Below are 523,579 nucleotides of genomic sequence, written 5' to 3' on the forward strand. Positions count from 1 at the left end.
TCTCAACCAACTACAGTCTGGCTTCTGTTCTTGCCACACAGAAACTGCTCTCATCAAGATCATCAGGGATCTTTGTGTTGCCAAATCCAATTACATCTTTCTCCGCTCTCATCTCACTTGACTTCTTAGCAGCATTTGGCATGCTCTCCTCTTCCTTCCTTCTTGAAACACGCTTCTGCCTTGGCTTTTGCAATACTATTCTCTTTCTTCCCTCATTATCCCTTTTTTGACTCCTTTGCTGTTTCCTGTACTCATCCAAATAGAAATGTAATGGCTCTTGAGGGCCAAAATTGGGTGCCCTTTCCTCTTTCCTCTCTCCCTTTCATTCCAATGGGTTTACATTACCGCCTGTATGTAAAGTAATTTGGATTACTCCAAAATGAACATTGCCAGCTCGAACCTTGCAGTCATCCTTAATTTCATCTTTGTCCTTAACCATCAGAAACTCTACCTGATTCTACCTCCAAGTGATATCTCAGATCTGGTCTCCTATCTCCACTGCCATCTCTGTGGTTGAGCCTTCTATTACCTTTTACCTGAAAGAGTTTTCCAGGTGGGCTTCTCTCTACCAGTATATCCCCTCTCCAATCTATTTCTTACTCGGTAGCAAAGTACTCAGATCACATCATGCCCTGCCAAGACCTTTCTGTGTTACCAATCTCTCCACCAAGGCCTGCAAGGTGCTGTGTGATGTGATCTGGGCTCCATGTCCCTCGCCAGCTTCATCTGGCACCACTCCCCTCCCTGCAAGGGCTTGAGCCACACTGTTGTTGCAGGTCCTGGCAAACACCAAGATCTTTCCCTCAACTGAAATGCCCCTCCTCTCACTCTCTGCAGATCTAGTTTCTTCTCTTTCTTCAGGTTTTGGTTTTTCTTTTAATTTCTTCTTTAATTTTTTAATAAATTTGTTTATGTATTTTATTTATTTTTGGCTGCGTTGGGTCTTCGTTGCTGCACGCGGGCTTTCTTTAGCTGCGGCAAGCGGGGGCTACTCTTCGTTGCAGAGCACGGGCTCTAGGGTGCATGGGCTTCAGTAGTTGTGGCATGTGGGCTCAGCAGTTGTGGCACATGGGCTCAGTAGTTGTGGCTCACGGGCTCTAGAGCGCAGGTTGGTTGTGGCGCACAGGCTTAGTTGCTCCGCAGCATGTGGGATCTTCCCAGACCAGGGCTCAAACCCGTGTCCCCTGCATTGGCAGGAGAATTCTTAACCACTGTGCCACCAGGGAAGTCCCAGGTCTCAGCTTTAATGTCACCTCTTGAGAGAGGCTTTTCCAATTTTGAGAGACAGCAAAGGGCTCCACCGGGAGCATCTCTTTGATTCCCGAACTAACGGGTCCAGAGCCATATCCCCTCTATCTGGCCCTTACACCCCAAGAGAAAATATTCCTCTGCCATAATCATCCCAGGGCCAGGTGCCAGGAAACTAGTGACCACTTCTATAGCCCAAAACTTGCCAAAATTATTCAAACTAGCCAATCTTAAATAGTTCACCCTGCCCTGCCTTGGCTTTACTGCAGAAATCCCAATAAAGGCAGCAGCCTAAACCCTCCCCTCCTGTCCTCTGCCTCCTGATCACCCAGGTGTCTTTCCCATGTGGCCCTGCACCACGTGCTGTGCCTCCTGTCTCTAGGTCTTGTGAGTATAATAAACTATTTTTTCCTGAGCCTGTCTCCTCTTATAGCTACACATGACTGATTATTTCATAAAAGAATACGAAACAATTTACTTTTTTACTTTGTCTCTTTTTTTTTGCTTCCCCTTCCCTCCTGCTTCTTTCCTTCTTTTCTTTCCTCACTCCCTCCCTTCCTTCCTTTCCTGAAATATATTTCCCCTCTAGAATGTAAGCTCCTTGAATGCAAGGGCATTTTGTTCACACAACGTCTTCAGTGCAGAGCAAGCAGTTGTAAGTGCTCACCAAATAGTGCTAAGTGTGAATGACAAGCAATGTTCCTTCCTTTCCTTCCCAATCTCCCATGGACTCACTCACATGCTATTCTAGAGAACAATGTAAACTCATTGGGCATGAACGTATCTGGAGAGTCATCACCACACAGTGATCCGTGGGGTCTGTCATTTTTGAAACAAACATGTAGTGTGTTGAGTAAATGAAGAAATGTGAAGCAATAGCAGCCACAGAACCTCCACATGGTGTGTGTGTGTATGTGTATGTGTATGTGTGTGTGTGTGTATTTAAGCATTTTCTTCTGAAATAGCGTCATTGTTTTCATAGGAGTTTCTTTTCACTTTTCAAAGGTCAAAATGATATAAAATGGTAAGTTGAAAAGTCTCCTTGCCATCCCCTCTGCCTCACTTATGGGAAACCAATTTATTAGTTTCTTGTGTATCTTTCAAATATTTTTATATAAATACAGGCAGATACAAATACATATTCTTATTTTTCCCCTTTACTTCACAAAAGGTAGCAGACTATACACCGTTCTGCACATTTCTTTTTTTCAAATGTTCTAAAATCCATATTCTCTTTTTTTTGAAAAAGCTTTATTGAGATATAACCACATTCTCTTTTGTGATTTGTTGCTCTCTCCCTCTATCACTCCTGGTCAAGATTCACTAATATGAATGATCTTTTAAAATTAAAAATTGTATGATAATAAACACGATGAAAATACATGGTTTAAAATGTTCAGACATCATAAGCCATACAAAACAAAAGCAAAGTTTCCTTCCATGATCACTGACCTCCCCAATCTCCATGACCCCAATCTCATATATCGACTCCTCAGTTTGTGTCATAGACTGTTTCTATGCATATCATACACATGCAAAACATAGAATTCCTCTAATTTTTCCACCATAGGGTGATATGTATGTACATTCTGCATCCCCCTGAATGGCACTTTGATTATCCATGGTGTTGGATTAACTAGATCTATGTACTGCACTTACTGTTTAGACAAACATGCTTCCATTCGGTCCTATTAGCTCTTTGAGGAGCTCCACTCTATACGTAAGAAAGGCCCAGAGGGAATAGGTGATTTCTAAAGACTAAAGAGTCATTTCCACACAGAACTGGGACTTGACCTCAGGACTTTTGAATTCATTTGTCCTGCTCTTTCAATGACAGTAAGTCCCTTTTTATGACACTGATGTACTCAGTGGTTTCTGAACCAAGCCAATTTGGCCTCTTGACAGGGTTTGAGTGACCATTACACTCAAAGATTAGCCTTCAAAGATTAGATATGGATGAGGGGTTATGGGTCCCTTTCCCCACAGTCTCATTGCCAGTATGTTTCAATAAACACAAAGCTCAAACTCAAATCTCACACACAAATGTGTGTGTGAGGCATGCCAAAGAGGCATGAAAATCATCCTGTGATCCATTGTTCTGTAAAGTCAGTGAAGTCCCAGCTCTGTCCTGTGTATTTCAACAAACACATGACAGAAAGTTTCAGTCTGAGACAAAGTTCTGAAGGGTGGATTCAGCTCACTTCAGATCAGAAAGCAGAATCTTCCTTGGTCAATAGTGTGGACACAGCATACAACAGTGTTCTAGAGCTGGTGCTATGGTCTGAACATTTTGTCCCACCCCAGATTCATATGTTGAAATCCTAACCTCCAAGGTGATGGTATTAGGACGTGGGACCTTCGGAGGTGATTAGCTTATGAGGGTGGAGCGCTCATGAGTGGCACTAGTGCCCTTTTAAGAGACCCTACAGAACTCCCTTGTTTCTTCCACCATGTTAAGACACAGCAAAAAGACAGCAGTCTAGGAAGCAGTTTCTCACTTGACACTGAATCTGCCAGCAGCTTGATCTTGGACTGCCCAGCCTCCAGAATGTGAGAAATAAATGTTTCTTGTTTCTAAACCACTCAGTTTATAGGTTTTTTGTTATAGCAGCCTGAATGGACTAAGACAGCCAAGAACCCACTTCACTGGTTTGAGTATGCTGGCTTCCTTGTTCTTGTTCTTACTCTAGGCAGAGCTGGAGCTGCTTAGATTGATACAATATGTCTTGCTAATCCACATATTTTGGACAAAACTAGCTTTACCTTGGGCTTCCCTGGTGGCGCAGTGGTTGAGAGTCCGCCTGACGATGCAGGGGCCATGGGTTCGTGCCCTGGTCCGGGAGGATCCCACATGCCACGGAGTGGCTGGACCCGTGAGCCATGGCCTCTGGGCCTGCGCGTCCGGAGCCCGTGCTCCATGGCGGGAGAGGCCACAACAGTGAGAGGCCCGCGTACTGCAAAAAAACAAAACAAAACAAAACAAAAACTAGCTTTACTCTTGAGCTAATGAGTGAACTCTCCAGGTGCAGATTTTGATGGTGACACGTGATACGGTGATCTCCAAAGTTTGGACTTCTTTAATGCTAACTAACCAGGCTAGAGGTTTGAATCACTGGTTATGGTATTCAGATGATAACTATCCACCTCTAAGGCTTAAAGTCAATACACACACACACACACACACTCCTCTGCCTAACGTGAAGAAATTTAAAACAAATTATAGATGACACAGCACCTGCAATCAATTGCCCAAGAATATATCTCTTTTCTTACCCTCTTCTTCATGCTATGCTGGGAGGAAGCAAACACAGCGAAATAGGGGCAAGTACTCTAGGGTCAGTAGATCTCAATCCAAATGGAATTTCTCACACTTCTTAGTTATGTAACCTTATGTAAGTTATCACGTAACCTCTCTAAGCCTCACTTTCCTTATCTGTAAAATGAGGATAATAAGAAGCAATATGATAAAGCACGCAAAATGCTTAGTACATAGGAACAATTACTACTATTTCATCATCCTTTCTCCCAACATTTACTTCTCCCAGGTCCATATCTTGCATCCACCCATCTAATCAATTTTTAGAGACTAACTATTAAGTGCAAAGTTCTGTGGCTGGCACTGGACGACCCAGTGATCAGTGGGATGGGGGTCTCTCCCTACAATTAACCTACACTCTCAGGTGGAGGAGGTTCAGATTTAAATGATGGTTAATGCTTATTGGCTTCTTACAATGTACCAAGCACAGTGGTGAACACTTTGCTCTCATCATAACATTTGATTTTAAGCCACGTATGAGGCAGACATTCTTTTACAAAATAGGAATCTGCAGGGCAGAAAAGTTGAGCACCTTATCCAAGCTGGATATAACCCAGGTAGCCTGAGCCTTAAACTCTGGACGCATGCCTGCACCACGCCTCCTGGCCCCTCAGCTTTGGGAGCACTCCTCTCTCCTTCATATCTCTCCTCCTATGTCCTCATGAAAACAGCATTCAATTCCTCCTCTGCTTGAACTTTTAAAATTAATCTTAGAAATAATTATCTTATCAATACAACTCCAGATGTTACAGTGTTCCTCTAGTAGCCCTTCTTCCACAGCTTTAATAAAAGCAGCACAGTTAAGGAAGGGCACAGGGTCTGGAGCCGGACTGCCTGACTCTGCCACTCTCCAGCTGTGTGACCTAGGGCAAGTTACACAGCTACCCTGTGCCTTGGTTTTCTCACCTATAAAATTGGGATGCTACCTACCTCAGAGAAGTACCGAGAATCAAAAGTAGGCAAAGTTCTAAGCACAATCCAAGGCACATAGTGGGTGCTGCATAAATGGAAGGCTTTATTATCCTACAGTAATTATGTATTCAGACTATATTCATGTATCCCACAGGTCAGAAACCTCCTTTTCTTTCTTTAATATCTCCAGTTCTGTATTCTCTCAAACATATTTACTCAGTTAAACTCAACAGAACTAGTACTATTTCTTTCTATTGGTAAATAAAAACAGATCATGCTTGAAGATGCTACTTTGCTCTGCCCAAACTCAAGTCTTCCTCACCTTCCGCCCCTCTCCCTCCAACGTGGTCGTCATCATGAGCAGGGGAAGTGCATTCTTTTCTTGGCAGGATCTGAAGACCCGAAAAAAAGAAGGATCTAGGAGTCTTTTGAAAGTTTAACCTGCCAAACAAACGATGTTTCCCTTCCCCCCATTCTGCTCATCTTCTTGTTACCTATTCTATTTATTTCTTTTCCTTCACTTCTCCCGACTTTTCTTTATCCCAAACGTTGGGGGACGGATGCTGATATTAACAAATCCACCCAGTCAACAAACTGAACTGGGTACCCACCCCGTTAGCATTCAGAGACAGGCCATGAAGCCAGGACATAAGGGCCTGTGCTCCAAATCTTGGAGAAGAGTGACGTAAAGCTCTTCGCTTCGATTATCTTCCGTTTATCAGTGCTCCCTGTGTCAAGAGATCAATTCGCCGTCTCATATTACTCCTTGCCCTCCACAAACGCAAACTTTCGGGCTCTGAACTCTAGCTCCCCGCGCTCCCCCGCCCCTCCAGTTTCCACTTAAGGCCACACGAGATGAAGTAGAATTCCGCAGCTTTGGGCAGCAAACCGCCTCCTCTATCATCCCAGCAACCGGTGGGAACTTGCCAAAGCTGCCAAGAGAACACCAGACCTTAACCCAGGGCTACGGCTCCCGTCTCTGTACTTTGAGCCTTGAAGAATAAAAGAATCCCGCGAGTAAAAGTTTCCTTGAACCTCGAGCATAAAGGTAGCTTTGATTCACGCGGATAAAGGTGGGCTTGAACCAGAAGCGGCGCGGCGCGGCGCGGCGCGGCGGGGCGGGGCGCGGCGGGGCGGGGCGGGGCGCGGCGCGGCGGGGCGGGGCGCGGCGGGGCGGGGCGAGACGGGGCGGGGCGAGATGGGGCGGGGCGGGACAACGTGACCTTAGCCCAGCGCCCAGGCAGCGCACCAGCCCGGGAGGAAACGATGGGCGGGCTGGGCACCACCAGGGGCGGGGCAGGCGCCAGCCCGCAGCGCCTCCCCAGCGCTTGCGCTCGCGCATCGCGCCCCAAGACCATGGGGAAGCTGGTGGCGCTTACCCTGCTGGGCGCCGGCCTGGCCCTAATCGGGGAGAGGTTAATGACGCTTAGGTGAGTTGGCATCTTGACGGGAGCGTCCTCGGCTCCTATTCTCTTCTTCCAAGTTAGGTTAAGGGCTGCCCGGTGCCGCCTTCCTATAGCGGGTAAGAATGAGCAGTTTGGGACCCCATTCCTCAATCCCACCTAGCAAACTGTCCCTTGAGAAGCGCACATAGGGAAAGTGAGCTGACTTCTTGCCTTTCCTAAGATGGTGGAGCAGAAATGCTCCCCCCCTCCCCTTTCCCAGGTCGCCCTTAGCATTCGGCTCCTGAACAAACTAACTCTTTGGAAGCGCTGAACTTGGGGTAGGGAGCCAGGCTACCAGCCGGATGTTTTTTGGCTGAACTCAGAGGTTGCCCAGGGGAAGTTCCACACTGAGGAGTACTGGGTTACCAACTCGTCCCAGATTAAAAGAGCTAGGTGGGGCTTCCCTGGTGGAGCAGTGGTTGAGAGTCTGCCTGCCGATTCAGGGGACACGGGTTCGTGCCCCGGTCCGGGCAGATCCCACATGCCGCGGAGCAGCTGGGCCCGTGAGCCATGGCCGCTGAGCCTGCGCGTCTGGAGCCTGTGCTCCGCAACGGGAGAGGCTACAACAGTGAGAGGCCCGCATAACAAAAAAAAAAAAAAAAAAAAAAAAAAAAAAAAAAAAGGGCTAGGTGGACAGCAGGGAAATTAGCCAAAACCTGCAGGGGGAAACTGGCATTTTGTAGGTATCTGACCTTTTGAAGCGGAAGATCTCCTGGTGATAGCCATCCCAGAAATATCTCAGGAAAAGTTAATACTGGGCTGGTAAGAAGAAACGTTAGGTGATGATGTGCATTTCTGAGTGGATCTATTAGCCTCTATTTGCTTTCAATTGTCTTTGGGTTGTTTTTATTTATTTCTCTAAGTAGAAACTGGTCGTCTCCTCAGAGGTTCACGTCTAGAATCTACTGAGGAGCCTAATGCCTTTTTCTTCCTCTTAATTAATTAATTTATTTATTTACTTATTTTTGGCTGCGTTGGGTCTTCGTGCTGCTGCGCGGGCTTTCTCTAGTTGCGGAGAGCGGGGACTACTGTTTGTTGCTGTGTGCAGGCTTCTCCTTGGGGTGGCTTCTTTTGTTGCAGAGCAACGGGCTCTAGGCACACCAGCTTCAGTAGTTATGGCACACAGGCTCAGTAGTTGTGGCGCAGGGGCTTAGTTGCTCTGCGGCATGTGGGATCTTCCCTGACCAGGGCTCGAACCCATGTGCCCTGCATTGGCAGGCGGATTCTTAACCACTGCGCCAGCAGGGAATTCCCGAGCCTAATGCCTTTTGATAATACTTTCTAGTTCAGCTTGAAAGAGTTTATTGTTACATTTGCTCCCAATGCACCCAAGTGAGAGAATCATAAAAAAATAATAATAATTATAAAGCTGATCTGAGGAGTATTTTTTTTAAGTGACAGTAGGATAACTCTAAGTGTAGAGTCTTCCTGAATACAATTTAGTAAAAATGTAAAATTATTCCTGGTATTTAGAAGAATGTATCACTGTGGAAACAAAAACACTATTCAGAAATAGTTTGGCCAATTGTTTAAATTGTGGTCAGTTTAATGAATTTAAATACTTGCAAAGTAAATTAGCATAAAATTTTAAAAATAATAGAGTTAAAACAAAAGTTACAGGGTTTAGCTATTAAAATACCCTGTTGAATTTTGGGAAAGCAGAAGTGGGGACAGGGATCAAAAGGCAAAACTATAGGGGGTTAAGGGAACCAAAGTGTAGATTTATAATAGACAATACTTTAGCACATTAAATAATATTATTTTGTGCATTTAAATTAATAATATTTATTTACTATTAAATAAATAATATAGGCACATTACCCAGATAATGTCCACATTATATAAATAAAAGGAGATGTCTACTTATTTGTGATATCATCCATAAATGATGAGAAAGAGAGTTAATGAATATGAAGGTGATTAAAGACCATGTTTAGATGTTGATTTTGAATGTTGTGCATTGATCTCCAGTGTTTTTATCTTCTGCAGAGAAAGAACTAATGCATATCGAGAAGTGGAGCCAGTAGAACCCCAGAACTGCCACCTTATTGAGGGACTTGGTATGTATGTGACAGTACAATTTCTTGGTACCATCCACCTGACAGAGGCTGCCAGCTAATTTAATTTCCTGCTACTTCTTAAACCCTCCTATTGAGGCTTCAGCCTCGTCAGCTTTACCCAAGCTACCTCATCCCGCATCTCCAAGAGGTCTCCTAAATGTCAAAATCTGTGGCTTTTTCTCAGTCCTCTTTCCTACTGACATCTCTCAATCATTTGAAAAATGTCATTGACTACTCTTTGGTTGGTCCCTCGCTGAACTGTGCTCCTGTCCCTTCTGTGAAATTTCATTTCCTTCTCTGTCTTCTTCTGTTGCCTATCTTACTTCTTTTTTTTCCCCTCCCCTCTCCTTGATGATATTTCTAACTTCAAGTGTCACTTCCTTCAAAATTTATCTGCAAGTACTAAGAGGAGTATGACTTAGCCCTTATTCTCAAGAACCTCACAACCGACTGAGTATTTTTTTTTAATTGAAAATCCATAGTTGGATCCCTAATCACTCAAACTGCAGGCCTTATTTTCCCATCTGAAATCTACTTTACCTCTCTGTCATTTCCTCCCTCATACCCCCACCTATAACCAGCTCTTCTTCTAGACTTCTCCTAAGCATGGTACCCGCATTGTCAAAGAGACTCAGTTCAAAATTTAGGAACCATTTGTTGTCCCCTCGTCCCTCACTGTTTCACGTGAGATCTGTCGGCCTCTCCTGGGCCGCCACACAGAGCTGATCTCATTTACTCCTTACTGCCTCAACTGCTTATTCTGGCTCCAAGTCTTTCACTCTCCCTGACAATACTACTAGAAAAACAAAATTCTAGCTAGATTCTGTTCACTGTTCTGGGAATGTGTTCTTTCATTTTCTCACCTTTGCTCATGAAATTACCCCCAATGATTTCTTCATCTCTGCTGGCTGAAATCAGCTGGAAACTCCTCTCGTACCTCTGAACTCTCACAGCACTCTGAAACTCTGATTCACTTGTGACACCTACTACATGCTTTATTTTAGAGCCAGCAGTGTTCTTTCTTTCTCTCACAATCAGACAGTAAACCTCCTAGGGTCAGGGACTGTGATTTATTTCAGTATGTGACAGGATGAAAGCATAGTTTATTGTGACATAAGATATATATATATATATTATATATATTATATAGCTCTCTAAGATATGTTACTAATATATATATGTATATATTTTTTCTGATATACATATATATCAGAAAAAAATAAGAGCCCTTTTGATTTTAGTTTTCTGTCTTTTTTCCCTCTCAACTTCTAAAAAAAGAAGAGAAGTAGCCTGGTCCTTGTGCTCACTAGTCTTAGATGAGGTCTGTGCTGCCAGCTAGAAAGCAGAATGAACTGATGACAAACTACTTCCTGAGTTTGGTTTTTAAAAACCTGAGCTCCTTCAAGGGATTCTGATGGAGATGGGAGAAGAATATGTGTTTTTTTTGAATAACAGGGACCTTTGCCCCATTCTGGGGGAAGATGAAGACCTAGGAAGGAATGGTTAGAAAGTATCTTTAGGGAGGCTGGATCCTTTATACCGTGCGTCACAGCCTGAGCCAAGGTTATATGCGCACACACGCAGGACGTGGAAGTGGCAAAGTTGTCTAAGTTAAAGGGACCACATGGGCTTGGCAGTGAGTAATTCAGTGGTGACTAGCATAGAATAAAGGCCAGATGGACCTTCCCAAATATTCAGCTTCGTTTTAAAGTTCACCACCTATGGTATTTGCACAACCCTGGCAGTAAGTCAGAAAGAGAGACTCAGGTTGAATTTCCCTCCAGTTTAGTGGAATGTGGGCTCAGGGTCAGATTTAATTTGATTTAAAAAATAAGGAAATATAACATTTAATCATTTGTTCACTGTCTTGTGGAATAATATTCATACTGACTACACATATATCTCTCAAAAGATAAGAGCCTGACAAGTAATTTAGAGGGGTAATTAGACTAGATCATTTCTAATATCTAATCCACCTCTCAGATTGTATGATTCAAACAGACTTGAGAAGTTAAAACTAGAGCAGAAGAAAAAAATGCCATGTCACTTCTCATGTCTGTTGGCATGTGTACATTTTATATTTGCAGAACTAAACAAGTGAGAATGATCACGGGTCATTTGTCAGTAGGACAATATTGCTATATATCTAAAAATAATAATACTGCCTTATCAAAGGCCTAGTGTCTATGAGCTTTCTGCTGAGTCCTTTGGAAACGTTTACATCATCCTCACAACCACCCTGTAAGGTGGGTGCTGCCATCTGTCTTTGTAGATTAGGAAACTGACACCCAGAAGACTGAAGTTACTTGCCCAGTGGTCCAGAACTAGAGGGTGACAGACAGGCCTGGATTATGAACCAGGGCAGTTTTCTTCTATGCCTTTGTACTCTCTGTTGTGTAACACTGCCTTTCTTATCTACTGACAGCACATTTTTCTTATGAAGCTTCAGGGAAGTATGATAGCAGCAGAAAACAGAAAATCTGAGATGCAAAAAGGTGAAATATTAATAAATAGAGCTGACCAAGACAAGGCAGGCTAGATATTGAAATAAAGCTCACTAATAAGATAATACTCGCAAGACCCAACTATTCCAGAGTGAAAAGCTTTATGAAACAATGGAAAACACTAAAGGATTGAAGGCAGGGTGTGGTAGGTAGCCAGTAACAGAGCTGGGGAAAAATTCTGATTTGTGTTTTCTTCAAGACCTAGAGTTTTGTGGTTAATTTTATTGGCGAACAAACTCTTCCTCTTTTTGTTTTCCTTCCCCAGTATTCTTTCTGGGAAGAAAGGTTGAGAGGTGAAATAATTCTAACCTCCAACAACCATACCTCAAAGATCTTTTTGTGTTAAGTTCATCCTTTTTCCAAGGCTTTGAGGCTCAAGGATTGTCTTAACTAGGAAGTTGTTTGGTTAATCAAAGTTGGTTAGAATGGGCATCATCAGAAAATCTACAAACAACAAATGCTGAAGAGGGTATGGAGAAAAGGGAATCCTCTTGCACTATTGGTGAGAATGTAAATTGATACACCCACTATGGAGAACAGTATGGAGTTTCCTTAAAAAACTAAAATTAGGGGCTTCCCTGGTGGCGCAGTGGTTGAGAATCTGCCTGCTAATGCAGGGGACACGGGTTCGAGCCCTGGTCTGGGAAGATCCCACATGCCACGGAGCAACTGGGCCCGTGAGCCACAACTACTGAGCCTGTGCGTCTGGAGCCTGTGCACCGCAACGAGAGGCCACAATAGTGAGAGGCCCGTGCACCGCGATGAAGAGTGGCCCCCGCTTGCCACAACAAGAGTTCACTGCAATGAGAGGCCGCAATAGTGAGAGGCCCGTGCACCGCGATGAAGAGTGGCCCCCACTTGCCACAACAAGAGAAAGCCCTCGCACAGAAACGAAGACCCAACACAGCAAAAATTAATTAATTAATTAATAAACTCCTACTCCCAACATCTTAAAAAAAAAAAAAAAAAACTAAAAATAGGGCTTCCCTGGTGGTGCAGTGGTTGAGAGTCCGCCTGCCGATGCAGGGGATGCGGGTTCGTGCCCTGGTCCAGGAGGATCCCATATGCTGCAGAGCGGCTGGGCCCGTGAGCCATGGCCACTGAGCCTGCATGTCCAGAGCCTGTGCTCCGCAATGGGAGAGGCCATGGCAGTGAGAGGCCTGCGTACCGCCAAAAAAAAAAAAAAAAAAAAAAAAACACTAAAAATAGAATTACCTTATGACCCAGCAATCCCACTATTGGGCATATACCCAGAGAAAACCATAATTCAAAAAGACACATGCACCCCAATGTTCATTGCAGCACTATTTACAGTAGCCAGGTTATGGAAGCAACCTAAATGCCCATCGACAGACGAATGGATAAAGAAGATATGGTACATACGTACAAAGGAATATTACTCAGCCATAAAAAGGAATGAAATTGGGTCATTTGTAGAGACGTGGATGGATCTAGAGACTGTCATAGAGAGTGAAGTAAGTCAGAAATAGAAAAACAAATATCATATATTAAGGTGTATATGTGGAATCTAGAAAAATGGTACAGATGAACAGGTTTGCAAGGCAGAAATAGAGACACAGATGTAGAGAACAAACGTTTGGACACCAAGGGGGGAAAGTGGGGTGGGGGGTGGTGGTGGTGGGATGAATTGGGAGATTGGGATTGACATATATACACTAATATGTATAAAATAGATATCTAATAAGAACCTGCTGTATAAAAATAAATAAATAAAATAAAATTCAAATTAAAAAAAAAGAAGAGCATGTGGCTTTGTTACATCCTGTTTGTACCATATTTGTAAATTACAGTTTACCACACTCAATAACCATTGCCTTCATTTCACCCTCAATGCTGCCTTCTTGGGTTCACATTATATGTGGGTCTATCTCTATGAGAAGCTACGCAAGCCCCTTTTTCATCCTGTTCTTAGTCATATCTTACTTATCATATGCCTCTTTCCATAGAAAAATGCTCATGACCAGCTCTCAATGAGAAAAAGATCTGACTAAAATCTTTCAAATTCAATTATTTCCAATAGTTCATCCTAAGATCTATTGGTTTTATAACAGAGAACAGTTACTCAGTAATTTCCCAATATGATAGGAGAAGGATAGATTTTTCAGGCCTCAACAATTTGGAGAGGAGAAATACTTGGCAGAAAGACCTTTAAGAGAGCTTCGCAGTGAGGACTTTCCAAATGTTATCACTTGGTCTGTAGATAAGTCTTCTGTGGGGAATAAAGCTGAATCTCTTAGGACATACCCTGAGAGTTTTTATTTAAAGAATAAATCTAGGATATGAATTTATTTTATAGTTATTTGCTTTTTTTCTCCTGAAAAGGGACTTCTAAAAAAAAAAGAATTTAGTATTTCAAGAGTCTGGCTCAGGTTTTAGTGGAGTGTAGCATGCCTGTGGGAGTCCTGAAAGTTAATAGTTAAAATAGTTTAAAAAGTTAAAATAGTTAAATAGTTAAAAAAAGTTAAGGTAGTTTCCAAAAGAAGTTCAAAGTCTTGACTATGTGCAAGATTTACTTTTTAAGCCTTTGTACATGCATCTTTCTGACCCTCTGCTTCTTTTGCAGAAAATGGCTCTGAAGATATTGATATACTTCCTAGGGGGCTGGCTTTTATCTCCAGTGTGAGTATTTTCCATGCCCCTCAGATGCTCATGTCAATAGCTGCATGGACAGTACATTAATGTTGCTGACTACAGCTGCCAGATGGATCCCTACACATTCATCCCGCCCATGGGTAAACTAGTCAACCAAAAAAGCCAAAATGGGATTCCAGGAGGCTAATTAAGATACCACGGAAATGCCAGGCTTGCCTAACCCTTGGTGGGCAGCTCCCTGTGGGCAGTTATATACCCAGTAGTGTCTCAATAAATGTATATTGAATTCCATTCGATTCCTAGATGAGGCTCCAGATGTGCTCAGCTGTTGTTCATCCTCATCATCACCCTATTTGCTGGGCCTCAGCTTCTGGAAATCATCTCACTAATTCATATTCCTCTCATCATGCCTTCCTATGTTTGGAGCTCAGTAAATGTTTGTGGATTGAATGTTAACCATGTTAGTCAATTCAAAACCCTGAGCATTTTCCATCTTGGGTACCTTGCCTTTCAAAGAGGAGTAGGGAAAAACCTGCATTTTATTCTCAATACCACCTTCACAGGTTTGGGATGATGAGGAAGCTATGTGAAGGACTGAATTTAAATAAATTAAAATGTATATGTTGTGAAGATGTTGAAAATTATCATGTACTTATTAAATCAGTTGCATTTGGAACAGGACCTAGGATTTTGAAAAAAGGAGATTGACTACATTTCCAATGTGAATTCTGATTGCTGGAATTACATGCTCTAATATTCCATTTTGGCCAATAAAATACTACCGAATAACATAAATTTTTAAAATCTATATCTTTTTGGCCAGAAACAGGGCACATAAAATATTCCTTAATGGCCCCAATTTCTAAATTCTTAAGTATAGTCAGGGTCTCATTTGGATTTTAAATTGCTGCTGCTGGTGGTACATGTGAGGGTGGGAGGGTCGGTGGGAGGGATTTTATTTCTTTAGTTTTCCTCCAAAACCAAAAATAAAACAAAGCTGTCTAGAAAAGCTTTTTCTTTGTTGACTTAAATTACCTATTGTCAATTTAGATTTTCAATGTTATGCCAAATAGTCCTTTAAAAATAATTACTTTACAGCTAGGAGATTTCTTTGCTATTAGGAAATAATATTTATAGTTCCTATTGTATGTTTCTTTTCTGTTTTCACTAGAACTAAGTGTACTAAATTCTTGCTATTCAGAAAGTAGAGATTTTCATCACAAATAATTCCATGAGAAATGTTAGCTCCTTTTGCAAAATAACAAACAACTCTTTCTTATAGGATAAGGATAATGTTCTTTGCTTATTTTTAATCTTTCTGTACTGCAATAAATTCAAGTCCTTGTTCTTGGTTACCTCCTACTGCCCTTTCTTGCCATCCTAGAACATGTTTGGAAGATGCTGATTTAGAGAGTAATTCTGTGCGATAGATATCTTTAGTCTATTTAGAGGTGCCAAGCAGGCTATTTGCTTCCTTACCTTGGGACTGGGCATGCTCTTTGCCTGCAAGATTACTCCCTTCTTCAATGTTATTGGCTAACTCCTACTTCTCTATGAGGGCTCATCGTGGTGGCATCCACGATGGTGGACGCACGTGGTGGCATTGTGGTCATCATCCTCAGGAACATCCCTAACACTCTCTTTCTGGGCAAGGTGGCTCTTTGATGGTCCTACAGGTTCCCTGTGGTTAGGGTCTTAGATGCCACACCATATCTGATACACTTGCTCAGTGCTGCCTCCCTGGATTTCAATCCTTTTGAGACCAGGACTTTGGAATGTACATTGCCACACTAGCACCTAACATACTACCTGGTATACACAGGTGCTTGACTACCTACTGAATGTATGTACTGGTGAATGAGGGCAGTGGAGGAGTTCCATGCCTGTCCACATGTACCTGTAGTCTGTTGGTGGAAATAAGATGCCTGCACATCCAGGTGATTTTCACCATTTTCAGTGGTGAATGGTATCAAAAGAATTGCTTGCAATCACTTGCCACAGATTCTTACTCAACTGCCTTAAACAGAAAACCAGGCAAGTGTGAAACCATTTCTTAGAAGAGTTTCATTCATTATGACGCTTAATGTAGGCCAAGTTTGTTTGCCATGCCCTACCCTTATTCCCCAATCAAATCATTTCCATTTCCAGAGCACCCAGTCCTTCTACTAGCTGTCAGTGCCTTCACATTCCCCCTAGCTCCCACGGTACTTGCTGTGGTGTTCCACCTTGAGCTGCCTTCCTGAGCAATCTTCTCTACTGTCAAACCTTTCTTTATGGTGTGGCAGAAAGAGGCTGTACAACTAATGATCTGAGTGATTTAGGCAATTCACTTCTCTGGGCTTAATTTTCCTTAGGTGAAAAAGGGAAGAATTAGATGTCTCTGACTTTTTTCCCCAATGTTACTGGACTTAGTGACAAATTGACTATGGAGGGAAGGGTAGACTTGGAGACTCAATTTTCTGGCCTGATGTTGGGGAGAGCAGTGATTCCCTTAACAGAGAAGAATAGATACAAATGAGATCAAGGATTCTAGGAGAGATGATTCTGGTTTTGACCATTTGATTTTGAGCTGCCCTTAGGAAGAAGTTGGGATGCCAGCTAGGGCTCCAAAGAGGGGTTCCCGGGAAATGTGCATATTTGAAAATCACTGGTATAGAAGAAATACCTGTAACCTTATAAGTAAGAGCTACAAGGGAAGAGTGTAGAATGAGAAGGAAAGAGGGATGGATGAGGACAGAGGAGGAAAGGGCAGGAAGAGAATTTAGACTAGCCCTATGCAGTATAAGAGCTAGAACAGGGCAAAGGGACTTGGCAAAGAATTTGATAAGGAAGCAGTAAGCAAAGAGTGAGCCTTCCTTAGAAGACGGGCTCTTGACTGACGATGGCAGATTCAAGCTCTGGAAGCAGAAGTTTGTGGCTAGGGACATGCCGATCTCTCCTCTAGGTGTGGTGACTTAAGGAGAAGGAATGATAGAGGGAACAGACCTTCCACTGATGGGCTTCAGTGGCCAGTATTGTCTGGGGAAAGCTAGATTTCCCATAAGATTTAAGCATAGAAGAACTGTTCTAAGAAAAGCTTGAAGATATAGGTGGGGTTGTTTGAAACTGAAGATTACTACCCCAGGGGTTGGGGGGCGGGAAGGGAGGGACAGTGGAAGGGCCAAGAATAGTATAATTGTAAGTAAGAGAGTATGTGTGTGTGTGCGTGTGTGTGTGTGTGTGTGTGTGTGTAAGAAAGGAAGGGGAGAAGGAGAGCAAGGGAGAAGGTAGAGTAGGAAGAAGGAAGAAGGAGGGAGAGAGAGAGAGAAGGAAAGAATTTAAACTGATGATAAGTGGAAATGAGGGTACAAGAAAAAATACAATGTTGTTGATGTTGATATACATCAGAGTGATGCGGGAAGGATACAGGGAGGAAGTGGGCTGAGTTTTGTAATTGGTATAGAATAAACCAACCCCAAGTTTTGACACAATGACCTGGGATGCAGCAAAGGCCCAATACATTCAGGATGCCTATTATTGGTTGATAAACACCTGGTTCTTCCAGGAGAAAGAGCCACTGTCCAAGTTACTGGAATGAACTTTTTACAATATTTGGAGCAAAGGATTCACATCCAAATCTTTGGACATATCTGTAGGAACAAAATAGGTCAGAAATAGTAAACTGTATGAAACTGGTTCCCCTATGTTAATTCTTGGCTGATTATTCTCTTTGTCATTACATAATATAATGGATGTAGGGTGGGAGCAGTGTAATAAACCCATACACCCCTTCTCTCTGCTTTGAGGGGCGTTCGTTATATATAAAATAGGACTAGAAAGAACCTTCGCAATTAAATAATTTAATTTCCTCATTTTATAAATGAGAAACCTGTAGTACAGGCAGGTCAAGGGACTCAAACAAAGTAATACAGCTTAGTCTCTTGCATTATGCTTTTTGGTCTAATTTCTGCTCTATATATTAAAAATTGAACATAGGTTCTTCCCATATTCCCATCTGCAGTGGCTTAGATGACATTGGTAATCCCTCAGATCAGATAATGGCAATACCTGACAGTGTGAAAAATCCCAGAAATCTAAAAGAAATTTAGAGCTTTGAACATTTTTGTTAGGCCTTGAGATTTTAGCTTCCATGTGAAAATGCTGCTTTGATATGTGTATATGTGCATACTTATTCTCTATATTTTAAAGGGATTAAAATATCCAGGCATGCCAAACTTTGCACCAGATGAGCCAGGACAAATCTTCTTGATGGATTTAAATGAGCAAAACCCAAGGGTCCAGGCACTAAACATCAGTGATGGTTTTGACAAAGCATCATTTAATCCACATGGGATCAGTACTTTCATCGACAAAGGTAAAGCTTGAATGCTTAAGAATAAGGGGAAAATGAGGGAAATGCAAACCACTCATCCTCAGCTATTCAACATGTATGTGAAAGGAGGGAAGATGCTATTTTACCATGAAGATGTATATTTATAAGATAATAAATATGTATCAAAACATTTTTTAACATCATGTTAAAGAGGGGGAGACTAGACTGTGGTCACACCCTCTTTCTCCTACCCCCTTTTCTTATCATCTGACCATCAAAACCAGTTAGGATATTGTTCTCAGAAATCTAACATATAAATTAAAGGCCCTTTGAAAATAATCTCATGACACTTATAAAGCAACATAAAAGGAAACAATGGATGAATTAGACATTGTTAAAATTAAAAACTTCAAAAGACACCATCAAGGAAGTGAAAAAACAACCTAAAGCATAAGAGAAAAAGATGTGCAAATCAGATGTCTGATGAGGCTCATATCCAGAATATATAATTTTTACATCTCAACAACAAAAAGACAAATACCCAGTTAAAAAATGGACAAAGGATCTCAGTATGTCTTTCCAAAGAGATACACAAATGGCCAATAAACACATGAAAAGATACTCAGTATCCTTAGTCATTAGGGAAATGCAAATGAAAACCATAATGAGATACCATTTCACACCCATAGGGTGGCTATAATTAAAAAAAGACAGACAGTAACAAACATTGGCAAGGATGTAGGGAAACTGGCATCCTCACACTTTGCTGGTGGGACTGAGTGCGGTCACTTTTGAACGCAGTTTGACAGTTCCCCAAAATGTTAAAGGTAGATCTACCATGTGATGCAGAAACGCTACTCCTTGGCACATACCTAAGAGAACTGAAAACATAGGTCTATACAAACACTTACACACATATATTCATAGCAACATTACTCCTAATACTCAAAAGGTGAAAAGAATCCAAATTCCCATGAAATGTTGAATGCATAACCAAAAGGTGGTATGTTTATACAATGGAATATTATTCGGCAATAAAAAGAAATGAAGTATTGATGAATGCTACGACATGGATGAGCCGTGTAAACGTTATCCTAAGTGAAAGAATTCAGTCACTTAAATGCCACATATTGTATGATTCCATTTATATTAAATGTGCAGAATAGGCAAATCTATAGAGACAAAAAGTGTATTAGTGGTTGGCAGGGACTTGGGGGGGCAGGGAATGGGGAGTGACAGCCAATGGATATGGGATTTCTTTTTGGGGTGATGAAAATATTCTGGAACTAGATAGTGGCTATGGTTGCACAACTCTGTGAATACACTGAAAACCACTAAACTATACATTTTGAAAGTGTGAGTTTAATGGCAAGTGAATTCTATCTCAAAAAAGCTATTGTAGAAAACAAAGCATAGTTATGAATACACTGTATATGCTTTAAAACAATAATTTCCAATATTATTTTTTACTTTATAGTTTATAATTCCAGACTAACTTAATTTTTAGATATTTGTGGGTCCACAGATCATGTAGAAGATAAGAAGAATGAAACCTCACTAGTAGTAACTATTAATACGTGAAGGGAAGGCCAGATGGAAATGTTGCAAATCAAAAATTTTAAATAAATGGTGTTTTAATTCTTCCAAATACATACTGAAGCTACAAGGCATTGTTAATTGTGAAGTTAAATTTGCTAGTGATTTAAATAAATAAAAAATGACTAATAATTATCTCAATCCACTTATCCAACCGATCAATGTTTCATTCTTTCATCTGCACCAACAGACTTGTTCATTTTTAAACAAATGGGTACCTTTTAAAATGCTTGAATACTATTTTACTAAGTAGGTTAAATATTCCCCTGAAATCTAATATATGATGTTTACTTGCCTAGCAAGCCCTTCTTTAAAAGATAATTGTACTAACAATTTTATATTGCTTTACAGTTTATAAAGCACTTTATATATATTTTATTCCTCAAAATAAAACCCTGGGCCCAACCTTGACTCTTCCCCTCTCCCTGCCGCATTCAGTCAACTAGTTACAAAGTTCTGTCCAGTTTAACCCTCAAATATCTCTCCAAGCTGCTGACCTCTCCCCATCCTCACTGCACCATCCCAGTCCAAGTCCCCAACATGTCTATCCTAGATTCTGCAGTGGTCCCTGATTGCACTTTCCCTATTATACCAACTCAAGCCGTTTTTATAAGCAAGCATTATTTTTTGTACAAATCTGATCATGTCACTCCCTTCTGAAAATTCACCATATTGTTCCTGTCACTCTGAAGATAAACCCCAAATCTCCAGAATGGTTTCCTAGGCGCTACTCCTACATGTTCTGGCATCTGGATGCTCTCTCCAGCCTCAGTGGGCACCACTGTCTCCGTGACTCTCTGGACTAGTCACACTGGATTTCCTTTAGTCCTGCAGAATGCTGCATGCCTCAGGGCCTTTGCATCTGTAATTCCCTCTGCCTGGAATGTCTTTCCATTTATTTCTGGCTTATTCTTTTTCATCATTCAGGCCTCAGCTAAAATGTCACCTTCTCAGGGAAGCCTTCCCATCATCTTATTTCAGGCTGTGAAACTTGCTATATTTCTTCTCAATGAACTTCCTCTTTTAGCACTCATCAAAATGGTAATTAATGCTTTTTATTAATGTTAAAAGATAACAACCTTCTTTCCCTCTCCCACTATTGCTCTATAGTGGGCTCCTTCTCATCTCTAGATCCAAGCTTAACTGTCACTTTTCAAGTGGGTGCAACTGATGAAGAAGGCATATCTCCCCACTCCCATATTCTTTTATTTACTAATTATTTCCTCCCTGTTTTCTTCTCTAGAATGTAACCATCATAAGAGCATATGTGACTTGTTCATTGCCGGATTCCCAGAGTCTAGAACAGTGTCTGCAGCATGTTAGGTGCTCTGTGAACATGTGTTAAATGAATAAATGAATGAACCCTATGAGTCAGGCAGGGCAGATACTGATAGTTTTATAGATGGAGAAATGGAGTTTAGAGACATGCAGTAAAGTGTGACTTCACTTCTGTCATTAGTAAATGGCAATGCCAGAAGTAGAACCCAGATGGTCTTACTTCTAATCCTATGTCCTTAATTCAGGTGAAATTTGGGCTCCTGGCTCTATTTAAATAATTTGAGGGTCATCACTTTTTTGCCTGACACCCAACTAGACATATGATGCTTCATTGGAGGTGTAATGAGTGATCAGATTAACCTGGAGCTATTTTATTCCATGGGATAGTGTTAGAGGTGGTTTTTTTTTTTTTTTTAAGGGGGGAAGGGGAGGTGAGGGTTGGTTTTGGTTTGTTTTTGCTTTTTTTTTTTTTTTTGACCAGTTTACAGATTAATCTTCAGGCATATAATCAGGCTTTCAGAAGTTAAGTATGTTATGATTGACAACTTATTTTATTTGTTAGTGACCTCCCTTATGTATTTAATTCATAAGGCCAAAACAGTACACATAAAGTGGCATGAATGAGAAGACAGAAAACAAAAGTCTTCTCACCAAGCATCTCTTATATGAAAAGAGGCCTTAAGAAGGGGGTAAAGCCAGGGCAGCAATGTATTTTTCATGCTGTGTCCAGCAAGAGCGTCTTGTCGAAGGGCCATGTGAGGGCTAAATGCTACTCAGGTTCTGCTTGCCAAGTCCCCGGAACAGAGTTGCCATGCCCTGGAACAGAGTTGGGTCAGACCAAAAGAAAGATTCATCTGCGAGGGAGCACTTTTCCTTAATTCAGGTAAAGGTGCCCATGTGGTTCAGGGGCGCTGAGTATAAGCCCCACATCTCAGGGCTCTGGCCTGCCCCGCTGCATGATTGGAAACCCCATCAAGAAAGGAACTGGGGAGATGAACGCAGATCAAATCCTGAATGGGAGCATGGGCCCAGGCTCTTTCAAACTCCAGAGTGCATCTGACTTAGAAGTCCTGATAAGTCAGAAAACAGTACTCTGAGAAGCTAGAGTACTGCCCTCAATCCTGTTCACAGCAGTTCACATTCCGGTATGAGAACAGATAGGTGAACATTCCTGAGGTTGGTTATACCTAAAATTGGCTAAGCTATTTTCTTCTACATTTGTATTTACATTCCACGTCTACTGGGTTCACGAATAACTAAATATCGTTACTGCACCCTCAGGTAGGTGACTTGTGTCAGGAGTTCATTCTCTACCTGGGACACGTTCATTTTAAAATATTTAGACAGGCCTGACACTTCTTGAATGTGTGTTGCAATGTAGGCAGTTCTCACAGAACAGAATTCTCGGCAAAGATTTGCTTGCTTGTACCCACTTCTCTTGTTGAGGGGCCACCTTGGGAAACCGCATCCGTGTTTATGCACCACTGTAGTTCTGCATCTTCCTGTTAGAGAGGGTGTGCAGGTGAGGCTGAAAGGAGCATTGCAGAAACATCTGGGCTTGGCTTTGCCACTGGGTGGTAATGAAATTGCTGACAAGTCATTAACCTTCTGAGTGTCAGTTTCTTCAATAAAATGAGGATTCTGGCATTTGTTTGACTTACCTATCAGATGGGTTGCGAGGATCAAATGCAAGGTGTATAAGAAAAATCCTTGGACATGACCAAGTTCTACACTAGGTGTAATAATAGTTGCAACAGAAGCAAACTTCTTGGAAATTATGTCTTTTTTCCACTTTAGACCAAATTGTTTATCTTTATGTTGTGAATCATCCCCACATGGAGTCCACCGTGGAGATATTTAAATTTGAGGAACAACAACGTTCTTTGGTACACCTGAAAACTATAAAACACGAACTTCTCAAAAGGTATGGAATTAAAGTATTTAATTTGTGCCTCTGCTGTTTGCTTTGTTTTCTTTAGTTCACAGCCTTTGTTAAACTTTTGTTTTGAAGCTTTTTCTTCTAAAGCTTTCTAAAGGTTCTCATGGTGACACTGACCAGCACCTCACTAGAAACTGCTGTCTTCGGTATTGAATATCTTTATATTCTCCAACTTTTGTTTGTTTTTTTTTTGCGGTACGTGGGCCTCTCATTGTTGTGGCCTCTCCCGTTGCGGAGCACAGGCTCCGGACGCGCAGGCTCAGCGGCCATGGCTCACGGGCCTAGCTGCTCCGTGGTATGTGGGATCTTCCCAGACCGGGGCACGAACCCGTGTCCCCTGCATCAGCAGGCGGACTCTCAACCACTGCGCCACCAGGGAAGCCCTGGATTTTTTTTTTTTAACAGTTTCCCCAAAGGAATGTTTCTTGCTTATTACTGACATTTGGTATGTTTCGTTCATTGGAATATTTCTTACTTATTTTCTACATGTTTCAAAATCCTGGGAGAATTACAGGATTTGATAAACATTTTGAAGGCAGGAAAAACCCAAATTGTCTCTTCTTTGAGAGTCAGGACTACCTTCTGGTGCGGAAAAATTGCTGTTGGAAAAATTGACAATTTAGATTCTCTCTGGTATGGTTAAAAACAATAAAATGTGTTGGTGGAGTTTTTCTTTGGATACGCAATCACCAAACAGTTCCAAAACCTACTGTTTTTACCACTGAAATTTAAATTGTGAGATAGGTTTTAAATGTCTAGAATGCAACTGATAAGCTTTTCTTGAACTGTTAGATTTCTTTTTTTTTTTTTTTTTTTCCGGTATGCGGGCCTCTCACTGTTGTGGCCTCTCCCGTTGCGGAGCATAGGCTCCGGATGCGCAGGCTCAGCGGCCATGGCTCACGGGCCCAGCCGCTCCGCGGCATATGGGATCCTCCCGGACCGGGGCACGAACCCGTATCCCCTGCATCGGCAGGCGGACTCTCAACCACTGCGCCACCAGGGAGGCCCTAGATTTCTTTTTGAAGTACAGTTGTTTCATGTTTAATTTGTATTTGTAAAAAAAGAAAAAAACAAAGAAAATTTAAAAATCTGAATAACACAAAACCAGAGCAAAACTGTTGTGCCTTCTATTTATCTTTGATTCCAGTCTTATTGTTTAAAGAAAAATAGTAATAATAAAAAAACCCTAGATTTGTTCTATCAGGTTCACAGTGTGTTGGGAATTATAGAATCCCTCTTTCACCTGTAAAAAAAAAAAAAAAAAAAAAGTCACAAGTCACCAGATTTAGATTTGAGGTTTATTCGTATACTTGTCTGTTTTTGCTGATTTCTGTGGAAGGGAGGAGTGATAAAATAACAAATGGCTAAAAGAAAATCCATCAGGGCAATGAAAAGTCATGTACTTTCTGTGGAATCCTTTAATCCACACTAGTTCATGTATACTTTTTCAAACTGATGAATTTATTGGTCTTTGAGATTTAGTGATTTTAAATAGCCCATGGGTTTTTTCTTTTCCTCTCTGTCTCTTTTTTTATTTTTCTTTTTCATTTTAGTGTGAATGACATTGTGGTTCTCGGAGCAGAACAGTTCTATGCCACCAGAGACCACTATTTTACCAACTTCTTCTTGGTACTATTAGAGATGGTCATGGATCTTCGCTGGACTTACATTCTTTTTTACAGTCCAAGAGAGGTTAAAGTGGTGGCCAAAGGATTTAGTTCTGCCAATGGGATCACCATCTCACCAGACAAGAAGTAAGCTCTTTTATAAATTCCAACCCTTTACCCTTGACATTTTCATGGATTCCTTCCGTGAAGAAGTGCTTACTTCCTGAGGCTTAAGTAGTCAATATATGTGTGGAGGGATCCAGCGTGGCCAGGGTTCACAATAAATGTGTGATCTTAAGCCAACCATTGCCCTCTTGCACTTTAGGATCCCCCAACAAAATGAGGGATTTTGACTCAAGGATATGAAGTCCTTGTTCCAAATTCTTATGTGACTAGAAAAGAGTATAAATGCAGGATACCTCTGCCCCTTATGAGGCTAGAAGGTCTTTAATCACTTATACTAAGTTCAGTTACCCAAAAGTTCTTATTGGAGAGGGACACCCAACTTAGATTGGGCATTGGGATTGTATAAGTTTCAGACTTACTGTTATACTACAACAGAATATTCCATGAGAAGACATTATTTTATGCAGCATAAAATTTTATGAGAAACACTCTTTTGAAGTGTTTTTAAAATGGAAGGTTATTTAAAGAGAAGAGTACCATGAATATTAAATGTAAAGGTGACACAATAAATAGAGATGATCCCTGTGGAAAACAAAGCTAAGTATTCTTCCTCTTTTTAAAAATAATTGTGATTGAGTTTCATGATCATCTGCTACTTCTTTTCAAGCACGAGTTTCTGGAAGTATAGGCTCTATTGGACTTATGAGAGGTCCACTTACCTCCATTCAATTTAAAGAATAAAGTGTGACTCCTAACTGATGAGACTGAGCCTATATGTCATCTAGAAACACAATTCCATTACCTTATGGTCATATCTCATATTCAACGCTTACTTAAAGCACTTCAAGAGTATTAAAAATAGCAGTCCATTATCTTTTACTGTGGTTTAGAAAGGCACTGTAGTGGCACTTTGAGCTATTGTGAATTTGTATACTTCTTCTCCAAAAGAAAAGCTAGTATCATCTCTCATTACTACTTGCTTAAATGTAAATGTTACTTACTTCAAAGGTATATCTACGTAGCTGATGTACTGGATAAGAATATTCATGTAATGAAAAAACATGACAACTGGGATTTAACTCAACTCAAGGTAAAAGTACCCTGTCTTCCCACACAACGTGTTCTATTACATTAGTTCCCAAGCTTGACCTGGGAATGTGCTCCCTGAATGAGGGAAATGAGACTGTTTTAGAAGAATGTTGGTGAGATTATGCTTGCACTTCTAAAATTCAGTAGCAAAAATCTAATTTCAGGAGCCAGAAGGAGCTGGTGGGAGGGAGGAGGTAGGGAAGAAAGTCAAAACAATGTCTTCACTACTTCCTCTTTGTTGGAAGGTAATCCAGTTGGGCACCTTAGTGGATAACTTAACTGTTGATCCTGACACGGGAGATATTTTGGCAGGATGCCATCCTAATGCCATCAAGCTGCTGATGTATAATACTGAGGATCCTCCAGGGTCAGAAGTAAGTTCTTATACTTCTCTAAGCTCATGGGAAAAGCGGCAAGAACAAACAATTTGTTGAGGTGACTTGGGAGAATTTAGCAGGTCATATGTGATGTTCCAGAATTGAACAAATTCTGCATATGGGAAGAGTAAAGATTTGGGGCAGGATGGGGAGATACAGCCCACTAACCCCTTCAGGTCACCTGGTGACAGTTTAACATCAGTGCTAAACAGCATATCCCATCCTTGCAAAGGCTGTACTTGCTATTAGGAATCATGGGAAAATATAAGCTTGATTATTCATATTGACCCAGATTCCCATATCATAGTTCCAATCAGGATGTAGGCTCCGAGCAGGCCCTAAAGTTAGGCAAAGGGAGAGTCATATATGGAAACATCTTTCATACTGCCCAACAGGAAGCTCCCATGAAAGGGTTTAAACGACTGTAGTCTCATAACAAAATTAGATTTTGCCCGCAGGTTCTATTATATATGATAGTGTTGAAGAATGTCTCATTTTATAGATGTTATTTTAAATCTCTTCTAAAATAATATCATATGCCATTGAATTTTATATGGCATTAGAAGCAATAGTATAAAGCATTGCAATTTCTATAGCATTGAGCTTAAGAATAAAAAAATCTCTAGTGAATTTAAATACAGATATAAATTCTTGGCACACATACTATGAGAGATTTATTCACAAAAATTTACTGAGCACTTATAATGTACTAGTCTTTGTTCTAATGCTCAGAAAACAATCAGAAAACAAAACATACAAAGATCCCTGCTGTTAGGGAGGGAGAAAGACAATGAATAATAAGCATAAGAAATAAGTAAATTAGATAGTAATTTTGAAAGTGGTAAGTTCTGTGGGAAGAAATAGCATAACAGTAAAAGGGATCAGGATTACTGTGAACAGAGGGATGGCAGGTCTTATTAAATATGGAGACTAGGCTATGCCTCATTGACAAGGTAAAGTTTGAACAAAGAGGAGAATATTTGAATCTAGGTTTGGGGAGTTGGGAAATTGAGACTCAAATCTCACCCTGGTAATTGGCCCACGGGTAAAGTAGAACATACAGTTATTCTGCTTCCAATATTGCTATTCTTTAGTATAAAAAAATTTTTTTAAAAGATTTGTTTCTTTTATTAACATATTAGTCACGACTTTTTTTGTTTTGTTTTTGGCTCTGCCACATGGCTTGTGGGATCTTAGTTCCCTGACCAGGGATTGAACCCGTGCCCTCGCCAGTGAAAGCATGAAGTCCTAACCACTGGACTGCCAGAGAATTCCCTAGTCAACAATTTCTTGACAAAAACCAACAACAATCAAAAACAAACAAACAAAACACCCCAAAACATCAAAAAATATAAAAAGAAACAAAAGTCCAGCCTGAGACTAGAACCTGAAGAATTGTTACCCTAAGCTACCCTGGCCTCAGATATATGCCCCCCAAAGTGATACATATAACTTTTCTACAAATGCCCAACAACATCTGCTTTACGAGAATGAAAATATGATCCATAGAATGATAAGAAAATTGTTTAGACTCTTTTTCATGTCTCCATTTTCAAGTTTAATCATTTCTTTATTTTAGATAAGACTTCTTTCTTCACAATCACTGACACCCTTTATTTCTGGTGGAGGCTAATGTTTTCTACATGAGTTCCAGCTTGAGTTTTCCATGTAACAAACCTGAGATAAAGTTGTAGGATCTTCCTCAAGATAAAACAAAAACAAAAACAAAAACAAAAAAACCTAAATTCTATTTTAATAAGAGATGTTGATATAGACTCATGACTCATGAAATCCTAATCCTCAATTAAATCCTAATTTAATTCACGTCATGCCCTATTTGAATGAACTTCATCCAGGCTATTTGGAAACCTGAGCACTTATGTATTTACTGATTAGCAAACTAAACTGTGTAAATCCTGTGGATCAATAACAGTACTAGGCAGTGATGTGTCAGATTGAATTCCAAAGTATGCATTCTTTATGCTTCCTTGAGGGAGGGGTCCAGCTGTGAAAACTACCATCTACTGGTTCTGGGTTGGGTTGGCTGGCTAACTGGTTGTCCTTTCATTATCTTGTCCCATGTTTCCCTCCTCATCCTGTATGCCCAGTCAAAGGCAAGAACCTTTCCACAGAGGGAGCAACACCGTTCACTCAAGATTAGATAAGAGCATTCACGGTTCTTACCTCTCACTATAGAGAAGTCCGAACTATCAAAATTGTGTAAACCATCTGTTGAGGAATTTGGCTAATGTGAGATCACTAGTCCACTTGACTGACTAGATATCGTTAGGACACTGATACTTTCATCAGAAGAAGAAAAAGAAAAGATTGAAGATGTATGGATTTTAGCTTATTGATTTCTGAGAAACATATTACTCCTGGAGTACTTGGGAAGGAAAACATCCCTGATGGCTGTTTGTTCATAGTCTACTAATGAATGATCTTTCTTGACAGGTACTTCGCATCCGGAATGCTTTGTCTGAGAAGCCCAGGATAAGCACTGAGTATGCCAACAATGGCTCAATGCTTCAGGGCAGCTCTGTGGCTTCTGTGTACCAGGGGAAGCTTCTCATAGGCACTGTATTTCACAAAGCTCTGTACTGTGTGCTCTAGAGTCCAGATATTTCAAAAAGTCTACATATTTGGTATAAGTAAACCCTTAATTATATGATAACTGGAACTGTAAGTAAATGACAATAACAATAACTAAATAATAAATTTTTATTGGACACACCAATAAAAATGTGTCCGGCTTTTCTCATGGATAGAAGTAAAGAAGCAGAGAGATTATGTAATATCCACCTAATTGCAAGTCAAGATAGTGACAGTCCAACAAGAAACTAAACCTCTTAAGTCTTTTTATCTACCACCCCCAATATTCTTTCTACAATAAGATGAGTGAGCTGTGGTAAGTGAGGTGTCCAAGCTCACCTAGGGCTCCTTGGTAACTGTGTGGCAAAATTAACCTCCTGCAACTGTGATGTTCTGAGCCTCCTGCAGTCCAGACCAGGAGAAAAGCTAATGTTCAAATATTTATAATTCCTCCTCTCTTCCCTCAATTGCACAAGGCACAAACTACCAATCAAGTGCCCAGCCCATGGATAAAAGCAAGAATTGGCATCATGGGACTGCCCAAAGTCCTCCTTGAACTTGCATTCTCCCAATGTAGACACAGGAAATCAGATTCTGGAAAATCTGACAAAGACCACACTGCCTACTTTAAGGCAGGGCAGGGCTAATCTGATCTTTGTAACAGGTCTTTATTTGTAGTGATATCGGTATCTGAGGTGTTGTAATCAGCTTGGCTCTGAACCAGGAGATGGTGCCTCAGGACTGTTATCCTCAGCTGCTTTAAATGTGCTCTTCTGGTTGATTCAATAAACACTTATTAAGCAACATTCCATACACCTGGCCCTAAAGAATCTGAAATAAATAACAGTATTGTATTGAAATCTTGTCTTAAGGACCAACTCAACCTTAGTTTGATGAGAATGTATAGAAGTGTCCCTTTCTTGGTCAAAAACCAGGACAACCTTTAGGAAATCATTAACAGGACTTAGTATACACAAGCACTCCACCCCCTTCCTTTTTTGTGACTTTCGCTGGGGAGTGGTTGGTTAATTTTTTTTTTCCTCTTCTGGGGATGGGGTGTTGGGGTGACCTTTTTACTTCCTAAGTCATTTTGCTCAGTTAGATGTAAGTTTTGTTGAAAAGTTTTGTAGCCGGGTAAAACTCTACTTTTCAGCCCATGTAACCCTTTCTGACTTAGACAGTAGGATTGCAGTTTCCATTGCTTTAGGGGATGAATGACTCAGCAAAATGTTATAGTCAGTTCTCAGATTTTAATTTTGAGAAGACTAACCATTAGGGGGACACAGAGAAAATAACTAAGAGCATGTATAAAGCCAGTTTCAGAAAATATGTCTTATTTTCTGTCCTTAACCCTTACAACTACAAATTAGATAGTTTACCAGACTAGGGGGGACATGGAGATCCAGAGATGAGAAGAATAAGAGTATTTAGATGCTAAGAATTTGCCCTGCCTTCTTCCCAGGCCAGTTTAGGAAAGGCTTCATGATAAAACTCCCAGAGAGGTTTGGGGGATCTCATTGCCAGGGACCAATATGTCCTTTCACAGTGAGGGCCTAGAAAGTTACAAAGCTCTAGAGTTTCCCTTCTTGTAGGCACTTCCAATCTTTATGTGATTATCTTGAGCCTCTTCCCTCACTTGGCTTGGGAGGGAGAGGGATTGCCCCTCACAATAGATGCTGCATTTTGATGATTCCTTGTCTTTTCTTCCCCAGTCTTTCTGTTTAAATTGTCAGAGATGCAGGTACGGATACTAGGGTGATGAAGAGGAGGTGGTTGAGCTCAGGAAAGAAAATAGTAAAGATAAGCACAAAAACCAATGTGGTAGACAGCTCCAAGATGGCCCCCAATGATCCTTAATTTCTGGTATTCATTCTCTTGCACAGTTCCCTTCTACATCAACTATGGCTGATCTGTGTAATCAGTAGGATATTCTAGATGTGATGTGTGACTGTCGAGGCTAGGTTATACAAAAACACTTCCATTTCTATTTTGCTTGCAAAAAACTGTGCATCGTGATAAAAGTTTCTGATTGTTTTAAGATGCTAAGTTCTGGAGTAATTTGTAATGACAGTCAAAAATGAAGCAGAAAACCACATATAATGCAGAGATTAAACAAAAGCCAAAAGTTCATTCTTTAAAAAGATTAATAAAAACTAATACACATCTGGTGAGACTTGCGAAGAAAAAAGAATGACTCAATTATCCAATGTCAGAATGAAAATAAGACATGTAGATGCTATAGATAATAGAGAGATAAAAAGAGGGGTTGATGAACCACTTTGTGCCAACAAATGTGAAATTTTTATGAAAAGAACAAACTCCTAGAAAAAAATATGACACTCTATTAATTGGGGTAAGGCTGACCTACTGTAACATATAAAACAAAACATACAATGCCTTAAAAAAAAGGATGATCTATTTCTCTTTTATTTTGCAGTTTTTAGGAAAGTGATTGATGCGGCAGCTTCCCTTGATGGGGCCATCCAGAGAGATCACTGATCGGAATTTTGCAGGCAAGAGAAAGCACACTCAAACAGGGCTGTTGAGAGAAGTTCTTTTAGGGGACTATTGACACAATGGTGGGAATGTAAAAAAGAAACTAACAAGAAAAAGTACAATACTCCATTGTTAGCAATGGAGTGAGAGAGATGGGGGGGGGTGGCGGGAGTCCAGGGACTCTTTCCAACCCTACGTTTGAAGGAACAAGGGGTGGAAGCAGTTACTAGAACCAGAAGAGAGTAGATAAAGTGGAGACTCTCCCAATAGATGCTCTAGTCTTTGGTAGAAGGAGGCAGCTAACCTATGACAACTCAGCAGAGACAGCAGAGGGAATAAATATCTTGACTGAACTCCCCTTCCACCCTCCCAACTAGAATCCAGAAGGCAGGGAGCTATTAATGGAGCCCAGAAAGCCTCCAGGACACAAAGCAATGGGGAGTTGCATAGAGAGTGTATCTTGAGCAGCAATAGCTTCATCTTATTGCTGCACCATTGCCTAGGTTACTATTGTTATCTGCATGGTGGAAGGTAGGTCACCCCCATGTCTGTATTTCATCAAACTGGAAGGAGAAAGAGGTTGGAGGATGTCAGGGAGAAATACCCCATGTCTTAAGGCCTAGAACCAGGAATGGTAGTCATTATTTCTACTCCCTTACCAATGGTAAAAACTAATCACATGGCTGTACCTAACTAACTGCAAAGAAAAATGGATGATGTAATATGACTGGAGAGACATATGTTCAAGGAGGAAAAAAAGAATAAATTCTAGTGAACAATTAGTGGTCTGTGCCACAGTCCACCTTTTGGCCAACAAATATCCATCTGCACCCTTCTCTTACACATTAGTTCCCTCACCAAGAAATATAACCCCCAATTCCATCCAATTTCTGCATCCAGCTCAAAGCACAGGATCTCTGGGTGACGTTTGGACCTCCAGATTTGGCTGCATGAGGCAGCCTAGAAAATAAAATGATTGTCCCCACAATACATCCAATTACAATGGTTGAGTATGAGCAGAATAACTATAATAAACACTCCTAGTTAAAAAAAAAAAAAGAAGAAGAAGAATAGAATATACTCAGTAGTCGCTGGTCCATAACAATGATATTATTCCACCAGGGAGGGAATGAGGTGGTTACTTGTCTTGCCAGCGGTGTATTTTCCCATGTCCTCTATAAATCCAAATTTTGCCCTTTCAGAATTCTTTCTGGTACATTACGCTATAAGGACACATCTAAAGTGAGTCTTGGAAAGACTGTGTAATTTTAATAGCCTCCTTCTTATAGGTGTAGGTTTGAGAATCTGAGGACATTTCCAGGCCACAGTTTTGGTTGCTTTTGAAATCTGATAAGCTTCTGCATCTATTTGTTTCCAGTAATTGCCATGTGCCAGCAAAAACATTCAGATTTCTTTTTGGAGCTTAGTTTTTTAGCTTACTTTACTTTTACTTCCCGGTTTCCATGTCTACCCACTTCTCTCTCCCTCATTCAAATGCTGTCTCCTTTGAGGCCATCTGAAGGAATAGGTAAAAGGAGGCAATATAATCTCCCACAGGGCTGGCTCCCTTGGCTTTCCTAACTGGGAGGCATTTGGGAAATGCTATGAGCTGTAGCAATTTTACTTCCTGGTGTTGGGGCACAGAACCAAATTTCTAGACCTTCTCTATAGCCTCTGCTTTAGGCCTGCTAGTTCTTACCTGAGCACATAATTTTATTACAGTCCTCTACTAAAAACATTAAGGAACAACCAACCTTTACATACGAACATTCTGGTTGCTCTCTGGGGAAATGGCCAGCCTTTCAAGATACTGCAGGAAATGGTTTTATTAAATATTTCTGTGAGGAACATTACAAGGATCTCCAGCTTTGTAGCCTGTGATGTTTCTTCAACTCTAACCACATATTTAAGGTTACTTTTAGAACCACTTCTAGGTTCAAATTCCTATATTTTTAAGGTCACGCTAAGCTGTTGTAACAAAGTGACCTCTTATTTAGTGGCTTAAAGAATACAGAATTACTAAAAGATAGTACATCATAGTGGGTGAGAGCACAGATTGCGGAGCCCAATTTTCTGGATTTGAATCCCAGTTCAGTTACTTACTAACCATGCAACTCTGGCCTTCTCTGAGTCTCAGTTTTCTCTTCTTCAAAACTGAGGTAGTAAGAGTAACTAGCACTTAGGGTCGGTAAGAGGATTAAAAGAGTTAGGATATGTAAAATTTAGAACAGTGCTTGTTATACGCCAGTGTTATATACACGCTTCCTAATTTTAAAAAGCATTTATAACCTCTTTCATGTCAGAGATCTCAGATGACTGTTCCTGAGACAGATAAATATGAAAACTCTGATCCTTGTGGTACACCAGGGGTCTAGTAGTTTTCACAAAGGAGCATGTATTCTGCAGAGCATTAACATCTTCATGATCAATCATCATATTGGATTCCATTATATTGGATTCCATCCCATAGAAAAGGGAAAGAGAGGGTGAGGAGACAGGCCAAACATCTTCAGACCCAACCTGGAAATGGCACTCCTACTGACATTCTATTAATAACAGCATAGTCGTATGGTGACACATAATTGGAAGGGAAGCTGGGAAATTTAGTTTAGCTGGGGAGCCTTATGCCCAGAGAGGAAGGATTTGGGTAGGTAGCCAGTGTCCTCTATCATAGTTCCTTAAACTGACTCAAGAAGAGTTTGTAAATCATTATAATTCTATTTCCATTAAAGAAATTGAGTTTGTAATAAAAAATTTTCACACTAAAAGAAACTAAATACTAGAGATAGTCAAGTGTTAATAAAGTTGAAATGGATAAACACAATGAGGTAAATTCATACAGTGAAATAGTATACAGCAATGTATACCACAACTAGAGCTATTTGCAACAACATGGATGAATTTCACAAATGACGTTGAGCTAAAGAAAATCAAAATTAATACATGTGGGGTGATTTTATTTGGGTGGAATTCCAAAAAAAGGCAAAATTAAGCAATGTTGTTGGGGGATGCATGCTTAGGTGGTTACATTAGAGAGAAGAGGAAGATGATGGTTATCACAAAAGTTAGGGTAGTGGTTTCCTCTAGGGAAGGCGGAGGTTGTTTGTGGTCAGGGTAAGATACATGGGGAAATTTCTGGAGTACTAGCACTGTTACGTTTCCTGACTTGGATGGTGGTTTGCATTGATATTTCTTTATAATTATTCTATAAGTGTGTATATATTTTTTATATACTCAGGTATATACAGTGTATCTCACAATAGATTTTTCATGCATATGGAAAAGCTAAGAACAACTTCAGAAAATAAAAATGAAGCGTAGGGATAGACCTAATCATAAAAACAGTTTAGTATTTGTGCAAGAAAAAACCAAATAGACCAATGGAATAGAACAGAGATCTCAGAAACGTATTTCTGTCTGGGGAATTCAAATAAGATAAAATTAGCAGCATCAATTAATAGGGTAAGGATGTTTGTTTAGGAAATGGAAGTGGGAGAACCGACTCGCACTATGGAAGGACATAAAATTATGTCCTACCTGACATCACTAGGTAACTACCAACCAAGGAGCAACTCTATAACCTTTAGAGTTAATAGGAGACAACATAGGAGAGTATCTTTATGACCTAAGGATAGGGAAGGACTTCTGAAACAAAGTTTCAAAAATATAAACCCTAAAACAAGAAAGTTGATTGAATGAATCATCGAAGTTAAGGATTTCCATTCAGTGCAGGACACCACTGACAAAGATAATAGATGAATATCAGAATGAGAATTATTTGCAATGTTAAACTGACAAAATATTAATAAATAGAATATATTAGGAACTCTTGAGAATAACAAAGTGGAGATAGTAACCCCAAGGAATAACAGGCAAATAGTGTGAAGAGGCAATTTGCAGAAGAAGGGAAAAAAATAAAGCACATGAAAAGCTCAGAAGCTTTAGTTATCAGAGAAGTGCCAATTAAAACAGCACTTTTAAATTACTTTATACCTATTAGGCCAGCAAAATTAAAAGGCTCCATATTGTCAAATGTGGATGGGGAGTTAAGAATACAGGGAAACTCGTGCATCATAGGTAGGAGTGTAGATAATTTTGGCCACAATAAATAAGACCCAGAGCTCAAGGAATCATAAGAACTGTAGGATCCAGAGTCATGTCTGCAGCCAAACTAGCAGAGCAGATGCTTGCTATACTGCCTCTTTTTTCAAGGTTTCAAATTTACTCTTGCTCAAGCACTTCTGATTTGAGACACAAAATCACCTCCTGTACTGTGGCTTCAAGAGTTGTGGAAGTTTAGGTTCTATTTTCCACCTCTTCAGGGTAGGAAGGTGTATTAGAAAAGTGGTAGCTGACCCCCCCAAAACCCGCCCACACCCCAGGTGAAGTTCAGGAACTGGTATTCTATAAAATCTCCCTACATGATCTATTATGTAGCCAGGATTTTAAAACACTGCACCCAATGGGTGCTGGCAAAGTGGTGGATGGTGCTGAGTTAGTGCCTCCACCACACCATCACAGAAGACCTAGGTGCACACACAGTATTACTGAGGTACTTGTGTTCATATTGTTTGTCACAATACCGCAGGAAATTGTCTATAGAAAGAAAACAAATCACTTACTTTTTGCCAAAACTCATTTTTCCCATGCAATGAGGTTGTTCAGAAAGCAATTTACTGGAGATATAAAAGACCATAATTAGCACAGTACAGGGCAAGTCATTCAATTGAAAAAATCCAAGAGGAACATGCTTAAGTAGGAACAGAGAATGTAATGGAAACTTTTAACACACAATTTGATACTCTCTACAACAGACAGAGCAGAAAAAGCTTGGTCCATCAGGGATGACTTTGGGAAATGGTGAAATGAATACTTAGCACAAAATTGTGTTCATTGTGTTCAAAGCTCCAGACTTTGCCCACTAGAGGAGCCCTGTGGTTTCTAACAGCTAACTGGTATATCACATAAACCTTTAAAATGTCACTGATTCCATTAAGAAGTAAAACCTAAATGAAATACTGATGGAGCATTCTGTGGACTGTTAGCAATTTTCACTACAGAAAAAAATAGTGGCTTCTGTAGTGAATCTGAAGGCTGCCTGTGGGTAGAATGTAAATTCAAGATCTTTGGAAAGTAGATTATGAATGGGTTCTAGAGAAGCCCACTGGTGTTCAAAATAATCATGTGCTAAAAGTCACACAAACACACACATTCACACACACCCATATACACACACCCCATATATAATTAATGGAAACAATAAGGTCAGATGTGCCCTACCATTAATAGGTTTAAATATTTTGATCCTTTCCTTTTCTTTATCTTGCTACCCTCACTCCTTTCCAGAATTTTTCCTGATGAGCACTCTCTCAGTAAATCATGTGCTTCTGAAATCCTCTGCTTCTAGGGAACCAGGCACTGACCTTCACCATGATTCCCATTAGCCCAAGAGAAAAGCTAGATACTCACTTTCTCAACCTCTACAGTAGGTTGTATAACTGTTGCCCCAAATATCCTTGTTCTTTTCTTGGTATGCTACTCTCAGTGGGCTGGTGATACATCTCTGTGCTATTGAACTTAAGAGTGTCCATATGGCTTATTTTGGTCAATGAAACATCGGTAAAGTAACATATGTCACTTCTTCCAGGTAGAAATATTAAGAGCTAGTATGTGTCTCTTTTCTCTTTGCCCCCAAACTGGTAATGTCTTACATACTGTCTGCTCTGCTAGACTTGATCCTGGATTGGTGATAATAAGCAGCAGAGCTGCAGACAACTTGCAATGGACACGTAGCATAAGCAATAAATAAACCATTGTTGTAAGCCTCTGTTGTAGCATGTTGCAGTAGTTAATTCTTTTTCATTTGTTGTGTATAGTATTTCATTGTATGGTTATCCCACAATTTATTCATCCATTCTACTACTGAAGAACACTTATGTTGCATTCAGATTTTTAAAAAATTAAAAATAAGAAGGTGCAGTGAACCTTCTTATACAATGTATTTTAATGCACATATGTAAACATTTTTGTTGGGCATATATGCAGAATCAGAATTACTGAGTAGTACGATACATGCATGTCCAGCACATACGTTTAGTTCCACACAAACATATGTGCAGTTTTGCAAAGTGACCATACCAACATACCCTCCCTCTAATAATGCTGGAGAGTTCTTGTTGCTCCACTTTCTTTCCAAGAGTTAATAGTGTCAGTTTTTCTTTTTTTTTCTTTAGTTTTAATTATTCTGATGAGTGTGTAGGAACATCTCATTGTGATTTTTATTTGCAATCCTCAGATGCCATCCTCATATGCTTCTTGGTCATTTGGAGTTTTCTTTTGTGCAGCGAATGTTCACATTTTTGCCCATTTTAAAATTTGGGCTGACATTATTTTTCTTATTGACTTGTAGGTATAAGTACGTTGTGGATACTTGTATTAAAAACATATTCTTCCACTTTTTGGTGAACTTTTCGCTTTCTCAATTGTGTCTTCTGACGAACAAAAATTTTCAGTTCTAATGAAATCCAGTTTATCAGTATTTTCTTTTATGGATGTGGCTATGTATACCTTGTTTAAAAAATCTTACATACCCTAAGGTTATGAAATATGCTTCTTTGTTTTCTTATAAAAGATTTATTGTTTTATTTTCCATATTTCAATTTGTCATCCACCTGGAACGTATTTTGGGGTATCCTGTGGGTAGGGATCAAGATTAATTTGTGGCCATATGCATTGATACAACATCATTTATTGAAAAAGAAAATCCTTTCCCCACAGCATTGCAGTGGCACTTTGTTATAAATAAGGTGACCATATATGTGTGAGTTTATATCCAGATTATATTCTGTTCCACTAGATTATTTGCCAATTGATGAAACAATATTACATTGTTTTAATTACAATAGATTTATAATAAATCTTGATTTTTGGCAATAAGATCCTCCAAATTTGTTTTTCCTCAAAAATTTTTATGGCTAATTTTACTCCACATTTTGGGGGGTAATGGACACCATTAAATTTTGAGTCTCTTAGCAACTGAAGTTGATATATGTATCCATTTAGATCTTTAATTGCTGTCAGGAAAATTTTATAGTTTTCTATGTAGAGATTTTGTACATCTTTTATTAGATCCTAAGAATTTGGCAATTTTGATGCTATTGTAGACAGTATCTTTTTAAATTTTCATTTCCTAATGATTTGTTACTATACAAAAATAAACAATTCTGTATACTGACCCTGTATCTAGCTACCTTTGTAAATTCACCTATTAATTTTAATTGTTTATTTGTAAAGTCTTTTAGATTATCCATGCCAATCATGTTGTCTGTGAATAATGTTCTGGATTTTCTTTTAAATCTTGTTATCTTTTATTTCTTTTTCTTACCTGTAGTTTAATAGAGTATGACTGATAATAGTGAGTATCATTATCTCTTTCTTAATCACCAGGGAAAGCTTTCAAGTTCTCGTCAAGTATGATGTTTGCTGTAGCTTTTCCTCTTTAGTAACTATTCTTTATCTGATTAAGAAATTTTCATTCTAATTCTGATTTACTAAGGTTTTTTTTTTCAAATCATAAATGAGTATGAATTTTAAAAAATATTTCCTGCATCTATTAAGATGATCATTTTTTATCCTTTATTCTGTTAATTATATGATTGATTTAAAGCTTTAAACCAAACTTGCATGCTGGGTATATACCTCACTTGGTCATAATATCTCTTTATATATTGTGAATTCAATTGGCTAATACTTTGATTAAGATATTAATGTCCATGTTCATAATAAATACTGGGCTGTAATTTTGATCTTCCTTTCTTGTAATTAACTTGTCAGGTTTTGGTGTCATGGTTGTGTTGGTTTGGTAAAGAGTTGAGAAAGTTTTTCTATTCTCTGGAAGAGTTTGTTTAAAAATTAGTATCTTTTCTTTCTTAAACGTTTGGAAGAATTCACTCATGAAGCTATCTAGGACTGAAGATTTTAAATAATGGATTCAATTTCTTTAATAAATATACAAATATTGAGATTTTCTGTTTCTTCTTGTGTATTTTTTATAAGTTTAGGATTTCATCCTTTTCATCTAAATTTTCAAATTTAGTGGAATAAAGTAGTTCAGAGTACACTTTTATTTTTTAAAAATATCTTTAGGATCTGTGGTAATATTCTCTTCTAAAGATTTATAAATTTCAGTAGTATGTATTTTCAATTATCATTTTTTGAGTATTTTGTCTTCTCTAATATTTTGTGTGGTAAAATTCACGTAACATAAATTTCACCATTTTAAACAGAAGTATACAGTCCAGTGGCATTTAATACATTAACAATATTGTGCAACCATCACTACTATTTAGTGCCAGAACATTTTCATTACCCCAAAAGGAAACCCATGTCCATTAAGCTGTTACTCCCCATTACCCTCTTTCCCCAGCTCCTAGTAACCTCTAAGCTGCTTTCTATCTCTGTGCATTTGCCTATTCTGGCTATTTCATATAAATGGAATCACAATGTGCGGCCTTTTGTGTGGGGCTTCTTTCACTTAGCATAATATTTTCAAGGTGCAACCATGTTGTAGCATATATCAGGACTTCATTCATTATTATGACTGAATAACATTCTACACAATGGATATCCTCTCTTTAAGTTTGTTTTCTGTTTCCCTGATTGCTGGTCTTATCTATATTGTTTCTATCCTTTGACTTCAGGTTTTTCAGTTTTTGAAATGCATGCTTAGACAACTGACGTGAAGTGGTATAGTAGTGTTAGCTTTTGCTTTATATACTTTGAGGTTCTGTTTTAGGTGCACATAAATTTAGGATCACCAAAGCTGGACATACATATCTGGGGCTCCTACACTTCTTAACCATATGACTTTGCATAAAATAGGGATAATAACATTGGCCCTATCTCTCTTACCAGGATGTTATGTAGGTGAAAGCACTTTTTAAACTTTTTTTCTACACTTGGATAGAACTTTATTGTTTGCACTGCAATTGTTTTACATCTGCACAGCAGTTTCACAGATTTTCTCCATTTATTTCATACAGTAAACCCACAGGAATTATCTTCATTTTACAGATGTTATTTCTGCTACTATAGAATTTCAGAAAGCGACCATGAATCCAGTATTCAAGTCTGGTGTTTTTTTGGGGTTGATTTTTTGGCTTTGTTTTGTTTTGTTTTTTCTATTTTTACTAGAGCTGCCTCAGGCAGAATGGTGTTATTGGAGTTCTTAGGACATTGGAATTTCATACTTGTAGACACTTGAGAACATTGCAGTTACTGCCAATGAGGTTCAGCAACCTCTAGAGGAAGAATACCAAGTGCAGCCACCAAATCAACCCTTTGTGCCTGCACAGAGTTAAACATTGCAGATTTGGCTCCGGCTCTCTGCCAATGCATTGACAGGTTTTACTGAATATTCAGTGAATTCAGGTTTGTGTGAGAAGATAAAAGAATTAGTAGATGTGCTTTTTACCAAATATATTTAAGAACTAACATTTTAACGTGTGCAAATATTTAGCATGAAAGAGGAAAGGAAATGAATTATAAAAGTCAGGGTGATATCTAGGTTTATTATAGGACTTTAAAAAATCTTAGATTATAAATTGCTGGTGATAAAAAGAAATTCTAGGTTAAAAGCCTCCAAAGCTTCCCCTTCATTTTAAATTTTCATATTTCATGGACTCAATTATAATCTTTTTTTACACATTTTAACAACTCCAAAATGGGAAATTATTGTATAATTGATAGCTTTTAAGAATTCTGTTCCACATTAGTTGATAGTTTTTCTTCTTTTCTAGGGGTACATAAAATAATAAAGTAATAAAATAATAAATATAAAATAATTATATCATTTTAAAGTAAATAAATTATAGCATATTAAAGTATTCCAGAGGTTCCGGTAATGGTTGTCAAACATTCATTCATTCATTTATTCAACAATGTATATTGAGCATCTAACCTGTGTTCAGTGCTGTACCAGGCATCAAGCTATAGCAACGAAGGCATTGTTATACAGGTTTATAGTCTAGTGAAAAAAGCAGAAAAGCAATAAGGTACTAATAATACAGAGTGGTAAGAACAATAAAGAAGAAGCATGGTGTGTATGAGAAGGGTATTTAACATTTAGGGGTCAAGAAAGACTAGCTGAAGTAAGTTCCAAACTGATGCCTGAAAGAGCAAGTAGGATGTGGTCATATCAACCATGAGGAATAGAGAGGCTATGGGAAAAAGTGTCTCAGACAAAAGAGTAGGTGCAGAGGCCCAGAGCAAGAGTTCCACAGAGAGTAGGTCATTTCAAAGTAATTGATAGCCCATTGGATATCATTAATTGCTCAAGAGTTTTAGCTTTTCCTTTAGACAAGCATTCTTTTTTTTTTAAATTTTATTTTTTATTTTTTGCTTTATAACAAATTTAATCAGTTATACATATACATATGTTCCCATATCCCCTCCCTTTTGCGTCTCCCTCCCACCCTCCCTATCCCACCCCTCCAGGCGGTCACAAAGCACCGAGCTGATCTCCCTGTGCTATGCGGCTGCTTCCCACTAGCTATCTACCTTACGTTTGGTAGTGTATATATGTCCATGCCGCTCTTTCATTTTGTCACAGCTTACCCTTCCCCCTCCCCATATCCTCAAGTCCATTCTCTAGTAGGTCTGTAGACAAGCATTCTTAATGTCTGGCCCTGGTCATCATGGGCTTCAGGGGTGGACCTGTGAAACTACTGAAATCAAATGTGTTTTGTGGATGTGTGAATCCAAGGAGAGGCTTTACTGCCTTCATGAGTTTCAAAGTTGGTTGAGTCCCTTCAAAAAAAGTTAAGAATCACTGCTCTACGGTCTCAGAGAGTAGAACAAACAAATTGGAAAGGATATTCATATACTGTATAATTGATACAATGAATGAATTAGTAAGTTAATAAATCAACTGGGTCAGAAGAGGAGGAAGTGGCATCTCTTGTCTAGTCTCCAACCCACCCTTCAGTCTGTGCTCTTCCTGCCTCCTTTATCCCCATCCCTTGCCATCCATTCCTTCTTTCATTCCTTCTCCAAATTTGTGAGTACTTACTATGTGCCAGAAATTGTTTTAGGAGTTGAAGAGAAAATAGAGGACAAATTAGTCAAGACCTGGGCCCTCCTCAAGTTAAAGTGCTAACGAAGGGAAGCAGGCTGCATACAAGTAAGCAAACAGATAAACAAGATGGTTTCTTATGGTGAAGGGTGCTGTGAAGGGAGGGGTGATAGCCAAAGTCCTTAACACCTGGTATCACACATTCTCAGTCCCTCAAATTCGGCAGGGCACTCTGTGGGAGAAGAGTCCTGGAGACTCTACTGTGCCAAGCAGTAACCCCTTAGTGGCTGGATCATGGTGAAGTGTGTGTGTGTGTGTGTGAGTGTGTGTGTGTGTGTGTGTGTGTGTGTGTGTGAGCGTGTGTGTGTGTGTCAGGAGGAGGTGGTTTCCCAAAGAAGGGAAATGGTCAGCATTGTGGGGGATCCCTTGGGGGGGTTTGAAGAAGTATTTACCAACCAGTACAGAAAGATATCACTATTCTAACAACCAGTAACTGTACTGGTGCTGACCATTTCATATCAGCTCTGGGGCCTTCGTGACTGGTGGTGGGCAGAGGATGCAAGGGGGGCCTACTGTAGACGGTAGCATTGGAAAAGCCCTCTCAGGAGAAGTGACATTTCAGCCAAGACCTGAATGACAAGAAAGAGAATCTCAAGGAGCAGTCAGGGAGCAGGTAAGGGAGTGGGGCGGGGGGTATTCTAGCTGAAGAAAAGCAAAGGCAAGAATGATGAGGTGCAATAAATTTGACATGTTTACAGATTGATAAGAAGGCTAATGTTGCTGGAACATTCATGAGTGAATGACAAGAAATCAGGTCAGATGATAGGCACAAGGCCAGATCTTGTGGGGCCTTTTAGGCTATGATGAGAAAGTAAAATGAGAAGCCATGATAGGGAGGACTCGAGGCAGGGAAATGATATGATCTGATTTACATTAAAAAAAAATTACCTGCAGTGAGGAGAATGGATTAGAGGGTTACGGTGAGAAGAGTGAAGAGGTTGTTTGAGCCTACAGACAATGGTAGCCTGCATCAGAGTGATGGCAGTGGAAATGGGGAGAAGTGGGCTGAGTCAAGGTTGATTTGGAAGTTGTGGTGGTTTTAAAGATATGTCCACATATTCTTTGATATGCCTCCCCTCAAGAGGTGGAGCTTAGTTCCTCTCCCCTAAATGTGGGCTGGAGTTAGTTGTTGGCTTCTAGCAAAGAGAATAGGTCTGACATTAAGGGATGTCACTTCTGTAGTTGGGTTATTAACAGATTGTAGCTTCCTTCTGGGAGGCGTACTCTCTTGCTCTGTGAGATTGCTTATCCTGGGGAAGGCCAGCTACCTTATTATGCTGCAGCTCTGTGGAGAGGTCAATGAAGCACGGGACTGCAGCCTGCCAAGAACTATGTGAGTGATCTTGGAAGATGATCTCACCTCCTCCATCCCAACCCAGTGGAACCTTCAGATGAGACTACAGTTTTATTAGTCAGGGATCTCCAGAGAAACAGAACTGATAGATAGATAGATAGATAGATAGATAGATAGATAGATAGATGTAAGAGGAGATTTCTTATGGGAATTGGCTGACAGGAGTATAGAGGTTGATATATGTCATGGTATGCTGCCTGCAAGCTGGAGAACCAGGAAAGCCAGTGGAATAATTCAGTCTAGTCTGAAGGCCTGAGAAATGGGGGGCCACTGGTATAAGTCCCAGAGTCTGAAGGCCTGAGAACTAGAAGCTTCGATATCCAAGGATGGGAGAAGATGGATGGCCCAGCTCAAGTAAAGAGAGAGAGAAGTCATCCTTTCTCTACCTTGTCGTTCTGTTCAGGCCCTCAACAGACTGGATGATGCCCGCCCACATTGATGAGGGTTGATCACATCTACTGATTCCAATGCTAATCTCTTCTGGAATCACTGTCACAGACACACCCAAGAATAATGTTTTACCAGCTATCTGGGCATCCCTTAGCCCAGTCAAGTTGACACATGAAATTTATCATCACAACAACTCTGTCAGTTCATGAGAGACCTCAAGCCAAAGTCAGCTATGTCATGCAGATTCTTGACCCATAGAAACTATGAGATAATAAATGTCTCTCATTTTTGACTGCTAGATTTTTATGTACTTTGTTGTGTAGCAGTAGACAATTAATATAGAAGTAGAGCCTATGACTGATAAGTTTGGTGCAAGGTGTGAGAGAAAGGGACGGATGAACAGAAATGTTTAGGTTTGGGGTTTGAGCAACTGCATGGTAGTGGTGCCATTTGTTGAAGTGTGGAGGGCTTGGAGGATATAACATGTTGGTGTGAGGGAATCAATAATTCTGCTTTGGAGACATTTTGAAGAGACTATTAGACACCCCAGTGGGAGTGCCAACCAGGCAGCCAGTTAGTGAGCACAAAGTGAGTGCTCACCAGCCAACCAGTCATTAAATGTCTAATAAGGGACCACTTTTTGCCAGCCTCTTTTCTATGCCTTGGGGTCATGGTGGGGAAAAGACAAAAACCCTGACCTCAAGGAGCTTCCGTTCCATTAGGCAACAATAGAGTATAAATAAATTAACAAGTTGACTTTAGAAACAGTAAGTGATGAAAAAAATGTGATAATATCAAGGTGGCATGTGCTACTTTTAGCTAGACAGAGAGAAGATGATCTGTTAGAGTCACAGTAAGCGGCTTGAGCTAGGTGTGTACATTTTGGAAACACCAGCATACTGATGGTATGTAAATCCACTGGAATTGATGGGATCACCTTGAGGGAGAATGCAGAAAGAGGAGATACCTCAGAACTAGTCCTAGGGCTTCATCATTTTGAGGTCAGTGACAGGAGGACCCTGCAAAGAAGACCAAGAAAGTAGGAGAAAGACTGGGAGAGGGTGGAATCATGAATCCAAGAAAGTATTTAAAAAGAAGGAAGTGGTGATCTGTGCCCAATGTGGTTACAAGTTAAGTATGATTAGGGCAGAGAAGTAACCACTGGATTGGGTAACACGGATGTTATGAGTGGTTTAATAAGAGCCAATTCTGCAGCTGAGTCAAAGGAACACAAGTTATATTAGAATGGTTAAGTGGAGAATGAGAGATTAAAGATATTCCCTAAAATTAGTTACTGAACCCAACAATCATTTTCTTATGCTAAAATTAGTTACTGAACCAAACAATCATTTTCTTTTTTTTTTTCTTTTTTTTTTTTTTGCAGTACGCAGGCCTCTCACTGTTGTGGCCTCTCCCGTTGCGGAGCACAGGCTCTGGACGCGCAGGCTCAGCGGCCATGGCTCACGGGCCCAGCCGCTCCACGGTATGTGGGATCTTCCCGGACCGGGGCACGAACCCGTGTCCCCTGCATAGGCAGGAGGACTCTCAACCACTTGCACCACCAGGGAAGCCCCAAACGATCATTTTCTTATGCTTATAAATGAGAAAAGAATTTGGGCAGGGCTCAGCAGGCATTCATGGAGACAGCACCAACTTCAGGGGAGGGAGCTTGTGCCCCACTTTTCAATAGGAAGAGTGTCAAAGAATTTGTTTCCATCATTAATCTGTTACAAGAGGTGGTAAAATGGAAGCAGCAACTGTTGACATGTCTTTCAAAGAGATTTAATTTTTTTACAGGAGCAGAGAAAGAGAGCAGTAGGTAGTTAGAATGTGGGATCAAAGAGTATTTGCCCCAGAAAACTCAGTGACCCTAAAGCATGCTGGTATCTAATGGCAATATTCCAGAAAAAAAAGAAGAGGTGGATGTTGTAGTAGAGAGAAGTTGTAACTGGGACCAAAATCCCTGAGAAGGAAAGAAAAAAAGGGACCCAGAGCAAAGAGAAGAGCCGGCCTTTTGTGAACAGGAAACACTTCATTCATGGTAACAGGAGAGAAGGCAGAGACGGGTGTACAGAAGCACCTTCTACCCTGCTTTGCTCAGAAGTCTCCTTATCAGTGATGCCTCCCCTGACTCCTCTTTCTTAATGGTACCTCCAATATGCCCTATACCCTTCCCTGCTTTATTCTTCCCCACAGAATATGTGTATATCCATAGTGCATATTCGCATTATCCATAGCACTGCATATGCAAGAGTGATATATTTTACTGATTTCTGGCACATAGGAGGGACTCAATAAATGTCAGCCAAGTGCCTGGAATGAATGAACACTGGAGAGATGTACTTGATGAGCTGTAAAGTCAGGAGTGGTGCGGAACGAGATGCTTGATACCCAGATGTCTGAAGGTGACACACGGTGGTAGACAGGTGAGAATAAAATTATATCTTAGGGGTTCCAATCACAGCCCTCCCTTCCTTCTGTACCTTTTCTGGCTGAGTCACGGTGGGTGATCAAGTTACTGAACCTGAGACACAAAGATGAGGACCTTGGGCTTCCCTGGTGGCGCAGTGGTTGAGAGTCCGCCTGCCAATGCAGGGGACACGGGTTCATGCCCCGGTCCGGGAAGACCCCACATGCCGGGAAGACCCCACATGCCGTGGAGCGGCTGGGCCCGTGAGCCATGGCCACTGAGCCTGCGCGTCCGGAGCCTGTGCCCCGCAACGGGAGAGGCCACAACAGTGAGAGGCCCGCGTACCACAAAAAAAAAAAAAAAAAAAAAAAAATGAGGACCTTGTTAACACAAAGTGAGCGCTCCTCAAAGCCTGGCTCTCCTTTCCCACAGCTCTCCATTTCCTCCAGCCTGCTAGTTCTCCCCTTTTTGCCCGGTCTAGGCAGCTAGTTCTCGGTCTCCTCCCTTTAAAGCGCCAGGAGCGTGCAGCTCCGTGCCGCAGGCGCTGGGCCCAGCTCAGGCCGTCAGCGTAAGGGGCGGGCCGCGTGAGCTGCGCCACGGGGAGGGGTGGAGCCAATCCCTGGGTGGCCCGAGGCTGCAGGCTGACGGGGGTGTCCCGCCCGTCTCCCGTCCGTGCATCTTTCCGTCGACTGTCCCAGGCCATGGCAAAGCTGACGGTGCTCACCCTCGGGACTGGGGCTGGCACTCTTCAGGGACCACCGCTCTTCTTATCTGTAAGTTAAGTTGTGCCGAGGGCTGCGGCCCACCCCCCTTCTTTTCCGTCCCACCCCCTAGCCAGGCCCTGGAGGCTCCTGCCACTCCCAAGCAGGTTCCGGGCTCTTAGAAGATATGCAGGCGAGCGCTGGACGTACATCCCACAGCGATTGCATCGATATCCAAATTTCCCCGGCCACCTGAAAACGTACCCTTGCTCATAGCCTGGGAGAGAGGTTAAGGAGAGTTGTCATCGGTGTGAGTGGCCCAGCTGTTGGCACACACAAATTAATTTTTCATGAAGTCGGTGTATCTTGGCTACAGATTCACTTCTCAACTTTGCTTCAAAATAGATAACCAGATTGGAGGGAGGCCCTGATATTGTGTAAATTTAGGGAAGGAGCTCCCGCCTTGGCTGCCCGGCCGTGGCACAAACCTTCCCAGCTTGGAAGAGACAGAAAACTCGCGTGTGGAGCGGATAGGTGGGAAGGAATGGGCGCCGTGATGGCCTACCCGCTCCAGTGGGGGATGCGTGGGGCGTCAGGGGAGAGACCCTGGCACTGGCATTTGATGTCCTGGGCTCTTGTTGTGTCCCATTGTGGGATCTTGGGCAAATCACTTTACATTGCTAACAGCTGCTTCAGTAAGCCTCATATAGGAAGCACTTAACAATATGCCTGGGATATAGTAAGTATTCGGTAAATGTTAGTGCCCTGCTTCCCTTAAAGTATTTTATAAAGCTTTAAGTACTATACAAGGGGAAAAAGGTTTCTAAGAATGTATCGGTAGTTTTGTTAGTAACTTTTTTTTTTTTTGGCTGCGTTGGGTCTTTGTTGCTGCGCGCGGGCTTTCTCTAGTTGCTGCGAGCGGGGGCTACTCTTTTTTGCGGTGCGCGGGCTTCTCATTGCAGTGGCTTCTCTTGTTGCGGAGCACGGGCTGTAGGCGCGCAGGCTTCAGTAGTTGCGGCACGTGGGCTCAGTAGTTGTGTCTCGTGGGCTCTGGAGCTCGGGCTCAGTAGTTGTGGCGCACGGGGCTTAGTTGCTCCGCGGCATGTGGGATCTTCCCGCACCAGGGCTCGAACCCGTGTCCCCTGCATTGGTAGGCGGATTCTTAACCACCACGCCACCAGGGAAGTCCTAGTAACTTTTTAAATAGGGGTTCAAAGTCTAAAGATCATCCTAATCCCTAAGGCTTAATCAATAAAACCTCATTATTTACTTTGAAGTACAACATCACTAAAAATCAAATTGAACATTTTGGATTTTTAGAAAAAAATCGTATGACCCTATGGAATGATTAGAAACATACATTCAGAATAGGTTTTTGTAACTATTGGACTTTTCTTCTAATTGTTGGTTATTTTTGGAATCACAAACTGTTAGAAAAAAGTAAGAAACAGTGATTTGGGGTTTTTAATCATGTAAAAATTATGGTTTGTGGATTTTCATTTATCATGGTACTATTTGTTGCCAAAGGAGCATATATATAGTATGTATTACATTTATATGTATATAAATACATTTTATATATCTATCTATATATATATTTGTGCGGTATTACCCTGGTATTACCCATTATGAAAATAAATGAGATGTAAATAGCTGACGCCCCTTCTAGCCTTTCTCCTTTTGATTCTCATTTACATCTATCCCTGGGTTTGTTCTGCCCACACTCTTCAAATTGCCCCACACAATTTGAAGATAGGCCCTCACTGCTTCCTGACAGATCTGTAATCTTCTAAAGGACTACAGATCTGCCAGCAAGGAGTGAGGGTCTATCTTTCTGGTTTACCTTCCTTAATTTACTCTAAGGGTGGAGACTGTAGGCCTTTTGTATATGCTTTTGTGTAAAAGTATAGCTTTACTACCATCCTAAAAAGTTTCTCTATCAACATGAAGTCTTAGCTTATTTGATCCAACATTAATATTTCCCCAAGTTTGTTCCTTGGAACACAAGTCACAAGACATGCTCCATAAAAAATACGCTCCTTGGATAAATAAATTTGCTAAGTGTTGTCTACTGTAGCCTTTTCCTAGAGATTGACAATGTATTCTGGCATGTTGAAAGCTTTGAAAAGTCCTTCAGTAACAAAACAAACAAACAGAAAATGACTTTGCTTTGTCATTTCACAGACTTATTTGCCCACATCCTTCACTCCCTTTTTTGGTACCATCTATAAACATCCTATATAACGCTCTGGGATACAGTTTGAGACAGACTATTCTACACCATTGATTTGCACCAAGACTTAAATGTCAACTGAAAAAGTTGAGGCCTGGCCTTGGGCAGCAGATGGACCTTGGCCTTGGTTTCTGGGCCCCAACCCTGATTCTGATTTGTCTGAAGGGACCAACACACACTATGGTCATAGCTGAACATAATATCAGTCTCTGTGAGTCTCGCTGTTGGCCTTGCCTGTGGTTTCTTTTTGTGGATGGGGTGCCTGCTGGAGCTGCTTTGCCGTGGGGTTGCTGCAGTGGGATGACCTGGTCTAGTTTGAAGTAAGAACTTACTGTTTTACTTTCAGCACCTGGACCCAGCAAGTGGGGAGGGAGCCTCAGTCCTTGAACTTCTGGCTGTAATCAGATGACTGAGAAGGGAAAAGGAAAGTGGAAGTGGGGCGGACCTCTGGTTTTTGAATAAAAAAGAAGGCTAGAACAGCCACGGCAGAAGTAGGAGCAGGAATAGGAGCAATGTGCAGCTGGGAGGATGGGTGGTTATGAAGATGGAGGATGGTTGCAGAGCCTTCGAGCAGCCCAGATAGGGGAGGAAGGGAAATTGCACTCACTGTTCGAAAAGCTCTAAAGCCTCACTACTCAAAAGGACTGTGGACCAGATGCATGATCATCTGGAGTTCCCAGGACTTGCAGAATCTCGGGCCCCAGCCCACACTATTGAATCAGAATCAGCATTACTTCACAAGCTCCTCAGGGGATGTGTATGCATGTGTCTAAAGTGAGACAGGAGGGGAGGGGGCGGGCATAACCCTTGAAAGAATGACATAGCCGTTGAGGACACAACAAAAACTGCTTAGAACAGATTAGGCCCGAGATGGCAGAAGATTCGACTTGCAGTAGAACTTGAGCCTCCTTATGCGCTCATTGTAATACATTACCATATGCCAAACGACACACCCACAGGCGCCATGACACTTCCCCGGCCGACCATAGAAGGCCAAAAAGTGGGCGGTGACCCAATTCCCGGAAATCCTCTCCCCTTTCTCGAAATAGCTGGAATAATCCTCCCACTTGTTAGCCTATGAAATTACCCAGCCCATAAAAACTAACCACTTCTGTACCCCGGGCCTCTTGCCTTCTGAGCCGGCTGGCACTCTGTCTGTGGAGGGTATTTCTCCCAGAGCTGCTCTCCTTCTGAGACGCCCAAGTTCTGTCTCTGCAGTGTGTATCTCTGCTTTCCCTTTACTCTGGCTCGCTCTTGAATTCCTTCCTGCCCAGAGCCAAGGACCCTCACTTGGCGGCCCGAGACGTGGGACATGACCCTCCTCTCATGCCCCATTTTCCTGCAACCTCTTTACAAAGTCTGTTAATAAATCTACTTCTTACCTGTCACTTTGCCTCTCGCTGAAGTCCTTCTGCGCCGAGACATAAAGAACCTGAGGGCTTCCCTGGTGGCTCAGTGGTTGAGAGTCCGCCTGCCGATGCAGGGGACAAGGGTTCGTGCCCCAGTCCGGGAAGATCCCACATGCCGCGGAGCGGCTGGGCCCGTGAGCCATGGCCGCTGAGCCTGCGCGTCCGGAGCCTGTGCTCCGCAACGGGAGAGGCCACAGCAGTGAGAGGCCCGCGCACCGCAAAAAAAAAAAAAAAAAAAAAAAAGAACCTGAGCTTCGTTAAGTCCTGAGGCTAGGTGTGCGGTTGCAGTCAGAAGACTGTGGGTTCGAGTCCCCTCTTAAGCCAGAGATTGTGGATTCCAGCCCCACACGAGGCTCGTCTGTGTTCGAGTCCCACATGAGGTGTGACTGGATCTGAGGTGCGTGGTTTCAAAAGGACGTTCAAATCCTGCGTCACGCATCAAATCCTGCGTCACGCATCTGAGAACCAGATCAAGAGCTCCTGGAGGGTCAGTAAATTACCTTTATCCCCATTTGAGAGATAAGACCTCTGAATCTCAGAGAAAATCATTCATCTGCCCAAAGGCGTGAAGGGAAGAGATTATGTCCTGAGACCGGCAGCAGGGTTGAGGTGAATCCGCAGAGGCGATACATCTTTTTTTCCTCAGAGACGCGGTGTATGCGAGTGGGGCAGGTTCACAAGAAGTTATATAGTCCTGGGGCTGGAAGGAACCTGTGGAAGAATACTAGATGTGTCTTGAGGGGTTCCCGGATGCTTCTGAGGCGATAGCAGCACAGAGCAAAGAAAGACGGGAGCTCCCCTGGGTCAGCAGCCTTCCCTGCGCTTCTTTGTAGTTGGCTGCTATGGCCGCGCGCGGTGTGCACTGCGCAAGTCCAGGAAATGCCGAGGACTACGATATAAACAGCGCCCCCTGTAGTGTGGAATGTTGCAGCCCCGCGTCTCTGGGACAACTTCCTCATTCCTAAATTGCCCACTGTAAGGCGTGAGACCCTTCATTAGAAGGAAACAGCAAAGCTAGCATTAATATTTCTGCCACCCCCATGCCCACTCTAGTGGGAAGCACGCTCTAGTGGGAAGAGGGCAGTGGGGGAATTCCAACAGACCTGGGTTGCATCTCAGTTCTGCAACTTTCAAGTCACTTTGTCACTGACACGGATTCTTGGACTTTTTAATCAACAGAAATTGATAACAGGTCAGAAGAGAAATTTAGGCAAGGCTTTTTGGGGACCTGTGCTGCAGCACAGGGAGCGACAACAAATAACGGGTTCCCTTGCTTGCTCCCTGAGGGAGGGCAATCTGGTCCTTTAAATGGGGTGTGGGTAGGGGCAGATCCAGCAGCTGGGCCAGAGGGGCAGCTTAGGTGGCCTGCCCACCCCCTTGGTGGAGCTGTGTGCAGGGATCATGTGCAGTACCCTGTTTTCGTTCCAGACACCTCATGAATGGCAGTTGGGTCTTTGGTCTTTTTGTATCATATTGTCCATAATTTGTCCCAACTGCACATGCACGCAGTTATTTTTAGTCCCTTATAGTCTGTATTCTGTTGCTTGAGGAGATGTTTGTCCAAGTGCAAGCATTGTGGCAAAGGGTCCCAGGTCCCAGGTCCCAGCCTGTCTCAACTTTACCATTCTGAGCCTGTTTCTCCACCTAAATATTATGGGCTCATAATACATATCACAGTAGGATATATATAAAATCTGGCACATGAAAGATACTCTGTAAATGTTAGCTTTTATTATTGCCATATGCTATTTCAAAAATCTACCTATGAAGGTTGCAGGATACAAAATTAATGCACAGAAATCTCTGGCATTCCTATACACCAACAACAAAAAATCAGAAAGAGGAATTAAGGAAACACTCCCATTTACCATTGCAACAAAAAGAATAAAATACCTAGGAATAAACCTGCCTAAGGAGGCGAAAGACTTGTACTCAGAAAACTATAAAACACTGATGAAAGAAATCAAGGATGACATAAACAGATGGAGAAATAGACCATGTTCTTGGATTGGAAGAATCAATATTGTGAAAATGACTATACTATACAAAGCAATCTACAGATTCAGTGTAATCCCTATCAAACTACCAATAGCATTCTTCACAGAATTAGAACAAAAAATTTTACAATTCACATGGAAACACAAAAGACCTCAAAGAGCCAAAGCAATCTTGAGAAAGATAAATGGAGCTGGAGGAATCAGGCTCCCTGACTTCAAACTATACCACCAAGCTAAGTAATCAAGGCACTATGATACTGGCACAAAAACAGAAAAATAGATCAATGGTACAGGATAGAATGCCCAGAGATAAACCCACGCACATATGGGTACCTAATTTATGACAAAGGAGGCAAGAACATGCAATGGAGAAAAGACAGCCTCTTCAATAAGTAGTGCTGGGAAAACTGGACAGCTACTTGTAAAAGAATGAAATTAGAACACTCCCTAACACCATACACAAAAATAAACTTCAAATGGATTAAAGACTTAAATGTAAGGCCAGACACTATAAAACTCTTAGAGAGGGCTTCCCTGGTGGCGCAGTGGTTGAGAGTCCGCCTGCCGATGCAGGGGACACGGGTTCGTGCCCCGGTCCGGGAAGATCCCACATGCCGCGGAGCAACTAGGCCCATGAGCCATGGCTGCTGAGCCTGCGCGTCCGGAGCCTGAGCTCCGCAATGGGAGAGGCCACAACAGTGAGAGGCCCACATACCACAAAAAAAAAAAAAAAAAAAAAAAAAACTCTTAGAGAAAACATAGGAAAAACACTCTTGGACATAAACCACTGCAAGATCTTTTTTTGACACACCTCCTAGAGTAACGGAAATAAAAACAAAAATAAACAAATGGGACTTAATTAAACTTAAAAGCTTTTGCACAACAAAGGAAACCATAAACAAGATGAAAAGACAACCCTCAGAATGGGAGAAAATATTTGCAAATGAAACAGACAAAGGATTAATCTCCAAAATATACAAACAGCTTATGGAGCTCAATATCAGAAAAACATAAAATCCAGTTAAAAAATGGGTGGAAGACCTAAAGAGACATTTCACCAAGGAAGACATACAGATGGCCAAGAGGCACGTGAAAAGATGCTCAACATCACTAATTATTAGAGAAATGCAAATCAAAACTACAGTGAGGGATACCTCATGCCAGTTAGAATGGCCATTATCAAAAAATCTAGAAACAATAAAATGCTGGAAAGGGTGTGGAGAAAAGGGAACCCTCTTGCACTGTTGGTGGGAATGTAAATTGATACAACCACTATGGAAAACAGTATGGAAGTTCCTTAAAAAACTAAAAATAGAACTACCATATGACCCAGCAATCCCACTACTGGGCATATACCCTGAGAAAACCATAGTTCAAAAAGAGCCAGGTACCACAATGTTCATTGCAGCACTATTTACAGTAGCCAGGACCTGGAAACAACCTAAGTGTCCATCGACAGATGAACGGATAAAGAAGATGTGGCACATATGTACAATGGAATATTAGCCATAAAAAGAAGCAAAGCTGAGTTATTTGTAGTGAGGTGCATGGACCTAGAGTCTGTCATACAGACTGAAGTAAGTCAGAAAGAGAAAAACAAATACCATATGCTAACACATATATATGGAATCTAAAAAAAAAAATGGTACTGATGAGCCTAGTTGCAGGGCAGGAATAAAGAGGTAGACATAGAGAATGGACATGGGGTGGGAGGGGAAGCTGGGGCGAAGTGAGAGTAGCATCGACACATACACACACCGAACGTAAAAGAGTTGGCTGGTGGGAAGCAGCGGCCTAGCACAGGGAGGTCAGCTCCGTGCTTTGTGATGACCTAGAGGGGTGGGATTGGGAGGATGGGAGGGAGGCTCTAGAGGGAGGGGATATGGGGACATGTATATGCACATGGCTGATTCGCTTTGTTGTGCAACAGAAACTAACACAGTATCATGAAGCAATTACACTCCAATAAAGATCTATTAAAAGAAATCTACCTATGAATGATCTACTTAATGAGTGGTACTTGAATACATATTGTGGTAATACCTCACTGAGACCATAAGCTAAGGACAAATAACTCACTGGCCCTCCTCTGTCAATGCAACCAACATCATCTCCATCTGATGCACTAGCCTACTAATTCCACAAAACAATTCAGCAGACATCTACCAAGTACCTTCTTTTTTCCTCGAGTGCTGTATTCATGTGGGAAGTCACAGGGGTGAATAGGATGCAGTATTCACTCACAGATTTCAGAGTTTACTGTGAGCAATGAGACCACAAACTGATTCCTGTAAAACAATATGGTAAGAGACTCTGTAGATGTATACGTGAAGGTTCATGAGGATAAATGAAGGAGTTACTAATCCTGTCACAGAGTATCAGTAGGAGCTGCAGACGTCATGAGTAGGAATCTTCCAGGTGGATTAGCAGGAAGGACTAGGTGGAGGGAAAACTTGCATGAGAAAGTGATGTAGAGAAAAGGGTCCTTGGTGTCATGGCACCTGATTTCAAATCCCAATTCCATCCTTTTAAGGATAGTAGGACCCAATAAGGAATATTGAATAATGAGGGGTGTGTAGTGGCAGAAGGTAGACCAGGCGAGGATGCATATGGCCCCAAGGAAAGTTCCAGAATGGATTTCTTAATGCATAGCTAAAGATCCTTGCTTTCTTTTGTAAGGAGCTGTCATGTATTTGCAAAGAATAATTCATAGCAGGGAGTATGTGATTTCTGGCCAGAGTTCAGCAGCTTATAAATCAGTGACACATCTCAAACATTGAACTTTATCCTTTAGACCTGGAACATTTGGACTTAATCAAGCCCTTGACAAGATATTTCCTGATAATTGAAAATAAAATAGAAAAATATGAGCTGGATTATAGTAACGCAAGCTGAATTGTCTTCTGGCACTTCCTTCAGCTTTTTGGAAGTGGTGATAACCGGTAAATTTTGCTGGGCAGAGGACAAAATGTGATCTTTGCATTCATACTTCAGTTCTAATCCCAGCTCAGCCACTTCCTAATTTTGTAGCCTTGAAAAGCCACTTCATTTTAGTCATCTGTAAAATAGGGAAAACAATACCTTAGGGAGAGATTTGAGGATTAAAGCAGAGTAATTACAGTACCTGAACTGTACTAGTAATGATTAGTCTGTTGAGATTTGAGTTCTTTTGGCCACAGATTTGAACCCAAAGCAACTGAGTGCTCACTTAATGCCTCCTTACCTACTGTGGGCTCCCTTTAACTGTGATTATTCTGCCTTTTCCAGGTTAGAGATCAACTTCCATGAGAGAGAAGCCTAAGTTAGAATACGGGCTGATCAGTTCTGCTTTTCTCTGCCCTCTGTGAACACATCACATTTAATGAACCTTGCAACCCAGGCTGCATACCTCTTCTTCCTGTGTGATTTTGACTCTAAAAAAGCTAATTTGGCTATCCTTGGCATTTTTCCCAAGTCTTGACCCACTCACTGATTGCATGTCACTGACTCTTCTTCTGTGTCACTCTTGGTAATGTCCTTGATTATGACCTCCACTCTTAACATCTTGTACCTGTCCTTTGAGTTCCTTGGGGCACTCTGTGTATATTCACAGTTTTCTGTAGACCAGTGTTTTTCAAAATGGTGGATCACAAAATCAATTTAGTAAATTATGATCAACACTTACCTATTTATTTATTTATTTGTTTGTTTTTATTTTATTATGTTTAAAATTGAAGTATAGTTGACTCACAATATTATATTAGTTTCAGGTGTACAACATAGTGATTCAGTATTTTTATAGATTATACTCCATTTATAATTATTATAAAATATTGGCTATATTCTCTGTGCTGTACAATATATCCTTGTAGCTTGTTTATCTTATGCATAGTAGTTTGTACTTCTTAATCTCCTACCCTTATATTGCCCCTCCCCACTTCCCTCTTCCCATTGGTAACCACTAGTTTGTTCTCTATATCTGTGAGTCTGTTTCTCTTTTGTTATTTTCATTCATTTGTTTATTTCTTAGATCCCACATATAAGTGATAACATACAGTATTTGTCTTTCTATGCCTGACTTATTTCACTAAGCATAATACCTTCCAGGTCCATCCATGTTGTTGAAAATGTCAAATTTCATTATTTTTTATGGCTGAGTAATATTCCATTGTGTGTGTGTGTGTGTGTGTGTGTGTGTGTGTGTGTGTGTATATATACACATCTTCACCAATATTTGTTATTGGTATGACCAGCATCTTTAAATAAATGAAATAGAATTGAATAGAAAAGTTAAGAATTTATTAAATGTATTAGGGTGAGTATCACATTGTGAACTTTGTTTCAGGGGTGTGTGTGTGTGTGTGTGTGTGTGTGTGTGATGTGTGTTTCTACCATGTAAAATGCTTTTCCTAACATGGGTCTTAGTCTGAAAAGTTGGTGAGGCACTGCTCTAAACTTTCCCTTTTATTTCTTTATTGCAAACTTTTTTGATTGTAACGTCAGATTTCCATTGGTGAAATATCTTTTTGTTTCTCAGGTCATGGGGGCAGATCCCAAGTTTCCTTTGAAGTCTGCTTTCTAAGTTTGTGTCCATCATTCAGGGACCCACCCTCTCCTTGCAGGCCAGGCCTTCCTCATCTATCCATTCACCTCTGGATCTCTAGCACCCAGGTTCTCTACTGTGTGCCTCAAGGTGAACTGTGGTGCTTTAACAAAGCTGATTACTAGACCCCACTGCTAGCCTCTTAGCTCAGACCCTCGTAGAGGGTAGAATTGATAGCCAATAGCATGATAGTAGGAGCATGCTACATTTTTATCTGAATGAAAAGATGAAATAATCAGTCACCTCCAAATTCCTATTATTTTATACCATATTGTTAGGAATTTTATGCAAAGTGTCCAGTCACCCTTAGCCCATCTTCCTCCTTCTATGAGACTAAATTATCAGTAAGGCAAAGTGAAAACTTTCTCTGCCTGTCTATCTTTAGTCAAATAAGATTTCTAGGGATTGTTGGATAATTGTTGCTGCTCACTCTGACTATATTGTATCATTAGTTCTCAAAAAGTGTTTATTGTTTAGATCTCTTGGCTGTGCTAATGTTGTGGTCCATTTCTTTCGAATGCTACGTCAATAGCTCTGTGCTGCGCAGGCAGCCTGCTGGTACTTCCTTCTCACATCTGTTCTTTTTTGCTTTGTCTTTCACTCAAATGTTCCCCACAATGTTTATGCACTCAGATTTAGTAAGTCACTTTTGGGTGTGTGTATGTGCAATGCCTTTTTATATGTTGGCCTTGGGTATGATTTTCTGAAGTTATAAATCCTTTAAGCACACCTGCATTTTTCAAGTAACACACCCGAAAGCAGATGTCCAGTCCAGGCTTTGGGGCCACACTGGGCAGATGGTCAGCATCCCTAAAACATCAATGGAATAAATTGGAACCCTGTTGCTATTTAACCCGAATTTCCACTTAGGACTCCTGACACAGCTGATGAAATAGTTCCTGTTCTGCCAAAGGGCACAGAGTCCTCAAGAGGACACTATGTATCTCCTTTGTGTATCTACCCACCTCTGCTAAATAAATACTGAATGTTGTGCCCAGGGACCCATGTGTCTTGCTTAGGTCTGGTCTGGTAGAATTGCTCAGGTTTCAGGGACCACTAACCCTGGGGTTGAAACCCAGGCAAAAAGTACAGTTAAGGAGAACTTTATTGGCTACTTATCTTTGCAACTTAATTATAATTTCTGGACAGTTTTATGCGTAGTTGATTCCTTTTTTTCTCTCCCAGAACAAGAAAGAATGCTTCCCAAGAGTAAAATTGGTAGAACTTTCTAACTGTAAATTAGGAAAAGGAATAGATAAGTATTTGAGAGGAGGAAGTATCTCGCTTGAACTTGAAGTATTATCTTGCGAGTTATTTGATTAATATACTTGTTAAATTTTGTTCAAAAATAAAACTATGGACCAGGAGAGTATTATTAAGTCAGTAGTTAGTTATGAATACCAAATTACTTGACTTTTGATTTTACCAACCTACTGTCAATGTTTTTGACTGTTTTTTGATCATTTGTTTTTGTTTGGTCCATTTAGCAAAAACAATAGTCAGACAGTGTTTGATTTTATGGTAATATAACCTGAGCAGATGGCAGAGGAGGGACAAAAGAGGAATAAAAAGCAATGAGTAAAGGATAAAAATTTTAAAAGACCTCACACACCTATGCAGTTACCACAGGGCTTCTCCTAATGCATCTCTCTTTTATTTTTTATTTATTTATTTTTTTTGCGGTACGCGGGCCTCTCACTGTTGTGGCCTCTCCCGTTGCGGAACACAGGCTCCCGACGCGCAGGCCCAGCGGCCATGACTCACGGGCCAAGCCGCTCCGCGGCATGTGGGATCTTCCCGGACCGGGGAACGAACCCGTGTCCCCTGCATCGGCAGGCGGACGTTCAACCACTGTGCTATCAGGGAAGCCCTGCATCTCTCTTTTAATATCTGGGAGGAAAATTTTTCCCAGAAGCTCTCAGCAGATTTTCCCTTAGATCTCATTAATCAGAGCTAGAAAACAGGCTGGTGCCCTAGCTGCAAAAGAAGCTGGGAAGGTAATTATGGGCCTCCTTTGTGGAAGACTGACCCTTCAGCAAAGATAAAAGGGCCAGGGAATAGCAGCTGGTAGGCAACCAACAGGAGTGTTGGAGGACTCAAGTCCCCATCTGGCTTCAACCAACCAGCTTTGTTATTTGAGAACAACTTGTTTGACATTCATGCTTTTGTTATTATTTTTTTTAATTTTTATTGGAGTATAGTCAATTTACAATGTTGTGTTAGTTTCAGGTATACAGCAAACTGAATCAGTTATACATATACATATATCCACTTTTTTTTTTTGTGAGATTCTTTTCCCATATAAGTCATTACAGAGTATTGAGTAGAGTTCCCTGTGCTGTACAGCAGGTTCTTATTTGTTATCTGTTTTATATATAGTAGTGTGTATATGTCAGTCCCGATCTGCTTTTCTTATGTTTTGAGGATTTTTTAGAATTATTTATCTCAGTTGACTGAGGTTGGAAAGGCTAGACCACATGACTCAATGCAGTTAGCATCAGTAAGCTTGGTCAGATATCTTATAGTGTAATCTTTTTTTCTAGAAAACAAACATGATATTGATATTAAATATCACTGGATATTTGAAAAACAAACACCTCCACTAAAATTATTAATACCAAATCAGAAATCCCATATGTCTCGAGATTGATCGAAATCCAAAAAATTTACATGTACTTAAAGCATAACTAATTTGGTGATATTTTATTGATGTTTATGTTAATAGTAAATGCATATTTGGCATATGAAATGTATCCCCATTTTAACCAAAGCATTTGGAATTTGTTTATATTTCCAATAGGGTTTTCAAAGAGTTTATTTGGTTTGGAATTATTAAGTATCAACATATATTGGGGGTTTATGTCTTTAAAAAACAGCAGGCTATTTTCAAATTACTGTACCTTTTGTACATTTAGTGAATTTCCATGTACTTTAAGAGGTTTTGGGCTCTAAGGAAAAAGTTCTAGTCCATCAATTTAAAACAAATATATTAAGTGTACATTTTAAATATACTTTATTTCAATATATGAATCGCTTTTAATTTTTAATAATCACATTAGTCAGCTGGAATAAATAAATAAACCTATCAAAGAAGAGCTAAATATGTAGCCCTATTTTCAAGTTCGGAGTGATAAAGAAAAGGACCCTTAGCTTTTCCTGCAACAGCAGGAAATAATCTGTGCTGTCTCTTCTCTTTTCTGACAGAAACTGGCTCTGAAGACTTGGAGATACTTCGTAATGGACTGGCTTTCATTAGCTCCGTAAGTTTTTCCTTTCACTTACTGTGCTCTGAATCATTTTCTAGGACTGGCAGCTTGTCTTTTGTTTCAGCCTTTTTTATACCAATGCCCATCTTCAAATAAAATGAGCAGTGATATGGTTCAAAAAACAAACCGTCTATGCATTCATACTGATGTTATGATTTTGATAGTATATGTTTTATGCATATTTGTATTCCTGTGTGTACAGTGAACTCTTATATTCCCCTGTCTTCCATTGTGGCAATTTGTGAGTTCAGTGAGTTCAAGAATGGCTTCTGGGCTTCCCTGGTGGCGCAGTGGTTTAGAGTCCGCCTGCCGATGCAGGGGACAGGGGTTCGTGCCCCGGTCCGGGAAGATCCCACATGCCGCGGAGCAGCTGGGCCCGTGAGCCATGGCCACTGAGCCTGCGCGTCCGGAGCCTGTGCTCCGCAATGGGAGAGGCCACAGCAGTGAGAGGCCCGCGTACCGCAAAAAGAAAAAAAAAAAAAAAAAAAAAAAGAATGGCTTCCCATTCATCTCTCTATTCCTTGAAGCCCTTAAGTGACATACTCAAATATTTGCTGAATTGAGTGTATATATGTGTGTACGTGTGTGTATATATATCCCCTCACACGTCATTTAGATTTTTATCTTTTTTTTATACTTTTCAGAATAAGCCTTTTAATTTAAAATTGTTGATATTTTATTCCACAATTTCCAAACTTTGAAGAGAAAAGCCACCATGTTGTTGAACCTCTCCTGCATATAGATCATTGTGGTAGGCGATATAGCTCAAAACAAAAGAAGTCAACAACCTAATCTAGGAAAACAGAGTTGTTAGGATACAGTATACAAGTCATCCAGCCATTGAAAACCCTTTGCTTCCTGTTGTAGTTCATTCAATCCAGTTTTCTCCTATGAAGATGGAAGACTAGTCATCCTCAGCAGAAGTATCTTACAAGCTCTTTTTTAAAGGAACAGAATATATATTTCCAGCAAAATCTTATATGGGACCCAGATATGTAAAACAAATAGATATGTGTCGTTCTTCTACCTTCAGGCTAAGAAAGGAGTTGTTCCCTTTGCTTACTAGACTTCCCCTAAACCTCGTCTCTGAGATGCTTCCAATGAACCTGCTAGGGGACGGTTTAAAAACCATAACCAATGTTCTGTCTGTGTTCCTTGCTTATATTATTGAAGCCCATTCATAAATGTCTCTTTGGTCTGCTCTTCTTTTTTTTATCTTTGTCATGGGTTGGTAGCTTGATAGCTGTGATATTCAACACACATGGAAGGGTCTGTGCCTGTTGTGTGGGGTCACCTGGTGGAGCATGTGGCTCCCAGAGACCCCGTGGGCCTATTACACAAGCCAACTAAGAGGCTTCCCCTGTGGCCCTGTGGCTGGAACCAGACAGTGTGAACCCATGGGCCATCTACCACCTCCATCAGCATTTGAAGTATTTATAAAGTGCCTGTGTTTTCTCCTCCATTATTCTATAAGGGATTAAAATATCCTGGAATAAAGAGCTTTGAACCCGATAAGCCTGGAAAAATACTTCTGATGGACATGAACAGTGGATCATGTCCACTGTTGAAGAGGATACAACAGTGTTGGAACTGAGGATCACTGGAAGTAACTTTGATTTGTCTTCATTTAACCCTCATGGGATTAGCACATTCACAAATGAAGGTAACAATGTTTATTTAATGTTTATTTAATGTTTATTAAAAATAAAGCCAAATTAAAAAAAACAGCAAAATGTTAATGAAAGAATTTTTCTTTTCATCCAACTAAAGTATAATCATGAACAATGTTCTTACTCTGGATTTTAAACTTACCCACATGTTAATTAAATATAATGTTATAACCACATAAAGGCTTGAGAATGCTAAAATATTTGAGATTTGAAAAACACCTAATTTTTAAAAATACCAACCTTCACATTATCTCTGTAATTACTATAGTAATGATATTCAGCTCTAATCGTTATGGGTTTTTCCAACTTAAAGAATTGTACAGATCCAGACATTTACAGGAATAGATTTTTCTAACGTAAGACACCTGCAACCTACAGATCCACTGACGGATGGTCACTTTCGATGCCTCCCTGCCCACTGGTGCCTCTGGTTGTCTTCAAACTGCTTCTCCACATTTTAACATGTTGCCTCATCCCTTATGCCTTCATCCCACTTCTTCCCTTCTTTTTGCAGCCATTTCCTTGGTCTCTACGTTAACTCTAATCCCGGTTGCACACACAAGCACCTGGAGAGTTTTAAAAAGCCTGATGTCCAGGTTCCAGCCCCAAATATTCTGATTCAGTTGGTCTGAGGGAGGCTTGGGTGGTAGTGCTTGTTACAAGCTCTCCAGGAGATAAAAATGTGAGACCAGGGTTGAGAATCACCCCTGTTGTCCATCTCCTCATCAAACAATCCCTTCTTCGGTCCCTGCAGACTTTTCCCATTTGGGCGGGCTAAAATTGCTGCCTTGAAAGTTATCAGCAATGTCTCTCTCTCTCTTCCAATTCTCCCCCTCTGCCTCTCCTTCCTCCTTGCCCTCCCCTCCTCTCCTCCCTCCCTCCCCCCTTCCTTCCTCCATCTCATTTTATACTGTTCAATTGCCCCTCCCTGATATTCCAGTACACTTATGTGTCCTCATTCTGAGTCTGCTGCAGGTTGTCTCCCCTCTTTATTATTATTATTTTTTTCCTCTTTATTATTTTGTCACTCATTTTGAATTCTCTGAGCATTCCCCAAAGGACCAATATTTTGCCTCCTCTTTATTTCCTCTATTTCAGAAAGTTCAGCCATGTCACAACTGTAACTGTGCCAGCTCTCTAGGAGAACACCCCCAAAGTGGATGATGATGATGATGATTTTAATCAGCTCTTCAGTTCCCTCCCTTCAGCTTATTAGATACTTCTATGTGGGTTCCTGTCCTATAGCCACATTAAACTCAAAATGTCGAAAAGTAATTCTTTATCCTCTTATCTTCCATTCTTCATGTTTACCCCAATGACTTCTCTTCTTCCATGTATGTATATATGAAATATACATATATCCGTATATATTTCCCTTTCAATGACCTCTTCACCCATTTATCAACACTATATTTTATTTTCAAAATATTTTAAGTGCAAAGAAATAGGGTGTTGGGTGTGTGCATGCTCTTTTAAATTAAAATGGGAAAAGTAACCACATAAATATTACACAAGTGCTCATATAAATTGCTTTTGTATTAAACACTACATCATGGATTCCTTTCTCTGACAGTGCATTTAGAGGTACTTTACAATGGCTCTTTAGAATTTTTGTTGTGTGGAAGTACCATAATATAGTTCATCTGTTGATGGATATTAAACCTGTTCCCACTTTTATGCTCATTGAAAACAATGCCAAAATAAACATTCTTGTACATATATCTTCTGTGAATACTTCCTTAGGATAAATTCCTAGAGGTGGAATCTGCTGTGCAAAGCGTGAATCCGGGTTTTAATCCTCACTTATGTTTGATTTCTGACTCCCTCATTCCTCAGCCATCATCAGGGACTTTTGATACTTCCTGTCAAATGCCTCTCTTGTCCTTTCCTGTCTTTTCCTGTCAGTGCCATCTTCCTGGTCCAGTCCCTTATCTCCACGTGCCTGGATTACTGCCATACCCACAGGTCATGTTACTCCTTGGTTGAAAGCCCCCTATAAGTAAGCCCTGGATCCCTATCCTAAGCCCTGAAGACTGGCCTTGGCTCCTGTTTCTGTGGCTTCAGTATTCCCACTCTTTCACTCCTCCAACCACAACCTCACCATTACGTTTTCCAAGGAAACGTGTGCCTCAGGCCCTTTGCACGCTCTCTTCCTTCAGCCTGGAGCACTCTTTCCCCAGATATTCACATAGTTCAGTTTCTCATTTCATTAGATCTCTGCTTTGACATCATCTTCTCAGAACTTCCCTGACTCCTGTGAAGAAGACATCTCATTACTCTCCATCCCTTTATCTGGTTTTGTTTTCCCTTTGTAGCACTTAGCACCAATTAAAATAAACATTTGCTTGTCAAATGGACTAATGGGAAGCTTCATAGCTGGCTTATGTGTTCAAATTTCTTCAATTCAACCTCCTAAACTTTACACTATTTTCCTTTAAACACCAATTCAGTGACGTCAAAACTTTCCAAAGACTCACTGCTTCCAAAGGCAAAGACTATGGCCTAACTTCACTTGCTGCTTCTGATCATACCTTCTTGACCACTTAAACTGGTATCTTTTATGTCTCAGAGTTGCACTGACTCCCAGAATCTGCTTCCCTGTGATATTATCTCTCACGTGCTCTTTTTATGGAATTGATCATCTCACACTGTGTAAATTACACCTGAGCACACCTTCTCTTATTGATATTCTTCACATCTTTTATCTCTTTTATCTCAGTGCTGCATCTTGCTGAGACCATTTGCAGTAGAAAGCTTAATAAGCTCTTTGGAGTTTTAGTGTCAAGGGCTGCTCATTCTTAAGTTGAGGATTTTTTTTTCCCCTTGTGGAGTCTGGAGTTTTGAGACTGTCACTGGGTCTTCCTTTAGCCATTTTTCTTTGGAGCAATCACAAATGCCTCTCTACAAAGAGATGAAAATATTCCACCTGCCTGATACCCTAAGTACTGGTTGGAGGTGGGTTGAAATTGCTTTCTGGAGACAGGGCTGACAGCTGACAGCTCGGTTAATGTTTCCATTTTTGTTTTTAATCTCTTCTCAGATAATACCGTGTACCTGCTGGTGGTGAACCTTCCAGATTTTAAGTCCACGGTTGAGTTGTTTAAATTTCAAGAAGAAAAGTCATTTTTGCATCTGAAAACCATCAAACAAAAACTTCTGCCTAAGTACTGAGATATGTCATATTTCTATTTTCCTTTAACACCAGTGGATGGTTAATCCACTTTTAGTGTTTCCTTTTGGCAGGGAGTAGGGGACGGGGTGGGGGGTTAATGGCAACTCCCCTTTCTAATGATCATAAACTCTTCCAAGTGTTCTTCTGCAGAAACTTTTTTTTTAATATAAATTTATTTATTTTATTTATTTATTTTTTGGTTGTGTTGGGTCTTTGTTGCTGCATGCAGGCTTTCTCTAGTTGTGGCGAGCAGGGGCTACTCTTCGTTGCGGTGCGCGGGCTTCTCATCGCGGTGGCTTCTCTTGTTGTGGAGCACAGGCTCTAGGCACACAGGCTCAGTAGTTGTGACTCGCGGGCTCTAGAGCGCAGGCTCAGTAGTTGTGGCGCACAGGGCTTAGTTGCTCCGCGGCATGTGGTTCCCGCACCAGGGCTCAAACCCGTGTTCCCTGCATTGGCAGGCAGATTCTTAACCACTGCGCCATCAGGAAAGTCCTCTGCAGAAACTTTTGAGGACTCAAGCCCCTCAGAGAAGACCCATCCTCTTCCTCCCTCATTTCCCAGGTTGCCTGGATGCTGCTTTATGGCTCCTAGCCTCAGAGAATGTTCCTTTAATCTTTTAGCAAGAAAACACTCTGCTCTTCTCGAAAACCAGACTTAGTATTTCAAACCCAAGCCAGTTCCATAGACAAATTTCACATTTTGAGCTTATTTGTTATTTATTTTTATATTAAAAGATGTAATATTACATGTTTCTAAGAATTAGAAATACATACCTAAGAGGAGATCTGAAATCTGGTGCCTCTAAGACCTCCCTGTGCTGCCTCTTCTGCTGTTTGTTTTGCACACGATTTTTGAAATAGCAGCTCTGTGGTGACACTCAGCTCCATCCCAGGCTCCTTGACAGTATGACATACAGAGAAAGAAAACACACGTGGATCCCTGATCCCCAACAACCCAACACAAAGTCAACATCCTCGCTTGCCTTAGGGTTTGGTTTATGAGGTAGTGATGGATTTAGGAAAATAATCTGACACTATCTTCCCAAACAGTTTTTATCCTCTAATCATTATGGTTTTCTAGAATCCTACCCTCTATTTGAATAATTTACCTGCAGAATTCAATTATCTCTGAATTTGTAAATCTAGATTTCTTTTAAACCGTGTGGTATGTACATGCAGGTGCCTAGCAGAGCACCTGGTAAGTGATGTGTGCTCAGTGTTCCCAGTGCTCCTTCCTCTCCTTTCTTACCTGGTGGATTTGAAGATGAGGAAACCAAGATTGGTGAGAAATCGAGTTACTGGATGAAAGTCAATCAACCAATTAGTGGCCATTACAGACTACAGCCCAGGTCTTCATCTGCATGAAAGTTCAGACAACAGCTTTTGGTGGGAGAGTTTCTTCATACATTCATTCAACACATATATTTTGGAAAGAGAATGAGGACACTGAGTGTCTGGAGAATGTGCTAAATCCCAAGATCTAAATTAGGAGAAAGTATGTAGACTAGAGAAGCTGGGCTAATGGTAATAACAACAGTGATAATAACAACTTAATGAGCTTCAACTATAAGTTGGGTGGTGCAATAACCAATTTAACAGATTATTAACTTTTTACAGATATTTTTTTTAATTTTTATTTTTGGCTATGTTGGCTCACCGTTGCTGTGCGTGGGCTTTCTCTAGTTGCAGCGAGCAGGGGCTACTCTTTGTTGTGGTGCATGGGCTTCTCGTTGTGGTGGCTGCTCTTGTTGCAGAGCACGGGCTCTAGAGCTCAGCCTCAGTAGTTGTGCCCGGAGCATGGGCTTAGTTGTTCCGCAGAATGTGGGATCTTCCTGGACCAGCAATTGAACCTGGGTCCCCTGCATTGGCAGGCGGATTCTTAACCACTGCGCCACCAGGGAAGTCCCACAAATATTTTCTTAATTAGGTTTTATTTCTATACCAGTTTGGATTAAAGAAAATGAGGCCTGGAGTATTTAACTTGCCTCAGGTGACACTGTCAATAAATGGCGCAACTGGAACTTTAACCCTGGTAGCTGGAGTCTGGAGCTTGTGCTCTGAGTCGCTATGAAACAGTGAAAACTTATTTTATTTGTTTTACCATTTAATCTTGGAAATCTCAATTTTGTCCAATTTCCCAGGGTTAGAGTATTTTTTTCTGGGCAATTGCAAATATATTGATCTTTGGCAGTATAGAACCAAACTATAGTTAGTGCCACAATTAACTAAAATTCTGCTCTCTCAACCCAAGGATTAGCCATGTATATTTTCTGCTTTGTATTTGATGGTTGTTTCTATGGTTGTCTACAACATTAATATTCCAATGACTAATCTATTATAATTTGAGCATGTTATTAATAATAATAACACGACAATGGTCATTATTGGTCATTTACTATATGCCAGGCATGGTGCTAGGGTCCTTGATTCATTATTTCATTTTATTCTTACCCCGACATTTCAAGGTATGGAGAGGCTCAGAGTTTAGTGACATGCTGTGGCCCCATGGATGATAGCAAGCAACTCCAGAATTCCAATGGAGTTCATCAGATTTCAAAGCTATTACTCTAAACCCTTCTGCTCTGCTTTTTATGAAAAATAGCAAAGGATTATAAAGCAAACTAATTTCAGAAATCTACCTTTAAAAAAGAGAGGAAAAAACCCCAGCTTGCAGGCTTATGCCTGAAGCCTGTACAGACTAATCCTAAATTCCTAGACCCTTTTTCTCATGTGGTAACTGTGGCTCCCATTGATGGAGGCTTTGTGATTGGCAGGCTCCCCGCAAGGCATACCGCAGGCATCATCTCATTGTAATTCCCACTGCAACGCCACAAATGAAGGTTCTGACCCTTAGTCTTATACTAATGAGCTGTATGACTTTGGGAAAATCATTTAACCTCTCTTTACAGATGAGAAAACTGAGGCTCTGTACACTTATCAAAGTCGCCCAGGAGCCCAGAGCTGCGTCAGAGCTGATGTGCCTGCCGTGACGCCCTCCGCAATGGAGCGGAGATCATTCTCTCCCAGATAATGGCCCCCGGGCACTTCTGTCACCTCAGTCAGCACAGAATGACTCGCTTATGTGTTCGCTGTTGTACCCATTAAAGCAGAAAAATAGACTCATATATCTTAGGTTTTCAGTAACACAGGGAGAATCAAGGTCAGAACAACAGCAACAGAAAAGCCACAGCATCCTATTTCTGAGCATTCTTGCTCACAGACATTTCACTCCATTTAGAATTATGAAACTTTATGGCTGGATGTGATCCTGTAAGGCTGAAAGATAGACCAGTCCACCTACTCCTTTTTTATAGATAAGGAAACTGAGGCCCTGGAATGTGAAATGATTAATTTTCCCTAGATCACACAGCTAATAGTAGCAGAGCTTTAACTAAAATGGAAGTCTCAAGATTGCCAGGGTTTTTTCCACTGCCTGATGCTGACTTGGACTGTTCTATATGAGCATAAAGAAATGTGTGGCCCTGATGATGATTCCTGCCCTAATTTAATGTCTGTGGAGTTTAGTCTGTCTAAAAACACACACACACACACACACACACACACACACACACACACACTTTTTTTTTTTTTTTTGCTGTACGTGGGCCTCTCACTGTTGTGGCCCCTCCCATCGCGGAGCACAGGCTCCGGACGCGCAGGCTCAGCGGCCATGGCTCACGGACCCAGCCGCTCCGTGGCATGTGGGATCTTCCCGGACCGGGGTATGAACCCGTGTCTCCTGCATCGGCAGGCGGACTCTCAACCACTGCGCCACCAGGGAAGCCCAACACACACTTTTTTAAAGACACAGTTTATAAGATTTTTATGTTCCATTGCTATTAATTAATAACCTTTTAGGGTTTCTTAGGGTCATTATTGTCTTTGAGGATTGTATAGGTTGGACTGATTTTGCATAATTCCGGGCTGTAACAGCTGTTGTGAAGGCTCCATTCCACTTTTTGATTTTATAAGTAGACATTCATGAATGCCAATGCATAATCCTGTAACGTACCATGGCTTCACCTGCATGTGTCATATGTGTGTGTTTGAATTGCAGTTTGACTGGCATTGTCGGTGTGGGACCTGAACACTTCTATGCCATCAGTGATCACTATTTTGTTGACCCCTACCTGAGATCCTGGGAGTTGTATTTGGGTCTAGCGTGCTCATTTGTTGTGTACTACAGTCCAAATGAAGTTCGAGTGGTGGCCGGCGGATTTGATTTTGCTGTGGAATCAACATCTCACCTGATGGCAAGTGTGTGAACTCTTTAAAATGCCATGTCCCCAGATTCTCCTTAGACATCTTTAGAGCATATTCATTTTCTAAATGATGGGATGCATTTTAACATGTTATCCCAGTAAGAGGATTAGGGAAAATGTAAAATATCTTAATTTTTCAGGGAGTAACATATATCAAATCAGAATTTTCTGTTTTGTGAAGGCATACTCTTTTTAAATTTCTTTTTTGGGGAAAAAAGTGCGTTTCAAGAGGGGGTACTGCAATAAACATTTAGTATTACGAAACAGCTTTGTTTTGAGGGAAGATTTTTGAGTGTATAATGAGATTTAACAATTTGTAGGTATGTATATATCAGTAGTGCTGGTTTGTGGAATGACAAAAAGCTTGTACCAAAATGTAAATCAAGGCACCACTTCCTTCATAAAGAAAGTGTTGCCATGGGGAAAAAAGTCAGCCTCACTAAGTAGTGTGCTTAGTGATATAGTTGATTTACATTATTTTCTGGTGGTGACAGTGAAACAATTCACAGACCAGCAATGGTTTGGGGACCACACTTTGGGTAGCATTGGTGTGTATATAAAATCCTCCTCTTCTTGTATCATGAAGGATTTGTAACATACTTAGAAGGTTAGTAACATATTTAGAGAGTAGTAACATATTTAGAGAAAGCAACACAGACAGTTTTCAATTATTCATATCATCTCCTGGTCTTCACAAATGGCAGATAATCACGCAGTCATTTATCTCTTTGTCCTGGGATGCACTGTGCTTAGACTGGCCACAGATTGTTATGATGAATGTGACATTGCACTCAGGGTAGAGCGGAGGAAGTCTCCTCTCAGATACAGGCCAAGCACTTGTCTTCTCTTGTGCTTTCTCTGGCCTAAAACGAGGGGCTAAAATGCAGAACCCGGGGCTTGCCATTATGTTGACAAGCCAAGGAAAGCCCTGTCATGCTTTTGCTCCCAGATACTTGTGTTAGAGTGAAGTTCCTTCCCTACTAGTCAGTGCCAGTTAGCTTCCCACCCTTAGAAATAACTTTTCAGAGATTAAAACCCCTCTGTGCACTGCCAACTCACTGAGTGCCTTCAGAATTTGGTGTGCTTTGAGACAGGTTCCATTTTCCAGTCTCTAAGCCAAGTTCTTCCCTAGGAAGAGTTAGTACAACTTCATGGTAACCTTCTGAATCACAGTACTTCACGAGCTTTGATGTAGCTCTTTCTTTTTTTGAAGGTATGTCTATATATCTGAAGTGCTGGCTCATAAGATTCATGTGTATGAAAAGCACGCTAATTGGACTTTAACTCCATTGAAGGTAAGAAGTATTAATACTATAGGTTTGCAGAGTGATAATTAGATTCTAATTGATTTGTGAAATTAAAAGTGAGGAAAAAAGGACTAATCGGAGTGGGTGAGAACCAATTTTTCACTCTTTTATTGAGTCATCAGCATCCTATGGGTTTGTTCACTTTTGCTTAGCTGCAGAGTGGGAAGCAGCAAACCACACACATCACCTGTGAAACTTTGATTCTTTCTGCCCTAGTGAATTTTAAGCTTGGCATTGTGTTCTTCAGTTCTTTCTTTCCTTCCTTCCTTCCTCCTTCCCTCCCTCCCCCGCCCCTTTTTTTCCCCTCCATGTTGATGGAACGGACAATAGCCTCAACTTGTATACAACAGCACAATATTTATAAAGCCCAAGTACTCACAATGGCCGCCAGGCACCCTGGCAGCCCATCCCTTTGCTGCCTTTGTCTCCAGCCCTTGGGCCACTGCTGAGATACTCCTGCTTGAGTATTTCTGGGGCTCCCCCCCCCGCCCCACACACACACCATATTTTGTATTTTACTTCTCTTCTCTATTGTCTGTGTGCCTCTCCTACTAGGGTATAAGCGCCACAGGACAGATATTTTCTCTATGTGTTCCTGGAAGAATTCCCACACGTAGTAGGCACTGAACAAATTAATTGTTAATTTAACATGCTGGGGCCGGGCATTCTTCAGAGCTTCATCTTCACCGGAACCAATTCTGATCCGGTCTGAAGGTTTGGAGCAAAAAGGGGTAAAAACACAAAGGAGAGGAAAGAAGTAAGAGCAAAGTGGAGCAATATGAAAGTCATGCTTCGGAAAAACACGAAGACAGCGCTCCCCTGTCAGAACTGCCCGCGGCATACGAAGCGCTGTCCCCAGGCCCCGTGTGACTGTGCCCGTCACCGCATCTCAGTGACTGTCCTGAGGGGCTTCACTCTGAGAAAATTACCCTGAAGCAACATCAAATGTAACATCATGTTTGACATTAAAATCACCGGCAGGTGGGCTTCCCTGGTGGCGCAGTGGTTGAGAGTCTGCCTGCCGATGCAGGGAGCATGGGTTCGTGCCCTGGTCTGGGAGGATCCCACGTGCCACAGAGCGGTTGGGCCCGTGGGCCTTGGCCACCGGGCCTGCGCGTCCGGGGCCTGTGCTCTGCAGCGGGAGGGGCCGCAGCGGTGAGAGGCCCGCGTACCGCAAAAAAAAAAAAAAAAAAAATCACCGGCAGGGCTAGTTTGGTATTAAGGTGAAGTAAAACGGAATTACACACACTCATATTGGCTTGGGGGATAAAAACAAATTGTAGTTATAACAATAGGCACTTCTGCAAATCGAAAGTTAAAGGATCTTATAAGAATAAAACCCAATCCAATATACATTCAACACAGAATCATAAAGGCACTGCTCTTGCCGAGGCAAGGTTGAGGGCAAAGCTTATTTCAGGTTTGGCTCCCACTTCTGGCAGCAAATCATGCCTGTCTCCTGCCATAAGAGTTCAGTTGAGACTCCCCCGCTTCAACTGTAATGTTATTCTTTCTTTTGAAGGATCATATTAATTAAGACCAGTTAATTGATACTTGGAGTGCCAAGAAATTGGATAAACTAGCTGGGATTGTTCTTAGAATTTGGGATGAGATGCAGATGGGTTTATGTCCCGTCAAAGCGTGGTATATACATACAATGAAATATTATTCAGCCTTGAAAAGGAATGAGGTACTAAATCATGCTATAACACCTATGAACTTGTAGACATTATGCTAAGTGAAATAAGCTAGACACAAAAAGACAAATAGTGTATGATTCCAGGTACCTAGAAGAGGCAAATTCATAAACAGAGAGTGGAATAGAGGTTACCAGGGGATGGGGAAGGGAGGAAAGGGGAGCTACTGGGTACAGTTTCTGTCTGGGATGAGGAAAGATTCTGGAAATGGATCGTGGTGATGGGTTCACAATATTTCGAATGTACTTGATGCCACTGAATTATACACTGAAAAATGGTTCAAATGACAAATTTCACGTTTTACATATTTTACCGCAATAAAAACGATCCCCTCCTCAAAAAAAAAAAAAAATTCCAAGACACAGCCAATGAATAGTCTCACTTCAGTGAGTTCCAACTCTCAAAAACTTGGGATATTTGTTAAGAGGTTCCAGTTTTTCCCAAAGAGCATAATTTATTGTTTCCCTTACCAGGGAATGTAAACATTTCCACTGGACTTTGTGGAAGCATGAAACGTGGTCTGAGTGTGCATCGTGGTGAGTTAGTATTGCTCGGAATTACGGATTTGCAAGGGAAGAGTTCACTGCTGAGCCCAGGATGGGCTCCCTGCTGGACTGTCAGCTCTTGCTCAGCAGGTGTGCAAGGCAGGAGCTCATTAATCATGCAGTGAATGAACGGGACCCCAGGTTTCTGGGTCCTTCTCCCACTCTCACTCCCCACCCTCATCTTTGCAGGCTTTCATCTGCCATGGAATTCGCCAGCTGGCCGTGACCCCTTCCAAAGATAATAGCAGAACCCTGCGACAGACATTTTCCTCACATAAAGAATTTAACGTTATCAGCCTAGAATGTCTGACACTGGGATAGATGGGCTTTGGGGATGGAGGAGACTTGGAGCTGATTTTGGCCAGAGGATGTTTGCTCAGCCGCCTCCTTTGGCCAAACTTGCCGGTTTCCAGGGTAGGAATGAGTGGTGGCGCTGCATGAAGGTCAAAAGGAGGTTCTGCCTCAATGCTTGAGCCCTTTCGTCCCTTCACGGCCATGTGGAGAGAGCTCATTTTGAGTCGGAAGCGCAGGGCAGCGTGGGCTCACCACAGCTGTCTGTCTGCCCACGCTCTGGCCTGTGCAGTGAGTCACCGCCAATTATTACAGGGTCTCTGGGTGCTGAGGTAGGCTGGCCTCTGTTTGAGGTACACGGTAGATATTGTTTCTCCAACTGAGAGTTAGAGGTAAACAAATAGATGTGATTTCTCCCCGGTAGAAGGCAGCCAGGATGATAAATGATGGAATTAAGAATCGTTGGTATTATTTATGATCCCGGTACAAAGCCGCGACAGCAATCTGTGCAGTCATCACATGCTTGCAACTTATTTTAGAAAATAAGCAGAGAAGAACAGGGAGTTGAATAACATCAGGAAGTCAAGGAAGAAACTTTTCCTCAACTCCAAGGCACAAATTAGACCCCGGGTGATCATTTCTCCTCTGGCTGCAGAGCCTATGATTAGCCGTTAACGAAGAGCCTACATTTCATTGATGTTCTCATCAGAAATGAATCTACATTTCCTGGTTGTTTTCTGAATGCTTATAAAAATATCATTTGCACATGCCGTTTTAGAAGGAACTGTTTTAGGCTGCACTTAAAACTTTTTTTTTCTTTCAGTTTTAATTTCATGCACAGATGTTAGTCCAAATGCCTTCATCTAACTTTTAACAGTCTTCCTTGGTTTTCTGATCTTCCCCCTCCCTCGTGTGTCCTGGAAACCAGCAAAATACTAGCATAGATGGAAAGCTAGAGGAATTCCCTTGAGTGCTAGTGAAATGGGGCACAATTGTCATGTCCCCGGAGCCAGGAGTGTGGTGACCAAGGACAGGATGATAGTTTTCCCTGATGTATTGCTCCATCACCTCTCCAATTTTTTTCACTTTCTCTCCTTCCTTCTCTCCTTGGTTTTAATCTAGAAGCCTCTGGACTTTAACACACTTATGGATAATGTATCCGAGGATCCTGTGACAGGGGACCTTTGAGTTGGTCGCCACCCCAATGGCATGAAGATCGCCTTCTATGACCCAGAGAATCCTACTGGATCAGAGGTTAGTTTGCAAAATGAATCATGTCAGTGGTTGAAAATATAAATCTCAATTATATGTGCAAATAAAAGGGGGACATGGATAGATGACCCCAGAGATCAGATATAAAAGGGAATGGGGGCTTCCCTGGTGGCGCAGTGGTTGAGAGTCCACCTGCTGATGCAGGGGACACGGGTTCGTGCCCCGGTCCGGGAAGATCCCACATGCCGCAGAGCGGCTGGGCCCGTGAGCCATGGCTACTGAGCCTGCGTGTCCGGAGCCTGTGCTCCGCAACGGGAGAGGCCAGAACAGTGAGAGGCCCGCGTACCGCAAAAAAAAAAAAAAAAAAAAAAAAAAGTCAGTCTCATCCCACCCTCCACCCCTGGAAAAAAAAAAAAAAGATTTTTTTAAAGGCTACCATCTCTTGAATAAGAAACAAAAACCAAATACATATTAACATTTGCCTGTTGGCTCTTCATGCCCTTTATCTCTGGGTTTACAGGACAATTGTGGTTATGGTGAACGGCAATCCTCTGTGCCTTTTGCTAGTTCTTAGCTATTAGGACTGCTATATGGTACGCTGAATAGAATTGAAGAAATGTATGCTGTGGTGTGTTCACTGCTCAGAACTGGGCAGAATGTTAGATTCTAATTTGTTCTTGCTTGTTAGCTCATTTGGGGAACTTGGGCCATTTGCTATAGCATGGACTTAGTTTGCTGTTCTGGAAAAAAAATACTTCCTTTCTAATGATGCATCTGGTAAGGTATAGGAAAAAGTAATAACGATCCATTGTCTAGTGCACTGCCCCACAGAAGAGTGATTTAGTTTTATTAGAAAGTGGTTTCCTAAAGCCAAGGTGCACCATCAACTATTTCCCAGTAACTAACTACTACACGTGAATGCTATAGCAATTTCCTAAGACATCTGTCTTTGGTGCCAGCTGTTTTGGAGAGGTCCTTTTAAATGCTCACGTTGACCCTTTAATAAACAAGCACTAGCCTGCCTATTCTGCCATATTTGGTGTTTTTGTATATCAGTATCTGTTCTCCAAGTCAGTGTACTTTATCCTAAAGCCTTCAGAAGAACACGAACTTAAAGTTGAAAGCAAATTTAGAGTTAATATAGTCCCACCCATCTCATTCTACAGATCAGAAACAAACAGTTAAGTGGAAGATCCAAAATACAACCCTGGGCTCCTGCCTTACTGTGTGCTCGGTATAGTAGGTGAATCATATGAAATTACCATTTTATGGGCCAAAATGGTCAAACATCAGCTATCACGTATAGCCATCTTAGATACTATCAATACTATACTGCTGCTAATGATACAATCATATTGCTGCTCAACTACAACTAAATGAAGGAAACCAAACTCATGAATTCTTACACATTTAGAGTTGGGACCCTAAGTTCAGAGGAATGATGAATGTAGTGGAGAGGTATATTCTTTTTTGGGCAATGCTCTTTTTTGTGTTTGTTTTTGTTTTTATTGCCACATTTAAAAATCAGGAATTAAGTGTAAACATCCAAATTCCTAGCTTACCTGAAAATACACAAAAACTAGCCTGAATTCCAGCATGGCAATAATTTGACTATTACTGAGTAATACCCCTCCTTCCCGCAATTTGCCATAGTCCCTACCTCTCCTTTATGTCTCACACCCAGGCTGTACTACTGATTTATAGTTCTTGCCTCTATAGGTCTTTGAGTCTCTATCTCTGTTAAAGATCATCTGACCAGAATCTGTCATTTTGCCAAGGAGGAAACAGGTATCATATAGAGTAATTTTGGAACAAAATATGGTTTACCTAAAGGCTTCTTCTTATGGAGAAATGACCCCATATTTAAAGTTATGTCTTGAGTGACTTTAAAAAATATTAATCTAATGTTATTTTTCGATGGGTGCTCCAAATCCAGAAGATTTTAGAAGAACCCAAAGTTACAGTGGTTTAGGCAGAAAATGGTACAGTGTTACGAGGAAGTACGGTTGCCTCTGTATACAAAGGGAAACTGCTGATTGGTACCGTGTTCCACAAAGCTCTTTATTGTGAGCTCTAACAGGCCGATTTGCACCCATGCCCTGACAACTGGGAGCTCCTCATTTCAACTGCTTGCCACATCTAAGGGGCCACAGTGATCTCATCTGAACAATGAATGCTGACCCTAAATTTGGACATCACAAGAGATGAAAGTGTGTTTAGCTGGGAACAGATGTGATGCATAGAGCTTTTTTTTTTTTTTTTTTTTTTTTTGGCGGTCCGCGGGCCTCTCACTGTTGCGGCCTCTCCCGTTGTGGAGCACAGGCTCCGGACGCGCAGGCTCAGCGGCCATGGCTCACGGGCCCAGCCACTCCACAGCATGTGGGATCTTCCCGGACCGGGGCACGAACCCGTGTCCCCTGCATCGGCAGGCGGACTCTCAACCACTGCGCCACCAGGGAAGCCCAATAAAGCTTCTTTGAGAGTACAATATCAAATCAGTCTTGGGATATTTGACAGCTTCATTTACCAGTAAAAATCCTTTAAATGGAATTGCTAAAATCATTATGTCAGTTGTCAGGTCCTAAGTAACTTAACTATATGTGACCCAGAAAGTCCTTTCCCTAAAACACGTTTTCCCTGAGAGCACATGAGCTTATTGCTGCCTTGCCTTGTCTTGTTCAAAGAACAAGATGAACACACATGTCCTCAGAACCCCAGCACTCAAGAGCCTCCAGTTCACGTGCTGGACAACCAGACATGCACTAAGAAGTTGTCCTCAGCTCCAGGCCTACCTCCTTAGCAAAGCCATTAGACATCCTGGCACACTCAGACCCATTCCCATTTTCCTTCTAAATATGGCTTGCCCAGTAAAGAGAAACCTAAATTACCCCAACTCTCCTTTTACTCTTGCTCATTTTTGCATTGCCAAAGGTTTAGTCACAGATAAATTATGGTTTGTGTGTGTGTGAGAGAGAAATTAATATCCCCCATTTGTTACATTCAGTCTTCTGAACATTTAAGGCTTTAGGAATAAAACTGTTGAAAGGATCCCCATGCTCTGGGGTGGGCTGACTCTAAGCTTGCCCTATGCTGCGTGAGGCCAACTGCTTAATGGATTTGTCACAGACCTGCTCCTGGCTAATAGGTATCAGAAGCTGTGATGGTGAAGCCATGATGGGGACAGAAAGGTGGACGAGGGAGCATCTAGTGGGAGCTTTGATCTTTTAACTTTATGCCCAGTTCCATAACTGTGCTTTCAAATGTAATTCTAGCTGCCAATTTACATTTTACCAGGGCTAAAACTTATTTTTAGTGTCATTTGCGTGGAAAATGTGCATTTTGCTCTGGATTGATAGATGTATTTTGACAGTTAATACAGGTTTACCCAGTCAAGGCTTGTTTTAGTTGAAAGTGAAAATGGAAGAGGGGGAAAAAAAAATTACTTTGACAGATCTTGGTATTTCTCTTTTTATTGCATTCGTTGTCTAACAACAATAATACTCATTGGCAAGAAATTTATTTACACTAACAAATTAAATTTAATCAAGGAATTTTTAGATTGGTTAGAAAACAAAGGACCACTGTGATATTTTGCTTTGAATGCCTCTGAAAACCAAAGAGTAAGAAATGGCGTTTGAAACAGAACAATCTAGAGAAGTACATATTAACCAAGCACAAGAGAACAATCCAGACGTGGCACTATTGTCTCTTCCATGCAAATGATCAGACACCAAAAGGTACAAATTAAAAGTTTCAGATAACATGCTATCCATACTTACTGAACTTAAAATGATTTCCAAACCACTGTTTTCCTTGAGTGATATATAAAGAAAGATGAAAATAAATCAACTCCTCTACATCGGAATAGAATTCATTCTCTCTCTTTTTTTGTTTTCAGCCAGCCAGTTTTGTTAGTGATATGTAGCAGGTGTACTAGTGGTTTAACTGCAACACCATTAAAAGGTACAAAAGCAGTAGTGATGATCATAAATAATATTAAGGAAAACATATACATACATATTTAAGGGTTTTCACTAAGCACTAACTGTGATGTTGTTGGAGGTGTTATCTAGTTGGAGTGCCTCCTAATTTCCACTTTTTAAGGGGATTTAATTGTTTTGGCCAATTGTTCTTTCATGGGTGAAAGATTAAATTCTTAACAGGAAACCTGGGTGTGTGAATAAGACAGCTGAAGGAAATAGAAGTGTACACCTCCCAACAACACACTCGTGCTCCTATCCTTGTATTATATTTGGTGATGAGCTAACTGTGTCATCACTCCACAAAAGAAGTAAATAAATGGTCCTGTGCTAGCAACGCTGCCATCGGAGAGCCAGTAGTTAGTGACTTATGCATCACGGCGACCAAATATGTAATTTTAGAGCGTGAGCGAATGCACAAGAACACACAGTGCAATCTTGAGCCAAGGAAACGGCAGTCTGCAGCTGAAAATCCCCAAAGCTGTATAAACTTCTGAGCTTCAACTCAGCAATGTGCAGTCTTGACATCAAAGCATTAACCAAAAGTGTGAGGAAATTTCATCTTGCTAAAATACCAAGTATCTAATAAACCAATTTTACCAAAATATATAAACATGTAGAAGGATAAGTGCATTTAATAGAAATACATTAAAAAAATCTCTTAAAAATCTCATGAGCCATTCAATGTACACACACAAAAGAAGTGGCAATAAGGCTATGATACTGCTCAGGGTCCTATCTGACGTTACCAAGTTCCATATACAATATATATTTTTGATGCCATGTGATTGCAGTATGTGCATGTATGTACGGTGGGAGATATATTCACACGTATGTAGTTCTGTACGTCTACACAAATGGCATGCACATTCTTGAGACATTGCCTCTTGTTCTCTTATTCTTTACTTCATTCTCGCGTCCCTAGTGATTTGGGGGGGGCTGGGGGGAGGGGCAAGGATTGGAAATCATCATGTTTCTTTCTTTCCCCACTCTGCAGGTCTGGAAGCGGGTCACACGCCATGCTTGGTCCACACTCTCTCACGTGTAAGCCTTCCAGTAACCACCATTCCCTCAGCGCATCCACACAGACGCACGCACAAGCACGTCAGGACCCTCTGTTTTGCATAAGGTAGAGCCTGATGTTTTCATTTTCCAGGGGAAGTTGCTTCTGTAGGCTTTTTCTTTGCCCTTTGATTTCTAGGTCGGGTCTATTCTATGCCACTACTTTAAATATTACTGCTGTACTGTCTGGTGTTATTTTTTTCCCCAGTGTTTTGGACCAAGACTAAGTTTCCTGAGACTTTAAAGGCCTAAGACAAATATAAACAAGATCTGCCTGCATACACAGGCTGTTCTTCAGGAGTGAATTTCTGAAGCACATTCGTATTTCTTACAACACTGCTTCTTTTTGAGAACTTACTTCCCACCCCTGTCATCATAATGAAAGCAATTCTAGTAGAAAATATGGACATTTTATTTCTGGACTTCATCCTTAAATGCTTAGCTTCATAACAGTGTGCAGGTAGATCCCTGATTAAAGGTAAATTGGAAAAAGATATTTTAAAAACTGGGCTTTTCTTTTTCATTTTACCTTTTCATTCAGAAAGCACTAAGGACTTGGCATTAAGCAGGTGACTTGAACCCTAGTGACTGCCGTCCACCAAGCTGAAATGCCCCTCATCTGCAGCTCTACTGGGACAGTAAATTTACTCAAATGGAAGTTGGTAATTCTGAAATATCTCCATGTAATGAAGGGGCTACATCACATCCCAAGCATAGACATTCCATTTAGAATTGCTGGGATACCTCCTTTTGAAACTTCTTGAATAGTATGGCCAAACACTGGTTCTCCTCTCTTGCAGCTTGGTCTGTATAACCTTTAACACTTACAAATGAGTTAGAATAGCCATATAAATGTGAGTTTTCATTTACCTTTTAAAATATAATTTTAAAGCACACATTAATCCTATTACACAAAGAACCTAGCTGAGAATTCTTTATCTTCAGCAGAAACCATAAAGGCTAATTAAAGTGCTAGATCAAACAACCTGGCTTGGGCCTGTAGCTTGGGCCTGGGATATCTCAAGATTTCAGGGTAGCGATGACTACAGGATAAAACAAGGGTTCATTTGGTTCCTCTCTTGGCCTCTTGCCCCTCTGTTTCCAACGACAACAAAGAAGCACAAGGTAGTTTTCCCATTTCACGCCCCTTTTAGAAACGGAGGCACCTATCACATTGCAGTCATGAACTGCTGTGCGTTAAAATGCTTATGGGATGTTGAGGGTGGGAAATCCATGTCAACCCCAGCTAAAGGAGGATAGTATAGAGTAGCTTTATTGTCATGAAATTAGTGCTGGACTTCATTGGTGTGTTAGAATGGGCAAAATTAGATTTCTACCCTAACTAACTTATCACTCTGCAGTAAACTTCTGATTCAGGCAAAGAAAGGAGGAGAAAACTACTACATGACCTGTGAGTTACTTTAAGGGAGATAGTCTTTAAATAAAGTAATCTAAGTCCTTTAGTGGAACACCCTGCCCCAGACATCCAGCTCATACAATGCTGTCTACCGCTTGGCCTCACCACAATCTCCCGTCCCCCAAAGCATTACCTGTACCCCCAAAACACTTTTGGCTTTTGTTAGAGTCATACTGAGCTGTCGTTTAAGGAATATAGTTCCTAGTAACCAGATATTCCCTTTTTGTTCATTTTCTGGTAAATAAAAAGACTACAAAGTCTGTAACGTTCATGAAGCAACAATTCTGGGCTAAATTGTAAGGATACTGAAAACCACTAGCGTTAAAGTTAGGATTGTGTAAGACACTGGAACCTCAATTAGGCATCATGCACCAGAGTCAATAAAGGAAATAACAGGAAAACAAAATGTTCACAAGATCTGAGGTCCTTCACTTTGTTTTCATATCCTTTTATCAATCTGTTTACGCTTTATCCTTTGTTGGACAATCAAATCATTTTCAGCAGTTTTAATTAGTAATGTTAAAATAACTCATTAAGACCTAAAATTACTATAATTTAACTTAAAAAATCAAAACTGTTATACTACAAAATAAATGATTTGAGGAGTAAGAATTTGATTTATAATATTGTCAGTTGGTTGTTGATCTAAACATTGGAGGTGTACAAATAAAGTTAAAATAACAATACTTCTAAGACATCTAAAAATGCAATAGATCATAAATTATGTGCAGAGACTGAGACTTATACACATTTCCAGTATATACTTCCATTTTCAAATATTACCAAAGTGTAAACATAACTTAACATAAATCATCCTTCTATTTCCACTCTTAAAATGAATACAGTGAAACTTCCAGTGTGATCCAGATCACTTTTTTCCCCAAAGATAAGCAAAAATGGCAAAAATTTACAATAGCAAGCACTAGCATTAGCAGATTTTGACTAATTTAGTCTTTTAGTATTAAGAAGATTTGCTGAATTTTGTAGTTCATTGATAGTGGTTCCTGGTTTCCCATGATGTTAATAAATAGCAAAGCACCACCTATCTCAAAATATTAATAGAGATTCCAGTATGGAGTTTCATTATCATACCCCAAATGACGATAGAAAAAAATAGGTAGTGACTTTGATAATTGTAAAACACAATGTTACTCTATGCCAATGTGTCTGAGGATCAAATGAATGATCTATACCTAGTGACAAAGGAACTGAAGCTTAACAGACAACACTCTGTCACTGAAAAGGAAACAAGCCTTAGGGAAGAACAGGATTATAAATTTCTAGTTTAGACAATTTCAGATTTTGGATATTCAGACAAGCAAAAAAAAAAAAAAATCACAATGCTTCAAAATAGGAGATGGAGCTATATGGGAAGAAGCCCCTTTACATTATCTGTTACTTGTAACCTTCAAAAGCCTTCCCCTAAGCTCTGCGTATAGAACATTTCCAGTGGAAGACAAGGACAGAGACACCCCCCCCGCCCCAAAAAACCGAAGTAAAGGAAGTAAAATACTTGTCCAAGGATTGGTCTGGCCTCAACTCTTATTTTGAAACTCGTCCTCTGGAAAGTGGATGACCTCATTTTTACAGCCAATGCAGCAAAGAGAACCAGATGCATGAGCATAAAAAGCAAAACAACAACAATGACAACAAAAAATCCATCATTTGAAATTTCTCAGGATGAGTTTATTTTCTCCTCCTTCTGCCCCACTCTCCTGCACTTGAATTAGTTTGATGAAACACTGAAATCCTTAATACTGGCTTTAAAATAAGTATAACCGCCTGCACTGCCAGCCTGCATCATGTGTACCGTCTTAAACAAACTTTAACTGTAAAGTGGAGATCTCCAAAGAATGAACGAGAACGGCTCAGAAAAACCATTCAAAACATCTCTAAAATATAACTGACAGCTCTCCTTTATGGGAACATTCTGTGTGCTCAATAAAATTGCTTCTCTGGTCAAATGTTAGTCAAATCTAACTTTTCTCTAACTGGTATTTCTATTTTTCTTAAAAGTACATTTCTTAGAAGTCTAACTGAGCCCACTTGGGAAATCTTGAGTAGAAAATATGTGATGAGTTCCTGATTGTGTCACAGTCAGGCTGAAGACCAGCCAGAATGTTCCCCAGGAGAGGAAACCTGAAAATGTTGGTTTCCTTAAAAATCAATTTTCTGTTCAATTTGTTGGGGAGAAAAGGAACTGTGTTGTGTGTGTCGATGCTGCTGAAATACTGAACACGCAGCAGTAGCAAAGTAAACAACAGATCCCAATATCCTATGGCTGCACTAATGTCTGAATTTTTCTTTGTTTGGCTAAATCTGGAGGATAAATGTTACCCTCAGAACCCCAAGGTAATGCCCACATCCACATTCTTAAGGCTTTTGCTTCCTTCTGGGGTTAACAAATAAGTGTAATTCTTTTCTCTCTTCCCAATGCCCAGCAGGCAGCACAGTTTGCTTGCTTTTTGCCACAGTAGGCAAAGAGCACCCACATTTCCACAGCGGGGTTGTTTCAGTGTCCAGACACAGAAACGAGGGGGAACCTTTCCCACACATGGGAGTAGATTCTGCAGCCCAGATCTCATGGCAGACTGGTGATCTCAGCCATGCAGATATGTGCCATTGCTCAGTTTTGGGATCTCATATTGAAAACGCATGGCGTTCCATGGACAATGCCACGGTGTGTCATGCTCTTGTTGAGCAGGATCACGCTGGTTCTTCAAGTGACACCACCCACCCAACACAAAGAAGAGAGAAACACTGCTACTTTGCACCTCTCACAAATGAGATCCTTGGTTTGTTACTAAACCAAAGGTAGCTTGGGATTATTTCAGTAGGTTAAGAGTGAGTGTATTCTATTAATGCAGAAAATGCAGTTATTGAACACACAGTTCCCCAGTCTGCCTAGAGCACATTACCCCTGTCATCAGTTTCTTCTTCATCCTCCGGAGGAGAGCAGGGCAGGAACAGGTGGAAACTTCTCCGTGTGTGTCACTGCTCACCAGCACCCTCTGTGGCAGCTGCCATCTTCTCTGTCTTTTTAGACTTCCTCTGCATTTGCTCTTGTTCCTTCCTCCTCAGCTTTTCTCTGTGTTTTTCTATTTTCTCTTGGGCCTTCCGAGCCTTCTCTAGAGACACTTTCATTTCTTTGAGTCTTTTTTTGACCACTGCTCGGTCCTGGGATGATATCATTCCAAGAGCCTAAGAAGGAAACACATAAACAAACTGAATTTGAAAACCAATGACCTGCTTATGATGAGGTTGCTATCACAAGATGTTCAAACTCAAGAACTAATGTAAACATAATCAAAGAGGTAGAAACTGAGGAAGAGCTGATTACATTTGCCAAAAATCTACCTACTGTGGGGCTGAGCTTTATTTGTTCTTTTATACTTTGAAGTCCCTAGCACAGTACCTCCTAAACCTCAGCAAGTAAATGCTTTCTGAACTGGTAATTAATGGGTCAGTGAATGGAAAAAGGGCACAATTCTGCTTCTCCAACCTTTGGGCTGTAGACATTTACAGCCAGAAGTATTGCTAAACTCACTGATATTTTCAAAAGATAGGAGTGGGCACCTGCTGCCACGGAGGGTTCCAAGAAGGGCAGTAGGAATCGAAGTGGCTTCCTTTCTGCCAATGTATTCACATTTACAATGGAGACCAAAAATGTCTTTGGGACCAGAATGCTCAGGTCAGCATGATTAGCCACTCTCTCCCCGTAGGCAGACCTATAAAGGAAGCCTGATCATAATGAGGAGGCTGCTCGATGAGCTTGGAATTCAGAATAAGGGGAGTTGGTTACATACTTTAAATGTTTCATGACCTTCAGAATCAACAGCGGGATGCATCCATCTCCCCAACAGGGACAGCCTTGTCAATGGGCCTTCATATTCACAGGCTATTGATTGATCTCTAACCTTTTCAAGACTGTCAAGAGCTACTCATCTGCCCGTCAGCCCAGCAGGGGGCCGAGGTTGGGGGTGGCAGGCTGGCTGTGAGCTCCTTTTGCCCTTTTTCCACAGGGGTAGGTTCCACCTCAGGCTCTAAAGGAGATGGACTGGACAGGTGAAAATGAGAGTGCCAGGGGAGAGGAGGCAAGACACAGCCTGCACTTGGTGGGGGAAGAAAGTTCTGGGGAGAACGTGGTCCCGTTTTTTGAGTGGTATGCAGGGAAGAGGGAGGGTGGGGGGAGCAATGAGTTAAAAAAAGGGAAGTGGGCTTCCCTGGTGGCGCAGTGGTTGAGAGTCCGCCTGCCGATGCAGGGGACACGGGTTCGTGCCCCAGTCCGGGAGGATCCCACATGCCGCGGAGCGGCTGGGCCCGTGAGCCATGGCCGCTGAGCCTGCGCTCCGCAATGGGAGAGGCCACAACAGTGAGAGGCCCGCATACCGCAAAAAAAAAAAAAAAAGAAAAAGGGAAGATTCATGGACCTGGGTTTTAACTCTCATGTCATGGGAGAGTCCACATCGGCCATTATTAAAACTCATACTACATAGGAAGTAAGTAGAGTTAATACATGGACCATGTGTTGCTTGGCGGAAGCAATGGAGTGAGCCTCTAGCTCTCCTGCTCGACAGCCTACTGTTTGATTCAGAACCCGACGACTTTCCGAAACTTCCTTTACCACTCAGAAATCATTCAAGGTCCTTTCTGCTAACTGTGGGTGAGAAGGACCTCTCAGATACGCAGGATGCTCTCATGTAACGGAAACATTTTAGGCGCTATGTGTAATACAAATTATACTTGGTAACCTAACACAAACATATAATTCTTTACCTTAAGTTTATTTCCATCCAACTGCAGGAGTTGCTCTCCAGTGATGTTTTGGGCACTGAATTCAGAGACATACTGCTCCAGATTTAGGCTCATTAGCCAGTGAGAAACCTGCTGCACGCTCCATTCATGAACGGCCCGATTCAGACACTGACTGTGTTTGGGAGACTGTCCGTCATCAAGAATCTGAGGTAGGAATGTTAGGCAGGGTTGTTAAAGGACCGAGAAGCTGTGGCTCAGTATGGCATGTGATGCTATCAAAAGCCATTTCTTGCCTACTAGAGCCACACTTGTTTTTAAACCATAGAGTAAACGAATGGTTCTAGCTGTATGTGTAACATACACAAAGTTATTAACTCTACATTTTGTTTAGGTATTTGGGAATTTAAAAATTCCCCCAAACAAAGCATTTTAATGTAGGAAGTTTAAAACTGAAAAATACACTCCAGCGTTGCAAGTTTTTACATTAAAACACTATGGAAAGATTATCAGATGCAGAAAACGAATACATCATTAATCTCTATATGTAATGCATCACTCTGCACTGATCCTCTGCTAAGACATCAGAGATATGTAAAGACACATTTTAAAATACTGAGGTATATCTTTTACTTAGAAGGGGAGAGCATTAAGTCCTTAAGCATTCTTAGGGGAAATTTCACAGCCATTATTTCACTTGAGCAGCAAGCAAACCTGTGAGGAAGGTAGGACAGGTAATTTCCATAATTACTTTTAATAAACGAGGCAAGTGAGGCCCAGAAAGTCTACAGATCTGTCCACTATCACGCAGCTAGTAAGTGGTGGAGCTCAGCATTTACTGGTTTATTCCAAATCCCAGGCTCTGTCCAATGCAGGACATTGCTATGAATAGTGCAAAGGGCAGCTGGGTTCCTAGAGCCACTAAGCTGAGAGGAGATGAAGGCAATGATAAATCCGGGAGGAGAGACAGGCGTCACCTCAGTGATCATGCAGGGAACACAGAGGAGGGGATGGGGAAGCTGAGATGAAGGCAAAGGAGGTGAAACACAATGGGCTGTGTCAGGGTAATGGTGATGGGAGGCACAGCAAGGGACTCTGGAGGTGGAATCTGGAGATCCTCTTGAATGTCTTTTCAACTAAGACATAGACAAGGGCAAAGAGTGAAACTATTTAACACGAGGAAACCCTCCAACTACAGAGGAAAGTTTCTTGTCTTGTTTGACTTTAAATCATTTGCAAAGAAAGAAAAGTGTCAGACAATACCATGTAAGCCACCACACATAGCCCACTGAGAGCTCACCTCGTCATCTATCATATCCAGGCTCTGAGTGAGAGAGCAACAAAGGAACCAAAAAAGAAAAGTGTTACAGGAACAGGAGACACACATGTACAGTGCAAAGTTTTAATACAATTAAAATCATGCCAAGCCTGAAGAATATGGGCAGAAGAATTTAAGGGAAAAAAAAAGTTTTACAAAGCAAAAATCATGTTAGAAAGAAATAACTAAGAACAAATATTTAGGGTGAATATATCTCTACTTACAGCGCTTCTCCCCAGCCCCACCCCCGCCCCCAGTACTGGTATTTCTTCCTTCTACTTATCTCTTGGAGCACTAAGTCAATCACCAGTGTAATCTTCTGCCCTCCTGTACACATTATATCTCCTGAGAACCCACTGCAATGCACACTTGACACTGGCTTCTAAGTAAGTGGTTCTCCCCCAGTTTTCCTTCCTTATCACAACTGCACCTCTCCCAGCTCCACTGCGGTAATTCTCAATCAGGGGCCACTCCCCACTCAGAGGGAACATCAGGGATGGTGAAAAAGGTGAGGGAGGAGGGGGATGGATCGTCTGTAAACTCCCTCGAGATTTCTTTTTTCTTTTTTTTTGCCACACCTCGAAGCTTGCAGGATCTTAGTTCCCCAACCAGGGATCGAACCTGGGCCCCCCCTGCAGTGGAAGCACGGAGTTCTAACGACTGGGCCTCCAGGGAATTCCCTCCCTTGGGATTTCTGGGCCGTTCCCTCTTGCTGCTCTCCAGTGCCCAGTCTCCCATCCCCAACCCTCTGTTGATAGTCATCCCATTTATATCAAAGAAAGGCTGAGGAGGTCCCTAGACAGCTTACAGCTCAGACATAGTACTTTGCTTCCGTGTTGAGACAGACAGGGAGCGAAATCATGAGGACTGATACGCAAAATCTGCCTAAAAACATTTTCCCCGGTGATAGTTCATTGGTAAAATGTATGATCTGAGAAAGCAGCTCTGTCGTCAGTGCCATGCATGTACCTCATCTGATGAGAGCACCAAGGACTGAGAGAGCCCAGGTGTTTTGGGTTCTGCTCCCAGGCCGCTCAGGTCTGCTGAACTGGTACTGCTGGGACTGAAGTCATCACTGAAGGTAAAATTCTGAAAAAACAAATAAAGCTCACTGTTAAATGAGCATAGTGAGTGAACCAGAGGTAGGTATGTTTGCAAGTTCTGGAAAGGTTCTTTTTAAGTAATCTTAGAAGAGATTCATATTTGGTTTGGTGACCTTCACCCAGCAGTGGTTGAGAACACTGTGCCTTCTGCACTGGTTAGGGAATTCTGGGCGCTTTCTCCATCACATGAATGGATAGATGTCTTAGAGAAATGATTCTTCAACCTCTCTTCAAGGGTACAGCATTCATTATCCTCTGCAGCTGCTCAGAGGGGTAATATTAATAAGCCTATATTCTTTGACCCTAATCGTGATAAGTAACAGCATAAGTAAAAATACAAGATGGTGTGGTGAGCCTGAGTTATTAGGAACAGATGGCAATCCATATTAGAAAGGTAGCTTGAGCACCCCCTGGGAAGGATCGCTTGCTGTTGGCCGTGATAAATACTGTGAGAGATGGCAGATCCTCTCCTGAATGTAACCTTCAAGATGATGAGTTCTGGGGTAGGTCACAGTCTGCCATTACACTAGTGGTCACATGCTAAAATACAACTCTTGCACAGCACCCACGGAGTACCAAAGAGGCTGCGGCATGGATAGAAGCCCATTTCCAATTAACCACCTGGGGGTTGGGGAGGTTGAGGGTGTGTATGTAAAACTTCCCCAGAATTTCATTAAAATGTTCAGTGGATATTAAAGTTAAATAAATTCACAATGACTACATAGCTGCATTTGCAAAAACATTTAAAACCAAATCTGGTGTCTCTCCAGTGCAAGATAATGGTAGAATCTATTCAAACAACATTTAGATTTCTCAGATCCAAGACTGAAAATTTCAAGACCAAAGTGGCCTTCTGCTTCCAGAGCTTCTTTTGCTAACAGTCCTTTGCTAGAAGGACTGGCTTTCCTGGAACTCTAAGCACCTGACCAACACCATCTTGTTTCCTATTCCCCTTCCTTAGGAACTGGACTGTTAGTTTTCCATTAGGTTCCCTTGCATTGGGTTTAGCTGGTTGTCAAGAATAAATACCATGCCAGAGGCTAGAGAATTCAGTACCAAACAAACGCCAAGTTTGCTAAAACTTCAGAAAAGGAGACGAAATCAGAGCACAAAGAGCTAGGCTAGTAAAACATTTAAGCAGGTGAGCATTTAACACAGCACATTACCATTTGACATTGTCATTGGAGATATGACCCCAAATTCTGTCAAAACCTTATAAGCTGTTGACCTCAAGAAAAGAATTAAATTTAAGTTAACATTAATCACAGTTTTCTGTTTGAGAAAGAAAAGTGAACATTGATAAAAGGAGACCAAACAACATGTGAAAGTTAGCCACCGTATGTGTTTCAATAAAATGTTAGGTAACGTTTGCAGCGTCATGCTGGAAATAACGATCGTGCATTTAAAAACAAATAAGCATATAATTCCTCATTCTACTAAACTTAAAAAACTTTGGTGATAGAATTGTAACAGTTTATCAACATGGAAGTTTGATTTAAAAGAAGAAATAAGTAAGGGTGCTATGTCAGCATTCGTTTGTTTGAAAGAGTTTCATTTAGATATATTGAACACATATTCAGTCCCAAATTTATTTGTTTTCCAGTAAATCTCGAAGAGCACAGCAAAAATAGTTTTGTAATGTAATTTAAAGTGGAATACGTGGTAAACAGATCTATCATACTGTTCCATTATTCAAATGCATCTTTCCCAGCATGGCTTGACTGTCAAACTGAGATTAACTAGCAGTATGTGAAAAGACAGGCAAATCAAAGATTAACGTACAATCTAGAATGGAACAGTATTAAAGAAGGTGATGGTTAAATGAGGCTTTCTTCCTCCCCCACACAAGAAATACCATGCATTGTTTACTGCAGTGTTATCACATTGGTTTCTCGGATCCAGAGCATACACACAAGTTGAGAATGCTTTCCAAAGACCGAAGAGGAGGAAGGATTGGGGGTTTTCTTGTTTGCTTTTTTAATCCATGTGTTTTCTACCTTAGACCCCTTTTTATCTGAAATTAGAGTTTCAGGAGAAGGCTGAAGGGGACTTGCAGACGCAGGCAGGTTCCTGAAGGAATAGGATCCTTTCCGGCTTTCGTTAAACCACGAGAAAGGCAGGCCTGCTGACGGCGTGGAGGCCTGAGCAGTGGAGGACAGCTTCGGTTTCCAGTGTTCCAGCCTGCCGCTGAAGATCCTGGGTTATGAAAAGAACGGGTATGTTAGACAAAGAAAAGGCAGATATAAAACTTATTGAAATGAATTCTGAAGGGACTCTGAATATAGTTTGAAGTCATAGTTTGAGAAATTATTCTACACAACGGATAGAGTAAAAATTTTGCCCTTTTGACTAGAACGTTAATCTTAATAGTTATCTTTTTTTGGTTAATTTTAATTTTTCTTTTCTTTTGGGCCACACCACGCAGCATGCGGAACTTCCCTGACCAGGGATCGAACCTGCGCCACCTGCAGTGGAAGCGCAGAATCTTAGCCACTAGACCACTAGGGAAGTCCAATAGTTATCTTTTTTGCATCTAAATGGATTCTATAACAATGATCAATATTTTGTTATCATTATTGCCACGATGAATTTTATGAAATGTGCCTAATAAATGTATGTGGATAAATTAGTATCAGGGAGGGGCATGGTCTTTTAGGAATTGCTATTAAGTTAATCATCACAGCATTCCCTTTATTTGGGTCACATAACAGTGCCTCACACTAGTGACATGAGCTCATAACCAGCATTCTACCCTGGCCTCCTCTGAGCACAGGTTCTCAAGAGCCTGAGACTTTAGAAAATGATATATTTAAATACTTGGAAATTTCTGGGCTCATGATACTTTAAGCAGAACACACACCTTATTGGTTTTTCATCATATTCTTAGTGCCTTATCACAGGAGAAACATCAGATCCGAGGTCCTAAAACCGTACACACTTCCTGTGTACATGGCCTAAGGCCTTCTCTCAGAGTCTATTTCCTCATCCACAAAAGGTGGATATTTTATATATATCATATGTGGTTATTAAGAATTAAATTCGATAAGTGTGAAAGTGCTTTGAAAAATGTAAAGGTATAAAGATCTATGCTTATTTAATATTTAAAGGACTCAAAGGCGTTTGAAAACAGACTTTTGGGACTTCCCTGGTAGTGCAGTGGTTAAGCATCTACCTGCCAATGCAGGGGACATGGGTTTGAGCCCTGGTCCGGGAAGATCCCATGCACCGCAGAGCAACTAAGCCCATGAGCCACAACTACGGAGTCTGCAAGCTACAACTACTGAGCCCGAGTGCCACAATTACTGAAGCCTGCACACCTAGAGCCCGTGCTCCACAAGAAGAGAAGCCACTGCAATGAGAAGCCTGCATACCACAAGGAAGAGCAGCCTCACTTGCCGCAATTAGAGAAAGCCCGTGCGCAGCAATGAAGACCCAATGCAGCCAAAAATAAATTAATTAATTTTTTTAAAAAAGAAAGAAAGAAACCAGACTTTTTTTTCTTAATGTAGTTACCTGCATATTTATATTTACCTTTTGGTTGAAAAAAATTAGCAGGAGCTGAGGCAGGAATGGGCAGTAGTTTCTATGCACTTGGAAGAAGTCACCCTCAATATGTCCAAGTGATCTCTGATATAATGCCTATTATTTGTTAGCTGTTGATGTCATGACAACAAAGAGATTCCCCTTCAATTAAAAGTGCCTCAACAGCATGGCTTACGGACAACTTTTGTCCCAGATGTATACTGAATTTCAACAGTCTCACATCTCATTTCTCATTATTTTGAAATATTATATATATCAAATTTATATAGGTAATACAACTCCTAACAATTTCTGTTCATTTCCAAAGATTATTGTGAGAATCAAATGGGACAATTAATGTAAAAGCATCTTGTAAACTGTAAAGCAATATATATATAAGGGGATTATGAGAACGATAACTAAAGAGAATGCAGAAGTCAGCAAAGTTTTGGTAGCATACTGAAACCACCGGTTGGGTCAGTAAAAGCGTTTGTCACACTAAAGATTCCAGAAGATCTGATGATTTTAGAGGTGTATTTATTTAAAAAAAAAAAACCCAAAGGGGTCTGCAAGGATAATAAAGAACAACCAGAGATGTGTCAACCTTCAATTTTATCCTGAAGTTTAAACTAAAAAAATATGTATCCTTAAATTCACTTACTATCAAAAAATGGGGGGATGTGGGTTTACAATAACTGAACTTAAGAAAGCATGCTGCAGAGGCAGACTGATCTTCTGTAAGAAGCACTTTTTTTTTTTTTTTTTTTTTGCGGTACGCGGGCCTCTCACTGCTGTGGCCTCTCCCGTTGCAGAGCACAGGCTCCGGATGCGCAGGCTCAGCGGCCATGGCTCACGGGCCCAGCCGCTCCGTGGCATATGGGATCCTCCCGGACCGGGGCACGAACCCGTATCCCCTGCATCGGCAGGCGGACTCTCAACCACTGCGCCACCAGGGAGGCCCAAGAAGCACTTTTTATTCCTTGGTCTTGGACCAGTGCAGTGGTCCCCAAATAAGTCTGATAAGGATCATCTGAAGAAGCTGTTCAAATACAAATTCTTGGGTACCTGGACTTACCAAGTTAGAATTTGGGGGAGAGGGAGGAGTTGACCTGGAATCTATATTTTTTAATAATACATGTCTGAGCTCACTCTTAAAGTTTTTAATAACTATATTTATTAATATTATCCTGAATACAAATGTGAGGTTTCTGGAGCAGAAACAGGTTATTATTTACTTACAAAAGTTATTGCACTGGTTTCCCATGCCCTAATTTCCTCTTTCCAGGCTGACACAATGGGAACAAGTTGTCATCGTATTCTTGGTCTACATTATAGGTGAGGAATCTAAAAAATATGAATCTGGATGATTATATAGGAGAGGGACAGCTGTCTGCCTTCTTTCCTCTGAGAGAGGGAGAGACATCTTATCTCCTTAATGTAAACAATTCAACTTGAGAAGGATCTTGGGTTCTTATGCTTTGGAAAGTAATATATGTCAGAGTAATATATGTAAGTAATATATGTCAGACTAGTGTCTCCAGCTTTACAGCCCCGGGAACGTCTCCATAGAGTTCGTCTCAGCCCCCTCTCCCCATCCCCACTTCTGGAAAATGTAATCACATACCTCTGGGGAGGTAAATCTCTCTGCAGGTAAATCTATCTATCTAGTCATAATTTAACTTCTCAGGCTTATCGTTTAGCTCAGGTCCCACATTCCAGTAAAAATGCTCACAAAGCTCTGACTGTGCATAAACATAAAAATATTTTCCCTGTAGCCCCTCACTCTTATAATTGGGGATATTTGAGATTAATTGGACCTGATGATTATTTTCCTCCTCTTTGGTTATAAATTTCTGAATCAGTTAATCAAAGTAACATGGGAATGTTTTAAAGAGTTCCATCCATAATTCAAATAAGGTATGGTAGTGCTTAAATATATGGATACTGTTTTAAAGGTTATAAACAGGCCATAATGAATGACAGCATGAGTATCTTGTCCTACTCCCAAGTGAACTGCCTTTGTCGCAATGCTTTTAAAACCACCACTACCACATTAAAAAAAATTTTTTTAACATCTTTATTGGAGTATAATTGCTTTACATTGTTGTGTTAGTTGCTGCTGTGTAACAAAGTGAATCAGCTATACATATACATATATCCCCGTATCTCCTCCCTCTTGTGTCTCCCTCCCACCCTCCCTATCGCACCCCTCTAGGTGGTCACAAAGCACTGAGCTGATCTCCCTGTGCTATGCGGCTGCTTCCCACTGGCTATCTATTTTACATTTGGTAGTGTATATATGTCCATGCCACTCTCTCACTTCATCCCAGCTTACCCTTCCCCACCCCCGTGTCCTCAAGTCCATTCTCTACATCTGCGTCTTTACTCCTGTCCTACCCCTAGGTTCTTCAGAACCATTAAAAATTTTTTTTTAGATTCCATATATATGTGTTAGCATACGGTATTTGTTTTTCTCTGACTTACTTTACTCTGTATGACAGACTCTAGGTCCATCCACCTCACTACAAATAACTCAGTTTCGCTTCTTTTTATGGCTAATAATATTCCATTGTATATATGTGCCACATCTTCTTTATCCGTTGATCTGTTGATGGACACTTAGGTTGCTTCCATGTCCTGGCTATTGTAAATAGAGCTGCAATGAACATTTTGGTACATGACTCTTTTTGAATTATGGTTTTCTCAGGGTATGTGCCCAGTAGTGGGATTGCTGGGTCATATGGTAATTCTAATTTTAGTTTTTTAAGGAACCTCCACACTGTTCTCCATAGTGATTGTATCAATTTACATTCCTACCAACAGTGCAAGAGGGTTCCCTTTTCTCCACACCCTCTCCAGCATTTACTGTTTGTAGATTTTTTGATGAAGGCCATTCTGACCAGTGTGAGGTGATACCTCACTGTAGTTTTGATTTGCATTTCTCTAATGATTAGTGATGTTGAACATCCTTTCATGTGTTTATTGGCAATCTGTGTATCTTCTTTGGAGAAATGTCTATTTAGGTCTTCTGCCCATTTTTGGATTGGGTTGTTTGTATTTTTGTTATTGAGCTGCATGAGCTGCTTGTATATTTTGGAGATTAATCCTTTGTCAGTTGCTTCATTTGCAAATATTTTCTCCCATTCTGAGGGTGGTCTTTTGGTCTTGTTTATGGTTTCCTTTGCTGTGCAAAAAATTTTAAGTTTCATTAGGTCCCATTTGTTTATTTTTGTTTTTATTTCCACTTCTCTAGGAGGTGGGTCAAAAAGGATCTTGCTTTGATTTATGTCATGGAGTATTCTGCCTATGTTTTCCTCTAAGAGTTTTATAGTGTCTGGTCTTATATTTAGGTCTTTAATCCATTTGGAGTTTATTTTTGTGTATGGTGTTAGGAACTGTTTTAATTTCATTCTTTTACATGTAGCTGTCCAGTTTTCCCAGCACCACTTATTGAAGAGGCTGTCTTATCTCCATTGTATATTCTTGCCTCCTTTATCAAAGATAAGGTGACCATATGTGCATGGATTTATCTCTGGGCTTTCTATCCTGTTCCATTGATCTAATTTCTGTTTTCGTGCCAGTACCATAGTGTCTTGATTACTGTACCTCTGTAGTATAGCCTGAAGTCAGGGAGTCTGATTCCTCCAGCTCCGTTTTTCTTCCTCAAGGTTACTTTGGCTATTCAGGGTCTTTTGTGTTTCCATACAAATTTTGAAATTTTTTGTTCTAGTTTTGTGAAAAATGCCATTGGTAGTTTGATAGGGATTGCATTAAGTCTGTAGATTGCTTTGGGTAGTACAGTCATTTTCATGATGTTGATTCTTCCAATCCAAGAACATGGTATATTTCTCCATCTATATCATCTTTAATTTCTTTCCTCAGGGTCTTATATAGTTTTCTGGGTACAGGTCTTTTGTCTCCTTAGGTAGGTTTATTCCTAGGTATTTTATTCTTTTTGTTGCAATGGTGAATGGGAGTGTTTCCTTAATTTCTTTTTCAGATTTTCATCATTAGTGTATAGGAATGCAAGAGATTTCTGTGAATTAATTTGGTATCCTGCTACTTTACCAAATTCATTGATTAGCTCCAGTAGTTTTCTGGTAGCATCTTTAGGACTCTCTATGTAGAGTATCATGTCATCCACAAACGGTGACGGTTTTACTTCTTCTTTTCCGATTTGGATTCCTTTTCTTTCTTTTTCATCTCTGACTGCTGTGGCTATAACTTCCAAAACTATGTTGAATAAAAATGGTGAGAGTGGCAACCTTGTCTTGTTCCTGATCTTAGTGGAAATGGTTTCAGTTTTTCACCACTGAGAATGATGTAGGCTGTGGGTTTGTCATATATGGCCTTTATTATGTTGAGGTAAGTTCCCTCTATGCCTACTTTCTGGAGGGTTCTTAATCATAAATGGGTGTTGAATTTTGTTGAAGGCTTTTTCTGCATTTACTGAGATTATCATATGGTTTTTCTCCTTCACTTCGTTAATGTGTTCCACACTGATCGATTTGCGTATATTAAAGAATCCTTGCGTTTCTGGGATAAACCCCACTTGCTCATGGTGTATGATCCTTTGAATGTGCTGCTGAATTCAGTTTGCTAGTATTCTGTTGAGGAGTTTTGCACTGAGGTTCATCAGTGATACTGTCCTGTAGTAGTTTTCTTTTTTTGTAACACTGTTGTCTGGTTTTGGTATCAGGGTGATGATGGCCTCATAGAATGAGTTTGGGAGCGTTCCTGCCTCTGCTATATTTTGGAAGAGTTTGAGAAGGACAGGTGTTAGCTCTTGTCTAAATGTTTGATAGAATTCACCTGTGAATCCATCTGGTCCTGGGTTATTGTTTGTTGGCAGATTTTTAATCACAGTTTCAATTTCAGTGCTTGTGATTGGTCTGTTTATATTTTCTATTTCTTCCTGGTTCAGTCTCAGAAGGTCGTGCTTTTCTAAGAATTTGTCCATTTCTTCCAGGTTGTCCATTTTTTGGCATAGAGTTGCTTGCAGTAATCTCTCATGATCCTTTGTGTTTCTGCAGTGTCAACTGTTACTTCTCCTTTTTCATTTCTAATTCTGTTGATTTGAGTCTCTTCCCTTTTTTTCTTAATGAGTCTGGCTAATGGTTTATCATTTTGTTTATCTTCTCAAAGAACCAGCTTTTAGTTTTATTGATCTTTGCTATCGTTTTCTTCATTTCTTTTTCATTTACTTCTGATCTGATCTTTATGATTTCTTTCCTTCTGCTAACTTTGGGGGTTTTTTGTTCTTCTTTCTCTATTTGCTTAAGTGTAAGGCTAGGTTGTTCATTTTGAGATTTTTCTTGTTTCTTGAGGTAGGATTGTATTGCTATAAACTTCCCTCTTAGAACTGCTTTTGCTGTATCCCATAGGTTTTGGGCCGTTGTGTTTTCATTGTCATTTGTCTCTAGGTATTTTTTGATATCCTCTTTGATTTCTTCAGTGATATCTTGGTTATTTAGTAGCATATTGTTTAGCCTCCATGTGTATTTTTTACAGTTTTTTTCCTGTAATTGATATCTAGTCTTATAGCATTGTGGTGGGAAAAGATACTTGATACGATTTCAGTTTTCTTAAATTTACCAAGGCTTGATTTGTGACCCAAGATATGATCCTGGAGAACGTTCCATGAGCATTTGAGAAGAAAATGTATTCTGTTGTTTTTGGATGGAATGTCCTATAAATATCAATTAAGTCCATCTTGCTTAATGTATCATTTAAAGCTTGTGTTTCCTTATTTATTTTCATTTTGGTTGATCTGTCCATTGGTGAAAGTGGGGTGTTAAAGTCCCCTACTCTTACACTGTTACGGTCAATTTCCCCTTTTATGGCTGTTAGCATTTGCCTTATGTATTGAGGTGCTCCTATGTTGGGTGCATAAATATTTACAATTGTTATATCTTCCTCTTGGATTGATCCCTTGATCATTATGTAGTGTCCTTCTTTGTCTCTTGTAATAGTCTTTATTTTAAAGTCTACTTTGTCTGATACGAGAATTGCTACTCGAGCTTTCTTTTGGTTTCCATTTGCATGGAATATCTTTTTCCATCTCCTCACTTACATTCTGTATGAGCCCCTAGGTCTGAGGTAGGTCTCTTGTAGACAGCATATATACACGTCTTGTTTTTGTATCCATTCAGCCAGTCTGTGTCTTCTGGTTGGAGCATTTAATCCATTTGCATTTAAGGTAATTATAGATATGTATGTTCCTATTACCATTTTCTTAATTATTCTGGGTTTGTTACTGTAGGTCTTTTCCTTCTCTTGTGTTTCCTGCCTAGAGAAGTTCCTTTAGCATTTGTTGTCAAGCTGGTTTGGTGGTGCTGAATTCTCTTAGCTTTTGCATGTATGTAAAGGTTTTAATTTCTCTGTCAAATCTGAAAGAGATCCTTGCTGGGTAGAGTAATCTTGGTTGTAGGTTTTCCCTTTCATCACCTTAAATATGTCCTGCCACTCCCTTCTGGCTTGCAGAGTTTCTGCTGAAAGATAGCTTTTAACCTTGTGGGGATTCCCTTGTATGTTATTTGTTGCTTTTCCCTTGCTGCTTTTAGTATCTTTTCTTTGTATTTAATTTTTGATAGTTTGATTAATATGTGTCTTGGCATGTTTCTCCTCGGATTTATCCTGTATGGGACTCTCTGTGCTTCCTTGACGTGATTGACTATTTCCTTTCCCATATTAGGGAAGTTTTCAACTATAATCTCTTCAAATATTTTCTCAGTCCCTTTCTTTTACTCTTCTTCTTCTGGGACCCCTATAATTCGAATGTTGGTTCGTTTAATGTTGTCCCAGAGGTCTCTGAGACTCTCCTCAATTCTTTCCATTCTTTTTTCTTTACTCTGCTCTGCAGTAGTTATTTCCACTGTTTTATCTTCCAGGTCACTTAACTGTTCTCCTGCCTCAGTTATTCTGCTATTGATTCCTTCTAAAGAATTTTTAATTTCATTTATAGCCTTGTTTATCATTGTTTGTTTGCTCTTTAGTTCTTCTAGCTCCTTGTTAAATGTTTCTTGTATTTTTTCAATTCTCTTTCCAAGATTTTGGATCATCTTTACTATCATTACTCTGAATTCTTTTTCAGGTAGACTGCCTATTTCCTCTTCATTTGTTTGGTCTGGTGGGTTTTTACCTTGCTCCTTCATCTGCTGTGTATTTCTCTGTCTTCTCATTTTGCTTAACTTACTGTGTTTGGGGTCTCCTTTTCACAGGCTGCAGGTTCGTAGTTCCCACTGTTTTTGGCGTCTTCCCCCAGTGAGTAGGGTTGGTTCAGTTGGCTGTGTAGGCTTCCTGGCAGAGGGGACTGGTGCCGGTGTTCTGGTGGATGAGGCTGGAGCTTGTCTTTCTGATGGGCAGGACCACATCCAGTGGTGTGTTTTGGGGTATCTGTGAACTTAGTATGATTTTAGGCAGCCTCTCTGCTATTGGGTGGGGTTGTGTTCCTGTCTTGCTAGTTGTTTGGCATGGGGTGTCCAGCACTGGAGCTTGCTGGTCATTGAGTGGAGCTGGGTCTTAGCGTTGAGACAGAGATCTCTGGGAGAGCTCTCGCTGATTGATATTATGTGGGGCCAGGAGGTCTGTGGTGGTCCCATGTCCTGAACTCGGCTCTCCCACCTCAGAGGCTCAGGCCTGACAGCCAGCTGGAGCACCAAGACCCTGTCAGCCACACAGCCAAACTTTAAGCTTGATTTATTTATTTAATTTGAGTGCCCATCCTTGACTCTGTTCCCATATGGAATGGATCTTGATCTTATATATCCTTTTCTTAATCCTCCTTGTAACTAGGAAAAAGAGAGTAATGTATCACTTCATTTCCATCATAGAGTTCACTGTCCACTACCACTTTTAATAAGTAGGAAATAAGAATATTGTTGCCAAGTTGTTGTCATTCTAATGCCCTATTTGAAAAGGACTTTTGGTAGTTCAGATCCTGGCCACGTAATGTTTCAAAGAAAATCTGCAGACCACATCTCATTAAACCCTTTCATAAAGTTCTCACTGCCAGGGAAATACTCAAGAGTAAAAATTCCATGTGGACTTGTATATCCAGCACTAAAGACGGGTCCAAAGGCCAATGTGATGAATGAGATTACAGAAGCTCAGCCTTGGATAATATCCAGAGGCTTTCTGCTCTAGCTTTCCACATCACAATAACGGAGGTACAAAGGAATAGTCACATAGAAAGCAAAGAAAGCCCACTTCTAAGGAGACAACCACTGTCCTCACAGTTGCAAACCGCGAGATCCTGGGGTATTTTGAAGACTATTTTCCAGGTCTGGCTGTGCCCCTGCTGGGGCTGTATCCTGTCCCCGTTACTTCTTTGCGTATCCTTGACTCTAAAACTCCCTGAGCTGATGGAACCTCTGTGTGGTTCCTAGTATCCTTCAAAAAACTGAACAGTGGTATGCTTCCATTTGCTTGGACCTAGAGTATAGAATATTCATTTAAAAAAGCAAACTCTTCACTACTTTAAAATTATAGACCTATCAGCTCACCAGGTTTCTAAAATAAATGCCAGTTTCCTTTTGGATATACAACTCTTGGGCCTACAAAAGGAGCAGAAAGGGTTTGGTAACAGTTATTCTGTTATTAGTTATTAGTTATTCTGTAATAGTTATTCTATTATTGACCACTCTTATAGTCTGTTTCACTTTGTGGAGAAATCTGTTAATAATAACATAAAATTCTTCCTTCCCTCCTTCCCTCCCTCCCTTCTTAACTTTTTTTTTTTTTTTTCCTTCTTAACTTTTTTGACTCTGAGGGCAGGTTATGGGCCAAGGGGCATAAACTCCATACAGAGCCTTAATAATTCCCTTGAAAAATCAAGATTGGTAGAAATGAATACTTAATAGATCTGAAAATAATTTCTAGAGGATCAAAACAGGTATGTGTTCTATACTTGCTTCATTTTCTTTTCTAGCTTATACACTAATGACTCACTATCATTTTTGGAAAAAATAGATTCACAAATCACTGCTACATCCCTGATTGTTTTATTGTTAGGAACTGGGAGAAAGCATGTCTTCAAATTAAGTCTCTATAATCCGAAAATGCCATTTGCTGGGGGTGTGAGGTGGGGAGAGTAACTGCCTCCTGGCATTTAAATGGTTTATAGTTAACAAGTCTATAAAACAATTACCTCATTTATATATCTTGAAACCAGTTTACCCTGGTGCTAGCACCCCAAAATTAAGTTGCTCAGGTAAACAGTCCATGGTGATTTTTTTTTTTTGGTTTGTTTTAATTTTGAATACAATTAAGTATTCAGAGTCTAATTGGATGTCATCAAAATATAATTAGGAGTTCAGGAACTTCCAGAACAGAAAAAGTATAAACAGAATATAGAATTCAAGCAGGTAGTAAAGGAGGTTAATTGAAGAAAGTTAGGTGCAACCAGAGGAAGGATTGCAGACCTCCATTTACTCACATCAGATGAAGTAATTCTGCGAGGTTCTAACATCCACCAAGGACACGGAGGTTGTAAAGCCAGCCCCTTCTGAAGGGGACTGAGAGACCTGAACAGGTAACAGCTATAACAAGCAGGTGTCCATCTGCAGCCAGGCCAACAACCTTGAAATATCCTGCTTCTAGATCCTGAGTTATGGTCTAAATATCTGATCAATAACCAACAGCCCATTTGAGATGGTCAGTGTAGAGTGCTTAACCTTAACTTATGTTGGGGTTCAGGACATGCCACCCCCAAATAGGGTACACCTTGGCATAGTGAATATTTTAAGCTATGAATATTTTAAGGAATTTGAGAAATGGTAGGTGCAGGAAGGGCTCTCTGACCTTCCCCATCTCCCCTGAACCAGGTCATAAGACCCTCACGTAACAGAGGTGCCCTCCCTATACCCAGAGGAAAGGAGCATCCTTAATTCCATAGATGGACAGATGCCAAGAGGAACCTGAGCAAATGAATGAACAGGCTGGTTAAGTTTCCCCAGTTTACTACCCTTAGGCTCATACCTTTCTGTCCTATCACACTTCCCCACAACTTTCCACACTTCATCAAACCTAGGGTAAAAATTCTCCAGGCTTAACTCCTTCTTTGGGTCTTTATTTCCTAATGAAGGCTCCTGTGTCTCATAAAACTTACATTAAATACATTTGTATGCTTTTTCCTTGTTAATCTGTCTTCTGTCAGTCTAATTTACAGGGCTTCAGTTGAAGAACCTAGAAGTGTAGAGGGAAAAATATATTTTTTTCCTCCCGTACACTCACTTGAGATGGAGAAACTGTTCCCTTAAGGAGTCTCCCCCATACTAGGAAGATATAAAATGAAACAGCAAGATGATCATGTAAATAAAATCCATATTATCAAAACAAAAATATTAGTTTAGGAATAATAAATATACTGGTTAGTTTTTAAGAAAATTTGTATTATTAGAAACTGAGAAAGAAACTTGTCTATTGAGTCTACCTTAATACATTTAACTGATTTCAGATTTAACTAATTAAGGTGTAAAACTACCACACTGATAAAGAGTACTGGGATGTTTAGAGTCACTGTAGTTATTTTAATTTAGTAGATTTTCAAGAGTTTTTTTAAGTAGGAAAAGTGTTGATTTGTTAGGAATGTAAGTTTGTCAGGTTTTAGGCACTGGAAATTACTTAAAAGGAAAACTAAATAGATTAAATTTATAAATGCAGCTAAAAACAGGACAGACAATTATGGGGGAACAGGTCTGCTCTCCTGAGGCTAAGCTAATATTGTTCGAAGGTTTTCACGAAAGTGAAACCTTTTTTATTTCATATAAAATTTTACTCGATGTGTAAAACAAAATGACAGGATTTGTAAGTTGCACTAAACTCAAAAAAAGCTAGGTTTTAAAATTGGAGCCTTTAACAAATTACTCTTAATTTATAACCCAAATAATCCTCTTTTTAAGAACAAATCTACTCCCTTTGGGCATTAAAAATATCAAGTGAAGGGGAGAGCCCACGTGAGCTACATGGCCAAGGTTAAGTTCTCCAGTGGTGAGTTTTTGCCATCACTGTTCATGGCCACTAGTGGCTTGGTAATGTGCACTCTAAAACTTTTCAGGCTCAAATTATTCTGCCATTTTCTAATGGCCGTTCTCCACTGGCATTTATAGCTACATTTTTGTTTCTTGTTTTAAAAAAAAATTTTTTTTTTGAAGGAAAAAGCTGGCTCCTCTCTGGGGTGCCCCTGTGGACCGGGTTTAGGCAGAGAAAGGGGTTTCTCTCTCTCTGTGTACATGTGCTTATCCCACTCCTCAGCTCTTCTGAAAGGGTGTGTTTCAACTCCAGCTCAGGAGCAGAAGCTTGGCCCTTGCTCAGCAACAGGGCAGAACTGCCCTCCAGGTACTTGTCATGCAGTATAATCTCTAACTCACTGTAGCACCATGATTTATCTAAAGTTTCTTTGAGAGAAACGGCATCTATGAAGGATTGCCTGAACTATAATCCACATAGTCCATTTATTCGTCAAGATATTACCACTCACCCCTGCATGAATGAGACTGCCAGAAAAATATGTCCAGAAAATATTTTGTTTTATATCCCTGCAATAAGAATTACTTTAAGCATTAATAGTGATGATAGCCATTTATATTTAAGGACTTAAAATGTGCTTAAATGTGATCTCAGTCCCCTTAATGACCTGAAGAGGTAAATATATGTTTCCATCTTATTGATGAGAAAACTGAGGTACAGAGAGGTTAAGTAACTTGCTCAAGAGGACAAGTGGCAGAGCTGCGATTTGAACTCAGGCTCTTAATCGCCTTGACATTATGCTCTTGGCTTTTACTGGAGGTCACTGTTATGTTTACTATGAAAGTACTGCTGAAGATGTTCTGTTTTAAGTACCAACCTTACTTTTTGCTTTATCTTGTTTTCCCCTATCCGATTTACTTTTAAAATAAATGATACTGTTTTACCATATGTATTTTTGTATATAAACAAATAATATTTGGAATGAAGAGATACAGATAAAAAAGAATGAATAAATGAATACATGCTAATTTACAGACCAACAAAATAAAGAGTCAGAAATCAAAAGAGTATGTTTTTCATAGAATCATATAGATCAATGCTGTCCAATAGAAATATAATATGAACCACATAAGTCAACTAAAATTTTCTAGTGGCCACATGGAAAAAAAGAGGTAAAATTAATTTTTATATTTTATCTCACCCAAAATATTCAAAATATTATTTCAACATGTAATCAGTATTATAAAATTATTAAGATACCAAGATATGTCACATTCTATTTTTTCCACGCGAAGTCTTTGAAATCGAGCATGGTTTTTCTCCTACAACACATCTCGACATAGACAAGCTACATTTCAAGTGCTCAACAGCCACATCTGACTAGAGATTACCATGCTGGATAGTGCAGGCAGAGATGGATAGGGAGTTACAGACCATGTAGTTTTAGTTGACCACACTTATTTTTTGGTAGGAAACCAAAGTCCAAGGAATTCAGACTTACCTATGGCAAAGTCAGGACGAATACTGGATTCCAGCTCAGTGTTTTCTCCACTGTTCACACTTCTAAGGTGAAAGCAGATTTGCTTCCACAGAGGAGCGCCATCTCCCTTCCCCATAATTTTCCCACGCACCACCCTCTAGCCTTGCTTTGAGATACACATATCTGCTCACAGGGCTTTCCATTCAGTGACTAAACTGGGAGCTTCTCCTACAGAGCTCTAAAAATAGACACTCCACTGACACCAGTGGCTCCTTACTCTAAGGAGAGTATTTTGTCTTATTCTTTGGTATGTACTTTAAGGGATGAACAAGCTCTGACGATTAAGTGTTTCCTGCTTTTGTTATCTGCTATGTTATCTGGTTAAATCAGAAAGTTCACTGAGCACGTATTTGAAAAAGACAGAAGCAAACCATATATCTCTGCAGGGTTTACTTCTTACTTTTAACCTTATCTCTTTGCTTCATGTTGGTCATGTATTTGAATCACTTTGTCTCCACAAGGAATACAGTAAATCCTTTACTCTTTGGGAAGGGAAAAACTAAAACCAAGACCACATTTAGCAAATATCTGGCCTCTTTCAAGTCCGGTAGCCTTAAGTTATCACTGATTGAATGACCTCATCAGATTTTTACAATCTTATAAGAACTGGATGAAAAGCCTAAAAGATAAGATTACTAACTCAATTTGTGAATCATTCCCTCCTTTTTCTGAGAAAACCTCACAGCAGTGATGAGTTTACCCCCAGTTCTTCTCCACAACTGCAGTGGGACCCTGCAGCTGATGGTGCTTGCCACCCACCTACCTTCAGGGGCCCTGTGAAACCAATTCAACTGCATTATGCTCCTACTGGGCAGTAACTGTACTTCCTGGAATATGTTCTGAATAAGGTTCTGGCCCATTATTCATCTACATAGGAGAATGGAGGCTGTCATTAGATTTGATTACTGTTAACCAATTACTGTGATAGCTCAAAAATTTATTTTTTTGAAACTGAAAAAGTCCTTCTTCTTCCCTGCCCTACTATTTCAATTACATGAATTCCTTTCAGTCCTGTCAACCTTCTACTGTAATTACAAATAATTATGAAACTATGATTCTAACTGAAAACTACTTTGTAATGTGGTACACGTGAATTCTTTGTGACTACTGATGCAGAGAGACTGCAGAGTTAATGTTTTAAAATGTAGCTGACTATGCAGCCTAGCTGGCTGCTGGTTCAAAAGCTGGTATCGGCTGCGGTTAAGCAGCACGATGATGATCGCCCACCCTGGACTATGGTGGTTTTGCCTGGAGTAAGGTGAGTATTTGCCAACAGAGTCAAGACCTGCTTGACTTTTCACCTGCAATTTACACAAGGGGGTGAGAACTCTCTGGCTCCTACGAAATTCAGTCAAACCTTCTCCCCTCCACTCTGTTGGATGCCTGCGCTTATGTCCCATTGAGGGTGGGGCCCCAAAGGTGAGAGGTAGTGGCTGCCTCAGGAGCCCAGGGACCGAAGGGAGCACAGTGTCACTTCAGAAGTGTTCAAGTTTCTCTCCCATTGTGCATTTGGGCATCTCTCTCTCTCCCTTAAACGGTTTCACTACCTGTTGTTGTTTTTTCCCCTGGGCATATTTGATAGTTTTCTATTCTTAATTCTAAGGCACAAAGTAGACTTTTATATTTCTCACTCTAAAACCACACAAAGTTAAAAGTGCTCTTGAGTTGCATTATGGCCTTATTTTTCTGAGATTCCTGTCCTTAATATAAACAGAGCTTTCTTGCCTTTCTCCACTGTACAGAATAAAGGAAACCCAGACTAACAAAAATAATTAATTTTGGAATTCTCTCTTCTCATCCCTCACCCTCTCCCCCATTCTCCTGTAATTCCAGGGAGAAGGTACAATTTCTCACCAAGGTGTTTGCCAGAAAAGAGAAAAAAGGAAACAGCTGGGGACAACCTATAAAATGGATAGGTGGTCCCCAAATAATTTTACATTCTTTCATTCTTAGCATTTTGTCTGTTTCTTCCTTAGTCTACACTATTGGGATGATTCCCAAAATTCATAAATAAATGTAAATTAGATGCTTAAGTAACTAGGAGGTGACATGCAGTGTTGGAAAGACATCTGGACAGGAGGCCAATTTCCAGCTAACTGACATTAATTGCTTGTTGCATAATCATGGGCTAATCAATTAAATTCTATGAAGGTGAAGTTCTTCATCAATAAAGTATGGTATTATTATCTGCCCTCCCAATCTTATTGTAAGGATCAAATAAGATGATAAATATAAAACTTCTTTGTAACTTGCAAATAATAATAAGAATTATAGCAGATTGCTATTATTATTTTTGAATGCCTCCTATGTGCCAGGTACCATTTAACATGCTTTACATGAAAACTCATTTAATCCTTACACTACTCTTATTATCCTCATTTCATATATGAGAAAACAAAGGCACAGAAGCTAAATAACTTGTCGAAGGTTTTAAAGGTAGTAACTGGGAGAGCGCTGATTCAAACCCAGGCAGTTGGACTTCAGAGAGAGCTCTGTGCTTTACTGTCTCCCTATATAAACCTAAGTATACAATTATGTAATCTCAGAATAAAGTTGGGAAAGCTTGACAATGTGCTATACAAAGCTCACTTCTCTATAGGAAAGTCTTTACTGAACAGTAAGCATAGTTGATGGCGCCAGCAAAAATCAACTTAATAGACGAGTTCAGTGAGACATTGGTCTTTCTTACCTGCATGTAGACAGAACAGTCTTGAAAGCCAACAAGATACTTAAATGCAAAATTACCCTTTCAGACTTATAACTGAAGACACAAGGATTGTGGGTAGCCAGGCAAAAAAGCTGAAATGTGTCTAATTGACACATCACATAGATACATTTATGCTGTATTTAGATAAACATTAAAACTGTTCATGTGACCATAATTCTGCAATTAAGCCAATGGATCTACCCGAGGCCTGGTGTAGGCTTCAATCGGAGTTAAGACAAATACAAATTGCAATTTGTTTTCATCTCACCTCTAGCTGTATCACTTCAGCACAGAGATACTGACCACTAATTCCGGTTAACAGTGGAAGGGGGCCAGAAAGTTTAGATGCAGAGATACATCTGTTCTTAATCACCCACCCGTACCTGCTACCTGGAGAAAACCTACTGGCTTCTTTCTCTTTCTCTTTCCATTTCTTTCCCTTGTTGGAATTCCTTCGCAAAGGCGCCCTATAATGACAGCACACAGTCAGAAAAGGGAATTTGCCATTTTCTCCTTTAATCCTTCTCTTACAGAGGGCTTGCTTTTTAACTTCATGAAGCACTTACCCCAGATCCACAAACTTCCGCTTAATTTTTCCTCCTCGCACCACCAACAAACTCGATGCCCTCAGTGATCTGGGACCTTTGGCACCATCTAGGATATACACATATGTGAAAAAAGCAATTATTATCATTTTTAAAAAGCTACTGTCAAAAGTCACTGCATCTCTGAATCTACGGGGTTTGCATCAATTCCTAACAGTGAAAGAAAATACTGGATGCCTTTATTAACATACAGGAAACATAGCTATGTTGAGGAACATTCAGTCAAACCACGAGAGGTCCTGTTAGACAGAAGCCCAATACTTATCACAAAGAATTTTAGCTTCAAATAACTGGAATGAAAAAAAAAAAAGAATAAACACTATCAAATCATCCTTTACATTCAAAGCAGGGACCAAATGACTTTCCTTCTGTTCCTTCTCTGGCTCCAACTCTTTGCTTCAAATGCCTGGGCTCTGTCCTCCATGCCTTTCTTGCCTTTGGGTTTTAGCACCTTCTGACAGGACCCCAGCTCACTTCCCCCATATGTCCCAAGTCCAGTAAAGAACGTCACCCCTGAGAGTCTGGGAGATTAGGGAGAAAGTGAGAGTCAAAGCTTTCCCTTCTCATCTGCCCCTTGCTAATGGCTTGTGGCCAGTCTTGGGATAGAGGAGACAGAACATGGGGGAGACTTCTCAAAGCAGGAGCTCAGCTATAAAACATTTATATTTTTGAAAGGTCTTTTTTTAGAAGTTGGCTTTAAGCACAACTTGGCTGGCTTCCCATGACGTGGAAGACGCCAAAACCTCCCCAGTGCTTGCAGCTGAATGATCTTTGCCTCTCTCCGAGTTATGCTGGCACTCTAAAGCACAGCAGCTGCTGGGGGATGGGGACACTTGATGCCAAAAACCAATCAGAGGAGACGCTTTGCCAATGGAATTCAATGTCAGTTGTAGGAACTAGATTCCACTGGTGGCACTTATTCTACCTTGGACAAGGTAGAAACTCCTAAGGCTCTACTTGGAGCTATTTAGCAAAGAATGCTGTTTGGCATTATATTTCAGCATATCCAGTCATCTGAGATCATTAACAAGGGGTGTCTTTGATGCATATCTGTGTATGAAACTGCTCTTTCCCAATTGTCTGTTGGTGTCTGTCTCTTTTTAAAATTAAAAAGAAAATCCAGCAACCTTCTGGCATGGAGTGTAGTTCTCCTAAGAGAGTGTTCAATTAACCTTGCAGGTTAATTTTGCTTATGCTTTTTGTCAACGGAGAAACTACACACATAACTTACAAGCCATGATGTGCACACAGTTCTCATTTAGGAGTCTATTTTCGAAGCTCTGAAGAAGCACAGGATGTTGAAAAATACTCTAAGGATTTTTAGCAATGAGCTTTTCATAGTTTTAGTTAATGATACACAGATTATAATAATCAATTCCTTGAAATGTACATAATCAAATCGAAGAGTAAGAAATATGTCCATGTCAAAATCCACTTCTAACCTCAAATATTTATTATGGCTCTTTGCATCATTACTCTTTGGGTAACTGAATTAAATAGCCACAGATGTGACACATGCACATAAAAAAATAAACACACACGGCACAAACTCATTCTAAGGTGATTTTGCTAATGGACATTTAAAAAAAAAAAAGCAGGATTTCAATTTTCTTAACAGAAGCTGAAGGAAAGAAAGTACCGGATTCTTCCAAATAAATTCTAGAGCAACTCTCAACAGCTAGGAATGTGCAAAGTTAAAAGGAGACTGCCTTATTATTTTCTGAAATAAAGGTGGCTGGGAGATATTTTAACGAGTAGTGCTAAGACCAGATGAAACAATGTACGTGGCAACACTCTGTAACCTATTAGTGTGGCAGTTATGTGGACATCTTGGGACTAAAAGCCTGATTCTGCCCATCAGAGAGCCTGCTGCTAGGCAACCTCACATCATTATCTCATACATTCGCCAAAGTGTGTTCCAAGGAACACTTAAATGAATTCTTTCAAAAGGCTGAAGAGGCAAGATTAAGTAATAATGCACTTTCCCACTTTAGATCAATCAAATCCATCGCTAATGTACCTCAGAACTTCTAGTCTGCATAAAAACCAACATTGGATTGGTATGATTTCAGGAAAAGAAAAAGAATTGTGACATTTTTGTTTGTTATTTAGCTGTATGTGGAATTTCCATTAGGCTTTTTGAAATCTCTCCAATACTACCTTGACGAGCAATTAGAAGTCCAAGTCCTCACGTTGGGTGACCCAGCTTTAATCTTTGGCAACCTGGTCTTCATTTTCAAAGGTAATGATTGATCTCCTGAGCTAAATACTAAGGCCTTTTCTGGGACTGCATTCTTCTTAGTCTCACTGAAACAAGACCCTTGACTACCTCTTCTTTTATTCTGGGGACTCTGAAATCTACCTCCCAGCCCTGGCTTCTCTCTTTTTTTTTCTTCTGCGGTACGCGGGCTTCTCACTGATGTGGCCTCTCCCGTTGCGGAGCACAGGCTCCAGACGCGCAGGCTCAGCGGCCATGGCTCATGGGCCCAGCCACTCCGCGGCATGTGGGATCTTCCCGGACCGGGGCACGAACCCATGTCCCCTGCATCGGCAGGTGGACTCTCAACCACTGCGCCACCAGGGAAGCCCCTGGCTTCTCTCTTGAGCTCAAGACCTCCTCTACTAAAAATGAGTTAATCACCTTTCCCTCATAATGCTTCTGATTTCCTACTTTCTATCAATGACAAGACCGTGTTTTCTGAGGCTAGAAACCCTGTGATCAGTTTTGACCTCCTCACTCTCTTCCCCCTGATCTCGTCAACTTACATACATTTCAACAGTTCTCTTATCATTCTTTCTTGTCATTGTCTATTGCTCCTCCACCTTTCAGGGTCTCTTAACTCATTTTCCTCATACCTAGTGTCTTTTCCTTTTTATTCCTCTGCTCAAGCATCTTGTGGTTTTCTAGTAATATGATAAGGTATCTAAGGTATTTAAATTCTAGAGCTATAGACCTAACCTACCTGTTCAATTTTATGAGCAATCACTCTAACCTGAATAAAAAGACTGCTTCCAGCAGGCTGGGACAGCCCCACTCCTGTCATTTCATCTGACGTGTGCCTGTCTCTGTCAATGCCATCTCCCTGCCTTATATGCCTTCCCTTACTTATCTTTTCTGTTTTTTCAGTCCTTCGGTAGTTACTCTAATTGTATTTTCTTTGTCATGTCTCGTTTACCAATCTCAGCTAGGGTTAACCTCGCCGTGCTCTGAGCAATGATAAAATTTACTATTTCTATATGTATAAAGGCCTAATGCAACATAATAATAAACGAATCCTGTAAAGATTTCTACTTGCAAGGACATTAATTCAACAAATATTTCTGAAGATATGTTCTGTGTTAGGCAATGTGCTAACGGCCACATATACACTTAGAATAATGAACAAATCACAAGTAGAAAACTGATAGTACTTCATTTACTCAACCTTGTCTGAACAAAGGCCCACTGCTATGTAAGTCCAGAGACTAAAACTTTAGTATTAGGCTACTCAAAGAATAGACAGGGGGAAAATATTTTCATGCCCTTTATTGCCACATAACTTGCTTAACAAACCTCTAGGAATAATCTTTTGCTTTCTCTAATTTTAACTGAAATGGGGTTAGATGTTTATCATTTAGCCAGTTGTAATGGGAGTCTTTCTATCCTAGTTTCCACTGAGGTCCCACAAATATGACAACAAAATTATGACTTGTGAATGTGGTACTGGTGCAATTTAGAAAACACCCAACTTCAATTAGGTGTTCAATTGAAGAATGGAGAATTTGTCCCAGGAATGTAATCAACTACAGCTGTAACTTAATTACCTTTGTGGTACCTTGCTAGATCAAAAGTAATGGTATATCACTTTAAAAAAATCTTGATAAACGGCAACCAATGACCAAGACCTTTTCAGAGTTTATCCAGCAATGTTGAGTGGAAGAAAATGTATGTCTAGACCAGGAGTCAGCAAACTTTCTGTAAAAGGCCAGAGAGTAAACATTTTAGGTTGTGGGCTACTGACTGTCACAGCTACTCAACTCTGCTACTGTAGTATGAAAACAGTATGTAACTGTTTGAGTGTGGTTGTGCTCCAATAAAACTTTACTTATAAAAACGGCTGGCAGGGGCTTCCCTGGTGGCACAGTGGTTAAGAATCTGCCTGCCAGTGCAGGGGACACAGGTTCGAGCCCTGGTCCAGGAAGATCCCACATGCCGCAGAGCAACTAAACCCGTGCGCCATAACTATTGATCCCACGTGCCACAACTACTGAAGCCTGCGTGCCTAGAGCCCGTGCTCTGCAACAAGAGAAGCCACCACAATGAGAAGCCTGCGCACCGTGACAAAGAGTAGCCCCCGCTCGCCGCAACTAGAGAAAGCCCACATGAAGCAACGAAGACCCAGTGCAGTCAAAAATAAATAAATAAGTTAATTAATTAAATAAAAGCATTTATCTCATCGGGAAAAAAAAAGGGGGTGGCGGGGCTTCTCTGGTGGTCCAGTGGTAAAGAATCCACCTTACAATCCTTACAATGCAGGGGACGTGGGTTCAATTCCTGGTCAGGGAACTAAGACCCCCACATGCTGCGGGGCAACTAAGCCCGTGCACCACAACTACTGAGCTCACGCGCCTCAACTAGAGCCCGCGTGCTGCAAACTACACAGCCCAGGCGCCCCGGAGCCTGCGCGCCACAACTAGAGAAGAGAAAACCCACACGCCACAACTAGAGAGAAGCCCAGGCACCACAATGAAGAGCCTGCGCACCGCAACAAAAAATCCCACGTGCCTCAGTGAAGATCCCGTGTGCTGCAACTAAGACCCAACGCAGCCAAAAACTAAATTAAATAAATAAATAAATAATAAATCTTAAAAAAAAAAAAACGGGTGGAGGCCAAATTTGGTTTGACGACCTCTGTTCTAGAAGACTTGTACTGATTACCTAGAGAGACATACTTATTCATTTGTCCAAGAACCTTATTAATATCAATTATATGCATATACTTTACTAGGGGCCATGAATACAAAGATGAATCAGACGAGTGAGAAAACTCTGGCTCACACTTGACAACCTGATCATTCATTATCACACACAAAGTGACAGAAGCAGAAGTAACAGTGTGAAAATTTCTGTGGGATCAGAGAGAATAGTTCACCTTGCCTGGGAATGGGGAGGGTGTGCAAAGGGTCCACTAAAGGAGGTGAGATTTAAGCTGAGCTTTGAAGGACCAGAATTTCCTGGAGTGGCATGTTACGTATGAAGTTTGTATTACAAATCCCATTCTAGTTCCTTTATTAAGGAGCCAGTGAGTTGTAAGAACCACACACATATAAACACATACACACAGGTAAATCAGGCTAACCACACTTAACCTCTGTTGTGTCCTGCTCTGAATAGTCGATTCGTCTCACATGGCAAAGAACTCAAGGATTTCAAAGAATGTAGAGAGTCTTGACTGATCGGTTTCTTTGCTATCTTTCAAGGTGCAACAGAGCCTGAGAGTGGAAGGCAAAAGTACAGGGGCTTCCTGGTTATTGATGGTGGTGGTTGTGTGGTGTCAGAGAGACAGGGTCTGTCACCAAACAAACAAGCAAGCAATAAATCAAAGAGAGAGAGAGAAACAGAGACAGAGAGACAGACAAACAGACTCTAGTCTGCAAACTCCCCGCAGGAAAGGATGGAATATTATCATTGTATATTCAGCCTTTAGCACAATGCCGGACGCAGAGCAGGTGCTCAATAACTATTTGTTGAATAAATACATGAATGAATGGATTAATATTAGTGAACATGGAAGGCACAGGAAGCTCTTCAAGGCTGGAAACTTTTATCAAGGGAAGAAAAGAGTGTGAGGCACTGCTTTCATCTGGTCATAGTTAATGTCTAATAATGGTTATCATACTAGTAACTATTTATAAAGTTAATACTTTATAAAAGCTCAATTAATTGCTCCTTTCGAGTTACCCAGAAGCATGATCAATCCAGGAAAATAAAAAAATGGGAAAGCTTAAGAGTTTGTCTCTGGAGAAGAAACTACCCACCCCCTATTTCTTGGTCCTGCTTACTACAGCTGGAAGCTTAATCCCGAAGAACAGGCAGTAGCAAGCAAAGGAGGTATTGGAGAAAAGACGGAATTCTCACATTTTAATGCTAATCACTGCTAACCACATTTTGCTGTATATTACTGCTAATGGACTGTGAAGCACAACTCACATCCATGTAATACTTCTCCAATTTGAGATGAAACATCTGCTTTTAGAAGTAAAAGGAAGAGAGAAATAATCTAGACAAGATGTAGCCACTTTTTAAAAATTTTAGTCAGATTTCATGTGTGAGGGATCCACTCTCCGACTATAAAGTACCTTCTTTCAGATAGCTAAGTTATGCCTTATAAACTCAAACAGTGGACTACAAAGTATTAACCTGTATTTCCAAAATATATGCTCCTGCTCTTTTGCCTTCTTATGAACCAAGTAAGGTCTATACACATTTTTTTTTTCTTGAGGAGATGACAGAGGGCTTCACACAAGTATGTTTCTATAAAAGTGCCATTACAATCCACAAGTTAGGTTACTTAATGAGAGTTTCTGAAGCCTTCATTCTTTTGAAAGTAGGCCAAAATCACAGTGTAAGTCCTTCACCAACTTTACAACTGCTTTTGATGAATTAGCAGGCTTGACATATTTTCTCTTGCCTCCACTAGTATCTTGTACTCCCTAAGTACTTATTTTTTACCTTAAAACGTCTTCTGGAAGACTTGTGCTTAGGACCAGTCTGTGGAAGATAATTCCAGCAAATCAATAGGCTCAGGGAAGGAAACCAGGGAAAATATCAGGGATAAAGCTATGACACTGACTAAGAGTTACAAAACAAGGTGAGCCTCCACAATCAACCGTATTTCTACGTTCAGGATGTATTTGTAGAAAGATTACAACTTTTGCTCTGGTAGAGATAAGTGAGCATGGACTTTGCAGTGTAGTGATGCACAATCCTATCTGTAATGAATGAGTGTGTCCCACATCTTTGCTAGCACTGGTTGGTGGAAGTAATCTGATGGGTATCTAACTCAAATGACTATTTCTCTGATCATTAATGAGGTTGATCACCTTTTCAAATTTTATAAGTAACATGAATTTTCTCTTCAATAAATTGATGATTTATTACCTTAGCCTATGCTTGACTTAAAAAATTCTTTGAAGCTACTTGTATGTTAGACATATAGAGTCTATCAGTTAACTTTGTATATATCTTATTGTCTACTGAAATCAAGAGCATTTTATAAAATAATTTTAGAGTTTAAAGGAAAAACAATAAAATAAACACCCATTTCATTTCTCACCCCACTCCCATGAAGTTTATATCTAGGAAGTCCCCAGTATATTCTCTTCCATTTTCGTTGCCTGACACTCCTCCCAAGTAATTAACTTTGTCATTCCATTCGTAACCTCAACATTTTGTTTGTGTCTCTAAATAATCTGCTAGTTTTGTGTGGCTTGAGATTCACTATTCAGCTCTCTGGTGAATAACTAATCTTATTTGGATGATTTTTTCCTAATCCCTTCTTTACTTTTAACAAGTTTTTGTAGGAAATGTCTGAAAAATTATATCAAATTCCTTTCAATGTCTATTAATATTATAACACTTCACTTTTCCTTTGTTGATATGATGATTCATACAGTTAGATCTTCTCATGTTAAACCATCCTTACATTTCCATAATCAACCCTACATGATTATGGAATATAAGTAATTTTCACTCCTGGATTTAATTTACGAGCATCATATTTAAAATGAATCTACATTTAGATTTTATATAAGATTTTCTTATATAATAAGAAATAAGATATATTTCTTAAGGTATAATAAGATTTTCTTCTTCCACATGATCTTTACTAGTTTTTAAGACTCTAGCTACATAAAATAAATGAAAAACATCTCCCGGAATAATTAACATAAAATAGATGCTCTATTTTATCTTTTCCTGTCTATTTTTTTATAGGTGAGTCAGAATTCAGTTATAAAACCACCTGGGCCTGGTACCTTTCTAAATGGAAGCTATAAAAATATATTTTATATTTCTGTACTTATTGGCTTATTCAGGTTTTCTTTTTCTTAGACCATTTTGAGTACTTTATATTTTGGTAGGAAATCCTCTATTTCCTCTAGATTTTCAAATCTGCCATAGAGTTTGCATGCTATCTTAAAAATTTTTTTAACCTCTGTATCTCCTTTCTCATTTCAAATGCTGTGGGTGTTTTTGGTTTCTCTCTTTTTTTCTTAACCTGTCCTTCCAGGGGGCTATTCGTTTTTACATAGCTTTGCTGCGTTTATTTTGTGGAGGTGTTAAGAGTAGGCTTTTCATGTTAATAAAAATTCATTAAACTCAGCTTTTATCTTCATTATCCGCTCCTTTCTATTTTCTGTTTTTTGGTTGTTCTTTCCCTTTATTTTGAATATTTATTTTATTTACTTTCAGTATTTATTTTTTACAATAAAAGCATTTAAAGCCATATATTCTCCTCTGAGTACAATATACTCTGACTACCGATTCAACTTTTGGAAATTTATTCTACAGAAATGAAAGCATCAGCATACAAGAATGTAAAGCACAGAATGCTTATATCTTTTTCACAGTGGTAAGCAAACAAGCAAATAAACAACAACAACCTACCCCCATCCGGGATACAACCTAAATGTCCATCAGTACTACAAGGGTTGCCTCAGTTATATTATCGGCTCACTATAGAAGATTATCTTGTCATTTAAATTTGTGTATATCGCCCCAGAGGGATGTCCATAAAATATTATCATGTGTATAACAAAACTGCAGAATGTCATTTGTAGAATTCACTTTTATAAAAAAAGTATATAAAACAAAACATACACCAGAAATTATTTTTGTTTATATATATATATATATATATATATACATTTGTTTAAAATATATGTGTATATATATACATACAGACACACATACACACCATATATATCTACGTGCATTTCAGATGTGAAAATAATATAACCAAATCTTCTTGGTTACTTTAAAGGAACACATCAGATGTGGTAGGAAGAGAAAGAACCTGTTCTTTATATATCTCTGCATCATTTCACTTGTTTAAACAGGAATTTATTACTTCTATAAATTAAAGCATACAATTAAAAGGACAACAATCTATTGACACTGCTATGAAATTCTGATGCTAATTCTAGGAGCATATTTTCAAATTTACTGACTAATCTCCCTTCATTATCTTTATCATAGCTTTTCTGTCACATTTTTACAATATAAATTACCATGAAAATTTCTTCTAAATAAAAACCAATTAATGGGTTAAGATCTATATTGTTTTCACTTTCATATATACATATTTTTTTCTAAATGATTATGTTAGTAGTTATTGAAACTATGGGCTACTATTACACAAAATCTCTCGAAGGCTTCCTGAAGAATTTCCTTCAATAGTAAACTTGTAGAAAGCTGAAGAAGTGAAATACTAATCAGGTAGGAAAAGATTTTTAAAAAGTAAAATAAAGTAAAAATGAGAGAAGGGTGTTCTCTTGTCCCATAATATAAAAGGAATGCAGTATTAATTATTAGCTATGAAAAGACACAGGCCTTTGTTTTTGTTGCTTTTTTTTTTTTTTGAAAAGAGCCATTTTTACATGGCACAAATTGAGGTGTTAGTGAAGTCAGACAAAACAAAAGCTAAACAACAACAAAATTAACAGTACCTTTTTCTTGTAGTATTTTCTTGGTGGTGGCTTGATGGTGGCAAGGAGATTCTTCCATATCATGATCAGATTTTGAAGGAGAGGAGAATGATGTGTCTCCCCCAGTAGAGGAGGAAGGCTCCCTTTCTGGGTGCAGGGGTCCTTCTTGAAATTCAGCTATGTGGTCAGACGAGAAGGGCACACTGCCAGCCACTGGAGTGAGGGATGAAGCACCAGAATCTGATTCTGGAGAAGTTCTCAAACCCTTGGGCAGAAGTGATTTGGTAATGTGCATGTGGTTATAGAAACTGTTTGAAGGCTGTTGGTATAAGAGATTATAAAGGAGGTTATGCCACTGAGCATCAGTCCCATGTGATACTTACTTTGAAATCAGACGGACCTTTTTTTAGTAAATCCCTATGAAAACCCATTTTTGTTGGTTTACAGATAAGACTACATAGTTCACAACAATTCACCATATTACCTTTGTAGCTACCACAGATACCTAAGACATATAGGAACAATGACTTGTACACTCATTATTTACCATCAGATAAAACCAACAGCTGAATATCAAAAGCACCATCATGAAATATGACAATATGGATAATGCTCTTGGTTATTAGTTCATCAAATGAGTACAGAAAGAATTTGAATTACAACGATATATCGAGGTGAATAAGAATTTAGGAGACAAAGAAGTGAACTATTCCAGCTGTTTCCAACTAGAATACAGAATATGGCTGCAGGAAAATCATTATCTTCAATAAGCTGTAGGAACAAGGATACAGCCCAAACTCACAAGTCAGAAAGTGGTCAGGGGCACTCACCTTTCGCTCCAGACTGTCCTCGCCATCTGTTGAACTGACACTATCATAGAGTCTTGTCCTAGAGGGCCTCTGGCGTCTGTTCTTCATGGAAAGCTGGGCCCGGGTTTTCAGTGCTTTTGAATCCAGGCGTTCTGTCTCTGGGACCGCTTCACTGAAGTCTAAGAAAAGAATATTGCAAAATAATCTGTGAAAACTTTGGAGAGGATTGACAAGAGACCACAGACACTGGTAACAAAATCTCAAGGTTATCAGTAATACCAGGCAGGAAACAGGTGACAACCATGGCGGCCTGTCTGTTAACAGAGGTAACAAAGAAATCAGTGAGATTTAGGAGAAATGTACAAAGCCTAAGGGAAGAAACGAACACTAAAGATGACCAAGTCAACAACAAAAATCCAGCATCCAAAGACCATTAAAACCTTTCTACAACATAACTATAAAAAGCACTCACTTGTATTTATTTATTTACACGAATGCATGCTGGAGTGTTGGATGAACAAAGATACAAGAAGGTGTATCAAAGTTGGGAGATCTTAGGGCTTCCCTGGTGGCGCAGTGGTTGAGAGTCCGCCTGCCGATGCAGGGGACACGGGTTCGTGCCCCGGTCTGGGAGGATCCCACGTGCCGCGGAGCGGCTGGGCCTGTGAGCCATGGCCGCTGAGCCTGCGTGTCCGGAGCCTGTGCTCCGCAATGGGAGAGGCCACAGCAGCGAGAGGCCCGCGTACCACCAAAAAAAAAAAAAAAAAAAAAAAAAAGTTGGGAGATCTTAGAAATCAAGGAAAAATACTAAAAAAGTCAGGTGCCAGGTCAAGAGCAGATAACAATAGGTGACCATCAGCATAAATTTTCTATAGCAAAAGTTACCAAGACTGTAACTGTAAGGACTGTACCATTTTGGTCTTAATATATATTTTTTCCACCCAAAACAGAGTTTCTGAAAATTTAGCTTGTGCTTCTTTGAACTCTCTAGAAAGATCAGCAAAGAACTTACCTCAACAGCAAATTTAAGATAGCTGGAGAAATAAAACAAGGCCGGGCTATCCAAGCAAAACAAAAACAAAACACAGGTAAACCACCACAAGTACTTAATTTACTAGTATTATGGATAAAGTATAATAAACTGACCATTGATAGATGGATGGATAAAGAAGATGTGGTGTGTGCGTGTGTGTGTACACAACAGACTATTACTCAGCCATAAAAAAAAAGAATGAAATCTTGCCATTTGTAACAACATGGATGGACCTACAGGGTATTATGCCAAGTGAAATAAGTCACACAGAGAAACACAAATACTGTATGATTTCACTTATGTGTGGAATCTAAAAAACAAAACAAATGAACAAACATAACAAAACAGAAACAGAGTCTTAGATACAGAGTACAAACAGGTGGTGGCCAGAGAGGAAGGGATATGGAAATGAGTGATATAGGTGAGGGAGATTAAGCAGTACAAGCTTCCAGTTACAAAATAAATGAATCATGGGCACAAAATGTACAGAGTGGGGAATACAGTCAACAATAGCATAATATCTTTGTATAGTAACATGGTAAACAGACTTACTGTGGTGATCACTCTGTAATGTATAAAAATATCGAATTGCTATGTTGTGCAACAGGAACTAACATAATGTTGTAGGTCAGTTATACTTCAAAAAAACACCCCAACCAACCAACCAAACAAACTCACAGAAAAAAGAGATCAGAAGATGTGGCACATATATACAATGGAATATTACTCAGCCATAAAAAGAAATGAAATTGAGCTATTTATAATGAGGTGGATAGACCTAGAGTCTGTCATACAGAGTGAAGTAACTCAGAGAAAGACAAATACCGTATGCTAACACATATATATGGAATTTAAGAAAAAAAATGTCATGAAGAACCTAGGGGTAAAACAGGAATAAAGACACAGACCTACTAGAGAATGGACTTGAGGATATGGGGAGGGGGAAGGGTAAGCTGTGACAAAGCGAAAGAGAGGCATGGACATATATACACTACCAAACGTAAGGTAGATAGCTAGTGGGAAGCAGCCGCATAGCACAGGGAGATCAGCTCGGTGCTTTGTGACTGCCTGGAGGGGTGGGATAGGGAGGGTGGGAGGGAGACGCAAGAGGGAGGGGATATGGGAACATATGTATATGTATAACTGATTCATTTTGTTATAAAGCAGAAACTAACACACCATTGTGAAGCAATTATACTCCAATAAAGATGTAAAAAAAAAAAATCAAAAAAAAAAAAAAAAGAGATCAGATTTGTGGTTACCAGAGGTGGGGGTGGGAGAAGGGGGACTTAGATGAAGGTAGTTAAAGGTACAAACTTCAGCTATAAGATAAATAAGTACTAGGGATGTGATGTACAACATGATAGATATAATTAACACTGTTGTATGTTATATATGACAGTTAAGAGAGTAAATCCTAAGAGTTCTCATCACAAGGAAAAAATATTTTTTCTCTTTTTCTTTTACTTTGTACCTATGTGAGATGATGGACATTCACTAAACTTATTGTGATAATCATTTCATGATTTACGTAAGTCAAATTATTATGCTGTACCCCTTAAACATATACAGTGCTATGTCAATGATATCTCAATAAAACTGTAAGATAAATAAAGTAAAAGAGCTGAAAAGTTAAAAGAAATACCGCCCCCCAATTTCCTTTTATTAACTTTTAAGTTTACATTCCAAGTTATGTGTATGCGTCTTTGTCTCATTTTTTTTTCCCCTGGATATCTTCTCTCCCCACCAGAAACTACACTGATTTTTCAAAGGAAAGTGTTTAAGTCTTTAAATAAAAAGACTCAAAGAAAAAAAGAGTGAAGTGGAACACACACAAAATGACCTGGTAAAGGCTAGAGGGAGAAACCACTGTGGTTCTCTTTAGTCTGCCTCTCCCCACCTTTAATCTTGCTGCCCAGAGTCTAAGTCAGGACTCAAAAGTTGCCATTCTGAAAGGGAAGAGGGTAGGTTACCCACGAACACTGGCTGAATAGGCACTGGCTGAGGAAAAGTGTTCCCCTAGTTGAATTTATTTGGAATGCTACTGCTCCTTACATTTGCATATGTAGCCACTCCTTAGAAATAAGGAAGTTTGGTCATTAATCCTATTTTACCTTTTCAGAGCGGCAGTCATTAAATGAAGTCATAATGTTCAAGAAATTAATAATCAAGGGCTTCTTGGATTTAAATTATTAAGAATGAAGCAAATAACTGAGTTGTAGAAAATATTAATATGTACTGATATTAATAGAGTAAAACAATTTCTCACAGTAGCATTACCCCAGGAAATTCTTTTCACAGTATTAAACATTATGAAGTATTATTATGTTCGAAATATATTATATTATAAAAGCAAAACAAGGAAGCACCTCAGGTTGTACCTTTCTTATCTATGGAACTTAGCACTTGGCATATGGTTCTAACAAATAAAATTAAATATATTTTTCCCTGAGAGATACATCCACTGAATAACAATATGTACAGAAGGTTTGCCTTTTCATTTCATTTGCCTTTTCTTTCTTGAAAGAAAAGTGGATATTCAGAAAAGTCAGACCATTCAAGTATATTTAAAGACAGCTAAATATTTTCTATCAGTAGTCCCTTTATTTTTTACATGTCAGTGAAGAAAAAGTAATCTCCTTGATCACTTTTATTTCCTCTTTTCAATAAAATCTGAATTTGTAGCTGCCCATTAGGAGTTGTGATAATTGGGAGAGAATCAACTTCACCAGCTCTTGTTTACATATAAAAAGTGGAAATACCGCATGGAGGAACGCAATACTATAATTAGATCCACTGCCATATGCACACATCTGACAACTTATCTCCCTCATATTTAGACTCTGTACACGTGATAACACCAAGCACTGTCACATGCATCATCTCATTTGTCCCTCACAACAGCCCCAAAAGACAGAGCAGCCAAGTATCTTTTTTCCTCTCCTGAAGCTCAGAGAACTTGACTGTCTTGTCCTCATCCACATAGCTAGTTTATGAGCTGCCGTGACTACGTATTCTAGGTTTTTGACTCCTAGGCCACGAGTCTGTACACACCAATTTAGCTAGTGTTGAACAAATTATTAGAATAAGATTTTAATGCCATTAGAGTTCAGTGTGCTTAGCTGTCAATTCACAGATGATGTGACTAGTCTAGAAAATTCACTTCTCAAACATGTTATTATGAAATGTTATTAATCTTCCACATATGTGGAAGAGCATAAAAACGGAAGACATTGAAAACTACAGAAAAATTACTTCTCAGATGATTTCTTCTTTGGTTGGTTTAGTAACGACTTTGGTTACGTGGGGACAAAAAGAACCAAGCAGGAAGCTCATTCTACTTTTGTAAACATGGTTCCTTTTGCAATAGAGACCTAACTCTGGAGGACCTAGCATAGTATATAACAACCAGGATTGCAGTAGCTACCTCATCACTAGGTGCTGAACAAATAAAGTGAGGGAACGTGAGAACTGCTTATCAGCAGGGCTCAGAGTGGAGAGAATTATTCTGGGGCTTCTGCCCCATTACTGTTCAGTAATTTGCCTGGTCCTGGTGTTGGACAACCCCCAAATGGCAATCCTGTATGCTTGCTTTATCATCAGCTAGCACTGACTGGGTGCAAACCACTGGAGCGCACACATGTAATGATACCTGTTAAACATGAAGTTAGCTGTAGTCTGAGAAGTAGTGCTTTAAATCCATGACCCAAGTGGCCAACAACACATCACATCCAATTAACAATTTCGGAGGGCCTGAAAACAAAGATCTCAGGGCCTCTTTACAGCAGTGATTAATGGATTATAAATCAGTAATCTGTATTCCCATCCTGAGGAAAAAAATTTTTTAAGATTTTTAAAACTGGAATGGAGCTAAGGACTTTCACTTCAACAACTCTTATACCAGAAGGAAGTTGGAAGAAATGGCTGTCCAGAGGAAGAAACTGGTAAAGACACCGCAAGTAACAACCCCCTTAGGAGTATTAGTGTGAGAGAGAAGGAAAATGTGTACAGGATTATGCTGCTGGGTAACTAGAAGGGTGATCTAATGACCACTAGAAGCTATATTTTTCTATCATGTCATATAAGAATCAGAATATTATTAATTCAAACGAACCTTAGGGATTCTGGCCCAGGCTTTTTTCTCAGGTAGGAAAACCAAGGCTCACAGGTCACTAACTTGTGTACTGACTTTATCACAGTTAATCTGTGGAAGACTGGATAGAGCTCAGTCCTCAGAAGGCTATCCTCTTTCTAGAAGGACACGCTCAAGTCTGAAAGTAAATTTCACAAGTCACCTTCCACCTTCTTCGAAACTTCTTTTTAGTCTTACTCTACGTTCCAAACAAAAATACACGTCAAGGGCTAACTTTGCAAATTCCCAGAAGGATATAGCATCGGAAGAAAAAATAAAATGGAGGGATTTTATTTGACTTTGTATTTATCCAAGGAATAAAATTCTTACATAGAAAAATTAGCTGTCACTTTTGTGGATGATGATGTGGCAGGAGAACTCCAACTGGCTCAACATTTCTAAGTTATAAGCTGCTCAACGTACGGGCTTCGGTGGCCATGTTCTCTCACTGTCATTCATTCTCTACAGAGATCTTAATCAATAGCATAGCATAACACTACTTTCATAAATGCAAGACCCTGGGTTCTTCCTCTACCCCTCCTCTCCAGTGTATCTTGTTCTGCTGTCCATTAGAATTAGAGGAAAACTTCCTTTTCCTCTCTCCTTTCTTCTCTGTTCTTTCTTTCAGACCCTCCAGACTCTGAAATAGCCTATCTCTGACCCAAATGCAGCTAGAAATACAAAAGAAGAGCAGACACAAGTGGATCAATAAATATAGACAGACAAATGCAGAAAAGGTATGAAGCAGCTAACGATAATGCAGGTCTGAGTGGGTGGGACTCCACCTCAGTACACCTGCATTTTAAGTCTAGCTTCAATATTGCTTCACATTGGATCCTTTAAAAAAGAAGTTAATGGATTCGATCACAATTTTAGCAGCTGTTATGAAAAATGTTCTGTGAAATTAGGATGTTATAGATCATATCACACAGAGACCAGTTCTCTACAGTAATGCTCTGAGTCATTCAGTCTTTTCACTAGATTGACATTATTTTTGACGTAAATGGAATGCTGCTCACAGATCAGACACAGGCTGCGAGGGAAGTGGAGGAATGGTGCAGCATAACAATGGGGTCTGCTCCACATTCTTACGTTCATTATTCTCCTCAAAAACAGTCACACACACCTTATACCATCACACTGCCTGGCTTGTGCTATTATCAACCGAAATGCCGAGCATAATGAGGCACTCGGTGGCATCTTTAAACTTGAACAGTATCTGCATATCGTTCAGTCACTGCAGGTTCACAAAAGATGGACCCATGGGGCTTTGGGCTGATACACACCGCATTCAGAGGTAGGCTAATGTATCTCAGAGAGGCGGTGTAAAATAGTTGCCGTGAGAGGAGACCTGGAGTTAGTCTTCCTTGAACAGAATCCAAAACGGTGGCTCTGTCACTAAATTGGGCAATTTCTCTAATCTCTTTCCCTCAGAATCCTCAGCTGCTAAAGTGGGCATGATAATAACAACATAATAATAACTGCATTGTCATGAAGACTAAGTGCATCAAATAGATATACAAATGCTTGAAAGAGTACATTATAAGCACTCAACAAATGTCTTTATTTACTGACATAAAAAGATTAGCAAGATATTCTTAACTGACTAAAGGTGCAGAATGTGTAAATTCATTTTAAATATTAAAAAATTCCAGCAACATAAAATACATTTTTCCAACAGTAAATATATGCATATAATTGCATAGCAAGCAAGCTGGAAAGATATACTTCATACTGGTAATGGTGGTTACCTCCAAAGAAGATATTAGATTTGGAGATGTTGGTCAACAGGTACTTTAGTCTTATTTGTAATGTTAAATTTGTTTTTTGGGTTTTTTTGCATTAGGTATTTAAAAAAAAATCTATATATTACTTACGTAGTTAAAATTAATGAAAATGAAAAAAACACATATTCAGTAAATTTACTTTTACAGACATCTTAATTCCATTCTAATCTGATAGATCTAATGTTCTAGGATTCAGGATTATCAGATGTTGGTATCAGCCCAGGATACTCTGTCAAAATCCCTGTGACTGTCAGCCTGCCCTACGTGAGATGGCTGTTCTTTCATCACATCTATGGAGACTGTTTGCCTGCCTTGCTATTTTACTGCCAGGTGATTGGGACTAAATAAGGGCCCTATAGTTTAGCTTCCTTCCAGTTACTACTTTGTTTCAGTATTGTATGGGGAGGATGTACTGAATCAGACAAGGTAATCTGAGACCAAGTTATACAACTTCAGCTCATCTTATGATAGCACTTTGGTTAGGAACCCATCCATGGGTAACTCTCACTCTGAACTCTATTAATAGTCGAATTCTTTATAACCACCCAAAACCTGATAAGTCTTGTATCCCAAGTAGTATTTATGACATTTTAGGAGGCTGATTTGATTTCTTATCATTTTAGAACAAGCAGAAGATTATTGCTGTTTCTTAATTTTTTAATTAGGTGTGAGTTTATTGTTGTATGAACTGTACATTTCATTTGCTAATCTTTGAAAAACATTGAGGAATTCTTTTTTTACCTATTTATGAATAAATGCAATCTCAAAACTATCTGTATGGTTTTGAAACATAATTTGGTCATTTGTTTTAATGTAGTGCTTCTCCAGTGCAGTCTGATATTTAACTTAGCCTTCTTCAGCTTACGGTCAACCTACACTCCTATTCTCAAAGGGGAGAGAGGTCCAAATTTTGCTGTCTATATCTCTTAAGACTATACTTTCAGGGATCATTTCTACAGTTCGTATCTCAGGAATGACTCTTTAGTAATGCCACTAGGCTAGACTACCCATGGAAGAAGTGACTACAAGTCAGAAAACAACTATATAAAAAACTAAATTCCATCATGTATCATTTGAAATACTTGTAAGAGTTGCTTGATTCTGAGAATATAAAGGGATACAGAATTGAGATTTAGACAATAGGGCATTTAAATATCTTTGGACTCCTTCACGGTAAGCTGTCTTTAGACTCAGATAGAAAAGATCTGCATTACCCAAAATTTGAAGAAATGTAAAATCAAATCAAATGGGCAAACCGGCTGGGAATTGCAGACTTCTGTGAGTAGGACTCTGAAGTCATGTCAGAGCTTGGGTCTAGGCAGGTGTTTTATGTGAATATCCTTTTCTTCACACTATAGTGTCTTTGACATGACAACAATAAACAAGCTTCTGTATTCTCACTCAGGGTTGCTCATAGAAACCTCATCAGGTTTTCTGTCAACAATCTCTGGATATTAGTAATTCCAAGCATGCTAGTTAGGCAAGTCCCCAAATTATATACTGTGACATAACACCTTCCTTGATTAGTATGGGAAGAACTCAGATTTTATGTCTTTGGTAGAAAATAACCTAAGTTACCTCAGGTGATAGTTGTTGGCTTCCTATATGGGAAAGTATCTTTTGACTAGAGGAAGACTGAGTTGCATAATACAGCATTAGAAGATTTAAGAAAACTTTAAAGATCACAATACTTGTAAGTTTAATAGAACAGATGTATAAGAGCTTCTTAAGTACTTGCAAAGACTGTCAGTTGCTAACAATAGTTCTTAAAAAGGAAATCAAATATAACAAATTTATAAATGCAATTTTAAATGTACATGTTCAGTTAGCTAAGTCTGTAAATAGGAACTAAATATTGTTCAAAGATCACTTTGCAGTGATTTGCAAATCAAGTTTTAAAATGTAAAGAGCTAGGTTTTTGATAATATAACTTGAATAAATCAAACATTAAAACCAAAATAAAAACCAGAATGACTTTTTGGTGCCCCAAACCCTTCTGTTTCATCAGAAAACTCACAAGCAACAGAGTTTTCAGTTTCAAATTTTCAAATACGTTCTAATTTTTCCTAACTTTCCTCATAAGTGGAATTTCCTACAGGTCTCAGAAATAATCAGGGCACAGTATTGAAGTAGAACATTACTTCATGTCTACCTAAGAGAATTCAGTTATAACCTGATGTCTGTGCCCCACATTAACAGAAAAAAACCTTAAGGATCTCAGTACTATAACTACTGGAACAATATGGTTGGCAGACTGTTCAGAACCATGCACACAAGAGAATTTTCTGGTCCTAATTCCAGAAATAGCTGTTCATCGTTCGAGTTTTAATTCTATAGATACGGTGACCCCATGATTGATTGTGTTTCCCTCTTGGCTGGTAGACATCTTAAGTGAAATCTTAAATAATCTACAGGAATCCACCACACATACTTCAGATACAAACCACCCCGTGCAGCACCTTCTCCTTCCTACTTTTATATCCCTCCACCCTGATTTCCCAGCCTATTCGTTTAGTCAGCTTACCTTAGCATAATCATATGCTGTCTTCCAATCTATAAAATTAGGATTCCACGGTGAACCAGAGCATATTTATAAAATATAAGAAACACTTCAAAACACAGCTATCTTGTGACATTTCCTTGAATAGGAGCTATATTCCACATTTGGGTTAAAATTGTCTTGACTTCCAGAAGATCATAATCTACCTTTACAGTTCAATTGGCTTTTGAATAAAAATTTATTTTTTTGAATTTTATTCAAAAGCCAAAATACTCAAAAACCAAAATAAAATATGAAGTAGCTCCCTTTTCCTAAAATGAACAGAAAATTACTTAGCTTCTGAAAAAATAACTTGCTTTCCATCAAAACAACTTTAGATCTCTTCTAGCACTAGTACATATTCTCAGTATGACTGAAGGGTCTGGTGACTTCTGAGAACTTATGAAGATGCAGTGAGAAATATGAACCAAGGAGAGTTGCCGTTTTACAACTAAATACCTCCTTTTGAATGCCTCATTGATTTGTCAGCAAAAGTCTTAATGGCTTACACATAGACAGATGCAAAACTTGCACAAAACTAGACAGGCAATTTAGGTGCTTTGCTTTTTGAGTAAGAGAACAGATTTTGGCTTTAATGATATGCCAGAAAACAATAAGTATTGATTTCTCATTCATTTGGATTGTTCATTAAAATTTCCCACAGTGGTTTACTGGGAATGTTCAACCTTTAATTAGTGCAATTCAATAATATTTCATGGTCAAAATTACTTATTGGGGATCAAGAGCTACTGAAGGGACTTCCCTGGTGGTGCAGTGGTTAAGAATCCGCCTGCCAATGCAGGGGACATGGGTTTGAGCCCTGGTCCAGGAAGATCCCACATGCCGCAGAGCAACTAAGTCCATGCACCACAACTACTGAGCCTGCGCTCTAGAGCCCGCGCACCGCTACTGAGTCCACGCGCTACAACTACTAAAGCCCACACACCTAGAGCCTGTGCTCTGCAACAAGAGAAGCCATCGCAGTGAGAAGCCCGCACACCGCAACAAAGAGTAGCCCCCACTCGCTGCAACAATGAAAACCCCACGCAGCCAAAAATTAATTAATTAAAAAAATTACTGAAAATAATCTGTTCAGGAAAAATAAAAATTGTGAAAGTTTACCAAAAAATTATATTTATAGGCATGATAAAGAAAGCCTGAATCTAGTCAAGAATTCTCCCCTGCCCCAATTTAGAACTAAACAACGTGACAGCATGGGATAATTACTTCACTGCACTGTATCTCATGCTCTTGTATAAGACACTCCTCATGATGTACTGTAAGCATTCACTTTCCTTTTAATAACTTTCCATTTCATGAATTCTGACTTTAATCATGTCTTTAACCTTCTTTTAAAATTCTGGGTTCCAGTGTTAAAAGTGAGTGTTTAATGTACTCTCAGACTCTATCAGGAAATAAATCAGATGCGGTGGTAGGAGTCTGGCCTGGCCTCATATCCACAGGTAGCAGAAAAGAGCCACTAACATTGAGGGCTCAGGGAAACACAAAGACAACACATAGTTACAGCCTCAGCAGAAAATAATTTCTTGGAGGAGTCCAAAGACCTCATGAACTTCCTTATCAATGTAAATGTCTGGCTGGTGCTGGCTTTTTTTTTTCTTACAAATCTTAAACTAATATTTTAAGGCTAAAAATACTATGTGGTTTTTCTCATTCTCATCTTTTAATTATGCTACTTAATTTTTATTTTAAAATATCTTATTTATGCAAAAAAGTATACCATATATGTAAGTCATATAGAAATAGAAGGGGGAAAAAAGACACCCATGTACCTACTATCAAGCCTAAGAAAGAAAATTAGTACTTTTGAAGCCCTCTCTATGTCCCGTTCCTAGTTGTAACCCCTGTTTTTTTCTCCTAGTTATTCCACAAAAGTATCTCTAAAGAATATACTGATTAATCTTGCTTGCTTTTAAACTTTATATACATGGTAATGAACTGTACATAATATTCTTCAAATCATTTTTTTGTTTGCTCAACATTATGTCGAAAGGTTTGACTAGAATTAATTAACTTTTTACTGTAGCTATTATGACTAATGTTGCTGTGCATTTTTGAACGTCTCCTGGCACACAACAAGAATTTCTGGAGAGCATATATATACGCAGGAGTGAACTTATTGGTCCATAGAATTTGTACATCTTCCATTTTACTAGATAATATCAAATTGTTTTAACAAAATAGTTGTATGAGTTTTCTCTTTTTTCCCTACATACTGGCTATCACATATTACTGTGAAACTTTATCTTTGCCAATCATTTTATTTTTATTAATGAGGTTGAATGTTTATTTATGTTCACCAATCTTTGGGTTTCCTCTTTTGTGAACAGATTGCTTATGTGTTTTGTCCATTTTTCTATTATGTTAGTTGTATTTTCTTATGATTGGGGAAGTTTTAAGTATATTCTGGATAACGGTAACAATCTTTTTTCTTAGTTACATGGGCTGTAAATATCTTCTCTCAATTTTTGGCTTCTCTTTCTATGTTTTTATAGTATCTTTTCATGATCAGATTTTCTTAATATTACTGTGGTCAAATTTATCAAACCTTTCTTATGATTTGGATTTTTTTGTGTTAAATAAGAAATCACATAAGCATTCTCCTACATCTTCTTCTAAAAGTTATAAATGTTGCCTTTCATATTTGAGACTACAATCCATTTGAAATCTATTTCATGAATGGTATGAGGTCAGATCCAATTTCATTTTTTTCCATTTGAATCATCAATTTTCCCAGCCATTTGTTAGTCCATCCTTGCCCCACTAATCTGCAGTGTCAGTTTTGTATCATTCTCAAACTAACATGAATGGATCAGTCTGTTTCTGAACTCTATCCTGTTGCAGTGGTCTACTTGTCAATTGCTGAGATTACACTACACTGTCTTAATACTATTGCTTTACAATGAATCTCAGCATCTGAAAGAACAAGTTTCCTCACCTTGGTTTTCTTCAGGAGTATCTTGACTATTCTGGGTCAAGTTGTTCTTCCACCTATATTTTAGAAACAACTTGTCATGTTCCAAACAAACAAAAAAAACCCTGTTCAAATTCTGATGGAAACTGTATGGAATACATAGATTAATTTGGCATAATGTCATTTTTACAATATTGAGGCTTCCTATCTCTTTTGATTTATATGGGTCTTCTTGAATGTCTTTTCATGGGTCTTGAGCTTCTTTCGTTAAATTCATACTAGCTACCTTATATTTTTTGTTGCTATCATAAATGGTAGCTTGTAAAAAATTACGTTTTTTTGGGACTTCCCTGGTGGTGCAGTGGTTAAGAATCTGCCTGCCAATGCAGGGGATACGGGTTCGAGCCCTGGTCCAGGAAGATCCCACATGCCACAGAGCAACTAAGCCCGTGTGCCAAAACTACTGAGCCTGCACTCTAGAGCCCGCAAACCACAAGTACTGAAGCCCTCGCACCTAGAGCCAGTGCTCTGCAGCAAGAGAAGCCACTGCAATGGGAAGCCCGTGCACTGCAACGAAGAGTAGCCCCCGCTCACTGCAACTAGACGAAAGCCCGCGCGTAGCAACGAAGACCCAACACAGCAATAAATAAATAAATCAATAAATTTGTATTAAAAAAAATTACGGTTTTTGTCAGAGTTGACTGATGTCTTATGATTCTAAGAGCCATCTACCCGGCTAAATTCTTAATTCTAATGACCTGTAGGCTCGAGTTTTTTTATGTATTCAATTTTATTATCTGTGAATAATGACAGTTTTGCCTCTTTTCACTCCTTATATTTTTTTTTTATCTCTTTTGCTTGTCTACTACTTGCTAGGACCTCTAGGATAACACTGAATAGATGTGGTAATAAACATTTAGTGGGGGACTTCCCTGGTGGCACAGTGGTTAAGAATCCACCTGCCAATGCAGGGGACACGGGTTCGAGCCCTGGTACGGGAACATCCCACATGCTGCGGAGCAACTAGGCCCGTGAGCCACAACTACTGAGCCTGCACTCTAGAGCCCGTGAGCCACAACTGCTGAGCCCACGTGCCACAACTACTGAAGCCTGCGCGCCTAGAGCCCGTGCTCCACAACAAGAGGAGCCACCACAATGAGAAGCCCGTGCACCACAACAAACAGCAGTCCCTGCTCACCGCAACTAGAGAAAGCCCACATGCAGCAACGAAGACCCAATGCAGCCAAGAATAAATAAATAAATAAATTTATTTTAAAAAAGCATTTAGTGGTGAAATGTTTAAAATATTCTTAATTTTAAAGGAAATTCTTGATTTTAACATTTGACCACTAAATATGATGACTGATAGAGACTTTTGTTAGCCTCACATAACAAGTTAAGAAAGTTCCTATGTATTTCTAGCTTAATAAACTTTTTACCATGAATAACTGTTCAACTTTATTTAGTGTTTGTCTTCATCTAATAAAATGATTATATACATTTTTCCTCTAGTTAATGTGTGAATTGTATGAGTTTTAAAATGTTGAACCAACTTTGTGTTTCTTACATAGACACAGTTGGTCATGATAATATATATATAGACTTTAAAATACATTTCTGGATTCAACATTTACCTTTGTGAACAAGTAGGTTTTTTTTTTTTAAATAAAGGGAATTCTGGCCAGCCAGTGGGCGTTCACTCCACTCATCTGAGAGTGGAGGAGGAACTCTATTCCAGAACACAACCATGTTAGTTTAAACCTCAGAAACCTGTATTAACCCCATATCCATCCTAACTGTTAAATATACAGATCTATACTACATTAGCTACACAGAAAACCATACTCAAGGCATTTGCCAGGGAGTATAACCTCTAACTTATTGACAATTTATATTTATTAAAAGCTCACAAAGAACTACAATACTTGTATAAAAAGAATGTTTTCTTGTTTTTTGTTTTTAAGAAAAAACAAATCCCCAACGCTTTGAGGATTTTTACCAACTCTTTACTCGGTAATGCAGGTCACGCTCCAATTATGGAAGATATTTTTTTATGCTTAGTTGCATTAAGGACTCATTCCTAAACAAAACAAGTCGTGACTTCACATGGAACCAATAAATGGATTTTTTTTTAATAAAAGGAAGACTGGCAATAAAGCTTGCCCATTCAATTTCAAATATTGGTTATAAGGTATAGCCACTGATATTCTTTCATGTTTAGAAATTCTTCGTCATTATTCAAAAAAAATTTTTTTTTTTTTTTTTTGCAGTATGCGGGCCTCACTGTTGTGGCCTCTCCCGCTGTGGAGCACAGGCTCTGGATGCGCAGGCTCAGCGGCCATGGCTCACGGGCCCAGCTGCTCCACGGCATGTGGGGTCTTCCCGGACCAGGGCACGAACCCGCGTCCCCTGCATCGGCAGGCAGACTCTCAACCACTGTGCCACCAGGGAAGCCCCCCAATGTTTTTAATCATGCTAATAAACTTGTTTACAAACAAACAAACAAACCTCCCACAACAGCTGAATGGGGACATCTTAATGAATAGTCAATCCATCCTCTCCAGCAAATAGTCTAAATTTTATCTGTAGGTATCCACACAAAGAATAAAGTTAATATAGGAAAAAATAAATAAGAAAAGAAATCCCCACTTGATTAATCCAAAAGAAGGCAAGAAAGCAGATAAAAAGAACAAAGAAAGATTTTTTGTTAGATTAAAAACAAATAGTAAGATGTTAGATTTAAACTCAATATATCAGTAAATAAATTAAATAGCAACTTTCTAAATGCATCTTAAAGATTGAGAAAAGTTTTTAAAAGCAAGATTGAGACTGTAATAGAAATAAACAACTAACCATGGCTTATAAAAGACATGGAAAATTTGCAGTAAAAGAATGGAAAAAGGTACCACACAAACACTTACTAAAAGAAAGCTGATACAGCTCTTAAAATCTCAAACAAAATCGATAACAAGGTGAATTACTAGAAATAAAGAGGGACATTTCCTAATGATCAGAGGTCAATCTACCAAGAAGATATAACAATTCTAAATTGTATGTATCCATTAACATCACCTCAAACACATAAAGCAAAAACCAACATAACCAAAAGAAGAAACAGATAAATCTACAATTATACTGTTATTTTTTGACGCATCTCCCTCAGTAACACATTCTAGGAGTTTTGAATATGGTTAACAAATTTGACCTGACATACATGACAGAGCACCTGAGCACCCACCTAGGTCAACAGAGAGCTAAGTATCATCATTTCTTATACATCCTCTCCTCTCAGTAATTTAAACTGCTTTTACTGAACAGTACATTGTATATTTATGTGATGCCGTCAGTCCACACTGAGGTTCACTGTGTGAAAATGCCCTAATACAATCATCAGTGGATCTACTGTAAGGATGTTATAAATATTAATATCACTGCTCCAAATCATGCATTATTTCTACCAATAGTTATACTTCTCTTGAGAAGATGGTTTGTTTTAATCTTATGAACACTGTGTAGAATGTAATGGACCAGGGTTTCCATCTCCTTCTGATGACTAGACAGTTTACAGCCAAATTAAAGACTTAGCTTCAGAAATAATATAAATAAGGTATATACACTTGTAGCATCATATCTGGTTCTACTCTGTCCTTATTCTCATTGTTCTCCTTTATCTTGCCACTTTCAATTCACTCTATCCTGTCATATAAAGGTATTGCTCCAAGGTATTTCTAGACAGTGCATGAATGAATGAAATATAAGAATTTTAAAAACACACAGGTGGTGAAAAAGGCAAATACCCTTAATGGCAGTTGTTTACTTCCCTTTGCTCTTCCTGATAAAGACTTTATTTAAATATGAGTAAGTTACAAAACAAAGATTCAATTCAGAAAAATCAGATTCAGTGCAAACCAATAAGCTAACGAATGGGTCACAATAAACAAATACCATACGATAGGGCCTACTGACCAAAGAATTAGCTGGCCTGAGTATCTAAGCAGGCTCAGAGTTCTACTGATATGTCCACAAATCCCAGGTTTGGAACCATGCTTACTGGGTTCAGGATTCAAATGTGGACTACTATCTTAGAGATCTACTTTTAAGAAATCTGGGGCCTGGGACTTCCCTGGTGGTGCAGTGGTTAAGAATCTGCCTGCCAATGCAGGGGACACAGGTTTGAGCCCTGGTCCAGGAAGATCCCACATGCCATGGAGCAACTAGGCCTGTGTGCCACAACTACCGAGCCTGCACTCTAGAGCCCACGAGCCACAACTACTGAGCCGTGTGCCACAACTACTGAAGACCTCACGCCTAGAGCCGGTGCTCCGCAACAAGAGAAGCCACCACAATGAGAAGGCTGCACACCACTACGAAGAGTAGCCCCCACTCACTGTAACTAGAGAAAGCCCGTGGGCAGCAACGAAGACCCAATGCAGCCTAAATAAATAAAGAAATAAATAAAAATTAAAAAAAAAAAAAAGAAACCTGGGGTCTTATTGCAACAGTTGAACCATTTTGTGGAAAAAGAGTAAGGGAAAAGAGAAACAGCAAGAAGATGTTATTTTCATTATCATTATGCTCCTTTCTCTAGGATATTCTTAAATTACCTAAAAAGTAGCTAAGAAATATTTTTATTTTTAAAGATATCTGGATTGGGACTTTCCTGGTGGTTCCGTGGTAAAGAATCTGCCTTCCAGTGCAGGGGATGTGGGTTCGATCCCTGGTCAGGGAACTAAGATCCGACATGCCACGGGGCAACTAAGCCAGTGCGCCACAGCTACTGAGCTTGCGTGTGTCAACTAGAGAGCCTGCATGCTGCAAACTACAGAACCCAAGTACCCTGGAGCCTGCGCACCACAACTAGAGAAAAGAAAACCCGCACACTGCAACTAGAGAGAAGCCCACGAGCCACAACGAAAGATCCCACATGCCGTAACTAAGACCCAATGCAGCCAATAAATATATTTATAAATAAATAAATAAATAAATAAATAACAAATCTTTAAAAAAAAGATATCAGGATTGACTAATTCCAGCCACAATTTATTATGAAAGTCTAGACTTTCCTGTAATCCTCTATCTTGCAATTTAAGTCTTTCTCTTCTTGCACAGTTCTCATTAGAGTTAAGAAATAGTAAGTAACTAAAGGAACTAAGGATAAAAGGCTTTATATATCATCTTCCATGTTCATACTTTGGAGAAGATAACTTGAAGTGTTATCTAATCAGTGCCCCACTGGCAGAGTAGATGGGTGTGAAATAAAAGGAGCATTTGGTAGTAATGCCCAAACTTCAAAGGGATCCTTGAATTACACTTACAAACCTAGCAGTGACCCAGTTCCTGTTATGCCTCAAAACTATTAATGGTATTGCTTTGGATTTCCTGACTTCCTATGATTTCAGCCTTTTCTGGGGGCAAAGAGTTCCTATCAGTTGTCTAGGAGAAGCAGCAGACTACAGAAAACCAGTACGGCTCAGTTGAATAGTTAAGAAAATGGGCTGTGGAGCTGGATGAGTCCAGCTCCTGGTTCTGTCTCTTGCTCATTGAGTGACCTTGGACAGACAGTTTAATTTCTCCATCTGCAGTTTCCTGATCTGTAAAATGGGATGACAGCAATACTACTTCTTAGGGTTGTTGTGAGGATTAAATGAATTGCTGTAACTTAAAACACTGCCTGGCCCATAGAAACACTACATCAGTTCGCAGGAATAATTTTTTTAAGTGAAGTATGGTTGATTTACAATATTTTGTTAAAGTATTGTTTGTTATCACTATTGCTGACTTTGCAAATGTTATCTTTTTCCATTAAGAGAGTTTTTAATTTCTGAGAAAAAACAAAACTGTTAATGGGTCACAATGCTTACAGAATTGAGTATAAGCTCTTCTTCTGGCATCCAAAGACTACTTTTACTCCAAGAACACCCTATGACACACTTTTAACATAAGGTCCCACTTTTAATATAAAGTCTATGAATCAGGAAAAAAATTATTCTAATTTTATTCACTTTTTTCTCTTCTTCAAACTCCCTCTCATCTCTTAAAATGTTTATATCATCTATTTGTTTCATACCAAACCCTTCACCTGCCTCAGGAAGAGCACGGTACTTAAGTGAGTTTTTTAGAGAAGTTAATCAAACTACGACTACAACCCTTTTTCCTACCAAGATCTCTCTAACATGCCTATTTTCTGCACTTTTTCTAATCCTGACTTGAATATCTGAGTGGCCACAGACATTTCTAGTCACTTCGGGGCCTTTGGATACGAGGTAGAGAACTCTTATACAGACCAGCATTACTCAGACACTAAGAAATTATAAATATGAAACACAGCAGTGGGACAAAACTGTCATTTTTCACATCCTGGAACACATGTAAACTAATATCTGACCAGCATACTGGTGTAAACTAGAAGGGATTTAGAGTTTGTTTCATCTCTTGGTGAAAAAAAATTGTTATATTTGCTTTATGGATTTTAAGAAAAAAGTATCAGAATGTGTTAAATAATATATTTGTGTATATAATCTACTAACATTTTTTTTTTTTTGGTGTGCGGCGTGGCTTGTGGGATCTTAGTTTCCTGATCAGGGATTGAACCCAGGGCCCTCAGCAGTGAAAGCGTAGAGTCCTAACCAATGGACCTCCAAGGAATTCCCAATCTGTCAACATTTTAATGAGATACTTGAGTAGGCTTAGTTTATAGAAAGAACCATACATATGATGTTTGGATATAAAATTAACTGTGGCAAATTTTTGCATGGTTTGAAAAACGGTTTTATCACTCTAAAAATGTACAATAATTTAATATCGAGAGTCACATAATTAATCCATCCCCAGTTGGGACTCTCGTTCCTAGAAGAACATGAGTTCTTATGAAGAAGCAGCTGCTTACATGCTCTTCCTTTCCTCCTCTTACCTTTCTGCCTCCTTCACTCTCTCCTTCCTTTTCTTTCACATTTCATTCTAACATAGCTTTTCACTGACCTATAATTGATAATCCTTTTGCTTCACTGAGCTGCCTCAGACCTGAAAAGATGCTAAACCACTCATCCTATCAATAAAACACTCCAGTGCTTGGAAAACAAATCAGAACTGGACAGTCCACAGGAGGTGGGGAGGTAAAGCACTGCACCTCAAGGTGCAGACTAGCAGAACTGACTTCAACCGCTGTACCCATCCTGTTGCAAATAGGTGTGTGTTGGCGGGGAGGGTGATCATTAAATACCAAATGGCCTGTGTTTGGTCCACTGCTTTACTTCCTTTTCTGAACCTCTAGGACTTCAGCGTTCCCTAGCAACAGAAGCAAAGGATCAATTTAGAAAAGTGCTTTCCAGAGCATTCTTATCTAGCTACTGACCAAGCCATTTTAGTTTATGTGATCAAGCAATTGAAACTCAAGGAGATTTATCACTGACTGTCCTCGGCAGCAAAACTGGAAGAGTACTGCTTGATATGTATGCTACTAATGTCTGAGATGACTGATTCTACCTCTACTGCACAAGCATGGATTGGTTTCAGGAAGAATCAGTAGTCTCTGCATCTCACTGTGAACCGACAGTGTTGCTAGGGAAACTGATAATTATGTGGCAGAATGGAGGGTGCAGAATAGAAGAAAAAGGGTTCAGAAGAAATGTAAGGTTTTGATCCAAATCAGCATGTTTATAGTAATAGTTTGTTGATCTTCTGTAGTCATATAATTTAATAAATACCATTAATTATATGTTTGACAAGATACAGATTTCTGAACTAAAAGAAATGAATTAGACTCTGGAAAGCTACTGGTTACTGATCATACTTTGTGTATGGCATAGCAGGAATATATATTTATTATAAACTGTGATGAATTTGAAGAATTAAAATATTCAAAAAGGTGAGAAAAACACATTGATTTGATTTCTGACTTTTTTAAGAAAACAATCTTATCAAGTTCCAGATATAAAAATTGTAACTCCATAAAAGCTCTAATAAAATTTCTTTTTTTCACCTCAAACACCCTTTAGGGTGGAGAAGAAAGAAGTGTTGCCATTTTGATATTATACATAGTAAAAAACCAAGCCAGAGAAGTTGAATGACCTTCCTAAAGTCACATACCTCTTCAGTTAGTGGTAATGTTGGTGCTAAATACTCTTCAACTGCCTGGGAGGCATTATTTACAGATTATGTCTTAGTAAGTGAAAACACAGCAAAAGGATATAAACTTAGTGAACAGATGCAAATCTCTAAATACCACTTTACTTTTAAATGAAAATTTCCAATACTTTTCACTTTCAATGGCTAAGAGTTTAGTTCTGAAAGTTAATGATATGATATAAACACTTGTTTATCAGGAAAATCTCATTGGAGACATTTTAATATGTGTGAAAGAGCATCAAAGAATTAAACAGCTCATTAGTGATCACAGTTTTACTGCATGTCAAACCACTGCCTGTGAGTTGTCAGTCCCTTCACGACAATGCTGCCACATGACATTCTTTTATTTTCACTTTTTCTAAGGTCTACTAGGTACCTATTTTAAAAGATGAAATAAAAAGTTTTATGTCCGCCTGTGCATTTATTATAAATTCTTATACATTCTCTAATTTATAAATACACTATACGTATTAAAACATTCATACACATTCTTGTACACACAGTCTATGCACGGGCATGTGTGAGGGAAGCAAATAAGTGATTTATTTATGGTTGGTGTATGAAAGAAGACAGCCATTCACAATACAAAATGCTTCCCGTGTTCTGGTCTGATTTGGTCTCTGACAGGAAAGAATGAGACGTATACACAGGACATCGTGGTAAAAGCAGAAAACCACACAGAACTTCTTAACTCAGTGAATTCCAAGTGCTAGAAGTCAGCCTTCTGATGTTATGAAAAAGATCTTCTTTCTAGGGACTTAAAAATCACTCATTTTAAGCCTTACTAATTAATACTAAAGTAGTGTAACTCACCCTATATGGGACGAGCTATCAATTTAAGGCAGTTTATTAAGCTTATCAATTTTATGGTGGTTTAAAAATAATATCTGACTTGTCTGAGTTGGAATTTTGTTAATTCTTTACATCAAAGATTTATTTTTGATAAGACGAGAGAAAAATTATAACTTCCTATTTTGATAAGCCCTTTTTTCTTTCCCACAGCAGGAAGGCTTTTTCAACTTTTAAATCTCTGAGTTAAAAAAAGAAGAATGTAAGGCCAAATTTTACAGTCATTAAAAACATTTTTTATGGTTACGTTAAACAAACCTTGACTTAGGCCATCTTGACAAGATGTCTGCTTGACATCCAAATTCTCCAAGGTATCTCCTTTAGAGACCTCACTAAGAGATGTTCTTCTCTCAAAGATGTTGTTGTTATTGTTAACTTGAGTCCCATTTTGCTTCAGTAGCCTGAACACCTCAGCTTCCAAATCTCTAATCTAAGAGAGAAAAAAAATATCCATTCATGAAACCCTAAATCGGCACTTCTCTCCAAGCACTAGGCAAAACTACCCTATTATTCTTTTTTTTTAATTTTATTAAAATATAGTTGATTTACAACATTGTGTTTAATTTCTGCTGTGTAGCAAAGTGACTCAGTTATACATATATATATTCTTTTCAAATTCTTTTCCATTATGGTTTACCACAGGATACTGAACATAGTTCCCCGTGCTATACAGTAAGACCTTGCTGTTCATCCAAACTATATATAATAGTTTGCTTCTGCTAATCCCAAACCCCCAGTCCTTCCCTCCTCAACCCTCCCGCATCTTTGGCATCCACAAGTCTGTTCCCTATGTCTGTAAGTCTGTTTCTGTTTCATAGATATGTTCATTTGTGTTGTATTTTAGATTCCACATGTAAGTGATATCATATGGTATTTGTCTTTCTCTTTCTGACTTACTTCACTTAGTGTGATAATCTCTACTATTTCATTCTTTTTAATGGCTGAGTAATAGTCCATTGTATACATGTACCACATCTTCTTTATCCATTCATCTGTCAATGGACATTTAGGTTGTTTCCACATCTTGGCTATTGTAAATAGTGCTGCTATGAACATGGGAGTGCATGTATCTTTTCAAATTATAGTTTTGTCTGGCTACCGTATTACTCAGTGGCTTTGATCATATAACTCACCCGTACTTGCAGGCCTTGAACTTCCACAAGATGAGCTTTTTCCAACTCTTCTATTTTCTTTCTTTCTGCTTCCTGTCTTTTGATGAAATCAAGTTCTCTTAAGAAGAAAATAATAGATCTCATTGTATCAAACACTCAAATGAGGAAACGTAAAAATTCTTATCAGAAGCAATGAACTGCACAGTGAAATAAATAACAAGACAGCTGTTTAAATAAACAAAACTCAATCACAGAGAAAAGGTATCTAGTAATGAAAGCAAATAAAATGTTTTAATGGATTACAAAGTAAAGAAAAATGCTTTGATTCTGCTTACTAAGATTTTCATCTTTAGCTCCTGACTCTAGAGCACCCATTCATATTTAGATAGAAGCTACTGAACTAATGACCCACGTTGGATAACTTAGTGGAGATAATTACATGTCGAGTAGATATAATTCCACATTTATAAAGTCATTTATTAGTAAACTGACAGAACTGGATGGTAAGAGTTTTAAAAAGATAATTATAATAAGATTGCTTCCTATAAATGTCAGTAGAGGGGTTGTTGGGTCAGAAACACTGAGGGGGAGCTGTCACTACATACCTGAGGATAATATGGGGAGAAGGAGAAATACCTCCATTTTGAGAGTCTGGAATGCAATATGCAAATTTGGTAGAATTTATTATAAAATTATTACATGAAATAAAGTTAGGTATATTTTTGGTAAAAAGAGTTAAAATAGTGATGTACTGAATTCATGGTCATATGAACAATTACCCCTTTCCAATACACTTTTTTTTTTTTTTTTTTGCGGTACGCGGGCCTCTCACTGCTGTGGCCTCTCCTGTTGCGGAGCACAGGCTCCGGACGCGCAGGCTCAGCGGCCACGGCTCACGGGCCTAGCCGCTCCGCGGCATATGGGATCTTCCCGGACCGGGGCACAAACCCGTGTCCCCTGCATCGGCAGGTGGACTCTCAACCACTGCGCCATCAGGGAAGCCCTATGCTTAGCTTTTAAGGCTTGACACAGAAGACCAGATGAGATACTGGTGCTACTTTCTATTATTCTAGCTAGCCAGAAGTAACTGTTGAAAAAAATCCATAAAAAATCTCCCTGGCCAGTCTCCCTGAAATTACACCAAGATTCAACAGATGGAAGCAAAGCAGCATTAGCTCAGAAATAGCAGTTGAAATTTAAAAGCAGAGTGTGGCAGGGCAGGAGGTCTTGCTAATTAATATTTACACTATCTGTAGTGGGAAAATTCTGAAGTTAACTGATTCTAAGAATAGACATAGAAGCAGCCTCATCAAGGCCCCAGTTGCTGCTTTGTAAGTACTTTATCCAATAGTCATTCTGCATGACTTCAGCTGGGCTTCTTGCTTCTAAACCACAGATGCTTCAAAAAGGATAGAGGTTCAAATGGTTTAACAGTTACTATTAATGATTAACAACAACAACAAAACAGGAGGTTGCCAAAAAATTATAGAAGAAAAAATATAATTGCATATGAAAAATGATGCAAGAGATTTCTAAAACTTAATGTCTATTTATGCATTAACTATGCTCCTTAGGGGCATGACTCTGAGGTCACCTTTTCTTTTCCACTAGATATTATGAAATTACTGGATATAAACCTTCTTTAGATGCACACAACTATTCCTTAGTCATTAGAAGCTGCTTACTTTTGTTGAAAATCCTTGATCAGTTTCTTTGCCTTGTTGTACTTCTTTTCCAAGGCTTGATACTGGCTTTGAGTCTCTTTGAGGTGCTCGTTCACCGTGTGGCATAACGTTTGAGCCTCAATCCAGTAGCTCTCCAACTTCAACATTCTTTCTTTATTCTCTTCTATATTCTGCTGGAGTTGGGTTTTTTCTAGTTCCCACCTCACTTTCTCATTTTCTGCTGCTTGCAGCTGGACAAAGCAAATATCAAAGCAAGCATTATCTGGGTACTTCTGTAGTCAAAATTCCTCATATTTTTATAGTGTATTTTAAATTCCATTGTTACATATACTCAAATCATCAAACACACTGAGATGAGAAGAGCAAGTATTTTCATTATTACATAGATTATAAAATGGAAGCCTTGAAAAGTGAAAATGTTTGTACAAGGTCACACATCTGATAAATGACAAAACATGGATCTGATTCCAACTCCCATGATCTTTCCATCACACTATGTGGTGTATCAAATTCTCTGAGCAGGAAAAAGTGTTTTAGAGTTTGATTCTATCCAATGAACTTCAACACGTTTTCTTTTTTAACATATAATTATAAATAAAAAGTTAACTAAAAAGGGAGTGGGGAGAGGCAAGCTGGGAAGGCGAGAGGGGCAGAAGCACACAGTATGGCCTAATGGGTAAGAGGGGGACCGTGGAGTCATGCAGTTTAGATCTGAATTCCAGGCTCTGCCATTATTGGCCTTTAAACCTTGGACAAGTAACTGAAGTCCTCTAAGACTAAATAATGTTATCTTTAATCGGAACTGTGATATAACACATCAGCACGCTTGGAACAGCTCCTTGGGCATAATAATCTGATAAAAGTGATTTTTACTTTGTTTCTATCCCTTTTGATGATATTATCACATCCTTTATTTCAACTGACATGAACATAGTTTATAGCTCATTATTTTGCTGACATTGTTCTGAGTTTCTAGAGCCTGATAAATCCCGATTTGAATAAAAGTATAAAAGACAGTGTGAGTAAAAATATAAATGATTGCTGAATTAATTTAAATCTCTCTGATGGGACAGAAAGGCAGCTTCTTGTGGTTTCTGCTTTCAGGGAAGCTTAGGAACAGATAACACACTGGTCCAAATCCCTCATTTCTGCAGAAATTCAAGACTGATCTCTCAGGTAAGAGCTCAAAGGTCATTTATTCACAATAACCAGCTAACCTTTAAACGAGTGCTTCATCTACTTCACATGCCTCCGTTAAAGTTCAAAAGGATGCAGAGTCATTATAAACTATCAATTTTCAAAATCTAAAACATTCCAAAATCATTCGGAAAGTGGAAATATATGTTTTTATGTATATTTTAAACTAAACATATTGGCAAAACAGGTTACAAAGTAAAAAGTAGTCAAAAACATTTCAAAATTAGGAATTCTATTATCAACTTGGATATAAAAAGTCATAGTAAAACAAGCTAATCTATGGCTATTATATGCCAATATAATATTGAGAAAAATATAAAATACTAATTTACAGAATTTTCTAGATTAAATATCTAACACATAAGCTTTGTTAAAGCACTTGCAATCCCAGGTGAATCTTTTTCCCTGATTGTACCTAACAACTAAAAAAAAATCTTCTATTCTTCCATTCTATGACAAGAAACATGGCAATTTAAAACAGGACTGGGTATTTGCTGCATCCTTTATTAAGCAATGTTTCGTGTTCGAGTAGTTTATTTACCAACCGCTACTAATTTAAAATTTATTATTCACAGAGCTTGGTTGAAACCATGAATGATGTATAGACATGTTTTGACTAAAGAGCTGCAGAGTTATTAGCTAAAAACACCATTTAACCAAAATAGCCTTGCTAATTCATCTCCATTTAAAACACATGGAAAAACCAAAACAAGTGTATCTAATGTGAACAGGGAAATGGACTGTTAGTAGTGTGAGAGCAATTATGTCTCAATTTTTAAAAGACTGTAAAAAATAAAGATTATTGTGTTTTTAAAGTAACTCAAAAGATATTTTTAAATCTTTGAAATTATGTACTTGATAAAACTAAACACTGTTCAAGAAACTTACAAGTACCTTATAATTTACCAATTAAAAATGCTCTTCTGAATTATATATTATTTCATATATAAACTAAAAACACATACTCCTTTTATCAAGACCTGTATTTCCCCACAAATTTAAATAACATGAACTACACTTGTCTAAAGATTTCTGGTAGCACCTGGCACCTAAAATAAATTATTCATATATTAATTAAATTTCATAATATTTAATTACTAGAAATTGGAAGTTTTCTCTATGAAAGATAAGTAATGTGCTATGCTAAAATACATTATTTCTGATGAATAAGTTAAAAATAAATAATTAAACATTTAAGATAAAATAAAGAGATATAGTATAACGGCTTGTGCTTAAGGAATTAGTGGTCAAAATGTAATTTGGATGCTTGAACTATTATAAACATTTACTTTTTAAAAAATTTAATTTATTTTTTAAATAGCAGGTTCTTATTAGTTATCCATTTTATACATATTAGTGTATATATGTCAATCCCAATCTCCCAATTCATCACACCACCACATAAACATTTACTTTTTGAGGAAAGCTCAGAGGGAACGGGCCACATATGTGCAAATATGTAAATATGTAATTTAAAAATACTGTGCTATTTTCACTGAGGGGTATGGTGGTGCTGACCCCCTAAGAGTATGCACTGGCAGGTTTTTCCACTAACAGTGGAAATGAATCTCTCACATTTGTATTCTTTCAAATGCACAGAAACAAATTCCTTTAGTCCTCGGGTTGAATTTATTCATAGCATCTGAAGTTTAAAAAGTACAATTCAAACATCATGTATTGGTGCTTACCTTGGTCTTCAATTTTTGAATCTCTGCTTCTGTAACTGCATGTTTGATTTGCAACTGAAAATGGAAAATAAAGAAAAAGTCTGAACTAAGTGTATCTATATTTTTAAAGCTTCAGCAGCTAGCAGAATACCTTATTATATAGCTGAAGGCCTAGAAAAGTGCTGCAATGCAGCAGGCTGTAAATTAAAATGTCTAGTGTGTAAAATGACTCTCTAGGTGCAAACTAATTAAACATGGGGTTTATGGTCCACACTCCCTAACATCAGATTAGGTTACGAATTTAATTGTTCAGGGACCAAATAGAAGGAAACACATTTTCTTGCCCTCTTTTCAGCTCTTCCTTTATGATTTGAGTGTCAAGGAATTGTTTCCTTGCAGTCTTGTGGATTGAACAAGCCTCGGCAGGCAAGTCAGCCAGTGGCCGCGGGAAGCTTCAATTCCAAATCTGGAAGAAAGGTGGCGCTCTGGTTCCGTGAGTCGCACGCATTTTAGGCTTAGCAGTTCTTTTACAGCTCAGGCTGCTGCAAAGCTGGAGAAGAGGATGTTGCAGTTCCGCGGCGAAATCTGTAATTTTTTTTTTTTATTGCAGGAAAAGTACAGATCTAGATTTCTGTCCTTTAGAAGATCTACTCCTATTGAGGACCTAGACCCCCACCCCCAAAGCTTCAGCTACAGTTTATTCTCCTGAAAGCCACCATTTAGATTTGTTTTGCTTCTCCCCTCCCCCCACCACTTTTTCTTCATAGGGAAGAAAAACGAAGGAAGCGTTCATTCCTTAAGGGATAAATAAATACACCAAAATTTACGGAAAACGATTTATGGGTTGAAAATCACTTTTCTAAAATCCTTGGGGCCAGATGTTTTTAGAATTCCGAGTTCTTTCAATTTCAGAAACGTAGTAAAATGCATTTTTCCATAAATTGCTTATTGCCCACAGCAGGGTCTGTGGAGGCAACTCTGTAATCAAACACATGAATATGTTTGCCACCAAACATGTGAATATTCTCACTAAGGGAGGTACCTAAAGACTGTAAGACTGTAGCATCCTGTCAGTTTTGGTCAGATTTACCACCCAAGTGAGTGTGCCACAAAATTATTTTTAAAAACTGTCTCAGAGCATTTTGAATTTAGGATTGTACAGAGGGACTGTAAACTTCCCATATTACTGTAATCAAATAAGTCCAAGATTTTCTTATCAGAAAGACGGCTAATGAAGACAGAAACGTGCACGTCTGGAGATCACACCGCCTCATAACCCTCAGCTCTCTCTCTGGTTTTAATCCGTACTTCCTTGGTTTCCACCTGGCCAGCAGGGGCGTATGGGAAGGATGACGAGGGAAAGAAGTTAGAGTCAAGGACAGGGTTCATTCAACACCCTTAGATGCTGATGAATAAAAGCCCAGAAACTGAGAGGCCCCACGCTCCCTGCAAAATGCCCCCTCAGGGATGCTTTCAGGTTTCCTGTTGGGCTTAAAGCTCTGCGGGCTCTGCAGCTACAGCTGTGCTCCTGCTCGAGGGGTGACCGTGCAACTTTCAGACCTGATTCTGCCCCACTCTCCTGCTTTCAGACCTGGTCGCTCTTGCCTCTTCGGCTCTTGCTCCTTTCACCCTCACTGTTCCCAGGGCCTTCTGTGCTCTAACAGTCTCTAGAGAGGAAGTCCTCTTTGTTAGCACAGTGTCTAGCACAGATAAGTCCTCTGTAAAGTTAGCCAAGACTAAGAAAGAAGGATTTGAAGAACTCAAATATGATTACCCTAACTCTACTTCTCAGTTAAAAGTGCTAAATGCTGTAAAACGTTGCACCTGAAATAAAAGCCCTCTGGTTCTAAGCTGAAGAGTAGCAAGAAATCAAAAAGGCAGACTTTTTGATGAACACCGCAGCTAGGAGGAAGTGTCATATCTTACTTTCTCAGTGGTTAACACCCTGTAGGATAATATATTGCAATACAACTTGTTGGGACTTTGGATTTTCTTTGTTCAAATCGCCATGTTCTCTAGCAAGCTACTTCTCTGGGCCCCGGTTTCCCATATGAAAAATGAGAGGGCTAGGTGGGAAGAACCCCCAAGGCCCCTGCAAGTACTCCAGGTGTGACACTTACGAAATGAAGGGCCTAGAGATGGTTGTCAAGGCTGAAGAGTCTAGGAATTCTCGTCCCAAGCCAGCATTTTCATCCCTATGAATGCATACACTAGACTAATCCGCTGATGTGTGGGACAAACCGATGTGAAACTGCGATGCAGCCAAGTTGATTTTCAGTTATCTCGCCCCTCCCATCTTAGCAAAACAGATAATAGAAGACAGCTGAACTCGTAAGCGGTGAAGTGAGAACCCGGAGCCCCAGGTGCTGCCCTTTCTCTCCTGTTCCCTGTCTGTGTATGGCCTCAGCCCCACTCCCTGTTCTCTCAGTGCTGGGGGCGGGCTCCCCAATTCCCACCACTGTACAAAGTACTCCTCCCTCAGGCTCATTATAATTTTTGTAGAGAACCTTCAAAAAAAAAGCTTGAAGTGTTACTCAGTATAGCCCAATCCTTTAGCTACAGTAAAGCAGAATGAGGTCTGTAAATTCAGACATTATTCAGAAGATGGACAAAAGTTTTAGTGTGAGGTTTCCCCCAGTACTCATAAGGCTGAAAATTATAGATATGTGATTATTTTGATCTTGCATGCATATTAAGAGAATTTCTACAAATCCATCACTATTAACAGGAAAAGCATTAAAAATAAACTAATCTAACACTTTCATTTTATATAGGACGAAACTGTGTTTCAGTAGTTTAAGTTGCAGAGCTAGTAAGTGCCAAAGCCAGGTTTTACAAATTCCAGTCCACAGTCCTCTCCTCTAATACTAAGTTTCTTACATTCGTAGGACACTTTTTCCCTTTTCCATCATCTCCTTCCTCACTGCAAATGAATCTGTAAGGGAGGCACGACAGGCACTGTTAACCTCGCTGTTCAGACAGAGAAAGAGGCTCAGAGAAGTTACATGGCTTCTTCAAGTTCCCAGCAGAAGCAGGTGGTGGAGTGGAAATTATCCCAGGTCTGACTCCACCTACCTCTGTTCCTCCCTTCCTTATGCCCCTCATCTGAACCAGCTTTGGAATACATTTTTCATTTGATCATCAGAGAAACCCTGAGGCATATGTGATCACTGTGGCCTCCCAGATGAGAAAGTAGGACTCCACCTGGAAACCACAGATCCCTTCTGGTAGGCTGAGTGTTCTGGCACTACATACAACATGGTGCTCAGGCAGCTGTTATTAGTCATGGAACTTAGAAAGAAATCTCTCCCTCATTATTCAACCAGCATTTACTGAATGAGACTATGTGCCAGGTGCTGTGCTAGTCGTTGAGGATACACGGAAGTGACACAGAACCTACCTTCGAAACACTTACTACAGGGAAATTAATATATACCACCACCTCCTGAGAGAAGTTCCCAGATGCCTCAGAAAAACTTGGGAGAGAAACTTCAGGTGACCTGCAGCTTTGGCCTACGTGTCATATCTCCAACTGTGGACCCTGCCTCCCAGGCAAAGTGGGCGCGATGGGCCTGGGATACCTCCGTTTCATGAGCAAGAGGAAATTGCTGTTCATAGAGGTGAAGTGACTTGACAAAAGAAGCACAGTGCGTACAAAGTTGAGTTTTCTTATTCTAGAGTAGTTCTCCTTTCACGTTTAATAGCCTTTCCAGAGTACAGGTGTAAGGGTTTGCAGACAACCCCCGAGACTGGTCAGGCTGACTGCAGGGGGCAGGGTCTACAGGGCTGGTTAATAGAAACAGAGCCTGAAATACCTGTTGGACCGTTTGGGCTTCAGAGAATCTAGGTTTGGTGAAAAGACTTGGGAAGGGAGGATACAATTAAAAAGAAAAGGTTAAGGACTGCAGGTCAGTGTCTCTCAACTTATAAAACCAATCTCTTTCATCTCTTCTGTCATCTTGAACATGAATGGCATCAATATCCACCCCAGGATTACAGCACAAATTAACACACACACTCCTGTGGAGAACAGTAGCTTTCATATAACATTCTGCAGGTGTACCCGCTGTGTTTATTTTCTATTTATTTCTTTCAAAAATATGAATACAGAACATGTACCCACATCACTGAATCGATATAATCCAAATATAACTGAACTAGAAATAGAAACATCCTTACACATAAACATTGTAAAACTGAACTTCTGCATTCTTTACTTATCCTGTGCAAGCATGAAAAACATTTTTCTTTAAACAGGAAAAATGTTATCTTTGCAGGAAAGATTTTAAGAGCGCTCTAGTACTAGAGATTTTACAGATAAGAGCGACATTCTCTGTTTTTACTTTACAAGGGCAAAATAATAACTGATATTTGCATGCAACTTTATGAAGCGGTTTCAGCACTGGAATAAGAATTTTTACAATGATCTCTGTGATAATTTGACTGCAGTCTGTCTTACCCATGACGGTGTAAGTTCCACAAAAGAAGAAATAAGTGCTGTTTTTGCCTATACTTTGGTGCTGTTAAAATGAAGCTATGCCATATTGCTTTATAATTTCTGCTCAAAGGTTTATATATGGTACCTATCTTTATATTAACAAAAGTGTTTTTCTCAGGAAACAGATTATGCAAAACTAGCTGAAATCAGCTGATTGAATGATATAACCTAATGTGAATGGCAACACTAACTGCAGTATATGCAGCACAGGGTCATTCTCTAAGGAGGTGCTCATAAACTGGTTATTGATGGTGAAGGTGCTGGATGTAGATGACAGCCTGTAATTACTGTTACTCTTTTTTTTTTTTGAGGTACGCGGGCCTCTCACTGTTGTGGCCTCTCCCGTTGCGGAGCACAGGCTCCGGAAGCGCAGGCTCAGCGGCCATGGCTCACGGGCCCAGCCACTCCGCAGCATGTGGGATCTTCCCGGACTGGGGCACAAACCTATGTCCCCTGCATCGGCAGGCGGACTCTCAACCACTGCGCCACCAGGGAAGCCCAGCTACTCTTTAAATAAGTATCTATTTCTTGTTAAGTACGTAACATTTTTTACCTTCTCTATGTATTAATGAAAAGTTCCATAAAGATTACTATCTAATGCATTAATAACTTCTTCTAGATTACTTTTCATAGATTCTCTATGACTTATGTAAGCAAAATAACACAATTTTTTACACTCCATATTTTTTCCTCAAGACAAATGCAGAACTGTTTTTACTGGGAGCTAATATCTATGACTGCCGAGAAGGAACGGTGGAGGGGAAACACCGGATAGTCCACTGAAATGGCACCTGGCCAGCAGTTTCCGATTCAGCCTCTTCCTACTTCCCACTAAATTTCCAGTGAAATCACATTACAAAGGAAAAACTCACAACCAAATTGACACTGAAACTAGAAACAACTGTTACTAGAATATGAAGGAGTCATGAAGTTGAATTAAGAAAAATCTAGTCAAGCTTCACTCTAAAGACAGGGAGATGCTTTGTGTCTCTCTCACTGATTGCTTGAGATAGCAGGTCTATCCAGTGAGGAAGATGGGCAACCTCCACTGTCCTTCCCAGGAGCTGTCCTAAAACCAGGTTCTCTAACTCTCCACCTTCCATATTCATTCAGAAAGCAACTGCTAGATGAGGAAAAGAATGCAGGAAAGGTGGCTGATAGTGGCACATTGCCTACTTTCACCTGCAGACCACAAAGTGTAGCAATACAGAGGCAGTCACAGTAAGTGCTTTGATAGCAAGGAGTAACTTTTTTTTCCCTTTAACTTCAAGAACTGAGTGGCGAGATTTGGATATCCCACCTTAGTACAGAGAATTGCTTTAGATGATAGGTTGCCAGAAAACAGCAACCAGGCTGGAAACTAGGCACATAGATATGTCCTCTTGATGTAGGTCTAGAAATGGGATTTGTAATTTTTAAAAGTGGATAATTGCTGCTTGAATACAAAAAAAGTTTTTTGCCTCATTTCAAGGTAAATAAGAAAAAGGCAAAACTGAGCCTATTACTAAATACTTCAGATCAAGGAAAAGAGAGTATCAACTTGAAAATTCAAATAAGTAAACCTGTGAAAATTATATATCCCATTAAAAAAAAGACATTTTAAAGTAACTCTATGGAACACCAGGATGAAGAGAAAGTGAAGAAGCATGAGGAATGAGTGGAGAGTAAGGAAACTAAAAATGTAATTAAGAGAATTAAGTCATTTTAGAGGTGCTAAAGAGCATACCTGAACTTGAAGTTAAAAGCATATTTAATGCTACAGAAAACTGAATCATTGACATGAGAGGACACATTTGAGAACAATCTCAGAAATAGAAAAAAACAGAAAAGAAACATAAAAAAGATAATACTGAAGACAGGGTTTCTAGAAAAGAAACAGAAACTGAAAAAAATTAAAAATGAAGAAAATATTCATAGATTAAATGAAAACATAAACACAAACATAAAACAAGGAAAGCAGATTGGAAAAAAAAATGAATGAAAGGAGCCCTACTTCAAGAAACTTTAAAGAAGATGTGGCACATATATACAGTGGAATATTACTCAGCCACAAAAAGAAATGAAATTGAGTTATTTGTAGTGAAGTGGATGGACCCAGAGTCTGTCATACAGAGTGAAGTAAGTCAGAAAGAGAAAAACAAATACCATATGCTAACAAATGCTAACAAATATATACAGATGCAGATGTAGAGAACAGACTGAGGACACGGGGAGCGAGAAGGGTAAGGTGGGACAAAGTGAGAGAGTGGCATGGACATACATACACTGCCAAATGTAAAATAGCTAGCTAGTGGGAAGCAGCCACATAGCACAGGGAGATCAGCTTGGTGCTTTGTGACCACCTAGAGGGGTGGGATAGGGAGGGTGGGAGGGAGACACAAGAGGGAGGGGATATAGGAATATACGTATACATATAGCTGACTCACTTTGTTATACAGCAGAAACTAACAGAACATTGTAAAGCAATTATACTCCAATAAAGTTGTTTAAAAAAAAAAGAAATTGTGATAAAAAATTTAAAGTACAAGGTTAAAGTAATACAAGCATCCAAATATCTGTTGTCATTAGACTTTTCCTTTACAGTATGCAATGCTAGTTCAAAACAATGAAGCTTGTCCTACAACATTTTCAGGGGAAAAGTTTGTGAATCAAAGTATTAAAACCAGCTAATTATCATTTCCGTGTTATGATAATTAGAATTAGAGGAGAGGAGAGGTAGATAAGCATATGCTATGGCTATCATTTTGTTAAATGGTAAAGACATAGCTGCTGATCTGCTTTCTATATTGCTGGGAGAAAATATCCTAAGACTGAGTCAAAGTTACTCAAGGGTAATCTCTAGAAGAATAGAATAAAAATGTGTAACTTTTAAGCAGCAGATGAAAATTTGATGTATCTAATGGCAAGTAGATAAAAAGATCAAAACAAAACAAGAAGCATGGAAACTGTAATATATGAAATAAGGTGGCAGATGTAAGTTCTAATATTAAAATGATTAAAGTAAATATAAATGGGGCAAACTCACCAATTAACTGACAGACTCCTAGAGTAGTATAAAAATAAGATTTAGGAATAGGTTGACTGAAGGAAACACAATTGTGCAAAAGGATACAGAATGGCTGAAAACAAAGAGATGGAAGAAATAGATACTGTGAAGCAGATATAAAGCAAAAGGAAGCCAGTGTTGAATTTTTACTATCAGACAAAATAGAATTTGGGATAAAATGCATCATTAGAAACAAGGGAGATGTTACAATAAATCGAAAAGCTGTAATAATCATGAACATATAGGCAGCTAACAACAAAGATTTAAAATGTATAAAACTACAATTGCTAGAATTATAGGAAGAAAGAAACAACTGTAGCTGGTAACTTTAACATATGCTTTTCAGAATTAGTACATCAAGCCAACAAAATCTAAGCCACACTGCAGAGAAGACGTGTGTGTTTGTATTATTAATCTTATCTATATAAATTTAACTTATATAAATTTCATACCCAAGCACAGAATATGTGTGCTTTTTACATACATGAGCAATATTTAGATACAACTATTTATGAATTAGGTTACAAAAGATGTCTTGAAAATTCTAAATAGCTACCATATGGAATATGTTTTCTGAATAGTGTGATAAAATTAGAAGCCAATAACAAAAGGATAGCAAAATAAAGTTGATATGCGTGGAAAGTAAAATATGCCACTACATAATTCTTGTGTTAAAGAGGAAATTGCAAAACAAATTACATCTAAATGGCAGTGGCATTCTAAATGTAAAAAAAAATTGTGACATGTAGCTAAAGCAATATTCAGAAAAAAGTTACAGCTTTAAATACACTTATCAGACTCTAAGGGTTATCAAAAGTAAATGTACCAAGTGCAACTGATTAATGCCAAAAAATAAAAAAGGAGGAAAAATAAAGATATTGGTAGGAAATAATAAGTATTTTTTAATTTAAAAAGAAATGTAAAGCTAACATGACAGATAAATTCTAGAAAAAAACACTGAGAAAAAATTGAAAGTACTCAAATAAAGAAAAGAATTTTTAAAAACTAGTTATAGATACTAAAGATTTCAGTATTTTAAAGGTATGTTATAAAAATATAAGTTAATAAATATGAATGCCTAGAGGAAATATATGAATTTCTTGAGAAATACAAAATACCAAAATTGGCCCAAGAAAAACTTGAAAACTTGAAAAGACTAATAGCTATTATAAAAAAGTATTTCAAATCTTCCTCCACAAAGGCACAGATGGTTTTACAACTGAATAATAACAAACTTTCAGGGAACAGAAATTGCCACCTTATGCAAGTCATTAAGTGTCTCTTATAAAAGTCATTTCTGAAAATGAAAAATAGAGAAGACTTCTTAACTTATATTGGAGCTAATATAACCTTTGTGGCAGCTTTTGATTAATCCACTCTAGTTAAGATTTTCTTAGGTGACATTAATATAATAGAGGGGACTATAAAATTTAAGAGAGGGTCAGAAAAAACGGCTTGAATTAAACAGATACATTCCATAAACTTGGATTAAAAGAGTCAATGTGATAAAAATGCCAGTTTTCTGCAAGTTAATTTACTATCTTAATGTAATTACAGTAAGAAAATGCAAGGAAGTTTTTTCAAGGGAGTTAAAGTGATTCAAGTGTTTTCTTGAATAAGTTGAAAAGTAACAGAATTTCTGAAGAGAAGAGTTAGATGGATCTGATTTATTCCATCAATGTTTGGTTTTGTTTTCTTTTTTGCGGTACGCGGGCCTCTCACTGCTGTGGCCTCTCCCGTTGTGGAGCACAGGCTCTGGACGTGCAGGCTCAGTGGCCATGGCTCACGGGCCCAGCCGCTCTGCGGCATGTGGGATCTTCCCAGACCGGGGCACAAACCCGTGTCCCCTGCATCGGCAGGTGGTCTCTCAACCACTGCACCACCAGGGAAGCCCTCCATCAATGTTTTATATATATTCTAACAGTACGGCACCAAAAATTAATGAGAAAGTGGAACGCAATATGAAGACCAAAAGCAGTCCAGAGTGTGAAGGCACAAATACTGTAGATAATAACGCTGGGCCTCCAACCAGAAGGAAATGGGTAAATGAGCATGTAATAAAAGCGCTAGCCCCCTTGTCAGCTATTTGGGAAAATTAAATTAGGGAGTTGTCTTGTTTATACAACAAATTCTAGTATATGCTTGATACCATTCATTCACCAAATACTTAACCACTAACTCTATGCCAAGAACTGTGCAAAGACTGTGGGTACAATATTCAGCAAAAACAGAGAAGCTTAGATTCTAGTAGCAAGATACATAATGGGCTAAAAGTAGGAATGACTGAGAGAATGTTAGTCTAATTTGCTTTGCCCAAACAGTGTAACATATACTTTTGCTTGAAATAATGTAATTAAGAGAACTCTCTGTAATATGAGACTTTCTACAGACTCCAACACAAAATGACTCTCCAACTCCACCCCAGGTTTTGTGTATAATCTTGTGAAAAATATCTAACACTGTACAGTATTTGGGTGTGTATGTTAATCACATAAAGAAATTTCAAACTGTGATAGTGGCAGTGTACAAGATACAAATCCTGTGACAGAGGGCCACACAGTTGATACTGAATAGCAATCTCCTGAAGAAATAAATATATTCATATGTTAAATATAAAACAAAAGAGAATAAAAGGATTAGAAGTGAAATGATGTGGTATTTGTCTGTTCTAGAGGTGGTGACAAACCTCCAATTCTTAAAAGCCAAAATTAAAATTACAGATTTGGTTACTCAGGCTAAAACTAAATCAGCCATGCTATATATAATGGGTCCAGATCATGGAGCAGCCTACACCAACGTCAGCAGCCATTTTCTGTAAAAGTCCAAACAGCAAAGAATTTAGGATTTGGAGGCCATATGGTCTCTGTACAACTACTCAGCTTTACTGTTGTAGAATAAAAGCAACCACAAACAATAAATAAATGCATGTCCATGGCTGTGTTTGAATAAAGCTTTATTTACAAAATAAGGCAGCAGGCCCAATTTGGCCGATGGGCCATAGTTTGCCAACCCTTGGTCCAGATCATGCAGCTGTCTGCACTATGGAGTCAACTTCAAACAATATTTATGGAGCACTGAGTCCTTGGCTCAATTCAGAAAATGGAGGCTATAACCTTCTATATACTATTTCTGCTTTTTAGGCTCTTTAGCTTCCATTAAAAAAATGTGTACCCTATTTCCAGCTCAATTATCTAACAAAGAGTAGGGGTCCTGCTTACCTGGCAACATGGAAGAGCTATATAATAGGCTTTTGCCAGGGTACACAACCTTGTTCTCACTGCCTCAAAGTTGGATTGAGAGTTACAACATTCAAGGAAGATTTTTTTATTTTTTTAGATTCCACATATAAATGAAACCAAATGGTATTATTCTTTTTTTGTTGTTGATTGGAACAAGAATTTATTTGAACAGATTTATCAGAGGCTCACCAAAATCACAGCACCATCGACCACAACTGCAACCACAAACACAAAAGAAACAAGCAAAAATATAATATTTCAGAAGACCCTTGGAATTCCATGGGCAACTATCAAGGACATTTGTGAATGATCACAGCTTTTTATTCCTCTATTTCTTTCATTAGATGTATGTCAGAAGATGGGAAGGTGAGTGGACAATAACAAAGAGACAGACTAAATTGAGAGTGTTATGTTAATTAGCACAAAATATGTGAGGATTTCCCAAAGTGTAGCAAGAATGAGATGAGGAAAACAATACAAGCTACAATCAGTAAAATGAGGAATATAAGCAAGGCAGGGGCATCTACTGAATATGACTGAGTCCTCTTAGATTTCCTAGAAGGTCCTAGGGTATTTTTTTTTTAAGCAGGTTCTTATTAGTTACCTATTTTATACATATTAGTGTATACAAGTCAATCCCAATCTCCTAGTTCATCCCACCACCACCACCCCCTTTTCCCCCTTGGTGTCCATACATTTGTTCTCTACATCTGTGTCTCTATTTCTGCCTTGAAAACCGATTCATCTGTACCCTTTTTCTAGATTCCACATATATGCATTAATATATGATATTTGTTTTTCTTTTTCTGACTTACTTCACTCTGTATGACAGCCTCTAGGTCCATCCACGTCTCTACAAACGACCCAATTCCATTCCTTTTTATGGCTGAGTAATATTCCATTGTACATATGTACCACATCTTCTTTATCTATTCGTCTGTCGATGGGCATTTAGGTTGCTTCCAAGACCTGGCTATTGTAAATAGTGCTGCGATGAACATTGGGGTGCATGTGTCTTTTTAAATTATGGTTTTCTCTGGGTATATGCCCAGTGGTGGGATTGCTGGGTCATATGGTAATTCTATTTTTAGTTTTTTAAAGAACCTCCATACTGTTCTCCATAGTGGCTGTATCAATATACATTCCCACCAACAGTGCAAGAGGGTTCCCTTTTCTCCGCACCCTCTCCAGCATTTGTTGTTTGTAGATTTTCTGATGATGTCCATTCTAACTGGCATGAGCTGATACCTCATTGTAGTTTTGATTGGCATTTCTCTAATAATTAGTGATGTTGAGCAGCTTTATGTGCCTCTTGGCCATCTGTATGTCTTCCTTGAAGAAATGTCTATTTAGGTCTTCTGCCCATTTTTTGATTGGGTTGTTTGTTTTCTTGTTATTGAGCTGTATAAGCTGTTTATATATTTTGGAGATTAATCCTTTGTCCGTTGATGCATTTGCAAATATTTTCTCCCATTCTGAGGGTTGTCTTTTTGTCTTGTTTATAGTTTCCTTTGCTGTGCAAAAGCTTTTAAGTTTCATTAGGTCCCATTTGTTTATTTTTGTTTTTATTTCCACTACTCTAGGAGGTGGGTCAAAAAGGATCTTGCTGTGATTTATGTCAAAGAGTGTTCTTCCTATGTTTTCATCTAAGAGTTTTATAGTGTCCGGTCTTACATTCAGGTCTTCAATCCATTTCGAGTTTATTTTTGTGTATGGTGTTAGGGAGTGTTCTAATTTCATTCTTTTACATGTAGCGGTCCAGTTTTCCCAGCAACACTTATTGAAGAGACTGTCTTTTCTCAAGGAAGATTTCTTAAAGAACAAATAGTTCATCTACTCTTCAGATAATATGTATTACTGGGCCAAATCAGAGCCGAAGAGAAACAGATTATACCACTTCCTCCCACTCAGTCACTTCCTGCAGAAGAACTTTCTTTTTCTGCATTTTTCTTTGGTTTGAAGATATCAGTTAATCTAGAAAGACTTTATAAGAAATGGTCCTAAGATAGGCATTGCTACTCCTACTATAAGAGAATTCTAATCATTATATGATAGTGTACTTCACTGTCACTGAGACGTTTGTATCTGATTTAGAACTAGGAATAGTCATAAATCATCTGACAAACCCATGTAGTTTGCCTCAAGGACTCTGTGAACTATATAAGTGGAAATGGTTCAACCTGACTAATAACAATATGTGGAAGAGAAATGGGCACTCGAAACCACTGGGTGACATAAATAAATTTCTATATTACTGAAAAAAGCCATTCTGGTGGCAACTTGGCATTAAGTACAAGTCCCCACAATATTCATATTCTTTGATCTAATAATTCCACTGTAAGAAATTATCCTAAGGATAATTTATTGCAATATTTATTGCAACATTACTTTTAATAATTTAAAAAGACCTGGAAACAAAAGATATGTTCCAAAACAAAGAATTAAGTAAATTATATAAGATCCATAAGATGAAACAGTAAATAAGCATCATTCATGGCAAAATATTTGATGACATGGGAAAATCCTAATAATACATTTCAAAGTATCAAGAGCAGGAATTTAACACAGTATACATCCTACAATCCCAAATACCACAATACTGGGATTAGGAATGATTTTTTGGCATTTATACAAATCTGTATTTTCTAAAACTCTATAATGAACATAAGTTGTTTTATTTAATAAAAACTTATATTTGAAAAGTACATTCACTTTGACACTGGTCTCACAACTATAAATTTGTCATAGGGAATTAAAAAGGTAAGTCAATATGCTAGGTGTATTAGATAAAACATGAGAACATATAAAATTGACCTGTTTATAATACATCAAAATTAGAAATTATAAATAAAGTTATAAATTATAAATCTGCAATTATAATCCTTGTTTCTCATGAATAGGAGAATATATTTTCCACGTGGTCAAGTCCCTAAGAGACTCGCAACCACAAAACAATGGTTTTCAAGTCTCAGTGCTTCAGGGTTATTGTGGGCAGGCTGTAAATAATGACATACTTGTCTCCAACAACGGAGGATGTTCCACAAAGCAATGAAGAATAAAATGCTTGTGGACCCATTCGTCACTGTTTCTGTTTTACAACTTGGGGTTCTGAGAAGTTAATTTGAAAGAAGAGTTTTTGTGGTTATCTGCATTTGCCCCCTCAGGATCCATTCCTGGCCCTTTTCTGACAGCTCCTGCCTCAGGAGGCTAATCTCTTCAGATTTCAAGACTGAATCTCCCAGGCTCCCCTGCCTGGGTTAGGCTGATGGGAGGCATCAACAAGAGGACAGAAGGGTCTTGGTATATTATCACCCTTACCCCCAGGATGTAGTTTTTAGCAGTGGTTGCATCTTACAAAGCTGCAGACGTTGAATGACCCTCCTTCAAAAAAAGGTAATCTCTTTCCCTCTTTACCCATTAAGCCAAAAGATGGTAACAACTTCCCCTGTGGCCAGTCCCTCTGCACTGCACCATCCCTTGGTAGTTCTGTTAACTCTACTCAAAGTTCATTTGTTAAACTTTCTTCAATTAAACCACTTGGGAATATCATCTGATCCCTGTTGGAACCTTGTCTATTTTAGGAAAAGAAAAACAAAAGCCTTTTTAGAAATCATTGCCTTCGAGGAAAGCCAGGTCCCAAAACTTTCATAAAGCTTTACAAATATAACGTTGACACGAAAACTGCAAATTTAAGCTATAGCTTGAAACTATGGAACAGACAAGTTAAAAACTGTCACTATGACAAATAACAAGCATTTAAATTAATGATTGTGGAATGAGATCTACTTAACTTTTGCCTTGAACTTCAATGAGATTCAGGACAATCTGTTACTGAAAGGCTTTCTTTAGAAAACTGATTATTCTTAATACACTTTTCAAACAAATATATATACTTAATAATGAAATAGACAGCTATAGAAAAATACATTGCAGATCAGCAACTTACCTCTTTGAACTTGTGACTGAGCTTGCTTGTGTCCAGGTCTGATGGGGAAAACATGTCCTCATTCTCAGGCAGCTCGAAGACTTCAATGGCGATGTCACCGCCAGGAAGAACAGGTCCTACCTCATCCTCCTCTTCATCTGTGGCATATTCTCCTGTCTGAAAGGAAGGGGATTTCAGAAATCCAGCTGTCCTTACCCATGTGGAGGTGGGTTATTTTAAAATATTTTATAAAAGAGAAATAAAATGTCACCAAATGGTAAAAGTGTAAGTAGGCTTTTGAGTCAAGCATGCCTCATTCAGCCAATGTTACAAACAAATGTTAGTTCAACGATCCAAAGTGACATGTCTATGCCATTTATAAGTGCATTTCTAAAAATCTGATAGCATCAGCAGTATCTTTAGTAAAGCAACAAAATCTTTATTTTAAATCAAAGTGTTTGATGTTTTTACTAAATAAAATTATGTTGCTAAGGGAAATAAGGAATCCCTTTAAACTCCCACCACCTGTAATGAATAAGTCACCCAATATTGACAGCAGGGAAGAAGGAAGGGGAGACCAAAAGATTCATCGAGTTGGAAAGGACCTTAATTAAGCCTTACAAAGGTTTAGCAGATTGATTCTCCTAAGTTTTAGAGTTTAATCAGCTCTGTTTCATTTGTTTGTTTAACTAACGTGGTGGTTAACTAGTGACCTAAACGATTAACCAAAGGTTTGTAACTTACAGCCCACACAGGTGTATTGCTTTGCCTATACAGTACTACTTTAATAAATCTCAGCATTTTGGCAATGTTAAAAACTTTCACCTAAGATTCTAGATTTCCAGTTTTTCTTGAGAAAGCCAAAGATCTGGCAATATAGGCATATAACAACATGATAACCACTGGCCAGAATCAGCAGTCGTTGTCCCTTTACACAGATACACTTTCTAATACACCATAACTTCCATAATTCATTATTCTAAGCTGTTAGCATCACTCCTTCATGATACCCACGGGCCCCTGTAGGTATATGAGTTCATGACCCTTGGAATAAATATTCCTCCTCACCACTAAGTTCCTTAACATTATTAGAAAGTAGCTCCTCTCCTGGCGGCATCAGGCTATGAGACTCTAATTCAAAATAATTGTTTGAAATCTATACCATCTGATATAATTTAAAGATAAATCACTGAGTCACAGTGTTGAAAAACAAAGTTCATTTAATTCACCCCTGTTCCTTCAGGTAGTATTACATTTAATACATAAAACAGCTAGGGATTCATATTGCCTTTAAAAAAAATTTCATAGTGTACTGAGTGATCTATTCCTTTGATTAAAGAGGCTTAGCATCTTACTGTTATTTTTTCTTTTGGTTTTACACTATATTCTTCTTGCTAAACCTGAAACGGTATTTACTTGACTATGTTTGCAAATGAAGGAAATCCAATCCTTAACCTCACCGTAATAATTCCTAATTTCTGGAAGACCATTAATGAATTGCCGTTCTGACTTCTCTCTTTCAAAGTAAAATAATTCTAGTTTCCTCATAGGTCTCATTCTCTGTAATTGTCTTTGCGCCTGTACTCTGACTTCTCTCCAAGCTCTCGGTATTTTCTCTTAAATTGTGGTGTCCAGAAGTAGATACAATTTCTATTAAGGAATCTGGCGGGCATTGACCACGATGAACAAACAAAGGATGCCTCATTATCCTCAGACTCTTTTTCCACACACAGAGACTATTATCATGAAGACTCTGACTTTGGTGGCATTTGTGTATAGAAGTAAGGTCAGGATATTTCATACAGAGCAGTGATTTTCCGAACTGGTTACATGTTAGTTAGAAACCCCCTTCCCCGGAACAGCCCAAATATAATCAGCGATGCTTTGACTGAACGGGAAAGAGGTGGATGGCCTCCATCTTTTTTTTCTTAATTTTTTAAAATTTTTGTCTGTGTTGGGTCTTTGTTGCTGTGTGCGGGGTTTCTCTAGTTGTGGTGAGTGGGGACTACTCTTAGTTGCGGTGTGCAGGCTTCTCATTGCAGAGGCTTCTCTTGTTGTGGAACACGGGCTCTAGGCGTGTGGGCTTCAGTAGTTGTGGCACATGGGCTCAGCAGTTGTGGCTCAGAGGCTCTAGAGCGCAGGCTCAGTAGTTGTGGCGCATGGGCTTAGTTGCTCCACATCATGTGGGATCTTCCCGTACCAGGGCTCGAACCCTTGTTCCCTGCATTGGCAGGCAGATTCTCAACCACTATGCCACCAGGGAAGCCCTGGCCTCCATCTTTATACTATATAGCTCATCAGCACCTGGAACCCTAGGGGTCCTTAGAAACCAATCTGAAGGGAATTCCCTGGTGGAGCAGTGGTTAAGAATCTGCCTGCCAATGCAGGGGACACGGGTTGGATCCCTGTTCTGGGAAGATCCCACATGCCGCGGAACAACTAAGCCCGTGTGCCACAACTACTGAGCCTGCGCTCTAGAGCCTCTGAGCCACAACTACTGAGCCCATGTGCCACAACTACTGAAGCCCGTGCACTCTAGGGCCCACATGCTGCAACTACTGAGCCCACGTGCTGCAACTAGACCCAATGCAGCCAAAAATAAATAAAATTTTTAAAAAAGAAAAGAAGAAAGGTCTGAGGTCTTATGCCAGCGTTCAGTAGGAGGGGCAGGACAGGAATCAAGACGCAGACGTAGAGAATGGACTTGAGGACATGGGGTGTAGGGAAGGGTAAGCTGGGACGAAGTGAGAGAGTGGCATGGACATATATACACTACCAAATGTAAAATAGATAGCTAGTGGGAAGCAGCCGCATAGCACAGGGAGATCAGCTCGGTGCTCTGTGACCACCTAGAGGGGTGGGATAGGGAGGGTGGGAGGGAGACACAAGAGGGAGGGGATATAGGGATATACGTATACATATAGCTGACTCACTTTGTTATAGAGCAGAAACTAACACACCATTGTAAAGCAATTATACTCCAATAAAGATGTTAAAAAAATAAAAATAAATAAAATAATAAAAAAGAAAGAAAGAAACCAGTTCGAAAATGTCTAAACTGTAAATACCATTCTAAGTGTCTTTGGCACTGGCAGGGCAAGGTAGCTGAACAGTGGGGCTGCTTGGTTCCAGATAGCTTCCATTTGTGGTATGATTAGTTCCTATAAACCTTAAAAGGGCTCTAATTCCAGACTTGGTATTTTTTTTTGCGATATTCTGTAAATTAATTCATCTCCTATTTATACATATTTTTAGAACTAATAGGTACTTTATGAATCCCAGTGATGTTAATTAATAGAAATGTAGCAAGGCTGGCAAAGTGTACAATCTCAAGATAACCTGATGAAAGTTTTGATTTAGAGATATAGAACTCTGTGCTTATTTTTGAACCTATAGTTACAACTAGCAGCAAAGCCGGGTGTTTATTATGAAGGCCTAAGCCAGGAACACAAAATTCACTTCTATATCAAATCAATTTGATGACTATCATGAATGACTCAATAATATCTTAAGTTAAATTTAAAGTCTGATGACAATGCAGCACATTTTAAACATAAGAGTTGAAATGAACAATTTGATTTCCCTTTGCCAGCTTGAAAATAGATACTTCTTCACCATATCTAAGGGAATGAACATAAGCATGTGCCTAGGAGGGGGCCTAACCTATAACAGGATCTTAACAAACATTTTTAAAAGAATAAATCCAAGAACGCCAATTCATTTACTTGGTAATATCTATAACCTGCTAAGGAAGTTTTCAATAATATCAAGAAAATGCACTGCAAAGTCATCTGACGAGAAGGCAGCATTCTATCACATTTATTTTTTTAACGCCCCTTTTAGTGACTAACAGGATAAGGCTTGTACAATATATACAATTCTTACCTCTAAGTATAATACTGGCTTTGTTACCCATTTGAGTCATCAAAATTATCTCCATAAATGTAAGTTATTAATAATTCTTTTGATTCTTTTATTTTTTTTTTACTCTACCGGTCTCTCTTCTCAATACCCAAATCACCTGCAATTCTGCTAAAACTTTTTATCTTTCATTTCACCTTTCCATTTACTAATGTTTTCTGTTTCTAATTAGTCTCATAAGCATCCTGAGGACAACATGTGTATTTTACTGTCTTGATTCTACTTCTTACTTACTAGAGACTCTGGATAGGGTGTTTAAAAACTTTACATTGCCATTCTCTCTCACAGATCATTTACCACTCCCATCCTAAATAGGCTTTAGAATAAAGGGTGCATTTACTACAGAACCTCATAAACACCAGGAAGTTAAAAAGTTACATGTGGTAGACTTAGAATATGTGTTCTTCTGATTCTTTTATTTTTGTGGAAAATGGATATTATTTTTATGGTAATCTGCAAATAAAATAAATTACATGGAATGATATGTTAGCAGAATTTCATAAACCTCAAAATTAAATTGTACTGAATCTGACATTTACAGAGGAAGATGGACAATGTTTACCCCCCAAAAGTTGCTACAACAAAGTATTTCCAGTGGTATCCAGGTCCTTCTCTTTATCTCTTTATTCTGAAAAGATTCAGCATCTTTCAAGTAAACAGAGACTCTTGAAAGTTCTTCGTGCCAACCTGCAAATCCACTTTAAATAAGGCAAAAATAGTTCTTGCCTTTTCATCTTCTTGTCTACCTTCTTGATTAATATCTTATACTCTTTAATGGCTTCCCAAAAAGGGTCAAAAAAAGAACAGTGATTATTTTGTAACTTACTATATGCCCACCACTGTACCTTCCTTAAAAAACTGATATAGTTATTACTATACCGTATTAACTTGAGGAACTGAGGTTCAGAGACTTTACCCAAGGTCAATTAGTTATGTTGCTGAAGCTACACATCTAACATATTTCAAAGCCCATGCTCTTTCTTCTATGCTACCCTGCTTACAGTCTACAGAACTAAAGCTTTGTAGAAAAAAGATGGAAATACATTCCTTTTATTTTTCTCCAACCAAAAACCCTGGTGCATAATCCTATGGTGTTGAAATTCACCCTCCACATCTTTGAACATTATCACTCAGTTCACTTTGAAGACTTGCACCTGCCTGCAATGAGCTCCAAAGTTCCTGTCCTCTTCTTTTCTCTCATAATATGCTCACCCTGGGCAAGCGCATAGAAGTCCCCTTCAAAAGGTTTGGCTCACAGGTATGCTGACTGATATTTCATGCACTTTTTCTTATATAAACCAGAACCAGAGCATATAATCTACAGAATTAATGCAGTGTCTTAAAATGGATGAAAAAGATTCTTGCAGGGCAAAATGAGTGCTAAGGTCCTCCAAATTTTTATGGTTTTTCTCTTTTACGTTTCCTTCTCACATCTAATTTTCTTGAGCTACCAGTCTTTACTGAATCTTTGCAAAGCATTTTATCTGCTTTCATAGACACAATTTCCTTTATACTCATATGCTATTGGGGGATTTAATATTTTATTAAAATACATAGTTACAATGTTAAGTACAACTGACAGGTTCTGCCTCTTCTGGTAGTTCTGGTGGGACCAGAAGCATGTAGACATATTAGAGCCTTGAATACTCAGGAGGGCTATAGATCTCAGCGTAGGTTTTACAGAAGGAACAGACAGTGTCTGTTATAGTGGTGAGTTAAGTGGTGACCAATTAAAGAATCTTGGTTTTGAAGTCACTTAGGCCTGGGTTCAAATCTCAGCTCTTGATATTGGTAAAGTTAGTTTTCAGGTCTAAGTTTCAATTCCCTCATCTATAAAGCGAGGATAAAAATAGTTCCTTAGTATAACAAGGTTGTCATGACATTAAGTTAGATGGTACCTGTAGAGTGTTCAACACAAGGTCAAGAACATGGCAATGCTCAAAATAAGTGATCACTGCTGCTGCTGCTGCAGTACTTATACTACAGTAGCAACAGGCTAAAGGCTTCATCATATCTCGTAACCAGACATCTGCTAACTTTTGGTCTCATAAATATAATATACTAGAAGACTTTGCCACATGAATCTTTTAAAAGCAAACTGGTCATTTCTGAAGTAAAACTTTTCCTTTCCCTAAACCTGCTCCTCTTCTTGTATTCCCAGTTTTGGAGTAGGTACCAGCTTCTACCCAAGGCCAAGCAAACGTCCAGGCCTCTGTTCTCCTCACTGATCGACTCCCCTCCTGCCCCAGTGGTCCAAGATGAATATCCATCTACTTAGCACATCCTGTGAAGCTGCTGGCATAAAACTCTTCTAACTCACTCCTTTATGTTTCCATGGCATGCCTTCTGTCACTCAGGAAGCCTGGCTGTTTTTATATCTGCCTCCTCCCAACAACTTCTTTCAACTGCAGGTTCCCTGAGAATGCCAGGCATAATCTATCCCTGTGATCCCAGTGTGGCTAGCACACTGCTTGGCATACAGTAGGCACTGAACAAATGTTTGCTGAGTGAATTAATACAGTTATAGCCGCATCTGCACAGCACAGCAGAGCCTGATTTTCCTGTTAATTCTCAGCTTTCAAGTAAGAAATACAGTGAAGCACAGCTGCAGCTGGGGCCTAAATGACCCTTTTGGGGATTTTCTCTTGTTGTTAGGTTCAACCATTAGCAGTAATTTTTGCTGCAGCAATGTTTGTTCTGGTAAATTCAGGGAAACTAAATGGTGCTAATCATAAAAATAGCCTTAATTACGCAGTTTTTGTTGGAATTTGTTTACTGGAATTGAATTTGGTTATATATATTTTCAGACTCAGTTCTGTGGGAGAACAGAAGAGAGCTGCTTTTTCTCTGGAGGAGAAAGACCTCAAGCTAACACTTTAATGTTTAAAATTCCTAAGTCTGTGCCAACCATCCAGATGGTTTTCAGCAAAAGCATCCCCTTCTCTGCAAAGGCATCTCTCTTTCCATTTTCTGTCAGTTGACTTCTGTGTCCTGATTTTGTAGTGTTGGACTACTTAGTCTCTTTTCTCATCACTGGGAATAACAGCACCTTCTTCATAAGGTGCTTGGGAGAATTTCTCGTAGTGATATATTCAAAGTATTGATCACAGTGCCTAGAATATGCTAAATGACAAGATGACTTTATGACTACGATTATTTTCACTGTCCCTCGTTTCTCCAGGACAATGCCACAGAACAGTACAACAAAAAAAGAGCATGGCTTGGAGGCTGGAGAGACCAGGGCCCCAAAAGAGAAAAAAAAATGTCACAGCTGTATGATAGTGGGCAAGCCATTTAGTTTGTATCTTCCGTGATCTCCTCTTCTATAAAATGGTTCAAAAGATACCAATCTCATAGGTATTGAGAGGATTCAAAGAAATAAAGTATGTAAAACATCCAACATGATAGCCCAAGATATATATTCATTTCTCTCATTTATCAAGTCATTCAAAACTTTCTTGTCAGTCTTTGTTCTCAGAATGTTTTCTGACATTGCACTCCATTCTTACTGTCTAGTTGCCAAATCAAGAAACATCTAAAATCTCTATCTTGATTACTCGTAAGGCCTCTTGTGTTCCCTGCCTTCAGATGCTCAGCGCCTCAGGTCACTGATAATACTGCTGGCAAATTATTCTTCCTAAAATTCTGACCAGATAGATATAAGATTTGCCTATAAAATCTTCTGTAACAATTCAAACTCATTTTTCCCTTCTTAAAATTGTTACAGCAATTGTGGTAGACCATTCAAAAATCAGAATTAGATGTTACAGAGTTTTAAAGTTTTTTTTTTTAGTTTTTTTCTCCCTTCCTTTTCAAAAGTATACTCCTCAAAGCAGGGACTCTCTTTACCCCTCTGGTAGGCAGGCTCTAAAATGACCCCTAATGATCCCTTCTTCCTGGGCAATCATGCTCTTGTATAATCCTTTCCCTTGAATGGGGACTGGATCTAAAGACTCACTTCTTTTTTTTTTTCTAATTAATTTATTTTTTATTTTTGGCTGTGTTGGGTCTTCGTTGCTGCACGCGGGCTTTCTCTAGCTGTGGCGAGCTGGAACTACTCTTTGTTGCGGTGCGTGGTCTTCTCATTGTGGTGGCTTCTCTTGTTGCGGAGCATGGGCTCTAGGCGCACGGGCTTCAATAGTTGTGGCACACGGGCTCAATAGTTGTGGCTCGTGGGCTGTAGAGCGCAGGCTCAGTAGTTGTGGTCACAGGCTTGGTTGCTCCGCAGCATGTGGGATCTTCCCAGACCAGGGCTCAAACCCGTGTCCCCTGCATTGGCAGGCAGAGTCTTAACCACTGCGCCACCAGGGAAGTCCCTACAGACTCACTTCTAACAAGCACATACAACAAAAGTGATGGGGTGTCACTTCTAAGATTAGTTTACAAAAAACTGTGACTGGCGTCTGTTTTGTCTTCTTGCTCTTCAAAAACAAGCCACCATGTTGTATGTGGCCCCATGGAGAGGCGCACATCACAAGGAACTGATGTTTCTGGCCAACAGCCAGCAAGGACTTGAGGCTTGCCAAAAGGCACATGAGGGAGCTTGGAAGTAGATCTCCTGCATTCTGCCAACAGCTGTGAGTGAGCTTGGAAGCAGATCTTCCTCCAGTTGAGCGTGTATATGACTGCAGCTCTGGCTGAAACTTTATTTTTGGCCTTGCAAGAGATACTGAGTCAGAGGTATCCAGGTAAACTGACCCACAGATACTGTAATGTGTGAATACTTCTTATTTTAAGTTGCTGAGTTTGGGGGGTAATTCGTTATAGAGCAATAGAAAGGGGGTACTGCCATAACAAATATAGAAAAACAGGGAAGTCTGGACCTGGGCACGAACCCGTATCCCCTGCATCAGCAGGCGGACTCTCAACCACTGCACCACCAGGGAAGCCCTGGCAGGAAGAATTTTGAAGAGTATGTTAAAGCAGCCTAAATTGCCTTGAAAAGACTCTAAGTGGAGATCTGGAAGGGGGATCCTTGCTGTGTAGTGGCAGAAAGCTTTGCCACATTATCACCTTCTGTAAGGAAAATGTAGGAAATATCCCTACTGAACTGAGCGAGCCAGGGAAGTAGATTTCCAAAGTGCTGAAGGCGCTGCCTGATTTCTTCCTGCTGCTTCTACTAAAATATGACAAACAGAGATCAATTGAGAGGACTGTTGAAGAGAAAGGAACCAAGACTTGATGGTTTTGAAAGTCTTGATTCTAAAATTAAGAAATGGCTTCCAAACAAAGTTCAAATTCAGGATACTGTCATGGTCTAAAAATGAAGCAGCAGCTGTGACCATAAAACTCTTTTGTTAAGAATTTTGAGATTAGGAAACTCAAATTTTTTATAATAGGTGGTAAGCAAGTCTGTCACCTACCCTGAAGAGAGATACTATCTCTATTTTCCAAGGTTGTTCACTATACAAATATCATTGAAAAAATAATCTGAAACAAAGGCCAAGGCCAACATGCCTCTGGTCACAAGACATGCAGAGAAGTGAGAGAGCCATGGGGGAATTGTCTCCCAACAATATCCACCCTCATTTCTACACTATCTTGACAACTGGTGAATTTTTCCATGAGTATGACATTCCCTTGACTACACTGGTAAGTGTGACCAAGACTGGCTAGGACCAAAACTGTTCAGTCTGTCTCACAGCATATAATTAAAACTACTATTAAAAGAACTCCAAACAGCAGAATGAGCCCAACTTGCAGTACTGAGATCAACCATACTCCCCAGACTTCCAGACTCTACTGGCTAAACAAATCCCATAAACCATCAGGGTCTACCTTAGAAATCCAGGTGGCTTTCTCCTTAAGCTTCTTCATTGAGTTTTCCACTTGGTCTAAGGTATTAGTCCAGGTATAGCAGGAGGTATCAGTGATTGCACAGACTAGGCATTGGACCACAGGAGGAAATCTAGGGTTCAGGGCGATTCTATCACCCATAACAACCCTGGCCAGTGAGTTGAGGTCAACCTGAATGCCTTCCAGGATAGACGTGGTGTCATTGATAACATCACCTGAAGTTTGGAACAAATTTTGAACCACCTTATCTAATTAAATGACTCCAAACCTAAGAATAATTGCACATAAATAAAAAGTCAGCTATCCCCCAGGAAAGCAACCTCGATTAGCTAAGAACAGCCTTACTTCGGAGGGACCTCTAATGTCTTCTGAGGGCTACATGATCTGATAATTACAGTGTTTCTTTTAATACATGAAAGCCTCTTATGACTACCCCTAAGCTTCATGAAAAGTCTCAAGAGTTTGATCAGTTGCCACAATTTGTTTCTATAGTTTGCCATCCTAAACTTTAATCTGTAATTTTCCAAGTGACAGACCAACAGGCTGTTGACAGCAGCTCAAAAGTCAGTAAAAATATCACAAGGTTCATCAAGGGGAGTACTGGCCAGAGTTATTCTGCCCAATGAGCAAAGTGACCATGTTCAGTTTTGGGTCTGCATAGCTAGTGCTGAGGTTGGAAAGCCTAGCAGATGGAATTGGACAGCTTGGCTGAACCATTAGTGAAACAAGCCCAGGCATTTAAGGAAACCTCTATGAACCAAAGGCCTCATTGGGCTAGAGGCCTTGTTTCAGGAGGATAGTAGCAGATAGTTCCCCCCAAATAAAAAGCTGCTATTCGTTCATGTAAATCTAAGATGCTGCTGGGCCAGGCTAGCAGCTTTCTTGAATCTATCATTTCCATTTGACAAGCAAAGTCTGTTGGGCCCTTCCAACCTTATTGATCAGTGAGGTCAAGTTGACCCACATCAAACTGAGAATATTCGGCCAGAGAGTGACAAGGCCTCCATGGGCCAAGCATTCAGCTTCAGTTTCCCTAAGAGCTTAGTAGGAGGTTAATAGCTGCCCCATCTCCTCTTTCTTTGGCTGCTGCATCAGGCATGCAGTGTTGTGTTGAGAAACGGCCTGAGTATTCTGGCAGACATTAAGTGTTTAAATAAACTGCGATTTACCCTTCTCTTCCTGCGATTCTATATTGTTTCTACTGGACCACCTGGAATAAAACAGGGAGAGTCATCTACATATCCTCCTATCACTTCTCTATATGTGGCAATCCTTGAGTGGGAGAATCTCCACTGTCACTAATGGCACAAAAAACTGCAGGCATATAAGAAATCAATTCCACTGCAGATTTAGCAGTGGAAGCATAACAGCTTTACACTGCATCTGCCAAAAGAGTCCCATCCACCCTTTAAAGGCCTCTTCAGCTTTCCTTCCTGCTTTGGACTCTGCCCAAACCACATCAGTTGAATCTGGATATTCTTTCTCACTACGGGATCAGGTGAGATGCTGACTGGTGAGCCAGTGTCCACAGAACCATAAAGTTTGAGTGCCTCCCCTCCCAAAGTTTCCCAGTATATTCAAGGGGTTCATATAGCATTTGATCTCTCTGGAGGACAAAGAGATCTATCTTAGCCTGACCCCTCATCATCTTTCTCCTAAAAGCAGCTGAGGTTAGGGTAGTAAGAGGGGACATCAAGGGGCACGGGGGCAGAGAGAAGCTCTGTGCCTGTAATAAGGTGCTGTAATAATTCATTTCCAATTATTCAGTTGATTCAATCATTCAATTTCATGTAATAAGTAATAGCGCATTTTCAGTTTTGAGCAGTGCAGTGGTTAATATGTTTTAACCAAACTTCCAATGTCTGTGGTCCACCTAAAGCACTATGTAGGGTGAGTCATCATTACTGATAGAACCAATTTAGCTTCAGGGAGTTTTTGACTCAGAAGCCTTATCCTTGACTCCTACAACAGGGACTCTGTTATGGAGTCCATCTCAATCTGGAGTCCAGTCATAAGTGTAGTGTGAACATAAGGGATGGGGACATTTTTCAAGTGGTTAATGCTGACTGAAAGAATTTATCCAGATTGTTTTGAACAAAATAGTGTCTCATCCTCTGGTGAGTTACTTTTATCAGCATTATAGACCAGTTAGGACCCAAATATTCATCCATGGTTTCCCACAGGAGTTTGTCAATCTGAAAGAAATCTCCCTGACAGAAATCTTCCCTTATAGCAGTCAAGACCCACTGCAAAAAGCTTCACGACATTTTACTGTCTGAGTGAATCTAAAGTTGGCATGGTAAACTGCAGGAGGGGTTGAGTCAAAAGGCAGCTCAACTGTTGCTATTTCTCCTTAACTAGCATTATGTTCCTTGTCCCATAATCTCCCCAGTGAACCAGCCAAAGTTTTAAGGATTTACCAGGCTTTTGACTATGACAATGACAAATTCCTTCCTTTCATGCTCAGTGTCAGTATGTATCCCTGTAACTGCTGTCTGAACAAGGTCAAGACCTTCTTCTAACCCAGAATGGGTCTTCATACTAGTTGATTTTTGTATCACGATTTTTGTGTTGGTATCTCAAGCCACAATTTCCGAAGAGTGATAAGAGAGCCAGAGGATTCCTGCACATGCAGGCATGTCAGTAGAGACACTCAGACATGCCTGGTAACCTGCATCTTTCATAACAGGCAGTATTACTGTCCTTGCTCCAGAGGGAAAGTCTACCTGTATCCTCCAAGACTGTTATCTATATAAACACTTGAACAGATAGTCTAGAACAAAGGGCAGTCAATGCCTCAGAAATGTTAGAGCCTTGGGGAGAATTGTTTCCTAATTTTTTTTTTTTAACTTATCAGAGTCTTCTGGTGTTGACACTTTACCCACTCAAATGAAGCACAGAAACCTTATTTCCCTTTACCCCGATTATTATTTAATGGAAAAAATGTCTAGAAAGTCAGCTGATTTTTGAAGTCCCTACAATATTATTCAGTTTACCTTTTCAAAGACTTTCCAACCATTATTCCTTTCTATATACTCAGCTCTGCAGGTAAACTAGTCTTTTTATTTCTTGAGCACACCTAATATTGGCCCAGCTTCTTAGTTACAGAAAACAAATAAACAATAACAAACAACTTCTTGCAAATAAAAATTGAAACCACAAATCTCAAATTCATGCTTTTACTTTTGTATGTCCTTTGTTGTGATGATTCTTTTATACTATGGTTATCTGGCCTTTTGACAGATTGCCTTGAAAATTATTTAAATTCTTTTCCATATATATTATTGCTTCCACAGCAAAATAGCAAGCTTCTTGGGAGTATAAACTATATTTTTCTATGACTCAATATTCCTAAATCAATTCCTCTTAATAAATGATAGCTACTTACTAAGACATAAATGCCACTGTCTTTAAATCTCTGATAAATATATTCTATATGAGGAGGGAACCAGTGATCCCTATTTTTCCCACTGAGATCCAGAACTAAACAGTCAACAGACCAAAGTAGACCTCTGTATTCAAATGTCACATTGCAATTTCAAATTGGCAGCCTTCCTTGAGTTTCATTTTACTTGCCAAGGAAACAATGAAGCACTTATTCTGATGCCAGCAGGACTGTGGGAAGAGACTAAGAGATTTGTATTTCCCTAAATCTTTAATCTGCAGAAGAGAACAACTACATTGACCAAGTGGCACATGTTATTATTATCTTAATAATTCTTTAATCATACAATGAATTGAATCTTGGAAAATATGGTGTATTCATATAAAAATTGACTCATGATTGCAAAAATGGTGATTATCACATAGAACTAGAAGTTACAGCTACAGAATTTATAGTAAACAAAAAAGTAAAACCAACAAAAATATTATTGATGGTATTTCTATGGATTATCTACAGATTAATAATAAATATAATCTCAAACTTATAATTTCCTTTGAAGGAGAATAATTTTACTCCTTTCCTCATTATGGCTATCTGGTAGTTTGTGGAAGCAATTTCTTCTTGAGAAGTGTCTGCAATACCAGGACTCAAAAGTCTTTACGTCAGTTTTCCTGGCATCTTTAAACTGGACAACTCCAGCTCTGATTGCATCTAACCCTTCCCACAAACTCCCATTACCCTAGGCTATTTACAATGCATATTCTGTTCCAGCAGGTGTGAGGCAGAGTGGAGAAATCTGCAATCTTAAAGAAGTACTATGAGAGTCCCACTTTGAGACACAGAGTCTCAAGTCATTTTATAGGTCCCTGGAGAGGAGGAATCATGTCATATTCACTTTATATCCACATAACTATTAAACATAAGCAATTGGACATGGCAGATTTTCATTTTCTTCATTAAATATTGAGTTGACCCAAAGAGTATTTATGAAATATATAAAAAGTATAATGAATAATGATGTAACCACCACCAATTAACTAACAACTTAAGAAAAGGAGCAGTACCACTACATTTCAATTATAATCCTCTCTGTGTGCCTCCCTGATTCTATTTTAGTCACCTGCCCTCCGGAATAATTCTGCTGAATTTTATTATTCTTGTTGTTCTTTAGTTTTACTATATTTTTTTAATGACTAAACAATGTATCATTAATTTTTACATGATTTTAAACTTCATATAAATGGAATCATGTGTTCTTCTGTGCCTTTCTCCTTTTAATGGTATGCTCCTGAAATTCCTCTAACCGTTGTGAACTGCAGAAACAACTTCTGTGTATCATTCCACTGAATGAATATACTACAATATATTTACCCATTCTCTTCTTGATAGAGATGTCAGTTGTATCCAATTCTTTTCTATTACAAGAATGATATTATACATGTCTTACACCTCATGAATTTAAGAATTTTACTAAGGTGTTTAGTAAGAAATATAATTGTTGAGTCAACTTTACTAGATAATGCCAAATTGTTTTTCAAGGTGAATGGGCCCATTTATACTCCTACTGCAGAGAATAAGAGTTCCTTTTACTCCTTATCCCCACCAAAACTTAAAATATCCGATTTAAATCAATTTAGTAGGTAGGAAATAGTATTTCATTTTGGTTTTTAATGTTACATTTTGATTCCTAATATGTTTGGGCATCTTTTCATGTGTTCGTTGGCCACTGAGATTTCTTCTGCTACGATATGACTATTCAATAGCCAATAGCCCATAAGCAGTCTTTCCCACTGGCTCATGGAGGACTTTTTAGATAATTCTCTTTCAGTTATTTAGTTTTCAAATATTTTCTTCCAGCTTCTGGTATGTCTTTTTGCTTTCACAAAGGCATTCTTTTGATGAATAGAAGTTCTTAATCTTAATGTCAATTTTCTCAATTGTTTCCTTTATGGATTTGCTTTTCTTAAGTGTTCCTTAACGTAATGAACCATTTCTTACACTGAAGTCATAAAGATATTCTTGTACACTGTCTCCTAAAGTTTTTAGTTTTGCTTTTCACATTTGAGTAGTTAATCTACCTGGAATGTAGCCCATGGGGCTCTAGCTTTACGATGGAGTTCTTCAATTAGAATTCCACTTTGGGTGGGCCGTGGGCTTTTTCTATTATAACCCAAAGCAACACCAATTACAGTATAATCATAATATAGAGAACACTTAGGATAAGTATGACATTATGATAGAGATATGAAAGAAGCCAGACATTAAAAAGTATGTACTTTATGATTCCATTCATATGACATTCTATGATTGACAAAATTATAGTGTCAGAAAGCAGACTGAATGCTTTTTTGGGGCTGACAGTGACTGCAAAGTTCTATAAGGGGACTATTTGAGGTAATGAAAATGTTCTGTATCTTTATTGTGGTGGTGGTTATTCATCACATTGTTAACCTAAACACATTTGAAATTGGTGCACTGTATTGTATATAAATTATTCTTCATTAATATTGATTTTAATATGTGAAATATGGATATATAGTAATAAAAATTATCAAATTACACACTAAAGATCTGCACATTTTGTTCTATGTCAATAAAATAATTTTCAAAAACCCCTTTAGGGCTTCCCTGGTGGCGCAGTGGTTGAGAGTCCGCCTGCCGATGCAGGGGACACGGGTTCGTGCCCCGGTCTGGGAAGATCCCACATGCCACGGAGCAGCTGGGCCCGTGAGCCATGGCTGTTGAGCCTGTGCGTCCGGAGCCTGTGCTCCGCAACGGGAGAGGCCACAACAGTGAGAGGCCCATGTAACGCAAAAAAAAAAAAAAAAAAAAAAAAACCCCTTTAAAAACCAGAATTTCAAAAATCAATTAAGAGTTTTTACCACCACCCTTACTAGCATCAATATCAGTTTAAAATAAATGGAGCCCTTATCAGACCAGGCAAACCTCCACAGTAAGGCATCTTTAGGACGTCAGTCCTTGGTCAGGTCACCATTTAGTTTTTCCTGCTGATGAAAATGTATTTCTATGATTGAAGGCTATTTCTAAGTTAATACAATGGGCAGGAGAAGATGGTTATCTATGCAGTATTGATCTTGGCATCATTTAGGCCATTTCAACTATTCTATTTCTACTACATGTTTATTCACTTATGACTAAAAAGTCATGTCAATGTGAGTCACCAGGTTGCCATTCTAAGGTCCTAAAGGTTTTCAAGGAATGAAATATGCATATTTATTTTTTTGGTTTTATATGCAGAAGATTTTGGTGCAGTGTGATAGAGATAGGATCTTCTTGTAAATTCACGGTCTCTCAAAACAATTAAAATATGGTAGCAAAAGCCCACAGAACGGTGCTAAACCCCAAAGTGCCAAAGACAAGTACAGCTTATTCCTTCAGCCCTTTCGCTATCTTCAATCTCTAGCCTAACTAGGTTTGACATTTCTTTTATCCCCGTATTCTATGCCATTCTTCCTTCACTATTTCAGATTATGTTCCTAACTAAATTTCCTTCTCCTCATTTAACTCTACTTTCCACTTTTCATCTTAATATCCTTTGAGTGATTCAAGTCAGTTCAATTTCTTGGCTTCCTCTAATCTGCCCAGTGCTGTGCTCATCCCTGTATGTATTAAAAATCAACCAGCTATCGAGACCTGTCATTGAAGACATTACAAGTTTATGGGTAAAAAATGATAGAGAGCGATACACAAGGTGCTACTGACTCAATTAAGAAAGGGCCCTCAGCCCAGCTGAGAGAGCCCAGGAAAGCTTTTTGGAGGAGACAGACGAAATCTAAACAGAGCCCTGAAAGGTGAACAGGATTAGTGGGCACAAAATAGCAACAAAGAGTGTATGGAATGACATTCAAGGTAGAGAAAACAGGAGGAGCAAAGGCATGGGAAACCACAGGATCCTTATGGCCCACTGGAAAGTTAGTCAGTTTCCCAGGCTAATAAGGCCCATCTCTCACTATGCATTTTAGCATTTTAGAGCTTTCTGGTAAAAAAGTATATTCAATTTATAAATGTTTTTAAAGTTGGAAAAATGCTGTCATTTGTGTTTGTTTCTGTGACATTTCTGTAACACTGCAAACTCTGCGGTTCATCACTGAATTGTTCTAGCATGGTTTCTAGAAAGTACAAAGTCTATAATCTCAGAGGAATTTAATGGCTTAGAAGTACTTGATAAAGTGTATCTGATATTTCATATTTGGCTCATGAATTAATATGACAATGTGGTAGTTGGAAAGAAAATAAGAAAACATATTCAAATCACTTGAATTATGATCAACAAAATAAAACTAAAAAAAATGAGCTACAAAAAGATGGCATTATTTAGGCAAAGGTTTCTATCCTAACTTCTGATTTCCCTTTACATTGCACATCTTCCTGTCTCTGCTCCATGTTATAAATAATAATGTTTCTATACACAAAGAATATTTCTAGAGAGGACCTTTCAAGTAGAGGAAGATGTCCGCCTCCTGGGGATAGTGTATTTATGTGGGTGTATATGTGCGTGTGCACGCATGCATGTGTACACTGCTTAGGTAAGACCAAGAATGGATACAGTCTTTAACTGAATGTCTTCCAAGCACCTTATGATTCTGGGTTTCAATTACAATGACCACTACTATAGATTTGGGGATCACAAACCAAAGGACATAATTAAATTAAATAATTTTAAAGGTCCAGTCAAACTGGAGTCTGTAAACAAGCTGTTTTTCTTGTTTTGTATTTCTTCTATTCTTCTGGCTCCTCTAATCACCATAAAGCAATCTCCCTTTTAAATATACCTGACTTTCCATTTCTAAGTTATTCTATCGCTGTTACTGGCAGCTAAAGATAGTGAGAATTAGTTTGTGATTTAAAGTGTAAAATCTTTTTACACATTTTAGTATGCCTACCATATAAATTGTGCAAACAAGTACTATTATAATTTAAATATATATATATATATATTTAGTTTTTTGAAAAATTAAGAACTTTGTATCAAACGATCCTTTTCTAAAAAAATAATCACTGGATTTAAAGACAATATAAGTCACCATGTACGTTATATTTTATGAACATCATACAGCTCTGTTGTTGGACATCTTTTTCTTCCCTTTAATATAAATCACAAAATATTTAAAATGTTAGGGGTTTAAAACATCCATAGTTAAATATTAGGAAGTGAGTCCAAATTGCAGAAACTGTGCCTAAAATATGTGCTATGTTTCAGAGTTAATTATTTTTCAATTGGTTATTTTCAAACTATTATTCAACATACAAAACACATGGCTCTAGAGCAGTTCTTCCAAGCACAGAGCTAGTTAATAAGACACATAGAATATTTAACTTCACACATGAAAGCAGGAAGGTAAGCATTATTTTCCACCAAAAAACAAACCTTAAGGAAATAGTTGTTATTGTTATTGCAGTTGCCAGACACTCCTTGCAATTCAGCCACAGTGTTCTAAAATGGTTGACAACAAAAATTAAAAAAGGCTTTTTCCCCCACTAGAGAGAGCAGCCTAATGAGAGAAAAAACATTGAAGTTCCAGTGCTTGCTGTAACATGGACTTTCAAGAACTAATACCCCTAACTCTTAGTTTCTTAGCCCTATACACACCGCATAAAGCCAGTTCACATTACTAAAAGGCCATCCATAATAACTGCAGTCTCTTGTTCACACGACACCAGCTGCTTCCAGACAGGGACAGCAAACAGAATGAGTCAAGTTTAATGTTATCCCTTTAATGCTTTTCACATAAAAATGACATTGTTGTAAACCTTTAACACATGTAAACCATAGCTTCCATTGTATTTCTGCCTCTAATTATTACATATTAACACAAGCAATAAAAATGCATATCCACGTACGCAGTTGCTCTAAATGGTATTCAATACTTTAAAAGATTCTAAAAAAATAATGTTGTCATGATACAGTTGTTAATAATAATCTCTAGTAATAAAAACAAATTATGAAAGAAAGATTAAATTATATTTTAAGAGAAGGAGCCTCGGTTTCTGGAGTGATGATTAATCTTGCTTTGAACTACTACACAAAGTGGCTTTGAAATGCCATCTATACTCTGAGACTTTAAAGTGTAATAAATATTATATTTAAAGAAGCAAGACCAAAATAATCATATAATTTTAAAAGTGTATGTAAAATAATTCATTTTAATGTGAATGACCATTATATACTTTCTAATTTAAAAAAGTGGTACAGTACTAGTTCATACTTCATTTCCAGTCTGAGCCCACAGTGTTTCACATTGCATATGGCTCTTTGATAGAAACAGATACCCAAAATATACATACATGACCTACGCTACACAAAACATATACCAGAATTACATCATCTCACCATTAAAAGGTAAACATTGATAACTGTGGCGTATGAATGGAAATTAAACTTGTTATTGAAAATAAAATCTAGTTGAAAAATTTACCATACCCCCAGAATTTCGTGGGATAGTGCTGACTGTCTGAGGGATTTACTGAAATCCTCCATGGTTACCTTTCAGATTGTTTAAAAAAAAAAAAAAAAAAGAAGGAAAGAAAGAAAGAAAAAGAAATGAACAATAATTCTATAAATCCAGAAGTACAATCACTCAATCACAGATATATTCAGATCTATGTTTAAAATTTTTCAGTGGTTCAGATTTATACCTCCCTCTTCTTTATAGGATCCTCCCTTTTATTTTTCAGCCTTTAGGCAGAGCCATTTTAACTTTAAAAAAAAAATCATTATGTTTAACACAGAATGAACAGAAACAGGAATGCAATTCAAACTGAACTGGGTGTTTACTTATTTTAAACTCTATTCTAGTTTAAATATTTGAAGGAAAAAAAACAGAAAATTCAGAAATTTAAATGAAGTTTGGGTATTATCTATATGTTTTAAATTCTACTGGAGTATGATTTATAATTTCTTAAAACATTAAAACAGATATATGTAAGCACGCACAATACATAGTAAGGTATTCTTAATCCTAAATATGGTTCTGGTAAGACACCCACTGAACTTTTACAATTTCAAGATATATTTCTCACATTGCAATGTTTTCCCTGTAGGCAATTCAAGCTTGCGCAACTCCCCTCTGTCAATGTGACAGGTTCCAAGTTAGAATCAACCTTGGATTATTTGACCAAAACCAGAGCTATCCATTCTTCGGTAGACAAAGCTGACCTAAGTTCTGGCTCTGGAAATTAGCTGGATGAACATGGTTGTTCTGCATTTAATTAGAGGTTTTCCTGGCTGGCCCAGGGAATGTCACAGGGGATATTATCAAATAAAAACGATTCTAACTTTGAAATCATAGGATGATTCTATAAATGATAAGAAAAATAAGAAACCAAGTGATTGATTACACAACTCAGGGTTAACAAAGATATGTAAATCAATAAATTGTTCAATTACATATAAAATTAAATCAATTATTCAAGGACCATTTCCTCACTGGATAACAAATATTGGTTCTTCTCATTTCCATTATGTCTTTCACTTTTCATTAACACAGAGAGAGAATAAATAAAAAATAAGGACATAACACTCAGATCAATCAATTTAACAATATCTGGTTAAATTGTAACCAGATAGTAAAAAATTAGTAAAAAATGAATTTAATCAAGTAAATGAATTAACATGTGTACACAAAAGTAGATTTTTACTATTTGCAGAGTTTTCATCTCTCCGGTGCACAGAAAATTAATGGTAGGTTTTAGTTGGGCATGCTTTGGTGAGGCAGTGTGTAACACACAAGAAAGGGAAAGAGGTACGTCAGAGAGCAACACGAGAGAGAAAGAAACAATGGGAAAGGGTTCCTTGACCTTTTCAATAAAGTGAAGGTTACTTGGAGTAGCATAATAGCAAGCACCTGCTTTCTATTTCTACAACTTACAGACAGAAGAAAAAGTTTAACCTAAAGCTAAACTCTGTTTTTTTTGTAAAATAGTTGTATACTTAGCTATTCTTCCCTTTAAGCCCTATCTTCATAGGCTACTTCTGAATTAAGTATTTACCTATAGTAAAATAATTCTGCAAGTTTTCAATCCCCCTATTATTAGAAATATAGAACAAAGAATTACAGAACCTAAGTATTACAAGAAACTCCATAAGCCAAAACAGGAATCTTCCTTCCAGCATCTCTTGTTCCCCAGTTACTCTGTGTGTGCCTAAAAACAGACAGACCCATCAGTCTACTCCATTCAAAATCAGCAGTGTGTTGCAAAGAGTCCAGGCCTTGGAGCCAGGAAGACCCTGTTCCCATCCTAAATCTGGCAACCACTAGCTATAGCACTACAAAAAGCCTCAATTACTACGTATTTAGAAGAAAAAAAAAAAGATTCTTCTGCTTGCTGTAAAGATTACATGAAATCATGTAGGAAAGGCACCTGGCCAAGTGGCTGGCACTGAATATTTATTTACCCTCCTTGCCCCTGAGAATATCTGCTCAGGTGACAATCAACTAACTCTGCTTTCCTTATAAAAACAGGCAAACAAACGAACAAAATCCATATGATGTACTCCTAAGTATAAATGTTGAATGATAAATATTCCTTTTGCATTTAGTCAAATTTTTAAATTAGAGAAAATCTTATATTAAAAAAAAGCTTTAGTTGCTTAAGTTGAAAACTTTGGGGGATGAATGTGATCATTTCCTCAAAATAACTGGAGGAAGTATGTAGTAAATGATCTAAAAACTTCAGTTGGGAAGCCTCAATTAAAGAACTATCTTATTTTCCCTCTTTCCTTGTTAGACCTGATGCTTCATTTTACAGGCTCATGGAATATTAGAAACTGGAAGGAATTTAGAGATTTAGCCCAATACCTGTACTTTAAAGCAAAGACACTGAGGTCCACAGACTGAAAAATTTGGCTTCCTCACCTTCCACCACTTGATGTCACCCATACTCCCCTGAACCTCAGATCCAAATTCTTTAACAGAGTGAGCAGGTAAAAGCCAAACCTGCTGAGAATGATTCTACAATCCTAATTCAGGCTTGAAGCCAAAGCAAATCAGTGTCTCTGATAAAACACAAAACTGAAAACTAGAGAAGATGAAAGTTCAAATATTTGAGGAAATCACTTTTTTAGTTTCAAAATCCCAGATAACATTTTCATATATAATACCTTAGTAAAAAAAAAAAAAAGAACCTTGTCATTTAAAGTGAATTCTGAAAGTGAAAAACTAAATCAACTAAATAGAATTCTAAGAAACTAATTCACTCAAGAGTTTCTAATGTTTACTCTTAGATCAACAGTTAACTGAAGCATCATTTTAAAATTTTCTACTATAATAAAGAGAGAATACATCCTCATTATACTACAAACAGATGAAAAAATAAGATACATTTGGGTTAGAACACTCCAGACTAAAAATACATGAAAAATATTTGAATGTCTCTTTATTGATCTTCACTAGGTCCTGGCTAGAAACCAAAAAAAAAGTTCTGCAAAAAGAATATATTCAGATGAGTAGAGGTTGAACATATTGAAGTGACACTATCCTATTTATATCAGCTGGTATGAAGAAGAGTATTTGTTTTACCTGAATATTTACTATGTTTATGAGGTATGAAATACTGCAACTAAATTGTTGATGGATCCTTTGACATGCCAACGTGAAACATATGCATGTTTAAACATGTTTATAATAAAGTATGTTGTCCCATTTTATCAATGTACATTTGGCATTTACATTAGAAATAGACCAGCATCTGTATTATATTACAACACACAAGGGTTCCATAGAGAAGTTTTCACTTGGGGGTTAGCTTCTATTCATTTGCTTGATCTTCTGCAGAGAGCAGGATGCAAAATTATTCCAGTATGTATCTACTCTATGGAATATGTGCTGGTGGAAAAGCTTTGTTCTGCATTATGTTAGCACAAATCATAGTGAGCAGATCCAAAGAACTTTCTCTCCCTGGGGGGGGGGGGGGACCTGAAAACACTCAGCAATTTTCAGTACTTTTCTGTGTATGTTTGTGTATGTATATGTGCCTTTTCACTCAAAATGTTTACCGATTTTTTTGAAAAAGCATTACATACTTATTGTAGAAAATTTAGGAAAAATTGAAAAAATATAAAGCAGAGAGAGAAAATCACCTAATTCCAACAAAAAGATAGCTACTATTCACATTTTGGTATTTTTACCCTTTTTTGTTTCAGTGAATTTATCTTAATACTGTGGTAAAAGAGGACTTATTTGATCCAGAAGTCTTCATACTGTAAATATGATACCATTACTTGATTGATAAGCTCATAACAAAAGCAAGTAATATTTCCTTTCTGCGAGTTGAATGTCGACACATTCTCCTTGAGAAACTGCAAAGACCTGTCATACTGTTATACGGTAAAGAAAGGTTTATCAAGTAGGGATGTAGTAAGAAGAAATGAAGGAAAAAGAACGTTTGCAAATGCAACTTACCTCATCATCGTCGGCATCATACTGGGCATAGTGCTGTTCAAGCAGCTCTCTCTGGCGCCTTTCTTGTTCCAGCGTCTGACTTATCAACTGGGCAACCTCACTCACTTGTCCTGGTTTTTCTCTCCCAATAACAAATCTATACGAAGGTTAAAGAAAACCGATATAGTTAGACTCTCCAGCAAAAAGGAATGCTAAGAAAAGTAACCAAGCTTCATATTTAATCAGGGTACATCAAACCTCAAAAAAGTAATACCACCTATATTTTTTGAAAGGTATGCCTGGGTAGAAGAGGTTAGCTGAGCAATTAAACTGATTTTTGCAGCCATAGCCCAAAGGAAAAGAAATGGGAAAAGTAAAGGACCATAAAAAATGATTACTTTAGGAGAAGACAAAACAGATGTAATCCATTCTACAGTACTTTACACATTTTTGATGCCCTGCAAAATGAAAGCAAGCTCATAATTTACTGTACCACTGAACTTCAGAATCATTTTCATAATTATGTCCTCTTTATAATGCAAAAACTACTTCTAAAATATTTTGAGGTATGGCATACCCTACGTGAGTAAATAAATAGAGAGGCACTGACCTTTTGCTAAGCAACTGTAACTCTGGAGATAAAGAAGGGGAAACAAATGTAGTTTTTGCTTTTGTTTTTAAAATGAAAAACTAAAATAAGGAGAGGTGGCAAATTAGTTCATTTCTTTTGGAGAAAGATGCTATGTGGTCTCAAGAAATAAAGAGTCAAGGGGAAATATCTGTTGATACTAATTCCTATAAGTATAAAGAAAAAAACAGGAAAGACATTTACTTATTGCCAGTTAGTCACTTATGATACACCCTCATTGATACCATGGTTCTTCCTCAACAAGTTAATATTCACTTTTTAACATCTTTTCACACTAATATATGGTTCTATTTTTCTAAAAATACAAATAATATGTCTCCATGATATAGTTTCCATATATTATTTAACTTCATTATTTTGGATGTAACTCTTTGTTTAATCTTGCTTCTATGCTTAATTGATGATTTCCTCTGATTATAATATGTTGCTATTTTCAATTACAATTTTAAATGAAATACTCTACCATTCTCTGTACAAATTCACTAAAGGTCAAAATTTTTATACTTGGATGTTAGTAATTAAATGTCTTTTTAGAAATATTTTTATGTAGTTTCAAACAGGACTGTTGAAATTATGCTTGGGTATTCATTTATCATCTGAGTTATTTTCCTTTGGGAAATTATTAAGTTTTAATAATTGTTTATATATTCTGGATATATATCCTTATCTATAAATGTAATAGATACATACACATACACAGATACATACAAGCACACAAATCATATATGCATATGTTTGATTTATTACCTTCTCTCAATCTGTGGCTTGCCTTTTCATCTTCTTAATTGTGTCTTTCAAGGAAGTCCAATTTATCGCTTTTTAAAAGATTGTGCCTTGTGTTTCCTACCTAAGAAATCTTTGCCTGATTTAATATTGCTGAGATTTTTCTCCTGTTTTGCTTGTTAAGGTGTTAGTGTTTTGATTTTTTATTAGGTATGCGAAATCTTTCAAACTAATTTTCACGCATGATGCTTGGTAAGAGGGGAGTTTCATTATTTTCCAAATGAGTAACCAGTTGTTTCCATACCATTTCTTAAAAAGACTATTCATTATCACCACTTGAATTACTCAGGGACATTTGTTGCAAATCAATTGACCATGTACTTGTGTGCTGATTTTTGGACTTTCCAATCTGTTCCACTGATGTATTTATCCTTGTACCAATACCACACTGCCTTGACTACTATATAGTAAATCTTGAAACTAGGTGCTATGAGTTATCCAACTATGTATATCTTTTTCAAAATTATTTTGACTATTCTAAGTTATCTAAATTGCTATATAACTTTTACAACCAGCTTGTCAATTTCATTTAAAAAGCCCATTGATGTTTAATTTGGTATTGGTTTGAATCTACAGATTGTGGAGAACTGACATCTTAATAATATGGAATTGTCTGATCCATGAACATGGTATATCTCTGCATTTATTTTTCTTTAATTATTTCTATTGAAATATAGTTGACATACAATATTATGTTACAGGTATATTCATAATGATTTGACACTTGTACACATTATGAAATGATCACCACAATAAGTCTAGTAACCATCTGTCCCCATATTAATTATTACAATATTACTGACCATATTCCTTATGCTGTAACATTACAACACCTTGACTTATCATACGGCTAGAGATTTGTATCTCTTAAAACCTTCACCTATTTGGCTCACTCCCCACACACACCCCTCCCTCCAGGCAACAACGCATTTGCTGTCTATATCTGAGTCAGTTTTAATTTAAGTTTTTGTTTTGCTTTTCAGCTTCCAAATTTAAGTGAGATCCTGAATTATTTGTCTTTCCTTTCTGACACATTTCACTTAGTATAACACCCTGTAGATACATCTATGTTGTTGCAAATGGCAAGATTTCATTTTTTATGGCCAATATTCCATTGTATAAATATATCAAATGGACATTTAAGTGCACATATTTTTTCAAATAAGGGTTTTTGTTTTCTTCAAATACCCAGAAGGAAAATTACTAAATTATATTGCAGTTCTGTTTTTAATTTTTTGAGGAACTTCCATACTGCTTTCCATAGTGGTTGCACTGATTTACAATTCCAACAACACACAAAGGTTCCCTTTTCTCCACATCCTCACCAATGCTTATTTGTTGTCTTTTTGATAATAGCCATTCTGACAGGTGTGAGGTGATATCTCATTGTGATTTTGATGTGCATTTCCCTGATGATTAGTGATATTGAGCATCTTTTCATGTGTCCGTGGCCATATCTCTTCTTTGGAAAAATGTCTATTCGGGTCCCCTGGCCATTTTTAAATAGGGTCCTTTGCTATTTTGATGTTGAGTTATATGAGTTCTTTGTATATTTTGGATATAAATCCCTTATCATTTTGCAAATACCTTCTCCCATTTAGTTGGCTGCCTTTTCATTTTGTTGATAGCTTCCTTCACTGTGCAGAGCTTTTCAGTTTAATGTAGTCCCATTTGTTTATTTTTGCTTTTGTTTCCCTTGCCTAAGGAGATGTATCCCAAATAAATGTACTGCTAGGACTGACGTCAAAAAGCATACAGCCTGGGCTTCCCTGGTGGCGCAGTGGTTGCGAGTCCGCCTGCCGATGCAGGGGACACAGGTTCGTGCCCCTGTCCGGGAGGATTCCACGTGCCGCGGAGAGGCTGGGCCCGTGAGCCATGGCCGCTGAGCCTGCACATCCGGAGCCTGTGCTCCACAATGGGAGAGGCCACAGCAGTGAGAGGTCCGCGTACCGCCAAAAAAAAAAGCATACAGCGTATGTTTTTTTCTAGGAGTTTTATGGTTTCAGGTCTTACATTAAAGTCTTTAATCTAGTGTGAAAAAGTAGTCCAGTTTGGTTATTTTGCATGTAGCTGTTCAGTTATCCCAACATCATTTATTGAAGAGACTGTCTTTTCCCCATTTTGTATTCTTGCCTTCTTTGATTGACTATTTAAGTGTTGTTTTATTTCTGAGATCTCTATTCTGTTCCATTGATTTATGTGTCTGTTTTTGTGCCAGTACCATACTATTTTGCATACTGTAACTTTGTAGTATAGTTTGAAATCAGAAGCATGATACCCCCAGCTTTGTTCTTTCTCAAGGCTATTTTGGCTATTTGGGGTCTTCTGTGATTCCATACAAATTTTAGAATTATTTGCTCTAGTTGTGTGAAAAATGCTTTTGGTATTTTGATAGGGATTGCACTGAATCTACAGACTGCCTGAGGAACATTTTAACAATATTAACTCTTCCAATCCATAAGCACGGAATATATTTCCATTTGTTTATTTCATCTTCAGTTCCTTCCATCCATGTCTAATAGTTTTCTGAGTAAAAGTCTTTTACCTCCTTAGTTAGGTTTATTTCTAGCTACTTTACTCTTTATGATACAATTGTAAGTTGGGTTGTTTTCTTAATTTCTCTTTCTGATATTTTGTTGTCTGTACAGAACTACAGGAGATTTCTGTATATTAATTTTGTAATCTGCTACTTTACTGAATTCATTTATTAGTTCTAAGTTTTTTGGTGGTGTCTTTAGGATTTTCTATATATATAGTATCAGGTCATCTGCAAAGTGACAGTTTTAATTCTTCTTTTCCAATTTGGATTCCTTCTATTTATTTTTCTTGTCTGATTGCTGTGGCTAGAACTTACACTACCATATTGAATAAAAGTGGCAAAAATGGGCATCCTTGTCTTGATCCTGATCTTAGAGGAAATGCTTTCAACTTTTCACCACTGAGTATGATGTTGGCTGTGGGTTTGTCATATATGGCCTTTATTATGTTGAGGTATGTTCCCTCTATACCCCTGATGTTGAGAGCTTTTATCATAAATGCATGTTGAATTCTGTTAAAAGCTTTTTCTACATCTATTAATATAGTTTTTATTTTTCAATTTGTTAATGTGGTTATCACATTGATTTGTGGATACTGAACCATCCTTGCATCACTGGGATATATCCCACTTGATCATGTTATTATATAATCCTTTTAATGTATTGTTGAATTCAGTTTGCTAACATTTTGATGAGAATTTTTGCATCTAGGTTCATCAGTGACATTGGCCTGTGATTTTCTTTTTATGTGTGGTAATTTTGTCTGGTTTTGGTATCAGGGTGATGCTGACCTCAGAACAAGTTCGAAAGCATTCCTTTCCCTTCAAATATTTGAAGTAGCTTGAGAAGGACAGATGTCAATTGTTCTTTAAATGTTTGGTAGAATTCATTAGTGAGGCCATTTGGTCCTGGACTTTTATTTTGTGGGGCATTTTAAAATTACTGATTCAATTTCATTAATGGTAATCAGTTTGTTCATATTTTCTATTTCTTCCTGAATCAATCTTGGGAGTTGTACATTTCTAGGAATTTATTCATTTCTTCTAGGTTGTCTTCTATTGGTATATAACTGTGTAGTAATTTCCTATGATTCTTTGCATTTCAGTGGTGTCAGTTGTAACTTCTCTTTCACTACTGATTTTATTTATTTGGGCTCTCTTTCTTTTTTTCTTGATGAGTCTGGTTGAAGTTTATCAATTTTGTTTATCTTTTCAAAGAACCAGGCCAGCTCTTAGTTTCATTGATCTTTTTTTTTTTTGTCTCTCTTTCATTTACTTCTTCTCTGATCTTTATGATTTCTTTCCTTCTACTAATTTTGAGTTTTCTTTGTCCCTCCTTTTCTAGTTCCTTTAGGTGTAAGGTTAGATTGTTCATTTGAGATTTTTGCTGTTTCCTGAAGTAATGCTGTATCACCATAAACCTTCCTCTTAGAACTGCTTTTGCTGTGTTCCACAGATTTTGGATCATCGTGTTTCCATTTTCATTTGTCTCCAGGTATTTTTTAATTCCCTCTTTGACTTCTTCAGTGATCCACTGGTTGTTTAGTAGCATATTGTTTTGCCTCCATGTGTTTGTATTTTTTGAAGTTTTTTTGTTTCTTGTAGTTGACTTCTAGTCTATTTAGCATTGTGGTAGGATAAGATACTTGATATGATTTCAATCTTCTTAAATTTAATGAGATTTGTTTTGTGGCCTAGCTAGTGATCTGTCCTGGAAAATGTTTCATGTGCACTTGAAAAGAATGTATATCTTGCTGCTTTTGGATGGAATGTGTATGTATGTGTGTGTGTGTGTGTGTGTGTGTGTGTGTGTGTATTCTATGTGGTCTAATCTGTCATTTAAGACCAGTGTTTCCTTATTGATTTTCTGTCTTCGTGATCTGCCTACTGATGTAAGTAGGGTGTTAAAGTCTCCTACTATTATTGTATTACACTCAATCTCTCCCTTTATGTTTGTTAATATTTGCTGTATGTATTTAGGTGCTCCTATGTTGGGTGTACACATATTTACAACTGTTAAATCTTCTTGTTGGATTGATCCCTTGATCATTATGTGATGTCCTTCTTTGTCTCTTGCTGCAGTCTTTGTTTTAAAGTCTATCTTGTCTGATAGAAGTATTGCTACCCCAGCTTTCTTTCTGTTTCCATTTGCATGGAATACCTCTTTCCATCCCCTTATTTTCAGTCTGTGTGTGTCTTTAGATCTGAAATGAGACTCTCCTAGGCAGCATACACATGGGTGTTGTTTTTTAATCCATTCAGCCTCTCCATGTATTTTGATTGGAGCATTTTAATCCATTTACATTAAAGTAATTATTGATAAGTGTGTACTTATTGCCACTGTGTTTACTGTTTTGGCGTTTTGTAGTTTTGTTTGTTTCTTCTTCTTTTGCTCTCTTTCCTTGTGATTTGATGACTGTCTCCAGTGTTATGTCTGGATTCCTTTCTCTTTTCTTGCATGTATGTATTAGGTTTTTGGCTAGTTGTTACCATGAGGTTTATCTATAACACTTATATATGTGATTATTATAAGTTGATCTCTTAAGTTTGACTGAATTCTAACAACCCCACATTTTAACTCCTCCCAACCACTTTTAACTTTTTTGTTATATTTTACATCTTTTTGTTTTTTGTATCCCTTAGTTATTGTGGATACTGATGGTTTGACTTTTGTCTTTTAACCCTCCTACTAGCTTTATAAGTGGTTGATCTACTACCTTTACTATATGTTTGCCTTTACCAACAAGACTTTTTCTTTTGTAATTTAAATGTTTCTAGTTGTGATCTCCTTTCTTCTGCTTAGAGAAGTCCTTTTAACTTTTCTTGTAAAGCCAATTTAGTGGTTTGAAATCTTTTAGCTTTTACTTAACTATAAAACTCTTTATCTCTCCTTCAAATCTAAATGATAGCCTTGCTGAGTAGAGTATTCTTAGTTGTAGATTTTTTTCCTTTCATCACTTTGAATATATGGTGCCACTAGCTTCTGGCCTGCAAAGTTTTTGCTGAAAAGTCAGCTAACAGTTTTATAGGAATTCCCTTGTAAGTAACTAGTTGGTTTTCTCTTGCTGCTTTTAAGATTCTGTACCTTTAATTTGTGCCCTTCTAATTATAATGTGTCTTGGTGTGAATCTCTTTGGGTTCATCTTGTTTGGGACTCTCTGTACTTCCTGGATCTGGATGTCTGTTTCCTTTCTCAGGTTATGGATATTTTCAGCTATTATTTCTTCAAATAAATTCTCTGCCCCTTTCTCTCTCTCTTCTCCTTCTGGGGCCCCTAGAATGCGAACATTAGTATGCTTGATGTTGTCCCAGAGGTCTCTTAAGCTAATCTCATTTTTAAAATTCTTTTTTCTTTTTTCTGCTCAGCTTGGGTGATTTACACTACTCTGTCTTCCAGTTCACTGATCTCTCTGCATTTATTTAAAAGTTTTACATTGAACTACACATGTCTCTTCATTCAGGCAGCAAATTTGGGTAGCGTTATAGCTTCCAGTTAGACACGATTTAAAGCCTTGTAATCCGGTATAATTTACAGCACAGATTTGCAATAAAAGAATGTCATCATGCTAAGTGTGGTCCAAAGGGAAAGCACACGGAAGTGGAACTGAACTATTCTCTATGCCTTATTTTCCTCATGTGAAAATTAGTACCTACCCCATACGTCTAAAGGAGTGACAGAAGAATAAAATGTGGTACAGACATGAAAGGACTTTAAGGAACTATTATTAAGATAAGAATAATAAAATCTCCCATTTGGAAAATGTGTAATGTTCAAATTAACTGTCTATATATTCTAAATGTTTGGTCCACTTTTAAGCTATCATTATAAGTGTGTCCTATTGTATGTGTATAATCTATCATACATAGAAATGAGTAGCAAATATAAAATTTAAAGTAAGGTTATTATTTCAAGTGTGGATTTGGAATATGGACATACTGTGATAGTATAATTTAGGAGTTAAAAGTGTATGTAAAAGAGAAAAATGGCTTTGACAGAACAAATCCACTGCAACATAAACATGACTTATTGGCTCTGTGACCTTGAATGTATTAAAATTTCTAATTCTTAGTTTCAAAATTTGTAAAATAAATATAATAACAATAACAAACAAATATATAATCCATATAAAAAGCTTAACTAAGTACCTAGGGCCTAGAGAGTATTAGTACATGTTTACTGTTGCCTTTATCTAGATAATATATTAATATCTACACAGGGTTGAGTGCATTTCAAAGTACTATATGTACACACTGTCCAAATTACTTATTTGCTCTCACTAGTTTTGAAAGAGAGAAGGTTTTTGTGAGTCAACCACAGGAAAAAGATAAAATACTTGCACTGAAATGTGCTCTAAAAATCCTTAATTTCACTTGCATTTGAAATAGGAAAGTATGGATTATATAATCACTCCACATTGAATTTTAAAGATCATCAAAAATATAACAATTAAAGCCAGCAACAATCAGACCCTCTAAATATATGTGACCAAATTAACTGACATTTATGCAGTTATTATTTATATTTTAGACATTATCCCCATCTGAAATGACAACACATATAGTCAAATCATCCTGTTTGTAAACTTAAAATTCCTTTAAGAGAAAGATACCTTTCTTGTTACTTTCTATTTTTTTTCCTTGCTTCAGTAAGGAACACTGTGATCTTTTGTATTTTAGCTCTAAAGAATGAAGTAAAAAAAAAAACCAAAGAACATAATGTACATTTAAATTAAACAGGTATTTTCTAAGCTTACAATTTATAAATAATGGCAATATTAAAAACAAAATCTATAACTAGGGTTTATGTTTTTACAGCATGGCTTGTTTCTAGTGATTAAAACAATCATGCGTTTCAACATGAATTATTTTACAAAGAACTGTCTCCTCTCCCCCTCAGGCTGAGATAAAATAGGCAAAGGCAGATAAATCAGTTTTTCCTTTTCTTTTCATCTACTGTAAGACAAAGCAATGTCCATGTACTGTCCTTTGGAGTTTAGATGACGAGATTTTATGGAATTCATTTGATTAGTTTATTGAATTCTCTGGTGAGCTGTCAAACAAAAACAAACAAGTATAAAATTCCATTTACAATTTGCTGAATTGTAGTCATAAAGAATGATGTGAGAGGTTATGTTGAAAAATGATGATCTATGAGTGTCTGTTTTTCCGATATAAGCTATTCCAATAAAAGTGATACATCAGTCAAAAATGGCACTTATTATGACATCAAAAATTTTTAATTATAAATGTGGAATTAAGCTAATCTAAAAAAAGGAAAAGCTAAATCAGGATATAGTTATTAGTTCTTATAAAATCAATTCTTTCATTCAAATATTCTATAAACAAATATTTATCATATGCACACAAAAACCCTTAATAATAAAAAGAAAACTGGATGCACAAGACCTATTATCATTTTACTTCAGCCTTGGATCACAAGATCACATGGTGCTTTTAAACATTTTGGTAAAAACTCATTTTTTTCTACATTTGATGACATCTTACGGTGTGTACTTGATAGCTTTTAAAATATTTAACTTAATTTTGCTGAGCAATGGTGGCAAAAGTATATCCATCTCCCTTCACTAAAATTTGCTGATTGTATTCAGAGGCTGAAGTTCTGCACAACCAGGCTCTTCCCTCTTTCTTATACTTGAAGACTCTTACATATTTTTCCTTTCCATTTTGGGATCTAGATTAATGTACTATATATTTAGCATTTAAATTTTTAAAAATTCATCTAAAAATGTTTGCTTTTAAAAGACAGATCTGAAATATTTAAACCTAATTGTAAGCCTTAGTTCCTGGAAATGAATTTTGTATCTAACCCAACTCTGATTATAAAGAACTTTTTTCTACACTATAGTTCAATGTAAAAAAAAAAAAGTAGTTGAATTATTTAAAAAACATTGCCTAACTGGGGCTTCCCTGGTGGCGCAGTGGTTGGGAATCTGCCTGCCAATGCAGGGGACACGGGTTCGAGCCCTGGTCTGGGAGGATCCCACGTGCCACGGAGCGGCTAAGCCCGTGAGCCACAATTACTGAGCCTGCGCGTCTGGAGCCTGTGCTCCACAGCAGGAGAGGCCTCAACAGTGAGGGGCCCGCGTACCGCAAAAAAAAAAAAAAAAAAAAAAAAACATTGCCTAACTTATGCTACGTCAAGGACTATATATTTCCTAAAATGCTACATCCTTTCAAGAAATGACATTTCTCTATTTAATAGTTAGCTCTGATGTCTCAGGTTTAAACGTTTACACACACAAATACTAAAAAGGATTTTTTGAGAATGTTAATCTGTACATAGTGACACCAGAAAACATCTCATTAAGCCAAAGTCCCCTTTAAGTAGTTTTCTGAAATCCCCAGTCTTTAATCTTCTTCCTATCACTAGTTGTTGCTGACTATTCTCATATATATGAGAGTAAACTTTTATTATCCATGGTCCCAACTTTAGAGTGGCTGCTCCTCTTATCTGAGGGAAAGGGGATAGTCTTAGGAGTAATGTAAGTACAAAATCTACAATGACTCATGATTTCCATGAACATGATAATACCCTCACTGCCCTCCATTATGTATGACTCTCCATTACACCCAACCACAAAACCAAGGCTCTGTTAAAAAGTGAAACTCTCAATTTCCCCTTGTGTTGTAGTGGTGACAAAAATTCTTATTAAAATGATGTGAATGAAGTGAAAACATTTCAATATTCATTGCATTTCAATGGAGATCTCAAATACACCAATGACATTACATAAAAAAGAATATTTTAAAGCTTCCATACTTAGAAATTACATGCCCAGGGGTGAATCCAAAATAAACATGAGCATAGCTATAAAAAAGTCACTTATCATTCACTTATATTTTCTTTTGAATATCATAATCTCTTCCAAAAAGGACAGAGGAATATTTAAGACCCTCAGATTAATTTATTTTCTATTGTGTGTAACTATAGTTCCTATAAAATTCTGACCTCCAGAAGTGTTATATGACTTGATGTCAGAAAGTTGTTAAATACATTCACTGGGGATAAAAGCATGAGTGCTTAGTGATTAAGCACAAGTAGCAGGTACTTTTCAGAAAGCATTTAAAGTTTAATGTGAATGGCACTGAAGAGCAAACATAAAATTTATTAGAAATTTCTCACACTGAAGCACAATCTCTTCTATAGCATCACTTTCCTATAACAGCTGCCTTTCAGTACTAGGAAGGCTGTCTGGAGTTAAAAACAACAATTCATCCTTGTTCCAGAGTTCACTCTTTCAAATGCTTTACAATTGTTACCATGTCTTTTAAATTTTTTCTATATTATAGGCAAAAGTTTGTAGAATCTTTTATGTATAGAAGGAAAAATGTTTAGATCTCTCACCATCCAAAGGTCAGTCTTCCTTAAATAGTCTCAAGGTTTTCAGGGTTCTTAAGATAAGGTATGCAACATTAAACATAAATTATATTATGGTATAACATTAATCTGTCTGCCTGTCTATCCATCTGTCTGTCCATCCATCCAACTAGTTACTGATCACTACATAATAGGCAGCCTCTAAGATGGATTCAAGTAATCTCTGTATTCTTATATTCATGTCTTGTGTAATTCTCTCCCGTTGAGTGTGGGATGGACTTGTTGACTCACTTTTATCAAATAAAATACAGAACTGATGGAATGTCAATTCGGCTCTATGAAAAGATGGCAGACTGCATCTTGGCTACTCCCTTGCATCACTCCCTCTGGGGAATCTAGTTTCCAGGTTGTGAGGCATCCCTGTAGAGAGGCTCTCATGAGAAAGCTGGGAAGTGGATCACAGAAACTGAGATAAAAAAAGTTTGCTGTTTCAAGTCGCTTAATTTGGGAGTAATATGTTATGCAACAATAGGTACACCAATTATGCCAGGCACATAGTAGTAAATAAAATAGGTAAGGTCCCACTTAAAGCTACAGACCCAAAAACATGAGTTCTTAAAAGTTACGTTGCAAGTCTATGTTTGAATAAGGAAAACGGTCCATATGTAATAACGAATTTTATATAGATATATTTTTTTCTGGTAAAAACTCAATAACAAAGTATTTTAAAAATAAAAGTATACAGCACAATAAAATCTACATATTGTTAATGAAATTGTTTGACTACATCTGCCTTTCTTAAAGAAACATGATCCTCCTTCCCAAATCACCATCACCTCAATATAATTAGTTAGCATAGCACTTTTTAAGTTAATTTTAACTATTATCACACATTTTAAGAATCCGTTTTACTGAAGTCAAATTTATATACAACAAAATTTACCAAATTTAAATTGTATAATATGTTTTGACAAATATATATACAGTTGTATAACAAACACAATAACCACAATATAGAATATTTTGTCACCCCAAAAATGTTCCCTCTTTCTTCTTTGCAGTTTAGATGGATTCAAGCAGTGTAAAGCCTTTTGTGTCTGGCTCAATATACTTTGGGTAGATACATGTTTTTATTGCTCTTGAGTAAATAGCTAAGAGTAGAACTGCTGGCTGATATGATAAGTGTACGTTTAACTTTATAAGAACCTGTCAAACTGTTCTTCAAAGTGGCTGTGTTATTTTGCATTCCCACCAGAAATGAATGGATGCTATATTAAAGTTGCTCTACATCCTTGTCAATGCACAGTAGTATCAGTCTTTTAAATTTCAGCCATTCTAGTGGGTGTGTAGTTTGTACCTCACTGTGGATTTAATTTCCATTTCTCCAATGATTAATGGTGTTGAGCAGCATTTCATGTGCTTAACTGTGTATCTTCCTCAGTGAAGTGTCTCGTTAATTGACTTGCAGGTTTTCAACAGGGTTATATATCTTCTTATTGAATTATAAAGAGTTCTTCATGTCTTCTAAATAACAGTGCTTTATCAGATAATTGTTTTGCAAATATTAGTCAGTAGCTTGCTTTTTTATTTTAAGGGTATTTTTCAAACAAATGTTTTAAATTTTGATGGTTTAATTTATCATTTCTTTTTCTTAAATTTCTTGCTTTTGTGTCCTAAAAGATCTTTGATTAGCCCAAGATCATAAAATTATTGCCTGTTTTCTAGAAATTTTATGGTTTCAGCTGTTGCACTAAGGTCTATGATCAATCTTGAGTTAATTTTTGCACACACTGTAGGATGAAGGTCAAGTTTTTTTTTTTTTTTAATGTGGTTTTCCAACTGTTCCAGCACCATTTGTTGAAAAGCCTATAATTCCCCCCATTGAATTACCTTGGTGCATTGGTCAAAAATCAGTTGTTTATGTCTGCGCAGGCCTACGTTGGAACTGTCTATGCTGTTCCATTAATCTATATTTTTATCCTTATGCTTAAACCAGACTGCTGTAACTAGTGTAGTTTTCAGACAGTGGAAGTCCTTCAACTTTGTTCTTTGTAAAAAAAATGTTAATTTCTCAAAAAAAGCCTGCTGAGATTTTCATTGTGATTGTGCTTTAATCTGCAGATTTGGGGGAAACTGAAATCTCAACACTAAGAGAGTTCCATATCACACAAAGACTTGGGCTTCTTGGTACCATGCCCATGCCCATGGTGGTTTAAAATCTGGAGATCAACAAGTCCTGTGAAACCCAGTGGAGGGATGATAACGAAGACTGTCTGATTCCTCCATGCCTACTCCTTCAATGCTTATCTTTCTCCTTCTGTTGTTGTGGTATATCATTTCTGAGTATAAACTATTTGAGTCCTGTAAGTCCTTTCCCTAATCAATTACTTAAAGGAATTAACATGGTTAGCATAGTACTCACCATGATCTCACTATGATTAATTAGTTTTAAATGATATCAGTAAAATTGAGTAAATAATAATGGTTTTCCAATGCTTTCAGCCAGGCTTGGGCTTCTAATGCCCCAGGAATATAGCCTGGTTTGAGCTGAACCACTTCCTCACAGTGGCTTTAACTCATATAAAAGAGGTAGGGTTGAAAAACACATATGTCCTTGGAAGTTATCATATTAAAATACTTGTCTTATAATTTCTCTGGTGTGTCAAAAATGGCACACCAAGAAGGTTTTCATTAGTACTATTAGTTCACAAATTCAGGTGTAACAATTCAAAGTTTAATAAAATAAAGCAGACTATGGTCAGGTTAAAAAGTGATTCTCTATAAGTGTGGGTGAAGTCAAAAGAACTTCATTGTGTGATTTTGATTTATATCCAAATGCTGGCACCAATTTCATATGCACTTCCAGGAAATAAATTTTAAAATCTATCTCCAATACTTAAAATATAATCACATCCAAATCTCAGCTTCAATTTCCTTAACACTATTAGTTTCTTATCTTTCCCCTTCCTGGCTCTTTAAAGCCATGAGTTTCATACATTCCTTCCAGATCTGTGCTTAGTAGTTAGAAAAATTCAAACTAAATTTAGTGATTTTTCACATATCCCTTTTAAAAAATAAATTTTAGTAACCACTAAATGTGATAGCTAGCTCACCAATAAATAAGAAATATAGAACAATACATGTTTTAAACCCTCAGTTTAAAATGATTCATTAAAAATACGGGTCTGGTTTTTGGATCTTGTTTTTGTATTAATATCTTATGAAGAACTACCACCTAAAATATATTCAGAGGATTCAAATATTATTTCTAATAAGTTAAAATTGAGAAAAGACTTCCTTGGTGGCACAGTGGTTAAGAATCTGCCTGCCAAGGCAGGGGACACGGGTGTGAGCTCTGGTCTGGGAAGATCCCACATACCGCGGAGCAACTAAGTCTGAGCACCACAACTACTGAGCCTGCGCTCTAGAGCTGAGCCCATGTGCCACAACTACTGAAGCCTGCGTACCTAGAGCCATGTTCCACAACAAGAGAAGTCACCGCAATGAGAAGACCACGCACCGCAACAAAGAGTAGCTCCTGTTCACCGCAACTAGAGAAAGCCCACGCACAGCAATGAAGACCCAATGCAGCCAAAAATAAATAAATTAATTAATTTTTAAAAAGAGACCCAATTAATTAAGGAAAGAAAAGACCCAACTAATTAAGACCCTGAGTTATACAATTTCAATCAATTAAAACCTATGGTTAAATAATTTGGGGGAACAAAGGAAGCTAAGGGTCCCTTTTTTTTTTTTTTTTTTTTTTTGCAGTACGCGGGCCTCTCACTGTTGTGGCCTCTCCCGTTGCGGAGCACAGGCTCCGGATGCGCAGGCTCAGCGGCCACGGCTCACGGGCCCAGCCGCTCCGTAGCACGTGGGATCTTCCCGGACAGGGGCACGAACCTGCGTCCCCTGCATCGGCAGGCGGACCCTCAACCACTGCGCCACCACGGAAGCCCTAAGGTCTCATTTTGATATCAAGATTTTTGCAAAGTGAATGAGGAAATTAAATGTATGCCTCTAAAAAAATTAAAGTGGAATGTTCTGTAACCTCAAGGTCAAAAACGTGGTGTGAATGATGAATGTTACCAGGATGAAGAAATCACTAGGGGATAGGGAGATCAAGGAGGATTTCTTGAAGGGCAAAGGAGCTAAAATATGTTCCTCAAGATAAGTAGGTTGTAACCAGAAGACAGTATTTTAAACAGAAAGAATGATAGAGAGAAAGGCACAAAAACAATAATTCACAAGTCACGTTTGAAGGATGATGACTACGTTAGTAAGACTGTACTAGAGCATGAATATAGGGAGAGGTAAGAGATAAGACTGGGGATGAAAGACTTTTAATACCAGGATAAGAACTTAGATTCTGTACAGAATGGAGGGCCATTGAAGGTTTCTAAAGAAGAGAGGGACATAACGAATGCAGAATTATTATTTCCACCCACAGGTCTTAGTTCTACTACTAGAGTTATGTAGAATGAGTCAATTCCTTTTTCCATGATAGCCCTAAAAACTGCTATTATGTTCTTCCATTAGGGATAAGGATGAGAAGGACAGATTAAAGAAGGGAAAGACTGAAATCATGAAACAGTTAAGCCATTCGCCATCTGTACAAGGCTTGAAATGAGCACAAAATTAAGAAGAGAAAGAAAGGAATGGTTATGAGTTCATGTAACTACAAACTTTTTTCCAACTGAGAAATGTTCTTGTAAGTTGAACGTACTTCTTACTTTATTTCACTTTAAAATTCACTGCAGAGCGTAACGAGTAGCTTCAAAACCAAGTTCTTCACTGACACAGAAAAGTGCTGTAGGGCTTCCCTGGTGGCGCAGTGGTTGAGAGTCCGCCTGCCGATGCAGGGGACACGGGTTCGTGCCCTGGTGTGGGAGGATCCCACATGCCGCGGAGCGGCTGGGCCCGTGAGCCAGGGCCCTGAGCCTGCGCGTTCGGAGCCTGTGCTCCGCAACGGGAGAGGCCACAACAGTGAGAGGCCCGTGTACCGCAAAAAAAAAAGAAAAGTGCTGTCTCAAGAACAGACAGCAATTCTGCAGAGACAATCACATTTACTAAGGGGCTCACCCGTGCAGCTCTGAGAGTACATCAGACAGTTTTCCCTGCACTCTTTCCAATTATTTTACATACTTTTCTTAGGTTGATGGGTATTCTTTTTTTTTTTTTTTTGAGGTACGCGGGCCTCATACTGTTGCGGCCTCTCCCGTTGCGGAGCACAGGCTCCGGACGCGCAGGCTCAGTGGCCATGGCTCACGGGCCCAGCCGCTCCGCGGCATGTGGGATCTTCCCGGACTGGGGCACGAACCCGTGTCCCCTGCAACGGCAGGCGGGCTCTCAACCACTGCGCCACCAGGGAAGCCCTGATGGGTATTCTTGAAGCATTAAAATAGCACCCACAGAAGTCATTTAGGTTGTATTCTTTAAACACTCCTTTCATTGTTAAAAGATGTTTTCCAATTGAAAAAGTCTAAATTATAAAACCTAAAACCCATGCTTGTGCAACATAAAATATGCTGCAATAGGGCTTCCCTGGTGGCGCAGTGGTTGAGAGTCCGCCTGCCGATGCAGGGGACACGGGTTCGTGCCCCGGTCCGGGAGGATCCCACATGCCACGGAGTGGCTGGGCCCGTGAGCCATGGCCGCTGAGCCTGCGCGTCTGCAGCCTGTACTCCGCAACGGGAGAGGCCACAAAAGTGAGAGGCCCGCGTACCGCAAAAAAAAAAAAAATATATATATATATATATATATATACATATATATATATACATATATATATATATATATGCTGCAATAAAATCCTAATGTTACTCTATAGCAATATTAACTAATCGATATTTTCAGAATATTTGGCAGTTTCATTTTGATGATGATAACACTAAAACACTTTCATAATTACATACAGTAAATAATGTCCTCTTATGTGTTCCTTTATAGGATTTATGGAAAAGTATAAGGCATAAGCAATACTATATTAAAAAATAAGGGCTTCCCTGGTGGCGCAGTGGTTGAGAGTCCGCCTGCCGATGCAGGGGACACGGGTTCGTGCCCCGGTCTGGGAAGATCCCACATGCCGCAGGGCGGCTAGGCCCGTGAGCCATGGCTGCTGAGCCTGCGCATCCGGAGCCTGTGCTCTGCAAGGGGAGAGGCCACAACAGTGAGAGGCCCGCCTACCGCAAAAAAAAAAAAAAAAAAAATAAGTACCCTGTGACCAAATAAAATGGATTTAAAACCTTGACCTTAGTTGGCTCAGGACTACTTTATTTGTTTTCCAAGCTATAAATTTCAGGGCCCCGGGGTTGGATATAAATTTAAGGTCCAAAATAATGTACCCTCTGTCCTATTAAGTTGGAAAAGTTATAGTTTACCAAAGATTAGTCCTTCCTGATTCTTTAAAACAATAAAGAGATTTAAAAATGCATTTATTAACCTTTTAAGGTTAATGATTTATCATTCAGCCTGCTTGTCTAGTAACATGTATCATTGGATATATGTATCATCATTTCAATTTCAATTTACTGTATAACTGGTTTTATTGAAAGGATTTGGAGTCTAAATTCAGATTTATTGAGAAATTCTATCTTCCTAGAAATTACTGCTATGTTAGCAATAAGACACACTAACATAGCTTGGTAATTAACCATATTGATTCACACTGTACACTTCATATCTTTGTGTCTTTCTAGAATACTATAATTTTTAGTTTTAAATTACATTTATGAACTAATTACAATAAAGAAGGAAAAATTTTAAACTAAAGGCAAGTTTTTAGATAAAATTCTTCCTGTAATTATAGGTACAGTTAGAGAGAAAACTAAAATTCAACAAAATATCAAGTAACCAAATTGTATGTCACAAGCCACATACCTGACATTGCCCTTGGTGTTTCTGAGAACCGTTGCAGCAAAATTCTGTGTGACACCCACCAAGCTGATTCCATCCACTTCCACAATCTGGTCATTGACTTGTATTCTTTGGGAAGAGGGAAAAAATAACCCACAATTAGTTTTTCTGATAATATATTACCATTCCCAACAAATGAGTTGACAAAATTGATTTTCAAGATACTCTTATTGATTCAAAATTTGTCTCCAAGCTCCAGATCTTAGTCAAAAGCTTAATGTTTTTTAAAAATTATTTTGAAAAACAGAAATAAGCAGTAAGTGGAGAGATTCTGTTTATCCAACATCCATACTCCTATCACAAAGAATTGATAACTGCTAATGGATGACAAAGAACTGATAACTGCTAATGGATGACATATTTAAACCATATTTTAGCCCATAATAAATTACATAAAACATAACAGATCCAACTGAAATACCCTTTGGGCCTCATACCTAACCCTCATCCCACCTCTCCTCCCCAAGGAAAAATATCACCAGGAATTGCAGGGAATCCTTCTTATTCAAGTTGTATACTTGAATTATGTAATGCTCGTTAAGTGTACCTGTAATGCTCATAAGTGTATCTATATAGGTAGACAGATATACACATGTATATAAATGCACATCTACACACACATGCACATACATGAGTGTATGTGCGTGTGTATGTATATTTATTTATGTCTAGGAGCTATATATAGTATTATTGTAGTTTATCATATAATGCCTTTAAAGTTATATACACGTTTTATATATACCATTTTTTATCCCTCAATATGAAGTATTTCAATCATGGAGAAATGCAGAGGGAATTAGATAATAAACACTCATGTACCCAACACCTAACTTTATCAAATCCCGGCACTGCAATATTTGAGTCAGACTTTTTTCTAAGAACAATATTACAAAGAAGCCAAAGCCCCTTTATTATTTGTCTTCATTTTATTCCCTTCTCTGCTTCTACAGAAGTAACTATCATTAATTTTGATGCTTAGCCTTTCTACTGATGCTTTGAAATATAACTAATACATACACATGAATAGGTACAATATGTGTACATCTGCAGTTTTCAAACATTATGAAATATACCTCTCTTTCTACAATTTAGTTTTCTTCACTCAAGATTATATATGAGATTTATCCATGGTTATAAATACAATTCTAGCTAGTTCATTTTATTTTACTTAATTTAATTAAATTAATTTATTTATTTTTTGGATTGGCAGTATTTTTATTTTCTTTTCTGGTAGGTCTAAATAGGAAGCTAACTTAATTCAGAAGTTGGTAAGTGATAACCTAGCTAGTTCATTTTAACAAGCATGTAGTATTATCTTTCATGAATATCCTAAAATATATTCATCCATTATTTTGCTGATGGGCACTGTATTGTTTTGAATTTTAGCCATTATGAATACTGATGTAATAACTAATTTCATATGTCTCCTTATGTACATGTGTGAGTTTCTCCAGGATATATAGCCAGAAACAGAATTTCTGAGTCAAAGAGCACAGGCATTTTCAACTTTAGCAAACTGACACATTTCAGTTCAAAATGCTTATTACCAGTGCAAATTCCCAACAGCACTGTAGAGAGGTTCTGAGTCTCTCCACACCCTCACCAATACTTGGTATATTCAGACCCTTTAAATACCACCAATCTTATAATTGTAAAAAAGGTATCATGTGATTTTAATTGCATTTCCCTGATTATAGTGTGGTTCAATGTTTTTTCGTAAGTTTATGAGTCATAATGTCCCCTTCTGAAAACTGTTAGAACCTGTCTTTTACCAATCTTTGTTGAGTGTTTTTCCTCATAGATTTATATAAGAGGTCTTTATCCTGTATACTAACACTTTCTTAATTAAATATGTTGCGAATATCTTTCGCCCAATCTGTAGCTCATCTTTTCACATTTTTGAGGGAAATGGTGGTTTTAAGAAGAACAGTTTTTAAAAATATAATCATATTTTTAATTTTGGCTTTATATTAGGTAGTTTTTGTGTTTTGTTTAAGGAATCCCTTTCTGCCTCAAGGTTATAAAAACATACTATATTTTCTTCTAAAGGTTTAAAATTTTGCTTTTCTGCATTTTTAGTTATCCACCTGGAAATAATTTTTTATTATGATATGTGTTAACAATCTTATTTTTTCCAAGTATATAAACAATTGGGTTAACAACATTTAATAGTCCACTTTTTATCCACTGAGTTGTAGTGCTGCCCCTGTCAGGTTTCAAATGTGCATCAATGTGGTTTCTACTTGACTGTCTATTTTTGCACACTTACATTGTTTCATAATTAGTTTTGACATTTCATAGGGTAATTCCCTTTATCTAGTTCATTGTCTTCAAAATTTTCTGAGCTCTTCTTGGGCTTTTTCTTTTCATAGTTTGTTTTGGATTTACTTGCCAAATTCTCTAAAAACGTTTTTTGGAGTTTTAATAAAATTATACTGATTTCTTTTTTTTTTTTTATTAATCTATTTATTTATTTTGGCTGTGTTGGGTCTTCGTTTCTGTGCGTGGGCTTTCTCTAGTTGCGGTGAGCGGGGTCACGCTTCATCGCGGTGCGCAGGCCTCTCACTGTCACGGCCTCTCTTGTTGCAGAGCACAGGCTCCAGACGCGCAGGCTCAGTAGTTGTGGCACGTGGGCCTAGTTGCTCCGCGGCATGTGGGATCTTCCCAGACCAGGGCTCGAACCCATATCCCCTGCATCGGCAGGCAGATTCTCAACCACTGTGCCACCAGGGAAGCCCTTATACTGATTTCTAAGATTAGTTTGGGAAAAACTGAATCTTTATCATATTGATTCTTCCCATCAATAAAAATTAAGTGCTGCTATAATTATCTTGAACAGATGTATATATCACATGTTGTTGCTATGTATTAAGAAAAGTTATTTAAAGCTTGGAAATAAAAACCAAAGGAGAGGCAATATGTTGTTTCAATGCCATGTACATACATTATTAAACAGGCCCAACCAAGGATAATTTTGGGGAATGTATTTTAATTGATCCACTGTTTTTAAAATTGATTAAAAGTCTTAGACATACTAAAGTAGAACGTTAATTTGTAGACTTTTGTCCTAAATAAAATCAGACACTTTTCTTCTGTTATTAAAGATAATCTCATAGGTCATGGTTTATTTCCCTGTAGAATATTAACTGGCTTTGTATTATCTTAGCAATGTTATTCTAACATTACTTTATTAACTTGCATGTAAACACCTACTCCTAAAATGTTCTTTGAACCACACTTACCATCCCACTGGTTCTCTCATTAATTAGTGAGTTGAATAAAGTCTGATACATGTACGTTTTATATTTATGAAAGTCATCTGTTGAACTCTGAATATTAGCCTATAATAGCTTTGGAGTTTCCATAAGAGGCCAGAGTGGATTCACAAAACTAATTCAACTGTGTTACCAGAGAAATGCATTCATGGACTTTTGTTTGGTCCCCAGAGTTAGTCTAAAGCAGCAACAGAACTTTATCTTTGCTATCATGTTTTTTTCTAATTCAGTACTTTTGACTTTTTTTTCTTGGCCATGTTGGTTCTGGACATAGTTTGTACTAGATAACAGCGACATCATCAACAACAGCAATAAATAATTCTCCACTGGTAGAAGAAATGAGTGGGAGTGTAATTTCATAATCTGACCATTTGAGACTTCTAATGGGATTATGGGAATCTGTTATCTCCCATGTGAGAGAAGATAAAGAATTTGAGTTGCTATCCTTTAATTTCTTTGTCTATTTGTGAGCTCAAAGTATTTCATTAAAAAAATTCATGAACACTAGAAAGCAAAAAGCCCTTTGAATCTTGACCAGTGAGTTTTTTGTTTCTTGGATTAATTAACCTGTTTCTGAAGTTGCAGAACTGAGGCTACAAATTCTCTGTGCTGCTGTAATTGAGAGAACCCATGATCTCACTGTGTGTGTATGAAGTATGTCCCTAACTTAGAAGGGTATTAATAAACTAAATTATAAAGCTTCTTAAATTAAAGGAGTGATAATCTAATTGGTTCATAGAGAATAATAAGCACTTTCATAAATCTTATATTTTAGTATCTAATGAGAGTTTAAATGTGCTAGACGTTTAAGAAAAAAAATCCTTCTTGGAGATTCTGCTAGAAGCTCAGAAGTATTTTCATGTAAGAGACCAAGTTCATGTAATAAGAGTCTTTGGACAAATAAGACTGACTAAATAATTTTGGTTTAAAATACCTATCTGCCACTTATTTGCTGTGACTATATAAGAGGAGCCATTGTTCCTTATCTCTAAAACAGAAATAACAATAATTTTATGTATTTAATCAGGGCTATTAGAGGGATTAAATAAGATACAAAATATAAAGAACACAGCATACTGCCTGACATATAGTAAGCACTCAACAAATATTATCTTGATGAATAAAATGTACAAAAACCCATAAAGCTATATATTCACTGATTTTAATCTTTGTTAAGAAAGTAAACAAAGGCATATGCACAGAAAAAACTCTAGAAGAAAATTCACCAGCAGGATTTTAAGAGTGGTCAACTCTACATGGTGGGATTACATGAGATTTTTATTTTCTTCTTTACATTCTTCTACATTTTCCAAATTTTCAACCATGAACATGTATTACATTTATAACTCTAAAATGTTCTCTAAAATTAGCACATGCTTATTTGACAACTGATGATGGCATTTTACAGTGACTGTGGAAATACTCTAAAAAGTCTTCCTCTAGACTGAAGCATTATAGTCCCTTGTTCTTTATTAAAGATGCATATGTGAATAACCATAAAATAACTAGAGTAAAGGTTCTGGACTCAAAGATCTATAATCTCTAACCCAAAGCCAAAAAGACATTTTCTTAAAAATGTAACGGGGCTTCCCTGGTGGCGCAGTGGTTGAGAGTCCGCCTGCCGATGCAGGGGAAACGGGTTCGTGCCCCGGTCTGGGAAGATCCCACATGCCGCGGAGCGGCTGGGCCCGTGAGCCATGGCCGCTGGGCCTGTGCGTCCGGAGCCTGTGCTCCGCAATGGGAGAGGCCACAACAGTGAGAGGCCCACATACCGCAAAAAAAAAAAAAAAAAAAAAAATGTAACGGATGGGAGAACTCATACAAATGGTTTTGGGCTTCTGTTTTTCAATAGAAATTTTACAATGCTTATCATTAACTTAAGCAGAAAATAAACAATATTGATATTTGTATTATAGCACTTCCTAATTTTCTTAATTCATCTGTGTCAATGTCCTTATGTTCATGCACATCCATGAGCCTAAAATTAGAAAAACAATCTGGAAAAAGTTCTAAATGGAAAAAAAAAACCTGTCAACCTAGAATCCTATACACAGAGAAAATATATTTTAAAAACTCAAAGATAAAACAAAGACTTGTTCAGATAAACAAAGCTGAAAGAATTCGTCACCAGCAGACCTGGTGATATAAAGGACGTCCCTCAGGGAGAAGAAAAGTGATGCTGGGTGGAAATACAGATTCCACAAAGGAATGAAGAACACTGGTACTGGGCTTCCCTGGTGGTGCAGTGGCTAAGAATCCGCCTGCCAATGCAGGAGACACAGCTTCGAGTCCTGGTACTGGAAGATCCCACACGCCGCGGAGCAACTAAGCCCATGCGCCACAACTAATGAGCCTGCGTTCTAGAGCCCGCAAGCCACAACTACTGAGCCTGCGTGCCACAACTACTGAAGCCTGCACGCCTAGAGCCCATGCTCTGCAACAAGAGAATCCACCGCAATGAGAAGCCCACACACCACAATGAAGAGTAGCCCTCGCTCTCCTCATTACCTCAACTAGAGAAAGCCTGCACGCAACAACAAAGAACCAACACAGCCAAAAAAAAAGAAAAAAGAAAAAGAACACTGGTACTGGTCACTGAGAAGACAAGAATATAGTCGAGCTTTAAAGCATTCCATGCAACAGGAAGAGTGGCAACAGACATTTGACTAAATTTGCTCTCTGCATTCAGAGCCCAGTGTAAGAAAGGAGCATCCCACAATTAAATTGCAGGTTTCTGATCCTACATAATTCTTCCTGCCTGCCTTACAGCAAGCATTAAGGGGATGAAAAGAGCTCAATATTATTTATTATTTTCATTAAAAGGGTATTAATTTTTAAAACTTTTTTTCTCATTTCAAAGTGACACATTCATTAAAGAACAGATTTGAAAATCTGATACAAAATTAAAACAAGGAAATAAAAGCCACCTTTAAATTAGAAAAGAGGGAGGGAGGGAGGGAGGGAGGGAAGTTCTACAGAGTTTGCTATTTTATTTGAAGGGCATTTCAATTTACTTTTTAGAGGTAAGTTGTGTGGTGATTAATGTGGAGACAAACTCAAGAAATTATAAAAATGAGCAGAAGAAGGAGGAGATGTAGAAACAATTTGACAGGGATGATAGGAATAAATAATATCGGTTACAAAAAAGGGCACCTGTTCAGGGTTACTGCTACCATGGACTGACCCTACAAACCACAAGGTCATGAACCAGCAGGGTACTTACTACATAAGTGGTTATTACGGTAGGGAAAAGTTTTCTGGCATCTGATACCTACTTTGCTTGAATCTCTTACCCTGAGAGAAGGTAACTTTTAGATGCAATCTCACTAGTAGTAGTTGATAATACCTCTCAAATCTTGGTTCATAATCAGAAGCACAGAAAAGACAAGGGATGAGTCCTGGTGGTAAAAATTAAATGGACAGCTCTCTGCATTAGACCACCCCAGAGTAGAAAGAATACAGATAACAGACTTTCCAAAATTTTTCCAGAATAGCAGAGGAAATAGCCTGTTTTTCCCTGGAAACACTGTCTACTGGAATGGAAGTTACAGGAAGGTAGCTGGCTAGTTTGTAAAAGGCATCTAGTCCTGGCCATTTCTTCAATGTTTCCATGTGCTCATAAACACAAGTGTGCAATATGACTGCTTTTTGACCTCAGTCTGATATTTCTGAAATACCTCAATTCTGAATCTAAAAACCAGAATCAGTGGGGCTAAGGCTAGTAAAAATATCTAAGTTGGAGTACTCTGGAGTTTGTTTAATGTTATTGGGTAGTTATTCATTGACATGATGTATCTGAGATGGGGAAACAAAAACAAAAATCCTACCTCACAGGGCTTATGTCAACAAAGCAACCAAGGATGAATGAAAAGGAAACGAGCTGGAGCAACATTAATGAACGCTGGACAACAGAGATTTTCCCCAAAATGCTAGATTGCAAAGTTTTAAATGCATATGAAAATACATATCATAGCAGTAATATCCCAAAACTGTCTAAGGAGTGAAGATGCTTAATTAGAAGAGTGACAAAAGAGTGTGTGTGCAGACAGTAAACCATTGACTAAGGAATTAGGATATATGGACACATGAAAACAGAAGTTCCCATTCAGGGCTGTCCCAGGCTTGAGGATATCTCATGGGGACAGACAGGTCCTGCAAGGAGGGAGAGTTTGCTGCAGGGTAAGCAGAAGAATAGGATTCTTCATCTGTTTTATTTGTTAGTGTTACCAGAATGATTGTCCAAAATGATTAAAATCGTTTAAACCAACACGTGAATGAGGATAAACTACACTGCACCTTAAGTTCAAATTTGATTATCTTTTCCAAACAACTGAAAAATAAACAGGACAGTGTTCTAAAATGACAGTGTTCTCAAGCAAAAGCTTGAGAAACAAACATAAGGAGCCAGAAACAAAGCAGATTTTAAATGCATTTTCAATTTGCCTCTTTAGCCCAGCATTATTAATATCTTTTGTCAGTTACCATCCACATGATTTATTCTACTATCAGCATTTTCAATTGTGTTATTATAAAATTCATTTTGCTTTATAGATTCACTAAAGAGGACTGGAGAAATAATTAGTGTGTTAAAGTGTCCTGTGTACATTCATAAAATTATGGCAGCAAAAACTAATGGTTAACATATTTAGTATTATTTTAATAAAAATTTAGAACTAACACAGAAAGTGTAAATGGCTATCATGCCACTCAGCTAAATTACAAGATAAACTATAAGAGGCAAAGTAGCCAAAAAAAAAGGAGAAGAACAGAAAAATGTTAGGTCCCCGTACTAAATGTCTTGAAAGAGATTAAAGCACAGGTATTCACTCACTCAACAAATATTTATTGAGCACCCCCTACATTTCAGATGTCATATGAAAAGATACAGACAGATGTGAAGAGACATTTAGAATGTTAAGACATCATATCAAATAATAAGGAAGACTCAAAACTTTTTAACTATCCTAGATGACTCCAGAGATAAATATCCATGGCAAATTTTTAGAAGTACTCAAAATGTGATGAGTTTATGAGACATCTGGAAGGGGTAAAAGCAACACAACAAAAATGGCTTCTTGTATTGTGTGTGGGACGGGCAGAGGAGGGAGAAAAGAATTTCTCTATATACCTGTTTATTTGACATACCTTGAAGGAAGTTTGCCCAAATCTGAGATTAAATTGAGATCATTTTCTTAAGTAGAGTTATTAAGAAGCTAGAAGCAAGCTAGAAAGCTATAATACAGACTCAATCTTTTAAAGCTAAAAAGGAACATCTAACCCAGAACTTTAATTCTGTCCACAACTAAGGTCTAAAGAGTAACTTTCCCAAGGCCACATGGTGATAACTTTATTAATTTTAGTTGCAGTTTAAAATATATAAAATATTACATATTTTATATACAAAATTAAATATTCCACATTAGATGAAATTTAAAAAAAAAACACAGGCTAGAGCCATTCAGCACTTTGGTGTATATTAAATCCAGGTTTTCTGAGAGAGAGAAAGAGAAAAAAGAGAGAGACAGAGAGAGATGGGGGTGAGGTGGGGGGAGTGATGAAAAGAATAGAAAACATATCCACACAAGAATGGCATTATACTAATCATACTGTTTTGTAAATCCTTAATACAATATCTTTCTGTATCAGTAAGTATACATAACAAAACTTTAAAAAATTATTGACTGGAGGCAGCATCCAAGTGTTCCTTTTGTAGTTTTTTAATACTGATACCTTTTAAATAGCAAACATTAAAATACTGTGCAAATGAGCACACCCATCATGGTTGTAATAGTGGTGTAATAATTTATTGGGTTGGCCCAAAAGTTCATTCAGGTTTTTCCATTAACATCTTACGGAAACCCCGAATGAACTTTTTGGCCAACCCAATAAAAGATGTGAACACTGCCATAGGTGTAATAACGTGACCACTTATTTTCAAATGCACACACACACACACACTCAATTTTCATATAAAATGAAAGGTATGCAAAAGATCTCTAAAGTCCCTCTGACCACCAAAATCTTATGATTCTGTACCTATTTCATACATCTTTCTACAGTTTTTCATAAGACCTCCCATAATAACTATTTTTAATAAATTTCAAGCTTATGCCTACTTCAGTCAAGAACAGCTTCATACACAAACAGCACTGTGGAAGGTTTTTAATTTATATACGCTTATTTAATGCATACAACAATCCTGCAATGTAGAAACCTGAAAATTAAGTAATTTGTTCAATATCCCTTAGCTGGTAAGTAGAGGGTATGAAATTAAGACTCCTGGTCACATGATCCCAAAGATTCTGCTCATTTCATTACATCAAGTTGTCTTCTTTAATATATTCACTGAGGCATTTATTAAGCATCTATTATAACAACAGCAGGATTACTGTACTAGGTAAACATTCATTTAAAAGGATTGAGGAAATGCACACTGGGACTGATAAAGCAAAGTTCTCATATCAGTGTAAATATTATAACTACATAGGAGAACAAATCAGTAAATAGGTTAATAGAAAACAAACCTAATTTAAAAAATGAGTGACAGAAAAACAAATAGTTCTGAGTTCAGAACAATGGGAATTGACTAACTGATGAATACAAAATTCTCTACTTTTTTGTTTTTTAATCAATTTGTAGTTTGGTTTGGCTTTGTGGCTCATTTACTTGAGAGGTGATTTATAATAATTTAGTATGTTTGAATATTAACAGTAAGAATTATTTCCTATCACTTTAGAATGACTTAAGTTTTTCACAAAGCATGAAGAGAAAAGATACAGATTTTACAAACAAATTTTAGCTCACTTGGAAGAAAGGTTCTAAATTAATACTAGGAAATATTTACTACTACCATTATATAATTCACTGAAGGGGCAAAGAGGTTATTTCCTTAACTACTTTGAAAAGGAGGAAGACTTAATAAATTACTTTTAAACACAAAATATTAATATCCCACTTTCTTTGTTTTAAGTGTGATAAACATTCAGTCAGCTGAACATTCACTCAAAACATTCATTTCAGACCTTCTCTGTTCAAGTGTTATGGGAATACAAATAAGGCTACTGGCTAAGATGTGGTCCCTAACCCCATAGAAAGAGATGGTACTGAAGGTGTGGCTTTCTATTTAAACAAATCAATTTAGTTCCTCTTGGGAAACATCTGTGTATATAAATATGTTTTTAAAATTATGAAACAAATACTACTACTATTGGTCTCATTGGAGATTCACAAATGATTTTCAACATGGTTTATTATTTCTGGATAAGCTGGTTGAGTGATACATACTTAAACCTTGAAAAAAATCAAAGCCAGTTATTCAATGTTCCTAAAAAAAATAAAATGACATTTCTTTGAATTTGGCACTCATATTTTTGAGTCTACTTTTATTTCTACTTCTGTTTCAGCCCCAACTTGATGCATCAGGAGCCTAGGGTCAGGATTAATCAAATCTTTAAAGATACTTGTAGCTTGAGATGATGAAAGCTAAGACATAAACAATGACCATCTGATGCTCTGGTGTGCATCCAAATTACCCAAGGTGGATGTTTAACCCTCTCCTAGAGATTTTAGTTCCAGCTTTAGGTGGCACTCAAGGACCTGTCTTTTTAGACAGAACACATTTTGAGAGACACTGATCTCCAGAATTACCATCATTGCAGAATTAGTTCCTATTTTCCCTCCTACCTCTGTCATTTTCAGAAGTGCCAGAACTATTATTATTTGTTTTGATATCTCTGAATTGAAAACTATATGCTGATCTCCACACTACGTATTCTTAAATGATACACATCCATGATTCTGCTCACCTTCCACTGGCTAGATAAATGAATAGATAGATACAAAGGTAGACAGGTACAGATAACAGATCCATCCACCTACTTATCTAATATACATTAAAGAAATGTATTCTGCCTGCAAATCAGAAAGTAATTCAAGTGTTTTAACATTTTCCACATCTGAGACACACTCTGAAATTCTGTTCTAAAAAGTCAAAAGAAAGCTACCGTTGAAAGAAATTCCCAGAAACATTTCCTAGGAGATTTGAGTTATTAACAACAGTAGTTGGCTTACCTGCCATCTCGCTGAGCAGCACCACCTTCCGTCACTGTCTTGACAAATATCCCCAGCTTTTCAAGTCCAGCATCTGCTCCAACACCCATTCCAATAATACTTATACCAAGTCCATCCTCATCTATGAAAAAGGAAAAAAAAAAAAGAAACAACCTAAGTTTTACACTCATCCACAATTAGCTGCTGAGATCTATTTGCTGCTTTTAATTTTGTTCTTTGTGAACTATATTGATATGCTTTGTTTGACAGAATTTTTATTCTATGCTGGGGAGCAAGGATGTCAAATTAGACCCCTCAAAGGCTCATTAGTTTAGTCTCATTTTACTACTGCCAATGGCTCTTCCATTGTGATCCCTCAAAAAGGTAATAATTTGGTTACTGAGCAATCAATCTGCCTGACTAAATAATATTTTTAAGCACAGACCATACATACTCAAACATATATATATATATATTATTTAAATAAATGTGATCATAATATATCTGGAATTTCCCCTTTATTTATGCAGTCTTCTTTTCTTTTTTACTTGGTCCATATTCCCATTCATGTTAATAAGATGGTATGTGTCTCTCAGTACTTTCCTCTGTCCTACTATACAAGCATATAAACATATCATCAGATACGATATATACATTATATGCATATAATTAAATATACATATTATATATATCGCTTAATTTTCCTTCTTATTTTCTTTACACAAACAAGATCATATTATACCTACTTCTCTCTGCAGCTTACTTTTCTAATCCAATGATACCTCATGGATATTAACTTACATAGCCTTAAATCACTTATAATGTATATTTCATGGTGAGAAGCTGTCGTAACTTATCCAACCATTTCTCTACTAACAGGCATTCACTTTTGTTTCCATTTTATTGGCCCTTTGAACAATACTGACAAACACGTTTTTTAATTCACTTACAAATCCATATTTCCAATTCTCCTCTCTGTGAACACATATATTTTAACATTAATGAAATAAAAGATACACTATTTGCATTCCACACTTTTTGGTTAACATTCAAAGTTATTTTCTGATAGTCTCAAAGTCTTTATAATAATGGTGTATTAGCTGCATAAAAAATAGATGGTATTAGCTAGTCAGCAGTGGTGGAGTGTTAAAGGCAAACGGGCTCATGTGCTCAATAGAATACTTGATGCTTTTAAAAGCCTTTTTAGCAATAACCTTTAATTTGCTAAGTATTCTCAACTAGTAATTTTTTTTTTTTTTTTTGCGGTATGCAGGCCTCTCACTGTTGTGGCCTCTCCCGTTGCGGAGCACAGGCTCTGGACGCGCAGGCTCAGCGGCCATGGCTCACGGGCCTAGCTGCTCCGCGGCATGTGGGATCTTCCCGGACCGGGGCACGAACCCGTGACCCCTGCATCAGGAGGCGGACTCTCAACCACTGCGCCACCAGGGAAGCCCTAAACCAGTAATTTTTTGAATAAGGTTCATCTCATTGATTATTAGTTACTGCCAGCTTCTGCTTTAAGTATTTCTAAGTACAACTCATAATCCTACATCTTTATTCTACATATGTTTAAAAATATATCATTTGGCAAAAGTGATGTGTTTGCTCAGCTGTGTGCTGAAGAAAGCTATGTAGAGTGCTCTCCCTGGAGGAAATGTTTGATGTGATCCCCAGCTGAAGGCACGTTCCATTGATTCTAGGCACAGGTATCTAGTGTGAGAACTGCTGACTAAATGAGTGATCACTGGAGACTTTCCTTCCTTCCTTACATTTAGAAGATTTGCACACATCATTTCCCATATTTATTACATTCTAACCGTTTCCCCAGTATAGATATTCATGTTCACCAAGAGGCATTCTCCTGCTAAAAACTTTCCTACATTCATTGCAGTTTTTGAGTTTCTCCCCAGAATGAGTTTTCTTACGCACATGAAGGTTAGATCTGTGCAAAGGCTCTTCCTCATTGGTTACATGTATAAAGTTTCTTCTCTCCAACATGAATTCTCTTATGTATATAAAGGTTAGCTGTATTGCTGAATTATTGCACATATTCATCATATTCATAGGGTTTCTCTAGAGTGTGAATTTGTTCATGTTGATAAAGGGATGAATGATGACCAAAAGCCTTCCCAGTGTTTACATTCAAAGAAGTTTTTTTTTCTTCCTCCAGTGTGTTTGCTCTTGTGTAGTTTAAGAGATGATCTCTGTAGACTTTTCCACATTGAAAAATGTCATAGGGTTTCTCTCCTGTATGAAATCTCTGGTGTATATTAAGTATTAGCTGAATTCTTATTATATTCATTGTATTTATAGGACTTCTTCTTCGTTATGAATTATCACATGTCAAGCCAATGTTGAGTTCCCATACTCAGTAGATTGAAAGGGCTCCCCTCAAATGTTGATTCTCTGTACTATCATGCCATTAAATATAATAGTTACTTCCTGCAAATAACCTGCATGAAAATTATATCTGAGTTTTTAAATCCATTTTCCCTGCCTGGACTCAGGCTTTAGTAAAATTATCTTCTTTCCTTCCATAGCTCCTCTTGATGCTCTAACTGGAAAATTACTCAGATATGCAAAGCTGAAATCCCAACTGTGGGCAAAACTATTATATGAGCTTGAGCCATCCTCAATTCCACTGCAGACCACGTGAAAGACATGGTGATAACCGAAGGAAAATTAAAGAAAGAGTACAATCAAGCCACAGAGACCAGGTGACTAATCTCATCTCTGTACAGCTTCTTTGAGATGTGAAGCATGGGTGAAGTCCAAGCCACAACTTCAGGGCCCTGATTCTTGTGGTTGCACCATCAAGAACCCAGCAGCCAACCTGTCTTCCTCTGTATATACTCTCCTAGGAACAGGAAGAGCACTAAGTATGCAAAGCAGCCAGGACAAGATGGAAACAACTATAAGGCTGTGTTAGGAAGATGTTATCACCACCCTCTGGAGCTCAGAGCTTATTTTCTCTACCAGGAAAAAAAAAATCTCATGTTAGTTCAGCATTCCCCTCATTGCTAGTGAGATGTGAGCTTGTATTCATATGAACTTGGGCCGTTAGATTTCCTCTGAAGTAAAGTGCCAATTTTTCTAATGAGTTTTGCCTGACTCTTTTTTCCTCATCATTTCTGAAGACTCTTAGAATATTATAGCTATTAACTCCATGTCATCTATAATGAATATTTCCCCCTTCAAATGTATCACTTATCTCTTGGCTTTGTTTGACAATATTGCCTTTAAGGGTTTAAAATTTTGGATGAGTCAATTGGTCCATCTTTTCTTTTCTAATTTCTGATTTTCCATTCTGGTTAAGCCCCTCCTCCCACAAGTCCAGATGATAAATGCAGACAGAAATTTTCATCAAATATCTTTGTAATTTTTAATATTTTATTATTTAATTCATGTAGTTATTTTTATATATAACGAAAATGACGTTTTCCAACTTAATACTCTTTCAGATAGATGCTTTATGCCAGAACAGTTTGTAAAGCACTCTGTCACTTCTAAATTAGAGTATCTTATGTGTCATGTTGTTAAATTCTCATGCACACTAACATCTTTCCCTGGACCTTGTATTTTGTTCCACTGATCAACTGCTGTATGTATAGAATTTGTTCTGATTATAGAGGCTTCATGTTACATTCAGATATTTGGGAAGTTAAATCCTTTCACATTCTTTTCCATACTTCCTTTAGGTCTGTATTTTTCCATATAAAATGTAGTATTGTATTATGCAATCCCCTCTAACAATGAAACTCTGATGGCAGTTCTACTTGAACCGCATTAAATTTATTTATTAATTTATAGGTACAGAAGACAGAATAGGAGAGACTTTACTATACTGAGTCTTCTCATCCAAGAATACAGAATATCTATTTGCTCAGGTCTTGTATCTTTAATAGCTATAATACAACTTTTACAGCTTTAATAGCTACAAAACGACAATGATATATCACCTCACACCTGTTACAATGACTATCATCAAAAAGATAAGAGATAACAAGCGTTGGGAAGGATGGGGAGGAAAGAGAACTCTTGTGCACTCTTGGTGGGAATGTAAATTGCTGGAGACACTATGTAAAACAGTATGGAGATTCCTCAAAAAATTAAAAATAACTACTTCATTTAGTTCTCTTCTAGTTTAATTTTTCTAGTTTAACTTTTACTATGAAATGTAGCATACAAGCAAAAGACTTTATAAAAACATTTACGGGCTTCCCTGCTGGCGCAGTGGTTGAGAGTCCGCCTGCCGATGCAGGGGACACGGGTTCGTGCCCGGGTCTGGGAGGATCCCACATGCCGCGGAGTGGCTGGGCCCGTGAGCCATGGCCGCTGAGGCTGCGCATCCGGAGCCTGTGCTCCGCAACGGGAGAGGCCACAACAGTGAGAGGCCCACATACCGCAAAAAAAAAAAAAAAAAAAAATTACCTACAAAACATTGTGTAAAACAAAAATAAAGCAAACATTCATGTACTAACAAAGACAGAAAACATTACAAATACCCCAAAAGCCCACTATGTAAGCCTCCCTGAAATCATGACTCTTCCTTTGGTAACCATTATCCTAAACATGGTGCTAACCATTCCTCCCTTTTCTTAATACTACTTTTTAAAGCTACTTATTTGTGTATTTCTAAGCAATATGCAGTTTAATTTTTCCTGGCTTTTAAATTTAAATAAATGGAATTGTACTGAATGGCTTCTTCTGTGATTTGCTTCCCACCCCCCCTCAATTTCACGTTTGTAAGAATCATAACACAGTGCTACATGGAACTGTGGCTCCTTCATTTTTACTGCTGAGTAATATTTTATGGAATAGATATGCTACAATTTATGTACCTTTTCCTATCATTTATGATTACTCAGATTGCTCTCATTTTTGCTATTGTAAAAGCAATACAATGGCCCACAGCCAAATCCAGCTGTCTTTGTATGGGCCATAAGCTAAGGATGGTTTTTACATTTTTAAATGGATGAAAAGTGTAAGCTTCACTCTTACATTCTCTTTAACCTCAAATGAAAGTGTCTTTTATAGGAACGATTGTTGGCCAGTGATGTTTAGTGTAATAATTGGTATTCTTTATATATTTTTCATCCAAGCAATTTTATGCTTAATACTTAGTTTTCAACTCTCTTTCTCTAACATTTGCTGTTTTGAACAAGCTGTTGTTTCTTTTCCTCCTTGCTAATTGAGAAGTATGAAGGAGATATGTTCTTTAAGTCCTTACATATAAGCAAATTTCTTTCTTTCATCAGGATAGGTAAATATTCTGGGATGGATAAAGGATTCTTGGATCATTATCTTTTTTCTTCTCAGTGGTGTGTGAAATCATACATATGCCTCCCCACTCCCAGTGTTACAAATAAGAAGTCTGATGCTAGTCTAATAACTTTACCTTTGCAAGTACCTTTGCTTCTTTGTTTGCTTTGATTTTGGCCTGGTATTTTGTAAGGTTTTCACTTTATGTTTGAAGATTAGAATTTTCTCAGGCTATGCCTGAGTATGGGAATCTTTTTTAAAGTCCTCTCACTTGCAACAAATTGGCTAGGACCTTTAACTTATGAGGTTCAGATTTTTGAGCTCAGGAAAATTTCTTCTATTTTGTCTAATATGTCTCTTGTCCTGTACTGTCTTTTCCCCTTCTATTACAACTTATATATTGGGTCTCCTTCATGATTTTTCTTGGACTTTTTGCTCTGTTTGAAAATTTAAAAATTACTTTGGGACATTTCTTACGCTTGACCTTCTAGATCACCAATTTGAGTTTCAACAATAACTATCCTTTTCAATTCCTCTACTGAAATTTTTAATCTTAAAATAAATATTTTTTTGTTGTTAATTTGCTTAATTAAGCATGTCTTTTTATATATATATAAATTTATTTATTTTATTTATTTATTTTTGGCTGTGTTGGGTCTTTGCTGCTATGAGCGGGCTTTTCTCTAGTTGCGGTGAGCTGGGGCCACTCTTCATTGCGGTGCGTGGGCTTCTCATTGCGGTGGCTTCTCTTGTTGCGGAGCATGGGCTCAAGGCACGTGGGGTTCAGTAGTTGTGGCTTGCAGGCTCTAGAGTGCAGGCTCAGTAGTTGTGGCGCACGGACTTAGCTGCTCCGCGGCATGTGGGATCTTCCCGGACCAGGGCTCGAACCTGTGTCCCCTGCGTTGGCAGGAGGATTCGCAACCACTGCACCACCAGGAAAGCCGTAAGAATGTCTTTTTTTTTTTTTTTTTTGCTGTACGCGGGCCTCTCACTGCTGTGGCCTCTCCCGTTGCGGAGCACAGGCTCCGGACACACAGGCTCCGCGGCCATGGCTCGCGGGCCCAGCCGCTGCGCGGCATGTGGGATCTTCCGGGATAGGGGCACGAACCCGTGTCCCCTGCATCGGCAGGCGGACTCTCAACCACTGCGCCACCAGGGAAGCCCAAGAATGTCTTTTTAAAGCCACACTTGAACATCTTTATTTGGTTTCTTTGGGGTTTTCTTGTTATTCAAGTTGTCATCTGTTTGTTCTGCTTTTTTCCAAAGCTCTCTAAGATGTGCTATTTTTCTGTTCATTAGGTCCTAGTTCCGCTCCCAGGTGATGATTTATGATGGTAAACACAGCAGGCTCTGGTCCCGTAGGTTCCCAGTTACTGTAGCAGGCAGTCTGTGATTCCAGGGAGAAATCAGGAGCAAGCCCCTCTGCTCCTGTCCTCCCTGCTTTCCTTTAACTTTCTCCCCTCAGAGATGAAGAGGATTCCACTGCCTTCATTCCAAAAATCCACCATTTTCTAAAGGCCCAGCACTCCCCCTATCTACTACATTCAGAAGCTAACCATGACCACTCTCCCTCCACCAAAAATCCCCAAAGCAACCACCTGCCCCAAGCTCTCACTTATGGCAGCTCTCTCTGGACTCCTCACCTGCACCAGCGCTTTGCAGGAGTACCAAGAAAACATCAGACCTCACTCACACCTCCCTACTCCTAGTCGCCAACCCAGCCAACTAAAGTAGATGGGTTTCAGTGGAGTGGGTAAGGGAGGAGTCTTTCAATTCACCATCTATACAGAATTCATATAAACTATTTTTGAAATTTAATAAATAAAACCCTCCATGAGAAATAAAGCTTTATCCAATCCTTAGGGGGGAAAAAGGCTATACTTAGAGAAAATAAAGTCATTTATACATTATTAACATAGCAATATAAAATTATTAACATTGTAGAGCTCATATACCTTTCTCTAGTTCCACTGGGAAAAGTTCCAGCTTCTCTACACGCTTTTCAAGTTCATACTCGGCTGAAGCAGCCACAGGGTCAACTTCATCATTTCTCCTGTCATAGTCTTCATTGGAGTATGTGCTGAAGACCTATAGTAAGATATCAACAAAAAGATGAAAATCCATAAAAGACAGTTCTCTTGATTAAAAAAAAATCTGCTACATATCTAAAACTACGTAAGTTAAAAATTTTGTACGAACGGTTTCTTCTAAACAACTGTTTTGTCATAAAATCAACTGAGATATTAAGGAAAACTGAATCAGAATAAAGTTAACTTACTAATTTAAAAAATGTACCACTTTTAATAATTTGAGAGACAGCATTAGCCACAGAATACATTATATGGTTAGCAACATTTATCACTTTTTATAGAATCAGAGTATACCATATTAGCTGCAATAAAATTAAGGTAAAGTATCTGAGGCTACTGAAGCAAATACCCACACTGAACCCATTTCATGCTATGACCTCTACAAGCCCTGATGCTGCAGTGTGCTGGTACTAGAATTATATTTCAAACACAGAATCATTGAAACTGACTTCTATTCTGTACTGGGCTGTGTTAAGCTCTCATTTGTCATCTCTCATTTTACTTCCATGTAGGTATAAATTAAATCCTCACTGAACCTTTTAATGAAATGACTATCAAAATATTGCTCAAGAGCTGCAGAACAAACAGGATATTGGTAGCTCTTTCTTTCTGACCTAAATCATTCAAAAGATTACTAAATGTGGTCTTCAGATGTAGCTCTAAGAAAATTATTGCCCTTCTTTCTGCTGAAATATTTGTTTTATTTGAAAAGTAACTGGAAATAGGTACACAATCCCTCACTTAATACACTGAAGAATATTTTTTAAAAAGAAATGTATAATTAACTCATCAAGCCTAATTAATTTGCATGATAAAAACTGACATTTTCAATTAAATTCAACAGTTATGAAGTATCTAGACTGGGCCTGACAAAACTTTGCCATGTCCTCCAAAATCTTAAAATCTAGGAGTAGTTTTTTTAAAAATATACATTAAAAAGTGATAATAAAAACGTCAATAGAAAGCAGGACAGAAGGTCAGAGATGAAAGAAATTAAGTCTATTGCCTATAAAGCTGGCCCTGCTAGTCCAGATGTGCTTTACATTCATATTATTGGAAAACTGGCAACTCTTACATGCTGTATACGGTAACCTATAAACCAGAAATACATACTACATACAAAGAAACAGATGTAGTGTGGTTCCTAATTCTACATACTTCTCAAAATCGTGTCATTTATAGGTTTTGTACCAGAATGCATAACTGTTTTTCTTCCTGACCTTCAACATGTTTTCATAGCCTTGTACCATTCACTTGGTCTCTACCACATTTCTCCAACACAATAAACATTTCTGCATCAAAATGAACACTTCTAAACTATGGGGTTTGTACCTTTTAAATTAATCTTTTCATAAAATATGCTTCCTATGCCCCTTCCACAGAACCTTCCAATATTTTTCTTAAATTGTCAGGTTTATGACTTTCTCTTAGACAGCCTTTTTGATCTTTCACTTCCCTTATATGTTTTGGTAATCACTTATTTATTCATTCATCAAAAATTTACAAAGAATCAACTCTATGCCAGACATTGTGCTAGACACTGAAGAAGGCAGTTTCAAGTAGCTCACAGCTCAGTAGGGACATAGAAATCAAAATAAACAACTAAAATATATGTGATAACTGATATAAACAAAGGAATATACCAAGTAATTTTTTTATTGTCATGAATTTCATGGAGGGGAAAATATTTGAGTTGAATCCTAAATAAACAAGGATTCACATATTCAAATGTAGAAGAGGTGGAATGTGTATTTCAAATATAAGACGCTAGAAAAAAATCTATATCTGTATCTTTTGGGAAACATTGACAGTTGAGTGGACCACAGTGCAGCATGCCTAGGGGAGCAAACTTTAACAACACACAAAAAAAGTTACTTGGATCTGGAACGTACATGTCCTGGAAACTATCGGCAGAGATGACTGGAAATTATTCCACTGACGTTTGCCACTTGTCTACTTCTGCTAATAGGTTCAAGTATATGATTGCTAAACAAGGATTCAAACGATATTCATACTGGAACATAACTCAGTTTTGCTACCAACTTAATGTATGAATAAAAAAATGTGTGTATACATACACATGTATATATGTATATATGTGTGTTTGTGTGTATACACACACATCTGCTATCAAATGTCCTTCCCCAATCAGTCTGGTTTATAAAGTCCATTTGGGGATATCCAGAAATTAAATAAAACAAACAGAAAACTAACTATATGACTACATATTGGAAAACAGTACTTTAAATAATGTTTGAGGCATGTAGCAATCAGATGACCATATCACCATTTAACTCTGTAGAGAAGAAATAATGTAATATACTTTTCATCTTCAGCTTGTTCATAGTCTGGTAAATTATGTGGGCACATAGGTAAAACTTATAAATACATGAAACAGAATTCATTATTTGCAAATTAAGCTTTTGTTTACCTGGAGAATCCAAGAGGTTAAACAGAAAAACTGTTAGAACAAACAAGAGTTCAGTGAAAACAGAATTTCAGAACTACCAAAAAAGCCCATAATAGCTTTAGAAAATATAACAGAAAATATCAGAAATTATAAAATACTCAAGAATTGCTGATTATAAATGTGCAAGGATATCCTTTATCTATAAAACTTAACTGAAAATTTCAAAAAGCCTTGAATAAGTGTAATGCCATACTATGTTATTGGATTAAAATCCTTAATATTGTAAAAACCTCTATGATCCTAAATTACTGTAAATGTCTCTTTGCCCCAATTTAATTTATGAATTCAGGGCAATCAAAATTAAAATCCCACTAACATTTTTCATGGAAACTAACAAGCTGCTTGCAAACAAGGAATAAGGATGAAAATAGACCCTATCAGATACCAAAACATACAATAAAACTTCGTTTATTAAGGCAGTGCAGTTTTCCCCAAGATAGATCTATTTCTGTACTCTATTCTGTTTCACTCCTCTACTTTTCTATTCAAATTAGCTTAGGTGGTCTATTCAATAAATAGTAGGGAAAGAATGAGATATCCATATGAAAAAAGATTCCTATTTCATATGATTAACAAAAAGTAAAACTTAACATTGGTTAAGAACAAAAATTATAAACTATTAAACTGCTAAAAGAAAATATGGGACAATGTTTAACAGGCTAGAGAGGACATTCCCAAAAAGCCATAGATCCTAGAAATCCTAAAGAAAATGAATAAACTAGTTGATTAAAAATTAATGCTGGGCTTCCCTGGTGGCGCAGTGGTTGACAGTCCGCCTGCCAATGCAGGGGACGTGGGTTCGTGCCCCGGTCTGGGGGGATCCTGCATGCCGCGGAGTGGCTGGGCCCGTGGGCCATGGCCGCTGAGCCTGGGCGTCCGGATCCTGTGCTCCGCAGGGGGAGAGGCCACAGCAGTGAGAGGCCCGCGTACCGCAAAAAAAAAAAAATTAATGCTAAAAGCTTCTAGGTAACAAAATATACCATAATGAAATTTCAAAACAAGTCAAATATTAGGAGAATATATTGCCAAATATCAAAATGAAATATGAAGATGCATAATATAAAAAGGGTTTTATCAACTTAAACAACTACATCTGTAAGTAGGGGAAAGAAAACTGAGAATTCAACAAAGACATATTAATGTTCAATAAATGATGTAAAGATGCTCAACTTCATTAAAAATTAAGCAAATTTAAGAAGGAAATACTATATATTCACCCATAGGATGATTTTTTTTTAAAAAAGACTGCAACAACATCCAGTGTTTGTGAGGATATAGGAAAAAGAATACACTTGGAAAAGCAGGAAAAAGCTCGCAATTTGAGAATAGCTATCAAGATTTTAAATGTAAATGCCTTTGATCCAATAACACTATACCTAAGTATTTATAGAGATACTTGCAGGTGTGCACAGATACCTGTGCAAGGAAATTCATTACAGAACTATTTATAATAGTCTAAGATGGAAAATTACCTAAATGTTCAATGATAGAGAAAATGTCTTACTAAATTATAATATATACAAATATGTAATTTCACGCAATGATTTAAAAGATCTATCTCTGCTGACATGAAAGGCTCTGAAATACATATATTATTTAACCAAAAAAGCACATGGCAGATATACCTATTATCTACTGATATATCCTTTTGTATCTACTTATATATTTCTATATATACATATATAGGTATAAATGTGTTCTCAATTGGTATGATCCTAACTTTAAATTAAATACCTCCTAAATTCTCTAGTTATATAGCTCTTGCTAAATTGTAAAACCACCTAAGCCTCAGTTTCATTATTCACAAAATGGCTATAATAATAATAATACCTACCACATAAAGTTGCTGTAAGAATGAAATGAGATAGTCCAAATAATCATGCTGGGTTCAATGTCAGGGGAGGGAAAGCTGTCCCAGGGTAATATGAGAGATAACAATATTGTCCCAGATACCTACACTCATCTCATATTCTCATTTATAAATAAGTTTTGAATATTTCATCCACTATGATGCTTAATGCCCTTGGAACAAAAATCTGCAAGACTAATTTAGTATTATAATGTAGACTGGCCTGCCAGAATCCCTACTTGTGTCCAGAGCAATACAGTATCATTACACAATGGCTCATCATCTGCCGCCAGGCTTTGTTTTGCCTTGACCAGGTAGAACCTCAGAGGTGAAAGGAAAATTGACCTAGGTAAAAACTTCCCCTTTCATCAATATGGTCATGACTCTTTCAGTATTCTTATAATAGTTCTATCATTTTTATTTATATTACCATAACTGCTCTACAAATATATATGAATAGTTAATTACAAAATAATAATCAGAGCTCCATCATGATACCCTTGCAATGCAAAAATGCAAAAAACTAAAGGCCAACAGCATCCTGGGTCCTAATATTCAACGCCATTCAAGATATGAACATATATATTTAGTTCAGTCACCTGCACATTGTTCCTGCTTTATTCCACTGAGAAAAGCAAACAAAAGTATGTTTAAGTTTAAGACTTCTTGTTTCAGAGCCAACAAGTGATATTCTATTCCTTGATCAAAGGAAACAAAACAAGACCATATCCCTTGCTTTGCAACAGAGGCAGGCTTTTAGGGATAACAAGTTTACAAATACAGTTAGCAATGACATTTCTGACCCAGCGACCCAAGGCTATGAAAAACAAATAAAGTTAAAATTAGCTTATAAGATTTCAACTAGAATCATTCTTTTTCACATTTCTGGTAGTTTGAGCTCCAACACTTTTTCAAAACAACAGCAACATTTTTTTCAACAATAGGGAAAAAAATAACTTATTTCCTTTACTTCCTTAAGACACGTTTTCTTTAATCAATGCAGGTCAAAATGAATTCAGGATTTTCTGTAAATACTGACTGGAAGGAATCTCCCACAAGCTTCCACAAGGTCTCAGTTCCGCCTGTCATCTGGGTTCTGCTGCACCTCCTGACGCATCAAAGATGGAAAATGCTGCAGGTTCTTGCAAGCTGTGTTTCAGATGATGGCTTAGCACAGCATGCTCCTGGAGATTAGTCATACGTTCACATGCTTCCACGAACTGGCCTCACTTATCACAAGCCTCCTTGGCAGAACTCTAACTCACCTTCACATAAGACTCTCAACTGAAACTAAGAGAAAACATGGAGAAGACAGTCCATATCTTAAAGTTTTAAAAACAAATCTGGCGATAAACCATCCTCAGAAAGGAGGATCCTGACAGCCTCAGAACAATGTATAAAACTTCAGTTTCCTTTTCGTCCCTCACTGATTTATGATATAAGAATTATAGTTTCTTGATTGCCTGTGTGCCAGGGAGTATGTTAGGTTCTTCTTGCAAATTGACATAAGCCAAACTGAAGTGCACAATTATCAGGCATTTGGGGGTAAGCGTTGGCAATCTCCAAAGATTCTAAATAAGTGAGAGCTTTCTGCTGCATATAAACACATTGATGGGCAGGAGGATGGAAGAAAAAGATCCACAGCTCTATCTTGCAGGCTCAGTAAAGTCTCAGATTTCTGTCCTTTAGTTACTCTGACAAGTAACCTGCATGGAGGTATACTTAAAGCAACTGTGATAATATTCCACAGTAAGATGTGTCTAATTTTCTAACCAGATCCCTCGACGGAACCCTACATTTCAGAAAACAGGACCAAATGAGAACTAGAGTTAGGTGTTACTCTAAAAGCTTAGCTTGCTTGACTCAAAGTCCATTTACATAAAATATTTCTAAAACCAATCCACATATTTTCAACATTACGCATTTCACCAATTATTTGTAACATGCCCAACATTAATAAACCTTCCTATTTAAAGTATGCATCTCTGGAATGTAGACTTCTAATTAGGGACTTTCAAATACTAATCCTAGAGTGAAGATTCATGATTGTTATACCTAGAATGCTAACTAAAGGCTCCTAAAACAAAGTTATTACCATAAATATGGTGATATGTGTGCTGAAATAACTGGAAGTAAATCACAGACAATATAAAACATTACACAAGTAATCTTTAACTCTTGTACCAACTGATCCAGTAAGTAAGGCAGAAAAGAGGAAAGATTTGAAGCTCAGAGAATAATATACATGGTATATATGAGGATAACTAATAAAGACAAAGTCTATAAGGACAAAAGGTATATTTCACTAATTGTAAGCCTAGTGTTTTCATGAATAACTAAAGAACAGGAAGTGAAAAAACAAATATACTCTACATAATGGGAGGTAGACAGCAGGCTAGTCAAAAGGCAACACAAAGTGGCATTTGTCAGTGTTCTCCAGAGAAACACAACCAACAGGATGTGTGTGTATAAAATATTTAATACATACTATATTTGTATTTATATTAAACTAGATTTATTTTAAGGAATCAGCTCACGTGATCATAGAGGCTGACAAGTCCAAAATCTACAGAGTAGGAGGCTGGAGACCCAGGGAATAGTTGCTGTTGGAGTTCAAGTCCAAAGGATTCTCTCTGCTTCAGGGGAGGTCAGTCTTTTTTTTTTTTTTTTTTTTTTTTTTTTTTTTTTTTTTTTTGCTGTACGCGGGCCTCTCACTGCTGTGGCCTCCCCCGTTGCGGAGCACAGGCTCCGGACACACAGGCTCCGCGGCCATGGCTCGCGGGCCCAGCCGCTCCGCGGCATGTGGGATCCTCCGGGATAGGGGCACGAACCCGTGTCCCCTGCATCGGCAGGCGGACTCTCAACCACTGCGCCACCAGGGAAGCCCGGGAGGTCAGTCTTTTACTATTAAGGCCTTCAACTGGTTGGATGAGTCCCACCCACATTACAGAGGGCAATTTGCTTTATACTCAAAGTCTACCAATTTCAATGTTAATCTCACTCAAAAACACCCTCACAAAAACATCTAAAATACTGTGTGACCAAATATGTGGCCACCATGGCCTAGCCAAGTTGACACACAAAATTAACCATCACAAAGGCCTTAAAATAGAATAGTCTCTGGCTCCAAAAACGAGTCTTTTGATATCTGATGAAGATAATCATATCTAGATAGTGTCTCTCTTACATCATTGGAGTGTTGTAAATTTTTTTATCCCCAGATATTCATAGAATGTACACAAAACCCATGCTAAAATCAAACATACATTTTTATATTATCAAAGGCACCAATCACTTCATACTTGTAGATTACCAACAACCAAATATGAAGGATGCAAACTCTTCAAATTTAGAATAGCTGTGGTTGACTCTGTAGAAAGATAAATGCAAGGAAACTTTTTATGAAAGTACATTTTAAGATAAGTGGAGTTTTATCAAGGTAACATATACAGAAATTATCAATGAAATAAAAATATTAGAAGGTCCTGTATCTCTTCATTTTGACAAAATAGAATTCAATTATAATTAGCACATTTAGCCGCAAATATATATAGTTTAAGTACTTGAAAAATCTTAAAATTAAGTTTAATATCTCCTTACAAAATCAGTTTATGTCTTTAATGTAATCAGGAAGAAATTCCATCATAAATAGATATAAACTTAGCTCATTCGAAACTTGGACAAATTGTCCAAATTAGTGAGTTTTTCCAGTAGACCGTTTAACAGAAAACTGGGCAATTCCACTGATGTTCATGTTTTTCACTGTATTTTTCAAATTATAATAAACAATTAAACATATCCATGAGAAACTAGCAATGTTCTCTTTCAGCTCAGCCAAACTCTTAGTTTAAACCAGAGACATATGCTTTACAAAACTGACAACTGGTGGCCAGCATGAAATAAATTGGTGGCCTTGGTCCTGTTCCCACTGGACAGGTGTCTCCATCGCAGAAAAAATGAACTAACTGGCACCTTTTTGGGGGGGATAGGGTAATCTCCTTAGAGGAATACCTGACTTCCCATTCACAGAAGTTAATACTCTTGTACATATACAACAGGATGAGTTATGAAGTCAGGGTCTGTTCTAGCATTTGTTTTAGCAGTTGCTATTCACTTATTCTTTTACTACCAGAGCCAGCACTGTGTTTCTAAAAGCCCATGGACGGAGATTATTCTGAACTGTCTACGTAGGAAAACAGATGGTGGGGAGTACTATAGCATGTGTGGTTAAAGGGGAGAAAGGGGGCCAATGACCAAACCAAAGAGGCTGAGAAGAGAAAGACTTCTCTAGGGTATAGAAGTTGCTCAGGTATAGAAGTTTACACTCCCCCATGCAAAGCTCCCAAGGGTGACTGCACCTCTGATGGGAGGGCTAAGGGGTATCATGAGGACTAAACAGTAAACTCTGAGGTTTTAGGAACCTTGGGTTTTAGGAACCCCAGGCCCAAAATTTTGCCTGGAAACAGAGTAAAAGAGCCTTGAAGGGAACTTGACCATCTGTTCAAGAATATCATCAGAAGTAACAGTGCAGGTTAAAAGGAGAAGGACTCCTAACATAAGGAATTCTGTAAAACTCTCAAAAATTGTGCACTTACCCAGGGTAATGGGAGAAAATGTGAAAACATGGATGAGACTAAATACCAGCAAACAAGTGGGTAAGGATCTCAAGAAGGTTAACTTTAGTACAGCAGAAGAAAGGAATGTGATGTAAAGCATCCTAGTGGTAGGTGAACTAAAATTGATTCCTATCTTTAGATAATAAAATGGGCTGAAGATCAGGCTCCTTACACCTCCTGTGATGGTCTTTTGATATGCCAACTTGACTAGGCTACAGCCCCCAGTTATTTAATCAAACATTAATCTAGGTGTCACTGTAAGGTATTTTGTAGATGTGATTAAAGTCCAAAATCAGTTGACTTTAAGTAAGGGAGATTACCCTAGAAAATCTGGGTGAGCCTCATTCAATCAGTTGAAGAGCCTTAAGAGCAGAGTTGAGGCTTCCCGGAGGAAGTAGAAATTCTGCCTTTGGACAGCAGCTTCAGGTCTGTTGCAGAGTTCTACCCTCCCTCTCATCTTGATGGCCTGCCCTAAAGATTTCAGCCTTACATACCCAGCTCCTACCTTTGTGTAAGCCAACTGCTTGCAATAAATCTCTTAATATGTACCTTCTACTGGTTCATATTCTCTGGTTGAACTCTGACTGATACACCAACACTCCAAGTACAGGACAAAGTACAGTTATTTGGAGCAGTGGTTTCCAAGGTGCTGTGACCTATAAGGGTTGTAAAATCCATCTAGTAGGTCATGAACAGCATTGAGAAAAGTTAAATAGAGAAAAATAGAAAACATCAGTGTTCATTACAATTAGTAAGAGTATTATTATACTTTAAAACTTTCGGTTTGATTTAAACACACATACACACATGCATGTACCATGTCTTGATGTAAAATGGTTATGATGTAGACGCTAAAAAAACAGTATGCTTAAGCGATAATTTTTTAAAAACTCTAATCCACAGAGAATTCCCGTTTAATTTACATTCTATTCTAAAAGTCAAAATAGACAATACAAGCTTCTCAAACTACTGAGCCTATGAATGATGACAGTAGGTGCAGAAAAAATTACTCTTCACATTTCTTCTCCTTCCTGAGCCATTGATTCTTACTTCAATTTTTTATTGAGCACCAGCTCAGTGGTTGGCACTGTGGTCAGTACTGGGAGCACCTAATCATCTCAGACCTGTGACTGTAACCAGCATAAGAGCTGTAAAAGAGAGGAGGACAGTGCTATGGGAGCACACAGTGGAGGCATCTAAGCCTACCTGAGAGAGAGGGGAGGAGAGGTGTAAGCAAGAAAGGATGAGAGATCTTAAAAGCACAGACTTCAGCCAGCTATGGTTACCATCAGCAAATAATAATAAGTGGGGAAGGGAAGGCATGTGGAAGGCATTCTGGGAGAACGAATAATATGTGCAAGGTAGGAATGAGAGAGAAGAACAGAATTATAGACCAAGAAATAATTCAATCTGGCCAAAGCTGGAGTGGTGAATGAATGGTAAGAGATGGGAAAAAGTATGTAGGGAGAGCTTTGTGACACATGGTTTGTTGTGTGAATAAAATTCATATGCTCTAACCTTGAAAGATAATGGGAGTTTAAGAGGGTTAGAGGGGACCAGAATTGGAAGGGGAGATGAGCTAGAAGCTCTAGGAATCCTATATCTTGACCCCTTTGGGGGGACTAAGTGGGAGCCTAAGTCCTCAAGGTACTAAGAGACTTTCCCCAAAGTGCCCCTGGTGGCGCGGCCAGTCGTTCACATGACAACAAAAAGGTAGTCAGGGTTATGGGCACGCTGCCCTTGCACAGGGACTGGGAAGCAAAAAGAGCAGAGGCATCATCAGTCTCAGAAGGACCATGAGTAAACCCAGGTACTGGGAGCTGAAGCCCCTCTCCAAGGTCAGCTAAAACAATAGAGGCACGTGAGTGACAAGAGCAACAAAAGACTATCTTTAATGAATTGTCAGGGTGAAACTGTAGAAATCATGCAAGATAAAGGCCTATCTAAAATCCTGCACTTCAGGAGTGTGCTGGTCTCTAGAAGAGAGCATCTATACTTGAGGTTTAACACCTTTTATCAGAATCTATACTTGAGGTTTCACATTATTTTACCAGAGGTCAAATAATAAAAGCAAAGGCTGCACAATTTTCCAAAATCTCCAACAGGTTCAAATGTTGATAGAGCTAAAAAACAAAAACAAACCAAAAAAACTGTTTTAGCAAGCATTTCTACCACCAACTGAGACCTACAGAGCGAACTGAAAATTTTAATTTTTGTAAAGGTCACGAGTAAAATACGCTTAATTTTTAAATTCTGCAAGCTGAGGCCAGACATCACATGGTGGAAAAAACTGAAAAACAAGACCGAAGCACAAATAACCAATTGTTAGGGAATGCATATATACATGAGGACACTGATGCTATGTACAAGGCTGAACTTGTAAACTAAGCCTAGATGCAACAGGAACTTTACTACATTCGGCACAGCTGTGATCCAGTGTTAAAACTAATTGTGTTATCCTACAAAGCAGGAAAGACTGCTTTCTTATAAACAAACTGTCCCTTCCATTTAGACTTCTCCAAGAACTATAGTGATATGTAATTGACTGACTCAGGATCATCACTGAAAATGTCAACATAACGTTAAATCTACAAATGGTATCTGTCTCCTTCTTCCCGTATTTATTGGCAAAACCTAAAGGGCAGCTGTGCTTTACGGGAAACAGGACAATGGGCAATTTTTGTCAAAACATGTGGAGGACAGTGCTGTCTCGTTAATTCTTGGTGTGTCTGAGGTGAAAGCTGCCATCACTGCCATTACCATAGGATTAATGGTCAAAGCTGCGGATTACTGACCCTTGAATCACAGTAACTTTGACCTCATGTATCTTGTAATAGAAATGATGACTTTGTAAATACTGTGTTAACCACTATGCTTCTTAAATCAATCGTCTCCACAACCTCAGAAACTGTCCATACAAAAAAAGATGCCAACAAAGCTAAGTGGTAATTTGTTAAAAATAGGTGACTGCTCTGCAAACAGAGAAGAGGGTGCAACAACCACTGCTACCTGGGTCCCTGATTTATGCATAGTCCACACTTCTGGGCCAGTTCAATGCCTTCCTGACACCTCAAAATTAAAGGGGCCCAAGGCAAAACTGTAGTGTCTCACATCCTCTACAACAAACTTGGGAGGCAGGGTTGGGGTGGGGAACAGGAGAGAGAGTGATCTATGAGTGATTTTACATTTCTTCTGCACACCTTTTCTGTGCTTTCCAATTCTGTATAATGACCAAGTATTACTTTCTTACGGGGGTGGAGTGGGAAAGACATTCTAAAAAGCCTCCTAAGGTCCTCCTCTCCCACAGGAATAAAGTTGACATATTTAGAAGGACATCAAAATTCTCCAAGATCTGACTCCAGCCTACCTTGCCAGCCTTTACCTAGCACTACTTCCTTTCACTCACTCTACGGTGCAAAAATTTTTACTACTTTGTTATATGTCTGCAAAACTTCTTTCACCTCTCTTGGGGTCTCTCCTACAGAATTTACCCCATGCTATATATTGTATTTATCTGTGATCACATTTTCTATTCAAATAAAATGTCAGCTCCCTGGGGCTGGAGTAGTCTTATTCATCTTTCTACTACCTGCTGGTTTTGTTTTTGGTTTTTGGTTTCCATTTTTATTGAGGTATGATTAACAAACAGAAATTATATCTTTTTAACAACATGATGTTTTGATGTAAGTATACCTTGTGAAATATTTACCACAATCAACATCACCTACTGTTAATAGTAAAATGTCTTAAAAGCAAGGGGTCTTTTACCATTGTCAGTGATCTATATATAGATGGTATCTTAAGTCAGAACTGCTTCTGAACAAATGAAAAGTGACCTTCACAAGGCAAAAGGGAGCCTCAATCCTAAAATGCTTCAAAATAAAACTTACAACTTCAAAACAAAGATGTCTTCACATATGCAGTTTGGGACGATCTTTAGTGGTCATCCATTAGTCAAATAAACCTGTGATAAAACCCAGTTAGCATAAACATTTGCAAGGCTGTATTCTAGAAGAGATGACTTAATAACCTAGTCTTAATAATTATTTATGTCAGAGATCAAGTATTACCAAAGAATGGATATTTATTATTAAAATTAATTTTAAATCCTATTGTAGATAATACCAAAAAATGACCACTGCCCTCCTTTTTTAAAGGCCAGTTAGCTCCTGGTAAGAAATTTTATAATGTTCCCCTTTTGATCAGATTAGTATGACTGACAAGAGAAGTCAATTTGGTAGAAATGATTGTTTTTTAAATGTATTTTGAAATGCTAATATAAAAGTGTATTGGTACGAATAGGGCAGTCAAGGGTAATTAGCTCTCTGAAACTGTAACATTTGAAGAGCTATAATAATATCTAACATTGGGTTCTCTGCTTGAAATGAGACACTGACAGGAGAAATTTTACAGTATTTCACTTGTGTTTAGACAGTGGATTTAAATATATAAATATATAAAAGTGGTTGGCTCCTTTCGTAGCCTTGAGTGCAGCATTACTCCCTAAGTGAGAGGAGGTCAGTTAAGGTCCTAATGTCTCACAACTGTGGCAGATTTGCTGATTAAATCCAGCAGTCACTCTTACAGTTTTGTGTTCTGGTCATGGTGGTCCATCCATAAGAAACTCCATCTGCTGGTACCTATCCTCTCTCAAGCCAAAAATTACAAACAATGCAGTGTGTAAGAGCTGTCTACCAAAACCTGTTCCCATGTCGTCTCTACCTGCCATACTGACATTGGGAGGGTAAATGTGTTTGTCATGTGCCTAAATTTGATGTCCTCAAATGCCCGTCTGCCTTTTGCTAATCAACCTGACATAGAAGGTTTAGAAGAAAAGTTTAATACAAACGAGAATGTACCTCACCCTTTCACATTGGAAGAAGCAAAAGACACTGTCTGGAAATATAGGACTCAATTCCTTAAATATTTTGAAGCCTCATTATGATAATATCCTCCAACATTCGATCACTTCTTTTCCAGAACTCCTTGAGTCCTCTGTCAATCACTTAGTGCTTATATCCTGCCTTTTATTTGTTAATAATATTTTATGTGTTTAAATCTCGTTATCTGGCATCTTCAACACAAAATTAAAGTCTTATTCCCCATTGCATCTCCAACACTTGGCATCATGCTTGACACAAGGTGCCTACTCAACAGATGTCTGTTGACAGAAGTGCCTTATAAGGGAGGCTGTTGGATAAATTCATTTCTTTTGGAAATTCTGTAACTAAACTCTCTTGAATAGGTTCTCCATTCATTCAAATAGTTATTCAAGTTTTCCAGATAAGCTGTCAACATGAGCAAAGGAAATCTTCCTGTCTGGTCTACCCAGCTAGCTTCAACTACAGCTCTGGCATTTAGGGCACTGAGATTCTGGCAGCAGCTAAGGGCAACATAAAAATGCAACACAGGGAGTCAGCCCTTTACAAAAAAGTAGTATCAGAAATGGGACAGGAAAAGCTGGTCCTCTCATAGTTAGGCCTGTTCCACTCTTTCCACTTTTTCCTCAATATATATAATGTAAATATTTGCCAATCAGCCCTCTCATAAGAATTGAAAAGATGATTTCAATAGTGACCATTTGGTGGACAATGAGGAGAACCCACCCACTCTGTTTACAAGCAAACAGTAAACTTGGATAGAATTTTCCTTCAATTTTGTTCAAGAATATCTAAACAGAGAAATGACAGGTAGGTGATAATGAGGAGATGAGGAAGAGGAAGATAACTGTAGCTATCATTGAGTGACTCTTCTGAGATAAGTGTTCCATAATGGTCCTATTTCACAGATCAGTGAACATCAGGCTCAGAGATGACAGGTAGTTTGCCCCCAAAGACACATGGAAAATACATGTGACAACTGAAATCTAACCCCAGGTCTGGCTGGATTAAAAGTTCATGCCCTTTCCCCCATGCCATACAGCTTTGGTAAAGGAAGCATGATTAAAAACACCAAAATTTAAAATAAGCACCCTGTGTAGAATAAGCAACACATACACGCACGCATGCACGCACGCACACACACATACACACACCCTACAACTGCAAAGGACCAATAAATAAGGGGGGAAATTCCAACTCACTAGAAACTAAAGAAATGCAAATTACATAAGTCATTTTTTGTTTACAGATTTAAAAACCGGCAAAGGGACAAATTATCACTCTAATACACTATGGATAAAGTAAACTGGTATAAGTTTCTAGAGAGCAATATGTTAAAAATCTTGAAAAGTTTAGTATCAATTGACCTAACAGATTCTAAGGATTTAATCTAGTGAAATCATAGATTATATTTACCCAGAAATATATGTACACTGACATTAATCACAGTATTATTTACAAAAGGAGAAAAATTCAAAGTTAGCTAAATGTCAAAAAAAGGAAGGATTAATAAATAATGGTATATCCATAAGATGGAACACACTGATTCTTACCATATGTACCATTATGTACCACAATCATCATGCTTTGTAAGATTATTTAATAACACAAAAAAAGTTAAAATATAGGTATGTGAAAAGATAATAAAACCATGTGTTTGTACACATACATAGAATATGAATGATCCCAATTATGCATATACATATAGACATGATAATCTGGGGTACTAAAATTATAAATAACTTTATTTTCTTTATACTTTTCTGGCTTTAAAAAAATATTGTTGGTAAATAAATGAAAAATAAAAATGTTATTTTTAAAATATTCATTACCAAATCTTTAATGATCAACAAGCGTAAGTCTTTCCGCATACTGTAAAAGCAAGTTTATCTGGCTTTATATTAATTTAAAATATATTTTAATAGCACATCCAGCATTAATTTATATAGTGATAACTGATGTTTGCAATGATGAATCTAAGGAACAAAAATCTTCAATGAAAAATAAAATCATGTTTGGGTTTTTTTAATATAATTTATGTGCCAAGCATTTATGTGCCAAGCAGTTAGAAACTATGCTTTAGAGTTAAGGTACTGTTCACGAAAAAACAAAAAAAATTGAGAGTTTTGACCTTAAATACTAAGACACTACAAAAGCCTTAATTCTCAATAACAAAGAAGATCTAGATCCCACTTCCCATGCAAGAGAGCTTAGTTACTGGAACACTCTGGTTTTAATTCTGAGCATATGCTATAGGAAAGTCAGCTGTACATTTTCTTCTTTCAGACATCTGGCTGAGGGTCTGCTCAGTGGAAAATCACTACTCATGCTGAGCAAAAAACTAATACTATGCTTTGGTTGAAGTTTTCTGGGCTGTTCGTGTGTTTATGTGGAATGATTTTTTTCATCATGTGAAAACAGAAGAACTGGTCCCCTGAGTTATATCTATAGATAGGTATGGCAAACTGATCAGTCTGAAGAATATAACTTTATTTAAAACTCAGGTAAATCAACTATACTCCAATAAAATATAAAAAAATAAAATAAAACAGTGAAATTATAAATCAGTTTAATTCAGAAAAAAATTAGCTTCTAACGTATACAGCCACAGAATTTTACAACCAGATGGGATCATGGCGATGCCTAAATGGGGATACAAATAAACACCACCACACATGATACTCCCCCTCATTCTGTGGTGGATTAACCAGGTGAATAATGCTAGCTAAATTGAGCCATCTCCTAGCATCTTCAGTGTAGTCACTATTAATTGATCAAGTCGGGGGAAGGACAAAAGAAACAATTTGCCGTATTTGGTCTAATCTCTCATTTTAGTTTCAGGGGAAGCCATCCAAGATCACCCACTTAATCAAACCTGATGTTATAACAGTAATTTCAAGATGTTATAGAGTATTCTTGATACTACCTTGTATTCCTTCAGAACTGTTCTCTATAAAAAGACAAGTAGCAAAATAAGTCCTTTCATATGAACCAAAATGAGCCCTCCTCAGAAAACGATTCCAATTTGGATGTCGCAGTTATACTCCACATACAAGTTTTAAGCATTAAAAAGCTTTTGAAAAGAAAACATGTAAAAAAAGGATAGTAGTTGTTTTAAGGTAGCTGAATTATGAATTTGCTTTATTGTTTCTGTTGTTTTCACATTTTTTGTTTTCTGCACAAAAATGGTAATAAAGAAATTCACTTAATTTTCGGTTGAAAAAGCAATACATTAGCATTCCTGCTTATAAATAGATGTCTGCAGGGTGACTCAGAAGATCTGCTCTTCCACTTGTGTTATCTTAAGAAAGTTGACCTTTTTAGGTCCACATTTTCCTCATCTGTAAAAATGAGAGGAGTGAAGTAAATGGTCTCCAAGATCACTTTCATCTCTGAAATTCCAAAATTGTACCTACAATAATCTGCTATTTGAAAGTAGAATATTATCATTAATGATTTCCAGTCTTAGCAGTGCCACTGACTGGGAGAAAAGGAACCACTTTTCCCCTGGCTTTATTTTTCATGGGAAGGAACATCAATTAGTGTATGCCTCCAGACTCAGGTAAAAATGATCTACTTATCTGTCTGGTCCTTTAGGGATAAGAAACTAGGTCTGTGTGACTCTGCTCTTCTCTTTTGGAAGCAGGTACTCATATTCTGGTCTGCTTCTCAATGTTTTAATTTTTAGGGCTTTCTCTTGGCTGGAGAGACCTGTTATTTTCCAGTGCCAGCAGGAACTGAGTGGTAAGTCTAATTTTGGAGTTCAGAATTTAGGAAGACCAATGTTCCTACAAACCTAAGGTACACCTTCATACCCACTCTTTAACAGGGGAACTTTGATATCTATAGCTATAACTTTACCGAGTTATCTCACATGTGGTGCAGTTTTATCGGAGAAGAGGAATACTGTCCACTGGGATCCTCAAACTCTAAACCTCAAAAAAGGAAAGTTTGTTCAGGAACACAGACCATTATGGCTGTAGTTTATTTATCCTCTTTAATCTTTAAGGTTCTCCAACTGCACAGTGTTCTCTGAGTACTTACAAACTGCAGTAAAACTTCCATGTAGTACAGAATGTTATGCTCTTTAAAAGAAAAAAAAGAAAGAAAGAGACTCTTGTAAGGGTACCACCATCCATTTAAGTCTCTTAAAGTAAAAATCAGAGTAATGAGTACAATATACTCCGCCTCCTTAAATAGTCTGAGTTTCTTTCTCTCTTCCACAGTGACAGAAGCTCTTCTCATTGATTATTATATCAATTCTCAGCTACTACTCAGGTACCACTCTAATCACCGCATATTGTCACTAGAGTACTCTTCTAAAACCTGAATTTCATTAGGACTCTGCTCTGCTTAGAGACAAAAAAAAATTTTTTTGTTTCAAATTTAAAACCTTCAAAGGATTCTTATAAGCTACCAGACAAAGTTCCAACAATATAACAGATCTTACAAGATTTTAAAATATGCTCACTTCTCATCCTCCCCCAATATACTCTTATCAGTATCTCCAACAATCTCAACATCTCTAACTACGTAAAATAACTAGAATTCCCTTTCATGGTCCTGTTACCCATCTTACAAACAACTTAACCTTTAAGATTCCATGTAGACATTACTTCATTACCTTTCTTGACTAACAAAGCTGGAGTTAGGAGCTTCTTCCACTCAAGTTCTATACTCTCCTCTATTACAAACTGGTGACCTTGGTTCAGTTCCAGGAGATATTCATAGGTGTTGCCTTAAAAAGGATTTCCTGGCTACATACACCTGGGAGAATATCAAACACTACATTCACGATGAGTATTATCAGATTATAGCCACAGAAAAGACCTGGGATTACGAAACAACAATGACGGTAACAACAAAAAAACGACAAAGCCCAGGCTTTGCCAAACTTATTTGATCATTTTTTTGCAGCACACTTGTAACCATCCTAAAGAATAGTGTTGCATGGGAAACACAAATATATTAGATCACCTACCCCTTTACTATATATATTTCATCATGTTTCACTTTTCCCATGAAACTGTGAGTCCTTCAAGCATCATAGACCATGATCTAGTAAAGAGACTGCCCATATTAGGGATTCAATAGTACTGTGAATAAAGGAAATTTATTTTATTTGTACTTTCAAATAAAACTAGAGGGAGGAGACAAATTTCTAATGAGCCACAATTAATGTTACATTTCAAAAAGTATTTATCTTTAAATAAACTATTGTGACCATATCTGATTAGAAAAAGAGAAATCCAAAATACATCACCAATTTCCCCATATGATAAAAGTAAACAAACACCTGGTGCTATACATTCACATCTGAATTGTGTTTACTTCTATGTCTTTAAGGGTGAGGAAATGAGAAGGGAGACTCACATTCTCAGCACAACTACAATAAGTGTGTTAGGTGGCTTTACAGAATGGAATGACAATAATTTGATCAGCTTTATGCTTTTGTCCCTCTCATATTCTAAACTCTTTTTCTGAAGTGAAATAGCATTTTCATGAATTTCAATGACTTCTTGTCTAAAGTATCAACTACTTTGTAAGTTATGTTCGCTATTTTCCTTGATATTATTTTTACACCTCTTGAGCTGAAGTTCAAATGTATTTATATCCTTTCTTGAGTCTCCAAAGTTACAGAAAATGGACCTTCGCCCCTAATCCCATAGAAATGGAATAATGTTTGACAGTGAGGAATTGAAAGCAGCTCTTTTGCCCCTTTCCTGTTTGTCCATTTTTGTTCCCCTCTAACCTCAAAAGACCCCAATTAAGCTGTTGATTGTTTTCCTAGGTAAAAAGAAGAATGAAGAATTAAGTAGTTAAAGAATGACTAGCTCTCTACCCAAAAGCCCCCCTAAGCAACCCTGCAGGCAGATCACTCAGACAAGATAACATCTGAAAAGAGAGGCTGCCAGCCTACATGCAATGGAGAATGATGCAGAACTCAACCTCCTGCCTGGATGATTCACTGAGATTCTTGCCTGGCCCTACCCTGCCTTTTGCCCTTTAAAAACTGTCATGGCGAGTTCTGGGAAGATAGCGGAGGAGTAAGACGCGGAGATCACCTTCCTCCCCACAGATACACCAGGAATTCATCTACACGTGGAACAACTCCTACAGAACACCTACTGAACGCTGGCAGAAGACCCCAGACCTCCCAAAAGGCAAGAAACTCCCCACGTACCTGGGTAGGCCAAAAGAAAAAGGAAAAAACAGACACAAAAGGATACGGACGGGACCTGCACCAGTGGGAGGGAGCCGTGAAGGAGGAAAGGTTTCCACACACTAGGAAGCCCCTTCGCGGGCGGAGACTGCGGGTGGCGGTGGGGGGAAGCTTCGGAGCCGCTGAGGAGGGCGCAGTAACAGGGGTGCGGAGGGCAAAGCGGAGAGATTCCCGCACAGAGAATCGGTGCCGACCGGCACTCACCAGCCCGAGAGGCTTGTCAGCTCACCCGCGGGGGCGGGCAGGGACCGGGAGCTGAGGCTCGGGCTTCGGTCTGAGCGCAGGGAGAGGACTGGGGTTGGCGGTTTGAACGCAGCCTGAAGGGGGCTAGTGTGCCACGGCTAGCCGGGAGGGAGTCCGGGAAAAAGTCTGGACCTGCCGAAGAGGCAAGAGACTTTTTCTTCCCTCATTGTTTCCTGGTGCGCGAGGCGAGGGGATTAAGAGCACTGCTTAAAGGAGCTCCACGGCTCCTTTTAGCCACGGCTAAAAGCGCGGACCCCAGAGACAGGCGTGGGACGCTGGGGCTGCTGCTGCCGCGGCCGCCAAGAGGCCTATGTGCGAGCACAGGTCACTAGCCACACCTACCTTCCGGGGAGCCTGTGCAGCCCGCCACTGCCGGCGTCCCGAGATCCAGGTACGGCTTCCCCGGGAGAGCGCACGGCGCACCTCGTGCTGGTGCGTGCGCGCGTCGGGCTGGTGCAACGTCACGCCGGCCTCTGCCGCTGCAGGCTCGCCCCGCCCTCCGTACCCCTCCCTCCCTCTGAGTGAGCCAGAGTCCCTGAAGCGGCTGCTCCTTTAACCCCGTCCTGTCTGAGCGAAGAACAGATGCCCTCCGGCGATCTACACGCAGAGGCGGGGCCGAATCCAAAGCTGAGACCCAGGAACTGTGAGAATAAAGAGGAGAAAGGGAAATCTCTCCCAGCAGCCTCAGAAGCAGTGGATTAAAGCTCCACAATCAACTTGATGTACCCTGCATCTGTGGAATACATGAATAGACAACGAATCATCCCAAATTGAGGAAGTGGACTTTGAGAACAAGATTTATGATTTTTTCCCCTTTTCCTCTTTTTGTGAGTGTGTATGTATAAGCTTCTGTGTGAGATTTTGTCTGTACAGCTTTGCTTCCACCATTTGTCCTAGGGTTCTATCCGTCCGGTTTTTTTTAAATTTTTTTTTTATAACAATTTTTTATATTAATAACTTTATTTTATCTTTATTTTACTTTATCTTCTTTCTTCCATTCGTTCCTTCCTTCCCTCCTTTAGACAACGAATCATCCCAAATTGAGGAGGTGGACTTTGAGAGCAAGATTTATGATTTTTCCCCCTTTTCCTCTTTTTGTGAATGTGTATGTGTATGCTTCTGTGTGAGATTTTGTCTGTATAGCTTTGCTTCCACCATTTGTCCCAGGGTTCCATCCGTCTTTTTTAAAAAAATTTTTTCTTAATAATTATTTTTTATTTTAATAACTTTATTATATTTTATCATACTTTATTCTATTTTACTTTATCTTCTCTCTTTTTTCCTACCAACCTTCCTTCCTTCTTCCCTCCCTCCCTCCTCTCTTTCTTTCTTTCCTTCTTTCTTCCTTTCTTTCTTTCTACTTCTACTAATTCTTTCTTTCTACTTTTTCTCCCTTTTATTCTGAGCCATGTAGATGAAAGGCTCTTGGTGCTGCAGCCAGGAGTCAGTGCTGTGCCTCTGAGGTGGGAGAGCCAACTTCAGGACACTGGTCCACAAGAGACCTCCCAGCTCCACATAATATCAAACAGCAAAAATCTCCCAAAGATCTCCATCTCAATACCAGCACCCAGCTTCACTCAACGACCAGCAAGCTACAGTGCTGGGCACCCTATGCCAAACAACTAGCAAGACAGGAACACAACGCCACCCATTAGCAGAGAGGCTGCCTAAAATAATAGGAAGTCCACAGACACCCCAAAACACACCACCAGACGTGGACCTGCCCAGCAGAAAGACAAGATCCAGCCTCATCCACCAGAACACAGGCACTAGTCCCCTCCACCAGGAAGCCTACACAAACCACTGAACCAACCTTAGCCACTGGGGACAGACACCAAAAACAACGGGAACTACAGACCTGCAGGCTGCAAAAAGGAGACCCCAAACACAGTAAGATAAGCAAAATGAGAAGACAGAAAAACACACAGCAGATGAAGGAGCAAGATAAAAATTCACCAGACCTAACAAATGAAGAGGAAATAGGCAGTCTACCTGAAAAAGAATTCAGAATAATGATAGTAAAGATGATCCAAAATCTTGGAAATAGAATAGACAAAATGCAAGAAACATTTAACAAGTACCTAGAAGAACTAAAGATGAATCAAGCAACAAAGAGCAACACAATAAATGAAATTAAAAATACTCAAGGTGGGATCAATAGCAGAAGAACAGATAAGGGACCTGGAAGATAAAATAGTGGAAATAACTGCTGCAGAGCAGAATAAAGAAAAAAGAATGAAAAGAACTGAGGACAGTCTCAGAGACCTCTGGGACAACATTAAACGCACCAACATTCGAATTATAGGGGTTCCAGAAGAAGAAGAGAAAAAGAAAGGGACTGAGAAAATATTTAAAGAGATTATAGTTGAAAACTTCCCTAATATGGGAAAGGAAATAGTTATTCAAGTCCAGGAGGCACAGAGAGTCCCATACAGAATAAATCCAAGGAGAAATACGCCAAGACACATATTAATCAAACTGTCAAAAATTAAAAAAAAAGAAAACATACTAAAAGCAGCAAGGGAAAAACAACAAATAATACACAAGGGAATCCCCATAAGATTAACAGCTGATCTTTCAGAAGAAACTCTGCAAGCCAGAAGGGACTGGCAGGACATATTTAAAGTGATGAAGGAGAAAAACCTGCAACCAAGATTACTCTACCCAGCAAGGATCTCATTCAGATTTGATGGAGAAATTAAAACCTTTACAGACAAGGAAAAGCTGAGAGAGTTCAGCACCACCAAACCAGCTTTACAACAAATGCTAAAGGAACTTCTCTAGGCAAGAAACACAACAGAAGGAAAACACCTACAATAACGAACCCAAAACAATTAAGAAAATGGGAATAGGAACATACATATCGATAATTACCTTAAATGTAAATAGACTAAATGCTCCCACCAAAAGACACAGATTGGCTGCATGGATACAAAAACAAGACCCATATATATGCTGTCTACAAGAGACCCACCTCAGACCTAGAGACACATACAGACTGAAAGTAAGGGGATGGAAAAAGATATTCCATGCAAATGGAAACCAAAAGAAAGCTGGAGTAGCAATTCTCATATCAGACAAAATAGACTTTAAAATAAAGACTATTAGAAGAGACAAAGAAGGACACTACATAATGATCAAGGAAGCGATCCAAGAAGAAGATATAACAATTGTAAATATTTATGCACCCGACGTAGCAGCACCTCAATACATAAGGCAAATACCAACAGCCATAAAAGGGGAAATCGACAGTAACACATTCATAGTAGTGGACTTTAACACCCCACTTTCACCAATGGACAGATCATCCAAAATGAAAATAAATAAGGAAACACAAGCTTTAAATGATACATTAAACAAGATGGACTTAATTGATATTTATAGGACATTCCATCCAAAAACAACAGAATACCCATTTTTCTCAAGTGCTCATGGAACATTCTCCAGGATAGATCATATCTTGGGTCACAAATAAAGCCTTGGTAAATTTAAGAAAACTGAAATTATATCAAGTATCTTTTCAAACCACAACGCTATGAGACTAGGTATCAATTACAGGAAAAGATCTGTAAAAGATACAAACACATGGAGGCTAAACAATACACTACTTAATAACGAAGTGATCTCTGAAGAAATCAAAGAGGAAATCAAAAAATACCTAGAAACAAATGACAATGGAGACACGACGACCCAAAACCTATGGGATGCATCAAAAGGAGTTCTAAGGGGGAAGTTTATAGCAATACAATCCCACCTTAAGAAACAGGAAACATCTCGAGTAAACAGCCTGACCCTGCACCTAAAGCAATTAGAGAAATAAGGACAAAAACCCCCCAAAGTTAGCAGAAGGAAAGAAATCATAAAGATCAGATCAGAAATAAATGAAAAAGAAATGAAGGAAACGATAGCAAAGATCAATAAAACTAAAAGCTGGTTCTTTGAGAAGATAAAACAAAATTGATAAACCATTAGCCAGACTCATCAAGAAAAAAAGGGAGAAGACTCAAATCAATAGAATTAGAAATGAAAAAGGAGAAGTAACTACTGACACTGCAGAAATACAAAAGATCATGAGAGATTACTACAAGCAACTCTATGCCAATAAAATGGACAACCTGGAAGAAGTGGACAAATTCTTAGAAATGTACAACCTTTCAAGACTGAATCAGGAAGAAATATGAAGTATGAATAGACCAATCACAAGCACTGAAATTGAAACTGTGATTAAAAATCTTCCAACAAACAAAAGCCCAGGACCAGATGGCTTCACAGGCGAATTCTATCAAACATTTAGAGAAGAGCTAACACCGATCCTTCTCAAACTCTTCCAAAATATAGCAGAGGGAGGAACACTCCCAAACTCATTCTACGAGGCCACCATCACCTTGATACCAAAACCAGACAAGGATGTCACAAAGAAAGAAAACTACAGACCAATATCACTTATGAACATAGACGCAAAAATCCTCAATAAAATACTAGCAAACAGAATCCAACAGCACATTAAAAGGATCATACACCATGATCAAGTGGTTTATTCCAGGAATGCAAGGATTCTTCAATATACGCAAACCAATTAACGTGATACACCATATTAACAAATTAAAGGAGAAAAACCATATGATCATCTCAATAGATGCAGAGAAAGCTTTCGACAAAATTCAACACCCATTTATGATAAAAACCCTGCAGAAAGTAGGCATAGAGGGAACTTTCCTCAACATAATAAAAGCCATATATGACAAACCCACAGCCTACATCGTCCTCAATGGTGAAAAACTGAAAGCATTTCCACTAAGATCAGGAACAAGACAAGGTTGCCCACTCTCACCACTCTTATTCAACATAGTTTTGGAAGTTTTAGCCACAGCAATCAGAGAAGAAAAGGAAATAGAAGGAATCCAAGTCAGAAAAGAAGAAGTAAAGTTGTCACTGTTTGCAGATGACGTGATACTATACATAGAGAATCCGAAAGATGCTACCAGGAAACTACTAGAGCTAATCAATCAATTTGGTAAAGTAGCAGGGTACAAAATTAATGAGCAGAAATCTCTGGCATTCCTGTACAGTGATGATGAAAAATCTGAAAGTGAAATCAAGAAAACACTCCCATTTACCATTGCAACAAAAAGAATATAATATCTAGGAATAAACCTACCTAAGGAGACAAAAGACCTGTATGCAGAAAATTATAAGACACTGATGAAAGAAATTAAAGATGATACAAATAGATGGGGAGATATACCATGTTCTTAAATTGGAAGAATCAACATTGTGAAAATGACTCTACTACCCAAAGCAATCTACAGATTCAATGCAATCCCTATCAAACTACCACTGGCATTTTTCACAGAACTAGAACAAAAACTTTCACACTTTGTATGGAAACACAAAAGACCCGGAATAGCCAAAGCAATCTTGAGAACGAAAAATGGAGCTGGAGGAATCAGGCTGCCTGACTTCAGACTATACTACAAAGCTACAGTAATCAAGACTGCCAGTATGGTACTAGCACAAAAACAGAAAGATAGATCAATGGAACAGGATAGAAAGCCCAGAGATAAACCCATGCACATATGGTCACCTTATCTTTGATAAAGGAGGCAGGAATGTAGAGTGGAGAAAGGACAGCCTCTTCAATAAGTGGTGCTGGGAAAACTGGACAGGGACATGTAAAAGTATGAGATTAGATCACTCCCTAACACCATACACAAAAATAAGCTCAAAATGGATTAAAGACCTAAATGTAAGGCCAGAAACTATCAAACTCTTAGAGGAAAACATAGGCAGAACACTCTATGACATAAATCATAGCAAGATCCTTTCTGACCCACCTCCTAGAGAAATGGAAATAAAAAAAAAAATGGGACCTAATGAAACTTAAAAGCTTTTGCACAGCAAAGGAAACCATAAACAAGACCAAAAGACAACCCTCAGAATGGGAGAAAATATTTGCAAATGAAGCAACTGACAAAGGATTAATCTCCAAAAATTATAAGCAGCTCATGCAGCTCAATAGCAAAAAAACAAACAACCCAATCCAAAAATGGGCAGAAGACCTAAATAGACATTTCACCAAAGAAGATATACAGACTGCCAACAAACACATGAAAGAATGCTCAACATCATTAATCATTAGAGAAATGCAAATCAAAACTACAATGAGATATCATCTCACACCAATCAGAATGGCCATCATCAAAAAATCTAGAAATAAATGCTGGAGAGGGTGTGGAGAAAAGGGAACACTCTTGCACTGCTGGTGGGAATGTGAATTGGTACAGCCACTCTGGAGAACGGTATGGAGGTTCCTTAAAAAACTACAAATAGAACTACCATATGACCCAGCAATCCCACTGCTGGGCATATACCCTGAGAAAACCATAATTCAAAAAGAGTCATGTACCAAAATGTTCACTGAAGCTCTACAATAGCCCGTAGATGGAAACAACCTAAGTGTCCATCATCGGATGAATGGATAAAGAAGATGTGGCACATATATACAATGGAATATTACTCAGCCATAAAAAGAAATGAAATTGAGCTATTTGTAATGAGGTGGATAGACCTAGAGACTGTCATACAGAATGAAGTAAGTCAGAAGGAGAAAGACATATAATGTATGCTAACACATATATATGGAATTTAAGAAAAAAAAAAGTGTCATGAAGAACCTAGGGGTAAAACAGGAATAAAGACACAGACCTACTTGAGAATGGACTTGAGGATATGGGGAGGGGGAAGGGTAAGCTGTGACAAGGCGAGAGAGAGGCATGGACATATATACACTACCAAACGTAAGGTAGATAGCTAGTGGGAAGCAGCCGCATAGCACAGGGAGATCAGCTTGGTGCTTTGTGACCGACTGGAGGGGTGGGATAGGGAGAGTGGGAGGGAGGGAGACGCAAGAGGGAAGGGATAGGGGAACAGATGTATATGTATAACTGATTCACTTTGTTATATAGCAGAAAGTAATACATCATTGTGAAGCAATTACACTCCAATAAAGTGGTTAAAAAAAAAAAAAAAAACAACTGTCACGGCTTACGAGAATCTTTGGAGTTGGTCTTGGGACATGAATCTACCTTCTCCCCAGACTACCAGCTTTTGAGATTAAGGCACCTTTCCTTTCTATTGACACTTGCCTCTTGATTATTCGCTTTTGAGCGTTTAGCAACTGAACCTGAGTTTGGTAACACTCTAATGTATATTTGACCACTTAAGTTATCTCACAGTTTACTGACGTACCTTTCAGTGGTTTTTTTGCCCCAGTCTTTCTTTTCCTCCTGTTTCATTTTGAAGAACTTCTATTGTTATGTCTTCACTTTCACTAATCTTTACTTGTTGACTGTGTAACATGCAGTTGTATCCAACCAGTGCATTTTTTCATCTGTAGAAGTTTAATTTGGATCTTTAATAACTTCTATGTCTCTATCTCATACTGTTCAATCTTTCCTCTAGCATCTCAAACACATGGAACAGTCTAAAAAACTACTGTGATATACTTGTGTACTAATTCCACCATTTGTGTCATCTCAGCATCAAAAGATTGCTTTTTCTCCTCATTATGCTTTTTTTCCCCTGCTTCTTTATACCTTGGAAAATTCTAATTGAATGCCAGATACTGTGAATCTTACTTTCTTGAATCATGGATATTTTTGTGTTTCTACAAATATTCTTGAGCTTTTTTTCTGGTATATGGTTAAGTTACTTGGAAACTGTCTCATCCATTCAGGTCTTGATTTTAAGCTTTGTTAGGAAGGAATGAAGCTGCATTTAGTCTAGATTTAATTTTTTCACCACTAAGGAGGTGAGACCCTTTTTGACACTCTAATCAATACCTATAGAATTATGAGGTTTTCTACTCCAGCTGCTGGGAATAAGCCCTCTTTAACACCAGATATAACATATGGGCACTCTTCCCTCTAATCCTTTCTTGTGTTTCATTCCCTGACCATGCGTAGTTTTCTCACATGCATGCACGGATCAGTACTCATCTCAGTCTTTAAGAGGGGACCTCTGTAGATGTCTAGAGTGCTCCCTCTGTGCAACTCTCATCACTAATCTGCCCATGGACTCTAGCTGTCTTGGCTTCCTCAGACTCCCAGCTCTGTCACTACATCTCAGTGATTGCTATGATAATCTCTGTCTGGGTTCTCCTTACTGCACAATGGTCTGGCAACTTCCTTCTGGTGAATCTGAGCAATTGCAGGATCACCTTTTTTCCCATCTCTCAGGGATCACTGTCTTGCACTGCCTGATATCCAATGTCTTCACTGTAATTATTTCATTCAGTTTGTCCATTTTTTTGTTGTTGTTTCAAGGAGGAGGGTAAATCCAATCCTTGTTAGTACATCCTGAATGGAAGCAGAAGTTGAATTTACTCTTGAAATGAACTTGTGTAGACTGACTTTTATTCAACTTTATTATTATTTTAAAAATTTCTGCAGATAATGAACCCTATGTATAGCCTGTACTTAAAGCACATCACTCCCACTGCCCTGCCCCTGGTGTGCCACTGATGCATATAAAAGCACTGAGAAGCATGCATAGACTAATGAAAAATAACTACATTGCACTAACGAGCTTTATCAGGAAAAATGTGTTTGTGTGTATTTGATAAAAAATACCAGTCAGCCAAGAGATTTATCAAAATGAAGATCTCAAGAATTGGAAATCGACAATATGAAAAAACTGGTGCTGAACCTCAAATAATTTGTATAGAGCAGAGGTCAACAAAATATAGCTTATAGTCTGTTTTTGTACAGCCCACAAGATAATAATGGTTTGTACATTTTTAAAGGGTTGTAGAAAGAAAATAAAAATAATGAAACAAAAATTATATGAAAGAAACCATATGTGTTCCACAAGACCTAAAATATTTGCTCTCTGTCTCTTTAAAGAAAAATTTTCCTAACCCTTAATACAGAGAATGAAGGCTAAGCAACTCTGGAAATTACATAAATATATAAAATAAATACCATAAACATTTCCTATGTAAAAGTAAGGTCAATAAAATTGCTTGTGTTCCAACAGAAACTCTGTACCTTACATAGCATAACCTTCTGGGTTAAGGAAATCTAGTTCCATTGTTGTCTTTGAGCTATTTTTCAACTTTTGTAAATTATAGTTCACTGATAGATATGTAAATTCTGACCTGCCTGACAGTGTTTTGGCTTCCTACTCTCTGTAGAAAAAAGTTTTGTTTTCACTTGTAAGCCATCTCAACATTTCTCTACCTCATATCAATCTATGCTGTTCTTTCTCTGAACCTGTTATAACATCTACTTGGTTCCCCCATATCATATGAGTAAATTAAATTCTTTAATGCATGTGCATTATTAAATCTGTATAAAAGACACGATTTTCATTTTTCTGAAAATTATCCTTTACACAGCAAATAAAAATCAAAAAGATGAGAAACAAGTCAAATAAAGGAAATGGAGGTTGTAGGAGAGGAAAAATTTTTTCTCTACCCTCTTAGGTTCTGTAAATGGGGACAACAAATTAAACTGACAAAAGACATATTAACAGGAGAAGAGGCATACGAATTTTACTGTTGTCCTTAAAATCCTAGGGGCTTCACATAAAAGAAGTGAAAACCCAAAGAAGTGATTACCCCTGGGGGCTTATTGACCATTTTACCAAAGGGCAATAACTTGTGAGAAGTGACTAAACAAAGAAAAAAGGACTTTGGATTCCTAGAGGTGGTAAATAGCAGAAAGGTAACTAAGAAATGTAAGGTTTAAGCTGTTTAGAAAGGTTTGTTGTACAGACTCAAGACATCTCCAGTGGTAAGAATCATTGCCCTCTTCTTGGTACAGGAAGGGAGGTGGGAAGGGGGCATGTTTACAAATGGATATTTATTTCACCTTTACAAAGGAAAATTTATGCCCTATTTTTAGGCAGAAAGAAGGCAGGCAAAGAGCTCCTTTTATATCTGTTGTTTCTCACTTGCCTTCAGTTCAAAGTAACTTATGCCAAAATGGCATATTTGGGGGCAGCATATTCTGATCCCCTTCAAAGTATACTAATAATCCTCATATTCAATAACAAGTTGGTAATTGTCTCTACTTGATTAAAAAGAATAAATTATATAACTGGAATTTTTAAAGATCACTACTAACGGTAATAACAAAAATATGAATCATAAAGCAAAAACCAGAAAACAAAGGAAGCACTGGAAACAAAAACTATAACAAAGTAAGTGGGTAAAATTAAGATCAAACATTTTTGTCATAACAATAATTGTTTACTGAGCAGTCAGCTATTTAAATGAATAAGAAATTTGAGACTGGATTAAAAACTAAAAGCCAACTGTATATTTACACAAAAGGCTCATTTAGAATAAACTCCCTCAAAAAGTTGAAAGTAAAATGGCACTTTGGAAAGAATCATCCAGTGACATGAGACAAGAAAAAGAAATAAAAAGTGTAAACACTGGAATAATGGCATAAATATTGGAAGGAAAAAGACATAACTATATTTGCAAGCAATATAACTAAAACAAAAAGCAACTGGAAAATATTAGAAACATTATATTGATAATTAAGTAAGGAGTCAGGTTATAAAACTAATATGTATAAACTGAAAGCTTTCTTGTATATATACAATAATGACAGAAAATCTAATGAAAGAAAATATCTTTATGATTACCTTAGAAATTGTCCCACTGAATATTAAGATATTAAATTCCACTGAACTTATAAACTCAATGGAGTCTCACTTAACCTAAAAATTTTATGGGACTTTTATTTTGAAATATGACAAAGAAGTTTTAGTTCGCCAGAAAAAAATACACACTGAAGAATGAACTAGAAATTTCGGGATAAAAATAGTGTTGGGGAAGGGTAGCTAGAAATGAGAAATTTAAAAATATTACAAATATACAATAATAAAGATTGCTTATTACTAGTATTGATAAAATAGTACACTGACAGATTGATGAAACAAAATAGAGTACAGAAAGCTCCAACTCAAGTACATATATATATATATATATACACACACACACACACATATATGTATATAAATATCTGCAACTTAAGTTTATGAGAAGTACAATATTTCAAAATAGTGAAGGGAAGATGGAATATTCAATAAATAGTATTTGTAAAATATTCTAACCATCTAAGAAAAAATATAAAGCTAGATCCTTACTTCATGTCTTATACCAAGGTAAGTTTGCAATGGATCAAAGATTTAAAGGTAAAAATAAAATTATAAAAGCACTAAAGAAATAGATAAGTAAATCTTATCTTCTTATCTTATATTTATAAAGATGGTGGTGATAGTCTGTTGATCTATACTTTCAATGGTTATTACCAAAGTCATGGTAGAATTTAAGAATATTTTTAGTCTCTTTAGCCTTTACCCTCCAAGTTACTGCTTTAATTCACCCTACTAAATAGGGTATTGTTCATATTCTGACACTCAAGTTGAGGAAAAATTTTATAGGAACATATAACATTAGACTACACTTTAGAGACCTTTTTATCTTGTAATCATTTTTAAATGAAATTTCAAATGTTTCTTGTGCACGAGATACTGTTCAAACATAGAAAATGGCTGGTATTAATTTTGAAGAATTCTGTCCTCTTCTTATTGGAAAAAAAACTCAGGTTTTGAAGTAAACCTGCCATTGAAACACACATACTAGAAATGTTTAAAGAAAGTCAAATCCCAATTTAATCCTGTGTTAGATTTTACATGTGCCTCTATCTTTATATGCAGCTATAACTAAAACAATATTAATTCATAATATAAACACTGAAACATCAAAACAATTAACTCTATATAACTCTTTATAACTCTATAACTTTTTTTTAATAAGGCAAAAGTTGTGTGTATTACACAAATATTTTTACTGTAAAATGTAAATAAAAAATCAGTTCCCCCTAAAAAAAAAACCTGAATGATGAAAGAGTTAGTTAATACGACATGGTTTTAACATCAATATTCGTATTTCTTTTATAATAAACTTAGTTATTAAAATCAATTTTCTTAAATTGAACATTAACATATGGTTCACCCACATAATGTAATAGTTTGCAGCAATTAAAATTATACTGCAGAATAATATTTAATGAAATGGACTACTATTTAAAATATATTAAGGTAGAGAAAAGATGTTAAGAAGGTAGATAAAATATGATCCCTTAAAAAAATAAAAGTATTTGTATTCCTAGTAAAATAGCCTGAAAATCTACTTTCAAACTGTAATAGTAATTAGCACTGGGTAAAAGAGCTACAAAAAAAATTTATTTCCTTCTGGCTTATATTATTTCTGTATTTTTTACAAATAATAGTTTTTATAATAAACTATTTTCTTTTAATTTTAAAAATACTGATCCTCAGCTATTTGAAAATCTTGACTATTGAAAATAATGGTCCTAGATAGCGAACATTTTTGTATGCTCTACTTTGTGCTCACTTAAAATTAACAAAAGTAGAAGATGAGTTGAGCCAAGCTATTCACAATTCTGGTTTCGCCACACTCTATGAACTACCACACGAAAGACGTTCAACTAGATGTTGTACCCAGGAAAAATAAAATTTAAAAACTCAGAAATTCTCAAACAAGGATCTGATACTGTTTACCTTTGCAAGGAACCCTGATAATAGATTTATCTGTATAATATGTCCCCAGTCTCACCCTCTTCCTCATTTGCTAGTTTCTCCCACTATATTACAAATCCTTCTGTGCCATTGCTAATTCACAACAAAGAGGATGGGCTCAGGTAGTTATTCTCTAAATCCTAAAATCTCATCATTTTATAATTTGTTTGAATCACTAATATACTTGGAATTTGCTATAATGAGATATTGCCTGCTAATCCTACCAGATGCTGAGATAGTGTCAAATCATCTCTAAGTATGATCACTTAGTTGTATGAGCACTGGATATAAGTGAATCAAGTGAAAATCTTAATTTATAGTTACAATTGAAGGCCAGATTCCAGTTTGAAATGAATCATAAATAAATGTTCCTAGTACACTAATGAAAAGCTACTTTTTTTCTCTTGACATTCTAAAAACAGTTTTCTCAAAAGTCTAATCCTTTCTGGTGTTTTTTGTTTTTTTGTTTTTTGGCCAATTACCATTATCCTGATCATCTGAAGACCTCCAATTAAAAGTTTTAAAGTAGAAGCCACTGTTTACTAATATTCTCTCTTTTCATATGGGTAGAATTCAAATAATTATTTTATAATATTCTGAAAAGCACAAAGATATTAAATACCTCTAAGTAGAAACAGGTAATGACTGTAAGAAGAGTGGTGGCGGGTAGGGGAAGCATGACCTGACGAACTACTCCAAGGAATCACAGAAAGTATTATTCGTCACAATACCGAACTTAAAATTTCATAAGTACATCAACTCTGACAAAAGAGTCTTATTTCATAAGCAAAAACAGCATCTTATACTTATCTACCAGAAATGAAAATGATTGAAATTTAAACTTTAGCATCCGCCAAGTGTGGTAATTTTTCTGGTTCTATGAGATACAAAACTGTTACAGTTCATTTCCTCTCTTTGACCACTGGTTTTCAGCAAGTTCCGAAATTTGCTTTCACTGAATGGTTTCACGGTAAACTGTTACAAGGTCATGGTGGTCTATGTTTACTCAAGTAAATTCTTCAATATCTCTTTCTTGAGCTTACCTCCATTCAACAATATTATTTTCAAATATAATTAAACCCAAATCATTTCTAATTGACATAAAAAGTCCAGCAACTACATCCTTCCATGACATATAATGAAAGAAATAAGGTTTGCAAGGATGTGAGGTTGACATCTATGGTTTTTACACACTGTGGAATGATTTCTAGAAAATATCAGGTACCACTGGAATGTTACATCAAGATTAACAAAGAGGGCCGAGTAAGCCAATAGCTCAGGAAACCCTAGTGTAAGATTGGCTGGAAAAAGTTTCCTTTTGCAATAACGTAATACTTGCACCCACAAATAGCAGTCATCATATATATAAAAAAAAAGATACCTGAGGACAATAGGAAATGGAAAGGAATTATATGTTTCTAGCCTCAGAGGGTAAGAAGAGACCATTTTATTGTGTGTTAACAACAGCATGTAATGAGATTTTCTGCACTGCCTGTAGAAAGCTGAAGGACCCCAGTGCCTAAGGTAAAAAGTAATGGTTAATTTTACTCTCTTCTCTTTTGGCTGTCTCTTGTCTGTCTGTTCACTCTGTCTCTGACAAGAGGATTCCCGGGGGCAAAAAAACCCACAAAAAAAACCCATACAAACCAAGGGGTTTCAAAGGCACAGCAGGCACCTAACAAGTATAGCTTTTAAGTGGAGAATCCTGGCTGCTACTATCTACATATGTCAACACTGAAAAGAAAGCGGGCTGACTGTTGAGCATATAATTATGGAACAATAAAAAGGCTGGTGCATATTACTTTTTATATATACAACCTTTATATACATAACCTATATAATAAAATTGAGCCACCTGATGGAGAGTCTCCAAGGTGCCCTGATTTTTCCTTTTCCCTCTCTCTCTCTCCCCCGACAAACTACAGTCGGTCTTATGTACGCAGAATCCATGGATACAGAGGGCCAGAGGCCCAGAGGGCTAACTGTAAGGGACTTGAGCATCCTCAGATTTTGGTATCCAAGGGGGGCCCTGTAACCAATCCTTTGCAGATACCAAGGAACAACTGTACAGTTGACCCTTGAACAATGAGGGGGTTAGGGGTGCCCAACCCCTACACACTCGAAAATCCACGTGTAACTTTACAGTCACCCTCCCTATCCGTGGTCCTGCATCCACAGATTCAACCAACTGTGGGTCATGTAGTACTGTAATAATACACATGAATGGATCCTCGCAGTTCAAACCCGCATTGCTCAAGGGATGACTGTACTTAAAAACCCCATCCTGCAGTGGATGAACTTCCTCCTTCACTTTCTTTCCATTTTAACTGCCCCCCCGCCTTATGAATGTATTCTCTTAAATCTAAAATGTAGCTCTACATCCTTTACTAACATTAATATTTTTGCTAAAAGGATATAAGTATAAAAACTTTAAAGTCAAATAGTACTATTAGTTTTGGTTTATAACAAAGAGTAATCCTCTCCCCACTTCCGTACACTCTTGATTCCTGCCCCCTCCCACCTCCTTTTGGGCAGTCACACACACATCACTCTCCTCATATGTTAGGAAAAGTCAATATTCAGTATTTTCATTATTATTTAAAAGTTGTTTACACATAAGCCACTTTGTGTATATACTTACCTTTTCTTTTTTTTTTTGCAAAACTTTTTGTTAACTCTAAGGTTTATAATTGCCTTTGTTTTTTGGATAACTGTTTTGTGTATTTTTACTAATTCAGTTCAAGACATTCCAAAAGGAAAACAAAACTTCCCTTACTCAGGTGCAACACTTCAGATAATATATCAGTTTCATGCCTGTTTGTTTGCCTTTCACATCCTCCTGGGGTCTTCTAATCTGGACTGTATCCTCTCTAGGCATTTAACCAACTATTTTCCTAAAACCTCACTATCACTCTGGGAATTCCCTTTATTTCTCTCTGCTGGACCCCACTCCCATATATTCCTTTCTCCATTCATTCCCTTAAGTTGTATGGTATACAACTCCAGTAGCTTCCTGAGAAAGGATAAAGGAAAAATGTTTTTAAAACACTGCTTTTATTCTATTCACATACATGATTGACAATCTTGGTGTAGAATTCTATGATGGAAATTATTTTCCCTCAAAATATTTAAGATACTCTCTATTATGTTTCCAGTTTTCTTTGTTATAACTGAGAAATTTTGTGCCATCCAGATTTCCAAACCATTGATGTAACCTGTTTTTCTCCCCTGCAGGTTTTCATTTTATCTCTGGTGCTTTAGAATTTCACAATTAATAGTGAAGTCTTTTTCTTTACTGAACATTTAATAAACCTTTCTATATCAATAGTTACATGTTTTAATTCTAGGAAAATCTTCTTATATGATTTATTTGGTAACTTCTCCTTCCCTTTTCCTCTCTTCTCTAGTTTTCTGGACTCCTGTTAGTTGAACGTTGGACCTCTTGGGTTGATTATCTTCTACTATCTAATTTTTCTCTCCTATCTTCCATATCTACCTCTTTGGGAGGTTTCCTCATCCCTATCTTCAAAACCATGTAGAATTTTTAAATGTCTGCTCTCATTTTTACTGTCCAAAAGCTCCTTTTTGTCCTCTGAACATCAACTTTTTAGGATACCCAATACTTGTTTCATAGATGTACTTACTATCTTCTCTTACGTTATAGTATTTTAAACTAAATTGCTTTCTTCTTCCTGCATTATCTCCACTCTCTTTAACTCCCATTTTTTGTTTGTTTGTCCATCCTTGATATTTGGCTCTGTGTACTTAATTAAGAGCACATGTATTAGTTTGTTAAGGCTGCCATAACAAAGCGCTACAGACTAGGTGGCTTAAACAACATAAATACATTTTCTCAAAGTTCTGGAGGCTGGAAATCCAAGGTGTTGGGAAGTTTGGTTTCTTCTAAGGCTTCTCTCCTTGACTTGCAGGTGGCCATCTTCTGGCTACATCCTCACTTGGTCTTTTCAAACAAATTTGTTTGATTTTCAAACAAATCTCCTGATCTTCTTCCTATTGCACATTCCAATTTTTAGAGGTACCTGGAGTGTCAACTTTTGATATTCTCAATGGTTCTTCATTTCTTTCTGTGGGTCCAAGTTTCTGTCTGGTATCATATTCCTTGTGTTTGAAGAACTTCCTTTAACATTTCTCGCAGCACAGGTCTGCTGCTAATGAATTCTCTCCATTTTTTAGTTTTCTAAAATAAGTGGGTTTTTTCACTTTTATTTTTGAAAGATATTTTTACTGAGTATAGAATTTTGGGTTGACAGGCTTTATTTTTCCCAGTACTTAAAAAAAATTCACTCCACTGTCTTATATTTTGAAAAGTTTCTGAAAAGAGTTCAGCTAAAACCCTTATCTTCATTGCTATGTCTGTCATTTACCTTTTTTTCCTGTCTTCAAGATTTTCATTTACTCTTTCATTTTGGACAACTTTAATATTAATGTGCCTAGGTGACTTTTCTTAACACTTATCCTACTTGAGAATCTCTGAATTCCTCTAAACCATAATTTAATGTATTTTGTTAACTTTGGAAAACCTGGCTATTATCTCTTCAAATATTTCTTCTACTACATACTCTCTCTTCTTCTACATTCCCATCACACAAACATTAGACTATTTAGTATTGTTTAAGAAGTCTTTGAAACTTTACTCTCTATTTTCCCCACTCTCTTTTTCTCTTTATTTTTTGGTTTGGGTAATTTTTATTGATCTACCCTCAAGTTCACCGATTCTTTCCTCAACTGAGTCAAGTCTCCAAATTAGCCCATTGAAGGCATTCTTCATCTCTGTTACTGTACTTTTAAAAACATTTCTGGCATTGGTCATGAGTTAATGTTAATGAATCAACAATATTACATAAAGTGTCTTTAAACAGAAACACACAGTATAAAACAAGTTTTATATATATATATTTTTTTCTTGTTGCTATTGTTGTTGTTGTTGTGTTGGGTCTTTGTTGCTGCGTGGGGGCTTTCTCTAGTTGCAGTGAGCGGGTTATACACTGATTGGTTGATGAAAATGTTGTGACCAGAGGCTCACAGGAATCTAACACTATATTTTCCCTAGGAGCAAAGATCCAATATGCACTAATACAGTGTTTGCAGCAACTTTACAGAACATAACTACTGCAAATAATAGTAACAGTCTGTACTTTAAAAGATAAAAGGAAAAATATTCTGCTGAATGTATACAGTTAAACAATTTAAGGTCCAAGTTAACTATTACCAAGATAAGTAGATCTCAAAGTCCCCCTTTTTATAATAAATTTTGTAATGCCCTCTTTACAAATTTGAAATGAACTCACATGATAAAAACTACCCCACACATAATGACAAAATAATAAGTATTATGACCTGATTAAAATATGAAGGAAAATAATAATAATAATATGATAAACTAATATGCATGTCATAATTATAACTCAGACTCAACTAAACTGAAAGACAAATCTCCATAAATTTCCACAACTCTTGAAAATCACCATCCATTTATTCATTTGGCTCTACTGCAGTTTTAAGAAAACTGTGATTGTAGGGTACAGTGCAGGCCAAAGTAACATCTAATATGCAAACTCACCACATACAAAGTCTTATGCACACATGAGAATCTGTGATACAGGTAAATGTACTTTTAACTGAGTAAGACACATATTACAGAGTTGTACAAGATTAGTTTGTGGAATGAAACCTTCTTAAAGTAAATAATTGAATTGCTTTCTCTTTCATCAAAATACTCTATCAGTGACAGTTTTTCCAATCATCCCCTAGAGGCATCTTAGGGTCACAGCCCACCAATTCTCTGCCAAGAGACCACATCCACACTGCTCAGCGTAAAAGTTTCCATGGCTCAGATAAATGCTTTTGCTCTTTTTCAGATTAAACTTTCAACTCTGCTTCATCACAACGACACTCTATTTGACCAGTCAATTTGCAATGGAAGTTTATTTTAACAATATTTGCAAGACTGCAGCTGCAGCCCTGCCATCCCCCATCTGCCATCCAAACACCCACAGCCACTCCCGCTACCAAGCAACACTCCCCCTTTCATAAAGGAGAAACAGATATAAGTGCTCTCTGACAGCAAAGCCTGTTGTGGATATTTTTCTTTAAAACATTTAGTGGCTCTGCTGGAAGCAAAAAGAAGGGTCAAGATATCATTTTATAATTGTACTATGACAATCATAGCTGAATGGGAGAAAAATCACTCATCTATGAGCTGAGCTGCTTCCATCTGTAGGAGCAAGAAGGACGTGCAAAGAACATGCTCGGTTCTCTTTCACACCAACACATAGGGGCCTGGGGAAGCTGGGGTTTGCAATTCCCTTCTTATGCCCTCTCAAGTGTTAATTGTCATGTGCTTTTCATAAAAACAAGGGCGAGAATTTGAATCTGAAGACACTGGTTTCTGAATCTGTACAATAACAGACGAAGTGTGAGGCGGATTGCTCCACTCACCCTGAAAGGTCACTGAATTCATTCCCCGGACTCCAGGCACCTGTCAGCTGTGCAAAGGAGGATCTCTTCTATCTTCAGGATATACACAATTGCTCTTGTCAAAGAAAAATGAGAACCAAAACAATTTCCAGAGGATACAAGATAATGAGACTCTCTTCAATTAAACTGCCTTGATGGTTTAATTTAAAAAGAATTTGGGCCCCTAGTATAGCATCTTCTCGTGGTAATCCAGGTTTGTTCAAATCACTAAAGTATTTTAAGAAAATTCTATATTCACTAGCCTAGTATATCACTGTTTTTATTTTAAGAACACTGTAATTTACAAGCCATTTTCAGGTACAGTGCTCTGTATTAATAAAGCTTTGTTGTATTTTGGGTAACAGTGACATTACCCTGCATCATGTTGCTAATAGAGACAAAGCCACAGCTTATTAATGCCATTCAAAGAATGATGACAACTCATTTTTAAAGGCCTGTGGTAATTTTTTAAATTACTTTATCACATAACTGATAACATTCCAAACTTCAGTTATGACAATATCACTGAAGGAATTTTTGCCCAACTACTTAATTTTTTTTTTTTTTTGCGGTACGCGGGCCTCTCACTGCTGTGGTCTTTCCCGTTGCGGAGCACAGGCTCTGGACATGCAGGCTCAGCGGCCATGGCTCACGAGCCCAGCCGCTCCGCGGCATGTGGGATCCTCCCGGACCGGGGCACGAACCCGTGTCCCCTGCATCGGCAGGCAGACTCTCAACCACTGCGGCACCAGGGAAGCCCTACTTAATTTTTTATAGATGTTAGCTCACACATGTTTAAAACTTCCTATAGATTTCCATAGAGAACTTCCCATTGGTGGCACTGCATTGAGCCTAGCACAAGCCCAGGAAGACAAGAACGCCAGAAAATTCCAGGTGTTTTGTTTGTCCAGGTGTTTTCAATGTCAGAACGTAGGGCTGCCTTTACAATGCAAACGATTTTTCTAAACTGCATGTTATAATAGGATTCTGTTGCAATAAATTTATATCTCGATATACATAATATATTTAAAGCTGAAGGTAAAGTTTCTGTCTGTGCTCCCCATCACCACTCCATACCCCGGCCACTACTACTGGCTCCCAACTTCCCTGTGTCATCTGCCCCATAAACTAGGAGTATCTCTGGCCTAACCACTGTACATTCATAGTCTGAATTCCACTGGGATTAATGGAGTATTTATATTCACTAAGAGGCCTCATCTGGTGAACGTACAGTTAGGTGATGTATGTATGAGCTTGCTGCCACATGGTACAAGTTTATTATGTTAAAGTTGTATCTAAATTGGAATAATCTGACCCAATGAAGTTTGGATGAGGTAAAAGAGCCACCTTTCTGAAGTTGCAAAACCACTCTTAGATGATGCCAGCATCTAAATCTAATTATAACTTGTGGTGACAGTTTGGGAGCTCTTGACCTTATCTCTTTAACTGTGGTACAGAACTGAGTGATTCCAGTACCTAATTTCTATAAACACCTGCTCTCCGTTTTCAGTACTACTTATGAAGGACCCTCTCATTGGGCACTGGTGATGGGGGCATGGCTTGGGTGACCATGGGTCATGACCACTTCATCTTTCTTTTATATATCTGGTCTTAATTAGTTAGTGTTCAAGTTCAATTCCTAATGTATACCTTAATCCCTCCTCCATAATAAAGCCAATTTATATAAATCCCCAACTCTGCCCCACCTCCTTGCCAAACTGCATGGCTGCCTGGAACTCCCACTATCAGAGGTTCCCAGTGTGGGATATTCAGCCTACACAGACACTTATTTGCGCAGCAAGAACTCAGATCCTTGGACTGCAGTTTCTTAAGTAAGCCTGGACATATAGAAGCTGAGCTTTAACCCAATTAGGCCTGAAGGCACTAAAGCACTTACAAAGCTAACGTTTTAGACTCAGACTTGTGCCCTGTACTGTGTTGGAGATTCGAGAACGGTAGATTTTAGAGGATCATCGGTCTATATCCTGGATTTTTTCCATCTCCAGGACCATTTCCAAAATGTCTGCTAGACCCTCCTCAGACTGTAGATTCTCCCACACCTTAACCCCTGCCAACACCAGAGGCAAAACATCTGTCACACGTTTTTCAGAAACTCCTTGATGTTCCTATATCCCCTCTCACTCTTTCAGGACAAAAGCAAAAGGGCTAGAAGGCGGTCTGGATCAGGATCCAAGGTCTGGATCTCAATCTCAAAAGGACCCAGTACACACTCAGAATGAAGGAAACAAAATAAAATCCAAATTTAAGGCTGAGTGGTGGAGTTATTGAGCTGCAAACTTATTTTGTGGGGTTAATACATCACAGAAGTTTTTGTCCTTAAAGGCCACACTTAATGTACATAAAGTTCTGTCATGCTCAACCTCACACAAAATGCCAACTGCTTACGTTCTAGAATTAACAGATATAGAAAGATGAAGTAGTAATATATTTAGGACTACCTTTAGTGCTCAGGTCATAGTCTGTTTGGGGTTATGCTTGGGCAGTTTAATCATATGGTCACAGAGCAGACTGGCTCACAGCTCTCTGAATTCTGAGCTGAGAACCTAGAGCCCCTTACTATTCTGTTATTCTCTTGTACTTTGGAGAGAGTGGGATTTTAATAAAGACTAAAAAGCTACTGTGATAGATTTCTCTGGGACTTCGTAAAAAGAAACACAAAAGGATAAACAAAAAACTAATCAGGATGGTCGTTTAAAAGGAGTGAGGGTTAGGGGTAGAAGAAGCCTGGGATGATTGTGAAAGTGAGTCTTAAATATACCTTTTTATAAAATTTTAATTATTTTTAACCATGCAATATCACCTATAAAAGTAAAGAAGAAAAAGAATGAACAGTAATTAGGATGGTGCTTAGAAATTAAAAAAAAACACAGAGATGATACATGAATAACTAAAGCTGGAAAAATACCTCTTTGATATGAGAACCTTCCACCCCACCCCTCACTGCCCCCCATCCTTTTTACTTTGGTAAAGCCTATTTTCTAGTCCTCATTTTACTTGACCTTTTATGGCAGCTTCAACACATTTGACTATTCCCTCCTTGCTGCCATGAGACACCATCCCTGTCTTCCTCCCACTTTTCTAGCAGCTGCTTCACAGTCTCTCTTTCAGACCCTTTCCCCTTTAAAGGCTAAAGACAATATTCCTGAGGACTCCACGCAGGCCCTCTTTTCTTCTCATTTTACATTCTCCCCTAAGAAGTCTTCTTTACTAGACTGTTTCCATCTCCAGCCCAAGTATATATATCTTCTGATATGTATATATATATATTTCTTTTTCTAGGAAAAACATCTTATAATTTTTTGTATTTTCTACCCTACCCAGCATAACACCTAACACCTAGTAATGAATCCATTAATAGTCCAATTAATTACTTTAATTTAGCCTAACCCATTCTTCTTTACTTAAAGGTCAACTAAACAGTCCAGCTAAAGATAATATTTTCTGGGGACTTCCCTGGTGGCGCAGTGGTTAAGAATCCACCTGCCAATGCAGGGGACACAGGTTCGATCCCTGGTCTGGGAAGATCCCACATGCTGTGGGGCAACTAAGCCTGTGAGCCACAACTACTGAGCCTGCGCTCTAGAGCCTGCAAGCCGCAGCTACTGAAGCCCACACACCACAACTACTGAGCCCACGTGCTTCAACCACTGAAGCCCACACACCTAGAGCCCATGCTCCTCAACAAGAGAAGCCACTGCAATGAGAAGCCCGCACACTGCAACGAAGTGTAGCCCCCGCTCGCCACAGCTAGAGAAAGCCTGCGTGGAGCAATGAAGACCCAACACAGCCAAAAAAAAAAAAAAAAAACCAAAAAACTTTCTGGAGGTAAATCTACACAGGAAAAAATGCTCTTTTTTTTTCTTTTAAAACCAATTCTTGAAGTATCATTTAAGGTGACTAAAGAACAACACTGTTGTCGATTATTTCTAGCACTTATTCACAGGGCCACTTAGGGCTTACTAAGTCAGAATCTCTAGGTCAAACTTGAAAATACATGTTTCCAATGTTCTCCATGAATCTCTAGTATTCAGACAGGTTTATAACCATTACTCTATATATCTCCCTAATTGGCAAATATGGTCACCCCAATTATTAAGAACAAAGGCCTTTCCAAATCCTGACCTACTTCCCATAACTAAAGTTCTCAATGAGAAGAAAAGTAGATGCTTAGAGGGGAGGTAGATGAAATGAATTTAAGATGAATTGTTCAATATAATTAATTTCTCTTCAATACTATACTGAAAAGGTACAGGAAGAAGGAATCAAATGGATTCTGTTACACAGAAAATTATTCCAAGTAGTAAATTGGGTAAGTGGAAGGGATAAAAATGAGTAAGTAAAAAAGAGGGTTATTAACAAATGAGCTCAGAAAGGATTAGAAAAAAATAAAACACAGGTTTTCCAAGTTTTAGAGGTTGTACAAGCTAACTGTATTTATTTCTTTAATGTACATAAAATTCACCTTCCAGTTCCTTGTTGGGAAAAATGCCTCAAGTTCATGGAGGGAACCCATATTAAACCTCTCTACCATAACTATAACATCTTATAAACCACCCTAGAGATGTAGAATATTCCACATCTGCACTAAATGAGAAACAAACCACCAGTATTTGATGCTACATTAAAAGCAAGGTAGTTACTTACTAATCTATAGCATTTTGGCTGAATGGATTATTTCATTACTATGGAGACAGTTTAAATTTTCCGTTTTGTTTTCTTTTCAGTATTCTTTGCTTTTCACCATATTCAGAAAAAGATCAATTTCATACAACTACAGTTTGTGGCATATCTAAAACAGCTGTGGCTGAATGATGTAGTATTTGAAATCCCCTAAATTATGTGAGTGCAAAGACTGAATTTCTTGGGAACAGACGACAGTAGAAAAAAAGAAAAAGCTCAGCATGAAAGCCAAACACATTTCCTAATGAGGCTCTTGATGAAGTCATAAATTCCTCCTTTTCTTCTCTAAGTGAAGTCTCCAAACAAATAGTGTGTCACAAAGAGAAAGAACTAAATTCAACATTTAAGCTTAGTAAATCATATTGATAATTTAATCAACTTTATATGTAATCTGAAGTTGTCTCACAAATTCTAACAATGGTGTGTCTGATTATTTTTAGAACTGCCCTGGCTGAATTACATAGCAAACAGCCACACATAAATATCTGACTTAGATTTTGGCCTTTTCAAGATTCAAAAGTGTAAAAATTCAATTTTTCTTAAGAGCTGCTGTTGAAGCAAATACCTGCAAAAATATACTAGTTAAAATATCTGTTTTAAACAGACCGGTGATAAGTTTCATGAGGTGAATGATATTATATACAGCTGTAAATGCCATTAGTATTACTTCAGACTAACTTGGCTATCATTAAGCAACTTCTGGGAATATGGTAATACAATGCATGCAGTATTCACAAACTGAAAAATGCAGCAAAATCATAAGGCAGGGGAAAAAGTCATATGGCAAGAAAAACCTGTATTTTGCAACATCATAAGCTCACTATGATTAATAAGAATGCAACACTTCATTAACCTCAGACTACTGTGAGCTCCAGGGTTTGAAGCAACCAGTATTAAAAGAAAGAAAAAAAACCCACTCTGCTGCTCTAAGTATTCCACTGTTGTACTGAAATTATCTTTGCATGACCATAACCCAGTGTGTTGATCTGGGGGGTTGTGGAGGGTGAATACCACATAAATCCATGGTCATAAACTTGTTCCTGGATAATGAATGATTACAAGGGAATTAGCAAATTCACTGAACTTCTGTCATTCCAGTTTAATTGTTTAGATAAGAACTTCTTGGACCATTAAAGTTCTTCAGCACACAAATTCGTTAAGTATCAAGTGTGCCCAACGATAAGAAAAGTCAGCCTTTAGGAAATATAAAACATATATGCAATTTTAACAAGTGTAAGTGAGAACTTAATATCTCTAATATGTGCAAGTGAAGAAGTATGAGACATGGGTATTGCCTTCTGAAAGCATTTCAATTTTTTAGTATGAAATCACATTTATATACAACAGTTAAATAACAAGTTAGCAAATAACTGCATTAATACCTTTTTGGGTTGCTTTGTGTTGATTTTTGTAATTATTAAGTAAAACATTTGGAATATTATTCCTGGCATATGGTAGGTACTCAATAAATGGAAGCAAGAATAGGTACAATGTTTTGTAACAGAAAACAAGTGCAAGAAGTTTTTTAAGTATGCTGAGATTACATGTGGGTTGTATTGTCAGGAAAGGCTTCCTGGAGGATAAGGTAGTTGAGTAGAAGGGCACTCAAGTGGGGAAAAACCACAGAAATAAGTGTATTACTAAGAATCCAAGGAGATGGACATGAGGCAGAAATCAACTCCAGCTGACTGTAGAAAATCCCAAAGGCAAGTCTTAGAAATGTGGATGTTTTTAAATAGGCTACAGGGATCACTGAAGGTTATTGGAAAACATCTTTTAAGGAAGATTAACCTGCCTTTGGTGAGCCAGATGGGAAAAAGAAAAAGAACATGTTCAATATTATCACAGTAATCTAGGAAAAAGTGACGAGGCAGTACTAGAGTCCGGTGCTAAGTGGTGGCGATAAACACCCAAAGGAAGAATTAGTAGAGCTTAGGGCATAACTCCATGTCAAGAACAAAAGAGTCGGTAGAGTTAAGACTGTGTCTAAGGTTTCCAGCCTGGAGGCCTCAATAGAAACTGGGAAGTTGGAAAACAGCAAACAAAAAACAGTGGGAGTGAAGTCGAAAATGTATAGTAATGCCTTCTAAGTATAAAAGCCCGCTAACATTTATTCCTTTCCCAAACATGTATCTTATAATGGTGAGATGGGCAATGCAGATGTGACCTCCACTTACCAGATTTGAGCAACAGGGAGGGAAGAACAGTCAGTGAAGACCTAAGGTAATCCAAGAAAATAGTCCCTTCTGCCTCCTATACCAAAGTTCTTTTCCCCCAAATAAATTCTGTTTACAACCATGATAGATATAATTCATCAGAATGGATCATTTAAGCTGTAATTATTAACTTGCTTTTTATTCATTCAACAAATACTTTTGAACCTTACATACCAGGCACTGTTCTAAGCACTGGAAGTATGGTAATGAACAAGATAAACACCATCCCTGCTCTTTATTTTATGGGGAAAGACAGACAAATAAGTAATTCAATACACAAACACAAAATTTCAGATGGTGTAAAATGCCATGAAAAACAAAGGGTGGTGAGCTAGGAAACAGAAGGGCTCATTTAGATGGATGGACATAGTTGGATGGATAGGGAAGTCCTCAGCAATGAAATGATATTTGTGCTAAGACCTGAATAACAAGAAACTAGCCATGTAAGACCTGGCAAAGTGTTTCAGGCAGAGGAAGAGAAAGTATAAAGGCTCTAAGGCAAGTACAAACCTAGACTAGTCAAGGAAGAGAAGAAAGGCCAGTGTGGAAGATGAGGAAAAGTGGTAGATGAGGTGGGAAGGACAAGCAGGGACCAGGGACCAGGGAGCCAGGACCCGTAGAGCCTCAGTGTTCAGGTAACCGTACATCCTAATTTGCCTAAGACAGAGCTAGGTATTCCTGTTCTTCAGGTGCAATTAGTAACAGCACTTCTCTCACTCTCAAGAGTTCTGACTTCAATGATAAATTAAATGGTCACCGTAGTTCCAGGCAATGCACGGTAAAGACTTAGAATTAAATCCCAAATACAATGGGAAGCCACTAGAGGAAGCCATAGTGGATTAATGTAAAATGACCAATGTACTCATTTTAAAATGTCATGCTTCTGTACTAACCTAAGTTATTTATATAGGCTTATTGTAGCTGTTTTTAACATTCTCCTCCATCACACATCTTTTTAGGCTAAATATAGTTCTGTGATTACACTCCAAATCTTTCCTATCTTCAATATACCTAAATGAGTTGAACCATCTATACTTCTAGAGAGCAGAGCACAGACCCATCATGTGATAGTGGATACACTTGTGACATCAGTGACTGAAAGGACATATAATGACCAAAAAGCTACCGTGAATTTGATAACTGTATAAATAAATTCACATTCATTGAATAGGATTGCTTCTACATCCATTTGGAAAACAGCAATACATATGTGAGTCATATACTATGAATTCAACCTACAGTCGATACTGGGATTTGCAGAACTCTTAAAATCACCCATCATACACACACAAGTTGGAAATCCCTGGAAAAGCTTATCCCAGAGGTTTTCTTAAAAAGCAGAATTAATGTAAAATAGGTTACTATACTAATATTTCTATTATTGTACCTGCATAATATTTGTTTATCTTTCACATCCAAGTTTCTCAAGTTAGCTCTGAGGAAAAAACTATCCTATTTATCTTAAAACCCTACCAAGTCACAAAATTTTTTGAATGAACACTTAAAATGATAAGTTAATGAATGGGTTATAATACAAGAAGACATAAAATAGATTTAACGGATGCTAACTATTAAGTAGGAAAATGCTCCTGAATTTTTATCATTTTAGTTAATGAAAATTAAGCATCAATATTTGTACATTATGTTTTACATTAGACCTTTTTGTACTACCATTTAATATACATTTTGTTTTATGTAAAATTAGATGAGAAATTAAAAACATAATAAAGTCCTCTTTCTTATTCTATTTACAGCTGTTCCTTTTAAAAATAAATATTCAATCTGGAAAACTATAGTCTTATGTTAATTTAACCTTACAAATAAAACTGTAATCTAAGAAAAAACAGAAAATATTTATTAACCAGCATGGCTTTATACTTATATTTTGTATAAGTATACATTTAGCATACAGCATACATTTCTTAAGAAATCGTCAAACAACTTCTATATGGATTACTTCCAACTGCCAAGGCCTAAACAATATGTCCCTTTTAAATCTACACATACCACAATGCAAAAAGTTAAAGTGGTCCCCAATGAATCAGTATGCTGGCAAAAGTTACTGCAAATTCAAAAGGAAAACTGAAGGCAGCTAAAATAGCCTAGAGAGATTGGGAAAATTCTTCAAAATCTCCTTCTTCAGTTTCAGCAAAGGTAGAGCCCAAGAGAAAGTGTACTCAGAATAGACTTTTCAGGCTCAACAAGAATGTCAACAAGGGCACTCAACTATATTTACAACAAAGCAGTATCAGAAACATTCTTTACTGTGAATAAACAATGAGGTCATTCAAAACAGGCACAAAAAGGTCCTGGAGAACTGAAGTGACTGTGGCTCAAGAAGCAAAATTTTAAAAAGAAAGGTTTACAGTTAGTTGGAAAAAGATAGTTAGAGACTATGTCACTGAAGACAAACTATCAATATACTGATGGCCCTCTGTAATTGACATGGTACACAACAACTAAAAAATGTACTATAAAACATTTGTTCTGAAAAACTTACTTAATAGTCACTACTGATACAAGTTATTCATCTATACTACAGAAGTAAAAAAGCCCTTAAAAATAATGCAAAAAGATGACATGTTGACTTTAATCTTGTGGCCGGAACAACTATAACTCCAGTGGAAGTAAATGTGAAATAGCTCTCAGCTGCTGCCAACAATGGTGTGTGTTACACAGCACCTGGAGGGCTCTCTCTGGCCCCTCTCTGCTCTCCTGAATTACTCCATTGTTGAAATCAAGAAATCCAGGAGAGGGGCCAGCACCAAAACCAAGACATATAAAAAGCTTTCGATTACAAATGTCACAATACATTCAGCTTGGCGGTCACAGATGGCTGCAGGTCATTGTTTCTCTGAGAAGGAACAAGGGAAAAAGACTCCATCAACCCAGTTGGTTATAAACATTCAGAAATAATTTTGGAATTGCAGGGTCAAGAAGACCTGAATGTTTGCTTTTTTTTTTTTTTTTTCCTGAGGATCCGTGGTCTTTTATTTCTGGTCTAATTTAATCAAATATGATGGATTATTTAGAGACAAGCAGTTTCATACTGGTATGAAAAAGAAGGAGGTGAGAAGTCAGTAGCAAATAAAACAGCAGCTGATATCCCCGCAACTGGAATCCATGGCAGAGAATCCTCAGGCCTCAGTCCAACTATTACCCATGTAGGCCGCCACCTTTTCTCTTTAAAAAAGTATCCTCTTATTTTTTTTAAAGTATCCTCTTAGAAAATGTGCATATTAAGGAAAAATTTAAATATAACAGAAGAGAAAATGAAGTACATCATATGGTGCTCCAAATTCCAATGGTATAAAATAGTAAGAGTCCAAAGGGTTATAGGGAATACAAGAGGTCATCAGATCACCTGCTTTTAGGAAAAATATCTAAAACTTTCCTTTAGTAGCTTGTTTCTGTGTCTACTAACACCTTAATTCAGAAATTTAACTATTCTCTGTTGCCACAATTTAAGGCCATTTTCTCCATTTGATTTTTGGAGAGATATCAAGTATAGTATATGTCAATATAATAATACTTCATATGCTTGAAGGAGTTAGAAAGAGTTAGTCATCTTACCTGATTTTATAAGGACAAATAAAGTCCCAAGCCTTTTCAATTTTACTCTTAGGACTTATTTTCTGTTCTTTTCATCCTTGCTCTTTACTGAATCCACTCAAATTTTACCACATCCTTTTAAACCAAATCTATTCCTCTAATAAAAATTGGATCAAATTATACCAAGCACAAACAATGGAAAAAGATAGTTAAATAACACCTTATTTATTGTACAGCCCTTTACAGTTTTCAAGCCATTTTGATATTTATTTTCCTCTTTTAGACCCATTAGAACCTTTCAAGTTAAAAAAAGGAAATGGATACTATATTTCTATCTTTCAAATACCGTAGGGGCAAAATGCTCACATTTTTTTCTTTTAAACTTCAATTACCTTCCTATGGGAGAGGAGAATTTCATACAGTGGAAAGAAAAAAGAGCACGAGTGATGAGGAAGAGCAACTGTTAAGGTGGAAGGAGAGGGAATTCACTTCAGGTGGCCTCAATCTTGTCAGTGACTAGGAGGTGAGAATGATGGATGAAGTGTGGCTTTCAAGACTTGAGAAGAGAGGAAGCAATTTAGAACAGCCCCTGGGAGACAGGGACCGGATATTAACTACAAACAACAACAAACAGTAACTGCCTCATTTCCTCCTCACTTAGCCTAAGGCTTTGCTTGGTGTTTCTCCTTTTCAGTCAACTTTTGAAACAGGGAACTTCCAATGTGTTATTTTTCTTCTTAGATAAGTGGAATTTAAATCTTGGCCAAGGCTAAAGAGTAAGCCACTAAATCTTACCTCTGAATTGCTTCAAAAGCTAAGAAAATTAGTGAATAAGAGGCTTAGGTATCTAAGGACAGAACTAGGCAGAATTATTAAAGCAAAAAGTAGAATAAGGAGTAGCAAACAAATGGGTTGAGGCAGCCTGTGGGAAGTAGCAAGTTAAGTTCAAGTTTGGAAATGATGTTATAACAGTTTATTATTAGAGGAGTACATCACTCACAAGTTTTCCATTCATTTGTGCTGTATTTATGTATTAATGTCCAAAGTATTCTAATTTTATAGAAAGTACAAGCAAGGGTATTTATTTAGTGGTGTGGGTCTCTTTTTTCTCAGCACAATTATTCAAGGCAGAAGTAAGTCTTACCACTTTGCCTGTATTATCCTAATGAGGCACCACTAAATACCTCAAAGCACACACATACCTCCAATAAAAGAGAACCCAAGGGGAATTTAAGTCTCTCTAGAATTTAATTTGAAATCTCATTCCCTTAAATGATGAAAATATCACAAAGGAATACAAGAATATAGTTTTAAAGAAAGTAAGGAAGAAAAGACTTAATTTAGCAGTCTCATTTTTTATACATGTTACTGTGACTTCACAGTAGCAAAATTTCCATGTCTCTAGCTATGAAAGGAAAACATTTTAAAAATATGGTTCTAAGTTAGAGAAATTGTACAGCAAATGGAATACCTAAAATCTGTCTTAATGGAACACTTTTCCAGCAAAAAATTATTTTATATGTATCAGAAATATAATAATTCCAAAATGAGAGGTATCAGCTAAAAGTCTAGGACTATTTGGAATTGATTTCAACATGTGTATGATGCTAAAAGCATTGTATTCTGGGAGCTTTATCTTTTCTTTGTCTTGATCATGAAAATAACATTAGACAATCTATTGACTAAATTCAACATCAATAAGAAGTTTCTTTAGATCAAGACATCATGAGGTTCCCATAATATACTTCTTAGGAACAGGTACGCTGTACAGGCAGAGATATTTAGAGATTACATAGTAAAGAAAACTGACATACTGCAAATGATTTAAAACTTAAATTAATCAGTGTATGGTTCATTTTTCAAGGATTCATAAATGAAACAGGTTTTACCAAAATTTGATATTTTTATTTGGTGAAACTAAAAGTGGTATAGATACCTTAACACAAAAAACAGGATCATAAAATAGCATTCTTAAATCCATTTGATGTAAAACGTTTTCTATCTAAAGAGACGCCCTCTGCCTCTTCTAATAGAGCATTTATCAGTTTCAAAAAGTAGTAGCACAAACACACAAAAAAAGTAGTAGCACAAGTAGGGATTTCAGCATTTTAAGCCAAAATTTTAGAATTTCGCCATGATGCATCTGTAACATGGATTTCCTAAGCACTTTTTCTTCCTTCTTCACTCCTAATTTTACATCTTCTGAAAAGTCAATACTTATGGTATAATCCTACGAAGCCCAGAGATAAACCCACACACCTATGGTCACCTAATCTATGACAAAGGAGGCAAGAACATACAATGGAGAAAAGACAGTCTCTTCAATAAGCGGTGCTGGGAAAATTGGACAGCTACATGTAAAAGAATGAAATTAAAACACTCCCTAGCACCATACAAAAAAATAAACTCAAAATGGATTAAAGACCTAAATGTAGGACTTCCCTGGTGGCACAGTGGTTAAGAATCTGCCTACCAATGCAGAGGACATGGGTTCGAGCCCTGGCCCGGGAAGATCCCACATGCCACAGAGCAACGAAGCCCATGCACCACAAATACTGAGCCTGTGCTCTAGAGCCCATGAGCCACAGTTACTGAGGCCACATGCCACAACTACTGAAGCCCACACACCTAGAGCCCGTGCTCCACAACAAAAGAAGCCACCGCAAATGAGAAGCCCGCACATCGCAACAAAGACCCAATGCAGTCTAAATAAATAAATAAATAGATAAATAGACCTAAATGTAAGGCCGGACACTATAAAACTCTTAGAGGAAAACATAGGCAGAACATTCTGACATAAATCACAGCAAGATCTTTTTTGACCCACCTCCTAGAGTAATGAAAATGAAAACAAAAATAAACAAATGGGACCTAATTAAATTTAAAAGCTTTTGTACAGCAAAGGAAACCATTTAAACAAGACGAAAAGACAACCCTCAGAATGGGAGAAAATATTTGCAAATGAAGCAACTGACAAGGGATTAATCTCCAAAGTGTACAAACAGCTTATGCAGCTCAATATCAAAAAAACAAACAACCCAATCCAAAAATGGGCAGAAGAACTAAATAGACATTTCTCCAAACAAGACATACAGATGGCCAATAAACACATGAAAAGACACTCAACATTACTAATTATTAGAGAAATGCAAATCAAAACTACAATGAGGTATCACCTCACACCGGTCAGAATGGCCATCATCAAAAAATCTTATAATAAAACAATAAATGCTGGAGAGGGTGTGGAGAAAAGAGAACCCTCTTACACTGTTGGTGGGAATGTAAATTGGTACAACCACTATGGAGAACAGTGTGGAGGTTCCTTAAAAAACTAAAAATAGAACTACCATATGACCCAGCAATCCCACTCCTGGGCATACACCCAGAGAAACCCATAATTCCAAAAGACACATGCACCCCAATGTTCACTGCAGCACTATTTACAATAGCCAGGACATGGAAGCAACCTAAGTGTCCATCGACAGAGGAATGGATAAAGAAGATGTGGTACATATATACAATGGAATATTACTCAGCCATAAAAAGGAATGAAATTGTGCCATTTGCAGAGACGTGGGTGGACGTAGAGACTGTCATACAGAGTGAAGTAAGTCAGAAAGAGAAAAACAAGTATCGTATAATATCACTTATATGTGGAATCTAGAAAAATGATACAGATGAACTTATTTGCAGGGCAGAAATAGAGACACAGATGTAGAGAACAAAGGTATGGATACCATGGGTGGAAGGGGGTGTGGGATGAATAGGAGATTGGGACTGACATATATACACTACTACGTATGAAACAGATAACTAATGAGAACCTATTGTATAGCACAGGGAGCTCTACTCAGTGCTCTGTGGTGACCTAAATGGGAAGGAAATCCAAAAAAGAGGGGATATATGTATACATATAGCTGATTCACTTTGCTGTACAGCAGAAACTAACACAACATTGTAAAGCAACTATACTCCAATAAAAATTAATTTTAAAAACTACTTATGATATAATCCTCAAGTCAGATGCTTAGGCATAGGCATATTTCATGCACAACTAGACTGGGAACTCCCCAGGCAGTAAGAGGGCACCTGGCCACCTGCCCTCCCTAACAGCCACACCCACAGTTACCTACAGACTCTCCCACACCCAGACCTGGAACCAGATGGGTATGAGGACCCTCTCCCACCTGTGAGTGAGGCCTAGAAATACTCTTCTGTTCCTAAGGATGAACTACATGACTTGCCATGCATTTTGCCCTCTAACTACTATAAAAAGGTCCTATGTAAAGTGTTAAAGATCCCATTTGCAACACCCTGTGTGAGTGGTCAATCTCTCAGTCAGGGCCCCCCAGTCCAGGTGCTGGAAGTCTCACTGAAACTAGTTTAAAGAAATAATGAATTTTAAAATTGTCATAATAACTAAAACATAATATACAATATAATAACAAACTATAATTAATATTTTTGATGTGTCATAAGTCACTTCATAGTGATTAAGTACTCCTTAATGACATAACAATAAATAATTATCCCTATTCCAATAAAGCAAGAGGTTTTCAGTCACAAGAAATTGCAAATAAAAACATAATTAACCACAGGCTTTGTGAAAGGAACATTATCAGGTATACATTCAGATTTTAGGATGACAATGTAAATGTAAATACTATTTTAGGGAGGCTATAAAAAAGCAGCACAAAAATTCATAAGAAATGAAAATGCATTATTCTTCTCAAATTTGCCAAATAAGCCTACACTCACATTGTTAAAGTGAAATATAACTACAAATAAAATAAAACTGAGCTGTCTGCAAGACTAAATTCTGCCAACGCAAGTTTCCAGAAACATGGTTAAAATCTTTTTTCTCCTGAGATTAAGAGCAGAAAGATTTTTCCTCCTATTTTTCTGCATGACAGTCTTTGCAGATTATAAACAGACACAGAGGATCACTCCTAAAACTCTTGGAGAAGAAATCAGCATTTTGAGAATCATGTACTAACATGTGTCATGACCTCATATGCAGCTGGCCTCCATGTGCATTACTACCAAGATGACTTCAGTCATGCTTTTCTCTCCTGTTCCCATTCCCCAAAGTTCACATTCTTCATTGTCCTAGCATTTCTCAAACTGTACTCTGCAAAACATAAGAGACCCAGGAGACATCAAATAGATGTTTCTGTCAAATAAGTTTGGAAAATATTTCATGGGGTATCTCCCCCCACAAATCACAAAATATAGTTTGAGGCAGAATATGAAGGTCCTTGAAAGACAGGCCTAAGAGGTAGCCTTTATTCTGTAGGCAAAGTGAGAAGCATAAAAGAGTTTAAGCATGGGAGAGATATGATTAATCTGGTTCATGGAAAATGTATAGGATGCTGGAAAGATGCTATTGTGGAGAAGAATGAAGGGATCATCACAATAATCATGCAAGATAGGCAAGGATTGAGGCAGTAACTGTAGAAATAGAGAGGAGAGAGCACATTAAACAATTTCTGCAGAGAATGCAGAGTGCCTTGTGAAAACCGGATGTGGCCTGAGGAAAAGGGTGGAAATGAAGATGGCCTACGTTCTCCATTGTTACTATTTTCTCAGTGAAAGAGAAGGCAAGATAACCTGAGTGTGAGACAGATGAAAACTGAAAGAGACATGAAGAAAATGATGATGGTCAAGTTTTGGGTCAACTACTGCGAACAAAAGGAAAGAAGTAAAATAACTGCTTAACACCATCATTCATAGAGCTGCTCCTGACCCGCCCAGTCAGTGCTATCTTTTCTTCCCGAGTCCCCTATTACCCTTTTTTTGGTACCTCCTGGGGAAGAGTGGGTTATTAGGTCTTATTTAGCCTCATCACCTTTCATAAAACATGACACTTAGCAGGCATTTAAAACACCCTTGTTAAATTGAAAGTATAAATACATGTGCCTTTAATAAGTGTAACCTTGCTCAACATCCACCTTTCTTATCCTTGGCTCCTCCATAGGTAAGGTATTTTCCCCCTCTGGCTTATTTCAAGATTTTCTTTTTGCCTTTGGTTTTCAGCCATTTGAATATGATGTGTCTAGGTGTGGGGTTTTGGTCTTTGTTTTTCATTTGTTTGTTTGATTGATTGTTTTGGTGTTGATGCTACCTGGTCTTTTCTAAGCTTCCTAGGTCTGTGGTTTTCTGTTGTAAATTTTGGAAAGTCTTGGCCATTACCAATTCACTTTTTTCTGCTGTTTTCATTCTTTATCCTCCTCTGGCATTCCAATCGTGGATCTGGAACACCTTTAAAAACTGTTCTTGAGTGTTCTCTTTTTTTTCTTTTGTCTTTGCATTTCAATTTGGGAAACTTCTATTGACCCATCTTCAAACTCACTGATTCTTTCCTTAGCCCTGTCAAGTCTACTGGTGAACCCATTAAAGGCATTCTTCATTTCTCTTACAGTGTTTCTGATTCCTAGCGTTTTCTTTTGATTCTTTCTTAAGAGTTTCCATCTCCATTCTTATATAACTCATCCATTCTTGCATGTTGTCTACTTCTTCGATTATAGCCCTTTACATATTAATCATAGTTGTTTTAAATTGCCTGTCTGATAATCTTCACAACTGTGTCATATCTGAGTCTGGTTCTGATAATTGCTTTGTCTCCTCAGACTGTTTTTTCTTGACTTCTGGCATGCTTTGTAATTTTTTGTTGAAAGCAGGCATGTTGTACTAGAAAAAAGAAACTGAAGTAAACAGACCTTCAGTGTGAGGATTTATGTTCATCTGGCATCGTGGGGTTGTGTTTAGTGTTTACTGTAGCATAGATGCCAACAGCATCAAATTCCTCTCATATCCTTGTTTTTGTCTTCTGTCTTGACTTTGGGCTTCCCTACAGACTCCTCCTCAGAGGGATTCTGTGTCTTGCAGTTCTTTCAGCTGTAATTCACTGTTATTATACTGGAGACCTGTTGGTGTACTGGTAAAATGTGGGTGAGAGGTAGCATTCTATAATATTCTGATTAAATTTCAGCTTTTAGCAGGCCTGTCTCTGACCTGTGACTTTTACAAGTGTTTCTTCTTGAATAGTTTTTCCCCTACTTCCTTAGATGAGACAGGAAGGCAATGGGAGACTAGAGAGGAATGCCCTACTCCCATGGCTCTAGGACAAGGCTCTGATAAAGACTTTCACCCTAGAGAGTAGGCTTTCTATGGAGAAGGTCCTGGGTGTACTTTTGTGAAGATTACTTGTCCACTCCTCCTGTCAGAGCCATGAAGGGATCTGTCTCAGATCTTCTGTGAGAACTTGATGGGATTCCTATAGGAAAGGCCCATGAACATGTGGACTAAACCTGGAGCCCCCAGGAGTTTCTAACCCTCACTAGTGCATACTCAGCCTGTGGCAATTTATCAAAATTACCATTTAAATGTCACTGCTTCAGCAGCTTCTGCTCTGGGTAGGCAGATCTTGGCTAACACCCTCTGGATGCACCCATCTCTCCAGATTTCAGGGTGGTAGTCTGCCCTGTATCTTCAGTTCTATGATGGGAGACATGGATTTTTTAATTTGTCCAGCTTTTTCTTGCTGTAAGGATGAGAGTGACAACCTCCAAGATCTTTAAATGTCAGAGTTGAAATTGGAAGTCTCAACATCTACTTTTCACATTAATACAGCGTTAAAATACACACACACACACACACACACACATTTTTTTCAGATCCCTATTCTCAACAAGAGGTAAGGGAAGAAAATGCATGTACAGAGCATATTCAAAGATGCTAATAACTGATAACAGCTTAAGTATACTATATGGTGCAAACCTGATATTTTAGAGTCAGAAGCTCTGGACTTAATACTTTTCAGATGTAATACATCACATCTACCTTTAACTCTTCTAATATTAATTCAACCAGATAGATATGAAATCACTTTTTGGTCATAACATATGTGGGTGTTAATTATTATCATAACTCCAGGTAGCATTTTCATTTTAAAATAAGAAGATGAGAGTGACAATGCTTTATATTTATGAATGCAATCACTACTGAAGAAAATTCATAAAGTGAGGAAAATCAATATTCTTCTTTGTACAGGTCTTTATCACTGTGGTTCAGTTTCTTTGTTTCATTGCTTCTGTTACTCTTCGCAAGCGTAAGAACCAATTTTTTAAGTTAATTATGAGCAAAGATTTACATTTATACTTTTTAAAATTTCTAGTTATGTAATTTTCAAACATGTTCAAAATTGAGAGAAATAATGGACCATTATGCACCCATAATGCAGTCTCAATAATCATCAACATTTTTGCCAATCTTGCCTCGTCTCTCCCTCCCACTTTTTTTTCCAGAATATTTTAAAGCAAATCCCAGATAACATACAAATACTTCAGTATGCATATCTACTGGACAACAGCATCCATTCACTGGGTACAATGGCTTTATCCTAACCCCTTTTAGGGAGAAGTGAGCTCGATTCTTTGTAGGAGTGACAGCTGCACATTTTTGCTACTAGTGGTGTTGTTTGGAAACCTACACATGAGTAGAAGAGCATATGTGAGTTTTGAGAAATCAAAGGTGCAAACCAAGTTGGATATTTTTCACTGATTCTCTCGTCTGCCCTTCTACCCTCCATCTTGAGAGCTGGACAGGTCGATAAACTAAGAACATTTCTCTTGTACTCAGAATTCTGGATGAGAGAAAAACAAATACCATATGCTAACACATATATATGGAATCTAAAAAAATTTTTTTAATGGTTCTGAAGAACCTAGGGGCAGGACAGGAATAAAGATGCAGATGTAGAGAATGGACTTGAGGACACGGGGAGGGGGAAGGGTAAGCTGGGACAAAGTGAGAGAGTAGCATGGACATACATACACTACCAAATGTAAAATAGATAGCTAGTGGGAAGCAGCCACATAGCACAGGGAGCTTTGTGACAGCTCGGTGCTTTGTGACCACCTAGAGGGGTGGGATAGGTAGGGTGGGAGGGAGATCCAAGAGGGAGGAGATATGGGGATATATGTATATGTATAGCTGATTCACTTTGTTATAAAGCAGAAACTAACACACCATTGTAAAGCAATTATACTCCAATAAAGATGTTTAAAAAAAAAAGAATTCTGGATGAGAACTAGTTCTACAAATACAAGCAACTCATTCAAGATGATGAAAACAAAAGTGCAGCACAGCCCATTTTCCTTTCGGCTGTTTCAACTTCAAACAAAGACAAGGAAATGTGAGGTTTTCTACTATATATAAGCAGGGCTTGTAGTGGCACTTTCCAATTTTCTGGTGACAAGAGGCAACTGAGACCACAGCAGCAGCAGTTTAATTCTGATTTCCTAATTACTGGATTGCAGCTATGGGAGTATGTTCTCAAACTCAGCTCCAGCAATAGCCTCACATACAAGCAGCTCTTAGGTGGATCAGTTCTATACTCTCTGCAAGTCATTCCAGTAGGAACAACCTTTTATAAGCACCTAAATCCCTTGCATTAAATATCTCCCTGTTTGAAACACATGTTGTTTCTATTTCCTGGACTAAATCCTGACATACACTGTTTGATAGATCTGTAAATCTGTGGAACTGACACTAAATTTTCATGAATTAATACTTAACTTTATTGATATACTGATTTTTCTATTCTACTTGTCCCATTTAAAATTCCCTTAAATTTATATTCACTTTTAAATTTAAATTTCCATACTATTCTACACTATTCATTAAATAAAATGCTGATTACAATGCTTCAAATCTATTTCATGACCCACTAACAGGTTGCAAGCCTCAGTGTAAAAGACACTGCTTACACCATAGTCTAATGAAAAGAACTACAAGTATATTGTAGAAAAATCACAACAGCATTTACTTATTTTTCTTTTATTTCATCCTAGCCTTCAAGGTAGACAATATGGAGTTTTTCCAGCTATCATTTTATTTACCTTTACCTAAGTAGGTGATAGCTCTCAGGCATATCTCCACATAGCTAAGAAATATTTTAAAGAAACAGACAAAAGTGGAAAACAGAATAAGAAAAAAGTAGTATGACTGACATTTAAGATTGAGGAAAAACTGCTCTTGATTTAAAAGAATGCAAGTTTTTCATAAAATCATTTTCTGAAAGGTTTCATTAACCACATTTGATTTTGTTATTAAAACATACCTCCAGGAACCATATGCAATGTTTGAATTTTTTTCCTCCATCTACTCATTTATTTCAAACAGAAATAAATCTAATGAGCACCAAAGGAACTTTAAAAAACTAAGCATCCTTAAATCTTGTTATATGAATAGTGAACTATATTCAGTTTTTAGTTCTTGATTCCAAAACCAATAAAATCCCAGTAAAATGTTCAATGAATTCACAGATCTCAAAGGATTACAGATCATAACATGCATATGTATAGCCGAGTCCCTTTGCTGTGCATCTGAAACTATCACAACATTGTTAATCGGCTATACTCCAATATAAAATAAAAAGTAAAAAAAAAAAAACTTTCCCCTATCAAAAAAAAAAAAAAGGGCTTCCCTGGTGGCACAGTGGTTAAGAATCCTCCTGCCAATGCAGGGGACACGGGTTCGAGCCCTGGTCCAGGAAGATCCCACATGCTGCGGAACAACTAAGCCCGCATGCCACAACTACTGAGCCTGCGCTCCAGAGCCCGAGAGCCACAACTCCTGAAGCCTGGGCACCTAGAGCCGTGCTCTGCAACAAGAGAAGCCACCACAATGAGAAGCCCGCGCACCGCAACTTAGACCCAACACAGCCAAAAATAAATAAATAGAATTAAAAAAAAAAAGAGTAGCTCCCACTTATGGCAACTAGAGAAAGCCCAAGCGCAGCAACGAAGACCCAACAATGAAGGCCTGATACAGCCAAAAATAAATAAATAAATTTATTAAAAAAAAAAAAAAAAAACTCCCACAGATTTGGCAAGGTGGCAGTCACTGACAGAAGGAGAAAAGATATATAAATATAAGCAAAGTTCCACATTTTTCCATCCTAAAAAATTGAGCTTTCAATATTAAAAAAACAAACAACCCAATTCAAAAATGGGCAGAAGACCTAAATAGACATGTCACCAAAGAAGACATACAGATGGCCAAGAAGCACATGAAACGCTGCTCAACATCACTAATTATTAGAGAAATGCAACTCAAAACTACAATGAGGTATCACCTCACACCAGTTAGAATGTGCATCATCAGAAAATCTACAAACAACAAATGTTAGAGAGGGTGTGGACAAAAGGGAACCCTCTTGCACTGTTGGTGGGAATGCAAATTGATATAGCCACTATGGAGAACAGTATGGAGGTTCTTTAAAAAACTAAAAATAGAATTATCATATGACCCAGCAATCCCACTACTGGGCATATACCCGGAGGAACCCATAATTCCGAAAGATACATGCACCCCAATGTTCATTGCAGCACTATCTGCAATAGCCAGGACATGGAAGCAACCTAAATGTCCATCGACAGAGGAATGGATAAAGATGTGGTACATATATACAATGGAATATTACTCAGCCATAAAAAGGAACGAAATTGTGCCATTTGCAGAGACATGGATGGACCTGGAGACTGTCATACAGATTGAAGTAAGTCAGAAAGCAAAAACCAAATATCGTATATTAACGCATATATGTGGAACCTAGAAAAACGGCACCGATGAACTGGTTTGCAGGGCAGAAATAGAGACACAGATGTAGAGAACAAACGTATGGACACCAAGGGGGGAAAGTGGTGGGGGGGCAGTGTGTGTGATGAATTGGGAGATTGGGACTGACATATATACACTAATATGTATAAAACAGATAACTAATAAAAACCTGCTGTTTAAAAAAAAATAAAATTCAAAAAAATTTGAGCTTTATGTGAAAAGTAGAGTTCTTAACTATAAAATATTTTTAATAGCTAGCATTAATGAGTATTATATTTATGCATTATATTTTTCACTTCTATAGGAAAGAGTGATTTGAATTAATTTCAATCATAAAGCTCAGCAGGCTTAAACTTTGATTTTAATGTTTTGAATGGAAATCTTCCAAAATGTATTATCCTCTTTCTTGCTTAGTGAAACAAAATAAAATGAATATTAATTAGTCTTTTGATGGTTTCTCATTATCATAATCAGGTTTCTCATTACCATAATCAATTACCATCCTATTCTGAAATACTCTGCTGCCCTCAGGAGCTACTGAGAAAATGTTAAAAGTGAAAACATAGGATGTTGGTGTTAGACACAAACTGGTTTAGATCAAGGTACTCACAACTTTCTAGCCCTGTGTAAATGGGCAAACTAATTAACATCACTACATTTAAGTTTCCTCTGCTATAAACAGGGCATAATGCTGTATTCATACGGTTGCTAGAAGGACTAAATAAGCATATGTAAGAGAATATATTAATGCCATTAACAATATAAAATCAAACATTTGTTACTTCTCAAATTAGAATATTTCCTAATTCTGAATAATTGATACAACTGTACAAACAACTGCTGGGTACTCGGGGCACTACTTTCTTTGTAGAATCAAAGAGCATAAACTTTTAGAGTAGAAAGCACAAAAATAAGGTGGTAAATTTAAACCTTATGTTGAAATATATTTAGAATAAGTGTTTTTGCACATTGTATCTTTTAAAATCTTATTTTGTTTGTTGCTGCTATATAGACATACAACTAATTTTTATTTTAATTTTGTATACCAGAAACCTTGCTAAATAGGAATATTTACAAATATCCAAAAATAACTTTGTAAAAGTTTTTGAGACATTTAACAAAACCTAGATAAATGAAGAGATATAGCATTTATACGGCTTAAAGGACCAATTTATCCCAGATTGTTCCATGGATACAATGTAATCACAATCTAAAATTATAGAAGAGTCTATGTGGAAATTGACCAGCTGATTCTAAAATTTATTTTGAAATGAAAAAGGGCAAGAATAAACAAGGCAATCTTGAAGAAGAACAAAGTATGAGAACTCTACCATTTATGAAGAGTTATTATAAATAGTGATTTATTTATATGTATCTCTAATACATATAAAATATATTTAGGGCTTCCCTGGTGGCGCAGTGGTTGAGAATCTGCCTGTTAATGCAGGGGACACGGGTTCGAGCCCTGGTCTGGGAAGATCCCACATGCCACGGAGCAACTAGGCCCGTGAGCCACAACTACTGAGCCTGCGCGTCTGGAGCCTGTGCTCCGCAACAAGAGAAGCCGCGACAGTGAGAGGCCCGCGCACTGCGATGAAGAGTGGCCCCCGCTTGCCACAACTAGAGAAAGCCCTTGAACAGAAACGAAGACCCAACACAGCCAAAAATAAATAAATAAACAAATGTGGGGTTAAAAAAAAAAAATTAAAAAAAAAAAAAACACAGAAAAGAAAAGGCTTACAGAATTTAAAAAAAAAAAAAAGAGCATCATTTAAAAAAAAAAAAAATATATATATATATATATTTATATATTATTTTACATATATAAATTAATTTCTATTTATTTATAATAACAGTACAGCACAGTATTGGTACAGCAACACAAAAACAAGTATAATTGGGACAGAACAGAGAACCCAGAAACAGACCCATAATATATATATATATAATATACATATGAGTTGATTTAGGATAAAAATAGTACTTGATGGAAGTAGAAATATGAGCATCTTTTTAATAAATAATGTTAGTACAATTAGATATCTATATAGAAAAAAATTTTAATTGAATCTTTTCCTCACACTACCCAGAAAAAAACAAAAACAACAACAACAGCAACAAAAAAAACTTCAGGTGAATTTTCAGGCCTTAATGTGAAAGACAAAACTATAAAGCTTTTAAAATAGAGGAGAATATCTTCATGATCTTGGGGGAGGGAAAAATTTCTTAAACAGCATACTAAAAGCATTAACCATAAAGGAAATAATTGATAAACTTGACTAAATTAAAATAACTGTTGTTCAGCAAAAAACATAATAAAGAGTGAAAACAAATGGTATAGAGTAAAACAAGATACTGTCACCCATACAAGCAACAAATGGTTTCCAGTCAAACTCTAAGCAGAAATTCTGCAAACTGATAAGACAGCACCATAGAATAAAAAAGTGAACAAAGAACTTCAACATGTAGGCAGAAGTGAAGAGCAAAGTGGACCACTTAGGAATACATATAAGAATTTTTAACTAATTTTATTCAAGGGCTTCCCTGGTGGTGCAGTGGTTGAGAGTCCGCCTGCCGATGCAGGGGACACAGGTTCGTGCCCCGGTCCAGGAAGATCCCACATGCCACAGAGCAGCTGGGCCCGTGAGCCATGGCCGCTGAGCCGGCGCGTCCGGAGCCTGTGCTCCGCAACAGGAGAGGCCACAGCAGTGAGAGGCCCGCGTACCACAAAAAAAAAAAAAAAACTTTATTCAAAAAGAAACAAAGTGCTTACCATGAAAGTCAGGGATAGTTGTTACCTCCAAAAATTAGAATGACTTCTGAGTTAATGACCATATTCTATTTCTTCATGTGGGAGGTAGTTACATGGGTATTTATGTTATAATTATTCATAATTATACATACTGTACAATTGTTTTATATACTTTTGTGTATATATTTTGTAATAAAAGCATATTTTCTTAAGTGTGCTGAAAGAACTCAGTTTAGACCAGACAGTGACAATTTTCCAGATAACCCAGGCTATATACCAAAAATAAAGATTCTCCTTAAAAATATAATTTCTAGATTCATATTTTCCCCATTTTGTTTTTCTAGAGTCAGACTGACCATTGTAGGTCATATTTTACTTTCTCCAGAGAAGGCTACATGGAAGATGTATCATATGGTCTGGGTCTTAACGGATAGGAATTAGACATGGATAGACTGAAGAAGGGATTCAATTAGTTGTACCAATCCTACTGTCAGTTTGTTGATGAGTAAATCCTCCTGAGTGAGTTTGCTTCCCTGGATTTCAGTTTTCTCATTAAATTTAAAAAAAAAAGGATTATGCCATAATAAAAATTCAAGTATCAAGTTTTCTCCCCCTGGTGATGTGCTTTCAAAATATGCATGTTTGACAAGAAGTCCATAGATGTGTCCCATCTATTAACTCTCACTGTGATCTTAAGCAGCCAGACTACAGAGGATACCTTTGGCTGGCTATGCAGGAAAAGTTACAAGCTGCATTTTTTACCCAACCAGTGTGAATAATGAAATTAGATAGATCAGGAACCAAGAAAAATTCTGGGCCTCAGTTACCCCAAGTTTCAAATAGACACAATAACTTCCATGTTACATATCTTGAAGGTCATGTATCTTAATTGTTGCTAAAGTGATCTGAAGAAGACAAACTATAGAGACGCATTGCTTCTTAACACAAACACGATACAGTAGAAATAACAGGAGAAAGAACAGACGTCCTGGCTCAGGCATTAGGCATTTATTTACCAGCTGGGTGACATACCATAGATGAGTTGGAACAAACTGGTTAAAATCATTTAAGGTTTTTTTCCCAACTCTATGATTATATGTAAATTAGCCCTTCCAAACTATATACTATCCAGGGTTCTATTCTCTATTAATACTGCTTTCATAACAAAGTTAATAAATAAAAATTCAATATTATAACTAAGATAAATTAAAATCATCAGTTTCTGAAAGAACTTAAAATAAGATTTCTTTAAATAGCTTTCCCAGAGCATATATTTCCATTTATTAAAGCTAACACTTTACATATACCTTCCTAAAAACACAATTAATGTTATATTAAGTTACACCTACAACTATCACCTACAGTTGATTAAAGAAAATAAAAAGGATGAATGAGCTTCTGTAAAACAAAATTGAAAACCAGGTATAATGAATCCAGTTTTAGATATACACCTTTAGGTAAGCTCGAGTTTATATTCAATAGTTACATACAGGTTTCTGTACTACTTGGCCAAGAGTTGAGCTGCTGTTTAAAAGAGGGCCCGAGTTCCACTTTCCCACACAAGCTGCCCAGTCCCCTCAGCCAGAAACCTTGCACGGCCACCTGCCCTAACCTCCCCACAATTCCACAACTAAAGGTCTAAGCCCGGGCTTCCCTGGTGGCACAGTGGTTGAGAGTCCGCCTGCCGATGCAGGGGACACGGGTTCGTGCCCCGGTCTGGGAAGATCCCACATGCCGCGGAGCGGCTGGGCCCGTGAGCCATGGCCGCTGAGCCTGCACGTCCGGAGCCTGTGCTCCGCAACGGGAGAGGCCACAGCAGTGAGAGGCCTGCGTACCACACACACAAAAAAAGATCTAAGCCCTAGTAGAACAGGATGTCCCCAGTACACTGTTCTAGTCCCAACTCCCTGGTGCCTAGACCATACTGGTTGTTAAATATTTGGCACTCTTGGGTAAACTGGAAGTAAGTAAAATGTTTTATTTTGCATTCTAAAGGAAAAATAAGAGGTTAAGTAGGCATGACTTATCAAATATTACTATTTCATCAGTTGAAATTACTGATTACTGGCAGCTTTTTGTAGATAGACAGCCAGAGTCACTCTTCATCCTTTTCTGGATTACCACATCTCTCACATTTGTTGTCATTACAATAACAAGAAGTTCAGAAATAAAACTTGGACAAGAAAACTCTGCTAGACTAAGTACAAGGTATTTGCCTCTAGGAAATCAGACAGCTAAAAGTATATGTCAGTTTCATTCTCTAATCTCAACCTGTGCAAAAAATATAAATATACACATATGATAACAAAAATGGCTTTTAAGGAAACATATTAAAATATACAAATTTTTTCTAACCACAGTCTCAGAGGAACTTAATAGAATAGTGCCTACTGGCTATATAAAATACCACCAAATACAAAAAGGCTATCATTCAATTCAATTTACTGAGTTAAGATAATATTTGAATTTTTTTTTTTTCGGTACACAGGCCTCTCACTGTTGTGGCCTCTCCTGTTGAGGAGCACAGGCTCCGGACACGCAGGCTCAGCGGCCATGGCTCAGGGGCCTAGCCGCTCCGCGGCATGTGGGATCTTCCCAGACCGGGGCATGAACCCGTGTCGCCTGCATCGGCAGGCGGACTCTCAACCACTGCACCACCAGGGAAGCCCAACATCTGAATATTTTAAAGAAGCTTTTTCTAAATATTATCTCATTTGGAGCTGACAATTTATCTTGAGATATATGCTATTATCTCTGCTTCACACATGAGGAAATTGATGCTCTGAGACATCTGCCCAATATTCATTTGGTAAGTAAGAGAGCTGGATTTGAATACTGAAACACTGACATTTGGAAAAAGAGCACGAGCAAAGGACTAGGCACAGTGTACATCACAAAGAAGCCTAAAGTGTTCCCTAAAGAAACTTAAAATTCTAACTAAAGAACAAGCTCAGAGAGAGAACATAAAGAAGAGTCTATGGGGCCTCTCTCTTGTACGGTCATTACCATATTCACCCTACTACTCACTCAGGCTCCTGAGAAGCAATGGAGGGAGCATGGCTCCTACCAGCCATGATGCTCAGGCCAGGGCTACTGTCACTTTAAGACTGTAACACAAAAACTACAGGACAAGCACCAATCATGTAATACACTAAACACCAACTAAAATGGTAACGTATGTCAGTTCTGATTCAGTGAAGTATGCATCAGAAATCAAACACACGTCCAAATAATTTTCCAAGAAGCAAAGAACTAATGAATAAGATAGAAAAGATATGCTTCAAAACAGGATCTTCTTCCCTGAGAACTGTCAGATAAAACTCTCATTTAAAAATTAATTATAGGGTTTCCCTGGTGGCGCAGTGGTTGAGAGTCCGCCTGCCGATGCAGGGGACATGGGTTCGTGCCCCGGTCTGGGAAGATCCCACATGCCGTGGAGCGGCTGGGCCCGTGAGCCATGGCCGCTGAGCCTGCGTGTCCGGAGCCTGTGCTCCGCAACAGGAGAGGCCACAGCAGTGAGAGGCACGCGTACCGCAAAAAAAATAATAATAATAATTAATTATAATAATTTTAGCAGTGTTATAAATCTGCTATACCTAATAGTTCTTTAATGAGCTTACTATGGAAAAAAAATAACTATATCACTTTATATACATACACACATGGCTTCTTCTATAATTTCTTAAGTCTAAACAGGTCTTTTGGGCTCCCTTCAATCACCGATGACTTAACAGTTAATTATCATTTCAATATGCATTCTATCAAGTTGCTCAGAATTTTAATATCATAAGTTATTGCCTGATACCAATTACCTCAATCACAGTTTTCCTAATTTTTTTTCTAAATCAAAATCTGGCCTGCTTCCATGGGCTCTAAACCTGCTTGCATTTCCAGAATATGCGAAAGTTCCACTATTGCAGGACTCACTAAAAACAAATATAATAATAATAAATTTTAAGTGATGTTTTCACACCACCTTTTAAAAACTGGCTTCACCATCCATGAAACACTTCCTCACCCTATGGAAAAGATTTGTGTCAGAGCAGTGTGAAAAAGGAAAGTATTTGGTGCAAAGAAAACATAGAGCCTCTGTATATTAACATTTTATCAATGGTACAGTGTCTAGGATGTAGTCTAGAGCTTACCCTCCAAAAGGCAAAAAATATTAAATGAGGCTCTTCAAACAGAGAGGCTCAGCTGTGACACATGCACCAAAAACAGGGGCTCTATTTTCCTTGGCTTTTAAAAAATAACTTCTGAGAATGACTTCTGAGACCAACCCACAAACAGACTGTTCACACTGACCTCCTTGTTTGTCCAAGCATGGCCTAAAGAGTGAAACCACAACGTTTGGTCAGTAAAGCTATCTTCCTGCTTCAGGCTCCACTCAAAGAAAGCTATTCTATCAATGCAGTCCTGGTACAAGCAACTTCTGTAGGTGTTTCATTTCTGTCACCAGGGAACATCTGTCTATGGAATTTGTATGTATTAAACAGGATGTTCTTTATGTAACAAGTATATTAAAGTAAAACTTAAAAGCATATATACTAAGAGCATTAAACTTCAAAAAGATATTTTTTTCTTAACATTAAAAAAAAATTTTTTTTCTTGATTCTCCACGGCTGTGTTCCACATTCTATTCAACCAAGTGAACATTCTTTCCCTTATCCCTAAGAAGGTTACCTAATACTCATCCCATTACATGATTTCTAATAAAAACTTACCTAGATTACTACATGTGGACATGTGCAATTGCATTAACAATATATTAATAAAATTTGTTGTGTTAATTTTAAGATTCCTCGAGCAAAGCATGAAATAGTTCTTCTAAATCATTCCAAATACACAGTAAGCAATATGAATTCATTTTTATGTAACAAAAATTCATTTTTCTTACATTTCACTTATACTCCTGATTATAAATACTAGCTAATCCAGACAAAGACTGGCTTTTCATCTTTGGATAGCTGTTTTCTAGTTGTCCAACTTTTCGTCACCACATTGGTCTAAATTTATTCAAAATGTTCTCTGAAAGAATTAACATGAACTCTATGATTAAATATTCCTGATCTCTCTTGTGAGGTGATTCTGAATCCCAAAAGACCAATTTATCCACAATTACAATTACAGAATTTCAGTGATTGAAGAAACTTTGGTGGTTATCTGATACAACCCTAAATTTATAGTTGAGGAAAGTGAGGCCAGTTAAAAATTAAATTGCTTTTATGTTATCCCCAAACCTATGTGGGACCAAATGGACCTAAACAATATACAGGCAAATGATTCATGAGACCGCAATCAAAAATACATGAAGTAGGGCTCCCCTGGTGGCGCAGTGCTTGAGAATCCGCCTGCCGATGCAGGGGATATGGGCTCGTGCCCCAGTCCGGGAAGATCCCACATGCCGCGGAGCGGCTGGGCCCGTGAGCCATGGCTGCTGAGCCTGTGCGTCCAGAGCCTGTGCTCCGCAATGGGAGAGGCTACAACAGTGAGAGGCCCGCGTACCGCAAAAAAAAAAAAAAAAAAAAAAAAATACATGAAGTAAATAAACATGCATCTCTTTTGTATAATAATGCTGCGTTTAGAAAACTGAATATTCTAAAAAATGATAATAAAATATTTAATTTGAAATTGTGTCTTCCTTTTCCCATTTTATTGAGATTTAATCGACATACAATGACCCATATATATTTAAAATGTACAGTTAGTTCTGACCTATATACATCCATGAAATTATTACTACAATCAAGATAACAAACATTTCTACCAGCCTCAAGAACTTCCTTTCAATCCTTTATAATCTATCCCTCACTCTACCACTGTTGCCGGGCTAATACTGATCTGCTTTATGTCATTACAGATTCATTTGGGCTTTCCAGAACTGTATGTAGGTAGAATTATATAATATGTACTCTTTGTTTGGCTTCTTTAAATGTAATTATTTTGAGATTCATTCATAATGTTGCATGTATCAGCAATTTGTTCCTTTTTTACCGAGTTCACTGTATGGGTATGACATCGTTTATCTATTCACTTGTTGACTTTTGGGTTGTTTCCAGTTTTGACTATCACAAATAAAACCACTATAAAAAATTCATGTACAAATCTTCGTCTGGGCATATGTTTCCATTTCTCTTGCATAAAGACTAGGATTATAATGACTGGTTTATAGGGTTCATGTACATTTAACTTTTTAAGAAAGTGCCAAACTGTCTACCAAAGCAGTTATACCATTTTACATTATGTTCATATGTTCAGCAACATACAGAAAGTTCCAGTCACTCCGCATGCTCACCATTCTAATGGGCGTGTAGCAGGATGAAACTGTGCTTCCATTGCATTTCTCTGATGACAAATTATGCTAACCATCTTTTTATGTGCTTATCCTTCATTCATGTATTTTCTTTTGTGAAGCCTCTGTCCAAACATTTTTCCACTCTTTTTTAATTGAATTGTTTGTTATTATTAAACTAAAAGAGTACTTTGTAGATTCTGGACACAAGTCTTTTGTCTGATACATATTTTGTAAATATTTTCTCAAACTCTTGCCTTTTTTTACCTAATGGATTTTTAAGAGAAAAAGTTTATTATTTTGATAAAGTCCTATTAATCAATATTTTCTTTTATGATATGACTTGCTGTGTCATATGCCAAGGTTACAGAGTTTAAGTTCTATGTTTTCTTTTTTCAGTAGTATAGTTTCAAGTTTTACATGTAGGTCCATGAGTCATTTTAAGTTGATTTTTACATCTAGCATGAGGTAAGGGTTGATGTTCACTTTTTTCTGAATGTATATCCAGTTGCTCCTGTGCCATTTGCTGAAAAGACTTTCTTTCCCCTTTTTAATTCCCTCAGTACCATCAAGAACTAAGAAAGGTCTGAATTTTACCCTACTTGCAAACTACAAGTTAGCGTGCCACAGTTTCCTTGATACTAGCAGAAGACTCAAGACTCCTGGGTCAGAGATAAAGCACTTTATTACCCTTGGCATATTCGGCAGCATGAGCTTCATGTTCGCTTTCGCTCTCTTTGCCCTCAAGTCCCACAGGGGACATGCAGAGGTGAATTCAGGTGAAGGCTGCATACACAGTGGGTCCGGGTCACAGCTGAGGGACTATAACTTAGGGAACACCAACTCATATAAAGGGGCTGCTAGCAAACCTGTCCAGCCTTTGCCTGAGTGGAAGACATTATGTTTGTCTTTCTGGAAGAAAACAGATCCAGCCTCTGCCCCCAGAGAAAGGCAGTATCCCAATATCCCAAAGCTGTTTGCTATACAAACATCTATGCAAAGATAGTCTGGAACAAAGATGTCAATGCCTCTTGCTCAGAAGATGTGTAGAAATTTCAGAGAATCAAAGGAATTGTCTCACTAAGGGAGCCTCTATTAAAAATCAATTGATCAAATGGAACAGAATAGAGAGCCCAGAAATAAACCCACTCATATATGGTCAGTTAATACACAACAAAAGAGACATACAATGGGGAAAGCACAGCCTCCTCAATAAATGGTGCTGGGAAAAATGGACAGCCACGTGCAAAAGAATGAAACTGGACCCCCTATATTACACCATACACAAAAATTAACTCAAAATCGATTAAAGACTTAAATTTAAGTCTTTTGTGAAACCATAAAACTCCTAGAAGAAAACATAGCCAGTAAGCTCCTTGACATTGGTCTTAGCAATGTTGCTTTGGATATGGCTCCAAAGGTGAGGGAAACAAAAGCAAAAATAAACAAATGGGACTACATCAGACTAAAAAGCTTCTCACAGTGAAGGAAACCACCAACAAGACGAAAAGGCCATGTACCGAATGGAAGAAGATATTTGCAATCATGTATCTGATAAAGGGTTAATATCCAAAATATATAAAGAACTCAAACAATTCTACAACAACAACAACAAAAATCTGATTAAAAAATGTGCAGAGAATCTAAATAGACATTTTTCCAAAGAAGACATGAGGACGGCCAACAGGCACATGAAAATTTGCTCAACATCACTAATCATCAGGGAAATGCAAATCAAAACCACAATGAGATACTACCTTACAGCTGTCAGAATGGTTATTACCAAAAGACGAGAAATAACATGTACTTACTGGTGATGATGTGGAGAAAAGGGAACCCTTGTGCACTGTTGGTGGGAATTTAAATTGGTACAGTCTATGGAAAAGAATATGGAGGTTTCTCAAAAAATTAAAAATAGATCTACCATACAATCCAGCAGTTCTGCTACTGGGCATCTATCCAAAGAAAATAAAAACACTAATTTGAAAAGATATATGCACCTACATGTTCAGTGCAGCACTATTTACAATAGCCAAGATATGGAAACAACCTAAGTGTCCATTGATAGATGAATGGATAAAGAAGATGTGGTATACACACACACCACACACACACACAATGAACTACTACTCAGTCATTAAAAAAAAAAAAAATGAAATCTTGACATTTGTGACAACATGGTGGACTCTGAGGGTATTATGCTAAGTCCAAGAAGGCATATAGAGAAAGACAAATACCACATGATTTCATTTACATGTATTCAATAGAATCTGAAAACAAAACAAACACCCAGATTCATAGAGTGAAAAAATACAAAATATTGCTAAAAAAAAGTAAAGAAGCTTAAATGAATGGAGGAATTAAACCACATGAAATGGGTGAAGGGAATCAGGAGATACAAACTTCCAGTTACATAATTAATTAATTAATTTAATTAAACATGGGGAATATCCTCAATAATACTGTATTAACTTCATATGGTGACAGGTGGTAACTAGACTTATTGTGGTGATCATTTCACAATGTATACAAATGTTAAATCACTAGACTGTAAACCTGAAATTAATATAATACTGTATGTCAATTATACCTCAGTAAAAAAATCAACTGATCATTTATGAGTGGGTTTATTTCTGGAGTCTCTGTTCTGTATAATTTCACCATACCAAATTATATTGATGACTGTAGCTTTATATAGTAAGGCTTCAAGTTAGGTAGGGTAAGTTATTCAACTTTGTTCTTCTTTTAAAACTGCTTTGGTTATTCTAGGGATTTTGAGCTTCCACATGAATTTTATAATCAGCTTGTCAGTTTCTATCCCCCCCAAAAAAAGCCTGCTAGAATTTTGATTGGAATTATGTTAAATCTATAGAGCAATCTGAAGAGAATTCCCATCTTAACAATATCGTGTCTTTCAACCCATGAGCATAGTTTAATCTCTCCATTTATTTAGGCTTCCTTAGTTTCTTCAGCAATATTTTGTATTTTTCAGTGTAAAGTCGCAAACTTGAACTCAATGCAAAGAGTAGAGTCTGACATAGACTCCATGATTTGGGAGTCATCTAACTCATTCAAAATAAAAAGTGGAACAGAGTTAAAGAAAGTGCTCCCCTAAATGTCCAACAACAGATGAATGGATAAAGAAGATGTGGTACATATATACAATGGAATTTTACTCAGCCATAAAAAGGAATGAAATTCGGTCATTTGTAGAGATATGGATGGACTTAGAGTCTGTCATACAGAGTGAAGTAAGCCAGAAAGAGAAAAGCAAATTTCATATGCTAACACATATATGTGGAATCTAGAAAAATGATACAGATGAACCAATTTGCAGGGCAGGATAGATATGCAGACATAGAAAATGGATGTGTGGACATGGAGGGAAAGGGGAGGTGGGATGAATTGGGAGATTAGGATTGACATATATACACTGCCATGTGTAAAATAGATAGCTAGTGGGAACCTGCTGTATAGCACAGGGAGCTCTGTTCGGTGCTCTGTAGTGACCTAGATGGATGGGATGGGGTTGGGGGAGGGAGGTCCAAGGTGGGGGGGGGATATATGTATACATATAGTTGATTCACTTTGTTGTACAGCAGAAACTAACACACCATTGTAAAGCAACTATACTCTGATTTAAAAAAAAAAAAAAAAAAAGAGCTCTCTTTCCAAGCTGACACTGATTCATGTAGTCCATTCACTTTTAGAATCTTTAGCCATCCTGCTGTGAATTATTTTAACTGAACAGTTGCTCCCTTTAATAGAGTAGTTTTTAAATGTCAGTCCTCATGACAATTCCTGACTAGTAGTAATTGTGTGATTAATAAACTTTAATTGAATAAAATTTTAAAAATTAAGGAATTAAAAGAAAAGGAATTATTTACAGAGAAAATAGAGATAAAAGGATAAGAACACATACACAGTGATGACTGTTGAAACATTACTGTAGTTTTTAACTTATTGCCCAGTTTTTTAAAAAAACAAAAAATAAAATAGCATCTTTGCTTCCCCCTACAATCAGTAGTTCACAAAACAAGACCACAATCTGCCAGAATGCTCCTTTGAAAAAGACCAAGCTTGCCAAAATTTTTCAGATGCTTTTACTTGTAAGATAATCTAAAAATCAACCTCGAAAAAGAATATTGTAATTCCACATCTAAAAGTATAAAATTAATTTTATGTGCTTAATTCAGATATTAATAACTCTTATTTAAAATTTAACATAATATTTAGCATGAAGTATTTTGGATGTAATATGCTGATATGAAAAATATCTTTAGAGAAATGCTGAATTCTGAAAGGCAATATTGTTATCTTAAAAAAAATTCAGGCCAAGTGTAAAGAGAGTTCTATTCAAAGAGGAAAATTCTCTTCTCAGACTGCATTTCTGTTAGGCAGATCATCCAATTCATCATTTTTAATCTACTAGCTATGTGCAATACTGACATCAATGGAACGTATGTATTTTTATGGACAATAACATATACAACTAAACACAAAACATCAATACAAGAATATTGTTCCATTAAATCCTCCTATTTATGTTCAAATTTTGAAAATGTTATGTTATAGCAACAGAAGGCAGAAGCTCAGAATGAACTTCTTCAAATTTCCCCCAAAGTCTCTGAAATATATATACATATATATATAATTTTTATCAATGAGAGTTATTTAAAATAAAATACTCTAATCACTCTGCAATTTGATGAATTTCTTCCTGGATGAAATAGTTTTAACTTTTAAAAAAGCAGCATATAAAAACTTTTTTGAACTATGTATTTTGATTATATATTTTAAGGTAAACCAAAGGAGAAGACAAGAAAAAAACTATTCCAAGACTTACTAACTACAGAAAATATTCATCTGTGCTGCTCAGGATACACTGTCAATACTGAGTAGCTACACTAAAAAACACAAATATTAATTTATATATTATATAACTTGACCCCCCTGCTGCTTGCTACAAATGCATTATGAGTGGAATTCAGTGACAGAAACCAAAAAAATACAGAGTAAAATTAAAAGAACAAATTCCCTTCCATTTATAAGCAGAGATAGTTATCAAACTTGCAAAGAAAAAATGAGAGAAGCTCAGAAATTAGATGGCACTTGGAGGAAGGTATGAAATTTAATATCTGTAAATAGTCTTTGATATTAACATTCTTGGAACTGTTACAGCACATACAGTACTAAAAATGCTAAATATGTTTTTTATAAGCTCTCTGGCATGGACAGTTTCTTAATAAAATATATCATTCATTAAACAAATGATTTAATACAAAGGTCTTCTGTTTTTCTTATAATCAAACAATTTTCTGCCCACCTGACCATGGCTATAAAATCTGAAGAGCCATTTGCCCTGTCTGGCAAGGAGCACTGCTTTCTTGCTAAGTCATTCTGCCCTCTATTGTCCTCTCTACCTAGCCAGGATACACTAGGGAGCTATATGCCATGTACACAATTCCAGCCTCTTTATACCTAAGTAACCAGAACTTTTCAAACTTCACCAATCTATGAATATATATATATATTCATATATATATATATATCCCATTTCAATTGCCTCTTGATGATTCTAAGCTCCTAGTTGCTTGGCCCACAGCTCTAAGCTCCATCTACTTGACGGCCACAAGCCCGCCATCTGACAGGGTGGCACAACTTTCCAGTTTTCTCAGGAATCGAAAGGAGCACTTGCAAGACTCCATGGACGGATTACTCTTGATTTCTACTTCCCATCACAGGTCATCCAGATTCAGCCCTGATGGTTTTAGAGAGGTGGTAATCAAAGCAGCACCCATAAATTCCCTAATACCTAGCCACTGGTAGCACTGGAAAACCACCACATCTTATTGTCAAGAGGTAAGAATTCCAGCATACCTGAATGCTAGAGAACAATGCTGTAATTCTTGTCAAGATAGTAAGCAGCATCCGCCTTCTTTGGGAAAAGAGTCTAAGCCGAAGCCAAATCCATTCTTCCTCAGTCTCCACAGGGGTACATATGGCCATTACACCAAGTTCTCACCAAAGGAAGAACAATAGAATATGAGCAGAATTCATCTGTCTACTTCCAGATCATTGCTTTTAGGAGAGCACAGATGACTCTTCCACACTCTTATCTCCTCCACCATCTGGACAACAATGAAGCTTACAATGGGCATGGTGACTCCATTAAATGGAAGGAGACTCAATTTCTGAATGAATGCCTGCCAACTTGAAGCAGCCAGGACTATTATGTAAGTAGGAAATAAACTTTACTGAACCAGCCATTAAATATTTGGGTTTGTTACTACAGACTACCCTAACTGAACCAGGATCCCACAGTAAGGATGATACACTCTCAACCATTGTCTTTTCTTGCAATCTACTCTACAAAAAAATATATACAGAAATCTATAAGGAGTCTCTATAATGCATATTAAAAGCTCATTTATAACTTTTTTTAATATATAAATTTATTTACTTATTTATTTTTGGCTGCGTTGGGTCTTCATTGCTGCATGCAGGCTTTCTCTAGCTGTGGCGAGCAGGGGCTACTCTCTGTTGTGATGCGCAGGCTTCTCATTGCGGTGGCTTCTCTTGTTGCGGAGCACAGGCTCTAGGCGCGTGGGCTTCAGTAGTCGTGGCTCGCGGGCTCAGTAGTTGTGGCTCGCGGGCTCTAGAGTGCAGGCTCAGTAGTTGTGGCGCATGGGCTTAGTTGCTCCACGGCATATGGGATCTTCCCAGACCATGGCTCAAACCCGTGTCCCCTGCATTGGCAGGCGGATTCTTAACCACTGTGCAGCCAGGGAAGCCCAAAAGCCCATATATATCTAAATGCCACCTCGGGAGATTTCAAGTAGGTTTTCTTCCCCTTAGAAATCCTTTATGTAAATCAGAGAATGCAAATAGTAAAATAGAGGTAAGGGTACCATCAAACTACACCCACCAAAAGCATCTGACTTTTAGCTGGGCTTAGCCTATTATATTAATCGTTTAATTTGACCCTCTCAACAAAACTGTGAAATAGATATTATCCCCATTTTACACAGAGAAAAAATTGGAACGTAGTTTCCATAACTTTGTAACAGCCACACATGGAAAACTAAGCATGGACTTTAAAACTGAGCTAAGAGATACCCAAAGGTAACTCTTTTATTTATAATATACTTGGATTATACTGTATTTCCCCTCCAAGTTTTTATGTATTTGTTGGTATACACCAGCTATAAAATAAACATTTCTACACAGTATAATCGGGCCTTGAAATAAAGTTACTAATTCAATTCAGTCAAAATTTATTGGGCTTTTTTTACATATTATATATAATTAGAAGGGACACGTGTGTGGTTCTCAACCATACTTTTGCCCCCCACAGGACATTTGGCAATGTCTGCAGACATTTTTGGTTGTCAAAAATGGAGGGAGAAGGGCTTCCCTGGTGGCGCCGTGGTTGGGAGTTCGCCTACCGATGCAGGGGACACGGGTTCATGCTCCAGTCTGGTAAGATCCCACATGCCGCAGAGCGGCTGGGCCCGTGAGCCATGGCCGTTGAGCCTGCGCATCTGGAGCCTGTGCTCCGCAATGGGAGAGGCCACAACAGTGAGAGGCCCACATACCGCAAAAAAAAAAAAAAATGGAGGGAGAAGATGCCACTGGCATTTAGTGGACAGAAGTCAGGAACACTGCTAAACATCCTACAATGCACAAGAAAGCCCCTCAGAACAAAGAATTATCTGGTTCAAATGTCATAGTACATAGGTTGAGAAACCCTACCCTAGAGTAATTTACAATCTAGGGCAAAACTCTACGCTCCAAAGCACCTAAAATTTAGGATGACGATTCAAATAAAAAAGATTGCTCCAAAAAGACGAAAGGGTAGACCATGTATTTAAAACACACATACACATGCACACACACACGTATTAGACCTTGAAACTGTGTATCTCAAAGGACAGCAGAAGGAGGCAGTGGTAAGATAACTAAATTGCTGAAGAAGCAAACCAAACCTGTCAGACCTCAGGCAGACCACATCAGAATTGAGAGGGGGAAGGGTTCTAGAAAATTACTCTTTAAAATCAAAATGTAGTCACTTTTCTTTTTTTCTCAAAAGGTTACTAGGGGCTTCCCTGGTGGCTCAGTGGTTGAGAGTCTGCCTGCCGATGCAGAGGACACGGGCTCGTGTCCTGGTCCAGGAGAATCCCACATGCCGCGGAGCGGCTGGGCCCGTGAGCCATGGCCGCTGAGCCTGCGCGTCAGAGCCTGTGCCACAACAGTGAGAGGCCCGTGTACCGCAAAAAAAAAAAAAAGGTTACTAGATACTAGAAGGCATTATCCTACTGAATGAATAGTGAATTTCTTGCATGGTAAAAATATTTTTAAACATCAGTTATAACAAACTGTATACCTTATTCAGGGCCTTCTTTTCAAAAATCAAAGGAATCAAAAATGTTCTTAAGATATCAATTTATTTTCTTCCTTATGTAAATTGCAAATTAGAACAAGTGGCTCAGATCTCTCAGCAAAATTAGCAAAACTTAACAAATAAGGCTAGTACAAAAATATTAAGGCATGGAAAGCTTAATTAAAAATTCCTCCATAGGGCTTCCCTGGTGGCACAGTGGTTGAGAGTCTGCCTGCCGATGCAGGGGACACGGGTTCATGCCCCAGTCCGGGAGGATCCCACATGCCGCGGAGTGGCTGGGCCCGTGAGCCATGGCCACTGAGCCTGCACGTCCGGAGCCTGTGCTCCACAACAGGAGAGGCCGCCACAACAGTGAGAAGCCCGCATACCGCAAAAAAAAAAAAAAAAATTCCTCCATAAAAATACCACTAAGCTTTTTACAAAATTATAATCCATAATCAAGATGCTAAAAATAAGTCTAGATTATTTCTAAGACCCTCTCCTTTTCTAAAACTGTATGATTCTGCACATCATCAATTTTTTGTATACCTTTAGGTGAGAATAATATATGCCAGATGACAGAAAAAAGCTAATTAATTTTCCTATTAGCGTCTGTTTGAGGTGGGTAAAAGAATTCACAAATATTGTGAGCTGGTACATTTACAGCACTTATTTATACAGGCCACTATAAATACAGCCAGGACATTTTTCTGAATCATAGATCTTAAAGAAATTCTGTATTAACTTTTCTGATAGATGTTGACCGTAACCAGGTGTTGGTGTATATCACATTTTACAATATATATGGTCCTAAAATGATCTGAAATTTGAGTTTTTGAAAATAAAATTAGGTTTAAACTTACTAGGTGAGTAACTTAGAACCACCCCTTAGAAAAATTTTTACACAATTAAGAGTTTTGAGATGTGAATAAACCAGTATGATTCTAAATGGAATTCTTTAATATATTTATACCTGTGATTACATGTGTTAGAATGTTTTAAAATCTTATTTAAACTCTTATAAAGGTTTATTGTAAGAGAAAGACTCAACACTGATGTTCAAGTCATTAGTTTTTTAACTGTTATTCTCTATAAAATTAATCCATAAATTATTCATTCACAAACCATCAGTTTTATTAAGTGTCTTTAATAAATTGTAAAAGATTACCATATTTAGCTCTGTGGAGAAAACTATAAGCGGATTACATCATATAATTACAAAGTGAAATAACAAGTAAGAAGAATGAAAAAGTTAAAAAGTAAATAAATGACTTCATCAAAATTTAAGACATTTAAATTTTATTGACGATACAATAGTTAACAAAACAGACAAAATCCCTGCCCAGATGCAGCTTAGAGGCTAGTGGCCTAGAACCCAATCAACAGAATGCATATTCTAGCATACTCTACTAACAAAAGAGTGCATGTTTCCATAAAAATTACTTCCATCACCTCTGTTCTAGGATAATCAAAAATCTTTACCCTGGGCTTCCCCGGTGGCGCAGTGCTTGAGAGTCCGCCTGCTGATGCAGGGGACACGGGTTCGTGCCTCAGTCCGGGAAGATCCCATATGCCGCGGAGCAGCTGGGCCCGTGAGCCATGGCCGCTGGGCCTGCGCGTCAAAAGCCTGTGCTCCGCAATGGGAGGGGCCACGGCAGTGGGAGGCCCGCGTACCGCAAAAAAAAAAAAAAAAAAAATCTTTACCCAGTTGATTGACCAAAACAATAGACTTCTTCTTTTCCACCAGGAAACACCCATTAGATCTTTGGTAGGGTATATACTGTCATCAATGAGAAGGAATCATCATTTCTGATGTGTTCTTCTTCCCTTCAACATGGCAGTACGCAACAGCAAATGTTGGATGAAATGAGTGTTTAACCAGTGACTACAGGGTTGCAATTTCTAACGGTTATACCAGTTAGACTACATACATACTCCTCTGGATTGAGGGAAAAAAGTTAATTTAGGCATATAGTGTCCAGAATTGCTATTAACATGACAGATCCTTATTCTTCTTTTCAGTCTTTAAACAGTTCCATACACATGGAACTCATTCAATAAATATGTATTCACAAATCAGTTAATTTACAAGTGCACAATAAAGTTTATACCAAAAAAATGCACAGAAAAGGGATAACGGCAAAGTGAGCTTTCCTCAAAGATTTTAAAACCTCAGAGTTTTTAAAAGAAGCACAATATAACCCAAGTGTGTGTCCTCTCTCTCCCTTCTCTCTCACTCTAATAGCCCCTTTTTTTTTTTTGGCTTCCTTCCTGTTTTGGAATAAATTTCTGTACAAAATTACCAGTGCTTGCGCTGCCAAAGCTTAGCCAGAAAGCAAAAAGGAATGCTTTTAACTTCATTGGTTTGAAGTGATACACACAAATCTGTTCCATTCATATATTTTTCTGACAGATTGCCTGATACTCTTGGCACAGTAATTTTTTTCCTAAAATGCTAAAAAAGCAGGAGATGGTCAACTTTTTACTCAAAGTCAAGCAAAACCAGAGAAGCAAAAATAATCTATCATTCCTTCACTCCTGGCAAGAAATGCCACCACACTGCAACATTCAAAAACATTACTTCCAGTACTGCATAATAGCCCATGTGCCCGCTACACAGGATGCAAAATCCAGGCCTTCAGCTGCTCCCTTACCTTGATCCCTTAAAATAAGCACAGATGGGTAGCTAATGCTACAGGTTACCTTTTTCTTCCTCTTTCCCCTTCTGACTTTATATGAAGACAAAAGAAAGTTTAACTGAATGTTTCCAAGGCAGTGGTTCTCAACTCTGATTTATGTTAGAATTACCTATGGAAAAAAGTATGGAGATTCCTAAAAAAAAATTAAAAATAGAACTACCATATGATCCAGCAATTCCACTCCTGGCTATTTCACAAAGAAAACAAAAACACTAATTAGAAAATATATATAAACCCCGACATTTATTGCAGCATTACTTACAATAGCCAAGATATGGAAGCGACCTAAGCTCCCATCAATAGATGGATAAAGAATAGAGGTTTATGCACACACACACACACAAATGGAATATTCCTCAGCTATAAAAAGAATGAAATTTTGCCACTTGCGACAACATGGATGGACCTCAAGGGTATTATGCTAAGTAAAATAAGTCAGAGAAAGACAATACCATATGATTTCATTTATATGTGAAATCTAAAAAACAAAATAAATGAACAAACATAACAAAACAGAAGCAAGTTACAGATACAGAGAACAAATAGGTGCCAGAGGGAAGTAAGGTGGGGGTAGGAGAGAAACAGGTGAGGGAGATTAAAAGGTACAAACTTCCAGTTGCAAAATGACTGAATCAATAACTATGTAATATGTATGGTGACATATTATAACTAGACTTGCTGTGGTGATCATTTTGAAATGTATATAAAAAGAATCACTATGCTGTGTAACAGAAACTAACATAGTGCTGTAGGTCAATTATACTTCAAAAACCAACCAACAAACAAACTCACAGAAAAAGAGACCAGATTTGTCGTTACCAGAGATGGGTGGAGAGGGAATTGGATGAAGGTGGTCAAAAGGTACAAACTTCCAGTTATAAGATAAATAAGAATTAGGGATGCAATGTACAACATTATATAAATATAATTAACACTGCTGTACATTATATATGAAAGAGAGTAAATTCTAAGAGTTCTCATCACAAGGGAAACATTTTTTTCTATTTCTTTAATTTTGTATCTGTATGAGATGATGGATGTTGACTAAACTTATTGTGATAATCATTTCATGATGTACATAAGTCAAATCATTATGTTGTACACTTAAACTTATACAGTCCTATATGTCAATTATAACTCAATAAAACTGGAAGAAAAACAAACAAAAAAAAGAATTACCTATGGAATGCAACCACCACTGAGCCCCACACTAAACCAATAATAAATCAAAATCTCTCGGAGTGAGACCACATTGGTAATTTTAAAAGGCTCCCCAAGGGCTTCCCTGGTGGCGCATTGCTTGTGAGTCCGCCTGCTGATTCAGGGGACACGGGTTCGTGCCCCGGTCCGGGAAGATCCCACGTGCCGCGGAGTGGCTGGGCCTGTGAGCCATGGCCACTGAGCCTGCGTGTCCGGAGCCTGTGCTCTGCAACGGGAGAGGCCACAACAGTGAGAGGCCCGCATACCGCAAAAAAAAAAAAAAAGCTCCCCAAGTAATTCTAAAGAGCAGCCAGGGTGGAAAACCAATGTTATAGGTCCAAAAAATCAGAAGACAGAGCTGCCTCTCCCTACTTTAAATTATTTCTGTAAAAATTTATATATAGATTACAACCAGGGTTCTCATCAAAAGAGAAACTTTATGGCTGCGTAATATTGCATTGTACATATGTGCCACATCTTTATCCATTCATCTGTCGATGGACACTTAGGTTGCTTCCATGTCCTAGCTATTGTAAATAGTGCTGCAATGAACATTGTTGTACATGTCTCTTTTTGAATTATGGTTTTCTCAGGGTATATGCCCAGTAGTGGGATTGCTGGGTCATATGGTAGTTCTATTTTTAGTTTTTTAAGGACCCTCCATACTGTCCTCCATAGTGGCTATATCATACAGAGTGAAGTAAGTCAGAAAGAGAAAAATACCGTATGCTAACACATATATATATAGAATCTAAAAAAAAAAAAAAAAAAAAAAGGTTCTGATGAACCTAGGGGCAGGACAGGAATAAAGACACAGATGTAGAGAATGGACTTGAGGACACGGGGAGGGGCAAGGGTAAGCTGGGATGAAGTGAGAGAGTGGCATGGACATATATACACTACCAAATGTAAAAGAGATAGCCAGTGGGAAGCAGCCGCATAGCACAGGGAGATCAGCTCGGTACTTTGTGACCACCTAGAGGGGTGGGATAGGGAGGGTGGGAGGGAGACACAAGAGGGAGGGGATATGGGGATATATGTACACGTATAGCTGATTAACTTTGTTATACAGCAGAAACTAACACACTGTAAAGCAATTATACCCCAATAAAAATGTTTAAAAAAAAAAGACACCGGTGAAAAAAAAAAAAAAGAATCTTTTTGTTTTGAGTATCAAGGGACAAAACAAATGTTATATTTTTGTTTTCTAATCAGAGAGTTTTAAGATTGAAGAAATATACCTGTTAAAAGTATCATGGTTTAGGGACTTCCCTGGTGGTCCAGTGGGTGAGACTCCGTGCTTCCCCTGAGTTCAATCCCTGGTCAGGGAACTAGATCCCACATGCACGGCGCAACTAAAAAGAAGTCCACATGCCTCAACTAAGACCCGGTGCAGCCAAAATAAATAAATAAATATATATATATATATATATATATATATATATATATATATATTTAAAAAAAATTTTTTTAATAAAGTAACTAAAAAAAAGTCATGGTTTAACATTCACATGGTAGACTTTAATTTCTAAATGATTTTGCTTGGAATCAACACTGAAGAATTCTTTCTGCAAAGTACAGGATAATAGCTGAGTAACCATGTTTTATAACAACTAACAGAACCAGGAAATTGTATTTCCTTGTTCATTTTAGAGACAGGCATGCACCTACACTTTATGCATGATTCTTCATATTAATTGAGACACAAAATAATTATTCATAAGTTTTTCATAGCAGGCTTGAATCTGACTACTGAAAACAGAAGAAAACAATTGTTATCTTTAGTCACTAAGAATAACACCTCACTAATATAATTATTAATGAATCCTAAGGAGAAAAATGAAATAATAACTCAACATTTTTAAAAGGCAATTTTCTGCAGATTTATTCTTACATACTTTTTTAAACACGTGTCCTTTACATGTACCTGGTGGGGCTTTTTTATAAGCTACAATGACACCAGCAATTCTCCAATCAGAAAGCCTCATGATCAGGTTCCCATAGACATATCCACTGGATAGTACTACAGTGTGGCTATTCAAGGAATTATGAGGCTGGCCTTCTCTTTTCTAGACATAGCTATTACTGCTATCACTGATGGAATGTAAATAAAGAGTAAATTCAGATGAACACTTTCATTACAGTGTAAGGACATCAGAAGAGCACAAACTATATACAGGTAAGTTAGACACCTGTAATGCCATTCAGTTAGTGAATCTCAAGTTGAAAACATACCTGATTTCTTTCTGTTTCTGTTCTCTTTTTCCTAGGAGATGATACTTCCTCTTTCACTTTTCCTTCCTGTTAGATCATTCTACTTCTGATCCTAGGCCACATAATAACTTTCAACTCTGTATATTTTCTCTTAACTCTGGGTTTCAAGCCCACAAATAAATTCTCCGGTCTAAGCTATTCTCCTTGCCTTCACCTGAGTGTTCTTTCAGTGAAGATCCCTGCATTCTCCTAACAGGCATCCCCAACTAGACTTTCCTTTGTTCTTAGCCACCTAGCACCTTCCTCAGGTTCCCTAAGGCTAAGCTTACTCCCATCTTAACTTGCTTTACCTAGACACCCACCCCAGCTACCTCTCAGCTCTTCTTTCTTTCCTTTGTTTCCTGGAACCTACAGGACTTGGATAGACTCCCAGGTGGCTCATAATCCTGACTTCTGCTTCGAAAACCTTCTTAAGTGGAATATTATTCACATCAACATATTAGACTTAGTGTATAAAGAAATCTCATTCTGTAATATTGTAATTTTTGTAATAATATTCATATACTTAAAATACCATACTCATATACTTTTAAACACATATTTTTGAACAGTTTGAAGCCTCCCCATAACCATTCCCCAATGGTTTCAGTATGAAAAGCAATTTTCACTTCCACAAAGTATTTTGAAGAGCTAGCTATTTCCTGTGTAATAGATCAACATCAGTATTTACCATAGGTGAAGCCACTTTAAAAGTTCTCTTTTCTAAAAAGCATGGCTTGTGAGGTTCACACGAATACTAGAACACTTCAAATAATTTTGTCAATGAATAACTTTTAGAGTAGACATACTTGAATAATGCCACTTAGAAAGAACACTAAAGTTTCGTTTGTTTGTTTGTTTGTTTTTCAAATGTGCCTCTAGAAAGGGAGAGAATAATATCAGATTTTAATGAATTTATCTGTCTTTAATACATTTAGAAAACTTCTCATGTAGGTAGACTTCAGCTTTCAGAAGGCAGTAAAAATTAACTCCTTTTGAACTGATGACCAAAAAACACTAATCAAAAACATAAGGAATACAGAAAATGAAAGATAATTAATTCTAAATAAATAAGGCTAACAAATCAAAATAAAAGTTGTGTTTCAACTGACTAAAAATGTTGCAAAAATCCCTCAAGGCATCATTTTATTCTCCTCATACAAGAATTCTTCGTGGGAGTCACATGGCGATTAGATCTGTTAAGAATCTCAGAACATTTCTTTTCAATGTATTATATGACACAAAGGTTCTTATTCACTGAAAGATTTAATACCTTTTGACTTTCAACTTTTCGGCCTTTATATAAATGCCTATCACTGTAATGGTTATTCAGTATAAGAGAGGAAAAGACCATTTTGAGAATCCGCCTGCCAATACAGGGGACACGGGTTCCAGCCCTGGTCAGGGAAGATCCCACATGCCATGGAGCAACTAAGCCTGTGTGCCAAAACTACTGAGCCTGTGCTCTAGAGCCCGTGTGCCACAACTACTGAAGCCTGTGCACCTAGAGCCCATGCTCCACAACAATGAGAAGCCCGCGCATGGCAACAAAGAGTAGCCCCTGCTCGCTGCAACTAGAGAAAGCCCGCGTGCAGCAACGAAGACCCAATGCAGCCAAAAATAAATAAATAAATTCTTTTTTTAAAAAAAGAAAAGCTTCAAATTTTCTATCTCAAAAATAAAGATTTTTCTTTTAATAGTTCAAAGGAATAGGTAAAGATTCAAATTTTAATTATAATTCAGGCTAAGTCCTTGTTTACAACAGCCTTCCTGAATTCAAGTACAAGTACACTTCCAGATCTAAACAATATGGGCCCCCTGAGACATGTGAATTCCAGACTAGCCTCCCATCAGTCAAAATTCTTATCTGTAAAACATCAAATTACCACAGCAACAATAACAGATCTGGGAATCATTTTCTCACCATCTGTTTATATCAGAAACAAATTATCAAACTGAGGATGTTAAGACACAAGGCCCTAGACAAGAGAATTATGATGACAAGATTAAACATATAAATATATATATATATGATATAGATATATATCAAAATCACCCTTTGAAATATATTATCTCCACTGAGTACAGTGTCATTTCCTCTAATCAAAATTGCAAGTCAGTTCTAATAAAAGTTAATTAAGGAAATAGATTGTATCACTTTTTAAAACATAATATACAGAGACAGTTTAGAATCAGCAAAAAGAAACTGGTCTCAGAGTTCTAACTCTGTAGCTGAACTAACTGTGTAACTTTGACACAGTCAATTAATCTATCTGCATCACTTACTTTAGCTGGCTACCTGCCTTACAGTGAAGTTGAGGCAGCAAACAAGATAACATGCATGAAAACCTTCCTAAATTGCTCTTTTATAAACGTTAGTAATCAGTTCAAAAGCTACAAGTTTTATTTCCAATAGGTGGTAAGTTTTCACCTGGGTAAAGGAAAAAAAACCAAATAAATTCAAGTTATTTAGGCTATAAGAAGAGTACACAGAAAAAGTATCAAATACTACATTAAAAATTTAAGACTTTTTAAAAATAAAAATTTCTAATCAATGTTAGAAAAGAACGGCTACTAAGAGATATCACAAGTAGAGAGTAAAAATATGTGTATGTGAAGTGTATATGCAAAAATCCACATGAGATTATTACAGTCATGAAAAAATAGCTTTTTCAAGACCTGCTAGGCCTGTCCATGAGCGCAATGAAATGTGACAAGAACAAACTTCGTGTCTCATTCCACAAACACTTCCTGAACACCTACCATGGGAAAAACACTATGATGGGTGCTGAGCAAGAGTAAGATGAGTAAGAGGAAATTCTCCTGCACTCCTCATGGAAAGGCTGTATCACCATGGCATGCCTAGCCTTAACATAAAAATAAGGTAACTTGACTGGTTTTGCCAAAGAGTAATCAAATTCTTCTTGTTCTGTAAAGTAGTACAGCTCAAATAATAGTACAGCTCATCAACATTTTCTTTTGGGATAGGGTATTTGTTGGGTTTAGTTCATCTGTTCATTAGCAAATATTCATTGAGCCTCTAATAATTACAATAGATGTGTCTCAAAGGAAATCTTAACTCTAAAACTATACAACGTGGACATAATGCACAACTAAATTATTTGGTGTTTTCTTTTGAGTTCCTTTTTCAGTAAGAAGAAGAAAATTTTTTTTAAAAGTGGCAACATTATTCTTCAATATTGAAATCTAGCTACAACTGGTAGACTGAAAAGAGTGAACTAATGCCACATCTATCCTGCCTGCCCATCTCTCATCCATCTATGGTGATTGTCCCATTTCTACACGATAGACCACACTAATAAAGCAGTGAGTGAACACAGGATGGCTTTCAGGATGAAATAACTGAAGCGTAAGCTCTTAGATTCTGATTGAAGATGGCCCCAGGTACACACAAAGCAGGTTTTTCCCAAGACGTACAGTGCAAGCTGTTGACACTCTGTTTCCTTCAATATGAAAACCTCCCCAACAACTCAAGGTCACAACCAATCATCTACTATTTAGAGTTCAAACTATAGCATTATTTAGAATATAGTCCAAGTAGTTTCCAGGAGATTAAATAACACAGCCACGATAAGAGAAGAGGAGCAAGGAATAAAATAAAGGTATGTAACCATTTTCATACAGAGTTCTTATAAAGTGGATAAGCAGAAATCTGTCAGACAGAAACACTGAGAAAGCAGAATAAACCAAAGTGCTGGACTGGTTTTAAAACAAACTATTCTAAGACTGTTTAAACAGCTATAAGTTACAATATAGTCCATGTGAGCTCAGTGCACTACACAAAGGTTAATAGGAAATGGAGTTCTCTAAGAATCTCATGCTGAAACAGCTCAAAATCAAAGGGACCTTTTTTCTTTTTCTTTTTTTTTTTCCCAATCAAGCTGACCTAAGCAGAATAAGACACTGAGTTTGGATATAAGAGGTCTTATTTCAAATGCCAGGAAGTCCATATGAGCAAGATAGTTTAAGACTCATTACTTTCGGACAAAACATTTGACCCTTCTAGAAGTTAGTTTCCTCATACGTAAAATGAGAAGGGTAAATAGTTCACTGGTCTTCAAATTTTATTTTCAGGAGTACCAGACTGCTTCAGGGTTAGGTGGAAACCAAGCCAGCTCCAAACCTCACTTAAATGAGAGCAGATGAAGTTTTAACTAGTTTCTATATTGGAGTCCTGTGTAGAATTTCATTTGGAAACAAAGGGGGGAGAGTTCTGCTGCTGAAAAGAATTACTCAGAAAACAACAAAAATAAATAACCTCAGATCACATTTATTTAAAATCATGATTTCAATAAACACTTCTATTGAAAACAAAAGTGTTCTACTCTTGCCATAATGCCCTCTCACCATAAACAACTACAAAATTGGAAAAAAGATATTTTTTCGGACACTGAGACAGACAATAGGCAACCCAGGACTTATGACCCGTGAATGAAGAAAAACAGACAGTGAAACTCTTCTTCCAAGAGGCACTTTCCACAACAAAGTGCAGGGAGGGGAACTTCCTGAAAGGAGATCATGAAAGTCTCACTGAGTTGAAGAGACAGAAGTAAGATTTAGGGGAGACAGAAGAGGCTGGAGTTTGTGGAGAAGAATATCAGAGTTGGGAGGTTGGCAGAGAAAAAGCTCCAGAACCTGCACAGAGGTCCTTTGAGTCTCAAAAAAAATCAAGCTAAAGCACAGTAACTTAGCCACCACCTGAAACAAATTTCAAAAAATTTAAAGGAACACAATAACATCTAAACACTTAACAGCATAATAGTCATACTATCCAACACCCAATCAAAAAATTCTAGGTGTTAACGGTAAAAAGATAAAAGTGAGATCCATAAATGGGTGCGGAAAAAAAGAGAGCACAAAACAGACCCCAAGATGCAAAAAATAATAAACAAGGAAACTTTAAAACAGTTTATATGAATAGGCTCAAGTGTTTAAAACAAAATATGATAAAAAGGAAAATGGAGGGACTTCCCTGGCAGCACAGTGGTTAAGAATCTGCTGCCAATGCAGGGGACATGGGTTCAAGCCCTAGTCCAGGAAGATCCCACATACCGCAGAGAAACTAAGCCCGTGCGCCACAACTGCTGAGTCTGTGCTCTAGAGCCCACAAGCCACAACTACTGAGCCCGCGAGCCACAACTACTGAAGCCTGTGAGCCTAGAGCCCGTGCTCCACAACAAGAGAAGCCATCACAATGAGAAGCCTGTGCACCGCAACAAAGCGTAGCCCCCGCTCGCCACAACTAGAGAGAAAGCCCGCACACAGCAACAAAGACCCAATGCAGCCAAAAATAAATAAATAGATAAATTTATTTTTAAAAAAAAGAAAAGGAAAATGGAAGGCATAAAAATGGAACTTAGGGAGATGAAAAACACAGTACCCAAAATGAAAAGCTCAGTAAATTTAAAAACACAGGAAATAACAAAAGTTGAAGAGAGAAATTTTAAAAGGACTGCAAAAATGAATAGATCCTAAGTAACCTGTGGGACAATATTAAACAGTCTGATATATGCACAACTAGAATCAAGAAGGAAAGAAAAAAAGGTCAGAAAAAGCATTTGAGGAAATAATGGCCAATAATCTTCCAGATTTTTATAAAAATAATAAACTCACAGATAGTAGGAACTCAGGTAGGATATATACAATGAAAACCACACCAGAGTATTTAAATCACATTACTGGAAATCGGTGATAAAGAGAAAATCTTAAAGCAGCTGTACTTTAAATAGTCTACATAGGAGTCTTTTATCAGATATTGTAGGGCAACTACTTTGTCCTAGTATTCCTACTCATTTTTTAACAGTGTCTTTTGATGAGAAGATTACAGTTTTTATCATGTCCAATTTATCAATTTTTCTTTTAGGTTTAGTGCTTTCTATGTCCTGTATAATAAATCATTTCCTATCTTCAGGCTATGAAAATATTCTCCTATGAGCTCCTATGATCCATCACAAATTAATGTTTATATATATCATGAACTAGAGTTCAAGGTACATTTGTTTCCCAAATATATACCCAGTTGTTCCAGCCAAACTGGAAAACACCATAATTTATGGGGCATTACATAGAGTACTCAGAAGGGCCTTGCCTCACTAGTGAAGAATAATGAGCCATGGACTAAATGCTGCTCTTGCCCTGCCTAACAAATATTTAAAAGCAAGATCCAAAAGAATCAAATTGTTTCCAAGTAACTTAACTGCATCTTAGGAAAAAAGCTCAAAAAATATTAGTAGGAATACAAAAATGTTTAGTACCCAATAATGTCTGGTATCCAATCAAAGATTCTAAGAAATTCAACGAAGCAGGAAAACTTGAACCATGACATGGAGAAAAATCAATCAATTGAAGCTAACCTAGAACTGACACAAATTTTAGAAATGGTAGATAAGGACATGAAACCATCACTTTAACCACTGTACCGAATGGTCAAAAAGTTAAGTAGAGATATGAAATATTTAGGGATAAATCTGGCAAAAAAATGTGCAAGAATGTACACTGAAAACTACAAAACTGCTCAGAGCAATTAAAAAAGACCTATATAAATAGAGAGCTACATCTTGTTCATGAAAATTCAATATTGTTGCGATGTCAGTTCTCCCCAAACTGATATATAGATTCAAATCAAAATACCAGCAGGTTCTTTTGTAGAAATTGACAAGTTAATTCTAAAATTCATATGGAAATACAAATTACCTAGAAGACCCAAACAACTTTGGAAAAGAAGAACATAATTGGAAGGCTAACTCATTCTGATTTTAAGACTTATTATAAAGCTACAGTGATCAACACAATGTGGTATTGGCAGTGTCCAGAAGAAGACCCACACATATATGGACAACTGATTTTTAGCAAAGGAAATTCAGTAGAAAAAGACAGTCTTTTCAACAAAAGGTAAGGTACAGGAACCTCTAGATATCCATATGAAAAAAATAAAGAATACTGATCCATATCTCACAGCAAATATAAAATTAACTCAAAATGTTATCATACACTAAAAAGTAAAATTGAAAACTATAAAAATCTAGAAGGAAACATAGGAGAATATTTTTGTGGCCTTGGATCAACCAAAGACTTCTTAGATATGATACGAAACGATGATTCATAAAAGAAAAAACTACAAAACTGGACTTCAAAGTTAAAAGATTCTTCTATCCAAAAGACATTGTTAAGAGAATAAAGGGACAAGCCAAATACTGGGAGAAAGTATTTGCAAATGCATGTATCTGAGAAAGGCCTTGTATGTAGAATATATAACAAACTTTTAAAACTCAACAATAAGAAAATAAACAACTTAATTTTAAAAACTGGGAAAATATTTCATCAGAAATTCACAAAATAAGATATATGGATGGCAAAAATTATCACAATAAAAGATGCTTGATATCACTAGTCATTAGGGAAATTCAAATTGAAACCACAGTAACATTCTCCTACACACCTATTAGAATGACTAAAACTAAAGACTGAGCACATCAAGTGTCGATGCGGAAGCAAAGGAACTAGCACTCTCACACACTGTTAGTGGGAGTGTAAAGTGGTACAACCATTTTGGAAAACAGTTTGGCAGTTCCTTAAAAAGTTAAATGTACACCTACCATGTGATCTAATCAAACCACCCCTACATATTTACCCAAAAGAAAAGTGTATGTTTATACAAAAACTTGTATACATACATTTCACAGCAACCCTATTTGTAATATCTAAAATGTAAACAATCCCTATGTCCATCATCAGGTAAATGGATAAACAAATTGTGGTACGACATAAAATAGAATTCTACTCAGCAATAAAAAGAAATGAAGAATTGATATGTGCACAGCATGAATAATTATACTGAACAAAAAGCCAGACCAAAAAAAAAAGTACATACTGGATTATTCTATGTATATAATATTCTAGAAGATGCAAACTAGGTAATAATGACAGAAAGTACCTCAGTAGTTGTCTGGAGTGGAAGGGGAGATTACAGAGGGACTCAAAGAAACTTTTGTATATGATGACATGTTCATTATCTTCATTGCTGTGATAATCTCATAAGTGTATACACTATGTCCAAACTTACCAAACAGTATACTTTAAATATGTGCAGTTTATTGGACATTGACTGTATCTCAATAAAGCTATTTTAAAAGAAGAAACCATAACCAATCAGGCTTTGAAAAGCAAAGGGGGAAACGAGAAAGAGAAATGGTGAACAACAGCAATTTAGCACACACTTAAAGATTTCCACTGTGCAACAGCCGAAGTATTATATGCTGTTAGTGCTTAAGAAGACCTTCACTCTCATTTGGCTCTATCATCCCAATTTTGTATGAGAAAATAGTGGTCCAAATGCAAGCGCCTTGCTGCAGTTATCTTTATGTTCCCACCACCACTGTGAATTACAAATTCTATAACTTACTAGCTACAAAAGGGAAATGAACCATGCCTGACCTCCTAAAATTAGTGCTCTTTACATTATACTGGTTGGCCTCTTAATATACTGGGTCCTTTTAAAAACTATGAGAGGACTTCCCTGGTGGTGCAGTGGTTAAGAATCCGTCTGCCAATGAAGGGGACATGGGTTCGATCCCTGGTCCGGGAAGATCCCACATGCTGTGGAGCAAATAAGCCTGTGCACTACAACTACTGAATCCGCACGTCGTGACTACTGAGCCCACATGCTGTAACTACTGAAGCCCATGCACTCTAAGGACCGCGTGCCACAACTATTGAGCCCGCACGCTGCAACTACTGAACTCCGCGCACCTAGAGCCCGTGCTCTGCAACAAGAGAAGCCACGGCAATGAGAAGCTTGCACACCAAAGAGTAGCCCCTGCTCACTGCAACTAGAGAGAAAGCCCACGTGCAGCGACAAAGACCCAACGAGGCCAAAAAAAAAACAAAAAAACCCACTATGAGAAACATTTTATCATGTGTACAAAGATTAATTTAAGATATACCCTAATAAAAGATCTTCAATTAAAATTTTTAATATTTTGATTAATCTGATGCTTTATGAAGCACATTTTTAAATTGATCAAACCAGAGCCTTTTTCTAATTATGTTCAAAAACGTCACAACTATTTTATTACCTAAATGCATATTAAATTCCTCTACAGTCAATAAATAGGTTAAATTTTTCAACTAATGGGAGCAGCCTGACCTAGATTTTTCAAATAATAAATTGGCTACATACACAATAATTTGTATGATGGCAGAAAACATGTGATTTAATAAAAACGTGTTATAGATGCAATAAATTCTTACCCTGTTAACATTAAAAAATGCTTCTCAAACTTCAGAGTGCAGCAGAATCACATGGATGCTTTGCTAAAAAGGAGATAACTACCTTTAAGAGCAAGTTCTACAGTAAATAACTGTAAGGAAACTGGGAATGAGAAAAAAAGATGACAGTGTGCTCCAGTGGGAAAATATGGACTTTGTAGTACACACCCTTCCTTGTTATCGGATCCTAGTCTTATCTTTGACCACTCAAAGTAAGCTGTAAATAACTGATTATCATAGATAACCGAGAGCAATGCAAATAATTCTATAGACAATCCGTCCAGTGGAGGTTCAGTGAGTCCCTGAAATGGAAAAGGCCAATTTCCTGACCACTTATACATTCATTTCAGTATTTCCTACACTGTACAAATTTATATTTCTTTGACTCTACTTTGAACTGGTTACAACATATAGCTGGTTCCCTTGTTAATAATGATTTAAATAATGATTCATCATGTGTACAGTATTTATAAAACTCCTTATATATATGAGAGTGATGACTTTACCTTTTTTTTTTGAAACTTTAAGAATGAGTTGCAGAGTACACATGCTAAAGGAGAGGGTTTTTTTTTTCAGTGTGGTACCCATATGACCAGCATCAGCATCACCTAAAAACTTATCAGAAATGCACATTCTCAGGCCACATTCAGACCTGCTAAATGAAAAAATGTGGGGATAAGGGCCAGCAATCCTGTCTAACAGGCCTTCCAGGTGATTCTGATGCAATCTAAAATTTAAAAACTCTAGGCTAAAAGATTCCTTAAAATTGAGATAACCATTGTTTGCGGGCTAATTACATTTTCCTTGTGTTTTTTTCCCCCTTGTCAAAGGGACCACCATATTTAACCCTTAGTTTTATAAAGAAGTAAATAACCTAAAAGATGTTATGCGAACTTAAAAGTACTGAACAGCTAAGCACTGAAAAAATCTGGAGAAAGCAGGAGTTATGCAATGTAAGAAATACAGGTTAATACACCACCACCACCACCTAAGGGGATGGAGGTAGAGAGGCAGGGGGTCAATCACTCCAAAATGTTAGGATAAGGAAAAGTACATGGATTTGAGTTACAGGTACTCTACTTCACACCTAAAGAATGGTCTCCTCTCAACATATATTTTGATTCATAATTTCTTATTTTCACTTTTAAAGACTTTTTTCTAAGAGCAGTTTCAAGTTTACAACAAAATTGGGAGGAAGGTACAAAGATCTCCCATATACTCCCTGCCCCCGCACATGCATAGACTCCCCAATTATCAACATCTTTCACCAAAACAGTATATGTTTTACCAAGGATGAACCTACATTGACACATAATGATCACTCAAAGTCCACAGTTTACCTTAGGGTTTACTCTTGCTGTACATTCTATGGATTAAGACAAATTATAATCACATATACCCATAAAATATCATACAGAGTATTTTCACTGCCCTAAAAATCCTCTGTGTTCTGCCTGTTCACCTCTCCCCTCTCCCCCTCATTTTTCATAAAGTACTGTAGTAGAAGTTTCTCATTTTACTTTTCCACTGTTTTCAACAAAGGTTAAGAAAATGTAACAGAAATAATTACCTACATAATTCAGATAATCAAGTCCTGTTTTTATATTCAGTAGAAACTATTCAGCCTGGCTTTCTAATCTAATCAGATCTGCTGGAAATTGGCTCATCTTTCCAATTCACTAATTACTTAAATACACAGTATTACCATTTGGAAACATTAAGAAAAAAAATAACTTACAAAACTGCTGTGCTGGCCTTTTATCCAGCAAATTTTAAAAAAGTGGATAGGTCTGTTCTTAAATAGTTAAATTACAAATGTCTAAAATAAATAGTAGAATATGAGAAGCTATCATTAAATTATAAAGGTGTTTTAATATACTTGATTTTTTGTTTGTTTTAACTCAGCTATTTCCTCCAGAGTTGCATTTGGGTTACGTCTACATACTCCCAACATCTGCTGCTAACAAAATTTTCTAGTATTTTAGTTGTAATGAAGACCAAATATCAGAAGGTAAGAGTTTCCCATCTGGAAACAGAGATGACAAATTCCTAGGCTTTTTGCCCACAAGTGTCCAGGGTAATGAACCTCTGACCCAATAGCAAGTATTCATTGTGTTACCTATTTTTTAAATCCAACAAACCAAAACTTATACACAGAAACATGTGTTTTCTCACTTTTGAGCTATGATATTAAATCATTTAGAATACAAGAGAGCTGCACTTCAAATGACAATCAATATTTTACAAGAATAAACCTAGAAATCTGAATAACAACACAAATGTATGTAATTGGATAAGGAGCAATTGGTAGAAAAGTAAGTTACCAAATGAACATGTTGTCAAAAGGTAAGGGCATTTTTTGAGAATTAAAAAAATGGCTCATACATAAGTGGTACAAATTTGATTGTGTAAAACATTTTTACATGACCCCTGTTGCTATAATAATTCCATATATATCCCTTTTAGTAAAAGATTGGGTACTATAGCATTCCAGGAAGATACCTATAATTTTACACTTTAAGATAAGGATACACACACACACACACACACACACACATATGAGTAAGGATATATATGTTCACTAGTATAAATAATGCTATAAAGAACATTTCCCTCCTTTTGGATTATTTATGTAATATACAGTATGAGAAGTAGGCCTACTAGCTCAAAGGATATAACATGTCTTGACTGATTTTACTGGAGAAACGACCTCTTCTCCTACCATCATACTTAATGCAAAAGGAGTATAACTTTTTCAATATCTAAGATACTGTTTTCTTAATAGGAGTTAATTTCCAAATCTTCACTTATTTTTATGGTTTCACTGAAACTACATTTTTTTCCATGCTTCCAATGCAGGGGGCGTGGGTTTGATTCCTGTTTGGGGAACTAAAATCCCACAAGCCACGCCACGTGGCCCAAAAAAAAAAAGAACCAAAAACACAAAAAGTTATTGTTATGTACACTGTCATAGTAAAACATTCCACAGTTACAGGGCACCTTGGAGATCAGCTAGGCCAAGATCATGCAAATAGCCAGTCATGAGACAGTAATGTGTCATGAAATCTATTTAGTTCATGTACAATATTTTTTAATTAATTAGAATAGAAAAACATTCTAATGTACCATATGACGTAAAGGTAAGTATTATTTCATGAAACTTTTACATATATATCACATATTACATATTATAACTAATTATTAACACATACATGGACATACAAATATATGCACATAAATGTGTAGAACTGTACACTGGGTTAGAGCGTAGAATGAATTCTTACTATGAGTTATGAGTTAAATTTCTTGGAAAAACACTGATCTAGACAATTACACCAATGGTTCTTCACAAATATGAATTTTCAGATCTAGTATTGCAATCTACAGAGGTAAATTCTAAAAGGTATTCCAAAGCCAAAAGATAATGATTTTTACATTGTCAACCAGTATGAGTTATACACAACTCTTTTCCTCCTCTTATTAGACAATTGAGAACTATGTCTATATAACACCTAGCTAAAACTGGCTTCCACTACGTTTAATAACTGGTCATAGGATATAGAAGATAGCTGCATAGTTACCATTCAAAACAAAAACTGAGGAATGAGCCTTCTTCTTCCACCCAAGTCACCGCAGAATTTGATATCTCCTCTGTGGAAAATTGAGAGGTAATAACTATACATGGTTCAATGAGTATTCAGAGATCTTCTGTGGTGTGACTTTGATAATAACAGATTACAAGTATCTGCAAGTCAACTGAAAACAGCTTTCTAAAAAAAATTTTTAAGTCCACATTTTCTAGAAGTAACCTAAAATTACTGTCAACCCTTTGCATCCATTTGCTAAACAGCATTTAACATTAGTGCTTATTATCTTCTGTAAAAATATAAGGGCAATACACACAAACCACACATCCCATTGAGAGATCTCCAACAAATTTCACATAAGACAGCACTGATTCATGGCTGTACCATTCTACAAAGACTTGCTGATGGAGAGGTAGAATACGCCTGGCCATTATTAAACTGAAATTAATGCAATTTATGACTGAAAAACTAAAAATTTGATCAGGAATTACAAATACATGACAGATCTGACTTACAAAACAGTAGGAGTTTGTTCCAACAATCAAATTCTAATAGCAAAAATTTCTAGGAACACAGAAAAGTTGAAACAGGATTCAGAATACTTACACTGGGTCATGATTTCATCCTAAATAAGACTGGTGTTTATTTCAGAGAAAAGCACAAGACAAAAATCTGCTGAATGAAAATGAGTACAACCCCATAAAGAAAGACCAAGACAGAAAAAACAGTGAGGAATGATATGGCAATGTGGAATTTTTAGGCAACTTCTGAGAAAAAAAAGTAAATATATAGGAAAAATACTATTCACACCTAAAACTATTTATCAGGCCTCCAGAAATTTATTTAAAGGAGAACCTGTAACATTTACTCATTTTTTTCAAGTATTTATTCTTTCAATAGCCATTTACATGTCATATAAAAATTCAGTCTATTTTGTAATAATAACTCAATTTAAAACATAAGCTCTGGGCTTCCCTGGTGGCGCAGTGGTTGGGAGTCCGCCTGCCGATGCGGGGGACGCGGGTTCGTGCCCCGGTCCGGGAGGATCCCACATGCCACGGAGCGGCTGGGCCCGTGAGCCATGGCCGCTGAGCCTGCGAGTCCGGAGCCTGTGCTCCGCAGCGGGAGAGGCCACAGCGGTGAGAGGCCCGCGTACCGCAAAAAAAAACAAAAAAAAAACAAAAAAAAAAAACATAAGCTCTATATTTACTAGATAGCCTTGGTTTGGCTTCTTAGTACAGTTCAATCTCAGGTAAACTGCAGCAATTTACTTTCCTAGATTATTCCTTGGGAAAATGTTCTGTAAGAAACTATTTAATTGGCCAAAAATCAAGGCTGCAACCTAGAGCTCTAGGTGATCTTGGCCAGACACCCACCCTTTCCTATCCCTCCACTTTCACCGGCTTTGCATCACAATCCACTTTGAAGACAATTAGGGCTAAATACATCACGTCCTTTAGCCCACTTTCCTGTCAGTCACCACAAGATGCCCAAGGAGCCCAAATACCTTTCAATGCCTGCTCTCTAGTCCCCATAACACTCTCTATATCCAGATTTGGTATTATCTCCCATCCTTCCTCAGCTTCTGAAATGCTGCCACTACGCCCTCTGGAACTCCCTGCTTGTCAACTGACTGTATACCTGGCTTTCATTTCTCTCCTTTAAATTCTCTTCTGAAATTGAGGCTTTTGTTTCCACCTCCCAAGAAAATGACTTGTCAGAAGTCAGCAATGTCCTCAATGTTGTTCAATCAATGGTCAATTCTCCTATTAGCTGAACTACAAGCAACATTTAACAGAATTATCATTCCCTTTTTCTTGAAACATTTTTTTAAACATCTTTATTGGAGTATAATTGCTTTACAATGGTGTGTTAGTTTCTGCTTTATAACAAAGTGAATCAGCCATACGTATACATACATCCCCATATCTCCTCCCTCTTGCGTCTCCCTCCCACCCTCTTTGTGACCACCTAGAGGGGTTGGATAGTGAGGGTGGGAGGGAGATGCAAGAGGGAGGAGATATGGGGATATATGTATATGTATTTTTTAAAGTATTTTTTTTGATGTGGACTATTTTTAAAGTCTTTATTGAATTTGTTACAATATTGCTTCTGTTTTATGTTTTGGTTTTTTGGCCGCGAGGCACGTGGGATCTTAGCTCCCTGACCAGGGATCAAACCTGCACCCCCTGCCTTGGAAAGCAAAGTCTTAACCGCTGGGCCACCAGGGAAGTCCCAAAACACTTTTTAACTTGGCACCAACCATCTTGGTTCTTCCAGAAGTTCACTGCTCTTCTTTGTCTCCTTTGCCTGCTTGTTATCTCCCCAACCCCTCAATTTTGGAGTGCTCCAGGGCTAATACTCTGGACCTCTCCTTTTTTATATATCCACTGTCTAGTAACAACTGACAAATTTCTATCTTCAACCCAGACTTCTTCCCTGAATTGCCTATTAAATATCTCAATTTAAATGCCTAACAAGTACCTCAAATTTAATACATAAAACCGTATTCTTGACCCACCCCAGTGACTCCAAGCCCCCATCTCCTTCAGTCTTCCTCATACTAAGAAAAGGCAGTTACATGCTTCTAACTACTTATGCCAAAATCTCCAGATATCCTTGACTCTCATACACTATAGCCAATCTGTTAGCCAAGTGGGATCTACCTTCACAGTATATCCAGACACACTACATGCTTACTTACGCAGTTATTGTTATTCTCTGTACTCCCAACAAGAACATAAGCTACAAATGGGAAGGGACCATGTCTGTTTTGGTCATTGTAGCATCCCCAATACTTAGACTAGAGCCTGACACATAACAGACATTCAATAAATATATGTGGAATTAATAATTAAATGAATGAATGAGAGGTTCCAGATCCTCAATTCCACTCAAAACAATAGTAAATCTCATTAAGGTAAAACATTCCTGGGGCTTCCCTGGTGGCGCAGTGGTTGAGAGTCCGCCTGCCGATGCATGGGACACGGGTTCGTGCCCTGGTCCAGGAATATCCCACATGCCGCGGAGCGGCTGGGCCCGTGAGCCATGGCCGCTAAGCCTGTGCGTCCGGAGCCTGTGCTCCGCAACGGGAGAGGCCCGTATACCAGGAAAAAAAAAAAAAAAAAGGAAAAAAGAAATATGGATTAAGAACATAATATGTTAATTTTAATAGAGATAATTTACTATGCATGGCTCACCAAAGTTCAAAGCATTAAGATACAACATAACAGGCAGTGTTATAATAATATTTCATATAATTTTATGTTGTTGATAATTTAGTAAGTATTTCAGTATTTTGCCCTGGACAACACCAATCGTCACCATCCTTGCCAGATAACATATAATTTCCCAAATAAGCTTTACATCCTAAGCCTTCATCAGTCTCATTTAAGACAGAAAGTGATTAACCTTATTAATTAATGCTGGTTATGAAGTACAGGAGCACTAGACATTTTATAGCCAAATCTGTTGTTACAGGCAACCCCTGATTTATGAACATGCACTTAATAATGGCCCACATTTGGGGAGGGAAGAAGAGAAAGGAGAGAAAGTAAAGAAAGAAAAGAGTGAGAAATAGAGGCCATCTTTCTGAAACAGGAATTACCTGGGGAGTGAATAACCTAGAAATGTTCCGTTATAATGGGGAGAAGATAGCTATTTACAAATGTACAAGTTAATAAATTATTGGTTCCCAGCTTGACAGTGACACCTTCTGAGAAGACCCCTATCCCAGCTAAGCAAAGATAACCCACTTCTTTCAAACTGATTTGGGATATATTTTCCCACAGAAACAAAAATATCACCCTTAATGAAGTGAAACTGTACAGTTAAAATTTAGAGTACATTTTGGGTTAAAAAAAGATTTGTGAGCTGGCCTGGGAACATAGCCAATATTTTTTATACTGTTTCAGTAAGAGGGAAAAAAATGTGTTCTGAGTTCCAAACAGCTGCCTTACACATAAACTTTAGAAACACAACTGGCTATGCTGGAAACTATCTGTATACAGGTTAGGTTTCATGGGATTCAATTTGGCCCATGGCATTTCTGAATATGTTTAAGAATAAGTCACTTTATATTAGGTCTCTTCCACTCAGATGGTGCAGTTAGAAAGACCTCCAGCTTGTCCAGAGGTGAATAAGCTTGCTTAACATTTTCTAAAATACAGAGCAGAGCCAAAAGAAGGGCTTCAAGCTACCAGGCTACTTTTCTTCCTTTATGAATGGACTAAACTTCCTTTATCACAATGAGTCACATCAATCTGGGAGCTGAAGTAGAATGCCACTACTTATTTGATTTAGAGACCAGAGCAAGATATATATATACCCAGACTCTTCTAAACAGTGCAACACAGTATTTGTTTTCCAAATTAAGAGAAATTAGAATTAATTTTTGAGAACTTCAAAATACTAGCTAAAATTATCTGCAGAGCTTTCTGGGAATCCTGAAAAATATAAATTAAGAATCACTTATAAATGGGGTTATCTCAGATACTATTAACATAATAATGATGCCAGTGCTACATTTGAAGAGGTAAGTCATTGTCATATAGTCACAGATTATAATTATTAACAGTGCTTTATTTGTTTATGAATTATTTTAACGTGCCTCAACTGAATAGCTCAAACAGCTGTCTACAGTGGCTGAAAAGCTATGTCAAGACCCACTTGACTCCGCCAAAGACATTTATGTACATTTCCCAAGAGTTGAGAAAATAAGACAAGAAATGTCAGTGTTCTTTTAGAAGGAAAATAAGAAGAAAGCCGTGTTGAGATGACTTAAGAGATCCATCAGTGCCTGGTGTTTCTGAGGTAAATTAATCAGAAAAAGGTCAAACTCTTGCTCTTTGTCCAACACCCTTCTTCCTGATACATTATCCACTCTCACAGCCAGACAGATGTGCTCCATCCAATGCAAAGACCTATTTTTACAGGACAGCTCTTTCCACTTGGATGTCCTGCCATCAAACTCACCGTAGCAAATAAAGATCACACTCAGCTTGTCCAAAACCAAACTCACCATTTGCCTCACAGATTTACTCCTCTGATTTCCATTTCTTCATCTGTGATTATCCCAGTATGTTTGGCTGGAAACTTTTGTTTACTGCTTATATCAGAATTACCTAGAGTACCTTTTAAAAATGATTTCTGTCCTTTCCCCATCCTTTCAAAATCAGAGCCTCAAAGGGTGTTATCTGGGAATCTCTTTACCAGCTCTTCAGGTGATTCTAGTGCACATACAAGCTTAAGGACTTCTACCTTAGATTCATCCTTTACTCACTCAATTCATCTAATAACACATCCTTCCCCCACAAATCCTATTGCTACCAGAGTCCAAGACCCTAAAACCACAATCAACTTCCTAAATGATGTCAACAATTCCTCAAATTAAAATTTCTAAAAACACCGTTTTTGTTTTCCTGCTCTGTAACTTGTCTTGACTTACATACCATAATTTTAAAAACTCATCTTGCTAATTTTTGAGACTCTCTACAATCTGATCCCAAGCTATCTCTCTTGTCCCCCATGAACCCTCTAGTCCAGTCACAAATCCTCATTCAAATTCCTACTTCAGTTTGACTGTACTCAGTCTGACACACTCTACCACAGACAACTCACTCCCCCAAATCTATAATGTCTACTCCTCTCTTATCTATGTATCCGTCCCTCAGGGGAAAGCTTAAGTCCCAAACTCCCTTCTTGGCTCTTTACACATCACTGCTTTCAGACATCATCTAGCCTTCCATTTGCTCCATATCTCTTAAACAACAATGCTACCAAAACACTTTTTAAAACTCCCTCTCTTACTCAACAATAGCCAGTACTTGGAGCTCCAGTGGCGCAATCGGTTAGCGCGCGGTACTTATATAACAATAGCCAGTACTGGTCTTTATTACCCCTTCAATGATGTCCAAATCCCAGGGCTAGCATACAAGGCCCCATCAACTATACTATATCTACTAACTCCAGGTGTCCCCAGAACTTGATTTTATTTATACTCTTCTTATCTAGAAAGATCTTCTCCTTCCACCCTACCAATCCAAAATCTTTTCTTTCTTTCTGAGTATAAGACTCAGCATCAATTGATTAAAAAAACATTTTGGTCCTTTTAACTGTAGGAATTTATAATCTAAGGTAGAAAATACCTTAGTGAACAATAATAACTAAAATACACGAAGACATATTTTTTTTTTTTTTTTTTTTTGTGGTATGCGGGCCTCTCACTGTTGTGGCCTCTCCCGTTGCGGAGCACAGGCTCCGGATGCGCAGGCCCAGCGGCCATGGCTCACGGGCCCAGCCGCTCCGCGGCATATGGGATCCTCCCAGACCGGGGCACGAACCCGTATCCCCTGCATCGGCAGGCGGACTCTCAACCACTGCGCCACCAGGGAGGCCCGACATATTATTTTTATGATGCAGTGGATGTATTTTTTACTTTACATTTTGTGGAGGTCCCTTGTTTTCACAGCATTTAAGAAAAGGGACAAAAATCTCATAAAGCAAAAAAGTGAAGGAAGTAAAATCTCAGCATTATTTTAAAGAACTGGAACATTCAAGAAATCTAGTAAGTCATTTCTACTTCTGTGGGGTTTTTTCTAATTATTCAGTCCAGAAAATGGTTATTTTCTCACCAATAAAAATCTATTCATTTCATTGGTCTTTGTATACTACAGTGGAATGAAAAGTGCATGGAATTTAGAGTCAGAAAGTGTATATTAAATCCAGCATGGGACAACTTTTGGGCAAGTGCCTCTGTCTCTCTAAGATTCAGTCTCTTAGTAATGTGGTAGCTACCTGGCTCCATGACTTGGCAAAAGTTTACATTTAGATCATCAAAAGCCTAAAGTATTCTATGTGCTCTCAACCTGTCTTCAGATTAATCTTCCTCAGGGCCAAGCTAGTACAAACCCATTACAAATCTATTTAACTGACCATTCATTTTCTTCTTGCTCAGAAAGGCCAGTTCCTGAGAAGAAAAACCAAATCCAGGAAACACAGCTGGAACAAGTTAGTATCCTAGCCACTCTGCTAAAGCTAGAAAAATCATAAATCTATTATTCATAAGATAATGCTTAGCTTCTTGTGACAAATTGAAGGTTGAGAAAATATTTGCACAAAGAGCCATCATACCAGCTGAGTCAGGGCCAAGGTAGAGGTCACCGCCAGAGAATGAGCAGTCTGTCACATTTGTAGTGAAAAAAAGTCTTAACAGCGTAAGTTAAGAATGCATTGCTTCATCTAAGAAAGGTTGTTTCCCTTCTCTCTGTTCTATGTTTCATTTGCGTCAGCGTAATAAATCATGAAAGCTGAGGTCAATATGAATCTTTCCCACTTATAGATCTGGAACCAAAACTCAGAAGAGACAAACTGCCTAATTAAAATAACAAGACCCTGAAATAATATGTATAGTACAAAACCAAAGCTGTATGAAAAAACAGATAACTGCATTCATGAATTAAAATTAAGTGTTATCATTCATGTCCTGCAGTCACCTTTTGTGTGTGCCTCGGTCATCATGGCCAGGGCAGAAATATCTCTGTAATTTTATTTTAAATCAATCCATTAGGAGAATAAAACTAGGTAATAAATTACATATCAGTATTCAAGAAAATAAGATAAGGGGAGTTTTTAATGATGGAAGCCTTTCTTTAAAGGAAGCTTTAAATCAGGTTTTAAAGGAAATGATGGTTATAAAAGACAGGGAAGAATTTGGGAGGGGAAGAAAGAATTCTTATATCTTGATTTAAAAATCCTGGGGCTTCTCTGGTGGCGCAGTGGTTGAGAGTCCGCCTGCCGACGCAGGGGACACGGGTTTGTGCCCTGGTCCGGGAGGATCCCACATGCCGCGGAGCGGCTGGGCCCCTGAGCCATGGCCACTGAGCCTGCGCGTCCGGAGGCTGTGCTCCGCAATGGGAGAGGCCGCAGCGGTGAGAGGCCCGCGTACCGCAAAAAAAAAAAAAAATCCTGGAAATTTCAATTTATGAACAAAGTTAATTGCATTTTTCGTTTTAACAGCACTAAGGAGTTTTTTTAATACTTCAACTAGATTTTTGATTCTACAAGTTAGAACAACTCTCAGCACACCTTTTTTGGTTGTTGTTTTGTTTGTTTCTCCAGTGACCCACAATCACTTACAAACACTCCTATGGGAACACCACCACGATTACTACAGATTACCACACAGAGAGGATTCCGAAGTTACATACCCTTCACCTGCTGGCTACAAAACGAATAGAAAACTGTGAATTCTCTCAACAAAAGCAAAAATCAACAAGTGGGACTACATCAAGCTAAAAAGCTTCTGCACAGCAAAAGAAACAATCAACAGAATGAAAAGGCATCCTATGGAATGGGAGAAAACACTGGCAAACCATCTATCTAATAAGTGTTAACATCCAAAATATACAAAGAACTCGTACAACTCAATAACAAAAAAACAAACAACCCAATTTAAAAATGGGCAGAGGAAGTGAATAGACATTTCTCCAAAGAAGACATACAAATGGACAATGGGTACATGAAAAGATGTTCAACATAACTAATTATCAGGGAAATGCAAATCAAAACTACAACGAGACATCACTTCATACCTGTTAGGATGGCTTTCACCAAAAAGACAAGAGATAACAAGTGTTGGTGAGGATGTAGAGAAAAGGGAACCCTCGTGCACTGTAGGTGGGAATGTAAATTGATGCAGCTACTACAGGAAACATTATGGAGGTTCCTCAAAAAATTAAAACTAGAACTACCATATGATCTAGTAATTCCACATTTGGATATATACCCAAAGGAGTTGAAAACAGGATATCAAAGAGATATACACACTGCCATGTTTTTTGCAGCATTATTCACAATAGCCAACATGTGGAAACCACCTAAGTGTCCATCGACTGATGAATGGATAAAGAAGATATATGTGTGTGTGTGTGTGTATGTATATACACACACACACACACACACTAGAATATGATACAGCCATGAGAAAGAAGGAAATGTTGCCATTTGTGACATGAATAGACCTTGAGGACATTATGCTAAGTGAGGTAAGTCAGACACAGAAAGACAAGTAATGTATGCTATCACTTATAAGTGGAATCTACAAAAGTCAAACTTACAGAAAAAGGAGAGTAGATGGTGGTTACTAGGGGCAGGGAGGTGAGAGATTACGGATATATTGGTCAAAAGGTACAAACTTCCAGTAAGAAATGGATAACTGGAATATATCTGGAGATTTACTGCACAGCATTGTGACTATAGTTAACCATGCTGTATTATATTCCTCAGAGTTGCTAAGAGACAAGATCTTAAATGTTCTCACAACAAGAAAGAAATGGTAATTATGTGACACGATGAAGGTGTTAGCTAACACCCCAGTGGTAATCATATTGTAATATATAAACGTATCAAATCAACATGTTGTGCACCTTAAACTTTTACCATGTTATATTATACCTCAATAAAAAAGAAAGAGAGAGAGAGAGAAAGAGAGAGGAAGGAAGGAGGGAAGGAAAGAAGGAAAGAGGGAGGGAGGAAGGGAGGGAAGGAAAGGAGGAAGAAAGAAAAGAAGGGAGGGAAAAGTGGGTGAGGCCAAGAGCCTCAAAAGTAACCCCCCCCCCAAAAAAAAAGACTTTACCTGTCAGTTCTCATGGAAGTAAATTACCCTCCACATAGGTGGTGCTCAGCCACTGCACTGCAGTCTCTGAAGGGAGTTGCAGTCAAGACTCAGGCCTCACAATTACCATTTCACCCATTCCCAGGTTGAAGCTGGCCATGCTTATACATAGATCTACATTCCTAGCCCAAATAACTCCATTCTGAGGCTTTCCCAACTAGAGACCCTCAGCCAAGGCCGTTCCTACACTTCCTTGTGAGGAAATATGTAACTACTAAAAAATTAAATGATTATTCAACAAAGCTTAATTTCTTCTTAAGAAAAAGAAAACTGAACTTTCCCATGATGATCGCCAACAGTTTTGAAGGTGACTAAAATAGTTCAAGAAAGAGTTCAAGTGAGAGTTAAGAGTTATTTTAAGCTTAATCAGCTTGTTTTACATTCTTTTGCAATGAGAAAAATAACTATGAAGTCTGGCAATGAATAGTAAAAAAAAAAAAAAAAAAGAACTGTTGCTGTTTTTTTCTTGCTTGGTCAACTTCAACAATTCATTCACCCAAAATTTTAAGTGTGAAATAATCATCAAGTAGCTTCTGTTATAAAATGCCATTTACCCATTCATTCACTTGGCTGACTTCCTGACGGTTGCTTAAGCATCATTTCCATGAAGAGATTTTCCCAGACCTCCTTGCACCCACACCCACAGTGGGTGAATTACCACCCCTCAGTGGTCCAGCAGCGTTCAGTGATTTCCACCCTCCTCTGGGCATGCACAACACTGGCTTCTAACTGTTGACTGTGAGCTCTGCTTTTTCTGTCCCTCTCCCCACCTGCCTACTAGCCTCTAAGCTCCCCCGAAGACTCACTATCCCCAAATCCTCGCACGAATCTGTCAGAGTAGATACTTAACAGATGTTTGGTGAATGAGAAAACACACACACACACACACACACACACACACATACACACACAGAAAGAGCTTAAGAGTTTAAATGGATCTTCCAATTCAACTCTTACTTGCCATATAAGGAATCAGAGGTACAAAAGGTTTAAATACTAGAGCCAGGATTAAAAATACACATTTCCACTACTCAAAGATGTTGCCTTATGTTAGTTCATTGATACAGAACGTTATTTACTTTTAACAATGTAAAATTAATGTTTTCAATTACTAACTATACACTTGAGATATATATCCAAAAGATACGAAAACCTATGTCCCTACAAAAACGTACATATGAATATTCATAATAGCCAAGAAGGGGAAAGAATCCTAAATGTCCATCAACTGATGAATGGATAAATAAATATGGTATATCCATATAATGGAATATTATTTGGCCATAAAAAGGAATAAAGTATTGACACATAGTACAACATGGATGAACCCTGTAAACACTTTGTTAAGTGAAAGTGTTTATACAAAATGTGCAGAACAGAAAGAAATAAATTAGCAGTTGCCTAGGGCTGGAGTGAGAGAGGTATAGGGAATAACTTGGTACAGGGTTCCTTTTAGGGCTGATGAAAATTTCTAAAACTGACTGTGGTGATGATTGAGTTACTCTGTGGATATACTGAAAACATTTTATGGTATATGAATTATAACTCAATAAAGCCATTATAAAAACTAGTAACTACAGTTGAAAACTGATTTATCTGGCATATTAGAATTTAGAAATTCTCATTCACAAACTTTCATTCCATGCTTCACTAATACAGGTTAAGTGCTGCTTAATTGGTAAACCAAAATTCATTTTAAATGTCTAAAATGCCATGTTTAAGTCATAAAAAACACTACTTATATTCAAAGAAGTTTTGATATTAAATATAATTTTAATATTTTGAGAATTGGTTGTCCATGTAAAGGTTATGTGGTTACATAAACCTGAATGCTTGATTCTTCAAGCATCTTAATATAGAGAGATTTTTGCTGTATTTAAATAATTCCTATTTGGAATGTTAAATGCTGTGACTTCATGTATTCAAAAGAAAATTGTTTCACTGATTAAGCATATATGAAGAGGAAGCAAATCCAGGAAAGGAAATTTATTTCTCTCAGAGCTACTACTTATTATCCTGTTATTCTGTAGCAAGTCTTCTGCCTACACTGAAACCCACAGATACAGAAATTCAAAGGGACCTGTGTTAATAATACTAGCTTGATTACAGTGGGAATATACTTAGTCCTTTTGTGCCGAAGTCAATGACACTGTAGTTACTGTAGTAACTCGGACTTCCAAGATCAAGCCTAAAATTAAGGTGAGTTTCACTGCACTTAAGGTATATTTATTTTTTAGATTCCATACACATCATTTCAACATATTTTCTAATGCAAGGTGATTTTGCTAGCTAGTTATCTGAATTGTCAACATGAGGTTTTGTTTTTTTTTTACTTGAAATCTATCTGCTTATAAATAGAACTCTAGATTTTCTCCTTACAAGGAATAAATTGTACATTTCTTTAAACAGAAAAGGTTTTCTTATGGGGAAGAGGTTAAAGTAATCCAATTTAGGGTCATATGTCACGACCCAACATAGGGGGGAAAAACTCTTTTGAGCATTTGTAAAAATATTCAGTAGAATTTTTTTTAACCCACTAGTTTCAACTGACAACCAATATAATAATATCTCATGATCCTGCTTTATCAGGAAGTTCTTTAAAACTCTAAGAATACTTAAGCCACTAGAGTTGACAGTATATACTTTAAAAATTAATTAATAACTGATATCTGAGCAGTAGCATATTTTTATGGCTTACAAATTTTAGGAACAGTAAACTGCACAGAAATATAGCATGAGCTAATCTGAGAGTGAATTAGGCATTCACTAATATTTTTTAAAACCCATTCTATATAAAGGATGGACATCCAGGTGGACTGCACCAAAAAAAAAAAATTAAATAAATTAAAAAATAAACTAACTGATTCTAGGAGAATGAGATCTGATACTCCTGATAGTTGATAAGATTTAAATTAGGACTAGAGGATTAGTCCATCTGCAGTGAATCCTGGGAAATTCATTTGAATCTAAAGTAAGTTTCCATCCAAAAGCCCACTGAAGATTCAAAAAGTAAATTCAATATATCTTTCACAAGATACAGACAAGTCATATAATGACCATTCAGATATTTCTATAATAATTGACAATATTCATAAATTAAGGCAAGATGAGCATCTTCTGACATACTGACCCTCAGGCTGTGTTCAAATACATTGGCTGTACCAATAAACATCTGTTCTAGGATATGTTCTCAAATCACAAGTAAAACAAGAGTGTGTTAAAGGACAAGAGGCAAACATTTTCCAAATGCTTTAACTCAAACTTTAAATAGTAATTTGCTGCCTAAGAGACCTTTTACATCCAAATTTGGCACTATTTGCTACCACAGTGGGTACAGATATTTCCAAATAGTTTTTGCAAAGGGGGTACCAGTCATTTCTAAAATTAACCTTAACCTAGATGCTCCAACTTCCTATAAATAACCATCTAGAATTCCTAAATCTATCTAATTTTATATTTACAAGGAACCTCATAGTCTTCCCTTTTGTTTAAAAAGATTATAGATTTTCTACTCTGAGTTAGCCTGAGGTAAGTGATTCAGGTTATTCATTTTAAAATTTACTTACTAAAGAAATAGGAATAATACCTCTCCTATCCAACCCACGTGGCTATTAGAATAATATACTGATTGTTAGCCTTGATACCATTTTGAAAAGCATAAATATTTGACATAGCCAAAAGATACCCCAGTTATAGGAAAAAATGAACTATCCTTGTAAGGTTCAAGTTTCCCTTTTAGATGTCAAGGAAAATAACTTTTCCTCTACTCTCTTAGGTTCAGTAATGGTGAGCCTGCAAATTAAACTAACAAAAGATAGGTTAACAGGAGAAAAGGCATACATTTTTTATTAATATTTTAGGTGCATGGGAGGTCACAGAAAAGAAGTGAAACTCAAAGAAGTGGTTAGATTCAAGGGCTTATATACCATTTTAACAAAAGAAAGGAGGTTTAGACTTCAAGGGACGATAAACTATGGGTAAGTGACTTGGAAATATATGGGGGAACCAATGGAAGATCAGCTATTTTAATAAGATTTATTTATGCAGACTCATCTCTGGAGCTTCCCTTCCAGACTAGGAGCATCATATCATTACTCAGTTCTCCCCTTTACCTAATCAAGCTCATTTACGTAGAGTAAATGAGTGGATGCCAGCTCCACAGAACTTGTTAGAACTTCCAACACGTGAGTCTACAAAACCAATAGTGGTAATTTAGGAAATGCATTGAACTTTAGCTTTTCTACTAAATATATTAGCAGGGAAAATAAGCAAATGTGAGGAAGAAACATATTTTTTTTAACAAAAACATCTCCAATTTATTTTCATTTATCTTCTGTCATGACAGGCAAAGAGGTCTGGACACAAACAGATCTAGATTCAAATTCTGGCTCCATCACTTAACAGTTTTATGAACTCTGGCAAGTGTTTAACCTTGCTGGCCCACTATCTCTTTATCTATAAACAAAGACACTTTATAAGGAAACAGTAACACCTGCCTGGCAGCTATATGGTTAAGAATGAAATGAATTTAAATCAGATAATATATGTAAAACACCTGGCACAGTGTAGGGCTTAGTGTTATTTCCTTTATTGTCCCCTACTTTCTAAAAGGATTTTAGAGTTCTCTCTTCATTTTATGTTGACCCAAACTAAAAGGAACAGAGGCTATCATTTATAATATAAAGATATCATAGGATTAGCATCAGTGTACTTTTAAGAGTACTTTGTTTTTTTCACCCCTAGTAACAGGACATCTACAAACCCTTGAAGAAGGGTTAAGAGACTAACAAAGTTCACTGTTCACTTTTACTTAATATCAGTGGAATGACCTTGAAAGTTGTAACTGAACAAAGTCTTGAGAGAATGCCAGCATTCAATCAGATATTTTTAATATCAGTAAGATTTTTGTGCTCCAGCCAGGAAGAACATTGCAAAAAAATTCCACTAACTTCAAAAGTCTTTAAAGTTTGGTAAAAAGACATTTAATTATTTAACGAGCCAAAGAAATACAAAATCCAATCAGGTACTACAGACAACATTGTATACGTGACTAGAATAGGATTATGGGCATATGGTTAAGAAGGGAATAACTTAATACGTCCTTGTCATCTATAAATAAATTTTAATGTGTCTGTGACAAGAACCGACAAGAATCTGATAAGCATCCAGCTCAAATTCCTCATGCAGTGTCAAATGGTTGAGAAAATTGCTTGGGATGATATAACCCTGAGGAGATTTAAATTAAATGTAAAAATATTTAGAAGAATCAAACATATATCATTACCATTTTATGATAAGTTCAAGTATATTTTAACTATTTGTAAGTTTTAAGATAACCTGACCTATTAGAGTGATTGCTCAGCCTTGTAATTCCAATTAAAATACAAAATTGAGTAACTGATTTAGACCAATGATTATAAGTAGGAACCTCACTAGCTTGATACATGGTGTTGACATATTATGGGAACTTTCAGTCATCATATTTATAAGTTTAATTTGTGAGATGTATAAGAATTATGTTGGTTTTCTGAAAAGCATTTAAATCAAATATAATAAATTTTATATGAATAGTTTTAAATAGTTTAAGGTGTTTAAGTTCGTAAATATGACTAAATATCATTCAAAACCTTCAATATCATTCAAAATTTTTACCAATTTGATATAATAAGAATAATATAATGTATATGCTAGACTTATAAAACAAAGGTAAAACTAGGGATTTGAATCTGTAATTTTAAATATTAATTTTTAAAGTCAATATAATCCCTGGATAATTTTTTTCTGTACACAACTACTATGCTCAGGAGTATCAAAAACATCATATTAAATAAAGTAAATTTAATGACAGGCTCTAAAACTGGCTACTTTTTCTACAGAATGTGAATTCATAGACTCCCTTAACTTCAGGTGGTTACTAAATACTAAGGCATAAGTAAATAATTCTTTCCAAAAGTAAAATTAAATACTTACTATTCTTGTGTCTTTTGATTTATATCCAAACTAAATCTAGAGTGACCTTTCACTATCATTTTAGATTTGATTTGGATATAAATGAAAACTTTTATTCTACTTTCTAGTGGTTGTTCATTAACTATTTTCATTAGCTTTGTCCTAGTCATTTATTAACTATTTTCCCAGCTTTGTAATCTGTAAAAATATGTAACTATATTCATCCTTGGAATTTTAAGCCATACTGTTGTAAAAGCCCTAAAGGGAATTTGGGCAGCAATACAGAAAATGTCTCTTTTGTTTGAAAATAACCAAGTCAATTGAAAAAGGAAATTGATTATATAATCTGGGATTTTAGCCAGGTTGTAATTTTTATGAATGGAAATAAATGTATAATCAATATAATAAGAAAGCAAATACAACAGCAAAGCTTAATTTAATATTGCTGATGACTTAATGAAACTACATTGACCTGAGAGCCCTAATTTGATATGGCCATTCATTATATTTTAGGGCTCCACTATCATTTATTCCCATAATAATTTACACAGTGCCATCATAACAAATAACAATGATCAAAAATTTTTTGAATGAGAAAATGTACACATTCAGTTAGGGAACTTTTTTTTTTTTTTCTTTATTTATTTATGGCTGTGTTGGCTCTTTGTTTCTGTGCGAGGGCTTTCTCTAGTTGCGTCAAGTGGGGGCCACTCCTCCTTGCGGTGCGCGGGCCTCTCACAGTTGCGGCCTCTCCCGTTGCGGAGCACAGCTTCCAGACGCGCAGGCTCAGTAATTGTGACTCACGGGACTAGTTGCTCCGCGGCATGTGGGCTCTTCCCAGACCGGGGCTCAAACCCGTATCCCCTGCATCGGCAGGCAGACTCCCAACCACTGTGCCACCAGGGAAGCCCCCAGTTAGGGGGCATTTTTGAGCACCTGTCTTATACCAGGTACTGACCCTGGGGATAAAGAGGTGAATGAGACAGACAATGTCTCTGCTTGTCCGGGGACAAAAATTCTGAAAGGAGAGAAATAACTGAAGAAGAAAACATCAGGTATTGATAAGTTCTATTGTGGAAACAAAAAGTGTGATATGATAGAGCCTAAGAGGCTAATTTAAACTGGAGAACACGGAAGACCTCTAAGGAGGTGGCATTTAGGCACAGTGACCTGGATATCAAGAACCAGCCATGCTAATATCTGGAAGAAGGGACATTCAGCCCAGACAGATGCCTAGTTCAAGGCCAGAAGCCAGTGTGAGCATGAAAGCCACAGTACCTGGAGCCAAATTCATAAACTCCTTATGGCACATCATTCACAAAATTTACCTACTTTCTACTATGTTCCTGGCAAGGGCTAAGTCTACTGAAACCAGCAACCACATCATAGGCTTTTTGCAAACAAAGTACACATTATGCCTTTCTTCAGGTGGGCACTTATAATTCACACTTGTCGCTGATTAACGATTAAAAAAGAATAAGGGACTAACAGCAACATCTCACCCACTGAGCTACTTTCTAATCTAGAAGAGAATATTACCTACTTGTAAAATTTCTACCCAGAAATCATGACAACAGGGCTATCAAATCTACAGGTACTTTTTCATAACTACTTGGTTAAACATAGAGAGAAAAAATTATAATTGCTTTACTTAATATGGCTTACCTCCTACTATTACTGTTGTTCTACAAACAGAGGTGTGATGAGGGGTTTCAGCAAAGCAGGCTAAGTATGATATCCCAGGTGCCAATTTTTAACTGTTCCAAAGTTAATCACTACAGCCCTCTTTGAAAGCAACTATATTTTATGCTTCAGCTATGATGTAGTGCCAAGAATAAGTCCACTATTAATAGATAAAATTTGCTGCAGTATAGATTTAAAACAAAAAAGAATATAAGAAACCAAATTTTCTATTTTTTCCAAAACGAGATAAAACTTAAGAACTTTGTGATTCCATAAGTCTCATATATGCTAAAAGAAATAAAGTGTATAATGATAATTAAATTCTGAAAGATATATTTAAACATGATACAAACCACATTGATGTTCATTTAACACCTTACTTGTGAAAAGGTGATCATGTACACCGATATCTGGATATAAAGAACTGCAGGAAAGTGGTTATCTTACAATCATCTACATCTTCGCAAATACTGACAAATGAAAATTCGGAATCTAAACTTTAATGCTAGCTCATCTGATTGACTTCTATTCAAACACTGATTGAAGCCCTGCTATGCACTGTGGGCAAGCATTGAGCCAGGACTGTGAAATAAAGCAAAGTAAGATTTGCTTTCAGAGCGCTGGCAATCTATATATCCATATACACTTTTTTACCTTAAGTAAAAAGTGGATATTCACCAAGAAATTAAACATAAGCCAAAGGCATGTGGATTCAGAAGAAAAAAAAATTACTTAAAGATACCAGTTTGATGACATTTGAGAAAAGAAGTCTAATGCATTTACCACTCTCATTTACCATAATATACTCCGAAGTATAGCTCACAGGGACAAAAAAGCATGTTCTGGAAAAAACTTTTTACTACTGCTGTATCAATTTATAAAATTTCCACAGCTAAATTTTAACCAGTCCCACTACAGTGAAACTTGCACTAACTTACAAAAATTAATCACTGGGTAGCAACTAAAAATGAAAGAAATCGGGGCTTCCCTGGTGGCGCAGTGGTTGAGGGTCTGCCTGCCGATGCAGGGGACGCGGGTTCGTGCCCCGGTCTGGGAGGATCCCACATGCCGCGGAGCGGCTGGGCCCGTGAGCCATGGCCACTGGGCCTGCGCGTCCGGAGCCTGTGCTCCGCAATGGGAGAGGCCGGGACAGTGAGAGGCTGGCAAAAAGAAATCAGGTAATATTTCAGTACTGTAAAAAATAATCCATTTGTTTAGTCAAGTTAAATATGACAAAATAATATGAAATGCAAAATAAAGAATGGGGCTTCCCTGGTGGTGCAGTGGTTAAGAATCTGCCTGCCAGGCTTCCCTGGTGGCGCAATGGTTGAGAGTCCGCCTGCCGATGCAGGGGACACGGGTTTGTGCCCCGGTCCAGGAAGATCCCACATGCTGCGGAGCGGCTGGGCCCGTGAGCCATGGCCGCTGAGCCTGCGCGTCCGGAGCCTGTGCTCCGCAACGGGAGAGGCCACAACAGTGAGAGGCCCGCGTACTGCAAAAAAAAATAAGAAGAAGAAGAAGAAGAATCTGCCTGCCAATACAAAGGACACGGGTTCAAACCCTGGTCCGGGAAGATCCCACATGCCGCAGAGCAACTAAACCCATGTACCACAACTACTGAGCCTGCGCTCTAAAGCCTGCAAGCCACAACTGCTGAGCCCACATGCCACAACAACTGAAGCCCACGCGCCTAGAGCCCGTGCTTTGCAATAAGAGAAGCCATGACAATGAGAAGCCTGCGCACCGCAACAAAGAATAGCCCCCACGCACCTCAACGAAGAGTAGCCCCCGCTCACAACTAGAGTAAGCTCGCACACAGCAATGAAGGCCCAACACAGCCAAAAACAAACAAACAAACAAAAAACCCAAATAAATATATAAATAAAAATTTTTAAAAATAAAGAATGAAAGTAAGAAATCTATCTTTATATATAAAATAAGCAATTTAAAATTCTACTGTTATGGCACACAGGTGGTAGTTATATTTTTGTTTGAAAATAAACTAAAACCAGACAAAGAATATTAATATTAACACTCAATATGTTTTCAATAGAAAGGTTTCTTACTTGCAGCTAATTTTCTTCTGAAAGCTTGTGGAACAAACCAACTTTGTCCTTTCTTAAATGCCAACTGCTACATTAGAACAGTGGTTCAGATACCAACAAAATGGGCTGTCCTGGGAAATTAGACATGCCTACTGAAATGACAGGCTTCAGACTTATCCAGCAGCATTCACTAATGGCAGGAATCCAACCAACCTGTGGGCCAGCAGTAACTGGAGAACACAGCATCAGGCAACAGGATAGAGTGAGCAACGCTGTGACAGGTATAGGCTGGCAGATAGGCAGGCAGGCCTGGCAGCAGATAGCGAGATCCTAGCTAAGGTTGCCAAGGTACCATGAAGGCAGATAACCAAACACAGGAAGCAAGACAGGGGCTCCCATCCTATAACAGGGGCACAGAAAATCTCATCTTCCCCACCTTGAGACAATACTGGCCCCAAAGCCTAAGTAAGTTAGGAAAGTGGGGCAAGCTTATGGGAGATTGGTAGAATTAGAGAGAGACACTTAGTCATGCAGCTTATCACAATGTCCAACTACAAAAACACAAATGAAGAAATTTTAAGTTCAATTTCTCCCTCAAATAAGCACTGATTTTTAAAACCGTAAGAAACAACACACTTGCAATAAATGAGAATGTACTGATAACAGCTATTCCCTCCCCTTTTATGAGGAAATTCAGTGCCCAGACAATTAAAGGAAGTAAAGAAAATTAACACAAGTCAAGTTAAGATATTTTTATAGACCAGCAATTAGAGCAAAAAAGAAAGTACTCTCCAGTGGCAATCAAAAGAAATAGGAGAACTATTTTGGGGCCAATGTTGTAATAGGAAAAAAGATTATGAATCTCCTACAAGTTATTCTTGATTATCCATGCCACAGAAAGAGTATAAGAGTATGGATAATACAAAGCAATAGCTGTTACAAAAATCATTACACTTTCATATACATTTTAAGAAGTAATACTTTTACACTAAATTTGCTTTACTACAATAGGAATCAGATAGTGTGCTATTTAAGGTTGCTTAAAAATAAGCATAAAATTTTAGATAAAAAATATGAGAGGGCTAATACCAATAATCTGTTATTAAAGGAGGTACCCTTCAGGAAAAAGAAAACTAATCCAGAGGAAAATCTGGAATACATGAATAAACAATGAAAAAAGAAAATGAAAAACAGGTATATAAATCATATTAAATAAACAGTAATTGTCTTAATAATAATTGTCTAATTCGATAAGTTTTTAAAAAGACCTAAAATATGGACAGTTTTGTAAACACAGGAAGAGTGGTAATAAAAGTTACATTATAGTTCAGAAAAGAGTAAAAATATTGAATAACTTTAGACTTTGCTAAGATATTACATATATATATACACATACATACATATATATACACACAAAAACATACAGTTGACCTTTGAATAACATGGGATTAATCCACATATAACTTATAGTCAGTCCTCCATATCCCGAGTTCCTGGCATTTGTGGATCCAAGCAACCATGGACCTTACAGTACTGTAGTATATACTATCGAAAAATATCTGCATATACGTGGACCTGAGCAATTCAAACCTGCTGTTGTTCAAGGGTCAACTATAGTTCTAGAATAACCAATTAAAAAGGAGACTCTATATCTTCCAAACTAGTGGAGAGTACAAAACAAGCCAAAAGGAAAAACTCAAAAACTCACAAAAAAAGAGAAAAAAAGGGACAAACAGTAAAAGTGTGAATGCATATTAAAAAATGCTCAAAATAAACACAAATCTATTAGTAATCATAATAAATCTAAGTAGGCAAAGCCCCCTATTTAAAGGAAAAGTCTGATTTTTAAAAAATCCAATGCTATGTTTTTCATTAAAAAATGCCTAAAAAGCATAAGGACAAAAAAAGTCTGCAAGTAAAAAGATAAAACAAGATTACTAGGTCTACAAAAGAAAGCTGATATAGCTATAAATTTATATCAGAGATAGAATACCTTAAGCAGAAATAACAAAATGACATATAATGATACGTAAAAACTGATTTAAAAATTATAAAGGAAAGTGTAACAACCCTGAATTTGTATATACTTAAAACTAGCTTCAAAATACGTAAACTAAAAAATTGTCAGTGAGAAAACACAATTCTCTCACTACTAATACATAAAACTAACAAAACACTTAGCAAAGATATAAAATTCAACAACATAAGTATCAAACTTGAGTTAATGTGCATATATAGAAAACTGTTGTCATGAAATGGAGGCCTTTCAAGCACACAGGAAATGGCTACAAAAACTGATCATAACTAAGCCTTGAAGCCACTCTTAATTAAAAAAAAAATCTATATCATAATAGACCATACTGTATGATCATAATGCAAGTTAAGTTCAAAATAAATAATAAAAACATAAATGGGAGGCATGCATTAGGAAATTTTAAAACACACTTTTAAATAAATCATAGATAAAAGAGTAATCACTATAGAAATCAGAAAATACTTTAAAATGAGTAATGAAAACATATGAATATAAAAATTTGTTAGATTTAGCTAAAGCAGTACACAAACTAAAATTTAGTCTTAAAATCTTGTATTAAAAAGAAAGGCTGAAAATTAATGAGCTAAACATCAAACTAAGAATTTACAAAAAGAACACCCAAAAAAAGGAAAATGGAAGAAAAAACTAGAAATTAATAAAACAAAAAATTAACAGAGAAGATCAACAGAAAAAAAAGTTGGTTCTTTTGAAAAGATTAAAAATGGCATACTTCTGTAATAAAATAATAAGATATGTTAACAATATTAGGAACTATAGAGAGAGCAGAAATGTAAAAAAAAAGAGAATATTATAAACAACTTTATGGTAATAATTTTGAAAACTAGGACAAAATGGGCAATTCCCTAAAAAAATATAACCCACCAAAATTGACTCAAAAATGGCATTAAACATAAGAGTGCTATAATCTTTAAAGATACTGAATGAAAATTTTAAATCTTCTCACAAACAAAAGAAAATGTGTATATGGTCTTACAAAAAACTGAATCAAACACTGAAGGAAGAGATCAATCCAGCATTACACAAACCATTTCAGAAAATAGCAGAGGAACCACTCCCCAGGTTGTGTGTGAGACTGGTACACTCTTATTACCAAAACCGAGCAAGGACAGTGGAAGGAAGGAAAATTATGAGTCCTATCTCACTCACAAACACTGATGCAAACCTCCTGAATAAAATATTAGCAAATAAAATTAATCAGTGAATAAAAAATATAAAATACAACAAAGTTAAATTTATCCCAGAGATTCAAGAGTGGTTTAACACCAAAAACACCTATTAATATAATTATAAAAGTCCTATATGATCATGCAAACAGATACAGAAAAAAAGAATTCAATACCCATTCAAGATTTAAAAAGCAAAACGCCAAATAAATGGCAATTGAAGAAAGCTTTCTTAACCTGATAAATGATATCAAAAAATTATAATAAACAGTATATGTAAAAATAAAATATTAAAATAACTTCCACTAAAATCAGGAACAAGACAAAAGAGTCCACTACCACCACCTCTGGTCAATATTTGAAGCGGGTCCAAGTAAGACCAAAAAAAGACAAAGGTATAGGCTTAGAAAAGAAGAAATAAACTATCATTATTAAGCTATTATATGATCATCTTTTTAGAAAACCCAAATAATCTACAAGCACATTTTTATAATAATAATTCAGAAGGTCACCAGACATTAAGAACAATATTAAAAAGCAATTGCCTTTCAATTTATAGACAAAAAAAATACCATTTACAATAGCAACAAAAAATTTTAAATGAAAGTCACACAATAACTTACAAAACTTACAAAGATATTAAAGAAGACCCAAAGAAACAGAAAGGTATAGCCATATACCTTTCCCTAGCCACACTAGAAAATACAAAAATCTCCATAGCCAGACTAGAAAATACAAAAATTCTCTCAAACCTGAGGTACAGATTCAATGAAATTTCAATCAAAATGGAAAAAAGATTTTTGAGGAATTTCACAAGCTGCTTCTAAAATTATACAGAATAGCAAAGGGCTAAGATGAGCAAATCCACTCTTAATGAACAACAAGGTAGGGGAACTTGAATATCTGATATCAAAACGTACAGAATGTGACAAAGTTTGTGATTGATGTAGAAATAAAGATAAATCAATCATCAGATCAGAAAAGAGACCCAGAAACAGAACTCTACTTACATAGAAATGAACATCAGAAAGCTGGCCTAGTCCATTATCCCTGGGTTGGCCATCCAGCTCTCTGAATACACTGAACTATATGAAATGTAAAACTGTAACACTTCCAGTATCTACTATTCATGCTCCAAAAATGACAATAGAAACCTCACTCAGTCTATCTTCTTAAGTCAAATTTGATATTTTTTTAAAAGGTATAAATGATTGGAGATAAGTGAAAAAAGGCGAAACAGTAGAGACAAATACTTTCCACAGAAACTTAATTCATTGTACAATAGATATGATCCACCCAGACAAAAACATTTTGGGGTTTTCAATAATTTTTGTGTAAAGAAGTCTTGACACCAAAATGTTTGAGAATTCCTGCTTTAAAAAAAGGTGGGGGTGGGGGTGGCGGGCACCTCTTAAAAGAATAGGAATTTTGACTGGGGAGAGGCAACACATGTCATTTTGAAGCATGAACCATAATAATCTTAGTAGAGAAGTACCCCAGTGGAGAGAGGAGCAAATGACCCCAAAATGATACCCTGTGGTTTACCTTACTCTAAGGCTCTCTCTAAACTTGTTTCCCCCATCACCACCCCACCAGTCCCCAGATGAGGCTCCTGCCCTATTAGGAAACATTCCAGAGCTGTGTGGTCCTGTTATACTTCTGTCATTATAGACATCAGCACACTTCAATGAATTCCCACCACTGTCTAAGCCACTAACTGGCCTAACAGAGACCTCAAAGTCCCTAAAACAAGTCATAGTTACCTTTTATTTTGGGTAAATCCCATTCGTGCTCTATTTGAGAGCCACAGCATTCACCCCTATTCTGAAGACCTTCCTTGAGCTAATCTGCAAGGTGTCCCATTCCTGGCTTCATACTTCCAATCAGAGTCAGAACTAGCAAGAATCTGAATACTACCCTTCTTAATATAACCACTGAACCAAATGGGCCTCATGAAATTCACCCTTTATTGTTCCCTGTCCTTCTCTTATCAGTGGGTGAATGGTGAAAGTTTGTGGCAGGGGTAGAAGCAAAAGAACAATTGAGAATTTCAGGAGAATTAGACACAAACTACCAAAGGTAAATGCTAGCCCTTGAATGTGCCCCATCTAAATTGAGCAAAGCTCTCAAACAGGCCCAATCCCTTTGTGTTGGTTCTGCTCACTCTAATCAAAACTGGAAATAGATGGGTAAACCTTGTAATATGTTTCTCTCTTTTAAAAAATATTTTTTTTACTATTCTTCCTTAGTATTTAAGGATTTAAGGCCAGTGTTTTCTAAGTATCATTAAGGTGTAAGTTACCCAGGGTATTCCCAGAGAGCTTTAGAATGCTAGTTCTAGAGGGGAAAAGAAGCTTTCAGAACTTTGCTATAGTGCAGGTATCACTTGAGAAGAGTCTCAATACATCTTTTTCATGTGTAACTTTAAACTTTTTAAAGAATCTCTGTACCTTCTTAGCATCGTATTAGATTTCTGACGACTGCAAGTTCCCAGAATTAATGCTATGGAAGCCACCAATCTAGTAAAATAATTTAAAATTAATATTCAGACTAATGAAACAAAATCCAAAAACTAAATTCTGTATTCATGCAAACCTCTTTGTCAACAAGTTCTTTCACTTCTATTTATACTGCTTTGTGCATGTCAAGCAGATTACTAAGAAAATATTTAACAGATGTAAACTGTTTTAACAAAACATATTTACATCTTTGCTAATTCTTTTCCTCCAACATTTCCAAACTTCAAAACATATGTTCATAAATTTTTTAGCCTATTTCAATTGATATACTTGAATAGAATTTCTCCAAAGAATACATTTCTCCAAAGAAGATATACAGATTGCCAACAAACACATGAAAGGATGTTCAACATCACTAATCATTAGAGAAATGCAAATCAAAACTACAGTGAGGTATCACCTCACACCGGTAAGAATGGCCATCATCAAAAAATCCACAAACAATAAACGCTGGAGAGGTTGTGGAGAAAAGGGAACCCTCTTGCACTGTTGGTAGGAATGTAACTTGATACAGCCACTATGGAGAACAGTATGGAGGTTTCTTAAACAACTAAAAATAGAACTACCATATGACCCCGCAATCCCACTACTGGGCATATACCCTGAGAAAACCATAATTCAAAAAGAGTCATGTACCACAATGTTCATTGCAGCTCTATTTACTACTATTATTTTTTTTGCGGTACGCGGGCCTCTCACTGTTGTGGCCTCTCCCATTGCAGAGCACAGGCTCCAGACGCACAGGCTCATCGGCCATGGCTCACGGGCCCAGCCGCTCCGCGGCATGTGGGATCTTCCTAGGCCGGGGCACGAACCCGTGTCCCCTGCATCGGCAGGCGGACTCTCAACCACTGCGCCACCAGGGAAGCCCGCAGCTCTATTTACAATAGCCAGGACATGGAAGCAACCTAAGTGTCCACTGACAGATGAATGGATAAAGAAGATGTGATACATATATACAATGGAATATTACTCAGCCATAAAAGGAAATGAAATTGAGTTATTTGTAGTGAGGCGGATGGACCTAGAGTCTGTCATACAGAGTGAAGTAACTCAGAAAGAGAAAAACAAATACCGTATGCCAACACATATATATGGAATCTAAGAAAAAAAATGGTTCTGAATAAACTAGGGACAGACATAAAGACGCAGACATAGAGAATGGACTTGAGGACATGGGGGGGGGAAGCTGAGACGAAGTTAGAGAGTAGCATTGACATATATACAGTACCAAATGTCAAACAGATAGCTAGTGGGAAGCAGTCGCATAGCACAGGGAGATCAGCTTGGTGCTTTGTGACCACCTAGAGGGGTGGGGTAGGGAGGGTGGGAGGGAGATGCAAGAGGGAGGGCATATGGGGATATATGTATACATATAGCTGATTCACTTTGTTATACAGCAGCAACTAACACAACAATGTAAAGCAATTATACTCCAATAAAGATGTTTAAAAAAAACTAAAAAAAAAGAAGAAAGAAAGAAACTATTACAATCTTCTAAGTCAGCGATTGGCAAATTTATTTTGGAAAAAAAGCAGATAATAAATATTTTAGAGTTTGCTGGCTATACAATCTCTTTTGCAACTATTCATTCTGCCTTTAAATTGTAAAAATGGTCATAGACAACACTTTAAAAAATAGGAGTGGCTGTGCTCTATAAAACTTTATTTATAAAAACAGAGGTCTGGGCTTCCCTGGTGGCGCAGTGGTTGAGAGTCTGCCTGCCGATACAGGGGACACGGGTTCGTGCCCCGGTCCGGGAGGATCCCACATGCCACGGAGTGGCTAGGCCTGTGAGCCATGGCCGCTGAGCCCGCGCATCCGGAGCCTGTGCTCTGCAAAGGGAGAGGCCACAGCAGTGAGAGGCCCGTGAACAGTTGATGATGACATTAGGTTCTTAAACATTCTAATAAATATTTCTGACTTTAAAAAAAAAAAAAAAAAAAAAAAAACAGAGGTCTAGATTTGGCTCAGGGGTCATAGTTCACCAGTCTCTGTTCTGAACTGTTCAATTATGATGACTGCCTTTTAACTGAAAATGTTAACTTATTCCTAGATAGGTTCATACTCTTTTCATGCTCCCACCCAAGTCAAGAAAGTGCCTGTTTCCTAATGTAGAATACAGAAGGAGAACTAATTTGAAGCTCAAATTAAACTCTTAGGGAAGTCTATAGCCTAGGGAAACTGACTTTTGTGCTCTTATGGCTTCTGAGTGATTGGTTCAGAGATTAAGAATCAGAGAGAAATATTCTAGCTTACTGAAAAGAAGACAGAAGTGGGGAAAATAATATTTATTGAGTGAATCTATATCAAACCCAAACTAGGCCATTTATATACATTTCATGTAATGTAGAAAGCCATATGAGGCAGAAATTATTGCTATTTTCAGGTGAGGAAACTGAGGATCAAAGAAAATAACTTCAGTCCAAGATCACAACAAAGGATGTGAAAACGGAAACTTACACAACCAATTTGATTCTCTCTCCAATGAACTATACTGTCTTGCTAAAAAATTCAATGATTTTGTTCTCTCATTTCCTTGACTACTTTAAAAATACAGATAGCACCCCAAACTTTTATCAAGATGATTTTTACAAGATTTTAATGATGTATAGATATTAAAACTTAATTGTACAAAAATCAAGATTTAAATCGAAATTAGATTCCCACACCTGCCAGCTCACAAAACTTATCAGACCCCTCAAATACGAGTGGATTTTAATTCCTGGAAGTTGGTCAGCCTAGGACAAAAAGGTGGGGGGGTAAGTTGCCAATTAACTGCGGCTTGACCATTAGGTATCAAATTGTATTTCTGGAACCTTTAGCTAAACTCCTTTCTGAAATATGCAAACACACTTTCATGCCGTCTTAAGAAGAGCACACTGACGAGGTTCAAATTATCAATAAATCATACTGTCGCATATGCTGGGGTACAGACACTAGTTTCAAGGGCTAAAAATCCACATAAAAATAATTCCGATGTCCACATCTTCTCTGAGGTTTAGGTGACCTACACTGGCTCACACACACTCCGTCTCACTACCCACACACACTCTCATCACTGCCACCTGTTCATGGCAAAACCCATCTCTGCTTCGTCCCTTAGTTACTTCCTCTAAGTGTCTGTCCCATCTGATCTCTGCAATAGCTTCTAAATGCCGCTGCCTTTTTTTAAAACCTCTTACCTTCTCTACTTCCATTTTATTTTTGTCCTTATATGTTACTGCCTGTCCTGCTATTTCTCAATTTTTAAAAAATGTTGGTTTTTCACATAAACAACATCAAATCAAGTAGAAGATACTTATCTTTCATGCTTTCTGGCAAAATGAAGAACCACAGTGACAGTGTGCATAATGAATCTTCAATTTTTCAGTTCCCAGATTTCACTGCTGCTGGAAGAGGTATGTTCTTCATTGGGAAAGACTTTTTATGGCTTACAGAAAGATGGGAGCTGGGCAAGGTGCTCTGGGCAGAGTTAATACTCTAAAACTCCCAGTTTCCTAACTTATTTTTTTAAGTTTTCTTAAAAGGTTTTCCCCAAACTAAAAAATAAAATAAGCCCATTTCCAATCTTCAAATTCTATGAATCTACCAAAAATCTTGTACATGATGATTCATTTTTTAATCTTGCATTCTGGTCATGAAAAGAAGCTGGTTTCAGTAGAGAAAGATAATAAAGTAGATGAAGACATCTGGAGCGATTCAGACTGGACTTTTAATTATTTTCAAGAACTCTAGAGGCTGACAGAACTGGTTCATTTTACTTTAAAACTTGAAGCTTTCCTTTTCCTTAATTACAAAGATAATATTAATCCCAATCTCATGTTTATGAGCTATGATTAGCATCATCTTTGGCTCACAGACCAAGAGAGGGAGAGACTCTTCAGAGTAAGTAGGAATGAGTTAGAAGGGAAGAAGGGAATGGAAATAGTATTAAGGAGGATACTGCACATCTGGCTGAAATAAGCTAAGCTCAAGTTAACTCAGCAGAAGTGAGAAGAAAAGAAAAAGCAAAGGTTATGCTATACTTGATCCTCCTGAGTGGGAGAAAGGAAGAAATAGGAGAGAGCTACAAGACATCAGGCAAATTATCTAACCCCTCTAAGATGCCAATCCTCCATACATAAAATGTGAACAGTAACAGTAGCCTCCTCAAGGTATAAGGAGAGGATGAAATGAGTTACTGCCTGTAAACCACTCAGCATTTACATGACACATTGTAGGGTTTAATTAAGGTGAGCCACTGTGACTGTTATGGCTCAAGTTCTTTCCTGTACAAACACTGCTAAATCAGGACCTTCATCTAGTCATCACTCAACAATACTTACTGAGCAGCTGTTATGTCCTAGGCACCATATCAAGTACTTGTGGTACAGGAGTGAGTGACACACACCCTAGTACTTGTGGAGCTTGCAGTCAGCAACCAGGACCGGTCAAGGACCACATAAGGTAGGAAGTAAAGAGACAGAGTATATCTAGCAGGCTGTAGGGTTGGGTTAGCTCATCTTGTCCCTGCTACAACACTATATAATTCCCTGGGATTGAACACATGATAGGCTCCAATCAATGTTTACCTAAATGATTAAATACTAAGTACATAGTGTATATTCAATAAATAGCTATTTCTTATGTAAACTGTTTAACAACATAAGTAATTTGCATCCTCAATCTGTTTGGTTGACTAAAGTGCTGTATAGTCCAATGGAATATTGAGTAGTCCTTCGTTATGATTATTATTAAAATCATATCTCTGCCAAATATCTGTGTTTTAGAAGGTAAATATTTCTTTTCTGGACTTGGAACATACAGAAGGAATAAGATAAAAATGGATAACCTAAATGTTTATGTTAAGAAGGAAACTGTTCCAGCTTAATTTTCCCCTGGCTCATTTATTTAGCAAGTATTTAATATACGCCCACTATCTACCATCACTGCAGTAGATGCTGGCATAGTAACAGTTCAATTTATCAATGTAGATAAAATTTTTAAGTTTAGAAAGTGTTTTCACATATTCTCTTATTTAGTTTCCAAAACAACACTATGAAAAAGTATTATCCCTTTTCTAGATGAAGAAAGTGAGACTGGGAAGAGATGTACACAAAGTTACACAACTAGCAAGCTCCAGAGCTGAATCCCAAACTTGATCTTCTCCCTCCAAATCCATCATCCTAGCTACTTTACCTCAAGGCTTTCTCAGTGATTCATCTACATCACACACAATGAATTCTGGCTTAGCATCCCTATACCAGCAAAAAAAATAATAAAACATTTGCTCATATGGGCTTCCCTGGTGGCGCAGTGGTTAAGAATCCGCCTGCCAATGCAGAAGACATGGGTTCGAGCCCTGGTCCGGCAAGATCCCACACGCCGCGGAGCAACTAAGTGCATGTGCCACAACTACTGAGCTCTAGAGGCTGTGAGCCACAACTACTCAGCCCGCGTGCCACGACTACAGAAGCCTGCATGCCTACAGCCCATGCTCCACAACAAGAGAAGCCACTGCAATGAGAAGCCCATGCACTGCAACGAAGAGTAGCTCTCGCTCACCACAATTAGAGGAAGCCCACGTGCAGCAACGAAGACCCAACACAGCCAAAAATAAATAAATAAAATTAAAAAAAAATTTTTTTAATTTGCTCATAAAATTCACATACTTTTTTTTTTTTTTTTTTTTTTTTTTGCGGTACGCCAGACTCTCACTGTTGTGGCCTCTCCCGTTGTAGAGCACGGGCTCCAGATGCGCAGGTTCAGTGGCCATGGCTCATGGGCCCAGCCGCTCCACAGCATGTGGGATCTTCCTGGACTGGGGCACGAACCCGTGTCCCCTGCATCAGCAGGCGGACTCTCAACCACTACGCCACCAGGGAAGCCCCTGTCAGAACTCTTTTAATCTCCAGAGCTACATACAGCATGGCATATTTCACTTCTGTGCCCCAAAAAGAACTTACTTAGAGAAGAATCAACCAATTCTCTCTCTGCTAGTTTATGCTCTTGAAACTAGTTTTACTGTTTATTCACAAATTGGTCTGATGAAACTTACAGATTAGTTTAAAAATGAGTTTGAATGTATAACATTCACTTTGTTGTATACCTGAAACTAACACAATACTGTAAATCAACTATACTCTAATAAAAAATTTTTTAATGGTTTTAATCAAGAATGATGAGGCGCAGTGGTTGAGAGTCTGCCTGCTGATGCAGGGGACATGGGTTCGTGCCCTGGTCCGGGAAGATCCCACATGCCGCGGAGCAGCTGGGCCCGTGAGTCATGGCTGCTGAGCCTGCGCGTCCGGAGCCTGTGCTCCGCAACAGGAAAGGCCGCAACAGTGAGAGGTCCGCGTACCGCAAAAAAAAAAAAAAAAAAAAAAAGAATGATGAGAACCAGGACCATTTCTGATCTTTTGACAAATGTAGTCTAACTCACTTGGAAACAGGACCAGTCAATGAAATTTTTCAAATAAACCTCATTAAGCAGGATGACAGAGAAGAAAGACTTAATGGTAGTAAACGCCTGGTGACAACAGCAACACTACAGTCAACACATTCATACCAAGAAAAAAAATTGGGGGAAGTACCAGATATGTTTGAATGGCAAAAAAAAAAAAAAAAAGACAGTAATTGTCTAAAATCTCTGATACGTCTCACACTTACAACAATCTTCTACTCCACCAGAGTATCCGAGGGTATTAAAAACTATGGTGGATGTGCTGTTGGGTCAGTTCCCCTGAAGGCTGGAAACTCTGAAGGTGCCTGGGAAGGGAACTAACATTTCCCTAGTGCCTATCATATCTAAGGCCCATGTTAGGCATTTCACACTTAAGACCTCCTTTAATCCTTCCAACACCCTACCTTATTTTTTTTTACATATATATTTTGAATAAAAGGAATGTTTATTTCTTTTTGTACAAGCATCTTCAGGTCTTTCCAATTTTATAGTTTATATTCATACCTACAAGTCTAGATGATTAAGAAAGGAATCCATTTTTATAGGTTGAAGAGGTTACCCTATCTTAATACATAATACTATCTTCCTTTTACAGATGAGGAAACAGGGTCTCACAGAGATCAGTAAACTTGCCCTAAGTAAATGACTATACTGTGCCACAGAGAAGATGCTTGCAAACATCTGATGCCCAAACCTGTATTCTATTCACTCTACCACAATGCATATTACATAAGGCTTCTCATGCCTTGATCTCTAATTAGGAGAATTATCTCAAGAGACTTGTAAAACATTTCATTCTGTAAGAAATCACGCCTGTGTAACTGGGTCATGCCAAGCTTCTGAAACTTAAGTTGCAAAGAACAGGGGAGCTTCTCTTTATCATGATGGCTACAAATATCAGGAGAGCTATGTTGTCATGACCCAAATGCAATGGAAAGAAATTATTGGAGAGTTAAAGAAGTATGTAAGAGACACGTCAAGACTTTAAAATAAAGGAGTTGTATACTGATTTCGAGTTTCAACTTAAGCTCAAATTTATTTTTAAATACTGTGTGCCCAGTGCTAGGGACACAACAATAAATAAATCACAAGCTCTATCCCTTGAGAGTATCTAGTGAAGGGAACAGTCTCATACTTACAATAAAATATGGTCCAGCACTGTGCTAGAGGGATGCACAGGGAGCTTGAGGCACCTAGGAGAGATAGGCATAACCCAGTTTGGAGGACAAGAAAGGACTCTGAGTAACACTACTTCTAGGAATCTGTCCCACAACAACGCTCACGTGTGCACAAAATACATCAAGATGTTAACTGGGCATTACTCATAGAAGCAAAGAGAAAAATTGGAAATAATCAAATATCCATCAATAGGGGACAAATAATAAATTATAACATCTATACTAAGGAGCTATTAGAAATGATGATACACAGGCATGTAATGACATTATAACGGCTTTAACTATCAAACTATTAATTGAAAAAAGAAACATGAAGACAAAAAAAATGTAGCCTTATGTTTACTTTTCTATGTGTAAATTTATTCAGATAAGTCTAAGTATGTATATGAACTGAGGAGTCTCAGAACTGGAGAAATGATTTTCCCAAAGTCAAGGAAGCAACTATGGGCTGGTCATTCATTAAACTGAACATATTAAAGAATTAATGTTTGGTGATATTTCCCCTCAGTAATATTAGAATTCTTAATTATTTTGAGTTGCTAGGTTATCCTTTGAAATAAATAAATATATGTGTATGTATATATATTTTTCATTCTCTTTGTACTTAGTTTATTCTTTTATTAATATTAAACACTTTTAATATTATTTCAGGCTAAAGTACTTTCAAAGATTTTTTTTCATATGATCTTTGCTCAGGTTTCCCTGTTTATAAGCCTTCGTAAATACATCCTACACAAATAAGATAGTTCTATTCAAATCCACAGAATAAAGAAGATAATGCATGAAATAAGATAGAAAATAATAGGATGAAAACAGAGAATCCCTTTTTCCTGGACCTCCAGTATTATTAAAAACAAAAAATGTTATTGGTCTAAGTCTGATTCGATGTTAAAAGCTTTTCCAGGCAAGAAAAGGAATAAGAACTGAAATTTTTGTTTAGATACTGAATTAAAGGAAAATGAGTTTAGGAGCTGGAAGAGTCTTAAAAAGAACATCTAATAAGACTTCCATTTCCAGAAGAGGAAACGGAGGTTCTTAATAAAAAGATCACTCATAGCTAATGATTACCAATAGGAGAATATAGCTGGGAAAGTGTAAAAGTATCCTCACTCTAAGTCCATTGCCTTCTCTGGTACCCATACAGCAACACTTAAACCTAGCTATTGAAGAAAACTACTTTAATTTAGGCTTAATTATCTAAATGGTCTAACTCTAGGGGAAGAGATTACTACTCAAATCTCCTTTTCCAGACGTAAACAGAGTCTGAAGTATTTACCTCACTCTTTTCAACTATTTAAACAATAAGAAAACAGAATGTTTTTAATTTTCTTATATTTTATGGCAATATAGTTATCATGAGACAGAAAATATAGTATGCTATAATCCAGACTGATTCAGTAATTAAAGAAAATTTAAAATCCAAAATCCCTGGTTTCTAAAATGAAAAAGCAACAAGCTTTATTGAAAATTGAAACTACTTCATCATAGCAGTACTTTCATTAACTGAAACCACTTTATTATAACCCAACATCTGTTATTATTAAATTTCAGATTTCTGGGATAATCACTAGGGGAGTGCAATAAGAGCAACTGAACCTTTGAAATGCAATTTAAAAGAAAAATTCTGTTTTAAAAACTGTACAACAGGGCCTCCCTGGTGGCGCAGTGGTTGAGAGTCCGCCTGCCGATGCAGGGGATACGGGTTCGTGCCCTGGTCTGGGAGGATCCCATATGCCGCGGAGCGGCTGGGCCCGTGGGCCGTGGCCGCTGGGCCTGCGCATCCGGAGCCTGTGCTCCGCAACGGGAGAGGCCACAACAGTGAGAGGCCCGTGTACCGCAAAAAGAAAAAAAAAAAAAAAAACTGTACAACAGGGACTTCCCTGGTGGCACAGTGGTTAAGAATCCTCCTGCCAATGCAGGGGACACGGGTTCGAGCCCTGGTCCGGGAAGATCCCACATGCCACAGAGCAACTAAGCCCGTGCACCACAACTACTGAGCCTGTGCTCTAGAGCCCATGAGCCACAACTACTGAGCCCACATGCCACAACTACTGAAGCCCACGTGCCTAGAGCCCATGCTCCACAACAAGAGAAGCCACCGCATTGAGAAGCCCGCACACTGCAACGAAGAGCAGCCCCCGCTCACCGCAACTAGAGAAAGCCTGCGTGCAGCAAGGAAGACCCAATGCAGCCAAAAATAAATAAAATTTTTTAAATAAAATAAAAACTGTACAACAGATTTTCCCAAAGTGTGTTCCTCAGCCATGGAATGCTACATGATACCATGAACTGCTAAATGAAAAAGAATAAGACGGGAAGAGAATCTTTTCAAAAATGTGACAGTCTCCTTGAAGCCTTGAACAGGCAGATAGTCTTGTGATTCTCTAAGAAGGAGCTACGATATAAAGTTTTCCGAACATATTTAACCACAAAACCATTTTTTCGCAGTGCTCCCTAAAGAATTAATATCCAGTAAAACACATCTTTGGGGTATGCCACCACATCTTGTTATTGGCCTCTAGACTGTACAAAGCCCTTGCTCACTAGTGTTCTAAGAAGGGCTATGGAAAGGAATAATGGAGCTCAGCCTTATCATCCTCTCATACCTTGGCAGAGAGAAGAGAACTGAAGATGACTAATTTCAGGCAATGAAAATGACCCTTCCATAATGTATGAAAACACAAAGTACATTATTTATGAGCGTGCAGTCTACACATCGTAAAGCTCAAACCACTGCATTTATTATTCTCACACTTTATTACATGATATTCTGTTAGAACTGCTGACCCCAAAATTATATTCACTACTCCAAAACATAAATGTATTTTAGGTTGCAGGTATAGAGCTGAGATTTGTGACATGGTTCACCAATGTGCATCCTGGGGAATGCTAGTTTGACAAGCTGTTAATAGATATTTGTCAAAACATAAACGTATTTTTAAAAGATAACCTACAGAATCAAAAAGGGGCCCCCAAATGACAAAGGTTCAGAAAATAGGCTAAACAGAATACAAACGTACTGTGAACTGCTGACTGTACTCATTTTGCAGTATTTTCTTAACCCTTCACTGAATCTGTTCTGAATTCACTGGCCAGACTTTTTTGACCAAAAAAATAATAATAATTTATAAACATGAGAGGTAACACTTGGATTATAAAAATCAGGATAGATCTCAGCAGTTAATGCTGAGAAGCTCTCAAATTTATACCACTCGTTAGAGATCTTGAAAGGTCACATAAGAGGAGATTAAACAGAGGTCTATACGTTCAAAGCAAGTGTTTGATGTCTAAATTGTTAAGGGTGTGCTGCTGTGACTCAGTTATACTTACAGAGCTGTCAGTAAGTCTGGTACAGAAAAAACACATGAATGATCGATGGTCTGATGCTCTACTCTGGACATAAAATGTACATCCAGTAAAAGGCCAAAATGTTGCTCAAACAGAATTCTACATCCAAATTACTCCTGGGTCATCTCTCAATTTACCCTGATCTTATGGACCTAACTCTGCCTCTGGTTCCCCATCTGTTAAATATGAACTTCTTCACAGAATTTTTTCAAAGACTAGTCAATAAATTAACAAAGAAAAACATAATGTTAGAGTTTTATTTGTCTCAAATTGAGAACCTGAATTTACTTTGATTATGCTATGCAATGGCAGTCAGTTCTAAACTCAGTTAAAAGCATTAATAGAAAAACTATTTTCCAAATAGGATTAAAAAATAGAAAGAAGGGGACTTCCCTGGTGGCACAGTGGTTAAGAATCCTCCTGCCAATGCAGGGAACATGGGTTCAAGCCCTGGTCTGGGAAGATCCCACATGCCGAGGAGGAACTAAGCCTGTGCACCACAACTACTGAGCCCGTGCGCCACAACTACTGAGCCTGAGTGCCACAGCTACTGAAGCCCACATGCCTAGAGCCTGTGCTCTGCAACAAGAGAAGCCACCACAATGAGAAGCCCGCACACTGCAACGAAGAGTAGCCCCTGCTCGACACAACTAGAGAAAGCACGCGCGGAGCAACGAAGACCCAACACAACCAAAATAAATAAATAAATAAAATTGATTCTTTAAAAAAAAAAAAGAAAAAAGAAAGAAGACAGCTTATCATGAAGGGCCCATTCTAAAGTCCCTTCACTAGTAATGAGCATAGTCTCCAGGGCAAGACCACCTTGACCACTTGCTGGGTCCACCCATAAACCATAGGCTCCATGCTCAAGTGTGCTGTTTCTGGGCTTCCACTGCTGTAAAGTGACTGGCTATCCTAAGGACTAAATGAATTAACACAGATAAAACCCTACAAGTAGTGCTTCTGCATGGTAAATGTTAGGTATTTTTATTATCATCGTCATTATAGTGTCCCATATAAAAACTTTTTCTTTCTAAACAAAAGTTTTGTTGCTTCTGAGGTTAAAAATGCTGCTAGTCCTTAATATCAGAAACATGTAACTGAGTACACCTCCTTTCCACTATGATTTATAGGATGTTCAAGATCACATGTGAAGCACAAGCAGAGTAACCAATTCTGCTGATTTACAGTCTCCACATTTGGGGTCCTCTTTGCTTTATTCCTGATTCTCTATTTTTATTCTGGTTTTTGTCTTCTTGTAAATCACTTGGAATCCTCTGCGTAATACCATGTACAAAATTACCAAAAAAAAAAAGACTTCTAAAATACTTCTTTTTCAAGTAAGAAGCCAATGTGTTTATGTAAGCAAAATAAAATGAATGGAAAACAGCAGAAAATGTTACTAGAATAGGGATTTAATGAAAAAGAGTATAGAGGGAAAACCCTAGAATTGAGGACAAAAAATTTGAATATTAAGTGATGGCAATGTGGGGAATTCTATAAAGAGATTTATGGGTGAAAGCAGCCTTAAAATGGCAATTTAATAACAAAATGATACATATCAACTAGGGAGTCTGAACCTCACAAAAATTATAACCAAATTACATCTGAAATAAAATCAGATTTAAATTTCTGTTGCCGAAACAGAATCACAAACTTAGTTTTGTTAAAAGAAAAAATTATTTGATTGTATCAACTCCAACCATATGATGTTTATGCATAACAAAAGACAAAGACAGCAGATTCAAGGGCTCCAATTACTTTCTCACGGGGGAAAAATTACACCTTATAAAAGGAAAACGCTGAAAATATAAATGCAATGGGAAAAAACAAATAAAAGTTACACATAAAATAGTTATGACGATATAAAATCTAAGCAATATATTTCACAATAAATACTTTAAATAAAAAGCATAATCCAGATGAATAAGAAATTTAAATGCCACTTCTGTGCCCACCCTGACTTCTACAAGGGTACAGTAAGAAGATGCTTGAAATTCAAAGCACCTCCTCCGCTGGCTAACAAGTTACATATTCCGTTTAAACAAATACCACCTCCAATATCTGCTCCCCTCCCATAAGCACTGTCATCATTTTGCTGGGATAATGGCAAGGGAAGAACAAATCCCTCCGTGAGCATATGGAGAGATGTCTAAAATATCACCATGCCCAAAGCAAACACTCAACAAATAAGTATATGCAATATTACAACCTATAAAAGAAAACTAATTCTCAAAGTTACTGTAAATTAAACAAAGAAATGAGATGGCTTGGCAACCTATCCAAAATGCTATACCAATTTACAGGTAAGACAAATATCCATCATCAGGGCCATGTTACCCAATGGTCTGGATGAGGAAGCAGGCTATTAGATATCTTGAATATCTTCATCTCCTCAAAAGTCAGACAGAAAATGGGACTTCCCTGGCGGTACACTGGATAAGACTCTGCACTCCCAGTGCAGGGGGTGGCTTCGATCCCTGGTCAGGGAACTACATCCCACATGCATGCTGCAACTAAGAGTTTGCATGCCACAACTAAGGAGCCCGCAAGCCACAACTAAGAAGCCCACCTGCCGCAACTAAGACTCAGTGCAAATAAATTTTTTTAAGTCAGATAGATAAAAAGGAAAAAGAAGATAATGTTATTTCTCTAATTTTCTATAAAAAGCAGTTCATATGAGAGGCATATAGTTCTTTATGAAACCAAACCACTAACGCCATATACTTGTAATTCTAATTAATGTCTAAGAACTCTGGAAATCATGACATACGTTCTTGGAACTAAATTATGGGAAGATGGCTATAAAGTTTCACTCATTCAAAATTAATTAATGAACACCTAATTTGTACCATAGGCAGTGGGGACAAAAAAATTACAAAGACACAGAGCTACCCACCCTTAAGGAGCTCCTAGTCACATAGATTACTTGGTTGAAGCACAGTAACAAAAGGATCTTTAAAAGAAGGTTGTGAGACAATACAAATGAATATCCTAGAGATTTAAGGGGTTAGGCTGAGCAAGCACTCAAACACTTGTTTGATTGTTGATCCACTGGTAATGCACAGCATACTTATACTCAAGAACCTACAGAGGCTAGGAATAAAAAATGTTTCCTCAAGTGGTAAGGAATATTCCTTCAATTATGAAGAAATCCCTAGGTGGTTACAGAATAGAGACAAAGTAATTAAACTAAATTTTACTCAGGTGACTTTACCTGGGGGCTGCGAGTACCCTACTCTCACTATACCTCACTGCTTTGCCCTATGATGTTACTCTTCAGCTCATCGGAGTTCCTCGGGGTAGAGGACCTGAGCACACTGATTTTCAAATATAAGCACACAGCATGAGCCACACTGGCACTGTGTGCAATACAGCTGAGAGAAGGGAGGAGAATAACTCCCACTTCACGTTCTATTCTGATCTCTCTGCCTGTCTACCTAAATTCAGTGATGACTTAAGCACTTTGATACTTTACATGCTTCAGCAGCATTTCTGCAAATGGTTCAGAATATTTTAACTTCACCTTGGAGCAGCCTGCAGTTAAAACCAGAACCATAATAAACTTCTCTCTGTTAATCTCCTTGTAAATTTGCATATTTCCCCAGTGTAATCGTGGCAAACTATGTTCCCAGAGAATTTCTTTCAGTTTTGAAGTTTGATAATGTAACTATTCTTAATAATTAAAGAATTGAAATTTGCCTACATGATGACAGGACACTGTATATGCTATATACATACATATGCATAGGGATGTGGATATATGTATATAGCCAAAGACAATCTGTGTGTGTGTGTGTTTTATAGTCAAAGTTAATTCTTTCATGATTAATCATATAGTCACATATTCCGTCACTTAGTGCTATTCTATAGATGTATACTGCATTCCTGACCGTCTGTTTCACAGTTATGTGATACCAGTCACACAGGAGATCAAATCATAAAATGTGTATGAATCAAAATCCTATTACAAAGCATATGTCCCAGGTAGATCGGAATCTCTGTCTCAATCTTTGTAAATGAATAGCAGCATAAAAAAAGAAGTATCATAATTATCATTGGTAGAGTAGGTGGTTAATTTAATTCATGAACTGTCATGATGAGTCCTACCATTCCCCTTTCCCTTCCTCTCAAACACTCCTACCTATAATTCCAAGGTCAAATGCTATAAATATATATTCTGTCAATTTTAACATAGGACTAAATTTAACCTCTAGAATTAGCTCTACAAAACTTTGTCTCAGTTCTAATAAACTTAATAAACACTAAATTCACACCTCAAAACAACATTTACAAAAGAGGTCTGACTATTTACATAGCAAATTAAGAATTATATAATAAAGGCTTGAAATTTTATAGCTACAAGGGACTTCTAGATATAAAGATCATCTAGTCCAGCATCTTCATTTCAGAGAATTCAAGTATGGAGCTGGTACCAATCCGATCTTGTTGACATAACTTACAAAGTCATAAGGCAAAATATAACAATACAAAATCCAAAGTGCCTTTAGGCTGGTAAATACTGCTTTGTTTAAAAATAATCATAATCATAATCCATTCTTTCTAAAGAACGGCAAGTAGCGCTATCTCTAGCCACTCCTGAGATAGAAAGGCTCAAGCACAAGCATTTGCCAACTTATTTTATACAACAGCAAAGAAAATTAAACTTGTCCTTAAAACTGGCTATGCCCAGCCCAACACCCACCTCAAATGAAGTAAATGCCAAGAGCCAGGTCAGTGTAGGTTCAACAGCAAAAACTCCCTGAAGAAGAAACAGTCATGGAAATAGCCACTCCTATCCAAATACCTTAAGAGGCAAACATTCGTACACATAGAAGCGGTATTTTAAGAACCCACAGTCAGTCTAATTCATGCAGAACAATCCCTTAAAAGGAACATTTATATTATTACGGTGTTGGTTAATATACCTAATATTTGCATAAACTTACATTGTGTGTTCTCTCTATTCATTTTCATGACTAATTTTAGTATTTTTATAAGGTGACATCTGTTTCCAGGAATAAAATCTCACCTAAAACATTAGACCAATAGGAAAAAGATTTTAATTTACAATGACCTGTCAAAAGGTTATTCTTCAAATCAACTGGAGAATCAACTCTGGAGTATATTAGGAGTTACACCAGAATACCACCTGAACCTCCCCATGCCTTCAGAAAAGAAAACAAACACAACATCTTACTGATGAGCACTTATTTTTGCAATGTAAATGAAGATTGAAAGAAATACTAATTCGGTCTACTGCTTAGAATGATATTTATGTACATTACTCTGGAGCCTTTGTTTGGGATCATTACAGATTCAATATACCAGCGGGCAAAATACTACAGCCAGAAATATCTGCAAAGGAAGAGAAAAAAAAAACTTCCAGCTGAGCATGCAAAGTAATTCTACAGAAGGTAACAGCAGTCTGCATACTTGACTATCTTGGATGGATATATTAATAATCTAGGCTTAACTTGCAATATTCTGACAGCTAGGCACGGCACTGGTTCTTTTCTGATTCCAAATCAGAAATCTGATTCCAAATCTGCCACCAACCTTATACACAACTGTGACTTACTATTACATATTTTAAATGGTACAATAATACTAACCTACTTTATCAGAAATAAATATTTTTCAATATCTTTACATTTCTGTATCTCTCTTACCTTCCCTGATTAGAAGAGCTCTCCCCCAGTCTCAATCCATAAATACCTCCAGCTTTCCTCAGAATTACTCAGTTTGGTACTTCATCTACCAACCCACCAGGAAGGTTGTTAAACCTTTACACTTCTTAAAATCTTTCTAATCTCGTTGGAGATTTCTCCAAAGCACTATTTCTCAAACTCTCTTCCTCCAAAATGTGGGCCTGCCCCATCATGCTGCCTCCCACCACTCATCAGGTCTAACCCCTTATTCTTTTTTTTTTTAATTTATTTTATTTGTTTATTTTTGGCTGCATTGGGTCTTTGTTGCTGCATGTGGGCTTTCTCTAGTTGTGGTGAACCGGGGCTACTCTTTGTTGTGGTGTGTGGGCTTCTCATTGTGGTGACTTCTCTTGTTGCAGAACACGTGCTCTAGGCGCAGGGGCTCAGTAGTTGTGGCTTGCAGGCTCTAAAGGGCAGCCTCAGTAGTTCTGGTGCACGAGCTTAGGTGCTCCACAGCATGTGGGATCTTCCCAGACCAGGGCTTGAACCCGTGTCCCCTGCATTGGCAGGCAGATCTTTAACCACTGTGCCACCAGGGAAGTCCCACTCCTTATTCTTATCTCTCCTCACAGTACCCCAATGATGTAGATACCTAGATCAAACCCTCAGATCCACAGCCTTTGCTCAAAGGACCCCATTAGTTCATCCATCCTATTTTGCAGCTGTTGGATCAAACATAATCAACTCCCTCTTGAGTCCAGCTAATTCCTTCACTATCTCTCATTTGCTGAGTACCTGCATATAAACCAAGCACGAGGCAAGGGAAAGACAAGTAGATAGATGAGGGACTTCCCTGGTAGTCCAGTGGTAAAGAATCCGCCTTCCAATGCAGGGGACACGGGTTCAATCCCTGGTCCGGGAACTAAGATCCCACATGCTGCGGGGCAACTCCAGCTTGCCCTTTGGCTGTCTTAACCCCTATCCTTACAGACACTCACCAGTCTTATCCCTGCTCATGTGGACTTCTGCATACCCATCCCACCCCCATCTCCACACCTGCTCCTTCAAGCCACCTTCCTTCCTCTATCAGAGTGGTCTTTCTAATACACAAATTCAACCTTCCTTTGCAGGCTCAAAACCCCTTCCCGTGACTGTTGAGTTTTCAGAAAAGCATGCAGAGTCCTAAGTCCAGCGGCGAAAGACGCCTTCCTGATCTGCCCCTGCCTTACCTTGTACCAACAATATTAAACTACTTTAAGATCTACAAAAAAGAGCATGCTTTTCTCCGTGTCTTCCTGCTACCTTGCACACCTGCACCTTTCTCTGCAAACACTTACTAAACCTTCAAAACTTAGCTAGAGCTCATCTCCTCCTAGAAGCTTCCCCTAACTTGCATCCAGAACCCAGGCGCCCTTTCTCTACACCCAGAGTATCCTGTGCACACCTCTATCAAACTGCTTCTCTCACTACATCTCTCCCACTGGAATGCAGGCTCCTTGAGAGAGGACACGTTCTAATACATAATTTAGGTGATTAGCTTAGTCCCTAGCTAAGAGCAGACATTCTCTACAAGAACATGCGCTCTTAGCCAAAGCAAACTGGATTATGAATTTGTCAACTAATTGAAAAAGGCAGTTAATTGAAAAAGGCATAAAAACTGATACATATTTTACCATGTCTATATTAATGTAAGATATCCAAAAGTGCATTAATTCACCAATCTCTGGATATCAGGCCAGGGCCTTCCCTTTGAGTTTAGGTCTGCAGATTAACAATCAGCATTATCTTTCTGCATAATGCACTGGCTATTGACGGCCAGTTTGGCTTTCTTAAAGTGTACCAAAAACTTAAAAACATGTGAAAAATAATTGGAGTAGTCCATCTTTTTAGATTATTTGTTCAGTTTTATTCATCCATATCGCCCTCATTTAATTCAACAGCAAGATTTTTAAGTGATCCCTTTATCAAATCTTCCCAAAGAATTCAATTTACATTTTTATTTTTTAAAAAAACTTTCTTTCACACTCATATTTCATCAATTTACATAATATTCAATTAAATACACATTTAGAAAGACAAGAAGTCGGCAAAAAAAAACAGGTTTAGAAATGTACATAACCACTCACAGTTAGCCTACAACTCAATATGGCAGGATGACGGTGGAGGCTTTTAAAGAATAGTCTTTGAGCCAGAATCACTCAGATGGGCATTAGTCAGCACAGTTTGTCCAGCAAATGGAAAACATCAGTTAGCCCAGAAAGTAGGTTAAATAGAAGTTGGCTGAAAGCTTCTTAGATAAATGTTTACTGAAAGAACATACGGAATGAAAGAGAAAGCACGGAGAACCAATGAATTTCCTCCAACCTTCCATAACCACTCATAGGAGGGAAGCACTACAGCAAAAATGATGAGGTCATCCATCCCTCAAAGTTCTTCAGTGACTCCCTATAGTTTGCATTTAATTTCCAACGCCTTAGTATACAAACACTACCTGCCCACAATCTTACCCTACACACACACACACACACACACACACACACACACACACACACCCCTACTGTTCCTCCAGTTGCTCTGATTTATTTGCAGTTATCTCAAACACGCTTTTCCCTGGACTTAGGATGTCCCACTTCTCTACCTAATTCTTAGTCATCTTTAAAGTTTCACGTATCACTTCCTCTAAAAATCTCTCCCTTATGATACCCCTCTTCCTAAAAAAGGTAGACACCCTTGCTCAGAAGCACCTCTGCACCCTGTTATATGTAGGTGACCATGTGAACTGGCTGCCTTGGGTCAGTCGTAGGTTATGCCTGTTGTCTCAGCATAAATATTGGCAGCACTCATTTCACTATTAAAATAAAGAGCCCCAGGGGTCTTCCCTGGTGGCGCAGTGGTTGAGAGTCCGCCTGCCAATGCGGGGGACACGGGTTCGTGCCCCGGTCCGGGAAGATCCCACATGCCGCGGAGCGGCTGGGCCCATGAGCCATGGCCACTGAGCCTGCGCGTCCAGAGCCTGTGCTCCGCAACGGGAGAGGCCACAACAGTGAGGGGCCCGCATACCGCAAAAAAAAAAAAAAAAAAAAAAATTATCCCTGTCTGATAATAAACTAAATGGGCACCCTAGACATTGTACAATACAAAGAAGATTAAGCAATGGTCTATGCTCTTATTTAAAAAAAAAAAAAAACACATACACTCAGACTATCCCATTTCTCAAATATATGTAATTATTATTCACCCCGTTTTTATCCTGAAAAGAGTCACATTTGGACAATAAATGATAAATGGTTGCCTTCTGTATATACCTATATACATTACAATACCATTCAATGTTTTCTTCTCTATCTCCTTCACAAGACTATAAATGTCTTGAGGAGCAAGGGCTTATTTATCACAATATCCACACAGCAGAGCCCAAGCTCAGTACATACTAAGTATATTCAATAATGTTTGTTGACTGTTACCAATCAATTCAGAATATAATCCTTCTCTAAATAGCTGCAGCATAACCCGCTATTTTTAAACAGCTGACTAAGTGACTTATTAACCTTGAGTTATGCCCATACAGTAGTTATAGAATGTTATAATCATATTAATCTCAAAACAAAGAATATCATCACCAGTAATAACATAACATTTGACATACTGACTCAATTCATTCACATAACATGATGAACTCTCATATTATCATATATTCTTAACAACATCACTAGCATTAAAAGGTAATTTTTACAGAACACTTTTTTGTGTCTCCAGAAATGCATATAAACCCTAAAAAGTAGTTATTGTATTTTTATTTAAAAAGAAAAATGCAGAAAACAGCTTAGCAATTCTCTTTCTTAGAGTGCCATTAAAAGCTACTTCTGCCTGGGGAAAATGATATACATATTGTACGTAAACAAATTTACAAGAACAAGCAAAGCCATTTCATATTTTAGCCTAATAACAACTGTTAGACATCTTCCATGTAACATAATTCATGGAGAAAACATACAAGCAACATACAGGCAAAAAATATGTTTTGAAGACCTTGGATTATTTGTTCCCATGTAGTTTATTACTAATTACTTAAAAGCACCAAGAAAAATGGAAAACTGTTTTTCTGGATAAATAAAAGTCATACTCAGCAAGAGCTTGATCAGAAAATGAGACAACTGGCTACCAAAATACGTATAAAATTATGACTTAGGTCTGGAATTAAAACCAAGGACATTTCTAAAATCAGTATCAAGGGGGTGGGGTAGAAGTGATCCAAAAAGGTAATTCCTCTCTAATCACTGAAAAGAACAAAAGAAACCACATCTTAATAAACAGGTCAGGAAATAAAAGGTGGGGGAGAGACTAAACTGTAAGAAATAATTCAACTGCCTTCTTTAATTAAATTTTCAATAATTTTCATGAAAGAATATAGATATATCTACAGACTCAAGTTATCAAAGATGTGGCAAATTACTGCAATTTCTAAATAAGTAGCTTTACAACTTTCATATGGAGCCCAATTTTTATATTATCTTGCAACTAATTACAAGCTTGGGCAACCACTCAAAGCAGAAATAAAGTTAAAGCAAAATGAATACTCTCCCCCTTCAACTTTCACAGCCATATCTCATGCAACCATACTTTAATAACTGTTTCTGGTTACTTATAAACTGTCATTATCTTACCAGGCAATAGACTGAGATTTTCCAAATGAAAGAGAGCACAACAGCTTCAGCAAGCCAGAGCAGGGGCCAGAAAAGATGACAATCTGTAATGGAATCACTCAGCTTTCATTTATAACTGCTAACTTGAAGGATTTTACCTATAAATAAATTATACAATCATTATACATGTACAAATATTATCCCATCATCCCAACTTGGACCTTCAGATGTGGGGAGAGTGAACAGGAAAGGGAAAGGAGCATGGGTGACGGACATCAAAGATTACTAACACAATGGGCTTCCCTGGTGGCACAGTGGTTGAGAATCCGCCTGCCAATGCAGGGGACACAGGTTTGAGCCCTGGTCCAGGCTTATCCCACATCGCGGAGCAACTAAGCCCGTGCGCCACAACTACTGAGCCTGCACTCTAGAGCCCACACACCTAGAGCCTGTGCTCCACAACGAGAGAAGCCACCACAATGAGAAGCCTGCGCATCGCCGCAACTAGAGAAAATCCCGTGCACAGCAACAAAGACCCAACACAGCCATAAATAAATTAATTTTAAAAAATAAAAAAGATTACTAACTCTGATTATGTGCCTACTGTGTGCAAGACAGTGTAACAGTCCTGGAGACACAACCATAAAACAAATTCCCTGCCTTTAAAGTTTAAACAAACTTTGTTAAGAAGATCATATGTCAGCAGGATCTGAATCCAGGTCTGATTCCAAACCATGTGGTTTTTTTTCTACTACTACTGCTACTACTACTACATACTGTCCCAAAAGGAAGAACCCCTTTGGCAGGTTTTCTCAGAATGACAGGGGCAGAACAACTCTTCCACTAAGGTGTGTGGGGAAATTGAGGGGTTTTCTCCCCTGAAACAGCTTCAGAGGGTACAACCAAACAAGAAAACCTGATTGTGATAGTTAATTTTATGTGTCAACTTGGTTGGGCCATGGTGCCCAGATACTTGGTCAAACATTATTCTGGATATTTCTGCAAGGATATTTTTATTTATTTATTTATTTATTTATTTATTTTTGGCTGCATTGGATCTTCGTTGCTGTGCACATGGGCTTTCTCTAGTTGCAGCAAGCGGGGCTACTCTTCGTTGCGGTGCACGGGCTTCTCAATGCGGTGGCTTCTCTTGTTGTGGAGCATGGGCTCTAGGCACGTGAGCTTCAACAGTTGTGGCACACAGGCTCAGTAGTTGTGGCTTGTGGGCTCTAGAGCGCAGGTTCAGTAGTTGTGGCACATGGGCTTAGTTGCTCTGCGGCATGTGGGATCTTCCCGGACTAGGGCTCAAACCCACGTCCCCTGCATTGGCAGGCAGATTCTAAACCACTGCACCACCAGGGAAGTCCCTGCAAGGATATTTTTGATTGAGATTAACATTTAAACTGGTTGACTTTGAGTAAAGCAGCTTGCCCTCCATAATGTGGGTGGGCCTCATCCAATCAGTTGAAGGCCTGAATAGAACAAGACTGACTTCCCCTAAGCAAAAAGAAATTCTCCAGCAGACAGCCTCTGAGCTTACACCCTGAGTCTCTAGCCTGGGTCCTTCCCTAGGTCTCCACTTTGACAGCTTTTAGGCTTAAACTGCAACATCAGTTCTTCCCTGGGTCTCCAGCCCACCAGCCCACCCTGCAGATCTTGGACTTGCCAGCCTCCATAATCATGTGAGCCAAATCCTTAAACATCTCTATTTCTATCTTTCTCTTTTTCTCTCTCTCCCTCTCTCTCTCGATATCTATCTATACACACACATACACAAATACATACACACATCGTATTGGTTCTGTTTCTCTGGAGAACACTGACTAATATATTACCTAAACATTAAATACATGATATGGAAAAAAGACAACTAAAAAAGTATTTTGTATCAATATTTACAGCTTATTTCCACCATCCTCCAGTGAGAGGGATCAACTACTCAGTCAATGATTCATTTCTAGATTAAGGGTAAGAATTTCACAAAACAATAAGTGCCAAACCCAAGTAACTTCAAACTAAGACTTCTAATTGCTACTTCTACAAGTGGAGCAATCTACTGAGAGCTCTCTAGTTCCTTAAATATATTACTCACAGAACTCATTATTCAGAGAAGGAACCAGCAATATAAAAATTCCACAAGCATCACAGTCCCCAATGGAAAAACACAAGTCTCATCTCAAACTTCGTTGAGTACCTAGTAATGTTGCCCTCTTTCCTTTAAATAATACTTACAATTATGTATGTAGTACATATCTAAGTAGTACTATTATAAATTCAGTATTCAATAAAGTACAAGTAGAATTTATTAGCCATATCACAGTAAGGTTTAAGTATACTTAATGAAAAATGTTAATGCAGCACCAGATTATATAGTAAGGCAGTCTAAAGGACTTCACCAGAACTTATAAAATGCTGGAATTGCTTGAAACTGTAAGATTTATCAGCTGATCTAATTAGGCCAAAAGCAACACTTTAAAATTCTGATTTCAGAAAACTCTGCCACCCCAAAAAAATATTTTTCTTATCATTTATATACTTCAGCATTGTCTACCAAAACTTTTCATAGGTGCAACACTATCCAGTGCATGAGGGTAACTGACCCTTTGATGCTAACTAAAAATATTATATACTACCACATACTCTAATCATATATCAAATCAATCTTTTCAGCTAAAACTTTTGTTAAGAATAACAACAGGAAACTACATATTGGCTGGTGTTTTAGAAAACATATTCAAAAGGATGCTGCGGAGACCTAGGACACAAAATCCCATTTTTAACTGAGTGCATGCAAGTGTTTTCATAGGATTACATACAGGCAAGATACTAAACTTGACATCTCTACTCTCAGCTTCTGAAAGACAAAGGCTGTTAAGGCTCAATAATTTAATAGACCCAAAAGAAAGACATGAGCTCACAAGGGAGAATTCTTAGGCTTTCTTTCAACAAATATGTATTATTTTGAGTAAGACTATGCATTGACATATTTTTCACTTCAGATCCAGAATATATGCCCAGTTTTTAAAAGCACATTTTAAGTAACATGTTACGATATCATACAGACAACAGCAACTCAAAGAAAATATCTATGCAAACAAAAAAAACACCTATGCAAGTATTATCATCATAATTTAAAATTCATTAGAAAGTCCTGCCCCACGTAATACTTACAAGCTTAGCCACAAATATGGGATCAATTTTACCAAGGATTAGAAAGTATGCGCTTAAGGAATTCAACTGTCAAAAGTTCACTCATTTTCTTAAACCAACACCTTCTTCAGTATTCCATAAATTTATACCCCAAAATTTTTCTCTGTGACCTACTGACCTCCAAAGAAAATTACATTAAAAATTAATTATTAGGGCTTCCCTGGTGGCGCAGTGGTTGAGAGTCTGCCTGCCGATGCAGGGGACACGGGTTTGTGCCCCGGTCTGGGAAGATCCCACATGCCGCGGAGCGGCTGGCCCCGTGAGCCATGGCTGCTGAGCCTGTGCGTCCAGAGCCTGTGCTCCACAGTGGGAGAGGCCACAACAGTGAGAGGCCCGCGTGCCACAAAAAAAAACAACAACAACAACAAAAAATTAATTATTAGAATCACGGACAGTATTTTTTACAGTTTTTGTCAATTTTAGAGTTGTTAGGGACTTCCCTGGCGGTCCAGTGGTTAAGACTCTGTGCTTCCACTGCAGGGGACATGGGTTTCATCCCTGGTCAGAGAAACTAAGATCCTGCAAGCCACGTGGAATGGCCAAAAAACTAAAAATAAATAAAATTTTAAAAATAGAGTTGTTATTGCTGATCGTTCCAAATGTGTCCCCCGTATCTTTTTCTTTATAATTAAAGTAATATATGATCATTGTAGAAATTTTAGTAAATCTAGAAAAATTAAAATAATTTTATAAACATCACCTTTATTCTCTGCATCCAGAAATTACCAGAGTTAACATTTTGCTATATGCACTTTCAATCTTTGCTCAGTCTTTTAGTTTTAAAACTAAAATTGTGATAAAAATGCATATTAAATATTTAACCAGTCTTTTTATCCTATAGTATATTGCAAAATATTTCTCATCTTAAAAAATTTTAGAAAACATGATTTATAACAGCTTTATCTTATTACACTATATGTATGTGTATATATATATATATATATATATATATATATATCATAATGAATTTAACCATTCCCCTATTATTGAATATGTGAGTTCTTTTAACTTTCTACCAAGACAAATAACACTTTGATATACTCCTTACTAACAATCATTGACAAAAAAAGGCAGTAAACACCACCCAGAATTCATATCCAAAAATTGCCTGTAAACACAAGAAAACATTCAACCTCACCAATAAATCAACATAATACATAGAAATTATGAGAAACCTAATAAGCTGAAAACTATAAAGCATATATATAATACCAAGTGCTAGTACAGGGATTGTGAGAAAACCATTCCAGTGCAATGCTAATTATAAACTAATAAAATCTTTCTGAATAATAATTCAGGCTGTGTGTATCAAAGGCTTTAAAATATTTTGGGAATCTATCCTAAATAAATAATCATAGATAATTCTAGATGCTGACCAAAAAATATAGAGTTAATTCCCTTTCGACGTTAATTTAACATTGAAACAAAACATAATGTGTTATGCACATGTATCAAAAGTCAACGAAGGGCTTCCCTGGTGGCACAGTGGTTGAGAGTCCGCCTGCCGATTCAGGGGACACGGGTTTGTGCCCCGGTCCGGGAGGATCCCACATGCCGCGAAGCGGCTGGGCCCGTGAGCCACGGCCGCTGAGCCTGCGCGTCCGGAGCCTGTGCTCCGCAACGGCAGAGGCCACAACAGTGAGAGGCCCGCGTACCGCAAAAAAAAAAAAAAAAAAAAAAAAAAGTCAGTGAAGACCTGAACTATATTATTATCATTCTTGTATTCTGCTTACCCTATTGTATCATAGATTTTCATTTCTGGTTCAGCTTTTATGTTTCATAAGATTTGTTTTAATGTTCAGTGCTCAATCTTAAAATTTCTAAGAGGAAATGTATGCTTTGGGCATTCATATGATAAAATCGATGCACTGGGAATTTCCTGGCGGTCCAGTGTTAGAACTCCATGCTTCCACTGCAGGGGGCATGGGTTTGATCCCTGGTTGGGGAGCTAAGATCCCGCAAGCCGTGCAGCCCGGCCAAAAAATAATAATAATAATTACGTTTTACATATTGGTGCACAAGATGATAGTCAAACACCCTATAGTAAGTTTTGCCTTTCCTCTGAGGAATGGCTTCTTTTAATTTTTTTATTGAAGTATAGTTCATTTACAGCATTACATTAGTTTCACGTGTACAACATAGTGATTCAATATTTTTATAGATTGTGCTCCATTTAAAGTTATTACAAAATAATGGCTATATTTCTCTGTGCTGTACAATGTAACTTCCTTCTTTACTTATTTTATACATAAATAAGTTTATATCTCTAGGAATGGGTTCTTTAAAAATAAATACAATAGTTGATTCATAATGAAAAGTGTGAATTTATGTCTGTTTCTTTCTTACAAAACAACTTTGCACATCCATTTTACCTGAAACAAGTGCTTAGTAAAAAGAACCCATCACTACAGCACTGACTCACAAGTAGACCTTAAAAACCAACCAATAAACCTGTTTTTCTCCCTCTTCTATTGAGGTCCCTTACAGTGAAGGAAAACTCTTCAAAAGCCTGAATAGGCACCTTTCACTCTGAGTACTATTTAAAATCCTTGTATCAAGATTAGACAAATTTTCCAATATGAATGTACCCTCCACGAAGCTCTATCCTGACATATGTTCTGACAGAAGAGAAGTAAAAAGCAACTTTTGGAGGAGAGATCTGAAGTGGAAGAAAGAGAAAGGTCCCCCTCACTGGACCGTGATAGACTCAAGGCACAAAGCCATACAGGTTCTCAGGATCATACCAGTCTAAAAGCATCAAGGGAGAAACACCAAATACCTACTCTCAAAGCCTCTCACCTGGACTCTCCCAGGTCACCATTCTGTTTATCTTTCTGACCCTTGTCAACCACTATGTGTCCCAACCCAGCCCACTGTATTTCATCTGGCACAGAAAATAATGTGGAAGATTAGCTTTCCCCAGAACAAAACTCATTCATCATCTGACTTAAAAAAAGAGAGAAGGGCTTCCCTGGTGGCGCAGTGGTTGAGAGTCCGCCTGCCGATGCAGGGGACGCAGGTTCGTGCCCCGGTCCGGAAGGATCCCACATGCCGCGGAGCGGCTGGGACCGTGAGGCGTGGCCGCTGAGAGGGCGCATCTGAAGCCTGTGCTCCGCAACGGGAGCGGCCACAACAGTGAGAGGCCCGCGTACCAAAAAAAAAAAAAAAAAAAAGAGAGAAAGAGGATAACATGTCTGTGAGCCGGTCCATTTAAAACCACTTTTCTTCACACATAAATATATATGGAATAGCTTTGACTGTACAAGCTCTTTTTTTAGTCCCTCTGAAATATATTAAATAAGCAACAAGACTTTGGTCCTCCTAAAATATAAAATTTCCAAGTATCTTTATACTCTGCCTATTTCATTGTCCTTTTTGTAAGGATAGGGGCCTGAGAAAGAGAGAGCAAGTTTGGCTAAAAAATTGGGAATCGTGCAAAAGGTTATCAATATCTCAATCATGTTGAACAGTGCTGTGAAGCTATTTCCAGAACAAAAGTGAGTGAAGCAATTAATATGTCGGCAACTATATTACAAAACATTTCTTTCTTTATTCGTAGGTTCCTCAGCAAGGTGTTTCAATATATAGTTCAAGCCACACTTTCAAAAGTCGAGTTGCTCTAAAAGCCACTTTATCAAAATGTACTCCATTGGATTTAACCTTTTAATCACCTTGAAGTTTCTACTATAATCTATAGCATATATAACAATCCCAAGAGCAATTTAATATAACTTCTTCATTTTGAAATTTCAACAAAAGTTGTTCAAATTTTTCCCTTTGAAATAACAGCACAAATATTTATGATAATGGTACTGTACAAATATGTTTAAGAGATAATCAAGATAACAAGAGGTTAAAGCTGAGAAGAGGTCTTAGTGATAAATTACAAGTAAGAGAGCCTCAATTACGAATAAGAAAACCAAAGCCTCAAGATGTAGATTTGTCCAAGTTTACAGAATATCAAGAAACTTTTGGTGTTACTTTCATTATCAGTTAATAATATTTAACAGTGATGTATATAATAAACTTTAGTTGACAATGTGCAATAAATTAAATAAGTGCCTGCCCAAAATGACTTATCTCATACATGGTTATATTATAGATAATAGCAAGTATGGCATATAAAATCTATATTGAAGTACTGAAGGAGGAGGAGAATTTTTTAAAATAAAGAGTGAAGTTTGTCCATGAACAATTCCAATCAACATAAAAGAATAATGAAAGCAAGAACATAAGAGCAGTAGGATGGAAATAAGCATCAGGTCATTACAAAAGGGCAAGGGTCTCCGCATGCTAGAAAAGACCAATGTAAAGATGAAAATTGGCATTAGCGCTTTTGTGCCTTTAAAGATACACTATGCTGAAGCAATCACTTAGCTTCATCAACAGCAATTTCAGATTATGTGAAGAAAAGTGCAGTGTCCCAAGGTAGGGAGTGATTCTAATCATCCTCTTTGCCCCGTACACTATTCTTCCTCAGTTAACAAATATGCTCATCCCTTTCTGGATCCTGCTGTTACTTCAGCTTCCTGTCTTCTTTCTCTCCGTGAACTGCATTAACAGGCAGGCAGCATTTGTTGTCCCCACATTGCCACTTCATCTTAAGACCATGTCACCATCCCCAAATTCCTTTATCCTTGCTCTCTAGACCTTCCTAAGGTCTGCTGCCCTCATGGTATCTTAAATTTTAATATATCTCACGCCATACTCATTGCGTCTCCTACACTCCCTTTAAAAAGCATGCCCTGGATCCCATTTATACAAAATGTCCAGAAAAGGCAAATCCACACAGACAGAAACTAGATTAGTGTTTGCCAGAAGACGTGGGAAGAAGGGGAATTAGGAGTGACTGCTAACAGGCACAGGGTTTATTTCTAGGGTGGTGGAAATATTCTAGAATTAGATAATAGTGCTGGTTGCACAACATAGTGAATATACTGAAAACCGCTGAATTGTACACTTGAAGATGGTGAATTTTATGTTATTTGAATTTTATCTCAATAGAAAATTGCAAATTAAAAACAAATGAAAATAAGCAAATATAAGAGCGCGCGCACACACACACACACACACATGTCCCTCCTTCTAACTTTCCTTTTGCCTTGAAAAATAATAAACTCCCCATAAGTGGAATTATTCAAGCAGAAGCTGAATGATCATCTGTCAGCAATATGCTATTGAAGGGCTAACTGAAGTGAGTGGGGAAATTACACTAGATTACCCTTAAGTATTTTTCATCTTTAAGTTTCTATGTCACAAACCAAGAGGAAGAGATTAGAACCAGGGAAATTTTTTAAAGTGACCAGAAAGAAAAAATATGAAGCATTACTTGAAAAGTATTCTTCTATTTAAAATGAAAACTGTAGAATATAATGAAGCAAAAGAACAAAAATAGATCCAAAAAGGAAGAGCATAGGAAATTAAGAAAAAATAGTAAGTAAATTAGATAACAGCACAAAAATCAAGAAATGATATTCAGAGTTTAACATAATAATATTTGTTTTGTTTATACAGAATTTATCCTGTATCTAACTGTATTTTTCTATAGAAATTCTGAAGCCTTTTTCTTTTTGAGTGGTGAAGAAGATGTTAGAAAAAAATCTAATGCAGACGAGATTTAAATCAAATTACTGCTGACTGGCATGTGACTGGATTAATAAAGTAAACAATGTATGAATGACATAATAGAAAGTTATTTTCCCCCAAATTCAGCCTCTTTTCTTTAAAGTCCGTTACCCCAACACTAGCATCCTTTGCGAGGAAATTTAGAGGGGAAGAAAAAATATTGTTGATGATACAAAAAGCAAGAAACTTTAAATCTTTCTACTACAAATAAATGCCGGCAAACATCTATAATAGTCTGCTGTAGAAAAGAATCTCTTTTAAATACTAAATGACCAATGTTCAGTAAAAAAAAAAAAAAAGAGGTAGACCCATGCGGTATTAGAAAAGGGGTCATTCAATAACTATTCATTATTTGATTTTACATAGTACATTAAAATATTTGACTTATTTACCTGGTTATAAACCATAATTTATAAACCATCAAATTTTAAAAGGAAGTTCAATTTAAATGTTATCCAAATAAAAGCAAGCTATATAAGATGATGATGCTTATACTCTCTCTAGAAGTTTTTAAATTTAGGCTTCCAAAAGAATGAGAGAAATGGAATTTCTGAGTCTATCAAGAACTTCCTACTCCTGTCCTTTTATAATTAAAAACTTAGACCACTGTGCTTCCCTGGTGGCGCAGTGGATAAGAATCTGCCTGTTAATGCAGGGGACACAGCTTCAATCCCTGGTCCGGGAGGATCCCACGTGCCACGGAGCAACTAAGCCCATGCGCCACAACTACTGAGCCTGCGCTCTAGAGCCCACAAGCCACAACTACTGAGCCCGCGTGCCACAACTACTGAAGCCCACGCACCTAGAGCCCATGCTCCACTAGAAGAGAAGCCACTGCAATGAGAGGCCCACGCACCACAACGAACAGTAGTCCCCGCTTGCCGCAACTGGAGAAAAGCCCGCGCAGCAACGAAGACCCAACAAAGCCAAAAATAAATAAATAAATAATTTAAAAAAAAAAAAAACACTTAGACCACACAAAGAGTCTAAGATATGACTTTTTAATGACCCAAACTCCTTATGAATTTAGGGCTCATAATCCACTTTGGTATCCAGAAACAGAGTGCTTCATGCACTTTACAAATTTACACCTGTTTCATCTTCAAAGAATATTATCCCATACAACCAGCTACAGCAGACCCATCTGGAAAGCAAATCTGTTAAGTGAACTTCCCCAACATTTCGTTACAAGCCCCTTTCAGAAGCCAGAAGATTATACTTCAAAATCATATTCCAAATAGTGATCTGTTGACCAGCAGCATCAGCACCAATTTGAGAGCTTGTTAGAAATGCAAAATCTCACCCCAGACCTACTGATTGAGAGTTTGCTATATTGCTTGAGAATATTAAATTCTCTTATAAAGGTCAAGAAAACAAATGGAATGGATGAAACTCTAAGAAGTGATAATCACTGATGGTAAGTAAGCTAATACTCAGAGACTCCGTTAAGTATAGATAATGAGAGCTTGTAAGGCCAAGACAAAAGTTACAAAGTATGTTAAAAATAGGTAAGTTAGTAACTTGTAAGACATTCCAAAATAGAAAATATTGTGGAACAAACAAGAGATTTACTTGTAGACAGAAAGGGGTGGAAAGACCAAGTCATCACCATACCATCTCTGGTCTGACAGGTATGCCATCTCCATATCAGCCACACAGTATGATCCTATTCTGGGACCCACAGGTGACCTAACCAAGAAATGCAAATAACACCCATGGCTCATCAGAAGGCAAACTGGCAAAGCTACAGCTGTATCTAAGTGTACTTGTCCCCACTCTCTTCCATACAGCAAGTATGTATCCCAGGAAGTACGATGCCAAGGGCATCATGAGTCTGTGGAGTTCTTGCTCAAATATCAACTCTAGTCCTCATAACCACACCATCAATGGGAAAGGCTGATACAAAAGAGAGAGGGACAGGACGCATGAATTTTGTGTATCCAGGACTCAGGCAGTGTGGTCCTTCCTTCCAATCTCTTTTGCACCTTAAGTGTGTTAACTTACCCCCCACTGCTTTCCTCTTGCTTCTGGCTGTGTGTTTTAAACTAATTTGATAAATCGTGTGATTCAAGCATTTAAATTTGGTTGCTGAGCCTATCTATTCCATACCTCCAGGATAGCTGGTAGTGTACTTGGAGGCTAACCATTGCATCAAGGTTAATTTCCTACAAAACAACTACTGAATAAGAAATATGCATTTTAAAAGGTCCCCAGGTGATTGATATGCAAATTCAAGTTTAGAAGCACTGAGCAGGACTGTTAGAAAGAGAAAGCTGCACAAAGACAGAAATTTGGATTTCAGAACTATGCTCAGAACACCATCCTGAATAAAAGGCCTCGTGTACCCCCTGACCATAACTCAGAGCCCCAAAAGAGGGAGAGAATGCTAAGAAACCCATTTTCAACAACTATCATGTAAGTCTCAGAGAAGCATTGCTGCCCTTGGTGACTCTCCTTTGAACACCAGCTCTGTAAAGCTCGAGGCAACTTGAGAAAACACACAGAAAAGTATAGCATTATGTATCCCAACATTAACCCAGCAATTTCATCTTGCTGGGAATTAGGAAAATAACCTTTTTCAGATATGCTATGTTTCAAGAACACCAATCCAAAGGACATAAGGCTACCAAAAACAGAAAAAGTGTCATGACTTCCTTAACAAGATTGCAGTGATGATCTTAGAAAGATCATCCAAGAACAGAGTTGAGCAGAATGACCTAAGAAGTGACCTTAATGGGCTGTACACCTCCCACCGACCACCGGTTCCTGACTTGATCAGCTGCAGTCATTTTATGTATTTATTACATTCGCATTGTTCCTGACACATAGTAAGGGCTCAATAAATGTTCTGAATTAATAGAAAAAATAATTTTAAATGTCACCCTTTCTATCTTTGATTTATCTAAGACAAATTTAATTCAATTCCTTGGCTCTGAGAAATTCCTGAGAATGAAGGTATAATTCCACATCTCAAATTAGCATCTTCCTAACACTCCCTCATTCCATATCTCAAAGTTGGATTTTACATTTTCTATTATTAATTCCATTCTAACTTTCCATGACACTATGAAACATATTAACCTATCCATTAAGAAACGATCTGACCATTTCTAAAAGTCACCAACAATTATACATAGGGGATATACTACACAGGAAAGATCAGCTATTATTTTGATATTTTTCTAGGTCCAGACTTAAGACATCTTAGGGAAATATCTATTTAAAACATCTATAGAAGAACTGAAATAGAAACTGAGGACATTGTCTCACACACACAAGATCTAAAACAAAAGACCAAAAGTGTTGAGAATGTTTACTCTAGTGAAGAATAAGATGAGACTATCGGGAAAAGAATGTAAAAGTTCTAAAAATCATTTCTGTAAGGAATATGCTCCCTATTACTTCTGAAATAGGGAATGTGTTTAAGTTTCAAAGGAAAAGATTTAAGTTGGAAATCATAACTTCCATTCCATAAATAAATATTTATACAAAGAATAAGGAAACACACATAGGGAATGGCTGAGTGTATTCCCTTCCAAATGATCTACCAAATCCTGTTCACTCCATGCATTTAGTATAGCCAAGAACAGTTAAAGTACTCACAGGACATTAGACACTTCAGCACAGGTTTTTACACTGTGTTTCATGGGTTTTAAAAACCATGTGTTTAAGAATTGACTCTACAAGCTCACAGAGGAAAGAGGTAACCTTATAGATTTTTGTGTCCTCTGCAGCTAACAGCATGAGAATAGACATATGATAAGCCTTCAATAAACACTTACTGAATTTAATTATTACCACTCTCTGAGGCAAGAATCTTAACTGGAGAATAATCTAAACACTACCATCATCACCACCACCAGTAGAAAAGTGGCACTCAAAATTTCCAACTGAATCCACTTACATGTTAAACAATGGGAACAAGAAAGAGTAATTGTCTTATTCATTACAAAGGGCTAAGAATGAATCTTCTGTTTGCAAACTTAATCCACTCCAACTAGTACTGTTAACTGCCCACTAAAACGCAGCACGTTATCTTTCACAAATCTGATGCTTGATCCATATTCTTAATGAAATGTGTTGAACTTCAATGTGTGTAATCTAGTTCATTCCTTGTTACGTGAAATACACAGTCTGTTATGTGAAAATTCAGAGGCAAAATGCTTGTTATAAATGGCAGAAAAAAAAATCACTTCAATTTCAAAGTATCACACCCAAAACCTGGTTTGTTCACAAAAGAGCATCCAAATTTCAATGATAAATCCTTTAAAATCCATTAAACCTATTACTATGCAGTTACATTTTGTGCAGCATAGGACCCAAATACAAGGCTGGTGCCCCATTTGGTTGCCAAATTTTCATAAACTGCTATCCCCCATTAGGGAGTCAGCCACTGGTTTCAACAAACTCCTTGAAGAGTTCAGTTCAGTTATTCCTGCCTTGCTCAATGTGTAACAATTTAATCTTATTGCTTTCTTCCTCAGGGGTAAAAAGATGATGTTCCAAGGGGAGCACCTGCAAAGCGGATGTAAAAGATGAAATTTAGAAGCTGGCTGGATAGGCCTGAGGGAAAGGCAACTCTAAAGAGAGTACCTACCATTGGGGAGTAGGGGAGAGAATGACAAAGGAAGGTGGGAAAGAGCAGCAAAGAAACTTAGCTTACTTAAAAACTAGATTCACAACTCCAGTAGTTATTTCAAACATAGTTTAACTTGACATGGCCCATTCTGGCCCAGAACTTTTGCTTTACACTATGAAAGAAAAGTTTGCCTGCTAACACCAGTAAATAATTTCATAGATTATTAGTTTATTTCATAATTACAGAAAGGTCATATTTATCTTTGCTATGTAAATTATGTATCTTACAGCCTTATATGAAAGTTTCATAAGATGGAAATAACAATAGACAGTGACTTTAGATTTTGAGGAGAAAATTTAAGAAGATACCAGATCTAATTCCAAATCTATCATATATACACACTGTATAAGCTAAAAGCCCCTAGAAAGTGGTTTTAAACTACATATTCTGCCACCACAACCCCCCCAGATTCCCCTAGGAGGGCATGCCAGCATCTTGGGGCTGAGCCGATGGACAAGTACACTTTGAAAAAGCACTCCAGGAGATTCTGATACTCAACCAAACACCTCCTGTCCCACTGCCATTATCAGCTAATAATGTTTCACCACCCGCTGCGGATGTACTTTGTGCTATTCTTCTATTCCAAATGTTAACTAAGTGAAGTCATTAGAATAGAGCATCTGAATTCAATTGGCATTTATCCAGATTTTAAGAGGTAAAAATAAATCCATGAATGGCAAATCAATTTAACGTCCTTTCACACAATTTCATTTTAAAGCCATATAACGAATTCTGAACTCAAAGCTATTTAGAGTCATAGCTTTCCAATTAAAGTATTTAAGTCCGCTAACATATTTCCACGAATCCAACATTCACTACCAAGTAGCAGTACAAAAAAAAATGTTCCAACATTCCTCACAATCCACTTACACTTAAGTAAGGGATAACTCAGATTTTTTAAGCAAGTAAATAAAGAATATTATTGCAAGGTTATCATAACTCTCCCTTTGTACATTATACCTCATATCCTACAGTGTTTCGATTCAGATAATTTTATTATTCATGGGTAATTTCAAGTAAAGCTAGTTAAAGAAGTAATTCTATTTCAAACTAACACTCCTGGTTTTCAGTGTTCATATTATTCATACACCCGTCCATTGGAATGTCTCTCACAATCCCAAACTTCTTCAACTTCAGTATTACTCAGTACTGGTTTATACAACTATAAAGCACATCAGGAAATAATATCTCTCAAACTCCAAACTTTTAAAATCACCTGACAACATGTGTATATCAACAACCTTGAATCCTTTATAGCTGTCAACGCTAGTCTACATACAGTCAGGCCCAAATAATAAAACAAAAAACAAAAAAACAAAAAAACAAAAACTTAGAAAAAACTTCAAAAACAAACTGAGAAAACATACTTACCTTAATTGGAGCACTACTAAACTTAATTTTCCTATTTGCCGGGATGTCTTCTTCTTCTGGCAATCCAACGATTTCTGAGTATTCCATATCAGGTTGATAGTAATTGTTTTCATCACTATCTTCCTGCTCATCCTGTTCAGTGCCTGTTTCTCCCCAGTCTGAATTATACCTGGATCTCACCCTGTATATATTATAGTCACTGTGCATGTAAACATGGGAGCTCCCAAAATTATTTGAATCTTCGAATACTTCCTTTCCACAACTGAATCTAGAAGCATTAGCAGAGGTAAAATCACCACCTGCAAGTTCTTTCTTCTGTTGCATTGCTGCCTCACTCCCAACCAAATGAGCTTCTGCGTCTTCTGAAGGTTCGTTTTGTGGTGAAGGGATTTCAGGCTCTGTAACTGCCTTGTTTTCAGCACAAGGTTCTTCAGGAATGTCTCTGTCGATTCTGTCAGGAGTCTCTTGGTTAGATGTAGAGTCCTCGGCTTCCTTGCTCTGCTGTGCCTCTTCACTGGGCACTGAAGCTAGAGAGGTACTTTTCGAAGCCACTTCTAGTACTGGAGTTGTATTACTCTTCTGAGCATCCTCTGCATCGTCACTGTGTTTGCTTGGAGGAGACCAAGAATTAGAATCCTTAAGGTGCCCAAAGGTGTCAAGATTTGTAACAGTAACCGATGGTAAATTCAGGGGATAATGCCCAGTCACTGAGTATGCACTGTTCTCAGCCTTCTCAGAAATGATGGCACTGGGGGAATCGGTGTTCTCCAATACTGCACTCAGTTGACTCACAGTTGGGGAGACGGCCTCCGTCCGGGAGCTAAGGCTGTCCAAGGAATCAGTACTGCCTCTGTTGGACTTAGAACCACCCCATTCATCCTGAGGTTCACTCCCTCCACTTTTCTCCTTCTTTGGGGAATAGCGGTTGTTCTGTCCTGATTCATGCACACTTCTCTCAAACATCTTGCGAGTTTCTGTGAACTTAGAATATGAAGGGCCATCGTACATGGTGTCAAATCTACTAATTCGTTCTGAAACAGAGGACTCCAACTTAACAACTGAGCCATCTGTTTTTTCCAGAAATTCTTTGGGCTTCATTCGCCTCTGAGGGGATGAAGGTCCACCTTTCCCCCTTGTTTTGGCAATGACTGCAGCATTCTCACTGGGTTCCATACCCATCTGCATAAATAGATTTTTAATTCTGTTGACATTGGAGCCATATTTCCTTCCCCTGCTCTGCTGGGAGCCCTCACCTTCTTTTGTTTTTTGTTCCCCATCTGACTTGGGTTTGTCAAAGGTACTTTTCAGTGCCTGGAACTCAGTTCTATATGCATTCCTGTGAGGAGAGGCACTTCTGAGAGTGGTACGTTCACCTGAAGATTCGGTTTTCAACATTTTTACTTCAGGGTTGAAAAGCCAATGTTCATAATGATCAGGAAAAAAAAAAAAAACAACACAAAACACCTCTCTTCTCTAATCACCAGTATCTGGTCAAGAAAAAGTACCTCTCAAATGGCATACTGTGTCAGTGATCCTCCCAACAGGTGTATTAGGAAATTATTCAGTCAAGAGTTACACAAAATGGCTTTTTCAAAGCAAGACTAGAGGTTCATCTGTAATAGAAAAGAACGAATTTCTGAAATCATTTACTTATTTGAATTTACGTTTAGTCAACTATTACACATTTTTTTTTCAAAGTGGCTTGGCCACACGTCAAATAAGAAGAAATTACATATTGAAATGGGAATTTCAAAGCCAAGAATTTAAAGGATATAACTCTGATTGGTCTTTGGTAACAAAACTGTTTCAAACATAACTTGAGACCCCTACCAAAATCACACACATACACACATACAAGTGACACATAAGTACACTTCAAAGCAATACTTTAGTCCAAGTTTTGGTTGGTTTTGTGAATGACCTTAAAAGAAACCAGCAGTTCCTAGATCTTTAAGAAATCATCAAACTGTCCAGAAAAATGAAATTCACTTGAGATTCTCCACATCAGGTAGAATTTATTCTTTCTGTACAAGCACAATTGAAAGTTCAAAATCTATGTTTACAAACTCCAAAACGTGTCTACAGAGGCTTATTTCACTCTTTCTGGTCCAATATTCTCATCTACAGCATCCCCAAAACAATTTCAGACCAAAAAAAAGAGAAGAAAGTTCTTAAATGGCAGTAAGTTCAGAACTACATCAAATATTTGGAAGTTTCCTAAGAGTGAACATTATTAATTATAGAGTGGGATACAGGATATCATGGGAATAAATGTATGAGAACGTGATGATCAGAAAATAAAGGACCATGAAACCTCTTTTCATAGCCCTGATTTATTACACTTGCCTCTAACTTACTACAAGCTCAGAATACAACGCAATACGTGCTGGCTAGTCTCCTCTAGCCCACAGCTGTATTTCACATCAATATGCCAGCAAGCAAATACTTCAAGATCCGCTGAGGAGCAGACGTTGTAGTTCTAAAGATTTTTCATTTTGTTTTTGTTTTGTTTTTTAATATTAGGCGGAGCCCTATCACCCTCACGCACCATCAGATGAGGAAGCACACACTTTCACTTAAACCGTCTCCAGACTCGGCTCCTGGCCCAGCACGCATGCATGGCCCATGCAGACAAACAAGAAAGGCTTCAGAGTGTGGTGCCTGTTTTTTTTTGTCAAGCTTCGACAATCTCCTTCTACCCTGACATTTGTTTAAGCCGTACACACCCTCCCCTCCCCCCAACACCCCCCCACTCCCTCCCCCGCCAATTCGAACCCGAAGGGGCGGGGGGCGGGGGCGCTGGGGCCGCCGGGGTATTCAAAACCTGCCCTCACAAAAGACAAACATAAATAACACCAACTTGAGAGACAGCCGATTCCCGAGCCTGGTTCGGGACGCAATCCCTCGGCCCCGGGCAGGGGCAGGGCCGGGAGAGCAGGTGACGCCAAGCGCTATGGTAGGAGGTCGCTGTCTAGCTTTGTGCCAAGAAGCACCTGAAGTCCTAACACATTGGCTGCGGCTCCCGGCGGCTGCCAGGCGGATCCCAGTGTGGCATGGGGACAGCCGAGCTCCCCGTCCACATTAAAAAAAGAAGAAAAAAAATTACAGGGTAATACTAATAAATCCCTTTGTTTTTCCTCCCAGTGTGCCAGGAAACAATAGATCCCACCGATACTGCCTCCGATTCTCAGCCTAACGCTCCCCAACCGCAGCCCACCCCCACCCTCAGCCTGCAACTCAGCCTTTGTACATCCCGATTTTTTCCTCCTCATCTCCACCCTCCCCAGCTCCTCGCCCCGCGCACATCCTCCCCCTTACCAGAGCGGGAGCCGCCGCCGGTGGGGAGGGTCGGGCCGCCGCGGCTCCCACCCCCGCCTCCGAGGCGCCCCCCGCCCCACGGTGGCCGCGGCTCGGCTCGGCGCCGGCCCGCTCGCTGCCCCTCCACCCGCTCCTCCCGGCGCAGCGCGATGGGCGGCTGCGGCGGCCGCTTCCACGCGCGCCGCGGCCCCCCACGCGCGCCCGGCCCGCGGCGGGCGGCCCCGGGAGGCGCGCTGCGCTCTCTAACGCCATTGCGGGCGGGCGGCGGCCCGGGCCCCGACGCGCTCGCACACTCTGGCCGACCTGGGGAGGGGGTCCCAGCCCGGGCAGGGGCTTCGCCCACGTGCGGCCGCCCGCGCCGCGCCGTTTGGCTGGCGGCGTAGCGGGGGTGTAACGGGGGAGAGGCCGCGGGGGTGAGGAAGGCCTGGGGTAACAGGTGCCTCACCTCGGCTGATGGGATTAACTCTAGGGCCGCAGAGAGAGGGAGCCCGGCAGCAAAATCCCAGGAGAGGGAGAGAGAGGGAGCCTCTGGCGGCCAACGGAGGGCGAAAAGCACCGGCCTGAGGCGAGGCCGCCCCACCCCCTCGGCCGTGGGCGAGGGGCCCCTCGGGCCTGGGGCAAATCCTGCCCTTCAGCTCGGGTCCTGGTTTCGCGAGAACTGGGTTCTTGGGCTGTCTGCTGCTGGGGCTCCACGCAGTCTGCAGTTAACTCCGTGACCCCAGGGCATCCAAAGCCCTGGGCCACGCTCCTGGCAGGCAAGGCCGGCACCTAGGCCCAGATCCAGAGTGGCCTCCACTCCTCCGCTTAGGCCACTGTGCTTCGCCTAACACCCACCTTGACCTTCCGCTGCTAAAAAGAAAGAGGTGAGGAAATCTTCTGACTTCCTTATCAGGAAAGAGCTTTTCAGACTCCCCTTTTATAAATGCTCAGTTACCCCCTCCTTTCCCCATCAAAAATTTCGGAAGTGTTACAGCCTTACTGCAAAATATAAAACCAGTCATAACCGTCAATATAGACCTTTAAACCAACTCTCAAAAAAACTGTGGAGTAGAAACTTTTAAGGATAATTTTTCAAGAAGGTAAAAATATACTCTAACAGAAATGTAAAATGAAACTGTGTCAAAAATGTTATTTGACTCATCAGGGAGGGAACACCAAAATATTGCAACCCATCCAAATGAGAATGTGAAGAGCAAAGCTTTATGGAAAATCAGAAAAGAGGCAAAACTGGTTAATAATGCACTAAAATGTAATATTTTGAATTATCTCCTATACAGGGCAGTGATCAACTGTATCTCTAAGGAACAAAATAATTTTGCATATGTATAGATAAGAACCATTTACAGTATCATTAAGTTTCTAGGGCTTATAGAGTTGTAAAAAGTCAAAGGCAGGCAAAGGTGCAAACTACTGTAGAACCATGAAACTCCAGAGTCCTTTAGATTACATCCAGCATTCCACTGAAAGGACACTCAATAATCTTTTGCCCATTTCAAAGTCTTACAGGAGTTTTTCCAACAGAGCTATTATTATCTACATTTTACAGATGGGAAAACTGAGGTTTAGGTTTTGTAACTTACCTACAGCTTTATCGCTAGTAAATGATTATGGCTGCATACGAACTCCGGCAAGTCTATACACAGAATTTATACTCTGGAAGCAAATCTTTTCTTGCTTAATTTCAAAAGAGCTTTGTAGCTGCTCAATTCTATGTATCTCTTACTTTGAACAGTGGAATCTTTTCTTCAAGCCTCACCAAATTCTGGGTGCTTTCCCAAGAAATTGGCATTCCCTGTCTACGACGTGGATGTCACTTCTAGGAGCATAAACAGATGTAACAGGCAATGTGAGGGGGCTTGTGGTTCCAGTCTCCGCTTTTGGAAAGAACATTTGTGTTGTCTGGGGTAATTAGGTGGAAAAGTTCCTGTCATTTATTTGCAGTATGGAAACCATGTTTTTTAGGAGAATAACCTAAATAAATGCAGGAACCTAATCACTACAGTTCTATCTGTAGAAGAGGAGGCAGAGTTGGCAACAAAACCAGTCTTACACCTCTTTACAAAAAGATGATTCATACAGAAAAGCAGCCTAAAGAATTTGGTTGGTTTGGGTTTCACTTTTTTTTTAATGTGAACCTTCTGGAAAAATTCATACTGAAGGGATGAATGACAGGTTTTTTTTAAACTATTTTTAAATTTTTGTTTATTTTATTTTTGGCTGCATCGGGTCTTCATTGCTGCGCGCGGGCTTTCTCTAGTTGCTGTGAGCGAGGGCTACTCTTGGTTGTGGTGCGCGGGCTTCTGATTGCGGTGGCTTCTCTTGTTGCGGAGCACGGGCTCTAGGCACGCGGGCTTCAGTAGTTGTGGCACACAGGCTTAGTAGTTGTGGCTCGCGGGCTCTAGAGCGCAGGCGCAGTAGTTGAGGCGCACGGGCTTAGTTGCTCCACGGCATGTGGGATCTTCCCGGTCCAGGGCTCGAACCCGTGTCCCCTGCATTGGCAGGCGGATTCTTAACCACTGTGTCACCAGGGAAGTCCAATGACAGAGTTTTTAAAACATAATATTTCATAATTTCAGATTCCTAGATTGTCCATAACCTACCTTCCATTTCTAACACTTACCTGAGTGTTTGAAGGGACTGCTAGACCAGTAGTAATTAACTCAAAACATGTGGTTATTTAACTTTAACTCAAATACAATTTAAAATTAAGTTCCTTAGTCCCACTAGCCACATTCAAAAGACTCAGTAGCTACCTACTGAACAGTGTAGATACAGAATATTTTCATCACAGAAATTTCTATTGTCAGTGCTGTCTTAGACAACATTTGCACTTCCATAAATTAGGAAAGGTATTTTAACTTTATAAGGATCAAAACTTAGTTCAATAGATCATTAATGTACTGGGGATAAGAGGTCATAAATTTTGCCTGTTGTAATCGAAAAGGGACTGGGGCAGTGTTAGGTGAAGTTTAGTACTGACATGCAAGGCATCCAAAACGCAATGTATTATATTTGGGAAAGGGGGATTTTGATTTTCATGTGTGATTTATTTTATAAATCATGTAGAATATTGTGGGCTGTTACTCTTATTTCCTTTGTAACCAAGAATGGACCGTAAGATTAGTAAATAAAAAGTACAAAATGTATTCTACATTGTTTTAGGGGTTTTCTAAATATATTTTTTCAGTTTTCATAATGGATATTCTGAGTATCTATTCAAATAATTAAATTATTCATATGTGAAAGTGAAATGTTGGGTGTAGTTGTGAAATTAAGCCTAAATAAAACCCAAATAAAATTTTAAGACTAGAGAAAATTGACTAAGCTGAGCCTGAAAACTGCCTATCACTCCTTGATTTATAGCATGAAGGCACCTGGTTGATTGCATGTAAACAAGTTCATAAAGGGAGAGAAAAGAATAGAACGAACTTGGAGGTCTCTAGAATAATTTCTTTATGGAATAGGTGAAGTAATGGAAGATCAATTCCTATAGGTAGTTTTACCCATAACTTTAGCTTAAAAGGAGCACGGGCTCCTTTTAAGCTAAAGTTATGGGTAAAACTTTATTTTTATTTTACTCATACTACTGTTTCTGTACCAGTACTAATAAGACAAGTGTGTTGACAGTAATGAGGCACTTGTTTACCAAAAGTTTAGTTATAACTGCTTATTTTACGTTTGTAAATATCAGAGTGCTTTGTCATCTTTAGATGTGAATGTTGATATTCTGGCATCTTAAAGGTTCATCTTTTAAAATAACCATCCCTATTTAAGGGTAAAAAATTAAATATGTATTTTTTAGTCTTACAATATTTCACACACACTTCACTGTAGAGGTAAAATATACTTCTCTAAAATAGTGATAGAGTCCTTAGGCTTACATTCAGAATACATCAGCGATATCTATGAACAGTCTGATTTTGTGATGCTAGTTATAAAATTAAGCTTAAATCAATAAATGGATTTTGTAATCTAGAAGGTATAATTTTTGCCTAAATAAATTGATAATGATTCAGCATGACTTTCTACCTACATTCACGGCTAGGGCATGCCATTGAAAATTTATACCATCATTTTGGTTCATTTCTCATTCTACAATACAGCCAGTATCTTGGCTTTTCAGCCTAAAGTAGGTTCATGATAGGTTTGAGTATTTACTTTTAGTTGCTACAAGTAATAAACTATAGAACTTCTTGGGATTTCTTAAAGTCATTTTTAAGTTATTATTAATATATTAGCTCTACAAGTAAACCACAGTAGATTTACACAGCACATTTAGGCCAAGGTGATACATCTTCTCTCTTTTCTCTATTTTTACTTTATTTGGTTGCCCACACAAAACACAGAAAACCAAGAGTTTTATTGGACCAGACGTGTGTGATGTTTTCATTACTGTCACTGCTTCTTAGGTTGAAACAATAGCTGCTATACCAATTCTTCTTGGTTTTCAGTTTTATAGTGGTGCAAATTGCATGTTGAAAAACAGGTGTTAGGTATTTATCTGTCTCTACAGAAACCCATTTTACTTTCAGCAGACTAGCCCCTCTGGCAGAAGGATTCTAGGAGTGGTACACAACCTGCCAATCCTCTACCCACAAGGTGCACCTGAAGTCTGGCATCCTTGCGATTGGCAGGTTGTCTACTCTGCTTCAGAATAATTTATTATTTCAAGACTGAAACAAATAAAAGAGACACAGCGATCCTTCACTGCGAGAACAGTTAGCAAAGTGTCAAAATGAGATTCAAATCGAAAACCTTTTACTGAAATTCATATTCAGTACTTTTTTTTATCCTAGAGATGCTAAGCCTAGTTATTGAGCTATATAATAGCGTAGCTCTCTTTTGCACACAGCTGTTGGGGGAAATAGTTGTCCAAAACAGTCTTAATTGTGAAAATATGGGGGAAAAAAATCAAAGAATAACAAAGGTATCTCAGTAGTTTCTCCATTCCATGGCATTAGCCTTGCTGAATTAATTATTAAAGTAAGTAAATAAACATCCCTGTTTGTCTCCAATTAAACAGGAGGTTTCTGTGATTTTATTTCCACTTCCAATCTAGTTCTAGTAATAAAACCTCCTTGAGGAGGTCCATTATAGTCCCGCTTTACACAAAATTCAAATTATAACACACTGCATTTTAAGAAAGCTCTAGTATTTAATTTATAGATGTGGTCATCTGCTTTTAGAAATAATAAAAAATTTGCTCTGAAGTTGTTAGTACATTTTCTATAGGTTCCTAGGCATAATACTGATGTCCAGCATAGATTCTTGTCGATTACCATTAACACAATAGTTTCAAATAAAGTTTGAAAATATAGATGAATGACTTACATGTTTATACACTATTAAACTTTTGAATTGGATGAATAATGAACAAGAACTTGTCCTAATCAGCGGGCAGATCTTGAGCAACCAACCCTCTTGTTCTTGTCCTAGGATGGTTCCCAACACTATGATTGTCTTTGGAGATGTTGCTGGCTTTAGAGCTAGTTTCTTCTTGATTAAGCCACTACAAAGTTCTTTACTTAACTAGTATCTTTGATTAGATTCTACATGTATATATGGATCACATACTTTCTCAGGTTTTTTTTTTGTATTGTTTTTAGAAGAAAAAAACTTTAAAACTAAAATTATAAGGTGTTAGTTTTCTAAAAATGTATTTATATAAGCTGAAATAAAGCGACCAGTTAGTCTAGAAAATCTTGTGTCTGAATCCTGCTCTTGGTTTTTGTTTAATTGAGCAAAGCACTGTTAAATTCTACATTAATAATTATCTGGCCTACAAGCTAAGTTTTGTTCCTTCATATCACATTACTTTTAAAAGAAAGCCATGGGCACCAACATGGTACATGTCTATGGAAAAAATCAGAATACTACTTATTTCCTTATTGAAGTGTGACAAAACTTGAACAATAATCTAAGCCTCTTCTTTATTTTGTGAATACAGTAACAATAGAGTGAACAGTTGAAAATAGTCTAATACCTAGCTGGGTCCTCAAAGGAAATGGAATTCATATTTATGATTCTGAGAATAGAAACAAACACATTAATGAGAGGTGAAATTGAGCTTTATTAATAAAAATTTTAGAAGGGGGTTAAATAGTATAGTTTCAAAAACGAAAACAAGATATTATCTTTGCCAGAAATGTAAATTTGACCTGACATAGCTTTAAAGGGAAGGATACTGAATCTTGTGGATTTTTAAAAATTTTTGGGGGCTTCCCTGGTGGCGCAGTGGTTGAGAGTCTGCCTGCCAATGCGGGGGACGTGGGTTCGTGCCCTGGTCTGGGAAGATCCCACATGCCGCGAAGCGGCTGGGCCCGTGAGCCATGGCCGCTGAGCCTGCGTGTCCGGAGCCTGTGCTCCACAACGGGAGAGGCCACAACAGTGAGAGGCCCGCGTACCGAAAAAAAAAAAAAAAAAAAAAAAAATTTTTGCTTTGTTCTAGAAGCTAACAATTTAGTCTGACATTATTTTGTGAAGCCTGAAAACTTTCTTATAATAAATTACATGTATTTGATTACAGTGTGCTATAATATTACTTATGCAAAGTGTACATATTTTGCAAATTCATAAGTTGAGCCCACCTCAAGAGCCTCAGAGATTAAGCAAGACCAGCAACAGAGAACCAAATGATAGACTACCACATGCTCACCCGAAGGAGAGTTGGCCCAAGGCCAAATGAAGCATTTCGATGCATAGTCATTTATTATGTGATGTAGTTTTACTTTCTGAAAAACACATGCACCTTCAAAAGTCTAACACTAGGCATAAAACTGACACTGAGATACCCTCGCATGAGTGCCAACCCAGAAACTTACGTATTTACATATAGGCACTTTTTCCAAAATATCTGTACATCATCATCACCTCATTAAAACTGTTTGATCACTTATGTGGGATTTTCGAATCACCAGGTCAGTGTATACTATAATGATTTTAATTTTGCTTTAAATGAAATTGTCTCCAGCTATGGAAAGTATGACTTCTCTGAAAGATCCTAGCTATATGTTTGGGTTTATAAAACCTAAGAAATATAAAGAACAAACAATTCATAACTGAGGAATTAATAAAAATACAAAATGTTTCTAATATATTACTATCTTGTAGGTTCACCATGTAGAAATCAAATACACAATTGATTTTGAAATAGTTATCTGTAGAATTTGACATTATAAAAAGGAAACTGACTTGTATATTAAGTTAAGTTCAAAAGAAACCAATTATGGTGGCCTATGGAATCTTTATGAAATAAGTTAAGACTCTGTGATGTTCCTTGCTCATAGAAAGTTTGATTTAATTCCTTGGCACAGTGAGGCATGAAAGGTGAATGTTAGCTATTCTTGTCATTGTGGAAGATGCTTAGAAAGCAATATAAGAAAACACATGAATTATATTGCAAAATTACAAAATATTTCTCTTTGTTAGTATCATATCCACTAACTTCAAACCTTGTGTGAAAATGAGAGTCAGCTAGAGTGTTCAATCAGATTCAAATTCCTGGGTTCTATGTCAGCCTTCCTGAATAGGAATCTCTGGGATGGAATCTAGTAAACTCCAACATGTTCCAAAGGTGATTCTGTTGTACAGCTGGACAGTGGATGGATATTTGGGAAACACTAACTAGATGATGTAATGGATACTAGAATCTAGTGAGTTGCTCATGTCTAGCATATACCTGAAGTTCTCACTCCTGAATCACCGTTTGGTGAACCCTGTATAGTAGGGTTGTCATATATGTGGGGAAGCTTCTGAGACCATGAATAGGAAGTATCAGAAACCATGATAGCCCCATCTTCCCTGCTACATTTTTGGTTATGGAGGTCTACTCCTGGCTTTTTGGTTAAGATGATAGTGACAGCCATTGCTTTATAGTCGCTATCCTTATTAGCTCTCTACAATGATCCAAGTAGGCTAGAAAAACTTATAAATGTGGTACTCACATATCCACGAATTGAGAAGTCTTCTTGAGTTCTTCTGCTCAAAACTTTCCTGTAACTTCAAGACTATCCAGAAAAAAACTCTCTTAGAATGTACTTAAATTTGACAGTACAGTGATATGTTAGCTACCTTTGTTGAGATTTCAGAAATTTCTCAACCAACTGGTGGATACTTTTCAGAGCCACTGAAATTCTAATTCCACCAGAAAATGGAGAAGTTTTGGAGGCAGCCAAATATCGAGCATGTTGTTAAAAGATCATTTTCAAAAAAAGCGAAATCATGACTCCCATACAGGTTTTAAAATGAAAATGTGTTAATGATTTTATTTAATTCATTAATAACAAAACTAATAAGATATTACAACCAGTTCAAGGAGATTATTTTTTAGACTCATATTTATAGATCAGAAATATTGAAATTAATGTCTAAATGAAAGTAAAACTGGCCTCTTCCTCAGTTGGGGAGGGAAGGCGAGTAACCCTCCACCTGTCAGAATTTATTGGTCTATAGAGAGGAATTATTTTGCTTTGCTATCAGCTGTCTACACAGGGAGCCGTTCAAAGATGAAGGAAGACTAGAATCAGATAGCTGGAAGAATGTGATCTAAACAATGCACAGTTTTCCTTGAAGCATAATGTCCTTCTCACAATGCCAGACATCAGGACCTCCACAAGGGTTCTCTTCTTTATTTCCAAACACTTACATTAACAGTCTTTGAGTATAAACAGGAATGTTCATACCAGCATTATTAATAATAGTTCAAATGGGAAAGCAACAAAAATATCCATCAAATGCTGAATAAAGTGTAATGTATCTATACAGTGTAATGTATTTGGCAATGAAAAGAAATGAAGTACTGATACATGCTACAAAATGGATAAAGCTTGAAAACATAGTAAATGAAAGAGGTTAATCACAAAAGGCCACATATTGTATGATTCCATTTACACAAAGTGTCCAGAATAGGCAAATCCATAGAGATAGAAAGTAGACTGATGCTTACTTAAGGCTGGGACTGGGGGGTTGATGCTGGAGAGTGATAGCTGATGGGTGTGGAGTATCTTTTTGAAGAACAGGAAAATGTTTTAGAGTTATATGGTGGTAGTGGTTGCACAACCCTGTGAATATACCAAAACACACTGAATTGTACACCTTAAAGGGATCGGCTGTATGACATGTGAATTATCTCAATAAAGCTGTAAAGAAAAAAAAAAAAAAAACTTTGACTAATCTATAAAGAAGTCCACAGCCCCATAACCGGTTTCCTAGTCAAGTATGATTCTCATATTTTAAATCAAGTTAACTTTATTCATTAACCTGTGGTCTGTCACTGAATGGTCCTATATATACAGACCAATAGAACAAAATAGAGAACACAGAAATAAACCCTTACATATATGGCCAAATGATCGTCAACAAAGGTGCCAAAGATATACAATATGGAAAGGCTAGTCTCTTGAACAAATGGTGCTGGAAAAACAGAATATAAAGCTGCAAAAGAATTAAGTTGGGGGGCTTCCCTGGTGGCACAGTGGTTGAGAGTCCGCCTGCTGATGCAGGGGACACGGGTTCGTGCCCCGGTCTGGGAAGATCCCACGTGCCGTGGAGCGGCTGGGCCCGTGAGCCATGGCCGCTGGGCCTGTGCGTCCGGAGCCTGTGCTCCGCAATGGGAGAGGCCACATCAGTGAGAGGCCCATGTACCGAAAAAAAAAAAAAAAAAAAAAAAAGAATTAAGTTGGACCCTTATGTTACACCATATATAAAAATTAACTCACAATGGGTTAAAGACATGAAAATAAGACCCAAATCTATAAAACCCCTAGAAAAACACATAGGAAAACTTCGTAATGTTGGATTTGGCAATGATTTCTTGAATACGGCACTAAAAGCACAGGCAACAAAAGCAAAAATAGACAAATGGGACTATATTAACTTAAAATGTCCGTGGAGCAAAGGAAAAAACTAATAGAGTGAGAAAACCTACTGTATGGGAGAAAATACTTGCAAACCATATATCTGATAAAAGGTCAATATCCAGAATACATAAGGAACTCCTACAAATAAAAAAAGAAAAAAGTCCTATTTAAAAATGAGCTAAGGGCTTCCCTTGTGGCGCAGTGGTTGAGAGTCCGCCTGCCGATGCAGGGGACAAGGGTTCGTGCCCTGGTCCGGGAGGATCCCACATGCCGCGGAGCGGCTGGGCCCGTGAGCCATGGCTGCTGGGCCTGCGCATCTGGAGCCTGCGCTCCGCAGCGGGAGAGGCCACAACAGTGAGAGGCCCGCGTACTGCAAAAAAAAAAAAAAAAAAAAAATGAGCTAAGAACTTGAGTAGACATACCTCCAAAGAAGATGCACAAATGGCCAATATATGGCCAACAAATATATGAAAAGATGCTCAATATCACTAATCATCAGAAAAATGCACAATGTGATATTACCTCACACCCATTAGAATGGACACTATCCAAAAAACCAAAAAAGAAAACCCAAGAAAATAACAATTAGTGAGAATGTAGAGAAATTGAAACTCTCGTGCACTGTTGGTGGGAATGTAAAATGGTACAGCTGGTATTGTAAACAGTATGGAGTTTCCTCACACATTTAAACATAGAATTACTATACCCAGTAATCCCACTTCTGGGTATTTACCCAAAAGAGTTGAAAATCAGATCTTGAAGAGTTATTTGCACATCCACGTTCACTGCAACGTTATTCACAATAGCCAAGATTTGGAAGCAACCTATATGTCCGTCAGCAGAAGAACGAACAAAGAAAATGTAGTATATGCGTACAATGGAATATTGTTCAGTCTTTAAAAATGAAGAAAAGCATGTCATATGCTACAACATAGATGAACCTTGAGGACTTTGTGCTAAGTGGAATAAGCTAGTCACCAAAAGACAAACACATCATGATTCCACTTATATGAGATATCTAAAACAGTCAGATTCTTAGAAAATAGAATGCTGATTGCCAGGGGCAGGAGGAGGAGGGGGAAAAAGAGAAGTTGTTCAATAGATACGGAGTTTCAGTTTTGCAAGATGAAAAAGTTCTAGAGATCTGTTGCACAGTGTGTATACAGTTAATGCTACTATCTTAACTACTGTACACTTTTGAGAAGTCAATAGCAAGTTTTATGTTATGTGTTTTTGACCACAATAGAAAAAAGTGTTTTTCATTGCTGCAAGGTGAACCTATAACACAGAAAGTCAATTTTACATGTATAATAATCCCTGGAGAATCATCGAAATCAAGGTGAATTGGCAGGAGAAGGTAATTCATACACAAGTGTACTTTCCCAGGTTTCACATTTTTGACTTCACAGATGCCTCGGAAGGTATGAAAATTGCTTCCTTATTTTTCAGGCACTTTATTACTTAACTGTGTTATAAAATCTAAGTGCCATATACTTGGAAAGTAAATAAATGCTTAAGTTCTTTTAAACCTGACTTTTGTGTTTGTAATGGCAGGTCTGACTTCTCACTTTACTGATGCACAATAAAAAGTCAGACAACTGGGCCTCCCTGGTGGCGCAGTGGTTGAGAGTCCGCCTGCCGATGCAGGGGATACGGGTTCGTGCCCCGGTCTGGGAGGATCCCATATGCCGCGGAGCGGCTGGGCCCGCGAGCCATGGCCGCTGGGCCTGCGCATCCGGAGCCTGTGCTCCGCAACGGGAGAGGCCACAACAGTGAGAGGCCCGCATACCGCAAAAAAAAAAAAAGAAAAAAAAAAAAAAAAGTCAGACAACTGTTTCCTCATGAATCCTGATGCCATTTTGACTCTTCCCATCTGACAAGGAATGATTTTAGCTGGTCCAGACTAACTGAGATTCATCTTTATTCTGATTAATTAGGTGCTGTCAGTTCCCTGGGCCTTCTGCTATGAAGTTAATCCCCTGAACTTGAGCCAGAGAAGACGCCAATTGCTGTTTGAACTCTGGAGTTCCCGTATCATTGGGCCTCACCCTTCCCCACTTTGAATTCTCTCTCTCTCTCTCTCTCTCTCTCTCTCATCATTCTCACCAGCCAAGTGGAAGCTGTATACCTAGTTAGCCATGAACATCTATAAATAGCAAATACATTTTCATTTCACTTATTCCACTTTAGCCTAAGAAATCAAGTTGAATTTCTTTATTCATTTAAAAAGCAAATTAACAGTACATTTTATTGGTCTAATAAAAAATCAAGCAGCTTGGTTATTGGTCTGAAACGTTATATTTGGTTTCATCAAATGTTTGACAAATTTTAACATATTTATTGTACATTAGGCTGAAATTCCAAACATGTTAAAACCTTTCCTATTGATTTAGATGTATACTAGTTTATAAAACAAGTGTAAGAAAACCAGTGGTGTGCTGATAAATGTTTAACATCTGGCTCTCCACAGGGATTAGGGAAGCCCTAATTTTCAGTATTTGCCAATTTCCATGGTATAATTACTCCAACCATGGCCAATTTCAAACTACCAACATACAATTCCTGAAAATTTAATAGTTGGTTCTCATAGGCCAATAAGACCCAGCTCCAACTCACTACTGAAGAAAACCCACATATTATTAAAAAGAATACATTGACAGGTAATTAGTTACAATAAAATAATTATAGATTTTCTTTAAGAAAATGTTTTATAGTAAGTTTTTGAGCAAAAAATTGTGTATATATTCAGTAAAATCTGATCAATATATTATTGCTCAAAGTAAAATATGAGACTAAAAGTGTTTGCTACTATATTTCTATTGTATAAATTCATAAAAGGCACATTTTTTGACAATAGTGAGTTATGTCATTAGCAACAACTTCACATTTATCTAAATAATAATTTATACTTTTTTCTTCGAAAATACTAAAACACAGGTGGCTGGCATAAGAGAAAAAGATTATCTAGTAAAAGCAAGTCACTGAGAGATTCAAATAGTTAGATTTCAGCCTTAGCTAAATTTTTAATGCTGGTCTGCTCCAAAGGTGTTTCTAATTGTAGGTTTCATTATTATTCAGGTTTGGTGAGCCAAGACATCAGGAGATGATTTCTGTTGCAAAGATAGCTTGTTTCTCACAGTTCCCAGGAGGAGGGGCACACCACACCACGCAGGGCCGTGCAGGGAAGTACCACAGTCAGTCAGGAGGCGGGGGAATGGAAGAAAAAAAATTAAGAGCCTCTGTTGAGTTTTCTATTGGAAGAAACAGGTGAAGCAGGATAAGCGGGTTTATGATTGCCTAGTTCGAATAATTTCAGCAGGCTCTGGGGTGTAAGGGCTGTTTCTAGTTGTCTGGCACATGGCCCTTGGATGTTTAGGGCTAGGAAACAGTGACCCTGAGTGTGAGAACCCTGTGAGAGCCCAATAAAATGGAGGTTTCAGGTTATGGGCCCCAGATTGGTGGGTTTGCATTTGAAAGGCACTCTCACAGGTGCCTAGGAATTAGCTAGCCTTGGGAGGGGCAGTTCCTCCAGGATCAGCAAGGCCCCAGATGTCAAAGCATCAAAACTACTGAAAATAAAAAAGCTTGATTAATACAAATGGAGAAATATACATAAAATACTTCTATTAATCTTCTAATAATTTTTCCCCTACAGGGGTGGTAAGAATTGAGCAATAAGCAATCTAGGACACACTCTTAGGTAGGAGTTTGGAGTTAACATATGCTATTTTCCCAAATAAAGACAGATTGATATGCTCTGACAATCAACTAATTGTCAAAGTAGGAAGATTCCTTCTTATAAAAATGAAGGCTGCTGAGGAGGCACATGTTTGGATAGAAAGCCAGACTGCTTCCAACAGAGATGAGCCAAGGGCCTATTTTTAGACAAAGCCAAGATTTTCTTCCAAAAGTAACTCTGTATCTTAGCATATAGATAAATGGATAAAGGAGACCTCAGTGTCCTACTTTATAGAGCGACAGTACGTTGCCATAATTATTTTTGCCTGGGGAATATCTACAGGAGGTGATGCATAAAATAATTTGATAAAGCACCCGTAAAATATCTAATTTTTAAAAATGTAATATTCTAGTAACCTTCCAAGATGCACTAGTTACAAAATACACCCCTAGGGATATTGACTTGATCTCTTATATAGGGTCATTAGATATAAGTTTATCAAATACTGGCAAATATCTGCCCAAAATAAAAACTTACATTTCATACTGGTTGCTCTTAAGCCATTCTTTCTGGGAACGATTTGGGATAATAATTAGTTCATTAACAACAAAAATATTTTATCAGGACCTAGAGTACTCACATTTATGTCCCATCAATCGACAATTATTTACTGAACATTTACCATATGGGGGCACTGTGTGAAACACTGGGAACTGTTATCCATAAATTGTACCAAGTTATTCATCAATCTATTAATTAATTAATATTCTTCCTCTGATCTTTGTGATATATGTATTATCAACATACAAATTTTAATTTAGCTCTATTTTCTGGGGATTTTATGTTTATTGCATAAAGCAAAGTATATCATAAATGAGTATAATAAACACATGTGACCAGATACACAAATATAAATACATATATGTATGTGCACAATTTTAGCTTTGGTTTTCTTGGTCTGTCAGTGCAGTAGCTTCTCATGTTTAAGGATGGTCAGCAGAAGGGGTGGGTAGCAGCAAAAGGCCAGCCCAGATGGCAAACTGTATCTTGGATTCATCTATGTAGAGTCCCTAGCCTCTGTGGACCCCATTGTTCCAGTCTGTCAAATATGGAGGTTGGACTACCTCTGTGACTGACTTCAATGGATTCTGTCATTTACAATTAATTAGGTTCTTTTTGATAACTATGTGTAGCCACCAATATTTAGAGGTAAAGTTTAGCACAACCTGGCTATTAGGTGGGACGTATTACAATGAAGGAAATCTTAGACAAAATTCCATCACACATGCACACACGTTAGCAAGCAGACACAAGCTGTTCTGTAAACTCAGAAAAGTCCCAGTTATCTGTTCTGTTCTCTTTGGCACCCAAACAAGCTCTTTGTATGAAAGTTTCATTTGGGGATACTGTACAATATTATAGCAGCAGAATTCAGCTAACCTTCTTTTAGGAGTCAGAGGGCAAAATTTTAAGTTACAGAATTGAATATAGGGCCAGAAAAATATTGTCTAGAGTGCCATTTGTTGCGCTTCAAACTTTACTGTACACACAAATCTTGTTCAAGTGCAGATCTCGTTAAAAACACAAATCTGGTTTAGTAAGGCTGGAATGGGGCCTGAGATCCTGCATTTGAAACAAAATCCTTTCTTCCTGTTACTGGTGCTGCTAGGCTAGAGCACACTTTGAATATCAAGGATATAGACCATTGATCTTGATAAATCCTAATACCGTGTTCATGCAGGGGCTGGAGGACCTATACAGTCTTCCTAGCCAGCCACATAAAGAGCAATGAAAATTTTCTGACGTTCAAACACACCTGATGTTAATAATAGTAAGAAGAGCCACCTCTCTGAAGTTTAGAGTATAGAATTGCTTAATCTTTCAAGTAGAAACAACCAACCCCGGGACTGTGCATTCAGGACTAGGATATTTGAACTGCTAACTCACTTCTGTATTACAGTGCCTATGCTGGATCATTTGCTATAACTAGCCTCTTTCCTGCTCTGAAACTCTAAACCCTATCCTCCACTTTCCCCTTCTCTCTTCTCTGTTTCAAATCTGAAAGTAAGTTTTCCTCCTTACCACCCTTCCTCATTCTCACTTTGAATTCTGGCTCTAGGTGCCTTTGCTCTCAGCATGGGCCATCCTTTGTACAACCTGGGTAACTCCAAGAACAAATGAGAATCTCTGGGAATGGATCTCCAAGTAGCCGTCTTTTGTAAACCCTCCCTAGGTCATTCTAATATGCAGCCAGGGTTGAGAATCATGACTCTAGTACACTGATTCTTCTTTTTTTTTTTGAATTTTATTTAATTTGTTTTTTTATACAGCAGGTCCTTATTAGTCATCAGTTTTATACACATCAGTGTATACATGTCAATCCCAATCGCCCAATTCAGCACACACACACACACACACACACACACACACCCCTGTAGTACACTGATTCTTAAATGTGTCTACATGCTGTAATCCTCTGGTGAGCTTTTGAAAAATGCTTGGGTCCCACCCCAAAAGGTCCTGTCTTCATTGTTCTGGAGTGTGGCCTGTGAATCAGGATTTTTAAGAGCTCTCCAGGGAATACTAACATGTCTCAAAATAGAACCCAACTTGGTTCTGTTTATAACACCAACTTCCAGGATTGGTCAAAGTAAACTAGCAGGATGCCTAGCAATCTCTTTTACACTAGGGAAAAGGATTCCATTTACTTTTGTTACTGAAAGCTTGACCTCTTTGTGCACGCACTGGTGCCGAATCAAATCCCGGAGACAGAGTTTTGGGTGAAGTAGCAAAGGATAGCTTTATCGCTTTGCCAGGCAAAGGGCTTCTGCCTCGAACCCCAGAGGATACGATGAAGGGTTCTTTTTGTTTTTTGTTTTTGGCTGTGTTGGCTCTTTTTTGCTGTGTGGGCTTTCTCTAGTTGCGCAGAGCGCAGGAACTACTCTTCCACGCGGTGCGCGGGCTTCTCATTGCAGTGGCTTCTTCTGTGGCAGAGCACAGACTCTAGGTGCGCAGGCTTCAGTAGTTGTGGCACACAGGCTCAGTAGTTATGGTGCATGGGCTTAGTTGCTCCATGGCATGTGGACCAGGGCTCGAACCCATGTCCCCTGCATTGGCAGGGCGATTCATAACCACTGTGCCACCAAGGAAGTTCTGATGAAGGGTTTTATAATACTGGTTCCAGGGTGAGTTCTCTGACAAGATTAGGGTGTGAGCAGGGCTTGCCCTCCCTGAATCTCAGGTGGTCTTGATGAGCTTCTCTGGCCCCTTTAATCTGGCTCAGGTGGTTTCTTGGCTGCTCCTCCTGTTGATGAGCAACTGTTCAAATCCGCCCTTTGGAACTCAGGGAAGGTCATGGAGGCTGGAGTCTTGCCTATAAGAAGTGGTGGACAAAAGGAGGCCTCCATGCCCAGGCCCCGCTTGGTTTCACTTTTGAGATGTAACTTCTGACTCATTATTCAGGATTTACTGAAAATCTGGTAAATGTTATTTGTAAGAACACTGTTGCTTGTTTCATTATATGTACATGCCAAAGGTACACTAGTGGAGTTCTCAATTTTTGAATCACATAACAGTCACCTGGTATGCTTGTTGACAATGCAGCTCAAAATCTCCAGAGATAGGCTGGAAAGAGGACTTATCAGTCTGCATTTTTATGAAGATCCACAGGGCTTCCCTGGTGGCACAGTGGTAGAGAGTCCGCCTGCCGATGCAGGGGACATGGGTTCGTGCCCCGGGAGGCATCCCACATGCCGCGAAGCGGCTGAGCCCGTGAGCCATGGCTGCTGAGCCTGCGCGTCCGGAGCCTGTGCTCCGCAACGGGAGAGGCCACAACAGTGAGAGGCCCGTGTATCACAAATAAAAATTTAAAAAAAGAAGATCCACAGTTGATACATTTATGAGATTATGGTGAGCATACCATGAAAGTAGATCTGGCTAAGTACACGGTTGGGTAGCCATCTAGCTGTCTATATGGTTGTATGAGGTTGAAGAAGATCAGGATATGCCACCCCAAAATGTCACTTTGACATAAGGATTGTTTTGAGCTGAAGGCAATTGACAATCAGCAGATGCAGAAGAGTTCTCCAGCCTCCTCTTATCTGCCTAAAAGCTGGCATAAATTTCCCATTGTGAAGGTGTTTCTTCCCCTTCCTATTACCCCTTCCCCTACTCCCTACCAGGAAGCAACTCATCACCAGGGGTGGAGAGTCTACACCCACCTAGATAAGTTTTCATAAACAAACCTTACTAAAATACACCTTATCTCCCATTAGTTACCTAACTTATTTCCTAGTCACTTCCCTAGGATTTATCATCACTGGAAGCCCAAATCTTCATTCTTTTGTTAAAATGGTATATAAGTCCCCAGGTATAACCACTTCTTTCAGTTTCACTTCTTTTCTGTGAACTCCCATGCACGTAAATATTAATAAGAATTGTGTGCCTTTCCTCTTGTTAATCCGTCTTTTATTTTTTTAATTCACAGGCCCCTAGTACTAAACCTAAGAGAATAGAGGAAAAGTTTTTCCTCCCTGACAAGGTTCACATGTAGGGCTACCCTATCCACCAATACCTCATTACTGGACTGGCTGTGGTTATTATAATTTCTACTCTGGATTTATATAGCCAGGCCACTCAAGATGGCTGTTCTCTTACTCTCTCTACATTCCCTACACAAAGACTGTCTGCTTCACCTACACCGTACTCACCTGCTGCCCTTCCTAAACACTTGCCCCAGGCCCCAGCTAATGATTGTTCTAACTGTAAATTGGAGCATCTCCACCTGAGAGCTGATCAAAGGGGAGGTGAGGGGCGTGCCCTCTGCTATTTTCCCTGGTAACCAATGAGCCCACCTGACCTCAATTCCCTATATAACTGCTAACCTGCCCCTCCCCCTGGGAGTGAAGACTGCCGCCCTGGTTCTGCCTGCCATCTGCCTCAGACGGTGGGTGTTGCTCCAGTACCTTGCTTCAGACATGTAAGCTCCCCCTGTCCATGAAACCATTGTCGTTGACTCCAGGCTCTTTCTTTGGTCTTGAAGCTGGGCAGGTCTAGGGCTTATAGGCCTGCAGGGTGCAGCCCAACAATTGGCAGAGCAGCCAGGAGACTCAAAAACCTCCCCTGAGCCCGGAGATGTCAGGAGATTGGGACGGGTGAATGGAAGGTTGCAGGCGTCACCCACTAGGCTGTGTGGCCCAAACGTTGCAGGGGTAATCCAGAAAGTCGTGGGGGTGATCCCAGGGTGGTTGCCCACTAGTATGTGGGGCCCTCTGGTGACTGTCCTTGGTGAATGGGGGCCGCCAGGCGAGTACTGAGAACTCACAGACACCCCCAAGGCTGTTGCGGAGATACTGGCCGTTATTCCGGTGGGAAAAAAAGGTTAGAGGCAATAAGGTGGTGGCCACAGCTGTGGGCTGGCAGTTGCTTTTTACTTTAAGAAAGGCCGCAGAGGGCTTCCCTGGTGGCGCAGTGGTTGAGAATCCGCCTGCCAATGCAGGGAACACGGGTTCGTGCCCCGGTCCGGGGGGGTCCCACATGCCGCGGAGCGGCTGGCCCCGTGAGCCATGGCCGCCGAGCCTGCGCGTCTGGAGCCTGTGCTCCGCAACGGGAGAGGCCACAATAGTGAGAGGCCCGCGTACCGCAAAACAAAACAAACAAACAAAAAGGCCGCAGAGGCTGAGCTAACAGCTGAGGTAAAGTTTACCTTGAATGCTGATTCCTGTTCCTCTGAAAGTGAGGCATGTGAATGTGAGCGAATGGTATGTATTATTGTTTATTACTGTTATTTCTTTAAACTGAATTAGCTATGTAGAAATGGGAAAAAAATCCCTGAAAATGGCCAAGACGGGAATCTTTTGACATTCTAAAACTGGCTTTTGCATATGCCATCAGAGGAAGTTAGCTTTCTAGAAGGAATTGGTATTTCTGTTTTGGGGCTTTTGAGATGTAAGTGATCTACTTGGGCTCTCAGGATCTTTCATCTAATCCTATGTGGTCTCTAAGAGTGAAGGAAAAAAAAGAAGGCCTTTTAAAACTGTATAGGAATAATTATGTTTTGGGAATGTCTATGTAAAACAGTCTCTCCGTATTATGGTAAACTAAGTTAAATGAAGAGAATTCTTTGACTATCTGGATAGTCATTTCAAATAGGATAAAATACTGGAGCATTAATTGCTGGGCGGGTCTAAATTTATCTGCCTTGGCCTTCTTAGGAGAGGAAGACTCAAGCATAAGTTTTCCTGCTGGTATGACAAATAGTTCACAATCACTTGCTTCTTGCTACAGATTAAGGTTTTTAAGGGTTAAGATGATAATCAGTCATAATTCTAGGTATTGTAACCAAGTTTCTTTATCGATTACATCAGAATCAGGTGTTTAACTGTGCATTTTAGTCTTATCATTTATAGATAGATATTGTACTCTGATGCTTTTGCAAAAGTGCCTCATCTTCAAGAAGATTCATAGGAAGGACTTTTTTTTTTTTTTTTTGCCGTACGCGGGCCTCTCACTGTTGCGGCCTCTCCCGTTGCGGAGCACAGGCTCCGGATGCTCAGGCTCAGCGGCCATGGCTCACAGGCCCAGCCGCTCCACGGCATGGGGGATCCTCCCGGACCGGGGCACGAACCCGCGTCCCCTGCATCAGCAGGCAGACTCTCAACCACTGCGCCACCAGGGAAGCCCATTTTTAGTTTTTTGAGGAATCTCCATACTGCTTTTTATAGTGGCTGCACCAATTTACATTCCTACCAGCAGTGTAGGAGGGTTCCCTTTTCTGCACACCCACTCCAGCATTTGTTATTTGTAGACTTTTTAATGATGGCCATTCTGACTGGTGTGAAATGGTATCTCATTGTAGTTTTGATTTACATTTCTCTAATAATTAGAGATGTTGAGCATCTTTTCATGTGCCTTTTGGCCATCTGTATGTCTTTGGAGAAATGTCTATTTAGGTTTTCTGCCCATTTTTCATTTGGGTTGTTTGTTTTGTTGTTGTTGAGTTGTGTGAGCTGTTTGTGTATTTTGGAAATTAAGCCCTTGTTGGGCACATTATTTGCAAATATTTTCTCCCAGTCCATAGGTTGTCTTTTCATTTTGTTTATGTTTTTCTTTGCTGTGCAAAAGCTTATAAGTGTGATTAGGTTCCATTTGTTTATTTTTGCTTTTATTTCTATTGCCTTGGGAGACTGACCTAAGAAAGCATTAGTACAATTTATGTCAGAGAATGTTTTGCCTATGTTCTCTACTAGGAGTTTTAAGGTGTCATGTCTTATATTTAAGTCTTTAAGCCATTTTGTGGGGTTTTTTGTGTGTATGGTGTGAGGGTGTATTCTAACTTCATTGATTTGCATGTGGCTGTCCAAATTTCCCAACACCACTTGCTGAAGAGACTGTCTTTTTCCTGCTGTATATTCTTGTTTCTCTTGTCTTCTTGTTAAAGATTAATTGACTGTAGGTCAGTTTTAGCAGGAAGTCTTTCAGCTTTTTGCCATTGAGTATTTATTATATTGGCTATGGGTTTGTCATAAATAGCTTTAATTAGGTTGAGATATGTTCCCTCTATACTCACTGTGGTAAGAGTTTTTATCATGAATTGATGTTGAATTTTATGAAAATGCTTTTTCCGCATCTATTGAGATGGTCATATGGTTTTTGTCTATTGTTGATGTGGTGTATCACATTGATTATGTTGAACCATCTTTGTGAACTTGGGATAAATCCAACTTGGTCATGGTGTATGATCTTTTTAATATGTTGTCGGGTTTGGTTTGCTAATATTTTGTTGAGAATTTTTGCATCTATATTCATCAAATATCTTGGCCTGTAATTTTCTTTTTTTAGCGACATCTTTGTCTGGTTTGGTATCAGGGTGATTGTGGCTTCGTAGAATGTCTTTGGAGATAGGTAGGACTTTTGATAAATAAAGGTCTCTGATAAATTTCAGATGATAGTGCTAAACTGGGTAAGAAAGAATCCTAATGGAAAACCTGATGGTTTTGTAAAAAGTTAACAAAAGGATTGGTTACTGAGTGAACTGGTGAATATGGTTATGATTTTATTGTTTTTGTCTGGAATATTACTGGCTTTGATCTGTGTTTTACAGATATAGGGAAGCCTTTCTCAAGTTAGTTATGACTTACAACAATTGAGTAAACTATACCTGTGGGTAGAATTGAAACATTTCTCTTTTCTCTCTGCCTGGACCCTCCAGAAATTAAGAGACTTGGGTTCCCAGCAGCGTTATTAGGCAAGTAGGAAAAACTGTCTCCTGGCATGTGCAGGAATCTCGATATTTTGAGAACCTCTAGAAGAGAGAAATCCACCGAGGTGGAGTCTGATGGCTTTCCTGGCCTTGAGAGGCCTTTTTTGAATTCAGCCTGAGGCTCCATCTGAGGAGTTCCATGAGAGCCAGTTTGGAGTAACCTATGTGGTCAATTGACTAGACTTATTTTGTGAAAAAATTAGTCTTGATTTGGCTGTGTTTGGTGGAGATGAGGGTAATTTTAGAGAGAAAAAATGTTATGTTTCAGTGGATAGTAACTTCTTGTTCTGCTGAGGTCTGTATTTATGAAAGCTATTGTGTTAGCCATACTTTTGCCCTGAGAGTCAGGATGGAAAGAGAATTCTCTCTTGAAGTTGTCAGAGTATTACTACTCTGAGCTGATATATCATGAGATGATATATAACACTACTTGCTTTAAGTCTATTCCTAAAAGCACATGTACAATGTTTGTGTAACAATTGGGTATAATTTATAAAATGTATAGCCTCTAAAATGTTCCCCCACTGACATACCTCTGAGCTTGTGTGATTAGTTTTCCCCTTATGTGGATAACTAGGCAAATATGAAGAAGGCCTAGCACTGAGGCACATGATCTGGACATGATCTGGTCCCAGGACAAATACTTTGGTCTATCAAAAGATTTGCAGTCAAAAGGGGAAACGGAAAAATCTTCACATGTGGAAGTCATTCTGGCTTATACATCATTTAACTTAAAGTTTACTGACCTCAGTGGCCTGTGGAATATGCATTGTAACATCTGCTTTGGCCGTTGTGGAGGGGAATGCATTTAAAAGTCAAAATGGGGTAGCTGTAGTTCAGACATCCAAGGTAAAACGAGGTGACCATTGTAGATGTGATTTTGGACATGTTCCTGTGTTACTGAAAACTTGAGTTTTCTGAACTGTATTGCAGACCAGGACAGAAACCACAGGCAGGTGTGGTATTTTGCTTAATGGTCATGATCTCCCCTGTGTTGTGCCTGTTAAATGTCTTACATTTTTTCCCTAGCTTGAGCGGAGGAAATCTATTTGAGGTTTGAGCAACAACAATGGCCTCACTGCAAAATAAGTCTAATTGCTGGGTCTACAGCGAGATGCTCTTGACGTCCTCCTCTGGACTTCCATGATAAATTGACCCAACTAATGTGGGGATGACTGACAATGGGGGGGAAAATACTCTTACCATCTTCCTGTCCCACATATCAATATGTCAGAAGGACCCATGTCGGTAAATGTTACTGTATAACATGTCATACACTTTGCCAGGGTGACTGCCCATCAGCCCCCCTGGGCTACATGGTGTGGAGTGGAATAGGCTGACTTCTGGACATACAAGTCCAATTAGTGGGATTAATTGTCTGTTTTTGGATAAACCTAATAGGTTTACCCCTAATGGCACCCGACATAACATGGGGTGGACACCTAAAGGACAATGCAATCAGACTTTTAATGTAACTGCTGACTCCTGGCTAGGCCAGTAGAATGTTTCCTTTAAAGCCAGAGCCTTCCCCTCCCCATGGGACTCTCTGGGTTTGTGAAAACCAGGGGCGGCTTTACCTTTCTTATAACCGGACAGGGCATGGCCACCATTGACTCCCTCTCCATTGACCTGGTAAGTGCTTGGCTCCAAAATTTGCCCACATCCTGGTGAATGACTGGTTTTAGCATACCTAGGTATCTTAACTCTTGATAACTTTGGCTGCTGGTGTCTGTATTGCATGTGTGGTATCTGGTTGTAGTGCCCCTCTCCATACCTGACCCCAGGGATATGGTAGAAGAGCAGTGGACCAAGATTGTAAGGGTTCTGCAGGGTATGTAGGGATGGAACATATGGTCCGGCCACTCAAGATAGCTGTTCTCTTGCTCTCTGTACATCCCCTGCCCGACCAGGGCCTGCTTCACCTACACCCTATGCACATGACTGACCTTCCTACATACTTGCCCCAGGCCCCAGCTAATGACTGTTCTAGCTTTAGATCAGAACTTTCCACTATGCTCATCAAAGGAGCAGTGAGGGTCACATCCCTCTGCTGGTTTCCCCTGGTAACCAAAGAGCCAACCTGATGTCAGTTCCTCCTATAACTGGTAAGCTCCCCTTCCCCGGGGAGAGAAGACTGACACCATGTTCTGCCCACCATCCACTGCACGTGGTGGGGTGTCCCTCCAGGACCTTGCTTCAGATGTGTAAGCTCCCCCATCCATTAAACCATTCATGTCTCTGTCACTGACTCCAGTCTCTTTGATTTTGCAGCTGGGCAAGTACAGGCCTTGTAGGCCTGTGAGGTGCAGCTTAACAGGACTTACTGCTAAGATATGGGGTCTTTTTCCCAACAGGGAAAAATGCCAGTATGCTCCTTGGAAGTAAGGCATTGTCACTATCATTCACCACTGTCAGTTCTTGTATTCCCTATAAAATACATAGGATATGGAAATAAAGAAATGGAATCCAAATAAAAGATATATTTTGATAACAATAGAGTCAGGATGTTCTAAAAAAAATAGCACACAAACAGGAAGAGCAAGGCCAGGGATGGAAATACTGGACTCAATCAGACAGCTGGGGAAAGGGATGGGTGTGGAGGTTACTGGGGTAGGAGAATGGGCAGAGAGGGAAGCACCTGTTCCAGTTTGGAGGAAAACAGTAAAAAGGGTTTAGGAGGGAGTGAGGGCAGAAAGACATGCACATTCACCTATGTCAGTGATTGGCCTCTTGCTAAATCGTAACTTTTATTTATTAAGGACAATGTGTATGCTAGGCACTGTACTAAGCCTGTTACATTGACTCTGATATCAATTCCTGCAATATCTCTATTAGGTATGCTCCTGGGAGGGGGCAACCCTCTAAAACTCAGAAACATTGCATAATCTCCCTAAAGCTATTAATAAAGACCAGGGTTGGAGCAGGAACCAGCCTAGTACAATTCCAAAGCCCTCTCTCCTCCCTAATATCCCTAAGAAAAAGGCAAATTAAAGTTTTGTGGATGAAGAAGAAAAACTAGCAGAATCTAATCTCCATTTGTTTTAACCGCAGTGATTGGATTAACTCATCAACATTTGCTGAGAGTTCATGAATTGTTAATGGAATTGTGGAAGTACTATCACCTTTGCTGTTGTCTGCTTGAATAGAGCCCCTTATTTAACTGCAGGGCATTTAAATTGTTTGGCTTCTCAGAAGCTTTTAATAGGCCTTGACCTGGAAATTGGCCAAGAGCTCTTGATAATAGAGTGGCCACTACACCGAGAAAGCTTATTTCTTGTACTAGTGAGAAGCAGAGAAAAAGGGAAAACTGTCACCAATATTGCTTTATTGGTCCAGATTATGTGTCCTGTAGATTTTAATGGTGGGCACATATTACCATGAAAGTAGACAACAACACAAAAATATCCTCATTTGAGAAGTAAAGTAGCTTTTCAGACTGCACAAGACTATAGAAGTCAGATGCTCTGACTTCTTCCTCTGTACTAGCCCTTTTTTAAAAACACTAATGGAACCAAGCAGCTCAAGGGCATTATAAAAAAAGCAAATGAGGCTCATACTCTAATTAGAAACAATTTGAACCAAAGAATGTACACGGTGGCCTAGACCGCTTCATGAAATTGAATAAAAAAATAATGACTTGTACGTATAGGGGCACATGCTTACTTACCAGAGATACTGGTAAAGTAGGAATTATGCAAAGTTGCATTTTTAGTGTCCCAGAGAAAATATGAATGAATAAGAAGAGGAGAAAGTATGAAAAGGAAGATCTGTTAACATTGAATACCCAGGGCAAAATAAGTTCATTGTGCCAAGCAAAGGACAAGAAGAGATCTTAATTATTATATTTAATTATTATTTAATTTAATTATTTATTTTAGTTTAGTTAAAAAAGTAATCTCAAAGATGATGCATTAGGGCTTCCCTGGTGGCGCAGTGGTTGAGAGTCTGCCTGCCGATGCAGGGGACGCGGGTTCGTGCCCCGGTCCGGGAGGATCCCACATGCCGCGGAGCGGCTGGGCCCGTGAGCCATGGCCGCTGAGCCTGCGCGTCCGGAGCCTGTGCTCCGCACCCGGAGAGGCCACAGCAGTGAGAGGCCCGTGTACCGCAAAAAAAAAAAAAAAAAAAAGATTGGAAAAACAGGCTCAGAATGACAGATATTGACAGATATAACCAGGGTTCCACGTTAAAAACTGATCAGAGTAAAAGACTTCCTAGGTTTGCTGTGGCTATGTAGAGAAATAAGGGGGAAAAGGCAGCAGAACTAATGACTTCTTGACTTTCAATATCATTATATTGCTGTTAGAACATAAACAGTCTATTTAGTCTTTTTCTTTCCTCTGTCCTTCTAAGTCCTGTATTAGTATAAGCAGTATTATGTAATCAAGATATATAGTTAAATTACCAAGTTTTTGCAATATCAGTCCAAAAAGTTCATGGAGATCCCATTTTTTTCCTTTAAAATGGTTTAGAAGGATAGAGGTGACTGGAACATTTGGTAAATGGTCAGATAGTTCTGGCAATAAAATTAATCACTCAAAAACAGTCAAAATTATCTTCCAAGCTTTATTTTCAGAATATACAGTACAGAGCTTTCAGATATGAAACATTCTCAGCACTAAGACCTAGAAGATAACATGCAACCCAAGATATCAAGCATAGTTAATTAAACAGCCTTCATGGAAAATGCAAGTAAACAATTGTTTTAGAGCTGGCAAACAGCCTTCTATAGTTTTACTCATTTCACATTTGCTTATTTCACAAAGACATGGTTTTTCTTGTGATTTGTTATAATGCCAAATTGCATGCTGGGAACACTCATAACAGTTTTCCAATTTAGCTAAATATTTGTACAGTTTTATTACAATGTTTATTTTTGTGAATTTATTGATTAAATATCTCCCCTGCAGCCTTCGCTTAGTTTCTCCTTTTATTTCACAAATGTAGTCAAGTCACATTATCTACACTAATGCTAAAGAAGAATAACACTGGTATCTTAGGACAAAGAGGATCCAGGAGTGACTAAGAGTATCATTTACTGTCATGTCCACCCCTAAACATACGCATAGCATCCATCTTTACCCAGCCTTAAAGCTTTTCTGATTTTGCCCTATAGCACCACATGGAGGAAATGTCTGAGGAAATGGTGAAATGAAAGAGATAATTTGTGAACTTGGCTGAAAGGTAGGAGGATGATAGTGTGTATATGTATGTTTGCATTCATATATGTTAACAGTACACTTGCCCAGAACATGATGAACCAGGATTACATCATAGAGGGTACAAATGAACGTAGTGTTCTAGATTCTGGTTAGGGAAGTAAGATAAAAACAGGAAAAATTAAAAACCACTTGATTTAATCACTTGATTTGAATCCCACCAGGAACCCTAAAGAAATCTCCCTGCTGTTATAAGTATCTGCATTGATACCAGTGTTCTGTTATCGATGACCTCTTTTGTAAGCCCATTGCCCACAAAGTTTAAGTGAAGTTTTTATTATTCCAGTGTTTTGGCCACAGAATAAGAAATCTTCAGTGTGTTCCGGAGCATGTCTCACTTAACCAGCTGCAATGACCTGCTGCCCAGGACCCTTTGATTTCATGGCAGTATCCCATCTCCACTGTCTCACCCTGGTGACAGTCATTGTAGGGCTCCTGTTGGCTCTACTGTCCTCTGATGGTGCAGCCCAACATTTTCTTGTCATGCCTTCTCTTAGGCATCCAGGTCATCCACAGTCCTTGGAGGTTTATTTAACAAATATTTAATAAACATTGGTCTTTCGCAGGCATTGGTGCTAGCCACGAGCCACCTTAGATATCTTCAAGAGAAACTTCCAGGAGTTTTTAATCTGGCTGATGTTCTCAGCAATTCCAGCTTACCCTGCAATTCTAGCCTCAGGGTTCCAGATCTACTGGGAGGTGCTCCTTAGACTAACCCCTTGTTTTATAACTCAACCCAGTCTGCAAACACAGGACACTGTAGTGGGGTCACTATGACTCTGAACATCACTTATCTCTTACTCATTCTAAACCTTAGAATAATGTATAAATAATAGAAAAAGTAAAATCAAAAGCTTTTTTTGAAGAGAACAATAAAATTTATAAAATACTATTCATAGTATCTGAAAAGAAAAAGAAGATAAAATTGCCAACTATCTACATCCTATAGACACAGAAGGTAATAGGGGGATTTTATGAACAACTTTATACCAATACATTCAACAGCTTATATTAAAAGGGCAGGTTCCTCAAAAGACAAAAAATGCCAAATCTGACTTGATAAAAAAAATAGAAAATCTGATTGCTTTGATCTTTTAAGTATAGTTGTCCCTTGAACAATGTCAGGGTTAGGGTTCCTAACCCCCCTCACATTAGAAAATTCACACATAAATTTTGACTCCCTCAAAACTTAACTATCAATAGCCTACTGTTGACCAGAAGCCTTACCGATAACATAAATAGTTGTTTAACCCATATTTTGTATGTTATATGTATTATATACTTCATTCTCACAATAAGCTAGAGAAAAAATGTTATTAAGGAAAACACTTTTACAGTACTGTACTGTATTTATTGACACCATTAAGTTTTTGTCTGCTTACAAGATAAGTTGTCTGTCAGTACCTACATCAATACTGCCTTATATGATACAAAACAATGTAGATGTTGTATGTATTACTAACATTTGACATCAAAAATGAAAAGATAATGTGAAAGAAATTCATATTTATTTGCAGCTATAATGATTCATGCATTGCTAACAAGCAGCAATGTGATTGTTTTATGATAGCCTAGTGTAATTGATATGAATGCTTCATGGTAACCTAGCCTATATGCTAATAAATGTATCATTATAACATTTTTATGATATATAGTATTACAGTTATATTCATAATAAAATATTGGAAACATCATTAAATTTTTTTTAAAAGACTTATCTATGATGATAGGCTGATATGTAGTTTTTCCAATTACAAGAAAGAGGCATACTATACAGTAGTGTAATTCTTTAAAAGCAAACTTACCAAACAGTAAGAAAAGTAACACATTGTTGACTTTATATTAAATATCACTTGCCCTGTGCCTATGCAAGGATAGACTGTTCACTTCAATACAAGTCTTGCACACGTTGTTCAACAAGATGAACACTCTAGTGACGATCATGATGACACAAAAACAGATCTTGCCATGAAGTTACTAAATTTTCACATGAGTACACTCACATACACATACACAACAGAGAAGTTTATTAACTGTATGACATGAGGATTTATTTACTATTAAGTGGAAGTGGATCATCATAAAGTTCCTTATCCTGTCATCTTTATGTTGTGTAGGCTGATGAGGAGGAGGGGTGGTCTTGCTGTCTCAGGGGTGGCAGAGGCAGAAGAGGTGGAGGAGATGGAAGGAGAGGCAGACACACTTAGGCTAACTTTATGAAAGTACATTGTAATTTCTCTAAAAAGGCTTCAGAGTTTTCATTTCTCTAAAAATGTTTTTATATGGTATCAAGGCTTCTTCCACTGTTTGCTTTAGTTTCAGTACCCATATCGTGTTGTAAAAGAAGTCAAAAGCAGTCTTGTATAATTGGAACCCTTTTGCCAGGTTGTCTAATGTCAATTTGTTTTCTGGCACTGTTTCTTCTGTATCTTCTTCCTCATCACCGAGCACTGGTTTGAAAACACTCATCTCCATCAGGTCGTCTTCTGCTAATTCATCTGGTGTGGTGTATATTAATTCTTGAATTTCTCCAAAATCTGTATCTTGAAACCCTTCATACAACCCCTCTCTTTTTTGCCATAACCACAATATCTTTCATGGTTTACTTGATTGGCTCTTTTGTAAATCTTGTGACGTCACACACAACATCTGGACACAGTTTTATCCAGCAGAAATTTATTGTTTTGGGCTTGATGGCTTTCATGGCTTTTTCTGTAACAACGATGGGATCTTCAGTGGTGTAATCCTTCCAGACTTTCATGATATTGTCTCTATCACGAAAGGGTTCTCTTCATCGCATTGACAAATTTTTTTACAGAGTACTGTGTATAATGAGCCTTAAAGGTCCTTATGACCCGCTAATTTAGAAGTTAATTAATGACACTGTGTTTGGATGCTAGTAGACTACTTCAGTGCCTTTGGTCTTGAACTCATGGGGTTCTGGGTGGCCAGGGGCATAGTCCAATATGAAAAGAACTTTAAAAGGCAGTCCCTTACTGGCCAGGTATTTCTTGACTTCAAGGACAAAGCAGCCATAGAACCAGTCCAGAAAAAGGGTTCTCGTTGCCCAGGGCTGCTTGCTGTACAACCAAAAGACTGGCAGTTGGTGTTTAATCTTTTCCCTTCAGGGCTCAGGGGTTAACAGCTTTATAGATGAGGGCAGTCCTGATCATTAACTGGACTGCATTTGCACAGATGAGTAGAGTTAACTTATCCTTTCCTGCCTTAAATCCTGGTGCTTACTTCTCTGCTTTACTAATAAATGTCTTTCATGGCATTTTTTCCCCCCACAAATGGAACACCTTTTTCTGCATTAAAAACCTATTCAGGCAGATAACCTTTCTCCTCAGTGATTTTCTTAATGGCATCTAGGAACTTGTCTGCTGCCTCTTGATGGGGAGAAGTTGCTTCTCTTGTTATTTTGACATTTTTAAAGCCGAACCTCTTTCTAAAATTACCAGACTATCCTTTGCTGACATTAATTCTCCAGCTTTAGATTCTTCACCTTTCTTTTGCGTTAAGTTGTCATATAACGACTTCACTTTTTCTCAAATCATATTAGAGTCTATAGGTATGCCTTTCTTATAGCAATCCTGCACCCACATAAATCTTCATTTTCAATATGAGATAAAAAAGATATTTTGCAAAAAGTACAAGGTTTTCACACCTGCTGGCATAGCTGCAGCAGCAGCTTCACAAATTTCCTTTTCTTTTTCTTTCTTTCTTTTTTTTTATACAATGGTTTTTGCACTGGATTCATTTATCTTGAAATGGTGGGCAACTGTAGCTGCAGACCTCAATCTATGGTACGTATCAAGCAATTCAACTTTTTCTTATAATGTCATGATTTTTCTCTGCTTCTTGGGAGTACTTTCAACATCATTTGTGGTACTTCATATGGGTCCCATGGCGTCATTCAAGGTTTATGGTATTGCACCAAACACGGTGAAAAATATAGGAAAATCAAGAGAGAGGACTTTTTACTGTGATACACCATTTACTAGAGAGATGAACTGCTCACATGGAGATGATTAGCCACACAATGTGTTTTAAGTGGATACTCACAACACTTGGCTCACCACAATAGCAATAGGAGGTGGCTACAAAATTATTACAGTAGTACAGTATGTACTATAGTTAATTTTATGAAGTTATGATTTAATACTATATATTTACATTTCTTTGTTTTTCTCATTGGTGAATGGCTTGATATAAGTCTGAGTGTTTGTATAAGTTTTGATAAATTTTAACTTTTTATAACAGATTTGTTTATTTTTTATAGTAATAAATGATAAAATAGAGTATGTACATATATTTTATGTATTCACCACATATCTTTTTTTCTCAATTTTTTTTTGATATTTCTGTGCTATACAATTCTTCCTCAAGTTTTTCCAAATTGTCACAAATCTAAAAAAAAAATTCCAATATATTCACTGGAAAGAATTCACATATAAGTGGACCCATGCAGTTCAAACCTGTGTTGTTCAAGGGTCAACTGTATAAAGAAAACTCCAGGCTCAAAGTGGATCAGCAGTAAGTTTAATAAACATTTAAGAGTAAAATAATCCTAATTCTATACATCTCTCAGAAAACAGAGGAGGAAACTTTCAACTCATTTCATGAGGCTGTTACAAGAAAAGGAAACTATGCAACAGTATCCTTCATAAACATAGCCACAAATGTCCTTAACAAATATTGAGCCCTCTTTTGGTTGGATGAGGTTATTTAACTAGATTTGGCCAGTGATTATGAGAATATATGTATCTCACTTCTCTGTTGAAGCATTTATTGCTGGTATGAAACTCTCCAAAACTATTTTGTTCCCTCTGCTACACTCCAGAAGCAACTTTTGAGATAGTAGTTTTTGGAGGACAGAGGAAATAAAAAGTACCCACTGAACGGAGAAAGGTATCTTGAGAACAGAAAGACAAGGCAGGCAGCTCCATGTAATCAATGCATCAGTTTGTTTGTTTTTTTAACATCTTTATTGGAGTATAATTGCTTTACAATGGTGTGTTAGTTTCTGCTGTATAACAAAGTGAATCAGCTATACATATACATATATCCCCATATCCCCTCCCTCTTGCATCTCCCTCCCTCCCACCCTCCCTATCCCACCCCTCTAGGTGGTCACAAAGCACCAAGCTGATCTCCCTGTGCTATGCGGCTGCTTCCCACTAGCTAGCTATTTTACATGTTGTAGTGTATATATGTCAGGGCTACTCTCTCACTTCATCCCAGCTTACCCTTCCCCCTACCCGTGTCCTCAAGTCTATTCTCTACGTCTGTGTCTTTATTCCTGTCCTGCCCCTAGGTTCATCAGAACCTTTTTATTTTTTTAGATTCCATGTATATGTGTTAGCGTACGGTATTTGTTTTTCTCTTTCTGACTTACTTCACTCTGTATGATAGACTCTAGGTCCATCCACCTCATTACAAATAACTCAATTTCATTTCTTTTTATGGCTGAGTAATATTCCATTGTATATATGTGCCACAAACTAGTGGTTACCAGTGGGGAAAGGGAATGTGGGGGCAAGATAGGGGTAGGAGATTGAGAGGTACAAACTACTATGTATAACATAAGCTACAAGGATATATTGTACAACACAGGGAATATAGCCAAGATTTTGTAATGACTATAAATTGATCATAACCTTTAAAAATTGTGAATTACTATGTTGTACACCTGAAATTTGCATAATGTTGTACATCAACTATACCTCAATTAAAAATAAATAAAAGCAATTGGAAAGGAAAAAAAGAAAAGAAAATACTTAGAAGGGAGCAAAAGAGACAAGTTTAAGTTTTTAGTTGATTCTGGGAGACTACACAATCCATTTTACATCCTTATTATTTCTTTCAGTGATATCTCCTGTTCTTATTGCTCTGTGTAACCAGTGCCCAAAGGTCCAGTTTTGCTTTATTATTCTTACTTTCATTTCTGCCTTGATATTTTTTACATACTTCCCACTATATCTACCTAGATATCTTCCAAATCAATTTCCCAATAAGGGACATTATTCCTAAATTTGAGAATTGATGAAAGATTTATGGGTCTTACAGCCTCCTAGTTACACTCAATCCTCATTATTCATGGATTCCATATTTGCAAATTTGTCTACTCACTAAAATTTATTTGTGACCCCCAAATCAATACTTGCATCACTTCTGTGGTCATTCATGGACATGCATAGAGTGGTGAAAATTTTGAGTTGTCTGACATGAATTTTTCCAGATGAGGTCAAACAAGGTGTTGTTGTGCCCTCTTCTTTCAGCTCTTGTTTTTGCAGTCTATTTAATGCCACATCTTATGCTCTTTTGTGTGTGTGTAAGGGTGGGGAGGGGGTTTGGTGATTTTGCTGTTCTAAATGGCCCCTAAACATAGTGCTGAAGTGCGGTCTACTGTTCCTAAGCAGAAGAAGGTTGTGATGTGCCTTATGAAGAATGTATATGTTCTAGATAAGCTTTGTTCAGGCATGAGTTATAGTGTTGTTGGCTGCAAGTTCAATGTTAATGAATCAACAACATATATTAAATAAGGTGTCTTTAAGCAGCAGTATGCACAAAACAAGGTTATATATTGATCAGTTGACAAAAATATGACCAGATATTAGCAGGAACCTTATCTTGTATTTCTCCTAGGAGCAATGGTTCAGTGTCTGCAAATGCAATGTTCATGAGGATTTTTTAGAACATTACCATGAATAAAGAGAAACAACTGTATTTCCTTCTGAGAATCCCCTCGTGTCTCCACAAAACATGCTCAGAAAAGCTCATATACTTCTCAACAAATAAAAATACTCCTCATTTTTTACATTTCGCTTGTAATATATACTCAAAAATGTTCAGAAATTCACTAATTTTAAAGGCAGAGTTAAATGATTTTTTTAATATATGCATACACTTGAGAAACTACCAACTATAGCAAGATATAAAGTTCCCTCATATCCCTTCTCAGTCAGTATCCCCAACCTGAGGTAAGCATTCTTCTAACATCTATTACCATCTATTTCATCTGTTTTTTGAATTGCAAGTAAATGGAATCACACTGTATGTACACTTTTGTGTCCAGCATATTTTTTATCAACGTAAAGTCTATGTTAGCAGTTGTATTTATTAGTAATGCATTCATTATGTATTACTGTGTAGTATTCCATTGTAGGAATTAATCAAAATATATGTATCCATTCCCCAGTTGATAGACATTTGGGTTACTTCTAGTTTGAGGCTATGATGAACAAAATTGCTTTGAACATTCTTGTGCATATATTTTGATGGACGTATGGACTTATTATTCATAAATAGATACCTAGGACTGGAACTGTTTTATGTTCCTCCATCATAAGATAGATGTAGGTTTAGCTTTACTAGACATTGATAGTTTTCTTAAATGGTTAAATAGTTTTCCTTCCATCAGCAACATATGAGACTTCCAGTTACTCCACATTCACCAACATTTGCTCTGCAGATTTTTTTTTTTTTTTTTTTTTGCGGTACTCGGGCCTCTCACTGTTGTGGCCTGTCCCGTTGCGGAGCACAGGCTCTGGACGCACGGGCTGTGGCCATGGCTCACGGGCCTAGCCACTCCGCGGCATGTGGGATCTTCCCGGACCGGGGCACGAACCCATGTCCCCTGCATCGGCAGGTGAACTCTCAACCACTGTGCCACCAGGGAAGCCCTGCTCTGCAGATTTTTAAAAAAATATTTTAACCATTACAATGAGTATGAGATATTCTCTCATTGTGGTTTTAATTTGCATTTCCCTGAAGACTAATAATAATATTGGTCACTTAATATTTATTAGTTTAATTAATTTCCTGGGTTTTGTGTTCTGTTTAAGAAATATTGCTTATTCCAATGTCATGAAAGTATTCTGTTATATTCCGGAAGCATTACTGTTTTACCTTTTAAATTTAGGGCTTTCCAATATGGATATCCAATTGGTCCAGCACCATTTACAGGAGAGACAGTCTTTTCACTTTTGAAATTTAAATGAAATGAATCTATTTGTCTTAAATCAGTTGCTCATGTATGTGTGGTGTGTTTCCGTACAATTTTCTATTCCATTTGATTCTTTGTGTATCCCTTTCATTAATATAACATTTCTTAATTGTTACAATTTTCTAGTAAGTCTTAAAATCTATTACTGTATGCCTTACATCTTTGTTGTTTTCAAAATTTTCTTGAGTATTCTAGATCTTTATGGGTTCCCATACATTTTAAAATCAGCTTTTCAATTTCCTGTGGAAATTTTCTTCTGAAATATTTATTGGAATTATATTGAATTGAGTTCAATTGAATTAAATACTTAGATAATTTTGCTAATAACTAAGGTCTTAAAAATATTGTCTATGGATATTAAGATATCTAAAAATTTTTATTTGAGTAGTATTGACAAAGCTATGGAGAACTTTTTTTTTCTTTTTTTTTTTTTTTTTTTTGTGTGTGTAGTTAGGGCTTTCTGAGGCAAAGAAAACTGAAACCTGGCTAAAAGGTAAGCCTTGGAAATGAAATGATAACCAAACAGATAGTGAGAACTTAAGAGATTTACTTTCACAGAGGTATGTTTTTATTTCAAGGGGATGTGTCCTGGAGCCAGGGAGATAAAATCTTGATTATAAACTCAAAGATGTTTGTCTTATCTTCCCCTAAAGACATTTATTTACATTCTAAAAGATAATAGCCCAGAATCATTCCCTTTCTCCTCTCAAGGACTATTTACAATAGGGAACTATGTCTTCTCTACTCTCTCAGAAGGGAAAGCTATCCCTCTCCTATTTAAACTTCCAGATTCGTATTTTTATGGTTCTTTAGCCTACAGGACAGACTGCAGTACTGGTAGGGTGACATCTAATGTATTTCTTTTCCAAAAGAGAAAAGAATTGGGGCAAATGGGAATTGATATGGTTAGTACTATAGGTATATAATCTATTCCTGCCCTAGAAAGCTCATGCTTATTTTCAGCAATACAAATAAATATAGATACTAAAAACTTGTCAGTATTTCATACTTTTTAGTGAAGAAGCTTTTCATATCTTCAATAGGTTATATCTGAGTAGTTGATGTTTTAAAAATTCTAATATAAGTGATATCTGCAAATTTCTTTTTTCCACTAATTTGTTGCTATTATATAGAAATCCAAAAGTTTGTTAGTAGCATATAGATATCCAGTTGATTTTTGTAGATTTGTATATATTTTGTATATTAATTGTATCCATTAGCCTTGCTAAATTCACTTATTCATTTAACAGTTTCTTTGTAGAGTATTTGTTTTAATCTTTTTTCTCCCCTTGCCCCCATCTTTTTTTTTGGTGGGGGGTCTTGCAGGAGTGACTAAGACCTCCATCACAATATTGAATAGAATTGTGTTTATATTCAGTTTGTCTCATTCTGGATTTTAGGGAAAAAGTATTCTCTGTATCTCCATTTAGTATAATGATAGAGATGGGTTTTCCTAGATACCTTTTTTCAGATTAAGGAAGTTCTATTCTGTTCCTACCTTCCTGAGAGGAATAATTATGACATGGATGGAAGTTAAAATTTTTTTAAAGTTTTTTTTCCATCTATTGAAATGCTGATGTGATTTTTAAAATTTATTTCGGTAATGTGGCAAATTATATTATTTGCTTTTCAAATGTTAAACTAATGTTGCATTCCTGAAATAAAAATCAATTGTAATGTAAAACAACTATATATGTATATATATATATAGTGGTTATATATAATTCATATATATTCATACATATTCACTGCTAGACTTATTTGGTAATATTTTGCTCAGCATTTCAAAATTCATGTTCATGAGAGATATTGCCTATAATATTACTTTCTTGTGATGCCCTTGTAAGAATTTGGTAATTTGCTATCAGAATTATGCTAGATTCATAGAACAGATTGTGAAGTCTTTCATTTTTCTCCATTGTGTCAAAGAATGTGCATAAGATTCATAGTATTTTTTCCTTAAATGTTTGGAATAATTTGCCTTTGAAATAATTTGCCTTTGAAATAATCTTGGCCTGGAGTTTTCACTGTGGGAAGGTTTTAGTTTCATTAATAGGGAAAAAATGATTACTCAGATTTTCTATTTCCTCTTTTTGAATTTATTTATTTATTTTATTTATTTATTTTTGGCTGTGTTGGGTCTTCATTGCTGTGTGCGAGCTTTCTCTAGTTGCAGCAAGCGGGGGCTGCTCTTTGTTGCAGTGCGTGAGCTTCTCATTGCAGTGGCCTCTCCTGTCGCAGAGCACGGGCTCTAGGTGCGCAGGCTTAGTAGTTGTGGTGCATGGGCTTAGTTGCTCCGTGGCATGTGGGATCTTCCTGGACCAGGGCTTGAACCCGTGTCCCTGGCATTGGCAGGCGGATTCTTAACCACTGCGCCACCAGGGAAGCCCCTCTATTTCCTTTTATATTAGTTTTTTTTAAGTTACATTTTAAAGGGAACACTTAAAATGTTTTCATTTTATCTAATCTGTTAAATTTACAGTATCCTCTGATTTTAAAAAATGCATATAGGGCTTCCCTGGTGGCGCAGTGGTTGAGAGTCCGCCTGCCGATGCAGGGGACACGGGTTCGTGCCCTGGTGTGGGAAGATCCCACATGCCGCGGAGCGGCTGGGCCCGTGAGCCATGGCCGCTGAGCCTGCGCGTCCGGAGCCTGTGCTCCGCAACGGGAGAGGCCACAACAGTGAGAGGCCCGTGTACCGCAAAAAAAAAAAAAAAAAAAATGCATATAAAATATCTCCCTCCCTTTCAGTAGTGATATCACTCTTTCCAATCTTGATAGTGTAATTTCTGTTTTCTCATTTTTTTTATAATTTCAGGATCAGTCTTCCAAGGGGTTATCAATTTTTAAAATATTTTCAAAAAACTAACTTTAAGTTCTACTGATTATCCCTATTGTATGTCTGCTTTCTATTTAATTTTCTTATATGCTTTTATTACCTTTTAATTTTTTTTGGTTTAATTTATTCTCTTTCTACCTTCTTGAGATGGAAACTTCATTTTTCCATTTTTCATTTTTCTAATATATGAATTTAAAACAAGCAGTTTCTCTCTATGCCCTTAGCTGTATTCCTCAAATATTTTCATATGTCATTATGTTTAGTTCAAAATATTTTCTAATTTTCATTGTGATTTTCTTCTTACCTATTGAGATGTTTAGAAAGGTGTTAATACATACATTAGGGGATTTTCTGTTTCTATTTCTGCTGTCAATTTCAAATATGTTACTCCAAACTTTCAATCGTTTGTAATTTTTTGGAGACATACTTTATGGTCCAGTATGTGGTCTATTTTTGGTAAAGTTTCTTATGCACTTAAAAAGAATGTATTCTGCAGTTGTAGTATGTAGTAATCCAAACATGTCATTTAGGTCAAACTGGTTAATAGTATTGTTCAGATTTTTCATATCCTTATGATGTTTTTGTCTGCTTGTTCTAATAATTGCTAAGAGAATTGTGTTAATATCTTCTACTCTGATTAAGGATTAGTCTATTTGTCCACTTTGGTTTTGTCAATTTTTATTTTATATATCTTGTTACCATAATTAGATGGAAATAAAATTAGTATTTTTATGCTTAGTGAATTGACTCTTTTATCGTCAGATGTCCACCTTTAACGCTAGTAATACTACTTGTATCAAAGTTTACTTTGTCCTATATAACGTAGCCACATCAGCTCTCTCCTGGTTAACATTTCCATGGTACATACTTTTTCATTCTTTTTCTTTCATTCTATCAATTTTCATATTTTTAAGTGTGTCTATTGTGAATAGAATATATTGAGCCATTTAAAAACTCTGCCTCACTCTTCTCTTACTTTTAGTATTTCATCACTATTGCATTCAATATAATTACTGGTATAGTTGGATTTAAGTCTGTCATCTTGCTATTTGTTTTCAGTTTTTGTTCCATTTATTTTTGCTCTAATTTGTTTCTTCTTTTTGTTTTTGTTATATTAAACAAGTATTTAAAAAATTATTCCATTTTATCTCTTCTAACATTTTGGATATACCCTTTGTATTAATATTTAAGTGGTTATGTTGCCCGTTATAGGTCATCCTTGAACTTATTTCAGACTGTCATATTAGTAATTTTACCATTTTATGAATAATTCAGAAAGCTTTCAATAGTTTAACTATATTTAACAATCTTCTGCCCTCATGCAATTACAAACCTATATTTCACTTCTATATTTGTTATAAATTCTAGAAGACATTGATGTTATTCATGATTTAAACAGATAATATTCTTTTGTATTCACCCACATACTTACCTTTTCAGATACTTTTCATTCCTTTCTGAAGTTCTGTGCTTCCATCTGACATCAGTTTATTTCAGCCTGAATAATTTATTTTAGCATTTCTTGTACTGTGGTGTGTTGACAAGTATTTCAGCTTTTGTTTGTTAATAAGCACATTTATTTTGCTTTCATTTTGAATGGTATTTTTGCTGAATATAAAATTGTAAATTATTAGTTTTTTTTTCTTTCAGCACTTCAGAGTTGTCCGTTATCTTCTTCCAATGTTTCTTTTGCAAAGTTATCTGTCGGCTTTATTTCTATTACTGCAATGCTAAGGGTCTTTTTCTCTGGCTGATTTTATGAGATTCTCCTCATTTTTGTTTTCAGCAGTTTCACTATAATGTGTGGTTTTCTTTTTTTATCCTGCTTGGAGTTTCCTGAGGTTCTTGCATCTGGTGTTTACATATTTCATTAGTTTATGAAAATTCCTGGATATCACTTCCAATATTGTCTCTGCCTCATTTTCCCTCTCCCTCTCTTTTCCATCTGGGTCCTCATTTACTTATAATAAACTATTTGAGTCCTTTTTCACTTGGTTTTATATTTTTCAGATATTTCATTGTTAGTGTATAGAAACACAACTGATTTCTGTATGTTGATTTTGTATCCTACAACTTTACTAAATTCATTAGTTAGTTCTAACAGTTTTTTGATTGTCTTTAGGATTTTCTATATATAAAATCCTATCATCTGCAAATAAAGAAAAATTTACCTTTTCCCTTCTGATTTGGATAATTTTTATTCTTTTATCTTATCTGATTTCTCAAGCTAAGACTTCTAGTACTTTGTTGAATAAAGATGGTGAGAGTGGGTACCCTTGTCTTATTCCTGATCTTAAAGGAAAAGCTTTCAAAATTTCACCATTGAGTATGAAGTGTTTGGCTTTTCCCATAGGGCCTTTATTATGTTGAGGTATGTTCCTTCCATACTCAATTTGTTGAGGGTTTTATCATGAAAGGATGCTGCATTTTGTCAAATGCTTTTTCTGCATCTGTTGAGATGGTCATGTGATTTTTATCTTTCTTTCTTTTAATGTGGATGTCACGTTTAATGTGGTTTATGTATGTCAAACCATCCTTTCATCCCAAGGATAAATCCCACTTGATCATGATGTATGATCCTTTTAATGTGCTGTTGAATTCAACTTGCTAATATTTTTTTTCATACAGCTGGCCAACAGATACATAAAATGGTGTTCAATATCACTAATCATCACGGAAATGCAAATCAAAACCACAATGAGATATTACCTCACACTTGTTAGAATGACTATCATCAAAAAGACAAGAGATAACAAGTGTTGGCAAAGATGTGGAGAAAAGAGAATACTTGTGCACTGTTGGTAGGAATGTAAATTGGTACAGCCACTATGGAAAACAGAATGGAGATTCCTTAAAAACATTAAAAGTAGAATTACCACATGATTCAGCAATCCTTCTGGATATATATTGAAGGGAAATGAAAATAGGATACTGAAAAGATATCTGCACTCCCGTGTTCATTGCAGCATTACTCACAACAGTCAAGATAAGGAAACAACTTGTCTGTCAATGGATGAATGGATATAGACATATTTAATAGAATATTATTCAGCCATGAGAAAGAAGGAAATCCTGCCTTTTGAGTCAAGATGGATGGACCTTGAGGGCATTGTGCTAAGTGAGTTAAGTCAGAGAAAGACAAATACTATATGACTTATCTGTGTAGAATGGTGGTTAACAGGGACAGAGGAATTAGGGAGATAATGGTCAAAGGGTACAAACTTCCAGGTAGGAGATGAATAAGTTCTGGAGATCTACTGTACAAAATTGTGATTATAGTCAACAATATTTTTATTCCTCGAAGTTGCTAAGAGACTAGATCTTAAATGTTCTCACAACAAAAGAGAAATGGTAATTACGTGTTGGAGGCACTGGCTAATGCTACAGTGGCAATCATATTGCCATATATAGATGTATCAAATCAACACATTGTACACCTTAAACTTACACAACATTATGTTAATTATATCTCAATAAAGCTGGGAAAAAATCGGATGTTCATCTTTAGGAGTTTGGAATCTAGTCAAAGTTACAGAACCCACACATTAATAACTGTCGGGCATACTTACAAAGCGACAATAAAATGGGTGCTAACTGGTGGAAAATGTTAAAGCAAGTGAGAGATTGATTAAACTGAGCAGAGCTCAATCCAGGAGATTTGGACCAGATAACTAGGTAGAGGAAGTCCTTGTAGTGGCAGCAGGAGTGAAGAAGTTATTTCAAATTGGAAGAAGAGCTTGAACTGAGAGAGAAAATAGGAGGTGGATACAGTCTCATGTTGTGATTTAGAGGAAAAAGCAGACATAGAAAGGTCATGCTGTTCTCCTGGGAAGCTATAGTCTCTGCACTCAGCACTTACAAGTGCTCTCCATTTCATGAACAACATGTCTTGGTCCTGGTTTAAAAAAAAAAAATCATTACTATGATTCCTGCAAATTTAATTGCTGTTGTCAATTTCTACCCACCCACCTCACATTCTGTTGCTAATCAATTTTACTTCAAGCTTTGCTTATGTGTTTTCTCTTTCAATTTAGTTATGGATGCTCTGCTTGCAGCCGCCTTAATTCTGTACAACATACAAACACCATTTAGCAATGTTCCCCTCATTTGGTCTCACACATGTCCTGGCCAGCTGACTCCTGTTGCTGTGAATTCAGCTTTTCAGTGTGAGCAGACTGGCTGCATTTCAAGACCCCAATGTAGTTCTTTTTTTTTTTTTTCTTTTAATTTTAATTAATTAATTTATTTATTTATTTTGGCTGCTGTTGGGTCTTTGTTGCTGTGCGCGGGCTTTCTCTAGTTGCGGCAAGTGGGGGCTACTCTTCATTGCGGTGTGCGGGCTTCTCATTGTGGTGGCTTCTCTTGTTGCAGAGCACAGGCTGTAGGCACACTGGCTCAGTAGTTGTGGCTCACAGGCTCTAGAGCACAACAGGCTCAGTAGTTGTGGCTTGTGGGCTCTAGAGTGCAGGCTCAGTAGTTGTGGTGCATGGGCTTAGTTGCTCCACGACATGTGGGATCTTCCCAGACCAGAGCTCGAACGCGTGTCCCCTGCATTGGCAGATGGATTCTTAACCACTGCACCACCAGGGAAGCCCCCAATGTAGTTCTTAAGACAGTGAAGATGAAGGACTTTGGGTGGGCTTCAGTCTAGGAGAAGACCACTTCAGCTCCATGGTTCTGCACTTACTCTACCTTTAGGACTCTGTGATGTAATGAATTTGTCTCTGTGTAACTTATTACTTGGCTGGGCTGGACTGGGCCTTCTTAACTTCATCTATTCCTAGCTTGGCCTTATACCAACAGTGCAGCCACCAGCCAGCACCTCACAAGTTCTTCATAGAATAATCAGGAGAAATTGGTCTTACACAGTTGTTTTATTTTTATTCTTAGTTATTGTGATTCATATGGTTTGAAAGCTGAGTGCTGGAAGCAAATCTAAAAGTCTATTTGTCTATTTTTGAATTTGTTTATGGATTTTATATAAAACAATTTTTGAAATGTAAAGGTAAGCACAACTGTAGGTGTTAATTATTGGATACATTTTAGTCACGCTAATAAAAACGTGTACTAACACATTATGCAACTTAACAAATTTATTTAGCACAATAATTCTGAAGTACTGAGGCATTTTTTTAAAAGCACAGCCCTTGCTAACAAAGCCTCAGAAGTCATGTAGCATATTTCCTGGCACATTCTATTCATGGACAAAGGCTCCCCAGGGTCAAGTGGAGGAATCATAGCCTCTTCTTCATGGGAGAAGTCAATGAATTAGTTTGTGTCAAAGAATTTGTGTAAATGTTTAAAAATCACCATAATTACTGACTCTATCCAAAATCGAGGTATGATTTTGGTAAATTGCATTATTTTTCCAGTTCTTCACCTATCCCTTTAATGACAACCTGTCTCAGCTTGGGCTGCTGTAACAAAATACTAAAGACTGTGGTTTAAACAACAGACATTTATTTCTCACAATTCTGGAGGCTGGGAAGTCCAAGGTGCTAGCAGATTCGGTTCTTGTGAAGGCTCTTTTCCCAGCAGGAAGGAGGCTGCCTTTTTGCTGTGGTGGAGAGATGAAGCTTTGATGTCTCTCTCTTCCTCTTCTTATAAGGGCACAAATCCCATCATGTGATCTCCACCCTCATGATCATATCTAAATCTAATTCCCTCCCTAATCCCCACATCCTCATCCCCATGCCATTACATTGGGAGTTAGGGCTTCAACATAGGAATTTGGGGGTGGTGGGCACATCCAGTCCATAACACAACCTTTCCAAGGGACTTTGCAGTCCCTTCTTCTCCTCCATAGGAGAAGTACTTTTTCCTGCCCATTGACTCTGGCCATGAACATGAAGACTTGCTTTGGCTAAAGGTACATTAGCAGAAGTAACATAAGCAGAATTTGAAATCCTCTTGAGTCATGAAACTGCCTTTACCACTAGTATTAGGAGAACATTATCCATCTGTTAGTGTCCAAACAGGAGAATAGAGATGAGTAGAGCAGATCCATCCCAGTTGCTACAACATAAAGTACACTAGCCAGCCTGAAGAATTATAGGGAGAAGAAGAGCTGCCCAGGCAAGCTCCTCCCAGGCCAGCTAAACCCCAGCAAAGCTACAAATAACTAAATGTTTTAAGCCATCTAGTTTTGGAGTGGTTTGTTATATAGCACCAGTCAACCAAGACAGTCATATTATTCAAGCATATCTTGTGTTTCACAGCGGAATTACAAAATATTTTTATATGTGTCCTTTACATTTCCTTTCAAGTGTAGTCTGAGTGTTTTTGCTTATGTGTTGTTACTTTGAATGGAATATTCACCATTAGATTTTATTTTATTTATTTTTTTATAAATTTATTTATTTTTGGCTACGTTGGGTCTTCGTTGCTGTGTGTGGGCTTTCTCTAGTTGCTGCGAGCAGGGGCTACTCTTCATTGCGGTGCACGGGCTTCTCATTGCAGTGGCTTCTCTTGCTGCGGAGCATGGGCTCTAGGCGCGCGGGCTTCAGTAGTTGTGGCACACAGGCTCAGTAGTTGTGGCTTGTGGGCTCTAGAGCACAGGCTCAGTAGTTGAGGCACACGGGCTTAGTTGCTCTGCGGCATGTGGGATCTTCCTGGACCAGGGCTCGAACCCGTGTCACCTGCATTGGCAGGCAGATTCTTAACCACTGCACCACCAGGGAAGCCCAGCAGGTGGATTCTTAACCACTGTGCCATCGGGGAAGCCCCATCATTACATTTTAAAACTGTAAATAGCAAAACAATTAAGATTTAAATATTAATTTTGTGTCCAACTACCTTACTCAATTGTCTTATAATTACTAATACCTTTTCAACATTGATGATAAAAACTGCATTCTATTTTGTATAGAATCCAGTATAATCATCTATACTAGATGATTATATATAAATGTATGTTTCACTGTATTCAAATCTAACACCACATTTTTCGTTCACAATGTCTTACCTGTAAGTTTGTTATTTCAAGTCATTTTTTATGTAACTGTACTATATCCTCAATAAACTCTATGTAGGCATAATTTAAATGCAATAAAATACACAAATTTTAAGTGTACAATTTAACGAGTTTTGACAAATGTATACAACTGGGTAAACACCCCTATAATCAAGATGCAGAATGTTTCAATTACTCTAAAATGATCCTTTGAGCTCTTTGAAGTCAAACTCTATCCTGAACCTCAAAGCATCCACTGATCTATTTTTTGTCACTATAGATTAATTCTGTCTCTTCTAGAGATTAGTTAAATTGGAATCATACAGTATGTGGTCTTTGGTATCAGGTTTCTTTTGTTCAGCATAATATTTCTGCAATTCATCCATGTTGTTGCATATATTGGTAGAACTGGTATTATTATTTTTTTAACTGCCAAGTAGTATTCCAGTGTATGATTATATCACAGTTTACTCATTTACTAGTCAGTGGACATTTGGGTTGTTTCCAGATTTGGGCTTAGTATTATAATTATTTATGTATTTTTTACAAGTATTATTCTTATATAAGTTTTTTTTTTGAACATGTGTATTCTTTTAGCTACATACCTAAAAATAAAACTGCTGGGTCATGGGGTAGGTGTATTTTTAATATTACTAGAAATTGCCAAACACATTTACAAAATGGATATACTATTATACACCCCCACCAGCAGTATATGAGTGTTCTGGTTGCTCCACATACTTATCAACATTTGGGAATATTAGTGCTTTCAACTTTAGCCTTTCTAATGGATATGTAGTAGAATCAAATTGTGGATTTAATTTACATGACTAAGGATGTTGAACATCTTTTCATATACTTAATGGCCATTCAGATATCTTTTGTGAAATATCTACTTAAATCTTTTGCTTATTTTTTAAATTGGGTTATTTGTATTTTTATCAATTAGCAGAAGTTATTTATATATTCTGTGTCACATATATGTGTTATAAATATTTTCTTGTCTGTGCCTTTCCTTTTTTCATGTACTTAAGAACAGTTTGGGGAGACAATTCTTCACAGGTTTCTCATGTTTCTTCATTTACTGTGAGCAAGTTACTACCTGAACTTTTTTCTGGACTATCTTTAATGAGTGTTTGTACAGCAAGTAGCTTTGGAAGAAAGAGATGATATCTCCTTCCAGAGCAAAAGGCAGGCGTGTCAACTGTCCAGTACAATAAACATAATGTCTCCTCCTGGAGCAAAGGGCAGCCATTGCATACTGCACATCATAAAAGATCAGAGTTCCCTCCTCTATAATGCAACTAACTGCATGTTCAAACATCCATCTGGGCCCAGCTGCCTCACCCCTGTGAGATTTGAGGACAAAGAAAATTGGTGGAAATATGCTAATAGTCATGCTACTTGCTGTGCCATGAGTAATAAAGCTTTGACCCAGGAGTCTTGGATGACAGCATCTATGAAACTATGGCAGGCTAAAACATTAGTCTGCAAGTTGGGTAAAATGTCAGATCCTTCACAGTTACTGGCAAGCAGACATACTGATATCAGTAATCTGAGTTATCTTTCTTTAGTTATTGTTCAGTTCAGCTAGCGTTTTAACAATTTTATTACCCTTCAGAGCACATCTTTCTGTTTTATTAATTTTCTCTGTTTTTTGTTTTTTATTTTACTGATTTCTGCTCTTACTATTATCATTTTGAACCTACATTAGGTTTAATACTGCTCCTTTTTTTTTTTAATAGCTTTTTAATGGAGAATCCTGGATAATAGATTTTAGACTTTTCTTTTTTCCTCATGTAAGGATTTAAAGCTATAAATTTTCCTCTAAATAATTGCTTTAGTTTCATCCCACAAATTTTATTACGTTCTCTTTTCATTTTCCTTAGTTCACATTTTCTTATTTCCATTGTGATTTTTTTGGACCCGTGCTTATTTCATCAATGTTTTCTAGTTTTCAGAATATAAATCTTTTGCCTCCTTAGGCTTATTCCTAAGTATTTTATTTTTTGGTGCTATTGTAAATGATATTGTTTTCCTAATTTCCTTTTCAGATAGTTCATTGTTAGTGTATAGAAACACAACTGATTTTTGTAATGTTGATTTTTGTATTCTGCAACGTTATTGAATTCATTCTAACAGTGTTTTGATGAAGTCTTTAGGATCTTCTACATATAAGATCATGTTGTCTGCAAACAAGGACAATTTTATTTCTGCCTTTCCAGTTTTGATAACTTTTCTTCCTTCCTTCCTTCCTCTCTCTCTTTCTTGCTTTCTCTCTCTTTCTCCTTCCTCCCTCCCTCCCTCTCTTTCTTTTTCTTTCTTTCTTTTTCTTTCTTTCCTTCTTTCTTTTTTCTTTCCTTCTTTCTTTTTTCTTTCCTTCCTAATTGCACTGACTAGGACTTTTGGTACTATGTTGAATAAAAGTAGCAAGAGTGGGCATCCTTGCCTTCTTCCTGATATTAGAGGAAAAGCTTTAAATTGTTCACCATTGATTAAAATGTCAACTGTGGGTTTTTCACATGTGCCTTTCTTTTGTTGATGTACTTCCCAAGTTTGCTGCGAGTTTTTATCATGAAAGGGCACAGGATTTTGTCAAATGCTTTTTCTGCATTTATTGAGATGGACATTTGATTTTACACTTTATTTTCATGTAACATATCACATTAATTGATTTTCATATGTTGAATCATCCTTGCATCCCAGGGCTAAGTCTACTTGATCATAGTGTATGGTGCTCTTAATGTGCTGTTAAATTTGGTTTGCTAGTATTTTGTTGAGGATTTTGGCATCTATATCCCTCAGGGGTTTTAACCTGTAGTTTTCTTTTCTTCCAGTATCTTTTTCTGGCTTTGGCATCAGGGTAATGCTAGCCTCAAACAATGAGTATGGAAGTGTTCCCTCTCCTTTAATTTTTCAGAAGAGTTTGATAAGGATTGGTGTTAATTCTTTACATATTTGGTAGAATTCACCAGTGAAGCCATCTAGTCCCAAACTTTTCTTTGTTGGGAGGTTTTTAATTATTGATTCCATTTCCACAGTACTTATAGTCTCTTCAGACTGACTATTTTTTCATGATTCAATCTTGGTAGGTTGTATATTTCTAGGAAGTATCCATTTCTTCCAAGTTGTCCTATTTGTTGGTATATCATTGGTCATACTAATCTAATGATTCTTTTTACTTCTGTGGCATCAGTTGTAACGTCTCTTCTTTCATTTCTGATTAAGTTTGCATAAGCTTCCTTTTAGTTCACATATTTAGTTTCTTTTTAAAATGATACTTTATTTGTTTGTAACTTCAATGAATTTTTGTTGAAACCATTGTATTTTATATATTGATGATGTAGATAAGAAAAGAATCAGACGAGATCTCTCCCTTTATAGATCTTGGAATTTATTGGTATGGTTATGATAATGCTTATGTCTTCTGGAATAATATGAACCTATGTCAATGTTAAATATTTTTTAAATTTCTTTTTCAGTGCTAAATTAAATTCTCTTTATTTTCCTTGTTCAAATCCAAAATCATAAAGCCCAGATAAATTTCCTCTCCTTTTGTATTGCTTTCCTCCTCTGCCCAATGGGTATCTCCCTTCTTCTCAGATATTATATTATTATCTGTACCAATGTGCAGGCTTTATATCACACACTCTCAATTTAATTAATCAAAGTACCATCATAGCATATTTATTCTGTATTATATTGTCATTTTGGAATATATTTATTTTTCACACTAGAATATTTACTTTAGACCTATCAAAGATAAAGTCAAACATTAGTTAAAGTGGTAAAAACAGAGTCTATTCAGTAACTACTAACAGTAGGCAAAGAGCTGAGCTCCATTCCAATTTGTGCAGAGGTGACTGAGTATTTTAAAGGGATAATGAGGGATTAGGGAAGGGGAGTGCTCAAGCAGTGTCAAGGGAGTGGAAAATTAAGAAAAGTGGGTAAGAGGGTCAGTTAGTATACATGCAATTAGGCCAGCTGCATCCCCTGGCTAGCAGTGATTGAAGTTAGGATTATGTCCTCCCACAGAGATTGGGAGACAGAGGTCCTATCCTTTCTAAAGTTTACATTTTGAAGGAATGGCTTTCAGTCCTTGAGAAGGACACTCCATGGTGATAGGAGCTATACACACATATATCTCAAAGAGATGGATGAAGGATTTATGATTGTAAGCTTTCTTTTTTTGTTTTGTTTTTTTTAGTAAATGTTCTAAGAAGGGGAGGTAGCAGGGGCCTAATGTCGGGTGTTGGCTGGAACAAACATTGAATTCTTTTGATAGCCTTGAACTTTTTTAGGTAGGAACTCAAAAGGAGGGCTGGGTAGTCCCAGGAAACTGGCCTTAGGCTGCCAAAAGCCATGATTGGTTTGGTAAAGTCTCTTAGTGCAGGGGTTTGAAGGATTCATTACTGCTGAGAGTTCTTTTGCAGTTCTTATCTCCCATCTTTGTATTCCTTACACAGTCTTCATGGCACATAGTAGGTTCTTAAAATGTGACAAATTAGTTTAAATACTAGTAGTCCTTTATTTTTTTGTAGTCCTTTTAAATAATATTTATTTTGATAAATGCATAATATTTTAAACTTAAGTTTTGAGGAAAGTTATGGTTATATGACATTGCATGGATCACAAAGAATAGTGTTGAAAACTAATCCTATTTCCCTAAAAAATAGTTTCTCAAAATTATTATAGTTTTTAAACTTTTTTTAATTTTTATTTTACATTGGAGTATAGTTGATTAACAATGTTGTGTGCAAAGTGATTCAGTTATACATATATAATACATGTATCTATTATTTTTCAAGTTCTTTTCCCATTTAGGTTATTAAAGAGTACTGAGCAGTTCCCTGTGCTATACAGTAGGTCCCTGCTGGTTATCCATTTTAAATATAGCAGTGTGTGCGTGTCAATCCCAAACTCCCAATCTCTCCCCCCCCACCCGTTCCCCCCATGGTAACTATCAGTTTGTTCTCTAAGTCTGTGAGTCTGTTTCTCTTTTGTAAATAAGTTCATTTGTATCATTTTTTTTAGATTCTGCATATAAGCAATATCATATGATATTTGTCCTTTAATGATAATAGTCCTTTAGGAATCAGATTCCAATTATTGTTTTCTGTTGGTGTTGATTGGCCTGTTCTGCTCATCACTGCATACTCAAGATCCAAAGCAAGGGCTGCCTCATACAGTTGTGCAGTTTATATACTGCACAAATATGTCTGGATGAAGACGTGAGGGAGACCTTAAATCAAGCTTGTGCTTTACATGCTGTGAGTCCCAACACCAGCACTCATATCCTCTAAATCACACAAATATTCATGTGGGCTACTGGCTATCATGCCAGTTACAGTGCCTGGATCACAGGGTTCTAAATGATACCAGATGGACATGTTCTAACTTTTTGTTCTGAAGAGTTGAGGTAAAAGCAGTTTGACGCCAAAACTTTCAAGAATTACCTTGATTTTTGCCTTTGCTTTGCAACAAGAGGAGTTTCATTTGCTAAGGTTCAGGTGTCTGAACACTGGGAGCACAAGTTAGTACATTATAAGAATCTGTTATATTTAGATTCCACTGAAGGTCTTCAGGAGAATGGATTTTTAGCCAGGGGCCTCTCAAATATAATCACTACCTTGGTAACTAGTGTCACAACCAAGAGAAATCTGGATTCCTCTCTAGGGAGTTGACTGCCTTTTTGTTAATTTTGGTTTGGGATTGGGATAGATTTATCTGCTTTTATTATCTTTTTCTATACAAGTTTACACAGAGATACTTTCAAGTAAAGTCATGATTTGTTTTTGAGTAATACCAATTTTCTTTTTTACATTCAGGGGGATTTTTTTAGACTTTGAAAGGTTGTACCTGTTTTCCAACTCAGTAATTTGCAAGTGTTTCATTCCTTCACATACTGACTTGTGCATTCCCATTAATCCATCCCAAATTTTACTCTACCAAGAAAAGCCCCAAAACATAAAAAATTAAAGACCAATTTTGATTTTTTGTAGTGTCACAACTTAGCATTTTATATGCCATAGGAAGTAATTAATTAAAAATCAATGAGGATGGAAAGTGATATATTTGCTTGGATTAAGAAAATTAGTTTTTAAAGATACACTGATGTGTATAAAATTGATGACTAATAAGAACCTGCTGTATAAAAAAAATAAAATTAAATTTAAAAATTTTTTAAATAAATAATTTACCTTGAAGGGTAACATAAGCTGATCAAATTAATTATGTGCACAAATAGTAAAGCTTTCTGAACAATATGTCTTATATAAAAAAAAGAAAATTAGTTTTTAAAGTTCTTCATGGTAGTATAAGATATTTAAATTTTTTGGAAAAAAATATCATGGGAAGGCTAAAAGAGCTGGGATGTATATCAGTATCCTATACTGACCTCAACTTTACTGACATCTACCTTTTAAACTTTGTGTAATTGACAGAACTGGCTTTTTTCCAGCTTTTGTCTGAAACCAAAATAGATTCCAGTGTCTCCCATTAAGCATCAGAGAAGTAAATTGCTGCCCACTTGTAGGAAGCAAAGATGCTTATTTGTCTGTTTCAAGACTTATCAGAGCACATTCTTCAGTTACCATGGAAACTATCTCTAGCTAAATTTGAGAGGGTCTCTGGGCAGAACTGAAATGAACACTAATAGAAAGAACCATGTTTTAATTCTTTGCTTTTATTTATTTATTTTTGCCTTATGTGAAGTGACAAAGTATTTAGTCAGACCACATTGATTTGACTTGGCTATTAATGATTCTGAAGATAATACTTAAGTGGGAAAATTTTTTTGATAGGAAAAGAAGAATTAGAGAGTTGGAAAACAAAAGCTGATAGAATTCACACTGACAAATTTTTAGTTTACAAAGTTGGGCATTTCAGTTATCTAGGTTTTACTATTGATTTCATCAGTCAAACTCAAAAGTGAATGCTAGAATAATTCATGCTGGTCTGTATTTATATGTTCTCAGATAATTAAGTGACAGTGTGAGATATTTTTTTAAAGTTTTTCATAATCTTTAACATTTAATATAGTTACATTTTTCATCAATATATAAAAAATACTGCAGGATGTCCAAGTTTAAGTGATATTTACAGTTTTGTCTTACTTGGCACAGTTACAGGTATTGTTACAATAAATTGAACATTTTGCCTGTAACAAAAATTCATAGTTGGATTATAAAGGACATTTTAGCTTTTTAGATCAAGTGTAAAAGAAAAACTATTTTCTTTTTTTCCCCCATGGTAGAAACATCTATTTAAATTTTAGATGCTTGTTTATGTTTTCATAAACACAAGAATTTTATTTGGAATTTATTATTCATGATGGAAAAATTTAGAGAAGACAGTGAATTATGAAACGGAAGAGGAAGACCTTAGGCATTTTCTAGAAGTCAGCCCAGCCCTCTGATTTTTCATTGGAGGAAAAAAGTCCCAGGTGATTTCCTAATTACATAATGTCACAACTGTAGTATGAACACTATTGGAACCTGAGGTTCTTAGTCCCTAATCTAGTGTGGTTAGCCTTTCCACTTGACTTATTTATGTCACCTTTGTATTTGAAGACTATCCAAATGGTAGTGCTGTGTATGTCTATTAAAGTAGTTGAAAAACCCAAAAGCTTACTAGATTTCTTGGCTTTTTGGTCACAAGTATAATTTGAAGTACAGTACTTCAGTAAAAGAATAATACACCCTCAAGTTTTCTGAATATTTGTGTTTCAGAAACCCCAGTGTGTGTGGCCCTAACTAAATATTTTGAACAGAAAATATGTGGGAAACAATTAGATGTTGACTACATGGTGTTTGTCATGAAACATATAAATGTGAATGGATGTGGAAACACATTGACCTCCTTGCAGGTGGAACGGATCTCTATTTCAAGTGGTACACTAGTTACAATGTTTTCATTTTTTCATGCTAATGCTCTTTATTGGCATGGGTTATCAGAATTTACAATACATGCATACATCCTGTTCCTGTGGAGTGAAACCTTGAAAATATTGTTTCCCATGCTGAAATACAGAACAAGGTTTTAATAAACCCTGATTTGAAATAATATAAAGTCAGAATGTACAGAAGATGGATACTATCATCTTTTGGTGAAAGCACTGGGTGTAGAGTTAAAAGTCTTGCATTCAAATTCAACCACGCCACTTATTGGCTCTTGTAAATTACAGATTTAGTAAGAACCATGACGTGACTATAAGCAGGAGAATCAAGGGCTTTTCACTCAGACAGGATTTTGTACTTCTATGACCATTTATTTGTAAAATGCTGACTGTATTATATAAAGGTCTAACAATTAGGGCCTTTCTCATCATCAATACTGGTTACACTAGCATGAATACTTTGCTGATATTTATTTTGTCCCAGAAGATACATACAGGAGTTTCAAGGATGACTGTCATTTAAAAAAAAATTTATTTTTTGGAGTATAGATGATTTACAATGTAGTGTTAATTCCTACTGTAGAGCAAAGTGATTCAGTTATACATATACATTCTTTTTCATATTCTTTTCCATTGTGTTTTATCACAGGATACTGAATATAGTTCCCTGTGATATACAGTAGGACCTTGTTGTTTATCCATTCTATATATAATAGTTTGCCTCTGCTAATCCCAAACCCCCAATCCATCCCTCCCCCACCCCACCTCCCCCTTGTCAACCACAAGTCTGTTCTCTATGTTTATGAGTCTGTTTCTGTTTTGTAGATAAGTTCATTTGCGTCATATTTTAGATTCCACATGTAAGTGATATCATATGGTATTTCTCTTTCTCTTTCTGATTTACTTCACTTAGTATATAATCGCTAGGAAGGACAACTGTCATTTTGTGGAGCTTTATTCCTAGGCTGGCTGGGTAGCCAGATGATTTGTTGTTTATTAATTTGTCTACATGATTATTTAATGAAATTTAGCATAGTAGTTATTCCGCCCTTGTTTTATGTATTTCAAGTATCTGTATAAGGTACTTAGATCCTGTGGTGACTCTATCACAAAAGAGACAATTTATAAAATTGACTACTTAATAAATTATGCCTCCCTTGGTAGAAAAGATAATAAATTGTTATTATAATGTTCATTAATTATATTGCTTCCCCTCATATAACCCACAGATTAAAATCTATTTTATTCCCTTGAGGATAATATTTAATGAGAGATGATTAAATATGATTGAATATTGATTTTCATTAATGAAGTAGCTTTTTTTAAAAAAAAAAAGTGTAAAGTGTTTAACAAAAGCATGTTCTGCAACTGATATCTGCTTAAAAGCTCTGAAAGCTTATGGTACATTCAACTCGTTCATCTATCACACGGTCAAACTGTTCAACTTTGCAAAAGTTAAGCCATCTATGTCCTGTCACCACTGATAGTAGCTCACAAATTCTGCCTTGAGCCACAGTCATAAATAGATGAGGACATATATAACAGTAGGGAAGAGGTGAACTCTAGTGGTAGTAATGTAGCCCTAAACCAACAAATTTATGCATAAATCTTCCTTTTTCAGTGACCTGTTTTAGAGGGTTGAAAAATGTATGTGGAAGTTCTCACCTGGAAAAGTAAAAGTAAAAGTAAATAATTTGAATCATTTTATTATAGCATGACTCATACAAATGTAGAATAAACATGTGTCAAAGATGTCTTTGACTTAATAAGGGTGCCAGTAGAATGGTTAAACTGGTTCAAAGAACATTTGAAATATATATGTATGTGTATATATGTATGTGTGTGTATATATATATATATGTATGTGTATATATATGGAGAGAGAGAGAGAGAGTAAGAATTAATTTAGTCAGGAAAAAAGACTTGCTGAAATAAGTTTACTCAGTGAGAGATAAAACTGCTTAATATCCTACAGGGCAATAAAACTATAACCTTTTGTATTATCTTTTCTACCAGAAAGAAATCATTTGCACCTCTACTGAAAAAAAAAATCCATACCATTGACATATAATTCACAGAATCTGGGTCTTAATCAAAGGTAACTAGTAAGTCAAACAACAGTTCATTCCCTAGAGAATTAGATAATCCTTGGGTGGTCCCCTCAGACAATGTTCAGTAGGATATTGAAAGGACATACAGTCATACTTTTGTCCTGTTTCGAATAGGTATAATTTTCTTTAGCGGTACCAGTTTCTTTCCCCAATATCTAAAGGTGTTTTCTGTACTTGTAACATCATCACGCTCTTGTAAAACCCCCCCTAGTTTGAACTGAATTCTCCTCCTTAGCATCACAGAATATGCAGTGTTGCACAAAAGGAAAAACAACTTTCTTTCTGGAATTTTTCTGGGGTTGTGCAGAATTTTAATATCAGGGAAGAGTCTTCGAGCTTAATAAATATTCTACAAAACAGAGGAAAAGGAATTGACTCTATATTTATATAAATATGGCAAATAGGCCCCCACATATATTCCTATACTATATTGAGAAATCATGAAAAAAGTGAAGACCTTCATTATTTGAATGTCTTTCTAATATTTATAAATATTTTCAATTTATGATGTGCTTTGAGTTGTTTTTTTAGATTTTGTTTTGCTTATTTATGTTCTTTTTGCCCTGGCTGCCATTATTTAGTCTTTGTTGGAATAACCTGTGCAATCCTATACTTGAAGTTTCTCATTTCAGGGTCACTTTCAACCCTCAAAATCCACAGTTTTCACATACTGCACTGTATTTTGTTTATCTCACAAGGCACATTTTCCTTTTCAGAGCAAAAGTAATATATGTGAGATCCTTATTTTAAATGCAAGATTTATTTGAACCTACAACAGGAAGAACAAATGTCCTTCACTCAATAAACTTGAAAACCCAACTCCAACTCCACAATGTATTGTTTCTGAAAGGAATTTTTATTAAAAGAATATTGCAATAAGAGGTTACAGAATAGCATATTGAAGAGCATATAGGGAAGTTTTCGCCTGAGGGAGTGAAAGTAAATAACTTTGAATCACTTTATCAAAAGAATACGGTTAACATTGCAAACCAAGGAAAGAATAATAAATAATAACTCAATATAATTGACCTTTAGGCTGCTAGAGTTTATATATACAATCCCAAACAAAGTGGACTTGTTATACTTCAACATATACTTTAATATAAACATTATTTTTTAAGAACAGTTTTAGATTACAGAAAAAGTGAGGTGATAATACAGAGCTCCATTACACCTCACACTCAGTTCCCCTTATTGACATATCAGTATGATACATTTGTCACAATTAATGAACATTATATTATTATTATTTAAAGTCTGTATATTATTCAGATTTCCTTAGTTTTAACCTGATGTCCTTCTCTTGCTACAGGATTTCATCCAGGATACCATGTTACTTTTAGTCATCATGTCTCTTTACATTCCCCTTGCCTGTGATAGTTTCTCAGACTTTCCTCATTTTTGATGGCCTTGACAGTTTTGGGGAGTACTTGGTCAGGTATTTTGTAGAAGTCTCTTCTATTGGGATTTGTCTGATATTCTTCTCACTGTTAGACTCGGGTTACAGATTTTTAGAAGGAACACAGAGGTAGACTGCCATTTCCATCACTTTCCATCAAGTGTACATACTATTAACATGACTTATTATTGTTCATGCTAACCTTGATCAACTGGCTGAGGTAGTGTTTGCCAGGTTCCTCCACTGTAAACTTACTTTTCCCTCTTCTTTCCATATTGTGTACTTTGGAAACAAGTTGCTGTGCACAGTCCACATTAAAGGAGTGGGGTTATGCCCCCATTTCTTGACAGCAGAGTACCTACACAAATTATTTGGAACTCTCTGCACAAGAAATTTGTCTCTTCTGTTCTTTATTTATTCAGTCATTTTGTTCTGTAAGTATAGACTGATAGATATTTATTTTATACTTTGTGTTATAACTTAATACTGCTTATTTGTTGTTGTTGTAGTTAGTTTTTTTTTTTTTTCCCTAGTTGCTCAAACTGTTGCAGGTTTGATCACTGGGAAATCTTCCAGTTTGCTTGCGTCTCCATTTGACATGTCCCCATCATATGGGTTTTTTTGTTTTTGTTTTTGTCTTTGCACTTTCACTCTTCAAGCACTATAAGATGCTCCAGGATTATCTTATTTCCTGCCCCTGCACTACATTCAGCCATTTCTCTACGAAGCCCTGGTTCCTTCTTGGAGAATGGTATTAGAAACCAAGATCTAGGTGTTAGGTATGCTCATTGCTACTTGGGTGTCACTGCTTCAAGCCCTCTCAGCTGACAGAGCAAGCAAGAAAATATATATGTGTTTACTAACCACTGAGTAAACAGATATACATATTTCTATATATGTAACCATCTGTATTTATTTTATTTTTTTATTTTAATTCTTTAACATCTTTATTGGAGTATAATTGCTTTACAATGATGTGTTAGATTCTGCTTTATAACAAAGTGGATCAGCTATACATATACATATGTCCTCACATCTCTTCCCTCTTGCATCTCCTTCCCTCCCACCCTCCCTATCCCACCGCTCTAGGTGGTCGCATAGCACCGAGCTGTTCTCCCTGTGCTATGCAGCTGCTTCCCACTAGCTATCGGTTTTACATTTGGTAGTGTATATACATCGTGCCACTCTTTCACATCATCCCAGCCTACCCTTCCTGCTCCCCGTGTCCTCAAGTCCATTCTCTAGTAGGTCTGCGTCTTTATTCCCGTCCTGCCCCTAGGTTCTTCATAACCATTTTTTTTTAGATTCCATATATATGTGTTAGCATATGGTATTTGTTTTTCTCTTTCTCACCTACTTCACTCTGTATGACAGACTCTAGGTCCATCCACCTCACTACAAATAACTCAATTTCATTTCTTTTTATAGCTCAGTAATAGTCCATTGTATATATGTGCCACATCTTCTTTATCCATTCATCTGTCGATGGACACTTAGGTTGCTTCCATGTCCTGGCTATTGTAAATAGAGCTGCAGTGAACATTGTGGTACATGACTCTTTTTGAATTATGGAATTCTCAGGGTATATGCCCAGTAATGGGATTCCTGGGTCATATGGTAGTTCTATTTTTAGGTTTTTAAGGAACTTCCATACTGTTCTCCATAGTGGCTATATCAAGTTACATTTCCAACAACAGTGCAAGAGGGTTCCCTTTTCTCCACAACCTCTCCAGTGTTTATTGTTTGTAGATGTTTTCATGATGGCAATTCTGACTGGTAGGAGGTGATATCTCATTGTAGTTTTGATTTGCATTTCTCTAATGATTAGTGGTGTTGAACATTCTTTCATGTATTTGTTGGCAATCTGTATATCTTATTGGAGATATGTCTATTTACGTCTTCTGCCCATTTTTGGACTGGGTTTTTTGTATTTTTGATATTGAGCTGCATGAGCTACTTGTAAATTTTGGAGATTCTTTGTCAGTTGCTTCATTTGCAAATACTTTCTCCCATTCTGAGGGTCTTTTCCTCTTGTTTATGGTTTCCTTTGCTGTGCAAAAGCTTTTAAGTTTCATTAGGTCCCATTTGTTTATTTTTGTTTTTATCTCCATTTCTCTAGGAGGTGGGTCAGAAAGGATCTTGCTGTGTTTTATGTCAAAGAGTGTTCTGCCTATGTTTTCCTCTAATAGTGTCTGGCCTTACATTTAGGTCTTTAATCCATTTGGAGTTTATTTTTGTGGATGGTGTTAGGGAGTGTTCTAATTTCATTCTTTTACATGTAGCTGTCCAGTTTTCCCAGCATCACTTACTGAAGAGGTTGTCTTTTCTCCATTGTATATTCTTGCCTCCTTTATCTAAGATAAGGTGACCATATGTGCATGGGTTTATCTCTGGGCTTTCTATCCTGTTCCATTGATCTGTATTTCTATTTTTATGCCAGAACCATATTGTCTTGATTACTATAGCCTTGTAGTATAGTGTGAAGTCAGGGAGCCTGATTCCTCCACCTCCATTTTTCTTTCTCAAGATTGCTTTGGCTATTCAGGGTCTTTTGTGTTTCCATACAAATTGGGAAATTTTTTGTTCTAGTTCTGTGAAAAATGCCAGTGGTAGTTTGCTAGGGATTGCATTGAATCTGTAGATTGCTTTGGGTAGTAGAGCCATTTTCACAATGTTGATTCTTCCAATCCAAGAACATGGTATATCTCTCTATCTGTATCATCTTTAATTTCTTTCCTCAGTGTCTTATAGTTTTTTTCATACAGGTCTTTTGTCTCCTTAGGTAGGTTTATTCCTAAGTATTTTATTCTTTTTGTTGCAGTGGTAAATGGGAATGTTTCCTTAATTTCTCTTTCAGATTTTTCATCATTAGTGTATAGGAGTGCAAGAGATTTCTGGGCATTAATTTTGTATGCTGCTACTTTACCAAAATCAGTGATTAGCTCTAGTAGTTCTCTGGTAGCATCTTTAGGATTCTCTATGTATAGTATCATGTCATCTGCAAACAGTGACAACTTTACTTCTTCTTCTCCAGTTTGGATTCCTTTTATTTCTTTTTCTTCTCTGATTTCTGTGACTAAAACTTCCAAAACTATGTTGAATAATAGTGGTGAGAGTGGACAACCTTGTCATGTTCCTGATCTTAGAGGAAATGGTTTCAATTTTTCACCATTGAGAACGATGTTGGCTGTGGGTTTGTCATATATGGCCTTTATTATGTTGAGGTAAGTTCCCTCTATGCCATACTCTGGAGGGTTTTTTTTTTTTTATCATAAATGGGTGTTGAATTTTGTCAAGAAGCTTTTTCTGCATCTATTGAGATGATCATATGATTTTTATTCTTCAGTTTGTTAGTATGGTGTATCACATTGATTGATTTGTGTATATTGAAGAATCCTTTCATACCTGGGATAAACCCCACTTGATTGTGGTGTATGATCCTTTTAATGTGCTGTTTGATTCTGTTTGCTAGTATTTTCTTGAGGATTTTTGCATCTGTGTTCATCAGTGATATTGGCCTGTAGTTTTCTTTCTTTGTGACATCTTTGTCTGGTTTTGGTATCAGGGTGATGGTGGCCTCGTAAAATGAGTTTGGGAGTGTTCCTCCCTCTGCTATATTTTGGAAGAGTTTGAGAAGGATAGGTGTTAGCTCTTCTCTAAATGTTTGATAGAGTTTGCCTGTGAAGCCATCTGGTCCTGGGCTTTTGTTTGCTGGAAGATTTTTAATCACAGTCTCAATTTCAGTGCTTGTGATTGGTCTGTTTATATTTTGTATTTCTTCCTGGTTCAGTGTCAGAAGGTTGTGCTTTTCTAAGAATTTGTCTATATCTTCCAGGTTGTCCATGTTACTGTTATATAGTTGCTTTTAGTAATCTCTCATGATCCTTTGTATTTCTGCAGTGTCAGCTGTTACTTCCCCTTTTTCATTTTTAAATCTATAGATTTGAGTCTTCTCCCTTTTTCTTGATGAGTTTGGCTAATGGCTTACCAATTTTGTTTATCTTCTCAAAGAACCAGTTTTCAGTTTTATTGATCTTTGCTTTTGTTTCCTTCGTTTCTTTTTCATTTATTTCTGATCTGATCTTTATGGTTTCTTTACTTCTGCTAACTTTGGGTTTTGTTTGTTCTTCTTTCTCTAGTTCCTTTAGGTGTAAGGTTAGATTTTTTTGTTTGAGATTTTTCTTGTTTCTTGACGTAGGATTGTATTGCTGTAAACTTCCCTCTTAGAATTCCTTTTGATGCATCCCATAGGTTTTGGGTCATCGTGTTTTCACTGTCATTTTTTTGTAGGTAATTTTTGATTTCCTCTTTGATTTCTTCAGTGATCTTTTGGTTATTAAGTAGTGTATTGTTTAGCCTCCATGTGTTTGTATTTTTTACAGATTTTTTTCCTGTAATTGATATCTAGTCTCATAGCATTGTGGTCAGAAAAGATACTTGATACGATTTCGATTTTCGTAAATTTAGCAAGGCTTGATTTGTGACCCAAGGTATGATCTGTCCTGGAGAATGTTCCATGAGCACTTAAGAAGAGTGTATTTCTATTTATTTTAAACTAAACATGAGTTTATACTGAAATCTCTAATCCATTACCACAACAAGTACTTTTTGTGAAGAAGAGGAATTTTCTTTTTCATGTAATGGAGTTACTCAATTCAAACCATCTTTAAGTTACAATTTTGAGTTTGATTTTATTACCCTCTGTTTTACTTTTTAAAAAAATTATTAAAATCGACTCATTTAAACATATCTGTCTAATATTATTTGGTTGATTCAAGTTGAATACCTTTTATTCTTCTAGGTATAAAATTTTATTACTTAGCAATATCTAGGTATAATCATTGAGTTGTATCTTTTAGTTTGATTACTAAGGGAAAAGAGAAATTCCAAAGAGGTAGCTTGGCCTGATAATAAGTTCATTCTCTCATTAAGGCATTTATTAAAAATTTTTTTTGTTTAGTGAGAAATGAATATTGGAAAAATCATAGCAAACAAACCAAACCAGATAGTCAGTGGGTTAATAGAAAAATCAGAAATATGCAAAATTAGAATGGGTTATATCAACAATATTTCCTTCACTGGATTTTTACTAGTTTTGAAGATGACTAACAAGTGATTTTGTTCAAGGGATTTAAGTATCAGATGGAAAGTGACATTAGACTTAGGTAAGAGCTTAATTTAGAGATTCGGTGATTTTGTGATAGTAGGTCTTTATATGGCCATTCTAATCCAAAGAAATATATTATGTAAAAAGATCTATATCTATATGATTTTGTGATAGTAGGTCTTTATATGGCCATTCTAATCCAAAGAAATATATTATGTAAAAAGATCTATATCTTACTATAGTTTGAATAGTTTGAAATCAGGAAGTGTGATGCCTCCAGCTTTGTTCATTTTTCTCAAGTTTGCTTTAGCTGTTCATGTCTTTTGTGGTTCTATACAAATTATTGGATTTTTTTCTGTTTATATAAAAAATGTCATTGGAATTTAGATGGGGATTGCATTGAATCTGTGGATCACTTTGGGTAGTATGGACATTTTAATTATATTAATTATCCCAATCCCTGATAATGGAATATCTTTCCATTTATTTGTATCTTCTTCAATTTCTTTCCTTAATATTAAGTTACAGTTTTCAGTGCATAGGTGTTTCACCTTCTTGGTTAAATTTATTCTTAAGCATTTTATTCTTTTTGATGCTATTTTAAATGGTACTTTTTGTCTTAATTCCTCTTTCTGGTAGTTTGTTGTTAGTGTACAGAAACACAGGTAATTTTTTGTATAGTGATTTTCAATTCTACAACTTTGTTGAATTCATTTATTAATTCTAAAGATTTTTTGGTGAAGTCTTTAGGGTTTTTATATGTAATATCATGTCATCTGCAAATATAGACAGCTTTACTTCTTCCTTTCTTGTTTTGATGCCTTTTATTTCTTTTTTTGCCTAACTGTTCTGGCTAGAATGTATGATACTATGTTGAATAAAAGTGACAAGAGTGGACATTCTTGTCTTGTTCTCGATCTCAGTGGAAAAGTTTTCAGCTTGTCACCATTGAATATAATGTCAAGTGTGGGTTTGTCATATATGGCCTTTATTATGTTGAGGTACACCCACTTTGAGAGTTTTTATCATGAATGGATGTTGAATTTTGTCAAGTGCTTTTCCTGCATCTGTTGAGATGATCATATGATTTTTATCCATCATTTTGTTAACGTGGTGTATCACATTGATTGTCTTGTGTATATTGAACCATTCTTGCAACTCTGGAACAAATCTCACTTGATCATGGTGTATGCTGCTTTTAATTTTACTGTTGAATTCAGTTTGCTAATATTTTGTTGAGCATTTTTGCATCTACATTCATTAGGAATATTAGCCTGTAATTTTCTTTTCTTGTAGTGTCCTTGTTTGGCTTTGGTATCAGGGTAATGCTGGCCTCATAAAGTGAGTTTGGAAGTGTTGCCTCTTCTACTTTTCAGAAGAGTTGTGGATTAATTCTTTAAACGTTAGAATTTACCAGTGGAACTGTCTCGTCCAGGACTTTTCTTTGCTGGGAGGTTTTTTATTATGGTTTCAATCTCCTTACTAGTAATTGGTCTGTTCAGATTTTCTATTTATGATTCAGTCTTGGTAGGTTTTATAATTCTAGGAATTTATCCATTTCTTCTAGGTTGTCCAATTTGTTGCTGTATAATTATTCATAGTAGTCTTTTATGATCTTTTGTATTTGCTTTATATCCATTATGTCTCCTCTTTATTTATAATTTTAATCATTTGAATTTTCTCACTGTTTTTATTGGTAAGTCTAGCTGATGGTTTGTGTGTTTTATTTATGTTTTCAAAAACCCAGCTCTTAGTTTCATTGATTTTTTTTCTATTGTCTTTTTAGTCTCTATTTCATTTATTTCCACTCTAATCTTTATTTCTTCCCCCTACTGATTTTGGATTGCGTTTGTTCTTCATTTTTTAGTTCTGAGTTGTAAAGAAAAGCTATTTGAGATCTTTCTTATTTCTTAATATAGGAGCTTATCATTATAAACTACCTTTTTAGAATTGCTTTGCTGCATCCAGTAAGTTTTGGTGTATTGTGTTTCCAGTTTCATTCATCTCAAGATATGTTTTGATTTCTCTTTTGATTTCTTCTTTGACCCATTGGTTGTTCAGTAGCATGTTGTTAAATCTCCACTTATTTGTGAATTTTCCAGTTTTCTTTTTATAATTGATTTCTAGTTTCATATCATTGTGGTCAGAAAAGATGCTTGATATGATTCCAATCTTCTTGAATTTATTAAGACGTTTTGTGGCTTAACGTTTGATCTATCCTAGAGAATGTTCTATGTGCAACTGAGAAGAATGTGTATTCTGCTGCTGTATGGAATGTTTTAGTTAGAAGTGTCTGTTAGGTGTATCTGATCTAATGTGTATTTTAATACAATGTTTCCTTATTGATTTTCTGTCTTCATGATCTACCCATTGTTGCAAGTGGAGTTTTGAAGTCCCCTAATATTATTATAATGTCTATTTCTCCATTCAGCTCTGTTAGCATTCGCTTCATATATTTAGATACTTCTGTTTTGGGTGTATAAATATTTACTAATGTTACATCTTCTGGAGGAATTTACCCCTTCATCATTATAAAATGACCTTCTTTGTCTTTTGTTACAGTCTTTGGTTTAAGATCAGTTTTGCCTGATATAAGTATAGCTGCTCCTACTTTCTTTTGGTTTTCATTTGCATGGAATATCTTTTTCCACCCCTTCACTTTCAGTCTATGTGCGTTCTTAAAGCTGAAATGAATCTCTTGTAGGCAATATATAGATGGATCTTGTTTTTTTGATTCTGTGGGGGTTTTCTTAATCCATTTAGCCACTCTGTATCTTTTAATTGGAGAATTTATTCCTTTTTACATTTAAAATAATTATTGAGGGGGCTTCCCTGGTGGCGCAGTGGTTGAGAGTCTGCCTGCCGATGCAGGGGACACGGGTTCGTGCCCCGGTCCGGGAAGATCCCACATGCCGCAGAGTGGCTGGACCTGTGAGCCATGGCCGCTGAGCCTGCGCGTCCAGAGCCTGTGCTCCGCAACGGGAGAGGCCACAACAGTGAGAGGCCCGCATAACGCAAAAAAATAAATAAATAAAATAAAATAATAATAATAATAATTATTATTATTGAGGAACTTCCCTGGTGGTCCAGTAGTTAAGACTTTGCCTTTTAATACAAGGGGTGTGGGTTCGATCCCTGGTCGGGGAGCTAAGATCCCACATGCCTCGTGGCCAAAAAACCAAAACATAAAACGGAAGCAATATTCTAACAAATTCAATAAAACATTTTAAGAAATTAATTATTGAGAGGTGTGGATTTACAATTACCATTTTATTAATTTTTTCTGATTGTTTTTAAATTCCTTATTCCTTTGTTCCTCTTTGCTCTCTTCCTTTGTGATTTGATGATGTTCTGTAGTGGTATGCTTTGATTCCTTTCTCTTTATCTTTTGTGTGTTTATTATAGGTTTTGCTGTATGGTTACCATGAGACTTATATAAAACATCTTACATTTATAACAGTCTATTTTAAGTGGATAGCAATGTAGCTTTTTAAAAAATTTTTATTTTATACTGGAGTACAGTTGATTAACAATGTTGTGTTTTGGGTGTACAACAGAGTGATTCAGTTATACATATACATGTATCTATTGTTTTTCAAATTCTTTTCCCAATTAGGTTGAACTTAACTTTGAATGCATGCAAAAGCTCTACATTTTCATTTGGAAAATTATTTTGATAGGATGTGGATTATATGTATGTATGCAGTTGTCAAAACTTATCAATTGTAGACTTAGGTTTTTTGCAGGTAACTATAACTTTTGCCTAAAATCAAATTTGTGAACAAAGGTCGTGTTAGAAGGCTTACTTTTCTCAGTAGTGTGAGTTAACAATTCTGAAACTTTTTGTGTACTCTAGACTTGTGCAAATAAATAAAAATATTGAGGATAATGGGATCCAGATTTTTCACTGTTCAGGAACAGTGAAAGAGGGATAAAAATTTGGTAAGAGGAGAATCAGTAGGTGCCCTGTGGTACTAAATTGGAAATGAAACTCATAGTTATTAATTTAGATATAGAAATAGAAACATAGATATAGAAATAAATACAGATAAAATGTACAGATATAAATAGGCAGATAAAGATTATTTCCTAGCTCTTTTTGCTGAATGGGACTAGAGGCGATGACACATCAATAGCAACGATCATACCTAGCATGCAGATCTTAGTGTCTAATGCCATTCTTAACTAAAAATAACCAGGTTTCCTTAGAAGAATAAAAGTAAGAAAGTGTTCAAATAATCATGGAGATATGTCAAAAGAATAAAGAGGGAGCTTGGTGGAAGCATGGACTGCAATCCCTGGCCCCGCTGATGAGTAGAAAGGAGGACAGGCAGGGGCATTGGCTGGGAACAACTCCATAGGGAGCACAGTCTCCAACAAATACTGGCTCTTTGGCTTCCTCAACAGGCTCATTCATTATGACATATAAGTAACAATTAAAAACCCCACCATGACAAGTGAAAACCAGAGACCAAGGAAGAAATAATCCCAGCATACATGCAAAGAAGGTTACAAGATTTCAAGACAAACAATGATAAAGCCAAAGAGAATTTGTCTTCACAGATTTATAAAAGCAAGTCTGGGGCTTCCCTGGTGGCGCAGTGGTTGAGAGTCCGCCTGCCGATGCAGGGGACACGGGTTCGTGCCCCGGTCTGGGAGGATCCCACATGCCATGGAGCGGCTGGGCCTGTGGGCCATGGCTGCTGGGCCTGCATGTCTGGAGCCTGTGCTCCACGATGGGAGAGGCCACGACAGTGGGAGGCCCACGTACCGCAAAAAAAAAAAAAAAAAAAAAGCAAGTCTGGACTCTCCTCTGTTTCTTATATATCTGGGAAAAAATCGTGGAGGAAATTACATCATCTTTGTTCATTGACAAACACATTGATGAACTCAAAGGGCAATCCTCTCAGCTTTTAAAAAATGAAAGCATTGGATAAACAATAATATCCTACTGTATAGTACAGGGAATTATATTCACTATTCTGTGATCAACCATATTGGAAAAGAATAAAAATTTTTTAAAAGAATGTAAAGATAAAATGAAAGCATGGAGTATACAGAGAGAGTAAAGATCTACAAACTCATACAGTGAATGAGGGTAAAATGGTTACTGAAAGTCAAAAGTTTTGGTGGATGATATAGATTCATTGTCCAAACACTAAAGTAGTGTTATTAGAACATTAACAAATCCAATGAGGTCATCCTCCCATATCATAACAAGAAGATAGTTATCCTAAAGGTAAAGACAACAGACACTTTTCCAAAAGCTACTGCATTAAAAACTAAAATGGTGAAAAACAAACGAGAAGATTAGTGTGTTTGACATCTGATAGCATGTTCTATTTTACCTGTAGATTATTTTCTTACCAAGTCAAGGTTATTCTGATTGGAGACCTTTGCATAAAAGGTTGAAATTTCATGAAGCATCTTCTATACATCACAATTTGATTTATGCCTAAGTATACATGGAAATAAATTTAAAAACAGGAAACAGTTAATAGAGCTAATGAAAAAGCAATATAATATGAAGGTTAAGAAAAAAAGGATAAGGAAGACAACTTCAAAGGACTCACACTGGGTAAATTTGGGATTAGTAGTATACCAAAATGTATATCGTAATGAATTATAACCAATTTAATAATATAAGAATTCATGAACGACAGAGATAAAAAATAAAAAGGAAAGAATAAATAGCTTTCTTTATAGTAAAATGTCAATAAATATGGAAAAAATGGTTGAGTTAAAAATCAGCAAGAGATGTTAAAATTAATGAATGAAAAAGATCAGAACATTTTCATAATCTCAAACTCTCTCTCAACGAATTACTCATTAATGACAAAGGAATAAATAATTACTCTAAAGTGAAGAAACCTGCAGATACCACCTTAAGCAAGTGATCAAACTAACATCACATTTCTCCTTATACCATACACCGAGAATGACACAACATCACTTCTGTGATATTTCCACCAAAACACACAGCCTAAATCTTATTAGGAGGAAAGATCAAAGTCACATTGAGGGACGTTCTGCAAAATAACTGCAAACTCTTCAGAACTTCAAGATCAAGAAAGAATTCTTCCAGACTAAAAAAATCTAAAGAGATGTGATAACTAAAGCAATGTTATACTGTAAAGGACATTATTGAAGCATAGGTAAATTTGAATATGGACTATGGATTCAATGTTAGTGTATCAATGTCTGATTTCCTAAGTTGACAGCTATACTGTGGTTAAGTAAGAAAATATCCTTGTTCTCAGGAAATACACACTGAATATTTAGGGGAAAATAGGCATATCTTCAACTTACTCCCAAATGGCTCAGAAAAAAATAGTATAATGTAGAATAGTGGTAGCAATGCATATATGATATACATTTTATATATAATATACACATATAAATAATATAGCAAATGGGGAAAATATAAACAATTGGTGAATTTGGGTAAGGGGCATCTAGGTATTTCCTACCCTACTCATTCAACTTTTATGCAAGTTTGAAATTATATTAAAATAAAATTTTACCAAAAATGTTTTAAAAAGTATTGATTTTAAAATAACCTCTATATAATCTAATAAAAATACAAATAAACAAATTTAAGAATGAGAAAGCAGATATCTGCACAGGCCAGAGGATACTAAAAGGTAAAAAGAAAATACTAGCACAACTCTACCAATAAAGTTGAAAATAATTCTCTGGAAGTTATAGATGGAATATTAAGTAGCAATAAAAATTAATCTGATGACAGAAATTCTCTCCATATAAATGGGTTATGGCTATTTTCTTCCTGGGGACTTTTCTGTATTTTCCAAATGTTAGGCAACATTATGTGTTACTTTTTCAATAGCTGTAAAAGAAAACACAAAATTTTAATGAAATATCTATGAAAGCACACATTAGAAAAACATGTGCAAAGGCTCTGGAAACTAAGGATTAGAATTCATCATATATCAGAAACTTGGAAGGATTTATACTAATTACAAGCAGATGTTAAGGTTTAAGCAAGTCTAATCATAGCCAGTGAATGCTTGACCTTTTGCCCTAGAACAATGCAGTAGGGAATGGATGCAGTCCTCTGACAGGAAGAGGGTCAACAACCGGAAATTGGCTGGACACCACCTTCTCATTGTAGATACTTTCTGAGGGAGGAAATTCTTGTCCCCAGTCTCCCCTCCTCATTAGCTCTTTTTTTCTACATTCAGTTAGAATATCTAAGAGACCTTGAGAATTATCTGAGTGGATATTTGCCTCCACAGCTCTACTTTGTGGCTCAGTCAGAGACCAGCAATCCCCAACATCAGAAAAAAACAGAGAATGATAGAAGAGAGAGTTGGGGCACAGCAGTACAAAAATTATTTCATTTTGGCATACCATTGGAGAGAATTAGAGGTTTAAATATGGTTGATTACAGTAGAGCTATACAGCTATATAATAGAATAAATTACTAAGGGAAAGATAATTTTTAAAAGGTCAATGCAATAAGCACACAGGAATGGAAACAAGGCTATAACAAAATATATAGATAAAACAAAATCAAACTGAACAATTGATTTGGTTAAATTCCCCCATGAAAAGATAGACTTCCAGATTGATTTAATAAAATCTAGCCATATACTGACTGCAAGAAACAAAGGATAAAAATTAAGGGATGGGGACTTCCCTGGTGGCGCAGTGGTTAAGAATCCGCCTGCCAGTGCAGGGGACACAGGTTTGATCCCTGGTCCAGGAAGATCCCACATGCCATGGAGCAACTAAGCCCGTGTGCCACAACTACTGAACCTGTGCTCTAGAGCCCACGAGCCACAACTACTGAGCCCGTGTACCACAAGTACTGAAGCTGGCGTGACTAGAGCCTGTGCTCTGCAACAAGAGAAGCCACCACAATGAGAAGCCCTCTTGGTGCAACTAGAGAAAACCCACGTACAGCAAGAAAGACCCAACTCAGCCAAAAATAAATAAATAAATAAATAAGTAAATTTTTAAAAAATAATAAAAAAATAAAGGGATACAGAAAAATATATTAGGCAAATACAAATTTTAAAAATCAGAGGATGAGGGCCTCCCTGGTGGCGCAGTGGTTGAGAGTCCGCCTGCCGATGCAGGGGATACGGGTTCGTGCCCCGGTCTGGGAGGATCCCATATGCCGCGGAGCGGCTGGGCCCGTGGGCCATGGCCGCTGGGCCTGCGCGTCCGGAGCCTGTGCTCCGCGGCGGGAGAGGCCACAGCAGTGAGAGGCCCGCATACCGCAAGAAAAGAAAAAAAAAAAAAAAAAAATCAGAGGATGATATTACTAATATCAGATGTAGTAGAATTAAAAACTATTCAACAAAAGTGGGATATTTAAAATGATAATAAAAATACAATAAAAATTGATACAACAATCACTGATATTTATTTATCAAACAACTAAGAATATAGAGATTTTGAACAGAACAGTCACCAGCACACTTATATATGTATATGGTATTTTGTATCTCTATCACTATATGTACTGTTATTTTATTACACTCACAGAACAATTGTAAAAAGTTATCTGTAATTGGGCAGATAAAAAACTTGGAAAATTTTTAAATGTAGAAAGTTAGTATTACTCTTTCACTAAAATGTGAAAAAACTAAAATTAATAACAAAAAATATAAACTTAGCTGCTTCATAATTGAAAACACTCTTTAATATGATCCCAAGAAGAAAAATGATTTTAAAATGAAATGTAAAATCACCAAGGGAGTAATGGAAAAGATAGCATTTTGGATAAAAACCTAAGAGAACAAAGCTAAACCTCTGCTTCAAGTAGAAGTCTTGATACTCAGTTTGGTAAATGGAGAAAAAATAACTAAAGTAACTAAAGTAACCAGGAGTCAACAAACTCCACCTATAGGCCAAATCTGGCTTGCTGCCTGTTTTGTAGTTTTACTGGAACATAGCCACATCTGTTTCTTCATGTATTGCCTATGGCTGCTTACATACAACACTGGCAGAACTGAGTAGCTGTGTCAGAGACCTCAAGAACCACAAAGTCCACTACCTATCCCTTTATGGAAGAAATTTCCTGATCCTGAAATAGACCACAAAAAAATAGCAAAATGATTATAGTTTTTAAAAACTGATATAAAGAAAATTAAATCAATTAGAGAATACCCAGAAGAGTAAGTTTTATATAGATTAGTCAGGGGAAGTGAGTCTGAGGAGATGCTGAGGTCTATAGGGTGAGACTGTGGTTGACCTGTGAAGAACTAGGGAGAAAGCACTCCTGGCAAAGATAACAATATGCAAGAAAGGCTTAGTGATCTTTGGGAATAAAAGGTAGGCTAGTGTGGTGGAATAGTAGAAAGCAAGGACCAAGAGTGAAATTGGTTTGGAAATAGGTAAGAACCAGATCATACAGGGCATGGGAAGAAGTCTGGATTTTACTCAAAGAGCAATAGGATTTACACTAGAAAGGCAATTATAATTAGGTGATCTGTCAAGGTAACATTTACAATTACGAAAAGCAAAAATATGTGATATCAATCGATAATTTTTTAAAGCTTGGTAAAATTCATTAGCCTTTCCTGATTAAAACTCTAAGCCAAAAGGAACAGAAATTCCTTAAAGGGAGAAGAAGCTTTTGTTAGAAACTACCATCAACAATAAGAATAATACAAAAAAGAAAAATACTAAAGGCATTGACATTAAAACCAGAAAAAAAGACAGGAATATTACCTATCACCACTATTATTCATTTTTTTCTGAAGAATCTAGCTAATACAAAAAGTACAAGAAATAAGTACAATTATGGAAAAAAGAAAATTATTTTTTATAGTTATTATGAATCTATACCAAGAAAATCCAAGAGGCTCAACTTTGAAAATTATGACAGCTAGTTCAAAATTTAATAAACAGCTAATAATAAATGTATAAAAATTAATAATTTTTATATTAGAAATCACCAGATAGAAATAAAAATGGAAAAATTCCTGCATCCATAATAATGAAAAAATTACATGATATGTAGGAATGAATTTAACAAGAAAAATAAGATTTTGTGAAAAGAACTTTAGAAAAGTATTAAGTACTGGAGACCTTCAAGTTGGCAGAGGAATACGACGTGGAGATCACCTTCCTCCCCACAAATACATCAGAAATACATCTACATGTGGAACAACTCCTACGGAACACCTACTGAACCCTGGCAGAAGACCTCAGACTTCCCAAAAGGGTTTTGGTGCTCTGGCTGGGTGTCAGGCCTGTGCCTCTGAGGTGGGAGAGCCAAGTTCAGGACACTGGTCCACCAGAGACCTCCCGGCTCCACGTTATATCAAATGGCAAAAACTCTCTCAGAGATCTCCATCTCAATGCTAAGACCCAGCTCCACTCAACAACCAGCAAGCTACAGTGCTGGACACCCTATGCCAAAAAAGTAGCAAGACAGGAACACAAACCCACCCATTAGCATAGAGGCTGCCTAAAATCATAATTCATAATAACTATAAAAAATAATTTTCTTTTTTCCATAATTGTACTTATTTCTTGTACTTTTTGTATTAGCTAGATTCTTCAGAAAAAAATGAATAATAGTGGTGATAGGTAATATTCCTGTCTTTTTTTCTGGTTTTAATGTCAATGCCTTTAGTATTTTTCTTTTTTGTATTATTCTTATTGTTGATGGTAGTTTCTAACAAAAGCTTCTTCTCCCTTTAAGGAATTTCTGTTCCTTTTGGCTTAGAGTTTTAATCAGGAAAGGCTAATGAATTTTACCAAGCTTTTGAAGCACAAGAGAAGGAAAAGACGTACAATAAAAAACCCAAAACAATTAAGAACGGTTTCCCTGGTGGTGTAGTGGTTGAGAATCTGCCTGCCAATGCAGAGGACACAGGTTCGAGCCCTGGTCTGGGAAGATCCCACATGCCATGGAGCAGCTAGGCCTGTGAGCCACAACTACTGACCCTGTGCAACTGGAGCCAGTGCTCCACAACAAGAGAGGCCACGATAGTGAGAGGCCCGCACACTGCGATGAAGAGTGGCCCCCACTTGCTGCAACTAGAGAAAGTCCTCGCACAGAAACGAACACCCAACACAGGCAAAAATGAATAAAAATAAATTAATTAATTAAAAAAACAATTAAGAAAATGGTAATAGGAGCATACATATCGATAATTACCTTAAATGTAAATGGATTAAATCTCTAGCCAGAAAACATAGACTGGCTGAATAGAGACAAAAACAAGACCCATCTATATGCTATCTACAAGAGACCCACTTCAGACCTAGGGACACATACAGACTGAAAGTGAGGGGATGGAAAAAGATATTCCATGCAAATGGAAATCAAAAGAAATCTGGGGACTTCCCTGGTGGCGCAGTGGTTGGGAGTCTGCCTGCCAATGCAGGGGACATGGGTTCGTGCCCCAGTCCGGGAAGATCCCACATGCCATGGAGCTGCTGGGCCCATGAGCCATGGCTGCTGAGCCTGTGCGTCCGGAGCCTGTGCTCCGCGATGGGAGAGGCCACAACAGTGAGAGGCCTGCGTACCACAAAAAAAAAAAAAAAAAAAAAAAAAAAAGAAATCTGGAGTAGCAAATCTCATATCAGACAGAATAGACTTTAAAATAAACACTATTACAAGAGACAAAGAAGGACACTACATAGTGAGTGAAATCGTATCAAGGATGTTTTCCGACCACAATGCTATGAGACTAGATGTCAATTACAGGGGAAAAAACTGTAAGAAATACAAACACGTGGAGGCTAAACAGTACACTACTAAATAAGCAAGAGATCACTGAAGAAATCAAAGAGGAAATTAAAAAATACCTAGAAACAAATGACAATGAAAATGCGATGACCCAAAACCTATGGGATGCAGCAACAGCAGTTCAAACAGGGAAGTTTATAGCAGTATAATCCTACCTCAAGAAACAAGAAACATCTCAAATAAACAACCTAACTTTACACCTAAAGCAATTAGAGAAAGAACAAAAAAACCCCAAAGTTAGCAGAAGGAAAGAAATCATAAAGATCAGATCAGAAATAAACGAAAAAGAAATGAAGGAAAGGATAGCAAAGATCAATTAAACTAAAAGCTGATTCTTTGAGAAGATAAACAAAATTGATAAACCATTAGCCAGACTCATCAAGAAAAAAGGGAGAAGCCTCACATCAATAGAATTAGAAATGAAAAAGGAGAACTAACAGTTGACATTGCAGAAATACAAAGGATCATGAGAGATTACTACAAGGAAGTATATGCCAATAAAATGGACAACCTGGAAGAAATGGACAAATTCTTAGAAAAGCACAACCTTCCGAGACTAAACCAGGAAGAAATACAAAATGTAAACAGACCAATCACAAACACTGAAATTGAGACTGTGATTAAAAATCTTCCAGCAAACAAAAGCCCAGGACCAGATGTCTTCATAGGCGAACATTTAGAGAAGAGCTAAGACCTATCCTTCTCAAACTCTTCCAAAATATAGCAGAGGGAGGAACACTCCAAAACTCATTCTAGGAGGCCACCATCACCCTGATACCAAAATCAGAAAAGATGTCACAAAGAAAGAAAACTACAGGCCAGTATCACTGATGAACATAGATGCAAAAATCCTCAAGAAAATACTATCAAACAGAATCCAACAGCACATTAAAAGGATCATATACCATGATGAAATGGAGTTTATCCCAGGAAGGCAAAGATTCCTCAGTATATGCCAGTCAGTCATTGTGATACACCATATTAGCAAACTGAAGGAGAAAAACCATGCTATCATCTTAATAGATGCAGAAAAACCTTTCAACAAAATTCAACACCCATCTATGATAAAAACCCTGCAGAAAGTAGACGTAGAAGGAACTTACCTCAACATAATAAATACCGTATATGACAAACCCACAGGCAACATCTTTCTTAATGGTGAAAAACTGAAACCATTTCCTCTAAGATCAGGAACATGACGAGGTTGCCCACTCTCACCACTGTTATTCAACGTAGTTTTGGAAGTTTTAGCCGCAGCAATCAGAGAAGAAAAGGAAATATAAAAGGAATCCAAATCGTAAAAGAAGAAGTAAAGCTGTCACTGTTTGCAGATGACATGATGCTATACATAGAGAATCCTAGAGATGCTACCAGAAAACTACTAGAGCTAATCACTGAATTTGGTAAAGTAGCAGGATACAAAATTAATGCCCAGAAATCCCTTGCATTCCTATAAACTAATGATGAAAAATCTGAAAGAGAAATTAAGGAAACACTCCCATTTACCATTGCAACATAAAGAATCAAATACCTAGGAATAAACTTATCTAAGGAGACAAAAGACCTGTATGCAGAAAACCATAAGACACTGAGGAAAGAAATTAAAGATGATACAAACAGATGGAGAGATATACCATGTTTTTGGATTGGAAGAATCAATATTGTGAAAATGACTCCTCTACCCAAAGCAATCTACAGATTCAGTGCAGTCCTTATCAAACTACCAATGGCATTTTTCACAGAACTAGAACAAAAAATTTCACAATTTGTATGGAAAGAGAAAAGACCCCAAATTGCCAAAGCAATCTTGAGAAAGAAAAACTGAGCTGGAGGAAACAGGCTCCCTGACTTCAGACTATAGTACAAAACTACAGTAATGAAGAGAGTATGGTACTGTCAGAAAAACAGAGATATAGATCAATGGAACAGGATAGAAAGCCCAGAGATAAACCCATGCACATATGGTCACCTTATATTTTATAAAGGAGGCAAGAATATACAATGGAGAGAAAACAGCCTCTTCAATAAGTGGTGCTGGGAAAACTGGACAGCTACATGTAAAAGAATGAAATTAGAACACTCCCTAACACCATACACAAAAATAAGCTCCAAATGGATTAAACAGCTAAATGTAAAGCCAGAAACTATCAAACTCTTAGAGGAAAACATAGGCAGAACACTCTATGACATAAATCACAGCAAGATCCTTTCTAAATCACCTCCTAGAAAAATGGAAATAAAAACAAAAATAATCAAATGGGACCTAATGAAACTTAAAAGCTTTTGCACAGTAAAGGAAACCATAAGCAAGACAAAAAGACAATCCTCAGAATGGGAGAAAATATTTGCAAATGAAGCAACTGGCCAAGAATTAATCTCCAAAATTTACAAGCAGCTCATGCAGCTCAATATCAAAAAAACAACACAGTCCAAAAATTGGCAGAAGGCCTAAATAGACATTTCTCCAAAGAAGATATACAGATTGCCAACAAACATATGAAAGGATGCTCAACATCGCTAATCATTAGAGAAATGCAAATCAAAAGTACAGTGAAGAGTTTGTCATACAGAGTGAAGTAAGTCAGAAAGAGAAAAACAAATACTGTATGCTAACACATATATATGGAATCTTAAAAAAAAAATGATGAAGAACCTAGGGGCAGGACGTGAATAAAGAGGCAGACATAGAGAATGGACTTGAAGACACGAGGAGGGGGCAGCGTAAGCTGGGACGACGTGAAAGAGTGGCATGGACTTATATACATTACCAAATGTAAAATGCATAGGTAGTTGGAAGCAGCCGCATAGCACAGGGAGATCAGCTCGGTGCTTTATGTCCACCTAGAAGAGTCGGATAGGGAGGGCAAGAGGGAGACACAGGAGGGAGGAGATATGGGGATATATGTATATGTATAGCTGATTTACTGTTATAAAGCAGAAACTAACGCAGCATTGTAAAGCAATTATACTGCAATAAAGATTTTTTTAAAAGTTACAAAGAAGTATCACCTCATACCAGTCAGAATGGCCATCATCAAAAAATCTACAAACAATAAATACTGGTGAGTGTGTGGAGAAAAGGGAACCCTCTTGCTCTTTTGGTAGGAATGGAAATTGATACAGCTGCTATTGAGAACAGTATGCAGGTTCCTTAAAAAACTAAAAAAAGAACTACCATATGACCCAGGAATTCCACTACTGGGCATATACCCTGAGAAAACCATAATTCAAAAAGAGTCATGTACCACAAGTTTCATTGCAGCTCTATTTACGATAGCCAGGACATGGAAGCAAACTAAGTGTCCATCAACAGACGAATGGATAAAGAAGATGTGGCACATGTATGCAATGGAATATTACTCAGCCATAAAAAGAAATGAAATTGAATTATTTGTAGTGAGGTGGATGGACCTATAGTATGTCATACAAAGTGAAGTGAGTCAGAAAGAGAAAAACAAATACTGTATGCTAAGACATATATATGGAATCTAAAAAAAAATGGTTATGAAGAACCTAGGGGCAGGACAGGAATAAAGATGCAGATGTAGAGAATGGACTTGAGGACATGGGGAGGGGGAAGGGTAAGCTGGGTAGAAGTGAGAGAGTGGCTCGGACAAATACACACTACCAAATGTAAAACAGGTAGCTAGTGGGAAGCAGCCGCATAGTAAAGGGAGATCAGCTGAGTGCTTTGTGACCCCCTAGAGAGGTGGGATAGGGAGGATGGGAGGGAGACACAAGAGGTAGGAGATATGGGGACATATGTATATGTATAGCTGATTCACTTTGTTATAAAGCAGAAACTAACACACCATTGTAAAGAAGTTGTACTCCAATAAAGATGTTACAAAGAAAACAAAGAAAATTATTAAGTACTATAAACCAAAATCTGATTAAATAGAAAGACATCATTTTCCATGATGAGAAGAATTCATATCCATCCTTCCCAGAGTAATATATAAATCTAATTCCAATCAGAATTCCAAAGGTATTTAAACTTGATACAATAAAATAATTCTCAAGTTCAAGTAAAAGAATAAGCACCTGAAACTTGCCAAGAAGTTTGTGAAAAAGAATAGTATTGAAGTGGTATTGAATAGTATTGAATAGTACTGAAGAGTAGTGTTGTGCTATTAGATATGAAAAATTTCTTGAAGCTGCTTGATGAAAATGGTAGGATATTGGTATAGAAACAGGCAGATTAAAAGAGTCTATGGACTTTCCCATGTATATATTAAATCCTAAAGGGTAAGGGATAAAGTTATGCAGCATTAGAAGTTAGTGGGGTAAAAAATATATTATTCAATAATTGTGTCAGTGCAAGTAGTTAAACATTTGGAAGAAAAGGTTTTAGGTTCCCCAGTCGCTCATATATAATATGTAAATTGCAGATGGAATAAAGTTTTAAATGTTAAAAATTAAACTCTAGAAATATTAGAAGCAAGTGTAGCAAAATAATTGTATAGTCTTGAAGTGGATGAACTACTGTTAAGCAATGCAGGAAACCCAGACTATAAGGAAATAAAAAAAAAACAGAACTGCTAATATAAAAATTAAATCATCTATCAATAAGACAATAAAAAGAAAGCCATAGATATGGATGAAATATATACAACATATTAGAAAAATGAGAAAATGAGCAAAAACGAACAGGCGGTTAACTAACAAAACACAAGTGACTATTAAAACTATAAAAAGTTGTTCAGTCTCAGTGTGTTGAGCTTGTTGAATGTCTAGATTCATGTCTTTTAAACTGGGAAATTTTCAGCCACTATTTCTTGATATTTTGAGTAACCTTCAACTATTGTTCTACCCCTTTCTCTCCTCTTGGGTTTTCATTATGCATTTGTTAACATGCTTGATGGTGTCCCACAATTCTCTTAAGCTCTGTTTATTTTTCTTCATCCTTTTTCTTTCTACTCCTCAGACTGCATAATTTCATTTGACTTATCCTTAAATTCTCTGATTCTTTTGCCTCCTCAAATCTGCTAGTGATTCCCTCCAGTAAATTTTTCATTTTGACTATTGTATTTTTCAGCTCCAACTATCGTATTTGGTCCTTGTTTATAATTTTTTTATCTCCTTGCTGTTATTGTCTAATTATTGAAATGTCATTTTCCTGATTTCCTTTATTTCTTTGTCCATGGATTTCTTTAGCTCCTTGAGCATATGTACGCCCATTTATTAAGATCTTCGTCTACCTAAGTACAATGTTTGTGTTTCCTCAGGGGCAGTCTGTGTTCATTTCTTTTTTTTTTTTTTTCTGTGAAGGAGCCATATTTTTTTTCTTTCTTTGTATACCTCATAATTTTTTTTGTTGTTCTTGAAAACTAGACATTTTGAATATAATGATGTGGTAAGTTTGGAAATTAATATTTCCCTCTCCAGGATTTGTTGTTTTTGCTTGCTGTGGGTTGTAGTTGTTTGTTTTAGTGACTTGTCTACAGTATTTTTGTAAAGACTGTATTCTTTGTCACGTGTGTCTTTGAAGTCTCTGTTCCATTAGTTTAGATGTTTTAGTAAGTTTTAGTTAGTTTAAGATTTTCTGAAAATCCTGGAGAAGGAAGGAAGGAGGGAAGGAAGGAGGGAGGTAGGGAGGGGAGAGGAAGGAAGGAAGGGAGGGAAAGAAAAAAAGAAAAGAGAGGAGGGAGGAAGAGAAGGAAAGAAAGGAAGGAAGGAGGGAGGGAAGGAGGGAGGGAGGGAGGGAGGGGAGTAGACAATACCCACCAGGTCTTTGAAGACCAGCACTATGTTGAGGCACTCCTTCATTAATTAGCCAGTCTGTTTAACTCCCACTTAGACTTCACTTCCGGCTTTCACTGAACCTAAAGAATAGCCAGAAGTGAAAGGTTATGCTCTTCTCAGTTCTTTTCTGAGCAGGCATCCTGCCCTGGGCACGTATGTGGTTTCCTAGGTTCCCCATTACAGGCAAGAGCTATTCAGAGCCCATATTCCCCAAAGAGTCTCACTCTCCAAATTTTTATTCCTGGCTTTCTGTGTGTCTATCCTTTGTCTCAACTGATAAATATATTTTTTGCTCCACCTGGCAGAAGCTCATTCTTCTGACTTTCAATGTTTAGAGAAACATCCCCCATGTAGCTGCTTCTCACCTTGAGAGGGTTCCAAGTTAGGTGAAACAAAGGCAGGCCCCTGGCATCAGACCTCAGGGAACCCAAGAACAGGCCAAAAGAAACATAACACCATTTCCAGGCACAAAGTCTGCTTGGCTCACTCTGGAGCAATGTTTCCACATCAGGAACACAGGTTACTATCTTCAAGACTGCTATTGTACTGCGGAGAGGGGCAATGCAAGGCTAAGTTAACTGTCACAAAATTCTCTTACCTTTTCTGTGGCCTTTCCTCTGGTTGCTGCAAATCTTTTTCTATCTTCCAGTCTTCATAAAAGGCTAATTCTGAAAGATTTTCCCAGATTTTTTCATGTTTCTTGGGAGAGCCAGGCACCTGGAGATTCTTAGTCCACCATTTTCACAGATGTCCATGTGTCTTGAAATTCATCTGTAATGGAAGGGTTGGAGAAAATTTTTTTCCCTTTACAATATCAAAATGCAATAAAATTGAAGAAAAAATGTTAACTTACAGACCAATTTTATCGATGATTATGTCAAAAAATTTTTGTGTTTCCATGGAGACTGTGCATCATCTATATCATACCCTTCCAGGTTATCAGATTCTAGCCTTGTTCATTGTCTTTGAGCTATCCTGCATTTCTGTTTATGTTTGGGTAGCTTGTAAATATGTAAATAATGCCTTGTCTGGTAATGATTTTTCTTTCCTCTCCTCTTTGGAAAAAACATTCTTGCCCCCATTTTGCAATTCCTCCCAGCATTCCTTTACTCCATATAACTTTTTTTTTCTTACATATTTATTGGAGTATAATTGCTTTACAATGATGTTAGTTTCTGCTTTAAAACAAAGTGAACCAGTTATACATATACATATGTTCCCATATCTCTTCCCTCTTGCATCTCCCTCCTTCCCACTTCCCTATCCCACCCCTCTAAGTGGTCACAGAGCACTGAGCTGATCTCCCTATGCTATGCGGCTGCTTCCCACTAGCTATCTATTTTACGTTTGGTAGTGTATATATGTCCATGCCACTCTTTCGCTTTGTCACAGCTTACCCTTTCCCCCTCCCCATATCCTCAAGTCCATTCTCAAGTAGGTCTGTGTCTTTATTCCTGTCTTACCCCTAGGTTCTTCATGACATTTTTTTTTCTTAAATTCCATATATATGTGTTAGCATACGGTATTTGTCTTTCTCTTTCTGACTGACTTCACTCTGTATGACAGACTCTAGGTCCATCCACCTCATTACAAATAGCTCAATTTCATTTCTTTTTATGGCTGAGTAATATTCCATTGTATATATGTGCCACATCTTATTTATCCATTCATCCGATGATGGACACTTAGGTTGTTTCCATCTCCTGGCTATTGTAAATAGAGCTGCAATGAACATTTTGGTACATGACTCTTAAATTATGGTTTTCTCAGGGTATATGCCCAGTAGTGGGATTGCTGGGTCATATGGTAGTTTTATTTTTAGTTTTTTAGGAAACTCCATACTGTTCTCCATAGTGGCTATACCAATTCACATTCCCACCAGCAGTGCAAGAGTGTTCCCTTTTCTCCACACCCTCTCCAGCATTTATTGTTTCTAGATTTTTTGATGAAGGCCATTCTGTCTGGTGTGAGATGATATCTCATTGTAGTTTTGATTTGCATTTCTCTAATGATTAATGATGTTGAGCATTCTTTCATCTGTTTGTTGGCAATCTGTATATCTTCTATGGAGAAATGTCTATTTAGGTCTTCTGCCCATTTTTGGATTGGGTTGTTTGTTTTTTTGTTATTGAGCTGCATGAGCTGCTTGTAAATTTTGGAGATTAATCCTTTGTCAGTTGCTTCATTTGCAAATATTTTCTCCCATTCTGAGGGTTGTCTTTTCCTCTGTTTATGGTTTCCTTTGCTGTGCAAAAGCTTTTAAGTTTCATTAGGTCCCATTTGATTATTTTTGTTTTTATTTCCATTTTTCTAGGAGGTGATTCAGAAAGGATCTTGCTGTGATTTATGTCATAGAGTGTTCTGCCTATGATTTCCTCTAAGAGTTTGATAGTTTCTGGCCTTACATTTAGGTCTTTAATCCATTTTGAGCTTATTTTTGTGTATGGTGTTAGGGAGTGATCGAATCTCATACTTTTACATGTCCCTGTCCAGTTTTCCCAGCACCACTTATTGAAGAGGCTGTCCTTTCTCCACTGAACTTTCTTGCCTCCTTTATCAAAGATAAGGTGGCCATATGTGCGTGGGTTTATCTCTGGACTTTCTATCCTGTTCCATTGATCTATATTTCTGTTTTTGTGCTAGTACCATACTGTCTTGATTACTGTAGCTTTTTAATATAGTCTGACGTCAGGGAGCCTGATTCCTCCCACTCCACTTTTCGTTCTCAAGATTGCTTTGGCTATTCGGGGTCTTTTCTCTTTCCATACAAATTGTGAAATTTTTTGTTCTAGTTCTTTGAAAAATGCCAGTGGTAGTTTGATAGGGATTGCATTGAACCTGTAGATTGCTTTGGGTAGTAGAGTTATTTTCACAATGTTGATTCTTCCAATCCAAGAACATGGTATATCTCTCCATCTATTTGTATCATCTTTAATTTCTTTTATCAGTGTCTTATAATTTTCTGCATACAGGTCTTTTGTCTCCTTAGGTAGGTTTATTCCTAGATATTATATTCTTTTTGTTGCAGTGGGAAATTGGAGTGTTTTCTTGATTTCACTTTCAGATTTTTCATCCTTAGTGTATAGGAATGCCAGAGATTTCTGTGCATTAATTTTGTATCCTGCTACTTTACCAAATTCATTGATTAGCTCTAGTAGTTTTCTGGTAGCATCTTTAGGATTCTCCATGTATAGTATCATGTCATCTGCAAACAGTGACAGCTTTACTTCTTCTTTTCTGATTTGGATTCCTTTTATTTCCTTTTCTTCTCTGATTGCTGTGGCTAGAACTTCCAAAACTATGTTGAATAAGAGTGGTGAGAGTGGGCAACCTTGTCTTGTTCCTGATCTTAGTGAAAATGATTTCAGTTTTTCACCACTGAGGACAGTGTTGGCTGTGGGTTTGTCATATATGGCCTTTAGTATGTTGAGGAAAGTTCCCTGTATGCCTACTTTCTGGAGGGTTTTTATCATAAATGGGTGTTGAATTTTGTCAAAAGCTTTCTCTGCATCTATTGAGATGACCATATGGTTTTTCTCCTTTAATTTGTTAATATGGTGTATCACATTGATTGATTTGTGTATATTGAAGAATCCTTGCATTCCTGGAATAAACCCCACTTGATCATGGTGTATGATCCTTTTAATGTGCTGTTGGATTCTGTTTGCTAATGTTTTGTTGAGGATTTTTGCATCTATGTTCATCAGTGATATGGGCCTGTATTTTTCTTTCTTTGTGACATCCTTGTCTGGTTTTGGTTTCAGGGTGATGGTGGCCTCATAGAATGAGTTTGGGAGTGTTCCTCCTTCTGCTATATTTTGGAAAACTTTGATAAGGATAGGTGTTAGCTCTTCTCTAAATGTCTGATAGAATTCACCTGTGAAGCCATCTGGTCCTGGACTTTTGTTTGCTGGAAGATTTTTTTTTTTTTTTTTTTTTTTTTTATTTATGGCTGTGCTGGGTCTTCATTTCTGTGCGAGGGCTTTCTCTAGCTGTGGCAAGTGGGGGCCACTCTTCATCGCAGTGCACGGGCCTCTCACCGTCGCAGCCTCTCCTGCTGCGGAGCACAGGCTCCAGACGTGCAGGCTCAGCAATTGTGGCCCACAGGCCCAGTCGCTCCGCGGCATGTGGGATCTTCCCAGACCAGGGCTCGAACCCGTGTCCCCTGCACTGGCAGGCAGATTCTCAATCACTGCGCCACCAGGGAAGCCCCTGCTGGAAGATTTTTAATCACAGTTTCAATTTCAGTGCTTGTGATCGGTCTGTTCATATTTTCTATTTCTTCCTGATTCAGTCTTGGCAGGTTGTGCATTTCTAAGAATTTGTCCATTTCTTCCAAGTTGTCCATTTTATTGGCATAGAGTTGCTTGTAGTAGTCTCTCATGATCTTTTGATTTCTGCAGTGTCAGTTGTTACTTCTCCTTTTTCATTTCTATTTCTATTGATTTGAGTCTTCTCCCTTTTTTTCTTGATGAGTCTGGCTAATGGTTTTTCAATTTTGTTTATCTTCTCAAAGAATCAGCTTTCAGTTTTATTGATCTTTGCTATTGTTTCCTTCATTTCTTTTTCATTTATTTCTGATCTGATCTTTATGATTTCTTTCCTTCTGCTAAGTTTAGGGGCTTTTTGTCCTTATTTCTCTAATTGCTTTAGATGCAAGGTTACGTTGTTTATTCGAGATGTTTCCTGTTTCTTAAGGTAGGATTGTATTCCTATAAACTTCCCTCTTAGAACTGCTTTTGCTGTATCCCATAGGATTTGGGTCATCGTGTCTCCATTGTCATTTTTTTCTAGGTATTTTTTTTATTTCCTCTTTGATTTCTTCAGTGATCACTTCGTTATTAAGTAGTGTATTGTTTAGCCTCCATGTGTTTGTATTTTTTACAGATCTTTTCCTGTAATTGATATCTAGTCTCATAGTGTTGTGGTCGGAAAAGATACTTGATACAATTTCAATTTTCTTAAATTTACCAAGGCTTGATTTTTTTTTTTTTTTTTTTTTTGTGGTACACGGGCCTCTCATTGCTGTGGCCTCTCCCGTTGCGGAGCACAGGCTCCGGACGCGCAGGCTCTGCGGCCCATGCATGGCTCACGGGCCCAGCCGCTCCGCGGCATGTGGGATCTTCCTGGACTGGGGCACGAACCCGTGTCCCCTGCATCGGCAGGCGGACTCTCAACCACTGCGCCACCAGGGAAGCCCAAGGCTTGATTTTTGACCCAAGATATGATCTATCCTGGAGAATGTTCCATGAGCACTTGAGAAGAATGGGTATTTTGTTGTTTTTGGATGGAATGTCCTATAAATATCAATTAAGTCCATCTTGTTAATGTATCATTTAAAGCTTGTGTTTCCTTATTTATTTTCATTTTGGATGATCTGTCCATTGGTGAAAGTGGGGTGTTAAAGTCTCCTACTATGAATGTGTTACTTTCAATTTCCCCTTTTATGGCTGTTAGTATTTGCCTTATGTATTGAGGTGCTCCTATGTTGGGTGCATAAATATTTACAATTGTTATGTCTTCTTCTTGGATCGATCCCTTGATCATTATGTAGTGTCTTTCTTTGTCTCTTCTAATAGTCTTTATTTTAAAGTCTATTTTGTCTGATATGAGAATTGCTACTCCAGCTTTCTTTTGGTTTCCATTTGCATGGCATATCTTTTTCCATCCCCTCACTTTCAGTCTGTATGTGTCCCTAGGTCTGAAGTGTGTCTCTTGTAGACAGCATATATATGGGTCTTGTTTTTGTATCCATTCAGCCAATCTGTGTCTTTTGGTGGGAGCATTTAATCTGTTTACATTTAAGGTAATTATAGATATGTATGTTCCTATTACCATTTTTGTAATTGTTCTGGATTTGTTATTATAGGTCTTTTCCTTCTCTTGTGTTTCTTGCCTAGAGAAGATCCTTTAGCATTTGTTGTAAAGCTCGTTTGGTTGTGCTGAACTCTCTCAGCTATTGCTTCTCTGTAAAGGTTTTAATTTCTCCATCAAATCTGAATGAGATCCTTGCTGGGTAGAATAATCTTGGTTGTAGGTTTTTCTCCTTCATGACTTTAAGTATGTCCCTCCAGTCCCTTCTGGCTTGCAGAGTTTCTGGTGAAAGATCAGCTGTTAACCTTATGGGGATTCCCTTGTGTGTTATTTGTTGTTTTTCCCTTGCTGCTTTTAATATGTTTTCTTTGTATTTAATTTTTGACAGTTGGATTAATATGTGTCTTGGCGTGTTTCTTGTTGGATTTATCCTGTATGGGACTCTCTGTGCTTCCTGGAGTTGATTAACTATTTCCTTTCCCATATTAGGGAAGTTTTCAACTATAATCTCTTCAAATATTTTCTCAGTCCCTTTCTTTTTCTCTCCTTCTTTTGGAACCCCTATAATTCGAATGTTGGTGCATTTAATGTTGTCCCAGAGGTCTCTGAGACTGTCCTCAGTTCTTTTCATTCTTTTTTCTTTATCCTGCTCTGCAGTAGTTATTTCTAGTATTTTATCTTCCAGGTCACTTATCTGTTCTTCTGCCTCAGTTATTCTGCTACTGATCCCTTATAGAGTTTTTTTTTTTTTTTTTGCAGTATGTGGGCCTCTTACTGTTGTGGCCTCTCCCGTTGTGGAGCACAGGCTCCAGACGTGCAGGCTCAGCGGCCATGGCTCAGGGGCCAAGCCGCTCCACGGCATGTGGGATCTTCCCGGACTGGGGCATGAACCCACATCACCTGCATCCGCAGGCAGACTCTCAACCACTGTGCCACCAGGGAAGCCCCCTTCTAGAGTATGTTTAATTTCATTTATTGTGTTGTTTGTTGTTGCTTGTTTCATCTTTAGTTCTTCTAGGTCCTTGTTAAATGTTTCTTGCATTTTCTCTATTGTATTTCCAAGATTTTGGATCATCTTTACTATCATTATTCTGAATTATTTTTCAGGTAGACTGCCTATTTCCTCTTTATTTGTTAGGTCTGGTGGGTTTTTATCTTGCTCCTTCACCTGCTGTGTGTTTTTCTGTCTTCTCATTTTGCTTATCTTACTGTGTTTGGAGTCTCCTTTTTGCAGGCTGCAGGTTCGTAGTTCCCGTTGTTTTTGGTGTTTGTCCCCAGTGGCTAAAGTTGGTTCAGTGGGTTGTGTAGTCTTCCTGGTGGAGGGGACTAGTGCCTGTGTTCTGGTGGATGAGGCTGGATCTTGTCTTTCTGGTGGGCAGGTCCACGTCTGGTGGTGTGTTTTGGGGTGTCTGTGGACTTATTATGATTTTATGCAGCCTCTCTGCTAATGGGTGGGGTTGTGTTCCTGTCTTGCTAGTTGTTTGGCATAGGGTGTCCAGCACTGTAGCTTGCTGGTCATTGAGTGAAGCTGGGTGTTGGTGTTGAGATGGAGATCTCTGGGAGATTTTCGCCGTTTGATATTATGTGGAGCTGGGAGGTCTCTTGTGGACCAGTGTCCTGAAGTTGGCTCTCCGACCTTAGAGGCACAGCACTGACTCCTGGCTGCAGCACCATGAGCCTTTCATCCACACGGCTCAGAATAAAAGGGAGAAAAACTACAAAGAAAGAAAGATAGAGGATAAAATAAAATAAAATAAAGTAAAGTAAAATAAAGTTAGTAAAGTAAAAAAATAATTAGTAAGAAAAAAAATTTTTTTAAGTAAAAACAAAGAAAAAATCACGGACGGATAGAACCCTAGGACAAATGGTCAAAGCAAAGCTGTACAGACAAAATCTCACACAGAAGCGTACACATACACACTCACAAAAAGAGGAAAAGGGGAAAAAATCATAAATCTTGCTCTCAAAGTCCACCTCCTCAATTTGGGATGATTCGTTGTCTATTCATGTATTCCACCGATGCAGCGTACATCAAGTTGGTTGTGGAGCTTTAGTCCGCTGCTTCTGAGGCTGCTGGGAGAGATTTCCCTTTCTCTTCTTTATTCTCACAGCTCCCGGGTCTCAGCTTTGAATTCGGCCCTGCCTCTGCGTGTAGGTCGCTGGAGGGCGTCTGTTCTTCGCTCAGACAGGACGGAGTTAAAGGAGCAGCTGCTTTGGGGGCTCTGGCTCACTCAGGCCGCGGGGAGGGAGGGATATGGAGTGTGGGGCGAGCCTGCGGCGGCAGAGGCCAGCTTGACGTTGCACCAGACTGAGGTGCGCCGTGCGTTCTCCCGGGGAAGTTGCCCCTGGATCCCGGGACCCTGGCAGTGGCGGGCTGCACAGGCTTCCTGGAAGGGTGGTGTGGAGAGTGACGTGTGCTCGCACACAGGATTCTTGGTGGCTGCAGCAGCAGCCTTAGCATCTCATGCCCGTCTCTGTGGTCCGCGCTGTTAGCCGCAACTCGCGCCCGTCTCTGGAGCTCCTGTTTTTCTAACTTTCTGTTTTAACTTTTCCTGTGAACTAGTGATAACGTCTGTTTGGTTTCCTCATATGATAGGAATAAAATAAATTATTTAATACGTGTTTACTTTTATATTTGTATAAATAATTTTCCCTTTTTCTGAAAATTATTTGTTAGTAATTATAAATGCTATTATTCTCAGTAGAAATATATGTATTTAGAACTTGGCACCACAAAATCATATAAACTACATCCCAGAAATGCAAGGTTGATTCAATATTAGCAGAGCTATTAGTGCATATTACCATATTATAATATTTAAGGGAAAAATTATATGATACTTAAGAGCTCAGATTTTTAATGGTTAAAGTATAATTTTCAAAAAGTAAAATCATGTCTCTCAGGAAAATGTCAAATGAACACATGTCAAAGATTTTATTCAACTTATCCATCAATGAGGGAAGCGATAAGATGTTTAAACTAGTCCAGAGAGTATTTGAGGAGCCAGGAATCTAAATTTTAATCTAACAAAGGAATATTACTGTTAGATTTCTGAGGTATATACTAAGCTGTTTCATTTCTTACAGGACAATAAATGATACAGCATAGAAGTTATCTATATCTCTACTGAACAAAAATTCTGCACGTTAACCCCTGTCCCTTCAGAGTTATAAAATAGTGCAGGCAGTAGGAAGTTAAAGCTGCAAGCACAGCACTGTGCTGAACGAATACCCAATATTTGCTTTTGCCGATTTCTGGTTTTGGGATAATTTTTCTATCACATTGATGGTGATAATAGGTTATCTTTCCTGCAGCGCTGGATGGTATTTCACTGACTGTGTCTTTGGTAGAGTAAGATAAAAATGGCATTTTCACTCAGATGTGTTGACTCTGCAATTGGGGATCAAGTAGCATCATGTTCACCTTGGCTCCGGGTGTGATTGATGGTACTCAGGAACTTTGATAGCTGGAAGCCAAAATTATTCAAATGGGAAAATTCTGAGTGTAAGATGTGGAGATAAACAAAGACAACCCAAGTGAGAATAAACAGACGTTATTTATTCAGAATTTGCTACAGCAAGGCAGTCAGTCTCCATCCCTTGCATTTGGTAGGGACTCAAAGACACACAGGGGAATGCAAAAGGTTTATAGAGGAAACAAGGGGCTAACTAGAAATGGGGCATCCTATGCAATTAGTTTGGTAGAGATTACTTAGCTTCCTCTGTTTCCTCCTGAGTTGGAAGCTAGGGCAAAAATTAGGAAAGCTGGCAGTCATTGGCCAATTTTTGATCCTTCTGGGCCGATGGCAGCAGAAATTGTGGGTCAGAGTGGGATTGCATATATGATCTGGCCATTGTCCACTTGTATATTTAGTCTCTCAGTCCCTTCCTCCCCACACTTAGGTCATTCTATCACTGGTGAGAGGTTGACCAATTTAGGGAAGGCTAGAGATCCAGATCTTCACCAGTTGGGGATTGTTCAGTCATCTGCATAGTCAGCTGTACCGCCAGATCTTCAATTCATAGAGAAGTGTTACAAACTCAAAAAGATTGGGCACCCAGTATCTGCAGTACACAATTAAATTAGGAACTCTCTCAATTGTCATTTTATAAGGAGTGTAGGGTAAGTTTGGATGTCTTTAGTCTAATTAAGAGAGAGTATTTTTCTCTTTTTATTAGGTCATGCCCTAAATAATGAGTGGTGTTTTGGAAAAATTGTAATATCTTTGGAAACTTGATGTCTTTTTTTCCGCTCTGACTGTAAATGGCATCTTTTTTAAAGGCTTCCTTGTTCTCTGAACAAAGTATGACATCACCTATGTATTGTATCAGAACTGAATCACAGGAGAAATTTAGCTCTTTTAAATCTTGTTTGAGGAACTGTTCCTATAGTTTCATCTTTTTTCTGTTTGTATAATTCAATTACGGTCCAAACAATTTTTATTGGAAATGTCTCAGATATGGCTTTTAGGATACCTTGGTCCCCTTTTTGAGCTTCTTTCTGACCCTTAGGTTTACTGTCAGGAAAGAGGTCTTGTAGGTTCCTTTCTGAGTTGGTTCAATCAACTTTTGCCATCTAAGATTTAGCATCTGAAGTTCTGAACACCATGTATACAAGTTGATCAAGGCCAGGTAACCCTGGGTCATATGCATTCAAAAGAATTCTAAATTCATCTATGAATAGTTGTTGGTCTTGTCTGGGTTTAGGGAAATCCTTAATTACAGCTTTTAATTCACCTCTGTTCAAAGGTTTAAATTCTATAGTTGTCTGCATACCTGGCTCATGGGAGGCATGGATTTTAGAAGCAAGTGGTATTTCAGGGTCTTTGGAGAGCCATTGTTAGGAGGAAGAGGATCTGGACCAGGGAAGAAGAAGGAGGGAGATCAGAGGATGGGGGGTGGGGCCTGGGAAGGAATATAAGGAGGCAACTGGAGAACCTACTAGGGAAATGAGACTAGTTTGCTTTTGTTTGAGTTCTTTAACTTCTCATTGTTTTTGGCCAAAGACTCTTAGTGAAGCAATTTTTGATTCAGGATTTCATTTAGAGGTCTCTGCATGCCAGTCAAAAACTGCTGCCCATTAGGCCCGAGAAATCATATACCTTTTCTTTTCTAAGGCACCTCTCAAGTGAACAATTTCATTCAAGTTAAATATTCCCCAGAGTGCCACTGAAGGCCCAGATCATCCCTGGTGAAGTTGTGCCATTTAGAGGGAGAGGCTCAAGAAAAAGGATTGTAATGAGAGTACACAGAGGAAAGATTCTTTCCTGAGGAGAGGATTTAGGCTTCAGTGATGCCATGAGAGCTGGCAATGGTCAGTAGTAATGTGATGCTTGTGCTCCTCATGTTTTGGGCCCCTAACGTGAAGGTTGGCTGGCTACCTCCAAATGCAGACCCAATAATCTTCATTCCCCCCCCACCAACTCTTCACCCCACAGGCAGAAAACCAGAGTGAACAGTCTATCTGGATCAAAGTCAAGCTCTCAAGATAAAAAGTCAAGATGGAAGGAAAAACTCATCAGATTTTTGGTGACCCTCAGCAGAATTCATCCAAATGGACACCTGAGTAAGAAGAGCAAATCCACGGGTCTGTGAGGTAAGCTGGAACAGGCTTTTTGGGCCCAGACCTGTGTTTTAACCTGCAATTCTCTTATAACAAACAACACTTTTAGACAGCACAACACAAAACAGAAAGCACACAACCTTGCAAAAAAGATGAAAAGGAATGACCTGATTCCACCAAGGATGCCAAACAAATGGGAACCAGTAACAAAGCCTGCCTAATAAACTGAGGATAAATAGCAGAGGAACTCTGCAGAGATAGCAGAGTTCAGACCCGGTGTTGACTCACCACACCAGCGTGCCCTCCACAGGCCACAAGTAGCAAGACACCTGGGCCTCCCTCCGTGGGTCCTGCGTCTGGTCAAAGGCTGGGGTCTGGGGCCACAGGCCGAGCAGACAGTATCTATGTTGGGTCTCCAGCAGAACTTTGGAAATAAATGAGGACTACCCAAATTAGAATTTTAGAAGGCGATGTATTCAGAGCTTGCTACAGCTCTGAATTGCAGTCAGCCCCAATCACTTGCTTTTAGCAGAGACTCCAAGACAGGCAAGGAAGCTTGATAGTGAAGAAAAAAAAAATGGATAGGCCTCCAGTGTGCTCTGATTGGAGGCTGTCAGCATGGGGAAGCCAGAGTGAGCTAATGAGAAGTGGGTCATCCTACATGACTGATTTGGGAATCTTATATGACTTTCTCTGGTTGGTCCTGAGCAACAAGCTAGGGCCCAAAATGAGAGGAAGCTAGCAGTCGTTGACCGTGTCCTGATCGTTTGGGCTGATTGCTGCAGAGGCATGGGGCCAAGCTGTACGTGATACATGTTCTGGCATTATCCGTCTGTATTTTCAGCCTCTCCATGAAGTCAGTGGTTTGTTTGTTTGTTTTAAATTTATTTATTTTTGGCTGTGTTGGGTCTTCGTTGCTGCGCGCGGGCTTTCTCTAGTTGCGGCGAGCGGGGGCTGCTCTTCGTTGTGGTGCACAGGCTTCTCATTGCGGTGGCTTTTCTTGTTTCAGAGCACGGGCTCTAGGTGCATGGGCTTCCGTAGTTGTGTCACACGGGCTCAGTAGTTATGGCGCATGGGCTTAGTTGCTCCACGGCATGTGGGATCTTCCTGGACCAGGGCTTGAACCCGTGTCCCCTGCATTGGCAGGCGGATTCTTAACCACTGTGCCACCAGGGAAGCCGTGTTTGTTTTTTTTTTTAATCTAAAAAGTCTTTGTTGAACTGATAGTTGGACCAAGTCCTGGGGTTAGTAAGAGGTATAATTTTGGATGGGTTTCTCCAGTCCCTGCTTGACATGTTCCATTAGACCACTGGTCTGAGGATTTCTTTGGAGACAATTTCATTTTTATAGCCTACTTGTCCTCATTTCCTTTCCTCTCATCCTGCTGTGTGACTCAGAGCCCTGAAGCGACATATGGCTGCAGCATGTTGCCCTGGGCTTGCCTGCCCAGAAGTGTTCCATATTCCAAAAAGGCTGTTAGAAACTCTTTGAAGTCCAAGTCTTTTTCTTTTGTTATCTTTTAGATTGTCAATAACACTAACACAGTCATCTACACACAGGGGGTGATCAATAAGTGATTCTGACTCATTTAAAAATGTGCCTCAGATTCACCAAAGCCCAGAGCTTCCTTAGAGAGAAACTGGCTCGTTAAAATGGTATCACACCAGGTCATCCTTATTACCTTCCCCCCAAATTATTAAATGTACATGTTACTGAGCAGGGTGCTTTGCAGACTACTTAAGAAGAAAAGAAAATCTATTTTTGATTGTGAAGAAATCTTTGAGAACCGGAGACAAACTGCCTTTGCACCTGAGCAGAATTATAAGTTACTCAGTCCCGGAGAGGAAGAGAGAATTAAGCTGCTCATTAACAAGGCGCCTGGTAGCCTTGGCGCCCCACAGGCTCAGGCCAACCCTAGAACTCACAAACTGCCTGCTGGTGAGGCAATTAATGAATAAAGAACTGAGGAAAGGCTCTGAGGTTAAAAATTATCAAGAAGGGTTCGATATAATTTAAATAGGAAAACGAATACTCTGCATCTCCATTTTTAGCCGTGGTTCTCTGCAGTCATTGAGTTTAATTCTGTTTCTGTTCTACAGAATACCTAACTTGCTCACACTGTCAGTGGCTGTTAACTCAATAGCTGCTGCAACCCAGCTCTCATTCTCTTATTTACGTTCGGTATTATTGCCTGTGTGAAACTGAGGGGTTTTTTTTTTTGATGCCCTCAAGGACAGCTTTTATGTGTAGAAAAGACCATTTAGAGGTTTACTTAGGTTTCTTTTTAAATGAATATTTTATTTACTTGATTTTTTCTTAAGCCTTTAATGTACCTTTATAGTCTTTGAATTCTTTTTAAAAGTGTAGCAAATTTTTACAACTGCATTTAAGGGAGATTTCAGAACCTTATTAAATTCCCTTAAACATCTTAGTTTATTAAATTTCCTTTTACGTTTAACATTTTACATTAAAATGTTCAATTTTCTTTTCAGCAAAACCATTGTCTAACTTAAATACAGTCTTCCTGGCTACTTAACTCTTCTTAATCTCATAAATTAAACTTATAAATATCTCAAGTTATCTTGAATTTTTAAAGAATGTACATAAATTTAGTAAGAATTGAATTTAATACCACACACCTAAATCAATTACACAAGTACACTTTAGAAAATGGAATTACAAGCGTATTAAGACAAATAAATAAGAAAATATAGTGGCAAATATGCAAGATTCCTTAATGCAAAATATTGACACTATGGATTTTATTATCTGAAGATTTTTATACATACTCCTAATTCTCCCTGGGCGAAAAGATACTTAATCACTAAAGAGACATTTATGTCATCCAAAAATGTTTAGAAGTGCCTTCTGTATAAGGTGAGCTTCTAGAACGATTCTTTTTTCCCCCTCTTTTTTTCTTTTTTACTGGTGTAAAAAATGCATAACATAAAATTTACCATCTTTACCATTTGTACCACAAGTGTACACTTCAGTAATGTTGAGTATATTAACATTGTTGGGCAACCAATCTCCAGAACTTTTTCACCTGGAAAAAGTTGAAACTCTATATCCATTAAAAAAACAACTCCCCATTTCTCCCTTCCCCACAGACCCTGGCAACCACCCTTCTACTTTTTCTTTCCATGAATTTGGCCACTCAAGATACCTCATATAAAGAGCATCATACAGTGTTTGTCTTTTTGTGCCTTACTTACCTCACTTAGCCTAATGCTCTCAGGGTTCATCCTTGTTGTAGTGTGTCAGAGTTTCCTTCCTATTTAAGGCAAAATTCTAGAATGATTCTTAATGACAACAGTGAGGGAGCTCAAACTAAGTCTTAGTTATAATCACTATACCTTTCAAAAGGGGATGGAGAGGAGTTTCACATAGTTCATGTCCACGAATTTAAGCCTCATATAAGTCACAGTTTTTCTAACATAGGCATAAACTGCTGATTCTCTCCACAGTTATGGTTTTCCCACTAGGATGCCTCTTGGATCTTAATACTCCTAACTTCATAAAACATTTATCTCTCAAAACAATATTTTAGGCTGGGGCTTATATGGGAACAAATGTATATTTATATCCCCAAAGCTCAATGCAATTTTTTTTAATCAAAATGATGAGAGGGAAAAGCTTTGAGTTGTGATCCAAATACAACTGACAGAATGACAGAATCAGTGTAGAAACCTTGACAAGCATACCATAACGTCAATAAAAACTCTTTTTATTGTGACTCTTATGATGTCCGTAGGGTAAAGAGAAGTATGGAAGCACTACTGCACACAATACAATATTTAATTACAGTAATTTCACATCCTAATGTTAGAGTCTGTTACTCATATGCAACTGTTTTCTGTATTTTAAGAAATTGGTTGGAGGCACTGAGTTGGTGGTTAACGTATTAAAAGTGTTCCTATTTAAAATAATTGGACATAGGCTTCTGTTAACAATTTTGTGCATAACTGCTGATTGTCAGGAATAGTTTACTGACATTAATTAGGAAATGCCTGCATTTGTCTTCTAAAATTACTATGTGGCCCCCACTAAGATTGTTGCCACTTGCTTCATCATCTCATTTGGCTTTTCGCTTCGTGTCCTAAAATACTTAAACAGCTTCCTATCTTGAAAAACCTCTGGACTTGACCATATCTTGCATTCTTTTCATCTTTCTATCTTCTAGGATTCTAATTATTATACATATTAGAAGATATCTAATTAAATTCCAGACATCCCCATAGCTTTGGGTTTTTTTTGCACTCTTGACTTTTAAAATCTTTCAACACTGGGACACACAATGTGATCATGTTCTTAATGTATCTGTATTGCCTGTCGGTGTCTGCCTCTTAATCTGGCTTGTCAAATTAAAAAGCTCTTTTGGATGGGTTATAGAAATGTTTCTAATATTTAGCGAGTCCAATTTAGGTTTTAATTCTTTGTTTTAATAAATGAAAGCAGTAAATATGTATTTCAGGCTCCCTTTCAAGCTGCTTCACTTCGTTAAATGGACAAAAACATTTTTGTTCTAATCCAAATAATGAAACAGTCACATTACAAAGTGACCAGAGTGATTTTGTCATCTGTAATATTTTTTATTTTATTGGTCGTGTTAGAATGAAAATATCCAACTTGTTTGCTTTACAAAAGGGTCATAAGATCAAACTGTTAATTTTTCTCAACCTAGATTTTTATGGCAATACCTGCAAAATATTAAAGTCAGAAGAAATTGTTATTAGCTTTAGAAGTTGGATGAATTTTTGCTATCTATGAATGGGAGCAGATTAAGGAAGGATAGACCAGTGTATCCACGGAAGCTGGAAAGAATCTGAGATCCAAACCCTGGCAAAACCTCTTTTAACTCTAATCTGTTAACAATTAGTACCCCATTTGCAAGAAAATGGAAAAAAGAAACATTTCCAGACCAATGAAAGGATAATACCATTCTAAAGAAAGGGTATATTCTGAGGAAACAGAAGAAAATGATTCCTCTGAAAGATATTTACTAATTTTTATGGGAAATCATCTGAAAGCAGTGATACTTTCCAGGTATACCACTGGGCAAGCCATAGTAGAGGTCACAGAATAGAAAGGTTCTGAGACCTCAGACCACCTGTGCCATCACAACACAACTGTTTGTTCTAGAGAACTCTGGCCCAAGGAGATAAGACTATAAATCAGTAAATTTAACTATTTGTTCAGGGAATTTCTACAAGCCAATTTTGTCCAGGTAAATACTTTGCTCATTTGGATAAACAGTTCTCCTATTGAGACAATACTTGCTAGTTGGCTTGGGCAAACAGCTTCCTAATCCTTCAGCAGTTTACTCATCAAAACACCTTGCTATCTCCACCAATCCCAAATTATTGTGTCAAAACTATCACAATAATAAACTGCCTTGAAAGACTTGCTCTAAACCTTGGAAGTCCAGCTCCTTAAACCCTACAAATACTACTTCTTGAAATCTCCCTTCTGATACACTACGAAGACTATCATGGGGGTGCTCCCCCTTGTGACAGTAACTCTAATAAACTTAGCTTTGCTTGATCAGTAGGTTTCTCTGATGTTCTTTTGTGGAATTGACACTGACAACCCTGAAGACACAAGAAGATCTGACTGAGACCCGCTGGCTGACACAGCCCAAGGCCCTCAGCTCTGAAGCCACATGGGCCCTTGAGGCTTCTTGAACCTCATGTTCAGGGACCTCTCCCACTGCAGTGGTCAAATAGGTCCTGCATTGGTGCTCGGGCCCAATAGATTTACGTGAAGCTCACTAAAACTGAGTTTATTTTGTGTCCTGGGAATGAGAGGATTCCTCCTGGGAATCTTTGTCTGTCTGGTCAGATTTGAAAACTCACATTTGGAGGGAAACCTAGCTTGTTATTTATAACACAATGTTTGGGTTCTTTTTCTGTTCTTGTCACTTTTTGTTGTGAGACTATAAGAGAAAATTCAGAGGGGAAAGGATTAGCATAGGTTCAGTAGTTTGTTTCTCAATCCATCCCTGAGTACTGACAAGTTCAGAATGCCTCACCAGACCCACATCCTTATAGGACCAATTTTGCCTTGGGCCAGCTATCCAAAGCTAATAAAACTGTTCCTTCGTCTGGCCTGTGTTTCTTTGATAGTCACTTAATTTTGTCTCTTTTGCTTGGAGCTGGAAGTCTGAAGGCTGTGAGACTTGCTGATTGGCCAGATTCTCACCAAGTGTTGCAGTTCTCATGAGGTCTTTTTTGACACTCTGGGGCACACATGTGCTGCCTTCACGCTTTCATTCTTGTGAATATTTCTCTCATCAGCCTATTTCACCAAGGAGGTTTTAGAATTACTGTGGCCATTTCAGGGAATTTCTGACTTGAACAAGATGCAAATGGGAAGAAAACCTTGGGAGGAGATTCTCTGACTTGTGTGTCCAAACAAGAGGTTACTTTTAAAAAACTTGAATTATAATTGTTTTACAATATTATATTAGTTTCAAATGTACAACATAGTGATTTGATAGTTTTATAGTTTATACTCCATTTAAAGTTATAAAATATTGGCTATATTCCCCATGTACATCCTTGTATCTTATTTATTACATCCTTGTATCTTATTTATTTATTTATTTTTATTTATTTATTTTTTTTTTTGCGGTACGCGGGCCTCTCACTGTTGTGGCCTCTCCCGTTGCGGAGCACAGGCTCCGGATGCGCAGGCTCAGCGGCCATGGCTCACGGGCCCAGCTGCTCCGCAGCATGTGGGATCTTCCCAGACCGGGGCACGAACCCGCGTCCCCTGCATCGGCAGGCGGACTCTCAACCACTGCGCCACCAGGGAAGCCCTCTTATTTATTTTATACCTAGTAGTTTGTACCTCTTAATTTCCTTCCTCTATCTTGCCTCTCCCCCCAACCCCTTTCCCCACTGGTAAACACTAGTTTGTTCTCAGTATCTTTGAGTCTGTTTCTGTTTTATTATATTCATTTGTTTGTTTGATTTTTTAGATTCCACACGTAAGTGAAATATCAATACCCATGATATTTTTCACAGAACTAGAACAAATAATACTACCACAAATATTAGAACAAATACTAGAGCAAATAATGCAACCACAAAAGTCCTCAAATAACCAAAGCAATCTTGAAGAAAAAGAACAAAGCCAGAGGTATCAATCTCCCTGATTTCAGAATACACTACAAAGCCACACTAATCAAAACAGCCTGGTATGGGCACAAAAACAGACAAATAGATCAATGGAATGGAATAGAGATTCCAGAAATAAACCCACACACATATGGTCAATTCATCTATGACAAAGGAGGCAAGAATATATGATGGATAAAAGACAGTCTCTAAGTGGTTTGGGGAAAACTGGACAGCTACATGTGAAAGAGGTTACTTTTTTTTTTTTTTTTTTTTTTTGCGGTATGCAGGCCTCTCGCCGTTGTGGCCTCTCCCGTCGCGGAGCACAGGCTCCAGACACGCAGGCTCAGCGGCCATGGCTCACGGGCCCAGCCGCTCTGCGGCATGTGGGATCTTCCCGGACCGGGGCACGAACCCGTGTCCCCGGCATCGGCAGGCGGACCCTCAACCACTGCGCCACCAGGGAAGCCCAAGAGGTTACTTTTTAACTTAAGAGATCCTCCCCTCGGGGGCCTCCCTGGTGGTGCAGTGGTTGAGAGTCCGCCTGCCGATGCAGGGGATACGGGTTCGTGCCCCGGTCTAGGAGGATCCCATATGCTGCGGAGCAGCTGGGCCCGTGAGCCATGGCCGCTGAGCCTGCGCATCCGGAGCCTGTGCTCCGCAACGGGAGAGGCCACAAAAGTGAGAGGCCCGCGTACCACAAAAAAAAAAAGAAAAAAGATCCGCCTCTCGGGGCTTCCCTGGTGGCGCAGTGGTTGAGAGTCTGCCTGCCGATGCAGGGGACATGGGTTCGTGCCCTGGTCCGGGAAGATCCCACATGCTGCGGAGTGGCTGGGCCCATGAGCCATGGCCGCTGAGCCTGTGCGTCCGGAGCCTGTGCTCCACAGCGGGAGAGGCCACAACAGTGAGAGGCCCACGTACCGCAAAAAAAAAAAAAAAAAAAAGAGATCCGCCCCTCAAGTTTTCCTACTTTGGTGATTACTGAGTACCAGCTTTTTAATCATAAGTTTTGATGGAATGGTTAAAGGCCCTAGTTATTGTTTAAATAAACTGTAATGCTTTTTTCTCTTGTGTGTATATCTGTAAAAATAGGGTTTCTTTCAAATGACCCCTTTCCCTTGCTTGCAGAGCTTAGATAATTAGCCTTTTATTGATAATTTTGTATCTATCTTAAGCTGGCTTCCTCTTGTTTCTTCTTTCCCTTTCTTTTTCCCTTCTCTTTGGAATTTTGGCAGTTAATTTGTTCATGAACATTGCTCTGTAATGATGTGTAAATTCTAGAATATCTAGTGTAGATATAAAGTTTAAAGTTTCCAAAATAAAAAAAAGGGACAGAGGGAATATTAGATTGTTTGTGCTTCTTTTGTATGTTTTTCCTCGCCAAGAGTGAAACTCAGCAGAAAACTTAGCTGTGATTTTAAGTAATGGATGTGGCTCACAGCTAGAAAGAAAAACTCAACACTGAGAATTTGGGGCCAAATTTCACAGTCTTTAAATTCTTTTTTTTTTTTTCCGGAATTAAAAAAAAAATCTTTATTTCAAATACAACAAAATAGCATAATAGTTAAGAGCACAAACTATGGTTCCAGAATCCCTGAGTTCAGACTCTGGCTCTGCCACCCATGGGCTATATGACCTTGGTGTAAACCTGCATACCTCAGTAAAATTCTTGATATTATTACATAGACTTATTTATATATGAAAAATCAGGAAGATATTCTTCTTAAATAGACAATTCTTTGGACAAATTAGAGTAATTTAACTGTAGCTTTTAAATCAACATAATGTCTTATTAATTTTATCAACATGTAAAAATGTTTAGCAAAATATTTTAGTTAGTATGAGTTTAACTTTTCATGATTTAAATGTTTAAGATTTCCTACATCATTTCCATGGATCCAGTAAATTATTTTTGTTTCCACAAGTTTTTTTAGGATTAAAAAATAATGAAGTGTGTTTAAATGAAAATGTAATGAGAGATGTCTTTTCAAAGAGTTTAATCTTTTAAATTCTTGTTACATGGCCTAAAATGTCAACAGCGCCAAAGTGATGAAACCTTGTTTTAAACCAAAATTTGAATCCAGTTGGAATTGTCCAAGATTTCACCTTGATAATGTAGATTTGGATTCTTATATAAAAATGCTTCTGTAGTAAATTTCTTTAGAAATGGTTGTGGGTTTTTTTTTTTTTTTTCGGTACGCGGGCCTCTCACTGCTGCGGCCTCTCCCGTTGCGGAGCACAGGCTCTGGACGCGCAGGCTCAGCAGCCATGGCTCACAGGCCCAGCCGCTCCGCGGCATGTGGGATCTTCCTGGACTGGGGCACGAACCTGCGTCCCCTGCCTCGGCAGGTGGACTCTCAACCACTGCGCCACCAGGGAAGCCCTAGAAATGGGTTTTTTAAAAGACTAACATGTAAAATATTAAAATTTAGTTTATTTAATTCCTAGAAATTCTGGGAATATTACATTTATGTAATAACTTATTAACTTGTATAAAACAGTCAGAACAGAACTTTTTTCTTTTGTAAGACTTTACAATCTAATTTATTAATACCCTCTGGAGGTAGGAAAATATTTGAAATCACCCTAAAGGAGCTAAAGACTTTCCTCAATCACAAAAACCACAGAGAGAGTTTGCAGTTTTAGTTCTACAGCCTCAGCCTCAGGTAAAAGTAAACACAGAGCACAAAAACTCCACAGTTCTTTTTCCTTTCCAATGGACACAAAAATATTTTCTTAGTTGATATGAGTTCACAAATAGTCAAAAAGGAAAACAAACTAGATTCGCTGTTGTCTCTTACCTGACAGAGAACAGATCTCCATCACCCTTACAGAGATTATTAAATGTCAAGACCATACCAAGAGATTATCAGAAATTGTAGTAATCAATCAGGAAACATTTATTAGCCATATACAAATCAAATTCATGTACACATCAGATGCTCAACTGACTATGCAATCAAGACGACCTACTAGACCATTTGTCCCTGTACTTGACTGTAAAAAGCAACTTAACCCAAACACCCAGTGAGACAAAACATAGACCAACTAACAAGCTTGACCAAGAACCAAGAAAGAAAACAAAAATCAGGAGGGAAAAAGAAAGAAAAAAACTGGAGAAATAGTGAGTCAGCAAAGGTGAATTTCCATGGTTGATTGGAAATCACTGCAGGGGTCAAGGAAAAACATGCCTCAGCTTAGCAGTACATTAAGTTCACTTCTTGGACAATGCTGCTCTACTGAATCCAGCAGGTAAGGCCACTCGGGTATCTCAGTTGATGACCTATCAACATGTTGAAGTACATTTTTCAAATAATTGAAACACAGCTCTCATACAAATATAGAATAAACACAGGTTCATATTCTGCCCAATTTTTAAAATAATGAAGAACCTATCAAGAACTATGAGGGGTCTGAGATTTTACCCTGGTTGCGAGCTAAAAGGTTGCCTGCCATGGATTCATGGATGCTAGCAAAGACACAAGATGCCTGGGTAAGAGGCAGAAAGAAATTTATTACAGCACAGCAAGCTGCATGAGCACAAGCATATTTGGTACCAGTTTTTCAAACCACAGTTTCCACACAGTGCTATGAAGAAGGCCAGGTGACACCTGCACATGCAATGGGTTGCATCCTAAGAGAGAAACTCTGAGCTTAGGTAGTACACACTAAGCATGCCTGACCCCCGTCCCACTCAGGAGGGAGACTTGCCTCTATCTTCCAAGGCTCTAAGCAAACCTGCACTTTTCTCTGGAAGCAAATACTGTATCTTCCAAGGCTGTTGCTCTACAAACATTCTTGAAAAGGTAATTCAGAACAAAGGCAGTTAGTACCTCTGCTCACAAGACACACAGAAATGTGAGAGACCCATGGAGAATTATCTCCTAACATTAGCAAGTAAGATGGTAAAGCTAATTCAACAATGGTAATTTTATGTTTAATTTTTTTCTAGGAACTGTTATACCAATTTCCATAGTGGCCACACCATTTTATATTCACACCAGCAATGCCAGGGGTTCTAGTTTCTCCACATGCTTGTCAACACTTATTTTCTGGTTTTTGATAATAGCTATCCCAATGGTTATGAAATGATACGTCATTGTGGTTTTGATTTGCATTTCTCTAATGATTAGTGATTTGAATATTTTTTCATGTGCTTATTGGCCATTTGTATATCTTCTTTGGAGAATTGTCTATTCAATTGCTTTGTCCATGTTTAAATCTAGTTGTTTATTTCTTTTGTTGTTAAATAGTAGGAGTTCTTTGTATATTCTAGATGTTGCCCCCTAATTAGATACATGATTTGCAAATATATTCTCCCATTCCATGGGTTTCCCTTTCACTCTCTTGATACTGTTATTTGAATACACAAATATTTTAAATTTTGATGTAGTCCAATTTATCCATTTTTTTCTTCTTTTGCCTGTGCTTTTGGTGTTTCATGCAAGAAATCATTGCCAAATCCAAACTCATGAAGCTTTTCCCATATGTTTTCTCTCAAATTTTTTTTTTTTTTTTTGACTGCGTAGGGTCTTCGTTGCTGCACGTGGGCTTTCTCTAGTTGTGGCAATCGGGGGCTACTGTTCGTTGCGGTGTGTGGGCTTCTCATTGTGGTGGCTTCTTTTGTGGCGGAGCATAGGCTCTAGGCGCACAGGCTTCAGTAGTTGTGGTGCGTGGGTCTCCGTAGTTGTGGCGCATGGGCTTAGTTGCTCTGCGGCATGTGGGATCTTCCTGGACCAGGATTGAACCTGTGTCCGCACCTGCACTGGCAGGTGGATTCTCAACCACTGCGCCACCAGGGAAGTCCAGTATTAGCTCTTATGTTTAAGTCTTTGACTCACTTTAAGTTAATCTTTTGTATATGGTGTAAGGTAAGAGCTCAGCTTCATTCTTTTGCATGTGAATATTCAGTTTTCCTGGCACCATTTGCTGAAGAAATATGGAACACTTTACAAATTTCCATGTCATAGTTGTGCAGGGGCCATGCTAATCTTCTCTATATCATTCCAATTTTAGTTTATGAGTTGCCAAACTGAACATTAGATGTCTTTCAAAATTAAAATTATATTTGGGATTTCTCAAAGAGCCCCTGGAAAATCACAGTGATTTACACATTTATCTTATAAAAAGAGAGATGCCAGAAATATTTTAGGTTACTTTGATATACTTTATACTCCTGAACTAGCTCATTACTATATAAGGAATTCATGAGAATTATCAAATGAAAAGATAATTTTGTACAGAGTAATGTTATTCATATAAAATATTATGAGATTGTGCATTGTGCACAATAAATTGACAGGGTCAAGAGATTTGTTGATGCCTTCGTTGTCCATGATGTAATCTAATCCAAGGAAATATATTAATAAAATTCTTGTCTATTATACCATAATGGAAAAGTTTACTCTTTTCAATTTTGATACTGTTACTCACTGTCATAAGTCAATCTCATCAATTTAGTTATACTATGAAGCAGGCAGTTCTGCTTCCTCAGGGGTTGTAATACAAAACTATTCTTAACCAAATCCAGGAGCTATAGCACTCAAATAGTTCTTCAAGAGAAGGACTTCAAAAACTTATGTTAAAATGAGAAAACAGGGCTTCCCTGGTGGCGCAGTGGTTGAGAGTCAGCCTGCCGATGCAGGGGACACGGGTTCGTGCCCCGGTCCGGGAGGATCCCACATGCTGCGGAGCGGCTGGGCCCGTGAGCCATGGCCACTGGGTCTGCGCGTCCAGGGCCTGTGCTCCGCAATGGGAGAGGCCACAACAGTGAGAGGCCCGCGTACCGCAAAAAAAAAGAGAAAACATAATGTGTAAGCCATGTGTTGTAAAATTACTATAAACTACTTTACCCCCAAGGCAATTATTTTATTTTGTAAAGATCTTCCGAAATAGCCTGAAAACACTGCTTTGGCTTTGTCAATTAAAAAAAAAATTAACAAATCAATTTTGTTTTTAAAGTCTATGTTAAAACTGCAGTCATTTTTTGCTCTTTTTGATGTATAACATTTAGTTATACATTAGTATATTTAAAAACATATCTTCAGTCCCAAATAAAGCCTATTTCATTTTAAAGATAATTTTTGGCATAGTAGGCTTTGTCTTACATAATTAATTCAAGGAAATTAAGCACCTTTGTGTTTTACTCTTTCCAATAGGAAAGAGTCTAAATTTATGCTTATGTATTTAAAAAATGACCAAATATTAAAATTTTAAATATTTTTAAATATTAAAATTATTACTTTAAATGAATATTGTATTGTGTTCTTTGTTGATGTGCAAAATAAAATATATATATAAATTATTAAATTTACTTTTTTATTGTATACCATACAAAAATGGATAAAATGGTTTTTTTTTAAAACTTGGGGAGTTCATAAGTAAAACATTAAAAAAAGTTAGGCTATCTACTTTACAGAAAATTTTCTTAATAAAAACTAATAATACATCTATGTTAGTGAAAAAAGTAACCCACAATTTTATAAAAAAATAATTCTCAACGAAAAGGGAAATGTTTCTAATCGATAATATACATAAATCCTAATTGTGTCTAGATTTATATCAGCAGTAAAGTACCATTTAAAAAATGTTGGGCTTCCCTGGTGGCACAGTGGTTGAGAGTCTGCCTGCCGATGCAGGGGACACGGGTTCGTGCCCCGGTCCGGCAAGACCCCACATGCTGCGGAGCGGCTGGGCCCGTGAGCCATGGCTGCTGAGCCTGCGCGTCCGGAGCCTGTGCTCCGCAACAGGAGAGGCCACAACAGTGAGAGGCCCGCGTACAGCAAAAAAAAAAAAAAAAAAATGTTGTAGCTGCTTGTATAGTGAAGCCACTCAAGATAGCTGTTGTTTGTCTTTTGGCCACACCGAGGGGCTTGCAGGATATCAGTTCCCAGACCAGGGATTGAACCCCGGGCCACACAGTGTAACCATTACACTGGACCTCCAGGGAACTCCCAAGATAGCTGTTCTCTGGCTCTCTGTACATCCCCTGCTCGACCAAGTGCCTGCTTCACCTACACCCTACTCACATGACTGACCTTCCTACGAACTTGCCCCAGGCCCCAGCTACTGATTTCTAGCTTTAATTAGAACTCTCCACTATGCTTCTCAGAGGGAAGGTGAGGGGTGTACCCCTCTGCTTGTTTCCCTGGTAACCTATGAGCCCACCTGATGTCAATTCCCCCTGTGATGGGTAACCTCCCCCTGCCTCTGGGAGCGAAGACTGCCACCACGTTCTCCTGCCTCACACGGTGGGGTGTTGCTCCAGGACCTTGTTTCAGACATGTGAGATCCCCTTGTCTGGTAAATCATGATGTCTCTGTCATTCTGTTTCTCTCCCTGCCTCTGGGCTTATTCTTTGGTCCTGAGGCTGGGCGAGGTGTTGTAGGCCTGTGCAGTGCAGCCCAACAATTGGCAGAGCAGCCAGGTGACCCAGGAAACTCCCCGTGAACACTGAGATGTCCGGAAATAAGGATGGGGGATGGGAGGTTTCAGGGGCCATCCACTAGCACGTGGTGCCTGAAAGTTGCAGGTGTGATCCCGGGGTGGCCGCCCACTAGTATGTGGGGCCCTCTGGTGACTGTCCTTGATGAATGGGGGCTGCCGAGAGAGTACTGAGAACTCACAGACACCCCCAAGGCTGTTGCGGAGATATTAGCTGCCATTCTGGTGGGGAAAAAAGAAGTTAGAGACAATAAGGCGGTGGCCGCCGCTGTGGGCCGGCAGTTGCTTTTTGTATTAAGAAAGGCCACAGAGGCTGAGCTACCAAGTGAGGTGAAGGTTAACTTGAAAGCTGATTCCTGTTTCTCTGAAAGTGAGGCATGTGAATGTGAGTGAATGATATTGATATGTATTATTGTTTATTACTGTTATTTCTTTCAACTGAATTGGCTTATTTAGAAACTGGAAAAAAAAATCCCTGAAACTGGCCAAGATGGGAATCTTTTGACATTCTAAAACTGGTTTTTGCATACGCCATTAGAGGAAGTTAGCTTTCTAGAAGGAATTGGTATTTCTGTTCTTGTGCTTTTGAGATGTAAATGATCTACTTGGGCTCTCAGGAACTTTAACCATTTGTGATCTTTAAGAGTGAAGGGAGAAAAAGGAGGCCTTTTAAAGCTGTTTAGAACCAATTATGTTTTGGGAATGTCTATGGAAAACAGTCTCTCCAGATTTTGGTACATTGCAACTAAACTAAGTTAAATGAAAAGAATTCATTGATTATCTGGATAGTCATTTCAAATAGGGTAAAATACTGGAACATTAATTGCTGGGCGGGTCTAAGTTTACCTACTTTTACCTTCTTAGGAGAGGAAGAATAAAGCCTAAGTTTTCCTGCTGGTATGACAAACAGTTCACAGTTACTTGCTTGTTGCTTTTTGCCAGAGATTAAGGGTTTTGTTGTTGTTGCTGTTGTTTTTCCAGCTTTACTGAGATATAATTGATATATAATATTGTATACATTTAAGGTGAATGTGTTTATTTGATACATTTATATACTGAAAATGATTACCACCATAGCTAACACCCCCATCATGTCACATAATTACCAATTTCTTTTTGGGTGTGTACATTTAACATCTACTCTCTTAGCAACTTTAGGTATATAATACTGTATTATTAACTATAATCACTGTACTGTACACTGGATACCAGAATTTACTAGTCTTAGAACCGAAAGTTTGTAACTTTTAGCGGCTATATATTTTTAAAAATTTATTTTTTGAAGTATAGTTAATTTACAATGTTGTGCTAATTTCTGCTGCAGAGCAAAGTGATTCAATTGTACATATATATATTCTTTTTCATATTCTTTTCCATTATAGTGTTTTACAGGATATTGAATATAGTTCACTATGCTATACAGTAGGACCTTGTTGTTTATCCATTCTAGCTTTAGCAGTTTGCATCTGCTAATCCCAAACTCCCAATCCTTCCCTCCCCAGATCCCCTCCCCTTTGGCAACCACAAGTCTGTTCTCTATATCCGTGAGTCTGTTTCTGTTTCATGGACAGGTTCATCTGTGTCATATTTTAGATTCCACATAGAAGTGATATCATGCAGTATTTGTCTTTCTCTTTCTGATTTACTTCACTTAGTATGATAATCTCTAGGTCCATCTGTGTTGCTGCAAATGGAATTATTTCATTCTTTTTTATGGCCGAGTAGTATTCCATTGTATATATATATACCACATATTATCCATTCATCTGTCAATGGACATTTAGGTTGTTTCTGTGTCCTGGCTATTGTAAATAGTGCTTCTATGAACATAGGGGTGCATGTATAATTTCAAATTATAATTTTGTCCGGATATGTGCCCAGGAGTGGGATTGCTGGTTCATATGGCAACTCCTTTTAATTTTGTGAGGAACCTTCATACTGTTCTCCTTAGTGGCTGCACCAATTTACATTCCTACCAACAGTGTAGGGGGGTTCCTTTTTCTCCACACCCTCTCCATTGTTTGTTATTTGTAGACTTCTCAATGATGCCTATTCTGACCAGTGTGAGGTGTTACCTCATTGTAGTTTTGATTTGCATTTCTCTAATAATTAGTGATGTTGAGCCTATTTTCATGTTCCTTTGGGCCATCTGTATGTCTTCTTTGGAGAAGAATTTAGGTATTCTGCCCATTTTTCACTTGGGTTGTTTGTTTTTTTGTTATTGAGTTATATCAGCTGTTTGTATATTTTGGAAACTAATCCCTTGTCAGTCACATTATTTGCAAATGTTTTCTCCCAGTACATAGGATGTCTTTTCATTTTGTTTATGGTTTCCTTTGCTGTGCAAAAGCTTATAAGTTTGGGCTTCCCTGGTGGCGCAATGGCTGAGAGTCTGCCTGCCGATGCAGGGGACACGGGTTCGTGCCCCAGTCCGGGAAGATTCCACATGCCGCAGAGCAGCTGGTCCTGTGAGCCATGGCCGCTGAGCCTGTGCGTCCGGAGCCTGTGCTCCACAACGGGAGAGGCCACAACAGTGAGAGGCCTGCGTACCGCAAAAAAAAAAAAAAAAAAAGCTTATAGTTTGATTAGTTTCCATTTGTTTATTTTTGCTTTTATTTCTGTTGCCTTGGGAGACTGACCTGACCTAAAAAGACATTGGTACAATTTATGTCAGAGGATGTTTTGCCTATGTTCTCTTCTAGGAGTTTTATGGTGTCATGTCTTGTTTTTAAGTCTTTAAGTTATTTTCAGTTTATTTTTGTATATGATATGAGGGTGTGTTCTAACTTCATTGATTTACATGTGGCTGTTCAAATTTCCCAGTACCACTTGCTGAAGAGACTGTCTTTTCCCCATTGTTTATTCTTGCATGCTTTGTCAAAGATTAATTGACCATAGGTGTGTGGGTTTATTTCTGTGCTCTCTATGCTGTTCCATTGATCCATATTTCTGTTTTTGTGTCAATACCATGCTGTTTTGATTACTGTAGCTTTGTGCTATTGTCTGAAGTCTGGGAGGGTTATGCCTCCAGCTTTGTTCTTTTTCCTCAAGATTTCTTTGGCAATTCTGGGTCTTGTATGGTTCCATATAAATTTTAGGATTATTTGTTCCAGTTCTGTGAAAAATGTGATGAGTAGTTTAAAGGAATAGCATTAAATCTGTAGATTGCTTTGGGTAGTATGGCCATTTTAATAATATTAATTCTTCCAATCAAAAAGCATGGGATATCTTTCCATTTCTTTAAATCATCTTCAATTTTCTTTATTAAAGTCTTATAGTTCTCAACATATGTCTTTCACCTCCTTGGTCAGGTTTATTCCTAAATATTTTATTTTATTTTATTTATTTATTTTTATTTTTTATTTTTTTTGTGGTACACGGGCCTCTCACTGTTGTGGCCTCTCCCGTTGCGGAGCACAGGCTCTGGACACGCAGGCTCAGCGGCCATTGCTCACAGGCCCAGCCGCTCTGCGGCATGTGGGATCTTCCCGGACCGGGGCACGAACCCATGTCCCTTGCATCAGTAGGCGGACTCTTAACCACTGCACCACCAGGGAAGCCCTTTATTTTATTTTTGATGTGATTTTAAAAGGTAATACTTTTTACATTCCCTTTCTGATATTTCATTGTTAGTGTAGAAAAATGCAACCAATTTCTGTATGTTAATCTTGTATCCTTCTACGTTGCTGAATTCATTTATCAGTTGTAGTAGTTTTTGTGTGGAGTCTTTAGGGTTTTCTATATATAATATCATGCTATCTGCATATAATGACAATTTTACCCCTTCCCTTCCAATTTAGATACCTTTTCTTTCTTTTTTCTTTTTTTTTTTTTTTTGTCTGATTGCTGTGGCTAGGACTTTCAATACTATGTTGACTAGAAGTGGTGAGAATGGGCATCCTTGTCTTATTCCAGATTTTAGCAGGAAGGCTTTCAGCTTTTCACTGTTGAGTATTATATTGGCTGTGGGTTTGTGAAAACCAGGGATGACCTTACCTTCCTTATAACACTGCTGCCATTAACTCCCTCTCCATTGATCCAGTAAGCTCTTGGCTCCAAAATTTGCCCAGATCCTGGCGAATGACTGGTTTTAGCATACTAGGTATCTTACTCTTGATACTTTGGCTGCTGGTGTCTGTATTGCATGTGTGGTGTCTTGTTTCAGTGCCCCCTACATGCCTGACCCCAGGAATGTCATAGAAGAGTGGCGGACCAAGATTATAAGGATTGGGCAGGGTATGTAGGGGTGGAGTGTATGGTCAGGCCACTCAAGATGGCTGTTTTCTTGCTCTCTGTACATCCCCTGCTTGACCAGTGCCTGCCTCACCTATACCATACCTACATACCTGCCCCGGGCCCCAGCTACTGATTTCTAGCTTTATTTTATTTTATTTTATTTTATTTATGGCCTCACTGCGCGGCATGCGGGATTCCCCAACCAGGGATTGAACCTGTGTCCCCTGTAGTGGAAGCACAGAGTCTTAACCACTGGACTGCCAGGGAAGTCCTATGGTGTCTAGCTTTAGATCAGAACTCTCCACTATGCTTTTCAAATGGGAGGTAAAGGGTGTGCCCCTTTGCTTCTTTCCCTGTGCTGATTTTCATAACTGATGAACCTATAACTAATAACCTACCTCTACCCCATGTCCTGCCTTCCACTGGCCACACACCGTGGGGTGTCACTCCAGGACCTTGCTGCAGACATATAAGATCTCCCTGTCCATTAAGCCAGCAATGTCTCTGTCTCTGACTCTGGGCTCTTTCTGTGGACTTGAAGCTGGGCAAGTACAGGCCTTGTTGGCCTTCAGGGTGCAGGCCAAAACTGCTGAATTTTTAAGTTTTACTGAACTTTAGAATTCTTTGTTTTAGAAGAGTATTTTGACATCTTATCCATTTTATAAGGCATCTAGATTAAAGAGGGCTTCTTAGCAATGTTTACATAGTAAGAATTCGGTAGCTGAGAATAGAAATATATATAGCCTTTGTAGTTTCAACTTAAGGATAAATCCCCTTTCTTTTTTCTGCAGCCTCTGGTCCTCATAAGTTCAAATATTTTGCTAATGGAAAATTCACTATGCCTGGGACTTTCAAGACTGTTAAAGCCTCCTATTCTTCATGACACATAGGGAAGTACGGGGATGGCTTCTGAGCCTTTCAAAGAGTTATTATTTTTATCATTTTGTGTGTGTAAAGAAACTACAGGAAATAGGGTTGTTTGAGGATACTTTCAGTATCATCTAAGGTAATTGTTGAGCATCCCTCCAGCTTCAGAACTTATTTGTGGAAACCTCTTTATCTACCTGGCCCTACATGTGACTTCTAGATTCCCAACCGTGTTTTGAGGTGCCATCCTGAGGGTCAAGGATTTACACAGAGTATTTTTTCAGCCTTAAATTAGTATATTCAGATTACGTGTGTGAATTCTGGGCTACAGTTTATGCTGTTTATGTTGTCACAAGAATATGAAAGAATGGACGTTGAAGTTGGCACCAATCAGAAGAAATACTTGGGGAAAAACAAGAACAACAACAGAACAATATTGGGCAAAGGGTATTTTTGAGGAGTGTTTTCTAGAGGAAGAAGAGCTTAAAGCATTTAATATTCTGAATAGAAAAGGAAATTTTACAGGTTGATTATTCCCCCTTCTCCATCCCCTGTGACCAACAGTCAAATGCTTTTCTATTATCAAGCCTAAAAAAATAGGAAACAGCTGAATGGATTACTGTCAATTTGAATATCCAATAGTACAAGTTCTAGGTGCTAAACAAAATATATTGCAATTAAAGCCTTCAGTAACCTCAGCTATGTTAAAAAATACTTAAGAAAAAATACTGGAAGAACATAAAGCAATTACTTACTTACTTAAAATTGAGCCAGGAGAACGAGTTTATGGGTTTTTTCACCTTTGTAACATTTTACTCTGCTCTTCAAAGTCTGTGTAATAAATCAGTTCAGGGCTTAACTAAAAATAAAAGAAACTGAAACCTACAAAACCCTCCAGGATGCCCTTTTGAAGCTTTAGGCTGAAGAGAAGGGAAAGATGTAGACACATAAGGTAATATAAATCAAGTTTTAATTTAATTTTTTTCACTAACCGCCATACTGCTATGTCAAAATAACAAACATTTTCCTATGTCATTAATACAGAAAATATTGTTCCTATATTGGGAATACATTTGTAGAAGAGTTATGGAGCACCTGGCAAAAAAAGTAGTCAACTTTATGACAGAAAGTTCTGTATTCCCCTGGTAAATGCATGTTTGTTATTCCAGCTTTGGCAATAGCAACTAAGCACTTCTGTTAAAGTTAACAAGTTACATACTCCCCGGTTTCCATGGTAACCATTATTTTTAAGGGGGGGGATTGATATATGTAGAAATCACAAAATGAAGAGTAGAGTTTTTTCCAGAAGTAAGTTCCACAGCTCAAGGCTGAGAGGCGAGTGGTCTGTGTTGATGGACCTTAAAATGAATTGACACTTCTGGTCCCCGTGGAATGATCATAATGTATTGTTCTTCAACCGAACTAAAGGAAGATGTGGAAATGAGAAGAAACAATCAATATCAGATTAATTTCAAAAAACAGGAAAAATACTGCTTAAAACTGAGCATGCTAATTGACTAGAGCTGAAGAGCTGTGAAAGTAATTCCCTCACAATGTTTCTTTTGTCTGCCCCTAGAGAGGAATGCATAGGTTACACACATAGAATCCCTTTTCTATGGTAACAGCAACTTTCCCCAGGGCAACAGGAAATAGGAAGGGAAAGGTTTTCTGCAGGTCTGCGGTAGAGTTAAATAGGTGAACTTTTTGGTAAACAATTAGTCTTCCCCAGGCTTTGACCCTCCCTTCGCCAAGGACTACTTCTCCTTCCTTTTCCTCCCTTCTTCTATAAAATAACATCATTATGTTATATATTATAGATCATTATGTTAGATATTTACTCATGATAAGGAATATGCTCATAACCACAAGGAATTATGCTCTAAGGGTGGCATTTAAAGCGTAAAGAGAGGTTAGAGAGAAGAGAATCCTTTAGTGAGCTTTACATTCCTGTAGCTGCCTTCTTATAAGGCCAAAACGTTGGTCCTATTCAGAAAGATTTATATATATTTTTCTATTTTTAATTGTGGTAAATAACATAACAATTACCATATTAACTCTTTTTTAGTTGCACAACAATATGTATACTTATATTGTTGTTCAACATATCTTCACAACTTTTTCATGCTGCAAAACTGGAACTCTATACCCATTAAATAACAATTCCCTATTTCTCCCTCCACCCCAGCCCCTGGCAACAGCTATTCTACTGTTCAATAAAAATTTGGCTACTTTAGGTAACTCGTATAAGTGTTATAATACAGTGTCTGACTTTTTGTGACAGGCTTGTTTCACTTAGCATAATGTCCTCAAGATTCCTCTATGTTGTAGCATGTGGCATGATTTCCTTCCTTTTTAAGGCTGAATCATATTCTAAAGTATGTATATGCCACATACTTTTGGACTGATTCCAACTCTTGGTTACTGTCAATAATGCTACTATAAACATGGGTGTGCAAATATTTCTTCAAGATTCTGCTTTCAATTCTTTTGGATATATACCCAGAAGTGGGTTTGCTGATTGTATTTTTAATACTTTGAGGATTAAAGCACTGTTTTCCATAGCGTATACACCATTTTGCATTTCACCAACAGGGTACTAGATTTCCAATTTCTGCACATCCTTGCCAACACTTGTTATTTTCTGTTTTTGGCTTTTTTTTTTTTTTTTTTTTTTTCTGTACGCAGGCCTCTCACTGTTGTGGCCTCTCCTGTTGCGGAGCACAGGCTCCGGACGCACAGGCTCAGCGGCCATGGCTCACGGGACCAGCTGCTCCGCGGCATATGGGATCTTCCCGGACCGGAGCACGAACCCGTGTCCCCTGCATCGGCAGGTGGACTCTCAACCACTGCGCCACCAGGGAAGCCCTTGGCTTTTGTTTTTGTTTTTTTTTGCTGGACATTTTAACAAGTGTGAAATAATATCTCATGGTGGTTTTGAAGACTTTTTTTTTTTTTTTTTTGCAGTACGCGGGCCTCTCACTGTTGTGGCCTCTACTGTTGCGGAGCACAGGCTCCGGACGCACAGGCTCAGCGGCCATGGCTCACGGGACCAGCTGCTCCGTGGCATGTGGGATCTTCCCAGACTGGGGCACGAACCCATGTCCCCTGCATCGGTAGGCGGACTCTCAACCACTGTGCCACCAGGGAAGCTCCTTGAAGACAGTTTTTGATACTCCTTTTTTTTTGCATTACACCATCCAATTTATAAATGTTACCTATAGCTTCTCTAAATTAATATATAGCTGCAAATATTACAATACATGGCATTGTATTGCCAACAGTGATACAAAAGAACTAAAAATGTTAGGGATTTCCCAGGACTCACAGGAAATTAGTGATAAATTTGGAGTTCTCAGAGGAAGTTAGTGATAAATTGGGAGTTGAATTGGTAGCTATGGATCCCCCAGCTATATACTTAATTCTTGGAAGCACACCTAAACTCCTAGCTTCCATGTTCTGTTAACTATTTCCATATGCAAAAATATGTATTTTTTATTACCTAATATATTTATTTATTTATTTTTGGCTGCACTGGGTCCTCGTTGCTGCGCATGGGCTTTCTCTAGTTGTGGCGAGTGGGGGCTACTCTCCATTGCGGTGCTCAGGCCTCTCATTGCAGTGGCCTCTGCCGTGGCGGAACACAGGCTCTAGGAGCAAGGCTTCAGTAGTTGCAGCACTTTGGGCTCAATTGTTGTGGCACATGGGCTCCAGAGCACAGGCTCAGCAGTTGTGGTGCACTCAGTTAGTGGCTCCATGGCATGTGAGATCTTCCCGGACCAGGGCTAGAACCCGAGTCCCTTGCATTGGCAGGCGGATTCTTAACCACTGTGCCACCAGGGAAGCCCCTATTACCTAATATAGATGCCACCAAATTTTTATGAAGAACCATGTTGTATATTTCCATGTTAACATAAAAAGGACTCTTTACAAGCTACTTAAGTGATAACAAGGAGGAAATTAATTCTGATTAATGATAATCATCATATAATACAAGTCAGTAAACAGTTAAGGGATACACAAAACAATTAGACGTAAACTAATTATATCAAAAACAGTAATCATGAGGGGAGGAGACTACAAATGCAGGATTTTAAAAATGCATTTGAAATTAAGAGATCAACAACTTAAAGCAATCATATATATATATATATATATATATGTATGTAGACTGCTGTAAAAAAAACCTCATGGTAACCACAAACCAAAAATCTATAATAGGTATACACACAAAAAAGTAAAAGGAATCCAAACATAACACTAAAGATAGTCATCAAATCACTAGGAGAACAAAAGAAGAAGAAAGGAAAAGAACGAACCTACAAAAAACAAACCCAAAATAATTTACAAAATGGCAATAAGAATATACATATTGATAATTAAATGGACTAAATGCTCCAACCAAAAGACACAGAGTGGCTGAACGGATATAAAAATAAGACCAGTATATATACTGCCTATAAGAGACTCATTTCGGATCTAAAAACACACACAGACTGAACGTGAAGGGATGGAAAAAGGTATTCACTGCAAAGGGAAATCAAAGGAAAGCTGTTGTAGCAAAACTTGATAAAGCTTAAGAAAATGTAAAAGCACATAAATCTGAGGCAAGGAAAGGAAGTCTGTTGAAATAACATAAGATATTAAAAAGTAGTTTAATGTTTCACAAAATATGTAATTTTTAATTTAAAAGATGTTATCTTGATGGTTTGTGTACAAAACTTGATTAAAATTACATAATAAAGTCCAGAAGAGCACCAAAATTCATTTATTCATAACTATTTATGTATATAATTTTACAATAATATTTCGTGTTATCTTTTTCACTGTATAGAAATTATTTCCATCTTTATTCAACTAAAGTCTTGTTAAAAGATAAACTGAGGCATATTAAATTTTTTTAAAGTTTATTTGAGCAAAGATCAATTCAAATTGGGCAGTGTGAAACAGCAAGTGGTTAGAAGTGCTCAGCTGACAGGAGCCAAGAAAGGAAATTATTTGACTGACTATATCTTAAAGCCTAGTTGGCTGTTTGTGATTGGTTGTCCTCAGGATTCAATTTTGTAAGTACAAAGCATTTACAGGCTTAGGTTTTGGTTTGCTTACACAGACTATCAATGCATTAGAGCCACCTCAGTCTGATGGTCTCCTTGTTTAATTAACAGTCTATAAATTAATGACTGAAAACTTTAATTGACATTGTACAGCAGGTCTAAGTAGGCACCTTCTTCTATGTTAGCAATTCTGTAATTGTAGTCCCTGGATCAGGAGCATCTGCATCACATGGGAACTTATTAGAAATGAAAATTCTCAGGCCCCCATGCCAGATCTAGAGAATCAGAAACTCTGGGTGGGGCACAACAATCTCTAATAAGTCCTTTGGATGATTCTGATGCACCCTGAAGTTTGGGAACCAGTTCCCTAGATAATCCTTATGTAACTGTCAGCACAGTATGACATGGCACATGGTACCCAACTTTTCACCTCACTTTCAACTTTTGCCTATTTTTTCATAACAAATAAAAATGTTAACTCTTTATACTCTTAATTTTTCCCAGATTTTGAAAATGCCTCCCAAGGTCACTTCCACATTTAGAGCCAACTTCTGTCTCTTACTCCTCCGGCACTTTTATAGGATGAGTCCCAAATATTAAATAAAGAGAAATGCTAATGTTATAATACTTAAATAATCTATGGGCATATAATTTCATGTAATCTGTAGAGAAACTTGAGAGATGTGGGTTAGCCAAGTTATAATGGAGCCTACAAAGCTCTATATTTGCCAGGTTACACCTTAGAAGAGATTTCATCTTCTAATGCTAGTAAGCATTATTTCTTCTCCATAATAGATGTTATTGTTAAATGAATAGTTAACATTGACTCTTTTGTTACACATTCCTAACAAAATTATAGTTCTTTTAAGGTGTGCTGACAGAATTAATTTCTAATCTCAGTTTTTATAACTTTGTTATTCCTTTATACAATACTGCCAAACAGTCTAAGGAGGAAAAAACTTCCAGCAGTAACACATTCTATTTCACACTGATTCTCATGAGTCATTTCAATTATATGTTGTTTTGAAGGTCAGCAGCTGGCAGGAAAAAGTAGAGAAGAAATAATGCATGAAGTTTTAAACTTCATAGTACACAAAAATCTCTGCAGTGAGAATATATAAGGCTGTTTATGCTTTTAGATTTTCCATAACTTAAATTTACTGCTCAAAAATGTAATTACTTTTTTATGTAGCTATGGGCATGGTATAACAGTAATTTAGTGCAATAGTTGGGACAGTCCCAACTTGAAAGTTCTCTAGCCTACAGCTAAATCCAGTTAGAAGAGTTAAATAATGTGAAAGTTCTGACTCATGGAAAATGAAAATCCACCATGACCTCCTGGGCTGGAGTAAGATAAAAATGTAAAATCTGACCCTCAAATGGACATGAATGGACATGAAGAAAACAGCGAAGGATATGTAGCTTCAGTCTGAAATTAATTGAACCATAGTGATCCTTTCCTTATTTCACCATTTCAGGAAGGTTAGTAGGTTGTCTCTCTACCTTTTACCTATGGGCCCTTTAGAAAAGATGCCCTTTAGTCCCTGACAAGAAGCATTTTAAAGCTTTTAAGCTTTTCCCCATCACATTTATGGAAGTTACTGCTTCTTTTTTGGGGGTGTTGGGGGAGAGCAAGTTCTCAATAGGAAAGAAAACTTGAAAATGACCAAGGAACTCCATGACACCTAAACTGGTGAACCAAGTCCTTCATTTATAAATATGGATGTGAAAAAATAATTTGCCAGGCATTTTGAGGAAAACAAATAGCTAGAAAGAGAGACCCCATAATGAACACACAAAAATAGAGAAAATTTAACCTTCTAAAAATTTACAATTCATACCTTCAAATAGATTTGAATGATTACTGCATCCAAAACATGAAATTATTAGAATAAGAGAATTCTTGGGAATTAAAAACATGATACTATGATATTTTTGAAAAAGAACTCAATTATAAGACTAAACAGCAACAAAATATATGTAGATGACCTAATGACTTGAAGATAAAATAGAAGGGAATTCACTGTTTTAGGCACTAAGCAAAGAGGTGGGATATATGAGAAAATATTGTTAAGAAAATATGTAGTAGACATTTGTCATTCTACCTACTCAGCAATTTAGAACATCTTTCCAATATTTGAGGTATTTCCCACCTATGAACACCACTAAGGTAGAAGCCAGACCCTTTCTTTCCCAGCCTCCCTTGTTAGTTGAAGGTAAAATCTGATTAGTTAAAAGTAAATATTGCAAGGTTTGGAACAATCTCTACTAAATTATTTTTTAGAAAGAAATATAATTTGCTGAAAGATGAGATAGATGTAATCACAAAATGCTCAACTGAACCACATAAAGCAGAAAAAGGGGAAGGAAAATGAAAAAAAGAAAAAACCCAAGCATAACGAATAGAAACAGTTATAAACCAGGAAGATATTAATTAATTAATCGATAATCATTTTAAATATGAATAGTCTAAATATGCCAATTAGAAGACAGAGATCATCAAAGTGAATTAAAAAATCAAACCCAACTATATGTTGTTTACAAAAAAAACCACTTTAAATATAAAGACACCGATAGATTAAAAGTAAAGGGATAAAGAAAGATATACTGGAGCTTCCCTGGTGGCGCAGTGGTTGAGAGTCCGCCTGCCGATGCAGGGGACATAGGTTCGTGCCCCGGTCCGGGAAGATCCCACATGCCGCGGAGCGGCTGGGCCCGTGAGCCATGGCCACTGAGCCTGTGCGTCCGGAGCCTGTGCTCCACAACGGGAGAGGCCACAACAGTGAGAGGCCCGCATACCAAAAAAAAAAAAAAAAAGAAAGATATACGATGCCAACATTAATAAAAAATGAAAGCAAAACTAACTATATTAATTTCAGAAAAATCAGACTTCAGAAAAAATTATTAAGGATAAAGACATGCATCACATTAAGGTAAAAGTGTCAGTCCTCCAAGAATACCCAACAATCAATGTATGTATACCTAACAACAGACCTTCAAAGTACATGAGGCAAAACAGATAAAACTGTAAGGAGAAATACTTTAACACTCCTCTGTAGGTAATGAATAGATCAAACAGGCAGAAAATCAATAAGTATAATTGATGGAAATAGCACTATCAATCAACTTGATGTAATTGACATTTATAGAATATACAATAACAGGTGAATACACATTCTTCTCAAGCCTACATGGAACATTCATGAAAGTAGATTACAATCTGGGACATAAAATACACCTTTAAAGATGTTAAAGAGTAGAAATCATACAAAGTATGCTCTAAGACCACAGTGGAATTAAACTAGATCAATAAAATTCTAGATCTGAAAGAATTCCCAAATATTTGGAAATTAAAGAGCATACATCTAAATAACACATGGGTCAACAAAGAAGCCTCAAAAATTATAAAAATTTTGAATTAAATAAAAATGAAAATACAACGTATCAGAATGTGTGGAATGCAGAAAAAACAGTGCTTAGTAGGAAATTTATAGCATTAAATGTCCATATTAGACATGAAGAAAATCTAAAATCAATAGGGACTTCCCTGGTGGTCCAGTGGTTAAGACTCTGCACTTTGAATGCAGGGGGCGTGAGTTCAATCCCTGGTCAGGGAACTAAGATCCCACATGCCACATGGCACAGCCAAAAAAAAAAAAAAAAGTCTAGTTTAGGAAACTAAGTAAGAGCAATTTATACCTAAAGGAAGCAGAAGAAAAGAAATAATAAAAATGAAAGCAGAGGTTAATAATATTGAAAAGAAGAAAACAGTAAGGAAAATTAGCAAAACCAAAAGCTGGCTTAAAAAAATAATCAGTAAAATTGATAAACCTATGGTCAGGCTAACTAAGCAAAAAAAGCAAAGACACAAATTATCAGCATCAGAAATAAAAGAGGTGTCATCACTACAGATCCTATGGACATTAAAGGAGGGAGGGAAAAATTAGATATTTGGGATTAACATATACACACTACTATATATAAAATATATAACCAACAAGGACCCACTGTATAGCACAGATATCTATCTATCTATCTATATCTATCTACCCATATCTATATCTATATCTGAATCACTTTGCTGTACACTTGACACCAGCACAACATTGTAAATCAACTATACTTCAATTAAAGAAAACAGCAAAAAATATAAAAAATAAATAATATGAACAACTCTGCCCACAAATTTGATAATCTAGATTAAATGGACCAATTCCTTGAAACATTCAGTTTGCCAAATCTCACACAGGAAGAAATAGGCAATCTTTATATCTATTAAAGAAATTGAATCAATCATTAATAACTTCCAAAACAGAAAGTGCCAGGCCCCAGTGTGTTTGCTGGTGAATTCTACCAAACATTTAAAAAAGAAATTATACCAATACTCTACATCCTCTTTCAGAGGACAGAAGCAAAGGGAATAATTTCTAAGTCATTTTATAAGGCCAGCATTACCTTAATACCAAATCCAAACAAAGACATTACAAAAATGAAAATTATAGATGAATCTCTCTCATGAACATAGGAGCAAAAAGTTTTAACAAAATTTATAAAAAGAATTATACAGCACAACCAAGAGGGATTTATCCCAGGTATGCAAGACTGCTTCAGCATTTGAAAATCAATTACTCTAGGGCTTTCCTGGTGGCGCAGTGGTTGAGAGTCCGCCTGCCGATGCAGGGGACACGGGTTCGTGCCCTGGTCCAGGAAGATCCCACATGCCGCGGAGCGGCTGGGCCCGTGAGCCATGGCCGCTGAGCCTGCACGTCTGGAGCCTGCACTCCGCAGCGGGAGAGGCCACAACAGTGAGAGGCCCGCGTACCGCAAAAAACCAAAACCAAAACCAAAAACAAAATCAATTACTCTAATCTATCATATCAACGGGCTAAAAAAGAAAAATCACATGATCATACCAATAAACATAGAAAAAGCATATGATAAAATACAACACAGATTCATTGCAAAAACCCCCCAGCAAACTAGGGTAGAAGGGATCTTCTTCAACTTGATAAAGAATATCTACAACAACTTTACAGTTAACATTGTACTTAATGGTGAGAAGCCTGAAGTTTTCCCACAAAGATCAGAAACACTGCAAGGATATCCCCTCTCACCACTCTTTTTCAACATTCTACTGGCTATCCTAGCTAATGCAGTAAGACATGAAAAGGAAATAAAATGTATACAGATTGGGAGGGAAGAATTAAAACTGTCTTGTTTGTAGATGGCATGATTGTCTATGTAGAAAATTAGAAAGAATTGACAAAAAGACTCCTGGCACTAATAAGCAATTATAGAAAAGTTTTAAGACACAAGGTTAATTTAAAAGGTTATAGCTTTCCAATATACCAGCAATAAACAAGTGGAATTTTAGTATTCATACTTTGAAAACTGAGCCAATTATACCAAGTGGTTATATAAGATTTGAACTTATTTGAGATAAAACTAAGCAGAAAAATACACTTTAAAGTGCCAGAGATCATGTGAGCTTTAAGGTGACACAATTATTATAGGTTCAAGGCATGAATGACACATAATAGAGTTAGGACTCATAAGGGACAACACAAGGAAGATAAGGAACATCATAAGCAAACTGGTGTGAAAATAAAGGTTTAGTTTAATCCTGAGATATGTGGTGGACTGGTGGAAAGATATTTCCTTTGTGAAATTATTCATCTTGAGTTAATGAAGGTAGTCAAAATTTATTAGAACAATAGATGCATTTGAAAGATTCAGAATCTTTGAATTCTATCTCCCATTATGGGCACCCCCAAGAAAAATATGGATGAATATGTTAGAAGAGAAATGTTAAGCTCCTTCCATCAGTGCTGTCTGTCCTCTTGGTAGAAAAGAAAGGGGATCAACCTCAGAAGCAGGTAAAAAAAAAATGTAAAAACTCGATTGGGACAGTCAAAAAAGAATGCATAACAACAGGGGGGAAAAAAGAAAGAAAGAAAAGGACCACTACAAGTGTATCTCACCTGCTGCTGCAAAGGGATGTATGTTATAATAAGTTATCTCTGATGCCATCAAAGTAAGAACAGTGATTCCAGGCCCAGAAAGGCTAAGGTTAGAATAATGAATAGCAGAGGGCAGATTAGAATGCTCCTTATTGAATCCCTGAAGATAGGCTTTGGAGGTATCAACAGCAGCTGCAGTTCAGAGCTCTGTTGAGTTTGATGCTCCGGTTGGCTGCATGTGAGGCAAGGAAGAAACTATCCCAGAACCAAATTCAGAGGTCTAAAGATTTTTAGGATAATGGGAGAATAAACAAAAATACCTTGGGAAATTTGCAGGAAATGAAGAAATACAGGTAGAGAGTAAGAGGTTTGGAGAGCGGGGAAAGCAATGGAATTAACTTTATTTAAATAATATCTTGATACAGATATGGGGATATATGCTGAAAAGAGGGCATGGAGCAATATCATGATAGGCAATCTTCTTGAGAAGGATTTCAGGGTAGTATTTGTAAAGATGATCAAATAACTAGAGAGAAAAATGGATGCACAGAGTGAGAAGTTAGAAGTTTTTAACAAAGAGTTAGAAAATGTAAAGAACAAACAAACAGACATGAAGAATACAATACTGAAATGAAAAATACAGTAGACGGAATTAACAATAGACTAAACGATACAGAGAAACAGATCAGTGAGCTGAAAGACGGAGTAATTGAAATCACTGATGCTGAAGAGAAAAAAGAATGAAAAGAAATGAGGATAGTTTAAGAGACCTCTGGGACAACATCAAGCACACTAATAATTGCATTTGCACTAATATTTGCACACTAATATTTGCTTTTATTTCCTTTGATTTAGGAGACAGATCCAAAAAAATACTGCTATGGTTTATGTCAAAGAGTGTTCTGGCTCTGTTTTCTTCTAGGAGTTTTATGTTTTCCAGTCTTAAATTTAGGTCTTTAATCCATTTTTAGTTTATTTTGGTACATGGTATTAGAGAGTGTTCTAACTTCATTCTTTTACAGGTAGTTATTCAGTTTTCCCAGCATGACTTATTGAAGAGAAAGTCTTTTCTCCATTGTATATTCTTGCCTCCTTTGTCATAGATGAATTGACCATATATGCATGGGTTTATTTCTGGGCTCTCTATTCTGTTCCATCAATCTGTCTGTTTTTGTGTCCGTACCATACTGTTTTGATTGCTGTAGCTTTGTAGTATACTCTTAAGTCAGGGAGTGTGATTCCTTTTTTGGGTTTTTTTTTTTTTTTTTTTTGCGGTACGTGGGCCTCTCACCATTGTGGCCTCTCCCACCGTGGAGCACAGGCTCCGGGCGCAGAGGCCCTGCGGCCATGGCTTACAGGCCCAGCCGCTCCGCGTCATGTGGGATCCTCCCGAACTGGGGCACGAACCCATGTCCCCTGCATCGGCAGGCGGACTCCCAACCACTGCGCCACCAGGGAAGCCCGTGATTCATTCTTTATTTCTTCCTTTCTTTTTTCCTTCCTCCCTCCCTCCCTCCCTCCCTCCCTTCCTTCCTTCCTTCCTTTTTCTTTCTTTCTTTCTTTCTCAAGAATGTTTTGGCTATTCAGGGTCTTTTGTGTTTCCATACAAATTTTTAAATGATTTGTTCTAGTTCTGTGAAAAATGCCATTGGTATTTTGATAGGGATTGCACTGAATCTGTAGATTGCCTTGTAGTATGGTCATTTTAACGATATGAATTCTTCCAATCCATGAATATGTTATACCTTTCCATCTGTTTGTGTCATCTCCAATTTCCTTCATCAGTGTCTTACAGTTTTCTAAGTATAGGTATTTTACCTCCTTAGGTAAGTTTATTCCTAGGTATTTTATTCCTTTTGAGGTGATTGTAAATGAGATTGTTTCCTTAACTTCTCTTCCTGATAGTTTGTTGTTATCATATAGAAATGCAATCAATTTTCTAAAAGATTATTTATTTATTTATTTATTTTTTGGCTGCATTGGGTCTTAGTTGTGGCACGTGGTATCTTTTGTCACGGCATGTGGGCTTCTCTCTAGTTGTGGCATACGGGGTCCAAAGTGCATGGGCTTTGTAGTTTGTGGCACGCAGGCTCTAGTTGAGGCGTGTGAGCTCAGTAGTTGTGGCGTGTGGGATTGGTTGCCCTGCGGCATATGGGATCCTAGTTCCCTGACCAGTGATCGAACCCGTGTCCCCTGCATTGGAAGGTGGATTCTTTACCATTGGACCACAAGGGAAGTCCCTGCAATAGATTTTTTTATATTAATTTGTATCCTGCAACTTTACCACATTCATTGATGAACTCTAGTAGTTTTCTGGTGGTGTCTTTAGGATTTTCTATGTATAGTGTCATATCATCTGCACACAGTGACAGTTTTACTTTTTCCTTTCCAATTTGGATTTCTTTTTCTTGCCTGATGGCTGTGGGTAGGACTTTCAATACTGTGTTGAATAAAAGTGGTTGAGAGTGGACATCCTTTTCTTGTTCCTGATCTAGAGGAAATGTTTTCAGCTTTTCACCTTTGAGTATGATGTTAGCTATGGGCTTGTCATATATGGCCCTTATTATGTTGAGGTATGTTCCCTTTATGCTCGCTTTCTGGGAGAGTTTATCATAAATGGATATTGAATTTTGTCAAAAGCTTTTAGTGCATTTATTGAGATATCATAAGGTTTTTATCCTTCATTTTGTTAACATAGTGTATCACATTGATTGATTTGCAGATGTTGAAAAATGCTTGCATCCCTGAAATAAAGCCCACTTGATCATAGTGTATGATCCTTTTAATGTATTGTTGAAGCCAGTGTACTGATATTTTGTTGAGGATTTTTGCATCTATGATTGTCAGGGATGTTGTTCTGTAGTTTTCTTTTCTTGTAGTGTCCTTACCTAGTTTTGGTATGCATAATGCTGTTCTCATAAAATGAATTCAGAAATGTTCCCACCTCTTCTGTTTTTTAGAAGATTTTGAGATTTTTTGGTATTAATTCTTTTTTTTTTTTTTTTTTGGCTGTACATGGTCCTCTCACTGTTGTGGCCTCTTCCGTTGCGGAGCACAGGCTCCGGACGTGCAGGCTCAGCAGCCATGGCTCACGGGCCCAGCCGCTCCACGGCATGTGGGATCCTCCCAGACCGGGGCACGAACCCGTGTCCCCTGCATCGGCAAGTGGACTCTCAACCACTGCGCCACCAGGGAAGCCCCTTAATTCTTTTTTAAATATTTGGTAGAATCCATCTGTGAAGCCATATGGTCCTGAACTTTTTTTTTTAATGCTAATAATATATTTTATTTCATGCAGTATAAAAAAACTATTGTAATTTTAATGTAATCAATAAAGATTATTAATATATTTTACTTAAAAAAATCAAGTCTTCAACATCACATGTACATTTTAGACTTAGAGCACATCTCAATTCACATTTCAAATAGGGATAACCACATTTCAAATGCTCATTTACCACATGTGGCTAGTGGCTACCATGCTGAAGAGTGAAGATTTATACAACTCTTCCATGACTAATAAGAAATTCTGAATGTTTATAAAGACCATAGAGCAAATATGTTTCTTGGTAAAGGCTAACTCATCCTTCAAGTCTTACCTCAAAGTCATCTCTTCTGTAAGACTTTCACTGAGCATCCTGGCCATAACATCCCATACCTATTTTCCTAGCATATGTTATAATGTTATATAATTATTGCATTATATAATATTTGATTTTTTCTTATACAAAATATTGATCTTAATGGCAAGAGCTGTCTGCATATCTACAGTCATAGTACCTTGCCTGTCCTTTATCAATTTAACAAATATTTATTGAGTGCATACTGTCAAGCTCTGTTCTTTGTGCTTTAGATATATCTTTGTAGAATAAGATCACTGCCCTAATAGGGCTTACAGTTTTGGAAAATCTGTGCTCAGTAAAAAATATTGTTGAAGTAAGTGAAATTCAGGTGTTAACATTTTGGTAGTAGTCTGTAAACAATGGGCTAAACTTAAGAAAGTGATATTTAACAGGTATACATATAAAGTCTTGCAATTTGATTTAAAACAAAAACTTTCTACAGAGTTTTAGGATAGGGAAAAAACTGTCTTAATGGTAGTTTACATGACTGAGTGGTTTTTTTATTGTAATTATATTTGATGTACAATAGTATATAAATTTCAGGTGTACAACAGAATGATTCATGCTTTTAAAGGTTATATTCCATTTATATTTATTATAAAATATTGGCTATATTCCCTGTGTTGTACAATATATCCTTGTAGTTTAGTTATTTTATACCTAGTAGTTTGTATCTCTTAATCCCCTACTCCTATCTTGACCCTTCCCCCTCCCCTCTCCCCACTGGTAACCACGAGTTTGTTCTTTATATCTGTGAGTCTTTTTCTTTTTTGTTATAGTCACTAGTTTGTTTTACTTTTTACATTCCACATGTAAGTAACATTATACAGTATTTGTCTTTCTCTGTCTGACTTATTTCACTTAGCATTATACCCTGCAAGTCCATCCGTGTTATTACAAATGGCAAAATTTCATTCTATTTAATAGCTGAGTAATATTCCATTGTGTGTGTGTGTATGTGTGTGTGTGTGTGTATATATATATATGCGCCATATCTCCTTTATCCGTTCATCTGTTGATGGGCACTTAGGCTACTTCTATATCTTGGCAATTGTAAATAATGCTCCTATGAACATTGGGGTGCATGTATCTTTTCAAATAAGTGTTTTGTTTTTTTCAGATATATACCCAGGAGTGGAATTGCTGAGTCTATGGCAGCTCTATTTTGAGTTTTTTGAGAAACCTCCATACTGTTTTCCACAGTGGCTTTACCAATTTACATTTGCACAATAGTGTACAAGGGTTCCCTTTTCTCCACATCCTTGCCAATATATGTTATTTGTGGAATGTACCTCAACATAATAAAGGCCATATGTGACAAGCCCACAGCTTACATCATACTCAAAGCTGAAAGCTTTTTCTCCAAAATTGGGAATAAGACAAGGCTGCCCACTCTCACCACTTTTATTCAACATAGTATTGGAAGTTTTAGCTTGAGCAGTTAGGCAAGGAAAAGAAATAAAAGTCCTCCAAATAGCAAAGGAAGAAGTAAATCTGTCTATTTGAAGGTGACATGATATTATATATAGAAAACCCTAAATACTCCACACAAAAGCTGTTATACTAATAAATGAATTCAGCAAAGCTGCAGGGTACATAATCAATAAACAAATATCAGTTGCATTTCTATACACTAATAACAAACTATCAGAAAGAGAAATTAAGAAAACAATCCCATTTACAAATGCTTCAAAAAGAATGATATACCCAGGAATATTTTAACCAAGGAGGCCAAAGACTTGTCAACTGAAAGCTACGATACTGATGAAAGCAATAGATCATATAAATAAATGAAAAGGTATTCCATACTCATGAATTGGAAGAATTACTGTTGTTAAAATGTCCATATTGCCCAAAGCAATCTATAGATTCAATACAATCTCTATCAAAATTCCAACGGCACTTTTAACAGAAATAGAATAAACAATCCTAAAATTTGTATGGAACCACAAAAGATCATGAATAGCCAAAGCAACCTTGAGAAAGAAGAACAAAGCTAGAGGCATCTTGCTTCCTGATTTCAAACTATATTACTAAGCTATAGCAATCAAAACAGTATGGTATTGACATGAAAACAGACACACAGATCAATGAAACAGAATAGAGAGCAAAGTAATTAACCCACATATGTATGGTCAATTAATCTATATCAAAGGAGCCAAGAATATACAATGAGGAAAGGATGGTTTCTTCAATAAATGGTACTGAGAAAACAGGACCACTATCTTACACTGTACCCAAAAATCAACTTAAATGGATTAAAGACTTGAACGTCAGACCTGAAACCATAAAACTCCTAGAAGAAAATAGGTGGTAAGCTCCTTGATCTCAGTCTTGGCAATGATTTTTTGCATTTGACACCAAAAACAAAGGCAACAAAGGCAAAAATAAATAAGTGGGACTAAATCAAACTAAAATACTTCTGCACAGCAAAGGAAACTGTGAAGAAAATGAATAGGCCCACCAAATGTGAGAAAATATTTGCAAATCGTATATCTGATAAGGGGTTATTATCCAAAATATATAAAGAACTCATACAACTCAACAACAGAAAAACAATCTGATATAAAAACGTGCAGAAGATCTGAATAGACATTTTTTCACAGAAAACATACAGGTAGCCATCAGGTACAAGAAAAGATACTTAAAATCAGTAATCATCAGGGAAATACAAATCAAAACCACAATGAGGTATCACCTCACACCTATTGAAATGGCTATCATCAAAAAGGCAAGAGGGGCTTCCCTGGTAGCTCAGTGGTTAAGAGTCTGTCTGCCAATGCAGGGGACATGGGTTCAATCCCTGGTCCAGCAAGATCCCACGTGCAGCTGAGCAACTAAGCCCATGCGCCACAACTACTGAGCCTGCGCTCTAGAGCCTGTGAGCCACAACTACAGAGGCTGTGTGCCACAACTACTGAAGCCTGTGTGCCTAGAGCCTGTGCTGTGCAACAAGAGAAGCCACCGCAATGAGAAGCCCACACACTGTAACGAACAGTAACCCCTTCTCGCTGCAACTAGAGAAAGCCTGCACGCAACAATGAAGACCCAACACAGCCAAAAATGAATAAATGAAATAAATAAATTTATTTTTTAAAAAAAGATGGCCTCTCAATTAAAAAAAAGGCAAGAAATAACAAGAATTGGAAAGATGTGGCTAAAAGGGAATCCTTGGACACTGTTGGTGGGAATGTAAATTGGTGCAGCCACTGTGGAAACAGTATGGAGGTTCTTCAGAAAGTTAGAGCTACCACATGATCTACTTCTGGACATTTATGCAAAGTAAATGACAGCATTAACTCAAAAAGATATCTGCACCCCCAGGTTTATTGCAGCATTATTTACAATAGCCAAGAAAGAAACACCCTTAGTGTCCATAGATAGATGAATGGATAATATATATATATATATATAATATATATATATATACACACACACACATATACACATACATACACACACACACAGGAATATTATTCAGTCATAAAAATATGAAATCTTGCCATTTATGACAACACGGATGGACCTTGAAGGTATTATGCTAAGCGAAATAAGTCAGACAGAGAAAGACAAATACCATATGATCTCGCTAACTTGTGGAATCTAAAGAAAATCATAGATACAGATTGGTGGTTACTAGAGGTGGGGGATGGAGGGTGTGTGAATGAGTGAGGGTTGTCAAAAGGTACTAACTTCCAGTTATTAAAAAATAGTCCTATGGATATAATGATAACATGGTGTCTATCGTTAAGAATAGTGCATTACATATTTGAAAGTCGCTAAGGGAGTAAATTTCAAAATTCCTCACCACAAGAAAGAAAAAAATGTGTGGCAATGGACGTTAACTGAACTTATTGTGCTGGTCATTTCACAATCTATACATGTATTGAATCATTATGTTGTACACCTGCAATTAATGTAATGTGTCAATTAAATCTCCATAAAAATTAATCCAAAAAATTTTTAAAAGATGCACTTTAATCCACATCTAACTTCCTGTGTTCATTCTCAAGCAGGTTCAAAAGAGGAGAGTGGTAATCAGTGAACACTTTCCCCAACCCCAGCTTTGATTTTGGTGAGTTTTAGCACCTAGTAACAAGGCTTAAACCTAGTTCTCAGAATTGGGCATTATTTCAGTGTTGTACTGACACAAAATTGGTAATTTGATATACAGATTTTGTGACCCTAAAGCTAATAAAATGCCATTACCTTACTTGCAATTAATCTTAAGAATTGCAGGCAGTGATGAAACTTGGGGTGGTACTCAGGTGTTCATTTCAAAGTTACAGAAATGAACAATATATAGTCTTGAAGTCAATTTAGGTTTAGAAGGTAGGATGGTATGTTTTTTATTAGGCTTATTCTAACATCAGGTTCTTTCAATAATGTTGAAACCTCTTAGAATAGATAAACTGTTTTTTGTTATTTTTTAAAAGAATTTAATCTATAATGAATTTTCATGACTGGCTGTCTCTGGCTATAACTTACACCTATTTCTTCCTTGGTTTATGACATGGACTGCTTGAAAAGAAGTAGCCAGTGATACAAAGTTATATAACTGATCATTTTAATGCAGCTACTTTCTTATGTTAGGACTATAAGGCCTGATATAAAACAGTAATTAATGATCGTTCAGAGTAATTAATAATCATTGTTGTCCTGCATCAAAATGTTATGCTGTAAATTAACCTGAGTTTCCAGGAAGCAAGATTTCTGATGTACATGTGTCATCTATCTCTAGTGATTATCTGGAAATAGAATTAGGGAGGTTTATTGTATGCTAAAAGGGTTTCTTTTATTTATTTATTTATTTATTTGGCTGCATTGGGTGTTTGTTGCTGCACGTGGGCTTTCTTTAGTTGCAGCGAGCAGGGGCTACTCTTCATTGTGGTGCGCAGGCTTCTCTTGTGGAGCATGGGCTCTAGGCGCACGGGCTTCAGTAGTTGCGGCATGTAGGCTTCAGTAGCTGTGGTTGGCGGGCTCTAGACCTCAGGCTCAGTAGTTGTGGCACACGAGCTTATTTGCTCTGCGGCATTGTGAGATCTTCCCTGCCCAAGGCTCAAACCCATGTCCCCTGCATGGGCAGGTGGATTATTAACCACTGCGCCACCAGGGAAGACCTAAAAGGGTTTCTTGGAAGGTTAATTTGGGAGGAGAGGGTCATCTAGCCTCCCTTTCTCTTGTTGATCCTTTCTAATTCTCATTTAAACACTAATGAAAACAAACACTTGAGAAATTCAGTGTATTCTAGAAAAAATATCAAATGCCAAACATTAAGAAAGATTCTTTGTCTGCACTAAATGATGATTAAATTGTGCCTGGTCACAAATAACTCGGGTAACAATAGTGCCTAAGAAAGTTGGGGTACCCTGGCAGGAGAATCCTTGGGTACTCATCCTTTAGTTGCATTTGGTATCTCAGTGCAAGGTCTGTGCATTGTGTCCCCCAAACCTAGTCTAGTGTCTGGCACATTAAAAGAAATCAATAATTATTGAACACACACATTTATTCATTTAAATATTTATTATCATCCCCCTAGATTCTTCTCTATATATATTCAAAGAAGCCAGAACACACAGACGCACACACACACACACACTTCTTTTTTAACATTTTTATTAGAGTATAACTGCTTTACAATGGTGTGTTAAGTTTCAGCTTTATAATAAAGTGAATCTGTTATACATATACATATATCCCCATATCTCTTCCCTCTTGCGTCTCCCTCCCTCCTACCCTTCTAGCTGGTCACAAAGCACCAAGCTAATCTCCCTGTGTTATGCAACTGCTTCCTACTAGCTATCTATTTTACATTTGGTAGTGTATATATGTCCATATATACACTACCACTCTCTCACTTTGTCCCAGCTTACCCTTCCCCCTCCCCGTGTCCTCAGGTCCATTCTCTAGTAGGTCTGCGTCTTTATTCCTGTCTTGCCCCTAGGTTCTTCATGACCTTTTTTTTTTTTTTAAGATTCCATATATATGTGTTAGCATATGATATTTGTTTTTCTCTTTCTGACTTACTTCACTCTGTATGACAGACTCTAGGTCCACCCACCTCACTACAAATAACTCAATTTCATTTCTTTTTATGGCTGAGTAATATTCCATTGCATATATGTGCCATATCTTCTTTTTTTTTTTTTTTTTTCTTTTTGTGGTATGCGGGCCTCTCACTGTTGTGGCCTCTCCCGTTGCGGAGCACAGGCTCCGGACGCGCAGGCCCAGCGGCCACGGCTCACGGGCCCAGCCGCTCCGCGGCATATGGGATCCTCCCAGACCGGGGCACGAACCCGTATCCCCTGCATCGGCAGGCGGACTCTCAACCACTGCGCCACCAGGGAGGCCCGCCATATCTTCTTTATCCATTCATCTGTCGATGGACACTTAGGTTGCTTCCATGTCCTGGCTATTGTAAATAGAGCTGCATGAACATTGTGGTACATGACTCTTTCTGAATTATGGTTTTCTCCAGGTATATGCCCAGTAGTGGGATTGCTGGGTCGTATGGTACTTCTATTTTTAGTTTTTTAAGGCACCTCCATACTGTTCTCCATAGTGGCTGAATCAATTTACGTTCCCACCAACAGTGTATAAGGGTTCCCTTTTCTCCACACACTCTCCAGCATTTATTGTTTGTAGATTTTTTGATCATGGCCATTCTGACTGGTATGAGATGATATCTCACTGTAGTTTTGATTTGCATTTCTCTAATGATTAATGATGTTGAGCATTCTTTCATGTGTTTGTTGGCAATCTGTATATCTTCTTTGGAGAAATGTCTGTTTAGGTCTTCTGCCCGTTTTTGGATTGGGTTGTTTGTTTTTTTTTGTTATTGAGCTGCATGAGCTGCTTGTAAATTTTGGAGATTAATCCTTTGTCAGTTGCTTCATTTGCAAATATTTTCTCCCATTCTGAGGGTTGTCTTTTCGTCTTGTTTATGGTTTCCTTTGCTGTGCAGAAGCTTTTAAGTTTCATTAGGTTCCATTTCTTTATTTTTGTTTCCATTTCTCTAGGAGGTGGGCCAAAAAGGATCTTGCTCTGATTTATGTCAAAGAGTGTTCTGCCTATGCTTTCCTCTAAGAGTTTGATAGTGTCTGGCCTTACATTTAGCTGTTTAATCCATTTGGAATTTTTTTGTGTGTATGGTGTTAGGGAGTGTTCTAATTTCATTCTTTTACATGTAGCTGTCCAGTTTTCCCAGCACCACTTATTGAAGAGGCTGTCTTTTCTCCAGTGTATATTCTTGCCTCCTTTATCAAAGATAAGGTGACCATATGTGCGTGGCTTTATCTCTGGGCTTTCTATCCTGTTCCATTGATCTATATTTCTGTTTTTGTGCCAGTACCATACTGTCTTGATTACTGTAGCCTTGTAGTATAGTCTGAAGTCAGGGAGCCTGATTCCTCCAGCTCTGTTTTTCTTTCTCAAGATTGCTTTGGCTATTCGGGGTCTTTTGTTTTTCCATACAAATTGTTAAATTTTTTGTTCTAGTTCTGTGAAAACGCCAGTGGTAGTTTGATAGGGATTGCATTGAATCTGTAGATTGCTTTGGCTAGTATAGTAATTTTCACAATGTTGATTCTTCCAATCCAAGAATATGGTATATCTCTCCGTCTATTTGTATCATCTTTAATTTCTTTCATCAGTGTCTTATAATTTTCTGCATACAGGTCTTTTGTCTCCTTAGGTAGGTTTATTCCTAGGTATTTTATTCTTTTTGTTGCAATGGTAAATGAGAGTGTTTTCTTAATTTCAGTTTCAGATTTTTCATCATTAGTGTATAGGAATGCAAGAGATTTCTGGGCATTAATTTTGTATCCTGCTACTTTACCAAATTCATTGATTACCTCTAGTAGTTTTCTGGGTGCATCTTTAGGATTCTCTATGTATAGTATCATGTCATCTGGAAACAGTGACAGCTTTACTTCTTCTTTTCAGATTTGTATTCCTTTTATTTCTTTTTCTTCTCTGATTGCTGTGGCTAAAACTTCCAAAACTATGTTGAACAACAGTGGTGAGAGTGGGCAACCTTGTCTTGTTCCTGATCTTAGTGGAAATGATTTCAGTTTTTCACCATTGAGGACAATGTTGGCTGTGGGTTTGTCATATATGGCCTTCATTATGTTGAGGTAAGTTCCCTCTATTCCTACTTTCTGGAGGGTTTTTATCATGAATGGGTGTTGAATTTTGTCAAAAGCTTTCTCTGCATCTATTGAGATGATCATATGGTTTTTCTCCTTCAATTTGTTAATGTGGTGTATCACATTGATTGATTTGCATATAGTGAAGAATCCTTGCATTCCTGGAATAAACCCCACTTCATCATACTGTATGATCCTTTTAATGTGCTGTTGGAATCTGTTTGCTCGTATTTTGTTGAGGATTTTTGCATCTATGTTCATCAGTAATATTGTTCTGTAGTTTTCTTTTTTTGTGACATCTTTGTCTGGTTTTGGTATCATGGTGATGGTGGCCTCGTAGAATGAGTTTGGGAGTGTTCCTGCCTCTGCTATATTTTGGAAAACTTTGAAAAAGATAGGTGTTAGCTCTTCTCTAAATGTTTGATAGAATTCGTCTGTGAAGCCATCTGGTCCTGGGCTATTGTTTGTTGGAAGATTTTTAATCACAGTTTCAGTGTCATTGCTTTTGTTTGGTCTGAATCCTGGTTCAGTCTCCTAAGGTTGTGCATTTCTAAGAATTTGTCGATTTCTTCTAGGTTGTCCATTTTATTGGCATATAGTTGCTTGTAGTAATCTCTCATGAGCCTTCGTATTTCTCTAGTGTCATTTGTTACTTCTCCTTTTTCATATCTAATTCTATTGTTTTGAGTCTTCTCCTTTTTTTTCTTGATGAGTCTGGCCAGTGGTTTTTCAATTTTGTTTATCTTCTCAAAGAACCAGCTTTTAGTTTTATTGATCTTTGCTATCATTTCCTTCATTTCTTTTTCATTTATTTCTGATCTGATCTTTATGATTTCTTAACTTCTGCTAACTTTGGGGGTTTTTTTGTTCTTCTTTCTCTAATTGCTTTAGGTGTAAGGTTACGTTGTTTATTTGAGGTGTTTCTTATTTCTTAAGGTAGGATTGTATTGCTGTAAACTTCCCTCTTAGAACTGCTTTTGCTGCATCCCATAGGTTTTGGGTCGTTGCACTTTCATTGTCATTTGTTTGTAGGTATTTTTTGGTTTCCTCTTTGATTTCTTCAGTGATCTCTTGGTTATTAAGTAGTGTGTTGTTTAGCTTCCATGTGTTTGTATTTTTTACATATTTTTTTCTGTAATTGATATCTAGTCTCATAGCATTGTGGTCAGAAAAGTTATTTGATACAATTTCAATTTTCTTAAATTTACAATTTCAAATTTCTTAAATTTACTTGATTTGTAACTCAAGATATGATCTATCCTGGAGAATGTTCCATGAGCACTTGAGAAGAAAGTGTATTCTGTTGTTTTTGGATGGAATGTCCTATAAATATCAATTAAGTCCATCTTGTTTAATGTATCATTTAAAGCTTGTGTGTCCTTATTTATTTTCATTTTGGATGATCAGTCCATTGGTGAAAGTGGGGTGTTGAAGTCCCCTACTATGATTGTGTTACTGTCGATTTCCCCTTTTATGGCTGTTAGTATTTGCCTTAAGTATTGAGGTGCTGCTACGTTGGGTGCATAAATATTTACAATTGTAATATCTTCTTCTTGGATTGATCCCTTGATCATTATGTACTGTCCTTCTTTGTCTCTTGTAATAGTCTTTGTTTTAAAGTGTATTTTTTCCGATATGAGAATTGTTACTCCAGCTTTCTTTTGATTTCCATTTGTATGGAATATCTTTTTCCATCCCCTCACTTTCAGTCTGTATGTGTCCCTAGGTCTGAAGTGGGTCTCTTGTAGACAGCATATATACGGGTCTTGTTTTTGTATCCATTCAGCCAGTCTCTGTCTTCTGGTTGGAGCATTTAATCTATTTGCATTTAAGGTAATTATAGATATGTATGTTCCTATTACCATTTTCTTAATTGTTTTGGGTTTGGTATTGTAGGTCTTTTCCTTCTCTTATGTTTCCTGCCTAGAGAAGTTCCTTTAGCATTTGTTGTAAAGTTGGTTTGGTTGTGCTGAATTCTCTTAGCTTTTGCTTGTCTGTAAAGATTTTAATTTCTCCGTTAAATCTGAATGAGATCCTTACTGGGTAGAGTAATCTTTGTTGTAGGTTTTTCCCTTTCATCACTTTAAATATATCCTGCCATTCCATTCTGGTTTGCAGAGTTTCTGCTGAAAGATCAGCTGTTAACCTTATGGGGATTCCCTTGTATATTATGTGTTGTTTTTCCCTTGCTGCTTTTAATATTTTTTCTTTGTATTTGATTTTTTAAAATTTATTCTATTTTATTTATTTATTTATTTTTGGCTGCGTTGCTTCACACAGGCTTTTTCTCTGGTTGCCGTTAGCAGGGGCTACTCTTCATTGTGGTGCACGGGCTTCTTATTGCGGTGGCTCATCTTGTTGCAGAGCACAGGTTCTAGGCATGCAGGCTTCAGTAGTTGTGCGGCATGTGGGCTTAGTTTCTCTGCAGCATGTGGGATCTTCCTGGACCAGGGCTCAAACCCCTGTCCCCTGCATTGGCAGGCAGGTCTTAACCACTGTGCCACCAGGGAAGCCCTGTATTTAATTTTTGATAGTTTGATTAATATGTGTCTTGGCGTGTTTCTCATTGGATTTATCTTGTATGGGACTCTCTGTGCTTCCTGGACTTGATTAACTATTTCCTTTCCCATATTAGGGAAGTTTTCAACTATAATCTCTTCAAATAGTTTATGAGTCCCTTTCTTTTCTCTTCTTTTTCTGGGACCCCTATTATTCAAATGTTGGTATAATGAATATTGTCCCAGAGGTGTCTGAGACTGTCCTGAATTCTTTTCTTTCTTTTTTCTTTATTCTGCTCTGCAGTAGTTACTTCCACTGTTTTATCTTCCAGGTCACTTTTCCGTTCTTCTGACTCAGTTATTCTGCTATTGATCCCTTCTAGAGAATTTTAAATTTCATTTATTGTGTTGTTCATGATTGTTTGTTTGCTCTTTAGTTCTTCTAGGTCCTTGTTAAACGTTTCTTGTATTTTCTCCATTCTTTTGCCAAGATTTTGGATCATCTTTACTCTCATTATTCTGAATTCTTTTTCAGGTAGACTGCCCATTTCCTCTTCATTTGTTAGGTCTGGTGGGTTTTTGCCTTGCTCCTTCATCTGCTGTGTGTTTCTCTGTCTTCTCATTTTGCTTAACTTACTGTGTTTGGGGTCTCCTTTTTGGAGGCTGCAGGTTCATAGTTCCCGTTGTTTTTGGTGTCTGCCCCCAGTGGCCAAGGTTGCTTCAGTGGGTTGTGTAGGCTTCCTGGTGGAGACTAGTGCCTGTGTTCTGGTTGATGAGGCTGGATCTTGTCTTTCTGGTGGGCAGGTCCACGTCTGGTGGTGTGTTTTGGGGTGTCTGTGACCTTATTATGATTTTATGTAGCCTCTCTGCTAATGGGTGGGGTTGTGTTCCTGTATTGCTAGTTGTTTGGCATAGGGTTTCCAGCACTGTAGCTTGCTGGTCGTTGAGTGGATCTGGGTCTTGGCGTGGAGATGGAGATCTCTGGGAGATTTTCACCGTTTGATATTATGTGGAGCTGGGAGGTCTCTGGTGGACCAGTGTCCTGAACTTGGCTCTCCCACCTTAGAGGCACAGACCTGATGCCTGGCTGGAGCACCAAGAGCCTGTCATCCACATGGCTCAGAATAAAAGGGAGAAAAAAAAGATAGAAAGAAAGAAAAAGATAAAATAAAATAGAAGTTATTAAAATAAAAAACAAGAAATAATTATTAAAAATTTTTTTAAGTATTTATAAAAAAAAGAAAGAAGAGAACAACCAAACCAGAAAACAAATCCACCAATGATAACAAGCCCTGAAAACTATACTTAAAAACAAAACAAACAAAAAAACGGGCAGAGAGAACCCTAGGACAAATGGTAAAAGCAAAGCTATACATAGAAAATCACACACCAAAGCATACACACACACACTCACAGAAAGAGAAAAAGGGAAAAATATATACATATCTTTGCCCCAAAAGTCCACCTCCTCAATTTTTGATCATTCCTTCTCTATTCAGGTATTCCCCAGATGCAGGGTGCATCAAGTTGACTGTGGAGATTTAATCCACTGCTCCTGAGGCTGCTGGGAGAGATTTCCCTTTCTCTTCTTTGTTCACACAGCTCCCGGGGTTCAGCTTTGGATTTGGACCCGCCTCTGCGTGTAGGTTGCCTGAGGGCGTCTGTTCTTCGCTCAGACAGGACGGGGTTAAAGAAGCAGCTGCTTCGGGGGCTCTGGCTCACTCAGACCGGGGGAAGGGAGGGATACAGATGCGGGGCAAGCCTGTGGTTGCAGAGGCTGGCGGGTCGTTGTAGCAGCCTGAAGCGCGCCGTGCGTTCTCCTAGGGAAGTTGTCCCTGGATCCCGGGACCCTGGCAGTGGCGGGCTGCACAGGCTCCCGGGAGGGGAGGTGTGGAGAGTGACGTGTGCTCGCACACAGGTTTCTTGGTGGCGGCAGCAGCAGCGTCTCATGCCCGTCTCTGGGGTCCACGCTGATAGCCGCGGCTCGCGCCCATCTCTGGAGCTCCTTTAAGCAGCGCTCTGAATCCCCTCTCCTCGTGCACCATGAAATGAAGAGGCAAGAAAAAGTCTCTTGCCTCTTCGGCAGCTCCAGACTTTTTCCCGGACTCCCTCCCTGCTAGCCGTGGTGCACTAACCCCTTCAGGCTGTGTTCACGCTGCCAACCCCAGTCCTCTCCCTGGGATCTGACCTCCGAAACCCGAGCCTCAGCTCACAGCCCCTGCCCACCCCAGCGGGTGAGCAGACAAGCCTCTCCGGCTGGTGAGTGCCGGTCTGCACCAATCCTCTGTGCAGGAATCTCTCCACTTTGCCCTCCGCACCCCTGTTGCTGTGCTCTCCTCCGTGGCTCTGAAGCTTCCCCCCTCCGCCACCCACAGTCTCTGCCCGCAAAGGGTCTTCCTAGTGTGTGGAAACCTTTCCTCCTTCACGGCTCCCTCCCGCTGGTGCAGGTCCCGTCCCTATTCTTTTGTCTCTGTTTTTTCCTTTTTCTTTTGCCCTACCCAGGTACGTGGGGAGTTTCTTGCCTTTTGGGAGGTCTGAGGTCTTCTGCCAGCGTTCAGTAGGTGTTCTGTAGGAGTTGTTCCACGTGTAGATGTATTTCTAATGTATTTGTGGGGAGGAAGGTGATCTCCACGTCTTACTCCTCCGCCGTCTTGAAGCTCCTCTCCACACTTATTTATTATTTACTATTTATCCATCCAGATTTTTCTCTATGTATATTCAAGAAAGCCAGGACACACACACACATTTATTTATTTACTTACTTATTTATTATTTATCCATGTAGATTGTTCTTTACATATATTCAAGGAAGCCAGAACACACACACACACACACCCCTTTATTATTTATATATCCATCTAGATTCTTTATATATTTTTTAAAAAGCCAGAAAATGAGTAAAGGGTGGGGTTGGGTATTTAATTTCTCCAGGAAAATATTAGATGCTTGGCTAATATGTTAGTTATCACATATTTTATAGGTGTGTACCATATATTTTTTCATTATGTTATGCAGTTCTTTATGAATTCAAAACCACTGGTCTTAGTTTTGATTGCCATTATGATTCCATGAATAATTTTGTTTACCCTCTTCTGCCATTAACTTCTTCCTTTTTGTAGTTCTTGATTTATCTGGAATCCATTAGTGTATTTTTTGAGGTATGGATCAAAAGCAGTTCTTCTCCACATATGTTTAATTGCTTTTATATGTTTTTATAATCTGTGTGTTTTCCCTTAAGTTTTGTTTAATCATGTGGTTTAGGAAGAGAGGTGGGGGTCAGAAGGGGGAGGAGTCTAGGTGTAACAAAACAGGGGTGTATAGGGTACTTCAGTTTCCTTGCAAAGTGGTTTGGTTAATAGCTCTAACACCATATTGTCTACGTTATAAGTAACCCCCACCCCCCAAAGCAAGCATTTGTGTCCCACTACCAATTGGGCCAGGTCCACCCACTACCCAGTGCACCTCGGAGACCTTGTGAACTCTGGGCTGGATGTGTAACTATTCAGGATAGTGTGCTTCCAAGGTGAGAGTTTTTAGGTTGTGTGTCCATCATTACCCTAGATCATTCCATTTAGTCATCGTCTCCCATGTGTAATTCCCAATAAGCGACTGTGTTTATGTCATCACCATGTCACATGAACCCCAGTAACTCTTCAAAACTGGCGCATCATTAAGAGTCCCTTTTTCAGGTTTTCTTTTTCTAAGGAGGGGGGCAGCTGGCAATCTGTTGGTGTTTTTCTTCCAGTTTTATTGAGATATAACTGACATACATAAGTTTAAGGTATGCTGTATAATGGTTTGACTTACGTATATTGTGAAATGATTACCATTATACATTTAGTTCAGGTTTTCTATATGCAGCCTATTTTTCTACAACTCTAATGTTATTATGTTTTGAAATTTGATAGGTTGAGTGCCTCATTTGTCACTTTTCCTTAGATAACTTTCATGATCACTCTGATATTGTTTTAGTGTTACTTGGCATTAAAAACATCTGTATCCTAATTTCTCTGCACGTCATACCTGACTATATTTGGGGGTTTTTTGTCCTCACTAAAGTTTTAATAATTTTCTATTAATAAACCTCAAATATTCCAAGTAAAGTTTATATAAAAAAGTTTTATATATTGTCAGTAGAATCTCTATTAATTGTGTGGCTTTAATTTATATGTTAAAGTTTTGCAGCTTAAAAAGTTTTTTTACTATGTCCATAGAGTCACTATTAATTGTGTGGCTTTATTTTATACATTAACGTTTGCAGCAGGAGTGATTTCATTGATTTCCTGGAGTATTCTGGGTAAATAATGGATACTGGGTTGCTTGATTGATGTATTCATTATATTACCCCCACCACTTCCCCACTTACCCCTCCTCTTCCCACCCCCAACCCCATCCTCTAGACCCCCTACCCTCCTAACTCCTCCTTCCCCCTCTCCCCCCTTCCTCACCCCTCCTTCCTTTCCTCTTTCCCCCTCTCCCCTCTTCTTCCCTCCTTCCCCCTCTCCCTCTCCCCCTTTCCTGTCCTCCCCCCCACCCTGTTCACTTTATGCCAGTGTATGCTGAAATGATCGAGACACAGTTTGCACTTAACCACTAAATCTTTATTGAATTTTTACTCTAACACCAGTACAATATTAGTAAATAGAAATACAGAGTAAAGAGAAAACAGCAATAAAATGGGGAAGGGTAGGGAGGTGGGGCAGGGATAGGTAGGAGGTGTAGAGTTAGGGAAAAGGGGCAGGGGTAAGGAGGAGGGCTACTGACAGGGGCCTAAGCAATGGTTCTTATTCATCAGTTTCCTGTAACTTCCATGAATCTTTACCATTCATCATTATCAATTTCACTCCAGCGACAACTTCTCAAAGGGCATCTATCTATCCTAACTCTCTAAAGGCTTTGTTTACAATCTCAATCCCTGGAGTGAATACCCAGGGCAGAGAGGCTCTATTAAATTATTTATCCAATCATCTTTGAACTTTCTCCCACTAGGTTTTTATCCATGTTCAATAGCCCTAAAAAGATTGATCTCCCTGCAGTTCCCTCCGAATTTATTTGAAATCTTTAGGGGTAGCAATCATAGGGTAAGGGATCACAAGTAAGTACACATGTCCACTTACAGAGATATCTAACACATTATATCATGCTTTTTAACTAATCCCACCCACTTAAGATTACTTAATAGTCCCTCCCACTCTAAAATACTTATGATTATATATATCCCCAATTACTTATACTG

At 37.9% G+C, this 523,579-nt stretch overlaps 4 protein-coding genes across 6 annotated transcripts; 2 read left to right on the top strand and 2 right to left on the bottom strand.

Annotated features, from left to right (window-relative positions):
• The first annotated feature begins 6,757 nt into the window (after positions 1–6,757).
• On the top strand, positions 6,758–33,749 carry PON3 (paraoxonase 3). Of its 2 annotated transcripts, none has more exons than XM_081244025.1 (9): positions 6,758–6,906; positions 8,911–8,981; positions 14,070–14,125; positions 18,287–18,452; positions 23,082–23,208; positions 24,777–24,977; positions 25,965–26,046; positions 26,291–26,419; positions 31,452–33,749. In XM_081244025.1, exons 1-9 carry the CDS (start codon positions 6,833–6,835, stop codon positions 31,464–31,466), a joined length of 921 nt encoding a protein of 306 aa, XP_081100151.1. In that variant the 5' UTR covers positions 6,758–6,832; the 3' UTR covers positions 31,467–33,749. The 2 variants fall into 2 exon arrangements, with proteins under 2 accessions (XP_081100151.1, XP_081100150.1); XM_081244024.1 differs by lacking the exon at positions 31,452–33,749 and adding an exon at positions 28,877–31,427 and having other exon boundaries at positions 6,761–6,906.
• Positions 33,750–51,980: 18,231 nt separating this feature from the next.
• LOC308622301 (serum paraoxonase/arylesterase 1-like) lies at positions 51,981–73,626 on the top strand (the record flags this gene model as incomplete). The annotated part of the gene is given in 9 exon segments (XM_081243662.1): positions 51,981–52,053; positions 60,922–60,977; positions 62,458–62,529; positions 62,532–62,646; positions 65,694–65,817; positions 69,882–70,051; positions 70,054–70,081; positions 71,300–71,381; positions 73,564–73,626. Coding segments are annotated over 9 exon segments (729 nt in total). The 3' UTR covers positions 73,573–73,626.
• Positions 73,627–82,235: 8,609 nt separating this feature from the next.
• On the bottom strand, positions 82,236–236,462 carry PPP1R9A (protein phosphatase 1 regulatory subunit 9A; the record flags this gene model as incomplete). Its single annotated transcript, XM_081243663.1, has 17 exons — positions 82,236–84,798; positions 86,374–86,556; positions 88,637–88,756; positions 90,768–90,966; positions 107,891–108,068; positions 117,821–118,118; positions 118,630–118,787; positions 140,266–140,437; positions 141,141–141,237; positions 142,805–143,034; positions 145,690–145,743; positions 160,398–160,553; positions 183,900–184,035; positions 202,065–202,169; positions 213,446–213,566; positions 220,642–220,774; positions 236,424–236,462. 17 exons carry the CDS (start codon positions 236,460–236,462, stop codon positions 84,589–84,591), a joined length of 2,589 nt encoding a protein of 862 aa, XP_081099789.1. The 3' UTR covers positions 82,236–84,588.
• A 23,355-nt stretch (positions 236,463–259,817) lies between these two features.
• LOC308622696 (neurabin-1-like) lies at positions 259,818–383,700 on the bottom strand. 2 transcript variants are annotated; one of them, XM_081244297.1, is made up of 3 exons: positions 383,662–383,700; positions 379,899–381,511; positions 259,818–260,228 (listed from the first exon to the last, which is right to left on the bottom strand). In XM_081244297.1, the coding sequence occupies exons 2-3, from the start codon at positions 381,291–381,293 to the stop codon at positions 260,178–260,180; spliced, it is 1,446 nt and encodes a 481-aa protein (XP_081100423.1). In that variant the 5' UTR covers positions 381,294–381,511; positions 383,662–383,700; the 3' UTR covers positions 259,818–260,177. The 2 variants fall into 2 exon arrangements, with proteins under 2 accessions (XP_081100423.1, XP_081100422.1); XM_081244296.1 differs by lacking the exon at positions 259,818–260,228 and having other exon boundaries at positions 379,585–381,511.
• Positions 383,701–523,579: the final 139,879 nt, after the last annotated feature.

The sequence above is a fragment of the Mesoplodon bidens genome, assembly GCF_964165515.1.
Source record: "Mesoplodon bidens genome assembly, chromosome: 9".
NCBI lineage: Eukaryota > Metazoa > Chordata > Mammalia > Artiodactyla > Ziphiidae > Mesoplodon > Mesoplodon bidens.

Bases quoted from the DNA above. Each gene is read 5' to 3' on its own strand.
- PON3 (XM_081244024.1), top strand. From the start codon at position 6,833: ATGGGGAAGCTGGTGGCGCTTACCCTGCTGGGCGCCGGCCTGGCCCTA. The intron at 23,209-24,776 runs GTATGGAATTAA...TTTTCATTTTAG, and splicing joins AAACACGAACTTCTCAAAAG to TGTGAATGACATTGTGGTTC. The intron at 26,047-26,290 runs GTAAAAGTACCC...CTTTGTTGGAAG, and splicing joins GGGATTTAACTCAACTCAAG to GTAATCCAGTTGGGCACCTT.
- LOC308622696 (XM_081244296.1), bottom strand. From the start codon at position 381,293: ATGTTGAAAACCGAATCTTCAGGTGAACGTACCACTCTCAGAAGTGCC.